This window comes from Drosophila grimshawi, unplaced genomic scaffold (genome assembly GCF_018153295.1).
Source record: "Drosophila grimshawi isolate 15287-2541.00 unplaced genomic scaffold, ASM1815329v1 contig_44, whole genome shotgun sequence".
Classification (NCBI taxonomy): Eukaryota; Metazoa; Arthropoda; class Insecta; order Diptera; family Drosophilidae; genus Drosophila; species Drosophila grimshawi.
Window position 1 is genome coordinate 14,378,426 of NW_025063240.1, and position 425,387 is coordinate 14,803,812.

The window sequence follows — 425,387 nt, forward strand, 5'->3', positions numbered from 1 at the left end:
ATATGAATATGAACTACAAATGGACACTGGTTGGAAAATGCAGATATGCTGGCACCAACGCAGAGACGGGGATGCGATTGAATGAAAATGCAAAGAGCAAAAAACGAGACAATTTTTAACACATTTTTCTGGCACTTATTTTTTCGCTTATTTTTATGGCATTGCGCATATTTGTCGCACTATGGAATCTATTTATTTATTAATATTAACTGTAGTACATTTAATCCCAAATCGCTAACTATGAAATCTTTTATTCCAAACTTGGTAGGCTCAGTGAGGGGATCGTTACAAATTGGAATACTCCATATTCAGAAAATTATACAAACATACTTTAAAGTATGCCTCTTTCTCAGTCCAGAAGTTCAGTGTCCATTGGAATTTAAAGTAATTCAGAGTTATTAAAAACTAAAGTTAAGTAAATGCTTTGATGGATATTTTTGTACAGATTTTGACATAAGCTGGCCCAGTATACCAGAAGCACTCATAATTCAGCTATTTCGCTTTCATTAGCCGATGTTGGTCAACCAAATGGACAGCGGACCGCACAATTCTGTTGTTGTTAATCTTATTGTTGATACTGAAGTGAACATTATCCTTTTGGGCGCTGATAGGTGCAATGTATTTTTTTTTATTTTTATTTTTATTTTTTGTGGGTGCATTGATAAAGTGTGCCATAGCTTGGGGTTAATGTCACGCCAATGATTTAGCACCTTGTTACAGAGAAGCACCGCTCCTACCCGACCCAACCCGCCCAGACACTGATGCGAAGCGTTGCGATTCGACCCGACAACGCTTAATTGCGCTGATCGCGTGGACAGCGTTCAAGCGTTCAAGTGTGAGTTTGCCGGACCGATCCGGGGCAGGTCCGATCGGTGCCCACCACGGGCGCGTGTCGAATTGGTTTTGTGTGGGTGCGTGCGCTGATTTGTTGTGATAAATAAGTGGCAGCCTATATAAGTAGTTACAGATGCATGCCACATAGCTGGCAGCAGTAAAAGCAGCAGCAGAAGCAACCGAAATGTGGGGAATCAACGTGTTCGCATAAATTTCCAGCTCTTGTGGATTTTCATTAAAATTTTTTAGATATTTTTTATATATACCTATGTGTATTTTGTGGAGCTACAGAGGCTTTTAATAAGAACAAACAGGCCGTTGAGTCGGCACAATCGGTTGGCGCCCCATGGTGCCATATTTTTGTTAATCCCCCAAGCCAAAGCTGAAGAACGCACATAAAATTTTATTATTTATGGATGGCAAGCAGTGCCATATCCTGTGGCATTTATGACACGACCGAAATTCCAATTGTTTCTGCAGCCGCTGCTGATGATGCTGCTGCTTCTGCTACCGCAGTATCCCTTTCCTTCTCGCTTCCAATCCCGTTCGTAGTCGTTGCCAGGTTCCATAGGTGTAAAGCATCGCACGACCGCGCTTTGATTAACCTTAAGCGCATAAATAGTGGATTCAATCAGACCTGCAAGAGATGCCAGTCCGTACCCAATCGACAAGGAACCGGTCCCTCTACACAGAGAGAAACTCTATGAATTAACCGACTGAATGTTATACCAATGATTCCCTGAAACATTCAATTCTTGATTTTAACATTTAAGAATGTACAATTTGAAAAGGTCTAGCTAAATTGAAAGTTAAGTGCAAGTGGTTTCTTTCAGTGCACGCTTCACATGTCCCCCCGGACAACTCATTAGGTTCGATTCTTCTTTTGGTGGCTTCGTAAGAAACTTTTGCGGCAGCGTCATTGTTATTGTTGAGGCTGAGTTGCGCTTTTGTTGTTGCTGTTGTTGTTTGCCCAGCAAAGAGGTAAGAAGTTTGGATGCGCTTTTGTCATGTCTTGGAAATGGAAAATGAAAATGTTGTTGCTCTATTGATTATTGCATATTGATTGCTGTGTGGCTCTTTTTTATTGAGGCGAGCAGCGACAAATAAACAACAAAATAAATGCATTTCCACTGCACAGCTAAATTATTGATATGAAAACATTCCAAGAGCCAGTTCCGCCAAGGCACCAAGGCACTAAGCCACACTTAAGGCACAGGCGCAGAGTCGCCGACTGGTCTGGCCAGGGCCAGACAGAGTGGAACCGTAGCAGCCAACAGTCAACAGCCAAGAGCCAACGAGCCAACATCCAACAGCCAACGAGCCACCAGCTGTGTGTGCCATAACGATCTTGGTTTAGATGTTGGGACGAGGTTGGGGTTCTCTCCACTCGAAATGCATTTCATACAAAGTCATCGTCGCAGTCGAATGACAGTCGCCACTTTATAAGAGGCTGATCAATGGCTGCATCTTTAGAGTTGTCTTGTCTTGTCTTTTCTTTTCTTGTCTGGGGCAATGCATTTTCGTATTGTTTTGATCTGAAATTCGTTGAATTTCGAACCGAATTTTGACAGTTGCCACTCAGTTGCATTTGAAAATTCCATGGAACACTCGGGGCTTGGACCCACAAGCACCAAAACTCACCGGTGATAAAGTTAATTGAGTTATTTGCCCTGACATCTGATTAGTTGAAGTTGGTCCCAAAGAGGGGGGCGGGGGATAGGCTGGGGGCGCAATGGGCAATTTTATGGTGCGTGGCAATGGCAAAGTGGAAAATTATTATGCTGCCCCATTAAGTTGCCTCCATTGTTGTTGTCTGTAGTGTCGACCCACGCGCTTGTTGCACTCAAATTTCATGCCGCATGCAAATTTGAGTTTGCACGTTGCGCAGGCGTTGTAGGCTGAAAAGCAGAAAAAAAAACAGAAGTAAGGGAAATAAATAATTTTTGTTCCCAGCGATCTGCATGCAGGATAAAAGATTCAATTACAAGATGGGTAAGTGAGTTCAGCTCTTGATTCGTGTGACTTTTTTTGTATATCTCCGGCGAGTGGGCCAGACATGTAAACAACAATAACAACAACAACAGCCAGCAGCCAGCAGCAGCAAAACGTTGCACAAATGCTAAATAAAAAAGAGACCCATCAAAATGATGGATGACACTTTGATAGTTGAGTCGGTAACTCGGAAAGTGCGCAATGAATGCACTTCAGCAAACCGCAAAGAAATTGCCAAACAGCAAATAAAAAACTGACAGCTGCCTTGCAAAAAAAAAAAAGAAAACCAAATCTAGAAATGTATATGTATAAGACAGATATCTTAGGAGAGCGTAAAAAATCAAAAATAAATTAAAAATCAACAAACAGTAGTCGACACGTCAATGAATTTGAAATGCATGCAAATGCGAGCGAGCCAATTGTCACAATGTGGGGAGGGGGGATAGGGAGGAAACTCTGCCATTTAAAGGCAATTCATGTGTCGCACAATCGATCCTTAGGGGTTTTTGGCAATTGGCAATTGGCAATGTATCTGTACATGATTTGGGTCGATTCGTGCGGAGCGAGGGGCTTCAGTTTCCCATTGATCGTTTTGAACTTTTTCCATTTCGCCACGGTTGCAATTCCCTATTGTTGTGCACTGAAACTGTATCCTTGGCCATTTCGATTTGCATATATAGATCGACATCAAGATCGGCGACACGTCGCACACACTCGATTGCCCTTCAATAGCAAATCAATGCATTTTAAATTTGCACATCTTTGCCGGGGTAAGTTGATACTCTGCGCACAAAATTTATATTAGTTGACTGTGCTCCTAGATCTGTCATCTGAAGTGATTGCGTTTACCATTTCGAAAGATGTTCATTTTGTTTGTTTCCATTGATCTTTTGCGTATGAATAACAATATTCAAGATCTCTGCTCTGATTTGCAAAAAAATTGTGGTATAGTCTTGATGTAAAAGTAGAGATAGAAGTCAAAAATTTGTATTTATTCTTTCTTCTCAATATGTATTGCTTTTTAAAATCATGGTTAAGATTTCGAACTCAGCTGGCACATCTATCAAACTCATTAAAAATAGTTTAAATGCTATTTTATGCAAATGATTCCACAGGATTATGTGATTATATTGCCAATACTGATTTCTACTCTTACAAACGACAAAGAATTTATTGAATTGAAATCCCTTCAGTTTGTATATGTTCCTACAAAACTGCAGCCCACCATTTATATCTACGTATAAGCAATTTGCATGCTTGTTAATTTAGTTATTTGTAGCTAGGAATGTAATCCTTTCAATTTGCTGCTCCCATTTCCCAGATTAGCCGTGTGTCTTGAGTTTTTGGCGCCTTTTCTCGCTTTTTATTATTTTCGTTTGCATGTTATTGCAATCAGGACAACATTGTTTGGCAGAAATCAAACCCCTTCTTAGATATACATTTTCATTTTCTTTTTGCCAGTCAAATGTTGATGCTATGCTTTGCTCTGATACCAATAAATAAACAACAAAAGAGTTAAATTCAATTGCAACTCTTGGGCGACCTTTGTCAGTCCCAGACAATTACATGCTTGCAAATTTTTTTTTGACTATGCGCAACCTTCGTGTTCAATTATTTTGCACCTTTTGAACTGATCGAAGGATCGGCGAATGCCGATGCGAGCGCAAAAACTCAATCAAGTTGAAAACCCAAGTCTCGACCCCGTTTCAAATCCCACAGATTGTTCTCGACCCCGACCCACTTTTCAAATGCAAAAAATAAAAATAAATGAAATCGTGACCCTTTTCGGCAAAGATCTTTTTCGTTATATGCGTTTTTTTTTTTTGTCAACTGCGCAGGTGAGAGATCGCAATTTGCGTTGATCTTTCACAGGGTTGCCCTCCGGGGCGCATTGATTTCTTGACGACATAAACAAAACTAGATTGAAGAAAAAGGGTTTAGCGTTTCGAAACGGTTCCACTGACAATCATTCGTTTGCCTAACGAATACGTTGATTTTCTTTAATTTCGGTTGGCATTTTCGGGGGTTTTCGCAATGGTTTTGATTGTGAACACACAATCATCAATTATAAACGACGCGCAAGCTTTGCATCGTGTGAACCTCTCAATTTTTGATGAGCGCAATTGCAAACGCCTCTATAAGTCTATACGATCCACATAAATCGTGTATCGGAATCTTTGAAATTCCCACAATTTGCATGCGGCTAATTCTAATTATACAAATCGCTACTGAGCTGCGGTCATTTAAATCTGCCCATGGCTAACTGGCTAAGTCCAATGGACCTGATAGGTAAAGGCCGGCTTAGGCTTAAACTTACTTACTCCTTCCTGTGTTTATTTTTGCACCAGCTGTGCAGGAGAAGCCTGGGAAACTCCGCTCTCAGCTCGCACACTCTCACAGGTGTTGGTCGCTGTCATCCTCGTTGTCGATGTCGTTGTCAACGTCATCCTCGGATCGACTGTACCTTTGGCTATAACCAACTACCTGTTTGTCAGCATTGTCTGGCTTTAACTATCTTTTATTTGGGAAATTCCCAAAACAAATGAAAATAAAGTGAAACGCACAACAAAAGTCAAATGCTCGGGGCACGGGTTTGGTTTTAGAATTTTGTGTGTTTTGGCCCTGGGCCACTGATCACTGATCACCACTGTGTAGGAGGCCATTGTTTTTGCTACTCTGCTCTCTCTACTCCTTCCCTATCTCTCTCTGTTTCTCTCTTTTTCTCTCTCTCTCTCTCTCTCTTGCTTTTGTGTGCTGTAAGTGATCCTCTCCTGTCTTTTATTTGCTTTTCTTTCTTTCAGCCCTGTGTCTTTGCTTTTGTCTCGCTCTCATTGTGCGTGTTGTTATGTCCGCTCAGCTACTTGTCTCTCTGCGTCTCTTTCTCTCTCTTTCTCACTATCTCTCTCGCTCTTCCTGGCGATGGCGACAGACTGTCTGGTGCGTCGGCGGCAGGGTTAACGTGGGTTGTAAATACCACATACATAAGTATGCATATATCGAGTATATAATGCACAGAATAGTAAATACTTGAACGAATGTTGTTCTTGGATAGCTGAGCTTGTGTATGGAGAGTTTTGAGTGTCATTCTTTGAGAGCAATCATTAATATCATGGGATTATTGAAATCGGCTTGGGGATCCACTTATTTGAGAGCACTTTAACATAATGTATTCATATTGTAATTATTCTCTTATTTGATCAATATTGATTAATCTGTAAGCAAATTATATTTGATTTACCATCTGTATTATGTTTTGAAATTTGCAACATTTGATACTATTTAATGCCCAGCTCCATTCACATTTCATATTTAGACTGAGTTAGATAGACAATAATAAAATGATCTCAATTCGAAACAAAAGTATTTTCATCTGTCGTAGTTTCTTTTTAAATGCGTTTCCTTTCTCAGTTTTATGACTTTCGTTAAACTACCACCCCAACAATTTGGTAAGCATTTCCTTTATGAAAGATTCCCCCTCTTGGCTGGCTATCAACCCAAATGACACTCCAATTTGGAGAGGCATTTCCACATTAATAAGCCAGCAACACATTGAGCATAAAAACCAACTAAATAAATGCCATATAAAGAACAAAAAAAATACATTTTGTCTTGGGGCGCAGTCAACAGAAAATTCGGTGTCTCTGTGCATTCTTCTATTGCATTACAGTTCTCTCTTGTTCTCCGTGTTCCCTTGTTCCTCTTGTTCTACTGTTTGTCACACACTGTTCTACGAAAAGCGTGTCCAACAATGGATATGGATCGTGGATCGTCTAAGGCAGCAGACACATAAACTATGCTCTGGACAATGGGCATAGAGAACTTCCTTTGAGCCATCTACCTGCCGGTCGAGTTGGGAACTGTGGGTCGCCAGCATGTCTGGCAAGATCAGTGGCAAACACAATGGATAGACAGACAGTCGCCCTGCTGTCTGTTAGATTAGTATAGAATTGCAGATCATTCTGAAATTTCATTTCGTTTCATTCATGCTATAATCTATTTTCTTTTAAATGCCCAACAACAGCACCAACACCATGCTAAATATGCTCAATGACCCTATGTCCCTATGTTCCACTAACTGTGACAACGACAGACGGCGACGCACTGTCTGCCAGGATCGTCAAACATGTCTAAAAACGCTCGGTTCTTTGGTTATTGTCTATGCCTAATCACCTTGCGCTATTGGGAACTTGCTGCATGACAATTCACTAAATTGTTTTATATTCATAGGGAGCAAGTGCTTTGACTAGCCAAGCATTCCCATTTGACAGTTATATAGCAGAGTACAACCCACTGGCACAGACAGCGCTGGGCACTTACCCCCTAGCTGAAACAATCAACCCCTCTTGAGTGAAAACAATGAAAAATTTAAATCCAAGCTTAGCATAATAAAAATTCAAGCGAGCGTAAAACGCTAATCTCTACCACAGAATGTGTCCGTATCTGGACTCTATCTATCTGTATCTGTATCCTTATATGTAACTCTAGAGGGTCCTCTGTGTTGTGTTTGCTAAAAATTTGTTTATTGGAAAATCTGTGCAGCGATGCATTTATGTAGCATATTTGTGTCTATGTCTGCCAAATGTCAGATTAGATCAACGTTGACAGCAGCGCATCAAGAGGTAAAGCAACAGACAGAGAGAGAGAGAGAGAGAGAGAGAGGGTGAGAGAGATGGAACGAATAGATCGTAGTGTAGTACAGTCACGCTTTTGTTCTACTTAGTTGGGAGCTCAATTAAAGCGGGGCAAATGCTGTCATAATGCGCATTTAGTTGTTGTTGCTGCATGCTCCATATAAATTAATGCCCATTGTAGCCACTTCAGACAAACTTCCCATTGCCATTACCAATACGCTCTCTGGCATATCAGACGTAATAATGCCAAGGCATATAAAGCGCGAACAATGCCAAACGATGCGATGACGTTGACTGAAATAAAATCAAAAAAAGGAAGAAAAAAAAATAGAAACACCCAGCAACAAAGGCGGCAACAACAGCAATAAGAGCACAACACATATTGCGCAGGATACAGATACAAGGACACTGCTGCGTCGCGACCTGGAGTGGGTAGGGCAGGGGTGGGGTACGGTATGGTAACGTAAGGTAGGGTAGGGCAAGGTAGGGTAGGGGGATTTATGTTTCAACAATTTCAATTGTTTCCTAATGTTTTTGTATTGCGTTTGTTGCCATTGTATTTGGATTGTCTAATATGGCAGGCAGGATGAGAGTTCAAAGATTATGACTACAAAGATTGGGTATCAAATTGCCGCTGTTATCGATAGGCAGCAGGCGGCAGTTATCGAACAGCAGCCGCTCCAAATACACACATAAAGTGTCTATATACTGTTGTATGTTCAGCACTAACATTAAAGTGTGAAATTTCGAGTGAATTTTAACAAGAAATCGTCGTTGAACGTTGAACGCTAATCGCTGTCCATTTCTCGGCTCGCCTTCTCGGAAGTGTCGGCTTGGGCATTGGGTTAAGAATTCGGGAGTTTCCTGTGCCTCCGCGCCACATCGCACATCCTTTGCACTCTTCAATAAACCCACTAATAAGGCCAAACAGGCCGAACAGGGTCAAAGCATTAGCATTAGGCCAAACAATGGCCGTGCAATGCATTTAGCTTTTATGCAGGACACGCGTCCTTGCCATGGAAATTCCCAAATGTGTCGAGAAGTCTGTTTCTACTTAGCGCGACTACTTCACGACCTCCTTTGGCCCATAACCGACGAGCGAAGCCGAAAAGGTCATTTTGCCTAATAGCTTTAGGTCACAAATACGCCTCGCAATCACTCCTACGCAAAGCACTGACTGCTGATCCCTCATTGCCTGAGTGCCACAGTTTATGATGCCCCTCGTCTCGAATGGGTGTTGTGTGTAAGTTTGTCATAAGAAATACAACTCCCTATCCCAAAGTAAATCGCACATGCTTAAGAAAACAACGACCGCCATTGAGTTTAACCTGATTCACAGAAAAACAGCTCAAGACCAACATTAATTTCATGCTCAATCACAATTTATAACCCAATTGCAAATTTAGTAAGGCATCTATTGAAAGAAATTATTTCCTGATCATTACCAAAAACAAATTTAAAAAAGAAACGAAAATACAAACATACTAAAACAGAAATCAAATTATAAAGACAAAGTTTCCACTTTTTTAATAATAGTTTATTTTTAACAGTGTAGTTAAAAGTTAATAATGTGTGCAGACATTTGAGACATCAGGAATTGTATTTTTCGTGATTAAGTATAGTTAATATTGTATTTAACTATGAAACTACCAAATAAAAATTTTAAGTTAAGTGAACAACGCATAAAAAAAGAATCGAAAAAATTCATGACTAGTAATCATGTGAAAGGCTAAACGCCCACAGGCATTAAAGAGAATTTGTAATTTGGAATTAGGTAACTTCCTGAACTCTTTTTTAGCACGCGTAAAGAGCCAAAACTCAAATTGAAAATATTTTTATGCGCCATTTACTGTTGAGGGCCAACAGTGCGGAGAATGGGGCATTTAGCATGCAGCACGTGCAGATGGCCAGAAGTGCAAAGAGCCACGTCCAAACAAAGGCTGAGACTAAGGCGTTGGTTGCATCATTGGCATTGAACACGTTTACAGGAGGAGAACAAAGCTGCAGTTGAAACGATGCTTTGGTGTATGGCCTTTGGAATGCTAACAATATGAGAATTTATATGACAAGTCTGTCATTTTTTTACAAACGTTATAAATCATTATGTGCGCAATGCCTCAAGAGGCATGCAACAAGAGAAGGTGTGAGGTTGAGAACGGCTCCTTCTCTTGGGCTGGCACCGAGGCTCGAACTGAGGCCAATGCAAATATGTAAATATTGCCTTAAGGCACGCGATTCCACACGATTCGTCCGCGTTTATTGCTCAACTCGTCTCGTCTCGTCTCGACTGGGCCATTTTTATAGTCTACTTTGCCAGCTTTGCGGTGGGTCTCAGCTCTCCGAGTTCACTTCAGTTGCGGGCTCACATTTGTGTGGAAGTGTTTCTGTTGAAAAAAAAAAAAAAATGTAAACAGAAAAGGAACTGAAACTTGTACGAAAAATGCAAATTTAGTTTTCGTTGCCGGTACAATTGACAATTGTTCGGCAATGCTAGGCATCAAAAGGGAACCGCCGTTCAGGACAACGAGTGGAAAAGGACAATTGCGTATTGAGAAATTGTAATTTTACTTGAAAGAATTGTGAATGTGGCCGCAACAATTGAGACAACTGTCGCATTGTCAACATGCCGCATCAGAGTCATATTGGGAGGTCCTGCATTGTCCTTTGCCAAAGACAAAAACATCGCCTAAGACGCATTTAGCGGTAAGTGTTCATCAAAACAAAAGTTATCCTGGTGCTGGTCAGCAGCCGCGTGCTCTTTCTCTCTCTCTCTCTTTCTCTGTGTTATCCTTTTGGGTTAAGTGCAGCGTATGCAAATCTAAGCCTAGCTTCGTCCACCTGGCAAATATTCAATTAGCACAACGATTGGCGCGTAAAAAAATGCCCGCCAAAGCCACTCGAGATTGCGGCTCTTCAGAGCACATTGAACCCCCGACCCCCAGGGGGAATTCTAGGCGCAGCTTAGCTAGTCGCTTTTAATTACTGCCAGCATTATCCTTTCTACTCAGCGCACATTGGCAAATGTTTCCACATGCTTTGGCATTTCCGCATCCGTTTTGGTTTCCGCTTGGCGCCATCAGCTTGGCCTCGTCATCCTCATTGTTGTTACCCAAAAAGTCAAGTGGCGTAAATTAATTACAGCACCAGCCCTGCCACCTCCTTAGTTTAACCCCCCTCCATCCCCCCCACATACATAGCTGGCTTCCATAGAGACTCTCTCTCTCTCTCTCTCTCTCTCTCTATCTCACTCTGAGTGTGTGATATATCTGCGCGCTTGGTTTTGTTTTGCTTTTTCCAGTCCTCTTATTGCTCCAAATCTGACTGTGTTTTTATAAGTGTGCACATTCATAGATGTGTGCAGAGATTTACACGCACACATATATCAAGCATTGTTCTACTTTAAAGAGCTGAATATGTTCGTGTGGAAATTAAAATGTTTACAAATTGAAAATCATAGCGAAATATTTTAATTGGATATCCCGTTAATGCGTGTGCTTACATATTTATAAGCTGTGTGGTTTGGGAAATGGAAAATTATAATGGATGGTTATTCAGATACTGCTTCACTAATTAACAAAACATTTGACTTGTGTTTTGTAAAATTAAATTAATTTTATGTTACTACTCTATCTACTACTCTATACATATCCCAAGTTCTACTTTGGCTCTCCAGATTTGGTTGCATATTTCATTTGTATTAATTAGCGAACATCATTAGGAGCAGAACTGACCCGCTTTTGCAATTGCAGCTTCCAGTTAATAGTTGAATCTGTTTGTCCATTTCACACAAACCACATAGATCACTAAATGCTGGTAGTCAGATGATCAATACGCTGATTGAAACCATGCTAATGATGCGTTTTCTTTTCATTTTTTGGCATTGATTTCGATGTTGTTTGTTTATCAAAATCCGATTTTTTTCTTCTTTATTTTTTTTCTGTGACAAAAGGCGAGCAGCATTGATGCGGGATCAGTTAATGTTGAAAACATCGGGGACCAGTCCCTGACCGTTACGTGTCACACGCTCCAATATGGAAGCAGATTCGTCGAGTTTTTTCTTCTTTTTTTTTTTTTTTTTGTTCGATTTGTAACGTTTTGAGTTTTATGATTTGGCGCGCCCCCTTTTGACAGTCGCTGCATAAATTTGAGATGCGAGCGACCCGAAAAGGTAGCCGAGTCTCCCATAAAATTAACATCTTTGACGCTAAGCTGTGATTTACTTTTGTTTTAATGTCGCCCTCTTTGTGCTCTCCACTTGATACAATGCAAATTCGAACTTGATTTCGATATGATAATGATGATGATGATGCTGCTGATGATGACGCCTACCTGTCTTGGTCTCAAAGCATTTAACTGAATCAAATTGGATTTGCATAAGGCGTAAAATTGGAAATTGGAATAGCTTAGATATGCGTCTTCAACTCTCAGATGCTCTGTAATAGAGATACGTTTAAATTGATATTAGGTTACTTTTGTTTGGGGTTATTGATACACTTATCTTAGCTTAATTTGATCTAAACCAAATACACAGTTTTTGTATCTTTGCTACAGGGTATAAAAGTGTCATAGGCCAATCAGAGTGTTTGGCAAACTCGTTTATTCCAACTGGGAACTTGTGTTGCTTTAGCTGGCACTTTTGCACGTCTAGAAAAACATGCCAAATCCTTGTTTAACCTTTGCACCCAAACGGCAGCTATTTAACTTTGGCAAACACGTAAAATGTCCAAATTTTCGGGTAGCCTCGGGCCACAGGGAGACGCAAAGACAAACTTTTCGCACACATACACATATTTATATATATATATATATAGACAGACTCTCAGACTATGCTCGGAGTCTATGCTAGAGAAGGGTTCAGGTTCTATAAACGAGTTCGACTGGAATTCGCATGGGTCTGTGGCGGTGGCGGGTAAAGGGGCTTTTGGACGTGTCGCTTATAATCTTCACGCAGTGCTCGCAGGGCTCGCCTGCCGTTGAAAGGATAATGGAACATTGATTATTATTTTGATACCACCACTCAAAGTCTGCAAATTAAGTACGCATTTATCTCAAGTAATTTGGGTTCAAATGTGCGGCAACTGCGGTCAAATTGTTGCCCATACTTGCGCAAAACTACACACAGCCAGCCTCCTTCTGCCGTTTTGGACTTCCTTGGACTGGTTGCTGCTTGAGAATGACATTAAATATATCGTATTTGTGTAAGAAAAGAAACTGGCTACAAAGGATGGTCACTTTTGTCCACTTCCGTTTCGCGTTCGCGCATGTGTAGCAAATGGGCCGTCACAGTTTCAATGATAAATGGCCATTATAAAAAGGGACAAACAAGAATGAAATAAAAGAAAAAACTTTATGTACATACAAACAGTCAGCTAAGGGCTGCTGTTGGGTGGGGGGATGAATGGACCAATAGACGGACAGACTGACGCTGAGATTTGTTATAATTTGCGATTTGTGTTAATTACTCTTCCATTATGTGTGCTGGGTAAGGCAAGACGGCTGCATAATAAAAAAGACCTGCATACATAAAAGAGAACGCATTTTTGTGAATACTTTTTTATTTGTGTGGGAATATTGTGAATTAGTATTAGTACTAAGCTTTGGCTGTTGCATGCTTATACATTCGAAAGCTTATCTTAAACTTGTGAGCCACAAAATGGCGTCGCACAATCAATCTCTGCTCCAGTTTGTTGTTATGCAGACGCGTATGTAATACAGATAGATATCTCTATAGACACTTTGAAATGCCACCTTTCTCTAAATGAGACAAATGCGAGCAACGGTTTCACCATCGCCGAACAAAAGCACGTGCCACTTGAGGGAGACCAAAGACATTGGACCGAACCGACCCAGCCCAGAGCTACAGATCCGGACAGGGCACTTGGTTGGCTGAGTTTTTAATTTGACGCAATTGTTAGGCATCGATTCGAAATGATATTTGAATTGAGTAACCCTAAGAATTTATACAATTAATGTCAAACTGCGATTCGGCTCTAAAGCGCTTTCAAATGTCACTGGGCATGTCAAAAGACAGGCCGCCATTGATGCCAAAAAAAAAAAAAAAAATTAATAATAACAAACCAAAATCCAAAACTTCACATAAATGTATTTATATATATATATATATTTTTTTTTCTGAATGCATATGTGTGTGTGTATTGTGCTTTGTTGGCTACTGCAAACGGCTACCAGTTAAGATTATTAAATATCACAGCGAGTGGTCGTTAGAGAAACCCAAAAACTGAAACAGTTTTGAGGTAAGCTTTGCCAATTTTATAATCCTTGAATACTACTCTGGGGTATAGTAAGTTTGTTCGTCAGGTTGAATTGGGATTGCTATGCCAAATTTTATATTTTATTATATTCTTAACTAAGGACGGACAGTAATTAATATTACAACATAATATTAATATGGCTTGTCATAAGAAATAACCGGTTATAGTAAAACCTTTTAGCTGAAATTAGAGAGGCAGTGTGTAAAAGTTTCGGTGTGCTAACGATACTCTTTAAATTCTTTCGACTTAAGTTCAAATTAAGTTTATAATTGGCTTTTGTTGTCTGCTGTTTGTTTGTTCTTTGGTCTGGAGGCTCTTTGCGTATCGCTACAGCCAACCAATTCATCATAATTCATTATAAATTTTTTGACATTTTCCATTCTTGGACCCATCGTTGTGGAAACTAATAAAGATGTCATTGGCATACAACAATCGACACGGTAAGAGTCAGAGTCGCGAGGCCCTCTAAGATGTATTTCACTCTCTAGCATTGAGGCATAAAAATGCTTTATAGGAAACGCAACCGAGGGCAATTCATAATTTTCATAATTTACGCTTTGTTTGGCAAACATTTTGGCGCCTGCAACATTTTCCAGCATTTGCAACGGGGTGTGTTCCTTGTTTTCCCTATGAACCGCAGAGGTTCCTTACATAACTCAATTTTACGACTCGAAGCTACCTACTTAATAAATCATACAAATCCTAAGCAGATATACGAGACAGCAATCAGAGAGAGAGAGTGAGAGAGAGATTGAAAGTATAATTTCATAATTAATTTTTAATGCTTGACTGCGTTGCACTTTTTACAGAATTTTGATTTATAGCAGCAAAAAAAAAAATGATTCATATTATTTTTTTCTGTGAAACATTCACTCGAAATGTTTCGAGTGCATTTGGCGCAAGTTGAAGCCGTTTAATGCCCGCGCAATTTATATTGTAATTGCAAAGTGAAATGTCATTATGTATTGCATTTTGTAGCCATTGAAGCAGCGTCAAGTGGTTCGGCCTGTACCGGTACCGATACCGATACCGATACTGGCAGTACCGGGATCAGCGGAACGGGTTGCAGTCGCAACAGCTGGCCGCACGCCAACTCAAGTGGTCCAACTTCAGATTCGACTCCGACTCCAAATCTGACTCCGGTTCGATTGGCCGACGGCAGCACAAAACTGTGACTCATATGCGACTGTGAGCGAATGTGTGTATGTATGTAGATATGTATGTATATGTGTGTGTGTGTGTGTATGTATGTGTGGTGTGTACCTTGTTACTCCTTGTTGCTCCTTTCTTTGGCAAACTGTCAGCTGTGGCTAATTAAATGAAAGCCGCTCAAGTGCTGGAACTCTCGCTAGTTGGTTGGCTGATTCCCCGATTCAAAGACCAACTCCACTGGGAAGCTGTTCACGCTCGCCGAGGCGCGTAATTGTCAAAGGTTACAACTGGAGCTTCATCTCGGTACGAGTATGTGTGTGCCATGTGTGTGGCAGCTTTTGATGGAGTTACCATGCAACACCTGACCATAATGTGTAATGTGTTGGGGCAGGCATATATAATGTTCTAAGGTTCTACACATTCGTATTATGAAACTGACAGAAATAATTCAAGATAGCATTGCTGTCTTCAAGAATTCAAATCCAGCATTCTTAAACTATTCACAAGCGAGCTTTCCAATAGCCAATTTCTATTTTTATTCAGCTTCTTATTCACTGAGAGACTGATTTACGTGATGTAATTTATATTATATTATTAAAAACAATTTTAAACATTATTACACGCTTTGTAGTTAATGTATACATCGTGTATATAATCTAGAAAGGCATATTGCTATTTTTTAAGTAGTACTTAACATTTTAAATATGGTTTTTAAGCTCATTCTTTGGTTAAGCGATAGGCCAATTTTGCGGTTCGTTTGGGCTTAAATCAGGGCATCTTTTGAATTGTTTGCGTAAAGTAAGCACAACAAAACAGCTGCCCCTGCCCCAGCCCATGCCTCAGCTCCCGTTTCCATGTATTCTATGTAGACAGAGTTAGCAGACTTCCTGCACTTTTCACAACCCACAACAGCTGCACAGAATCGCGAGATCCTTACCGAAAATATGCCAGTCCTTTGTACAAAATAACTGAGTACATATATGAGTACACTCGTATTTTCATAGCGTCGACGCTGCCACTCAATTATCGTTTCTATTTTTTTCGGGAAATCTGACCTCGCACAAAAAAATACGTTTTTTTCTTTTCTTCTATTTGTAATTGTTATTTTTCGCGCACACTTAAACCTAATGAATAAATAACATTAAACACGCTCTAATGGGCGCGCGATTTTTGGTCGAGTGGCGGCGTAGACGGAGGCGGGCAGGGTGGTGGGAAAAGCGCCGTAAAACATTTTCATTGTGCGACCCCGCTAAGTGGGCGCACTTGAGCCATGAGCTCTAAGCCCAAGTCCAGAGTTGTGGGTCGAAGGCGTAGCCTTTTTATCCTGTGAGAAAATATTATCAAAATGCAATCGAATGGAGCGTTTAGCATCAAGGCAGCCAAGCAATAGAAAACTACAGTAGAGCTTGGCCTGTAGTGATACCTTTTTAGTGTGCTCGATAGTTTTCCCAACAAATTGTGTAGCAGTGTAAAAATTCACGCTAACACAAAAATATGAGTACTAATGAAATCTGCAGTCCAAATTGATATCGAAATCGATACAATGAGTGGCCATGTCAACAATTGGAGCCACAATGGCAAATTGTCGTTTCCAATGGAGTCGAACTGAGCAAAAAGCTGTGCTAATTGGCAACGCAAACAGAGATCGTCATAGACGAGTACAATGCGATCCATAATCGATACAATATGGAAAATTTCAAACGCATTATTCAACATTAACAAATCGAACAGCAAACAAAAAAAATCGAACATAGATAAAACTCAAACGAATATACTCTACAAGGAATTTTTGCTGGTTATCTGCCTAATAAATATATGTTTGGATTGTGACTTTAAGACTCTGAAACATTTGATGAGATTCGGTTTTGTATTTGGTTCTCGGACAGGTTCCTGGAATTCTTGAAACTTAAGCACGACTAACAAAATCAAAATAATGCTAAGCTGAACGATATGTTGAAGCTTATTTAAGTAAAATGCCAGCTTATGACAATTAACACGTTTTACCAGAATGTGTCGCATATAAAGCAGAGAAGTAGAAGTCACTCAAAATACAATTGATAAATAGACAAAAATCAAAATATCAATGGCCAAGAGGATTGTGAGGTGAGTGCTGGGGACTGTTGCAACAATATAGCGAAAGCAAATTAGGCAAACGATGGTAATAAACATAAAACTGATAAAACATTCAACCGAATCAGCGGTAAACGTCCATCAAAAGAAAAAAGAAATTGGCCCAGAAACAGCGGGGTCAACATGGATAAGAGTCACACGAAAAAAAAAATCAAACCACCGCAAAACTAAAGCTAAGCAAAACGCCCCTTTGGCCAATGGTTAATTTCGATGCCGCGATAAATATAAAATTAGCCCTGCCACGGATGGTGGAACTGACAGAAGGATGCAAGTCTGCAAGGCAACTGTTTGCCGATTAGCCCCGGACTGAGATAGAGGAGTGGATGGATATGTGTAGATGAGAACGCAGCCATCTGATTGCTGACAGAGATAAGCGCAGCTGAGCCGAGTTCTTCTCAAGTGGGCAGCAATTAGGGGTTGCAATTGAGGCACGGAAATTGTCCTTGACAACAATCTACACACGTTCCGACTTGGCTCGGCTTGCGCCCCAAATCAGACTAGCAAAAAATAGAATGCAACAAAGTGTAAATAAATTTATTAAAAGCGGTCGAAAAAAAACACAAAAACGTAGTTTTCGCACCATTTGACAGACAGAGAAAGACATACAAAACAACTAAACGGCCAAATATGATGCAGTTAAGTAGAAGCGACTATAATATACCCTATATATTACTGTTGGGATATCTGTATTCACTTTTTACCTATATATATTTTAGGAAGTCCAAAATTTCTGATTTACTTCATTGGTAACACAATTGGTATATCATTATTCAAGTATTCCAATTAATAGATTTATATTTAACCATATGTTAAAGTTTTAATCTACTATCCATTTTGTCTCTATACTCCTTATAGAAACTTAAGCCCAAAACTCAAACAACTAATGAAAGAGATCAGAATTAGACAATGGCAAACGTATTTTGTTCAGAGATGTCGACTTTATCAATTGTTTCAATTTAATTGTGTTTTTTTTTTCTATTCAGCAATTGTTCAGCGTTGCTAAAAATATCTATCCAGATAAACAAACACAACTCTGCGACGTCGACATCCGACTATTCGGGTAAATTGGTGGAGACACACCTGTACAATTGCCAATTCGCATTGCAACTGACGCGGTTTCGCTTAGTTCGCCTAATTGGGTCGCTTTTGGAAACTGATGGAAATTAAGCAAATATATAATATATATTATGCAAAACACCAAGCTACCAATATTTCTAAGGGAATAGATAGCGTTACCTTTCAAACTTGAAGAATTTATATAAAAAAAAAAACTTGAATAAAATCAATTTTCCTTTTTGCAACTACGCATTCAAATTCAGCGAAAAATGTCTCGTCAGTTTATTCGGTGGCATTCCAAAAATAAAATGCGAATATGATGTATATGTGCAGAGTCCATTCAAATAGCTGAGCACTCTCATACTCACTCTGATATTCAGTATCCCACATGGCTGTCAGCATCCAAATGGGCGAACGTGGCAGCCTGACGTTGTTGCTCCTTTCTGTGACAGTTTCGAGTCCTTTTGCCACCAGCTTGCATTGTACTTGGATTTACTTCTTTTTTTTTTTGTTGAATGCTATTGCCAGTTTTGTAGGAAAAGTTGGCAATTGCTGCTCACTTTCCGAGAGAGGATCGCTGTTCGATTTCAGGAATGCTGAGCTACATAATCTGAGCCTGACCAACATTCGCACAATGTTTTGTCTAATAAATTCCAAAACATTGAACTTCCGTCACATCATAAATCACCCAAAGGAGAAATCACAGGCCGCCGCATGATTTGATAAGGGCTGCGGCGGGGGGCATAAAAATAGTGAAAGAGCGAGTGAGAGCGAGAGAGAGAGAGAGAGAGAGAGAGAGAGAGGGAGATAGGGAAATGGACTGGCTACCCTCATAACACAAAGAATTAACGTAATTATGTTCGCATGTGTATAAATGACGAGATTTTTGTATCAAAATTTGCAATGGTGTCGAGCGTAAACAAAAACAACAAACGAAATGAAATCAAACAATAAAGCGAAAATGAAACGAAATACAAAAACACAAAACACCTTTTCTGGACATGGACATCGATGCGCAAATAAAACATAATGAACCTTAATGATATAGCACCCATAACCCAAGTAATTTTTTTTTTCTTTTTTTTTTTGGGGTGGGGCACACTTGAATCTCGACCGATCGATGGATCGCTGATATATGAGCTTGTACTCGTATTATTGTGCTAAACAACAAAACCAATCGAGTGTTAAGCGGGCCAGCAACAGTAACAGCAACAGCAACAACAACAACAACAACAGCAAGTAAGTAACTGAGCAACTGAGTGGAAAACTCGTTCAGCCCTATGAATTAAATAGGCAAACAAAGCATCATCTACAAATGGCTAAGACAAACAGTTGATGTGACTTTGCTTCTACACTTGTTGTTACTGCTCATTTGCATGCGAGCAGTTGCAGTTGCCTCAGATGCCTCAGTTGCATTTAGCAGTTGCCACTCCACTGGCAGATCCAGTTGACGCCGCCGCCACAGCTGATTAGAGGCCAATCGAGCCCAAAAAGCGCATCTCGCGCTCTATTTGTCATCGTTTAGTGGCATCCAGTTAAATCAAACAAAACTTCAACTAACTGAAATACACCGATCTTCGATAAGTTGACAACTGAATACCCTAACCCTAATTTGTAGCGAAGCAGAACCAAAATTAAGCAACACAATTTTGTTTGGAAATATTAAATCAACATACAAAAAAATATCTTATATTTAATGATAGTAAATGTACTTATAATGCACAAGTATATATTTATAAAATCGTATATGGTTTATAAAGTAACAGCTTTAATATTTAGCTGAACGGCAAGGATATAAGGAATGATTATCGTATTTCATTAAAAAAGTAAAGTTTCTAAATAAAATATTAGGCGTATTGAGACTTTAGATAGCTCTCTGCCCACATCGTGATCAAACTTAGCTCTAAGGAGACGTATCAAACGCCACAATATAGTTATAACACTCTTCGATAGAGTATAGTCTTCGCATTCCAAGTGTAGCGCCTACGTAGGAACCTTTATTTCCAAACAGTAGTTGGCCATTGTCAGCTGGCGTTGCCTGCCTGGCCACGTTTAGTTTACTGTTAATTGATTGTTCACATTTTTTTTTATGGTCTGAGGCCTTTTATTTTTTATGTTTCCACATGCAGCATTCGCAGGAATTTGTCGAGTCCGCGCTGTGTTTGAGGCATTCTTGTAATTAACAGTCCAGGCGCAAGGATAATGTCAATTGACTTTGTCGCGACAGATCAATGTTGGCACAGAGGCTGTCTGCAGACCAGGCCAACATACATACCACTTAGTATATGCCTACATTTCCTGGTAATCACATGCCTGACTGCCAACCTGTAAAACTGTGGGACAACAATGTCAGGGAGCTCAGACAATAGGAATGATGAGATTTTTTGACAAATTAAGTTTTTGTTTAATAATGGACATTTGAAGCTTTTAACGTTTGTGGACAAATTTGCATTCTAACAGCAATTCCAGAATATATTTTTAGCAACTTTTAAAACCAAAAAAAAAATGCAAAAAGTAGAAATGAAAAGAATATCTAATTTTCATTTGAATTATAGATAAAAGAATCTATACCACATTGGCAAAATATATGTCACGATGTTGAATATTTTGTTAATTGACTTTGTTTAGATTGGGCCACACCCTTTTGTTTCACTTGTCTAGACGCACACCAGCGTTCAATAGTTGCCCCAATAAAATTGGGTCAGCAACGCTTTCATTGTGCTTGGCCAACCCTTCGTCCGGACTTTTGGCCATTTACTGATCTTTACATAGTTATTAGAACGTAACGTTTGCCACACATGTGCTGGGCACTGGGTAAGCGAAAGTAGCGCCTAGCCCAGTTCTAAATTAAGTTACAGTTTACAAGTCCCACTCCCAGCGGCTGCCACATTGTTGCAGTTGTGGCCCAGCCCAGGTCAGGCTATGGCGTGCCAGAATGCAACTAGCGAATTTCTTTTGTGTATATAATTTGTTGTGACAAAATGCAATTAATGGCAGCGATTGTAGCCGAGATCAGTTCGGTGAGATTTCCGTTAATTGCGTGTGCTGCTGGTACTGTGGATAGTTGGCCATCGGATTGTACAGTTAGTAGGTGCCACAAATTTTAGCCAAAAGAGCGACGCTAATGAATGAACCTTGTGAGTGCCTCGGGGGCATCGGGGGCATCGTCATCGCTGTTGTTATTACTTCATTAAAAGCGCATTAATAGCGATGCCGACTGCTCTTCACTTGTTCGCTCTTCGATTTGTTTAAATCAATAATGAAAACAAGCAATAGCAACAACAACAACAACAACAGCACGACAATAAGCATTTTTTTTTTTGTTGGTTGGTCAAGACACGTTGAACGTACCCGATCTCAAATAACCGAGAAGCCGATCCCATCCCCGGCAACTCGCACAATGCCGATAAATTAGAAAATAATGCGCGCCCATTGTCCGATTGCTTTGTTTCATTTAAGCGCTTTTGTTGTTCATGGAGAGCTTTAATTCCCTTTACCCCACTTTACCCCCCTAACCCCTCCCCTCCTTGACTAGTGCCCCATTCACCTCTGCGATGATGCCGCTACGGCTGGTGGGAAGCAAAAAATACATATTGTCTCATATTTTGTGATGCTCTTTCTTTAAGTGAAGCACAATGCTTGAATTACTTGAATATTGAATACTTATTATATTAATCTTAATTCATTAAGCATCTTCCACTCCTACCATAAATGTAGTTTAGACTTGAAGTAGTTGTTTGGTTTCTTAGTCTAAGCTGTTTAGATAGTAGTACGATGTGGACTTTATAGAGTATCTCGGGATGCATATATCTGATCTCATCTTTTGAGCTTGTTTCTTTTGTTTAACTAGTCCCTGTGTCTTTTGCTACACGTTTTCTGAATGAAGCTGATTACTCAAATTTTGCTTTGTTTACGATTCGTCAAGGTATTGATGAGGCGCGCAGGCTGGCAGACTGGATGGAAGGGGGGAGTGGGGAAAACTCTGTTCGCCAACTTAACGCCAAAATGTTATTAAATATTATTAGTGACCAACAATGGGCAACAATTATGTGGGCTCTCTCTATCTCTCTCACTCTGAAAGCGCCCTCTTATTTCTATCCCTCTCTGTGTATGCTGTATTGTTGGCAGAGATTTGCTCAGCTCCAATCGGTTGTTGGTCGCCCGCTTACAGTTATAATCCCTAAGCTATTGCCAGTTACAACAGTTACAACAGCTGTGGCGTTTAACCCATTGAAGAGATCAAGCCAGCAAGCCAGCAAACCAACAAACCAACCAACCAGCAAAGCATCAACCCAGTTATCAATAAAAACTATTTCTATTTCTACTTCTGTGTGTATTTCCATTGCTTTCTATCTGCTTTCTTTTCGGATTGTCGCAGCAGCTGGCGCTCAAAATCAAAACGGTCTCTGCCCATTGTCAGACGATGCGTTCCCAGTCCCTTCTCCCTTCGTCTGTTTCCGTTTGTCGTCCAGCGACTGTTTGGGCCGTTTGCTGTACGGGTTATTTGTTTGGCCAGTTTTGTAAGCAGTTTAGAGCCTGCATTTCCGTTTTGTTGCCAAAAATGTAAACAGTTTGTATTGTGTGTAATCCCCGTCAGGTTCGCGTGCCTCAATGATTCCCAACAGCGTTATGTAATCACCAGTCGAATAAACGAGGAGTTAATTATGTCATAATAGCTCGGATCTGGAGGGGAATCCACAACCAACAATTGCCAGTTGTTAAGCTCTCTGTTTGCCATCTCTTTCTCTGTATCCGAGCACTCGTGTTGTGGCAGTTGTTTTGATTGTCAGCACACGCCGTTCCATTGGAGCCGCACAGCTGTGGATCAACTCTCGGACAGTTCTCTCGCTCTCCCTGTCCCTGTCCCTCTCTCTCACTCTCTCTCTCTCTCTCATACTAACCTGCCTTTGTCCAGAAAGAAATGCGAAATTACTTTGTTCAATATTATTCTAAAGAAGGATAATAAGCAAGTCTTTAAATCGTTGTTTACGCAGATTAAAATGTGTTTGTAAAATGGTGTTCCATTATTGAGATGCACCTAGCTAAATTTCAGAGACTCATAAAATTGCTAACTATAATTTAATTAATTTATCTATTTTTGTCACAACAAATATAATATAAATTGCCAGATTGAATTTTAAATATTCATTTCTATTATGTAAATACATAGAGAAGACCTTAAGTGACATCTTAGTATTTCTTCTATTTCTATTTCAATAAAACCACTCATCTGCTTCAACATCAAAGAGCATTAAAAACGACACCAGACAATGCCAAAGTGACAAATTGTTAACAAATTAATAAAAGAAATTAAAAATGCGGCATGAAGCACCCGCAACCATCTCGTGGTTGGCAGATGAGCACCACAAATCAACGCCAGACAAAAAAAAAGATGAGAGCTACTTAGACAATGAATGGGGGCGCTTTGGCAGTGAACAGTGAGCGGGATGGTAGGTTAGAGAGGGAGGTAGGGGTGCGAGTTAGGTGTATAGTTGAGTGGCTCGCAACACGCTAATAAAAAACAAATTGACGATAAAATTATTACAAATTTATGCAAATATTTGCAGCGAGCGCCGTGCTAGCTACCAAAGCCACCCTAACCAGCAAATTAATGGGCAAACACTTGAGTCTGTGGGCCCGGGGTTCGGGTCACATGGCTATATTGACTATATGGTCCTCTGGTGGTGGTTAGCTCATGATTCGGGCAATAATTTATACGCCAATGCGCACGCGGATGCGAAATGTCCTGCTGCGCGTAAACAGGAAACAAATTACGCTCGAGAGCAGTTATGAAATTCCATAATGCCAAGCGCCTTGTCGCCTTGTCGCCGTCTCTCGTCCCCAGCCTCATACTCATCCATATCATCTCACTGGACAGGAACAATAATGCATTAGACAGCCGCATTTATCGCCGCACAGGATGAAGCGGCTGAGGATGCTTCTGCAGCGAGAAGATGCGCACTGGCCAACGGACAATGGATAGCTCACCCGGCTGCAGGCTTAGCGGCGGGCGTTCCATCTAATGCAACGCGCACGTGGAGATCCACAAGGACAGGAACTTCCATGCCTCAAATCCCCTCAACCATTGTCATGCGAGCACTGGACGCCTGCCAGCAGCTTTAACCCCTTACCCACTGAAGCGAGCCGAGCTTCTCGTTTGCTTTAAATTTATCTATTGAAATGCGTGTTTAAAATTCGAATTATTAATATTCATGGAAAACTGACAAAGCAGCTAAAATATAGCTCTTATTTTTACTACACTGAAGGTTAAAGGTTTTTTGTAATATTTTCATATTATATTTATAGAAATCATAAAAAATCTATTATATGTGTCCAAGTGTTGTTACAATCAAAGTTTTTATTTATTTTTTATCGACTTTAAATTGTTTTCACTTTCAATCAATTTACTGATTAGACATCTTCACCCATAAATAAAACTCACTGTTTAAAAATCACATATTATAATCTGCTTATACTATATACATTTGTTTTTTTTAAAGAAGTCTTTTACTGACAACTAGATTTTTAAACCTTCATAAACAGGCTTTGCTCAGGTCTTTTGATTAATTATGATTGCCTTATCCCTTTGAGGTAAAATTTGCTTACCAATGATCGTTGGCCCCTTTTTCGCAGATCCTTGGCTCGTCAATCGAGAGTAAGTGTTTGTGGCACTCATCGAGAACACCACATGGGCGTCCAGTTCACTCTTAGCTCATCAATCGATGTCAGTCGATGTCGTAGAGGGTTGTGCCAACGAACCACAACCACAACGAGCCACAGCGGTGGCCAAAACAAGTCGTTGACGTTGATGTTGTCGCCAGGTCGCTTCTTCTTCGGCTTGACAAATGAAATGCCTCGCACCTAATCAAATTTTGTTCAACTGAATGCGCCTCGCGCAGTTTCCGCTGCTTATTATGCAAATGCCAGAGACGAGGCTCCTGTTCCTGCTGCGGTTGCTGTTGCTGCCGCACGCAAATCAGTCGAGTCGTGTTGCAAATTTATCATCATTTAATTTCCATTTGGCGTCGTGCCATGTTAATGACGTTGTTGACAACACTCGAGAGCGCGTCTCGAGTCTCTGAGCTGACGAATCGCTGTTATCCTTTTGGCTATTATTCCGACTGCTGTGACTACTGCTGATGGTGCTGCAGTTGGTGGCTGCATTTGCCATTTTGCTTTGACGCGCCCTGACAAATTATGTCCCAGTTGGCATCGCGCATACGCCTCGTGGGCCGCTCAACGCTCGGCTGCTCATTTGCCTAAGTGCGCTGTGTGTCGAGGCTTTTAATTAATTGTTAGCTGCGACTTATTGACGGTCTGGTTGGTTGGTTAGCTCGGTTGCCCATAACAACAACAACAACAACAACAACAGCAACAAAAACAGCAACAACGACTGCGACAAAAAAATGTCAAACTAGCACTTAAAAGCCGCCACGCTTTGCTACTTGTCAACCACGCGCCACCCCCAACAATATGCTTCACGTCCAGACAGCAACGCAAGTTAACAGCGCATAAATCACACTAGACAACAACACTTCTGAGATCAAATATAAACCAATCGATTACTAGTAATTGGCTTAAAATGCTTATGCTAATTAATTTATATACAACTCTTCATACACTTACACTTTTTTACGTCTATAGACTGGTCATATTAATACATTTTCTACAATTGTGTTTTGCAGTATCTTGTAGTCCAGTGTGTGGGACAACCACCCCCGGTGTAAGGAAAAATGTGAAACAGTTTGACAAAAGCCACCACCCACAAATTAGGCAGTAAAACCAGACGAAGGACACTCCATCCACTCTTTTGAAGCCAACTTCTCCTCCGCATTGTCATCGCAGTCGCCATATTGTCCTGGGTCTGTCGAGAGTGAAACGGCCATATAGCATCAACAACCACGACGACAACGACGAAGGCAACAGCAAAAACTGTTGCCAACTGCTTCTTGACCCCTTTCCAGCTTGGTGTTGGACGTTGTCATTGCCGTTGTCATTGCAGTTGTCGTTGCTTTTATGACATCTAACCTTCCATGTAAAAACGATGTATTGCCTTCGACCTCGCGGCAATAATTGTGGCGAATTGTATCACCTTTGTGCTAATCCGTCTCGCTAATCCGCCGGATTAGCGTTTCACTTAAAAAAAGACACGGCAAACAAAACAATTTGGAAAAACGGTGAAAATCAGACATCAGCCAGCGACGCCCGTCGTCCATATCTGTGGTTAATCCGGGTCCCGAAATGCCATCGGGGCAGGTAAAAATATATATGTATATATCGTATGCATATAAGAATAAAGAAATAAAACACCTAACAGTCCCTCCCGCCACATTGCACACTCCTTTTGCTTTCCGGCGACGGCGACGCTAATCCGCCAATAAAGACGTAAAAAAGAAAATATTATAGCTGCGATTTGGTTTTGTCATCCTCCTTTGTTTTGCGAAATTATTTTCGTACACAAATCGCAGAAACGGGGCTATATACCCATATAGTAGGTACGAGAATGGGCTGGGATCATAATTGAAGGCAGTCATAAAAGTAGAGCTGAAAGCTGCTGGCCAAGAGACTAACTGAAATGTGTTTAACACCAGCTGAGAACTAGTTAAGATTAAACTAGCCGAGTAGCTTCGTAGAGTGCCTTACTTCCGGTTCTTTCACACGGTTATCTAATCTTAATGCATGGTGACGTCTTATTTAAAAATAAATCTTAAGAAATTGTTAATTAACTTTTAAATATTTTGGTTTTTAGATTATTTGATGGATTTCTTCAATATTTTTATTTGTTATTGTATCATGTTAGAAATGAATTTATTAAATCCACCCCTTTAATCAGTCTCCACTTAATATTCCATATGCTTCCGCTATTCTCTATCCTCTCTCTGGTTTCATTCTCTCTGAACCGCTTCGGCTTTTTTACCTGGCAACCTCTCGAAATTAAACCAGCAGCTTAGCCTAAAACTCATTCTTTACATAATTATTCAATATCACGTCAATGCAAAGTAAATATTTGTGAAATTTATGTCGACGAGAGAAGGGACAAACACGCTGTTGGAACAACAACAACAGCAACAACAATGCTTATAATAACAACAATAATCAATATTTGATATTTTAACACATTTCACACACACACACACACACACATACACTCACACACAATCAATTGAGAAAGACAAGTCGTATAAACTGAAAGACAATGCAAGTGGATTTATTAATGACCGCAATTATTCTTATTATTATTACAAGTTAAGATAGAAATAAAAAATAAAAAAAATAGATATTTGAAATTGACTGAAAACTCGTTGATTTCTTCGCCCTAGGTCTGTGGATCTGTTTGCCGTCTAAGATTTCAATGGCCCAGGCCCCCGTTGCGCCCAAACAAAGGCCCCACATAGCAGATGACCATACATCCATACTCCATACTCTTGGACGCTTCAAATCTGGCGACCTTTGTTTGCATCTCGGATACCCTAGATCATTGTTTGCCAAGGCGCAAAATAAACAGCGCATTAATCAATAGAAATTAATACAACGTCAAATAGTTGTATAATACCACAAATATTTGTTGGGTGCAAATCAAATTAAACTTAACAAAACAACAACAAAGCCAAACACTGCGGGAAAAAAATGAGCAAAATATGTGTGTGAGAAACATGCGGAGACAAGGTTAATATTGATAGATCTCGTCATTTAACGAAGGTTCGCTCCAAATATTAAAGGATCCTACAAGTTGATCAGCAATTAAAAAGATACCATTCTATATTTAATAGGAAAGCAATGTTGAAATGTTTACCAGGAAATTTTCACTGATGCTTGAGTATAATTATTCAATACACAGCTCTTAATGATTCTTGTTTCTGAGAAAAAAGAAATGTCTCCAATATATATGTCATAAGACATAAAGAAATGAAGATTAATATTGTCTTCATTAAATCAGTTTTAAGCCTTTTGCAAAGGGCCAAAGAAAAAGTCTTCAATATGTTTTAGGTTTTTTTTGTCATTTTAATTAATGTTGTTTTTTATTCGCTTTAAATATTTTGCAATTTGCGCCTTAAATATAAACGTTTTATTTTTGTTTTAATACAATTAATAATACATTTATGAATATTTTGTGTGTGGATGTGTTTTTTTTTTTTTTATTTCCAATTTTTTGGGTTGTGTTTTTTGAGTCTATAACGAATTCACGCGATATTTACAATTTGAGTTAGGTTTCGTAGTATTAGTTGTAACTAGGATATGAGGATGGTGCTGACAAAAACAACAAGGAGCACACGCTTAGAACTAAATAAAATTAATTTACAATTAGGTATGTATTTTTGTTTTTGTTGTTTAGTGACAATAAATTATAGACATATTTATTACATATTAGGTTAAATATATGTATATGTATGTATATATATATATATATATATTGGCTAGGAATGTTTCTTACGGTTTCTTTCTTGTGCAAAGATTGTACTAGACTTTTGCGAGCGTTGCTTGATGGGGAGCGAGAAATACAGAGATTGAAAACTACTAGACTGTAATTGGCTTACTTAGAGCTTTTAAAGATTTAAAACCAGTGGATCACTTTGGGAACGCGTCAACAATGCAAATTGTACTTTACTCTGGGACAGTTTAGCCCGCACTCGATGCCTAATAGAGCACCGGCACCGGCCGCCTCAACGCACTGTCCATGGAGCCGTCCATGCCATTGGGCGTTATGGTGCCGGGAGAGGAGCCCGGCGACGATGTCGAGGATGAGGTGTATAGTCCGGCGGCTGCGGCGTTCGCTGAGTGGGCAGCATACAGCGATGGCGCCGAGATGCCCGAATAGATGCCGGAGTAGAAGCTGCTCAGGGACGTTGGCGGCAACTGTGACGCCTGCTGTGCCTCAAGGTGTTTGTGCGTCTGATTGTTGGCCGCCGCGCTCTGGTGCAGCTTGGACAACGCCAGCGGATCGAAGCCGGTGAAATATGGCACCGGATACGGTTGGTCCAGATGATGCGAGGGTGCAAAGTACGGCGGCAGCTGATGGAATGGATTATAGCCACCGCCCGCCGGACCACCGCCAGCTGCACCCAGTTTCTGTTGTGCCATGCTCATGTTCATGTTCATGTTCATATTCATGTTCATATTGTTCTGCATCTGGAGTGCGCCCTGTGGACCAGCAGCGAGCGGATTCTTAGGCTTGCGACGTGGACGATATTTATAATCCGGATGCTCCTTCATGTGCAGTGCACGCAGACGCTTCGCCTCATCGATGAACGGACGCTTCTCGGACTCCGCGAGCAGCTTCCATTCGGCGCCCAAACGCTTCGATATCTCCGAATTGTGCATCTTGGGATTATCCTTGGCAATTTGACGGCGTTGCAGACGTGACCACACCATAAACGCATTCATTGGCCGCTTGATGTGTCCCTCCTGTCCCGGCGATGTGGTCAAGCTGTGCATCGACCCAGTGCCAGCGCCAGTGTTTGGTCCCGCGCCATGCGCGCTCATTCCAATGCCGCCACCCATGCCGCTGCTGCCCAGGCTGCTCTGGCTACCCAAGCTGCCGGCGGAGCCAATGGAACTGTTGGGCGAGAGGGTCTGTTGTGCGGCCACCGCGTTGTGCATGTGGTGCGCCATATGGTGGCTCATATTGTTGGGCGCCTGACTACCCACACCGCCTGGACCGACGCCGCCGCCGGGTGAGCCGCCCATTGCTGCCAGACTGGCGGCCAGTCCGCTGCTCTGTGAGTAATGCAATACACGCTTAATATCCATGTCCATGCTGGGACTTAGCTGAGCATTGCCCAAACCCTGCGACGCATAATCACCAGGGGAGGGTAGCTCCAATCCCTGGCCGGTGCCCAAATGGAAACCGTAGTTGGGATGTGACGATAATGTGGCCATTGTGCTTATGTTCGTTTATCACTTGATATTGTTTTTTGTCGAAAAATGTGCACTGTGCGTGTTTGTTGTTGTAATTGTTGTGTTCTCTTGTTTCTTGTCACTTCACTCTGTGTTCACCACAATGTCTCTTTTTTTGTTTGTTTGTTTGTTGGTTAATGTGGGTTTTGTGCGTCGTTTCTCTGTGCTTGGCAGATTTTGCTCTTGCTGTTGCTTCTGTTCGGCTCAACAGCTACACACTGACTGATTTGTCTGCGCAATAATTGAGACTGACACGACTACAGTCAAATCCAGTTTTTCAGTTGCTTGAGTCCATTGCGGCCGTACGCTCTCTCTCTCTCTCTCCCTCTCTGGGTCGCAGCAGCGGCAGCAGCAGCAGCAACAGCAACCCCATGCCACAGGTATGCCTCTGAGCCAGAGCGAGATAGCGCACAAGGTTAGCTTCTCGCTCCTCGCATACCTGCGCTGTATGCTGCTCACTCACTCGCTAGCGCTCTCTCTATCTCTCTCTCTCCTTCTCTCCCTGTCCCTCTCGTTCTCACTCTTTTACTCTCTCTGGTGCTGGGTGCATTGTTACGCTGCTTGTTGGCTTTGTTCCATTGGCTCCTTTATATCGGCCGCCTTGTTAGTTGTAGTTGTTGCCCATTGAGGGGTGTGTTCAATAGAAACACTGAATAGCAGCAGCAGCAGCAACAACAAAAACAACAATAACAACTCGCTCACTGTTCGGCTCGGTTCGTGTCTGGTCGCCTTGTTTGTAGTTTTTTTGGCTGCGCTGCTCCCATTTTTTGCGGCAGCGACCTCATTTGGAGCACCCGCACTCCTACGCACACCTCCTTCTCTTTCTCTCTTTCTCTCTCTCGCTCTCTCTTCGCTTCGGCTCTGTTTCTCTTGTTAAAATTGCATTGATTTTTCGCATACACTGGGCACACAATTTCCGTTATTGTTTTGCCTGGCGCTGCACTTCCGCGGCATTTATGGTTGTAGTTTGCCAGAGCAGAGAGAGAGAAGAGCAGAGAGAGAGATGAGCTTTGGGAGTGTGAGAGCCGAAACGCATACGCTCAGAGAGTGCTAGTGTGCTTAAGTGTGTGTGCGTGGCCCGTTGGCTTTACCTTTTCAGCCAATCATAATGGCGCCTTGGTGTGAATTTTGTATGCCCTGGCCATTGTGGGTGTCTGTGTGGCTCTCTGTTCTATATACAAGCAGCATGTGTATTGTGAGTGGACAAATTTGTATGTGAGTGTGTTTATGTACCTATCCATGTGTGTGTGTGAGTGTGTGTGAAAAGCACATTTTAGTTTATGAAAAGGACATGGAAACACGCTTTCCATTCTCTGCCGTTGTTCGTTGCTTTCTTTTTTGCGCTCGAAAGGATATTACTGCAATTATTTACTTATTTGGTAACGAAAAGTGGAAAAGCAAAAGCGACACAATGCGCCACAGAACACAATAACAAAACGAAAAACGAGAAATGTGAAAAACGCCCTGAATGGCCAACAAAATTTATATAAGTATTTATATAGAGTGTACCTAAATGCATGACCATGACTGTGTGTGCGTGTGCGTGTGTGTGTGTAGGTGTGTGTGTGTGCTCGTGAGTGAGGGAGAATGAATGAGCTCTCCTTTTGATTGCACAATGCGCAACAAAAAAGTTAGAAAATAATAAACAAAATGAAGTGTTTTTCTTGCCCGTTCAGGAATAAAATACTCTCTGATAATCATTATATTTGATTAGCTAATCTAATCTATTCTAATTACCTGCAAGACAGACTTTTTTTAAACAATGCAGAGTTCTAAAAATACCACAACTTTTAGAGTAACAAACTGGAGGAGAGCAATTTAAGCCATGTTCCAGCCCAGCCCCAAGATTGCCTGTATTTGTTTCGATTAAGCTTTATATATATAAACATAACTTTTAAGATATTTACATTAATTTTGATATCGTTCTTTGACAAACTAATATTCCCAGATTACCATTTTCACTACAGGGCATAAAAAGCTTTCAGTACTTTCAACGTTTCCTTTGTTATGTCCACAAAAAAAAGCAAAAAATAGAAAAGGAAGAAAAAAAACTGTTGATGTGTTGTGTAATGGAAAAAGTTTTGTTCAGCTAGCGTTTGCTTTCTATCCATTCTACTTTTCACTTAGCAGTGGAATACAAATGGGAAAGAGAGAGGGCGACAAGGAGAGTAGGCGAGAAGGAAAGAGAGAACCGACTTTGATAGAGGCAGAAAGGAAGACAGACTTTTGCTTTTTGCCATACGCATCTCGTATTTAGCATTCAAATGCTGCTTTCGGCGTTTGTTGAGTGTGTGAAGGGACTGTGGAAGAGAAGGGGGCAGGGCTGAGCAACCATAGAATAGTTACAGTTTTCACATATTTATTTTCGTAGTGAAAAAATCGTGACAAGGTGTCAGGTGTTATATATATATATACGTATCGTTCTTATGAGCACTCAATTTGAACTGACTGCAAGTACAATCAGCATTTCTGTAATTATGATACTCAATTTGGAATTTGGAATTTCTAAGCCGAACTCTAACCCTTTAAAAGGACTTGTCTGCCTTTCTCTGCCCGTTTTCAATTTGCTCTCTTTCATTCATTCGCTTTTCTACATGCTTAATGTTAAATCCCGAGAGTCGCGCGATTCATTGTTTGCCATCTGTTGTTGTCGTTGTTGTTGCTATTGTTGACATTGTGAATTCTTCAATTGTGAATGGGGCCTTTGGCTCTGGTTAAGGTCTTTTTTACAAACAATTCGGTTTTTCGTTCAATTCATTTTTAAATTAAATTCGAGAACAATGCAACCAATGTGATAATAACAATGATTATAATGAGATCATAAAGATAAATACAATGCGAACAAAGGGTAAAAGTCTGCGGACTTTAATGTCAATTAAACCAGGTTATATTGTGTGTACTTTGTTAGTTCGATTGAATTCTCTGTCTTAATCGTTTTGGCAACAGATTTAATTGGTTTTACTTGTTTTCAATATCACTTGCTCCAGCAAAGCGATCCAAAGCAGAGGCCAAAATTCACGTATGTATTCCTTGCACCTGGCATAAAGGACATTCGGCTAAATCGCTTCCACTCCCAACAACTATAACGACTTACATTTTCTCACGTAGTAAGCAGTCATAGGATGCTTTGTTCAGTTCGCATATTCCATTTGCCACTGTCCATTTCCCAGCACTCCCCCACACACACACACATACACATACACATCCACACACACACACACACATATGCATTTGATTACAATTTCCTAAACGTACGTGTCCATTTGATTACTTTACAGATTTTGCGCTTTTCACGTGTCATTCTAGTTAAGAGCATTTTGCATGCACACGAAATCTAAAGATTTTTCTTTCCATTTTTCCTCTTTTTCGCCCGAAAAAAATGAAAAATTATTTACGCAGTGGTGGTGGAAAGATAGATAGATAGAAACTATTTGATTTGAATAATGAACATGTTTTATGGACTATAAGTGTGTGCTTAATATATGTATATATTAACCAAAAATAGAATAACGATTAATGACCAGAGAAATCGACAATATTAAGATAGAGAATATACAATTGACCTTAAATGCAAAAGCTGAAATTCATCTAATGTAATATTAATTGAAAATCCAAATCAATTTCTATTGAAATTCGTCCAAGGTATTTCCAATTCTGTGCAATGTATTGTTGGTTAGTTAAGCTATGAAAAAAAGAACAAATTTTCTGGCTATACTCGTAACTAACTCTTCAGCTCATCCCATTAGGGCTAAATAGTTCACTGGCTAAACAAAGGATTCATAGTCCTTCATAGAGAAGCAAAGATTGGGCGGTCACATATGCCATGTCGACATCCGTTCTCGTTCACCTGATTCCTGACCTGGTCGAAACACTGCTGCTACTGCTGGGCCAATTGTGCTGTCTCAGCAATGCAGCAGCGTCCTTTTGTCGTCCTTTTGTTGTGTGCAATTCAACGGAACTCGAATTGTGTTTGTTGCCCAATGCTGCAAATTGTTTCAGCGTTCGCAAAGACAACAACTACCAGGAGCAAAAAAGAAAATGTAAAAATAAATAGAACAATAATAAATGAATGCATTTTGTTTATATTGTATGAATGTGTTTTTGTTGCAGCATTTCCGGCCAATGCGGAAATGGAAATGCTGACTGGCCAAACAATTAACCTTTTCCACATAATCTATATGCGTACACACACAATTTGCGGTATTTGTGTAAAGGATGCAACATGTGTAAGCCCACATGTAATGCCCTGAAAGTCAGTCTTAGCAGCTACTTCTCCTATTCTGATTAAGTGTGTGAAATCTGTGAGAAGTTCTCGCCATTAATGGCTGGGAAAAAAAAAACCAAAAATGGCAATGCAAATGCAATTGAAGAGCTGTCAGAGCGTAGGATATCGATGGCACTCATAAATCATGCTCGATTTGAGCTCATTAGGAGCCCAGCTGAATACGGAGACCTCCCCTCCCTACCACCCGCTCTACATACCTATATATTTCAACTAGATGTCATAACAGATTAACTAAGAAATGTTCAGGACATGCAAAAGTCTCTGGCTTTGTTCACCTGGCGTCGGCAAACCCAATCCCATAAACCAGTTCCAAACCTAAAACCACGTCAGCCACTTGGCTAAACGACGTTAATTTCTCAATCAGCGCGAGAAAGGGTTGCCAGCATCGACGGAACCGCAGCAGAAGCACTTCATAAGGCCGGAATTCATCTTATGATTGCCTTGTAATCGAAACGGGCCACTTAAGAGCCGCTGCTCGCTGAATACTTGAGCAAATTTCTTTATAATTTTTGCATATATACTTACCATACTTACTACTTACGGCTGTTAGGGGTCAACGCTTAGGGGTTGGCAATACTGCCGGCCCCTCCTCAAGTGCTTTGGTACGTCTAATTTTTGTTGTCGCTCGACCCGAAAACGTCGCCGCCCGAAGTGCCCACTCAATGCGACTTTTGAAGTGCAGTTCAGTCGCGCGATTTCCACAAAACGTCATCGCCCAAATCCGAATCCCACGGTGTGTGTTTACGACCAACAAGCACAGTTGGACCGAGTGCCCCGTAACGCAATGACGCAGAGAGAAAGAGAGAGAGTTCAGCTCACAAATCCATACAGAATTAGCTGCCCGAAAAGTGTCAAAATTCTGCGGTCGCCTCAGGGCATCATCATCATCATTATCATCACAAGCAATGTTGTTTTGGTTAGGCGTGCGGGGGCGTTACCAACAGTCAAATGAGGTCCAGGCCCAAACCACAAACAGAACACACCACGTGCTGAGCCCTGTCACTGGCAGCTGCCAAACCCCCGATTCAGACCCACAACTCTAAACCAAAAGTGTTGACAGTCTGCTAACCACTTTGATATTTTTATAATTATACCCTGTAGTTGACAACACTTAGAGTCAATATTTCCTTAATATATACCTTGATAACCTGATATAATTGACAAAGAAACTGAACACGGTTTGAACTTTAAGTAAGGATAGGAAATATTGGCTAAATTGGAAAATCGGTAAAGACTATCAATCTATTATCTACCTGGCAAAGAGTAGTTATAAGACATGGAATTGTGAACAATTCAATACAGAGTATCGCCAACGACGAGTGCATCCACTTTCTGTCCTCATGCCTCTTTTGCTGTGGCTTCTTGTAATTAATTTCACTCATTTGGCAAATGGGTTTGGTGGCATTCGAAGTCAAAGAGTTTTATTGCGCGTGTTTAATGCTATCAAAGATCAAAGCGATACTTTAGCTCTATGAAGCTCGCTTCGACGCCTTTCATTCTCCACTAACCAATCCACCCACTCTCTGCTTCCTGCTTGTCGATTTGTTTGTGTTTTCTTTTGGTTGAATTTTTAATGCAACTTTTTATTGTATTGCGTATTTTCACTCAAGTGATTTGATTTTGCGAATTGAATTTATTTCATTGAGCTCTTAAGTATGTATACATACCTCGTACCTTGTATCGCCTTTCAATCTCTCAGTCAATCAGTCAGTCAGTCAGTTAGTCAGTCAGTTCGTCATTCAGTTGTGTTGTTGGTCGTGTTTGTTTAGCGTCTCCCGCGAGACTCAAGTGGCAAAACATTATTTTGTTCAGGAAATTCAATTAAAACTTTGCGGTTTTTTGTTAGCACCCCCGCAAATAAGCGTCAAGTGGTTCCCAATCAAAGCGAGGCGTTTGCTGACAGCCAGATAAGCAGGGTGAGAGCAATCAAGGAGAGAGAATGTGTCTCGCATCAGATCTCAGATATTATTAATGTATTGATTATATCCAAAGTATACATAACCATTTTATATTTAAAGATACAATTTTCAAATACTCGTAGACTTAGTTATGAGAGAGTTTATACGGTTTGCATTGCTTAATAATAGACTGTCCCGCACACTCAACTACTCTTGACCCTTTCTATTTGTCACTGTCAATGGCCGAATCGAGTATTGACAGAACTCTCAAAACGCTCACTGATACAATGGCATCTAATCGCAGAGTGATTTCAAAACCTTTACACAAGTGCGCTTGCAAATGACAATACCACAAATTTAGCAAACATTTACTGTGTTTTCAAACTAGCACACTTAAATGCAGAATTAATCTGTATGACAAATTTATGGCAGATTGGAACCGGATTCTTTGACTTCGAATTTTAACTTGAATTCCAACCTAAAGCCACGTTTCTTACTTGTAATGCGGTATTCGCTCTAGATGCCACACCATCTGCAAAAATGTATTGCTCTTCAAAATCGGATCAGTATTGATGAAGTTACGAGAGTAAAAAGATTGGATTATTTTAGATACAATTTGATCACGTTTTTAACTTTAAATTTGATACATTTTTTGACATTTTCCGTATTATTTTTTAATAGTCACAATTGAACCGAGATACTGTTTGACTCTATCGTCGTGGCTTCAAAACAATTTTTGGGTTACTCATGTGAATCACTGTTTTTGCAGTTTTCTCTTTAGGCAAATTTCAGTTCCATCCTACACAGCCCCACATCAATAACTAAAGCTAAAATGTAAACAGAGTTAACAAAGGTCAAGCAAATCGAACTCTGAATCATTTCAAAGCAACCCTTGCAATTTCCACCCACACAAACACACCCCTACAGACTGTCAAAATAAATTGCAAGCATTTTTGTATTTTTTTTTTTTTTGGTTTACTTTATTTGCATAAATAATTTACTTTAAATAAACTCAAAGAACACTTCAAACTTTACATTTTAAGCAAAGATTAAGAAAATGTAGGCAAACTTCGGGGAGAGGAGAGGCTGTGGCAGGTCTAGTGGCAGAGGAGAGGCTGTGGCAGGTCTAGTGGCAGTTCACCTGGGACCCAGCTCCAATGCTCAGACCATAATTCTTATTTAAATGTACCATTGATTTGAATAATTTTTGCATTTTTCTTTAGCTAAAGTAAAAGTCCCAGAGGACTTTCTTTTGGATTCGGTCTTTTTGGCTGCCCAAAAGATTTGTCAAGTGTGCGTCGGAAGCAAAAGAACAAAAATCCAAACAATTGCGATAGTTAGTTCAAGTAAAAGGGGAGTTGAAAATAAATAAAAACGGGCAAAGAAAAAAGCAATCATCGGTCCACGACTGCTGCATTTAAAAGTCATTTGCAACGCCCCTCGAAAGCCGCTAAACGGATCTCATAAACCATTTTTCCGGGAACACAACGGCGGCCCTCATCGGTTTTTATTGTTTTACAATGTTTGTGTGCGAGTAATTAAACAATTTTGCCAACTTTCTCGACCAGTCCGAACTTGAGTTTTTACCCAAGTCACGATTTTACGACGGGGAAATTAACAAGCCGAGATCGAGATCTTTAAACTTTATGAGCATGCCAAAACTCGCACGGTTATTCTTGGACTAGAAAACACAACGGCGGAGGTCATGCAAGAAGAACCTTGCTAAAAAAAAAAATGTAAGAAAAGAAAAACGAAAATATCATAAATATATTTCGCGAACACAAAAGGGAAGTGGGCGTCGTTTGCACCCAACAAAAAATTCGAAGCCCATTGCCAGCTGCCCCATTAGCAACTACAATGGAGGCCCAACAATGGTCCTGGCGACGGTGCTGGCAAAACATGTGATTAAATTGTCGCTTACAACGAATTCGACACCTCGCCAACAGAACCAGAGCCAGACTATATAATTATGTTGAGCGTTGTGAAAGGCGCAGAGAGTGGCGAGAATCAAACGTCTAACAATAAGGAGGACAGGCCAAAGCCAATCCAGAGCTGGGAATTTCGGGTTGACATATTCAAATTATGGCTAAACCATTGTTGTGATCGTGAAAGGGTTGCCACCATATCATTAAAGTCGCTCGCCGCTATGTGGTGCCTATTGTGCAACCGCAGTTCAAGGGATGTAGCTGCCAATGGAAAATGGCACTGGGAACCTCACCCGGAGGAGCTAAAGCTGACCAAAGCAGTTACACTGAAATTAACTTAAATAATATTTGTTACATATAATGTTCAGTTTGATTGTTGCGAAGGATATTTTAATAAGTTACAAATAAAAAAAAATATATTATTTAAAAGATTATTGCAGAAGAGAAAACATAAAAGTTTTCTTACTTTGCTGAATATATTTTATATTTATTATAATTTATTTATTTACATATCTTTATAAGAAAGCAATTGTTCCAAATTCAATTCGTACTCAATCTTTTTTTAGCATAGCTTGAGTCACTTTTTTCTTCTAGTGTATTGTGAACTTTGAGAGTATCGTGCTCGCACAGCATGCCCTAAATTGCTCTATTCAGACGCAATTAAAGTCAAGCTGGGAAGCTGAGCAGCTAAGAATTCTAGATTCAAAAGGTAGATCGGTGCTTTTTAACACTTTCAATAGCTGCAACACTGAACAGTCGGATTATTTCTAGAGCGCTATTTGCGCACCTTTCTTTTGCACAACAATAAAGGACTGAGCGCTTCCGGTCGTTGTGAAAGGACCTTGTAAAAAGGATCCCACGCATCGTCAATCAGCGTAGATCACTGATGATGATATCGATTTAAGGTTCTCTATCTCTAATGGCCATTGTCTGCCTGCACTTGCATCCTCACAATCTCAGGAGGCACAATGAAAGGTGTTATGGGCCTCAGCAAATCTGTTGCTACAGTTGCAATTACGTAATCAAGATGATAAAGATGTGAGTATGCGAGAATGACAAGGCTCTCTTATTCCCATTCATGGTGCAATCGATAAACGGATGCAGCATATGTTGGAAGAGCCAACACTCATTGAAATGGAATCGTTGAATGGATTTATTGGCCAGACGTCCATAATAAAATGGTTATTATCATTCAAATGGCGCATTATTGGCACCCTTAATAAGACGACGCGTCGCTAGTTTGTTTGCCATGTCGTAAAGCTGAGTTTTATGATACCGAATATAAATTAGCAATATATATACACACTAGTGGTGGTTGAAACAGCTCATAGACTAAACATTTATTGCACAATGTGAACAAATTTTAACAGAACAGAACAGAACTGAAAATACTTGGGTTCAATAAAACTTGAACTTGTTCTATGTGTATTTATATATGTATGGAGTTGTTCGGAATTCACTCGTAACTGACTTACATTATATTATCCTCTGTACTGTCCGACTTTGGTGCGGTGCCAAAGAATTTCTCGTACTCCTGCTGACGACGCAGGGCACGCGCCTCTCGCTCCATTTGCCGCTTGTTGGAGAAACGCTGATGAATGCGTTTCATCTCCTGCACCTCCTTCATCTCCTCCTTCTCCTCGTCCTGTAAGTGAATTAAAAAAAAATGTATTGAAGATTTGCTCAATTACTTACTAGCCAACTTACGGTCATGTTCAGACGCAAGACCAAGGCACGTCTGCCATCCGACATGGACTGGCTATAGTGCATAAAATTCTTGAGACGCTCCGCAGGCGGCACACTACGCTCCACGACCAGGACGATGCGTGCCCATTGGCGCTGCCACTCGTTACGGATCTCGGCTATCTTCTGATAGGTGTTGCCCATCATAGCAATCAACATGTTCACCAGCAGCACACTGACAATCACCATAAACAAGAAGAACAATATCTTCGCCTCGTATTCGTGCTGCGTGGACACCATGGCCCCGTAATAGTCACCAAAGTTCGTCAACGACATTAGAAACATTGCCACAATGGATTCCATTGGCGAGGGCATCGGATTCGATTCAGCATCCTGATCCTCGGGCGTCGAGGGATTGTCAAAGGTTAGAAATATGATATAAAATGCTTGCGAGAAGCCCATGACGAACACCAAATAAATGGAAACGAAACGAATTAAATCTCCCATTACCATGCGATAGATCATCACAACGAAGGGACCAACTGTCTTGAAGCCTCTACATAGTAAATTAGTATAGATTAGACTGCTAGAACTATTTAGTTATGTACTCTACGCACCGACAAAAGAAGAGGAAATAGGGTGCTGTGGTCAACATAATCATAACAGTCACATGATCATCGATTTCAGTTAGACAAGAGACTCTCAGCCAGGGTATGGTCATCATGAGTGCACAGGAGAACAAAAACATAACACGCGATGGAGCAGTCATCTAAACAATATCAGATATGGCTTAGATGTATCTATATGTATTAAGTTAAAGCTACAATCCTTCACCAGATTTGATTGGAGGAATGTCTTACCAAATTCTCGATGAACATTTTGTAGCCCAAGAAGCGTGCCTCTCTCAAAGCAACGAGCAGATAGAGAATGGCACCCACAAAGTTAATCAGCTCGGCTATAATGCGCAATTTGGCCAGATCGGATTCGAGATTCATGAGCGGACATTGTGCATAGGTTTGCCACCAGGCAGGCAAGGTCTCCACCTCGTTGGGATCATAATACTCCGTGAAGTTAAGCCAAAAGGTTTCTGTGCGTTGAGTTTAAAGCTTAATAAGCTAAAGTTTTAAAAATATGATTTAACTTACTATATTCGGTGCTGGAAGTGCCACGTTTGCTGGGCTGACCCAAACTACCATTGGTGTACAGATCATGCTGAGCAGTGCCATTCGAAGGAGTCAAAGAGTTTCCGTCCTGTTCGTCGTCTTCGTCCTCCTTGGTCTCGGGACCCGGACGCAATATAAAGCTGAACAGCGATATAAGAAAGTAGAAAGCAAACATATAAAACTGCTTGTAGAAACGCGACTTGCAGAAAGTATCCCATTTGGTTTTCAGCAGATCAATGACAACGCCATCGAGCAGCTCCAAGTGCTCCAGTTTGTCACCAAACACCACGAAATTCAAAACGGAATCCTTGTTAATGTTGCCAGTCTCCTCGTTAATGGTGTCAATCATCAGCAGAGGATATGCGGCACAGGTGATGCTGCCCAGTTGCCAATAAATCTCACGCTCAATGCTCATCACATGGAAGAACATCTCGACACGTCCCAGCTTGGCTGCCAGCGTCAATGCCGTCAGATTTTGTACGTTGCGAATGTGTATATTGGTGCCAACCTCATAGCCCACATCAAACATTTCCATTTTCTCGTAAATAACGAGCATATGCAGCACCGTATTCCCATTAGTATCCTGAAAATTCGGATCTGCCCCGCGTGCCAGCACCAAGCGAAAGCATTCTTCCTTCACGGGTTAAGGATAACAATGATATCAATAGTGATTTTAGTATGAATGGTTTTTTTGGTTACCTGTGACAGACAGGCGGCGAAACTTAAAGGATACTCGCCCCAATAGACATAGCCATCATAGTTGGTCATCGGCGCGAGAGCCACGTACTCGTGATCCGGCGAATCCGTTCGGGATGCCTTTGTATCCTCCGCAGACATAAAAGCGCCGCAACAACTGCGAAAAGATCATTTCTAAAATTAACTATACAAAATAGTAGATACTGCAACTACTACTACAGACCGTTCCTGCACATCGGCATTGGCATCCAGCAAATATTTGACCATAGCCGGATCCTCGTTGACAATGGCAATGTGAAGGACACTCTCGCCATAGTACTCATCACTCATATAGATGTCCAAGATGAGCTTTGGATAGAACTTCAAAAGACGCTTGGCTAGATCCGCATGCAGTGAGGACGCATTGAGCAGGCAAAGATGTAGAATCGTTTCACCCACTGCGCCGCGCATCTGCAAAATATGTGATTTCATATAATTTGCATTAGGCAAGGTGATTTGTATTGAACTTACGTTCAGGTCCCAGCACACAAATCGATAGGCACTTGGATTCGATATGTATTCTGCCTCGGACACTTCGGGGCAATAGTCATGTATATTGAAGTCATCGTCGGGATTTTCGAGAGCGCGTATCTCAGGCAATTGCCTGGTTCTCGGTCTGTCCCGATTCCGCAGCAGCACCAGCTTCGATATGGGAAAATAACGGCCAGCGCCCTTGTTATATAAAAAGGGTTCCACTTTCGTTTTGATGGCATGATCGATTTCGGCAAACTGTTTGGTTTGACAGGCGCGCTTCATCATGTCCACCAGCAGGCCACCGCCCTTGAGATTGACAAACTTATAGAGGGCCTGGGTGGAGACGCCCGCCTGTTTCTTGACGCCACTGGTCACATTGCTCTCCGTATTTCCCATTCTGCCGAGTCCTGATCAGCTGATGGTAATTCACTGAAACTCTTTCCACTCGTACCGTTCTTTTTTTTTAGTTTTTATAACGTGACATTACTGAATTTTTAAAATATATTCTTGAACTTAGGTTTTCCTGTTCGATGTGCGCTTCTTGCTTATAGTCTGTTTTTATCCTTCGAGAGAGCATCGATTAAACATTCCATCGAATTGAACGTTGCCAATGCAACAGCTGAACTTGAGCTCAATTTATTGTTTACAAGCCGTTGCCAGGCATCAAACTTGTTGCATTTTCAGTTCAACAAGTGTCTCGTCCTTATCCTCATTTCTCGCAAACTTGTGGATTTCGAGATATAAACTTGAACTCCATATCCATGTGACTTGTGGCCTTGTACGTTGCTGGGCGATGTAGACATGGGCGCCAACCGTTATTTTTTTCATCGATTTCACCGTTATTTTTTTAATTGATTCGCCCATTTTGGGACATTTTGCTTTGTGTCTTCCTGCTTTAAAGCACTTATGCCAAACGCCCAATATCAAACATTATTCAGACGGGTAAATCTAATTGTTATTATATAACTAGTTTTATACTATACATTTTTTTATGTATTTTATTAATTAAGCAATAATCATCAAGACTTCTGTTTTTTTGAAACGAGATGCTTGCAAGTACTTACTGTGGTATGGTCACTCTGACAATTATACACCATTAAGCAGCCTATCCCGCGACGCAAATTTGAGGCAACATGATTCTGTTAAGTTAAATGCGTTTCCAGCTGTGCTCACTTGGCCAAATATTATGTTAGCACTAACGAGCAAGAGCTGTTAGCTATAAAAATGAATGTTATCATGCTTAGGTGGTTGATATGATACTTGATTTTCAGTCAGTTATTTTGACGGAAAATAATTGAGAATATTTATTTCAAAGCTGGAATAGCTGTTGATATTTGAAGAAATTTACTTTCTTATAGAGAGAAGCTTATTTATTTTTATTTGGACCAGATCGTTATGTTTGATTAATTTATAGATAACAACTACAATTGTTGTGGTTACAAAATGAATTCCTCATGTGCTGAACGCTGTGACTTGAAATTCAGAGATCGAGTGTTTCCATTTGAGTGCAGATTAATATAATTATATATTGTATGTAAATTATATATATATATATGTATTGGCTTATGTTAATTTGCTAATGTAGAAAGACCTGACTTATCAAAATATATATATGCATGTATATGTATGTATTTTGCATTTAACATTAATATATATTTTCTTGCATATTAATAACATTGCTCAACTAAGCGTATAGCAAATGTATATATATATGTTTGTATAACAATTGAATTGCTATTGTAATACGTAAGCTTTTCAAAACAATTTTAATATTAGATTTTGATCCCATCGCTTGAACTATATATGTAGACAATATTTAGTTCGATATAGTTTTGTAATAAAACGTAAATTTCAATTACAACATTTGGCTTGCTACAAATCCACTTGTTAAATATGCATTCAATTTCTGCTTGCTGCTTTTTATAAAATGTTGTATGAGATTCTTTCTATTTATTTTTTGTACTTTGGGTAGCTAAAAAAATAGAGTGTGTTTTAATTATAAGCGACTATTATAATCGACAAGTTAACGATAAGATGCTATTGCACTATTCCATTATTATTACTAATTATAATTTAATGCAATGTTCAAAGAAATTGCCGGGGAATGCTCCGATCCACTATCTGGCTTGCCCTGATAGATTAGTATTTAAGACTTAAGATACCATAATCATATAGATAAATTAGTATTTATATGCTCATGTCAGTTAATCACCCACAACACCCTTCGATTTACCCTTTCTTATATGCCCATTGGTCTGAGATATGTTTACATATGTATGTACATATGATGTACTACATACATTTAAAGAATTCATAGACGGTGTACATTTGTGCAGAGAATGTAAGAGACGGAGATGGGTGCATTAATTAATTCATTCCAAATACATATTCCCGGTATTTTCCAGTGTATCGATATTGCAACATAATGTAAACAAGCCTTAAATTGGATAAGAACTGCATAAATCATAAATCGGGCATAACCCTGAAGCAAATTGGAACATCTTAACTCTACTAGTATTTTAATGTCATTATGTTAGGTCTGACAGCTTATCATTTTGAAAAATAATTGCATATGTATTGTACTAATTTAAATGGTAATAATTATGACTTTTGTCCAACAATTTTGGACTCACAGTCCGTCGGATCTATATCGCCCTCAATAACCATAGTATTCTTCGATATGGTATTCGCCAACCTTTGCACGGAATCTGAGGGTCTCTGATACATTGTTGCTTTGGTTGTGGAACGCTTACGTAAATACTCCTCTTGTTGTTCCTTTCTATGCAAGTCACTTAACCTAAACGCCTCTAAGAACTCATTCAGATCCACCTTGCCATCCCCATTGAGATCCATCATACGGCATTTCTCCAACATTTCATCCTTTGAATAAACACTCGGCATGTGAGTGACCAGCAGGTCAATTGCCTTCTCGAATTCATCTAGGGTTATCTCTCCTGTTGAAAAAACCGATAGATAGATTACAATTGAAATGGCACCCCTTAAAACAATACCTGAGTGATCGGCATCGATAATATTGAATATTGTTTCCAAGCTAGCTTTATTGGCATACAACGCGTCCATAACTGACGTTCCATCTGCCTCAGCTTCCATCTACAACAATGTGATCGTAAAGTTTCCATTCATCAAAACCTTCTTAAGGAGTTACTCACAATTACGTCTGTGTCCAGGAGATCCAATGTTCTGCCATAGTTCACATTCTGGCTATCGGTGCCCGGTGCCAGTTTGTCACGTAGCAATCGCCAGGGCAGACCCAACTTGGTCACATTCTCCATGACGAAACACCACTTTGAGCTGGTTATGCAGCCGGTGTTGTCAGGATCGCATTTCTTGAACTCCGCCTCCAGCTCATCCCGATGCTCACGCATCCGCACAGCAAGTTCCTTGAGTGCTGCACACTCCACAATTCCCATGCGCTGCTTGAACGAGAGCTCCTTGGTCTGCGAGGCAGCCGAGATGTATTGGACAAAGTGCGGCACAAGCTGATTATTTAAACGCATATAGGCGCCTTTATTCGAACCCATGGCATAGTAATTCGAGGCAGAGAATATGGTGATAACCTGGAAGATTGAATAGCTATAAATATTATGCTGCCTAATGAATTTAAAATGAAAGATTGACTCACCTTATTATCATGCATAAACTCGTGTCCATTCGGCTTGCATTCGTGCGAACGTATTACGTAACTTAATCGATGACGTTTCAAGAATAATTCGGTTATATCAGGACCAAACCAAACACCAGCGCCTCGCAGCTGGTTTGGCTTACAGCCTTGCGTAGCCTGCGGATCGCTCCACATGATATCAAAGATCTGTAAATTGGACAAATCTGTGAATAAGTATGTTCAGGTTAGCAATGATTGCTGTATTCTTATATATCATACCTGTTGCCACTCTCCCTTGTCCAGAGCCTCGCCATCAGTAAGAGGTGGCCGCAGTATGGATACGTACTACAATAAAAAAAAAGCAAAAAAGAATTATCATGCATTTCTAAGAGTTCGCCAAGCGAAATGCTTTTAATGTTACCTTTCCCCTGTCAATGCTTTTAATTAGGTCTAGGTTCGTATTATCCGAGAAACCACCATGCACAATTAGCACTCGGTTATTTAAAATGGAGCCCAATGGAAGCCAGCGATAAACCTCATCAATTAGCATTAGCAAACGCTTGTGATTGCGCTGGAAAAGATAATGAACATCACATAGAATGCAGAGTAAAAAATGAAGGCATGATGATTTTACTTACTGGGTATTTTCCCTCTACCTCACGAATAAAGCCGTATCGGGCATTCATGACGCTATCCTCGTGATTGCCGCGATTCAAGAACACAGAATTTGGAAATGCCAAATACAGGGACAATAGCAGCAAAAACACCTCCAAACCCCTCTTTCCTCTGTCCACGAAGTCACCATTGAAGACATATGGATTACTGGCGGATGGTAGTCCATTCTAAATGCACAAATAGGTCATATTTGTTTTAAATTAAAGATATTACAACTTTACCTTGTAGAGCACAACAAGCAAATCGTCCAGTTTGCCATGCAGATCTCCACATATAGTCACTTGCTGGGATACAGCTGTGGATACTGGCCATAGATTTGGCATCTGTTTCAGAGATTTGGCTGCTTCGCGCAATATCAGAGCCACATATTTTGGATGTAAGCGGCTTCCCTACAAGAGACCAATATATCATAAACTTATAAACAATTATTTCTTTAAGTTTATTAAATATATATATATATTTATATATATTTAATAAACATAAATAAATGTTTGGCGACATACCCTCTTTTTACGGAATACATCAATCAGGGCGTCAATGTCACTTTTCTGAATGGGTACTTCAATTTGTAAGCGCGCAAAATCGCCAGTTTCTTCAATCAAAAGTGAATTTTTATCCACAGCAGAACCTATATAAATATATAAAAAATGTTAAATGACACGAATCTTACTTCGTTGTTGATTGGATTAACTATGCAAAACATAAATATATATAGTATACTTTATAGGGCAAGCAATATTGTCGTTCTGTCAATTAACTCTGTAGCTCTATAATACAGGGTATGCATTTATGCAAACTTACTTTGTTGTGATGTTTGACACTTGTTCCCAGCCTCAACAGCCTGCGGCATATGTTTAATAAGGTCATTAAAGAATTTGTATAGCTGCAAATAGAAATAATTGAAATTGAAAAAAAAAGAAGAAAATTAGCAGACATATAAGAGAACGTCTCCTAAACCTATACACCCAAATATATGGTAATTTGCGTATATATATTTGAATACATAGGGTCTATGTTTGGCTCATTTCATTTTAGACTTATCGACTTTTGAATCTTCACAAATGCACAACAAATTCTATTTTGGGTGCGCTTTTGTGCCTATGCTCACCGCATTAAGTAAGAATTTATGTCTTACCTCAGCCTGGTCCTGTTCACTGGCATACTCCACATTTTGAAATATTTGCCAATTACAGCGTTTCCGCATTTCCTGTCGTGCTTGATGTCGTCGATACCATTTTTGAATAAATATTGCCGCTCTGATTGCTAAAATCAATTAAATGAGATTATGAAAGTTTACAATGTACATATCTGCAAGCGATTAATTACAAAATAAGAAATGATTTTCATCTACTCTGTTATAAACAGAAAAGGTCAGGCAAACATAAATTACCTATCCTGATAGACTTATCTTTTCTGATTTACTGTAAACGGCACATAAACCCAACAGTCAATATGAAATAACCCACCATTTTAAAAAAGTTATAGAATTGACAGTTCTCAATACCCAAAAGGTCAGAAGTCCGAAACACATATCTGTTCTCAATCAAATCGAGAGGCAAAAGAGAAACTTTTAAATTGTCACTTAAAACAAAACTTCTCCAGTTCAAAGTGCTTGTTAGAAGGGATGTCCTGTGCTATCCTAATAACTTAACTTTAATAAACAGGCAAACACAAACATACATACACACAAACATATTTCTCCTGCCCTTCTCTCTGCTGCCTGCGACAGTCTTTACACACACACACACTGGCAGGTGAAGGAGAAAGGAAATGCAGATGAACTGATTGACTGATTACTTTATCGTTTAGACGGCTGATGCACATCGAGGCCATACATATATATGTATGTGTGTATATATATATATATATACACACATAAGTATAGTTTAATAGGTCGGAGAAGCTTCTGTTGCCTGTCACATAATTACAATTACATTATTACTTGCCGTTGTCATCCATTATGCAAGGGAGTAATTAACAACTCAAATAGTGAAATTAGCACAAATTTAATAGCACTTGAAATTTTAGTTTGCACTCAATTTGTGCGTTTTAAATTTCAATAAAGATTTTTGTATAGTACTTAAATATGTGCTGCTTTCAATCGAATGCAAGCCATACAATTAGTCAGCTAACGAGTCCTTTACACGAATATTGACCAATGAAATTTGCAGCTGGCACACTACATTTACACTTTAAATATAATTTCAAAGAGTTTTATGCCATATGTCTAACTCTGCGCGTTGTAAAATCAATTATTAGGGAATTAGGAAAGCTATATTCATTGTTGCACTACACGCGAAACCCAACACAAGACTGCGACTTGAACGTGCAACTTATCGAGTGGTTTTCTTGTGGTTCTCTATTTGAACCCTCCACTGTCTGTATTTGCCTATATACATATATATATGTTTATATGTATATGTATATGCATGGGCATACGTATACGTATGGAGTACAAGCCAGTCCAGTCGATTTGTCCCCCCTCGTTTCTGGTCAAAGTGGCATGGGTTGGGAGAGGGGTTATTGGCTGTCGTCGTCTCCTAAAATCGTTTGTAGCACAAATTGTAACACAATACACAGAACGAAAGCAACCACTGGACTAAAAAGCGACGACCACGTTGTTGACCGAACTTGGAAATAAGGTTGAAATGGGATGGGGCTGGCGCTGGTGGGCCCTGGTCTGAGACTGGGGCTGGGGTTTGCTGGTAACCTTTAGTATTTTTTCGTTTATTCTTTATTTTTTTGTTGAGTGGTGAAATAAGTAGTCCACTTGGTCCCTCTTGGGCGAATATTGGCTCTTTTATACCATGACCAGATCAAGTTAGTTTCAATATTTTGATTCCTCCATTCTCTACATTCTCAAATCGATAGAAACGAATTACAACCGAAATTTGTATACCCTTCTATAGGATTATTGGGGACTGTTGAATCAGACTGTTGCTGAAATCGACTCAAGATTTAGCTTATTCTCACAGATATTTTATCGTTTACCAAAGTTTATGTGCTACTAGACTATTTTGAAAGTTGTCATAAGCTGCCACAATCTTAAACTAGCACAACAAAAAGATTACAAATATTTTAATAAGTATATTAATGATAGCAACATGGAGCGCTCGCAATAATTACAGGTCATCAAGGAAATTGAAGAAGGAGGATTCGGATTTAAGTGTTTGCATGTTGCAAATATCTTTGTCAGTAGTAGCTTAAAGTAACCCCTTGGCACATACGAATTGTAATAATAATAATAATAATCATTTTAATTGGATACTTACTTTTCTCAGCTCTCGTTGCACTCATGCCTCGAAGGGGTTTGCGGAAGTGCTTGCACCAACCTTTTCTTTGAAACAATTGCAGCAGACTGGATGCACGCGCAGTTGTTTGGGGAGCCAGCGTTTGTGGCTGGCCATTGGAACCCAGTGTGGTCGTCTGCATGCTGGCACCGACACGCTCTATTTCCGACGAGCGACACGACGAGGCGTCTTCCACCGAGGAGCTCCGTCGCTTGCCGCCACCTGCACCTTGCATGCACACACAACTGCGCAACATGTTGGCAATGGCACTATCACTTGGATGTGGCTGTGCTCGGACAGGCGTTTACCTCGGACCTTGGCGTTGGGCTGCCGAATTGCCGTATTGCCGTATTGCCGTGTTGCTCTCTTGTTGTCTTGTCGTGTTGTGTAACCTGAAACACCACGGCTTTTGTACTAGGACACACTAACAGGTCGACGAGGCGCACCTATCCTATTGTCATTGGTCTCCGGCACGGTCTGTCTTAATTGCTGCTCCACACACAACTCGCTAAATAGATACGGTCTTCCAGTCATGCCACATGCATGAGACTTGTTTGCCTTGAGGTTAGTTTTAGTACCATGTACTATATACACTAGTATGCCCCACACGGTAATATGATTCGCCCATCTTTGGTCATAAAATGCTTTGTCCTTCGTCCCTCACCCAGTGCCACACGGTGGATGTGTGTGTGTGTGTCTATGTTTGTCTACCAGGTGTGTGTGGGGGCTGTTTATGTACAGTGTTGAAACTGTCTTCTGTGTCCTTTGCTTTTAGTGCAATCCACTTTCATTATCATGTTACTAATATTATTTAGTCTTGCGATTAACTGAAAAATAATAATAATAAATCTAGATTAGTCATAACAAGCATTTAAATAAGATATATGTATGTATATTATCTTAAGTTATTTGACAATTTTACTTCTTTCTCAGTGTACGAATGCTCCAATTCTAAATGTTTTTTGGTTGGCCATGCACGAGTTTAAAATTAAACACGACCACTGTACACTATACCAAATGAATTTCCCTTATAAACACATAACCACACATCAGCTTACTGTACGGATGACTGAATAATGCTTCAACGTTGACAGAGAGTCAAAAAATAAAAATAAAAATAAAGGGAAAAGAACCTTAATTTGCTAAAAATCCCTGAGGCGACCAGCACCTCTCACCTATCTATGATTATTTGTGTAGTTTATTAGGTGTCAGTGTTAATTAATATCAACTCATGACAAACCATTTTCAAATGCCCCGGGCGCGCATCCTTTGTCATCCTTTTGAGGTCAGAACATGGCTGCTGCTTGTCCTTGGTCATGCGTGCTAGTAATTTGGCCATAAGGATACTAACATAAACACGCTGACTCAAAAACATTGTTTAAAACCAAAAGGTGTGCAATTTAAATTCGGAGAAATGGAAACAATTTAAATTAATTTGAGCGTACACATTGAGAAAATAACTAGGAATATGAATAACTAGATTTCAAAGCGTTTTTCGAGTCCAAAATGACCGTTCCACAAAAATTACTTCACTTAACTCTTATATGACTATGTTTATCAGTTTTTTGGGACTAAATAATATAATCTAAAATAAGTGTATTTGATTTAAGCACATGACTTATAATTCCCATTTACACACAGTAAGCCATTATTATTATTTCTGAGAGTATATGTATAAGTGTAGACCTTATAGAGTGCACTTTATGTTGCCCCATTTAACCACTTTGTTTGCGTTTGTTGACGTAAGTGTATATACAACTAAGTAGTATATGCCAGTGTAGCATCTTAAAGTTGATTAAAGCAATGTTGTTTCAACCTTGAGAAGGTAGTAAGTATCTCGCAACAAAGTGTGTAAAATGAAGGAACCCGCAGCGTGGCTTATTGGCTTCTTGGCGCTCGCCTTGGGCCAATGGTAAAATCGAGCACCACAACACACGCATAAATCGTGTCGAAAATGGCGTCAAAATTGGCATGTGGCATGAGGTGTGCGGAACGTGGCATGCGGGAAGTGGCTACGAAACTTTTATCAAAATTCAATTTGTACAAAGTGAAAATGTCTCTAAATTAATTTTCAATTTGTAAATAAGATTATTTTTTTTTAAAAGTGTTTTGTGTGCGCGCTTAAGACTTAATACGAGGGTCGATCGACAAGTAGCCCACCTGCCCTTCAGGTGTCGCTGCTGGCAGCGAGAAGGTGTGATTACATCGTTTCACCTTAAGGCCATCATCTCCATCCTTGTCAAATTTCATACTGATTTATAATCCAAGTTTGTAATTGACTGTCTGTTGTTTCTCATCGGACTTTTATGTCTCCCAATAAAATGGAACAAGAGCGCTATCGATTTGCAATTCGCATTTTACTTTTGAATGGAAACACGTGCAAAGAAATAAAAACCAAATTGGATGCTGTTTATAGCCAAAGCTATGAATACAGTGAAATATTTTAGCTTTGCCGTTTATATGAATTTAATGGCAAACACTGCTCTCTTGAAAGCCCCTTAAGCTAAATTTATATGCTCTTTTCATGTCCTCATCGTTGATAAAATTCGGATATTATTTTATAAGTGCCAAGGTTTGCTTTATCACATAATTTCGCACATAATTCAAATGAAGTACGCTCAAATACAAATCTAAGAATATTGTTGTACGGTAATTGTTCATGTAATATCAAATTAGCCTACAATCTCTAACATTTGTTCTAATTAAATGAGAAACTTTGCTCTTAGGCAGGAAATGAAAGTTACCACACAATTTATTTCAATTACCCAATTTGTTTGGGTAATTTTCCCTCTTTTGATTCCCTGGATGACTCGAATATAGACTGCAGGAACAAAATACAGATTTGGTAATGACATCATCTGTCAGATAATTAGCTAATATTAAGTATGTATCTAAGACTAATGGAATGGCCTCTTCACCAAAATCTCTATTAATCGCTATTAGTAATGATGTAGCTTCTTTTTGAAAGTGTTAAAAACTGACCCAATTATATACATCAATGTTCTCAACAGCGACATAAATCAATAGCCTAAATTCTGGTGGCAATAAAAACACACATTTTCTATTTACGAATGCGCACAGAAATATGTCCCCTATTCGAATTGGGAAATTTTTGTTTATTTTTCCAAGCAAAATATAGCAGAAAGTCATTTGGGCAGATTGCCGGTTTCTTGCCCTATACTGTGTACCAATAGAATGTGGCAAAAAGGGCATGTTAAAATAACGACAATGCAAAATATAAATAGACTTTAAAAGCTTTGAGTCTGGACATAATACGTATACGTATAGTTAGCTTAAGTTAGGAGTAGCCTTAAGCCTATTTAATATAGGTATGTGTACTTATGTAGGTTAAGCCTCTTTTACATTTTTGGCCTAGTAAAACTTAAAACTCAAAAGGCTTTGAGGCTTTGAGGCTTTTCATTATTTGCAGACATCTTTGGCGACCTTTCATTTCTGTATCCCAAACGATTGCCGAAAATTTATTCAATTATGTAGTTTTTTATAGGCAGGAGCAGAGGGCTATCGTAATGCGCAGCTTTAAGCATATGTATGTTCATTTGTATATATATATATATATAAATACATATTTAAATATTCATACAAAAGTACAGTACAGTTCAATCAACAGCGGATATAGCGTATCTACTAGTTGAGCACTTTCATCTTGAGCATTTTTATTTGTTTTGTTTCGATTTATATTTATAAACACGTATATATGTCTAGACTAATATTTTCACAAATGATTACCAAGTGGTGTTCAATTTAATTTTCTTTAAATAATAAAGGAAAATAGTTGAGAGGGCTTCAATATCAACTAAACAGATTCCTTAAGAGTACAGCAAAGTGTATTTAAATATATTCGTATGCATAAAATAATATGTAAATTAGATGTAGTAGGTATACCTTAGAGGAAGAGCTTGCGGTTTAATGAACCGCGTGGATTCATCTCTGTAGCTGTATGATGCCACGGCAGTACAAATCAAGTTGCATATGTATTTATGCATATATGTATGTATTTATGTACGGTATAAATACAAACATGCGTTAACACGAATTTTGTTGCGCCAGCAAATGGTTGATTTGTGGTTGTGTGTGCCAATATGTACAAACATCAACGACAGACAATAACAGTCGGGAAATATAAAAGCGGCAAGCCATTAAAAAGAAGCCACACATAAAACTGATACGGCGCCCGCAATATTATTGCACAAACACATAGCACACAGTGCGCTAATGCTACGCTATGGTTCTGAAATAGCACGACTGACTGCCTGAGTGTGCTCGGGAGTGCAACAGAAATGGCAATTTTTACTTTAGCACTACTACTACATGTGGAAACGTTTGTGGCTCGCGTTCCGTTCCGTCTTGTATGGAATACCGATACGAACTAAAATGAGCTGAAAGCACGGAAATCCTTTTAGTCGATGTTTGCCAGCGACGGCGCACTCATTGCGAAAAATGAAAGAAAAACAAAAATCGTTACCAAAATCAGCTGACGACGACTTCGTTGCCGCGTTTTTTGTGGCTGCCCCTTTCGGCTGCTCGGAGGCTGCGCTGTTCGTTCCACACACTTTCACTCTTATTTCACGCAGACATCTCTTAGCGTAACATTTGATGTTTTCATTAATTTTATTTGTATATTTTCTTTTTTTCTTTTCATTCTAATTTTTTGATTCTTTTGATTTATTCAAAATCTCTGTGCAAGGACAATGTTAGGGGTTAAAAAGCCACACCCTGCTCAAGGTGACTTAGGAGACACAATGCCACCCATACTGAGTACTGATAAGCCCCTTATTTGATAATGCCGCTGGCTGGCTGGCTGGATAATGTGGAGTTAGCGTTGGGCATCTTTACAGCCCAACGCCCGCGTCTATTCCAATTAAGGCTCTGCTTGCCTCTCCCCCAAAGGACCCAATCCGATTTGCCCAGTGTTGAACTTGACGCAAAAGGCGCAATGTTGTGAAAACAATAGCTTTTCTGAAATGAAACCTTTAAACAGCTTTAAAGCAAAAGAAAATATTTCTTTAGAGTGCCGCTGATAATGTAATCAATATAAAATTCATTAATATTCTTATGTTATCAAACAGAATGCTAATTATTGTCGAATTTAATATAAGCCTTACATAAAAAAAAAAACATTTAATAACCTTATAAATCGACCTTACCCCACATTCATCATAGAGCAATTATTTTGATTTTTGAAAAACAAATATACATATACAAAGTCGTGCAAAGTAATAACTAATTAAAGACTTTTTGCATAGCCCTCAAGGTAATAAAGGTCTTCTAGTCGAGAGTCAAGTTGAAAGAACTTGAGACTTTACCTTTACCTGGATTGTTTCCCAATTAACTCAACGCAAAACAAATGTGTATTTATAGATTTGCATAGTAAGACAGAAAGCTAAAAGAATAGAGTATAACTGAGTCATCATCCGTACGAAGGCAGTGAATACGAATAATCATAATAATATACACATAACCATATACATATAACGACGCCTTTTGCAACGTCATCAATATTAAGTTCTGTTAAGGCTGGCTTTAGTTTACGTAAAATTCAGCAAACAAATACGAAATAAGGGCGAGACCAAGCGATTTGTCAAGGCCACAAAATGCCTGGCCGCTTATTATTATAGTTGACCATGCCATTTCGCCCATGCAAACTGGGCATGAACGAAAAGAAAAGGAAAAACATTACAAACAACCGGCCAAGAAGAAGCTTCCGTTTCGAGAGTTAGACTTTATAATACCCGGTTGCCGGGTCAAGAGTATCGTAAAGGGTTCATTCATATGATTATAAGTGTAACTCACATATTTGTATATAATGTACCGAACACGCAATGTAGTCAATGAAGTGAATTGTGTTTTAAAGTTATACACGTTTTTTCGCTAATATTATATATTTCATTGTTTTTATTTACAAGCAATTTATTTCATTTATTGAATGAACTTGAGAGCAAAATAAATGTACATATTATTGTATGTAACTAAAACAAAAACTAAATATAATGATAACTCGGGTCATGGGAATTAAAATTAAAAGGCCGCAAGCTATAAATTCTGCGCTGTCTGTTGTGTACACTTATACTAAAGGTAAATATTGCAAATATTTTGTAGTGCGCTTATCTATGACGATTCAACGTCAATTTCGGAAGTGTCGTTAACATAAAAATCTATTCAATTTGTTTGCCATTATATGAATACACGATAAAACTTAAAAAACTAAGTCGTATGCAATCAAAATGTTTGCATTGGATTTGCAATGATTTATGCTTATGAGACAGTTACTGACAGAATTGCGTTATAAACTTAGGAATATTAATATTATAATTATATTTACATATGTTTTATACGTAGCTACAACCAGTCGCTGCATAAACACTCTAACATAGCATGCTTATGCGTTATGCATAACATATGGCATGATTGGATCGCAGATCGCAGAGAGAAGACTGCGATAAGCAACTCGAATAACCTGCACAACTTAAAATTAGCTTTATCATTATAATTAACAACTCATTGAGTTTATTGCAACGCTGTTGTATACAATAATACATTTTCAAGCAGCTGGAGCTGGGAGCTGACACTGCAGTAAGTCCACTAAGACTTATTACTGATTTATATTGATTATTACTGCATTACTTCACGAAAACGCTTCTGTCGCTCCAAGCTCTCGACCTCAGCCCAACAGTTACGCATGTTCCGGAACAGCTATAAGATTCGAAAATAAATTAGTAAATCAATTGGAAGACACCATTATCAAGCAGCCACTAACCTCATCTATCCAGTTGTGCTCGGCTAGCAGATCATTCAAGATTTCCGTTGATGTTTTGCCGGGAAACTGTTGCTGCTGCTCAGTTACACGCTGCGAACAGTTGATGAACAAATTGAACTTCTCATGTGCAATTTTGTGGAAGAGATCCGCACGAGCGGCACAAATGCGACACAACACAATGTCCTAAAAGCAAACCAAAATTTAATACTTGGCACGCAGTTCCTTGTCAACTAACAGTACTAGCAGTAATTACCTTCTCGTAAACAATTCGTGCATCTGCAGCAATGGTCTGCATTGTGCTTGGGTTATAGGGTTCCCCAAACAAAAGGAAACGAACGGCAATGCCCGGCTGATGGCATCCAGCACAGTTCTTTTGGGTTAAATTGTTCTGCACCCACTCGGAGAAAACGTGACACTTTGGCCATGTCTCAATGGAAGAAATAATGCTGCGTGTCCATGGAGTGATGGCCAACAGTTTTCGCTTGCAGCTGTCCATAATGTTGTCTATTACGCGCACACTTCCCAAAAAATAGTCATCTGAAATTGGGCAAGTTAAATAAAATAAGTTTTGAATGATATATAATATATATACCTTTCTCGCGTGTTATCTCAGAGAAAAAGCTGGGATCAAGCGCCTGTGATATCATCGTTTGTATATAAATCTCAAAGTTGTCCCGATATGATAGAAAATCCTCCATTATCTTCTCAATAAACTGCTCGGTATCGTCGGCCAGCAACTCAGAACGCATAAACTCAACAATTGTCTCAGTGTGAGATTGCAACTGGATGCGTACAGGGGCCTTGAGGTAGAGTTTCTTCGTTTCTAGATTCCATGAAGCGTACTGTAAGGACACGAAAAAAAATTATTTATTTACAATTTTAATGGACAGGGACAGTTATTTAAAACTCGCCTTGGACATGTTGCGGTAAAAGGTTTTGCCGTTCTGTCGAAATGGCTCATACTTTTGCAATATACACTTGGAGTCCACCTGCCAAATGGTGGGCCAATCGTTAACCAAATCCGAACGTAAAACGATAAAGTCTCCGGTCTGTGGATGCAAAAAATAATGTATAATATAATTACACATTTGATTCGAATAGCAAGTCAGCTCTATGATATGATATTAATAGTTCCCGAGCTTTGATGAGTAAGGTTTCTGTCAGAGTGACCTACTTTAAAGTTCTCAGCGGTGGCTGGGGTTCCTGTCGATGCGCTGCCATAGCTAACATCCGCCCCACCTTGCAGATCCTGCTGCGGATTATAGACATCGTTGGTATGCAGTTGTTGCTGCTGCTGCTGCTGTTGCTGCTGCTGTGACGAATGCAGCTGTTGCAACTGCTGATGTTGCTGCATATGTGTTTCCGGCTGGCAATAGGTGTTCTTACGAGGTGTTCCCTTGATGCGGCGCGCGGTTGCTTTGCGCTTGCCATAGCCCTTGCCGCCGTCGTCACTCTGTTTTGATAATTTTTTTGGGGAAGGAATGTGGATTACAAACGACGAACGGACGGGAGCAAGCAAGTAACACTTACATCTTCTTCCTGCGGTGTCCAGACGGGATCCGTGTCCGAGTCGGTGAACTCCTCCGGCTCACCCACCGCTCCGCCCTCCCCAATAGTTGACGTATTCAAGAGCAACGCGTGCATGCTGCTCTCCTTGGCCTTGCGGGAGCATTGCTCCCGACGTGGCGGCAAGTTTAATGGGTCTGTGAAGAGCACAAAAGTGGTTAGCAAGCAACCGTAATGGCAATCACGCCAGCGCGTAACAACAACTACGTCAACAACATAAACCCAAAGCCGAGGAGCCATCGACGACACTGCCACCAGCTGCCCGCCTGTCGGCTGGCTCACAAATAAATAATAAAAATACAAGTTTTTATTTTTTGATGATTTTTTTTCTTTTTTAAATTAATAATATTTGTTCTCGGTATTCCATCTCAAAAATACTTATACTTCTTTTTTTTTTGTTTCTTTTTTTGTTTTTTTTTTTGTTTTTTTTTTTTTGTTTTTTTGTTTTTTGCTCTTGCGTTTCGGCATTATAACAATTGTTTAAAAGTTAAGTTTATGTATTCGGTTTTTACATATGCACAGTGTCCATGTCCCTGGTCGCAGGTTCGTTGTCTGTCGTCTCGTCTGTCGAGTCACATGGATGCGATGTGGTCGGTCATTATCGCGAGTCGCGACTAATGCTGCCATGGCCATAGCAGAGGAATAAAGTGATGAGGATTGGGCGCGGCTGGTGTCGCCACGCTAACTGCTGTGTTGATGTTGGCTGCCGTTGCCGATGACGCGTCGGCGGGTGTGTGATGGTGGTTGTTGTTGTTGTTGTAATTGTTGTTGCATGGCGCAGAAGTAGTTGCGATAGTAGAGTGCTTATTGGAATTATGCTGTTGGTCAAGTAACATACCTTGACTGCCGCTCCCGCTTCCACCAACACCTGCACCCAACTGTGCGCAATGCTGCTGCACAAAATGCTGTGCCGCGCCCAGCCCAGGCGAATCCTGTTGCTGCTGAGCGTATGGCCGAAACGATGACGTCGTCTGATCGCCAGCCGACGGATGTTGTATGACAGAGGTAGATGTTGATTCAGCGGCTGCTGCAGCGGCAGCTGCCGCTACCATTTGTGCATGCGGCCTCTTTTTCGGCAGTATTTGAGTTTGCGAGATTATTTTAATGCGACGCCCATCGTCGTCGACGAGTCCGGCCAGACTCTGCACCGACTGGTTATCCGCGACGGCTGCACCAGCCGCTGTTGCCTGCGATGTGGACGCCTCATCAGCGGCACCGCTTTTGCCCTTGCGCTTGTAAGGGGCACGTGGATAGTTCAGCTTGCGGGATGGCTTTACAACCGGCGGCGGATCATCATCTCGTTCACCTTGAAGAAACTTCAGATAGCTGTCCATAAACTGTGTTTTCTTCTCGCCGATTGAGGTGCCCACACTGACTGGCTTAGGTGCAGCAGGACTGTACGCTGCCACTGTTGAACCAGAGTTGCCAAGTGTTGCTGCGTTGACTGCCGTTATACCATTATTGCTGCAATCGTGCGTTGTGGAAGAAGGCGGTTCCGGTGAAGGCGTTTTGTTGGGATTGCGTATGCCAAAGTTTGTGTTGTTTGTCGAAGAGTTTGTGTTGCGCCCATTTAAGGTCAGCGAATTGGCATAGCCCTGTTTGGGCACACTACTTGCATCTGCCAAGAAGTCCAGTTCCTCTTCAATGTTTGGCACAATCACTTTATTGCTCGCCTCGCTGGCAGCAGTTGCAGCTGCCGTTTCCTCCTCCTGCTGCTGCACAGTCTCCACCTTTTCCTGCTGATGTTGCTGCTGCTGTTGTTGCTGCTGCTGCTGCTGTTGTTGCAGCTGCAGTTGCTGTGTATACACTTGCTGTTGTTGCTGTTGCTGCTGCTGCTGTTGCTGCTGTTGCGTGTAGACCTGTTGTTGCTGCTGCTGCTGCTGCTGTTGCTGCTGCTGTTGCTGCTGCTGCTGCATACACGCCGTGTACTGGGATGCAATGGGCTGTGGAAATGCTGGATAGTACTGGGCAAGCTGTGTAAGGTGCGATTGCGCCTGCGATGATTGCAAATGTGCCGGCTGCGGCAGATGTTGCTGTTGTTGTTGCTGCTGCTGCTGCTGCTGCTGTTGGGAGGACTGCTGGTGTTGCTGACTCTGCTGCGGATATGTGGGTATGTTAATGGTTGTCGCTGGCGACACAGATGCCGCATTGTTCTCCGTTTTGAGCGGCGTGTTCCATTTGCTATTAAAATCATAATACGTATTTTGCTGCTGCTGCTGTTGCTGCTGATTGTGCTGCTGTTGCTGCTGCAACTGATGGTGCTGCGATTCCTGTGGACTGCGAACGGTACTGTATTCGCTACTCGGAATTAGAGTCTTCTTCGGCTGTCGCTTTCGCGGCGTCTTTGCTGGCTTAGGTGGCGGCTTCACATCCTCCTGCAAATGGACCAATAATATGTTTATGTTGATTAGCCGAAAGTTAACAGTTGTTGCTTTTTGTGTGGATTATGTTTAATTTAATTTGCAGCTGGGATTTTGTTTAAAACGTATTACAAATATCACATAAAACTTCCTCAATCAACGTCACGTCACAGTTTCAAATTGACCACAAGGTTTTTAAAGCCAACAGAACAATTAGCTATAATTTAGCAGTTTAAATAAAACATACAAAGGTATGTATGTATGTATTTATATGTAGAAACAAATTGTTAATATAATCAAATAAAAAGAAAATACCGCCACCAAATTGTAAGCAATAATAAGCGGTATAGAAAACATAACAGAAGTGCTTGGTACCGCCACTTAACATAATACACAAATGTTATGCATTTATTACAGTATTCACAACCAAACAAACCAAAACCAAACAGCTTAACAAGTTTTCTTTTTTTTTTTTATCATATATGTAGACATATTTGAAATGAGTAGATTGTCATTCATACAGCAAATGGCTAAATATGGTTCGACAATGAACTAGTTCGCCATGTGAAATCGATTACAGATTTGCATAACAGCCGTTAGAAATTACTGAACGGTAAAAAAAAAAAAAAAAAAAACACCGAAACGATAAAAACAGAGCATAAGCAAAACAAAACTAAAAACCAACAAAACGTAAACGAAACGAGAAAAAAGTATACCAAAATAAATACATACAAATGAAATACAAACCTTTGGCACTGTTTGAATCTGTGACGCTAAGCTGCTCGATGTCCCCGGTGACAATATCATATTAGCCACAACGTGCTGCCGTCGACCCTGCGGCGAGGCAGCATCCTGCTGCTGTTGCAACAGATGCTCCTGCGCAGCCACTGCCTGCGCCTGGGCCTGAGCCTGTGCTTGTGCCTGATGCAACGCCACTGAGGCGGATGAGTCTACGTCAATGACGCTCGGTTGATAGAACGTTTGCTTTATCTCAAGACCTGGTGGCAGATTAAACACAAGATTCTCGCTGCTATCTGCCCCGCTGCCAGCCGCATCATTGGCGTAGTCCAGCTGCCGATGCTCTTGCTTGACGTGCAGTTGCAACACACTCTTTATCTCATCCTGCCCATCCACTGGCTTTGTCCAGCAGTGCTGTTGCTGCTGCTGATGTTGTTGTTGTTGCTGCTGCTGTTGTTGTTGTTGCAGGTGCTGCTGTTGCAGTGTGCTCTGTATCACAGATGAGTATGCAACCGTTCTGGGCGCTGCAGACGAACCAGCGCCTGCCACATTCATTACGGTGCGTCGAGATACTGGTGACCCCCCCGCTGCTGCTGCTGCCGTTGCAACCGGCGCCGTTGCTGTCTTATAGACAATCACCTGGGGCGATCCTCCCACATCGACTGTGTGTAAATTCGTGATCGGTGATCCATCCGCTGAACTCAATGCGGGACTCGCATACTGTGCCGCATACGCTGGACTCACATTTTGGTGTTCGATGTGGATCGATTGTGGATCCTTGCGTGAGAGCTTCAACTTTTGACCATCGATTGTGTAGTATGTTTCTGCCTCAGTAATGTCATGTTGCAATTGTTCTTGCTGCTGTTGCTGCTGCTGCTGCTGTTGTTGCTGCTGCTGTTGTTGTTGCTGTTGTTGTTGTTGTTGCAATTGGGTCAAGTAAATTAGTTCGTTGTACGCTTTGATTTGCGCTTTTGTTTGTTGTGTGTTTTCTTGTTTGATTTGCTACAGATTCGTTGTTGATGATTGTTGTTTGTAGCCGTGGAAGGGGTTGGCAGGTTGATTTTTGTTTTGTACATAAATTTGATGGAAACGGAAATTGTTTTGTTCGGATTTTGTTACATATAGTATATATATATATGCGTACATACATAAGACAGTTAGGGATAAGGCATAGTCTAACTCTAAGCAAAATTAGTACAGAGGCAAGTCCAACTTATCGAGGGAGCATCAAAGAGGGGCCCAGCACATATCGGTAAACTATAACTGCAGTGACTGTTTGTGTAAAATAAACTCGCGGGATTGAGGGTCTATATATTAATCAAGAACCAATTTGGGACCGTAGCTGAAACAGTCGATAATTGCTATAAAATACATATATATTTGTCTAGGATACAGAGTTCTATGTAAGTTTTAGTTCTACGCGAAACAGAGAGCCTGCCCATATTAGGAAAGATATTGAAAATGTCAGAAAATAGAAAAATAAAAGAATATATATATACATATATATATACCGAACCCAAACTGAGCCCCATTGAAGCTCCCGGCCCCTGTTGAATTGGATCGCAATAAAAATTGTGTACAACTTTTAATACTTACCACTTTGTCAGCCACTAGATTCAGTTGCTGTTGGGCTTGCTGCTGTTGCTGCTGCTGCTGTTGGGCCTGTTGCTGCTGCTGTTGCATGGCAAGGAACGTGTTGGACAGCATGTTCGGCGTGTTCCACGTCAGCGATGTTGAGGTAAGAGCGACAGTTGTGGGCGACGGCGAGGCACCGCTGGACGATGAGTTCTCACCATAGTAGTTGGAGGCAACATTATTGACAGCCGCGGCGGCCGCTGCTGCAGACGAGACGGCCGCCACTGCAGCCTGATTTTGAAAACTGCTCAGCTGCTTGTCCAGTGTGGTGGGCAGCTGCAGCTGTTGCAGCTGTCGGTGCGGTGTGTTGACCGTCGTTGAGGCATAATGCGCCGGCTTTGGCTGCACACTGGCTGCGGCCGCATGATGATATATCTGCTGGAATACTGGATTGTAGCTGCCGATCGGGGATGGCGGCACAAAACTGCCACCGCTCGCCGCAGCCGCATTGAAGCTGGCGAGACTTGCTGCCGTAATGGTGGCTAGGTGCGGATGTTGAAATTCCTCCGCTGTGCTGCCAGTGCTGCCGGCGGAACCGGGTACGATGCGATTGTATGCGTAAGACCAGGGGCTGGAGTTGGGATCCATGTGGGGTGCTTGAGCTGGAAGCAGGGTTTTTGTTTTTTACGATTAATTCATTGAATAAACAGAAAATGCGGAATCCAGGGCTGCAAGCTTGGACACGCTCAAGTCTGCTCGATGCCGTACATGAGGTGAACATATGTATGTACATTAATATATGTATACAATTTCATCTTATTGTATCTGTGCATTGGCTCACTGAACGCAACTAATTAATAAATGAATAAACATATCAATAAACATGTTGTTTTCGGGTTTGCTTTTATGCAGCCCTAAGACAAGTGCATTTTTTTCATTTTTTTCGCAGATACGTTGATATTTACACATATACATACATACATACACAAATAAATTATGCCGCGCACAACTTGGCGTGTTTTTGGCTGGATACTAAAAGGCACATTTTTATTTATTTATTTGTTTTTCAAAAGTTTTTCAACAATATTTTGTAGTGCTGTAGCACATACATACATACATATATATTGTATGTGTTTGTACATCAGTTGATATTTGCATTTGCTTTGGACACTTTTAACATGTACATACTTATGTTTGTATGTATGCTTAAAGTATATATGCATGTACATACATACATGTGTGCGTGCGCTGAGAGATAGTCACTTGCAAGCAAGTTGCGTGTTTCACTGCTTCGTCGGATTCACACTTCGATGGACCATCATTATTGATTAACTTTAAATATACACTTGTCTATATACGTTGCAATTTTAGGTTAATTTATTTTGTAAACTACTACAAATGGGCTGCATAACTTTTTTTGTGGGTGAAACAATCTCCAAAATGGCCGCTTAAGTACAAATGAACTACATTGTTCATTTGAACAATGCACACGTGAATCAGTTCGTTGATATTCGTGTGCTCACGCTAGCTTGCGAGTGTGTTAATACCATTCTCAGTAATTCGTATTATATTGTTCTGTAATTGATTATCTGTTTGGTGAGTTGAACTAACTGTTTGCCACAATTGTTAATATAAAACTCCATGTAAAAGCATGTAGAAAAATATGTGTAAGCGCAATATATATACATATAAATACGTTCACACATACATGTGTATTCTTCAGCATACTATATTTTAAGTGTTGTAAAACGTGAAAACACCATGCACAAGTGGTCAACTAGATCGCCGCAGCAATTCAACAACTAGTTCCTCATATTAGGCACTCCTATTCATCAAATTTACTGTTTTTTCTAAATCTAAATAATTTAATTAATTAATATTTAAATACAACTTATGGATGCCAATTTTTATTAAATAACGTTTAAGCTTAGTACATTTTGAACGCCCAAATAAATGTTTACATAATAGTAAATGAGTGCAGCCAGTCTTAGAATATGTTTCAAGTAATATATTCTCGGTACACACAAATATATATAAATACATAAATCAAATCAAAGCATCAAATACTTTAAATACATAACAGATAATATGGATTGTAAAATTGCAATGTATATGTCAATCGATACCGAATCCAAATAAACGAAATGATAGTATCGATAACTTGCCATCTCTATTAGTGACAGTCATTTTACTCTTCACCATTAATCTTTCATATATATATTATCTATAAAAAAAAGGAGAAAAATACTTATAACATTAATTATATTAGTATGCAAATAGGTGGTTAAAAGCAAAATAAATAAATTATTGTTTGGACACAACCAAAGGTAGGTATGTACTTTAACGTTTTGAGATATGTCGTTGCACTTTAACATTTACACATTCATACGTGTAAGTGAAAATACGCCCATTAACTGTAATCGTGTTTGTGTGTACAATTTTCTAGACTACAAAATGGATTTCGGTGATGATTTTGCAACCAAAGAGGAAGTTGATCCAGCGGCAGAGTTTTTGGCACGCGAGCAATCAGTTCTTGGAGATCTTGAAGCGGAAATAACCGGAGGGTCGGCGACAGGTGCAACTGTGGCTCCCGCAACTGACGATGGACTGCTTGGCGGTCTTGTGGGCTCTGGTGCCGAATTGGGTAGCGAATTATCTGCTGCTGTTGGAGGTGGTCTCGAATCATCAACTGGCAGCTTCGAGGTAATTGGTAGCGAATCGAACGAACCAGTCGGCATCTCAGGACCACCGCCGTCGCGCGAAGAGCCCGAGAAAATCCGCAAATGGCGTGAGGATCAAAAGCAGCGGCTTGAGGAAAAGGATGTTGAAGAGGAGCGCAAAAAGGAGGAATTGCGCCAGCAGTCCAAGAAGGAGTTAGACGACTGGTTGCGCCAGATTGAGGAATCCATCTCGAAAACAAAACTATCGTCGCGCAATGCGGAAATCCAAGCAGCATCGCTAGAGAACGGTGCTATTGAGCCTGGAACCGAGTGGGAACGCATTGCTAAGCTCTGCGATTTCAATCCTAAGGTTAATAAAGCTGGCAAAGACGTTTCACGTATGCGATCGATTTACCTGCATCTGAAGCAGAATCCCATACAATTGCAGAAAAGCGCCTAAAATATAAAGCACAGCATCAATGCACCTAATCAAACATTTTGATTGAATATTTAGATTCTTATACAAAGTATTTACAATAAATTCCAATTATATTAAATATAAATTACAGACTATTATTTTGCCTCTGAAAAATTATATGATAATATCGATTATGAATAATAAAGATACATTTATACATACAAATTCACAAATCTGATTATTTTTCCAATATCGGTAGTCTCAAAATACGAATCATCAAACCTTTATTTTAATGAATATTTGCAGTGTCATGTCCAAGGACCTGAGAGACGATAGCGAGGAAGCGACAGAGATTACGGCGAGTTTAAATGCGCTGCACATACAAAAAAGACAGGATTATTTGCAATGGGATGATTACTTTATGGCCACAGCCATACTTTCATCAAAACGTAGCAAGGACCCATCCACTCAGGTTGGCGCATGCATTGTGGATAAGCACAAGCGTATTGTAGCAATTGGCTACAATGGTTTTCCGAGGAACTGTAGCGACGATGTGTTTCCCTGGTCAAAGGACAGCGACAGTGATTCTATAGAAAATAAAAATATGTATGTTGTTCACGCTGAAGCTAACGCTATACTCAATGGCAATGGTGCCAGTCTAGATGGCACTCGCCTCTACACAACCCTATTTCCCTGCAATGAGTGCACAAAATTAATTATTCAATCGGGCATTCGGAACATTTTGTACATATCCGACAAGTATTCGGACAAGCCCACTTATCGAGCCTCTAAACGCATGCTCAACGCTGTTGGCATCATTTACCAGCAACATGTGCCGACGCAAAGGCAAATTGTTATCAACTTTGACGACTTTACTCAGCAACAACCCAAATGAAATTAATTTTAATGAGCGTGCTGAATCTATTTTGCACTCCCTTCTTCAAATATTTCAATACCTTTCAACTTATTTTAACTGTTTTGAATAAATAAATGTTTAGTAAAACTAATAAGAATTGAATACAATGCACATAATAATTCTATTGATATTTCGATAAAATTGCACTCACAAATGCCAATAAAAAATTTGTGCATGTGTATTAAGTATATTAAACATATCTATATTTCCAAATTGGTTCTTCGGTTGTGGCTGACGCAACTAAATACATACACCATTCACTGCAAATCTGTCGACTCGGCAATGTTTGAATTCTCCTCCAACTTCTTCGGCAAGGGCGAATCCGTTAGACGTGGCGAAAGGTCGCGTAGCTTAACAACATTGCCCACCGAAACTGAGTTGGCCGCTTCACTAACTGAGTATCCAATGTCCGGCGGTGTGCCTTCCGGATAGCCCAAATAGTAATCAGCAATGCGGCCTGCCTCGCGTAGTCCACTCAAATATGCGCCATGCACTGTTGCAGGATAGTTGCGTATCGTGTGCTCACCGGCAAAGAAGAGACGTGGCAGTTCTTCACCCTCCTTGCTGAAATGTGGTTCGAAGCTTGAGGGCGGTATGACCGGTGCAGCCAGAAGGTCATAGTCGCTACCAGAGGAGCCCACTGACACATAGCTGTAGGAGCCACGAGCCCATTGATCACTACGCCAGCGAGTGACAACTGTTTCCTTGGGCTGCGGCACGGATGTGTTGCCAAAAATGTTCTTCAAAACGGACATACAGCGTCCGATAATGATGTCATCCGTCACGCTCTCAACAATGTTGGCAGCCATGCCAGCGACGAGGGCCAGCAGAACAGGTGACGAGCTGATGCTCCAGAACAGAAACATTTCCCCTTGAAATTTAATATCAAGCGGGTTTAGAATGCACAGACGCACAAGACGTGCTACTCACCTCGACTGGCAGTGGTGCTACCAACATGGCCAAAGAGATTCGCATTAGGATCCCAGAATATCCGATCGAAACAGAGTACCACCTTGTTGAGATTGCCAAATCCCAAACGACGAATGGCCTGTTGTTTCCAATCCGGCAGTGGTGGATCAAATTTAACGGTGTTCGCGTGCTGGGACTCATCCTGCGCAACGGCCACCTTTAGTACTCCCAAGGTAAGCGTGCAGACAGCCAAATCGGCTTTGTACGTCATCTGTGAGTTTGAAGTCTTCAAATTTTCAGCAACAATCTCTACTCCTTTTGTGGTGTACTTAATCTCCTTGACGGCGCTGTTAAGACGTATGTCAATGTTCTCGGTGAGTGCAACAGGCACGCAGGAGTAACCATTACGCACTGTCGTATGATGGCCAATGAACTCAAAATCATCATCCTGATCCCAGTGCTTCAGCGATAAATTATTCAAACGTGTGGCATTGGCAAACTCCAGATTGGCAAAGTGCCAGTCAAGTATTAAACGATCACGTGACGACAAATATACCTGGCTGCGTAAATCAAATGTTTTATGAATTTTTGGTTTAATTCTTCATCAGTTGGATTCCTACTCACCTCGGTCCATTTTGTTCAAGCTCTTGGAGCTGGATCTCCAGTTTATGGCCCTGAGTGCGCATCTCATCCTCAACACTGATAGTATCCTCCAGCTTGATTTGAGTGGTGCGAATTGTGTATTCTTGACACGCATAGGTGTTTTCATTCTGTGCGCTTTTTGGCTGGCGTTGCTTGACCAAAGCTTGCAGCTCAGTCTTAAGACTTGCGATCTTTTGTAGAATGATCTTGAGCTGTTTGCGATGTTCAATGATTTTCATTTGAGCGGCAATTATCTCGTGCATGTGTGCAGCACGTTTCTCTTGCACGGCCTTATCCTGCATATTGATGATCCACTCCAAGGCGTCACCCAACGACACTGGATTATTTCCGGCATAGTTAAAGTCCAGGCGATGCGAAAGATAGCTAGCTGATTCAAGTAGGCGATTAAACTCACGCTCAATAACATCATCCTTCTCCTTGGGGACCGGTTTGCCATCGGGGCCGTAAAGCGGACATGTCTGCTGAATGGGTACCAGATCCATTCCGATTTGTTTGCTGAGAATGGTCATCGGATTACCATAGACGCCCGTCACAACCATGGCGCCCAAATCAGCTATATAGCTATTTTTGCGAAAGGTGGCAATGCGCCCGCCCACTCGATCTCTCGCTTCCAACACAATGACATCCATGCCAAATTGTTGCAATTGTTGTCCAACGGCCAGCCCTGAGATACCAGCACCAATCACAATAACCTTGCCAAGCTTCTTAACGGGTATGGGACTTAGCCGCTTGAATATGCCAAAGTTTATGAAACCGTGCCGCTCCAAAAATGAGTGTACACGTCTCACAAGATTGGGATCGCTGTCAAACGGCGGCGGCAACCGTTTAAGCACATTATCGAAAGTCAACTGCACCTTGGGATTATCCACCCACATGTGCAGTATGCTGTTCCTTATGTTGAGGAAAACTCGATGGCCCAGTATGCCTGATCGACTAATATCTGGAAAGCAGGCCTCCTCATTGGGTGTCATTTTGCTAAAGGGCAGACGCGACTGAAAGACTGCGCCCTCTTGTCCCGAGAGCACTGTGGGCGTACTCGTGTCGCGTATCTCTCCATTGGTTCCATTTGAAGTGTCCTTTGGCAGAGCGTTGCGTGCGCTAGTTGTTGCGGTGTGGTGAAGTCCTGTCTCCGACTTCCGTGAACGCTGTTCGGTGTGCACATGACCACGTTTATCCAGTATTCCAGTACTGCTACCTGAAGAGCCGGAGCTGCTCTTTTCAAATGATACATTCTCTACAGTGGCATTCGGTTTATTCGTGTAATCAACTTTGGGTTTATTGCGCCGGCTAGTTCGACGTTCGTCGCTGGTGGCAGGTGTGTCATTGGAGTCATCGTCAAACTTGGCCTTCGCATGGCCACCACCGCCAGACGTATTCCGTTTGGGCGAAGGCTCTCCGTCAGAGTCATCGCTGATTAGGGTGACATACTCGATGGGCTCGCCTGTCTTACCGGCACTGGTAGCACTGTTGCTGCTGCCACCGGGCTGAGTGGGCTTCATCTCGGTGCGGTTACTGAATTATTCAAAGTAAATAAACCTTATATCAACACACATTAACCGATCAGTTTAATGCAAATGCAATTTGGTAACTTACACATACGTTTTATGGCAATATACAATTAAAACTTAACTCGAATAGTTTTCAACGACCTTAGCAAGGGTTGTATTAAATATTTTGTATTCCTTTGGCGGCATTTAGTGTCAGTCTGATATTTGCGCACTAATTATTGCTTATTATTATCGTTTCAAATGATATTTTTCATAAGCATCGCAAAAACAAACTCACGACGACGGCGTCGACTTCTATTGATAGCAGAAAAGAAGAAGAACTATTTGGGTGTAATCAACAGTGTGCATAACAGCGACACGAAACTTAACATTTGCTTGGGCTGTTCATTAACAGAAAGTAAAATAGCGAAAGAATTTAACATTTGCGCCAAAAGTCAAATGACAGTGAACACCAAGTATGAATAACACCGATATTCTTTAATGGAAGGGTTTATAACATTAAATTTTATTCAAAAGTCAAACTCTTTATTCACTATATTAGATAATGTTAGATATTGTTTAATGAAATACTCTTTTCTTTAATGATGCCAGTCAAACTTAATTAATAGATTAAACAGGAGGAACAGTGCGTGATCTACCAACACGTGCAGGAAGTTCAACACAAAACAATATTTGTCTTAAAAGTTATGCTTAAATTAAAAGTGATTCTATTTTTTGATTAGATGCCAGCGAAATGTAATTGACTCAATACATAAGAAAAACGAATAGTCATTTTCAAATTAACATTGCTCCAAATTATTGATTTAACTGATTTATTGCTGCGGGTGTAATGTAAATAAATATGCATACATATTTAAAATAAGAAGATGAAATAATCAACAGGAATACTTTTATACATATGCATACATACTTATACATCATATATAGGTACATTATGCACATAGATAAAATCAGACATTTGGTAGGCATACATTTATTTTACCTACATTTATTTGCCTGCATTACATAATTATTATTTCAATCACGTCCATCACAGCAGCCGTCGTAAATAATCTTGGAAGTGCAGGCTTGCACTGACTCATCGAAAAAATAATCCCAATGGCATGTGTACTCTCCTACCTGGACGTTATTCTCACATACAATGTAGTTGTGGCAGTTGTTGTTGCTGCTGGTGACGAGCATGGAACCGCGTCCTTCGCAACGATTGTATGTGCACACCACCTCTGAGGCAATGTCACATTTTTTGGTTGTTTCATCGAAAAAATAGCCCTCCTGACACTGGTACCATGAGGGCGAGACGTCATGAACGCTTCCAAAGTCATTGCAATAAAAGTAGCCACGGCATGTGGCTTTATCCGGCTGGAATCCTTTGAGTGGCTTCGTTTTCGACAAGCATACATTCTTCTTCGAATGCGCATTGCAATCGACTTTACTCTTATCTACACAGCTGCCGCTCTCCACGTCAAAGTATTTCGTGGACGCGCAGGTCTTTAATGAATGCTTACCACTCTTGCACTCATAGTATTCGTTACAGTCATCCTCCTGGCGAAACTTTGTTTTATCGGGCACTAATTCGCATATATTGGCAACGTACACGCAAAGCGAGTCATCCTTATATTCACATGACTGCGTGGCTTCATTAAAGTGCTGCGATTCCTCGCAATGGCCAGATAGGGGCTCCCCATTCCGGCAGTAGAAGTAGTAGTTGCAGTCCGTTGGATCCGCCACCCACATGTCGTCCTTTCCTTCGCATGGGTTGGCACAATTATTGGTGTTACTGGCCGTTGCCTTCACACACTTCTTCGAGCTAGTGTCGAATACAAAGGAGTCGTCACAGGTGTGTAGAACGCCCATGTCACCTTTGCATTCAATGTACTCGTCACAAGACGCCGGCTTGCGGACAAGAGTGCCATTTTTAAATAGGCTGCACATTTCCGTGAAATCGTGCAATGCCTGCATAGGCTGGGGCTGCCATAATGCCAGAAGGATAACTCCAATACTAAATCGAAATGTCACTGCAATAAATCCGGAAACGTGTTTCTTGTAATTTCGTTCACATGCAAGCATCTTAATATATAAGCACATATGAATATTTCTTTGTTCGCTAAAACATCTACGACTGTACATTTGTCATTCATTTCGATTACCTTGCATTTTCGAGAGAGTGGGAAATTCCTTTTGTTAACCTCTTGCGAGTGTAAAATATTAGATTTTGTTGTGGTTCTTCAAGCAGATTGTTTTTGACTAAATGGAGACGGTTGCTTGAAGAGAATTTATACTTGGAGTGGAGTGTTAATGACGCTGATAACAGATTTTGCAACAAATTAAGGGTATGTGTTCTAAGCGGCTCAAATCTAATCTTTGTCGTGCTAAAAATGTGCAGATATTATGCCTATTAAAAGAACCAGCTACTTATTTTTCTAAACATTAAGTCCGTAGTGAGCCAAGTCTTGCATCGCATATATGCGTATCACATTATTATTATTAAGCAATTAACGCGAAATTTGAAAATGCATGCAAACTATAGCAGCTGATGCCTTGAATATATAAGTTAAAATAATACGTTTATAGAATAAACCAGGTGTACATTCACCTTCCATATTTATATATTTCATTGGCTCATAAATCTGCCAAAATGATAAACTGATTGTCAAAACATAACGTTATTAATTAAGTCTAACGAAAAAGTTTGTTTTATGGCTTACTCATATTTCGCACCCTGTACCAGTAGATCGTCCAAAATATGGGTATGACAAAGTTAGGCTATTGTATGTATGTTAAACTTCATCCTATTATTGACAAGTTATAAGCATATAGCTCATTCTCATATATCTTTCAAGCTCATGATGCACCTAAATTTATATGTTTCAATTTGGAATATATCTAATGCAGTGTTTGCTAATCATTGTAGTAATTGAAGAATTGTGAAAAGAAAAGCTTTAAATTGACCAACTTTGAAATCAAAAATAATAGTCTACCAATTTCGTCAGTTTTCATGAAGTATGCAATATTCTAACATGTGGACACAAAAATATGCAATACAAATTTAAACTTACATTCTCAAAGTAAGTTCTTATGATTGTTAATGTATGCTATAGTTGTTTATGTATCTACATTTGTTATGCCTAGAAAAATGGCTCGTGCGTATATGTAAGGAAAGAGTGGAAGACATTGCGATGGGGAGAGACAATCTACAATGACAAGGGGCAACAAATTGTATATGAAAAGTCGATTTAACTTTAACTGGAATTAATTCACATTATGCCATCTATTCGGAAGAGATCAACTAAAACTGTACGAAAATTCGTTGGATTGTTGGAATGCAGCGCACTTAATAATTTTTAAATAAAATTGGCAACTAATTTTCAATGAGCGATGTCGCCTGAAATGGCTGTGTTAATAAATTATATATGTGTATTTTTTGCCAAGCTCGATACGATTACTTGAATAATTACGCAGATAGCTGAATACGCTGAAGACAGTGAGCGATCAATAATTGTCATTGATTTAAAAGTAATTATGTACATTAAGAAACAGCGACAAGAGGCAATTGATAATCCAAAAGAACTTGTAGATAATAAGGATGATTAATCGCACTGTGGACTATAAATAGTTAATTATCGTTCGTTGTGTCGGTCGTATGTATCGTTGATTAAACTGCTGCTTTCATCGTTTCTATATAAAGGGCTGTCAGGGAAGCCTCAAACCGTTGTTACTTGTCACACATCTACATATAATTACTAAAAGCGAAGTGAAAAAATTAAGAATATGTTAGGTGAGACGGAGCATTATCGCACTTTAATTATGACATTTCCTATGAATTTCGGGTGTACTGGGTGAGCTTATCTGGGAAGGTAAAAACAGTTTTAATTAAACGCACCGATAGGGAATTAGGTGCCACACGCTTGACTCTCTATATAAAGCATAACATGGAATTGGTAAGTTTAGTACTGAGTTGGTATGCTTCTATAGCATACAAGTCTATCCAATAAGTCACTTACAACCCTAACGCAATGGCAGGTAGGAAATGCTGTGATGTGCTAATATGGATAGCACCAAGGATATTTTTTAATTACCCATACGCTTTTATTCCTTGCAGCTTCTCACTTCAAGGCGACCGCCTTTGCAGCCGTCTGTCTTTTGCTGGCCATCCAGGCGAATGCATACACCATGGAAGATATGTGCCAGCAGTGGTCAGAAAATGGATACATTGGCAATCCGTCCGATTGCACCGGCTGGGGATACTGTCAGTCCCAGCAGCTTGTGTCTTATGGCTACTGTGCCCAGGGACAGGTATATGATCCGCAATCTAGCACGTGTAAATTCAACACCAACACAGCGTGCACAACCAGTGCGGTTCAGACATGTAGTGTGTTAACGACACCTGGCTTTGTCGCCGATCCGACCGATTGCACCCAATATGCTTATTGCTTTGGCAATGGCAAGTACCAAATGCAATCGTGTCCGACTGGTCAACAGTATGCCGCTAACAATAACACATGCGTGTGGGGACCGTCCTGTCCTCAGAATAATATCTGTCGCTTCATGAAGAACAACATCTTCGTCGGTGATCCAGACAATTGCGGCCAATATTTGCAGTGCGTCGAGGGCTATGGAGTATGGGGACAGTGCAAAAATAATCAATATTATAATGCTGCTCTCGGAAGCTGTCAGGCTAATGATCCCTGCGAAGATACGCCCGGAAATGACTCACCCGGTAATCTCCCACCAAAGGGACCGGCCAACTGCGAAGGGATATCGACATTCTCTCCCGATTCCGCAACATGTTACGGATATTTTTATTGCGAGAGCACAACATCTTCACCCGTTTGGGGAACATGTCCTTTCGGATTGGAATTTGACTCAGAAAGTTCACAATGTGTGTCACCCATTTCCACAAGCTGTACTTATAATCGCTGTGCAAATACAAATTTGACATATGCGGCCGTATCATACACAGGGTGTAAACAGTATACATATTGTCCAACTGGTCAAACTGCCTATTGTCAACCAGGCTATGAATATTTTGATGAAGTAGCAGGGAGATGTGTGACAACCCAGCCATGGTACACCATTTGTAAAGCCACATCCACTACATAACCTTCTTACAAATAATGACAAATGGAAAGTATTCGCAATTTTTAACTATTGTTCTAAATGTATGCTCGTATACAAATATTGCAACTTAAAAATGCATATCAATAAAATCGATTATTCTATCATTCGGCTCTATTATGTATATTTTAATTGACTCCATTACATAGCTGTATATTATCAGATATATTTTCCAAATGAGTTATTTGGGGCGAACCTAACTAAACTTTTAACTGCGATCGAATTTAGTTAATATATAATGATGATAAAATGAAAACCAATTCCTCTATATTGAAAAATTCTGAGGAATTCGTGGCTTATAAATTGCTAGCGTCTTTCGTCCGGAACGAAATCAGTCAATGAGTTCGATTTGACGATAGTATCGAAAATTTCATTCAATTCAGCAATGCGTTCACTCAACTCAATACCTTGACATGTCCAATTGCCCTATCAGCATTTAGTTGGGGGCTGATGGTATACACATATGCATGTGACTCCATTGAGCCTCCGAACCACCGAACCACCAATGCGACATGTTATTGCCGTGTAATTTACATGCTGCTCGCTATCAGATGCGAATATTATCGCTCACATTGATTGAGATATCAAAGGCAGGCAGAGAAATCAACATTGAAATCGATGTATACAGCTACAACATCTTCCTTGGCCCTGTGCATTTCCAAAATTATTATTATTTTTTTTGTGTTTGTTTTTTTTTTTCTTTTTTTTTTCTTGAGAAAAATAGCGCTTTGCATATTTAAAGAGGCTCCGCCCGGTGCCAGCGCATCAGTCAAGTTGCGGAGCTGCATGTGGAGCAACAGCGATCGTAACACTTTAAGGATATCGATAATCATCGCATCAACGGCAAAAATCATGAAGCAAGGTAACTGATAGCTGATAACTGATTTCGTATTAATGCTAACGCCTGCCATTGCAGCAAGCGGACTTTTACCTCTGCTTGTGCTCACCCTGGCTGCGAGTGGTGGCCTGGCTAGCACTGGTAGCAAAATGGACGATTTTGAGCATCTAACAATGACAGAGATGTGCGAATTGCTGCCATCAGACCAGAGTTTCCTGCGCCCAAACACCTGCAACTACTGGGTCCGCTGTCCGGCCAATGGCAACAACATGGAGGAGGGCACTTGTGCCACTGGCCTCTACTATAACAAAGAGGGCGGTCGTTGCACCATGGCAGCAAATGTGGATTGCCCATATCTCAAGAGTGACACCAATACTATTGTGAATGCATGTGCCGACCAAGTGGATGGGTCCTTCCTTGCCGATCCCACAAGCAACACCTGTCAGGGCTACATTCTGTGCAAGGGTCATCGCGAGGTCAAGGCCAACTGTCCCACTGAGCTGATCTTCAATCCGAAATCCCACTCTTGCGTCTATTCCACCAACTATGATTGCCCCGGCAGCACCAAGAAGACAATCTCGCCAGTCTGCCGCTCATTGCCGAACAACACCCGGCTCGCCAACGAGGAGCATTGCAACAAGTACTATGTCTGCCAAAATGGAGAGCTCCATGAACGCGAATGCGCCGCCCAGATGGCCTACGATGTTGCCCTGGGTCGCTGTGTGGCCGTCGCCAATGTCACCTGCTATGGAAAGGCTGCATTGCCTCCGCCAGAGAACACTTTCTGTTTGGTCAACGGAACAACAGCGCGTCAGGGTTACTTTGCGGATGACGAGTCCTGCAGCCACTATTACATCTGTAACGCTCCCATCAAAGGCAAGCACGATACAAACCCTCAGCATCTTGTCTGCCCAATGGGAACATATTTCGACTACGAGAAGCTCTCCTGTCGAGACCGTCTCAATGTGCGCTGCACTCTGGATCGTTGCGCTGGCTCCACCCTGACCTATGTCAATGTGCTTGGTGACTGTCAGGCCTATGCTCGCTGCTCGGCAGGTGTTACCGTCGGTTCCGGTCAGTGCCCCACCGACTACTACTTTGATGAACGCAGCCAGGGATGCACCCCCATCAATCACAACTACATCGCTTGCGCGGCATAAACGCGAAAATTAATTTAAAAACGAAGCCCTTATTAAAAGATTCAGTACGAATACGTCTTAAAATTGTAATTAATTGTATCTAATTAAAACAGCCAAAAAAAAAAAAAAAAAAAATCTATTGGTGGAAGTCGAAAGCATTGCGATTTGTTTGTATTTAATTTAATATATGTTAATAGTTGTATCGGAATCATAATCGCCGACAATGATACGTTTGTGGCTAACATTATTTCTGAAATAGCCGCATGAGCAAAAGATTGATATGGCTCGTTATTTTTAATAAAAATTGTAATTATATCATGCCATCTACAACAACAATTAAAGAGGCATACCTATAGATAGTTCCAGAACAAAGGCCATTTGAAAAACATAGAACAACAACAAAATAACAGCAAAATAAAATCTCTTATCGGACTGTCAAATATCGATGTGGCATTCCCCCGAACTGAAGAAATACGAATACAATAAGAGTATTGTACAATACAAAACATACCTTATGCGTGCTAATTAATACTGACGAGCGCTGATAGTATGCAGGTGCTTGTACCTACTTACTAGTTGTAGTTAGTGTCTCTATTGATGTTTTTGTTTTTGTTGTTGTTGATAAATTGCAGGGTTCGTACAGTTCGTGAAATAGTAGTATCAAAGTACATATAATTTGTGTTGGGGAAGAAGTCGATCATGTAATTGGGATTGCTCATCTGAGCAACATTTCCATTAGCTGGTGAAAATTTCTATTAGCAGTGTTCAAGGAACACCGATTGCGATTTGAGCAAGTACAAGATACTTTATTTGGGAGTAGGCGGCTAAATATATACCTTAAAGTTAAACTGACGGGCTTGTTATCCGCTAATTAGGAAAAGCAACTGTTTTACTTTCTTTCTTTCGATTTGGTAGCGACCTGCGAATGATATACGAACAAGTATATTTAAAATTTAAAGATACCAATTGTATGTGCAGATATAAGACAGATATAAGACTAATGGGCAAAGACTACATATATGTGAAATTGATTGGTTGAGGCTCACACTTATTTATGTTCGTGTCATGACGCAGGCCGTATAAGATATGACTTGAGTAGTGCATCGCTGAGTCAGCTCATTGAAGTACTCGCCGTTTGGACAGGTGCCCTTGAAAATTGAGACACCATCTTGACATAAGACGTAGCCTTTACATCCATCATTCGACTCGTTCGCCAGCTCGATGTTAGTATAGCCAAGATTAACGCAACGATCGTAATCGCACTGCACCTGAGATCGGGGCTTGCAAACACCGATACCATTATCGTTGACATAGAAGAAGCCACCAACGGGGCAATCGCCATGATGGAGTAGCATTTGACCGTCGTCACCCTCGTAACACAAGTAGTAGCCGTTGCAGCTACTCTTGTCCGGGATAAAACTGCCCGCCTCTGAGCACTCATCTGATAGTGGAGGTGGCTCGGTGAATGGAAACAAAAATTAATCCGGAATAAATACTGAGGTGTACGCACTCATTTTGATGAAAATGAAAAGGAACACAAGAACGAACTCCACGCGCAAAGACAACGACTAACTGAATGGGTTGTACCTTGTTCATTAAATATAACGTGTCAAAAATGAACACATACAAAGAAAGAAAGAAAAGACGGCGTATAAATTTTGGAGTATTAAAGCAGAGCTGCGAATGTTGCTATTATATTCATATTTTTATCAAGGGACTTAATGCCAATTTGACAAGTAACAAATTAGGAATACCGATCACTTCTCTAGATAACCCTATTTGCGAATTGTTTAAAAATATCGTTGTCATCAATATGTGCAAAAACAGTAAATATAAATATATTGTTATTTATTGATTATAACGAAGTCAACAAATTTGACTTCCGATATAGACGAGTAGTGTTGCACAACTCAGTAACTGTCATTGATTAGTCCTTCTGTTGAGATTTTAATTGTGTTCCATTCACTACCATTATGTTAAATTCAGGTCTGGCATTGAAAATACATTTGAAGTAAAATGCCTTTAACCTGTAACACCAAATTTAATTTTACCGAAAAACTAAAAAAAAAATCGAGATATAAAATAAAAGCGCACACAACATAACTGAAATTTAGTTCATATTTTCAATTTTCTTTAATTTACAGTTCATTGTCATTGTAAAAAAAAAACACCACGAAAACAGAAACTCACAACTAGTCCGCCATAGTATAAGTTCATGTTTAATTTTTAAACCATAAATCATATTGTACCTCCCAAATTTTACCCAAAAGTATGCCACAGTTAAAAATGTTGTGTTTACTATGACACATTGTTCGGAAATGTATGTACTGTTCATCTGTATTTTTATACCAAGAACCCATTAAAAATGGTTAAAAAGGGTATATTTAAGTTGTGACAAACATTTCCATTAGCTGGTGAAAATTTCTATTTTGTGTTTTGCAGATTAAACTAAATTTATCAAAAGCGAATATAGGTATAGAAATAAATAAATATATATTTGTGAAATTGATTGGGTGAGGCTCACAAAACCAATTATCAACAGTTTCAATTCCTAACAAGTAAAGGCTATTTCCCGCATGTGGCCTACGGTGCTGTTGTGGTTGCGGTATCATCATCCGTCGTCGATACCTGTTCGTGTCGTGTCGTAGACTGAGCTGATATGACGCAGGCCGTATAAGATATGACTTGAGTAGTGCATAGCTGAGTCAGCTCATTGAAGTACTCGCCGTTTGGACAGGTGCCCTTGCCAATTGTGACCCCATTTTGACATAAGACGTAGCCTTTACATCCATCATTCGACTCGTTCGCCAGCTCGATGTTAGTATAGCCAAGATTAACGCAACGATCGTAATCGCACTGCACCTGAGATCGGGGCTTGCAAACACCGATACCATTATCGTTGACATAGAAGAATCGACCAACGGGGCAATCGCCATGGTCGAGTAGCATTTGACCGTCGTCACCCTCATAACAATAGTAGTAGCCGTTGCAGCTACTTTTGTCCGGGATAAAACTACCCGTCTCTAAACACTCATCCGGCTCGGCAGTTAGTGGAGGTGGCTCGGTGAATGCGCATTCAACGTTCTGTGGAGAATCGCAGTCGCCATTCGCGGCACTAAAATATAAGTTGTAGGGGCAATTGTAATTAATGGCATTATCCAGCCAGCAAAATTGATAGCCGTTGCAACTTGTGGGATCCTTGATGTAAACGCCATCAGGCAGAATGTTACATACGCTATCCGGATTCATTTTGGCATTACAGGGAAAGTCACGTATGCATGCTTCAGTGGCAGCATTATAGTTCATTCCGGTATTGCATTCGCCCTTTGTGCCCTTACCCTGCTTGCAGTAGTAGTAACCATTGCAGGAATACGGATCGGGTGCAAAGCCATTCGTATTCAATTCAGCACACGGATCGCTCGAGACACAATTGATCTCAGTCGATGGCACACAGTCTTTGCTTTCCCTGTCATAGAAGAGCCCATCGTCGCAGGTGCCACTAATGGGTTGTCCATCGGTGCACTGTATCCATCTGTTGCAGGCACGCGGATCATTCATTTTAGTGCCATCAACGACAAGTGTACAAATGAGATCCGGATCAAACGGATCAAACGTATCAGCCAAGCATGATCCTATAATTAGGCTAAGGCCGACAAGTATGTTCAATACTCTATGGCTTGAAGTACCTGCAAGGCACATACACGCAATTATAATATTAAAAATGAAAGGTGAATTTACTTAATTAGGATATTAATAGGTTCTCAAAGTTTCATTAAAAAATTCATTGGAAACAAAAATTAATCCTGAATATATACTGAGGTGTACGCACTCATTTTGATGAAAATGAAAAGGAACACAAGAACGAACTCCACGCGCAAAGACAACGACAAACTGAATGGGTTGTACCTTGTTCATTAAATATAACGTGTCAAAAATGAACTCATTGTATATATATGTACATACATACAAATGTATAGCTGAAAGACAGCATATAAATTTTGGAGCATTAAAGCAGAGCTGCGAATGTCGCTATTATATTCATATTTTTATCAAGTGACTTAATGCCAATTTGACAAGTAACAAATTAGGAATACCGATCACTTCTCTAGATAACCCTATTTGCGAATTGTTTAAAAATATCGTTGTCATCAATATGTACAAAAACAGTAATGTATTCAACGTACTGAATTTAATTGATTAATAATCATTCAACAAAATGTATTTATTATTATACATGCATCCATACATACATACATATAAATATATTGTTATTTATTGATTATAACGAAGTCAACAAATTTGACTTCCGATATAGTCCTACTGTTGAGATTTTAAGCTTAACTCATATTTTAAATTTTCTTTAATTGGGTAACTACTTCTCAAGTTTACTATGTGAATTAACAGTTCATTGTCAGCCGCGAAGTCATAAAGTAAAAAAAACAACACTATGAAAACAGAAACTCACAACTAGTCCGCCATAATTTAAGTTCATGTTTAATTTTTAAAGACAAAACAAAACAAATTGAAACTAACAAATTTCACCCGAAAGTATGCCACAGCTAACAATTTTTTATTTACCATGACACATTGTTCGGAAATGTATGTGCTGTTCATCTGTATTTTTATACCAAGAACCCATTAAAAATGGTTAAAAAGGGTATATTTAAGTTGTGCCAAACCACGTAACAAGTAGTGGGAAGCATTTCTGATCCCATAAAAGCAGACGAGGCGATCTAGCTATGTCTGTTTTGACTGTCCGTCTGTAAGAACTAACGAATGTCAGAGACTACAAGAGCTAGAAACGTATTCAAGTTTGGAATACACAATCTGTTATACCACGCACAGACCAAGTTTGATTTTGTCCGTACCTCTCCTAATTTCGCCAATATCGAAACAAATAGATTTTTGATTGCAATAAAAATTTAACTTTTAAAGGATTATCATTCCAATTGATAATTAATATGCATTGAAATATTATAAAAAAAAGTTCATCAGAGTCGCATAAGAGACACCCAATAGTTCAACAAGCATTTTCATATTGATATTAAAACCATTTTTCAATTTCAATCGATTTAAATTGTATTTAAGAGCAGGTTCACAGTATCTCGTAGTCGAGCTATCTGGACTAGGGCATTCTTACTTGTTATCGCACATTTAAGTGCTCCAAAAATAATATGTTTTCATGTTTCAATTAGTGTAGGCAAAATTTTTAAGATTGGCTGCACCCAGCGGGAGCTGGGTGTGGGGATGGGTCGTTCATATATAAATGTCGCACATGGAAAAATAGTCAAGTGTTTTTCCCAACGTGTGGAATTGATAGCAACAAACTACAGTTAATTACGGAGATCGCATGGAAATTCGCATGCATTTTGCATTGGTTGTGGGCATCTGCCTCGGAGTTGCCCATGCCGCTGAGGACCCAATTCATAAAGAAATCATCAATCTGAGCCATGTGAGTAGACTACAGTTTTTTGGGAAGATGTCCTCCCCCTCTCACCTGTGCTGATTTGATTGCAGATTTGTAAAGATCGTACGGAGGGACAACTGGTGCCCAATCCGCTGGATTGCAGTGCATACTTTGCCTGCGGTTCGGTTCCAAAGCTCTTCTACTGCAATCAGGGACTCAATTTCGATGCGGTTAAGTTGATGTGCGATGTGCCTGAGAAGGCGCAATGCATTGCAAACGAGAGTAATTCCCCAGACACAACTTCAAAGCTCAATGGATACCTGAACGCAGACATTGGGAGCAAACCACATACTGATTTCGATTGGTGGATGACCAAACCGAAGCCGGACTTTGTTGCCATCGATGTCGAAACAGGTCTGGCCGTGAATCCCATGGATAAGTACGATCCGGAGCTCATAGACTGCCGTCACTTTGGTGCGTACTTCCTGCCACATCCCAGCAATTGTCAGCTGTACTTTATTTGCGCCTACGGTCATCTTCATCGTCATCACTGCGGCCGAGGCACTCTTTGGAACTACAGGCGCTTCGAGTGTCAGCCAAGTGGCAACGCCGAGTGCTACAGCAAAAATAATTTGGAATATGTGGAGGGGGAAAAAGCGCAAAGCACCACACCCGGCCAAGTGACCGTCTGCTATATTGTGGACACCAGCAGTGCCTTGCCGACAACTAGCTTGATTCCGCCAACACCGACCAGTGCACCACATAGTAGTGCCATTAGTGTTTTAAAGTGTCCCTCGGATCAGCAGAGCTATTTATCGCATCCCGATGACTGCAGCAAGTATTACATTTGTATTGCGGGCATGCCGGTGCTGACCTCCTGCCCGAGGGGTCTCTATTGGGATCAGAAATCCGGCTATTGTGACCAGGCTAAGAACGTCAAGTGTTTTAAAAATACCTAAATAAATGCAGTCAGCAGATTTGTATTTATTATTGCTCTACATAAAAATGCACCTAACTAATTAGTTTAATTAAGTATACAAGTATCCCTTATAAAACGGTTGCCATGCTGATGCGCTGCCACATTTCGCGTCGCCTTTGAATAGTCGCAGGACTCTCAAATTCTGCATTTGCTTGCTGCCACTGAAAGCCCATTACGCTTTCTTTGAGGCGCTGCCAGAATGTCGTCGGGCTTGAATCTGTAGAAACTTCGCTTACGGCGCCCTCAGCTATCCCAACTCCGTAAAGAAGGACGTAAATTAATGCAAATAAAACACTTAAGCGGAATAAGTTGGGTTGCCACATTTTCTGTTGATGTTTGTAATAATGACGGATGACTGCGTAGCGGACCATTTTTTTTTTTAAGACTAGCTATCATTTTAAAATAAATAGATATTATCGTACACAAGTCAACTGCCTTATCAATGAACTGGCAATTGCTTTACAGCGGATGATAAGATATCATACCTCAATCTCCACACACTACACTGTGAGAAATTAACATCGCCATATCTACGATGTGGCGAATATTTAATATCATTTTTGATAATAATATGTGAATACACTTAAATAGCACACATGTTTCCCTTCAATTCATTTAAATACTGATTACTTGTAAAGTACAATCGATAGCTACAAATTTAGAAATGTTACACATTTCTAAGCAAAATGAAGATGCCCTGTGCAAAGATATTAAAAAGTAAGCCAGATGGACAGCAATGCTTATTAAACCATTAAAAGTTTGTAACGCAGCTGCCAGCAAAACAGTCGAGAGTGGAAAGTGGAAAGTGGAAAGCGGAAAGCAGACCTTCTAAGACTTGTAAGAGGCAAATTTGAGGCAAGCAATTATTGTGGTACCCAGCTTGATAAATGATGTGCTCTGTGGCCCTTATAGCACGTCCGCTCTTAGGATAGCCATTGTAATTATTTATTATTTACAAGTACAATTTCATGGTATACAAGGTATACATATAAAAATTATCATATCAATTGAATATATTAGTTAAGAAGAAAAAAAACCCAGCAAACATTAAAACCATTTTGTTTTTAATTCATAAATTCTTTAACATGTTATACATATGTTGTATGTAAATATAATTAATTTACTTGTGTAAATAAAGCTATTTTTGTATTACGCTCATTACTATGTTTAGTTATTGTATTTCTGCATGAATACATATATGTATATTTATTTGGATGTGTGTCTCTGTTTTGGATGTGTTTATGTATCTGTTTTGGAGGCTTTTTGCGAAAATCATTCAAGCTTGAGTTCTATTACTTAAGTACATATATTTATAATCATTACAAATTAGCTAAATAATTGTCAGAGTCTCAAGCCAAATCAGGATATATGAATTCAAATATTAATACATATATAGTCGGCTGAGTGCGAACTCGATGTTAATCGCTTTACGGTATATACCTAAATCAGAGCACTACAGCTGATATTGAAAATATATTTATTTATAATACATTATTAATTGCACACTAAATAATACTGTGGGAGTAATTTTGTTTATCCAGTATATTTGCATGTATGTGTATATATTTAAAATATGTATTTAAAATACGTTCTTCAATATATATATATATATATTTATTTGTGTATACAGCTTTCTCATATGTATGTAAACATCTTTCATAATAACCATTCATTTGTACATTTCAAATAATTATCAATTAAAAAAAGAAACAATTTTAATTTATTAACATTATGCGATTTAGTAATTTCTTTCCTCAAAATATGTGTAACTTTTTATAACGACTAACTGCGATTAGCCATTCCATTTTTTTCATTTGACGATAGACCAAAATATTATCTTTAATGAGAGTATACGCGTTCTGTTCTACATAGCAATTTTATATACAATCTAAAATGTTATACATTACAATAATAAATATGTGTCTTTTTATGTATATGTATGCCTCATATTAGTCCAGATTTTGGGAACAATTTAATGGCAGGAAGAGCGTTTATCATTCCTTAGGCACTACTACATATTCTATTGAAAGCAGTTTTCTAATTGAACAGAAACACGAACAAGTACATTATCTTTTATCAAAACTAGTATGTTTTCCAACTAAAATGAAGTTAGCTTTTGTACATTTTTGAATATAAATAGGCTTATTTAAAGCCATTCTATGTAAGTTTATCACATATTTGTATGCCCAAAAGTTGTTAAAATTTATGCAACTGGATATAGTATATTTTAGAATAAGCATATAAAGAATGTCGAGCAAATTATAAAGAAAGATAAATACACCCGATGATAGTAGATTGGAATATAGCCTATCTTCTCTTGCTTATTTGAATCTCTCTATTTGATTTTTACAATCGGAAACTGTTTAAAGATTCTTGTTACATTGGATGTCCTCAATTATCGAGAAGTTAGACTGTATTTCATTTTTCATTAGGTGTGAATTCTAAAAAGTTAACCTATATTTTACTGATTAGTTTTATGTTGAACCGATACCTAGCAAAGTTTTTTTTAGCCACTTCTGTAAAAATTCTACTTATTTTTCATTTTTAATCTGTCGACCTCTGTAAATGAGTTGCCTAAGGGATAACTGATAGTTTATAAACTATAACTTATATAGTAAATATGTATTTTTGCTGTTGTAATATTTTGAGCGTACATTACACACCAGATTTGACGGACCAAATCTACACAAATTTTCTATACGTATATGCATATATATATATGTATATGTATATATATATATATAGTGCCGATTGCATGTGATTTGTGTTAGCTGTGGTGAAGCACGTCCATTATTGTATTGGTAGCTTCAATCAACACATTTCAATTCTAATAAAAGGATATATTTTAAATAGTATATATCATATTAATATTGGTCTGATCGTTGAATTGTCTAGAGGAACAAATGAAATGTGATTATGTGCTTGTATGTATGTGTAAAAGTGTAAAAGTTGTTATCAAACATTAAAAAGGGAAACACAATGTACGATTTCTCTGCAAATGCAGCTACAGGCATATATAATGAGAGGGACAGGTCCTAATTAATATTTGGTTGAAATAGGTAGACTAGTTTGCATATAAGACAGATATGGCAATAGCGAATAAAGTTTGAAAAAAACGTGTTTTAAATGTATTCATGCTTTATATATAATAATTAATAGGTTCCTCATTTAATGAATAACAGTGGTAGCTCATATGTATATTCTATTTATTATGGTTATTATAGATATATATTTATATATGTAAATGTGTGTATTCAAAAGTTTATAAAATTTTATACATTCACATTTTCATATTTAGATTTTAGTTATTTTATTTTATGCTTATACTTTTTGGAAGAGTACTCTTGAATGCATTCGTATAACTGTTGAATATGTTTATATATGCACATGTAGACTTGTAGATGGATAGACAATGGGAATGGACAGCACTTAGCTGGAATGCTTTTTGTAATATTCGTATATTATTTGGACCCAAAGGTGCAGTATTAACAACTACATTGACCAACTCTATACTTTATTTGCTTTTATCCGATGGCCATTTAAAAGAAAAGTCTGTCTTTAGTCCAGTATATCTAATCTAATAACTTAATTAATTTTATTGTTGACCAATTATATATTGGCTGGTATTAAACATCGGTTTCATTGCTTAAATTTCGCTGAAGGTCCAAATGACTTTGTTGGGCCGTTTGCAAGGGCATCTGATGGGATATCTGCTTCTGCAGCTGCCTCGGATCAGTTGGACAGGTGCTAGAAGCATTGCCCGGCGAATTGTGCTGCGATCGCGGACTGGTCGGTGTGGGCGTTGCAGGTATCTGATGCCAATTAATACTGTTCTGAGATGTGATATTGCGCGTCTTCAGCAGGGGTGGGTTCTTCGTTGAAGTGGAGAATGCCATACCACGTCTTAACGGCACTCTAGAGACACGAACACAGTACGCATTTAAATGGTTGGATCGGAATGAATTGGATTCGATTGTTGGTAGTTGATTTTCGACCATTCGTTACATACATATGGTGATGGTGGGTGGACACATGGCACATGAGACATTCGAAAATGCAATGTTACACATATATGCGAAGAAAAAATAAATGTCATAAATATGTCAGCAGGGAGAGAGAGAGAGAGAGATACGAATATATAATAAATGAACATGATGCTATAACTGCTCCGATTTTTCGTGTTTACGGACTCACCTAGTTGGACTCGGCGGTGGATAGGAAATGCCACGATGACTGGGCGACAACAATAAGTTACCCGAGTGACTAGTCGTTGTGCCCGGCACAAGCAATGTATTGTTACTATAAGTATTGGTAAAGTTCACTTTAACAACGATCAGACGAAAAGTCGCCGGACTACAAAGTATTCAAGCTAAAAAAGCCAACTCAATGAATAATAAACCAATTTGCAGCTAAATACGTTTCAAGTGGGAAAAAAGCTTAAGGCGCGAGCACAAATATAGCCATAAAGCTGAGCTGAGAGATGATTGGAAAAGCTTTACACATTTTATTTTCTTTCTTAAGCTTCAGCTCAACTTTCGGCTTTTCGAGCTCTGTGCGTGCGTGTGCTCTAAAAGCACAACAAATATTAAACGAAAGAGAGAAGAGTATTTAGAACGGCTTGCGTATGGTGGCTTAAATGCACATGAACATTTGAGGTGAGAGATTTAATGGTGAATTCAAGCAGAGCATTGTGAGGGCGTTTTTAATGTTTGCTTAGATGAAAGACAGTATTTGATATTACATTATATGTATGCATAATAAAAAATATGTATATATATTTATTTAAAAAATGTTTGCTTTACAAAATTAAAATTAGCCAAACTATGTATACAGATATAAATATGCTTGTTTTATGTATATAAGATGTAAGTATAATATAACATTAACGACGTATACGGACGGTCTTAAGGACTTAAACAAAATGACTGGAAAATGCTTATCAGAAGATGAATAGTGAATACTTATGTATGTGATTGCTTGCTCATTTGCTTCTAGTAAGCAGGAAGCGTAGCATTGTCTGTGGCGACTTACGTTTGGCTGTGTTGTAAGTTCAAGTTGGGCAAACTCTGACCCAGGTGGTTTACCGGTTGCACGGATAATGTATTGGCCGATGTCGAGGCAATCGTTCCAATCTGTGGCTTGGGCACGCTCCTAAAAATTTGCTGCTTACCCTTTGACGGTTGTCCCTGGTTAACTGTAAGCGATATATGGAAGAGAAGATGAATTGTGAGGAGCTTGAGTATTACTTACAGAGAGTCTTACCCATTAGATTAGATCCCTCGTCGCTGGACAACGAGTTGGTTTTCTCAAAATCAATCGATATATTTCGCGAATCGTTCCACTCAAAGCTGCCGCTGTGACTGTTGTTTGCACTAGACACATGACTGCCGATTGAAGAGTTAATTGGTGACTTGCGGACGCCGAGGGAATCGCCAGTGCCAGCACTTGTGCCACTGCCGCCAAACCGAAAACTATCGCCTCCATTGCCTCGCTTCAGTCTCTGATAAATGGTTTTCGCGCGCCACAAGGCATCATACCAGTTCTTCGCCTCGGTGCACTGCAGCGTAAACGCTGTGGTGGCCACTTGAAACTCATTGAGATACACACAATTCAAAATATTGTTGTGCGCCAAATGCACGATCAGATGATCGGTCAGATAAGGCTGGCGTATGACCTTAAGGGCGCCCAATCCTTTCTTTGCAATGCTCTTGCACACGAGCAGTATATCGGTCAGCAGGAAACAATGCACATCGCTTTTGCCGACGTTGTCCTTGAACTTGTGGTCCCCCTCCATGAACAGATGACGCACATGGTAGGATGGACAGCCGCGCATAGGGGCGCACAGGTCAAACATTTGACTGTGCTGTTTGATCAGCTTATCCAGCATCTCGTTGTTAGTATCCTGTCATCATTTATATAAGTGTGATATGGCTGAATATTTGATTTGTTGACTTATACTTACCACCACATCGTAGGATTCGATGCGGGCCATAACACCCTTGAGACGTTCACTCTCCTGTCGCATTGTCAAATGGTTATTGACGCTACCAACAAAATTCTCGACGCTGTGGATCATGGTGTCCATAACTTCAATTTCCTTCACATCACTCATATGCTTTTTAATGGCCGCAAGTAACAGACTATATTTGGTTAGCCGCTGCATAGGACGCACAACGATATCGGCGAGGCGCAAACGATTGCACATCTTCTGCGATTCGCACCACGCCAGATATGCCGTGAACAGGGCATTATTTTGATTAAGTTCCTTGCAGTAAAACTGACACGTACTCTGCTCAGCACAGTATACCTGAATATCGTACATAAAAAAAACCCTATGTGATTCGGCTAGCAAATGATAATTGACATTGTTGTAGGGCCTTACCTTGTAGGGCGCAAAGATTGAGGCAAACGTAATAAAACCTTCCTGGAAGAATGCACATCTCAGTGGCTCATGCGTTCGAATACTGTGTGCGACCATCGGGTATAGCCATAGACTCCAAAATTTAATGTTTGCCTCGCACACGGACCGTACATTTGAGAACAGCCTGTGCTGATCGACGTCAATCAGAAGGCGTTGCTCCTGCACTGCTTCCAAACAGGCCAAAAAAAGCTACAACAAAGTAATTATTTAGGATGTATTAACCAAATAATGGGATTTCTTACATCTGTGACTGTTTGCAGAGCGTGAATATAATAGACCTCCGTGGTGACTAGTTCCCATATGGCAGTTTGTATCTTAATCTCACTATCACTCATCGAAACGCTATCGACAAAGTCCCGCCATGATTTGTCCATGTTTTGTAGATAGCTGAGTGGGTCGGAAAGCGTGGAATGTTCGGAACTCAAAACTTCTGGACGCTGGGGCACACCATTTTTCGCAAAGTCGTTGAGTAGGTCATAAAGTTGATTCTGTTGCGGATTTTTTATGCTAAATATGGAAGTCCAACGTTGCTTTATCTGCTTCCCTGTACCCAATTCACTTGTCTCCTCTGTTGACGCTGATGAAAGCAGACGATGTGGTCGCTGTCGAGAGCCCTTTGGGAAAGAGCGAAATTCATTAATTACATATTCATAAAAGAAATTCCTGAATCAACTCACAAATGATGCTGCCTTTTGTAACGTTTTTCGACTGCTGTCGCGTTCCGAAATAACAAGATGATGACCCGCTAAGTTCTCAACATCAGTATACTCGTCCAAGAGGATCGTCATGGTCGACGGACCTAACAATTTCAAAACATATTTATTTAGACATGCCAACTATGAGGATAGCCATCAATACCTGTATCTAAATAGCTGTACGTGGGATTATTGTCTGTGATTGTGATTTGTGAGAAGGTAAGATTTCGCCTTTGCAGTGCCTTCTTCAGTGCATTTCTGTAATTTGAAAAATTATGAAATGGTGCATATGCATATTTTATCTTTAAAATACTCACAGTAATGTTGTGCCTTTGGTCGCCGGTATAAACTCCTCGTCCGGCAACTGAGATGACTCCAAACAAAAGGATACCGAAAAGAATTCCGAGCTTGAAACCTAAACGAGGAATATTTTTATCGAAATTAAATTTCTGCTTTGTTAAATAATCAATGGAGTGTTCTCAAATTCAAAATAGTGGATAGAATACAGAGTTCGATTTAGCAATCGAGATAACCGTTGAAAATTGTTAAATCCCTTGAGTATGAAATATAAAAAGATGAAAACGCAACCAAACGAATGCTCCGCTTGTCCTTTGTCGGTTTATTGACTAAATCGCAGATGGAAATTGTAGTTACTAATAATAAAAACAAAACAAAACAAAAACAGAGCAAAGTGATTCCAGTTCATCCACAACGCACGATTTCAACTGACAACTTGTGTAGGTGAAATGCTAAATTGGCACTGCTGTCAACTATAACTATAAACATTTTGTAGAAATTTGCCTGTCCAGAAACTTTTATAGCTATTCAAAAGAGTGTTAAGAGTACAGATGCTCTTCTATATAAAGTTTTACCAGTCAGTCTTTAAGGAATTCTCCAATGGGAATAGTTGTTCGTTTAATTTCATTAATAATGGATAAGTATCATCAGTACACAAACTGTTGAGTGCGGCAAAAGGATTCTTCTTCTTTGGGATTTGAAAGGTGGTTGGGTGACTCACCTCGCTGCGTGTCAATAATGGTTTCTTTCGATGTATCAGCGATGACGTCATTGTCGTTGAAGTCACGCTCTTGTTTCCGCCGTAGTAAACTACATTGCCCGTGGTGGGCTTGTCGCTATTAGGAGGAATCAATGAAGTTGACGCTGAGATTGAGGATGCTGCCAAATTGCACTGCACATTTTTAGAGGAAGCTGCCAAATGGGTTGCTGCAGACGCACTCGTGCAGGGCGGATGCGAATGCGGATGCGGATGAGGAAGCTGGGTGGAGCTAACGCTACACCGAACACCTGACCCACTGGCCGAGGCCTGACAGCTGCTCGGCGAGAGCATCAGGGACGGCGATCGACGCACAAATTGTGGAGCTTGTGTATAAATCGTGGGCGGTGGACAAGTTGTGGTCGTATGGGTTGAGTGTGGATGCTGACAGACCTTGAGGGGATTGCGCATTTCCCCCTACATAGTATGGTATGTATATATATTTATATATGTATGCATAAGGAGTAGCATTGATTAAAGAAAACAGGAAGAGAAAGAGAGAGAGAGAGAGAAAGAGAGAGAAAGAGAGAGCGTGTAAATGAACATAGGGTGAATAGAAGTAACATATTTGTCAAAAAACAAACAGCCAACTAGATGATTGACTAAGGAAACAGCAAGAAAAAATGTGAAAAATCATAGAAAACCACAATCAACTATAATGAAAAGGATAAGTACAGGAAATAGTGAATAATTCAGGTTGAGTAAATACTAGCAGCTCATAAAAAAGACAAGACGGAACAGTTGAACAGAGTCCGTAAAATATGAAGGCAAATGCCATAAATCAACAAGAATGGTAATTAACAAAAAATAATTGAAAAAACAGGAAAAAACCGAAGGGGGGCGTGGAACAATTGGATTAGAACGATTGCACATTTGTAGGCAGGATGCAGTTGCTCGAACTGAATGCACCTTGTGTTATTTTTTTTATTTTTTCTTTCTACTTAGCCCAATATATCCAGAGCTTACCGCTTGTGTCTGCTGTTGGCCAGGTGTGGCCGCCGGCGCTGACAGGCCGGGGGATGCGAGGGTCTCCTCTGCACCCGTTGTAGTGGGTGCGGCAACTCCGTGCTGGCAGGGCACCAGCGTGTCGAGGCCATCCAAATGGGTGAGACTTTTTGATTTCAACTGAAATGGAATAAATGAAAAAGTGTGTGAGTGACAGGAATCCACAAAGCGTAGACCCAATATCCGTTTTTTATAATCGAATTTGGTGCGCCGTACTTCGTTTTTTTTTTCAGTTTTTTAAGCTTAAAACAATATTTATGTATGTGTATGTACATCAATCATTAGCTTAAAAATATTCAGTAAATCAGGAATCTCTACAAAGAGAAAAAATAATTAAATAAATGCCGTTTACAATAATTTAACAAGATAGAATAGATATCTTAGGCACGCCGAAGATTACATACCATTGTTTAAATTAAAAAACAAAAACCAAAAAGCGAAAAATAATCTTATGAAAGTTATAGAAGTTCAAAACCGAGGAACTAGTTTGCATTTAAACAGACAGACAGATAGTGGGTCTGAGACGACTGTCATAAAATGTGGTCAGCACAATTCCTTTGCAGTGTTGAGTTCTTGGCCAATATTCAGGCACAAACCGCAATGGTTTGTTAACTGAAATCATGTTTTCTGGTATTTGCACACTGGATTCCTGTTTAAACTGATTGGAATGCATGTGCAACAAACTCGGCCAATCAATAAAGTATTGTTTTATTGCGCTTGGCTGAATGCAGATGCAATGCTCACTTTACCGTGAATAAATACATTTGTACGTAAAAATAAAAAGAAAGAAAAACCAAATAAGTTAAAATAAACCGACTATAAATGAGATACCATAAAAAGGGGTGATGTCTACTTATAAGAAGTGTGAAACACATCCCTAAAAGAGAAACAAAGCCAATTAATAATAAACAAAAAGAAAGAAAACAAGGAAAGAAAGTGAGTAAAAGTTTTTATTTGCTTGTTACAAGTTGATTGGCGGCAAGAGTGACTCACTCACCTGCAGTTTGCTTGCGGGCGGTGAAACCACCAGACAGATTTTCATTGTTGCACGCAGAAACTCCTCGCGCTTGCTCCTCAAATCCGAGGGCACAGCAATTGGCGAACTGCTGGCGGGTAAGAAGGGGTTCAGGCTCCGCATCAAAACATTGGAGCCAAAGCTATCGGTCGGCGAGGCGGACAATTCAATTCTCTGCGGATGAGACTGATGCGGCGTCTGCGGCTGATGAGACTGAGTACTTGTGCTGGTCTGCTGATGATGCAGCAGACGCGTGGGCGAGTTCAGGCTGAAGAGCTTACGCCTGTGGCGTCCGGGCGTGGAGGAAGAGCTCGATGCTGGACTGGGAGTTGGTCCTTGCGGACAGCTAACACCGCTCTCACTGTACGTGGACTCCTGGGAGCCGGCGCGACTGTAGGCGGGCGTTGGCAGCTGTGCGGATCGGGAGCCGGTTCCCCAGCCGGTGTACTTGACGGACGTCACATTACAGTCCAGCTCCTCAGGCTGAAGGGCACCTTCGGCCAGGTCGTCGTCCTCGTACGTACTATGATAGGTACGTGCCGTAATTTCGGGTAGAAATGGATTATTTGGAGATGTCAGCGTGTATTGGTAATATGCACCAGCTTCGGCATTCTCCACGGGCAACGCAGTCTCCTCCCCATCGGCTTCGTCCGGCGTTGTCTCCTCGGGAAAGGAGCCCGTATTCAGGTCGTGTAAGCCGCCAACGCCACTGCTACTGGATAGAACATGGGCGCCCAACTGTTCCCATTCGCCCGACGATGAATTGAACGAGGACGCAGTGAAACCGTCATTCGAATGACCTTGGCAGCTGCGTGAGCTCTCGTTGCTACTCCTAAACAGAAAGTTCTGCAGGCGCGTCATTCTCACCGAGCTGCTCTCACTGGTGATGCTGCAGCTGCGACTGCCAACTGGCTGCTGATCACTACGATTACTACCTAATCCTTGTGCCTGTGCCTGTGCCTGTCCCTGTGCCTGTCCCTGTGCCTGTCCTTGTGCCTGGGCCTGTCCTTGTTGTGCTGTAGTATTGCTGCGTTTCAGTTTCTGCTCGGGCGTCTCTCTGCTGGTGGCATTGATGCTCATCTCTCCGCCCATTTCAAAGTTTGGCTGACTGCTGGCCCAGTGGATGTTAGCGTGTGAGCTGCTCCTCAGCTCGCTCACTTCGTAGTTGCTTTCGAGCGAGCTGCTCGAGTTGGTGTTCGTGGTGGCAACACTGCTCAAGTGCTGGTATGCGTATTCGGGTGGGGTGCACTCGTCGGGGCTGTCCAGTAGCAGGGCCGTATTGATGTGCCCACCAAGACCCAGGCCGGGCAGATGCACTTGGCTGGCTACCGAGAAGGGTATGCGACCGATAAGATTGTTGTTGTCCACCTTGGCCGGATGCTCGTCCTGTGTCGATTTTGCCTCCAGCGAACTGTGTGCAGTACGTCGAAATGAACGGCGCAATCTTTCCGCCAATTTGGACTGTTTGAGGGGATTTTTGTCGGCTTTGGATGGCTTCTCCTTAGCGTTGCCAAGAAGATGGACCTTCTCAGTCTTTGCTTTTCGTGACTCCTCCACTATTTTCTCGTGCATTGGTGCTGCCTTCAAAGTCCACGCTTCTTCCAACGACAGTTCCGACGGCCTTTCGCCAACGACGGCTGTGGTGGTGGCTAATTCCGCTGCTCGATGCTCCCGATTGGCGAATACAATTGGTAATGCCGCAAGGCCACCACCCATTACGTTCGCACTCCGCCGCCGCCGTCCTGCTCATGGACAAAAGTGGCCCCACACCCAGCTGCCACTTATTGGACGAAGCCAACGGAGGGTTTCATGCATGCAGCCTGTTCGTTAGTGTTCTTTTGAATAACAACGAATTATTCGATGGCGCCGCACGTAAAGAGCAACAAAAAAAATTATTGCCCTGATTTTGTAAGGGATTGCAATCGGTATGCAATGCTTACGTTCGTCGTGGGTGGATCACTTTATAAATGAATAGTCATTAGTTTAAGAAGCGTTATTTTTTCCCCAATGTAACACATTGAATTTAGTATCATTTCCTGTGCCCTATTTAGTACAACATTTAATGGTAGCCTATATGCATTGTATTGCTTAATTAGTTGATTCAAGTTTGTTAACCGTTGATTAGCTGAAGTTAGAGACACAATAATCGGCAACATGTCAATAATGATTTAACACACAACATCGCATCTGTCTGTCTGTCTGTCTGTCTGACTTTGTCAGTGTCCAACTTAAGTCCAACTTTCTGCTTTGTAACTAATTCAATAACAGCAGTTTTGTCACGAAACGTGTAACGCCTTGTCTTGTTCGGTTGGGATTTATGTTGGCTTATGACAAAAAGTTTTTGTTAACAAAGTTAATCAGTAATAACAACTTCAAACTAGGATATAACGATAACCAAAAAAAGTCTTTTCTTTTAGATGATATGTGCTAAGTGACTGCAATTACTTTTTTCAATAGCCGTTTCTAACAGCTACGAAATTTATAACTTCAAACAAGAATATGACGATAAAAAAAATCAAATTCTATTTCATTTAAGTAGATTCAAATTCAAGTACACAAATGATGTAAACAAAAATGTATTAAACAGTGGACATCTGTTTGTTATAAATGTATAATTATTAAAATAAACATATAAGGTGTCGGAAATGTCAATTCAATGCGTTCCACGTGTTGCGAAAAAAAAGAAAGAAAAAAACATCGTTAATAAATCAATAACCCATTCGCATAGATGTCCACATAAAAAATGACAGCCAACACAAAAACATATTAAAATCATAAAAGAAACACGTATATTATTGGCTCTGAGCATTAATTTAAAATATATGACGGTAAACCATATTTGTCAACTGTACGGTAGGATGTGCATGTCTTCCTGTTGCACGCTCCAACGGACCTTCCAATTTAATATTATATATTGCTACTCACCTTAGATGGATTTTTGATTTAAAATGAAGCATTTCGATATTGGATTATTTAGTCCTTTTTGCGCGTTTTCTTCCTTGTGCAGGGTCGCTGCCGCTTACCGTACATTTATTTTCTGAAAAATTGTTTATTTCCCGGTTCGCTGATATCCTCAGGCGGCAATCACATTATGTCAAATGGCCGACAGGTGTAATAAATGTATATACATATGTATATAGGGAATAATGAAGGACATTTAAATTACCTAAAAAGAAAAAAAAAGAATGTTTAAAACGTTATTAAGATGGTATTTAGTAATAATTTATTGTTTTTTGTGATCTCATTTTATAATTTTAATATTTAAAAGCACAAATAATGCTAACTCAGCGTGGACATAAAAAGTTTCTTTAAATTCTATATATTTTATCATACGCTTATATTTATTGCTGTCATAAAAGTTACTTGCTTCAAACTTTGAGCAAATGCATTGTATTGACTTCAGAATTGATTATGCCCAATGCTTATTCAATAAGTTTTCAAAGCTTTTAGAAAATGGCAATTCAATTAATCACGCTCAATTGCCAGCCAGCCAGCCAGCCAGCCAGCCAGTCCGTCTGGCTAATGGCCACAAAAACTCACGGGACCGATGTAGACATGCCTCCCTCTGATGTCATTTCTTTTCTTTAACCATTCTGCACTTTTTGCCAAACATTTGATTTATATCGCTCACTATGCCTCGCAGCACACACAAGCCCAGTTGACTTGAGTGAATGAGGTGAGCTGGAGGCCAGAGCAGCAAGCAAGTCCTAAACGAGTCTCAGAGGAGCGAAATCTAATAAAAGCCGCAAAGGCAGTATACCAAAAATGCAATATTGCAGCAAAACGAATCAGAATCGTAGATAAGAGTGTATATATATCTATATAGAAAATACAGTGTATACAGTGAAAAGTATAGGGTATATACAAATATTTTATATTTTCTACAATCCTCTGTTAGTAATCGAACTCAATCTGTATATCTATATATACGTATACATAAAAGGTATTAAGTAGTAGTAGTATTAAGTATACGATATATTTAATGTAGTATTAAGTATACGTTATTTATTTAATGTACCATCCTCAACAACTAGTTTTGTCCATCTTAATTTCTGAACTCTGAATAGTAAACTATGAACTAAATCCCTACATATCTATATATATATATATGTATATATATATGTGAATCAAATGCATTATGCAGGCTACAGCACTTACGTCACAGATTGTTTGCCAGCTAAGCAATTATTGAATTTACACTTGCCTTGATATGTATGCTAGTCGGGGCCCGTTAAATAGATGAATGGTTTTGACCTCATTGCATTTCCGAACGGAACGACCGAACTGGCCTTCTTAAGACTTCTTTTAACCACCAGTACAAGGAGGTCTATCTACAAGTTTAAATGTGTCAAAAGCATTTGACTCCCTCGATGGACTGGAAAATTCTAAGGTTGCCTCGAAATCGATTTAAATGTTTGGCTTGCGTGTTTTGCGAGTAAGCCACTGTTACAACGGTTCGCATTACCTTGAGGCCTACCTGTGTATTCAGCCAGTTCTTTATGTTCTACGTACTAGCTACACCAACCACCAAGATCCTGTCGTTATGGTTGCCTGGCTGAAAAATACCCAATGTTTAAAGTCAAACGCAAAAGGACTTTTGTTGATTTCCCCACAACTTATGCATTTATATCCAATAATTATGATTTTTTTTATCATGATTTAACCACTGGTTTGAAATTCATTCCAAAAATGATCAGAGATCATAGAGAAATTCAATTGGAATACAACTAAAACCTCAACTCATCTTTTCTACAACGGACTCTCACAAATATTCTCCACTACTGAATACACTCATTCAAACTAACTTTTATGGCTCCAGGGTATGTGCATATATTTACATGGCTCACGGAATATTTTGCCTACTACATTTTGGTTTTCAATAAATCGTGCTACGGGGAATATGATTTCTTGCTAACTAGCGGAGAAGGGAGTGGGGAAGTGTTCTAGTTTTACAATGCAGTTTCATAAAGATAAATACAAATTGATGCTCCTGACAATTGAACAGGTTATATTGCACATATATTTATATATATAAAAGATAACTGGATGCTTTAAGTATTTCGAGGAGTGTTTGTTGAGTTAGTGCCTGCAATGGAGTAACTGAGAACTTCTTAATTTGTAAAGAAATAATGTATGCTTTCAATGTAGAAACTTTTTGCTGGTTGCACAGGATATATTTTAGTCTAGCATTGGGTGTACTAGACTATATTCATTTCTTCTTTCAAAATAATGGCCACAAGGCACGCAACATGACACAAAATTGGATGCACTGCAACCAAATAGGAAATCAATTGCAGTGAGGAAAAGTCAATCAGTAGCGTTAAACTTTTAATTATTATATGCAATATTAATAGTACAAATATCAATATCAATAACACTATATTTACTTAGATGACAAATAACTAATCTAACGAAGCCACACCACAATAAGGATTTAAACCTATCATCTTGTTGCGCAGCTATCACAAAGATTGGGTCATAGTGCAGCTATGCAGTACATATACATTATATATATATATTTGTATATATTCAGGAGTTTTGTTAAGTGGTAGGTTGACATGCAAACATGCAAATGACGAGCGATTTTGCAAATGGTATTTAAAGGAACTCAGCGAACTAATGGCAAGTGTATGTCGCGATGGACATGCAGATAAGTAGAAATAAGCGGAAATATCCAGTTGAAATGCAGTTGAAACCGTTCTGCCTCACATTTCAGATATATATCTACGTTGTTCTATTTTTTAAATTGAGCATACAACGAACAACTTCCAAGTACAGCCACTTCTAGGCTCTGTACATATAATCTGAGGCTATTAGACTAAACTGGCTTATATTAGATACATAATTGGCCAACAACAGGTGTACAGAATGGCACTATTTAATTTTTGTATAAACGAGCATAATAATCGTTTGGCATCACATTCAAAATGAGACAATTTTGGCTCTTTTGCGCGCTTCCTTTCTTGCATTTGTCTTACGTCATTTGTTGTAATTGACGGTGACTTTGCCACACCGCTGGCAAGGTTAGGTCCCCTGTATGTGTCATCATTATCGCCCTCGCCTCACGTGGCGGCAACACCACCCAACTAACAAACCATATCACACCGCCTCCCGCACCCCTCCCATACACATCCATTTGATTCGATGGCCCTTCCAAGCCTTGCCAATTCCAAAATCGATCGTTGTGCTTCCTTTTCGTGAAATGCCATATTTTCTTTTTTCGCATTCGCAGCTATTTTTTTGTTGTTGTTGTTGTTATGCCTTGTCTGAATCTGCGTTATTGTCGTAAAAAAAAAAAATAAAAAAATTTACGTAAGTCCGTTGGGGGCACAACAAACCCAAGCCGTGTTGCCAACAAATGTTGCACACGCAAATTTGCCGGGCTCGAATCGTCCGTTGTCCAAAGTTGCCTTTGTTTGCCAATTTTTATGAGCTCCGAACAAATTCTTCACACGCTTCTAGCATAAATACACATAAATACATATATACTCGGACACACACACACACACACACACACACACACACACAAAATTTACCTTTGGAAAACAACACCTGTAGACTAATTAATGACAAATTTCTCATGCTACGTGTGTGCGTAAATTGGTATATAATAAAATAAGAGTGTTACGCCTTCCCCATTTCCATTTGTTTGCAAATTGTGTTAACGTTGATTTAAGGTGATTCAATTAGTTTTTTGGCTTAATTTGTGGATTTGTGGATGAGCTGCTGCTTCGAGGGCAACGTCCCAAAACCTGAATCGTAAATGTGTAAAAGGTAAATGGATGTCAACAGCTCTTAGCGCATTCGATAACCATAACTCTCCAAATTGTTCAAATACATGGAAAACATTCCAAATTCTGTGCTCCAATCTAAGCAGTTGGCCTAAAGTACTATTTCAGAATTTAATTAGAGGCCAAACCATTTGCAAAAATGTATTACTTTTTTGGCAAAGAAAATATTCGCGCCGATACCAAATCGAAGCTGAAAAAAATCGATTTTAACTTTTGCGCAGATTTAATTTAAATGCCAAAACATGAATAAAAATATTCTGTTTTTGAAAATCGGTTTAGTTTGGAGGAAGCTGTTGCTGTTAAAGCTAAGCAGCCGACAAATTGCAATAGAATTTAACATGAACTTCAACCTGAAATCACGTTTACAGGGCAATATTAATAAAAATAACACAAAAAAAAAAGCGAATACGCATCATAAATCGAAACAAATAATTGAACAGGTCGTTGGGAATACTGAAGAGGAGCACAACATAACAGCAGGACACATATAATATGATTGAGAGCAGTTTGGAGGACACTCGAGGGATATTTGAGTATAATTTCAGTGTTTAGTTAACGTGTGATAAGATTTAATTAAAGCATCCATCGCATTTTATTATATCCTGTTTGACTATGCCCACATTCATAAATAACATTACAAATATTTATGCTTTGGTTTGTTGCCGCAAAAATTCCTCCAACCGCCCAAAAATGCGGCAATATTTCTCAAATTAAATTTGATTTATGACTTTTGTCCCAACCGCCACACAATATACCCAAGGACAAAGCGAAATATTTACCAGTCGCGAGTTGCCCCAAGCTGAACCAAACTGAACCGAACCGAACCGATCCGCTCGGCACGGAACGGAACTGGACATGTCTTCGTGATACTTGTTTGTATTTACTTTCGACTCTCATCAGGTGCCCATATGATTGTTACGTGCTGACGTCATCCGTAGCAGCTGCCCCAACTGCCCCGAAAACAGCCTCCCAAGATGTCTGATGTGCCCTGGCCATTGAGGCCATACGGTAGACATGACCGCAAAGTGAAAGACGACAGAGGCAGAGGCAGATAAAGAGAAAGAGAAAGAGACATGGGAGATAAAATTGCTTGCAGGCTCCGTGTACTTTTTCACTTAGCAAAATTGGTAGTATATTTGTGTTACCCACGTCAACTGTTGAAACTTTTTATAAACTTCTTCTGGGTTTCCTTTTAATTTGTATTCAGTAAAAAGAGAACTTCTTGTCTTGCATACGAATCAATTCTCGACTAGAAATTTATCGTTTATATTAATAAATTACAACTTAAAAGTGCTAAACACTCAAGGGACAAGATATAAGTTTCGTTATAAGTGGATTGATTTACGATCTTTCTCTTCTCGAATTGAAATCATTTAAAGCCAGATTTCAACAAGATTATAACAATGTATAAAGTTACTTAGTCCTAGAATAATAAGAAAAAAATGTTTTCTTAAATGACAAATCCTTAGAAGTATGCATAATTTTTTAGACCGATTATTGCAATGACAGATAGATGATATAGTGCTCCGATTCGATCGGCTTCGACATATTGACTGCATGTAGCAATAAGACGCATATATTCCCAGTTTCATCAAGATACACAGCGTCAGAGCTGGGGTCGGAGGTGTCTCCTTGAATGCGTTACAAATTTCACGACAAAATTACAACAGCCTCTACAGGCGTATAATTAGAGCATGAAATTTCATATTTCTTTCAGTTCTGACAGCGCTTTAATGTGTTGTGCTTAAAAATTATGTATTTTGAATTTGAATGACTACGGGCCGTGTTTGTGTTGTTGCAGAATGACCTTGCAAAACTCTGGCGGGCTGAAACTGAAAGGAGCGTGCCTGCTCATAAATGGTGTTTTTCTCCTTCCCCTTCCGCTTCCCCTTCCCCTTCTCTTTTTCGTTTTTTATTTATTTATTTTTTTTTTTTTTTGCATGTGTACGCCGTGTTATTGCATCTGTTTATACGGTGGTGCCACCTTGAATTTCAATTGAATTGAAATTTCAGCGTATAAAGCATCGAACATCACTGGAGACCGATTCCAGCTGCCACGCTCCACTGTTGCAGGCAGGCAACAAGCAGCAAGCAGCAAGCAGCAGGCAGCAGGCAGAGCAACGGACTGCTCCTAAATATAATAAGCATTTAAATGCTTTGACGAGTCACGGACAGAACTGTTAGGCTGCCCCACATATATACTTATATAGTACATGTTTATCGGGTGGCTAATGAATATTACAGTACCCTGTGTCCGCTGTGCCAAAAATACGAATATATAAGAGGCGAGCAGTATATATGTATGTATATACTTGTGCATATAAGTGTGTGCAGTGTGGATTGCGTGGGTTGCACCAATAAGTATGCTGCATAAAATGAAATTAGGTTATGCATATTTGAGAGGACTCAGCCGTTCCTCCGCGTCCACTCGTGTCTCTTACCCAATGTTGGGGATAATCATGCCTTAGCTGCAGCACAACACAGACTGCATACTGCCATTAAATATTCCATTTGCTTGAGTTTCACTTTTTCAAGCAAATATATACAGATATGCATGCAAATCCGTAAAGATGATTTCCGTTGTCAATCCAACCCAAAAACAACAAAATGCAATTAGTGACAAACAAAAAATGTTATCCACTAACGACTCACTTATTTTTTTTTGGAGCATATCGTAAGCGATATTTGTTGGCCATAATAGGTATTTGCCATGCCGGCATTAACGTGTTTACACTTCGTATACTTTATATAATGGCTAATGCGCTTAAGGAAGAGAAATGATATCAGTCTGGTCGTAATAGACTTAGGGGTTGGGGTTGGGGATTGGGTTGCGGGTGCGGGTGCGGGTGTGGGTGTGGGGCATGGTCAAATAAACTAGTGTACCTACATAATTATTCGTACATAGGCGTATGTATGTACATAAGCGGGATAATGCATGGGGATTTCAATCAGGACTTTTCCATTTCCAACTCCTTGGGGCTGCTGATTCATTCTGTCAATCGCCACACTTCAGAGTTGACTTTATTCGCCCACTTGCATGTGAATTGAATTCGTGTGTTTATATTAATTGCGTTGGGCTTTACGGCTGCATATATACATCTACATCATATATATATATATATATTTATATATATATATATATGCCACATTTGCATAGTAATCATAATTTGATGGGCATCTCGTGACATTGAAGTCTTGTATATAATAATTGCGTTATTCACTGCTTTGTGTGCCGAACTTGTAATTCATTACGTTTACAGAATCACACACACACACACACACTCACACATATGCACACATACATACATACATATATGTATGTATAAGCATTGCGCTGCACTTAGTTTTGTTGTTTTGCTTGTTTTTCTTTTCGTTTTTTTGTTGTTGTATTTTTTGTATTTTTTATGGTTTTTTGTTTTTTTTTTTTTAAGTCCCCGCGCAAAAACAATTACGAGCAGAACTACACAAAAACAAAACGTAATCGTTGCGATTGCAGAGACTTCGTCGACTGTTTACTTGCCAGGGTCGCGTAGTTCCTTTAGTTGTCCGCACAGCGCGACGTTCCGCAACCAACTAATGCGGCGGAGGACAGAGTTGGTCGTTTAAAGGACGAGGGCGACCAAAATGGCATTGGTCGTGCAAAAGCTGAGAAAGCATGCTTGATAAGGATAACGGCCCAAGGACACTCAAAGAGAATTTGGATGCGTGTTGAGTTTCAATTGTAAACGCATGCAACACTCTCTCTCTCTCTCTCTTAATTAATTTGCTTAACGTCACTTTGAGATACTGAGGGATGATGAGATTCAGTGCCGGAGACGCCAAAACATTTCACCTACTTTCTACCACATAGTGTCCATCAGTACCAAGCAGTTAGAATGCTCAGGAGCTGACTGTACGACTAAAATGTAAGCAAAACTCGAGTAATTTCTATACTATTGAAGAAGCTAATTGTATTTGAAAAAAATCGTGCTTAAGATCTTAAGAGTTTAAGCATTTTCAGCGTGACTTACTTTTGAAGCACGCCTCTTGTATGAAAACACAGAAGAGTATGTCTGTTGCTCTCATTCTCTTCATTTGGCTATGCACATTTGCAACCCAGAGAGCGAGCACGTGAGTTTCTCTTTCTTTCTTTCTCTTTCTTTTGGGCTCTCTTAAATGTGCTTGCTTGTGCTGGAGGTAGAGAGCTTTTTGAATGCTTTTTGCGATAAGCCATTGGTAAACAAACATTACGTTCATTCATGGAAACAGCAACAACAAATTTTGTTCATACCCACCAAGCGCAGAGTTTTAAGCATTCATACACACATATTTGCATAAACTCTTGTATATAATACAAACAAACATATAAACATGTACATGAAACGCGCCGCAAATTCAAAAAAATATAAAAAAAATTTAATCAAAATAAAAAACTTATGCTGAAAAGCTCAAGCGGCGCCATGTGCCAGCAGCAATGAGTCATTCTGCGTGAATGTTGTTGTTATCGCAAATCATGGTTTACATTTCGTAGTGTTGGGGAGAAGTCGAATTATTGATGTGCAGTCGCACCTCATAGATGCTAGACACCCACCCACCCACACACACACACACACACACACACATGCATACATATTTAACAAGTATGACAATCAAAATTCGCAATATATAAATATATAAAATTGATACAAGACCATTTATAGCATATAATATAACGTCATATACCATATTTTTATTTATACTCACAAATAAATAAGTACGTAAATATGTATGTATTAAGTAAACAGTTTTGTATATTTTTATCCTATATAAACATATAAATGTTTTTATGCTTGTTTATGCTCTTCTTACGACTTTATGCTTTAGTCATTCAAATACTGGCTGTTGTGACACGCCTTTAAAGCTCTAAATTCCGCCTACTGCGCCAGCGCTTATTGTTGTTGTTCTTCCGTTAATTGCGAGGGCGGATTAAATACTGATTCTTTACCCACCCCGCCCCCTTACTTAATTGCAAATGAATATCCTTAATTCGTCTAATTGATAATGTATATAATTAAAGATACATTTGTAATGACCGTAATTAAACTACAGAAATGAAGTAGAATCCTAAAGTAAACCATGCAAGGCTAAACAATGTTTTATTATTATATGAGGAGCAAGGTCCATATCTGTTTGATCTACCCTCGCGTATGCCGGCTTCGACGCGACACTGTCATTGCCGCTGGCAAACAACAATATGGACGACGACTTGCAGTGATTCATCGCACAATACTCAGCGGCGATACATGCATATGTATAATATATATATATATATATATGTATACATTATATATCTGTAGATATATGTGCATATGTTTGTATAAGATTCCAAAATAAAAGTCTCCGTTCGACTTGCATGCAGCATTCGTGGAATAAGCGTGACCGGAGTTGCCACAGATTGTACGCGAAAATCACTCGGCAACAAGATGTGGAAGGGAAAAGCAAGCCATTGATCTCTTGCAGATATACCAGTGACACTTGAGCACGAGTAAATTATGCATACATGCATATGTTTAGCATTATAATTTTATATAGATTTTTATTCGATCAATGAAAACATTGACCTACTGCGATTAGTTGTGCACTATTCCTTGATATATCGGTTCGAGTGGTGGATGATTCACTCATAAGAAAGTTGAAAGCTGCTGTATGAAAATCATTTTTGTTTTGAATGCCCGCTTAATCAGGCTGAACAAATATTAGCTTTATTTTTTTTAATCATCAGTCGAAACAAATGGCAAATCAGCAAGGGTATTAAAGCTTCGCCACTCTGAGATTATCAGTTCTTTTTCATTTTATTTATAGCAATGTTACCGAAACCAGTTTCTAAATCGCAGCTTGCCCTGTGTCCAAGGTTAATCGGTTTGAAGGTCTGCAGTTGCCAAATACTTATCAACATTGAGGAATGAGAAAAACATAGAAAAACTGTTATCAGTGGACAACAGCTTAAGAGTGTACACTGAAAACAATTTAAAATGTAAATGAGTGAGTAATTGATGAACAACATGTTTGCCACTAATTAATAAATAAATGGAAAAGTAACTAGAATTACAATTGGAATGTATTCATTAATAAATGAAAGCAATTGAGTTTGAATTCATTTGCTATATAGTATAGTAGTAAAATAGTCGTTTATTTGAATTACAATTTGAATTCATTCATGATTAATGAAACATAAGCGAATTGCGATTTTTGTTTGCATTGAATTTCCAGTTCTATTATTATTATTATTATAAGGCCTAAGCAAGTCCGAAATAAAGCAGGCGATTGTCATCATCACGCAAGCTCAAGAACTCAACGCCAGCGATGATGATGACGTAATGAGCAACGTTTCCGGCGCACGAAATGACGGTTTGCTATCGAGCTAGTTGTCGCTGTGTATTTTTGTTCTTGGCTATGATTAATGCCCCCACCGGGCAGGAGTTATGGTATGGAGTTTATATATATGACCAATAAGTTGTGGCTGATAATTGTCTGGGGTCTTGAAGCGCTAACGATAACATTGATAAAATTCCCTTGGCGATAAGATTGTTTCATGTGGCGCATGCGCAGCATGAAGCCCCAATTGTTAAGCGTAACCCATTTCGAAACGCACCTGTTATCGCGCCCAGTTGCGGGCTTATCTTATCTTTGTGTGCCTAGGTAGATTGCAAAAGCTACAGAATTCGTTTCAACTTGTTTCCAAGCTTATATCAGTAAAGCAGCATTCAGTTGACTAGCGACAACCTAACGAATACGAATACAAATCCGAATAACTTGTACTTTCAGTGTGTGACTAATTTAAACAAACGCCAGAAATAAAAGAAATTAGAATGGTATCTGTGGAAACAATTGGTTCGATTTTCATCAAAGGTCTTAAGCTGGTATGTCAAACATTTGTGCAAAAAGAACGTATCTTTTTTCCTGGAAAAAATATGAAGAAAAAGAAACAGTTTTCCTTCTTCAGAGATGATTGCTCAACGCAAAAAAAAATGTTGAGCAATACGAGTAACTGCTGTTGGCCTTATCAGTGTGGTTATCAGTGTGGTTATAATAGATTAGTAATATTACTCATGTGTGCGAAAAGCACAAAAAACCAAGTGCGGGTCGCGACTGAGTGCGCAATAGCTGTGCCCAAAGCTCTGCAGGGCGGGGCTCACCAATTCTGATCATTGCAAGGCAATATAATTGGAATGATTCATTAAGTAGCATTGAACACACTCGTGAACTGTAATACTTTCTATTTTACAGATCATCAATTTGGTGATCATCTGCCTATATCGGTGGGGAGATGGCGGCGAATTCCTTGGCATTGGCGGCACATGGAACCTCAACGAGGAGAAGAGCGCCGATGCAGAAATCGTTGCATCCGGTGTGATGGTCGGCTTCCTCATCTACACTGGCTGCCACACAATTGCCTATCTCTTTGGCACCACCAAGCACAAGGGGTAAGCCACTCACTAACGATACTTTCCAGGTGTGTCTAGTCTAATTGTGATCTGTTTTTAACGTGTTTATCACAGGGAACTGTGTGACACCATCATGAATGTGGTGGGCACTATCATGTGGATCGCTGTCGGCGGTGTGGCGCTGCATTACTGGAAGGGCTACATGTCCGATGAGGGATTCCTGTATGTCAATTCGGAGCGACAGGTGGGCATTGCCATGGGCTCGCTGTGCGTCATCGAGGGTGCACTCTATCTACTGGATACTGTATTGGCTTGCATACACTATTCCAAGGGCGACACCGACTACACAAAATAATCGAGGCAGCTTGTACAAATAATATTCGATTAGTTTCAAAAATGAAGAGCGCCGCTGTGGCAACTGCCGAATAACTGACAACTTTATATAAAACATACATACATAACTATGTACATTCAGTTAACTCTAAGTGCAAATTAGTTCTTAACCCACTTATCAAGCCACTTGTGTATGAATCGTTTATCATTTTATAATTACACACAAACCAACAAACACATACACACACACACACACACACTAATTATTCAAGGGCCGTACTCTATCCATCTATTATTTACACTAACAATCCCATTATTTTTTTGTAACTGTGCTCCAGCATTACACTTTGGCAAATACAAATTGTTAAGATCAAAAATTGCGTCATTATTTGATGGAGTTTTTCTCACAGTGTCAACTACCTACAACTGATAGAGAACTAGTCCCATTTGTATATAGTTTGTCATTGTGCATTGAGTCATTTAAAATGCTGAGCAGCACTTGTATATTTTAGTCGTTTGTAGACCCTTGAACTAGCCAAATTATTATTCATAGTGCGACACTCTTGCCTTAATAAAATGAAATGATTTCAGGTACGTCCATGTAGTCTCACTGCATATACCAAGATGTATATGCTAATATGGAATATATCAGTTTGTTTTATCTATACCTAAAGGTCTTACATAAACGTAGATAAAATTAAATGTTTTTATATCTAGAGTTGTGAACGATTTGATTGATTATATAGCCTTAAATCTGGGAGTATATTTCGCATACAAACAAACAAACAGAAAATGCAATGAACTCAGGGGTTAACGGTGCTGCTCACTGTTATCGATATATATCGGCACATCGACCATGCGATCACTCGGTTGAAACAGAAGCGATCAATCATTCCGAATAAAGAATGAATAGTGGAAAAAGGTGTTTGTAAAAAAAAATTACTTAAAACTTATCTGTTACATAAGCTAACAATGAAATATCCTATTTGTAGATGTTTTTAAATGCAGAAATGTAACATGTACTTGATGTCGGCTAAACTTGAGGTATATAAATACACCATCGCTATAAAGCTCCTGTCTATCTCTCTCTCGATCCTTAAATAACTAAGCGTGTTTGAATCGAGAATAACTCACCTGTTTTATGGGCTGCCCGCGCCCATCCACGATGTCGCGTTGCTGCTTGAAACTGTTCGCTCTGACAACACGCAGCGCACAGAGGGAACAGCGCCGACTCGCGGAGCCATCCTCGAGGTTGAGGGCATCGTAGAGCATCGGCAGATCCTGAATGTACGAGTTGCGGGATCGCTGATTGAGCAGCTCGAGCGTGCGCGAATCCAGACTCTCGCGATACACATTGTGCACCCGGTCCAAATTGTGCTCATAGTCCGTGTCCAGATTGAAGGAGCTCTGGCTCTGGCTACTCTTGCGATTGATCACAGAGTTGCTGTTACGCTTGCGACGCATCACCACCGTTCTTGGAGAGCTCTCCAGCGAGGAGCTAGCGAACGAAGGTGTACGCGGCAGAGGCGACGCTGCATAGGATTGCTGCTGTGGGGTGGTTGTGGCAGTTGCTGGTAATGGCAATTGGGGAATGGCTGGCATCGGTTGCTCGGCGAGACTCATTAATGATTGCTGTCGCTCCAGTTGCTTCTCATAGCCATTGAACTTGTCATAGTCAATGAAGGACATGTTCGCATAGCTGACCATATTGTCGATGGCCTGAAGCGATTGCAACGATGCGCTCCACTTCGGGTTCATTTTGTCCTTCTTCTTGTCACCGCTGCCGCCGCTGTGGCTGTTTGTGGTGTTGGTGTTGCTACCGCTGCCAGCACTGCTACCACCAACCGCCGCACCAATGCCCAAACCCGCCCAACTGCTTTTGAAGGAGGCGATTAGTGTGTTCGAGCGACGCTTCTGAAAGTTCTGCTGCGGATTGGGCGCCAGCGATATTGTCGACGCCTTGCGCTGCGTGCTTGTCTCCGGCGACTCGTCGAGAGGCGTCGAGGTTAGCGCCTGGGTGGACTGTCGGCGCGTTGGTGTTTTCACTGAGCTGGCCGTATCGGCGCGTCTTCGCAAAATGGGTGAATACGCATCGAGAGCTGTGCCAGTGTCCGCGATTGAATTCTTGCGCGGTGATGCCGGCGACATGGGATCCCCAGATTTCTCCGCCTCCTCCGATAACTGTTCCAGCTGCGGCTCAATGAAACTGCGACGATTCGGTCGTCGCAACAATATCATCGAACGACTCCGTGTAAAGGTGAATGGCGTCTTGCCAGTCTCATCCTTGGACTCATCGGTGCGTGTCAAATTCTCCTTGCTGCCAGTCAAATGATTGAAGAGCTTGGACAGCTTGCCACGGAAACTCCTTGTACGCTCCATAATGGGCAAGTTCTCGTTGCTGGGCGCCGATGTCATCTGGGAACGACGCTCCGCCTCGTATTGCTCCTTGAATTTTTGTGTAATATTTGTCGTTGCTGGCGCTGCGATTCCTCCCGCTCCAATCGTTGACTGTGAATTATTGTTTTGCACCATTGTGTTATTGTTATTGTTGTTGTTAATGTGATTGTTGGCATTTGTATCGTTTGATTTAGCTTTTGCATTCGTGGCTGGTTTACTGATCCCATTTTGTTGCTGTTGTTGTTGCTGCTGCTGTTGTTGTTGCTGTTGTTGTTGCTGTTGCTTTTGTTGCTGCTTTTTATTTGTCTTTTGCAATTTCTTTTGTCCCTTTGCGGCACTTTTGGCCTCTTTACTGGAGTTCATTTTGTTGCCAATTAACTGGAAAATAAAGAGCGAGATAGATGATAATAACATATATAACACATTGCTGGAAAGTAAGTGTATTATTAGCCCAGTGTAACTCTCTTGGCAGCGATATCTCTTATCTAGAGTAAGCTCTATATAATTCGTCATTCCAATGTTGGAAAAAAGCGCCTGAAACGAATGTGGATAATGATATCTCATTTGGTGGTTGACTTGTCTAATCTATTTCTGGGCCAACAGCACATAAAAACACTGAAATTTAAAAATTGTATTGCTCGGTTAGCTAAACGCTGAAAATACCCCGTACGACAAGAAGAAAGATGACTCTTGAAGTTGAGCTGAATATTAAAATGGTCATTTTAATTCTTATGAATCGTTTTCTGTCTCTTCAAATCCTTTTACTTACTATCTCCAAAGAGAAGTTAGCGACGAATCAACTACTGTGCACAGCAGATAAGAACTCGATGAAGCGGAACTCTTCGCATCAACTCTCCATTGCCGTTTTAAATGCAAGCCATGCCAAGCAAGTTATGGAGATAAATTTTAGATCTTGACAGCACTTGCTGCTGCTGCTTCTGCTTCTGCTTCTGCTGCGTGCAGCTCGTGAATTTAGTGCGACATTTTTGATTTGTGAGCTTGGCCTGTAGGGAATAGTAGAACACTAGTGTAAGCAGTAATTGATAGCACCCGGATGTATCATTAAACACGAGGGCTGCCAATCGGCTAGTTTTTGCAAAACTGGCGATATCACTTTGGGCAGCAGTGGGTCGGTTGGACGGCTTTGACAAAACGGCGCAAAAAAAGTAGGGGGATTGAGTGTTGTGTGTTCATTGTGACAGCAACAACACGAACACAAAGAGCCAATTTGTTATCACAAACAATTGTGTTCACCCAGTAAAGCTCAAAAACAACAGTTAACAGTGTGATAAGATTTGAAAAAGCCATAGACAAATGCACTTGTCTGCGTACTTGGCAATATGCCATTTTATTTACCAGGTTGAGGTCCACAATTTGACAAAAAAAAAAAACAACAAAAAATGGAACTAGTAGCACTTAAACAAAGACCGCCAAACTAGATATAAGTTAGCATGTTTAATAAGTACATACAGACATAAACAGATAAATACATATGAATATATATATATACATGTTAATTACGCTCAAGCAACAAATCAAGAATTATTGGCAGTAAAAACTTTGTTTAGAGTACTTTTAATTGCACACAACAGTTTTATATGTGGTATTTCTATTTGGTTGCGGTTAAATATTTCAAATATTAAGTCATCATAAGTTTAATCTTTTTTTTTTGTTTTTCTTTTGTCGTTTTTGAGCAACACTTTGCCAAAACGTAAAAATAGCCCTTGCACCTCATTAGTGGAGTGTAGGTTTCCCAAACTGAATTTACACACGTAGGTAACGGAATACTAATTACAAACGTACTCCAGCAAACAAAGAATCGAGTATCGATTTCGGTTACTTTAATTATTCGTTACGCTACGTTCTCCAATAGAAATTCATACGCTGGCGCTAAGCGTTTGTTGACTGACACTACAAAGGTAGGAGAGTCATGGGAGGAGAAGTATTTGGCAGTACTTGATTACTCGTCGGTACTTTACGAATACATTTATCGTACAGCTGTTAATTGAATTAACATAGTTGCAAGAGTATTTGATGGTCGGCAAACAGAGCAGGCCGCATCTGTCTTATTTTCTCTTTTGCATCGTAGCTGAGCTGATGATACTGATGCATAGATCCGTATAAGTATTATTTTACAACTTGCTGTGCACTTCTCATGCACATTGTTGTACAAACATTGGGAAACCAGTTTTGCGGTTTTAATTGACGACTCATTGTTGTTGTTGCAGCAGCAACAGCAACAGCAGCAGCAGCAGCAACAGCAGCAGCAGCAGCATCGAGATATTGACACTGGCCGACTGACTGACGATCGATTCATAGTCGTATTCGTATTCGTATTCGTTTCAACTATTAAATGATGACACTTACCTGGAAGAGATGTGCAAAGGTATATAAGCTATTTAATCATGTTGATTTCCATACAAATATTTTCTAAACAAATATGTGCTGCAGAAAGCCTCAAAATTGTATTACTGTTAGTCCAATACAAACAAATTGCTTTTCTTTTAAATTTGGTGTGTTTGCTCTGCGATTTATCGATCTGCATTTAGTGATTCCAACCATTTATGTGCATTTCAAATGCAACTCTGTTCTTATTCCCAACATGTTTGAATTTGATTTTCCACATGTTTATTGCAACTAATTTGTAGCCTTATCAATGTTTATGTTCATTATTGTTGTGATTTGGCTGCTTAACCAATTCGTGTATTTACGTTTTGAATTAACATTCGCATATTAGTGCGCCACAAAAGCCACCGTTTTTGGGACTGATCAATGAGGAGCAAATGACTTTGTCCTCGCTCTTTTAACTTGGTATCTCTTTGTCAACTGGCACGACGCACATGTAAACAAAGTCGCAAATTAAATTTGAAAAATATATGCATACATAATAATGCTACGCACGTGTCTGTGTATACACACATATGGCTAAATTATGTACATAAGCATTTAATATTTTGCTAGTTTTTGAGCGGTTTGCTTGCCTGCCGCCTGCCTAGAATATTGCGTGGCCACTTGCGCAACTTGACAACCAGCTGACAACCGCTCAAAAGCGCGCACTCTCTCTCTCTCTCTCTCTACAATACAGCAACTTTTTCTCTTCCTCTCTGTACTTCACTCTCTCTCTCTCTCTCTCTCTGTAAACGTAAGCACGCTTCTCATTTTCAACTCGTTTTCGTTCAAGCTGCGTATGTATGTATATACTTATGTTTGTGTGTGTGTGTACATGCTTAAATACACAAATACTTTTCGGCACTCTGATATTAAGTTTAAATTTATTTTATTTATTAAATTATGTAGCAATATACATTAATGGCTTATATACACACACATATAGATATGCATGTATTTATTTTTTATATGTATAACCACCAGCTGGGTTCACATTTGTCACTTGTTTGCCGGTTCCCCCTTCCACTTTCACTTCCCCACTGAACTTGTCACTTACCAACCGGCTTATTGTCACAATCACAATTGTAATTTGGATTCATTTATCATATGGCACCTTTTTCACTTCACACACTTCGCTAGTAGCGAAATTAAAGGAAACGCTTCGCTTTGCTTTGCTTTGCCTGATACGAATATTCTCTGTTAACAGCGGAGCAACAACGCACAACAAATAAACACCGCGCGCGCGGGTGACTAGCGGTTAACTGATCGACAAGCGCCTCTACAGCTGGAAGCATGGCGCGCAACTGACAAGGTGACGCACTGCGCATGCCCATCCATCCAGCTCTTAGAGAGAAACGTGCAGTGATAGTGACGTGCCGTCCTCTCTCTCTCTCCTGGGTTACAATTGAGCGCGCAACTTGAAACGTGTGCTTGTGTAAATGTGCACGCAATCAGCTTTAATGTGAGTGAACAGGGTATGCCCAAGAAAGCCACTTTATGTTTGAGCTTTGTGGTTTTGATTTACGCGCGGCTTAGTATTTTATCGATAACAATAAGATCTCGATTTATATATGCATGTATGAATGTATTTACAAATTTATTGTATTTTTGTAATTTTAATATGCATTCTAATTCGAATTTTGTAAATACAAGTACATATTATATGTATTTAAGTACTCGCATATGTTCACAATTCATTTGGCGATAAGCAACAGTAATTAATCAACCCATATACGCATGTATAAATCAATATGTATGTGTGCAATCTCGATTAGATTGTATTAACAAAGCTAAAGTCTCTTTTGTTAAATGTCCGTTTATGTGCTTATTTTTAGTTAAGAATGAATCCCGTGCTCTGCGTCGGCTGCACCGTTATTGACTTTGTGACAATCAACGACAACTTTCCCGAGGAGGACACGGACAGGCGATGCCTCGACGGATTTTGGCAGCGTGGTGGAAATGCCTCTAATGTCAGCACCGTGCTGCGCCTACTCGGGTCCGATGTCGACTTCTTTGGCATGCTTAGCCACGCGGGCGCATTCCGTGTGCTGCTCGACGATCTGCATCGGAGGGGCATTGATGTGCAGCACTGTCCCCACACAGAGATGGATCCGCCATTCTCTTCGGTGATTATTGTCAAGGCAACGGGATCACGCACCATTGTGCACTGCAATAAAAACTATCCATATGTGACGTGGCAGGATTTCAGCAAGATCGATCTCAAGCGCTATGGCTGGATACACTTTGAGGCACGCAAAGCGTCCGAAACGATAAAAATGATGAGAGCCGTGCAGGAGCACAATAGGATGAATGAGGAGCGCATCATCATCTCACTAGATTTTGAGTCACTGTTTGAGGCAAATTTGCCGCTCTGCGGTCTGTGCGACTATGTCGTCTTCTCCAAGGAACTCGCCAACCAGCAGGGCTGGCAAACGGCACAGGAAACATGCACGGAACTTGCTCACAGAGTAAAACCCAACTGCCCAAGCATAATTTGCCCGTGGGGCAACACAGGAGCTGTGTGTTTGGATGCCACCACGCAGAATCTTCACAATGGACCCGCCTATGAGCCAAAGCAGATCGTGGATACACTGGGTGCTGGCGATAGCTTCATGGCCGGATTCATATACGCAACGTATGCGTTACGGCAAAGCCTGCCAGATGCTGTGGATCTCGCTAACCGGGTGGCTGGACACAAGATATCCCAATTCGGATACGATCACATTGCGCAACTTCAAAAGGACAACAAGCCAGGAAATATTTGAAATATTTAAACAAAATTGTAGCTATGTATGTATATATTTGTATATAATAATTAAATATGTGCATGATATATTATGAAATAGGAAACAAAACGCTTGAGGGCGTGAAACGATTCACTCAAGCTCCCAATGACAATTACAGCATTCCAAGAATAATAAATAATTGCCCTGAGACTAAGTTGTTTTATGCTTCTTCACTTTTGTTGTACAAGATCTTCACGAAGTGATATCATATATATATATATATATATAAATGATAACTATTGCAATGGTGTCTAAGTAAATGTGGTGAAATCTGGCCAGCCATCAACATCCGCGCTTCCTTTTTTGCCACTGGATGCTTTGCCGCTTTGCAACTAGAAATACATAAAATCACAAATTACGCTATAGACTTCGGAGGTTTAAAATAAATGCAGGTATTTTTAAAAGAATACCTGTAAGCGCAAACGTTTTAATTTACGCAATCTTTCCAGCCAATTGGATGCATACGGGTTCTCCGTCTGTACGCTTTGATAGACCAGCGAGGCCAGCTGCAAAGGAATGGAGTATGGAGTATTGTTAATGTATATCGCTATTGATCGATTAGATTCATTTATCTTCCTTACGTTTGCATGCAGCGCCATCTGGCGGGCAAGTAGTGGAGCACTGCGATCGGAAACAATGCGCGGTTCCGGATGACAGACGAACGTAGAGATCTCTGAACGTGCCTTGACATAGACACGATTCGAATTAAGTTCCAGCGGCTCAACAATCACACAGGCATAGTTAAAATGTCCCTAATAAGCAGGAAATAAATGATTAGGGCTCAATTGAGTTGTGGAACGACTTACGGATATGGTGGTTAGATTATATTCTTCGCCACTTTCGTTGTAAATGATTTTGACAAAGTCGTTGCCAATGTGCTTCTTCTTTTCGTTGCAATTGGGGTCATCCTGCAGATTGGTGGGCATCAATGTGGCCACGTGAAAGGTGACCTACAAATGCAAATAAAATTCATAAATATCCCCTAATTAGTAGTCATCGTAATCATTTACCTGCAATATGTCATCCTTCCAAATGTAGGCAAATTTGCCATCGGCGCCACTCTTGTCCAGACCGATGAATAGGTTATTCTGTTCGGCTTCCTTGAGGCTGACCAAAGTGCCGATGCTACGCAGAAATTCCACGTAACGAGTGCTGCCATAAGAGTTACGCAAAATCTCCACTTCGTTGTTGCACTGATTCCTACCGACATATAGCACACCGATCTTGTGCGTCTCAAATGGCGGCACAAGATCAAATAGTGCCAATGCGCTGGACTGCTCGGGGCCAACCTTAAGCGGTGTCGCGGTTACCTCTAGCTGCCCGGTGCCGTACAGCTGGAGAAAGAGAAAGCTGGGATTCATGCACAGCTTGGCGCTGATTGATGGCTTGGCGGCACCAAAGCTGTGAAAGCTGCTCGCCGGCTGTGGACGTCCTTTGCCGTTATTCACCTCACGCGGCACCGATATGGTCTTGGAACGACCGCGCATCATATCGCCACCACCGCCATTGTTATAGTCGGAGCCGTTGCCACCATTGCCGCTACTATTGGACTTGGCCAGACCCAAGGCAGCACCATAGCTAGTCACCTTAGCGCCTGTCGCAGCTGTTGGCTGTTTGGGTGCGGTCGCTGCCTGTACCTGTACCTGTCCCTGGCCTGGTGACAATGGTGGCTTGCCAACGGCGCCCATTTTAAGCGAGGATGCAGATGCTGAGTTCTGCACCATGCCACCCACTTGACTGCTCACATCGTCGGCGGAGTGCTGCTTGGGCGGCAGAGTGATGGGCGCCGCTTGCAGCGGACATTTCGATGCCTGTGCAACGGACTGCAGCGGCGTTAAGCCGGCTATCTCCTCGGGTATGGCCTCGCAACTGACACGCATATCCTTGGTGCTGTACTGGACGCTGCGTTTCTTTGACGCCAGCTGTGGTTCCTCGAACGATGTCTTAACGGGATCCGGTGGCTCCTGTGAGAGCGGCGCTGGCTTTGCTGCCAGAAACGTCTGACGCCAGCTGGAGCTCATCTCGGGGCTGGAGTTGACACGTCGCACCGGATTGCGGGCACGAATTTGGCCATCGCCAAAGACCAACACATCGTCATCGGCCTCACCGTCACTGACGCTGCCGCTGAGCGCCGCATCTTTGCCACGCTTCGAACGTGGTATGGGTATGTCTATGGCCGCTGTACCGCTAACAGCGCTACCCACGGACGAGTGTATCTCCTCCTGACGCTGCAGTGCACGCGCCTTGGCCACCATTCGGTTGCGTAACTCTGTAGCTGCTGGCACCGTAGCTGGTGCTGGTGCTGGTGCTGGTGTTGGTGCTGGTGTTGGTGCTGATGCCAATGATGGCGTTGGGACTGGTGCCACTTCTGGCTCAGCTGCCTCGGCTTCTACTTCTGGCAGTGTTTGCGCATCCTGCGGCTGTTGCTGCGCATGCATCGGATTGTCGGGGCCAAAGACGCCACCATAGGCAGAGGGTAGAAATAATGAGACCATGTTATTGAACGGCAGATCCTGGCCGAAGCAATCGCTTGCGATGGGATTCTGAATGCGCGTTATCCACGAAATGTTACCGCTCGGACGTCTGACGTACACCTCCGCCCACACAGTGCAGGCACGCGCACAGACCGGCTGCTGCACAACGGAACCGGACTGTGTCGAGGGACTCACGCTTGCCGTCGACAGCGACAACGAATTGCCCAGGAGCGATGTGTTGCTGCCGGTGTGGGAGCCCTCGACCAGATTACCAGCACCACCAGATGCCTCCGGGTTGGAGCCGCGTCGTGGGTATGCGTCCAGCGATACCGTTGAACTGTTCGAGATCTGTCGATGCGGATGACCGCCGGTTGCCGCCGAATTCGATGTGGACGAAGACGTTGTATGATCCGTGCTGCCGGCGCTCTCATTGCCGCTGCTGTGCTGCAAACTCATACGGTTGTAACGGCATTCCCGATCCGGCGGCTGGGCCGCATCGCTCAGACTCTTCGAGTTCAGATTGATGCTGGGCGCCTTGCCCAGCTGAGCGCAGCGCTCGCACAGCCCGTTCCGTGTGGGTCCCGATGGGCAGCCAGCCGTGGTAATCGTAACTAAATTGTGGCCCACCAGCCACGTTTGCGAGACGCCGTCTTTCAACAGATGTTCAATGGCTGGCAAGCTATATAATTTGTATAAAATATATAAATAAATAATCAAGAGAATCAAAATCCAATTCCAATTCACCGCTTGGGCAACGATGGACACGGCGAATAGGTGTGACGTGCCAAAAAATCGAAACAGGTATCCGTCAATTCGGCATGAAAGTTGCGCAACGTTTTGTCCATCCTCAGACGCATTTCATAGTCGTTGCGTGTCGCTGCACTATTCCGGCTGACAAGCTCCGTAAGGCTGGTGCTGCGCTTACGATTCGACGAATCCTCATTCACGTTCACTGAATTGATTTTGACGGTATTCGACTGCAACGCCTGCCAGCAAGCAATGTGAATATTTACGCAACAATAATAATTGTGGTGAGGCATTTACTTACCGACTTGATGTAACCGAATAGATTCTTACGCATCTCCAGTTTACACTTGAGAAACCAGCCCGCAATGACATGGTATGCCAATGATACCGTATAGTGATCGTATCGATCCAGCTTCGTGTATGGTACGGAGATGGCAAACACGTACATGTAGTGCGTGAATATGAAGTTTGTGAACAGATGGTTTGACAGATGATTTAAAACTGCAACGAAGTAGAGATGGTTAAGTGAGTAAGTAATAAACTTGCACATTACTTACGGGATAAAAACTCCAAAACTGGTATGGCCACCGTATTCGTATCGGGTATCTTGCTTATTTTGAGTAGAACATCTGGCAACGTGCGCATCATCGCCTCCGGCATCTCCAGTATGAGAATGGTCATCGCGTTGATGCAGACAGTGCTGCTGGCCGTGTTGCCAGTGAGGATGCGGTTTTTCAGTGACGAAATGATGGCCGATTGCTTTTGCGCCTGCAGGCACTCATGATAAATGACCAGAGATGCTATTGCTGGCAACACCAGGCCGTGGTACTCATGGGTGGGCCGATTGAATCGATTGATGCTGGTCGAGTTGGTTTTGAACAGCGTATTGGGTGGCTTCTCAACGTCATTGCCCTGTATGAGCGGCTTGTTCTGCAACACCTTCGGCAGCTCTTTGGTCTGGGAGTTCTGGCAATCGGACTCGTGCTCCAAACAACGCACAATTAGCGTAGTGGCCAGCTTCTCAATGTCATTGCCCTGGATGAGCGCCTTGTTCTGCAACACCTTCGGCAGCTCTTTGGTTACCAGCTGGAAGATCTGGTAATCAGACTCGTGCTCCAAACAACGCACAATTAGACTACAGGCGCGTCGTATTGAAATCATTGTCGCTTGCGTTTGCGGTACCGGAGGCGGCAAAGGCGAGTCGATGCCCAAATAGTGGCTAAACTTTATTGTCCCCGGATTGTCACCGTCCGGGTAGCCAATGTGATAAGAAGCATTGGCACGGGCCTGAAGCATCCAGTTGAATATCTACCGGGTATATGACAGATAAGGTATGTGATGTATACGCGTATCAAACTATTCCAACACTTACCTTGAGCCGTACAATGCTCTCCTTTTCAAAAACCTTTGGCTGATCGTAGTGCAGCTCGAGGTGATCCGTCAGAATTTTGAAAATCTTGATGGCATGTGTGGCAGGCAGGCGATGCAACTTAATTGCAAAGACATCGATAAGCCCATCGATGGCAGCAATAATGTCGGCAATGTCCGACGCGCTTTTAATAACAAAACTGCTGCTGTTCGCCTCCTCAAACGGTCGTTTGATGAGCGCCTCCAGTATCTCCAACAGTTCCATGCAGCGCTTTGTGTCGCAATGTGCCGCAAAGTTGGAGAGCGCACGTGCCACAGCGGTGCGCACCAGCACGTTGGGCTCTTGATGGATCTGGGCCAGCTGTGTGACAACGACATGATCGAGTATCTCCTCCTCATAACTGGAACAGTTCTGGTTCATGATCTGTGCCAGTGAGTCGATCGTCTTAATGCGCACATTCACGTTGCTCATGCGATAATAGCGATGCACAAACTGTGTCAAGCCCAGCAGCCACTCCGGTCGCGTGGCCGTAATGTGACGCGTTCGATAATCGATTAAGCCCAGCACTGATGCCTCCGGACGACGATCAGCCACACGCTCGATCAGATCGTACATGCGATCCACATTACACAGTATTTGTGCCCGCTCATCTTGCAGCATCTTCTCAATGCAGTCGATATTCTCGTGGAAATTGATTTGTAAATGATGCAATTGATCCTTATTAACACCGCAACGCTCTGCAAAAGGATTCATCAATTATCACAGTGACAACACTGATTGATCAATCAATACGCACCATATTCCTCAATGTTGTCCACAATTGCCGACATAATATCACAAATCAGATCCCAGATGATCTCGGACAGCTTGAATTTGTTGATCACCATGCGAACGCTGAGTATCACTTCATAGGTGACAATCACCTGCAGGCTATGCAATGCCTAATGCAACATCGAGTAACGCTTGTTAGTTAAAGCATAATGATAATCGACTTGAAAAACATACTTTCAGGAAGCCCATTAGCACGTTCGTCGCATAGATCATCGGCGATACCTGGAATATCATATTCGACCCAAAGATGTTCATGTTGAGGTGGAAGACGGCACCACGCAACAGTTGTGCGTCCTCGTACCTCTCCTGATCCATGAGTATGCTGCACATCATCTTCATCGAACGATAGCCCAGCTGAGTGCCCAACAGATTTTTCATGATCTATACAAATATACAAATAACAAAAAGTCTCAGAATATCACAATAGAAATGTTAAACTTAGTGTCCATGAACAACAACATTTTAATAAACTATAAATTGACTTACAAATTACAAAAAAATAAACAAAAAATTCCAAAATTGCGTTGCGATGAAAAAACAGATTGTAAAGGAGTTCATAACTGTAAAGAAGGTACGGTATTTGCCGCGGGAGGCGCCACCACCTCCTCCCCCACCAGCACGGCGTGTGCTCATTGTTGGCCTCTGTACGCTGGATATAATCAACGTGTGTGATGAGCAACTCACGCCTGGTTGCCAAACCCGTACAAAAGATGGTTACTGGCGACCTGGTGGCTTTGCCACCAATACTTGCAACGTCTTACGGCGATTGGGCAACGACTGCGAGTTCCTTGGCCAGCTGACAAGCGCACCTGCATTCGAGAGCCTCTACTCCAGTTTCCAGACCATGGGCATTGACATCTCCAACTGTCCGCGCTCGCCAAAACAGCCAGCGCATCGCACCTTCTTCGCGGTGCGTGGTCAGACTGTACGCATCACCGCCGAGTATACAACGTGGCAGCACGAGCTCAGCTATCAGCAGTTCATGGGAGCCGTCGATTATCGCCAGTACAGCTGGATACACTTTGAATCGCGCAATTTCAAGGAGACGGTGCGCATGATTCTTGCGGTTCGCGACTACAATGCACGGACTCCGGATACGGACATTGTACTGTCTGTGGATCTGTTCGATTTACGGCCACACAGCATACTGCTCGCCGCCTTTGCGGACTATGTGCTCGTACACAGGAGGGTGAAGACGGCATATGGCTACATGAATGGTCGCGAAATCGTCTGGGCGGTGCGCAACAAAATGAATGTTGTACGCAAATGCTGGCTGGCCAAGCAACCGAAGAAAAGTCCGTATATAACTATAGATGAACAAGTGCCACAAAAGGTGGACAACAGTTGCACAGCTGAAGCGGAAGCGCACGAACCAACCATAATCTATGACAACTATGATGAGGGTGCCAGTTGCCTGGCGCCCGGAGGCGTCTACTTTAAAGTGGGCGCTCACAAGCCGCAAAAGATTGTGGACACAATTGGCGAACACGAGACCTTCGTTGGTGCCTTTATCTTTGCCATCCAAGTCGTCAAATTGTCGTTGCGCGATGCAATGGAATATGGCACCCGAGCAATCTGCCTGAAGATATCCAAGAATGGTTTCGACCACTTGCGCTGCATGCCCAAGGATCTGATTAGTTGCTATTATGCTTGAAAAATAAATTCAAGAAATTTGTTAAATTTGGCTAACTGTTTAATAATGTATCTAAGCAGAGAAAGAACAATTTAATCATGACTCATCCAAACTGCATTATCTATTTTGCGCAAATATAAATTATGTTTGGCATTGAAGATAATCATTTTGTAAAGTGAAAATGTTTGGATAACATTGGCAGATATGACAACTTACGATATTGTTAGTTGCTACTCATTTCGGAAGTCGGAAAATAACCGGGAATACCTTCAACGATATTGCTGTTTTAGCTGTTTTATTATCAGCCCAATTGCCAATCGATAGGAAAACATTGATGGGAAAACATAACAACGGATCAGATAAGGGTTGAGAAGACAAAGCAATTTCATTAGCATACAGCAAATTGTAACCCAGATGTTTCCACATGTTAATCGGAAATGAACTGATAAATTTTGTAGCCCAGCCCCATAAAAGTGGCGCAGATATCAAAACTTCAACACATTCTACGGAATTGTGCAGACAATAAATAAATACAACTAGATGATGTGCAGTAAGTGGTGATCATTTTGATATTCGGTTGAAGTACAAGGGATTGACGGGATAAGTGTCGTGTCTTCATTTCAGAGCAACTGCGTTATTTGATAGTCCTATTGCTGCATCTAACCATAATTGATGCCACCACTCGAAGCGAATCTTTGACAATCAAGGCTCTGTGCAGCATTGCCATTCCCCTGACTTTTTTGCCGGATGAGCGGCAATGTGACAAATTCTACATTTGCACGGGCAGAAAAGACAACAGCTACCAGGAATCGAAATGTGGCCAGGGCTACCATTTTAGCAGCCAGAAGAAAAGTTGCATAAAGGGCCCCTGTGCCACCGACGAATCGAATGCCACAAGCTGCCAGAAGGCAAAAGACGGCACCAGCAGCGTTCGACGTTTACGGAACGATTGTACACGATACGAACGTTGTTCTAGTGATGGCGAACTCGCAATTGTTAGATGCTCCTATGGCCACTATTTTGATGCTGAGCGCAATGCCTGCTTGCCGGTGACCATAACGCCAGCGCATCAGTGCAGCTGCATTCTGCCGGAGCACACAATGCTGCCGAATGCAAAAGATTGCACTAGCTACTATCGTTGCGAAGAGGGTAAGGCAGTATTGCAGCATTGCCCCACGCATAACTATTATGATGCCAGCGTGAATAGTTGTCTGCTGGATGTGAAGGGCACATGCCGGCCAGCCATCCCAGCGCCAGAGATTGGCGAGTGGTTGTCGGATTGTGCCGGCGAAGGTAGTCGATTGCTGCCACATAGCCACAATTGCAGCCGTTACCTTGCGTGTCTAGGCAGTCGGGCCATCGAGTTGACTTGCCCCTACGGGCATTATTTCGATGTGGTATCACAATATTGTGCTCCAGATGTGGCTGGCCGGTGCCACATGGCAATCACTGCAATACCAGCTTTGGTATCTGAGGAATTGATCAGCGAGAAGCAGACAGAGGAAGTGGTCAGCGAGAAGCAAACCGAGGAAGCGATCAGCGAGAAGCAGACACAAGAGGTGATTGTCCAGGAGCAGGCACAGCAACTGCTTAACAATCATCGCTCTCCAAAGGAGACAATCCATAGGCCGATAATCTATCCAGATGGTATTATCAATAAGCTAGCATCAAAGTTTTTAAACGATTAAACGTTCACTAAATTGCATTAAACTGAGTTTGTTACCTATAATAACAGTGGGACATACCTTGAAGGATGATTGACAATATCGGGCATGGTTCACGGTACGGCACAGTGTGACAATGCATTGGTGTAACGGTTCGCTGGGGAAAATGGTATAGCCGATGACCATTTCCAAAATGGTCAAGCACTGTAGTCCGATATCATCGTCGGCCATGATACAGCTCAAGTCGCAAGCGTGTCTATAACAAGCAAGCACAATCATTTAAAATACATTTAGTTCGTTATACACAAGGCACATACTGCACAATTCCAACGAGTATGTCTTTGTCGAGGTGTGCCGCATTAAACTTAATGAGATTAACCATCATGTCCAGGTATGGGCACAGCAGATTGGCAGCCGTGATAGCTGGTATCCAGCACAGCATAAATTTTCCAATCTGTTAAATTTCAGTAATATTAGCACACATTTTTTCAATTGTTCAAATTTTCACACCTTCTCCTCGAAATTGGTAATATCCTTTCCATTCTCTGTGAGTGTCTCAAGTAGCTCCAACAGGTGTCGCAAATCCTCATGCGCCTCATGATTTTGAATGACCAGAAAAAACTTTTCACGCATCAGTGTAATGTTTTTGTACTGGGTGTATATCAGCCGCTTATAGAAGGTTAAAGCTATCTGTCGCGTTTCAGCTGGCTTGTTGTGCACAATGAGATCGTTGGTTAGATGCCACAGCTTAGTGATGTACGTCTGTATGCAAAAATGTGTGTATGTATCAATTTGCCGGGCGGGTGGAGCTTTGTACCGTTCGGCTTACCTCGTCCAAGTTAAATTTATGCAAATGCAAGTCGCCCAATTCCTTAAGCATTTTGCAACGCTGCGCGATTGGCAACTCAGGGCGCAGCTCTCTCTCAAATTCTGGACGCAAAGTACGCTCCCCCGCTGTTCCTGGGAAAATGCACATTAGTGAAGCAAGTGCACAATTGAGTTTTGTGAATTTTCATTGTTACCTGCCGATTTCGTTGACTTGAGAAACATTTTGAACTTTGATTTATCTTTGGAGCTCATCATTGACCGTTTTATATGCGCTGTAGGCCGCAGCTATATTTAAAACACTTTTATTTTAATCAAAATAAACAATAGCCGCTGCAAATTGAACCAATGTGCCCCAACAGATTACAGTAATAAACACATAAAATCATAGGGGTACTCCTATAATTGCTGTTGGTCCTGAAAGTAAATTGATATGGTAATTTTCTTCAATGTTAATATGATTTTTATAGAAAAAGAAAGAAAATGTTGAGATTTATTTAGTACGACCACATAAATTTACCTATGTATTTCCAGCCATGCCTTTCCGATTCACCTCTTTCTGTAGATTCTGTAACGATATTCGTGCACAAATTCTTAATCGATAATGTTAAATAACAGCTGTATTCCATACATCGGCAACTGTTATGGTATCGAATTATTCTGTTTACTATAATAAAATATGGACTTTTAATATAATCCGTACTAAAAGACTAGGCAGTCGGGCCATCTAGATATTAATAGTACTTCACAAAAAATATTCAAATGTTATGTGCCAAAAACATATGTTTTACTGAACGAACTATCAAATGAATATCATAAAGGAACCTGTTCCGTCTACTCGATTGCAATAATTCCGAATAATTCGATACATCACTATTTCGTAGCGTCTCCCAAAAAAATTTTACAAATTTTGTTAAGGAAAACGAAAATTTTAATTTTGTTTTGTGCATTTCCTCGCTTAAAGCGCATCTAGGACAAGTACTTTACATTGTTTCGTCTATTGCGCCAGTTTGTGCCTGTTCATTTGCAAATTACTTACACCGAAAAGCTTACGGCGTACATGCGTTCTTGATTGCGAAAAGGAAAACAACAGTTACTCGTTCACAAAAGGTAAAAAGTCATATTCATAATACATATATATGTACATCATGTGTGCATGAGCATTTTGCGTTAGTATTATATCGTAAACCATATTTGCATATGAGATTAATACGATTATATTGCGCTTAGTAGTTGCTGTTCGCACTATATATTAGCAAGTCTATGTAAATAAGTAAATGAGTGTATGTTTGAACTGAACTCTCACATACATATGTATATACCTACTCACATAGATGGGCATTAGCGAGTGTGCGTTTCATCAAATGCAATTTTATCTGGCCATTTTTGCTCGCTTTTTAAATTCGGTTCGGTTGTCCTTGCTGATTTTCCATCGCCATATTTGCAATTTACATGTATACTCTGTTTTTATTTATTTATATATTTTTGATACCCATAAATATAAATATGTCTTGTTTTGTGCCACAGGCCAACAACATGAGCTCTACTGAGGAAAATAGTCCAGCAACCACGCCACAGGAGAACGAAGCACCATCGGGCGAGCCACCCAATCCCAGGGACTTGGAGAAAATCGAAGAGGAGAAGCTCAAGTCCAAATATGCGAGTGGCGTACGAGTGCCTGGCGGTCATTCTGCCTTCCTCCAGAAGCGTCTGCAAAAGGGCGTGAGTTGAAAAGCAAAAACCTTTCATTATATATCTTTTTCACCCTCATTTAATGTATTTTTGTAGCAAAAGTTCTTTGATTCGGGTGATTATCAGATGGCTAAACAAAAAGGTGGTGGCGTCAAGCAGGTCTTTGCCAACAAGGTGACCACCGGTGAAGCCATACCAACGCCCGAAACGGTGCCAGCGCGCAAGACATCCATTATACAGCCGTGCAACAAGTTCCCAACGACGAGCTAAAGTGTCTGATCTATCAACAACCTACAAAAAAGCTCCCCTGATGCACCGCCTTCCCAAATGCTCTTTACCTAATATTATATAGCCTATTATTGCAAGTTTGGCTGATCTATAAGCACTATGCCGTTGCGCTGGCGCTAATTTTGCCGAATTATAAACATTTCATGCAAGTTTTATTTGATTTAGTTTATTCCCACGTAAACCGCTGTTTTCCTTTGCTCCTCGAAAATTACTTTGCGCCCCAAATAACTGGCTAATGCCGTCAATCTCAAGAACAATGAATGTATTATGGCACTATTGAAGCAACACGTCTTTATTCAAAAGTTCTCTTTAACAATATATATTACCCTGATCGTATGTAGTTGTAAGTTATTGAAATCATAATAAACTTAAGTTGTAAACAGCTCTATTCAACATTTTTGGAAAATTACGCAAAGTGTTCGGAATATAATTTTGAAATGAAATCCACGTGAATAAACATTCAAGAAAACTGACTATAAAACAGCGTTACAATGATCAAATGAGTTATTCATATCTTTTAAACATTTAAGCTCCCAAGGCTCAAAAATGATAAATACAAAATAATGATTGATTGGGTGTTAATAGAGCGCAAAACTATTTGCTTGGTCCAATAAGAATTTGTATGAATCTAAGTATCTTAATGGTATCATCAGATACCATATTTAGTCACCGGACCAATTTGTTTTTATTATTTAATTACAAATCTTGAGATTCATATGCTTCGGAAATATGAAATCTGCCGATTAATGTCGATTAAAAGCAGTCACTGGTAATGGTATTTATTCGTGTCTGAGTTATCGATGGTTACTGGTGAGTAACAGTTACATCCAAATTTATCTCATCTCCAATACATTCAACGAAGAAGTGCTACTTGTTTCTGTTTGCATTAACATTTCTATTCAAAAAAAGAATGCAATAAAACGTTGAATGGAAACAGGCAACAGTTCCAACCACAGCGTCTTCGACCAGATCACTAAACTAGCCGTGCTACTCCTGCAGGATGAGCTTAGTGAAGCAGAAAAAACAGCTGCGATTGCAATTGTGCCTCCGCCAGCTTCAGTTGCCAGGAAACGCTCACAAATCTACGAATCGGTGCTACGACGTCAGTTGGCAGCCGATCTTGCAAAACGACCCCGCTTCCGTACTCCTCGACTGCCCCAATGTCAGAAGCTGTTGAATGAATTGTGCGCCAATTTAGAGGCGGAACTGGGTGCCGATGTTGGACGCTGTCTTCAAAGTATTTGCACATCTAAGGATGATCAGAAGTCAGAAGAGAACCAAGGATTAAAAGGCGATGGCGTCGAAAGGCAAGAAAGAAAATTCCGAATGCTGGTGCCGAAACCACTGCGACTGGAACAGAGCAACGGCGAGCTGCAGCCACCAGTTTTTGACCTGAAGTATTTAAGGTCTGTCGAACAGATGCGTTCCTCAATGCAGCCAATCCATTTCCGCCGCCAAACAAACTATTTGCCAAACAATTTTGATGCGATGCCCAAGCCATCGAGGAACGAAAAGAATATCGAATTGAACTGCTCAATCTTGAATGACTCGATGGCACGCATGAAGGAACACAAGATGGAAAAGAAGCGTGTCAAATTCAATTTGCCGGCACAGAACAAATGCAAAACGTTTCCGCCTGATATCAAAGCTAATCGGATGCCAAAGAAGCCGTGGTCACAGCTTAAAAAGAACTTTATCTCAGATGTGAACGCGGGCAATGAACTTAAATGGCACCGGGATCACACATTGGAGTTGTATTTTATTGAGTTGCCCAATCTGATCGATCATCTCAAATATAATGCGGGTAAGCAAAGTTACGAATATATATATATATCCATAAAGTTAATACCATATAATTGTCGATCTGTAGCTGGTCTGCAATCGACAACGTTTATTCGCACGGACGATGGACGTTTCGTACTCAAGCCAAATACAACGCTCAGCAACGTGCAGTCCGAGGTTCTGGATGAGTTTGTGCAACCATTTCTTGCCTCCGGCGATGCGTATCGCAATCTATGCGACCGTACTCAATGGCATGGCACATTAAATCATTGCGAACGTCCTCTGAATCGAGTAAGCTATTTGTGCTCATCAGTTTTTACTATATTATGTACTATATAATGTCTTTTGCAGGCTCTGCGACAGGCAATTATAGTGTTCCTTGCGAACAGTCGACAATTTTTACTGTCGGTAAGTGCCAATAGCTTGTTACAGCTCCTGCACATCACAGGACCCGCCATGCAGATGCTGCAGCAGTTGAATAAATTGTTTCACGACGATTTCAGAAGTGAGTATATTTTATACTACTCAATAGCTGGCGACGCTAAAACTGCATTTAAATTGAGCAGTGAACATCGCCAAAGGAATAAATGGCGCCGGCCTGTTAAGCTTCGTTTGGTCAGCCATTAAGATGTCCGTAAATAGTGAATACTCGCAACTGCTATTGTACCTGTTGAGGTCTTTGGCCGTCACATACTATGGCCAGCTGGAGCGTTGGATATACCAAGGCGAGCTCGACGAGCCCTTCAACGAGCTGTTCATTAACGGCTGCATGCCGCACTCGATACACGAGCGCAGCAAAGAATTTTTCGACAGGGGCTATTATCTGCGCCCGGATGCGGTGCCAGCGTTTCTAGTTGGCTGTGAACAGACCATTCTGCAATGCGGCAAATACAATCGCTTGCTGCAAACATACAATGCTCAGGTTTGTATATGGATATAGAGATAATCATATTATAACCAGCTGATTGCTTACAGCATGTGGTTTTTAAATTGAAACATCTCGAACTTGTTGTCTGCATGTCAGAGGAGCAGTTGAGCGAAATGACACAAAAGTTGGAGCAACACTACAAGCAGTTAATGCAGAATATCCAAAACCCCTTCAAAATGAAAAGCATCGTAGACGAATATACAGCGAGTAGTCAGCGCTTCGGTAACCGCATGTGGGATTGCACTCAAGCGCACATTGCTGACTGGAAACAGCGCCAGAAGCACTTGCAATTAATTGCGGACGCTGCCAAGCAGCGACGATACGATGAACTCAACGAACAGCAGGAACAGCAGCAGCAGGAACGTTTGGAGCAGCGACGCAATGAACTTGTGATTGAGCTCGCCTATCAAGGGCAATGCGATCAGCTGGAGGAGCAACGTTTGCAACGCCACAAGCAGGCGCTGCAGGAACAAATTGCTGCATTGGAAAAGGTCACAATTCCGCTAGAATCGACCAAAGTGGCCATCAGTCCAGACGACAGCACAAGCAGTAATCGCAGCTATTTATCATGCGAGGAAGCAGATTCAGAACTCCTGTTGAAGTGTAAGCCCAATTCAGAGACGGTGCTGTCCAAAAATCAGTCGGAAGATGTGCTCAACTCGAATGATAATGATAACAATAATGATGACGGGGATATGGCACGCAATCGTATGCGCAATCTATGCTCTGATCAATTTCAGGAGTGCTATATACAGGTGAAACTTAATCAGGGTACAACGACCACCAGTGCATCAGGTTATAGCGATGCCAAAGCTAATCGCTTGCGTGTGCTTAGTTGTACAGATGAGCTAACTCAACGGCCGCCCGATATGAACATGAATCTCGAGGAATTGAGTGACCTGCAGCGCAATCGTCAGCGCATGCATCAGCACAACAAGTTCAGTTCGCTCAATAGTGATGACGACGATGGTCAAGGTGAACGCGAGCAGCGATTGCTGCACTCGGACACGGAACTTGAGCATCGCCATCCGATAAGAGATGACTCCAAATTAATTGAAGCCTCTGACAATGGTCTGCATTTGCCCTTGGAGCGCCACAAGCTGTACGTGGAGACTGCACAGGACACCTCAACGCCCATGTCCACCACATCGGATGTGGAAGCTGAACCGTTTGCCAACGCCATTCCCAACGAGGTTGTCGATGCGGCCAATAACAATAATATCAAGCGTAGAATCCATTCTGATATCAATCACGTGAACACAGATCCGCCAATATCATCAGTATCGACAGGTGTGACGGAGCCCGATACTGTGACTGAAGGAGAAGTCAAACCAATGTTCAGCTTGAAGCCATTGGCAAAGCCGGTGCAGCCAACAATCGCACACGATCCGTTTATGATCAAACGGTATATGCAATTGTCTGTGATGGTGCCACTGAATGCGCATTTGTCGCTCTTGCGCAACGAGGTGTTGCGCATATTTCAGGATCTGAATGTATTTGAGCATTTTTGCCAGTTGCGTAATTACTTCTTTTTGCTGGACGGCGAGTTTGGCACTCAACTTATAGCGAGTATTCTGCAACAAATCGAATCGGGCGTGGCGCCACACAATTTATGCAATAGGGGTACTCTAGATTCTATAGTTAACAATGCGATCGGCAACCGAATGGCGGAAGGCACTTGTGCAGCTCTTGTAGCTGATAATCTCGAGTTAAATAGTACACACATCCCGGAGTCCTTTGATCTGATGAGTATCGATCTCTTGTCCATATTTCAATTGACATGCAAAGTGGACTGGCCGCTTAATTTGGTAATCAGTGTGGAGACGATGGCCAAGTATGGCCAAATATTCTCGCACTTAATAAAACTTCGTCATGTCAACTATATGCTGGAGCGCGCCTATCGGCACCTGCAGCAGTTGTCCAAACTCCACGGTTGGTCAATGCAGAGGTCATCGCATTACCGTAATCTGCAAATGGTGCGACACAAACTGGCGCATTTTGTGATCACGCTGCAAAATCATTTGGAGACAACAGTCTTGCAGGCCACGTGGAAATCCTTTACCGACGAGCTGTGCGCCGTCGATTCGATTGAAGGACTCTACCAGCGGCACGTGGAATACTTAAAGAAGATCGCATTCCTCTCATTGCTCAATCGACGAAGCGCCAAGTTCCGAGAGACTATTGATAGCATTCTTGTGATTGCGCTACGTTTTTGCAAGTGCGTAGAAAATTACGATTTTATTATAATTTAAACCAATTTCTTATTTACTTATGCTAACTTCTATTTTTGTTTTTATATAGGATATTGCACTCAAAGCCCTTTGTTTTGAACGAGGAACAGAAGTTTGAACATCCGCGCTACAAGCGATTGATATTTGAAGAGGGCGAGTTTGAGAAGTTTATGCGCTATGCCATCTACTTGGGAAACAAAGTCGCTGCCTCTGGTTATCAAGAGCAAATGGTAAACCTAATACGTATTATTAATTTTAATAACTACTACACTGTATCTGAAAGCACAAACTAAATACAATTTTACGCAAACAGAAACATGAGTTGCATTGGGACAAACTAATCTAAGACTAGTTAGTTGGTAATACTATCAAATTCCTCTTATACATCACATATATTCATATAGCAAAAGCTTGGGATTTGTAATCGTAACGTCAAAAATTTAAGTCAAGTAAGTACTAATTTTTTTCTTTTACGCATTCGGTCACACCGTCAATTTGACATGAATTTCTTGTTATCGATTTGTTATTTCGATAAATAACAATTATTTGTTTACCAGCCGACTGGTGCGGCAATAAATTGAAAGCGCTTGAGGCAATTGACTACCTGCGCTGAGAACCCTTGAGTCCCGCGAATCCATCTACCCAAAAGAGGCAGAGCGCGGGCAGGTCAGCGATCAGCGAAGGGCATCGCATTTTCCACATACATATCTGTAATGCTTGACGATATCTCGGCATTGCATATAAGTACAGCAGGCATAGCGCACGCCATGGACTCAACATCGGATGCGGATGCGGTAAATACACTGAATATGTGCAGCATTGAGCAACAACAGCTAAACAGCTCCAATATCCTACAGTGCTCACTGTCCTCGCTAGACAGCGAAAGTGATTTGTCGCTGGCCTTCGAGCGTGATCTGGACGAACCGGCTGACTGTGATGAGCTGCCCGCTTTCGAAATACGCGCCTACTCGCCACATGGCCGCACACCATCACCCATTGATGACTTGAATGTGTCGGATATTGAAACGCCAAAGCAGCAACAGGCGGCACAACAGCAGCGCAGTCCTGAACGCCAAAACAATCCGGAGTTTGTGGCCTTGCACGAGATCAATGCACAAATCAGTGCACCCAGCGAGAATGGAAACGATTCAACAACTGGTGTCATCAGTCACGACAACAGCTTGGAAACCATATTTGAGGGTGTCTTTCTGCATACACCGCCGCGTGAGAAGCTCAACAAGAGCGCGGGATGCTCAAACTCGAATTCGGCCACGCGTTATACACCAAAGCGTAGTCGGGTTAATCTAATGGAACTGGTTGCCATGAATCGCCTGAACATTGACGGCAAGGAAAATCAATCGCCTTGCAACCAGCTACAAGATGAGCATACCTAGCATTTATATATTTTCTAATGGATAACCTAGACCCGAACCAAAGTCATATATGGGACACGTTCGTTTCGACTGCCACTGAATTTCTAGACTTAAGTTTTCGATATGTGTTGTTAACAAGCACTCTTTGTACACTTTGTGTATCTGAAAGGATGAAAAGAATAATGTTTATATAATTTTATGTTTCAAATTTTGAGTTTATGTAGTAAAAACATATGTCTTTCCATGTTTCAAACATTAAACGGCACGTTCGTTTTTCTTTTATGATGGGCATTCCAATACTGTGCAGGTAGGCACAATTTTCGTATGAAATAGCTTTCCTGCTACCTGAAATCTAGGAACCAGGACGAGAGGCTGGGTTTTGTAATCCAAGCAGGTGCTAAGCCTCGGAAGCTCTTAGAAATGTAGTGATTCACGCAGCTGTCCTTAACTCTGACCAAAGTGCAAGATAATATATAGCTTGCAACGTACTTACTTCCAGATTAATAGAGGCAAATTAGGTTACTTAAGTCTCTGTGTTCATCAATGGTATTAAAACAACCTTAAGCATAAATCGTAACAATCCCAAAATACTTATAGCTAGAAATTTATTTAAATTATTGTTGAGCATACAATACAAGTAAAACTGCAATAATTTTCACTTACGCATTAATATTTGGCTTAAAATTTAAATATATGTTAAAATCTTATTTGAAATAATGTATTTCCTGTGTACATATTCGATATACATATATACAATATCATTGGAAGTACTCCGACTTTTGATTTTTTTAAAACGATCACCCAAGGACTTAAATGGTAAAACTATTCAATGATGCACATTAAGATCTTTAAGAGGCGCAAATTAACAAACATATATATTTTCCATACTTTCTAATTTCTGAAACCCGCTCCCAACGTTTAAAGCCCCATTGAAGATACATATATGCATATAGACTATAGAAAAAGACTTTCTTAATTTGGAAATGTTACCGTTTTAAACTTAATTTTAGAATATTCTTGCAAACAAATAAAGTTGTGATGATGATTAAATGGGTGCTTAAAAATTAGCGCGGAGGGAATGTATTGATGAACACAAAAAGTAATACGAAAGTAGCTGGTAACTGTTAATTTGGTAAGAAAACTTATGCAAAAGATGTGTCCTAAAATGAGGTAGCTCAAAAAGGATATCTTGAGATTAACTCTGTCATAAATTCATGCTTTAAAAACTGATCAAAAATTTTTGGAGTGACGCGATGCCGAAAAGATCTTGACCCGCAGCAAACCTGGATTAACCTCCTGCCAGCTGAAAAACGAAATTATTGATTGAAATAAGAAACAAGTATGTATTTACATTTCCAGAGACTTACCGCAAACGCCGCTCACCCAGTCGCGCCTTGACGTTCTTCTTAATGGTGGAGACACCATTGGCGCTGTGCAATCCTCGACCCGTTATGATGAACACATGCTTATAGACCCGCGTGCAGTTGCGCAGCACGGTTATATGACGATCAAGAAACAGATCGAGACTGCTAATTGCTTCCATTGTGTGCAGATAGTGTAGATCAAGTAGATCCGGATTGTTCTGAGTATGCTTGTGCACCTCCATGATGCAGTTAGCGGCACGATGATTGAACACATCGATCTTCTTTTTGTGCAGCTGCGCAATCTCTGAATAGTAGAGAGCCACACTACCGTTGCCATGCTGAATTGCCTGCTTGGCTTTTAAATTGCATTCGGCTCTCAATTGGGCGTGATGGGCGGCTAGATTACGGGTCTCCTCAAAGTCCCGCAATGCCGCACATTTCGCCTCCTCATGCAACTGCGGCGACTTGGCGTTGACTGTCGGCCGTGGACTTAATGACTTTGACGGCGTCTGTTGCTCCTGTTCATTAAGCTATCACAAATCAGAGACAACTATTATTAATATGAATTGTGCAATGTAAGATTGAATTGTGGCCACCTTTCTATTTTCCCGCAGCGCCTGCTCATAGAGTTCGGGGCCAGTTAGATCGCTCTGCACATTGCTGTCCAGCACCTCCACGGTCTTCACATAGTTGTTCTCAGTGTCTGAAAAGACCTGCAGAACGGTATCGTTTGGAATTTCTGGAAATTTCTCGCATAGCTTCATTTTGGTCAGATGCGTTGCAATGTCGTTGGGCTTATGACGTGTCGCCTGATTAGCTGCCTGCTGTTCGCTGTTGTAAATGCTCCAGGCCAGCTCCATGTCGAGCAGTTCGTTCACATTGCCGGGCGATTCGCTGCACTCGGCGTATTTGGGATGCTTTAGCAGTCGGGCAAACTGTTCGTCGTCGCGCAACGTTTGCTGACGCTGCTCCTCGAGTTGATTGTGCACCGCTTCCATCCATACCATGTAAAGCTGCTTGGCCAGGCTGCGCGGAACAAACACTTTGGTTGGCAAAGATTCCGGCTCTGTTGGCAGCATTTCACCCTCCCACTGAAAGTGACTGCGAAGTTGTGCAATTAAATTGTCATCCAAATCCATTTCCAGCAGCGCATTATCCTCAGAATCTTCGTCGTCCTCATCAGCACCAGTGCAGGGCATTAACGGTGCTGGCTCGACGGGCGCCAGCGGCTGATCTAAAATCCCATTGCGTATATCGCGCACTTTTCTCGTATGCTCCGAGTACTGATCATCGGCCAATACAAAACGGTTCTCAATCTGCAACTGCAGCTCCTTGTTTGCGCTGCTGTTGGCAGCACCCTGGCCTGAGGCATTTCGTCTAGCACGCGGCTGACGTTGTGGTTTCGCCTGGGTTTTGAGCGACAGAGCGACTGGCGGTGGTTGTGTTTGCAATTGAACAATCAATTTTTGAGATTTATTGTTGCAATCACATTGAAATTCATCGCTTTCCAGCAACAACGCATCCTCCGCATAGTCAGAGCCGTCTGCGGTGAGCTCATCCTCTTTGATTAATATATCGACAGCCCAATCCACATCGCCGTTGCACTTTACAAACAAGTCCCAGAGACCTGCCAACTGTTTGTTGGGATACATTTGTCGCAGCAGCACAAAGCCAGTCGCCTCATTTGGACAGTTTAAGCAATGACGCTGCAGCACTTTGATGTCGTCATCTGTCGATGATACTGGCGCAACCGTTGAAATAGTTGGTTCATCACGCAAAAGGTCGAGTAATGAATTTTCACTTGTTGCCGCAACGCCAGCAACAACGTTTGTTTGCATTGGTAACACGCCTTGCGGTTGCTGCTGCTGTGCCCAATAACTGTTCGCATTTTTCTCATATGGCACCCAGGTTTGCGCATTGATATTCAGCTTAATGCCATTCGAATCGGCATTGGAAACTTCCGGCTGCAGCGACGGCTTTGATGGCGCTGCCAACTGTGGCAGTGGTGGAATTGAACGCAGCTGCGGTATTGGCACTGTATATTTGGTTTCTTTGAGCAACTGTTGAATAGAAATGAAATTAAAGGGGATGGATGCAATTGTCAGATTTGACTCACCTTTAGGAGCTCGACAACGCTGGTCTTCTCGTACCGATCCAGCATCCGTTCAATGTTTTCCTTTGGTACACGATGCACATTCCTTTGCGCCAATTTACCAGGTGATTTGCACCAGCTGGTCTTTGGCTCCAATAGCTCCAGTACGTAGCCATGTTGTACGGCAATTTGCACATAAGGCTGCATCTCCCACACCATTATGTTTGTGTTGTCCACGATGATGGGACTCCAACCGGTGGCTGCCTTGCAGAGCACCCGCTGCTTATTCCACTCATGGGCATCGGACAATTGCGTCGGATTGAACTCGTATCCACGGCACGTGACAAAGAAATCATCGCTGCTATGCACAAAATCACCGATCGAATAATGCTCATCCAGCACACGAATTTGCTGTAGAAGTGTTTTAGCTAGGGTTGTCTTACCGCTGCCGGGGGCTCCGCGCATAATAATCATAATTTTTTGACCATCTTGCGCCTTTTTGCAGATTTCATTGAATTCTGTTGCTACCTCATTTGTTATACTGCTGGCGCACATTTTTGGATGAGCGCTCGATGCTGATGGTGCAATATACTTGTTTGTACTGCTGTTGTTGTTGTTATTGCCCTCGTTAAGCCAGAGCGTCATATTTTTAGCTGGCTCAGCAACATTTCCCGCAGTTGACATTGTTGTTGCTATGTTCGCTGTTTCTTTCGGTTCCTAGCGTATGACTGCGTTGTCATCAAAATTAAAGGACATGCATACACGTACAGAATACATGGGCATATATTATACATATGCAATATATATGTATGTATATAAATATATATATATATATATATATATATATATATATATATATATATATTACTGCGCAGTTATCGGGTTTAGCTATGTACGCTCGCTGATAGCTTTATCAGCCAGTTGTAGATCCTCTAAATTTGCCAAAGCCAAATGGGAACCTCAATTTGAGATGTATATTATTTGTGTACACTTTCAGTTGATAACTCAAGCAGACTTCTGGTTTGGCTGAGTTAATTATTGTTTATATTGCGAATTTTGAGTAGATTGTAGGGTAATCACTTATTTTTTCCAAAACAATGCACATTACCAAACCACGACATGTCCGATTGTGCTCAAAACATATCGATATAAATAATGTTTATGCATTTTACAGCACTGCCCAAAGGTAAGCTGATCGCGGATAATGCGATACAATTTTAAGTGCTGCATAAATGTCATTACCTTTGACAACGATTTGCTAATTACATTTAATGTCATTACATTTGATAACCAAGGGTTAATTATTGTTTATTTAATAGCTTAAATGATTTCACAAATATTTATCGATGTTCACTGTCAGTTGCCGAACATAAGAGGGCTTGCCTGCATGACCAACAATCATATCAAACTATCATGCAACGACCTATCGATAATTATTGCTGCACACTTTGTTAACAACAGCTGCATCAGGCATTGTCCATCTTTATACAAATTCGTGTAATTCGACTTAGACGTTTTTAAGAAGATAAAACCTATTCAAAATGAGCGATTGGGTAAAAATTGCAGAAGACCAAGAGGTGCCGAAATTGAAAATAGACTTAAATGCGGATGAACCGGCACCGACAAAACCAACAAATAAGGACAACGAACCGGACGTAGCCGACCCAGCTGAAACCAGTCTACTCATTAAAATATTGGGCAAAGGCTTGGTTAACACGAATCAGTCGCTGGACATTCAACAAAAAAATCCGAATTCACCGTTGCATTCAGTGAAAACGTTCGAGGCATTACATCTAAAGCCGGAACTACTAAAGGGTATTTATGCGATGGGCTTCAACACGCCATCGAAAATTCAAGAGACCGCATTGCCAACTCTCCTCGCCGATCCACCGCAAAATATGATAGCACAAAGCCAATCGGGAACTGGCAAAACTGCTGCCTTTGTGTTAGCAATGCTTAGTCGCGTAAACGTCGCACAGAATCATCCTCAAGTTCTGTGCCTCTCGCCCACTTACGAGCTTGCGATCCAAACTGGCGAAGTGGCAGCTCGGATGGGTCAATTTTGTCCAGACATAAAGCTCAGATTCGCAGTCCGTGGTGAAGAAGGTAATATGTGTGCATACATCAAATAAGTCCATCAATCTATTACGATTTGCGATTTTCTATTGATGTATTTTATATTTCACTAATACCGCATTTGCATATTGTTTGCAGTTGATCGCAACTCGAAAATTACGGAGCACATTTTGATTGGAACTCCGGGTAAAATGATGGACTGGGGTATCAAGATGCGTTTGTTTGACATCAAAAAAGTTCGAGTTTTTGTGTTAGATGAAGCGGACGTTATGATTGCAACGCAAGGGCATCACGATCAGTGCATTAGGATTCATAAAATGCTTAGTCCGCAATGCCAGATGTTGTTCTTTTCGGCGACATATGACAAGGAAGTTATGGACTTTGCTCGCTTGATTGTCTCCGAGCCGACAATAATACGATTGATGCGTGAGCAAGAATCTCTTGATAACATCAAACAATATTATGTGAACTGCAAAAACGAAGATGGCAAGTACAATGCCATCCAGAATATTTATGGTTGCATCAGCATTGGTCAGGCAATTATATTTTGTCACACGCGCAAAACGGCTGCATGGCTGGCAGCTAAAATGACTGCCGATGGCCATTCGGTGGCTGTTCTTTCTGGCGATTTGACCGTTGAACAGAGACTTGCAGTTTTGGATCGATTTAGATCCGGCCAGGAAAAAGTGCTCATCACTACGAATGTCCTGTCGCGTGGCATTGACATCGAACAAGTCACAATTGTGGTTAATTTTGATCTGCCCGTTGATCTTCGTGGCAATGCCGACTGTGAGACCTATTTGCATCGCATTGGACGCACTGGTCGATTTGGAAAATCGGGCATTGCTATAAATCTTATCGACGGTGAGAAAAGTATGACTGTCTGTCGCACTATTAAGGAACATTTTCAGAAGGATATTATTTATTTGAATACCGACAATGCGGATGATATTGAAAAGATTGGCAACTGAGTCATTATAATCATTCCATTGTTTAACGTTAAGCAAGCAACATTTGTGAAAATTCTATTGAAATAAAAACATTTTCTGAATATTACACGCATACAATTTCAAGTTGAAAATACAAAAATTTATTATTTTTATTTTATTTATAATGGCTTTGTACTTGATTACAGATCCATTTACTTATCCTGCACAAATAATAAACCTAAAAGCGCTTGATATTATACCCATCACACCTGCCAACACTTTAAAAATAACTGGGACACATTTCGCTAAGCCAGTTGCTACAAATAAAATGGCTTTGAGAACAAACAAGGAGACTTTGAACAGGGCTGGGACAACTATACAAATAAGTTTTGCTCCATAGTATAAAATGTAAAACAAGCTTTTAAAAATTACTTGTAGTATCGTGAAAATAACGATTCCCAAATTTTTCACAAATCTCCATATTAATACACTATATTTGAAAATTATTAAAATTGCGTAAGCTACTAGAACTAGAACTACCGCAGCCCCAACCACACAAATCAAGCTTAAGAACATGAAAGATTTACAAAGTTCCCAAATAATACTAAGATAACTTGAATTACTCCTATTGTTTCGGGAATGGTATTCATAATTCTCTTGGTTTTGGTAACTGCCATGATCTCTAGTGTTATTTCGATACTGGTATTCATCGTTGTTTTGAAAATTGTGTTTATTATTCTCCTGGTTTTGATTTGGTTTCCTTTTATAGTTTTGGTGACTGCCATGATCTCTATTCTTATTCCGATACTGGTATCCATTGTTGTTGTTGTTTTGATAATTGTGTTTATAATTCCCCTGGTTTCGATTTGGTTTGCTTTTATAATTTTGGTGACTGCCATCGTTATTGTTGTTTTGATACTCGTGTTTATTATTCTCCTGGTTCTGATTTGGTTTGCTTTTATAGTTTTGGTGACTGCCGCTGTTGTGCTGGCTTGACGATGGTTCATTTTCAGATTTGTGTTGATTTTTATTTGTGTGATAACATCTATCGAATTCCTGACGCGTTGTCGGATCAGATAATTTAGTATACGCACCAATAATTGCTTTACAACGCTCTTCGTCCTCGACACTTTGGTTGGGATTCTTATCTGGATGATATCGTAACATCAGCCTGCGATATGCATTTTTTATGTCTTTAATAGACGCATTATGCGGAATGCCCAAAATATAGTAGTAGTCTTTAAAATGATTAGTCATTATATACGATTTTATTTATTAAATACAACAGCACAGCCGGCATTTGAGATGCCGCGTAAATTGTGGGAAGTACACACTTCATTCATACATTAGTGATGAAAGCAATGGGTATCGATATCGGTTGCATCTAGCCATAACGACCTGAATATCGAAATATTTCAAAATATCGTCTTAGAATACTAAGTACACACTTCATTCATAGATTAGTGATGAAATCAATGCACCAATGGGTATCGATATCGGTTGCATCTAGCCATAACGACCTGAATATCGAAATATTTCAAAATATCGTCTTAGAATACTAAGCGTTTACTGTATCACCACATCTCGCACCCATGCACGCATGCACGCATGTTAATATACGGTTGGGTTTTTAATTTACCCGTGAATTTGTAACAGCGAAGTCAACTTAAATAATGAGCTGATTGCACTGCACGACACGCGAGATCTGCAAAATTTTTGACGCGTTGCCTTCTTTGGCAGAAAAGTGGCCACAGGCTCAGAAAAAAACCTGATGCATGTCGACTTTGGTTATCTGTCTTGTGGGATGGTGTCACTGCCTTAGTAAATGGACGCATCAACGGATCATCTGAAGATATATTTATCATATATAGACCAATAATTGAAGAAAATAAAGCGATTCCAACTCCAGGACATTTCAAACTGTTGCAAATTGAATTTCTAAAGCGACTATTGTATTACGTTATCCACCACAAATTTTAGTTCAAATAATTAAATTTAATTGATTTCAAGTTAATGCGGATGTCTACAAACGTCCGTAAGTGCTTTGCAATAATGAATAAATAGTAATTTAAGTGGATGTGTTTCACTTCATGGCTGCCGCAACCTGCCACTGCTGTTGATACTTTGCCACTGCTTCACGGTGCTTCAGCATGTCTTTTTCCCTGCAATACAATAAATAATTGATAATATTTGGCATTTTGGGTGTGCTGTACAGTTAGCATACATGTTTTCCAGTGTATCGCTCGATCCCTTCAGTTCCTTCGAGATATACTCGATGCGTTTGCCAACATTCTGGCGTGAATCTTCCAGCTCTTGTTTCACCAGCACGGGACCGAACAACTTATACACTTTGTTGTCTGGTCCAAGCAAATTTAGTTCATCCAGTACGCACTTATTCTCATTCAGCTGACTCTCCAGGAGTGCGCGCTGCTTAACCACCTTGACACAAGCTGTATTAGCAGAAATTCATTTTTATTTTAATTGCACTTATTCATTATTTTAATTCACTTACATTTCTGTAGATTTTGGTATGACTCAACCTCGGATTGCATTTTTTTATACAACGCTGCGCTGTTTTTATCCATTTTATTTAATTTCTATGAAGAACCTCTTAGAATTGTTGATATTTCAAAACAGTTGTCGGCTTTCGTCTGAAATAATTTGTTAAGCAAAATTAGTCAAGAGGTGGGCGTGTGTGTGTGTAAATGTGAGGTTGCTAGTTGTGGCAATTAGTTAATTGTATTTGCACTTATACTCTCAACACAATTACACAGTGTGCTTTGTGTTCTTCTTACTTTTACCAGATTTTTTAAAGTTGAAAGAAAAAGGATTTTCGCTAAATGTTTGCTTTTAAATAAGCAGAGCTGCAAATCACAAAACAGTGCACGCTTTCATGTTAAAATTTAGCGTTGCCACCTGTAGAAATGCTTGTCAGAACAGCTGACAATAAATGGAAAGAAAATGTAAATTGAATCACCGAAAATGCATATTGAAAGCTTTTTTCATGAGAAATAATATGCTGAGCATTAAATAATATATATATTATCAAATAAAAAACTATACCTAAAATGAAGTTTCACACATTACAATGTTGTAAAACGTTGACAGGGTGTGTTTAGCTTGTGGAAAACACAAACGGTACGACATGCTCATATCGCTGAATAAATTATATATTTCTAAGTAATTTACTTATTTCAATACTAACAGTCCAATAATTTAGTGAATAACAAAAGTTTTATTTAATTAAGAAATTCATGTAGAAGCACTCATTTACTATAAAAATGCAATGAACAGTCATCATGCAGTCGCATCGTGACACGACGCCCATAATAACATCAGAAACGCTGCAACAAAGCATACGGTTTCGCGCCGAAAAGGAAAACGGTGAAAACACGCAAGAAAATACGAAAAGAAAAAACAAGCAGAAGTGAATGCACAAAAACAAACGTAAAAATGTGTTAGGAAGCAAATGCATCGTTGGTTTGTATGCTGAAATTGCAGCAAGGCTACGGACAGTTCGTCGAAGTGTGTGTGTGTGTATGTGTGTGCGAAGCAAGCGGCGCGGCTGAGGCAGATTCCCTCCACCCCCTTGACTGTCATCCCACGAGATAAAACACAATGGCACCAACCAAGAAACGTGAAAGGGACAATAATGCCGACGTTGCGACTGGCGTTGTTTCTAACAACATAAATGGTTTGAACAGTGGCAATGGACATGCTGCAGATGCTGCTACAAGTGAAGCGTTGGCAGCGCCAGCGCCAGCATCGGCCATGTCAACAACAATAGCCCATGACAGCCAAACAAAACTGAATGGACATCAGCAAGAGCAGGAACTCTTCTTGCAGGCATTTGAAAGTAAGCTTTTGACGCCAGCACAACTGGTATTCCGCATATGAACAAATCAAATCTAAACTAATCAATAAACTTATCCAGAGCCCACACAAATCTATCGCTATCTACGCAATCGCCACGAGACAAACGTAAGCATATCCATTGGTTTCATTAATTACTTTTGTACGTTATGCATATGTATTGTATTTGTAAATTGCAGCCCATATTCTTAAATCGCACGCTCAGCTATATGAAGGAGCGCATGTCACGCAACAATAAGAAAAGAGCCAATTTCAAGATCGATTCCATACTGGAAAAAATCACACAAAAGTCTGAGGCTGTATCCCAAAACTTCCTGCATGTCATCTACGATTCTCTGATTGAGAAACACAAGCCGCAAGACAACGAAGACTTGCTACGACAGGGCCAGGATCAACTGCTCGGCGAGGCGGGCGAAAGGGTGTGTGTGGAGACAACGCTTTACAAGATAACGCGCAGCAAGCGCAAGGACAGCACTCTCGATTTTCAGGAGCTGCTCAGCAAGAGCTCACAAATTGTTTACAATCCCAAGGAGGGCATCGAGGAGCACGCCACCATTAGCATACCATTGCAGACAATGCGACCCATGGGTGATCAGCACACTCTTTACAAGCTGCTGTTTCGCATCAAGATGCAGCCGCAAGTGTGCAACGATGAAAATGCAGGTAAACAACAATGAGTGTGAGCGTATAAGTTGTGGGTAGAGGTAGAGATTAGATAACCTTGCGCAGAGAGAATTACAATGTGTGATTTAGTATTCGATTCTCTGCTCGCATTCCCGACCAGTTGGTCCTGATATAGATGTAGTTATTATTTGCCACAATGCGATAGATGTATAATAACACAGGGTTGACTGGCAAACATAAATATTTTATGTAGACCGTAGACGGGCCTTCCTTGGTGTTACTTTTGTGATCGAATTGTAATTTTTATTTCACTTGAACAGCAACACCGCCGAACAAACGATCGCGTAGCAACGAGAAAGTTTACGGCTCCGAATTGATACTGTATGAGAAGTCGAGCGGTTTCATCACTGAGGGCGAATATGAGGCAATGTTGCAGCCGTTGAATTCGTCCAGCATTAAATCGTTCTCACCAAAGAAATGCACCTGGGAGACAATGCCCGACAGCTACATTCCACTATCGCTGACCTACGATGTGTACCAGCAGAGTCCGATGCTCAAATTCCATTTGACATTGTCCAATGAGCAGTTGCCCGACACTATAGCAGCGCCTGAGATGCAGCGTTATGTGCATCATTTGGATGCCGAGACGGAACTTAGTCACCTTAACATCAGCAATATCAACAATAACAACAACAACAATAATAATAACAATAACAATTGTAGCGGCCTCAAGAATGGCAATGGCAGCACCATCTGCAAGGCCATACCACCGGAACACTTACAAATCGTATACAATTTTATGTACAGCAATAACACACGCCAACAGACAGAGTACACACAGGAACTGAACTGTCCGTGGTGTGGATTAGACTGCCTGCGCCTGTATGCACTGCTCAAGCATCTGAAATTGTGCCATGCGCGCTTTAACTTCACGTACCAGCCGGCGGGCAGCGGTGCTCGCATCGATGTGACCATCAATGATGCGTACGATGGTTCATATGCCGGTTCACCCTATGATCTGGCCGGCCCGTCTGGCTCGTCCTTTGCCCGCACCTGTGGCCCGGTGAGGCGCACCTCGGTCACCAGCCTGATGGTTTGTCGACCCAGGCGCCAGAAGACTTGCCTCGACGAATTTCTTGAATTGGATGAGGATGACATTAGCAATCAGCGCTCATATATAACAGGACACAATAGGTGAGCATTGATATTGAGAGATTATCTGTGATTAGACCTGATGAGGAGCCTCTCTTCTCTGTATTTCTCTCGATTATCTTTCTATATGAATTATTTATTTTGCTTTTCTACACATTCGAATGGCATCTTTATGTATGCATTATATAGATTATACCACCATACGGAGACCTGCCTGCCGGTGCATCCAAAGGAGCTGGACATTGATTCGGAGGGGGAGAGCGATCCGCTTTGGCTGCGCCAAAAGACAATACAGATGATTGATGAGTTCTCCGACGTCAATGAGGGCGAGAAGGAGCTGATGAAGTTATGGAATCTGCATGTGATGCGTCATGGCTTCGTGGGTGACTGCCAGCTACCGTTGGCCTGCGAAATGTTTCTGGATGCCAAGGGTCACGAGATTGTCCGCAAGAATCTCTATCGCAATTTTATACTGCACATGTGCTCACTGTTCGATTATGGCCTGATCGCGGCTGAGACCGTCTACAAGACGGTGCAGAAGCTCCAGGGGCTGCTCAGTAAATATGCTGCTGGCCAGGAGCTAATGCAGCGTCAGCGCGAGGCGCAGCTCAAATACTGGCTGGACGTGGGCATGCACAAGAAGCAGGACGATCTTAAGCACAAATCGCCGCAGAAGCCAACGGCCAGCTCCAGCGGCGATATAGCAACTACCTCATCGGGCAGCGTTTCCAGCGCCATGCAACCGCCCAAGCGCATGCCAGCCAATCTGAAACGGGCAAATGCTGCCGCCGCTGCTGCTGCTGCTGCTGCAGCTGCAGCGCTTGATGCCCAGGATAATGGCGCTGTCAATGGAAGCAACAGTAGCAAGAATGTGGCCAAGAAAAGTGCCGACCAGCCGATAGCCAACAATTTGGCCAACACACGGGAGCGCCGATCCGAGCAGGCGCTGAAGCGCAACGCCAACGTCGGGCGCCTCAGTGCGCCCGAAAGCAGAACTGCCAACTCAACTTCCAAACGCAAGATCGGCGCTAAAGGTAAGTAGGGGCCAGCAATGGCATGTTCGAATTGTAATCAACTGACTGACATTCATTAATCATCGGAATCCGAATCACGACATTCTGCTTCACCATAATCACTCGCCCAATCTATGCTTGAATGAAGTCTAAATGAACAAAAATAAATGTTATATATATTGTATATTTATTTGTACAGATCTTGAGTTTCCGAGCAAGCGCAAATTGTTTAAACTTTCGAGTTATGGAATTGTGATTAAAACTGCCATCCAAGTTTGGTTTTTTAGATCTTATTTCTACTTAGATTCAGTACCTTTGACAAGCTTGTGATTTAAAAATGATAACCCACGAGTATTATAAATTATTATTATTTTTTTATAAATCGTAAAGCAAGTAAATTGAGTTTGATAAAAGCTACAAATAATTTGGATTTTTCAAGACTTCGCTGCAAAGCTTTTGAACCGAGTTCATTCACATGCATCTTATACATACTACATATCTATCTATCGCACATTCACATTATCAAGGATCACTGCGCCATCGCCATCGCCATCGTCATGTCAATGAAAAGGCAAAAACAATCAATTAAAAACAATACCACCGACAAAAATGTATTCAAAATTTTGTATCAAAATTGTGATTATGATGGCAAATTTGCCCAATGTTTTTTTTTCTTTCTCTCTTTCCCTTTGTTTTCTATCTTTCGTTTGATTTCGGATTTACATACATACAAACGACCATTATTGTACAATGTGGTTGCCTTGGCCAAACAGCAGAAATGTCTGATGTGGAGCAGTTGGAAGCAATGGCCTCTGTGGATGTGCCTCAAGTTTTTGCTGCTGACAATAATGGCAATGACAATGAGAATGGGATTAGCAATGGTGTTGAAGATGATGCAACAGTTAATCATGTTGATGATGTTGGTGATGATGTTGATGAAGTTACAGGGAGTTTGACTGCCCACGTTTATCATAATTAAGTTAGCAATTGTAATTCGCATTTACATTCGTTCATCTCTCATTCAACTCTTTTACACTCTCTTTCACGCACACAAACACACAAATACACACATACATATACACAGATACGGCTGTGATCAGCAAGAGGCATCGATATAGCGAGGACGGCACCAGCGCTAACGGATCATCGACGCGCAACAACAAAAGCAATAATATTAATCATACACTGCCAGTAAACAGCAATAGCAACAACAAGCGACGTCACTCCGCAATGGAGCGCAGTAGATCAAACAGCACCGTAGGCGGCAGCAGCGCTGCAACTTTGCACGGACTGCGCACACGTCTGTCGGTGCCTGGGACCAAGTATGAGAGACGCTGACGCAAGCGGCGCTGCTGCTGTTGCTGCTGCTACTAAAAACAAACAAAACTATGACCAGCCACAGGAGGAGAAGGATTAGTTGACTATAAGCGAGGGCGTTTCGTTTAGATTTTGTGGTTTAGTTTTGATAAGTTTATGTTGAAAATGGTTTTTATTACATCCTGTTCAGCAAATGATTATCAGTTTATTATAACAATTTTGCTAATCTTAAGTATTACTATTAGATTGTGTTGTGTAAATTGTACCAAATTGTAAAGTCTTCAAAATCACACGAACTCCATTTCAATAAATCATCTTTCAATTTCTTAACTTATATATTAAATGCAACTATTTATGCATATTTTAAAGCAAGTTACTTAACAATTGCTGCAGACAAATAAATCAATTAAATTCGTATTTAAGCAATCGTAATACTTTCTGCAGGATTCCATTTTAAAAAAACAAACATGTACATTTCAAAAAATACATCCGAATAAACATGAAATAAATTTTTATTAGCTCAGATTACATGCGTATACAAATATTTTAGCATAAGTGAATGTAATATGAAAGTAAAATGAATCTTGGCAAGCAAATGAAACCCAAAAATAAAAAAATCAACCACACAATAGGTACTAAATAAAAATCCAATCAATTTAAAGACAGCTGAATAAAATGTCGCATATATATTTTTACAGTGCACATTCCTTGCTTTATTTAATTTTTCAGGTAAATATAAGTACAATAATCATAAATATTCTTTTCGATAGGTAAACTAATAATTCTTTGAAGTGCCATAATTCATCTCGACCAGATCGGCAGCATTCATCGACATAGACATATTGTTCTGATTTTCCTCATTAAACTCCAGTAGGCTGCGTTGCAGACGACATCTCAAAATATTGGCATTGCTTTCGGATAATGTTCGCAATTCACTTAGGATAAATGTGACCAAAGCCTCGTCTCTATCGACAGCACCCATGCCCTGTTGTCGATGTGCAGCAGATGCGGGTGTTGTTGTTGTGACATTAGAGACTGCTGCTGAAGAGTTGGGCAGTTGTACATCCGAAGAGATTATTGTGTCATCTTCTTCGACAGTATCAATAGATTCATCTTGTGAAGATTTTCTCGGGGGTGTTGCAGACCGTTGTGTGGAAGAAATAACTGGTTGGTCATATCGACTATCGAGAAAGGAAAGTGATTTCCTATAAAGCCATGCGCGATTGGTTTTTGAGACTACGTTATATGATCCTCTCAAAGTATTCCATTTTTTTAACAGATCCTCCTCGTCAAATTGATTACCAAAGCTATCGGCTACTTTTGACCAAGCCTCTTTTCTTGTTTTCTTTTTCCAAGGGCCAACCTCGTTGAGCTTCCAGATGGATTCTTGATTTTTTACCAAATCGATGAATTTAACAATTTGTTCGTGCTCCCAAACTTTAACTTTCTTTGGTTTCTCAGGCTTCATTATTGTCGCTCTTTTTTTGCTAGACTCTTTTGCCTTATCCGTTTTGCGAACCATCTAAAAAATGGCATTGAAAATATATTACTCATATTCATTTAAATACTTGTCTTGATTCTTACTCTGAATAGATGGCTTAAAAAATACAAAATTCAATTTACTCGAACCGAACTAATTTTTGCTTTCGCGAAAGGACGCTTAGGAAAGCAAATTTAGTGAAGCTATCGATATTTTGCAGTGAGGAGCACTTTTGTAAAACTATCGATTTAAATTCAATCAACTTCGTTGTGTCTGTTAACGCCACCGTCAATGATAATTAACATGGCATTCATTTTACCAAAATCCTTTACAGCAAAATCCTTTACACATTTTAAAGTTTTTTTTTATTACAAACTACTTATATATGAGATGCAACTAATTGTAGTGCAGTTAACAAGTTAATTCATTTCATATTCATAGATATTGTTTTGCATTTCCTCACTGAAGTCCAGCAGGGCTCGTTGCAGACGCCATCTCAAAGTATGCGCATCGCTTTCGGGTAGCGACCGCAATTCACTTAGAATAAATGTGCCCAATGCGTTGTCCCTAGCATTCGAACAATTATTGAATCTGGACACGAAGGATCTGCTAGGTTGAACAGATGTAGGTGTTGTTGGTATACCATGGGTTAAAAAGATTTTATTTGTAGCACGAGGAGATATTGTTGTTGACGAATGTGGCAATGTTGCAGCGGCAGAAATTGTTACTGGAGAATATGGCAATGTTGCAGCGGCAGAGATTATTGCTGAAGAATGTGACAATTTTACATCGGCAGAGATGGTTGAGGCCAGTTCTACTACACTCCTATCACTCTCATCATTATCACGCGTATCAATCTCATCACTATCATCATCCGATTCTGATGTCGAAGAGTCAGATCCTCGCTCCCTTGAACCATCGATGAAGACGAGTGAGTTATAATATTTGAAATACATTTTTTTTTTTCTATGATTAATATATTGTTTCCTCAAGGCGATCCACTTTGCGTGGACTTCAGCCGCATTGAATTTCATATCAAAGTCCTTGGCCACTTTTAACCAGAAGAGTTTTTTTCCTAATCTATTGTTATATTCGGCGTGGTTTGTGTTCCATACGAATTTGTCCTCTTTCACCAAACTGATTAGTTTATCAATATCTCTCTTCAGCCATACATTTTTTTTTTTTTGCTGCTTCTGCTTTTTGGATTTCATTTCAACCGCCCTTTGGTTAGAGGCATCATTGTCAACAATTTCGTCCTCCATCTAAAATATTCAATTGAAAATGTGTCACTCATATTATACACCAGTTCTATCAAGAATCTTACCGCAATAGTTTGTAACTGTACCACTCAAATTTATTCAAAGACAAACAATTTTGGTTGCTTTGGTAGGCAACCTATCGACATTTTATTAAGCGTGTAGTAATTATGTAAAGTGAGGAGTGACTCTGTAAAATTATAGCTTTTAACTCAATCAGCTGGATGTCTCTGTTAACTTTTCCTACACCATTATCTTAAATCATTGGTCCACATTTTGTTGAAGAATCAAATTTAAGCAATTGCAAATCACGCAAAGCCCAGATTTCCATGTTTGTGTCAAGTCTACGGATTGAGTGAATAAATTTGAAAGTTTCCCAAAAAATTGACGAAATGCTTGAATTCGATGATTTTGATCGATAGTTACATACATTTTGATTTACGTGTGTTATCGGTTCGCTCGGGCAGTAACAGCTCCTTTGAGCATTAACATGAGTATTTAAGTACAAGTTTAACAGTTTGACAAGAAGACGCGGTGGTTCCTGTTACTGGGTGTTAAGGTATTAACATTCAAGAGAAATAACATTTATTGTTTGTTGTTGTTTTGCCGTCGGGGTAGCATGCACGTCGGGGTCCGCGCGTGAAATAATAAGAAATAAGTAAATAGTTTTAGAAACAGAACAATAAAACTTGACAACAGCATAAGCCATTTTCGATTTGTACGCAGTATAAATTCAATAAGTACACACCTGATTTGCAGACGTGTGTTTTTTGTGGGCGCGCAAAATCGTTAATTAGTTTGATTAAAAAGTGCGACAAAATAGATGCACAATATACGTATTCGTGTATGTATTGGTATTGTATGCGCCTACATTGGCTGCTTGTCAAAACGTCCCTCGACTGCCCCATAATAATAATAATAATAAGCGAAACGAAATGGCCAGCAAATAAAAACAAAAATAGCAATATTCAATCAAAAGAAGAGCGCGCGCGTGTTGTGTATATTGTGTACTTTTGCTGCTTGCTTGTGTATTTTGGCTAAGACAGGAAGAGATCATTTGCCAAAAAGAGAAGAGCAAGCAGCGTGTGTGTATGCATACGAGTAAATGTAAATAAAAAAGAAGAAAAGTGCAAAGCGAAAGTTCCATTGTGTAAAATCTTGAGTGCGTCCAATGAAGCATTTGTTTAACTTTTTTTTGTTGCTTGTGTTTGTGCCTCACTCAAGCCAAGCCGCGTGCGTGTTAGACAAATAAAGGCAATTGCAACGCAAAGCGAGACCCACGGACTACAACAATCACAATAACTGCAGTGAAAACAGCAACAGCGACGAGCAGCGAAAGAGCTGCAAGCGGAAAAGAAAAAGCAGAGCAAAGCAATTCTTTCTGTTTCAAGTGAACTGCAATAAAATTCAATTGTGTGGCCAGATGTGTTTAATAAATGATTGCGATTGTTGCGCCAATTGTATATTATTATGGCCTTGTTGAATAAACTGTTCTTTCCGTCGGTACCAGCAACACCCACGCAATCAACGCCAACAACCCAAGCAACAGCAGCAGCAACAACAACACCCGCAACGCCGCTAAATTATGGCCAACAAACAGTAGCGGAGGCGGCATCACGTACACACGCCTCTGCCGCTGCCTCTGCTGCCGCATCTGCCGGCAATAATAGTTCGTCGTCCGGCAAATCAACTCAAACATCCAGAAATTATCTAAGGTAAGTGTTTGCCTGATTATTGCACACTATTAAACATCGACACGTATCGTGCTGATAGTGACAACTAACTGCACTATTCGTCACGCACCCATCTCTTATTTGAGCTGTTAAATCCCAAACAGCTGGTATTAAGGGTGGCGAAAACAGGCAAAGGCGCGCACAACAACCCCCGTTGCTCAGAATAGGCAGCTGCACATGCACTCACCGAATACAAAGTACCCAAACACAAGTAGTGTAAAGAAAGCATATTGACTGGGTGGTGGTGGTGTGGTTCGCCTCGTCTTTATCACTGTCAATTCGCGGCGCTCTTTTGTATCTTCCTCTTTGTGGCTTGTACGCAAATTGGCGAACGTAAATGGGGACAATAACCCAACAAACATTTTTGGCAAGTGCACGCGCTTCGATTCTCGTCACGTACGCCAAATTGCATCCCTTGTTCTCTTTTACTCTCTCTGTCTCCCTCTCTCTCTCTCTCTGTGATATTCTGATAACTGGAGAAGTCAAAGTGCAAGTCATAGGTGCGCCCCCAGTCAACAGCACTATTACTTGCCCACTGCTTCCCAATACACTCCCCCCTCCCCCATACTATTTTCGCCGTTAACGCTCTTTTTGATGTTCGGCTAGTTTCACTTCGTTTTGTAGGCGAGCGAGCTCTCTTGCTCTCGTTCTCGCGCTCTTGTCGATCGGCGAGTGTGTTTGTATGCATGGGTGTGTAGCGTCGGCATTGGGGGCAGCGAAACAGCGGACGTCAGGCGTAAATGTAAATAAAAGCGAATCACATGACTTGCTAATCGGCGTTCACAGTCGCTGCCTGCCTGCTCTCGTGATTATTATGTCATACACACACATTGTTGTTGTTGTCTTTGGCACTGCTGGGTGCCGTATGTATGTGTATCTGAGTGTGTGTGTGTGTGTATGCATCAATACCCTTACTTTGCGGAGGATATTTTGAGTTCATCACGTTTGTGTTGTATATAGTTTATGTTAGGGTATCTGTGATTCGCATTGATACAGTGCCTCGGTTTGCATTGCATTGCTTTGTTGTTTTGCTGTTAATTCATTTAATTATTATTTATTACTGTTTATTTGCTTATGCTGTATGCTGAACTCTGCGCGCTTTTACAATGTTGATTCTTGACGCTTGCACTTCGCCGTCAGCAACTGCTCTGCTCTGATTGCGGTCGGTCTGTCATTCTCTCTATGCTCTGCTTTGTTTGTTTGCTTGTGTGTGTGTGTGTATCTATGGGTTGCTCGATCAAAAACAGCAAGAGCAACAACAACCACAACAAATATAATAACAGCTATTTCAATTGTTCATTTACAATTTGCATTTCCCCATTCAGTTCAGAACGTGCGCATATCGTTTGCGCAGCGCTTACTTTTTGTTAAATCGATTATACCGATCACAACGTATGTACACACAAATTTGTAGATATATTTATATATATTTGTGTATGTATGCACTAGATATTGTATGCATGATGAGCATGTGGCGAGTGTACGGAAGGGGGCCCCCCATACACCCCAAACCGAACGTTTCAATGCCCGATAAGGCACTAAAAGGCATTTTGGCACTTTCAAGTGTATATTGGCCAATTCGTTGCTTCACAACTTGCTAATTAATTACGGGGTTTTTGCACTTTGCTAAATGTAAACTTCAACTCAGTTGCAGCGAGCTGTTTGTCGGCTTTCTAGGGTGTGCAGGGGGGTGGAAGGTAGGGGGAGTACAGCACATTGTGCTAGGTCAGGTTTTTGGCCGCTGTAAGCCAAATAAACACAGACTGCTAACAGTTAATGTTCATTTATTAAATTATTTATATTTGGCGACACGCTTAGGTAAATTTCCATTAACTTGCCACTTGGCTGTGTGGGGTATATGAGTGTGTGTGTATAATAATACGTTCTACGTTATCGTTCATGGCTTGCGACTAAATGCTCAAGAAAATACTCTGCATTAATTTGGTTTTTTTTTTGTATCACATTTTGCGTATATTTAAAAAAATTAATAATAAAATAAAGCTCTACTGAAAGTGTGCGAAAGGCATAATAAAAGTAATCATAATCATGATGATAACTATATGTACATGTCTATATGTCTACTTAACTGGCCAATATTTACGTTCGTCAGCCAGTCAGTTAGTCAGTTAGTCAGTCATACGGCTGCTCCTCCCCCCTCACACATTCACACACTGAATCATGGCTAAATCGTGTCCATATTTAGACTTTTGCTAGTCAGTTGCTGGTCACATGAGCATTCAGCAGAAAAGTATGCGAAATAACAGAATAGCAAAATATATATATATAGTGTATGCATATACATATATATATATATATAAAATAAATGTTTGGCAAAACCAAATAAAGAGTCACCTCATGGATCATCGAATGCTACACTAACCCATATACACACACACAATGATATCTATATGGCGTGTGTGTGTGCAGAGTTATTAGCACATAGTTAATAATTCCTGATAAATGGATATGTCTATATCTTTTATTTTTGTACTTTTTTTTTTTTTTTTTGTGAGACTTACAGTGTGTACATTGTGAGTGGCCAACTTTCACACGAATAATAAAATCAGACAGAGCTCGTGGCAATATATCTCTATATAGCACACTATATAATCAATGTCTATGTCCACAATTAGCACTCGATTGTGGAAACTTTATGCCAACAATCGTTTTCATCTTTATTGACAATGTTGCACGGGGCAGGGAGGAGGCGATGGTTGGGCTTATCGTGTGAAATACTCGATTTATGTATTTTATTTGATTGCTAATTAAATTCCATCTTCTTCGCACATAAATAAATCAATCGACAAAAATGTTATAAATAATTCGGTTCTCGTCGACCCTTTTGTGCTGTGCGGCCAGCCGTGTGCCAAAAATTGATTGTAAATTGATAAGTGTGCGCAAATTGTTTAAACAAATACACATGCACACACCCACACCGCACACATCAATCATTAGCGCTTTATAGAAGATATGCACGTAATCCCCCCCGACTTATGTGGTATTTAATTGTTATGATTTACATTGGCCCATTACGAGATCATCATAATGTGCCACGGTGGGCGCCCATTTGTCTGTCTGTCACCAGTACCCATCATTGGTGAAGCTTTCTTTCGAACACTGTGCACAGTGTGTACATTGTGTGCATATTTGTTTTGATTATTTTTTGTTTGCTGGTTGGTTCACTGCTTCTTGTGGTGCACCTTGTATGGAAAGATTTGCGTCGCAGCAGCAGCCGCCTTGTGCCTCGTGCCTTAGTGCAAACAATCACCCTGTGCCCATTATCAGTGGGTATATGCAATCTTAATGGGAGTGTTTGTTTGTTTCCATCTACATGTGTGTGTGTGTGTGCGTGTGTGCGTGTGTGCGTGTGTGTCTCTGTCTCGCCATCAGTAAATAACAACTAATAAATATGCTGTTGACTTTTGGCTGACTAGAAATATACCTCAGATATGCCACGAGAGTAGCATTGCAATAAATAAATTATTACTCAAATTAATTTCATTTATTTGCATGCTTATTCATATTTATTTATAATATTTACATTTTTTATTATTTATTATTATTAATATTAGCATACCCCACTAGTTGTTGCTGCATTTAGCTGAGTATAGATAGTCACATTTAAATGCCAACGTTGTCGACTTTGCCACTGTGGCTTCATGTGTGAAGTCTCGTGGTCTGCCAAGTCATATGAGTGTGTTGTCGTCGCAGTTGTTGTTTGTGTTCTTGTTGTTGTCTGTTGCTGTATTGCTAATGTAGTTGTTATTGTTGTCCGAACTGATAGCTAAACGCGCTGCGTTGTCTACTCAACTGTCGCTGTTGTTGTCTTCGTCGTCGTTGTTGTCGTTTGGTATTTATCAGTTAGCAAAATTGCTTTTGCTTTTGCTTTTCAACGGCCAACGTCAAATTAGACATAATACCCAAAAGTAGAAAGTGCTGCTGTCAGCTGTAAATAATGCAAAGCCCTCGCAACGTCAAGTAGGACTTTTGTGCAGACCCATACACACACACACACACACACGCACGCACACACACTCACAAGCTTATATCTTTGTCATATAAATCACTCAGAGGCAATCAATAGAATCTGTTTGCATTACCTTTTTCAGCTGCTGATTTCTGTACTTGAAGTCGATGATTAATCAATTTTATTTTGTATAAATTTATAGCAAAACTTGCTCAATCAGAGTTACATATTTAATCGTGATAGCAAAATGTAGCCTTACTCGGATTTATTACCAAGAATGTAAGCAGTACCAGATTTATTGTTTGTACTCGCTGTTGTAAACTGATATGTTTATAATTATTTCTTATACAACAATGGATATTTGTGGAAAGCAAGTTATTGCCAAAATTTATAGAAAAATAGAGTGTAATTTGAAGCGATAATAAAAGACTGTTTATTATGGAGTGTAGTTCCGATACTAAAGCTATTAACATAGGGAAACAGTTATCGCAATTTTGTACATATGAATATGTAAACATTTCTATGCTCAACACTATAAAGTGTTGTAATTTAGTTAACCCGCTCTTTTGAAACTGGCTTAAAGTGCTATTAGTCGAGATATTTGCATCGATACATAATTAATTGATTTCCGCAGTTTTTAATAGTATTTTAAATGTTGCCGGCCTTGAGATATTTGCAATTAGTGAAGATCAATCGACTTTCGCCGCTCTTGAGCACCTATCGAGCGTTGCCAGACTTTAGACATGCTCAATAGACTTTCGCCACTTTCAAACACTACTTAACAAGTACATTAATCATTATTCACAAGTTTTCTTTAGTTTAGTCACCTTTTTGTTTCGCTTTTTTCTTTTTTCTTCTGTCTTATGTATTTTTCTTTGTTTTTTTTTTTTTTTGTGAACCGCTCCCATCTTGACTCATGCTGTACAACAAAAGCTCACGTCACATGACCAAAGGTAAAAAGAGACGCAATTTACCTAACCCCCGGCCCCCAATCTGGAGTTAGTTTGCTTTTTGACTGGTTTCTTGTTTTGGCGCTTCTGGTTTCTGTGTCTCGCTTTTGTTTGTTGTGCGTATGTATTTATGTATATTTATATACGTTGAGTGGTCCGATTTAAGTTCTATTCATTGATCGATTGCTGGGGGCACGTGTTGTATTTATTGTATGTGTGTGTGTGTGTGTGTGTGCTCGTTCCATTCATTGTTTGTCTTGCTTTTGGTTGCTCTGTTTCAAGTGTCACTTGGCAATCAATTCTCGTCGTCGTCGTTGTTTGCTGCCAGATACATTTCTCATGTTATTGGTGGCTATTACCCGTACCTGGCCGCACTCTGCACATTCGGACATGCCAATGTTGGCAATTAGCGACAGCAACAATTATATACGCCCTTATGCCAATTTGCATTGAACTTGACACTCGATTATTTGCGCACTTCACTCTCCGAGCAGTATTATTGTGGGTTCCGGTTGGTGGTGTGGAGGGTGAAGGTCAACGTTAACTGTATACTGTATACTGTGTACTGAGTGAGTATACATTGTATATACAGGCATTATATGATTTTAATGTGCTTGCTGCATCTCTTGATAACGATAGTCAATTTGTTGTATCTCGAACACAATAAAATATATACCAAACAAAGTGACGTCGGCGACGATGACGCTGGCTGCGCTGTCGACTTTTGCGCCTTTGCCGGCACAGCTTGTTGTCATTTTCATTGTCGCTCGTTGCTGTTGTGGTTGCTGTTGTTGACGCGTTGGCAGCGACAGCGGCATCGTCGTCGCCATCGTTGGTTGATTTGGTCATGTGACTTGTTGTATGGAGCAACTGGTTGCTGTTGCTGTTGTTGTTAATTTTGCTTTGTTGTAGTCACTTTGGAAATCTGTTTTATTTTTTTGCACACACACACAGAGGGAAAGACACAGACGACCACTCTGTGTAATATGATTAACAGATGTTGCCGCTTGATTTGATTATGACTACCAATTGCTAGTTATATAAAGCGATATATATCTATATATGTACATATATGCATGAATGACTGATTAATTGGTCATTTTGTGGTAAATGCCAAGGGCTAATACAATACATACTTAAGTCGAGTGTTTGCTGATAACCAGCAACATATCAATCAAACTGACTGCCCCGTTGCCTTGGCCCAAAGACAGCAACAAACACCCATAAAACAACGCAATCTTCTCAAGTGGCCATTGCTTCATTTGTACATATGTTTTTTGTTGTTGTTTGTTTTTTGTTGTTGTTGTTTTTTTTTTATGTATGCCTAGATGGGTTAATGTATTTCTTTGCATGTATTTGCTTAGTATTGTTGCCTTCATTTTCTTTTTTTTTCTCTACTTCTTTTTGTTGTGTGTATTTTATTGTTGCGCTCGCTTTTTGTTTTGCTTGCGTAGCTGAAAAAAAGCATGTGATCCAAGCGTATGCCAAGAAGCAGCTGAAAACAAGATGAAGCACCAACAGCAACAACAACAACAATAAGCAAAAAAATTATAAAAAAATAAAGCAACAGCAACAACGAGAGCCGCACATGTCGCCAGCGAGAGCGAGAAGGCAACAGAGTGCGAAAAATAAAGATCTGCATGCATGCACCGAAGCAAGACATACCCTTGCACAAAAATGCTATCAAAACTTCAGTTCACAGGGAACACACACAGTGAACGGTTAACAGTTAACAACCCCCAGTATTCAGAGAATTATCATTCAATGACTGCCAGACTTGTGACAGAGTTCAATTACCCTTGGCAAGGTTATATTTAGCCATCCGTGAGAGTGCATTGAGCCCCCCCTCCACTTGCTGGACAGAATTTTGGTTTTGCCAATCGTTTAGTAATCATAACTGATATGCTCAGTTTTCCAATAGCAATGCACAACGTGACTTTTCCTTTTTTTTTATTTTTTTGTTCTTGTTTTTTTTTTTTTTTTGACTTTCATTTAAACTTGTCAATTTCACAATATCCACTAGAAGCCATAATAGCCATTGTAGATGCTGTTTTATAATCAGATGACAGGTAGTGTCTAATTATCTGAATTTTATAGTTATAATTGTAGTAATAAAATTTAATGTACTCGCCCAAAGTTACACGAATTTAATGTAGTCATTAATATTAGAGAGGTTTTCTATAGTACACCAATTAACGTGCTGTGAATTTTCAAGCTTATCGTCTTTACAAGATCAATAGTACAATTTTTTTTTATAGCTATTTGTCAATTTACCGCGAATTTTCCCCGAATAAAATCATTTTTAAGGTGATAATGAATATATGGAAGTGGAAGCATTATCGGTTATCGACGAAACTGTATATGTCATTTATGTCTATGCGCTGATAAATAATATGTATAATCAATGGAATCGTAATGGCTATCAAATATAATCTATCCTTTTCAGTTGCATTAGAGCTTAAAATAAAGTAAATAAATATAGTAATTGAACGTTAACGTTTGCCAATCAAACGGGGTCTTTTGATAAGTACAACATTTGGCAATCATACGTTAATTATTTGTGCTGATTGATCTCCGTTTTTGGGTGATCGTTGGACAGTTGAGTTTTTGGGCTTGGGTCAGTGGTGGTCAGTGGGTGTCAATCGCTCACAGTCTGTCGGTTTATATATCAGCTTGTCGGTTCGTCAGTCAATCAGTCGATCCGTTGTGGCCAAAGTCCAAACGCAATTTACTTGTGAACTTTGGCCATTGGGCCATTGTCTATCCTGGAACTGCCATTACTAATCCATCATGAAAGTGCCTGCTGCCACAATAACAAAACACTGCAGGAAAAATCACATTAAAAAAATATTAACACATCACTCTTCTGACACTCTGACAAGACACAATATGTGGGCACACTGGGCACCGGCACCGGCACACATGTGATGCTCTTTGCTTCGTCTTTGTGTCCGCAGCTGGACGGGGGGGCAATCATGTGAGCGCGACCAGGCCTCAATTGATGCGACGCCCCCGTGTGCCCCCAATTGCGCTGCCCCAAGCGGCGGCAGGCAAGTCGTGTAGTCGGCCAGTCGCGCACTCGTCGCCTATCTGCATACCTATATAAATGTGTATGTATATATATATATATATATATATTAGATATGTGTATATATATCGATCATGCGAGCACTTGCTCGCACTGGCACTCATATTCGACTCGTTTGTTTATCGTCGTGTTATTTGGTCGACACCGGGACGATCCGAGGCGATCCGATTGTGATTCCGTTTGCCGTTTGTCGTTTGTCGTTTGCGTTATGATTCGCAACTGCCTTGAACTTCATTTGGCGTCTAGCATCGCTGCCATAAAGATATTATACACGGATTGTTTTCCATTACGTCGCGCCTCATCCAAATGCAATTAGCACAGTTCCAGTTGCCAGTTGCCAGTTAAAAGCAATCTACGTTTCACAGCTTACAATTTACATGCATACGGCGCCGTTTAAGTATAGGTAAGCCACCACCGTCCACCCATCCAGCCAGAGAAAGAGGAAAATACAGAGAGAAATATCGAGAGCCCCTGCAAGGGTCTTCATTTTGAAACGCTCGGACACCATAGCTTTTTAAGTCTTTAAGTACAAAGGGGCCGCGCGACCTGTGTTTAATTCTGGTGTGGGAAGAGGGGGTCGTTGGGGCTACACTCGTGATCCAGTCGGGCCCACTAACTAATCACACTCATACACACACACACACACACCGACAGACAGACAGACACACCCACACGAACTCTAAATTCCCCCGTCTTATCGCGGTGGCATAAAATAAAATGAAGCAATAAACTAAGTTACCACTTGGCCACCCCACGCAACCGCACACTTCTACAGCACCGCTTCATAAACCATGCAAACATACACAAACAGCAAAAAAAATCAACAAAAAAAAATATATAAAAAATTTGTTAATTATAGCGCTAATTTGGTCAGTTGACGTATTTCTCAATTTAGCGCTACTTATTGTTAGACGCGCCATTTATAAATCCACTAAAAATAAATTAGCTCAAATCTGCGACGCTACAAAAAATACTCAAGTGGATGTGACGAAACAGGGCAGCAACAACAATCCCTCAACTAATCATCTATCCATCCATCCATCCGGATACTCCAGCATTTACAACCAACTGGTTTAATCGAGCGAGTGTTGCATTTAATTGTGAAAGTGATTCAAGTCAATTCAGTTAATCGATAATGCTTTTCCTAGCAGTTAGCAGTTAGCAGCTGGCAGCTAAACGACACGATTTTATCTCGGCTCTCATTTTGGCAACATCGTAAAAACTTTTGTTGTCAACCAAAAACTAGAAATGGAAAAAAAAAATATATAATAAAACGAATGACAAGCTGGTTAAGGCAATCGATAGAGCATGGTCGTTCGCCATGAGTAATCGTCACGTGCCAAATGATTCTATTTATAGAGCGGGCACAGTTTCCCCAAATGACCCGCTCGACAATGAGAAGCGCAAAGATGTGCGCATTATACCGAGACAGAGACAAAGACGTAAACAGACTCGGAGACAGAGACAAAATTGGTTGCGAGGACGGCGACGACGACGGAGACTGAGGTGGAGGTGGAGACGTACACTGAGATTCCGATTGAGTGGTTTGGCCACAGGGTGCTGGAGTGCTTGTTGTGCTGGAGATGAGCAATTGTTGACTGAGTCAGCAGCAGCTATGAAATTACGTGATTGTATTATTCGGGATTTGGTCACTTTTCAAACCCACCTGACTCATCTACATTTTCAATTACAACGATTTAGAAAACTGACACCTAGATTTGTGAAAACTCTCATTTATGGTTTTAATTTATTTTATTTGTAATATATAAAATCAAAGTCAGAAACGCCAATATTGGGAAAATATGCAATAGCTGATAGAAAATTCAAATGAATGCTAAAGAAATATCAGTTGGAAGAACAATAAGTGTTCAGTTTGTGCAACTGCTACTGCTTTAGTAATTGTATATTTGTATTGGGCTCCTGCTCCTCCACCTTGCTGTTACCAAAGGTGTTGCCTAATCTGCAATTACTATTTCGTTGGCTAATTTTACATTTTGTTTTTATGGAATGGAAAGCTTTGTCGGGAATAGGATTAGTTTATATTTCTCATTGTTTTTTGCTGATTATTAATTCTGGAATACGTCCGAATTAGGCTTGAGTGTCTCAAAGTTGTGATTTATAGCAAATTGCGCTTAATTGTGGTACTAGAACTAAGTAAACTTAGAGTGAGCATATTGCGCTGACTGATAAGGTCTCTTGGGCTACTTATATATGAATGTAATCAGTATTGGTTTTTAGAATAACTTCAACAAGATGCAATCACAATGTGGTTAAATTAATTTCACATTTTCGATTCGTCGGTGTTGAGTGAATTTACCAATATCATTTTGCGTCATCTTAAAGACGTCAGCACTCGCTGTTTTTTGCTGTAACTGATTCCCCCTTCTCTCTCTCTCGCTCTCTCGCTCTTTTTTATTTAAAGCCAGTTCCCATTCGATGCGAGCCAGGTGCGCGTCCTGCTGTACAGAGAGAATGACAGTCATGGACGACGTCTGCTCTTCGATTCCCATGCACTGCAAAAGGTGACGTTTAAGGATGCCGGCTGCAAGAGCAGCCGATCCTCGAACAACAACAACAGCAGTGGAGGCGGAGGCAAGTTCCTTAAGAATGACAAATATACATCGCTGCAGAATGGCAAAATTCAGGCGAAAGCACATTCCAACAATAACATCAGCAATCTGATCGAAGTATGTCCCGAATATGGATACAAGGTGAGCAGCAGATGCCGCAGACCACAAATCAAATTCCCATTTTGATAATCTCCATTCGATTTAACAGCACAATCGTCCGACTGGCGCGGATATTATGCCCATTGGTGAGATGGTCTTTGGCTCCTTGGCGATGTCGTTTTGTGGCACGGCGCTGAAGGTGCACTGGCTGCCGCAACCGGCTCGCATTCTTTGCTCCCAGGTGTATTTAACGCCTACGGGCAGTGGTACGGTTGGTGGTGCAACTGGCAGCGTTGGCGGCGGTGGTCATTCGCCCTATTCCACGCTCTCCATCAGCAGCCTTACGCCGCGCAGTTCCATTTGCAGTGAGCACGGCTCCATGGATGGCCTCTCCATGAACTCGTTCTCGATCCCGTTCAGCGTCAGTGTCAGCCGGCCGTTGAGTTTGACGCCACCATTGGATGTGCCGGGGCCGGTGCCGTCGCCGGACCAGCGATCGCTGTCGATTGCAGACAGTGGGCCACGCTTCTCCTCAACATACAGCAATGCGACCGATTCAGGTTATTCGGCCAGCGCCAGTGGCAGTGGCACCGGTGACGCCTATTCCAGCGGGGATCAGTGGTCGTGTCAGTATTCCACGCGCAGCAGCCTCGGCAGCCTCGATCAATCGGATGCGATGCGCAAGCTCAGCCTGGACGATTGTGCCTTCTATGCCAGTTCGCCACATCTGGATGAGTTCGCCAGCGATGGCTGTCTGCAGCGCCGAATCTCGCGCAATCTGCGCACTTCCTTCGAGTGCGAGCATTCCAAGAACGATTACATTGGCTACCTCAGCGACAACTATGCCACCATGGCCAATGCTCAGGCGAATCCGGGCAATGCGAATCCCGGCACTGGCGGCGTTGCCACCGGCGGCAGTGAGGGCAGCGGTATGGCGCCACCGCAATACAGGCGCGCCAGCTACTGTGCCAATGAGTCGCGCAGCAATCCAGAGATGGGACGCCGACCGGCGAATCTGCGACGCCGGTCGAAACTCGGCCTGGCCGTGTGCATCACCATGAGCGAATCCTTCGAGGAGGAAATGGAGCTCTTCTGCAGCGAGCACATTGCGCTGCTCGAGTCCATGCTGAGTCGACTGAGGGCCAGCACGGAGCACGCCTACATCAATCCCAAGAACTTGCTGCAGGTGAGATTTTGATCGATTAATTAAGCCTGGCTCCCTTTGCTAAATATGCCACTTTTTGTGTTGGCAGATCATGTTCCAGGCCTGGCGGGATACGCAGCAATGGTTCAGCGATCTGTTTACGGCGCCGCGCATCAAGACGCCCGTTTGGCTGAGCATCACGACCAGTGGCAGCAAGTACTCCAAGACCGTCGCCGAGCGCTTCATCAAGGAACTCTGCGATCTGCTCTCCTTTGCCGATACCAAGGATTCCAATTTGTAAGAATAACCTGAGGCAGTAGCTAACTGATTACTAATCTCATTATTCTAATCGGTTGCAGCTTCATCAGCACCATGCTGACGGGCATACTCACCTACCACCTCGGCTGGGTGGCCACTGTTTCCGCATTCAACAGCTCCAGCTCACGACGCTCGACGGCATCCCCTTCAACGGCGGCGATTGAGCGACGTGCCAAGTTGCTGCAGGTCTCGCAGAAGCATCCGTATAATGCGCTCTGGGCACAACTGGGGGATTTGTATGGAGCAATTGGAATGCCACCGAAACTGGCACGCACCGTCATCTATGGATCGGAGAAGATGTGGGTAGAGAAACTCTTAAATGTGCTCACGTATTTCATACGCTGCAGCGAGGTGCGACGCGCCGCCAAGCGAGAGGACTTTAACAAGCAGCTCATCACGGATCTGGTCATCAGCCAGAGCAATCAGGAGCGGCACAAGAGTCCGCCCATGATGCGGTCACGTGCGGCTGCAGCTGGTGCAGGATTGAGTCGCACCGCTACCTGTAAACAGAATCTGAATGCAATTGTCGATGATGCTGATCTGCTGCAGCAACAGCAGCAGGACGATTTGCTTAGCGGCGGTGATGAACTGGATTTGGAGCAGCTGCAACAGCAGCAACAAGAGGAGAATGCTCAGTTCATTGGCACGCTGAAGAAGAATGAGATTCCAAATGTGCTGGCATTTCGTGACTCGCACTTTGTGCAGCAGGAGCTGCGTATTGGCAACTATCTGATGGACACGGGCATCGACAAGAAGACGCTACTCGCTCGCCAAGCCCAGCAATATTTTCGCACTGGCAAAGATGGACGCATACGTCTGACGGTGACGTCGCCGGAGAACGTTGAGATGTGCATGGAGGAGGATTCGAATGCGGGATCTGCGGGCACCGGCGGCAGCATCGATGATGGCGCTATCGAAGCGCTCGATTTCGATGATAACAAATCATCCGAGACGACGCCAGCTTTGGAAACGGAACAGAAGCAAGCGGCGGTGCCAAGCAAAAAGAATTTCTTCTGGAACATTGTGCCCGCTGGCGTTAAGGAGGGGCTCAGTCTCAGCGATCTTGCCAAACTGCAGAAGGGCGTCAAGATGATCAATCGTAAGCTGGAGCGACGCTGTAGCAGTTACTCCGTCGAAAGCGATACGCCATCCATCAGCAATGAAGAAGTGGAATCTCTCGACCAGGAGCGACGCGTCTCGCACTTGTCGCTCTCGTATCTAATCACACAGAATAGTATGGGCAAGAGCGATCGCATGACGTGGGGCATTGAGCCCATCAAGGAGAATGTCAGTCTCGAGGAGCAAATCCATTTTGATCTCTGCCAGAAACTAATCGAACGGGAGCACGGCATCTGCCGTCAGACAGCCGGGGATAATGGCAACGGTGTCGTCTTTGTTCTCGGCGACAATGAGCCACTGATCAATCTCAAGAAGAGCAGCGAGGATCTCACAGATGACACAAGCAAGCCAGCAATGCTGTGCGCCCTGCATCAACGCACCCATGACGCTTCCCTTGCCAACAAGAAGCACTCGGGCATGAAGTTCAACTTTGAGCAGTATCCACAGATAGCGACCAATTATATGAAGAGCAAGAATTTGGTCATGTCCAACTATGATCTGCTGATGGATAAGGCCTCCAAACTGGAGGCCAACGAGACGCTCAAGCCCAGCGACAGCAGCGTAACGCTCTACCAGCTGCAGCAGCAACATCAAGCTGAGCTCGCAAGCAGCAGCAGTTCCCTAATCTCGGCAACGGCTGTGGGCAGTGATCGTTGCATCGTTTGCAACAGTGGTGGCACGCTCAGTGGCAGTGGCGCCACATACCAGACACCCTCCAATGCCACTGAGCTGGAGTTTGAAACGGATGAGGTGCATTGCTACATCGAGAGCAGCAACAGCTCCAGCGCCTTGCAGCCCGTGAACTCGGCTGCCTCGATTGATACGCTCAAATCGATGCCGGAACCGGCATCGACGCCCAACTACACTCGACGACAGCAGGCGAAACGTGTGCCTTCGCAGCGTAGCTCCGTCTCCTCGGTGGCAGCCAAATGTGCGGCCGTCAATGAGTCTCAGCAGATGCTGAAGCTGCCAGTGCCGGGCATCAAGGAGCTGCCCCAAGAGGACGAGCCACCCGGTGATAAGCTGCGCGCCGGCTTTATTCCATCGCTATTGCTGAGCGTTAGCGATCACTATGTCTCCGATATGGTTCTACAGGTGAGTCTACTATCTACTGATTAATAATAATAATAATCTTATAATCCATTTGTATTTGTGTGCGTTTTTAAGGGCACCTGTGCACCGCCGAATAAGTGGGAAATGAATCTGCGCGAGGATTTGGCGCTGGCCGCACGTTCCGCCTCGCTCATCTCACAGCCGGCCGAGAATATTGCCATTGTCGCTGACATGGATAAGTGGGATGTGCGACTAATCTCATCGCAGGCGCAACAGTTCCCCTATGCGGGTGGCCAGAGCACCCCAGTGGGCATGTCCCAGCTGGTTTCCAGCATGCTTGAAACTGTTCAGGCCATGCACGTTGGCGGAATCCCAGCCTATGAGGTAAACTCCGCTAAAAAGACTGAGAGACTGCATGTTGTACGGATTGTAACAATTTCTATTTGCAATTGCAATTGCAGTGCCTGTCCTTTTTGGAATCCAAACTGCAGGAGATCTATTTACAATCGGAGACGCTGGCCGCATTTCTGCTCGAAACGGATCCTTGTCCGCTAAGCGATATAACAACGCCGCTGCAGCTGTCCGAGAATGATGTGCCGCTGCTGCTGTCCATTGCCTACATACACACGCCGAAGATCAGTCGCAAATGCGGCCTCAGCTTTAGATGACAGACGCTCACCTGGAGTTGGTAGCGTCTGGGCGGGACCAATCATTGCCAAACCATCATTGTTCGTATCAAAATTCATAATGCATCATCCATAGCGAAACAAGCAAATACTCCAGCGAATTTTCATTTCACTGATTTTGTGATATATTTTTATGAATAATAGGGTGTAGTAAATGCAGATTACGTTAGTTAGGGCATTCGGCAGCTTAACATAACCAAACAAAACAAAACAAAACAAACAATCAACAACAACAAAAAATCAAGAGAAACACTCATACAACAAATAACATACATGCATAAATAACATACATTTATAATTATTTATCATACAGCGATATAATTTAGGCAACCCACTCATCGATCGCAGTCACATGAAAGAAGTATTGTAAATTATTTGATTTAGGTTTAGTTAGCACGATTGTGCACACGATTTAGTAGCACTCTCCAAGTTGCTATCGATGGAACGATCGAACGATCGATCGTTCGCCTGACGACATTGTATCATGTGCTCGAGCTACGTGTAGTGTTTGAATTAGATTTAATAATTTATGACAACAATAATCTATTAATCGATTTAATTATATTGTTTACCCATACAATACGCATAAATAAGATTATATAGAATTAAGTAGGGGAGCGCCGGATAGCATTCGAGAATTAACTACAACACATATGTATACATATATGTATATTTAAGCAATGAATAAATTTGTATGACTATTTTTGAAACAAGAGATAATCAACTATAAAAAAGCCAAGACATTTTTCAATACTAAGTGGGTATGGGATAAGACTGAATGATACACAGGTCCTTGCCATCCTAATGTGCTATGTCCTTTCAAATAGCGGAAATAAAAGAACTTCTTGAAAACGAATTATCTAGGTTTATCCCGCAGCCTAAAAGTATGCTTTTAACAGTTTGATTTATTTCTGAAAATACGATTAATTTATTGCATACTTTCTGGCTGTCACGAAAAAGGAAAACATGAATTTGTTTTATTGAATTTTGGATTTTATTTGACAATATGCTTACAATTATACACATTTTGATATATACTTTGACATAACTAGTATGCATATATATTTCGATTCCAATTGAATCGTTTACAACTAATGCACATAAATTATGGGGCAGCAATTGTATTTTTTTCAATTTTTGTTTGCTATTTAAACGAATAATTAATTATCACATTGTTATTTATATGTATATATATGTATATATATACCTATTTTAAAGATATCTTTTGATGGACTATAATATTTGAATACTCGGCCAATTGAGAGTGGCCTAATTGGAGATGGCATTGAGAATCAACTCAAATTGGATGTATTCTCATTTGCCCTTCTGCGCCTCCAGATAGGTGGCGGTAAAGGTTAACAGGCGATGCCGCTGCTTCAGGTTGCGGGCGCGCACATGAGCCGAGTTGAGTTCTTCTGTGTAGCTTCCGGGGAACCAGCCGGCGGCACCATCACGTATGCGCTCGCCCTGATACCAACCTGTTGGTTAGATTTGGAAAAGGGAAATGCTTTAAATGTGTCGAGTGGAATCAAAGTGAGAGACACTCACCATCTGGCAACTTGCGTGAGACGTTGACCACGTCGCCGAGCTCCAGCTGTAGCACATCTGGCTCATCAGATTCGTAGCTGTGCTTGGCAATCACCTGCGGACAGTCCCATGACTCGTACAGCTTCTCGCCAGGCGTTTCCGCCTCCGGTGGACGCATGGCCTCTAGCCAGCGTTGCTGATCGGACACTGTGGGGCAGGAGAGCACCTAGCAAACAGAATTGATTGGTTTCGTTAATGTTTGTAATTGGGATTAAAGTTGATTGTTGGACTTACAAGTTCAATTGTTTTGCGCTCGTAGTTTTCCAGCAGCGTCATCAGCATGAGATTTTTACTAGTAGAATCCTTAATATCTTTGGTCGGTAGCTGGGGCAGTGTGTCGCCCGCAGCCAGGGTCAGCATGCTCCTCGGACAGTAGTCGAACACAGTGAAATTGGAGTCGCCTTTGCGCTTGCAGAGCACCAGTAGATCGGAGAAGAGGAAGACATAGATGCTGGACTTGGTGAAGCGTTTGCCAAAAGTCAGCTTGGCATCGTCACCGCGCCACATGAGATGCGTCAGTTCGCCGCGCTTAACCAGAAAACGCGGCTTGACGCCCTGCTTGGGCACGCCTACGGGTTCGATGGCCAGGGCACGTATGTGGCTGGGGAACTCCAGCTGCCTGGAGATGCGCTCCAGTTCGTAGGCCTGCTCACAGCGATTCGCTGCCTCATTGCACTGAGCGACGATCTTCTGGACGAGGGACAGCGTCAGTTTCCAGCTCTCATACTCGTCGGCATTGTGTGGCGATTCCTTGCTAAATACCGCATCGATGAGCAGCGGCAGACGCGTAATCCGCTGCATGGGCATCATGAGAAACGAGTGCAGGCTGAGGCCACAGCAGCTGGCGCTCGCTTCGAGCTTCTCCAGCTGCTGCTGGAACGCCCCACTCTTTGCCTCCTTGAGGCGACGCAGCGTGCGATCCATGCGTCCCTGGTGTTCACAGAACGTGATGTAAACGTTGAAGTGCTTCTCGGCCATTTCATAGATGCAGCGACTCAGTCCCAGCAGCATTATGTTATTCTGCCAGCAACATTCGAGTTGCGTTAGCAGACGCTCCGAGCACTCGTGCACGGGCGCAATGTACGAGAAGAGCGCCTTCCGGTCGCGGACGCTCAGCACCGAGGGGTCACAGAACGAATCGTTGTTCATGAAATGACTGCGCAACAGATTCAGAGATTTCAGATAACTCGCCTCCGATGTCATAATCTCAAACTTGGCCTCCTGCAAGCCACGCTCGCGTGGTGTCAATGTTGCTAAAAAGTACATAAAACGTCGATTATTTATTTATTTATAAATCGAAATTCTACCAAGGCACTCACGTAGTATGCAGGAATGGATGACCTCGGGTATTTGGCTCCAGAGCGTGCGCGATGGCCCATTCTTGGGCTCCACCAGCTGCAGGGCGGTGGGACGCGAACGAGTCGGCGGCCTCTGCGTGTGCTGCCCAATCTCCTCGTAGCCATCCGTTGAGCCCTCATGCGCTTCCAGGTCGCGTGTAATCGACTGCAGAGTTTGACAAATATGTGAGAAGTGTTTAAGAGAGAGAGAGAGAGAATTTGAGCTGGGCCAGACTCACCTCCAGTTTGGCGGCGCTGTAGACCTGATAGAGAGGCTCGTTGGAGAACAGACTGTGCGGCTGCAGCTCATCGCCGAGACCCGCCTCGTTGCCCGTGGAGACGCCGGAGCTGCCGCTCGAGCTGGCCACCGAGTTGCCGCTGGTCTGATAGAGGCCCGATTCTGTGTACCACGAGTTGCTACTACAACCATTGGCGCCTGGCGTGGCCGTGGCGAACTCATCGTTCATCGTTGTTCCTGGCGCTGACTGCGAATGCTTGAAGACGCCACATTCCGCATACCAGGAGGTGTGCAGCCGTTGACGGTGTTCGCCGCCCGAAGCCGGCGGTGGTGGTGGTGGCGGTGGATCAATTGGACGCACGCCAATTGTAGCACGGCGACGCAATACTTTCGCCTCCTTTTTGGCCTTACGTGCCATCGTGGAAAACTTCTGCGATTCGGCGCTGGGAGTCTGCACGGGTATGTCACCGGAGGAGGCTTTCTCCGAGAAGCCCGAGTCCAGTTCGCCAGAGCCAAGATGTTCCGACTCCAGCTGCTGTTGCTGGTGGTGCTGGTGCTGCAGTTCCAGCTCCTGCTGCGTCGGTGGATCCTCAATGTAGAAGGTGCTGCGTGTCGCCGTCAGCGCCGACAGCTGTTTGGTATCGAAGCTTGTGCCCACAAGGCTCTTGCGGAGACGCGACCGCAAACTTTTGCCATTCTTCTGCTTGGGTCGCTGCAGCGTCGAAGCTGTGGCCAGCTGGTGATCTTGTTGCTCCACTTGACTCTGGCTGGTCACGAGATTACGCTCGGAGCTGCTCAGCGAGCCTGCATTCCCAAAGAGCTCCTGCTGCTTCCTGCACTCAACATAGAATTGTGTGTTGCCATTGGGCGACGATGCTGTATTCTCGTAGAGTTTTTGCTGGCTGCTCTTCGGTGACTTTTTATTGGAGATGAAATCCCTAAATTTACGCACTATGGCATACACTTGATTCTGTGGTGCCGGCGGATCCGGCAGGCGATGATTACGCATATCGACACCGCTGTCATTGTGCTGCAAAACGGTGGACAATAAGTAGCTGTGGATGCAACGAAAGGCAACGAGTCGGTTACTTACGTGATGCAAGCGCTGCTCCGGCTCATCCGTGTGCTCATCGCTGTCCGTCTCGAAGGAGTCGTAGTCATCCGAGTTGTTGCCCAGGTGCTCGCCCAGTACATGTGCCGACGCCGAGTGCTGCTTGCTGCGTCGGTGCGATGCTCGTCCCTGTCCATCTGGATTGCGCCTGAGTTGCTGATGCTGATGCTGGCCAGGCAGCAGCTGTGACGAGTGCCGCTTGTTGCACAGCGTCTCGTAATAATGATCCGAGTCATCTGTGAAGCACAAGAATGATGTGTAATAGATTAGTTAACACTAATAATAACAATATGGAAGGCATAATATAATATATAGTGTAAATAGTGTAGTGTCATTAAGCAGCTGCAACCAAAACGAACCTACAAAGGTGCTGACCACCATTGACTCTCGACTGGGCTTGCCCTTATGCGGCTCCACATAGGAGACACGCAGCGTGCTCAGATGCGCCTGCAGGCGACGCCTCTGCTTGTGACTGCCGTTGCTGCTGGCGCTGCAGCGCTGACTGATGGCCGCCGCCGCCGCCGCCGCCTCATTCTGATAGATGGGCTCCGGCAGCGATTGGGCCGGCGGCTGATCCTCCGGTATGGGAGGTGCGGCATTTAGATAAACGCTGCTCGTTGGACAAGTGATGCTCACTTCGCCCACGGCACGTGGCCGCCGCTTGCGTGGCAGTGTGACCAGCGGCTCCACGACGTGGGCGTGGCCACTGTTACTGCTTGCTGTGGTAATGCTGCTCGTGCAGCTGAGACGCTGATTGTTGTGGTTCTGGTTGTTGCTGTTGTTGGTTGCCATCGCAGCATATTCTCATATTCAACACTCAACTTGGACGCTCTCCAATGCGACTGCATTCAACGAATTCTTGTTATTAATTTCGTTTAATTGTTGTTGTTTTTGTTGCTGAACTTTTGAACTCGCTTTGCATTGCAGCTGCGACTGTGTTTCTTAATTGAAAGTAATCAAGAAAAAAAAACAACCAAAAAGTTGTTGCATTTTTATTAATGTTGTTTGTTATCCAAGTGAAGCTTGTGGTCTGTCCTAAGCGAGGGTTGCTCTATTAGTTGTTTTAATTATTCAATTATGTCTTTGCTTAAGCGATTTAGTTTCTCAAAAGAGCTCAAGTTTTGCGTTAAGCAAAGTATTTATTGTCTTTATTTAGTTTCGCTTTCGCTTCTTGTTCTAAGATATTAAAATATTACGAAATGCGCGTGACACAACAACAATAATAATAACAATAATGTGCTAATAACCAAAAATGATGCTAGATAGACAAAAAAAACAAATATTTTCTTTAATATGCAAAACTCTTTGTGCTGACTAACTTTTTGCTTAGTGCTTAATCAACACAATGTCACACAAATGGTAAAAACGTTTATATTTTCACAATAGATTCCTCGTTGATGGCAATTCGTAGTTATCATGACCCAGTAAATGGAAAGCTGTTGTGTGAATCCAAATTTTTTCTTTTCGAATCAGCCTCAACCATTTCGATTCAGTTCACTGTGCGGAAATTGTTCCTCCACGGTTGTTTTGGTTAAAATCTTAATTTCCATTCGATTGGCTTTAAACAAATTTTCAAAGCTCTACAAATTGGATAAATCAAATTTCACTGGTTTTGCAATGCATAACGCATTATATTATTATGTAATTCAATAACTGGCTTGTGCACTTAACACAATTCAATGATTGGCCCTCGCTGTGATCGGCTAATTAAGCAAACTCTTCCAAGTGTCTCAATATTTTGTTGGCGCACAGATAAATAAATGGTATGGGACAACGAGTCGAATGCGCGATTTTGGCCAGCATTGCGCACAGAGGCATGCAAAACATCGCCAAATTATAATGAAATCACGCTTGAATGCATATACAACAAATAACTAACGAAAAAAAGCAGACACGACTGACGCCAACTAAAAACAGCAGGTACAATTGAGTGTGTGTGTGTGATTAACAGCACAAAAGCGACCGAAAAGCGTCAGGCTAGATAAAACCAGAGCACAAATGCACACACACACGTATATATATATATATATATATACATATATAAAAACATATACGTGCATACGTACACAAATATTACACATACGCAGCGAAGCGAACCAGTTCGGCTGAGATAATAAAACAGAGATTCGTATATGGGCGAACATTAGACAGTCCCTGTGTGGATGCTAAATATCTGCTCATAGGTCTTTATATATAAATCATGTACATATATATATATATATATATATATATATATATATCATGAAATTAGATATTTTGTGGCTTGTTGTTGACTGACCAAAGCGACACTTGTTGCGCGTGGGTCGCTGTAGATGGCTTTTGTGTCTTGTGGCCACAAACTGGTTGCCGGTTTCAGAATGTGCACCCAGCCAATTTCATAAGTAATCAGCCAGATTCTGCGAAATGAAGTATTTAAAGATTTTACGTATCTTGTTGCTTATATGCACAGTGGCAAGAAAGTCAGTTTAAAGAGGGAATTTTAAGTCGGAAATGAAAATCGACGACTTTCTGAAGAGAAAAGCTGAGCAAATCTAAATTTAAGGTAGTAAAATGTTAGCTCTTTTTTTTTGGCAATAAAAATTACTTCTAAAATAAAAGGAAAGCTAAGGAAATATAGGTTTTAGGTATTAAATGTTTAGTTAAATATTTACTCCTTTTTTGGCAATAAAAATCACCTCTAGAATAAAAGGAAAGCTGAGCGACTCTAAGTAAATTTATAATAAAATGTTTAATGTTTTCTTTTTGGCAATAAAAATCACCGCTAGAACATTATAATTAATTTAAGCTTCTCGCAATTAAGTTGAGTTTTATGTGCCGCGCTCATAGCTTATATATTTTTTTTTGCCAATTTTGTTGTCTTGTTTCTTGCAGTGTTTCGCTTGATGCGGAAATGTTGTCGGAATCTTTGGCGCTTTTGTTAGGCCTTACGGATAAATATTTTACTTGTGTGTGTGGGCCACGCATCGTATTTGCACTCAAACAAAGAGCTGTCCGATCTGGATACATAGGAGAAAGATAGATGCCTGCCACATGCTATATACTATACAACTGTTGTGCACTGTGAATGCGATGCTCTTGTTTATAAATACGAGAAGCCTTGGCAAAGTGCACAGCGGAGGGGTTCAGTTGTTGCTCTATCTGCACACACACACACACAAACACGCTTTATCATGTTTTCGTTCGTCGTTTTATAAACATTTTTTTAAAATTATTTTCAATTTCAATTCCGATTCCAATTCGAATGCAGCCATTGATTGATCGATTGACGCATTGAGGTTAAACTTATTAAGTGGCAAACGATGTCATTGTCTGCTGGGTTGCTCAGTGTCAGCGCCAGATGGAAAACCACTTGACTTGATCAGTTAAGCTCAACAGATCTTCCTGCACATGCACATCTATATACATATTCACGTACACAGATACTGATGTAAGTTGAAATGTCAACAGCAAGTCATAAATTTCCATTGAGGCTCTTCCGCAAATGCATGCCACAACAATTGGGTGCTTCAAACTGTGTAGTTTTCATGACACTTTCGCTTTTTCATTGCCCCCTTAAATCATCGCGTGCTGGGAAAATGAGTTAAATACAAAAAAAAAAGCGAACGTGCCCTGGGTATAAGTTAAGCTGAGAATTTACTGTCGCATTGCCGGGCTTTAACTAAATGCGCCCAAACTTTAATTACAGCGCTGTTATTGTTGTTGCTGCTGCTGTTGCTGCTGTAAGTGTTTAACAGTTGAGCCTGCTGCATTTTTGACTTCCAATTGGTAGGCTGCGACGTTGCGTCGCTGCCAGCGTTCAGTGAACTTTTGAGCGGCCATTTTGCACAGCACCATTTTTTTTATGGGATGTTATTTTTGCTGTTTGCCCCTCTTTTGGATGCACATAATTATTGCACATGATTACGTTTTGATTTTGCAATTTGCCATTTGAAATTGAGGCGCCTATTTGTGTACTTAATGTATTTTCATTTTGCACAGTCACTGCAACGTTTTTAGTTTTTAAATTTGTTAAGTTCCTTAAGCTGCTCGTCGTTGCCGTCGTCGTTTTATTTTTTTGTGGTTGTATGTGGTTTTAACTTCTTCAAGGTTGTGCGCTTTTGAACGCTATGTAGTGTTTCTAGACTGGTTTTCGCTCAGCAATTTCGTCATCACTCGAAGCAGCAGCAACAACACCAGCAACAACAACAACAGTAACGGTGAAACATAAAGCTTTAAGTTGACTCTCGCGGGTGTATAGGGCATATGGGCTGGAAGGGGAAGGGGGCGGGGGTGTGGGTGGTGCGGCTTTTGGTTTCATTTTTAGTTCGTGACGTCTGGCTGCCTTTGCATAAAAGCACAACAACACAAAAACAACATTAGTGTGTAATAATTGAAACTAGCTGCGCTGCTCGCGGTGCAGTCGACGCCGACGCCGTCTGGGGTCTCTGCTAATTTTGCATGCATTGCATGCACTTTTTTTTTTATCATCTGATGTGCTTTTCTTTTTCACTGAGATGCGCGCGCACGTACAGCAATGTACAAAAAGAGCAACAAACATTAATTGGAAAAGAAACGGTGTAAAGTATTGTATATTTTTTTCACAATTAACAAACACAAATTCCGTTCGATGGGCAACTTTTCGACAGGCTGGCAGCGTCCGAGAGACGAACCGAACGTTGGAACAGACGCGCTCAGACTGAGTGAGAGACTGAACCGAGCACAAAGTGTCTGGGACAGCAATAGTTGTTGCTGCTGCTGTTGCTGGCAGCCATGGAATGAAAATTGCAAAGCAACAACAACAACAACGCTTGGCGTCCAGTTTATGGGCATTGTTTACGCGCGCGCTCTCAACTTGTTATTGCCTTATGTGGAACCTGTCGCGCGCGTTGCAGCCGCTGATACAGGCGCCAATTGCAATTCCAATTCCACTTACAAGTTTTCGTTGCTGTTACTCACTTGAATTGTGTTTGTCTGTTTGTGTGTGCTTGCGTATGTGTGCATTTCATTGTTGGGAATTGCTGTCTTTCTTTACTCTCATTTGCATTGGGCATAATTAACTGTAAGTAGTGTGGCCATCTCCTTTTTGGTTTCCATTTCAGTTTGTCATTGTTGGGTTTTGACATTTTTAGTTTCACAGCGCATGCCCTGAGCACCACTTTTAAATACCTTGACTTTAGCCTCATGGCAATCAACGAAACTTAAGTATGGCTGATAATTAAAGCAATTAAAGTGTCGAGTTTGTTTGCGCGAGCAAAAGTGATGCGGATCACATGTGGATCGAAAGCCTAGCTTGGACACAAACCACCAACAAAATTCAGACTGCAAGCTCGGTCTAAAAGTTCAACGTTATTTTTAAGTATCTGAAAGCTTTCAAATTGGTTGCAGCGCCGTAAAGCTCAATTTTTACATAGGAAATCAAATTGCAACAAAGAGCGTGGTAAATAAAGCATTTGAACATTGTTCAGTATTTTAATACCGGAAACAAAGAATATCGGCAAGAAGAATAATTTTAGAATGAGACTGATGAGGCAAACTAAATCTAAAAGAATAATTAATGAAGATGGATTACTAAAAATTGTTTTGCTTTTGAAAATCGTTTAAGATTTGGTTTGGATCGACCCCAAGTGGATTTTACAGAATTTTAACATATATTCTATCCCGAAAAAACACATCTCTAACCATGATCAAAAATATATTGCTATTGAAAATGGGCTGAGATTTGACGTTTGAAGTTATGTCACTGCAAATTTTGGACCCTAATTTGTGGTATGATTAAAGGTATGTTTTAACATTGAATCTGCTTTTCATTATTTTTGGTTTTACTTACCTTCAATGCAGCTTTTCGCCTTGTTTTCTTGCAGTCTTTTATCTCTGATGCGTTTCGACCAATCCGGACTGCGAGCACGGTGCTGCTTAGAACGTTCCCGTACACTGAAAAAAGAAACAATATATAAAATGAATGTTTAATTAGTCAGTGCTTAGCGTAATTATGATAACTACTTCATAATCATCGATCAAGTGACGATACTGGTCTTCAGAGCTCGACACCCAACTAAGAACTATTTATTTTTTTTGTTAAATGGGTTCGGTCTCATTTCAAGTTCTTATATCGTAAGTATTGTAATATGATTGTGATTGTGATTGTCAATGGGGTTGCCCAAGTTGGCGTCCAATCTTATCGGCTGATAACAGATGGAATTGTAGGTCAAAGCGCTAATTAATGTGGGCGATGCAGGAGGAGTGGTAGATGTGTGTGTGTGTGTGTATTTGTGGGTGTGTATCTCGCCTAATAAAGCGCATTATTTGTTGTAGTGTTGCAATGCCATAAAAATAAGTAGTCATGTGTCGTGTGAAGAAGTTCATTTTTAATAATTAGTAGGGACAGCTCTCAATAGAAACCTCTCTCTTGAGAATTGAGCATGACGTGACAATTTTTAGCTGTTAATTGTAGAGAAATGCTACTGTGGACTTTTAGCTTATTGCGTTTCCCAGCAATCGATTGATTGACAAATTTGTTTGTGTGTTAAGTGCTAAAGCGAAGCTAATTGGCTGCCAGATACAGATACACATATCAAATGTTAACCGAAATCTATGTCTTCCAGAAATAAGCATAGTTTATTTATAGTATATGCTATGCCATGTATTGCATCAAGTTCTAATATATATATTGCAAAACATTCTTTGTTGCCGTTGTATACCTATATATAAGTTGTGAAAATCCATTTGAGACAGGTCTTTAGAAAGTTCTTAATGCTAAATAAATACAATATTAACAAACTTATCTCTTACATATTCATTGAGAAGAGAATGAGCTAATCGCTTATCTAGAAATATCGCTTATCTAGTGAAAGGTATTTACATTTGTTTGGAGGTTGTGAAGCAATTAAATACTAAATGACACGCTAGACTTTGCCTATTTATATGAGCCATTTATATATAGACACCTAATCTTTGTCGCTGATTCGCACTTAATCACTAGACTATATACAAAAGCAATTGCAATTCGAATCACTTTGATTTCTACTTCGCACAACAAAAAGCAACAGAAATGGCTGACAATCTACGGGTTAATCTCGGGTCAGGGTCTGCATTAACTATAGTCGTGAAATTGCAGTTCCTCCACTAGTAAGATTGACCTGATTTAAACTAGGGTTTTCTAGTTGTTAGTACTATGTACACTTTTCCAGCCAGTTTTTTGTATATGGCCAACCGATAAACCCACCCTTAGCCACTGCTTGTAATTGCATTGACCCACTTTCTTCTGATTATATGTGATTTAAGCCTTTCATACATAAATACTTGCATCAAAATGTGTTAAGAATCCGAACTTTACATTAGGATTGAGCTATTTTGATTTCGATTGTGTTATTAAATGGAAAATGATCCAGTCTATGACGGTCTTGGGAATATATATATATTTATAAATATTTTGACTGTATTGTATTTCTTGCTATGCTACAGTCTATTTCAATCAATATTATTGCAATCTTTGGACCCTCTGGCGCAGTCCCCCATCCTCCTCATTCGGCTCCCAGCCATGTGCTGCACTACCAATTGGCGTCAACAAATTCGCAAGCGCAGAAGGAGTTCCAGTTACGATAAGATAAGACACAAAGCCAAACAAACTTATCAGTAAATTACGCAGAATTTTTATCGGCTCCCACAAAAGGGGGTGATCACATAGCCAACCAGCCCCAAACACATCCAAGCCGGGAGGGAGAAACTCTCGCTTTTTCTATATTTTGGGATCTCCATACTTACACAATAAACTGCGTCTCGCTGGTGGCAGCTGCCGCGACTGTGGGCGCCTCGCCATCGGATATATCCACCCAGGCATCGCTGTTATCACTGGAGCCGGCTATCGAGGAGCGTTTATTGTGCGCTTTTCCCCCGCTGCTGCTGCCCGCGCTACCTGCACCACTGCTGGCCAGCGAGGAGCGACAGCCACCGTTGATGCTGCCATAGATTACGCCGGCAGCTAGCGAGGATTCATAGAGACTATTGGTGCGATGATCCGAGGAGATGGTTAAAGTAGAGCCGCTGCTCGAGAGTTGTACTCCCGTTGACCTTGCCACTGTTTCTGTTTCTGTTCTAGTTGTTATTGTTGCTGTTGCTGATGCAGTTGTTCTTGTCGTTGTTCTTGAGTTTCTGCTCTTGCGATAGTTGGAGATACTCTCGTAGCAATTGGAGCTCAACGAGATGCTATCCGTGTTGGGCTGAATGCACTTGGTCGACATGGATTCGTAGCAGCCAGTGATGGTATCATAGATATTCTCATCATCCTCATCCGTGGAGTTCTGCACAGTTCTCGTTTTGGAAATGCGACTGGGTTGCTTGGGTTTCGCGGGCGCTGGGCGCAATATTTGTGGAGATTTTGGCAGCACCCGCTTTGGTTTGGGCAACTCCGGCAGCTCGTCGCGTGTATTACGACCTAAAGTGCCCACTGTTGTTGTTGGCGTTGTTGTTGATGTTGGTGTTGTGGGCGTGGCAAAGGCTTCATAGTCATCGTTGTTGCTGTTGCTGCTGTTGGAGCCGGCAATGGACTCATAGCCCTCCAGCCAATTGACACTAGTTGTGGATGCAGTTGGAGCAGTTGTTGTTGTTTTTGCTTCCTCCACTGTTTGGTAGATGTCCTCTGTGGGTATTTGTGACAGCTCCTCCTCTTGGCTTGTTAATGGCTGCGACTCAGTCTTGTTCTCCATTGTGGGCGTTATGGGCTCATAGATGGGCTCCTCCTCCTCCTCCTCCTCATCTGGCTGCTGCTTGCGGTCATTCTGCAGTTGCTTTAGCTCCATAATCATCAGCTCGCTCTCGATGGCATTCACTAGGCCCAAGTTGACAGCTTGATAGAGCAGCGGCTGATTGTTGGATATCTGCTTGGCCTGATAGATGAAGGAGCTATTGGGCAGAATTCGCTGCTCAAAGTCATCATTGGCCGCCAGCAGCAGCTCTCCGTCCGGTGTTCTCGCTGGCCCGCCAAGCACCTTCAACTTCAGATCGAGCTCCTCCAAGGCGTCTAAGATTTTGGCATCCGCTTCAATGCAGGGCGACAGATCCGGTTCCAGCTTTTGCTCCGGTTGCAACGTTGCCATCGTTGCTGTTGCTGCTGCTGTTGCTGTTTTCTTGTTGCTTTTGCTAAAGGGCAGCAATCGCAGCTTCTCATAGATAGCTGAATATTTGTGCTTGCGCTTCTTCTGTCGCTCCGCTGCTACAGCCTCGACATCCCGCTCATCCCTCTCATCCCCCGCGTCCCGCTCATCGCAGCTGTGGTCTTTCGCCGGCTGAGTTAGCTGTGATTCAGCTTGTGGCTTTGGGTTGCTAGCATTACTATTCACATCTACGGGCGTTTTGGCCTCCTCGCGCACCACATCCAACTTCAGTTGCTCCTCGGCCAGGACTTGTTGGATTCGGGCGCGCTTATTGCGCATTTGCTTGCTGAGACTGAGCGTGCTGGGTCGGAGTTGCACCTGCTGCTGTGGCTTCAGTGTAGGCACCACTGCTGGCTTATCCCACTTTTCGAACTTCTTAATATTCCGCTGCACCATCGAGCTGAGTCGGGATGACTCCGAGGACGATGGTGATGGGGTGGATTTCTCTGAGCGTTCTGCCCGCTTCTCCTGCTGCTGGTCGGCGGCTGTTGGCTTCTCGACGATCTTGTAGACATGCGAGCCACGCGACAGCCAAACGCCATTCTTGCGCTTCACCTGATCCAGCAGACGTGTATCCTTCTGGATGATCTCGTTGAACTGCTGCGTCAGCTGACGCACCAAACTTCCACTGCTCGAAGCAGCAGCTGAGGCTGCGCTGATGCCGGCGCTGGCATCGTGTGCCTGTTGTGCCACGCCCACATTGAGAGTGTGAGTGTGTTGGTGTGTGGGTGTGTGGGTGGACATGCGACGTGGCGTATGATGCTGATTGTATGATTTGCCTGCATGTGTTTTGAAGCTGTATTTGCGTCGTGTGACGCGTGACGTCACCGTCGTCGCTGTAGTCGCTTTTAACTCTGGTAGCGATTCGCTGCTGCCGCCAGTTGCTTCGTGACTAACCCGAATCGCTGGCATCGACTCAGCTGCTGCTGCTGCTGCGACTGCTGCTGGTGTTGCCTGCTCACTGATAAGATTCGACTGCTCAGTCGCTTGCTCTGCTGATAGCGAATTGTGCTGCTCTCTTTTGGGCATGACGTCCTCGCGTTTTGGCCACTGCAAACGTTCGCCAGCTGCGCCGCCCGCTTTAACAGCGGGAAACGTCGCCGTCGCCGTCGCAGTGGCTGTTGTCTGCGTCGCAGTTGCGTCGCTGTCTCGTCGCAGTTGATTTTGCATTTTAGCCTGTTCGGCGTTTTTATATTTGTAGAAATTATCCTTGTCGCGTTGCAGTTGCTGCAGCTGCGTCTCCTGCAGATTGTGTAAGCTGGCCGCGCGTTTTGCACGCGTTTCGTGCGCGTTTGTCAGGCTGGGCCAATCGCGGGCGTTATTAAACGCGTTCACCAAACAGCTAACCGATTTATTCCACTTGCGCAGTGTGCCCAGCCCCGAATGTGACGTCGACTGTTGTTGTTGTTGTCGCTGATAAGCTGCTGCCTCCTCGCTGGCGCTGCTGATGCGTTTGCTCCACAGCAGACGTAATGTTTGAACGCCGCGAAAATCGCGAAATGCGCGCGTTTCACAATTGCAGCCGTTATTGTTGTTGTTATCGTTATCGTTGGCGTTAGTGTTATCGTTAACGTTTTGTTTGCTATCGTTATTATCGTTCGACTTATCGTTCACACTTGCACTTTTCACCAGCCAACCGAGTATTGTCTTTTCTTTACGCGGCGACGACTTTGGTGTTGCTATTGTTGTTGTTGTTGTTGCTGTTGCTGTTCCATTTGCATTCCCATTGAGATCGCAGCGACTTGTTGTTGTTGTTGTTGCTGCTGCAGCTGCTGCTGCTGTTGCAGCCGCATCCAAATTCAAACCAGATGAGCTCGCCATGACGTCCGCTGACAACTGCATTACTATGATTATGCGTAAAGCGGCTTCTTTCGCCGTCAGCGGTGGCCAGTGGCCAATTCACATGGAAGCTGTCGCCGTGAGGCCTAAAAAAAACAGAAAAAAAAGACAACAACAAGAGAAAGAACTCATTAGTTAAAGCAAGACAAGAAACACAAGGAGAAAGCGCCTGAAAATCGCTGAATAAGAAGCCAACAACTAAAAAGAAATATCTTTCAATTGAGTCTTGATATATATGCCGCAGCAAGCAGGTGGAGGGCAGGGGGCGCCACTTGGTTGCATGAGCAGTTTGGTTTCAATCAATATGAGATTACGACAAGTGTCCTATATGTATATCAATATTGATAAATGATAATACAAATGGCCATGGCATAAATTAAATAATAAGAAATTATATTTGAATAGCGTCCAAAATGATAAGATATGCAACCGCAAATGGAACGGATTGAAATGTGCATTTTTTAGTTATATTTGTTTGCCCCAAATAAAATATTTATTTACGAGCAGTTTCTAGAACCAGCTTGTTGTTGGTCGACTTCTTCTTCTTCTTCTACTTCTTCAGACTACTCTCTCAGTTGGAGCTAAGCTAAGCACTGTCAAAGCAGAGCTCTGTTTAGGCCACATTTATTATTGCCTTAGCCTCGCTTGTGCCCACATAACGTTGCGTATGCGTGATATGCTTTTTGACTGCTCGATCTTATCGATAACTACATATATGTGCATGTATAAAAATATATAATAAAAAGCTTGCCTAACTGCCGCACACGTTGTTAGACACCCCTCTCCCCATCGTTCCCCACCTCTGTACGCCTCTGCGCTCACGTTTTTGTCACACACAAATGCCAATTATAATGAGCGATTACATAAAAAGCAAAAATTTCTTTGCAACGCCGTCGAATAGTTTTTAAGCCGCTTTTGTTAGCTGCTACTGCTGCCGTAGCCGGGTCTTCTGCCTTGCTTTGTGCCCCCCTCTAACCGTTCCCTCACTTTCCCATTCCCCACTTTGTTTTTTTTTAGCTGCCTGCCACCACTTGCGACGAACACGTTGGGAATAACAATACAGTTTTGCGCTATTGCAAATGGTATTTAAACAAAATATTAAATACGAGCCATGCTCACACACACACACACACACGCACATACACGCACACACACTCGCACACTTGCAATGTAAATAAGAAGCTAAAATTGTTGATTACGCAAACTTATTTTGGCCATATTTTCATTTGACTTAATTTGGTGCCTTTAGAAATTTAGGCAGTAATCCATTGAATTGTTTATCTTTGGCTGTTTTGACATCAAATTTCGCGTATATTGAGTGTGAGCATAATCAGTATATAAGTAAAATTCCATTGACTAAAAACGTGTCTAGAAGTGTGATTCCCATGGCTTACCAGCAACCAGCTACCCGCTACGTATAGATTTATCTATATCTGCTGGCTATTCTTATCGCTGTGTGGGAATTGCATAAAAGATTTGATCAAAATCTTTGCTTTGATTATAAAAATAAATCTCATGCTTATAGATGCGAAATAAAATTAGCATGCAGAATGAACTGAAATTCAATTAGTTTATGCGACGCATTCAAATTGATTTTTATGTGTTAGTCGATGCCGTTTTTGGATTGAGACACTCCAATGTCACAGTCGAACAAAACTAAAGGCCAGCTGACAGTCAGGTTAACAACTTATTGGCCCGGCCAATACACACACAATTCACCAACACCAATACAGCAATGAAATGCTTTGCATATTAAAATGACAAGCGTTAATCCAAAAAGGGAAAATGTAAACAATGCACAGCAGTCGGATCTATATGAATAAAAGTGTGTGCTTGTGAAGATGAAAACAAAAGTCTGGCAAATTTGTAAAGAGAATCTCTCTTTGCATATTATATTATATATATGTATATATCTATATATATATATATGCAGTGATGCACCTGCAGCTGTGACACTTTTCATATGCACGTATGCATACCCTATTTAAAATAGTTTACAGAAAGTGGCATAGCTAATCTATATATATCTTTAAGTTTCAAGTTGTGTAAGTCTGACAGAAGCATCTACGATCCCACAAAGTATATATCAGAGGTTAGACGAGCTACTCTCTTCAAATTTTGAATATAAGTTGTCGTCAACCAAAGCAGATCCTGTTTATATAGATACAGTTGAAAATATATTAACTACATCCATAAGAGTCACAAGCCACTTAGATGTAGAAAGAACATTACAGCTTTTAATCGAGCGTAGAACTGACTACAGGGTATGCTATAGTCCAGCATTCATTTCCCAGATACTTTTTTGTTTTTATTAAGTTATGCATTTGCATTTGTAACTCGAATGGAAATGCCTTTCAAAACGATGCACAGCCTATTCAGACGGATGTTGCATTATAAAAACTGGTCATAATTTTAGTGAGATTTTCACAGTTAGCCGCATTGACAAATTCAAGTGGCAGCTGGGCGGCAGCAGAGCGGTGAAAGCGCTGCAGCTGAAAAGCGCTCAAGTCAAATGCCAGCTCGATAAACAAATACCAATTCCAATAACCAATTCGAGGCGTTAATGTGTGTCCAATGACTGATATCATTGTTAGCCATTCCAAGAAGAATTGGCGATTAGACACGCATCGACTAAGACAATATTAAATGCCTCGATAAAAAGCGACTGCTGAATGTGACTGAATGCGGAAGACACAACACCAAATGCAAATATTCTGCAGATATACAATATATATATGTATATATATATATTAAAATATATTTAAATTTCTATAAATGAAATCTAAGAAGAAATGTATTGCTATTTATGCATAGCATAGCAAAAAGAGGCATTTTAATAACCACAACAAAACCCCATTAGAAATGTGAAAGTTTACTTTTCTTTTTTTGTCTCTAGCATCTAGCATCTGTGACTATTTGGGCAGCCAACTAATGAACTGTCTTGCGGCAACGATTTAGTGGAGATGCCGTCAAGATCTTAAGAAGCTTTTTTAATGAGCCACCAAAGTGTTTGATAATGAATTCAGTGTGTTATTTGTTAGACAACAGCTCAGAGCGATGAATTACAGCTGGGAAAGTAAAAACGTAGTCAAACTTTTGCATGTATCTAGCGAATAACAAATAAAATCTCGCAATATTCATTCATTGAATGGCTTAAGTCAAAAATAAACAACTTTGCAACGCCAGTTACAATTGCACTGAAAGTTACTCACTTACTTAATATGAATTTATAACATTTTAATGGCATTAATAACAGTAATAATAGTCACATATATGTCACACTGCTCACAACCGACAAGGACCTTCGACTGAAAATTATTTGTTGTCCACAATTTTCTTTGCATTTGATATTTTTTGTTGTTGTGGCGGTTGCCGGGACAACCAATCCATTCAAATCAACCACTCGAAACGGCTTTCAACCAACTGAAAGGCACCTCAGGCCTCTCAGGTCGGTCGCAAGCCAACCCTTAAATGAGGCGGAAATTCACCCTTAAGTAGTCAATGCCACACGTTGGGGCTGGTCAACGTGTCGTATGCTTTACACACAGCATGTTTAACGAGCGTAAACAAACAAATAACAAACACTAAAGGGGGTTTCTTGGGTCGATAGTTTTCATACTGTCCACTTGAAGGCTTCTGCTGTCCGCTGGCTACTATTTTTTTTTTATTTGCATGCCATATGCCAGTTAGTCCGGCTGTCCGTCCAGCTCACTTGCTGTCCATTTGTCTGTGGCTCCCTTTGTGCGAATTTGTGTGAAGAGTGTCGCGCTTTGTGTCTGTTTATTCATTCGTACTTCTTTTTAGCTTAAGGCAAACTCAATTTGCTAAATTAACGAGTGTAGAATGTCGATGTGTACACAAACTATAAATACTATAAATATATATAAATACTATATAAGTTTCAAAAGTAGCATAACTTGTTAGCTTTCGACAGCATTTAATGGAAGTTATATACATTTTTGATCTCAATATTGATTGTCAAATCTGCTGATTACGCCCGTATCTATCTAGTAAATTAATCATTTATATATATATATTTATATGGGCTGATAAAACTGCTGTGCATTAGTCATTTAGTGCTCGTGGCCATAATAATTGCATTGTTTCACTGCTTTTAAAGCACTTCGACTTAGTCAGTTCCCGCATTTTGAACAATTTAAGCTTTTGCTTGCTGCGGCTCTTTTCCCCCAAGACTACTATCAGAGGCCTTTACACGCCCCACGCTCTTTTGGCCAAATTTGAATCAGCTATATGCCGATTTCTCAAATCTTTATGACTAGCATATGCTATGTCGTGCTCCCTACAAGCAGCATCTAATGGATTTATTCCCTTTTCGCCTCTTTCCAAACGACTTTCTAGCTTAGTTCCTGGACCACAGAACTGATAACCTGGTATATGTAGTTCAATTGGGAGGGAGTTGATTATTTTATTGATGAGACCTCTACCTCGATAGAGCTGTGATTTGCTACTAGTTGATTTATAAAAGCGCACTACCATTTTAATTGATGTTTATTCTTCAAAGACTTGCAAGAGAGTAACGATCTGCTGAGAGAAGTGTATCTGATATGAGATTAATAAAACAAAAAACGAACATAGAAGTGAGGAATATCGATTTTAAAAATGGAGAAGACAAACAAATTAGACATAGCAGATTATTACCCAATTCAATTAGGGAATTGTGGGAAAACAAATGTAATGATCAGTTTGATTGAAAGCCCAACGATTGAAAACACTCGTGAACCCAATAAAAGGGATGGGATATTTTACATTTTCCGAAAATGAAAGTGTTCTAGCACCAAGTAAAGCCAAAAAGAACTCTATAATGATTTTTGATGACGTTGCTTGTGAAAAACAAAATAATATTCGTGCATACTTCTGTATGGGACGACATAATAACATTGATGCGTTTTATTTATGTCAAACGTATACACGCATCCCTAAACATCTTATTCGTGATAATGCAAACCTAATAATAATGTTCAAGCAGGATGAACTAAATATGAAACATGTGTATCAAGATCATGTAGGCGTAGATATGAAATTTGATGAATTTAAGAATATATGTCAATTTTGTTGGAAGGAAAAATATGGTTTTGTACTTATAAGTAAAGATGATCCTCTAGAAAATGGACGCTATAGACGGGGATTCGCTGACTTTATTAGAATTTGAAATATAATATGAACAAATCTTATTATTAGTTCACTTAGCAATAATCGATCGAAATGACAACAACTCTTACATTAACGGGCAACAGCTCAATTTTAATGGCAAACTATCATCCACCCATTGAATTGAAGGGAAATTATGAGTGTGCACTCATTGATTTCACATGCTATAACTCAATTCCAACTGTTGATCACGATAATAATTTATTTCATATTGGAGAACATGTTTTTGAGATACCTGTTGGATCATATGAGCTTAGTGATATAAGAAATATTATTATTGAGAAAATGGAGGAAAAAGAACCAAATAAACCAAAAACACCCTCTCATCGAAAGTAACAATAATACGCTTCAAGTGATGATTTCAACTAAGGAACACCCCAAATTTTTTTAAAAAAAAAAAAACTATTAGTTAATTAATTCGGAAAAAAAAAAAAAAACAAAAAAAAAAACATACACAACAAACACCACCCCCTTTTAAAATTTAAAAGTAAATACAAATCAAATAGAATGTAATATTGTAAACGGATCATATGTTAATGCAGAATCAAGCCATGTATTGCATGAGTTTGCTTTAAATGTCCCCCCCCGGCCTTTAAATGAGTGAGAAGCCACACAACCTTATTTATTTCGCAGTGAACCCAGGGAGATAACCACCTTAAAAAAAACGATTTGTTGATCAGGCGGGAATTTAGTTTATTTTCCTAAAGAGAGGGTTACACTTCCCTCCACTTTTAAGAGAGCGAAAAAGTTTTTTTAAAAAAAAAATTTAGTTTATTTTATTTTAAAAAAAATTTAGATTTAAAAGGGAGGGGAAAAAAGGGGTTTTGGGGCAAAACTTACAAACAGAAAACAAATTGTTTTTAAGGGACTTGGTTTTAGAAATAGAGAGTAAAAGACAAAATTTTTAACCGTTCGAGAGAAACCCCTTTCCGAAGAGAGAATAATCAAAAAAAAAAATTAAAAACATTCCCCCCTTAAAAAAAAATTAAAAAAAAGAAAAGAAGAAAAAAAAAATAACAAAAAACAAGAAATAATTATTACTGCCGGGGAGGAATATTTTTATTAATGAGGGGGGGTTTTTTTTTTTTAATAATAAACCTCCTGCTGGGGGTGGTGGTGTAAAAAAAAAATTGCATGAGTTACCTTTTTGATGAGATTCGATACGAGTTGAATGGAATTGAAATTGATCGAACTAGATTTGTTGGCACTTCAACAACCTTAAAAACTATATTTTTGAAGAGTGTCGCGCTTTGTGTCTGTTTATTCATTCGTACTTCTTTTTAGCTTAAGGCAAACTCAATTTGCTAAATTAACGCGTGTAGAATGTCGATGTGTACACAAACTATAAATACTATAAATATATATAAATACAATATAAGTTTGAAAAGTAGCATAACATGTTAGCTTTCGACAGCATTTAATGGAAGTTATATACATTTTTGATCTCAATATTGATTGTCAAATCTGCTGATTACGCCCGTATCTATCTAGTAAATTAATCATTTATATATATATATTTATATGGGCTGATAAAACTGCTGTGCATTAGTCATTTAGTGCTCGTGGCCATAATAATTGCATTGTTTCACTGCTTTTAAAGCACTTCGACTTAGTCAGTTCCCGCATTTTGAACAATTTAAGCTTTTGCTTAAATACTTAAGCACTAATAATACACAGGCCTTATCTGCCACGAGTCTGTGACAAAACTTCAAAAGCTGTTTCAAATCAATTTGCTTGCTGACTGCAACTCTCAAAACTGAGTGTGTGTGTGCGTTGTATATAGTTAATGCACTTGTATGCATATTAACTGCATTCCAAGCATTGTGGCAACTCTGTCACACACACACACACAGCAAAAGAACCGCAACAAGAGGCAATTGGTTGGAGGAGGTGGAGGTAGTCTAAGAGACCGCATAAGGCACAGAGGCGTGTAATTAGCGTGCAGCATTGGCAAACTAAACTTAATGTTGCTTGTTGCTTAGCTGTTGTTGTTCGTGTTGTTGTTTTTGTTGTTGTTGTTGTCGTTGTTAACAACACAACAACGGTAGCATATGTCTTATAACCGTAAGATGAGCCGACTGAGCTGTAGGCACAACATGCCACCAAGTATTGGCCATAGGCCAGACGCAGAGGTCAGTTCTGAGGCCAGGCAGCAACAGCAAAACACACAGCAACAATATAAAAAAAAAACACAAGAATAATAAAAAAACGTCGCAGCTAAGCAGTTTACAGTTTACAGTTAAAGAACAGCTAAGAGCGCAAAACCAAAAGCTAAAGCCTCATTCCATTTAATTACCATTAAGTCAAGTCAGAAACAGCAGATGTTGCCATATATAATCCACAACTGGGCAGCAGTGGCATACGAGGCAAGCACTCCTGAAATTGGAAGGCTTGGCAGCCTGTTCTTGGGTGAAATTTGTTCAGATGCCTGTTGTTGTTTGTATTGTGTGTAACTATTTTTATATGTGGTTTGGCTAGATTCTTGGCTTTATTTGCTTGTGGGCGTTTCACTTTTTCCGAGCCACTTTCGTTTCACTTTACACACACACACACACACTCACTCACAAACGCACTACGAATAAGCACAGCCATAGAATGTGTGTGCCAAATGTTGATTACTTTGTTTATTGCACATATTTGTTCAATAATTTCAATAGCTTGGCAAAACCAACAATAAATGGCAACATAAACACAAATCAACAGCTTAAAGCGCGCGCGCAGCTCAAAAGAGCGACAGAGAAAGAGACAACGAACGAACAAGTCGAAGCAACCGACACGGCGAACGACTGCAAGGCAACTGAATAGTTGAGCTGCTGTCGCTGTGTCGATTGGCTTGTCGAACGAACGTCGACGGCGACGTCGACGCCAGCATCGACAGCGCAGTGTTTGTGTTTGTATCTTTGGCTTTTGGGTCTCGCGCTGTTTCGCATTCTTGTGTGCAGTGTGGCTGCAATTTGTTCTGATTCTTTTCATTCCGCTGCGCTTGCGCTGTGCTGCTGCGCTGCGCTGCATTTCTCCAGAAGTATGCGACGCCGACGCCGCAGCGACCCACAAAGACTGCTGTTGCTTCGATGATGCTCTGGCGGATGCAAGATGCAATATGTAGCTCAGTTGCAGTTGATTAAACAGCGCCTGTTCTTTGTGGGCAGCGTTCATTGGCATTTGGCAACTGCGGCAGGGCGGCATTTTAATGAACTAAACAAATTTTAATTAAGTCGCTGGGACCTCTAATTGATTTAGTGCTTACTATTTCCTCACTTCATCCTCAGCATTCTGTGTTCGACTCTGGAATGTGGCATGTCTCTGCACAGCCAGCTTAAATCGCATTAGAGACGCGCACGGAAACAAGTTTTAGCTTCACTTTTTTTTTTTTGGTTGTTGTGACGAAAGCCTAACACCAAAAAATACACACACACACACACACACACACGCACACACACAAGCGCATACTCACGAGACAAAAACAAAACCAAAAAAAAAGAAAAACAAATAAAATTCAATACCAGTTCAAGTCGCAAGTTCTGGCCAAGTTCAACAGACAGAGGCAGGCAGCAAGCAGCACAAAAAACAAAACCAAAACAAAGGCGCGCAAAGCAAAAGCAATTTGTACATTTGCTTTTTGTTTTGTTTGTTTTGTTTACATCTTACGAGCGGCGCTGTGTGCGAGCGAGACGCAGCTAGGGCAAGCCCCACTGTTCAGGGTGACCATGCCAAGCGGCTGAGCGCTGTTAAACTCATCATGGCGGCAAAAATATTGAAATGCATTTAACAGTCGCTTATCAGCTAAAAGAAACTGTGTCAACAATAACGCAAAGCACTTTGGGAAGGATGCGATAAAAACACGAGACAAAGCCAAAGAGTTGTGCAAAATTTCACAAGCCCAAAAATTACGACGACCTGTAAACCTGGTTTTCGTTTTCATTCAATTCAATGCGCCTATAAAAAAAAAACTAGCAAAAAGCGGCAACCACAACAACAACAACAAATCCAACATGGGCCTGTCAGCAACAAACAACTCAGACAAGGACAGGGGGGAGGTGAGGGTTGGCTGGTGATGGGGCTGCGACTGCGTAAATTTATGAGCCAACAGCATGTGGCAAGCTTGAAAAAAAACACCAAAAAAACAAGCAACGACAACTACATTGCATGTGCCCCGGACACTTGTTGCCCACTCTTGTGGCCACGCCCCTTTACTAATTTGCATTTAGTGGCTGCCGCACTCCACATTTGTGGGCCAACAGTGCCACGCCCAGCCAAACAATGCACATTATTCATTTCGCAGCAGCAGCAGCAGCAGTAGTAGCAATTGCCCTACATGAATCTTGAATCTCAGATGTGGTACTTGTAATTTGAATTGTTGTTGCCACTTTGTTGACTGACGCAACCATTTGGAGACACACACTCTGCCTAGACATCTCTACACAGGTGCCTGCCTCACACAATTGGGTATATATTTCATTACGTATCATTACTACTACTATAATTACTACTATACTCTTCCTAGTCTAATTAATCTGTTCGTTTTTTTGTATCATGGTTCGCTCTCCTCACAAAGTCTGCATAGAAATTTAATTCATGTTGCGAAAAATGTACTTGTCAAGTTCCTTAACTTTGTCAAATCAAAATTAAAACAAAAAACCATATTAATATCATATCATTTTAAACAATCAGCAGCATTTTCACGCTTCTTCGCGTAATAGATTAATGAAATTTTATATTGCGTTTTTTTGGCCTAGTTCATTTATTTTACAACTAACTCATTTGGCAGCTGTTGTACATATATGTTTAAATTGTATAGATGAGAAATTCATGCGAATTTCCTGCTGAGCAAGCAGCAACTTTCCAAATGTCGCATGCAATTGAAGTTTGTAATTAGAAATGGTGAATTTTCACTTTGCAGCTCAGATCTCAGTTCTTAGTTTGTTAGATCGACCTTGGCCAATTTAAACGTGATTTGTGTGCGATTCGCAGCAGAGACTGTGCCACGTACTTCACGCGGTCTTTGGTAGTTGGTCGTTGATCGTTGGTCGATGATTCGTGATGAATCAGTTAACTGGCTAAGGCATTTCACACACAAAAGGTAAGTCGAGAAGAAAGTCAGCCAGCAACTGCGCAATCAGCTAACTGCCGTGTGGGCATTTCATTTTAATAGATGGGAAAAAACATGTGTTTCTAAATAGACGTCATAAGTAGACATGAATATGGGATTTGGGGATTTGAAAATACTTGTTTAAGAGTCATTCTCTGTTTAGAGATTTGAGCTGTATCTGATTTAAGTAAAGTTAGCATCTGCTTAGTTAAATTAATCAGATAACTTATTGTAGTTGTAACTCCATTTCAATAGTTTACAGGGCATACAAAATGAGCTCATTCGTTAAAAAAAAAAAAATACAAAATTCAATGAACTTTCTGGGCCATCAGTTATTGCATGATGGGCCGCCCACAGACTGTCTGACACCGTTTTTTGGCCGTTTGCTTTACCTGCCAAATTGTACAACATTGAACTATATAGAATACACATATTCAATGCGAAATCATTGTCGCACGACTGTGCAAAAAAAAGAAGCAAGCCAAATGCCAAACGCATAACAATGAGCAAAATAACTGAATTGGAATTTCACGAAAAATAATTCACCCAAATTGCCAAGAAATTGAGTTTCACGAAAAGGAATAAAAACAACCACCTGATATTAATGATGATGTTGATCATGATGACGTTAACTGCATGATTAGCATATTCCATGAAACTGAAATAAAAGCCGTGATGAAAGTTAAAGCTGATCAGCGCTGACAATCGATCAGCGATTAGTTATAGTCGCGTACTTGCAATGCGTACATAATTCGCTGCAAAATTTCAGAAACTAGTTAAATGTCGAGCGATTGTCTTAAAAGCAACAACATGTTTTGCCGCTTTTGTCTATACATAAAAAGACAAAACGACAAAAAAAAAAATAATAAAAAAATGAATAAAACTGCTGATGTGAGATGTTTAAAACATTCACAGCACTCTGGCTGGCAAAGTTCATTGGCTGTCGCGACAAATGCATTCAGCAATGCAATAAAAAGCAAACAGCAAATTTGCCGGACAACAACAAAATTCGAGAGTGAACCGAAATGCAGCCGCGTGAGGAAGTGGACTGTTGCCAGGCACTGTAATTGACCGGTTTCCATTTGGTTTTGGTCTTGTCTACTCTGTGTGTGTGTGTGTGTGTGTGTGTGTGGACCACTTGACTGCGCTTTCTTTAGCTTTGGCTTGATGAGTCAGAGGCACAGGAATGCCCCTAAAGACACAGGTTAAAACCACAACTAAGTGGCAAAAAAAAAAACAGGCCAGCTCAACACTCCGGCAAGCCACAAGCAGAAATACAATATTTTATATTTATTTTTTTGTTGTGGAAGTTTTAACTTCTGTTATGTCTTTAATTTGATGTATAGAATACGCTTACGTGCTATTTTTGTTGTTTCAGACTTTAGTTGACGTAAGAGAAAATATGGTTAATTCCGAAAAACTAAACTTTAACTTTTGCTATCATTATTTCAAAGTTTCAAGATCAAATTTGCCTTTGTCACAGTGTATCGTTAGCATAAAGCTAATTTAATTGTACACAAATTGAGCGTTGAGTCAAACAACAAAACTGTCAGCACGCCCACCAGCAAATTATGTGCATCTATGAAATACAGATCTAAGAAAAGAAAAATATATATGCTTATATATATATATATATCTACAATTACACATTGAGCCAAGAGACTCGCCCACGTTAGAGCCAAATTATATGGCGGCAATGGAAATAATAATCATACTTACATAGCTCATAAGTAGTTATGCAAATCTTGAGCTAAATAGGATGATGAAGAAGCTAAAGCTGAAGCTGATGTTGAAGCTGTGAATTCATTGCGTTCCCATTCCCATTCCAATTGACTTGGAAAGTCACATGCAAAATGGAAAGTACTTCATTTGAAATCTGTTTACATATGCATGTGTGTTGACTATATAATTGTGTGCATAACTATATCATTATGGTTAATTTATTGAGTGACAAAACAGAGACTATGTTGAAAAACGGAAACATGGCAAATTGCTTTATTACAGAATTACATTGACATTACTGGACTCCAGTTAAAGTAGTTCACTTACGTCTATGGATTATGTATACACCACACACACGCGAATATTTGCTTAGCTTGATTTAAATGAGACAGGAGGAAATTGTTGTGTGTGCACATTGTGCACCAATCAACAAACAACATGCAACAAAAACAAACAACATTTTTCAAGCAAAAATTTTGCATATTTATTTCCCTAACTGAATACATATCAATATCTATATCTAATCACAAAACTTGTATGACAAGAAAAGCTTTGATAAAATAGATAGCATAATTGTTGATAACTGATTGAAAAATATCATACATTTAACCATTTTTTTTTATTAAGAGTTTTTCAGTCATGTTTGAACAGCTAACAAAAGTTTTTTAAGTTTAACTGACAATAAAGTTGATATTTTTTTGGCTACGAAATAATGATGTTGCACAGTGTAATAAGATATGGAACTGTAACTATAACTGCCAGAAGCGGACATCGCATCTCAGCCACTTAAGTCAACAAAAACATTGGGCAAGCTGCAGATAAGCAGAGCTTTCAGGGGATGAGGGGGACAAGCTTTCCGCTTGCCGCGCACTGATCTCCACTGATCTATCCAGTGTAGACTCTTTGTCGGCGGCCAAAACTTTCAACGGATTGCGCGGGTCCAACCTTTATTTGTCTTTAGCAGCTTTCTAAAGTCAGGAAATCGCATCTCAGAAGAAGGGCGTAAAAAAGCAAATAAACAAGTAAATAAATCAATTTGTGGTCGCTGCTTCTATATATAAACACATGTATGTATACATATATGTATTTCTGGAGTTAGAGATTACTCAAATTTCAGTGCGTAATAAGTGTTGCGATTTATATAGAGCAAATCAGCAAAAACAAATACAATTGACATGAGTCACAGTTGCAGCACATATCATGCAAAACGATACCAAACAAATTCATATTAAACAAGGAGCACGAAATTTCCGAGAAAACTCGAGGCCTGATAAGGGGCAGCCACTGCGCGCCTTTTAATCAGTATATTGCAATAATAATAAAAAATATTTACTCGATTTTATTTGAGCATTGTAAAGAGTACTTCCTTTGTTATTGTTGGACTCTATATGCAACATATCAACTCTTACAAATACACTTACATTTTTAAGTATTTTGTAGCTTTGGTTTTGTTTAAATTCAATTTAAAAAGGAGCACTTCACTCTGTTTAATTATATTCTTTGCTTGAATTCAGCTCTATTATGTGAAAATAATCAAACTATGAGACTTCTTTTCATACACAAATAAGGCGAAATAATAATTTATTTATTATTCAAGCATCGTTTTAATATGCGAATTTTTATTTGAAGTCACTTTCCCAATGCCGGCAAGCGAACTGTTGCTGGAATTGGCGGACGGGCCGCAGCACTTGCCACATATTGTGGCGCACACTTTTACTTTTGTTTTGTGGCAAACACACACCAGCACTTTGTTTTAATTGCTAGCGCTCCACAATCGATCAATCACAACGGGCCTGCCACCATTTAGTTGCACAATGCCAATTGGTTTCGATAATAAAACAGAAACAGAAACCGAAAATCTACGACGACGTCGAACTCCGAATCGGAATCCGAAACTGTATTTACAACGCGACCCGTTTCGCTGCTAATGGCTTTCTTACGATCGCGTTCGCGGGCACAACAAGACTGAAAAGTGAATAAGACCTAAAGCTGAAACAGTGAGCGCTGTCTACGCTATCGATACGAAGCCGCTTGGAGCTGAAGCTTTGCCGCCGAGGAGGTCAGAGAGCGCACGAAGGCACAGCGAATGTGGATGATGATGCATTAAGAAATAGACTGCACTGATTGAAAAGCTTGGACAGCAGCCAATTAGTCTGTGCCGTCGTCGAGCTTTCAGGCAAAGTGGTCTTCTACGCAGTGCGTGCGTACAGTATAAGAGCATCGACAGCCGCTGCCTGATAAGTCTACACAAAAGCTCAACAATAAGGCAAAGTTCTGAGAAACGCTGCTCAGGGCTGTTTACCCGTTTAACAGTAAACCATATGTTGCCCCCATTTTCGGCAAAGACGCAAAAACAAAAAACTTGTGTCAACACGAGCACAACAATTAAGAGTTCAAAACAAGTTATGGCCAACTATTTATATTGAGCTTCTCTGGCTGTGCGGCTTTATTGTTTTTATCGCCCAAGGGGGTTCGATCAGCATAAAACAAGAAACGATGCGGACATTAGAAAGTAAAGTAAAACGCTTGAAGATGTTCAATGAAATTGATTGTGTGCGAGTGTGTGTGTGTGTGTGTGAGTGTACATAGGCCAATGATGCTGCCCACCTGTGTGAAAATTGGCGAAAAGTGAGCGTTTTACTTGCCCAATTTGTGTTGTCTAAAGTTGTCGGAAAGGAGGATAGAAAGAGGCGGCGGCGGCAGAGGATCTACTTGATGTGAAAGTGCTGTGCCCACAGAATACTAATGTAGAATTGCAATGAAAATGTTGAAAATGCACTGCGTCATTTCCTGTTAAAAAATAAAAAAAATAATCTGAAAATCAAGGCGCGCAAGGCAAACGTGTGTCCAAAAAGTAAGGCTAATTGACCAGTTGGAAGCTGTAAAACTTGTTTGAATTGGCTATAAATATCACCAGAAGTTGCAGATTAAATTTTGACACAGGAAGCGATCGGATTCCATTCTGCAAGTAGTGCAGCATATCAAGTAATTAGTTGCTTGAGCTCATTAGATAATCTCGTCAGGGTTAGTTTTTATCTGCCAGTTGTTGTCATCGCAGTTGTGTTTTATCACACTGTAAACCCAATTCAAAGACGTTGATGCAAGCTTAATTGTATGTATACTTTATTCATAGACCGCTTTTTACATACTCGTATCTTTTAAACTCTCGCCACTTTTGTTAGTTAGTAAATCTTTGTGTAAACATGCTACTTACTTTTTAACAATCAGCAAATTTTGTCGCTGGTGCAAAATTTTAGTTTGGGGTTTTGTTTTTAATGTATTTTGTTGTTTTGATTAGAGTTATTAAAAGATTAAAGAGTAAAAGTTAAGTTTTGACACACACATACTCATCATACTCTCTCATTTGTTTGTGAATCGTATTAGTATAAAGATTTTCTTTCATTTTTTTTATTTTTTTTTGTAAAATAGTTTTTAATTTTCTTGGAAACGTTGTTTGCAAAACGTTTTCCGTTTATCACTCTACGTTCAATATCATATATTGGTGCGAGAAAAGGGTGCAATATGTCATGTCATATATCATTTGGTAAATATATTATAAATTAAAGCACAAGTGCTGCAAAGTGGTGCACGGGATTCATTTTGGGTTATGACCCAACAAAAAAGTATATATATTATATCAATCGCATTGTGTTTAATTCTAAGTACATTCAAAAATTGTGACAGTACAAATACTTAAAGCCTTCCCATTACATTTGTTTCTGATAAACTTTATAATAACCGATGCAAAATAGTCGCAACATCCCTGATAATCGTTGATCCACCCCTTGATTTAGTAGATAGACAACTTAAGCACAGTACTCTTTAAATATATATATATATTCTTGTTTATGTTCGCATATTATATATTTATATATATATATATACATATATATATACATATATATATATATATATGTTCTTTTCTTTTATTCAAACAAATTTGTGTAACTTAAGCAAAGGCGAACAAAAACACAAAATGATGTCCTTCTGCTTTTTCTTGCTATTACTTTGCAACGATTTGAATTCATAAGTTGTTGAGATAGTTAATTAATATATAATACAATAAAATAAATATTAATCATAAGAGTAAAATAAAATTACATTCATTTTGAAAATGTTGTTGCTCTTCTTTAAACATATGTATGTGTGTGTGTGTGTTTTATCCTTTTATCATTTACTAAAGTTTGAATTCTTCTTTTTTTTGTGAGTGGATTTTTGCATTTGTTATATTTGCTGTATTTTACTCCTAAACACTAAACATCCTGTGTGTTCTTCTTGTTGTTGTTGTTTTTGCTCATTTCCATCAATTTCACTAAACTAATATTTAAAATTTCATTACTTTCACACAATGCACTTAACAATTTCGTCAGAAAAAAATCGTATCAAAGAGTCTGCATACTTTTCTATTACAAAATATATATTCATCATTAATATTCTTCTTCTCATTCTTCTTCTTGTTGTTGTTTTCACTTTATAATCAACTCGAGCTGGTCCACCATTTAGCCACCAACTGTCCAGTTGGATCCTTAAGTCGAAATCGCATCATTCAGCAGCGCATTCAGCTCCCGAATATGCTGGGCCTTTGAGCCGGTGGCGGTTGAGGCACCACAAGCGCGTCCAACATAGCTGTGGATAGAATAATACACACACAAATATATATATATATATAAATAATTATTTTAATAACAAATATAAAAAGTGAGTACACATAACAATTCGGCTATTTGATTTGGTTAAAAAACGTGCACTAGATTAGATTGTTGTCTATATAAAGCTGTCATAGCTCTCAGTTGAATTTTTAGCACTTTTATGAATTCATGTTCAATGAAATGAAAGGGTTATAGCCAGCGCGAAAGTATTAGATATGATACAAATGAACCACGAATAATGCTGCGCAATTTAACAACCAGGGGTAAAAATCCCTTATGAAACCCCCCTATATAATATATATAGTATACAGGACCATAAAAATTGAAGACGACACCAAACCCAAACATTGATACGAAAACACACATTGCTTTAAGTTCTGCATATTAAAGTACCCTAAATTTGGTCTAAAAATATTTACAAATTATATACACTAGTTATATTTCCGGTCTGGGAACTCCTTTGCAAAGATAAAGTCATCTTTAAATAGATAGATAGATATGTGTATTTGTGTATGTTTGCTTGCTTTTGGTTATACGACAAATAGTGAACAAACATACATAATGATCAGTTAGTTTGGCAGCTGGCAACCAGCAAATCGCTGGACTTGTAATATATAAATAATAATAAAAAAAACACATTCAAAAATCGCGCGTGCTACAAACAAAAACAAAAATAAATTAGGACACAAAATTTGGTGCAATAAGATTAGAAAGTTAGTTAAGATATTAAGAAAGTGGTATTAATCGGAATAGAGTGTGTGCTGAAGGGTAGTTTAGTTTTTGGGGGTTTGTGACATGATACGAGTATCGAGCGGTTTCAATGTGGGACCCATAAAAACACAACAACAAAAAATGAGACATGCCAAATTTGCGCTTGAATGAAAAAAACGAAATATAAAACCAAACAAGAAACGCACATGGAAAATGTGTAAAGAAAAACCAAAAATATGCTCTGGGAGAGTAAAATTGAACAAATTTACAGAATTAATTTTGGAGTTGTTCAATTAAACGAAAGACAGAGATAGATAGATAGAGAGAGAGAGAGTAGAGAATTATATTAATTGCAGGTAGATAGTTTGTTGGTTTGTTGTTGATATGCAGATATCGTAGATAGATTTAGATAGTTATATAGTTAGGTAGAGAGAGAGAGTTAAGTAGTTGTTCTATTGACGGCGCATCGAGTATGCAGAGTAGTAGTAGAGTAGTAGATTACTAGATATCTTTTTTTATTGCATTTTGGCCCTCTCACCTAATTTTACGTCCGGTTTTTGTCTTGCGCACGCCCGGCGCTGCCGCAATGCCCTCGGGCCTATTGAAATCTTGACGTACGTTCTTTAAATCGAAATGCTTGGCGGCATTAAACTCGCCAGTGGCCGTAGCAGTTGTGACGCTATCACTTTTATCGGAGGTGAACATGCGACTTAGCCAGGGTTTCGATTTTTGTTCGGAGTTAGAATCGGAATCGGTATCGGATTCGTTATTAGTATTATCAGTGGAGAAGGTGGATTGTTCATCGCTTTGGCTGTAACAATAACACATACACAGAAAGAGAGAGAAAGAGAGAAGAGAGAGAGAGAGAGAGAGGACAAGTTTTTGGTTTGATTTTGCTTATCTTTTTTTGATAATACGTTTTCTTTTTGTTTTTTTTAATTGCTTGCCAATTGGTACTTGATCAAAACATATAGATATACACAAAACGGATAGGATAAGGAATTCAAAAGGAAAACTTTCTTGATCTTAAACAACATCATTAGTTAAGTAAACAACAGAACTGAACGATAATTGTTTGAGAAAAAATAAACAACATTTGTTCATTAAAAAGCCATGCAAATTAAAATATATGATACGATATGTGGAGTATGTATTTGTGTCTGTTTTGTGTATGTGTGTGCGTGTGTTTTCGGTGTGTGTGTGTTTTCGGAACACATAAAGCCAGTTTGCACTGATGAACTAGGGGAGTATATCACTTGTAATACAACATATTTGAAAGTCTTTTAATGAACTCAAACATGCGACAATTGCGACAGTCAGTTTAGCTGTTTGAGAGTGTGTCTTTGTGTGTATGTGTGTATATGTGTTTGTGTGTGTGTGTGTAGCATGTTCTTATTTGGAAGAGAGATCTAAAACTAAGGCTGCTAAGAGATAGAAAAAGAGAATAGATTCGCAGCAGATAGCAGATATCTTTGGGCACGCTACAGTTCTTAAAATAAAATTAGTAAAAGCTGGAAAGAGGATTAGCTAAAAGCGATGATTGTGCAGAGCACGATGAGATGGTAATAAGTTAAAAACAAATGTGATGTTAGGGCAAAAACTAGAAACTGATTATAGAGAACCAAATCAATTACGAACTAAAGTAAAGAGACAGTGCCACCGAGTGTGCACTGTGAGAAAAGTGAAAGAGAAACAGAGAGACTAATAAAGAGTAGTGCATCAGGTGCAGTAAAAGAGTATAAGTAAATAAAAAACAGAGAAAACCAACAAAACAAAACTGCAGAAAGCAGCTTGGATAACCCGAGAGAAATATATATTTAGAGAGAGAGAGAGATACAGTAAGAGAGAGTACAGAGAGTGCGACTTGTTTGTGACTTGTGGAAGGGTCTCTTGTGTTTCTCTGTATAGCTTTGGGGGGCCATCACTTAAATCTAGGCACGTACCTGATGTCACGGCTATGGTTCAGCGCAGTGAGGAAACGCGGCTGGACATATGACCAGCAGCCCTGATTCTTGTGCTCCTCCTGTGCCCACACGAGCTCGGCGTTCTTGTACAGATTCGCTTGCTCCTTGACCAGATCGAAGGGGAAGGGCGATACCTACAAATGCCACAACTTAATTTAGTACAAATTTGATTGGCAAAATTTCTTAATGAATAGACGCACCTGCTCCACGCGCACAATGGCAATATCGCTCTGCAGTTGCTTGTCGGCACGCGCCTTGGTCAGATCGTAGTAGACGCGACCCGTGCAGAAGACAACCTTTTTGACGTTGCTGGCATTATCGGCAGCTGGTCCACGATCGGGTATGATGCGCTGGAACTCGCTGCCCTCGCTCATTTCACTGAAGGGGCTCTTGGCCTCGGGGTGACGCAGCAGCGATTTGGGCGTGCACAGGATCAGGGGCTTGCGGAAGGGCATGGCCACCTGGCGACGCAAGATGTGGTACAGATTTGCTGGTGTCGTGCAGTTGGCCACAATCCAGTTAATGTCGTGCAGCTGTCTGATGGCAAACTCATCCGACTCGGGTGGGAAGTAGTCGGGATCATCGGAGCTCATCTGCAGGAAACGCTCGACGCGGCACGACGAGTGTTCGGGGCCCATGCCCTCCATGCCATGAGGCAGCAGCATAACCAGACCGGATTGGCGCACCCATTTCGACTGACCGCTGGAGATGAACTGATCGATGATGGACTGCGCCGTGTTGCTGAAATCACCAAATTGCGCCTCCCACAACACCAGAGCATTCGGATTGGTCATGGAGTAACCATGCTCAAAGCCCAGCACAGCGTATTCGGACAACGAGCTGTTTGATACGGAGTAGGGCGCCTGATCCGGATACATGTGCTGCAGCGAATTGTAGGTGGCCTTGTCCACCAGCTGATGGTGCAGCACATGATGACGATGCGAGAAAGTGCCGCGCTCCACATCCTGGCCAGAGAGGCGCACATGAATGCCCTCCTTCAACAGTGAGCCAAAAGCCATGGCCTCGCCCAAAGCCCAATCGGCCACCTTCTCATCAACCATCGCCTTGCGAGCGGCCAAAACGCGCATCAGACCCCTGTAGAGGAAAAGGATAATTCTCTGCTTGTGATGTGATGTGATCCGCTTGCTACTCACTTGTGAATGACAAATTCAGCGGCATTGGGTGGTGGAGACGAGAAACGATTGCCAATGTGTATCAGAGTCTCCTCCTTGACACCGGTGGGCGCCACCTTCAAGGGGTCCTTACCCTCAAAGAAGCCAGACCAGGGCGAGTCCAACCAATCCTTGTACTTGACATGCGTCTCGGTCTTGGCCAGAGCGAAGGCCTCCTCGCAAATGTTCTCGTATTTGGCGGCCACAGATTTGACCTCCTCGCCGGTAACGGTGCCCTCGGCAATCAGTTTATCTGCATAGAGATCCAAGCAGTTCTTGTGCTTGCGAATCTTCTGGTACATAAGCGGTTGCGTGAACATCGGCTCATCGATCTCGTTGTGGCCGTTGCGACGGTAGCCAACCAAATCAATAACACAATCCTTGTGGAAGGTGGCACGCCACTCGGCAGCCACTTTGCACACATGCATCACAGCCTCCGGATCATCGGCATTGACGTGGAAAATGGGTGCGTTAACGACACGTGCCACATCCGTGCAGTAGGGCGATGAGCGCGAGAATCGTGGATCGGTGGTGAAGCCAATTTGATTGTTGGCCACCACATGAATAGTACCGTGAGTCGTATAGTCGGGCAGATCCGACAAGTGCATTGTCTCGTAGACAACACCCTGGCCGCAGAAAGCGGCATCGCCGTGAATCAGAATGGACATCACCTTCTTGCCCTCCTGATCGCCGCGATAGAATTGCTCGGCACGTGTCTTGCCCTGGACAACAGGATCAACGGCCTCCAAGTGAGAGGGATTGGCGACAACGGCCAGACGTATGTTCTTGTTGGTCACGCGATTCAAACGCTCAATATATGTGCCCAAATGGTACTTGACATCACCAGAGCCCTAAAATACAACATGGTAGAAAGTAATAAAGCTTCCAGGAAGAGTAGAGCGGTTTTTTTTTTGGTTGTGGTACTCACATCATCTGCGGCCTCCAGGCCAGCAAACTGGGTAAAGATTTGATTCAATGGCTTGCGGCACACATTGGCCAGCGTGTTGAGGCGACCACGATGTGGCATGCCCATGATGACAGACTCCACGCCCAGGTCGGTGGACACATCAATGATTTCCTTCAGGGCGGGTATCATAATCTCACAACCCTCCAGACCGAAACGCTTCTCCGACGAGTATTTCTTGGCCAAGAACGCCTCAAAGCCAGTGGCACGTGTCAAACGTGCCAAAATTAAACGCTTCTCCTCGGGCGAAAAGTTTAGAACGCCGGGTGTCTCGAAACGTTTGCGAATCCAATTGCACTGCTCCAACGAGTTAATGAACATGAACTCAACGCCTATTTTATTGCAGTATACATTCTCCAGACGATTCAGAATTTCCCTGTGTAAGCAAAAGATTGCAAATGAGTCAATGGATCAAAGTGAAAGTTTGCTGTTAACTCACTTGAGTGGCAGGGAAGCCTCATCGCCACCAATGAAAGTGGTGCTGGGCAACTTAAAACGACGCTCCATATCTTGCTCGCCTGTTATTTATGTGTGGATTGTTTTGTTTTTGTTGTTGTTTGTTGTAAATAAATAAAACTATTAGTAAATCATAGGGGTAAATTGATTTCTATAAATGATGCTTGATTAGTTTTTGTAGGCGTTTGAAATTCGGAGTGTAATGATTGTTGTCTGTATATTGTGCTCTATAGTATATGGTGTATATGTAAATACAGATGCGTGCAGATCTGTCTAATATACATATATACAATTGCGATTCAATACATATGTATGTATGTGATATAACACCAAAACATGCATTACATTTTACTGTCCAATTGGTTTTCATTACAAAGTGTAATTATATTTTTCCCAATGGCATTTTAATGCCTTTAATTATAGTCTCTATATGACTTAAAAAACAATTAGAAATTGTTTGATTTTTATACTATACGCATATAACAATTGACGACATGCAATCTAATCACAATTAACTTTAAATCAAATGAGAAATGGAAAACAAATCATAAAAACAATAGTTTTACATTACAATAATAAACAATAGGTGATCAAATATATAACACTGTACTGAGCAATATAACTTATTTATATTTATATTTATATATATATATATGTGGATATTTACTTGGTTCTATTAATCGGGCAAATATTTTGATATTTGAGTGGTTAATTTTTTTGTATTTTTGGTTGGATTGTGTGCATGAAAGGTACAAAACGGGATTACTAAGTACAACACAACGTCATTTTTGTAGTATAGTGTGGCATATATATATATATTTATTTATATATATAGTACAGGACTGAACAAAACACAAGTTGTGAAATCAAACGACAATGATTTGGTTGTTGTTGGTTTTGTTTTGTGTTTCGTGTTGTGTGTTGTGTAGTGTGGTGGGGTGTGGTAAGGAGAGTGTATTGAGCACCATCCCCCCGGCCGCCACCCACATATTGTGTGTACTGCAGGCTCTAAGGCTTACTTACCAAAACTGAAATTAGCGTAAATGGTTTTCGTCGAGGAGTTGCCAGGCAAATCTGGTGTATTAATTTCGAGTGGATCGAGGTGAGCAATATTATGTCCTCGAATCTAACGTGTTCAAATATATATATTTTTTTGTTGTGGTTGATGGTGTTGGTTGTGGTTTTTGTGTTGGTTACATAGTAATTTTAACAATGTTGTGTTTTTTTTGTATATTTTTTTGATTTTGGTTGTTGTTTAATTTGCACAATACACACACATAATACAAGAAAGAGAGAATTTGGAATTTGAATTTGTAACGTTGTTTTATACGAATAAACGAATTGCGTTTCGATTGCAGTTTTTTTTTGGGGTTAGGAAGCAATTAATATAGAAATAAATGAAAATAAAAAAGAAAGATTAATAAAATTGAATAGCTTAAACGAAATAATGTATTTAATAATAAATAGAAAAATCAAAACCAAAGAAAAAGGCAGCACAAAGAAAGCAGCATTAGCAGCAACATAGACTTTTATAACAAATGAGTTTGTTCTTAACAATATGGATATGTTTCAGGGCGTATAGACTGAATTATTGACGTTAAAAGCGAGTGGAACAAAACGCTAGGGTGCACTAGAACACAACAGATAGAAATAGGATAGGATGGATAACTTCGAGTAAGCCAAACACCGACAGTTACTTACACGTATGCTTATGTCCTTAAACTAAACAGAACTCGCTAACTTAAGGTTTAAAGATATATATGTAGATATAAATCAAGTCAAAATACTATTTGCCTGCCTATGCCTGTCATCAACTCCGAATTTCATGTAATATATAAGTATATTATCGAATGGGTTAAATAGGCTTCAAAGCGCTAAAAAAAACAAATTACAAAAAAGATATGCTTGCGTGTGTGGCGGGTGTGTGTGTAGATAATGGTATTGGATGGGGTGCAACTTAGAGCGGGGGTGTCTATGGTATTAGATGTGAAGAGAGTGGTAGAGAGAGTTTTTAGAGTTTTGCAAAAAAGAATTTACCAAACAAAAACCCAGAATGCTGCCTGAGCACATCTTCATTAGCGCGACGTGCAAGACCATCGTTGCAAATGTTTTTTTCGTGAGTTAAAATTCCAAGCGGATCCAGATCAGATGCCAAATGACCACGTGACTATATATAGTACATGTATATTCATATATACATATGTATTTCAATATATATATATAAATAGATTTAATTATACACATAGATGTTGAGAGTATATTTTTGAAAAATTAACATGTCAGTATGTTGTTCTATTTCAAAAACGTTTTAGATTTTTAAGCATCAACTAACTAACCATCAAGATTAACAGATAGGTTGAAAGAAAATCAAAATGGTGCACAGAAATAATGCAATATGAATCAAATTTGCTACTACTTAAATAAACATGAGTTCAACTAACCATATTCAAAGAGATAACTGTTCGAACTGTGCTTAATTACTAACCAAAAACTGTAATGGTAAAATCCTAAAATCAACTACACTTTAAAATATCATAATGATAATGAAAATAGATGAAACTACTTATGACTTACTAACCAAATGTGTAAGTTTCCAAACAAACTATTTACACATACAGAGAACATAAAAACTACAATGTATTGCATGATTTGGAGGGGAGATTTGGGAAGGGTTCAATAGGTAAACTGAACATAAAACCAAAAACTAACTAAGATACTTGTATGTGGGAGTTGATCTTTGTACTTATGAAACACGAAAAGGGATGGGGCATCTCTAATCAATTTATAAACATATACAGTAAATAGAAACCTAAATGGAAAAAAAAAAATAAGAACAACAACAGAAAGTAGAACGAACAAAACGAACGAAAAGCGCCAACATATACAACGCTTTGCTTTGGCTGCAATCTCAACTGTTCAACTCTATGGGCGACCGCATTGGACCCAGCAAAGGCATACCTGATAGCTTCGAATGATGGCCTGCACGGCCAGATGGTCGTCAATGGTCTTGGAGTCGGGCGCAGCGCTGGCAGCTCCACCTAAATTGAAGGCCGTCAGTGGCAACGTGTTCGCCTGCACGGGCGCCAAATTGGGCGGGCTCATGTACGAGTTGCTCCGAAAGTAGGCATCCCAGGACTATACAAATATACACGATCAAATAAATAATTAGCAAGTGTTTCGGTTGAAACCAGGTCATAAACCTGGTCGAAAATAATAAATAAACTTGTTCTTTCTACGTATTTTTAAATAAGCTACATTTATTGGGCTTCAGCGAGTTTTATGTATATTTGAGGCTATCGTTTACAGTGTCCGCTAACGAGAATTTCCACAAACTTGACCTGAGTCACATATATGTGTTGAATTTACAGTACCCCTAGAAAGTTTGACTGTATTTGTATTTTATAAAAATAATTATAAGTTTTTTGTACACGTTTGCTATGGTTTGTGTATGACTGATACAAGGTAATATTGGAAAGGCAGTAGTTCATTCAATTGTGCCGCACAATTAATACTTTCAAAATAAAACAGGTTTTTTCCGGTCCGTACATAAAGCTAATAAAGAAACATGTTAAATTGCCGCTCCAAGGCAATTGAACCGCTGTTAAAAAAAACAAAAGCTGATCACTTACTGTGTGGACAGAGGCGGGATCACGCAGCCAGGCGTTGTACATCTCCTCCACGTAGGATGCAGTGCTGCCATTGGCAAAGGGTTCGGCGGCAGCTGAGTTATAGGTGCGCACAGCGGCAGCAGCGCTGGCCTTAATCAGCTGTTGAATAATACAGATTCATTTTACATATATATATATATTTATTTAGTAGAAATGCTTACCTTTTTACTGCTATTGCTGTTGAGCAGCCATGTGGCAAAGTTTTTGTGCGCCATGGGCGATAGCGCCAGACTAAAGGCCGTGTGTGCTCTATGCATTTTGTTTTACTTTACAAAATAGAACTGAAAGTGAGGGGAGAATAATGAAAAGTAGAAAATTATTAAACAGTGTATTGATAAGGCAATTGCAGCTATAGCGTCAATGGGGCTCGACTCGAATCGTTGATTGTTGACAAATATGCAGCAGCGCAGTGTAATAATTGCTGCTTTTGTTGCTGTGTTTGGACAACTGTTTTGATAGTGATAGTAGGAGTAGGAGAGTACTGTGCGCAGTCAAAGCACCAAACAAAAGTAGACAGCAGCAGCAACGCATTCGCTTTTGTAATATATAGATAAGATAATGCAGTCACGTTATACAAGTGACAAATGCCAGAGTTACTTTTTTTATTTCGGTGTTTTGCGTCATGGCCCAGACGCAAATTGATTGCAACTTGTTGCCAACTAACGATGATTACGAAATAAACGGGTTAGCCGCCGTGTGATTAACATAAATGCGTGTGATTAACATAAGCCAATGTATCTGTGGCGACTACGTAAAGTCTGGAGACTAGACTGCTGACCAGACTCCCACAAAAGGTAGCTGAAGTTCGTATCTGTTCCTTTCTCGCTCACACACGTGACCGACCGACAACGATCGCTGATGACGTCAAATTGACGTCCGCTCGCTGTGTGTTCGCCTTTCTGATAAGTTGCCAAAAATTCATTTGCACAATGGTGAAATGTGGTAGATACATTCATACATACAATTTGTACATATGATGTACGTATATAAATTTTTGGCTTATTTTTTATTACTTGTTTGTATTTGTTTTTTATTTTGTGTGCTGCGCAATTGTCAGCCTGACTTTAATTTCCTTAGCATATTTACTTGCACAGCAATCAGATCTCATTGCTTTATCTGTTTCCCAAGGAATATGCCTGATTAAAAAGCAGATATTTGACAAAGTCTGATAAAAAGATATAAACCAGCCCCCGAGAGCAATAAATTAAAAATGCGTTGAAAATTTCCAGCAGACGCATTATTAATTAAATTTTAGTCACCGATAAGTCAGCGTTGTCAGCAGATCTATATATATATAATCGAATGACAGAACGCATATGCAAAATAAAGCTCCCTAGCAATATAATTAATACGTTAACCGTTAACAGGTCACATGCGCTTATCAGCAGACGCGTGGTTTGTTGGGGCGCTGGTTCCGGACTCTGCCTCCGTCTCAAGGCCTGGGCAGTCCGACAGACACATGAAATGATTTCAATGATCAGGCAGGCACTTCAATTTGTCAGCGAGTACTTCGCATAATCATATGTGGGTTAAGTATATATGTAAACCGGTTTGAAGCGGCCACTAAACAGTCGTTACGGGGTATTTGAGAGTGTAGCAACAAACAAGAGCCGCAAACGATTACAACACCAATAATAAGTAGATAATTCAATTCAAATGGTTCGTCAGCGATGAGTAGTTGCATCCCTTTCTAGTTTTCTTTTGTCTGTATGTTTGTGCCGTTATTTATCTGTTTGCTCATTTTTCTCACAAACTGTTTTTCATTTATTTAGTTTTTTCTCTTTTCTTTGCAAATATTTTTCTGCCGACAAACAACGTCGACGTCGGCGCTTTGGTTACGAAAACAGATTACATAACTGCAAACACACTAAAAAACTCGCGTAAGAGAGCAAAATTTGGTCACACTTTAATAATGATAGAGTAACAAAATAAATAATACGTATTGATAATTAAGATGATTTAAAACAAGCAACTAAATGCCACAATTAGTTTGCTTGCTGACTACTTTCAGATCATTTCTTTCGAAATTGTACTCAAATTGTATACTGAATACTGAATACTGAATACACCAAGACTATGTATGCATTACTTAAAAGTTACTTTAACAAAACGCACCGAATATATGTACTCGACACGTCGTATCCCACAGATACGTTGATGCCAAACGACTAGGTTTGTTCGTGTTGAGTGCTACGCGTCGACTGAAAATTGCGGCGCAGAGCAGCCGAAAGATTACCCGACCCCGAACTCTATGTATGTGTTTGTGAGTGTGTGTGTGTGTGCATGTGTTCGTGTGTGCAGCGGCGATGAGAGTAAAATATAACCAAATACAACAAACAGCAAAAAGAAACACAAAAATTTGTTCAAATCGAGTTGGGTTTTTTTTGTGGTTGTTGTTATTGTTTCATGTACGTTGTACGGAGCCCTAGACAAACAAAAAGTTCGATAAAAAAGCACATGACAAGGCAAAATATATCTCAAATAGATATAGATAAATATATAAGTGCATATATATGTACGTATATGTATATGGAAAAGGGGCCAAGCGCATACTGATAACAATCACTTATCGTGCCCCCTCCTCCTTTTCACTTATCTAAACGACGCGCTACATATATATGTATATAGATTTGTGTGTGTATGTTTAGGTTATATTTGTAGCTGGAAATTTTTGTTTACAATCTTTCCAAAGTCCACAAAATGCTCAAGTCGAAGAAATTTCGAAAGTGTTCGTCATACGTCTTTTCATTGTGCCGCCCTCACAAAATGAGCATTAAAATGTAGAAAGTGAAAATAGAACACATTTCGATTATGGCAGGCAAATGATTCAGCGCTAGTTGAGTCTTTTACACGCATACATACAGACATATATGTAAACACGCATTGTTGGACTGGCTAATCAATACGAATTTCAAGTTCAAGCACGCGCATTATATCAGCTGCTTGCCCAGTTTTAAATTGAGTGCAACACTCTTATTGGAAATATGCAAAAATTCATTTTAGCCATGACACAAACCAGCGCTTGGACCAACTGCAGCTGCAACCGCATGTGGAGACTTGACGAGCCCCCTAAAATACCACAGAAAACTATGCAGTGGAGACTAAAGAAGAAGCAATCGCACATGTAAAAACAACTTCAGTTTTAGTAGACAACGTGCACACACACACACACACACACACCCATACACACACACCCGCACAAGGAGGTCCGCGTGCGTTCATTGAGTAAAACCAGCTAGAGTTGAGCAGCTGCTGAATCTGTGACTTCTTCGATGTCACTGATCACGCAAATAGGAGTGCGACCTGTTGCTTAAATCACAGTGACAACGCTAGCGATAAGTCGCAGTTTAGTTGGGCATTACACAGCAACCACTTGCGAAACGTTTTGAATACAGCAAAAATGCTGACAATGCGGTCGCTCTTTATCTGGAGAGGCAGCAACAACAATGAGCACTTTTGCTCTGTGATTCACGGGCACGAAAAGCACACGCGGCACTGAGTAGACGCAACGTTGCGTCATCATTGCAATATTAACAGACTCATTTTACGAGAACATGTGACGTAGAGGGGCCGGCAGCAGCAGCCGGACATCATTAAATTGAGAAATTTCACTTTTATATATTTTTTTGGCAAGCGCAGGCGCATTAAAAAGACGCCCACTTGCATTATATAAGCACTCTCGCATCGAAGGCCAATGAAAATTGATATTAAAGCTACAACATTGCACTGCCGATTGCAAATTAAAGCTGTTTATTTGTGTTCAAGCGCTTGCAGCTCAAAAAGATATTGAAGTTGTAGTTTCCCCGTTATTTCATGAATCTGACCTCAATTGGAAAGTGGCCTAATTTGAATCTGAATAGCATACTTATTGTAGCACATGCAATGTAGAAAGCAGGAATACTACTTAAACATTGTATTAAATATTTAATAACACTTATTATTTGCACTTTATTAATAAACAAAAATTATTACTTTTCTTGTACGCTCCAGTTCCAAACAACTCGCGTTCCAACTCGCGGTGCAATGTGACCGTAACAGCTTAAGTGAATTTTACTATAAGCGAAATATCGATTTAATACTAACACTAGTAACGGTCACATTATATGCGCAGCGCAGTGGCGCCATCTGTTAGCTGTAGACGATAATGAGTTTAATTACAAGAACGAACACTAGATGTCGCCAGCTCGAGCGCGTAGATTTTCAGTAATCAAATTGAGTAAAATGGTTTTGCTTTTTGGAAAAAAATAACTGTTGCTGAGTTTTATTATGTGTCCAATTAATATCTGCTATATTCATCCAAACAATAGCCCGTTATCTGATCGGATATGCAGTCAAAGACATCAAATGCCAAATCACAGCTTTCGCCCTTCTGTGGCAACTCCTTACGATTAACGTTATATTTCTTGGTCATGGCCCGCAGACAGAGATTAACCGAACGCAATGTGGCCATAAAGAAACCATGCTCGTGCACGCCCTCCGAGTAAAAGTGCACCAGGCCATCCAACGTGGGCCAACCGTTCTTGTCAATGGCGTTATTTCTGGCATAGACGCAGTGCAGCAGACACTGAAAATTATCAGAGAACAAAAAAAGTAACAAAACAAGAAAAGAATATATGTATATATACGTAAGCAAAAAGCATTCAATTTGCTGATGCATAAAAAGCAGCTAATATGTATTAAATGCACTTTTTAGCCATAAAATGCAGCTTGTTCGGTGTGTGTGAAAAAATAATAACAAATACAAATCTGCGACTGCGCTTTTCTTTCAATTGTCTCGCAATACTAAATAATAAATAACCCTGACTTTTTGAATGGGCGTGGAGAGGGGCTGGGGGGGGGGGGGTGACGGTTGTGGAGGTGTTTATTTTGTATAATTGCACACGCCAAATCATTGGCAACGTTTGGTGGCACCGTCTGCCATTGAATTTAATTGCGGGACAAAAGATCTTTTATTGTCGAGTTTGGAAAAGTTGAAGATCGCGTCGAGATATATTCAGATTCAGTTACTTACGCCCGCAATGCGTTTATCCTCCAGCGGCACAAGAGTTGGATGATAGATGCCCGCCCTGGCCACATCTAGACGCTTGATGCTGCGCACCAAACGCGCCATGCGACGCTTTGGCTCCGGCTCATCGAAAACTATATACTCGTAGTGAGTGGCATTTGGTGGCGCCTCGCTTGGTGGCTGCTGCTGCTGCATAAATTTATCATGCAATGGTGGCCATGAGAAGGACTCGATGAACTCCACACTTTCATCCTTTGGATTCATAGTTGTCGGCACTTGCGACACCTGCTCCTTGAGTATCTCATAGGCCTCTGCAGTGAGACAAATTGTGCTTGAATTGACGTCCAACATTCAGCTCTAAGCACCTACCAGTTACTAGTTTATTTTTGACCTCTTCCTGGCAATCGCCAATCACTGACTCCACACGTCTCGCTGTGCGCGGCGGGTTCAAGCAACGCGACTTCTTCGTCTCATAGCGTATTATATACTTGAGGGCATTTATTGATGTGATAACACATAAAATATGCACAAGTTGTGTAATTTTCATCCTTCCAGTTTTTCTTTTTGAATGATGCACACCAATCGAACTGCTTAGTTTGGCCACTCTCTGTGGAATGGCAAGCCAAATTTTGCAATTGAAAACGAAAGCATTTTCACTTTTAATTCAAATGGCCGATGCAGGATTGCCGTCGATGAGTTGGCCTTCCTCTGTGGCTCCGATTGTGTCTGTGTGGCAGTGAAAACGCATATGAATTTCCAGTTTTGCTCTATGGGTATGTGGTTCAATGGCAACAGCAGCAGCAGCAGCAACAACAAACAGCAACAGCAACAAACAACAACAATTACAACAACTGGTTGCACATTTCCCATGCGTGCAGTTGCCTCCAAACTTGTCCTTACTGTTATTAACCCACAACCTAGTTGTACAGTGGCGTCGTTGTTTCAATTCCATTGTTGCAGCTCATATTTCATTCGATTGTTATTTTAAATGCTCAGCAAACCTAAACAAATTGTAATTTAATGAGCATTACTAACTGCTCCATTTGACTGCACAACTGGTCAATAAAAAATTCCAAAACTCTTCCGCAAACAAATTAGCATATAAAATATTACCTAAGCCCGAGTGAGCTGTTATCAAGATTTATCTATGTGCGGTTGCTGTCATAAAGCACATAGCACATAGCAGCTGGGTCACTAAATCATGAGCAGCCAAGCGATCGAGCCAAGTTTGTGCCTTAAGTCTTTCGTTCTGTTCTGTTCGGTTCTGTTCAAAAGGTTCAAAATCAAAATGTTTGACATATTTCTGTTAAGCCGAGAACAATGGCCAATAACAGTCGGTTGGCTCGGCACTCGCTAATTATGCTCATTAAAATGGTTTTGGAAAACTGTTTTGGCCACATCCTAGGCGGAAATTGTGGCGGGCTGTATCCAATGTTAAAATCAGCAACAAAGCAACTTCTTCCTTCTTGATCGCGTAATTGCCTTTAATTGCATAATGCAGCGCGGCCAAGACGAAAATTGCAGCTAAGACACTGACCTAGACTCGGGGGCGCAACAAATTCATAATAGCTAATCCCAAATGACGGGGGCAACTAACGGTTGTTGTTCTGCTGCTGGTCGGCCTGATAGGCGTACCATATTGAAAATTGCCTGAAACTTGAGTTGAGTTCAATGCACAAGAATTGTTGTGGCATAGATCACGTGCTGGAAAATGCAGCTGGTAAAATTGTCAACAACGCTAGAATGGCTGCAACAGGAAGCCAAGTTAACAACAACACGACAAGAACAACAGCAACTTCAACTAATTGACAGACAGCTGCTGCGGCTGCTGTTGCTGCAGTTGCAGCTAAAGAACTATCCACGACTTCTTCTTCTTCTTATTCTTTTACTTTTCTGTCCTGTGTTTGCAATTTACTGAACAAGGAGCTGCTCCTAACATTGTTAGCAACATGCAACAGGCAGCTCTGGCCAACAACAACAGTCACTTGCGTGTCCATCATTAGAACAAATTCTCTCAGCTGCCATATCCCCGCCTTCAGCCGGCGTCCCGCTCTTTGTCCAGTCGTAAGATTTCTTGTAACGCAATTTGCACACAAATGTTGTTGTTGTTTCATCTTCGTGGCTGCCACCACTTTGGTGGGTGGTCAGGTGAGACAAGTGGCAGCAGCTGCTGCTACTGCTGCTGCTACTACTGTTTGCCGAGCCGAGCCAAGCTGAGCTGAATCGCTGGCCACCGTTCGCTGACTCGCCTGAGAATCGTATTTAAATACGAAGGTCTAACGCTCTGGCGCATTCAGTCGCCAACGCCGCGTTGTTCTTGCCGCCAGCTTTAAACGCTCTTCTCCCACTCGACTCGACGCTTCAGTAGTGCAACAGCATCAGCTAGTTGTGTCCATTACACTGGTCGTTGCCTGTGACTAACCCTGCGCCTGTGCAGGATGCGCGTTTAATTGGCAAACAACAAAATCGCATTGCATTTAAATTGAGTATTTATGGAAATGAGGCATCTGCTTTGCTTTCTATGCGCTGTTTTTGGCTATATAGCTGATCCTGTGCTTGCGGAAATCGAATATAATACCATCAATGCGGATGGATCGTTTAGATTTCGGTATAATCAATAGCAGTAATTGATAAAGGAGACAAAAAATAACTCATTTCATAAAGTGTATAAAAGAACATTAAAAGTTATCAAAAAATGTATTTACTGTGAAGCACACAAAAGGGACACTTTATTAAAACTCTAACTGAACCAGTCTATAATGAATGTGCCACAGCGTATAATAAGGATATAAACTTAAAGCTGCATATAAAATAATAAATATGAAAGGATAACAGCTAAGAGCAGTCACCAAAGTGCATAACTCTTTGAAGTATTATATTGGTTAAAAGAAATATTGTAAATTTAATCAGAAGTAGTTTGCTATTTGAGATTGAGGATTAAGCTTTGTATTTGGTTTTTTTTTCCAAATATTTTGTCTTATTTCGTATTTCAACAGAGATACAATTCATAAAGAACTTAGAAGAAGTTGATGATTAACCGAATCTGACAATTTTAATCCAATATTTAAGCGAATAAATCAAACTATGCTTATGCTGTGCCTCAAATATTAGTCATCAGCAGTGCATATTTTAATCAACTGTTTTGTGTATGTTTACAAAAAAATAGTCAAACAAATCATTTAATCAAGTTTGTGTTTTTCATCTTAGCTGAACAAAAAGCATCACGCTCTGGCTCCCTTGCCACTTTTAACACCTTTTTTAACGCCGACGTTTTGCAATGGCAACAATGCGTTGCCCCCCTCCCCCATCAATAAATGCTGAGTAACTGTATCTCTCTCTCTCTCTCTCTCTCTCTGTGTGTCTCTCCCTCACGCATGGGCAACACGCAATTATTCTTCGGATAGACATGCAAATGATGACATTGGTGGCTACTATCATAGCGCCTCCGGCACTCCAGACAACATCGTGCGAGGTCGTTATGGTTCGCGTAGTCCAGCCAGCGGCCAAATCGAAGAGACCGTCTATACAGCCGGACCACGTGGGTGAGTAAAGAGAGTAGCGAACAAGAGACGATGATGACGCCAAAGTTGTTGTTGATGTTGAGGTTTGCTGGTTGAGAAGGAAGAGGCAGGCAGGTAGCAGCTAAAGTGCGGTAGCAAATGGAGTTATCTGTTCGGTCCGCCTTCCGGCGAGCTCATATATCAGCAATACGACAGGCCTCTGGGCGCCACTGAAGCGTTGCGGGGCGGGGTAAATCACAGTCAAAGTTGTAGACGCAACAGTTCTAACACATACGGATTGAAGGCGGCAATTGTGGAGAGGGGAGTGACTATTTTTTCTTTTTGTTGCCTAAACGTTTGTTATGGATTTGTTTTTTCTTCTTCCATTAGGTTCAATTTGTACTGTTGCTGTTGTGGTTGTGATTGTGATTGTTGTTTTTGCAATCTCCGGTAGTTGGGAAAACACAAAAAAGCTGTTAACAAATTGTAAGTGAAACATGGCACTCGGAAAATTCATTAAGATGCACAGCGCTAGATAAAAGTAGCTTAATTTTGAATGGAATTGACTAGGCAACCGATGTGGCAATACACTCTGAGAAAAAGATGGTTCTAAGATCGTGACAAAATTGTGGGATTACTTTGTCCAAACTAAGTCCACTTTTGGTCTTCGCTTCACATCTGAAATAATTATTCATCTAAGATAGATGCATTTCAATTCATCAAGTTTAAAGATCAAATTCTCAATAATTTCTTTTAGTGTTGTAGAATTGTACCGCTTATGGGAGCAGGCGAGCGATTTTGGTAGGCAGCAATTTCCGCTAATTACAGTTACCCAATCCGGGAGTTGAAATTCCCACAGCAATTAGCTAATCAAGAGTCAGTAGCTAATTTATCTGAAATTTTCACAGCTTTCGAGCGAATGGACCGAAAATACATCGCAAAATGAGCTTAGCTCAGTATCCGGTGCTTCCACGTGGCAGTCCGGATGATCCGCTGGCTGATCCCTATGACGATCCGTCCTATAGCTTTAACTATCGCACGCCAGATCAATCGCGCAGCGAGGAGAATGACGCCAACAATAGGATAAGAGGTGGGTTATTGACCTGAAGTTTCTTCCGACTTACTGTCTGTTTTTCTTGCAGGCCTCTATTCCTACCTGGACGATGTGGGTGAGCGGCACAGTGTGCGCTATGCCGCTGGGGCTGGCACGGGCTTTGAGATTTCGAATGCGGTGCCCGATAATCCCGTTAGTGTAGGTTACTCCAGTCCGCTGTACAAGGCGCCTCCCAAGACGCGCGGCAAGATGTCCGTGCAGCGTGGTCCCGGTGGCACCTACAAGCTCATTGCAGCCGGTCCCGATCATCGACGTGCCGAGAGTCGCGCCTCGGATGGATTGGTGCGAGGCACTTACTCCTTTCTGGACGACAAGGGCGTTCAGCGCACCGTGGAGTATATAGCGGGTGCTGGCATTGGCTATCGAGTGGTGCAGAATCGCATTGGACCCGGCACTCACATAAATCCCTCTGTTGCGGATTTTCGACTGAGCGATACAGATTTCCGATTGGCAAATGATTTTGGACGTGGTGCGGGTGGTAGCTTAGGTGGTGGCAGTGGTAGTGGTGTCAGCAGTGGATCCACTACAGGACCAAGTGGAACGAGTGGGACAAGTGGGGGAGCTGGCAGGGGTAGTGGTGGCGTAGAAGCAGCAGGAGGTAGAGGTGGAGCTGGAGGCGGAGGCGGAGGAAGGGGACGTGCTGGTGGTAGTGGTGGTGCCACGGATTACTTGAAGACAGCTGACGGGGGGAAGGACGATGACAATGTCGAAGATGGGGATGATAATGGATTAATCAGCAGCTCATACGGCTCAGCAACACCTTCAAGAGGTAAAGAAGATAGACGCGGCTACCCGGCAGGCAGTTCCCAGCGTGGTAGCACCCGATACGATGGGGGAGATGGTGGAGGCGCTGCAGGCGGCGGAGCCAGAGGTGGTGGTGGTGGTAATGGCAATGGTTACAGGGAAGGCAGTTCCTCCGGCAGTAGAAATCGAGCAGGCACACAAGCTGGCTCAAATGCGAGCGGAACACGAAATAGACACAATTTTATTGGAAGGGGTGGTGGTGGTGGTGGAGGTGGTGGAGGAGGTGGTGGTGGTGGTTTCCGGCGTGGTGGAGCCGGCTCTGCTGAGTCTGCTGACAACCTTGACAGAACAAGTTCCGCCAGCGGTCCAGGTGACAATTACAATCTCAACGATGATGATGTGGGAAGCTCGCTGCCGCCCCTGGTAACCGCTAACCATCGCATACTGGAAATCGATCGTGATCGGGAGTGGGTGCAGCGACATCGCGACTCCACGATCATCAAGAATGTGGGCAAATGGTATGTGGGTCTGCCACCGGGTCAAAGTGTACGCGCCCATGTCCAGAATATCGATTTGGTGCCGCTGGGCGGTCGCGTCTCATTGTCGCCATCGGAGGCGTTGCGTCAGGATGAAATTGCCGAGCTGGCCGCCTCCCGGGAGCACTAGAGCCAAAGCACTAGAACCGAGCAATTCCTAGTTGTAGTTATCGTAGCGATGTAAGTGATGTAACTGAAACGATGTCAACTGCGGTTATAGCATGTTTTAAGTATAACTGTAATACTATTTATGCTAAATATACAAACAAAGTATTTCCAATAGTGGTTGACATTAATACCAACCACAGATCTGTGGTTTTCACACAGTTACTGCTTATATAATCGAGATCGTTGCTGTCTGCACTTTCAGTCTGTAAGATGAAGTGCCTGCAAATGGAGCTTCTGCTCTGCTTGAGCTGCTGCTTATTGTGGCTAGTGCAAGGTGCTCAGGTTTACATGGAGTTCAATGGTGTGAAGTACTCGTACAACACGGATCGAACTGTCCAACAAACCAACGATTTATCACCCAACTATGAGCTGCAGTCACATGATTGGCTCGGTTCCAGCACTTCCCGGAATCGCGATTCCTTCATCGATCAGTGGGGTTGGACTCATCCAGAACCACGACCAGTAACCGAAGCACCACCGCCACCACCACCGCAGCAACCACTGATTATTGATTTTAGCACGCAACACATGTCGCACACTCAGCACTCGGATGACTCTGGCATTGTGCTGGGCAAGTATTCGTACTACGATGCCGCTGGCTACCATGAGTTGAGCTATAAGGCTGGTGATGGCATTGGCTTCGTGGTCATGGGCGGCAATTTGGTCAGGCCAACAACGGAACAATCCGAACAATCGGAACAAAGTATACAATATTAGTATAAACAGTTGCCAACTTGCATAGATATTGATCATTTTTCTTAGACAATAAAAACAGCTGCAGCTAACAGCATTTTAACGACTGGTTTTTGTGTGTGTTAATAGAGCAGAAGTGGCTTCCTAAACTAGTTACGTGCTGTGTATGCCCAACTAGGGAGCAGCAAAATACCTTTTGGCTTCAATGCTTTTGCATAAGAGTGATTTAAAAATCATTCTGAAAGGATTATGCGATTTGGAACCGCTTCAAGTGCATATTTTGGGATAGAACTTCAACATGAATTCCAACATAAAATCACTTTCTACGTTTAAATACAGTATTAGTCTTGATGCCAAACCATCACCAAAAAGCCATTGCTTTTGAAAATCGGTTGAGATTTGGTGAAGTTATGACAATGGAAAATTTGAAATCGAACCCAAGTGGAGCATTGATATAGAATTAATTAAAAAAATATATCTTTCTAAAATTGTTTGAGATTTGACGATTATGGGATAACATTTTTACATGGTTTTAGACGAACTTTTAAAGAAGTTTTAATCTAAGTCCTAAGATTACATGATTAAAGCTTTACAAAATCGGTTAAGTTTTGATAAAGCTGAGGAATTTGACTATTTTTTTTTGATGATTGCTACATAAATCTAATTTGTGCAAATGAATAATCGTGGCGCGTGCTTTGTCCCCATAACTTGAACGATTTATGCATTTTATAATGCCTAATTGATTTGCGGAACATTAAATAGTTGCTGTTGTTGTTGTAGTTGCTGTGCTGTGTTGACAAATTACCGAATTGGTTATGCTGCTAAGCAGGTGCATCACAGCCGAATTTAGTTGGGCTTATTGTTGCTGTTATTGTTTCTCTGTTGGGGGGGTGCGAGTCAGTTTTCAATTTGAAATGTGCGATGCGTGCCCGCACTTGCCAAATAATTTGGATTGGACGGTAAGCCTTGGCGGCAGTCGCGTGGCCTAAATAAGAAAACAGTACAAACTGCAAAAGCCACTACACTAGAAATAAAAGCCCATATAAAAATAGAGGCCAATAAATAATATGTTTATGGTTTTTAGTAATAATATTCAAATGATTGTCGCAACCTTTTGCAATTTCATGGCTAACAAAAAAAGAAAAACAATAAAAATAAAAGTTTCACTATGGTAATTAAATTTGTTGGTCATAAAGTTCGTTCAAGAAGTTTTCATTTTAAACGACAGCTTTCTTTAATACTGGATTTATTTATTTAAGTACACAAATAAAAAGTTGACACGAATTTGTCTCATGTCAAGAGCCATTTCTCAGGGTTCAAGTTCTCAGCTATCAGATATTTGTATAGGCCACAACACAGTGTTGGCTTGGGAACTTGACTAGGCCAGTCAGCTGCATAATTGGGTTGCCATAATTGCATAAGTAATGCCTTGAATTAACTTTTATATTACAGCGCAAACCCACAAAACTATGCCAGCCAACTAACTAGCGACAGAGAGGGAGGAAGGCAGTGAGATCCAGTTCTCTGCCATAAACAACGGTATCAGCTCGAATCTGATGGTTCTGATGTTCCTGATGCACCCAATGAAGGTCAAAAATAACTCTCCAGGCCCCAGTCTCAGTTCCGTATGCTGGTGTCTGTTTTTATAAATAGGCATCAAGGTTTCGAATTCTGCTGAACTCTTTGGCACCTGCCTGGCCTACCACTATTAACTTCATTTTTTTTTGTTGCTGTATCGATTTGACGACTTTCAATTAATGCCATTCAAAGTGTGCCCGAGTCTGTTTTGGTTTTTTCGCTAGTCATTTTGTATGCGCCCCTGCAATCGGCCAACCATTAACTGACTTGAAACCATAAATCTTGTGGCACTATTTTTTATTTCCACGTGGTCGCTGATGTTGCCACCCCAAAGCTAAACAATAACATTAATATCAAACTAGTTCGATTGCAGTAGCGAAAGACATTCTAAGAATAGACATCAGGGGCTGCCTGTGGTGCAGTTAAGGTAGATTTTCTTATATAGGTGACTGCCCCAGCAGGCAGTTTTAGAAACTGCAAAGCCTCTTGGAAACTAAGCTGCTAGAGCTGTTGCAAACTTGATAGGTTCTGAAATTATGCACAAACTCTGACATTTGCTCACTGTAAGCACAATAATGAGATTAAGGGCGTAAGCTGATATAGAATCCGCTGTGAGGACACAAAACTTTCTAACATGTTCTACATTCAAAATAGGCTAAGTTTATACATAATTTTGGTTGGCCAACAAGCACTGAAAAGTTCAATTACTGAACCATAATCGAGTTCGGGTCTTAAGTCTTTTATTTTTTTTTTGTAAATCGATTTTTTGGCTTATGTCATGTTTCAATTAACATTCGTTTTCGCACCGTCAAGCCAATTTGCTTCGCTTAGCTTCTATGTACATAGAGCTCTTGGTTCTACCCACACGCGTTCGTGTCTTAAGTCTTTCGTTCTGTTCTGCTCACTTCAGTTGTAATTGCGTGTATTTCAACAAATGCCATTGACTGACTCAATCAAAGCTATTAATTAATCAATGTCCGAACGCCTAAGACAGTAGCGCTGTCAACAACGTTCCCAGCTAATAAACCGAATAACAACAATTGAAATTAAAAAAAACTGTGAAAGAAAACGTGATCTAGTTCTGCTCATCTAATAAACACAAGATTTTAATCAGTCAACTGATCCCTGAATGTCAATTTTGGGTGGGTAAGGCCAACGCACAGAAAGACAGAGAGACAGAGAGAGAGGAAGAGTGTCAACGTAGATGCCCGCCAAGTGATAACAGCCAGAGACCAAGGCGCATACGTACGTGCCCCCCAAGCAAACTACATATGTTTCTCTTAAGCAAAACCAACTTGAGCTCTCTCGCTCTTTCACGCTCTCACTAGCATGCTCTCTCCCTCTCTCTTTCTTGCGTTTACTGCTGCCCTGGGTCAGGTTGAACATTTCTTTGCGGTCGTTGTCGTTGTTGCTTTGCATTATTAATGGAAATGTTATAAAACCGCCGCACTGGGCTCGGGCACGAATCAGTTCATCTTCAGTCATTGCCTGGTTAGGTTCTAGAGGTTCGTCAAGTGTATAACTACTCAGCTCGGTGCGTGCGTGTTTTGTGCTCCTTGGCTGCCAGCAGCTCAATAAGGAAGAGAATAACATTTTTACAAAAACAAGAGACAATTAAATTTTTGTTAAGGCTTATCAGGATTGTCTGTGTTTGTTGTTGTGCCTGTGATTATACGCCTGATAAGTGAATTTTGTTTCGTTCGCAGTTCAAGGATATTTCCCAAGGCAAGCCGCGTTGTAAGCGAAAATTATCCTACAATTTCGCAGAAAACCACACGCAAAAATGCGTTTCCTTGTTGTAAGTATGAAAATAAAAAAATACCTACTTATTTTATGTACAAAAAATGAGCAAAACTAGTTTAGCTGTGTGTGACCGCAATTAATCATTTATTAGCAGCTGGCGTTGACTACTTTTTGCTGCTTCTGCACACCGTTGAAGTCATTAACTGGCGCAAGTTCGTGCCTTAAGTCTTTCGTATTTAATTTGCTTTTACGTTCGGTGTGAAGCTCAACTTTCACTGAGCGAATTGGTTCTTTGCGCCTGATTCTTTTGCCCAATTTGTGGCTCACAAATTAGCCCGAATTTCATGTTGGCCCATATGCAAATTGGGCTCTGAGCTGAAGCAAAAATCAATTTGCTTATTTACCAAAAATCGAAATCAAAACTGTATAATTAAGCTATTAAGTCACCTTGTAATCAAAGGATTAGAGGTTTGATATATGATAATTATCTTTGAAAAATACGTGATGCTATGTTGTGCTTTTGTAATGAAAAGTGAAAATTAATCAACACGTCTTGATGGCACACACTTCTTTCAGGCTTTGTGTGCCATGCATTGCATTATTCATGATCTTTTTAGTTTCAATAAGAAACACGCCCTTAAAAGTACAAGTGCGTCAGCGTCCGCTCGCAGACATGACAAATTAAATGTCAAACAAAAAGAATATTTAATAATCGAGTGAAAAGCCCAAAATACATTTTTTTAATTATATCTCCATTGTGGTATAATGAAGCATATGAAAATCAATATGCCGCAAGCGTTGGATGGGCATGTGTAGGCTACTCAATTGCTGGCCATAAAATGAAGTTCTCCAGAATTAATGAGGCAAAACTCTTAAAACTATAAAAGTAGCTTAAAAGAGGAATGCTTTGTAAAGCGAAGGCTTAAGTGGAAGAAAATTCCTATCTCTGCTTTAGTGTCATAAAATATGATATTTCACAACATTAATCAATGGACACTAGACAGTAAGCGCTCAATAAAATTAATTAGTCTTATCTTAATATACATATTGATTACCACATCTCCAGCTGCGTTACTGCAGCTCTTAATTAGCCGGAAACCTAAGAACTCTACGAAATCATTAGCATATTGTGTGATTCTCTCTTTTTACAGAAACGTTATACGGATAGCATTAACCCAGTTTACATATGGTTGAAACACACCCAGAATAAACAGCTCTGCCAAATAATACGTATGATAAATAAACCAGAACAAAAGAAAGCTGAAGCAAATACATCTTGGGGACAGACAGCAATTCTGAAATGCAAGCCAACTTGCAAATACAATATACAAAATCTTCTCAGCTGGTCCGCAGCTCGTTTTGGTTTTTTTTCTTCTTTTTTTTTTGCTTTTTGGTATCAGAACTGAACGTTTAGGCGGAGTTGCTGAGAACGTTTGTCGCTGGGTCAATGAACCGGGACAGCAGCGGTGTGGAGCTCTAGAGCTGAGTGACTGTGGGCGACTGTGGGGCTGTTTTTAGCGGGTGACAAGCTAACGGTCCAACTGAGTGCCACATTGGTTACGTCAATATTGATTTGGCAAAAGCATCGAGCAAATATTTGGCAAGCATGAGTTTCGATTGGTTTTTTGGTTCTGGTTCTTCATCAAAATACGGCTGAAGTGAAATGCTGATAATAATTTTGCTAAGTAGGATTGGCTCTCACTTTTCAGCTGATGCTTAGCAAAAATTTATAGAACTTTCTGTGCTTGACCGCATTTTTATACCTTAACACATGTTACGTAGCTAGTTAGCTTAATATATTATTATTATTATATTATTCATTTCATCTACATATTTATTTTATTATTTTATTTTGCAGGTGTCAACGCTTTTGTTGGCCTCATTGGCAGCCGGCCAAAATGCAGATGCTATCGAGTAAGTAGCTAGCTATACACTCTATAAGAAAGTTCTATTAACCACTTGCCTTGCCCCGCCTGCCTTGACTTGTGACTGTGTCATCTCTTATGCTCGCCAAAGTAGAAATTGAAGCACCCGCCTTCTAGTATAGTGACTAAACATATTAAAAAAATTAAAACATAAACTGTGACTAAGCCTCTCATCAGCATACCAGCCAATACTTTTTATTAATTAATCCCAAATGCATTAGTTTACTAATAATACCAATACCAAGAGACCAAAAACAAACCCAAAAAAACTTTTGTTTGCAGAATACAAAAGCAAAGGCTGGTCAAATTTCCCGAGGAGTTTGATCCGAATGTGGCGCCGCCAACGTCCGACAAAGCGGACGAGGCCAAGCGCATTCTCGAGCAGATAGCCAAGGTGAACGAGGCCTTTGGCTATGTGAAGAAGAGGCCCAATCAGCCAAAGCTGCCGCCCATACTCGACTCCAGTCAGTATCTGTTCCCCAAGCCCGCCCAACAGCCCTTCCATGCCCAGCAGCATCACTTCTCGGGCAGCATGGGCCAAACCTTACTGGAGCCTTCCATACGCGCCGTCAAGCTAACAAGGAATGCAATGCCCCCAAAGCAGCAGTTATATTTCCGACCCAATCGTGTGCAGCTGCCGAAGCCCAGCTCTGAGCAGGAGGCTAAACAGCTGCCCGCCCACTTTGTCATACCGGTTCATCTGTACAAGCTAAACAAGGAGCAGTATTTGCGGGAGCAGGCACCTCAAGAGTATCGCATCAAGGGCTACAAGATCATTGGCGATGTGGACAGCTTCTATGGCAAGGCCAAGGCAATGAACGAGAAACAGAACAAGAAGCAGACCAAGAGTACGCCCAAATATCATTTATTCTTTCTGCCCAGAGAGTTAGCGCTAAATGAAGATGGCACGCTCAAGCGTGGCACAGCAAGCACCACCACTGCAACCACCAAAATGCCTACAGGCACCAAAGAATCTCGTGTAGATTCGCGTGAAAAGCAAACAACTAAGCCACAAACACAATCACAATCCCAATCTCAAACTCAATCACAGCCACAACGTATTCCCGGCGTGGTCGCTCCTACTACGCATAGCAATCGCAAGCGGATTAACGCTGCCAACACCATCAAACCCAAGGAAGCGGAACAAATGCTGCCGAAGGTCACCTCAGCGCCTATTCATAGCACCTCAGATCTGCTATCTACATTGCCACCGGCAGGTGGCCTGCTAAATAATCGAAATCGTTTGAGCGTGTTCCGCGTGCCCAACGTCAATCTGGCCCAGATGCAGAATCAAACGTCAACAGCAATCAAGAACGCCTTTCAGAATATATTCAAAATGCCCTTCAGCACACCCACTGCCCTGACGGGAACAACGGCCGCGCAGCAGCCGGTGATGTTACAGAGTACACCACTACAACCACCTGAACATAGCGATTCGCTTCAGGACGATTACAAGTGGGATGATGAGAAGGAGGGTGGCGGCGATGGCAGCGATCTCGATACCCTCGAGCAAATTGAGAACACAGCCGCCGAACAGGATAGCAGCGTTGCTGCCGAGAAGCATCTGTTTGCGCACAAGCACCATCAGTTGATGAACACCATCGGCACAGTGGCCACCGCCCATCATGGCACACAGAAACAGGCTCTGCGCGAGGGCGGCATCATCATACAGCGCTTGAAGGTGCGCAAGGGCGGTATTGCGATTGCTGGCCCAGGAGGCGTGGCAACGGCCGGCAGTGGGGGTACAGCGATTGTGGGACCCGGCGGCTATGCACTGACACATCCACGCAGCCTGACCATAGCCGGTCCCGGTGCCAAAGTGATTTCGATACCCTCCGACGTAGACTTAAAGGATGCACTGCTGCGCACAGATGTGGGAGCAAAGAGTTTTCCACGCGAGGGTAAAGTGGTGGCCATCGGACCCACTGTCTATTATGCACCGCCCACTGGCAAGTTGTCAGTGGATTACGACGACGACGAGATGAATGAGGAGTTTGAGTCACTATCTTAACTGCCCAGCTAGGAAATTGTTGTAGCCCTCTAAAAGCAAAATCACACACAACAAAATAAAATAGATAATTGATTTGTAGGGTTGCGCAACAGTTGAGAATTGTGGCTATGTTCGATTTTAAACCTAATGACTGTTAGTATTTTTGTATAGCGCCTAAGTATTGGTAATAAATGTTTGTATTTGTAATTTTTGCATTGCTTTCATCTGTATTCATCTGTATAAAAATGGAATACGTAAATTAATAATGTAAACTAACACACTCACACACGTAAACAGTACGCACTAATATGTAATATTGCTTGAAAACTAACCGCAAATGTAAGCTGTATATATTTATATAGACACTAATTGCTATCCTTAACTCTCTTACTTTCCCTATGTCATCTCCTTTTCTGTCCACACTCAACTACCCTAACTACCTATCCCAACCAAGCGCGAGCACGTACTGGCAAACCGCAAGCTTTGAGGCTTGGCCGCCGCGCAGTCAACTGCAGCCTATTGTGAACTATGTGGCGCCACCTTCCGCACAGCAACAGCAAGCTGAGAAGTTAGTCGCTGCAGCACCTGCGAACAACTTGACGCCTTATGGCGCTTACTTTGCCGCACAGTCACAGCCAGAGAAACTAACAGCACCCCCTGCAGCGGAGCGGGTTAAACAAACTGTACAGCCTAAATTTGGAGTCCTGACGCCTTATGGCGCATTGCAGGCCACTACACAGGGCAAACTTTTGCTGCTCAATTCGCCATACTACGCTGCCTACAGTCTGCCGCTTGCGTATGTAGCGCCATCTGTAGGAATAGCTGCTACTACTCCCAGCACAACAACCACCAGCACAGCAATGCCAGCAACCGCTGAAAAAGTTGAAGATGACGCTGAATCGGAAGAAGATACCATAGAAACATTACAAAAGCTGCAAGCGAAGCCACAAACCTCTGGCGATCTAAAAAGTGATCAGCGCCTACGAGCAGCAGTTAGCCGCATTAATTCGAATTATGTGATAGAGGAGATTGTTTCCGTGCCCGGCAAGCATGTAATATCCAGCACTAGTCAATCCACAAATAGCCGGAAACAGTTGAAGAATTCAGCAAAGTTGCGTACACCGGTTAAAGTAGAGGCCACGGGACGAACCAGCACGAGCTCGAAAAACTTTCCACAGATACCCTTTGGCAACTACTTTCTGCCGTACAGGCCCGCCCAGGCGAAGGCCATTCAGGGACGCAAACAAGCGGCATTGATACTCGAGCCTCACTCCAAGGCATTGGTTGGTAATGGTGGCACTGCCATATCCACGCCCTTCTCCAGGGCGCTGCTCAAGAAAGGCGTGCCGACAAATGTGTATTTTAATCCGGAATCGGTGGCCATTGCAGGCGTTGGCGGTAAAGCGCATGCAGCGGCTGATTTGGAGCTCGATTTGTTTAACTGAGACATCCCCAGCTCCAACAGTATACGTAATTTAGTAATGTGTTCCTGTCCCATCTCTAGCTGTAAATAAAGTTGTAGTAAACTATCTGAATTTCTTAGTAGTCTAGTTGCTTTCTAATCCACATGTAAAAATTTGCTGTCCCCATTTGCTCTTCCATGCTTCTCTGTCTATATCCACCACATAAAAAGTGTACAGGCAACTATAACCCAACTCTATAAACCCTAGACACAGATCAGTTCCGCAGATCATCGAGGAACAGCTGCCCTATTATGGCGGCCTTAATGGCCAGCTATTGTGGCTGCGTCCGCAGCTGGATGGTAGCGTACGCAGCAGTATTTTGCACACCAGCCACCATCAACAGCCACAAGTGCGCGGTATTCCACGGGATTCAGATGATACTATAACCATATCGGCAGCCGGCATCTCCGCTGTGGCTGATGACAGTGGAACTGGCAGTCTTTCCATCTCCGCCAGCGGCAGCAATTTCAATCGGATTCAGGAGGCTGCCGCCCGTCTCGTTGCCATACAGGAGCTGGCGAAGCGCAAGGGCGCCTTTAGCGCCGAGGACAACAAGATCTATGCAAATAGCCTGCTGGAACTCGGCCAGGCAGCCACAGCTTTGGCACTGCTCCAACAAACCGGACAGATTAAGGACTTTAGTGTGCTGTTGCAGCCAGAACTGTTCGGTACGATCGATAAGCAGCCGTCGAACCTGGGCCTAGTAGCCAATAGTCCAGCGGATCAGAAAATTGATGAGCAAAAACTGGAAGAGGTGACCGAGCAGCAACTATCCCCAGAAGACATATTGCCACCCACACACGAGGATCCCTACGAAGATGTTAATGATAGCGTTGCCGTTGTGGCGCCCAAAAAGGATTCATCGGTGGCCGAAGCCAAACCAGTGGGTAAGTGTGAGAGTCTAAATGGTAATCTTAGCCGCTATTAATCTCCTGCTGCATTAGGTCTGTCAATTGCTGGAGAGGGCGGCGTTGCCTCGTCGAAACCGAATGCGATTGCGCTCTCTGGACGCAATGGATTGGCGGTGGCTTCACCTAAGGCAACGGCCATCGCTGGCGTGTCGCCAGAAGAAGCTGCTGCGTTTAGCATAACACTGCCATCACGCAATCAGCTCGTCATCAAGACACCCAACACCGCTGGCGTGGATGATTACGACTATAGCGATGCACCATTGACACTGGCCGGTTTTCCGCATACCCGCGACGTGCCATCGCGTACAGGAGCTGGCTCGGATCTGGTCGAGAAGTGGCGCATAGCCATTGCCGAAGATTATGCAGCCAAATCTAGGCAGGCACAGACCCAGATCAAGGCCCAACCCAATCCCATCACCATACGAGCAGCGCCCAAGCGACGTCTGCACTATCAGTAGGATAAAGATGGAAGGAAGGAAGAAACAGCAATCGCTGAGCTAAAATTAGCATCAAATTTACTATCTACATCAAATTGCCAATAAAATGTTGCGTATCAAATTTATTTAATGTGTACCATGGTCATTGAACTTGTTGGTGGTTGGTGGTGCTGCTTGCTAGAGGTGTTCATTTCCGATGCACTTGCTAAATTTGGTGTAGCCTGCCAGCAGGCGCAGCAGGCCTCAGCAAATGGGGGGCTGCACATCTAATAGCTGCGGCTTGCAATTATATTTTTTAACGAAATAAATTGTACAGATAAAATAACAAGAAATAAAAACTATTAATAGATTGAAGCTATGCCGACTATTTCATACACTCAAGCAAAGGATGTTAACTACATAAATTTATTTTTAAAATTGCTTATAGGAGCTATGAAATGTAGTAGACTGATGAGCACAATAACTGATAAGTTCGGTAACAGAATCTTAAAGGAAAAGAAAAGTATTTGTGTTTATTTTTCTTTCGAACGATATTGTAATAAAATTTATAGTAGTTCGATGTAAACTTAAATACTTTATCGGTTTGAAGATGTATCCCTTATTCGTACAAATCTTAAAATACTATCTGCACGAGTACAAAAAAAAAGGGAGAACAAGTAAAGGTAGAAGGAGTAGACAGAAGATATAAGTACGCAAGCATGTGCAAATCTTGATTAATCTTTTCCGCCAGCAGGCGGTGCAAGCAACATAAAAATAAATCTAGCCAATGGAGCGAGAGGGTAACGGAGGTGTGCAGAGTGTGTCGGAATTGACGGCCAGCAATGGACAATGTATTCAATTTGCACCTGAACCAGTTTCCCAGTTTCTAGCCATGGCCAAAGCCAGGGCTTCCATGTTGATCGTGAGTGGCTGTCAATGCGGTCGCTGTGCAGCGCTTGACTTCTATTACAATGCAGGTTTAACAAACTCAGAACTGTGCAAAAGAACTTGACCAAGACGAAGACCAATACCAAGACCACGAACGAAGAGACTTCTGCCAGCGCGTACACCAACATCTACGTTGACCATCTGCCGCAGTCAAGCAACCTGGTAGCTGTTGCCTGCTTGCCTGGAAACCAGAACCCTCTGCAAGTGCAAAACGAGTGTGAATGTGAGTGTAGTATGTGTAGTATGAGTGCTTGTTATTGTCGTTGTCGCTTTTGCTTAACCAACTTTGGTCATTTGCCGCCTGCTTTGCGTGTGCTCCTTTTGGCCCCTCTTTCCCCCCTCTTCCTGTCGGGAAGCTGCAACATTTTCAGCGTTGTTCTTCGGCTTGTTTTCCAGCTTGGTCTTCTGGTCTACTGGTTCTGGTTCTCTTTGTTCTTGCGCTAGGTCAGTTAGGCAGTCACATTATAAAAGGCCCATGGCAGACAGCATTGGCCACCAGTTTCCTTGAAGTGGTCGCCGTGTTAAGACTGAAGAGAAGACTACTGCAGCTGGAGCGTAGAACCATCAACCATCAAACTAACTATAACATTTGTGCCAAGCTTATGCATATCTTGTGATCATTTTTCATAAATAAGTAATATTTTTGTGCTGGATTAAAGTGCGGCTTAGCCAGATTTTTTGGAAAGTTAAAGAAGCAAGCAACAATAGAACCGAGATTCAACGTCAGCTGTCATAAGGTAAGCTATCTAAATTTATTGTGGTTTTATGTCTAGTTCGTGCCTTAAGCTAAGCAATTCGCGGTGGGCATTTAGAAAGCCATGTTCATGAATTCAGCACAGTAGACGGACGAAAGCGAAAATAAGATCGCAGTTAGTTGTTAAACTGTTTTATGATGGCATTTATGTTTGTCATAAATTTGAAGAAACAAGCAGCTTGTCCAGGCAATAAAGCAATGCAGTTTATTAGCACTGATGGAGAATGGTAGCGCTAGTTAACAAAGTAAATAGTACACATTCGATATGTTAATGTTTTAAGCTCATGTTTAATGTTTTTAAGAGAAGAAACTGCTACTAAATGGTTACAGATTGGCTTGGCATACAAAAATAATTATGTGCTTATGTTGTATTATTGTTATTATAATTTTGTCGTGACATTGAAGGAGACGTCTATGACTGCATATATCTTCATGATATGTGTGTTAAATACCCATATTTTGAAAAGGTTGAATTCCTTTAGCTTTGAAGCTATCTTTTTGAAACGAAGCATATTTTCGTCTCCTTTCTTCTGTCTCTAAGGACTTTGAAACTGAACGAATCGGACCTCTATATCATATAGTAATAGAGATTTCTGATACAATAAGAATACAAAACAAAAAAATATTTCGATCTCTGGTCTTTGAGTCTTAAAAAACTTAACTTCCGATTTATGTGTGCTAAAAATGTCTTTGGAAAATAAATCAACTTAAGCAACTTATAATTTTTCAACCTGAGAGGACCCAATTAGGTTCCTAGGTACCACTTTTTTTTTAAGATCAAATATAAAGCAAGTGACAATTACATTTTCGTAATCTGATAGAGACTGTAGATTGGAAAATCCGACATTATTTCTTAACAATACACCGCCGATCACAGAAATTATATTTATCCATTTTAAGAAGATAAAAGTTTTACTTCGACTTAATCATAAAAATGGTTTCCTGGCAATGTCCATGGAAATCACAGAAATTAGCTTCAGTTCTTTTTTATTACTACACCCAAGCTAAGAGAATGGTTTTCAGAAAACACGCCTTCAACATTCCCAGGTGCCGCCCTTATCCTGTCCAAGTTCTAAACGCTACAGTTTCTCAATTGCTTTGCTTAAATGGCTTGAGGGGGAAAACTTTAAATAGAATGTTGCCAAGCATAATAAGCCTAGGGGGAATCTGATGCCCTCAGATATAATCAGAAAACCAGTTATTAGCCTCACCAAAGTACACCAAACTGCAATCAAAAGCGTTGGCCAAGAACTTGGCTTGCCAATTGTTGTCTGCATTGCTGCAAGTCTTTGTACTTAATATGTACACCAGAAGTGGCTGCTTCAGTGGTTTTCCGAGAGCCAATCAAACAGCCAAACCGGTTAATAGTGCGCATCCTGTGGCTCACACACACACAGACAAGCAATTATATTGTTAAATTTAGAATGGACTTTGGTTGGCCAACTATAAATAGCGCATACCAGTTTGCAGCAGTTAATGCTTGACATGGCCAAGGAGCATAGACAAGTCAGCTAAAATGTCTTTGCTTTTTACTTACCTTCTCTTCCTGACTCCCCTTCACCCTTCTCCGCATCATTAGCACAATGTTCATCTTTGCGCTGTTCTGCCTGCTGGCAGTGGGCAGCGACGCGAATCCACTGCAGCCCGTTGTGGATCCAGCCCAGCATATTGTCATCGTGACGCCGCAGGCTCAGGTTCATCTGGAGCCAGCGGTGCGTTACGTGCATGGCTTGTCGCCGATGGCCCGCGTCGCTGGACCGCATCATGAGGAGACCATTGTGTTTGTGCCAGCAGGAGCTGCTGCCTCTGTGGTACCGACCGTTGCCGATTCATCTGCCCGTCTTCGTTTCGCCGCGCAGGAGACCAAACAGTCGGAAGGCTTTCCCCAGAACATCAACGAAATTCAACAGCAGGCACAGCAGGCTGTTCAGGTTGTAACCGGACAGTTTACTGAGGCTGCTGCTGCAGCTGCTGCTGCCGGTGCCAGCCTCTTTCCCGGCTTTCACAGCATACCCGAAAACACCGGGGACGAGCTGGTAGAAAAGTTCAAGACCGACATTTTTGAGACACCAGCCAATACAAAGCCACGTTTGACTGCTGGCGAGGCGCGTCATTTCTTCAGTCTGCCCCATGTGTATCGTACTCCCGTTGTCGATGTGGTCCACACTCCCGTCTATTCCTGGCCAATCTCAGCCATACGTGCACGCAGCATTCAAACTGAGGAGGCACCAATTCAACAATCTTTCAAGAAGATTGCCCCTGAACTTTCCGAGCCACAGCCTCTGCTTAAGGAGCAGAAGCTGCCAGCATTGGATCAGCCATTGGAACAGCCGCTGAAGCAACTGGCACAGACCATCATTCCTGCAGCCGTTGAGGCCAGTGAATTGAAGGCTGAGATAGCTGGACGTCAGCTGGAGGAGATCAATGCCAGAAAACCGGATGAGTTTCTTAATGATATTGACCAGCGAGGAATCCCAAATCCCATCAAGGAACCCACCAAGGAACCCATCAAGGAATCCATCAAGGAACCCATCAAGGAACCAATTGCGGAAGCCAGAAAGGAGCCCATTGCAGAAGCCAGAAAAGAGTCCATTGCGGAAGCCAGAAAGGAGTTCAGTATTGAGGCCGTCCAGCATCCAATATCCGGAAAACCGGCAGAGTCTCTTAATGATATTGCCCAGCGTGTAATCCCAAGAGAACAACTCAAGGAACTCATCAAGGAACCCATTAAGGAACCCATCAAGGAACCCATCAAGGAACCCATCAAGGAACCCATTGCTGAAGCCCGAAAAGAGCCCAGTGTGGAGGCCAGAAAGGAGGAAAGTCTGGAGGAACCTGTCAAGGAGCTGCCATCCGCTCTACTTAAGGAGGCTATCAAGGAGCCTACCCCAGAGCCCATTAAGGAGAAACTCGAGGATTTTATCCAAGATTACGGTAAGTAGCTCAATTTACTGGCATTTATTATCTATTATTTGTTATTTTTTTCTTTTCAACTAGCCCCACTAGCGAAGGAGTTGCAACTGAATAAGGAGTTGCCACTGGTCAAGACCATACCCAATCCCACTGAAGCAGCCATTCCCGAGGCACAGCCACAGCCGCTAGAAGCTCAACCCGCTAATGAGCCAGGCCTTAAGCCAGCGGCAGAGGCCTAAGCCTCACGCACACGCACACCACAGCGGACTTCACCACATCACTCACAAACACATATATTCTATGGGTAACTTTGGTATTCTACAACTCGATCTGTTCCGTGAATTGGCTCCGGCCAAGCCACGTGGGTTAATACATTTAGTTTACTAACATTAGTCACAGAGACATTGCGTGCAAAGATTTTCCACATTTCCGATATTAATTAACAGCAGCATAAAAGGCGACAAGAAAACACAAAAAAAATAAATAAATAAAAATGAAGAACAAATACACACAAAATAAAATAAAACACAACAAAAACAAACATCAACATTCATATACGTTCATTCATAGCGAACATCGTCGAGAACACGTTCATAATCATCATCATCATTCATTATATTCATAACCATAACAATTGAAAAAGTAAAACAGAACAATAAAAAAATGAATGTAAAATGTAAAAAAAAGTTTCGACTTTTAATGCAGCGATTATTTGTGGAATGGGCCCCCATTAACAAAAGACTTGGGCAACGAACTTGCATATGAACTTGAAGTGTAGCATGCTACCGATGTACTATATTTCCCAGGCAAGGGTAAAACAAAAAAGATTTGCACTCTCAATTCTGTAAAATGATGCAGAAGAATTTCCAATGGAAAGACATAAATGAGACAATAAAAGCATAGCGGAGCCAAACAATCTTTATGTGCAGCCAGCCATATATGAAATTATCCGGGAAGAACAAAGATATTCAAAAGGCAAGAATAAAATTAAAGGTTACTTTAAATATTGTTGTACAAAATAATAATCTCTTGACATTCATATAAACTTTAACTTATTTGCTTTAGTACTCATCCGAAAAACCAGTATTGATTTCCAGAACTCGCTTCGAAACGGCTTGGCCACAAAAATATATAGTATACCGTTTGGGATTATGCAATGTGAGAGCCCGGTAATTCCAAGCAGCATAAAAATATTTCGCATATTACACAGAGCTAAACATAAATCGTGCTCCACACGAGGCGACGCATACTAAGCACCCACTAAAGACGTGCCCAGCCATATAGCAAGCCAAATGCGGGCGCCTCTCACGTTACCAGTGCAATTGTCGCTGAGCGTGTCTTTTATTTGCAATCGATCACTAAGGTAAATCCCAAAAAAAATATTATAAATAAGTAAATATAACAATGCATTTAAAACACTAAACGTCGCCCACAATTATCCAATTAGTTTGCTGGTTGGGAACCGTAATTGGTTTCGGATTTTTAGCTTTCTTTGTGCTCACATCCAAAGTTTGTGGTGGTTGTGTGGTTGCTTCCACTTTTCGTACGGGTAGACTGGTATCCGTGTAGCGATAGACGGAGAAATAGGTTTGTATGCGTTGTATGATATTCTCCAGAAAGGGCGGAAACTTATGCTCAACACCATTGCCATAAAGCTTTATATTCAGCTTGCTGTGCTCATCGCCAGGTTGCAACTTTAATGCTTGCAGCACGCTGCGCAACAGTAGAAGATTTTGCAGATTGCTTTCACTCTGATTGGGTGCCTGCTGAAAGATCAATGTGCCATTTGGCTTCAGCTCCAGATAGCCAATTTCCTCCGCATCCAAGGGCAAAGCAGCGGCCTCCAGGGCCGGCGAAAACAGCAACAACAAAGGCAGCACTCGCATCAGCAGCATTAACGCCGAGTTCAGCTGCATATTTAAGTGAATTTTTAAGATGGTTTGTGATTTTCCCCTTTTAAATTGACTGCTGGCAGCTCCGATCCGGCAGTCGTTTGGTATTGCACTGGTTTTGACTTTACTTTGTCTCTCGCACTTATTTCAACTGCTGCGTTTTTTCTTTGCGCACCGCATGTATTTGTAATTGAGTGTTGTTTGCTTTGGAGCCAATTGGCTTTGTTGTGTGTTTAGCTGTGGACGACAACTGTGTCCAACTTTTCAGCTCACCCAACTTGCTCAGCGCTCTCATTGCGCTTTGGTCTTTGCTTAGTGTTTGAGTTACTTATTTGCATTGAAGTCCGAGTTATTTGTTCAATTTCTGTTATACATTCGGCGCATCAAAAAGTTACATTAATTGTTGCCATTTGCTTATACGTAATAATGTGATGTGGTTGGGACTAGTGAAAGTGGGACGAAAATTTTTGTTCTGAATAATTACTTAACCTTAGCTTCAGCCAGACAACGCAGCTCATCATTCATAATAAAGAACTCAATAAAACGACATTTTTATACATCAAATTATTTAAATATCGCAAACAAAGTTGCAAAAACCGGCTCTAAAAAATTAGGTCTGCGTTTTTATTTAGACTTTTGCATCATCTACAGCAAAAACAACACAAACATATTTACAGCATTTTTTAACAAATGAAAAAAATATATATAATGATTCAACTAATTTCGGCATAAGATGATAAAAGTTTTGTTTATTTGCGTTTCTTGTCTATTTGACGTAAATTCCGGACATCCCGGGCTTCTTAATACTTATCATTAAGTTAATATAACTAAATACCATAAATAAAGTTAAGCAATCATTGATTGTTATGTTGTTGTCAAGAAAAAAAATCATGTTAACCTGTTGGTGAATCATTAAATATTTGGAACCTTCTTTTTTTTGCTATTCTATCCAACTATTGAAATTGAGCGATAAGAACGCAAATGCCAGATATTCGCCGTTTGCGTCTGTCAAAGTGACAAAACACAAAAGCTAAAAATACGAATAAATTATTAATGGTCAACAATGTTCATCTATTTGCTGATGATGTGGCAATTTAAATTTACTTTAACGGTCAACTGAACATTTTTGTAACAGTCTTGATTCTAAAAAAAGCGTGAAGCTTGTCTATTATTTAAATAGTAATATTATTTTGTAATTGAGAAACTGCGCAGTTGACCGGACAGCTGAATGCTCAGCCCTTTCGCGATTTCCAAATCCCGAAAACAAATAAAATAAATTATATACAATTAATTCGATAGCGCTCCACAAAAGACTTAGACAACAAACTAGCGGAATTACACATAAGTAATTCTCATTGCTAGTGCAAGTGGCCACTCAAACTGACATTTGAGATATTATTACCCAGCCATACACCGTCTAATTATGCATATATCAGGCTTCAAGTGCCTGCCGCATGTCTAAAATAGAAAACTTCCGCTGAGCGGCTTCTCTACAGGAAACCCAAACCCAAAGCTGAAAGCTTTACGTGTTGCATTAATTAGAAGTAAAAATTGATGGAAGTGTTCAAAAAATGATTAATAAAAAATAAATCATTGTGCATTGGCAGCAATCAACAGTTGTGAACAGTTATTGCAGTCTAGAATGCTCGACAACATGCTACCCAATCTAAAAATATTTTGCAGAATCCCTACAATGAAGACAGAACAGGTTTATCTTCATGTTACCAACTGAACAAGTTTAAATTCTTTGATCTAATATATACGGGCACATTATTAAAGCTCATTTTTATGACAGATAACTTTGTCGTCTTCTAAAAAGCCTCCGCGCACTTTGCTATAGCAATTTTATTAGCCAATTACATAAGTTCATTATGGAAGTAAGATTTGCAGGGAAATCTGATGGAATGTATTTATAAATCTTTAGATTTAAAAATAATACGCAATAAAGGGGAATATTACTTACGCAAAGCAGCACCAAAAAGACTTACTCACAATATTCGCTATGAATACGGACACAGAAGGTAGTAAATTTATGGTAGTACTTACTACCCCCCCTTTAATATATCTGACAGGGTATCATAAAGATCTGTGAGATGACTGACAGGCGAGGCGCTCACCAATTGCCACTTAAAGTGCGACAGACACTTGCGGGTGCTTGTAAGCAATCGAAATATTCTACAAAATAGAAAAAAAAAAGGGAAAAAAACTAAATATTATTTAATAAATAATTGAGTATTCGAATGCTCACATACAGACAATTAATGATGCGAGCATCTTCTACGCGTGAGAAGTGTGAATTTGAGCAGAGACGTTCATGATGAACTTCAAATTGTTGTTAAGCTCATGTTGTTGTTGATATTGTTGTTGTTGTTATTGTTCGAATCGAATGCCGCTGCTGTTGATGCTGTTGCTTCTGAGTAAGAAACCGGACAGCAGCGCTCCGCGCATCTTCATTCAACGCTCAGTTGCTAATTTTATGCAAAATAAAAAACAGCAAAATCCGTTGCAAAGTTAGTATAAAAGCGTTGCTTTAAGTTATTTACTTATTAGTAGATCGCCAGCAGCAGAACAGTGTTCATTAAACGATATACCATATTAAATATATAGCCAGTGAACAACAAGTTTCAACATGAAGTGTTTAATTTTAGCCGCATTTTTGCTGGTTAGTAGCCAAAAAAAAAAAAACAACTTTTTGTGCTTTGTGCTTAGCATTTGATATACATATGAATGGGAAACAGTTTATGTCGATTGGATATAACGATATAACACCCCATTGATATAAGCAATCAGATATCCGGGTTGTAAAATATCAAATGTGACTGTCAAAGTGCAAATACCAACCATTTGTATAAGTTTAGATTTTATTAATGTGCAAATTTGTTACACGTAGAGCCTCGAGAAATATACAATGACATCATCAATCTATCATCATTATGATCATCATCAGCAAGATTATTGTCTATCAAAGCTGTGAAGCGTGGCACAGTTTATAGCCAAAAAAATATATAAATTAATAACTAACCCACAAACTTCGGTTTTTTTTTTCCAACAGGTCAGCTCCGCCAGCGCCGAGAATATATTTAAGATCAACATCACGCCAGAGGAGGCACAACAGTATTTGAACAGCGCGCAACTGCGTGGCGTCAATGAGATCGAGTATGCACCAAAGACGGGCGAGAATCCGTTGCCCGAGGCTCGCAATGAGAAGGGCGAGTTTGTGTATATGGGACGTGTGATAGATCATCCCGAGGAATACGTGGAGGAGCACTACGATGCACATCAGTATCATGGCCAGGATGGTCTAGGACAGTACGTGTATGGCTACAAGGATTGGAATCAGGGCAAGAACGAAAAGCGCGATGAGGCCGGCACCGTCACCGGCTCCTACAAGTATGTGCAACCCCATGGACGCGACTTCATTGCCAAGTATTATGCAGACAGGAGTGGCTTCCATGTGGAGGACAATCGTCCCGCTCATCTGAAACAGCCAGCCACCAAGACGCCCGCTGTGCTGAAGGCCGAGGAGGAGCACTTCAAGCTGTGGGGTGAGCTCGCTGCCGCTGCTGGTCACAGTCCCGATCCCTATGCAGCCGAGTACCAGACACAGGAGGGAAGCTATCAGCCAAGCGAGGCCGAGACCAGGGAATACGTGCACGAAGAGAAACCTTATGTGCCCGGACCAGGGGAGACTGGTGACCCCAAGGGCTTCTTCTATGCGTTCGACTACAATGTGCCGCTGTTGCGCAACAAGGCGGAGCGTGCGGAGCTTGAGCAGCTGCGCGCCGTCAACAACAAGGACGAATAGAGAGAGTCCTTGTGCCAGTTGATGTATTAGATGTTAGCCTACATACATACGTAGAAATAGAGTAACTCTAAATATTTATTCGATGATATTAAATAAATCTGCAGATATTACATTTCTCAAATACGATCTTTTTATTATTACACACACTCATTTTATATATATAAAATGTGGTTTGGTTTTCTTTTGTTGTCCACTTGTATAATTTCATTTGTGGTTAATCTTAACATTTTAGTTGATGTTTTTGTTGTTGCTTTTGTTGTTAAACGTTTTTATTACTTTTACATTTACATTTAATCGCAATTTCGTTTTTTTAATTTATATTATTTATTTGTATTTTAAACATATACTTTAGCTGCTTTTCAAGTAAAATTATTGCTTTCGCCTTGCTCTTTAGTCGCAATGCTTTAACTTAAATTAAGTTTATTAATTTATAATCATACTGTGATGGGAGTGTTTTTTCAACTTAACTTAACTTTTCGTTTTTCTTGTTGTTGTTGTTGTTGTTGATCTCGTGCGCCTTTTTAAACTAATTTACACGAGCATTTGTTTTGTTTGCATTTACAACCAGTTAAAACTAACATTATTGTTAATTAATATATTGATTAACGCTTTAGGTGTTGTTAATTTTATTTAAACTCACAAGTAAACATAATAAGTTAAATTCAATTTAATACGAACTTAGCCAATTAATTTTTGATTTACGATTTAACATTAGTTTTCGATTTTGTTTTTTTTATATATATCTCTTTCGCTTTTAATGCCATTTTGTATGGCACTAGAGGGTGGCGAAGGGCATCTTAATCAAAAGAAATATTTCAATTGAATGTGTGAATTTTGCGTTGCATGCTTTTAGGCGTTGCGTAAAATGTTTAAAACCCATTTTTAATACCCTTGCAAAGAAGAATAAAACTATTACAATTTAGTATGGAAGTTTCAAAAATATGAAGAAAAAAAACTTGATACAGATGCTGCTTATTATATATGCAGGCGGTTAATAAAACGGTATTAGCTAAAATGAATGCTTAAATATTATGAGCAATCAATTGACAAAATAGCGAAAAACAATCTTTAGGATATATCAGTTCTGCAAGGATATTTAATCTTCGGCATGCCAAAGATAAATTTGTAAGAGTTGTTTCTAATTATTTGAACAAAGAAAATTCGATTTTATTTAGTATACGTTTTTGTGTGTTTACTAAAATGCTTTTAAATGTTGAAAATAGTTTTCGATGCTAAAAACAAAAATTTGATTTTCAAATGAATCACAATTGAATTTCGTTTAAATGAAAAGCGAACATCATAAATGCATACATATGTATGTATTATTTACATACATATGCATGTTATCTATATATGGCAGCTTTGTTCAGTCCAATATTGAGTTTTGCACTTGTTGCAGTTGCAGTTGCATTTTATGTATGTTGTATTTGTTGTTGTTGTCTGAATGTTTTATTCGAATCTGTGACATTTATTCGTAAATGGTTGCGTTTTGAAGTTGATATCGCTCTCGAGTATTGGGTTCGACGTATAAATGATAGGACAAAAACATTAAATAAACAATACGATAACAAATTCATATATATTAAAACTCTGGTCTCCTTTAGGTTGGAACACTCTGAGAAAGTCTATGGAAAATAATTAGATAGCACGATTGTGACTTCTCAAAGTTGAGTGCATAGATTAGTTTGATATAATATAATGATGCTAAGTAGATTTTCAGGTCATTGTAATTGCATTACTCAAGTAATTTGGAACTGTTCTTTAACTACTAAAGTAATTAGTATGGTAATTGTAATGGAACTTACAGGATTAAAAGGCAAAAAGAGCTTGCAACAAAATAAAAATGGAATAACCTGGTTTCAAAAATCATAAAATTAATAACCAAAATAGCGTCTCTTAGATATACCATTTAGTATAGTTATACCAATGTACAAAAGGTACTTTATAGAGCCTGCGTCGTTCACTCGATTTGCCGACGTTCAACTTCAAAATCGTGGAGATCATTTGAGCGTGGTACAGGAAAAGTTCGTAATACTTTTTCATCATGACATCAATGTGTACATATGTAAGTAAGTATGCTGATGAGCTAAGTGAAGTGATTGATAGAGATTGCTAAAGTTGCATAGTGTAATTAGTAGATGAATAGTGAGTGCAGTGTCCAGTGCTGAGTTCTATGTATACTGCTCTATGCAGATGATAATTTGGCGCATGAGTTTCATTAGATTGCCATTGGTTAGATGGATGACCTTATTAAAGATTTGCTTTTGTTCTCTTTTCTTTTTATGTCTCTCTCTCTTGGCTTGTATATAAGGCAAACTGTATGCGAAACATACAAATATTGAACTATTTATATAAATACTTTTCTTCTTTTTTGTTTTGTTATCTTCTTTTTGTTTTTTTTTTTTTTTTTGTTGTTCTGTTACGTTACGTATGCCGGGGAAGAATTCTGGAGAAACTATTGACGACAATGACCCAGACAATTGGGTATTGTGCGCTCTATATACTTTATATGTATTTTTTGTATGTATATATGTATATTTGTTTGTTTGTATGTATGTATGTATGTTAAGTATGAAAGGAGCATGGCACAACTTTGTCAGATATTTTTAACTTTTGCATTCGCATTGAGAGTCTGTCGATTTGCTTTCAAAAATTGACTGATACAACTGTGTATATTGTATATATGTAATTGTATATATATATAAACGTACTTTTTGTATTGTATTGTATATATATATATATATATATATATGTAAATCTTGTATATATGCTAAACGTCCACGACTCTAAATACGCCTAGGTGCTAGTGAAGTGCTAGTTTTGGGTAGTTTTCTCTGCTAGTCGTTTCGCTTTTCGTTAATCGACACTATTTACGTTCCTCTTACTTACTTACCAAAGTTGTGGTTTATATATTTTGTATCCTTTTTGTATACTTAACTACTTGGCGGCAGCAGCCGCTGCTGATGTTGCACTGGGCGCCACTTTCAGCTTGATGAACATGTTGTTATCGTTGTTGCTGCTATTCAGATCGAGCTTCTGCACCTCGCACTCGAGATTATTGATGCAGTTCTTTTCGTACTGGGTGGTACCATTGTCCCCCGTTTTGTCACTGGCTGTTTGCTCGCTGGGCGCCACCTTCTTCTCCTTGCTCTTCTTCAGTGCATTTAGCAGCGTCTTCTCTTTGCTCTTGCTCTCCTTGTGATTGCTATCCTTATCCTTGTGCTTGTTGTTTTTGAAACGCGGGAAAATGCAACCGTTGGGCAAGAAGCCGCCAAGCTTTTCCTTCTTAACTGGCGCTGCTGGGGTGGGCGTTACTGTGGGTGCGGGAGGCGTGGCTATGGGCTGAGCTGCAGCGGCAGAAACAGCAGCAGCAGCAGCTGCTGGCGTTGGCGCTGTTTGTGTATTTGTGGGCGTACTGCTGCCATTGCTAGCAGTGGACACAGCAGATTTGCTTTCCGCCTCCTGTGTGTGCTGCTCCGGCGCCGATTGATTTTCCAAGGCGGGCGGCGAGCCATTGATGCCACTGATAACGCCACCCGCATCCGTTTGATCGGTATTGCATTCGCTGTTCAAATTCGCTGTTTCATTGCTACCCAACTGTTGTTGTTCCTGCTGTTGCTGCTGCTGGTGCTGCTGTTGCTGCTCTTCCAACTGCTCACTGGCCACCTTGTTGTCCAGCTGCTGTGCAAAGACGGCCAGTGTAATGCCATTGCCGTGTTCCGCCGGCATCAGATCCGCATTGTAAGCTGGTGGCAAGCCGATCTCAGCCGCATTCGATTGTGTTGTTGAGCCGCCCGCACGCGTCGCATCCGGTGATTTGGGAAACATCTGTTGTGTGGTGATATTCTGATAGTGCTGCTGTTGACGCTGCTGCAGCATTTGCTCCTCGCGCTCGCGATCCCGCTGCGCCTGCACAGCATTCCACACGTCTTTCAGCTCACCCGAAATGTCACGATCCTTGAGTATGACGGCGTTTCTATTATGGATCGAAAGTCGTTTAAATGATTTAAGGTGTCTGTGTAGAGTTTTATACGCACCTGACTAGTTTCACGCCGGGATTCATAGCCTCGACAAAGTCGCACATTAGCTCAACCATTGCGCGCCGTTCCTCTGGATCCTTGCTGTGGCGTCCAGAATCTTTGAGCACCTCAGGATTGGCCATAACGGCGAATACAATGGGTGGACTGCGCGGACTGCCAGGCGGCACCTATCAACAAGAAACCCAACTTAACTAAATTGTCATGGCTTCACAGGCATTGGTAACTTACGCGCATGCCTCCATACAAGGGTATGGGATCACTGGGCTCCTGGGGTATAACAATGCGTGTCCAGCTTAGCACATTGATGAACAGCTCCTCGCCGGTCTCTGTTGTGGTTCGTATGCACATGTGTGGCTGCGGCGGGTTCTTAAAGTGTCGATATGCCCGCGAGTGTCGATAGCTGTGTGGTGGTGGCGATGATTGCATCATTGTCATACCCATACCTAGATCGCCCTGCTGTTCCATTTGTTGTTGCTGTTGCATCTGCTGCTGTTGCTGCTGCTGCATATGTTGCTCCATATTATTGCTATAATTGTTGCTTGATGTCAGTGTCTCAATGGTTTCATCCAATTCACCCCCATAGTTGGTTGATTCAGCATCATTGGCAGTGCTGTTGTTGTTGTTGCTTGTTGTGTTTTCATTTTGATGATGTTCTTGTTGCTGTTGTTGCGGGTGCTGCTCCTGTGCGGAACTTTCAGCTTCAAGCTCCGACGCCGACATATTCGTTTTATGTTTATTATTATTGTTGTTGTTGTTTAGCTTTTAGCAGTCTTTTGTTTTTGCCTTCCTCTGCTGCTGTTGCTTTTACTCGCTCGGGGTTTTTCACCCGGCCGTTTCTTGTGCTCTCCGTCTTTGTTCCTCCTATCCACACACACATACACACACACACACGCACACACACAGCAAAGCTTGTTCTCTCGCACTCGTTCTAGCTGCCTGCCTGCCTTGCCTGCCTCTGTCTTCTTACATTGAGGCGCCTTGGTCCTGTTCAATTTAACTTTTGACCTTTTTTTTGACGTTATTAATGTGTGTGCATATTACTCGTCGCCCTCTTTGGCATTTACACACACATACATATGGACTTATATTCACAAATTGTCCTCAAATACAAGTCTTATCGTACACGCACACACACACACTCATACACACAGGCACACACACTCAAACACCCTTCAATGTGCACCCCGCACAGGCACACGTACAAGTGGGAGGAGTTGTTCGTTGGCGTTGTCTGCAAGAGAGAGAGGGCGGGAAAGAGAGAGAGAGATGGAGGGAGGGAGGGAGTATTGCGGGATAGAGCAGAACGAAAGAAAACATGAAAATGTAAAACTTCAAAGTGAATGCAACTGTCTGTTGCACTTTCATTGTTGCACTTACACATTTCAAGCGTTTTCATTAATAATAATGGTTTTCCAGTTTCATTGCACACACAGTACATAAAGAACACAATATACATACACACATACACATACACATACGCATACACAAACAAAAACTGCGTTTCTGCTTCACATAATTTTTCCCAAACGACTGCTGCTGCTGCTGCCTGCTGACTGCACTTACAAAACAATGCACCGACAGACGGCCGCGCGCTGCGCTGATTTTTATATTTAGCTTTTTAGCAGCTTTTCATTGCGCCGCACACAGAAAACAGCCGAATTTTCCGACGACTTCCCAACATAAACAAAAAACTAATGTAAGTCTGTTCAGAGTGACCAGGCAGCTGAACTCTGTGTGTTCAGTGCTGCCAGATCGGTCGATTGCTGTCAATCAGTGTTTACACATGAATGCGCAGTGAAAAAGTGCGTACATATGTTCTGCATATTCTGCATTATCCACCGGCGTGAATTTTTTGCAACCAAGAAGCGGAATCGAATATATACTGAAATAAACAAATTTTGCAAATTATTTAAAGGCTTACATCGATTTGAAAGATTATTTGAAGCGCGCGAGTGTAAATAGTTTACGCAACACTCCCAATTTGTTATTTGGCGGGGCAAATCGAAGTTGGTTCTCATAGCCAAAGCGTCGTTGTGTGTATAACAAGATGGCGTCCTCACAAGTCTCAAACAAATCGGGCTCCGGCTGGCCACGGCGCGGCAGTCAAGGCCAAGCGGATGCCAGCATTAGCAATAATGGCACGCAAAAATATGCGCCCAATCAAGCACTCACGATCAACCGGACAATCAATCTGTAAGTGTGTGCATTATTCAATTAAATTACAAATTAAAACATCCAATTTCTCATCCCCCACCTCCCAACCCACTGCAGCTACCCGCTGACCAACTACACATTCGGCACCAAGGAGCCACTCTTCGAGAAGGACCCATCGGTGCCGTCACGTTTCCAGCGTATGCGCGAGGAATTCGATCGCATTGGTATGCGTCGCTCTGTGGAGGGTGTGCTCCTCGTTCACGAGCATGGACTACCACATGTGCTGCTCCTGCAGCTGGGCACCACGTTCTTCAAGCTGCCCGGCGGTGAGCTAAACGCTGGTGAAGATGAAGTAGAAGGTCTCAAGCGGCTGCTCTCTGAGGTGAGCGTCTATTAGCATCGAGAATGATAAACAAATTGTAAGAAAATGTGTGTTGCTTGTAGACGCTGGGTCGTCAGGATGGCGTTAAACAGGATTGGATTGTTGAGGACACCATCGGCAATTGGTGGCGCCCGAATTTCGAGCCACCGCAATATCCATACATTCCACCGCACATAACCAAACCGAAGGAGCACAAGCGATTGTTCCTGGTGCAGTTACATGAAAAGGGTAAATATCTAATTCGCTTGCCGAATCTTTGGTTTAGAGCGTAGGTATTTGATGACGGCAAAAAACATAAAAACCAAAAAAAAAACAGTATATTTAAAAACACTCTTTTTTTACACATACAACCTTGTAAAGTTATTGCCAAACCGTTACGCTAACAAACCTCATGTCATATCTTTTCAATGCTGTTTAGATACGGACGGGAACGCCAGTTACGATGTACCCTGAGCTGTTCCAATAGCGCCGTGTTGTGTTGTGTAATCTCTCACATCTGCATCTGGCATCTGCCCAACCAAGCATAGAGCTCTTCCCCAACGCTCTAATCTCAAGAGTGCAAACAAACAGAAATGAAAACAGAATCAGAAACAGATCGCATAATGGCCCGAGGCGCATAAATTTAACTCTTCTTAGTTCGTCGATTCTAGTTCAAATTTTTTTGTACAAAGGAAAACTTACTTCAAATTGTATTTGTTGCTCTCAGAGTTGTTGGCATATTTTTGCGCATATTCCGAAATTCGTTTGATTGTTCTTGTATTAATTTTGTAAATATGTCGACATTTCTGTGAACCAGAGAGCGAAATCATCCAACACACGATACTCATTTTGTTTGTTATGTGTTTGAGCCAACATTTGAACCGGGCAGGCAGTCAGCAGTTGAAGTGAAGCATTGTAAACAATTTAGCTCTGGTTGTCGTCTGCGGAAATGTTCGCAAATCTCGCGTGTTGTGCTGATTTGCGTGCATGGCAAACGCAACTTGACTAGGCAGGCAGTCAGTCGTTCCTTAAATAACTATTAAGCACTTCTTTATGTACAACAACAAATTATAATTCTGTGTGTTAGTAGTGCCTTGACATCATCCATTGTGCAACATTCGCGCGCACTTTTACACCATGTATAAATGAATGTTTCTCTTAATGGTAATCGAAATTTTGTTCACAATTAGTAGACTTCGTTTGATGCGCAAAGTGTGCCTAGAGTATACATATATATAAATATATATATGTTGAAGTGTCCCATCTGAGCTGGATGTGGAGCATTTTGCGCATGAAGAACGAAACCTAATAATTTAGTTTAACGAAGTATCAACAACTGTGAATGTAAACAATCTAATACAACTTTTATATATCATACGTATTTATGGCAGCGAATCTTTCTTATGTAAATTGTTTTGTATAACCGATTGTAATTATCTAGTTATTGCAATAATAATATGTGATATTTCCCATATATTGATATCGAATGCTCTGTGCTACATACATAAATTCTGTCTCTATCGTTTTCTGTAATCTAGCCCTTTTTGCTGTGCCCAAAAATTATAAGCTTGTTGCGGCGCCACTTTTCGAGCTGTACGACAATTCACAAGGCTATGGACCTATTATATCATCGCTGCCGCAGGCATTGTGCAGGTGAGTCCATTATCAATTTGCATTTTTCAAAACGATCCTTTGCTCATTCGTCCTCCATCTTTGCAGATTCAACTTTATCTATATGTAATAAGGCAGAAGAAAAAACAAAAGGAGCAGATTCAACGTCGCTGTTTGTTCCCCACACCATCCTTAGATAGGCTGCATCACCAACGATAGCTGTACTTTATAGTTTATGCCGCCTGACGCTGATATCCATTTCATTTGTGTATGTTTGTGTGTGTATTGCAGATTAAATGGAAGAGCCTAAGCGGCTTATGCTTGGCACATATACATATATATATCTATATATACATAAATAGAATCAAAGTTGACTTTATTTTGGACTATTATTGCAATGCTTAACTAATTATTACAGGATACATTAAGTTTGGTTTGAGAATCTCCTATTAAGTTAGGTATGCGGGCCAATTATAGCATATATTCGCTATAGATCTGCTCATAATATTCGCGTTTGCTGCAATGGAAGATACGCACATTTATTTTTTGTGATTACCATGTTAATTCGCATACTACATATTTAAATAACTTTTGCATTTCGCTTGACGGCTGTTAACTAAATTGAACTACAGACTGTTAATATTGTTGCTGTTGCTGTTGCTGACTAACATTCGATTGCGCTGTAAAGTGCGTGGGTGTAACAAATGAACTGATTAACAAAAACAAAACAGAAAAATCATTACGAAGCAGCGTACAACATAAATGAACTAAGGCGAACAGGAACCGTTTGTGTCTGTCTCTAGGGTAATTGTTAATTTTTATATAAGTATTATCTTAACTGCTATTTGCTCATTAATTGTTATGCATATTTTATGATTTTTATGACGTACAAAAATTGTAAACACATTGGTAGCAAATATTGCTAGCATATTGTTGCTGATATCTGAGTGGTATTTTAAGGGATTTACCACAACTTATTGTGATAGAACTTTAGATCGTTATAACCCTGATCGGTCAAGCCACCGGTGGACGATACTGTGGACATGGCATCTGTGTTGTCGTGACCGGGTGTAGTGGCTTCATTGCCCAACGGACGATTGATTTTGACCACACCGAAATCTTCGCGCTCCTGCTGATTGAACTCCATCTTGCTGGTGGGCATAACAGCCATGCCGACGCCAAAGGAGCGATTCTTCATGCCCGTGTGCTGCTTGCTCAGTTGGAAGGCTGGCGGCTTCCGATTGTCACCAATAATGCTCTCGGCCACCTCCGGCGAACGCACTGTGGGCGGCGTTGGGGTGTGCGATCTGCGCGGCGGCGATGCTGGAGTGACAACTTCCTCGGGTTCGGGCTCTTGTTCCTGCTCTGGCTCTGGCACCAATTCATATGCTTCGATTTCGATCGCCTGCAAATGCTGCAATTGTTCGGCAATTTCAGCAATATCGTTGCCGCTGTTGGAAAAAGTTAACAGAGTCTGTTAAATAACATACGTATCTAATGGATTTGATTTCTTGTTGTTGGTTTTATTGCACGACACAAATGAGATTAAATTAGACACAAAAATTATGCAGTAATGTTAAGAGTTAAATAAAAAAAGAGTTATATAAAATGTAATCACAATTATCAGGTATTTTGTGTGTAACGGTTCCGATCGTGTTCGATCCATGCCGCGAGTGTGTGTTGGTGTGTGAGTGTCTTTAGTGATGTGGTTGTGTGGGTGTGCGGCGAGTGCAGCCTCCTCTTTACTTCTTCTTCTTCTACTTCTTGTTGTACATTCTAGTAAATTCTCATTAATATTAGCTATGATTATGCAAAATTATAAATAATTCACTATAAAGTAAGCAAAGCTTTGTACAATTGTTTAATTGATATCTTGATTGTTTTTCTTTTTGTCAAATGTAATGCAGCCGTTTTGTGCGTTTGCGTAATTATTTGATTCTGAAAGACAACAAAAGAAAAAAAGGAAATGAAACCAAAATGATAAGCAATAAACGAAAAATGAAAAGATGTACTTCGTTTGGGGTGTTAGTAGAAACGAGGGTGGAAATGGGGATTGGCCATATAGGCAGCATTACCTGCTAGATTCTGCGTTGCCTCCACCGCCTCCCTTGTTGGAATTGCCACTGCCAGCATGAATTATCTGCACGAGGGTTGGATAAAGATGAGAATGAAAATATTATGTTCTATACATATTTCCAGCTTAAAGATCTGGGTCATATTTACATATGCATGTATGTATCTGTACTACAATATCATCCGGGGCACTCAATATCTGCTCTTTTGTAACCCTATTAAATGCACAATACAAAAATACGATTTCCTATAAGCAAAATTTTGTTCCAACTGCTTTAAATGTTAACAAAATTGCGTTGAACTAGTTGTAAATTACGCAGCAGGACCTCAATGAATCGTTTCATTAATAGCCAGTTTGACGCTTAAATAAGTTACAAACATTAAAACACAGGAAACGAAATGGGTTCCTTTAGTTTTAGTGCATACCCCTGGCATTTGCTAACGCCTCGAATCTAGCACACAAGTGTCAAGCGAAGTTTTATTTTCCACATGGTCCGCCCTCAAAACAGCCCCTTGGCACGCAGCCAAAGAAAAGCCCCAAATAGCGGGGTGGGCTTTGGCTTTTTTAGGGGTTGACCCACTGCGGGCAGGCAGCCCGCAGCGAAAGTTGCGACCCCAAAGCAAAAAATATGCTGAACAAAAAAACAGTTTTTATGCTCAAATTTCGATTCAAAGCACGATAGCTGAGTCGAGATTATCCTTTATCTTTTGTAGTGGCAAGATCTTGTTGTTGCAATAACTGTTTTCGTTGTCAGAATACTATAATTTCATTGTAAAACGTTTCGAATTTTTGCATGAGGATCGCTTCAAGGGATTGTGGCTTATTGTATGGGCAAACCGCCATCGCCATGTCCCTGCTCGGGAGTGCGCACCAAATAAATCGTCGTCTGGCAATTGGGGCAAGTGGTGCACATTTCAGCAGCTGGTGGCACCATCTGCGAAGACTACGGGAAGGATAACAATTATATACCAAGCGAATGGAGGTTTTTGTTGTTGTTGGCATAATTACGTAGCCGCCCTGTTGTTGATATTTGCGCGGCGACATCTGTGCCGGTGGTGGTGGTTGTTGATGTTGCGGCTGTTGCTGTTGCATTTGTTGTTGCGGCTGTTGCTGTTGCAGTTGTTGTTGCTGTTGTTGTTGCTGTTGCTGCTGTTGTTGTTGTTGCTGGTGCTGTTGTTGCAACTGTGCCTGTCCCTGAGCCTGACCTTGAGCTTGAGCCTGAACTTGTGCATTCTGCTGAGCATAGCTGGTCTGCTGCTGTTGCGGCTGATGTTGCAAATGAGCGCGTCGACTTTGGTAGGGCTCATGGCGTGTGGGCTGTCCAGCAGCCGGCTGCTGCGCGTACTGCTGCTGCGGTGTCAGTTGTTGTTGAGTGGGCTCAACAGTTGCTGGCACCAACGGCTGTTGTTGCTGTTGTTGTGCAACTGCTGGCGGCGGTTGTTGCTGCTGAACCGCCGCCATGTTTACCTGTGGCAGCTGCTGCTGTTGCTGTTGCGGCTGTGCTGGCGCCTCCTGGCCAGAGGTGGAGCGCATTGGCGCAACAGCAGCGCCCGTTGGCGTTGCTGGTACTGGATTGCTCGGCACAGCCAGGTTGCCATCAAGACCCGAGTTTCGGAGTCGTGAGGGACGCATAAAGGTGTTCATGGCCAGAAAGGATTCATCCACATCCTGCAGGCCAGAGCGCCGCTGAAAGGGATCCTGGCGATGATTAACGCGACTGAGTGCATCCAATGGACTCTTGAGCGGCTGTCGAAAAGGATGTTTATTGGGCTTCAACTGCAACAACTGTGTGGCATATCTAGGCTTATCGGCTTACATTATCTGCATGCTGCCTGGCTTGGCTGGGCGTTAGGCTGACCTCGCTTTTGCGGGCAATGTTGCCGGTGCCGCCTGCTCCATGGCGTGACTGTAAATCAAAACAACTCTAAGCCAAACACACACAGCACACAACATACAACAGCAACTGCTGCAGCTGCTGCTGCTGCACCAACTTACAATGACGCTCGTCTTGGAGCCAGCTTGGCGTGTTGCTGGCGCATTACCACGTCTCGGATCCATAATTTGTTCAATTAATTAAAACTGCACAATTCGAAAAGCGGAGCACGTTAAACTTTGGCACACAATCACGACGAAATTAAATATGATTATACGATTTGGATTTTCACTTGTTATGTCAAAGTTCAAAAACAACAAAGGTACACAAATAAAATATAATTTGTGTGTTTTGTCCAGAAATACTAAAAAAATAAACTCGTTGTGAAACGTGGCGAAAACAAATGTTTACTAAACTATTTCTACAACTCCGATGGATGGGGAAATAAATGGACATGAGTCGTAAATTTAAGCACACTGAGATCAAACTACAAATTATTTCAAAATTGGCATTATATACCCCATATGCTTGTCAAATCCGCTGGCTTTCAATTAGGACTCAAACTGTAAAGGGGCAGTGGTTGGTGCTTGAACTTAAACTTGAACTTGAACTTTAAATGCTATGGGTGAGTACCTCGGCCATGCTGCATGTGGGACGCTTGGCACCATAGCGTCCATTTGGTGAGATCTGTGTTATTTGATGCAGCTGCTGTTGTTGCAACTGCTGCTGTGAACCGCTGCCACGTCGATTGTTGCGTTTGTTAGCCTCATCGCCCAAATATGTAGCACCAAAGAGTTGTGTGTTAGGACTTGATTGATGTAGTTTTGTTTTTTTTTTTTTGGTTGTTGTTGATTATCGTTAGTAGGCGCAACATGTGGATTGAAAAGAGTTAACATCATACAATCATACCAAACTTATATTATTGAAATTATAATTATTGACTTTGACACGTGTGCTTAACTTTGCAATGTTTTCAATTAATAAGCCAAGCTAAAACAATTGTTGGTCAATGCAATGTAATTATTTTTAGATATATTTGTAGATGTATTTATATTTATTATTATGACTTATTACACCATATGCTAAGTTAGTTATTGGTTTGCAAAGTTAAGCACAACGTATCAGGTAGGATAGATGCATAGATGAATACATATATAGAGAAGCAACATAAAACTTAAGGTTAAAGCAAGCAACAAGCCACCGTATAATAAATTGCGAACAGTTTTCTTCAATTTCATTTATCGATAAGTGTTCTTCCGCAGGTGATCAATTTTATCGCAAACACGCCCCCAAAAACAAAACACAAATTCAACAGGAAAACGAAACAAAAACAAAAATGGGGGTTTTTGCTCGGATGTTTGCGTGCGATATGCAAATGCGCTGGCCAAGAAATGGGCAAGTAAGCCAAGTGAAATGTTTCCTGCAAGCCGCAACGCCTTAATTAACCTACTGCCACGCCCATGCCATACCCCCCTAAAAGGGGCAGTGGCACTCAACGCTGCAACTCACCTGTTTGTTATGTGCAAGCCATTCTTGGTGCGCTGTGGCGACTCGGCATGTCCATTTCGGGAGCCATTCTGTGAAGCGGCATCCTCGAAGAAGCCCTCGTAGAGCACAAAATTATTCGCCTGGGGAATGGTGCGCTTCAAACCATAATGTTTGCCCAGAAAGGCCAATAGCTTCTCCGATGGACGATCCACGGAGCACTTAATTGGCAGCCATTGCTCCTCACTTAACATGGTTTCATACAGATGCTTACCCAATCCGGCACGCTGACGTGATTCGTGCACATAAAAGTCCAAAATCGAAGGCGATTGCTCCATTTTGCGTGTCTGGCCCTTCTCGTCGAACAAGTAGAGATCTTTGGTGCCCACCTTGAGCAAGCCAGTGACGGCGCCGCTGCAACGAAACGAAATGATGCAAGGGGGACAGTGCGAAGAGAAGGAGGAGATTGGCTTACTTGTGACCCGCTTCAGTATCGGCCAGCAGATAGATGGTCTGGTTCTCCGACATGCGTAGGCGCTGAGCCGTTGTCACCGGTTTGCTCAGGCCCTGCGATACGGCCGACAAATGGCCGAGGCGATCGATTATCTCGGACATCTTTGAGGTGGCATCTCTGCGTGTGTGGGAGTGTGGAAAGCGTAACGGTTTTTTAATTGACTTACTATTCGAATTGGGTTTAGGGGTGATTAAATTTAGCGCCCGCGTACAGTTTCAATACTCACAAACACTGACGCCGATCACCTCGAAAGGTGTGCGGCAATAAATTGGATGCCACTTTGATAATTGGCTGCGGAAACAGCGGTTTAATGTCGAAACGGAAATCCACCATTATTGATGCTGCTGCTCGAACTGTGAACTGCGAACGGCACAAACTGAAATTGCAATTGCAAATGAGAATTCCAATTAAATAGAGCATTGCATGGCACAGATGAAGAAGGCGCGTTCGTTGCTCAATTTGATTATCAACCTCTTGTTTGGGTGCGACGCTTCTATATATGTGTGTGTGTGTGGGAATCAAAGCACATGCAATTTATTTAATAGTTGTTGTTGCAGCTCAATGATTCAGCTTTCAGTCATGGGCCACGTGTAGGTGTGCTGACAGGTAAGAGGATTGCACAAGTAGTCAGTCAACTTGTGCGCCCACCATTTCTGTTGGGCCAATGATCAATCATCATTTAAAACCGATAGACGATAACCGATTATCGTGTGTGATATACACTTTGTTATCGTGTCATTAAACTTACGTTATGAAATGTTTGTACGCACATTAAGTGAACGGGGGAAGTGGGACAGATTGCGGTTACACAAAACAACTCCTGTCGCCGCCTGCCATAGTTATTGCTAATTTGCGAGTGCAACGAACTGAACGAACGCCGGCGCAGCTATGAAGAACGATAAGCGAATGCTTTTGTAATTACATTTGTAGGGAGAGAGAGGCGTGGCGGGGCAATCACTTCGAGAACATGCAAAAGTTTTACCCATTACAGTTTTGTCAGCGGAAAAGTTGAACAACGGGGTTGCCTCAATTGCAGTCACCGTCGACGTCAGCGTCAAAATGCGATAGCAACAGCAAAGTAACAGCGACCGCATAAATGACGTGCTTACAGCGTCAGCAGAGTAAGCCCCCAGCAAAGGGGACTGGCTGCCTGCCTTGCTATTGTTCTCTGCTGTTGTTTATTTGCCCAACAGCAAACTGTTGACGTTGCCATACGCTCTCTCTTTCCATGAAGTGCTTTATAACTGTTTATAAGCCAAGGCGCATGATCTAAAATGAAAAAAAAAACGAACAAAAACCCCGCAATGCATAAGGAGCGGGGATCGGGGCGCGTGAACTCACTGCACTTCTTGTTGTGCTCTGCTTTTTTGTAACTCTTCCGTCTTAAATACACATATGTATGTATGTATGCACTTGTATAAATGTGTCAAGTGAGAATTGTGCGTCTGTGTGAGCGTGAGAGCAAAGCAGTTGATATCGCATGTAAACAGCAAAGCAGCAGGCGGTAACGTGTGCAAACGGAAGGGCGGCTTGTTTTTACATTTGTGCGCGATCAAAGCTTTTATAATTAAACAGTTAATCAACAAGAAATGCGCTTGGAAACAAGACGCTCGACAACTTTCAGTTTTCTGCTGTTATCACAAACAAATCAATTAGAGGCAGACAGACAGATCACAAATATAGTTATTTTTGCCATATAATTCGTGATGAAATCGAATAGAAATATTACACGGCCTTTAGCCTGGGAATAAATATTTAGTCTATCGCCTGATTAAATGTTGCCTAGCGAAAAAAACAAGCCCTCTTTAGTTGTTGCTCTCCCCAAGTCTGACAGTCCCTTCCCTACCCATCCCATAGCTTAATTGTTTTGGGTGTGTATTAAATAACACAAACATTATATATACAATTTTGTTCAACGACAACCATAACAACAAATTCTCAGTTACAATTAAACACATACTGAGGCATTTTATATTATCGAGCCTTACTCACACACACACATACACACAAAAGACCAATATAAATTAACTGTTTTCTTATATGTACTACATACGTGCAGTTATAAATAAAGGGTGCCAGGCTTTGTTCTCACACACGACAGAATTTTAGCTGGCCAAAAACGGACTTGAGTCATATTTATACAGTAACAAGGTCAATCGATAAATGTAAAGCAAGTTGTCAAGGTAGGGAAAAACTTAACGCCCAACAACCGGGTGTTGTTGAATTTCTGACAGGTGTTTTGTTGTCCAAGGTAACAGGGAGACGACGATCCCAATATGGGCAATTAAAAATAACGTTTCTTTTAACGACTAGGTAGTCATTAGCTTTTTCGAGCTTTAAATGTGCACGCAACCGTATAAGATTCGGTTTCTTTTATCGTTATCGATGGCAACAATAAATTGCATACAAAGTGCGTTATCGATGGCAATGAAATACTTTTGCGGGCCCGACTCGGGCATGTTGTTGTTTACAATGGAACGCCTCGCAACCGAGCCGTGCAATGATCAAAACAACTTGTTATTCCTCAACACAACAACAGCTATAACAGCAACAACAACAACCACAAAAGCAGCAGTAATAAAAACCACAGCGAGTGCAATTCTGTTTTCTTTTCTCTTTTTTTTTTTGTTATTGTTCACATTGCACGCGCCACATGTTAGTTTTATCTACTTGAAGAGAAGAAAAAAGAGAAGAGCAAGAGGGAGAGGGAGAGAAAAGAGCAGCGGTTCGTTACGTTTTACGTAAGACAAATCGTAAAACTGAATTGCATCAGCATAAAACACAAGCTTTCGTGCACATTATTGATGTACAATTTACATACATATGCATTTATATGATTATTTTCTATATCAATGAATATTTAAGAATATTATATTATATTTTCATTTAGTCATCGAATGCGATCTGTTTAGTTATTCGACAAACATTATCAACTGATAAGAAAAAACCGTTCCGGTTTCGGACTAAGACACAAAAAAACCTTTCTCAAGGTTTTCCCCAAGTTTTTGAGTCGCCAGACAAGAAAAAAAACACGAATTTCACGAGCGATCGAATATACGCTAAATCAGTTTGTCATGTTTTTTTTAATGGCCTGCTTATGATAAGAGGAGACGACCAGACGACATGCATGGATTAAGAAAACCGGTCCGAGGCGGTTCTAGTGAACACTTGACTGGCAAGTGACACTTATTTATTTAGTTAAAGCTTTTGATAATCAGACAAACACAAAACAAACACAGATGATTTGCGCGCGCCAGCAGCATGGGTTCAAAGGTTGAGAGTTCGAAATTAGGACAGCCATTGTAGGAGATCTGAGTGTCGGTGCGCAGTATCAACATCGATGGTAGCTGTTTATCGACAAACACTGTAAATGTAACACAAGCACTTGTCTCACTTGTAATTGGCAGTTATCGTATGATCGCCACACATACACACGCACACACAAATACAGTGGACAACGTCGCGACAATGCGTCTGTCAGCTGCTCGAGCGAGAGAGAGAGAGATCGAGAGAGCTATGGCGAGTAAACTAAAGCGACGACTGCACTTGTATTTGTTTTCTGTCCGAGTTTTCTTATAAGGGCGGGTAGCGACTAGTGGGAAATCAGTTGTAAAAGGCCAGTCAATGCGTTCAGATCGTTGCTTCTGGATCGTTCAGCAGTCTATATAAATACATTTATTAAGTACTAAGAAAAAATCCAAAGAACAAGCAATGTCAATCTGACAGACGTAAACGTCTCCATATCCAAAACAAAAATAATAAACAGCTGAGCAGCACGAAACGCGCGTGTGCAAAATAAAAAAAAGACATATACATACAAAAAAAAACCGATTACGACGGAAAATTTCAGCGGAGCGAACAAAGCACAAACTTGGAACGTAAGAGCCGTACAGCGTTTACGTCATTACGTAGATTAACAAGAACAACAATAAAAACAACAACGTGTTTACCACCATTCGCAAGATGAGCAGCTCCGTGCTAAGCATGGCACGTCCCAGTGCCACAACTAACGGTTGTGCAGCAGCAGCTGCAGCTGGCAGCACAGCAACGGCAACTGCAACGCTGCTCGCCAAACAACTAAATGCTGCGCTGGCCACAGCAGCGACGACGATGACGTCAACGCCACCAAAGCAACAGTTGCAGGCAGCAAGGATCATCGAGCTATCGGACGTTGTCTGCTTCGATGTGGACTCAACGGTCATCTGTGAGGAGGGCATCGATGAGCTGGCAGAATACTGTGGCAAGGGCAGCGAGGTTGCCCGTGTGACCAAAGAGGCAATGGGCGGCAGCATGTCATTTCAGGATGCGCTCAAGATACGCCTGAATATAATACGGCCATCGCAGCAGCAGGTAGCCGATTTCATCAAACAGCATCCCAGCACCCTAAGTCGCAATGTGAAGCGTTTCATAGCACAACTCAAAGCGGATGGCAAACAGGTGTATCTCATATCGGGTGGATTCGATTGCCTGATTGCGCCCGTTGCCAACGAACTGGGCATTCCACTGTCGAATATGTACGCGAACAAAATGCTGTTCGATTTCAAGGGCGCCTACGACAGTTTCGATATCACTCAGCCCACATCGCGTTCCGGCGGCAAGGCGGAGGCTATCGGCATGATTAGGAAACGTTTGCCGGCCGATGCGCTTGTCACCATGATTGGGGATGGTGCCACCGATTTGGAGGCTGTGCCGCCGGCCAATAATTTTATTGGCTATGGCGGCAATGTGGTGCGCACAGAAGTATACAGACGCGCCCAGTATTACATAACAGACTTTGAACAGCTGATGTGAGCTGACCAACAACAACAAAGAGGAGAAATAGGAGCAGAAGTAGCAGGAGCAGAAAAAGGAGGAGGCGAATTTAGTATTGCATATCGGAGTGTTATAGTTTATAGGCAACTTAAATAAGTATAAAACTACAACAAAATATAAATACAAATACATATATAATTATATAGCATGTGCGTTAGTTAATAGCCATTTCGTTAACAATAAAAGCGATAGTAAAATTAAAGCAAAAGAGAAAATACGTCGTTGGTTGAATACCCTTATAAGCATACAGTATACATTTTCTATATATATAAATAAATATGTAAAAATTATGCTCCAGTTAGCGTACCATTCCAGAGGCAAATTTAGCAGTTGTCCAGGTGAAGCAAGAGAAGCTGGACTAATTAACAGCGCTGTTAATGAGCAGCGAAATGGTGAAGTGCTATTCCCGCACCATCAGTGTAAAATACAGGCCAATGTAATTGAAGCGAAATTGGCAAGTGTAATTAACAGCGCTGTTAACGAGCAGCATTCTGCTATAATGATACTTTTTTAGCTAGTTTGCAGGGCATGTCAAGGGGCGAGAGTTCGTCGCGCTCATACAAAATGAAAACTGGCACGAAGGTTAAAGCCATTGGGCACACTTTCTAAATGCAATTAAAGCACAAATGTGCCAGCCACGCCTCGCTAAGCGTTTAACAATTGTTGCCAACAGCATTTAGTTAAACAAACTGGCAAGGTCGTCATAGCAGTCGCCGTCGCAAACTGCGTGGGTGCTATCGATAGTCAAATAGCGATAAACGAGAACCGGCATCTTCGTTGCCGTTGATTCTGTTTATTGTTGCTTGAGGGTCAACGTCATATGGCGATTGCTCCAGTCTAGGCCATATAAGGAGCGACGCGGCTGCTGTTTTTAACTTTAAAGCAGAGGCGTGAATTAAGGCCAAAAATGAATGCATGTCTAGACCGGCAGAGAACACAGCACAGCAATTAGCGGAAGCCACAAAGCGATGAGATCACCAACAACATCAACAAATGCGTAGCAAACATAATTATGTTACAGCGTGGCTCAAATACAAAAGTATCTGTGAGTGTGTGTATGTTTGTATTTAAGATTTAAGACAGTGACCGTTATGGCGCACTGCTTTAAGCTACAAAAGTGTCATGCAAATGACTCACGCACACACTTTTGCCAATGTATGTGTATGTGTGTGTGTATGGCCGCTATAATAATGACTTCAACCTGCAAATGACGTAAAAATTGTTTTAAGCTCACTGAGCCGCATCCGAAACGGCAGCAACCGCACGCACACAGATACACAAACACACACATATATACATATACATATTGCTAGTGTAGAAACTGGCAGCAGAAAAAACAGAAAGTTTGATAGAAAAAAACGAGCTAAAATGGTACAATAAACTTACCACAAACAATAATAAAATTGCAAATACGCTTGCTTTAAATATATATATAGTTGTAATATCGCCTTATGGTTTTGCCGCTCCAATCAGATTCCGATGCTGTTGCGTTGGCGTAACTGCTGCACAGAGATTTTCTTGTTAGCGTTTGCTTCGGGGGTTGGATGCAGTTGGATGCGAGCAGCACGGGTCGTGGGGGGATGTTTGCTCTTAGCGTCTTTGGTGCTTTATCGATTGTAAATTTATGTATGTGGCCAAATTAGAAAATATTTTTTACTTTTTTTTTTCAAATATAAAATTTTAGTATGCTTCGTAAAATAAATGACTATTATTTATGTTTTTAGTCTTGCATTTGACAGAACTGCTGAGTTGCTCAGCGTGTTGCTGCTTACTAATATGTATATTAATTTATGTTTTCTATTATAATTAATAATTTGATCTATTTTTTTCTATGTACTTTACTTATGCCACCTTTGGCAAGGAACAACTATGTATTTATGTATGTATGCCCCGCTTGAAAACACACGGAAAACCGACACGCACGAACTAGCGTCCGTCAGAACGTTGTTGTATGCACGACAGTCAACTAAGATATAAGCTTTTGAATGGAGCTTTAACTTGCCACAAGCTTTTTAACTAGCAACAAGCTAAAGTCGAGATGTCGCTTACAGCAGCTGATTGTTGCGTCGATTGACCGATAGGTGGTCAAACCGATTGTGGCGGCTAGCAGATACGCCTTCGCCGCATGCTGGGCAGACCGGTTGAAAAACTCTGAGGTGTATGGGAACTCAATAGGACAATTGTATGCAATTTGCTACATTATAAACAGTAAGTGGAAAAATATGGAATCGTATTATACCCCAATAAGACTCAAATAACATATATTTAGCGGTTTTCTACATGAATTATCGATAATGTTAACTAACAGCTGTAAAAGTGCCTTTGGTAGTGAACCAAGTGAACTAATTGCTCGTTCATCTGGTTAAGTGAGTCATTCGACCGAACTTCTTCGGAACGATTCGATACAAAAGTCTACAAAGAAAGGACGCAAAGGACGCACAAGCGACGCATACACAAACGAAATGCCACGGAATGTGGGAGATGCCGGCAACGGCGGCACTGGCTCCAGTGCCACCAGCGACGGCTGCATATATCCCGACGATATCATACTCGAAAAGGGCGTAACATTCAATGTTCGTTACACGGGCTGCGTTGAGGTCAAAACCTCCATGAAATCGCTGGACTTTGAGACGCGAACGCTTCTCGCACGGTAAGTGGGAAAAAAATATGACATGCTAAAAACAGTTATTGAAACAATTCCTTGTGCAGTGAATGCATTAATCGGGTATGCGAAGCGGCTGGCTTGAAATCGGCAAGCAAACGGCGTCTGGACAAAAAGCTGCACAACTTTATATCGGATCGGCCGAGCATGCAGCATGCGGGTACCAACATCATTATCAATGTGTCGAGTCGAGCGCTGACGCTGAGCAATGTGGAGACGGGCGAGGTGATCGCCAGCCACAATATGCCAAGGATATCCTTTGCATCCGGTGGCGACAACGACACCCTTGATTTTCTCGCCTACATTGCCAAGCGGGAGGGCGATGAGTGGCGTGCCTGTTATGTGCTGGAGTGTGGCGGCGGGCAGAGCGAGGATCTGATTGTGACCATTGGCAAGGCGTTTGTGTTGCGCTTCAACGCCTTGAGCCGGCAGAATGATCATTTAGCAAGTGCTGCAGCTGCGGAGAATATGAACCAGAGCTGCAAGGAGAATGTGAAAGAGTATTACAATGATTTACCCAACAAGCTGCCGCCGGAGTTGCCATTCGAGGAGCAACACGAGCAGCAACAGCAGCCAGGACAACTTCCACTTCATCCGCACGCGCCGCGCGTCGCTCAATTGAATTTGCGGAAGCCCCGCGATCGCTTGAGCAGCAATCTCATTGATCTTAACTCCCCGCCACCCGATCAAACCACCAACAAACTGGCCCTTGGCAACTTTGATCCGCTGCAGCAGCAGGCAGCAGCCACTGTTGCTGCCACAACTGCAACGGCAAGTGCAACTGCAGCCGCCCCCAACTCTCACTCCATACGCGATGTATTCGATGGGCCGCAATGTCCTTTGACTGCCGAAGTTTGGTTCCATGCCGCCATCTCGCGGCCCATCTCGGAGCGTCTGCTGCAGCAGGACGGAGATTTTTTGGTGCGCGAATCGCAGGGCAAGCGGGGCCAGTATGTGCTGACCGGACTGGAGGGGAAGGCACCGAAGCATCTGCTGCTCATCGATCCAGAGGGCGTGGTGCGAACCAAAGATCGCATTTTCGACAGCATCAGCCATCTGATAAACTATCATTGGGTGCATGCACTGCCAATCATATCCGAGGATTCCGAGCTGGTCTTGCGGAATCCGGTGCGCAGGCCAGCCAACAACAATCTCGATTCTCAGACAGCCGACAACAACAATGCATAATCACAATCCTTCATATACACCACATATTCTATATATACATATTCGTGTACACACTTAGGATTTACATACATATATATGTGCACTTGTAGAGAATATCTTTTATATATCGTCTATCATTGTATAAACAACAAAACAAAACCCATTTATTTATGGATCGAATGTATACATATTTATATATATGTGCAGCATGTCTACAGTATTTTTCATTAAAATGAAAATAAACCAAAGCAATGGCCTTTCACTATAACAATAAACACAGGATTACAAATTGTACATTTCACACACAGGATTTTATTGTTGTGTTATCCATGCAATCATTTTTTCATTTTGTTTCTTTGTTTTTCATTTGTATCAAAAAAACAGAGCTTCCGATTAAAACCTAATTGCGACGTCCAAAATTGTTGGTATTGGGCTGGGTGAGCTGCAGGCCACGAATATTGTGGAAGTCCAACAGTTTCAACATCTCCTTGGTATCGGCATCGACCTCGATGATGTCCTGCTCCAGGGCAGAGACGGCGGGCACGTAATTATCACGACGCTCGCGCTCCTCCTCCTGCAGCTTGATGGAGATACCACGCACCTGGGAGTGACGCAGACGGCCCATCAGATGGGTAACATAACTGCACACAAAGACAAATTCATATAAGTATTAAAGGCTTTCTTTCATCTTCTCAGGGAAGAGAAACTCACCCGGCAATCTTGTTGCGGAGGGGCTTGGTGGGAATGATAGCAACCTCCTCGCAGATACGCTTGTTGGTGTGGAAGTCCAACGTCAGGCGCGTGTAGTACTTCTCAATGATGACCTTAGCGGCCTTCTTCACTGTCTTGGTTCTGACGCGACCCTAAAATTTGAGAGTTCAACAGAAAAAATACACAGTTTAGTAAACAATCCATTTTTCGAGGCAATTGGATTACTGCCATGAATGAAATTTCACTGCGCGCTATCGCTGCACAATTGTATCTACACTTTACTTCACATATTTGTGCATTTATTGCAGTGATTGCGTTTTTAAATTAGGTTTTTAAATTCATTTTTGACATTTGGACACCCACCATTGCGAACGTTGTTACCGGAAAAGAACAGAAAACAGCAGCTGTCAAATTGACATCTTCGTGGTGAATGCTTGGTACAGGGTTGTATGCACTGGCGATGCTCAAAATGGAAGAAGCAGAATGGTGCGCTCATAGTGAATGGCAAGTGTAGAGAAGAAGCAGCAGCATCACCAAAGTAACGGAAAACAGTGCAAAAATAATTTTAATTTTTTTTTTTTAAGTGGGTCAGTGCAAAATGGAAAAAGCTAACAATAATGGTGAAGAAAGCGCTGCTACAGCATCCCCCTCTAATTCGGAGGAACAACAACAACAGCAGCAAGCGGGCAACGGTTCTGATTTTCAAATCACTTTAAATGATTTTCTTGATTTTTTAAAACTTTCCTGTCACGTCAACGAAATGATTGCAAAAGTCGATGGCAAACCCCAAAATCGGGAGCCCGTTCCTCCAGCCGAGAGTGCGGCTGGCATACACTCGAAGCGCACTAGCAAAAAGGAGGAATTCGACTTTAATACACTGGCCGAAAATCAATTGGTAAATGAACTGCTCGCCTTGAAGCGACCCCAACGCCACTTGGGCAACTCTAGCAACAGCACCAACAGCAGCATCAGCACCAGTCGTGACGAGAGCAGCCGCACCAGTCAACTGCTGACGGAGCACAAGGCACAAGCCATGCGCACAACTGGACACATCCACTCCGGACGTGGCCTGCATCCCAAACTGAGCGAGCAGCTGGACTATGTCATCAACGAGGGCGTTTTGGACTCTGTGCTCTCCTTCATATGTCCGTTGCCGTTGCCCGTGGCACTCGCTCCCAACAATGGACGCGCTAAGTCCACCAAACAGCAGCACCAGCTGTTATCCCAGCCACAATTGCCGCTCAAGTCGGAGTTTCCAGCAGCGGCGGCGGCATCCAAGTCCACAACGGAGTTGGGCTATTTGCCGACGCCGAGATCGAGCTCACCCAGCGTCAGCTCACCCAGAGATAGCCCGGGCACTGGTCTGGTTGAGTCCAGTAGCTCCAATAGCATGGTGCGCGCCTCCGTCAAGGAACCCATCGGGAAGACATCATCAAACTCAATGTCACGTCGCAAATCTTTGCTGCTGGTCAAGGATAGCAAGCATTCGCGTCAGGAGCGAAAGGAGTGAGTCAATGGCATCGCCATAATTCCAATAATAAACTGATTTATTATCCATTCTCAGGGCTGAGGTCGTGATCCATGTTTGTGACGAGGTTAAGAATACATCGCGGGATTTTACCTGCCCGCAAAGCCTGCTGGTGAGCAAGATGGGCTACTTTGCCGATGTGACGGCCGGTCAGCGTCTGGAGGAGATGGACATATCGGTGCACTGTGACATACAGATCTTTGACTGGCTGATGAAGTGGATCAAGCACAGTGCCCAGAGCCAGGAGCTGCAGGCGCCGGGTCAGAGCAATGTAGCAGCAGGCCCCCAACTGGATGGCAATAATGTGGTGCCCATTCTGGTGTCGGCCAGCTTTCTGCAGATGGAGCCACTGCTGCTGGAATGCCTCACCTTCTGTCACGCCCATCTCAGCGAGGTAGTGCGCACCTCAACGAATCTCTCGTGTCTCAATGATGCACTCGTCAGTCGCTTGGCGGCGATGTTTACCAATCTGGAGCTGGAAATGGTGCGCGACAAGAAGGAGCGAGTCACACCACGATTGTGGACAAAGCTAATACAGAGTCTCTGCGAACCGGATCCGGAGGTGCTCCGCGGACACTTCTACAGCATATCGGGGCTATTTCGCTGCGTGCGCTGCTGTCGCTGTGTGACAAACACAATGAAGTCCTTTGTCAACTGCATTCCCAGCAATATACGGCTGAGTCGCTGGGGCCAGCTGATCAGCAGCCATGTGCGGGATACCAACTGGGATCTCAATGTGTACGTGATGCAGCTGTTCAAGGAGCTCAAGTCGTGGCGCAAGGTCTACTGGAAACTCTGGGGCCATTGCCACTATCTCTACTGCTGCACGTGCGAGGCGCATTTCCCAGTTTACCAGATGACCTGGTGTCGCTATCATCCCGAGCCGCCCAACTTTCTGGGTCCCGAGACCGAGGGACGCATTGCCGGACCAGCGGGACGCTACGCCTGCTGCAATCAGCAGGCATTTCGCTACGAAACGTTGCCGGGCCCAAATGTAAAGGATTTTTATTAACTTAATTTATTAATTGCTATAAATTTATGTACTCTGTTTAGGGCTGTCAGTTTCGGGAGCATAGCGTGCTGGTGGACACGGATCGAGAGCGGGCCATTCTGACCATTGCCCAGTTGGTGGCCGAGAACTATGCGCTGTGCGAACAGCCGCCGTTGCACATTCAGGAGCTGGCCGCCGCTGGCGAGATCAGTCCCAATTGGTTGGGTATTTCGCTGACGCCGCAACGCTGCCGCCAGGGTCTGCTGCCGCAGCTGTGCATGGACAGTGGGTTATTCCTGTTTGCTCCTTGGCGAGCAGATTATTTCAGTTGAAATATTTATTATATATTTAATTCAAATATTTCACTTTCAGTGACCAATCATCGGGTTAGTCGACGTTGTCGCTATGAGATGGAGACGAGCACCGAGTCGGAGACGACATCGACCAGTTCGGAGGATGCGCATTGCCAGCGTCCGCGCATCCGCAACACGCTGCTCGATGATGAGTACTCAACGAGTAGCGATGGCTGCGAATCGGATCATCGCCCGCCGCCGCGAAAGACGCGCGGCAAGAAGAAGCGCAAACGGTAAGTTAAGAAACAGATCCTTTCGTTTGTGGAATAGCTCTCACTAATCTCTGGAGCTGTAGGCCGGCTGCTGTTTCTGGTCGCTTCTGGTCGGGCGAGTTGTCGGCGCGCAGCAATCAGGATCATCAGCGTGACTTCGAGGAGAAGATCATGAAGCAGGTGGTCAGCTATGTGACCAAGAAGACGGGCACGGATCAGAGCCTTGTGCACAATGCCCAACCGCTGGGCGGCACCTATGTCCGTCTGGAGTCCGAGTGGAAGGAGATGCTCAAGCAGCGTCACAGCAATCACAATATGCAAAATAGCAGCGCCAGCAACATGGGCGGCACTGGTGGCGTTGGAGCCGGCGGCACTCTCAGCAGCAACAGCAGCAACCAAAATCTGTATGGCAGTGGTGGCGCCACCGTTGGAGGCATGACATGCGGCCCGGGTGCCTCGCTGATGTCCAAGCAAAAGCACAAGTAGAAAAATAGTGAAAATAGAACACAATGTAGGACAATATTTACCAATAGATCAATGTAGACAAATGTTTTAACAAGTAGATAACACAATGCAACATGCAACATGCAACAATGCAACTCAATCGAATTGATTTGAAAAATTTGACAAACTATTGTGAATTTGATGAATACTTTTAAATTGTTAAAGTGCTATATTGAAATACAACTAAAACGAAATTGATGAACTTTTTTTTAGAAGAGTTCGCAAAAATGTTGCAAAAAAAAACAACTTTTGAACGTATTTCTGCATTTCTTAATAGTTGTTTATTATTTAACTTAACGCAATTTACAAAGATTTTTATCATAGATTGTTTTTTTTTTAACTTTTAAAATTAATTTTCCTTTCTTTGCTTTAGTTTTTTTCTTTCTTTTTTTCACTGTTGTTTTTGCCATAAATTAATCCAGACACAGAAATCAAATATTGTATGATTATTATAAGCGTTGCAAGTATTTGTAACTTAAATTTGCATATATATTTTTTTGTTGTTGTTGCTTAACAATAAATGCGGATGCGCAAATTGGAACCCAGGGTTCTAGACATACTCGTATAATTACAACATAATCAAATGTATTTTGGGGGTGGGGTTGGTGTGGGTGCCTTAGGCTCAACCTGTAGCAGGAAACGCAACACAATTATTAATTTATATATATATATTTATGTAGTGCACTCCAAAGTAGAAAATAATTATAAATCGCATGCATTTTACGCATTTTTAATTTGTTGCCACAGCACGTGAAATATTGCAACATAATTTTCCTCCAATTTGGAGGCATACAACTTAAATTACACATTGAATGGATTTTGAAAATTGTAAACACAACAAAAGTAAAGATTAAATAAATAAAGTTGATCTGTCTGTGTGTGTGTGCGGGTTTGTGTGTGAGTGCGAGTGCGTGGTGTTTGCTAATTGTTGTTGGGATGGTATTTCGTATATGGATGCTTGTTGTTGTTGTTGTGATTGTTGCTGTGTTTCAGGCGGCACCTGCTCATCTACTTCTTCCTCATCTGCTTCAAACAGTACTAAAATTTTGAGTTGTTCTTGATTGATTATGCTAATGACGCTGCTGCTGCTGCTCCTCCTCCTTCTCTCTTCGCTTCTCTGCTGTTCTCTTCGCTCTCTCTTTGTCTCTCCTTATTGTTGTGGTTGGTATTTTGCTGGTGTTGGTGTTGTTGTTGTTGCGGTTGCTGCTGTTACTCTCAGTTGGCCGCAAAGCTAACTGAATAGGCACTCGGTCGCCTTCTCCAGATTCCAATTCTCTTTGGAGAGCACGGCACGCGCATCGTGCTCATCGACGCCCATATCCTTGAGGCGCTGTATCTTTGAATCACAATCGGGAAACGTGTGCGGTCCGCCCGCATACGCGTTTGTCCAGTGTCTGGCAGTGAGCACGAACAGTTCGTGTTTATCCTTGAACTGATAGGCGACCACCGCATCCTGCGGATCATCTGGCTCGGCAGCGGCGAGCAGCGCCTGCAGCGACAACAACACCGTGCGCAACGTCATCGCAGCTGCCCAATTGTCCTTCAGTATGTCCAGGCAAATGGCCCCAGTCACCGACGAAATGTTCGGATGCCAAATGCGTGTTATAAAACGAACCTAAATCAGACAAAACAACATAAATTAATCATTTGTGATCTAAACTGATTACAGCGATCGCTCGTAAATCGAGAAATAAACAAATTCGTTATGTAATTCATATTTATTGAAAATGATAATAAATACAACAAATGTTAGCCTGTATCGATTAGCGAGCGATTACTGTACTGCACAGTGGCACCAATTGACCAATGGGCTATGTTGGGGTGAGGAGGATGGGGAGGGTGGAGAAGGCACTTACTTTTGGTGGATTGAATGGGTATGTTTCGGGCACTTTGATTTCCAGCACAAATTTGCCGCCCTCGTAGGGCGTGTCTGGCGGTCCCGCAATCTCTCCACGCAACTCTGTCCAGCTGTCGTTGACCAGCTCAATTTTGATCGAACACTGAACGATCTACAGGTTCATATTTTGACAGGGCGAGTGGTGGAGCAAGCGAGATAGAGCATGTAATGGAAAACACAATTAGTTCCAGTTGTTGACAAGTGGCGCCAAAAATGGAATCAGAACGCAACGATTTCGTCCTTGAATTTGGCATTGCTTCCAATTGGAGAATGTGATGTGGATCTTGAGCATATTTTTGGACTTACCTCCTCGCTGCGCATTACTTCTTTGAATTCGCGCTTGATACGTTGAACTGCCATGTTCGCCATGATTATGTGGATTTGTTGCTGTTTTTGTTGTTGCAGTTTTTGTCTAATTCTCTAGTTGCTGCTACTGCTGATTTTGCGGCGGCAGTTGTTGTTGTTGTTGTGGCTGTTGCTATTGTTGTTGTTGTTAGTGGCTATCGGGGGGTAAGCATACAGAACGCGTTGCTCGTGGGCGTTGTGTGCTTTTATTTCGAATTATTGTAAGTTAAGCGGCGTCACACACACAAAAACAATACAATATACTTTACTATTTCAATTATATTAAACTGACACTTTTCTTAACACAATTTGCATGGAACCAGGGCTGCTACACTATCGATAAATAATGACAGTCAGCTGCTGGTTGGTGTGACCGTTTGCCGATATCCTCAATATACACAATCATTATTTATCAATCGATAGCTGTTTGGTGTGCGTTAAGTGGTGGAGTTTTCTGCTCAATGGTGGAGTTTTCTGCTATGAAAATGTTAACCGCTTATTGTTGTCTTCGTTCTAGTGCTGCAAAATAGCCACAATTATTTTCAAAAGAGAGCGCAATTTTGCCTATTTTACTTCTATATTTTTCTCAATTAAACCAATTAACACACTTGATGCAAACCAGTTTTGTGCGCGCACACAAAAAAACCTCCACCCATATCTGGTCTGAAGGTATTTTTCCACAGCATGCTCAAGGCTGTTTCGGTTTGATCCCTCGAGCATAGTGAAAAATTGACTTGATTTGACCTCAGGTAGATAGTTCTATTACGCCTTTGCAAACGTTTCAAAACTCGTTTCGAGTCTAATAATAAAAAACAAGACGTCTAGCTTACACTGAGGCAGGCTGCTTGGCAACAGCACAAAAAACAAATAAGGAAAATAAAAACACACATAATGATACTTAATTATTCTGCTCATTAATAAACAATCGTCTGACTTTTTTTCGCTCACGTTTTACATTTGACGAAAAAAAAACGTGAGTGGGGATCAGAAAGCAACCGATTTGAATGCTAACAATTTTGAAAGCGCCTCGACTTTTAGAGTTACACAGCGAACAGTTTCTTGCTGCTTTAATAGGTACCCAGCAAACAATTTCTTGCTGCTTTAGCATGCCCCAATTAAGTATATTTTGGTCTAGCTGTAGACTCAGAATTTTATCAGAGCTGATAACAGCCAGTAAACATTAACATTATAACTTGTCATAACCGATTTCTGTTTGTTTTGTGCTCCCCTTTATGGTTGCTGGGCACGTGTTTCGTTTGTTTTCTTTGCACAGTCGTTCGTTGTTGCCGCCAAGCTCCAACATACCAAAAGACGCTTGCCGGCGTCACGTTCACTCTCTCGCTCTCGCTCTCCCTTCTCTCTCTCTCTGTGTGTGTGTGTTTGCCTTCGATGCGCTCTCTTCTGTCGTGGTTTAAAACTTCATGACTCCATCGACAATGAAATCATTCAGCTCTTGCATTTTCATTGAAGCGGCTGCATTTGTGAAGTGCTGAAGCAGAATAAAAACAGCAACAACAACAACAACAGCAAAATCAAAGTGAAACGTGAGTAAGAAAAGAACCGTTCAACGCTCAATTTTGTTATTGTACTTAAAGTAAAAGTTATTTGCGACCGATTTGACTCTGCACATGTTTCAAGTAAGTTGATATTTTGATATGTCTGTGATTGTGTCTTTATTATTATTTTTTTCTTAGTGTGCGTTGTCAGCATGCTAAGAGCTGACACGTGGTTGCTCCACCTGCTCCCCTTCCCACTCTTTTGTTTTAATGCAGCGACGCCATTTGCATTTGCGTCAACAATACAAACAAACAAATCCCGAATACGTCATTCTCTGATAGCCATTTCTTTGCAAAAACAAAAACAGATAAAAAAAATCACTGAATGACATTTGAGCGCTGGCTTTAGTTCATTTAAATTTAGACATGAAAACAATTTGACAATTTTCAACGTACGTATTTCGCTTGTCTCGCACCAGCATCCAGTACAGTTGTACAATAACAGCAAGAACAAGAACAACGCCGATATGACGAGCCTCTTCAAAGAGGCACCGGCACCGGCTGACGTTTGGGAGCTTTACCTGAGGACAGGCTAAATAAATTAGTCATGCGTATTCAAAATGCATTTCACGAATCCCTCGTAATTGCAGCAAAACAGCTGTCATACTAAGAAACTCACAGAGAGAGAGAGAGAGAAAGAGAAAGAAAGAGAGCGAGTGAGAGAGAGGGAGGAGAATCAGAATCAGCGCAAGAGAGCAACGTCAAAAGCTTCTGACGCTAGCATCGTCGTGTCATCGTCGTCATTTGTGTGTGTGGGTGTATGTATGTGTATGTGTATGTGCTGAAACGCATACCTTGAAATGAAGGCGCTCAGTTTCAATTGTTCAGTCGTTGATTCCGTTGTTCTCTCCCTTGCTGCTGTCAAATCTACTGTTATAGTCACTCTAATAAATATAAATACCTATAAATCACAATATATTATATATAGTATACAGCTGTGCGAATTTTCCCTTACAAACGTGTGCGTGCTCTTCGCTCAAGCAGCTTTGCTCGCCGCGAACACCGAAACGTTTCTCAGTCGTGTATTACCGTTAGCAGCTGACAAGCCACGATAGAACGCGTCGTGTTTAACAACAGTGTTGAGAGTTGCGAGAAGCTTGCAGAATGCTGAATACAAAATGCTTAGAGTCCGAACAAAGTGGTGCGTAATATAATTGCCGTCAAATGAGTGTATGTCTGTTTGTGAGTGGCTGTGCATTGCTGCAAGGTTAAATAGTAAAAAAACCCCCAAAACCCCATGCAAACAGCTGTTTACGGCGTGAGCAAAGCTTTTTAGCACGCGCCTGTTTACATGCCAACATATTTTTTGCTTGTATAGCTGCAGCAGCGCAATTGCACTCACACAGTCATATGTAGAGAGAGATAGAGAGAGAGAGAGAAGGAGTACACGGCCTTATCAGGTAAGGTGAGCTTTTCAAGAGAGAAAACAATGTTGCCAGACTGCATGAAGTGTGAAGGATCTCTGCCAAATGAGTACATTTAGGCGAGTCACCGAAATAATAATTTATGTAATAATTTTCTGTGAGTTGATTAGTTCTTGAAGAAATATTTAGTTACCCTATATACAAAAAGGATATTACTAAATCTTTTTAGCATATTCAGAGTAGTATTCGCCCTGATCTGGCCACAACACGAAAGTTCGCTCACTCACACAGGTTGCGACAGCAATACGTCAAATAATCGCATGGTTTCTTGGGGTGGCTTTGCTATGGCTCTTTCTCACTCTCACTCTCACTCTCTCACAAAACACAGCCAAACTTTTCTCGCTGCCCACGACAGATGTATGAATGAATGAATATTTGGCGCGTGAGTGTGAGAGAGCGCCGCAGTCGCTGCTGCTGCTTACATGTACACCTCTCTTACAGACGCTCTCACACTCTCTTTTCTGTATACCCCACACACACACAAACACACATATATACATGTGTATGTGTATTCTTACTCAGAGGGAATGCGGCGACGTCGCTGCCGCTGCTTTTGCAAAAAATTTTTATAATAAAAACTTGTACTCGTAGATTGTGTGATGCCAGTACGTTCTGCTAATCCGATACGCGCTAGAAGTTTGATCCGAGACAATTTGGAGAAACAGGCTGGTTGTCTAAATCTAATACACTCCAGAATGCCAAACATTAAAGTGTTTTCGGGCACCTCGCATCCGGATTTGGCGCAACGTATTGTCGATCGCCTTGGCATCGACCTGGGCAAAGTGGTCACCAAGAAGTTTAGCAATTTGGAAACATGGTAAGCCAAAAATCAAACAACTAACTAACTAAATCAACAACAACAACAACAATGTGCCACATTATTATGTGATGAGTGCTACACAAAAAATAAATATATATGAAATTTATTAATTGTGTCCGTGTCCGTGTCACTGTTCTCCGTGGCTCCTTGACATTCGCTGAAGGTTGCTCTTATTGTGCTTTGTGCGTGTGCCATGCGTTTTCTCTCCTCTCGTAATTATTAAAGAGTTCTTTGTGTGTGTGTGTTTTTTGGTAATTTTTCGGGCATTGTTTCAATAAGTACTTAATTTCGTTTGTTTTTTGCCCTTTTTGTATTTTTTTTTACTTTGTATATTTATTGATTTAACAAGTGGACTGTACACCGTAGTCATTGGTTGCTTGCTTGCTGGTCGCGTTCGCCGTGGACGTCTTTGTGCCTTTGTGTGTGTGTCTCTGTTTGTGCGGCACACAAGCATACACTCTCACACATTCACACACACACACATACAGAGCCAATCTCACTCACGAGCGCGCTCTGGCAACACCGCCAATGTCGCGTGCAGTTCGCCAGGCGACACTGAAATTAAATAAAACTAAAGCACAACAATTTACAGATTGATTTCAGTTTTTAATTAAATTAGCATCTGGGGTATTTTTTCTTTCTGCTTCCACACAGCTTCAGTTGTCAACTCACAAACACAAGCAAGCGCAGAGCAAGTCAGCTGCTGTTGTAACAACAACAACAAATAATAATAATAATAATGTGTCTGACGCCTTATCAGCGCACGCAGTCTTACAATAAAAAAGTACCCCCTTAATATATGCAAGTTGTCGTTGGCATAATATTAATAAAATTAAACGTTGAATATTATACAAAATAAAATTAGCGAACAATTAGAGTGACAGGTAGAAAAAGAGAGTGCAGGCTTAGGAAATGAGGCAATGGCAAGAAAATTAGAGGTTATAAAATAAATAATGCGCGCTAAGCTTTTCGACATGATACGCGCTACACGCCAAATGAGCGTGTGAGTATTCGTATCATGTGTGTGTGTGTGTGTATATGTGTGTGTATGTATAAGAGCATGTGTTGCCAGTGCGTATGAGCATGTATTATGTTATGTTCCCGCTTACGCACACAGATGCAGTGCCACGCAACGCATATAAAGGTAAACTCCAAAGCGGACAGCAGAAAGAAGCAAGCAAAAATCAAACCACAACACGACACTGTCACGTTTTTTCACCAAAGAGAGCGCACACAAAGAAAGAGATACAGAGAGAGAGAGAGAGCGAGAGCCACTCAAAAGTCAGGCGACGCGACGTCAACGACGCCCCCACATGTTCGTTACGCTCACGCGTTGTATTCTCTCTCTCTCTTTCGTACACACGGCAGCTGAGGGCGACCCCCACGTGTGTGCTGCGAACGCAGACACAACAACACAGTGGTTGTGCTAATTGTTGTTGTTGTTGCTATTTGCGCTGCGCACTTGTCTGCTTGTTGTGGCTCTTTCTGGTTTGTTCTCGCGAGAGCTGCCGAGCAACAGCAACAGTGTAACTAATATGTTGACAGTTAGTTTACTCTTGTTGTTGTTGTTGATGCTATTTTTCTTGCACTTTGACTTGATTGAAGCGTTTTTTATGAGTGTGCAGATGGGCAATGATACAACAATAATAACAATAACAAATTGCTGGCTCGGCTATCAAGCAATGTGTTTAATAGGCACAAGCTATAATCGAGATTCGGCTTGAAGGGCGCTCTGCTGACGTCATTAAAATTCATATTTATTTGTGTATAGTCTGAATGGTATTTGATCAGAGATGTATCGAGGGAAGTTTCATTTTAATAGAGAAATTACACTTTAAGAAACGATTAACAGCGAGCAGTAGTTAAGAATAATGTTATTAAGTTAATTGCTTTTGCTTTTATGTATCCATTAAATATTTCAAGCATAAGAAGACATTAAGAGTTAGCCACAAATGACCTTGTCGAAGGCAACCCAAATCCAACCACCAATGCAATTATTCAATAATCAACAGCCAAATGGCCTCCAAAACTCTAAAGGTCACCACACGCAACTAACCCACATCAAAATTAATACATATACTATTTACTCGATTACAAACACCAAATTGAAATGTTTGATCGATAAGAAATTTGCGTGTTGTCGTCCAGCAAATGGGGTCGGGGAACGGCGATGAAGGGGGAGGGGGGGGGGCAGTGCTCTCTGAAAATGTGGAGCAATGGCTACAAACGAGCTGATAATTAGAGGCGAGAGCGTTTCAGATGCCAAGATATGAATTTAAAGCCAGCTAGCATCTAGTATATCCATCTACTATATATATTTGACTGATTGTGGCAAGCGTAAAGGCAAGTTGGCGACAGCGCCAGATTACATTATCACACACTCATTTAGACACATATAGACACACACACAAACACACACAGACATACACACAGACACATATGCACGTGTGTTCAACATGTCAGTTGTCTGGCAGCAACAAACTGAAAAGAAAAAAAAGCAAAAAGAAAAAACTGTCGAAACAGCTAGTTAAAAATACATGCAATAAAAAAAAGGAAAAGCAAAAGATAGAAGATAGAAGATGAGACCAGCTGCTTGCAGCTTCGAGACAAACTGAAAAACCACCACAGCGACATTGCGGCAGCTGCAACAGGGGCAATTGCCAGCGGAGCGGGATGGCAGGAGAAGGTGGGCAATGCTTGGACCTGGGCCAATAGAGGAACCCAAGAGTTCCTCACACACAGAACCCAAAGCCAAACACTGTTGGCATTCTGGCAATGCCAAACAGCGAAAGTGTTTTTTTCCGTGCTTTCTTTTTCCTTTGTGAAACAACAAGAAATGCATTCATTTCATGCAACGCCAACTGCAACGGCCGTTAAGTACGAAAAGAAAGGTGAGGGGGCCAAGTGGGCCCGGTGCAAATGCAATGCACTTGCATATCTCTAAAATCTAAACATAACAATGCGGCGTATGCGTTATATTTCAAACTGCACAACAAGCGAACTGATAGCCAAGCTGTACATAAATTGTGTCATGTTCGATTAGCTCAAATGCCGGCGTTAATGTCCATTTGTCACACCACAGTCATTAATTATTATATATACATATATAGAATATATATTTATATATATAAATTTGTGAAGGAAGCAGTCGCAGCAGAAAAAAGCGGAATTTGTCAGTATTTCTTTTTGTTTTTAATATTTGTTTTTTATTTTGTGTTTCCAATCGATTGACGGACGTTACGTTCGATTTTCTGGGCGTTGTTTTGCTGCTCGTAATTCAATTAACCTTCAATGCAAGCAACAATGGCCAATAAGTGTGTGTGTCTGTTTATATGTGTGGGCAATCATAAGAAACTAACAAAAATCACAACGTAAACAAGACAATAAACGAGAAAGTAAGTCGATAAAGTCGCCTGATGACTACCCAAAGAGTATCTATGTCAGCCGTATAACGAGTGTGATATTTGATCAGAGAATGAAACTCGGTTTTCAATTAACAAAATCCCCTTAAATTCTCAAATCATTTACAATTAACAAAATCCCCTTAAATTCTCAAATCATTTACAAGATTTTTAGTATGTTTTTAAGTTTTTTCTGAATTTTTACGCAACGAGCCGAAAGTTTATTTTAGGGTAATCTCGGAAAGAGCATTTAAAATGCCACATGCAAGAAGAGAACCAACCGCAAAAACCAGACAGGAGAAAACTTTAACGATGTGGGTGTGAAATGTGGCAAGGCACAAACACAAACGTACACATAAATACACACACACACACCTACACATGTGTATATAAAGGTCATTTCCCACATGGAGAAGAACGCATGCTTTTCACACACTCACACACAGGCAGCGTCCGTAAAATATTAAAGGATAGCTTGAGAAACTGTTTACTTTTTCTGGGGCAATATTTGCTCATATCAAATAGGGGGCTGAATAAACATTGGCACTTGTGGGTTTTTTCCACACACGCACACACACATAATATCTTGTAGAGAAGGACGACACTAGAAATGCTGAATGAAAAACATGGGAGGGAATTTTCTATTTTTTTATTTTCTATAATACGCAGCTAAATGTTTGAAATCCAATATGAAATAAACATTTCAAACCTATTTCAGTGTGGAGATCGGCGAATCGGTGCGCGGCGAAGATGTTTACATTGTGCAGTCCGGTTCTGGCGAGATCAATGATAATTTAATGGAGCTGCTGATCATGATCAATGCATGCAAGATCGCTTCAGCCTCTCGTGTTACAGCTGTGATTCCTTGCTTTCCATATGCCCGCCAAGACAAAAAAGATAAGGTAGGTCTGCCTCACAAAGATATAGATACACTCTGCCCATCGCCACCAAATCTCTTATTTTATATATAACTTTCCACACACTTGATATGAGAATATGCAAAACAAGTTTGGAGACAGTAAAGCATATAACTGTCCAATGTTAATAATCCACTTATCTATCGAAATATATCCATATATATATACATATTTAGTACTACTTATAACCAAACTACAAAAATATCTACATATATTTAATAATATATATTTTTTGATTTGTGCATTTTGCAATTCAAGTTGATTTTATTTGTTTTTTTTTTCCGACAAAAAAAATTGATTGCAAGGAAGCTAAGCTGTGAAGAAAATCGCAAAAATGTGGAAAATTTGTCTAGATCTATATAAATAATTTAAAACAATATTGTATATTTATACTTATACTATATATAATTATGTATTTTTTCTTCAATTAATTATGTTTATGCCGCCGTTTTCTACAACTCTTGGTGTTTACGAATCGACTTGCTCTTCCACGATCTCTTTCTCTCTCTCTCTCTCTCTCCCTCTATTTGTCTCTACCTGTCTCCCTCTCTCTCTATATATAAATATATATCTTTTTACCAACATACGATGTACGACCTACCTAACTATCTGTACTCTCCAGTTGGCGAGCAATGAGGAGAAAGAGGATAGCAAGAAACTTGCTAAGAAAAACTACGATTGGAAATTTAGGGTATTTACTTTATCATAGTGAAACTTTTAACAACAACAACAACTCAAACTTAAACTCACATTTCATACAATGAGAATATTTAATTTTCAATTTGTTTTGTTTTCAACAAGGAAATAAAAAATTGTACTAAGGCCAAAAATCTCATCCAACTCATTCAAGAATATCAAATTCCAAAAACAACAACTTGCAATCTGTTCCTCACCTGTGGGTTCTGGGCTCTTTTAAAATATCAAATAATAACTATGTATGTTGGTACAAAATCCATTCCATAACGCTTACTTATATATTCGATACTCAAAATTACCAAATTCTCAATGGTTTTTGAAAATTAGCTTTTGTCTTTTATGTTAAGTACACGTGCTGCATGTTCAACTAACTGAAACCAACAGAAAAACTATATATAAAGTATATATATATAAGTAAGATAAAACCCAGAAGAAAACAAAAAAAAAAAGTATGCAAATGCAATGAAAAGCGCAATAAGTACAGAATTTGACTACTTTGTAAGCAATGTAATATATATATAATAAAAATTTTTAAGCAGATTGGTAATAACGTAAACAAAAATTTCCACATTTTATTTTCTTTTTCATTAAATTCGGCGGCAGCGCTTCATTGCAAACAAAATTAAATATGATTTAATACTTATATTAACACAAAATGTATGTATATACTAAAATTTCTTGTCTGCTCGTTTGTCACATGTCTCCCTTGTTCTTTGCTCATACATATTATATGATATATTATATAATGTTTTTTGTTTTTGCACTCTTTGCACTTTTAATTTCCCAAAATGAGCACCCAAATAAAACAGAAAAAAAAAAACAAAAAACAAATCGGGTTCAACTCATCTTACAGCTGATAAGCTGACATCAGTTTGCGTTAGCAACCAAATAGAGTTTATATACTGATTGTGTTGTTTTTTTCCACAAATGTTATTTATTTATTTTCCAATAATGATAACCCATTAGGAACGTGACGTCAAGGGGATCCAATAACCCCCCGTCTATCTATATGTAACTGTATCTGATTAACTGCGCGCTTGAACCCGACTCTTACAAAATGTGCACAAATATTTTGCATTTTGCTGTAAAACATAATCTATAAAAAAGTGCAATGGCTATGAACTCAAAATGCATTTTCTTGACGTCGAATTAAATCGACTGCGACTGATTTGTCGTCTGATTGCAATGTAAATATTATTGTTATTAAGCGCAAGTCTAGCTGGGGGCAGGGATTCAAATTCGATTTTGTTTAGATTTGGATTTTAGATTAGTAGCTTACACTTAGCCATACATTATTTAATTATCCCCAATGAATTGTTGTTCAGTTTTCCCAATTCCTAAGTCCTTCATCATTGATAATATTCCTCATGATACTAACTGAAATTGATTTCTTTTAAGGATTTGGCACCAGTTATCGCACAACTTTTACAATAATTCCTTCAACTCCTCTCTTTATTCCACCAGCATTGTGTTTTGTTCTGATAAATGATTATTCTTCGGTTTTATTTTTATTTTTATTGTTTTTATTTCGATAAACTTGAAGAGAACATTTCACTCAAAACTTTTCATTTGTTCTTTTTCTTTTCTTTTTATACTTTTAAAAAACAATGTATAACCAAATACAAAACCAAAAAAAAAATACCATACAAATCTCTCTTAAAATGTGCTTAGGAGTTTTCAGCCAGACAATATACTGTGAGTAGTTTTCTGCGTCTCTGCGTTGGGTCTCAGCATTAATTTAACTAGCTTTCAGCAAAACAACAAAAAAAAAAAACTATCTTATACAATAATCCGAATAAGCTTCTTTCTTAACTGAACCGTTATCGTTTTTGTTTCTATTTATTTAAGTAAAGTTCCACTAATATTTTTTGCATGACAGCTGTTGGTTTTTTTTTGTTCTCAACTCTATTGGAAATTTAATTTAGAAATCTGGTTTCAAATTCGAAGAAAATAAAATCCGTTCATGTTATTTTGCACAATTTTAAGTATTTATTACTTAAATATATTAACCCAACTTTACTCTCTTTTGGATGTTTTTTTTTTAAATAACTGATGAGCACTTTCACTCATTTGGATCCTCACACACTTTCTCTTCCCACTCTCTCTCTCTCCCTCTCTCTTTCTGCTGCTCAGCAGTTTTCTCATCGTTGCATTTTGGGTGCACAACATTTTGTTGTCGTGTGTTTTTCTTATTATTATTATTATTTTGTCGAAAGTCAACGTTTTGTGTATGATATATGAATTGGAATTGTTACAAATTGATGTGTATATGTCTTATTAATTTGTTGTATCCATGGTTTACACTCATAATATGCCTAGCTCTGTAAGAAATAACGTTTGTATATATATATATATATATATATATATATATATATATACATAAGTCTAAGAATCCAATTATTCACTAACTACCCTAATGTTACATGATATATTCTCTATATTTTCTACGCTGGCCCATGCACAGAGCCGTGCGCCCATCTCGGCGAAACTGGTCGCTAATATGCTATCAGTGGCCGGTGCGGATCACATTATCACCATGGATCTACATGCCTCACAGATTCAGGTAAGCCATCCACGGAAATACACACATATCCATTTATTAATCAGCAACTGTTCAAAAACACGATTAACGATAAAGGGGCTTGTGGGCGTTAAACAAAAATTTTGTCCGATTTTATAATCACAATTTTCAGAAACGCCCAAAATGATAAAAACTATTTAAATTAGTTAGGACAAAGAACGAAAGTTTGTGCAAATATTAGAGTACTTCGTGTCGAGTGTTCCCTTCGAGTGGCGGCTTATCATTTAGGAGCGATGTTTCCATGGAATAAATACGCATCACTAGCTTGGACACAAGATCAAATAGACACTTAATGTGTCAATCCTTTTTCTGGATGACATCTTCGAGATGCAGCACCTTCTGTATGTCATCGGCCATCTTCTTTTCGTTGGCTTTTACAACTGCAACGGCAGCTGCCGCCTCTGGCTCAATGTCGGTCTGAGTCTGTGATTCTGTCATCTCCGTTTCTGTTTGGGTCTGTCTCTCCATTTGGCTCTGTTGCGGCGTTGGCTTCTCCTCCGCCCCCTCCAACTTCACCACCTCCTCCGCCTTATTGCACACAAGTTGTCTTTTGAGCGGAGTGCTCTGCGAACGTGAGCCCAATTGAAGGCTATCACGCTGAATGCACATCAAATGATGCAGCAGCGATTTGATCGCATCCAAATTGCCCGTGGCCAGTTGCACTAACGCCGGACGCCTCAGTATCAAACCGGTGCGACGCAACACCTTCAGATTGAAGGTCTCCCAGTTGTGGATCTTGAGCTCGGAATTGCCGTGAGATGTATAGTTTCGCATGTCGACCAACTTGCCATTGAGATTGTTCTTGAAGAGCAATGCCATATTGACCACATCGGAGAGTTTGCGCAATGTGCGATGATTCAGCTGAATATCTTTTGCGATCAGCCAGCCATCCAGATCCTGTTGCTCCACTTCACTCAAGCTGCGCGAGATTTGCATCTCTCTCACTCGCTCTATGTATAAAGTTAAAATAATTTCGTACAAGTTTTTGAGGCAATAGCCCAAGTAAAGGTAATAAAATTTTTTTGGTTTTAAGATCTGTCTGGTTTTGTTGTGTGTAGGCAGTTCTAGTAGACAGCGCTCTTGCAGGTTGCTATATTCAATTATGTTTTATGTGTTTACTTGTAGGGTTTCTTCGATATACCAGTTGATAATCTCTATGCTGAGCCGGCGGTACTCAAATGGATCAAAGAGAACATTCCAGAATGGAAAAATTCGATCATTGTATCACCCGATGCCGGCGGCGCCAAGCGGTAAACTAAATTTCGAATAAATATAAAATAGATTTGTATTTAATATATGATTTCTTGTTTAGTGTAACCTCGATAGCGGATCGCTTGAATGTGGAATTCGCGCTGATACACAAGGAGCGCAAGAAGGCCAATGAGGTGGCATCGATGGTGCTGGTTGGTGATGTCAAGGATAAGATTGCCATATTGGTCGATGATATGGCGGATACGTGCGGCACAATTGTTCATGCCGCCGATCGTTTGGTCGAGGCCGGCGCCACCAAGGTGTGTGGTCCCAGCAACCAACAAACACAAGCAACAACATGAACAACAACAACAACATCGTGTTAATTTTACTGATTTCCAGGTGTATGCAATCCTGACGCACGGCATTTTCTCGGGTCCGGCGATTTCGCGCATCAACAATGCCTGTTTCGAGGCGGTCGTTGTGACCAATACCATACCACAGGATGGTCATATGCGCGATTGCCCCAAGATACAGGTAAGCACGATTGCAAATCAACTCTCTCACTCTGATACTTACAACAACATTCCAATTTTCTCTCAGTGCATTGATGTGTCGATGATGTTCGCCGAGGCCGTTAGACGGACACATAATGGCGAGAGTGTCTCGTATCTCTTCTCAAATGTTCCATATTAAGCGTTAGATGCAAATCCCAACAGCAACTACACAAACAAACAACAACAACAACATCAACAACAACAATAACAAACACCACCAGCAAACAACATTACAACAACAAGAACAAGCAGGAAACAATTACCAGTTGCAAATTCAACAAAACAACAATTTAAAGCACCTTTTGCCATCATTCATCGTTATATATTTTTTATTACCTATTAACTATGAGATAAACATATAACAAACAAAAAACAAAATCACTAATCGTCATTATGTAATTATATAAAGTAGTATAAAGTACATAACAACAACAACAATTGCACACTTAATTGCCTTCTTTTTGTATACAACCAAACAAAGAAACACGTTTTTCTTATTTGTTAATCTTTTTTCCTTGAATAATTGAATATCGCATTTTGTAAAAGATTATCAGCTCTTAGAGAGACAGTTAGTTGTATAGAAAATATGTAGTTAAAAATACACATAACACACACACACACACACACACACACGCACTCATGTACACTCACTCACTCACACACACACACACACACACACACAAGAAACGAAATATTGTAATTTTACACCGTGCAACAACTTTTTGATGTTTCTTGAACATAAGTCTTGATGAGAAAAAAAAAAACAAAAAAAATTACAAACCGAAAGCAAAATTCTTGCAAGTTCAAAACAAACTAAAATTTTAGTAAAATTAAGTAAATAAGAAAAGACAGAAACACAATTGAAAAAAGCAAATTAGCAACTAGGCGTTTAAAACAAACAAACGACAAAAAAAAAAAAAAAAATTAAAAAAAAGTCAAATAAAAAAACATTCAAGAAAACTAGGCAAAAGTACAATTTTTTTTATGTCTTCTCACAAATTCAAAACAAGAGAATTTTTGGAGTTGCTCTTTATTGGAATGAATACGGTTGTATACGATATATATTACAGCATATATATATATATATATATATATACATATAACTCACATTAGTTTATTAACCTCTAAGCTCCGGCTGGGGTTATAATTCGTTGGCTTAGTTCCTCCGTTTATTCATTTCAATTGACATTAACTTCAAAACAATGGTTTATTGATAATAATTACATGGAGGCTCGACTAAAATTCAACATCCTCCTCCTCCTCCTCGTCGTTGTTCAGGCCGACCTCATTAAAGTCAGACTCGAGCACGGCGATATTCTCGCGAGATTCGCTGAACTCGCCCTCCTCCATGCCCTCGCCCACATACCAGTGGACGAAGGCGCGCTTCTTGAACATCAGATCGAACTTGTACGACAGATTGGAGAAGGCCACCGCTATCGCTGTCGTATTGGAGAGCATGCAGCAGGCGCGCGAAGTGGGCGCCAAATCACCGTCCTGGACAAAGGCGGGCCGTTCATAGTTGATGCCGATCTTGAAGCCCGTCGGACACCAGTCAACGAATTGAATGTGTCGCTTCGATTTGATTGCCGAGACGGCAGCATTCACATCCTTGGGCACCACATCTCCCCGATAGAGCATGCAGCAGGCCATGTATTTGCCGGCACGCGGATCACACTTTACCATCATGTTGGATGACTCGAAGCAGGCATTCGTCAGCGATGTAATTGCGTGCTGCTCGTGGGCAGCACGATCCGCTGACATGAGCGGAGCGTACGCGACGAGGGGGAAATGGATGCGGGGAAAGGGCACCAGATTCGTTTGGAACTCATTTAGGTCAACATTCATGGAGCCGCTGAAGCGCAACGAGGCCGTCGTCGAGCTAACAATCTGGGCAATCAACCGATTCAGATTCAAATATGCTGGCCGATCAACGCCAAGCTTATTGTTGCATATATCATAGATGGCCTCGTTGTCCACCATGAAGACGCAGTCCGCATGCTCGATGGTCGAGTGGGTGGTCAATAAGGCATTATATGGCTCAACCACGGCCGTGGACACCTTGGGCGATGGATAGACGGCAAAGTCCAAGCGGCACTTCTTATTGAAATCGCTGGCCAGGCGCTCCATGAGCAGCGACGTAAAGCCGGAACCGGTGCCGCCGCCCATCGAGTGAAAAATGAGGAAACCTTGCAGACCGTCGCACTGCTCGACAATCTTCTGGAGTCGCGATGTCACCTTATCGATTACCTCCTTGCCAATCGAGTAGCGGCCGCGTGCAAAATTATTCGCTGCATCCTCCTTGCCGGAGATGAGCTGCTCGGGATGGTAAAGATCTCGGGTGGCGCCGGTGCGCACACTATCGATCACCGTTGGCTCCAGATCCACAAAAATGGAGCGGGGCACCTGCTTCCCGTTGCCCGTTTCCATGAAAAATGTGTGCGCATCGTTGGCCGTGGTGCCTTGGCCAACGCTGGAGCTGCTGCCGCTATCGACCAGCTGCTCCTCCGACTTGCGACTGCCATCGAGATTGATGCCATGTTCCAGCAGATACAGTTCCCAGCAGGCGTTGCCAATCTGTATGCCGCACTGGCCAATTTGTATGGAGATTACTTCGCGCTTTAATCGAAACAAATTTGGGACATTTTTATGTTTGTTAAACGGTTTATTTTAACACAAGCAGCTCACCATTTTTTATGATTTTAATAGATACAAAAAAAACAATTTAAAAGACGGCAGCAAATTGCAAATGGATCTTTTCTTTTCTTCGCTCAGTCACGATGCAGCACAAAATGGCAGCTCGCTGCAGAAACTGGATAAGTGCCGTTACAGTGCCGGGCACAAAGCAAACTGTCAAAACTGTTGAGCAGCTGCAGAGTTGAATTTGTGTTCTGATCTGCAGCAGGTGTGAAACCAGACTAAGTCGTCCGAAATTAAAGTTACAGTAGCGAGTGGTGCGAAACTTGGCTAATAAACTATTGGCAGCAAAACGGGATTTTTTAATGAGCATTTGATCAAATCTAACTTAAAATATACAATATTAAAAATAAATTCCTTGTTCTCCTGAGTGGCAACTAAAGTCGAAATAAGCAAAACAGTGTTTGCTGCACCTTCTAATTCTTGCTAATACCTGGCGGCAGCATCACATCAAAGACAATTGGTGGATTGTTGGGCATATAGTTGATGTTGCACGTGGAGGCGTTCACATAGATGATACGACCATCACTGGTAATGCCATAGCCCTCGTGGACATGCCCAAAGACATGATATTTGGGCTTCACCCGCTGCTGCACGCTGCTCAGCAGCTCCACGCAGCCCGCTCGGACGCCCGAGCAGCACAGATCTCCATGTCCAACGGGCGGCGTGTGGGTGACGAGTATATCAACGCCAGCGGGTATCTGATTCCATTTGTCCAGGCAGGCCACACCACGCGGTACATTGAAGGCCCATCTGCAGAATTCTGGTTGCCAGGGCGTGCCGTAAATGCGAATGCCCCACAACTCGAGCAGCTCATCCTCCAGATAGATGCAGTTGGTCAGCGCTTCGCGTATATTCGGCGTATTCACCGCGCTCTCCATGCACTCCTTGTCGTTGCCTAGCGTGGGCAGATCGTCCAAGACGCTCATGCCCGTGTGCTTGGAGCTAATTGTTGCAGAATGAAACAAAGATGATATCAGTTAGGATCAGTGGATATATTTCCTGGCCTGTCTCCTACCGTTCCTTGTTCTGTCCCTTGTTCTGAAAGGGGTGCGTGAAGGTGCGATCAAAGCTGAGCTCGTGATTGCCAGCAATCACAATCTTGTGCCGGTGCGGCAGTGCCCCAATCCAGTTGTTGAACTCGACGACTTCCTGCAGTTGGCCGCATTTAGTAAAGTCGCCGGCATGAATGAATATATCACCATCGGGTATATCGAACTTGATGTAGGGCGTCAGCGAGTGCGTGTCTGACATGCAGACGACACGCGCCTTGTTCGGAGCCACCGTCGTCGTTGGTGGCTTCATCACCACTTTGATGACCCGTTGGTTTTTGCTGATCTGCTGCCACGCTGCTGTGGGGTCGCGGGTCAGCGGATGTACGGCGACAGGTGGTGTTGTTGTCATTGTCGATTTTAATTCAACATGATAGTCGCTATCTGTATCGTTGACTACCCCGTATTTGTTTTCAATTTAGTACACTGAGATTTGTCGATAAAAGATAACAAAATTCGCACAAGCCAAGAAAAGTGACTAACAGCTGCCCGCTAGGGTTGTCAATGCAGCTCAAGCAACTCGACAAATTAGTGCTCGGCGTTGCGCTTAAGATAAAACCTAATATAACTATTTGTGCAATTTGCAAGCATTTTAGTGACTAACTAACATATGTATGTATAATCTAGAGGAGTTAAATTCGCATTTGTTGTTGCTGCATTAACTTTGTGACGTCATGGCTAACAGCCTGCTCACCGGGTGGCAGCGCCGCTTGCTAAACAAAAATCAGCTGTGAGTACTGACACTCGGTGTCTCTGCTTCTTGCCACTTCTATCGTATTGTAAATTTTTCGTTTGCCCATATTTTGTCTAATTTATTTACAATTCGCCAATAATTGCACTTAATTGTGTGTGTGTTTTCATCGAGTGCTTAAGTGCAAGTGCACCAGTGGCCACAGCTCTCGTATGCAACGCGTGCAAAAGTGAATGTTGTAAAGCTTAAAAAAAAGAAGAAAAACAAAGATGGCTGCAAAGCGCAGCCAGTTGTTGGTCTAATAACTAAATAAATATAACTGGGTTTGTTGGCCCAGCTGAGAGCAGAGCAGAAATGGAACAATCGTTGGAATCGTTGCAGCCGCAGTCTTTGGACGCATTGCTGGACGCCAGTGGCACCAGCAGCAGCATGATAGCAGGCGTTGCAGGTAAGTTCTATTTTGGTGCGAACTAATTGCCTCTGCCTCTGGGTGCAGTCGCAGTCGCTGTCAGCGTTGCTGTCGACGTCACTGCTAATTGTTTACGCCCACCTTTTTATCTCTTTTATGCAAGTGTGAGTGCATGTCTGTGTGTATGTGTGTGTGCATATACCACCTGGCTTCCTTTTGCATTCCTTCTCTCCCCTTTCCCCACCTCAGTTAGCACTTTGCGTCGGCGCTTTTGCGTCTGTCAATTTTGTTTCCTCATTTCTTAAGTGATGATTCACTTTGATTGCGTCTTCTCCTTTGGAGGAAGGCAAAATGAGCATTTTATGGCGCATTCGGCTGTGTGTAATTGACTCGCATTTTCTGACCATTGTTCTTTGACTCTTGCCATAATTTATTGCACTGCTCAACTTTGTGCGACGCAATTTTTTTATTGTGCCTCGACAGCATTTGGGGCTGTTATTTACCGTTTCAATTTACAGTTGGAGGAGTTGAGCGCATGCTTGGCAGAGGCAGAGACAAATATCCCCCCCTTCTGTCTCTTTCCCCTCGCTCTTAAGCCTATCCTACGAACACAGACACACGCTCAAGAGAGTAAAATGGCTGATCACCAAAAGAAATACACACACACACACCACTAGCTGTTTGGGGCTGCGCTGACCTAGACCCAGTCATGACTTTTGTTGTGGGTGTGCAGCTCTCCCACTCTCTCTCTCTTGGTGTCTCTCTCTTACACTCTTTCACTCATTTCGGTATTTCTCTTTCGCCCATTCATTCACAAAAAGCCAAAGCAAATAAAATAAAATGACAGACAGCGCGCGCAAAAACATAAACCTTGATAATGACATTCACAACAAAAGCAAAAAGAACGTCAGTCTGTCTGTCGGTTTGGTCACAACCTCTGGCACTTATCCAACGGACATTCTCAGCTGTTTGCCCACTGATGGTGCAAAATTAGAAAAGAAAGAAAAAATAAAAACAGTTTCGCTGCTCGTCAAAAGTCAAATGTCGTATGAGTGAGTGAGCTCTCTTCAATCTCCTCACCTCAACTTACCTGAGCACCGCACCAATTGCATAAGTTGTGCGCGTTTCTCACTCAGTCTTTGTCTTCGTCTTTGTCTCCGTTTCAGTCGCAGTCCTGAAGCTCCAAAGCTCATTTGTTTGCCAACGCGCCAAGTGTCAAGTTGCTGCAGTGCGTTTTACTGCTCTTCGTGTGTTCGTCTTCTGCTTCCTCGGGCACCCTGCATCTGTATAGTGTGTGTGTGTGTGTGTGCGTGCGGTTGTGTGCGCGGGTGTGTGTGAAGGCTCGTTCCGGTCGCGTGTTGTTCGTCATCGCGTGTAATTTCTTTGCTTTTGTTTTTGTTTCTTTTTTTTTGCCAATTTCTGGAGCGTTTGCTGATTTATGTGTGGCGTGGGCGTGATGTAATTTGCAATAAAAACAGTTAACTAACACTTAGGCACACATATAGAAAGAGAGAGAGAGAGAGAGAGACAGGGGAAGAGTTAGAGGCAAATACAAAATGTGTTAATTCCTCGAGCCTTTTTTTAAATATATTTTTTACAAATATTTCCTCAAGTTGTGTGATTTTTTGTTTTGTATGGCTTCCAGCACAGTTAATAATCAATTTAGTTGTTTATTGTTACAAAAATTGTAGTGTTTGCATGATTAGCAAAGCTTTGCGAAAGAAGGCAACACTGTAAAACGACAACAAATTGAAAACAAAAATAAACAATAAAAAAACGGCAAATATTTGCCTAGAAATTTGCGCACACAAAGAAAAACAAATACATACATTTAAAGTTGATTTATGTAATGTGGGCAAATGCATAAACAAAAAAAAAGGGCGCAACTGAGAACGGGTTATACAATGTAAGCGTCAGCCTTCGTTTTCTCGTGTGTGTTGGTTTGTTTGAGATTACGATTACGCATACGCAGCGTGGTACGAAATAGTATGGAAAACGTAGCAAATCCAAATGCCAACCCCCCATTGACTAATTGTAATGGGGTTTGTCACAAGCTGCGTGTCGGTGGATCTAATTTATGTTAATGTCTCGAATATTAGTGACAGAGTGCGACAAACTCAGCAGCAGCAGCAGCAACAGCAACAAATAATGCTAATCATTGTGCTTTACAGCTGCGCTGTCGACGGCACCTGCTCAGCTGATTGAGTTGTTGTTACTTTTTTTTTGTTTTTTTTTTTTGCTGTGCGGCTTTTTTCCAATTCGCCGCTGGCAACAGCTGTTTCATACTCACGCTCTCATCGACTGACTGTTTTAGCTCTCTCTCTCTCTCGCTCTCATTCAGTTGCTGTTAATCATAATTTTAAATTTACAATTATCGTTTGTTTTGGTTTTGCGCTTTCAATTTGCGAGAGCGCGCGATTTGTTCTTTGGTTTTTTTTTGTTTGTTTTTTTTTTTCTTAATTTTGTTTTTGATTCTTGCTTTGCGTTTGCTCTTTTGTTGCTGTTGTTGCTACTTATTACTCGAATTTATTGTTGTTGTTCGCGTCGCTGCCGTCGCTGCTTGGAACTTTTTGGGAAGAGCGCCGTGCGCGTTTTCGCCGCAGTCGAAATTTGTCGTCGCCCGAGTTCGCCTCGCATTTAGCATTTTACGTTTTCAACGTTTGCGCCGCGCGTATTGAGATTTATATACATATAATGTATATTTGGTGTTTTTGTTTCTAACCGACAGAAATTGTGTTTAGTGAGTGATGTGAACGTGAAGATATATGTACACACCTATAAATATCCCCACTCATACATACATATATATAAATAAATAAATACACATTGAATTGACTCGAAATTGTAATTTGACAACAGAAATTGTTTGTTTTCGTTGTTGTTGTTGTTGTCATCAGCGTCGTGTGTCGATTTCAAATTCAAAACGCTGAGCTCATTTTTTGAGACGCCTTTAAACTGGCTAATTAGCATAAAAAAGCATTATAAACACATACATCAAAGCGATTCTAAAGCTGTGAAAATTACCAATAATCGTTATTTTTGGTATTTATATACGTATATCTAACAACAGAAATTTATGAACAACTGTTGGGCTTGTTATTGCTACTTATCGATACGAAACTAATCTCGGCCTGCTAAAGTCTTTTATGTACAAGTGTTTTATTTAATTTATTTTTATTTGTTTTTTTTTTGCGTATAACAAATCCAAAATTTTGTCGTACCGTTTAAGTTTTCGATTAACGTCACTGGCGAATTGGTGACACATTTATGAGCTGACCGTTCTTATCAGCTAACAGGCAGCGTTAAACAGCAATAACAACACACCACAAATAGTAATCCTGAATTGAAGGCAACCAACAGAGAACAGAAATCAGAAAACAACACACAGACCGCTGCAAAATTAATTACAACTCATAAATATAAACTTGCGTTTAGATAATAGAAAGGGCACAATACGGTTCACGTGCCACTAATTACCACCGAGTGCTTAAGTTTATTTAATCGTTCCAAACGCAACCAAGGCAGCCAGCTATTTGTATTGTGCATATTTTTGTGTTGTGCTCTCTTTGTGTGAGTTTCATCGTAAGTTTGCGAATCTGCCTGGGCATCATTTTCCTAGCTGTGAATATTTTACAAATTTATGCGCCAGTTTCATGTTATGGAACTTTCAATGGACACCAAAAAAACTAAAAGGTAACAAACATAAATATATGCATATGTATAGCTACAGTTCTCACTTCTCCCTCAAATCCATCTTTAATATGTTGCAAACTTGTCAAACTAACTGGCAAAGAATGCTATTTGATCTGTGTGGGCTTCGAAATTGTTCTGAAAATTTCTCGGAAAAAGCGTATTTACCAAATTCTTTTTCCCCTTAACACAAAGAAAATCAATAAAATTTCAAATCAATTCCACGAAATCTGTTTTTTTTTTTTTTTGGTTTTGTTTTTCAGTTCGTTTATTTGCATTTGTTGTTCAATAAAAAGCGGCTTGAACTTTGTGTTTGCCTGCAAGCAACAACAACAACAATAACTACTCCTAAACAAATCATAAATTTCTACAAACAATGCTCTACAATTTATGCCGATAAGAATTTCCACAAAATTTCTCGTTGATTGTATTCTTTACAAAATTCACATTTTCAAAAATTGCGCATTGGGAAACCGAAAAAAAGATACACAAACATTTTTTTTTTTGCCACTGCTGCAGTTTTTAAACTTTTGGCCCACTGAAATTGGATGAGAGAATCAGAGACGTATTGAGAGTGTTGGGTGCAAGGGGAAGGGGCACAGAGATCTAGAGGAAAGAGTCGTGTTGGTCGCATGTCTCTGCCAAGTTGTTGTTGTTGCTGTTGATGATGTTGTTTGTTAAATGACACATCCATGGCGCATTTATAAGCAGAATTTCAGTCGTTTTCCATTCGTTTCTTTCACTTGGAGAAGGAGATTTTTGTTTTCTTTTGGGAACCGAGCGTGTTAATACGTTATTAATAATATACACAAACAAATGGGTGAATCTGTCTTTGCTGTCGGTTTGGATTTTATATTTTTAACGCTATTTTCCATATTCTCTGCGTTTTTGTATGCCCAGCATTTTGGGTGCATGGGGAAGTTTGTTAATGATAATGATTTGTCGAGCTTCTATTCAAGATCTATTTAAAGGTTATTTTGTATATAAATCTTTACTATCAAGTTTTCTATTCATATTTTGAACATATTTCGAACTCATATTGATTTATTATTCTCCCAGAGCTGTGATTTTATTATCAATGTCAGCATTTAAGGGTAGGCATAACTGGGTATTACCTAGTCGTGCTCGCTCAACTGAAACGTTTCAGGTTTATTTTTCTCACATAGCTCATGTGTTCTACATGTTTAGATAAATGTCGAACAAAAATAAAGCCACCTTTTATTGCATTTAGAATTAGGGAAAAATCGAATTTTCATTTATTTTTTTGAATATTTTGCGCAAGTTTCATGACAGCTTCGCCTGTCTGTATATATATATACAGAAAAAGAAAACATTTCTCTTACGTAACTGACGCTTTTAAAGTTTATCAATTATTCAGTGACAAGCGGTACCTTTGCCCTGAACTTCGACAGTGACCTTTGAGTGCCGTATTAGTCCTTGATGTCCTGTGGAACAGCTGACGGTCGTGTGTCATTGGATATTGGTGCCTGTCTTGCCACACTCCTCCTCACTGTGGCATATCCATTTAACCCACACCATAATTTATGCCATGTATTATTTATATTATTATAGCTTTCTATAATTCAAACGTTTGTTGAGCTGTTAGATTTTGACGTTGTTGTCATTATTCATGGTGTTGTTGCTTTATAATGACATCCAAAGGACAACAGCAATATTGGGAGTGCACTTGAGGCCAAAGCTATTGATTGATTTAGGCTGTAAGGCGTCACTCTTACTTCTTATACTTATATAACTTATACTTGGCCAAGTAATACGTAATATTTGTATTACAAAAGGAATACGTGTTGTCAAATGAGTGATTTGAAAAAATATCCTAAAGTTGGTTAAACTAAAAAGTATGCCGTGGAAACAAATGTATAAATAAATGAATTTTAGTTCGATAAACTAATCTAAACTCTTCATCAATTACTAAATTGTGTTTCTACAGTATTAATCGACTGATCAAACTCTGCAATCTGCAATTATCCAATTATATTTCATGTAACTCAATTCCCCGAATGTCTGAATGAATACTTTGTCACAGACATGAACTTCTGCTGAATCTCAATTTTAGATATAATTAAGTAGGGTACACATACTCATAGGAATTTTGAACTGCTTTTGATATATATATATATATATATATATATTGAAATTGGCTTTTGCGGTTGAACTGTTATCATAAAGCATGTTTGAGTTTGTGTTCCAAGGCGCCAAGATAAAGAGACAATGTGTTTACTTTGAAGTAATGCATTGAGGAAGAGCTAGCTTCAGTTTGCTTGTGTTTGTCATTGGTTACTGTGTATGGATTGACAGATTGACAGATCGACAGATTGATGGTGGGGTGCCGTCATCAATCGAAGTAACAATCTGCACAAAGCAAAACAAAACAAAACAACTGTTTTCCGATATGTATTTTTGCCAGACATGCGATATGACGATAATGAATTCATGTTCTATGCATCGTTAACATTTCCTAATTAAGATACAGCGAATGTGGCAAATGAACAAATGGACTTTTAACGATAACAAACGCCATATGACACAACGTCCATAGGGTATTGCATTTCCTCACTAACGTTTTATACACATTTATGTTTAGGTTCGTCACGCTACACCTCGAATTCCAAAAAGGCATTGCTTTTCGAAATCGGTTCAGTTTTGAAGTGGATTTGATTTTGGGAATAGAACTCTAACATGCATTTGAGTTTCGTTGTGTGTGGGTTAAATAGAAACACACCCACAAAAATAAATACATTATGCTGATGATGATGATGAGATAATAATATTTTCTATTTGCAGATTCATTTTGCCAAACGTGTGTTAACTAAAAAAAGCTTGGGTAAAAAATAACTCTTTCGAGTTAACAATTTTTACAAACACGCACACACTCACACACATACATGAGCTATGTTGTCGCTAAGGGGAAGTTGTAGGGGGGGAAAGTGTAGTTATCTGTAATGCTTTAAGCAAATATATATATGAATCATTTCGTAGATACATAGATGATAAGATATGAGATCCATTTACAATTTATTGTATTTGTACTTCGTTCCACACAGGCACAAATCAAAATCCAAATGAGCAACACGTGAGCGAGGCCGCCACAGTTGTTGTTGGTGCTGCGGCTATTGGCTCACCAGCAACGACCAGTCCCAGTACAACACCAGGAGCTGCAGCAGCAACATCAGTAGCAGTAGCAGCAGCAGCAGCAGCAGTAGCAGCTACACCAGTGGCAGCAATAGCAGCAACAACTACAACAACCACCACACCGACGAGGAGTCCACAGCGCAGCGTTTATCACGAAGATGGTTATCAGGCCAGCGGCGATAGCGTTGATAACGAGTCACAGCTGGAGTCAAACGGTTCGCCTGCACAGCGTCATTCCATTAACTCGGGGGATTACACCTCAACGCCCAAGTTAGGCCGCATTGGACTCAATGGATCGGCGGCCGCAGCAGGAGCCGCATCAGTTTCAGCCACAGCGTCAGCCAATGCTAGTGGCACCACATCGCCCATAAATTATCAAATACTTAGTGACGACTACCCTTACAGCATAGAGTATGAGTCACAATACCAACATCAGCAGCAGCAACAACAACAACAACAGCAGCAGCAGCAACAGCAACCATCGCTGACTAATCAGGAATTATCCGTTACTGTCCAAGCAACGGCTACCATCAGCTATAGCGTAAATCGTCAGAGTTACGCCTCACCACCAGCATCGGCAGCATTGCCACCGTTGATCATACCACAACGTCAGTCGCTGTTGCCTTGGGGCGCACATTCGCGCAGTTCCATTATCAACGTTTTGCCCAGCTATACACAGGCCGAGATGCATGCCCTGGCGGCCAGTGTGGTCAGCGTTGAGCTGACTGCACCACGACCGGGTGAAATTGTTATGCGAAATTTGTTTAGTGATTTCACGGCGCAGGCGGAGAAGAAAATCGAGCTGGTCATGCTGGAGAGCGCCGACAAGAATCTATCAAAGCTGTTGCAACGTGGCGAGGATCAGCAGTTTGATCAGCTGCTCTCCGCTTTAGGCTCTGTGGCTGAGCATTGTTTGCCCTCGCTGTTGCACACGCTGCTCGCCTGGCATCGTCGTCAGCTGTCCGACATGGAGATCAAGAATGATCTCAAGAAACCGGCGACAGGCAGCAGTGTTCAGTTGGTGAACAAGACCAGTGTGGATCTCGACTTTCAGTTGCAACGGCGCGAGGCGGCTTTGGAGTTTATATTCTGTTTGGCGCTAATTGAGATACTCAAGCAGCTGCCATTTCATCCGGGCCATGAGGATCTGGTGCGCAGCATTGAGAATTTGGCCTTCAAGCACTTCAAGTATAAGGATGGTCTGCAGAATAATCCCAATGCGCACAATATACACATGATTGCGGATCTCTATGCGGAGGTGATCGGTGTTCTCGCCCAGAGTCGGTTTGCATCGGTGCGCAAGCGTTTCATGTTCGAGCTGAAGGAACTGCGCGGCAAGGAGGCCTCGCCGACAACGACACAGAGCATCATTAGCCTGTTGATGGGCATGACGTTCTTTCGCGTCAAAATGGTGCCCATTGAGGAGTTCGAGGCCTCCTTCCAGTTTATGCACGAGTGTGGTCAGTACTTTTTGGAAGTGAAAGATAAGGATATCAAGCATGCTCTGGCTGGTCTATTTGTGGAGATTCTAGTGCCGGTTGCGGCGGTAAGTAAATGAATTTATTTACTCAAATTAATTACTAAATTATCCCATACACTTGCAGGCCGTCAAAAACGAGGTGAATGTGCCGTGTGTGAAGAACTTTGTGGAGCTGTTGTATGTGCAAACGCTAGACGCTTCAACCAAGTCAAAGCATCGCCTGGCGCTCTTTCCACTGGTCACCTGCCTGCTCTGCGTATCACAGAAGGCGTTTTTTCTAACCAATTGGCATTACTTTTTGGCCATGTGCTTGAGCAATCTCAAGAATCGCGATGCGAAAATGAGTCGTGTAGCGTTGGAGTCGCTCTATCGCCTGCTCTGGGTCTACATGATACGCATCAAGTGTGAGTCCAACTCGGCTACGCATTCGCGACTCCAGAGCATTGTCAACTCCCTGTTTCCCAAGTAAGAAATCGTATTACGTAGTTCAAAGAATTCCATCTCTAAAATAGTTTGTTTTGTTTTGCAGGGGCTCCAAGGGCGTCGTTCCGCGCGACACGCCGCTAAACATCTTTGTAAAGATCATTCAGTTTATTGCCCAGGAACGTTTGGATTTTGCCATGCGCGAGATTGTCTACGATTTGCTGTGTGTGGGTCGGTCCATTAAGGTCATACTCAATCCTGAACGGATGAGCATCGGTTTGCGTGCATTTTTGGTCGTTGCCGACTCACTGCAGCAAAAGGATGGCGAGCCGACAATGCCGCGCTCCGTGACCATTCTGCCGTCGGGCAATACGTTGCGGGTGAAGAAGACCTACATTAACAAGATGCTCACGGATGATACGGCACGTAGCATTGGCATGTCCACATATTTTCCGCACGTACGTCGCGTCTTTGTGGATATCTTGCGTGCTCTGGACGTGCACTGTGGTCGCCCGTTGATGATGACAAATACCCAGAATCAGAATAAGGAGCCCGACGAGATGCTCTCCGGTGAGCGAAAGCCGCGCATTGATCTCTTTCGGACGTGTGTGGCAGCTGTGCCCAGATTGATACCGGATACGATGACCGCTCAGGAGCTGGTTGATTTGCTGTCTCGGTTGACCGTGCACATGGACGAGGAGCTGCGCATACTGACGCATCAATCGCTGCAGACGCTGGTCATAGACTTTCCGGATTGGCGTCAGGATGTCGTGCACGGTTACACACAGTTTCTGGTGCGCGATGTCACCGACACCTATCCGCAATTGTTGGAGAACTGCACGCGCATCTTGTTTGTCTTCCTAAACATTTGGCGCTGTGCGATTTATGTCAATGGCGCTGCAGCCACCGGCAACAACACGGGCGTACCCAGTGCCACTGGCGCTGGTCTTAATGCTCAGGCTCAGGCCAAAGTTGGCGGCACAGTGCCAACAATTGGTGCAGCTGTTGCACAGGCAACTGTGCCAGTGGCGACCGTTGCGACACCACCCGTTGCCGGCAAAGATGGGACGACAAGCAGCCAATTGTCGAAGCAGCAGCATCTGAATACCGCCAGCAGCGCTGCATCCAGCATAACCACGTCGAGCGGCATGTCCAGCATTACACAGCACACAGTGCTCAATATGGTGGCCAACGATGTGAATAAAAAGAATGAGATTCCGTTGGCAACCACGCTGCACTTTGTCGAGGGCTTTGCATTGGTGCTGCTCTGCAACTATCGCCCCTATTTGCGCAAACTGGCGGCCATGATACTCAAGGAGGTGAAGAATCTAATGCGTGCTCTGGGCATACCGGAAACTGAGCCACCGCTCATCGATGTTATGGATCGCTGCTGTCCGCAGATTGTGGAGAAGTGTCTGCCCCTGTTGCCCCAAGCGGAAAAGACGGCCATACTAAATGCCAATTGCATTGATCTGCAGTGGATAGCAGAGCGCAGCAGCGGCGTTTGGCTTGCCAGTCTCACAGATGGTAAGCAACTGCTACACAAAACTGTTTCAGCTGCGGTGTATTAATACATTTTTGTTTTTCTTATTCATTTAGACAACTCCAAGTCGTCCACTTTGACACTGAATCTATCGCAGTCCAGTTCAGCAGCAGCTGCGGCTGCAGCAGCGGCATCAGCTGCCAGTTGTGCACAGCCGCCATTTGATCCCTGGGCTAGCTGCCTGTTTGGCCTGTTGGAGCGCCAGCGCGTGTTACAACAATGCCCCTCGGCGGTGGCGCAGGCTTGGCCCATTTGCTATGCGCGCCTCAATGCGCTCTACAGTGTCATAGATCCCACGTAAGTGTCGGGTGTTATTCGAATATTTGTTTAAGCAGTTGTTGAATGCATTTTTCGTTTCACTTGCAGCCCCGTCAGCGATAATCGCGCCTCATTGCTGCGCGGCTCGGCGCCGACTAAGAAAGTGCCCACCGAAAGCCAAAAATATTCGTATATGCGTTTGTGGCGCAATCAGGTGGCATGCGCTATGCGCTTAGTGCCCCAAATACCCAGTGTGGCTGTGCGCTGTGCATCGCCCGATTTGAGCTTGAGGTAAGTTTTGCGACGCAAAATTCACATTGATGCCACATTTCTCAGCCAACACATTTCGACAATCTCGACAATTGTATGTTTCCCGTATCGAAAACCATTTCATTTTGTCTATTTGGTTAACATATTGCATTCGATTGAATTTATAGTGCACGTATCTCTGCCCCCAAATCCAAGTTTATACTAGTGTTGTTTGCAAATCCATTTTAATGTTATTGTCATTTCGTGTTAGTTTTGCGCCTATCGAATTGTCTGTTTGTCATCTTAAATCGAAGCAGTCTGCATATGCACACGTCCATCGCGACACACACATACACACCTACACACACATATACACCCACACACACATATAGACCCACACACATAATAATAAAGTAAATAAACTCCTTGAAATATCTTATGAATTTCAATGAAATTCTATTTGTAACCGAACAAAAGTAAAACACTTGAAATGTATCAAAGTCAATCAAATGGTGATAGTTTATATTTCATGTTTTGTATATTGCTATGTATTTATGTATGTTTTATAGATTTATAATGCTTTTTGTTATTTATTGTTTCATTTGCATCTTATCATAGAACCATTCATAATTTGTTGTATAATTGAGAAAATAATTGTGGTGCATCTAAAGCAAACAATCAAGTGACTGTAAAACATTCACACACAATCAATTGTGTTGGCTGATTGTGTTTGCATTATCGACAGATATGAAAATTGTTGTTTTGTTTGATATGCAAATTTCAAATTAAAGCGACAGCGTTCGGATTTGCTTTTCGATATTTGATGTTTTAGGCCTGTAAATATGCAAATAAGATAGACGCATTGATGAAGACAGGGTAAAGGGTTGAAGTAATGAATCTAATAAATATTATTGAATAATTTGCTGCGCTTACTTAAGCATTGAAATTGAAAATATTTTTATGCGTTCGCCTTTATATTTTAAGTGCACTCGCAGTTTTGTCATTATTCTTACCATCAATCAGTTTCAATTAGCTTAAGTTCGCGAAAATGTACAAAATTCCTGTATTTGTTCAATGAAATGCATAAATTGACTTTCTTACATCCAGCATTGAGTTTACCATTGTCACCGTCCACAAACATAATCATTCCAAATGTTATCAGATCGCGTTACGCATCGGTATTTTTTGTGCCTCTCTCGCATCAATGTCAACTGTCAACGGTAGACGGGAAAATTTCAATTTAAACCACAAAACACCCACCACACGGAACCAAACACGCCCCTCCCCACCCACACACATACTTGCATATAAATCAGTTAAACATTCGGTTAACCTGTGAAAAGTGGTCGAAAGTTGGAATGAAGTCATAAACGTCATATTCGTAGTTAACATTTCGTCAAGTTCAACTGATTTAATCGTTCGCTCTATACACACCATATGTATTACCTCTATATATATATACATATGGATTGTAATTTATAGTTTACAAGATCAATCGGACTCACGTTCGCTATCCGATTCCTTGGACAATATACCGTCAAATGTATTTGGGCCCGAGGGAATTGTGACTCGTTTTACGCTACCGCTCTCCTACGGACGCAAAGAGGCGCGCCAGAAACGTCTTGGGTAAAGCAAACCAAAAACCAAAAACCAAAACCAAAAATCCAACCAATTAAGTGCCGCATACAGTGAGGCGTATAATTAATCCATATAATTGTGCTCCGACTAGTTTTAATGGGGTTCTTTATTCTTTATATGCGTGTGTGTATCTATGTGTAATTTTTGGCATGGAATTTATTGCTTTAGTGCTTGTAGTTTATGTAGACATTTCCAACTATTTTTAGCCCTTTATCTTTTATCTTCAATGATAAATAATTGAAAGCCACACTTTATTGTATTTTATTGCTTTGTAAATTTAATTATTGGAATTTTTGTAATTTGCAAATGAAATTGATTTTGAATGCTTTATGTAGGTTGTAAATTGCAAGAACATCTGCATTTGCTGCTTTTAGTGCCTGAAAATTTTATTAATATCTGTCACCATATTTTTTGTTCTATATTAAATTCCTAAATTAAAAATCTTTGGCATTTATTTGTTGGCATTTTATTTGTCTGTTTATTCTGCGTTTGTCTGTCTCGCGGCTTACTGTCATTTTTGGTGTGTCTTAAAAACACCGAAAAGTCATTATAAGTGAAGTTTATTTATTTTGGTCCCTGCGCGTTGAAGCTTGACCATCTCGACAGCCGCTTGTCAAGCCTGCTTGCCAAAAAAAGAGAAAAAAAATGCATATATATATAAATATACAACAATTTTAACTAACCGCAATATTTGTTGTGGTACTCCTGAAAAATTTATTTGACTAGCGTCAAAAGTTGTGTTTTTATTTGAAATGTTCTGTGCGGTTTTAATATTTATAATGTTAATTTAAATGAAATTGTTTGGCATGCAGATGGGCACAGGCTTTTGTATACATATAAATAGAATTGTGAGTGTTACAGCGGAGTGAGCTTGAGCTCTGCCAGTTTCTGTTAACCACAATTTCAAGGCCAGTATTCAGGAGTGACAGGACTTTTACTCACAGCGAAACCACACTAAAATGTGCGACCGTAAATTTTATTTTATAGCTCATCGCCAGACTCCCTGAACGCGGATCGCAGTGACAAGTCAGCGATGGGCAGCGCCTCACCACAGGCCCTCTACAAATTGGTGGTGCCTCTGCTTCGCTGTGAGGCCATTGATGTACGGGATGCGGCTGTCAATGCGTTGGGCATGATAAATCATGATGCGCTCAAGTAAGCGTAAAGTTTTTTTTTTTTTTAGAATTTTTAATAATCGTCTTTAAACCTGTAACACTTTCGTTTCGCCTCCTTTGCGACAGAGATCTTATGGAGGAGCTTGTGGTCTATATACGCGAGGCCGTTGATCGCAAACAGGAGAATATGCGGCGACGACGACGTCGTGATGCACTGCGTCTGCAGGTAGTGCGTGTGCTGGAGAAAATTGCAGAGAATGGCACCTTTGGTGTTAGGTAAGTGTTCGCCTAAGTCTCAGCTCTAACTGCAGTTGCTTACGGTAGATATTCCTGTTACAGCACCTGTGTGTTGGAGCGCGATACGATGTCGCTGCATCCCACATTTGTGGAATACATAGAAGGCGCCATGGCATATCTAATGGCCGAAACGGACAAGGATAATCTGAGCATACGCGAGGTTAAGGCACACTTCTGCAATTTCATACGCAAAATGATTAAAAACTTTTCACGTAAGTTGCTTGTTTTGCATATATTTTTATTATATTCATATTTATTTATTTTCACAGTGGAGTCTGGTGCGACTTTGTTATCGCGCGATTTGAAGCGTAATTTATTCAATTTATTTGCCACTTGGTGTGGCAGCTTCTCCAAGCCGCTAAGCATTAGCTCACAGATTGGCCAAACTCTCGAAGAGGAAAAACTGCAATTTAGCGCATTGCAGGCAAGTGACAGCCGGTGCTCCCACGCATCCTTAATGTATTCTAAAGTCCTTGTTTTCTTGTTTCCATCATGCAGGCCATGTCCGCTTTGCTCTGCTGCGGCCACATCTTTTATACGCCGCATCTTCAAGACGATGGCATTATATATAAATGGCTGGATTTGTTGCTCACCTCCAAAGATGAAAAGGTAACTTATTGGTGACTACTCGTTTCATATATTCATATTTTATACATACTCGATTTTGTGTGCAGATTTATCAGTTGGCTCGTGATACGGTTGTGCTGCTCCTGGAATCGAATCCGGATATGGGACAACTGCTCGAATGGGTCATCGATCGTTGCTATACCTCAACTCCACGTGAGGCAGATGCTTGTTTCTTGGCGTTGGCCTCAATCTTCAGTGCAAAGTAAGTGAACCAATCGCTGAATTAATATGTAGCGCATTAAATTCTTTCCCAAACTGCAACCCCCGGTTACTTCCACCGCTTGTGCTTCTGTGAGAGTGCCCCATTTACAAATAAGCTCATTACCCATATGTCCTGTGTCTGCATGCACTTTGTGTGGTTGCGTGTAAGGGCTTAATATCGTTAAAGTGGCGCCTCACATGTCCGGTGGATGTGGAACAGCTTTAAGCTTTCAACCTTCAACGTACTTGACGTATTTGTATTTTATTGCATTGCAACCAGGTGACGAAACAACCGACAGTGCATAATTTTTCAATATATATATATATATTTTTTTTTTGATAAATTCGAATTATTTTTTTGTCTTTTTTGAATTTGCATTATATTATCTTCTTGCCAAAAGCTTCTGAAATAACTTAAATAATCCGCCTATGCAGCGTTTAAAAATATTTAGTGTTTCATCTTTTAAATTTTAATTACTATCATAAATCCTTGAGTGGATTGAGTGCTTGTTGAGAGTTTATGACTGCCGTAAGCATATTTAATATTCAAAGAAAATGAAAACTGAATTTTAAATATTCTACATTTTTGAGTTGCTTTGGGCAATTTCTGTAAATCATATTGCATGCGTGTATTCGGCTTGCGTGTGTAATTCTTTTCTTTGGGACACAAGTTATTTGCAGCACACAGCTGAAAACTGTTATATTTTGGTACCTTTGTAGAGGCTATGACAATTTCTTTGTGAAGTTTGTAACGCATTGAGGAAGACTTAGCCGACCCCATAACTTATTCTTGATCAGCATCAGTAGCTGAGTCTAGACTTCCGTCTGTCTGTGTGTCTGTCTGTGACTATGCAAACTAATCTCTCAGTTTTTAAGCTATGTTGATAAAACTTAAAAATTAATTTTTAACAAGTTATCCTAACTCAACTTATCAGTTATGATGCATGTCATTCTACTGCTAAAATTTGCACAAAAAATTGATCGAAAGATGAGTTCTTTTGTAAAAACATTTTTGTTTTATCTTGATATTCTGCGCTGAATATTTTCACAAATAAACATCGCTAGATTTGTAAAATTTCTGGTAAAGTTCAGATGTCAGCAATTTGAGTTCGGTCTACAAGGGTATGTTATCCTTGGCGTGCCATTTGTTTCTTGTTTTTTGAATGATTCACATTTTGTGGCAAGTGTTCTGTGTGGTTTTTGCGTGCTGTTGTCTTATATAAATAAATTAAATTTTGTGCATCGTTGCACTTTGAAACTGCTGCCATAGTTTACTTTGATTTACTACAGCTTCTCCACAAGGTTTTCATAGTCAAAATTCTTTCGTTTATTTTCTTTTTTAAATCTGTGTAACGCTTTGCGGTTTTCTTTTTATCAAACTGTAGTACATGTCGTTCGAAGACCATCCTTTCGAAATCTATACACACAAAAGCACACAGATGCATCTATAAGCTCAAAACCGAACTTTGATTGATTGCTTAATTACTGGCGCATGTGGCCAATGTGCCATTACACTGGCAGGAAGAGGGGAAGAAGGGGTGGGACAATGTTCTCCTTTGTCGCAATACCAATCCCGTCCAACTTAAAGTCTAGTCGGTTGGTTTGCATAACAGCAAAGTCATTTCAAATTAGCTGAATGACAATTTGACAAGTCCTTATTTTGTATGTCCTTTCAACGAGCATTTTTTTGTAAAGACTAAACTCCATAACAAAAATATAAAGAACCACATCTCACCACACTCGCAAACATGCCGTCAAATTATATGAAAATATCCACTTGGCTTACATTCGTAAAAACTTGTGAAATTGTTAAATCTGGTAGAAGCTAGCTGACCAAAAAAACCTTTTTTATCAAAAGAATGCTGACTGAAAATGCGCTTTTGACCGTAGTGTTGGTTTCAGCTTGGACTACTATAACATATTAAACAATTTAAAAGCATCAAAATGGTTTTTAATGGTACACAATATGGAAACTAAACTCGTTAAATGTCTTACAAGAGGAAATTGAAAAAGCGTTGCATAATCCTCTGTGTTGGCATTTTGAATGCAAATTGAGAATCGATTGCCATGAAATTCGCGAAGGGGATTTATTCGGGCATGACGCGTAATGGTAGGTTGCCTCTTTGATGGCACAGCCGATGACAGCGGCAGCGATTGAACCTTAATTGGCAAACAGTGGCCTGTTAATTTGACAGCCATTTCAAGTTGGCTCGCTCCCTTTTAAAGCAAGCTGCTTTAAATTGCTTTATTTAAGTAGCTCATTCTCGAAGCACTTTTAAACCATATCTTATGCGAATGCTGAGTTAAATCCTTATGTGCTTAAAATTCATTTACATTTTGTGTATTTATTTTGTTTTTCCCCAGAGAGTATCCATGCGACCATTACACATCCGTCATAACTGTAACGCTACTGATGACTGGCTGTCCGCGTGTGGAGGTGCATGCCACAGCACTGCAGCTGCTGCAAATACTGGACAAGCGTTTCTTTGGCAGCGTCGTGGGCACACTCCACAGCGACAACGAGAAAGGTATGAGCTCTTATCCCCATAATTAACGACTCATTTGTTGCAACTAACAAACTTGAATAAACTCAAAATGAGCTTAAATGTAAAAGCTTTTCCGTAACTAGAAAGAGTACGGCTGTAAAAGAGGTCTTAAATATGCCTTTATTTATCTGTGTTTCATTTTGCATAGAAACTTTGAATAAAAGTTGTAAGAATTCAATAATTTCAAAGTTGCGCTCAACAAACTTCATTTTGCCTTTTTTAATCCATCGAATGCAGCTTCAAAGTTCATCATTAGTAGGTCAAATTGTTGGAAAGTTTCTTAAAACTACTTAAATTCTTGATAATACTTTTAATAGTTTCTTCGTGCGAATTTTTTTTATCAACTCTTGCCTCCACAAGCTTTTTGGCCATGTGTGTTGGAATTTTGGCAGAAATGTTGACCAACACTCGCAGTGGTAAAAGGTTAAGTAAATCAAATCGATTATTTTAGACTTACTTGTGTTCATATATTCATATTGTTTTTTTTTTGTTTTGTTTGTTTTTGCATGAGTTCGCACAGATTTAAGGTATTTATCATTGTTGTCGCATTAGCCACGGCAATTAGCAGTAATTTCTAATTTGTAAACATGACCGTTCGCCCACATTTATGGGCATAATCTACAAGTTGATTATGGGGCTGTGCCGGAAATTGAAATGTATATATATACATACATATAAATATTTTTGGTGTGTTGGTAGCCAACAAGTGGGATTTTGCAGTTGGGGCACCTGACTGACCTTTTTTTTTATGTGCGCTAAGCAGCTTAACTTTTGTTATTGTTATGGCAAATTGGCCTTGTCCGAACTGTGTAGTTAGCTCGGTACTTTGACTACCTTAAAATAATGCTGCTTAATGACGCTCGGTTTGATAAACTTGTTCCACGAAAAACCCTTAAATGTGATTGCTGGTGTCCTGTTGTGGGCCAGATATTGCCTCAATTCAATTACGTAATTGAAACATCTGCTGCTGATTAGATAATTCCATTAAATTCATATTTGCCTGTGTGGTTTGTGGGGTCGGGAAAATTACGATTACAAAAGACCAACAATTAAAATAACTAATTTTGTTGTCGTTGCTGTGAATAGAATGAATATTTATTACGTATTTGGTTAACACTTATTATTTGAATGTTTTCAATTTGTCAGGTTTTTTTCATTAAAATTTTCGCTTGTGTATAACATTAATTAATTATTAATTAATAGTAATTTAATTAAATTGCAGCAACAAAGCTTAAACATTACAAATTCAATTTACACACATATGTTTAAAATTAAAAGCTGACAACTGAATTATGAAGTGCTCTGCAGAGTTGTGTAATATTCGTTTTGGGATAAATAAACATATACCCTATTTTTTGGTGTATCAATTTAAATTTAAGATATTTATCTGCTTTCTTATATATGTATTTTTTTTTTAATCGCTGTTTCACATATCCTATAATGATATTTTCCTCTTCCTTATTTTTTTTTAACCTTACCAACATCACAAACAGTTTTCTTTTTAACTTTTTTTTTTAAATAGTTTTTTTTTTCTGTTTACAATTACAAAACATATCTCTCACGATTCTAAATCATATCAAAGCTCTTTATTTAAGTGGATGCAGCTCGTGCATCTCGTTCCAGCAATGCTGCGTCATCATGCGTCTTCTAGTTGAGGTTCCCGTGTTCCGACAGTACTCCGAAACTGTCAAAGAAACAAACCAGAAAAAAAAATGGGAAAAACATTTTAAAAAGGTTCTAGGATAATTTATCGCGCTTTGAGCAAAAAACTCATTAAGACGCGTAACTAATTGTAACCGTTCTTAGAATAAAGGTTAAGTGGTTGAAAATTGATTAAATTCACCTTTTCTATTAAACAGCGAAAATATGTACATTTAATTTACCTGGCTAATATTAAATTACTTAAAGCCATTTTCAATATATATTCAACGACGCTTTGAAACTCGATTTACTGATTAAATTTGAATTTAGTTTCGATTGTAGACCGTTTATTTTTTGGTCTTACCAATGGATGTAAGACCAATGGGTGTAAGACCAAAAAATAAACGGTCCACAATCGAAACTAAATTCAAATTTAAACAGTAAATCGAGTTTCAAAGCATCAATCGTTAGCTTGTTATTTACCGTGTGCGATGGCTGTGATTTCAATTCAGATTTGCCACCATTTTCATCATTTCATGTTCTGGTTCAGGTAACTTTAACAAAAGATTGAGCTTTATATGAATAGAGCAGATGCCATACCATAAATTTTAGTCAATGTTGAGCTTTAAGAGACATTCAACGTTCAAGTTGTGGTCAACACCTACAACCGCAATTTTACACAAAATATAGCATACATTTGGGCGCCACCTTAATTTAGACACTTACCTTGAAAAAGACATATAAACTAGTGGGTGTGGTTGTAAACTGTTAGCTATAGTGGTCAACCTTCAATTAGCCGTATTTTTCAACATGTCCATAAGCAATTTTGAATTTTCTTGGAGACATTAATTTTTTAATAAGGAAATTATTCTTATTACTTATTTTTATTGAAATTTAGAGTACAGGCTACCAGTTTTAGGCTAATTTGAAAATATTTGATTGACTGTCAACCAGCGTAATATTTTAACGGATGTTAGCTGCCAGAGTTTTATTTGAGCATATTGTATTTCTGGCCAATCTGAGGCAATCAATCATGCACACGCCAGTCATACTGCACACACACATAACCAACACCTACACTTACACACAGACATTGACTAAAACTTGATAAACAATTTTTAAACATTGGCCTGGGTGTGTTATTGTCTCACAGATACTCTTAAACAAACACATACACTAAATATATTTATATAATTTTATTTATTGTATGCAAATGAATTTCTTATGCAAAGAATTTTGCGCTCGTTCTGCTAAAGTCAAAAACAAAAGCTGTACTCAAATGAAAATTGTCACCAGCAAACAACTTTGTTTCATGAAATAGTAAAAAGGGTTTTCCGAAAGCTTTTTGTTTACTGACTTTAGTTAATTTATTTGAAAGTCAATTATAAAGTATCTTCGATTTCAAAGTCTTAAAGTGATGGAAAGTTTAAATTCGCGCTTCGCTTCTTAGTTTTTACCCAATTTTTTTTTAGCAACCCTTCTATTTTTATGCTGGGTTTGTGTAAAAGATTAATGGCGACGATTTCTTTTGATTGTGCTTGAAGCGCTATCTGATTGTCCGGTTCTGTGTGAATTGTTAAGTAAATTATATGGTCAAAACAACAAAGACGACTTTTCAATTGTAGGCCATTAAATAAAAAGCCAACTGTCATTGAGTGTATTAACTTCAAGCTAAGTGAAATGTGAGACATAAGACCCACGCCCACGTGCGTTCCTGTCTTAATTTATAGGCAGAGCTATATAAATGTATATATTTATTGTATAAGTCATATATATGCACGTTTCTTGTCAGCTTTAATGGATAAGCGGATATCAAGCCTTGAGGGTATTGCACTGATTGACTTGGTAAGCAACATATTGCCAGCAGGTCGCGTTTTAGCTGAGTGCTCCCGAGGCGTTGGCAATACTCAATGGGGCGAATAGACAACAACGGTAATAAGCAGGCCCTACGGATGAGGAACATACATTGCATTCAGCACACGTTTCACATGCCGTATCAGCAACAGAAAATGTATCGAATAATGTGTGTGTGCGTGAAACTATAGCGAATATTGCTTTAGCCAATCGAAGCCATGATTAATGATTGAACTTTGCAAACGCAGCAAACACTCATTAAATTGCCACCCAACCACTTTTGAAGCAATTAAAACGCCACGGCAAATGCGAGGAATGTGCGAAACGCTGTCTGAATTGAAAATTCAATCAATGGTAAAACTTCTTTAATATGCTAGTTTAAACACACTTGTTATTCAGAACATGTGGCTAATGAGTTAAAAGTTCAAAGCTCAAAACCAAGTTAAAGTAGTCGTGAGAAAGTGTTAGTAGAGAAAGTAGTAGTATGGAAAGTAAAAAAATTTATTGGATTAATTAAGAGGAGTGTTCAACAACTGCTTTGTCTTGGCATTTAATAGAATTTAACGGTTCAACAGAAGTGAGCATCATCAGACAAGAGACGCCTTGTGTTAAACCTATTACCTTGACCTTGCTTGGAACTGTAATAAATAATCCAACTAAGCTGATTTCATTTTCTACCAACTGGGTAAATTAAATACTGTTTTGAAGTTATAGAACTTTTACCTCTATTGTCTGTTGTGCACAACTCAATCAAAATTTGCACAATAATTGCAATTGTCCTGCAGTGCATGATGTCAACATTTCACTAGGGATGTTGACAAGCCACCGACTTCATGAACTACTACTGCAACAAGAACTTGAAGAGTAGTAAGCATTATTGCAGTTGCTGGAACTATTTGCTTCATATTTACACTGGGCAACATGAATGAACAAATATAATAAAGTGCCAAGAGTGAAGAGGAGCACAAATTTGATAATATTTGCCTTGGCTACAACAGTGGCAGCGTTAATTTCATTTCCTGTAGCCTTTCATTCAAGCAAACGGCAGCAACTCCTCTGTTGCCGTGTCACACCTCAAGCGCTTTGTCAATATTTGTATGCATCACACAAAACCTTCTCGACTGTTCTGATTCTGTTAACCTTCGTCGGATTAGTGACATGCATATTTGTTGTTTTTTTTTTTAACTTAACTTTAGTTATACTTCAAAATTTAGTTTTCATATGCTTTAAGATGCTGTAAGGCATATGATATCCTTGAAATCTTAAGCTTACTATTTTCACAGCTCTATTCTTTATCAAATTACATTGTACATTTTTAATCGAATACTCTCGTTGCCTCAAGTTTCAGCTTTAACACATAATGTGTTCTTTTATTATTATTTTGCTTAAGATAAAAGGTTCAAGAGTGAGTATATTATGTAAACGACACCCTATGACACTCAATCACATTGCGATTTGCATTTTATGTTGGAGCTGTTTCACCTGTCCAAGTTTCTGCTGTTCTAATCCGTCGTAAAATTTTAATTTAATTTTATTTAATCTGACGAAAGGGTAGGGACATTCCTTAAGTGTTTGCGTGTTTTCTTACCTGTCACTTGAGTGTTGCCTTCTCGTTGAGCCGATGAGACGCGTCGGAAAATGCTGAGCACAGCTTTGCTATAAAACCAAGGGAAAACAAAATTACAATATTGATTTATGGTAGACACATTTGTGGGTATTCGAGCTCTTATATTTATTCACTTGTAAATGTCTTAAGTACTCAGCGATTTATGATTTATGGAAGGGCACATGTGTGCTTTCAAGTATTTACATAAATTTACTTGTAAATGTTTTCAATACTCACCGAAAATTTTGTCCGCTGACGCAATAAAGCACAAAATTGATGCCGAAATTTGTTATGAAGAACGCATTGAAAATATATTGCAAAACAATTGTCGTAGTTTGTGTTTTCGATGTTTGTGTCTGTTAAATATGGTAGGGAGAAATAATTTAAATAAATATTTCGTTTGAATGTGCCTTCTATTTATAACTGGTATATGTGTGGCATAACATATTATGCAATAATTTATCCTTTGATGTACATTTCGCACAAGTTTCTAATTACGCTTGAGAGATTCCACTTATGTAATTTCTGTTTAGAGAGAGAGCAAGCCCTGAAAGTACCTTGTGAAACTTGTTGAGCCTTTTCGACATTTCCTGTCTATTGGACAAACATAAAACCCTTCCGCCCAATTGCCTTTCTGTCGAACTCAATTCTTTCCAACCAATTGCCATTTATTCGTGTCACGTTGATTGCTTTACCTCTGACTGGCAAATAAATGAAATGGATATTTCAACATGTTTTTTATGTTGCACGTGTAAAAACCTGCCCATTCGTTAATACTGCAGAAGAGCTTATTTTGTTGTTACAATCTCAGAGCTTAGTCATGCGAGTTTCAGATTGACTTATGACCAAACATCACTAAAATTTGTATTACCGAAAAACGCTTTCAAATTATCGAGCAAAAACCTTATTTTGTTTACTCCACATGTATGTCATGAAAATGTGTGTTAAAAGTATGCCAACCCCTTAAAATGAGATTTGGGTAAATTTATTGGTGGGGGAGTGCAGTATTTGTGTATTTTTTTACAATCCAAAAGGTACGCACACTAATTAATGCTTTACAAATTATATGATAAATGTTAAAAACATGTTAAAGCAACGAGCTATCGCTGGAACCTTTTATTATATAGTCAGGATGTGCTGCCTTTGAAGCTGAATGCTGTTTGATTTCTGAGATTGTTATGTGGCTAAGCATGCGATGCTGTTGTCGTCCCATGTCAACTAAACTCTAATCAAGTTATTTCTTTTATCTTTGGCCTATAGTCAATTCTCTTATCTCTGCCCTATAATTATGGACACATTACCATACACTCGTATTCATGGGTCTGTATTATGGTTGTACTGTGTTTCAGTTTGTGGCTTTAGCTAAAATATTCTCTCAAACTTATCTGCTATGTGAGTTGTAGTTGTCCTGCAGCAGCTGCTGTTACTGCTCATTGGCAAAACAAAAGTTTGTTTCTTCTGAAGTGGCCAGCTGCTATGTTCCATTTGTCATCTTTAATTAAGATTGACAACAATGTAGCAGGCTGAACGTGTTAAGCAATCATTCTGAGAGCTCAAATAAATTTAGTATAATTTTAACAAAATTTAAGCACAGCCCACGCAGCGTTTGCTCTTGAGTGTGCTTTCGTTTGGCAAGTTTATAATGCATATAGCTGGTTGGCAAGTTTATAATGCATATAGCTGGTTGGGTCTTCTGTTTTCCCTAGTGCTTTGATTGAACATTATTTAAGAAAGGAAACATGTTTTAATCTCCAGTTTAAGACTGCACTTAATTTTGGAAGCGCACAAAAGCTGTTTGTGTTTGTGTTGTGTCAAATTTAAAGCGTCGATCAGATATATCTCTTTAATGAACTCACCTCCAAATAGGTTTCGATTCGTAACAAGCAGCTGGGTAAATTTAGGCAGACAAAAACTGTTGAGATTATGAGCAGCATTTTGGTAACCTTTAGTTGCGATGAGTTCTGAACGTTGCGATGTGCTGCAATATAAATGTGTTGATGTGTGTGAGCAAATCGGATAATGGCATTGCTCAAAGCATTTGAAATTATTCAAATTAACCAGAGCGAAAAAGTTAGTTAAGTATTCGCATTTTGAAAACTCTTAAGTAGTTTTCATATAACACGCTGCTTTGCACGTTCTCATATGTTGCACACTGTTGCTAATTGTAGCCAAAGTTGGCAGAAAATAGTTTAGGTAAAGTTATCAACAAAGTTATTGCTGTGTGTGAGTGTGTGCCTGACATTAAGTTTTAGTTTTAGCAGTCGGCAGCTTACAAAGTTTACAAAGTCGAGTCAATTGGCCACACCTTTCTGTCACAAGTGTCTCACCTGGCTTCGGTGCAATCTCGCAATTGTGTTGCGACCTGGATTCCTTTCGTGGTTGTTGCTGCAGTTGCTCCGTTTGCCGGGAGACACTGTGCTGTCCGCTTGGGTGTGAGCCCGTTGACTTTTGACGTCTCAGGGATGCTGATATGCGATATGTGCCAGATGCAGCTAAGCCACTTGACGACGTATTGGTTAACGGAGGTTTCCTGCTTGATTAAAACAAGCAAATAACATTAGATGCCAAATATTGAATTATGTAGATGATGCCACACTCTATTTTATTAACAATCGCACTTTATTTACTCACATCTTATGCATTGTTAATGTGCGTCGAACAGTGGCAAATTTCCAAACGGTGTAGGCCGTGCAGGTGTTCAGAACGGTAATGGTTGTAAAGGGCACCGCATATACAACAATCGAGTCCCAATAGTTGAACAAGGCCAGTTGTTCCTGCAAGAAAAAAAGACAGACACGCCTGTCTATATATATCTGGTTCATCCTTTATCGAATTAGGTTCGAATCTGATCTGACAACATGCCATATGCGTAATTCATTTTGGGGGCAACTGCAGTTAACTCGAATTTCTGTTGCTTTTCAAAGCTGACAGCTTCATAACTAAATTACTAAAAGTAATTGATTTTTTTTGCGTTTAATTTCTTGGTGTTGCGCGAAACCCTTGAAAATGTCCAACAAATTTCACGGAAGAATAAGATAAGAGCTGTTCATCAATTTCTATTTAAAAGTTAGGGCTTTTAGCTATTTTAGAGTGTTGTTTATCACGGCAGAACGCTACTATTAATAACCTTAAGGCTCTTGTTAATGTACTTTTTTTCCTCTTAACGAAATTTTTCGAAATTCTGCACTTTATTTGAACGGCTAATGTTGTTTCTTGCAATTTCCGGTCTTTGTTCGCAGGCTTTGGAATTTTTCGCTTGAAATTTGTGTTTGTTTTAAAGCACCACAAAAAAGTAATGCATTTCGATAAAAGCTTAAAAGCGAATTACAAATCAAAAAAGTAATAATTAGCGTTGCATGTCCTCCGCAAACAAATACCAAATACATAACGCATAATTTATGAATTATTTCACAGGCTAGATGCTGATTAAATTGTAAAATAATTCAAATAATGTCTATGCTAAAATGTGCTAATGGTAAACAATTTGATATTAATTATTATTTTGAGCTAACGTTTTCCAACAATGCAAATCAATTAAACCATTTAATTTAACGCAGTGCTGGAATTAAGTACTTAAAACTGTATCATAGTATGGGTAAAGGTTCAAGTGGCTAGTTGAAAGTAATTCACTTTAATGAGCGCATTTTCAATTGGTTTACAGTCCTAGATTCGACATTAAAATGTTGAACTAAAAAGCAAATATAATTAAATATTTCATTGTAATGTAATTTTCATGTATTAATATTCTGTATACTTTTGGTCACTTTACGTTTGCCGGGTTTATCAGAGTGTAAGTGCTTATCAATTTGTATTTAACGCTAGCTTTTTCATATTGTGGTTGTTGTTAAGCACAGGTTCATAGCAACTTAATATTGGAGAAATTCTCATGAGACCACATCTATAAACTCTTGCTGCTTGAGGTGGATTTAGTCAGCCGAACTGAGCCTAGTGGAAGCCGCTAATTAAGACCCAGTTCTGAATTACATGCTCGACAAAGGGAATTGAGTAGCTTATACCCAAGTCTGTTAAGATGTCCACAATGCAACTCGTATCGCATTTATTGTAGCTTCTCTGTACGCAGTTCAATTCAGTTCTCTCTGTCTCAATTTCGCTTGAATGCATCCACATCCAGATGACATTCTATTAAATTATTAGACCGGCTGCTGCTGTAGCTGTGCCTGCCGACATTCACTTTGTAATCAGACTCTGACATGCTATTTAATTTGTGTAATCTGATAATCAGCTGTAACCTTATGTGGTATTTTCGTAAGGTTAGCTGATTGATTTAAAGACTGGGCTAAGCATTATATGCTGACCATATGTATATACATTATAAATCTAATATAGTGAGAGTTTTTGATGTGTTTATTATGAAGATTTAAACTCTATAGAATGTAGTTTCAATTAATAATAATACCTAGCTTAAGAACTACTTTGGTCTACAAACATTTAAAGAAAAATATGAAGAAGAAAAATTGTGTAGTAGTTGTCAAGCTTTCATAAAGATGTGAACTAATTTTAACAAACATTCTTGAATGCACAAATAAATATATAGCTTTACGTCGGTTCTTGTTCACTGCTTTTGCTTAGCAAATTAGCATCCAAATATACACTTAATTCCATTTATTTATATGTATGACTGTCGACAAATTGTGTGAATAATTTGTAAATTGGCGTTGACAGCTAATTTAAACAGGCTTTGTCAAAGCAACCTAAAGTCACGAAAGAAATAAAAAAAAACAATGCGTACTTTTTGCATAATTGGCCGCCCAACCACAAATGTTGCTGCTTTTCAATATTGTTTATTGCTATTATTATTATGTCAATAGACGTTCGCCAATCGATCTACAAGTCCAACGAGGCAGACGAGCGACCAACCCAAAATAATGTGCAACAATGTGGCAAAGCTAGACGCCTCGAAAGCAGATTCCCTTCCCATGTAGCAAATACTGTAAATATGGGCGCATCACTCATACGTCACGTTCGCCCGACCGCATGCCATTGTTTTTTGAATTTTATTTTTTATTTTACTGATTAAATGTGAATGTTTCAGTTGTATATAATGTACTTGAATAATGTACAAGTTGACACTCTATCATATTTATGGGCGTCTCTTTGTGGTCAACTTCAAGCTCCATTTGTTGTCACGGTTAATTTGGCTAATATACGAAACCGTTATTCGCTTGTCGTGTCACTTTGCGAGACCCCCAATTTGTGCCTTGTTTGAAATTAGCATTGAATTTCAAGAAAAGGTGTCAACTTAAAACGCACTGCAAACAGAAATTCGAGATTTATCAAACGCCTAAGGAAATTGGCCGCGAAGGTCAGAACCTTTTCGTTTTGGTTCGCATGGCTATCAATAGGACGCTCCCAAAATCAATTTTCGGAGTAAGGGAAGAAAGAGGAGTTCTTAACTATGCCTGGTTTTTTATTATAATATACATTTTAGGTTTACTTGCGGTCTTTGTACAGCGCTTATGGGAGTGTGACGTCCTGGATGAGGAGTTTGGTCTTAGAAGGCATATTGTTGATATAATGAGTTTGTTGGATAAGGAAAGACAAAATTAACTAATAAAATTCAGTAATTCAAATTAACCGCACTTGAATGAGCTTTAAAATGTCGCTTATAGTTTGTATTTTCCGGTTAATTAATTTCTGTAATTAGCAAGTATCTAATCAGTAATGATGAAATATACAAAATATATTATCTCTGCATTTAGCTTATCTGACTTTCTGCAGAGTATTTCATATTCGTTGACACATTGATTTGGAATTATCTTGTCTTTTGGCATTATATTACGAGGCGTCTTGTGCCACATTTCTACTTCTAATTTGTTGGTTCACCAAATAAATTGTCAATTTACTCCTAACTCACTCAGCAGTTGGCTTAACGAACTGTGCGCCTAATTGATTGGCAACATTTACAACATATGTATTTGTATTGACTTTGCTTATTGCGACTAACACGAATTTTGCGCATTTAGCTTAAGGCTGAGCACTTGCACACAATTGATTTTATTTGTTGATTGGCTTAGAGGGCAAAGTCCTTTATCAACGCGTCAAATAAGATCAACAGTCGGTTAACTTTTTCTTTTTAGTTCTTATCCAAGCCAACAAGTTTTACAGCTGTCTTTGGCAAAATGTTTTTTTGTTACTTAAGTTTTCGCTTGGGACTGAAAATGCTTTTAGATATGCGAAACGATTGTGGGTTTTTATAATGAGCAGAAATGTTTTGGGTTGTGGATACGTTTGATGAGCGCCTTACTTACTGATGCGAGCTTTTAAATTGGGTTATATATATGCTGTATCGATCATTATGTTTACACAAGAGGTACGAAAATCAGGCATCTTGGGTTCAATAAATGAAATAAATTTAAATTTATATTTTATCAGCATTAACGGCTGAGTCCATCGTGTAGATAAATGATTTTTTATGTAGGTGGTATATGTGTTCCATAAAATTGGAAAATAGATAAAAGTTAATTGATATTGACGGGTAGAAAATGTAAAATATTTGTGCATTTCAAAGTTCAATTAAGGTCAAGTCGTCCACAATTGAATTTGTGTATTTTTTTCTTGTTCGAAGTCGTATAAAATTTCCATAGATTGATGGTTACAATAAACGAACTGAACAATTCGAAAAATGTGTGTCTGACTGAATACACAAAAGGATGTCGTATCATAGTCCATGCTCTCCTTTGTTCTGCTGCTAACTTGCAACGTTTTTGTCTGTGTACCGTTATTCACTGCCGGTTGGTATTGGCAACCCATTAAAAAAAACAAACCAAAGGACACCAGTATTGGAATTACACCTATAAAACAGTGACAGCAGGCTGACATTTTTCATGTATGATGCGGACGATGAGTGATACGGACAAGGACGTGGAGATGCTATTGATTACGCATACGACCTGTGGTCGCTTCAAATAGCCGTACTTACCTTATATGTGGTGTTCAAGTCACAAATGGTATCATTCAATTTGGGACTGTAGACGGGTTTGGCGATTAGTATATACGGCACACAATGCACACATCCGGCCAACGTCAGACCAAGTAGCACAATTTTGGCACGTCGAACAGTGCACATGATTTGCCGTTTCAGTGGATACATGACTGCTATGAAACGTTCCACGGTGAATGCGACCACAAACCACACCGAACAGAAGCTGGCCAGGTAGCTGATGAATGTGAAGAACTGACAGAAGTAGTTCTCATTGTAAATGTTCACATTGAGAAAGTTTAGCCACTGCATGAACAGGCCGCACAGAAAACAAGTATCGCTAATGGCTAATGCGGCCAGGTAGAAGCTCGATGATAGCTTTCGCAGTTTGGTCATGAAGAAGACAAAGACGGACAGAATGTTGCCGATGCTGCCAGTGAAACAAATTATTGGCACATAGTATCTATGCACACAATCGCCGACGATAATTGCAATCCGAAACATCTCCTCATCCTCAGCGGACATGTCTTCCAAATCTCCGCTGGTACTCCGGTTCGCAATGCTCGTATAGTTGAGTACTGCTGTTGTGGCTGTCGCTGATATGTCCTGGCTTGTGTTTGACATTATTGTCGTTGCGGTTACTTCGTGGGGATTAGACGTAATTACGTTCATCCTGCGGTCGTCTCACACATTCAATGTCACTTCTCGCTGTCGGACATTCTTTCGCGAAGTACTTGTTTTTGTTTTCTGCTTAAGAGCTTTTCAGCTTCAGTGCTGTGCGAACAACTAAAACACAATAACAAATGAAGAGAATACGGAACCTCAGTCAGTAATTGCATTTCGCAGTTACACTCAGTAATTAATAAGTTGTTAAATGTTACTTCATTTAAAGAAAGAAAGAACTGAAAATTTGTAGAATATAAAGTAAAAATGACGAAAAGTTCGTCAAAGGAACTTTACTAGTTTTTATATTGAAGAGTTCTCAAAGTATTTTTTGTCGACTCGTTGTGTGAAACACTTTTTTTTTTAAGATTTATATTTTTAAATTGTCTTCAAACTAAAAATAAAAAATTAGTTTTTTGTTCAACTTCAATGAAACAAATAATTTGTTATTGGCAGACAATTCGAAAGTAAATTCACTGATTAAAAGTTGTACAACAATTTTTGCGATTTTTTATTGATTGTTTTTCTATAAAACACAACTTTTCACGCGCTCTGAAATTGGATAAGCGTACAGCAAAAGTTTTGATTTTTGATCGAAGTTTGTGCAACTTTTATTTGTCATCAGTGCAAAACTTGTATAATTGATCAAATAATTGCATTGTTGGCATTCAACGTTGAAGTTTACCGTCGGCAGATAAAATTTCGTGATTTGGGGCTGGGAACTTCTAAAGGACCTGTAGCCTGTGGGACAACACGCGCGTAACTAAGCAGAAACAATGCTGATGGTGGGTTTTTAAACAATTCCGAGTGTTTCGCCGCCATTGGAAGGCGCCAACATATGTCGAAAAGCTTTTCAGCCGAATTGTTGGCGTCGGCGCATTGTCAAATTTCACCATTTGATTCATTGAATCAACAGGTGGCAAGGTCATGGCTAAAGCTAAAGCAACAAGTGTGTTTCCTTGAACTAACGAAGGGCTCCTCTAGACAATGTGCCAGCACAACGAGAAGGCAACGAGAGGTGGGCCGCCTATTTTTGTCAATGCTGTTCTTGCTTTGCTGACATTGTTGATAATAAACAAAAACACGCAGTGCGCCTTCCAGTGCCGGCTAAAAGCTTTTCGACTGACTGCTGGAAATCTTAAGTTTGCATTCAGGCATCAGTTGCCTTCAGTTGATGTCGAGCACTGAGCCGTGCCATAGACAGAAAATGAGCGCGAATAAGTCGTTCGGTTTGTTTGATTTTTCGTACTTGTTACGCTACGTACTTTTTACTCTTGCTTAACTTTTGAATTACTTTCTTGCATTGCAGAAGATGATAAAGTCGGCACTCTGGATGTCCTGCTGAGCAGCGCCTATTGTCGTTCACAACGCTTCCTCTCAAAGCAACTGGCACAATTGCGTCCTGAATTAACCATGTCATTATTTTCGGGTGAGTAAAGCTCGAGTTATGCCAGACTTATTTAATTTATTTCAAAAATAATAAAATAAGAATTGGGAACACTTCTTTGCACTCTAATGTACTTTACCTATGACAAAGGTTAAGGTTATGATTAAATAGAACTATTTTTAATCTGTTTGTGTTTGTCCTTACAGAGATTACGCACCGTTTCCAGAGCGCTCGCGATGATGTGCGCGCCTTGTTGCTGCAGTGTCTGCTGCCTTGGTTGCAGAACATGGAATTGGTGGCAACCAGTGTGCCGCCTGCTACGCCACTATCCTATATTATGGTAATATGTAAATGCCCTTTAAGTTAAAGTGAATATCTAAGCTGGAGGAGCTGAACTTTAAATTTATACAATTCGGCGGTTTGCTTACTTAAACATTGTTTGCTCACAGTACTTTCCGGATTCGGGCACACGTGGACGCCGCGAGGGTACTGGCTCAACTGAGGCAACAGAAATGATTCTGAATAATCTATTTTACATAACGGCAAAGGTAAGCATACTTTGCATTAACTTTGAATAGCTTGAATAACAACATTCTATTGTCTCGACGCCGTTCAACAGTTCTCGGATGCGCATCCGCGCGATATTGAGGAGCTGTGGGGCACATTGTGTCAGTTCTGGCCTAACAATCTAAAGGTCATACTACGCTATTTGGTCATCATGAGCGGCATGGCACCCACCGAGCTCTTGCCCTATGTAAGTGCCATATTTCCACTCTCCTCATATGAGTGAGCTATTTGACATATTTAAATTGTGTACGTGCAGGCGAAACGCGTGGCCCTTTATCTGGCGCGCAGTTGTCCGGATCGTTTGCTGGATGAGCTAATGGCCGAACTGCAGACGGTGGAGACGCTTAACTGTCTCATCGAGCGCACTGAAACGCCTCCCTTTTATAGGTTAACCAGCATGCGGAAGGCTTCCAGCCACAGCGCTGATGGTGAGTAACACAGCTGGAATCAAACCTGATTAGGGCATCAGTTTAAAGTGTCTATTCTCTATTCATTGCCAGGTCAAGCAGTGGGTGGCATTAATGATTCGCGCACCCAGGATCTGACCGTAGAGAAGGGTACCATACACACAAAGCGACACAGCGGCGAGGATCCCATTAAGATTGGGTAAGTATCCTGCTTTTGTTTGACCCTAAGAAATGTTTGTCATCGATAAGTTTCCTTTTATGTTCAGCACCTGTAAATCAGACAGTGGCATTCGGGCTTACACTCAGGCAGCTGCTGCTGCAGCCGCTGCTGCTGTCACGCCCATCACGGGCGGCAGTCGACCGCCGCGTGGCGCTGATAAAATACGTGCTGCATCGGGTCCCTCGATACTGCCGCGACCCGAGGATATATTAATCAACGATCCGGAGCTGCGACAGGAGGAGAATGTGGAATTGCGTAATACAGCGGAGGCGCCACCAAATGCACACCCACATCCGTTGCCCATGCCCGAATATGGTGGCTACTTTGCACCGCTAACAGAGTTCCTGCCAGATGTCAGTTTACCCATCAGCGGATTCCATCGGTAAGTTGAAAAAAGAAATTGAATAATTGCTTCATGATATATTTATTATAAGATTATCATATGCTGATATTCTTCAATTGGTTTTCACTAATAATACCGAACACCCTGGTGTATTATTGAGCGTATCCAATTGACGTGGAAGGCCACATTAGTGAAACCAGCTGGATGACCGGCAGTGCAGCCGCCAGGCGAAAAGAATGTGGTCACACCAACCAAAGTGGGATTCTGTTCTGTAACCAGTGGACCGCCATTGTCGCCGGGACAGGTGGATTGGGCACCAGGTGTCCGTGTACACAATGTGCCTTCGGATAGTGGGCCATAGTATCTAGCGCACAAGTCATTGCCCATGATCTCCATGCTGACGCACTGCAGAGTTTGTGCATATTGTTTATTGGCTTGTTCGCCCCATCCGCATGCAACTGCCCACTGGTTGTCATAGCGATTGTAGCTGGAACTTGGCAAATTGACCATGTCGACCCAGTACGTGAATGCCAAATGCGGTGTCCGTATCAAACCGATATCATAGCCTCTATCAAGTGGCCATTGTGGTTGAACATAGTAATCGCCTCTTGTCACCCTGTGAGTGAATAGGCCTCTCCTCGTATTGGAACCGTAGTGAATATCCACAAAGTCCGTGGTCAAGCATTGGGCAGCGGTTACAACAAAATTATTTGAAATGATGGCACCTCCGCATAATCCGGTTTGAGTGGTTCCGTACGTTCCTAGCACCAGGCCGACCATATAGGGAGCTCTACCCTCAGAGCCACCGATTATGATATTTTCAGGCTCGGGTGATTCCGTCGTCTCGTTGCCACTTACTAGTGCAACAGACAGATAAATAAACACTACCAATAGTTTCATGCTTGGATTACAAGTTGAATGTGCACTGCTCTGGATGGGTGCTTATATAGTAGTTCTCCACAAGTAATTATGGATTTCGTAACTAATTGTATGGGTTATGGTGACAGCTAACAATAATAAGATGCAAAAATGTAAGATTATTAATGGTATAAGCACTTAATGTAAGCCATTAGCTATCTAACATGCTCTATATGAATAATATGCATTCTGTAATGCTAAAACTCATTTCGAACAGCATCTGAATCGGAGCTCTTCATCTTAAGATGTCTCCATATACATAAGTATTTAGATTAAGGGACCATCACTGATATCAGATATTGATCCTTTTTGTGATGATATTCACAAACCTCATATCTGTTACGTTTGTAAATTGGCTCTACTACTTAGACTTGCTTATCGGGTTTATTATTAAATTATATAATGAATATACAGTTCTCATTTGAGATATGTCGAGCAAATTCTTTGTTAGTTACTTCTTAGAGGCATTTAACGTATTTTGGCCTATTATGTTATGGTGGATTCTGTGATTCAAGGCTAATCTACTACTCAGAACTTGCTTTAGGAAAACACATGGATAGATTTTATAGTATGCTTCTTTAATAGTTCTTTTTTTTCCTTTTTTTTTTTTTGTTTTGTGTTACGAAGTTAGTAGTATGCAATTCCAGAGTTTTGACGTATCCATTCCAAGTGGACAGTCACACGGGTGAAACCAGCTGGACGGCCGACCATACAGCCTGCAGCAGAACCGAACGATGTAACGCCCACCAAGATAGGATTATCGTGGGTAACCAATGGGCCACCAGAGTCGCCACCGCATGTTGATTTTCCATCCGGGGCTCTCACACACAGAATGCCTTCGGGTAGATTGCCGTATGATCGGGAGCATTCGTTATTGCTCATGATCTGCAGATCCACGCACTGAAGCCAATCAGCAAGTTGGCCATTAGCCTGTCCACCCCACCCGCAGGCAACAGTCCACCAGTTCTCAAAGCGCTCGTTCCGTTGGTTGAATCTGGGCAAATTCACCTTGTTGACCCTCGATGTGAAATCGACGTGGGGAGTGCGTATTAGGCCGATGTCATTGCCATTAGTATTGGGCCAGAGATGGTGGCGAACGAAGTTGTTATTCCTCACTCGGTGACTGTATTGACCATTTCCTCTCCAGTTAGAGCCATAATGAATGTCCACATAGTCCGTGGTCAAGCAATGAGCAGCCGTTAGAACCCAATTGTTACCAATAATGGTGCCACCTCCAATTCCAACTGTATTGCTGCCGTCAGTTCTCAATAGCAAGCTAACAATATAGGGAGCTTTTCCCTCGTATGCTGGATAGCCATTGGTTATAATGTTGTCGGGCTCATGCTGATCCACAGTCGTGGTCTGATTTCCACTGGCGGAGGCAAATGCCAGAAACAGAAGTAATAAGAGCGATTTCATCGTGGTAAGTCGCAACTGAATTGTCTCAAATGTGACCTTATATAGGGAGGACCATTAACTTAGTTTAACTTTCTTATCAAATTACTTTACAAAATTGTGACTCAAATTGCGATATTAGTAATATCTAAGTTACTTAATGGTTTAAGACATTAGTCATGCAAATTCGACTAATTTAAATTTCTTGCGTTCATCTCGCACTTATCTCGTCATTAATATTTATACTCCGCCGCCCTCAGGAATTTCGGCCTTAGAAGTCTGAAATGTGCATATCTTTCACAATTTGTTAGATAGTCACTAATCTTTGAAAGTATATTACTTTATTATTGTTTATTTAATTATTTTTTGGCCACGCCCACTCCCCCAAAATCCTAATTTTAAAGGCAAACTTGGGCGGTAGACTACTAAAAATTTTCTTCAATGATCGGTATTTGTTGGCTGCATCTGCCCTGGTCTGAGGCACCTGTCATCAAATGGTCGGTTTCGCCCGACTTCAACGTTCTAACTCGTTTTCATTGATTTGCAGCAATAATCGGGGCTCAGGCAGTTAGAGATTATATTTTATTCTCTATTAAGTAAAAAATTCAATTGCAACTAAAAATTTTTATTGTTTGTTAAGCAGATATAAATGTTTTGTTAGGAATATAGATTATATAAAGGATAATGCGTTGAAGTAGTACAAAATCAGCGGTTAGTATGCAATTCCAGATTGTTTTCGTATCCAATCCAGATGGCTTGTGATACGTGTGAATCCAGCTGGATGTCCAGCAGAGCACCTTCCGGCAGCAGTGAATTGACTGATTCCAATCAGAATAGTGTTGCTTTGCGTGACCAGCGGTCCTCCGGAATCACCGTAACAAATTGACTTGCCGCCAGAAGTACTGGTGCAGAGCACACTGCTATGAACCACACGTGAGCCGTAAGTTCTAGCACATTGGGCATTGGATATAACAGGCGCATCGACGCACTGCAGATTTTCGGGTGTCCTTGTTGAAGTTGTTTGTCCCCAGCCGCAAGCCGTCGTCCGTTCGTTGACGTAAAGTTTATTGCGATCACTCAAACTGGGCAGCCTAACTCTGCTGATACGGTTCGAGAACTCAACGTGTGGGGTACGAATCAAGGCGATGTCATCGCTGGGATGGTTTATAATATTGCTGCCGCTAACAGTGTGACTAATTGAACCTTGAGCACGTTGGTTTGAACCGTAGTAGATGGTCACGGAGGTGAACCCCTTCGAACAGTGGGAAGCGGTTACGACCCAAGTATTTCCAATCATTGATCCACCGCACCACGAACCGCTCCTGCTATTTCGAAAAGAAAGGAATACAATATACGGTGCTTTTCCCTCAGGGGCTGTATATCCATTAGTTATGATATTCAGAGGCTCTTCCTGATCCGGGGATTCAGTGGTTATTGCCTCAGGCTCACTTGCAGAGACAAGAGCCAAAGGCAAAAGAACAAATAACACTTTCATGCTTAGATTGCAAGTGAGCATTTAACACCTTTGAGTGTGACCTTATATAGTGAACTTGTCCAATTAATCATGCCGTTTGCAAATAGTTATATCGCTAATGGTGATGGCAATTAGATATACGAAGTGGTCTTTAGCTACTTTGGTTGAGGCAGTATTGCTTCTATATACAATTCAGGTATCATGTATTGCAAACACTACATAAGTTTTGTGAGACTGCTTCTTTATTAGTTGTTATCTTTGGAAAATGCTTAGATTAGTAGCAACTTCAGGATCTTTTTTCCCCATGTGGGTAGCTAACAATTTGAATCTCAAAATTTGCATGTTGTTAACAGTCGTTCTTTATAATCTTTGAAGTCGTAGTTATCTGAAAACATTTCTGAAGTCGAATTGCAAGTATTTGATGGATATATATTTTTCAGGCGCTATTGGCCTCTTATATTTGATTTGAATCTAAGTACAAATCCAGCTTCATAGCACACATAATTATATGTCTTGTTTTGTTAGGTATGCTGTTTATTTAAATCATATCGCATTGAAAAAGCAAAAGATCAGGGATTAGTATGATATTCCAGTTTGTATACGTATCCAATCCAGATGGCTTGTGATGCGTGTGAATCCAGCTGGATATCCAGCAGTGCAACCGCTGGCCGTCCAAGACTGACTGACGCCAATCAGAATTGTATTGCGTTGCGTGACAAGCGGTATGCCAGAATCACCGGAACAAATTGACCCACGGCGCCATGTACGGGTGCAGAGCACTCCGCCGTGAACTGTGTGTGTGTCATAAATTCTAGCACATTGGGAATTGGGTATAACCAACGCATCGACGCACTGCAGATCTTCGGAGGTGCTTGTTAATGTATTCTGTCCCCAGCCGCAAGCCGTTGTCCATCGGTAGACGTAAAGATTATCCCGATCACTGAAACTGGGCAGCCTAACTCTGCTGATACGGTCCGAGAACTCAACGTATGGGGTGCGAATTAAGGCGATATCATCGCTTGGATTTCGTATAACGTTTCCGCCGCTAACTGTGTGACTAATTGAACCCTGAGCTCGTTTGCTTGAACCGTAGTAGATCGTCACGGTGAAGGGATTCTTCGAACAGTCAGAAGCAGTTAAGACCCAAGAATTTCCAATCATTGATCCAGTGCACCAAGAACCGCTCTTTCCATCTTGAAAAGAAAGGAATACAACATACGGTGTATTTTCCTCAGGCACTGTGTGGACAATGATATTCTGAGGTTCTTCCTGATTCGGGTATGCACGGGCAAGGCGGCAAAATAAAAGAACAAATAACACTTTCATGCTTAGATTGCAAGTGAGCACATAACACCTTTGGTTGTGAACTTATATGGTGGATTTTTCAAACTAATCATGCCGTTCGTAAAAAGTTACATCACTAATGGTTATGACAATTAGAGATACGAAATGGTTGCGTCTAAATACAATTCGAATATGGTGTTGCAAACACACACGGGTGAAACCAACTGAACCGAAAGATGTAACACCGACCAAGATGAGATTAGCGTGGGTAACCAATGGGTTACCATTGGTAACGGCTCAGGCCGTTAGAGATTATTTTGAATTCTCTAATAAGTAACAAATTAAATTGCAACTAAAAATTGTTATTATTTGTTAAGCAGATATAAATGTTTTGTTAGGAATATAGATTATATAAAAGATCAGCGGTTAGTATGCAATTCCAGTTTGTAGACGTATCCAATCCAGATGGCTTGTGATGCGTGTGAATCCAGCTGGCTCTCCGGCAGTGCAACCTTTGGCTGAAACAAAATGAGTGACTCCAATCAGAATTGGATTGCTTTGCGTGACCAGCGGTCCTCCAGAATCACCAAAACAAATTGACCTGCCGCCTAAGGTACTGGTGCAGAGCACTCTTCTATGAACCGTGCGTGAGCCAAAAATTCTGGCACATTGCGCATTGGATATAACAGGTGCATCGACGCACTGCAGATTTTCGGGTGTCTTTGTTGAAGTTGTCTGACCCCAGCCGCAAGCCGTCGTCCATTGGTTGACGTAAAGATTACCGCGATCACTAAAGCTGGGCAGCCGAACGCGGTTAATACGGGCGGAGAATGCAACGTGTGGGGTACGAATCAGGGCGATGTCATCGCTGGGATGGTTTATAATGTTGCTGCCGCTAACAGTGTGACTAATTGAACCTTGAGCGCGTTGGTTTGAACCGTAGTAGATGGTCACGGAGCTGAACCCCTTCGAACAGTGAGAAGCGGTTACGACCCAAGTATGTCCAATCATTGATCCACCGCACCACGAACCGCTCCTGCTATTTCGAAAAGAAAGGAATACAATATACGGTGCTTTTCCCTCAGGGGCTATATATCCATTAGTTATGATATTCAGAGGCTCTTCCTGATCCAGGGATGCAGTGGTTATTGCCTCAGGCTCACTTGCAGAGACAAGAGCCAAAGGCAAAAGAACAAATAACACTTTCATGCTTAGATTGCAAGTGAGCATTTAACACCTTTGAGTGTGACCTTATATAGTGAACTTGTCCAATTAATCATGCCTTTCGTAAATAGTTATATCGCTAATGGTGATGGCAATTAGCTGGATGTCCGGCCAAACGCGAAATACCTACGGGTAGACTGCCATAATATTTGGAGCACTCATTATTGCTCATGATATCCGCACTTTAGTCAATCTGTTTATTTGAACGATAAGCTAATTTAGAGTAGGCATGTGAACTACCTGGGCAAATATTAAGGGAACTACAAATAATGGTTTAATGCAGTAGGGAAAATCGAAAGTGTTTATTTTCGGCACTAGTCCGTTTCTAATAGAAATCCGTTATCTTTTACAGCTGCAACGTGGCGGTGATGTTGCTCACAGATATTGTGGTGGATGGTATTCCTGGCATTGATTGGACTCTGCATTTACCGCTTATGCTGCACATTTTGTTCTTGGGCCTGGATCACACACGCATCATTGTGCGGGAGCATTGCAAGCAGCTGTGCGTCAATTTATTGATTGTGCTGGCCGAGCACAATGATCATCTGACTGTGGCACGCATTCTGCTCAACAGTGAGACGAGCAAACTGGATTTGGGACTGACCGTGCCTGCTCTGCCGGTGATTGACAATAACTTTACGGAGCTGCATCAGCAGTTCGACAGTTATCTGTTGCATGTCAGTCCACAGGCGGCTGCCTATGCGCTGCAGCACAATCTCTCCAACTCGACTATCATTGCGGCCCACTCGACCAACCAGCAGATGCTGCAACAGAATCTGCAGCAACTGCAGCCAGTTCAGGGACCGGTGAATGCCACACCAGCCGGATTGGCCGCCACGCCGGCAGCACTGCAGATCAATCCGAATAACACGGAAAACTCGGAGGTGCCGTTAATTCATGCGGATGAGCATGCTCCACCGCAGCCGGGTCCCAGCATGCCCATTGCGCATGTAATCAAGAGTTTGCTCAAGTTTCTCGCCCACGACACCTGTCAGCCGCTGTGGAACTATGAGGACATTACGGCCAAGGTGTGGGCCGTGAAGTCGGCGGAGCAACTGAGCTGCTTCCTCATGCATATGGTCAAGGTGTTTGCCGATAGCTATCCACAGGCGCGCATTGCCGAGCGCTGGGCGCAAACGGCTCTTCAACTGGGCCTCTCTTGCTCCTCGCGCCACTATGCCGGACGCTGCCTGCAAATCTTCCGTGCCCTCAATGTGCCCATTAACCCTCGCATGTTGTCGGATATTTTGTCCCGGCTGGTGGAGACTGTTGCCGAACAGGGCGAGGACATGCAGGGCTATGTGACCGAGTTGCTGCTCACTCTGGAAGCGGCCGTTGATAGCTTGGACTCGGATTTCCGGCCGCTCGACGTGATGAAGGATATTTTCAAGAGCACGCCCAATTTAAACAACAAAGATGGCGGTCCCAATTCCATTCTGCCCGGCAAGAAGTCACCTTCCGGAATGACACCGCAGTCCTCCAACTACTCGATACCCAGTCATGGACGCAGCACCAGCTACTCGGTTTCATATTGCGGCCGCAAGGCTAACAACTCGCCCTGCGACAAACAAGTGGAGCTCCGAAATCGTGCCTCCGGCATCGAACTAGAGCGCAGTGTGGTCAGTAAATTTGGTGTCGGTGCTGTTGGCGTCGGCGCTGGCTCTGCATTGTCGCGCTCCCGTAGCGCTCAGAGCCTGAAGATGCTGGGCGACACGGCCACACAGGATGACAAGATGACCATTTTGGCACAACTGTTTTGGCTGTCCGTATCGCTGCTCGAATCGGACTATGAACATGAATTTATGCTGGCGCTGCGCCTGCTCACTCGAGTGCTTCATCGACTGCCGCTGGATCGTCCCGATGCGCGCGACAAAGTGGAGAAGCTGCAGCAGCAGCTTAAGTGGACAGCTTACCCGGGCGTGCATGCGCTGCTCCTCAAGGTGGGTTATTACTACGATTGCATAACAAGCAATTTTAGTTTAAATTCAAAGCTAATCAATTGTGTTGGTTCACCTTTCAGGGATGCACCCACAGTGCCACCTATGAGCCAACCATCACGCTGCTGGCCCAGTTCGCCCCACTGCTCACTCTGCCCGTGTGTGATCCCACACAGAGCTGCGCCTTCCCCATGAACGTGATCGCCCTGCTGCCGTATATGCTGTTGCATTATGAAGATGCCAATGAGATTTGCATACGCAGCGCGGAGAATATTGCACATGTGTCCACGGAGTTGGGAGCCAAACTGGAGAATCTGGGCACTGTGATGACTCTGTACAGTCGCAAAACGTTCTGCAAAGAGTCGTTCCAATGGACCAAGTGTGTCGTCAAGTATTTGCACGACACCTACGCGCACATGGGACTCCACATGTTGGCCTTCCTCATCGAGGTGCTCGAGAAGGGGCCGCAACAGGTGCAGGTGCCGGTGCTGAATGTCATTCACTGCATGCTTCACTATGTGGATCTATCGGCGCCACAGGCGCAGACCATCAATGCGGATCTCTTGCGCGCCATTGGCAAATATTTAGATGTAAGTTTGGAACTCTCTTAAATGATAGGCGACTAATTCACATATTCCCTTGTAGACTGTTAACTGGAAGGACTCACTTAAGATACTCAAATTGATTGTCACACGCAGCTCATCGCTGCAGGTGGTGCCACCCAGCGATGGCAGCAGCGCCGGCTTATCGTTCTCCTTCTATGGCGCATATCCGGACTCGGATATGTTCTGTAAAAAGGAACTAGCCGGCCGCACCATGGAGTTCACATTCGATGTCTCGCAGACGCCTCTAATTGGACGTCGTATATTGCTCAAATCAGAGGATCCAGCATCAGGCGGTGCTGCATCTGCCACAGGCAGCTCTTCGCTAAACTCAACGCTGACGAATGCCACCACCGTGACGGTTGCACCGGCTCAGCAGGTCAGCGCCCAGCTGCAGCAGCATCGTGCCCACAGCAATGTGGCTGCCATTGCCGCCTCCGCCGTCGCTGCCCAGCAGCATCAACAACAGCAGCAACAACAACAGCAGCAGCAGCAGCAGCACTCTGTTGGCCTTGGCAGCATTGTTGGCACGCCCAATTCGCCTAGGCGTAGTGCCAGCTTATCGCCGGCGGATACTGTTCCGCTCAGTGGCTGGAAGCGTCCGTGGATGTCGCAGTGTCGTGTACGCGAGTGTCTGGTGAATCTATTGACCACCTGTGGCCAGCGTGTTGGTCTGCCCAAATCGCCATCGGTAAGTTGCTGGTCATGGTCATTGTGCTCTGCGGTCCGGGGTCGGCAGTTTGTCAGCTTGTACATTAGCAAGGTGCATGCTTTGAGCTCCCCTAGCGCTAGCTTTTTCAGCTCCTGCTTTTCTCTAATATGGCCATCATCTATACGAATTTATTTATTTCTACTTCTTTTTCTTTCATGAAAAAAAAACCAAAAATGAAAACAAAAACAAAAAACCAAAATGAAATTAATACAAAATCAAATCGAATCCAATGTCAAACTAAAACTAACACGCCATTATATATCATCATTAACAACCCGAACCAAACCTAATTATAGGACGATTTCATAAACTCTATTTGCTCAAAGGTAAAGGAACATGTTTCTAACAGCCACGTGTAGCTTTGCTTTTGTTTACGTAATTTGTTTTGGCTCGTTTCATTTCATTGCATTTCACTTCATTTCGTTTCATTTCATTTCGTATTACCGCTTATATGCACCGCTCATTTCGTCTCATTTCACACATTCCGCACCAGTGCACAGGTGGGCTGCCAGTTTGCAGTGTTGGTATTCGAATCCCGTGCATTTCATTTATTACCACGTTCCGCCGCTTTTGCATGTTGAAAACGGAAACGGGTCCTGTGAGGAGAGTCGCCTGTTCTCTTCCATTTCGTTTCGTTTGCTTATTGGTTTCTTGTTATTTGCATGTGTGTCTTTTGTTTTAAACTGTATATTTCGATTTCTTATTTTAACACAATCAGTTTTTGAGCACATCACTAACGGGATCGATTGCGACCAGACAAAGCGTAAGCTTTTCAGTCTTATTCTCAATTATTTGTTCTTAGATCTACTTCAGTGTTTAACTTGCATGCAACAGTATTTGTTCAGTTACTAATATTCTATTTGCTTGTCAACCTGTAGGTGATCTTTAGCCAATCATCGGATCTCATGGAGCGGCAATCATCTGCGGCCTCTTCCACCGAGGAGACATCAGGTCCGCAGGGTGATCTTAGCAGCGGTTCTCGTCGTGACGATGGCCAACCCGACTTTACCGTCTTCAAGGACTTTGACTTCCTGGAGTACGAGGACAGCATCGCTGGCGAGTCCACGGACAACTTCAATTGGGGCGTTCGTCGCCATCAGCTCTTCGAGGGCGACGAGGACTGCTTGAACTGCGGCAGCGCCATTGGCGGCTCCATAAAGGGCGGCCATTCGTCGGCACTGGAGGATAGCTTCAGCGATAAGACGCCAATTTTGAGCAAGCGCAAGCGACAAACCGCTGACGATTCGTCCGATGAGGAGGCCGAATCGGAGTCACCACTAGACGATGATCATCGTCAGTCATTTTTGAAATCTATCTTCAGTGGCGCACCGCCATCTTCGCTGAGTTTGCGTGAACGCCGTCGCCGTAACTCAGTTTCCCGTAGCGATACCAGCGGATCCAGTGCCGGCGATTTGGGTGATTTAACGCCGTGTAATGCCTCGCCCCATATGCAGGGCATCATTCGCTTTGGCGCCGCCGTACGCGATGAGGCGGAAGAGAACTGGCGACGTCAGCTGCAGTCGATGCTGGTCAATCAGCCGTCGGCGCACACCTCCGAGCTGCTGCTGCAGCTGTACAGGCTGATCAAAGAGTTGACCTTCAAGACAATCAGCATATCCAAGGAGGCTAAGAAATTCTTTACGGGCATCGGTTCCCAGCTGGGCAATCGCATCTCACTCTTTACGGATTTATTAAGTTCGCGTGCCGATCCGCCGCGTGTTTGGTGCAGTGAGATGCAAGCCACCACGCCAAAGCTGTTCGAAACTCTCAGGTTCAATGTGCTGGAGGTGCAGGAGCATCTGGAGACGTTCTTCGATCGCAAAGATCAGGTATTGGAGGTTAGTAAATTTGATTATTTTCCATCATTTTGATCGGTTTTAATGTGAGATTTTAAATTACAGTGTCTGGATGCAGTTAAAACATCGTGCAAATTGTCACTATTCAATGAGTCAGATGTGGCTGCTTCGAGCTTGGAGCTGCCCAGCAGTTCCAGCATTGCTTGCATGCCCTTTGATCCGGCCTCAACGGAGGTTGTTCTGGACTTGGGACGCTCGCTGTATAAGCTTATGTTTCAGCTGCTTCTGCTGATTGAATCAAATCATAAGATATCCTCGAATGTGGTTAATCATTTTCGCATCAATGAAGACGTAAGTGTTGATCGACAGGTCAATACATTTGCTTAGATTTCATTTCACGGTTCTCTTGCAGATGCATGACATATCCGATCTCTATGCCCTGGTGCGAGATGCTCTGGTGCGTTGCACTAGCGAGGCCGAGTTGGATTGCCTGGAATCGTCGACGTCAACGGAGGGGGAGCATACGCCGACACCATCGCCCGGGTTACCCATGACGCAGGAGGAGTTTGAGGCGTCGCTGCATGAGCATATTGATCTGCAGCGCTGGTCTAGCGCCATTTCCCATGTGCGTCAGTATCGACGCGTGTCTACACTGAGTGCTGGCGATCAGAGTCTGACTATCTTTAGCTATGGCAATCTAGACAGTCGTCTCAAGTTTGATGAGATGTCGATCATATTGAATGCTTATGCACATAGCATTATGAAAGATCGCACGGGTTAGTATCACAATTGCACTAAATATTTGTAAATATTTCTAACCTCTATTTACCTCGCAGAAGCCTTCATTGTATCCAAATCGGACTCGGAGCTGTTTGAGGTTTATGCAATACTCTCGGAGAACTTGTATCACGTCTCAAGCGCGTTGACTAACATGGAGATCAATATGAAAAGCTACTCAATGGGCGCCGGTTCAAGCAATTTGCATCGCAGCGAGCAGGACATTGTGACAAATCTTTAAATATAGAGGAACTTTACATATGGCTAAGATTAGTGCAGAAATAAGCTCATTTTGATATGTAATCAAATTTAGATTTTAATATTTAAGCAGCATTGTAGGGCACTATCATTCAGTTGAGAGTTGATCAAGCATTATTGAGTATGAACAAATGTGTTTTTAAGTACGGTATAATTACATAATATACATATATATTTATCTCTTATCGCGACTAGTTTTTATAAGCTTCATATCATGTCGGAAAGACGAAGATAAAAAATTATGAGACAGTTTTACGTTTGGCTCTATAAAACATTGAACACAACAACATGCAATATTTTTCTATAATAATAAAAAAATATTTAATTACAAAATGGGACTTGTATTATTCCGACCCACAATCAGCCTGGACATCCTTATAGTAAATAGAGCAAATATTCAACTTATCATTAAGTCATGTTTGTCATACAAACGCATTGTAAAACATAGTATTCAGTAACTTATCTCATTAGGTGAACAGATTCTTAAGCGCATTTCGTTGCTGTTTATTATATTCAGCCAGCAGCTGCTTGGCGCTGTTCAATTCATTCAGAATTTGCTTGTTCTCCGGCAGCAGATTGTGCGCATGCTTTAAGTCATTAATGGCCTCTTCGTAGTTACGCAATTCACGCTGAGCTTGTCCACGTCTGTAAAACGCCTTGCTGCAGCTTGGATCCAAGCGAATCGCCTCCGAGCACTCATATTTGGCATACTGATAATTACCCAGCTTCAACTCAACTGCAGCCATATTAATGTTGTTCACCACAGAGAAAGCGTCCAATTTTCTCAGATCCGAGTTTGAGCAATGGTTTCGTTTGGGCTGCTGACCCTCAAAGCTTGTGCGCAACATTGTGTAGTAGCGGTTCGCCTTGCGGTATTTGGCACGCGCCTCATGGTAATGACCCAGCTTATAGAAGTGATTGCCTGACTGTCGCAGGCCGGTTAGTAGGTTGACAGCTGTTTCGCACTGGTCAACAGAAAAGATATTCAAATTAAATACATATCATGATGACATTGCATATTATTTTTTAACTCACCGTTGGCTTTGTGAACTTGCCCGTCCAATCCTGTGGATAGGGCGGTAGTTTATCCATTGTCTCATCGTTGCATTCGATGGCCCAATCTTCATCAGGCGCCAGCTCGCCACAGTCGGTTATCGTGATCTCCGCCGTCGGATGGGCTTCATCATTGCAGTTCTGTTCCATTTGAGCAATGATGCCCAGGCCGCGCAGAACTCGACCCACAACCACATTGATGCCGTTGAGGTTCTCACAGCCAACGGCAGTGATGAAGAATTGTGAGTTGTTTGTATTTGGTTTGCCATAGTTAGCCATGCTAACTACGCCCTCCTCATTGTGCTGTGTGGGTAGGGCAACATATATATGTATTTGCTACTGTTTGCATTTGCTGTTCAATCATCAATTCAGCTCACCGTCAGCTCAAAGTTCTCATCTTCAAAGAGTGGGCCGTAGATGCTCTCCCCGCTGGTGCCATCATTGTTCACCAGATCTCCTCCTTGGACAGCAAACACCCGCTTGATCGTATGGAAGTGTGTGCCCTTGTAGTGTAGCTTCTTTCCCAGCTTCCCGATGCCAAGTTCGCCCGTGCATAGGGCTCGGAAATTTTCCGCTGTCTTTGGCACAACATCCTTGCGCAGTTCAATTATCATGCGTCCCGCTGCGAGCAGACAGATACACATATACATGTATTTGTGTAGATGTGTGTAAATGAGATAACGTTTAACTAGGTCAAGCATAGATTGCGCGCTGCAAACGCTTACCGCTTTCTTTGTCGATGCTAATATCAAAGTAGACTATCGGATTGGTTTTGTCCACTGGTTGCAGCAATTGCTGCTTGTTTCCACTCATTTTGGTCATTAGGGCGTAGCCTCAATCTGCCCGGCTTTAACTCTAACTAATATTTCAACGTTTTCAAAACAGGTAAACAAATAAAATGCGATTTACATTTCAACTGAGCTGCCCATCTGTTGCGTTTTCACTGCTCAAACAGCTGATGGGGCTGCCAACTGCTCGCTAATATTGACATATCTAATTTTGGCAGACTATTATTTTTAAATTAACGCCAATTATATATTAATTAAATCTAAGAACAACAAATAATATTTATAGACAGTTCAAACCATTATCACTTTTGACGAAGTTGTAGCTCTCAAAAGTCACAAGCCAGCATTTTTGAGGGAATAATTTAAACATGAATTTCGAGCAAGAATCCTGTTTTCAAATTTGAATGTGGTATTAATGAAAAGGTTAAGCAATAATGAAGAAGCCCTTGTTTTTTTAAGATCGGATCAGCTTTGACAAATTTATGGGAATATTTGATTAATTCCTTCGCACACTTTTGAGCGTATATTTATTTTGTAAATTTCGAGATACAACTTAAATCTTAGTATTAATATAGACATCGAATCATGCTAAAAAGGCCATGGCTTATAAAAATTGGTTCAGATTTAACATAGTAATGTTATGGAAAGTTTTGACAAAATAATAATATGATATAATATACAAAGAATTATTATTTGTCATTTTTCCTTACAAAGAATTGCAAATGTTTCATTTGTTGAGTAACAAATTGCTAATTGCTGTTCCAAAAATGACTTCCTAAATGTAATAAATCAATTCTCGGTTAAAGTATGTAGTCCTTCCCCAAGCCGATAAATTTTTAATGTTGTCATGTAACGCCTAATTATTTGCCTTCTTAAACAAGACTTGCACAATGTTCAAACAATAAAGCAATTTGCTGGGCAGCAACCATATAATTTACATCTAATTGAGCAAGACCATTCTGCTGAAAAAATGTATAAAAGGATTACTTGGTCAGGCCACTTAATAACAGTCTCAAAGTTACCTTTCACAATGAAAAACCAATTGGATCAGGAGCTAGAAACAATTGACAGTCTGACCAAGCCGGGCTTAACTTGGGTGGAGTACAGCGCTTATGCATTGGGTGTTAACATAGCTCCCAGGAAGCGTAGTTCTTGGCCCTGCAGCTTGTGAGTGTTCGGTGATGTAAATATGTAAAAATAAAAATATGAGTTGTAATTTTAGCTTGCGGATTTTTGCATTGCTCGTAAATCTTTTCATAATACACAGTCTAATCAAATTTATAATTGCCAATTATAAGGTGTCCTTCGAAGCTTACGTTGAGGTTTGTACAACTAAATATTGCAGGATTATTTATAGTATTTTAAATTCCTTTAGGCTGTGTTACTAAGCTTTCAGCTATCAATTGGAATGGTAAAGATGATGCATTTTCAATTATTCTTGGAGTCTTGCGTCGAGCTGGTGGAAACCACAGAAACCGGTGATGTGCTGAGGAACCTGGGTCTCTTTGATTTGAGTGAGAGTTGTGATTTTTATGGATTTATACTGATATAAACATATTATATTGTTCTTGTGGTTTTCAGATTTGGCGAACAAAAGTGCGTTGCGTAAAACTTTGGGCTCGATGTTGACCAAAAGTTGGGTGGCGATCAATAGCCAGGTTATGTTCTTTTTCAAGATAGTTTGCATGCCAGTGTTGTACTATTGTCTGCGACCGTATTTTCAATATATGTACGATTGCTATATAGTCAAGGATACATGCGAAATGACCTTAAGTATGCATCGTCTTACAAATTGGTTAGGTTTTCTACATCTTTTACTTTCTGTAGCGTATCCAGCCATAGTGGCGTATGTGCAGCTGGGTACACATGAAATCCCCTCTTACTGGGTGCGTTTCTATCTGCTTCAATCCGGGCCAGTTTGGTGTTTTTTTGGTAGGTATGAAGTTAAATGTTTATTTTTATGTATGTATCGCTTCAGCAACCCCATTGCTAGCTGTGTTTGGTTTTAATAGCCTCTTTGTGGTGCTTACAAATCACGAGGCGTGCCTTCTAGAGATCTTGCGATATCTGGTTCGGCACTCCACTGACGATGCGGTGGTTCCCAAGCGATCCAGGCCGCAATATTTACGTTGTTGCGCCAAACTATTCACACGTATATCGAGGTAATACTCTCACTATATCTCGAATGCTTAAAGATTTTCTAAGGTCACTTTTGCAGACATCATGATCAAATCGAGCTCGTTTTTAAATATATTATTCTGGTACAATGTATAATTAGCAGCATTTTAATATGCATGTTGCTTTATAAGATCAGCACTGTATTGGTGAGCAAAAATGATCTCTCCAACTTCTAGTAGATGAAGCATATACTAATAAGTGAAATATTTAGGAAGTTGGCATTGTTTGGATGGGCATGATTATGGTTTATTTACTCACCATTACTTTGGAAATCAGCCTGTATAATGTCAATGCGCAAAAGGTCGAGACTCAGGTAAGCCTGCAAATATTCCTATTTACTAAACTAATAAATGATTTTCACAGAGCGAACTGTTGTTTTCGGATTGGTACAATTGTGACTGGTATGACGAATGTGAGGATTTTAAATGCATTATTAAACTAATGCTGATGTTTTCGAGGCGTGAGTTTGTCTTAAGCGTTGGCGGCTTCGCCAATTTATCACATGGATTATTAGTTCAGGTAAATTCATAATCCCAAAGAGTTTTGACTTCTTTTCTGTATCGTGAATTTTTAATTTCTCCACAGGTTTTTCGAATGAGTGGAAATTTTTTTTTACTATTGCGCAATATGAATAACAAATAGTGTAATTTATACAAGTTATAACGCTGGAAAACTTTATTGTAAGTTGAAATTCATTAAGCGACTAAAACACGAAAAAGTAGTTTAATTGGCACATTAAACGTAGATGACAAATATGTTAATATAATAAAATAGATTGCAATATGGAACATAACCATATGGGGAGATATATAAATGGAATTTGAATTGGAGTTGTATACGGCACAGTTTTCAATATAAATGTAGTATAATACAGTCGTCCACGGCTGGCTTGAGTTTAAAGCACAATTGGCAGCTAAGAATTTTTCTTTTTTAATATTGGCATCATATTATTACGATAATTATATTCATATGCATATTCCTATATGTATGAACAATGCTTTCTGGTTCTCGTTTTTATCGTTTTTTTTACTAAGCAAAATATTTCAGCTAAAAGAGTAAAATTATATAATTTCGTTCAACGGCTATGGCTAATTCCGATTTGTTCGTCTTCGCCTCGTACTTAGATGTTAATTGAAGTAGTTGGTAGTTGGTAGTGCACTTAGTTAGGGTCCCTATAGATCTAAGGCTCTAAGCGATTGCGCCTAAAGCAACCCGCTGGTAGTGCTTCAGATATCAAACGTATATTCTGCACCTCCTTGGATATTTCACTCAACTCTAAATCGTATTTGTCGATTAATTTCTTTTGAATGTTTCGCTGTTCTCGGTACTTCTCAATTCGTTCGGTAAGATTTACACGGCTGATATCAGTCTCGACGACACTGAGGCGATTTTCTAATAAACACAATGAAATAGAAAAAAAGGGCGTTTATAAACAAAATATTTGATTAGTTGAATAGAGATATACTCACCTAATTTATCCAAATCAGCTGTGTTGATATCCTTCAGGTTCTCTAGCTCGTCCTTAATCGCAGACAGTTCGCTACTGGCCTTTTCAATTTGCTTCTGTGCCTCCTGCGTATTGGCCTTGGCCTGACCAACCTTGCGCTTAGCATCATCCACAAGATTATCATCTTTGGTTGAATTGTCCTCCAAATTTGCAATGTTCATTTCAGTCAGCGTGACGCGATGATTCAGCTGATCAGCCTCATCATGCAGCTTGCGGGCAGCGACCTTCGTCTCATTTGCCTTGCGGCGTATAAGCTCGGCATCCTGGAATCACGTTCAGATTGATCATTGGGTTTTCGACGTTGTCCTTTATCTGATGTAGTCTGGACTTACCTTTGAGGCCTGTTCTGCATACTTGACCTGGGCTTCCTGTGCATTATTCTTGGCTTCATTCGCATTCTTATTGGCACCCTCCAATGCATAACGAGCCTTCTCTATTAGATTACCTGCATTCTCAATCTCCAACTGAATGTCGGGCACCGTTTGCAAAGCCAAGTCTGAATTCTCCGAGGATCTTTGCACTTCAGACTGGAATCCGGCTAAGGTTTGGTAGGTATTGCTGGCCTCCGTTAGTGTATTGTCGCCCTGCTTCACCGCCTTGGTAGCCTTATCAAGGGCAGCCTTGGCGCGTTCCAACAATTCAATGTCATCCTTCTTTTGTGCATCGGCGCTTAAGGAAGAAATATTCAATTAGACAATCTCTGTATTTTATTATAAATATTACTTACCGTTCTAGCAGCACCTGGGCAAGATCATGTTCCTTTTCGAAGTCGGCAAAGATCTCGCCATTACCAGTACCCAACCTATCGATCTGTTGGAGTAGCTCATCGGCGCGCTCATTGGCAGCGACGGCCTCCTTCTTCAGCTTGTTGATATCAATGTCCGGCTGGGTCTGACTCTTCACTTGGTTGAGCAGTGTGAGTGCTGCATCGTAGACCTCGTTGGCCTTACGCAGCGCCTCCTTGGAGGTTTGGGCGACGGTGATGAGTGAGTTCTTCACGTGGTCCAGCTCGAGGCGGACTTCGGTGCGCAGCTCGACGCCCACCTTTTGCTGCAAATCGATGGCATTCTTGGCCAGCAGATGGGCCTTCTCAACCGCATCCATTGCATCTTTGGCATTCTTTAGATCGAATTGCGCCTCGGACTCAAGGCGATCGGCAAGAGCGCGTGCCTCTCTCGAAATGTCTGATATCTGATCGGATTGCTCGCCAAACTCAACGGATTTGCTCTTCGCCTTGGCTAAGGCTTGGGCACCTTCGTCGTTGAGCAATTCCAATGCCTGTTGCAGCTCCTTCTTGGCGTCGTCGATGATATTGTGCAGTTGTGTGTAATTGCTGCGTGCCTTGGCTATTTCAGTGTTGGCATCTTGCTGCAGTGCATCGGCACTTGTCAGATGGCCACGCATACTGTTTAGTCGCTTGTGCAGATCATTGATGACCTCCACATAGGTCTGACCGCTCTCACCAGAACCGGAGCGTGCCTCCTGCGCCAACATGGCCACCTTCTCCTGCACCGCTTTCAACTTTCCTTCGAATTCCTCATCGTTGGTCACCGGTGTGCGTGCGATCTCGTCCAGTGTAGCGCTCAAATTCGCCAACTTGGCGCGATGCAGATCGGCTGCGTCCTGCACCAGATTATAGCAATCCGGACAGTCCACGCAACCCCGATGACGATCGTATTTGTTCTCCTTGCAGCGATCGCAGCGATTTCCCTCCACATTGTCATTGCACGGACACTGACCACTCTGGTCACACTGGAAGCCCTTGGAGCCGCTCTCATCGCACTCGCACGGCTTGCATCCATCCGATGAGAAACCAAAGAAGTAGTCTGCGCACTGATCACAGCGCACGCCAACAACTCCGGGCTTGCAGTGACACTGACCCGTATACTTGTCGCAAGTGGAGTTGTAGCTGCCGACGGGATCGCACAGACAATTCTCACATCCATTGCCGGATCGTATATTAAAGTATCCGGGCTGGCATTCACCACAATCGCGACCAATTACATTCGGCTTGCAGTGGCACTGTCCTGTCACCTGATCGCAGCGCAAAATGCTCTGTTCATCCTGCTCGGTGCCGGCGGCATAGCAACTACACCGATCGCACTTGCCATGCGGCAGCGCCAACGGATCTCCAAAGTGTCCGGGCAGGCACTGATCGCAGTGCCCGCCAGCTGTGTTGTGTATGCACTTCAAGCACTCGCCCGTGGTGCGATTGCAGTTACCGACCGCATTGGTATCGACATTGCCATTGCAGTCGCAGCTCTTGCAGGTCGCCACAGGACCCAGCAGTCCAGTGGGATCACCATAGAAGCCATCGCTACACTGTTCGCAGCGTGAGCCAAAGTAGCCCACAGGGCATTCCGTACAGATGACCGTATCGCTATTGATTTGCATGCAGGCACCATCGTTGGGACAGGGACAACGTGTACAGTCGTAGGGTGTGCCGCCCAATGCGTTGCCATAGTAGCCCCTGGCGCACTGGTCACAGTTATCACCATACGTATTGTGCTGACAGATGCAGCTGCCCGTCTCCGAGTCACAGATGTCCGCATGGCCATGACAGTCGCAGGGTATGCACGGCATAAAGGGTCCACCGCGTGCCGGACTGTGGCGATAGCGTGGCGCGCATGATTCGCAGAACTGACCCAGATAGCCCTCGGGGCAGGTGCACTGCTCAATCCAGGTTGCCGGCTGGCCGGCAGCGCCTCGATGAGCCGACTGGAGCTCCACATCATCGAGATTGGCCTCACCCTGCACTGAGTACGTAGCCCGAATCTTAATGGCCGTCAGATTAGAGAGTATAGAGAGGAAACCTCGCGCCGACTGGCTGGGCTGCCATTGATAGTCGTGATGTTCATGCAGTCGGAACGTATACTCCCTGACGCCCTGATCGGGAATGCCATTGCTTTGGGCAAAGATGGGCAGCGAGATTTTGCTGCCGGCGCCCTCGAGGATAACATCGCTGGCACTGCTGCTGGGTCCCACCTGACCCACAAGCTGCAGCTTGAATTTCAGATCGCGATTGTAGGAGGCACGCTGATCGCCGAGGAAGCGATCCGGCGCCTTGAAGTAAACATACTCATTGCCCTGGGCGGTGGTGCCAATGCTGCGACTATACTGATTGTATTTAATGTCCACATCGCGACGATTCAAATCAATGGCCGTCCAGCGTTCCTTATGCTTGTTAAAGCTGGATGTGACCGAGACAACGGAGTACCCAGGCGCTGAATGGCACTCGGAGGTGTGCCCATAACAGAAGCAGGGTGTGCAGCCAAAACGATTGCTCTTATCCAGATTAAAGAAGCCCGGCTTGCATCTGTATGGGAATGGGAATGAATAAACTGGACAAACGCTTAGCTAAATATACTCACTCATTGCAGCGCCTGCCCTCGACATTCTCCTTGCAGTAGCAGATGCCGCTCTCCGCATCACAGGCCGGCGTATTATCATCCGAGCCGCGTGCATCGCAGCCACAGGGCTGACAGCCATGCGCTCCGAACTGGAAGTAGTTGTTGGCACATCGATCACACTTGTCGCCAGTTACGCCCGGTTTGCACTGGCACTTGCCCTGGCTGTTGCACTGCAACGAACGGGAACCGACGGCGTCGCAGTTGCAGTTCTCGCAGTGTGCGCTTTCCCGCATATAGAAGTTCTCCTTGCAACGCTCACAGTTGGCACCATCGCGATTGTCGCGACAGTCCAGACAGTGACCGCCGTGGCCGGTCTGATTGAAAAGATTCGCATCGAAGAAGCACTTGTCCGCAAAGCCGTTGCAATTGCAGGCTGCAAATAGAAAAGTTGCAAGTTGAGCAGGGCATTCTTATATTGTATACCTAGCAGCTGGCTTTACAATTGATGAGGTACCAGTGTGCAGCGGCGCTGGCAACTATGCGATTTGTTTGTAGGGCATGGTCGTAGGACCAGCCATAGGCTCGAATGTTGGCCACAAGGCAGACAAGTTGCAAGTACAGCCTCAACATGACTGACTAACAATTCAGCTCAACAGCAACACTTAACGTTGGCAGATGTGGCAGCTAACGGCAAAGCGGTATATCCTTATATAGCACTTCGTGCACAGTGGGACAAACTGAGTCTGAGTCTAATGGAAATGCCATCTAACTAAAAACGTCAATAATTGTTTAACAATTAATATATATAATTATATTATTGTTACTTATATTGCCCCACTGAAACCAGTTTTAATCACATGGTGCGTGCCTACCTTTGCACTCGTTCACATCCATTGAGGTGGCCCTTTTCCACTTGACGTCATTGTACAGCGGCAAGCAGCGATCGCAGTCGGGTCCATCCGTATTGTGGCGACACTCGCAGACCAGAGTACGCTCCCCGTGCATCCCGGTGCTGGCCACACACTTGCTGGCATGCCCATTGCACTTGCAGCGCGCACCGACTGCAATATCACTGATCGCATAGAAGTATGACTTCAAGACGCGAGGATCACCGAACAGCTCGTCACCGAAGGTGTTCAGTCGATCCAGTGTGATGCGAATGTCAGTGGCTGTCACCCAATCCTGCAGCTCCAGGCTGTTCTCAAAGTTAATACCACCGGGACGACCTTCCAGCGTGGAGAAGGCGATCTCACCGTCGCGCAGTGGCGAGATGTCGCTGTACTCGCTAGTGCACAGAGCAAGTGCCTCGCCCTCACCCTTTCCAATTGCCCGTGAATCGGGTAGTGAGTAGGTATCCCGACAGGTGGCGCTGTAGAACTGATAGGGTATCCAGGGACCGTTTTCCGTAGTGCGCTTGTAAATCGTAAATGACTCGGGCCGCGGCGAGCGGAACAGGATACGCACATAAGTAATATCGTATGATTTACCTGTAATCGTAGACATTACTCAGTATTTATTATATTATAGGTCACTTTCGATAAAACTTACGCAAGTGCAGCGTTAAATTCACATGATTCGGATGTTGTATGCCCTCGTTCATTGTCTCCGATTGCCACCAGGTTGGGCTTTGTGGATCGTGCAAATCCGTTAGAAATGATGGATTGTGATCTTCAAATCTGAATGCAATTTAAACAGAAATTGTATAGGCGTGCTGTAATCGATTTCAGTTAATAATTTACCTGCAGAATGCGCAGTCCTTCAGAAAGTTTAGGGTATTCATGGTCTGCATACAGAATTGATTTTCCATATGCTCCCCGCAGGTATTCGTTGACTTGATTTGCAATTGGTAGGCAGCATTGATGAACTCCGGCGTACATTTCTAAATGGGTATGGAAAAAGTGTTATACCCACGAGAATTGTAAGATTGCTATGTATGTCTAAGACTATTAAAGATCTGTTTCTGTATTTGAATGCCGCTCCATAATAACGAGAAGATTTAATATGAGTATAATCGCGTCTAAGAGACAGTTCTCTTATTTTCAAGAGCGTTTTTATATGATCAGCTTATGCACATTTCAATTGTGTCTTTATTGTTCAATTAGTTTGTATGTCTCCATTTAAATTAACGCCCAGCAGATCTATTGACCTACGGAAAGAGGCGTGTGCCCAGCTTATTTAAATTAATTTCAATTAAGTTGCATGCCTCTCGACTATTTGGCTATGATTTATATGTGAGAAAGTTCCACTTGCTGCCCATTTATGCGTCTACTGAGTTCTTACCTGGGGTCGGCCATAGGGATCATAGCATTCCAGAGCAGGCAGAAACGTTGTGCGTCGCATCTCATGTCCGCCGGCGGCGTTGAAGGGCTGACGTTGGGCACCAAGCGCTGCCGTCGCGCAGCTGCAGAGCAGAGCTCCCGCAAGGAAGAGACGCGCCGCGGAGGAGCTCTCAATGAGACTCCACCTGTTGCGCTTCATCGTGGACTTTGGATTTGAACTGGTCTTGTGTGTGTGTTTGTGTGTGCTTTACAGACTAATGATGATTACACTAGGATATATTTTGAACACTTATTCGAGTTGTTTCAATATTTCAGGTGGGTGGTTTTTGTTTTGTATTTGGGTATTATTTTCACTGTCACAGTTTAAATCATAATTGCACTTGAGTTAAATGGCATCAGTGGTTCCACGTGTTTGTGGCAGGATCAGGAGCGGCTTCACTCGCTGCAATATTCATAAGATACATTATAATACCAATAAATAACTATAATATTTGGTAGCACTTTCGAGAAATTTCATAAAAAACACATCTGTTGCACATATTGCTTTGGGGCACACAAAAATTATTCAAATCGTTGTTGTTGTGTGGTTTCAATTAGTTCGTCTGCCGGTTCAAAAACTGCTCATAAAAACAAACTTTGCTGTCCGGTCAGTCAATAACTTGCCCGATCTGTCTGTGAGTTCATTGTAGCTGCTCCACCAACTACACTGGCGACTCTTTCAGCACTTTGTGTATACAAAACAAAAACCAAACACAAAAAAATAACAAAAAACTGCAAAAGAAAATTTTAAATAACAACAAAAAGAACCAGCAAAGAAATAAATAAACAAAAACAGAAAAACACACACATGGAGAACAAAAATACAAGCTGGAAATGAACTCAGGCATTGCCCACAAAATTTGTGTTTCCGACTATATATGTACATCTATATGTATGTATATGCAGTACCCCCCTCCACACTGGCAGTACCACCCTACAACGGTTTTGTAGTTGCTCTAGCCTCTGTCAGAAACTTGAAATTATTTCAAACGATGATTTCATCTACTTACTCCGCCGAACATCACATTCACACATGTATCTAGATACATATCGCATTTATGTGGATATACAAAAAGCATTGCAATTATTTAACTTGGGCAAAAAATGTGCAGGCTGTTTATGACTGTGCTTAAGGAATTTTCAGTTTGGATGCATTTATTTTATTCTTAGCCAAGGTTAGATTCATTTAAGACAGCGCATCTCTAAGATACTTGAGCTGATGCGTAAGTATCTTTTAGTGTACCACTAATTAGCAAATATGCACAGCAAATTGAGTCTGTTTACTAAGTGAAGATTTAAGATGATATCATTGAATATGTATAGCAAAACTATTTTAAGTCAGGAGACTGTGAAGTGAAGCAAATTCGTCTTAATAATGATAACTTTTTTTTGATAACACACAGGGAACTTAAAAGAAAAAAACTCGAATGGGATTACCAAAAATAATCAGTGTACATGAGTCAGATACTAGATAAGCCAATGTGTGACCTATATACTGATATATATTTAAAACTATAAGTTTGCAATGGAAAACTCGAGTGAGACTGACGAAAGATGATAATAACAATCTACGAAAGTATATATGTAGATGGTCTTAAGAGCGCTCCAGGAATTCCAATTAGATCCCAAACTTTTTATTGTATTACTAATTGTTATCTGCTGCTTGGGTAAACACAATTTTGAGGCACTCCTCCCAGACTCGTAAACAACTGTCGATTATTTGCACAACATTTTTAATTTGTTTTTATCAATTTTTAATTTTAGGAATTGTGCACCGCTCTACAGCAACGCTATTCAACTCTTGTAGATTTACGTCTGTTGTGGCTTATCAGTATCCTCTCGCATTTGTTTCATAAAACACCAAACTGAAATTAAGCATAAGAAAATCTTCAAGACTGTCGCTGGGGCAACATTTGATACACTTGCCACACCGATGTGTTAGTGCGCACTCTGTGTGTGGAACCCCTTTAAGAATGAGTTCAGCTGAGGCCAACATTCACATACAAAAGACACACGCACACACACATATACACAAGCATTGTCGTATAGAGATATTCTTTATTCATTTATATATATATATTATATATATATATATATATATAGCACGAATGAACATCCGCTCCATTCAGATTTCAACTGTCCAGTTGCTGCTGCCTCTGCTTCTGTTGCTGCTTCTGTTTCTCGGAGCGCCTGTTGCGATACGCGCCTATGAACACGAGTTCCTTTTGCGATAAGAATTTGGGGCTACGAACTAGCGCGCATACTTATTGCGATATGGTTACCATATGCATACACAAACACATACATATACCCCAAGCATGAACTGAATGGAATTGAGATTCCGATTATCACTGGGACTGAGACTCGGGCTGAGGCACAACTATTACAACTAACATACACTCTGTGGGCTGTCGCACTTTGAAGTTGTTTTGAAACGGCGTTTTTGTTTGCACCTTTTGGTATTTATCTTTATTGAAGCGTTTGTTTTTATCAACTGCTTCACTGCACACATGCTCACGCACTCAAACACTCAAAGACTCAAACACTCGCACACACAAGACCAGGTAGAGGAAACCCAAAACGAATCCACTCAAAAGAAACTGCACACTCGGGTCTACGCGCTCAGATACTTTAACGAAACTTGGTTTTTTTTTTGTTTTTTGTTTTGTTGCACAGGGCACAATAACAACAACCTCAACAACTGCGTTATTTTCGTCTTATTTTTGTTGTAGATACTTTTAATTTTTTTGGTCTGCTGCTAGCACATGCTGAATTTGTTAGTGGATTTTCCAAAAATGATTGTTGTTCGTTTATAAATAGTTTGCATGTTGCATAGGAAATTATATGCAACTGCAACTGCAACGGCAGCTGTTGCATTCACATGTGTTTGATTGCATTTGTCATCGCATTTGCTTTCATTTCGTGTTTATTTCATATGTACTTTGCACACACCGTCTCCCTTTTCTGCTGAGTCGGTAGTTGTATGAAATTTTGTAGTTGCTCTGTTTCATTATTAAGTACATTTTATCGTCCATTCTTTTTTTTTGTTAGTTGTTGTAATTGTATCACTACACTGAAGGCAAGAACCTTTTGAATAAACAGTTCGTCATACGCCGTCTGCCATAGAGCCACACAGACATTTACACAGAATATGAGCAAACACAGATACAAGAGACCAACATACGACAAGATACTTTTTTATCTTGAGGTTTTCTGGCTGCGCCTGCCAGGGCAAACAAAAAAGCCACCAAAACACACACAGAAACACACACACAGCCCGATACGACCGAAAAGTGTAGAAAAGAAATGAAACGGAAGAGCTCCAGAAGAAAAGTTAAGACTCCTCCACAAAAAAAAAACACACACACACAACGGAACAGTTTAGCGGCAACGTTGTTGCACCTACTCCGCACAGAACACCACAGGCAACCGCTAACGAGGACGTCCAATGCTCAACTGACTCTTGAAGAATGCGGCACAACTCGCTCAACGATCTCTCGTTGAGTGAAACTCTATGCTCTCCCCTGCTCTGCTCTGCTCTGCTCTCGTATCTGTATCTATGTGTCTCTTTCCGTGGGTGTGTGAGTAGCTGGCTGTGCGAACGTTGTTTTTGCTTATGCATTTGGGCACTCGCCGAGCTTTATGGAATACTTGGGCTGAGCTTAGTCGGGCAACTATGTATTGTAGTTGAAATTGGAGAGGGGCACGCTCTTCACAGATTTATGAATTGATGTTTAATTGTGTTTGTCTTCTTCTTCTTCCCGTGTCAGTACTTATGTTTCAAGCAGAATTTTACGTATGAATAATAAACAATTTTGTTGGCATTAGCAAATATTTGAGTATTCGCCCTCATATTCAAATATGAGAGATTGTGTTTGTCAGATATGTGCATGCTGCTATTTGATATCTTCATATGCCGCAGACTCAGTTCCCGACACACTATCATTGGAAGCTGTGCTCGCCGCTCTACTTTTGGACTTGTGTACATAGTGGCTTACAGAGCGAACAGGTTATCGCTGTCCAACTGATAAGAGTTTTTTGAACGAAAAGACACAAGCACTTTCTGTTTCATTCACCTAATAATTTTTTAAAATGAAATTCTTACAATTAAATATGTATATTAATACTAATGTTGCTATTATAATAGTAAAAATATAAAATATTTGAAAAAAAATGCCTGACTTTTGTCAGTAATCAATTCGATAATAATCAATTATATTTCTTAAAACGAACGGTGATTTCTTGTACTATAAAGTTTAGGATGGAAAAAATTAAGTTTAAGAACGTTCTTCGGCATTAGCCAATTTTTTGAAATTACGTTGTTTCTTCTTCACCTCACGCTTCGAGTTACGCGCTTAGGTTTGTGTCTGAAATAGAGCTTTTGTCATGCCAATCGAAAAGCTGAATGCTACATACATCGTGGCAACCAAAAACATAAATTTGAGCGCTTTTACTTACCCACTTATTCTTCTGTCAAAATCATTTATTCATTTTTAATAATATATAAGAAATTTGTAGTAATAAAGTAATGCATTTTATCCTTTGAATTTGGGGAAAGCAAACTATTTTATTCAATTTTAGATAGACGGATAGAGCTTTGCTAACAAGTTATTTATAACAAGTTCAAGCTAAATAGCGATTAGACTGAAGACATTTCTTTAGTGAAGAAGACAATCTGGCGATTAGTTTATATTGAGGGGTTCCAAAACTATTAATGCTATTAATCACTGTCCTCAATGTTGATCTTTATGATATTGACAGTGGGACTGGGTGAATCGCTCCGCTCTGGAAGTCCATTAACTGGGCCAACTGCTGACGCCTCCGGCTCCACGATGCATTCATCGCTGCCGGTGGTGCTGATGGTAATTATCGGTATATTATCCGACCAAATGGAACTTTGGGAGTCCTCTCGCGTGACGCGACGCCGTTGGGAAGCACTGCGTTTGGGGAAGTTTATGGGGCCGGGCATATCCAGTTCTTCCAGATCATCCATGGTGGCCAAAGTGGGCGTGGAAGCGTGGCCAGCAACAGGTGGCATTGGTGGCTTTATAGCCGGACGCGTCGATGAGGCGGATGTGCTGCTGCCAATGTGCAGCGGCGTTGGCGATTCCGGCTCCGGTGTGGGAGGCATTTCTAGAGCTGTGGCGCTTGAATTGCTCGACAGCACAGAGGGCGGCGGTGGCGGTGTATAGGCCAAATATGTGGGCGTGGTTGGTCCCGGCGATTCGTCCGAGCCCAGCTCCACGTCTTCTTTCTTCAGATTGACTGCCTCACGTACCAGAGCCAGCAGGGAGCCAATTTTCTTTCGTCCCTGGCGCGAGAGTGCCGCCAACTTTTCGGCATTCATCTGGCGCTGAGTCAGTGTCTGGCTGGGAGTGGGCGAGGGCAGTGGATGCGATTCGCTTCCACCACTGGGCACCTCGCTATTGAGGTGATCGGCAGACGGAGTCTGTGGTATGTCACTAGACTTATTCCTCTCGAGACTCTTGTCATCGAACCTAAATACATCGGGTTCTGGCTTGGCAGCCACAATGCTTGGCTTCGATCGATGCCTGCGGAATTTGAACTTGCCCAGGCCAATACTGTCCAAGGTGCTGCCCTCCCTTGCCAGTGGCGGTAACTGTTTGAATGTCCTTTCCTGTTCATCATCATGCTCTGCTGGCTTCTTTTCATCAACGATGTGAAAGTTCGTCTCGGGAGTTTGTGGCTCCGCAGCAGTTATGGTTGGCGGCTGTGCGTCCGGTTCCGGCGATGTCGGTTTGGACTGCTCCCTGCTGTCCTTTTCCCGCTTACGGCGCAGCAAACTGGCGCGTCGTTCGTTAACAATGCGAGAGTTTGTGTCTGGATCATGTTCGCTGGTTTGGTCATTGTGTGGTTGCTGTTTGTGCTTGTCCTTCTTATCCCTAAAGCTTTCCCTGTTCTTTTTCTCGTGTTTCTCAACTTTAAAGCGACTTTTTGGATGCGGCTCCTTAATGGGAAAGTGGTCACCAATTGTGCCACCACCAGTGCCCAGACTGCTGCCTCCAGCACCCATTGCTGCATTGGCTGCCACAATCGATCCGGAACGCGCCCGCTCCTGCTTGGCAATTTGCACAATGTCTACAAGTGAGGGCTTCCTAGTGCGCCGTATTTGCTGCAGGCGTGATAAACCAAAGCGCCTCTCCTTGGGCTCCTCGTCGTGCGGCAGCGAGTCCTGGTGCTCAGTGTCCGTGTCATCATCATCGCGACGCACAATCGAGTCCTCATCCGAGGTGGCCGAGCCCTTGCGCAGCGCCTTCTTCATGATGCGTGAGATGAGCTCTAGCAGAGTGCACAATGCTTGTAAAATATGTTGCGGCACATTTTCACATGGGGTAGATTCTTACCTTTTCTGGCCTGATTCTTGTACTCCTCAGTGTCAAAATCTGGCTGCTGAGTTGGCGTAACGGGTGAGGATGCCTCAAGCACCTTGCGCCAGCGATTTGTCAGCGTTGTGGCCGTTGGTTCCGCCTGCTTAACCTCGGGAACTTTGAAAATCTTTTTGCGCTCCTCCTCCCGTTCCTTCTGCAGCTGGGTGCGGAGATCCTGATTGGCCTCGCGTAGCGCCCCCGTCAGCGAAATAAGATAGTAGATGATGAGTATGAGTAGAAGCAGCAGTGGTATCACGGTGCTGGAGGATGTCAGATAATCCAGAGGTTCATGTAGTTGCCTAAGATGAGAAATGGGTGGGGATATATCAAAGGTTGAGTAAGTGCAATTTGTATGCGATGCTCACTTTGGTAGGGCGTTCCTTGTGGTGTGCGTTATAAATTCGGCAATCCGATTGTATTCAGAGAATGGTCCACAGTGCCACGAAGGTCTTAGCCAGACAATCGCATAACCCACGGGCAGCACACAAAGGAACAGCATGGTCAGCAGCAATGATAGATAAAAATTGTTTGACTTCGAGGCTCTGAAAGTTCAAATTGTTTGAATACATTATTAAATTAAGGTTAGGGATACTCACTTGAAGACGACCTCGTGGGGCACATTGCATGTGAGGACTATCCACGATCTGAAGTACATCATAATCATCAATTTGACCAGGTTGATGAGCACCAGGCCTGGCGAAAAGAAAATTCCCATCCACACTTGGCCCTGGTTATTAATCAACGTCAGGATGTTCTCGGCTATCTTAAAGTCGCCATACTGCATGTCAGACGCCACAAAAACAAAGCGTCCCATTAGTCACCAAGTCGAGAGTTGTCAGCTGCAACGGGGGTCTGTTGGGGTGGTTGGGTTCTGTATTTCTCACCTGTGGAAACGTTTTCTCCATGTCCCAACACCAGTTTTGGTTGACATAACGCACAAATAGCGCTCGCAGAAAGTCGATGCACAGCGGCGCCACAATAGACATCAGCTGCACGGCGATGGTTGGGTGGCCGGGATAAGAGAGGAGAGAGGATGGTGTAAAGCATTTTGTAATGAAGTGGTGTTTTGTTCGCCTGGTCACTGCTTAAAACTCGCCACACGTAGCACACCCTTTGCAGTATGTTGTCCTGTGACTGTTTTGTCTTGTCCTGTTTCGGCTGCTGACCATGTAGTTAGATCCATGTTTATGGCTGATTTGCTGGCCGCATTACTGCTGCTACAAACTACTATCTATTCGTAAAACCCATTCATTTCTAAACCGAAATTCATGCACGAACACGTTCCCCAACTCATAACCATGCCAGCACGCCAAAACTCAATTTGGCCAAAGCTGAAAATTTTGTTATGCATAAGGCATAAATGCGCTTAAGTAAAGGTTCGTAACTTGCTTAATTTATGTGCTCGAATCATTTAATAGAGATTACGTACGCCATGTCGAGTTGACAACAACAACCGCCTCTACATAATCAAATCGTGTGTCCTTTTTTTTTTGTATTTTGGCTGCCGCGTCCTAAGCTGCTTAAACATTTGCAGCAGCCAAAAAGTAGGCCCTAAAGTGCCGATAAGTTGACCCTGAAAAGTTGCTCGTGATACTCATGAATTTGCTGGCGATTAGCCTTGAAGTTCACAACCAAATCCTTGGCCAATCGACACGCGTTAAACAGAACAAACAAAGAAAAAAATAAATAAATAAACTTGGGCAATCGATACCAAAAGTTCAAAAATGTTTCTTATGCAAATGGCCATTGATAAACATTTTTGGCCAGACAGCAAGTGCCAGCTGTGTGCTTGGCCAAGACACTCCAGAGAGCGATTATTATGATAAAATACATTTGATACTCTGCTGACAATCGGAAAAGGGTCCATTGTGTTGGCAATTTGTCAAACCTGCTGGCTATAATTCCGCTAGAGTTTCACTTATGGCTCTACAATCTTAAAATTGAAGAGAGTAAATTTTATTTTCTATTCTTGATGTCTGAATATATATTCTTAGAAATCTAATTTTCAAGCGCTTTGAATTATTATTAAACCACAAACAGAGTATCTCACAGTCGGAGACATTAGTTGTTTCTACTTGACTATATTCTTTATTCTGTCTTTGTTGTTACTTTCTATCGGAATTTGTTGCTTCTTGCTGTGGCTTCCGAGTCTAGACCTAGCAAAATTTTGATTCTTGTGCATGAAAAGCGGAAAACAAATTTTTTCCTTAAGTATTTTCCGCACAATTTGTCTAAACGGGATTTCACGCTTGGTCGTTGCTTTCCATAGTTGTTGTTGTTGCTTTTAAGTTCGATCATATTTTAAGTTTAAATGGTTTTTTGATATGTGCAGAGCGGCAGCTGTTTATCTTGCAGGAAACCAAATATTTAACTTGGCGCAACGGGAAACTGATAGCTACTCAAGATGATGATAAATTTATGTTTAAACTGCTATGTCGATAAATGGGAGAGGGGATGCTGATAGATGCTAAAATGCTTACCCCATCAAAGACGATAACCTTTGACAACTCTTGGCCAAGGGATGTTTCCCAGCACATAGTCGTTAGATTCATTTGGATTTGCTTCAGTGTCAGCTGCACCTCCTTGAGGCGCATCATTTTACGCTCCAGCGGTGTTTTCATCGCTGTCGTTGGCTGTTTGCCGTCACCACTCAGTGTGGACTCGAGCCCGTCTGGTGTGGTGCTGCCAAAGATGTCTTCGCCCTCCTTCGGACACACGGTCATCTGACATAAGCCCAAATTGTCGAGGTCGTAGTAAACAGTGCTACCAATTTCCGCGATATCATTGAATCCTATAAAATAGGGCGTGACGGTGGCCCCATTCTGATCTGTGTATTCATATTCTTCGGTGGTGGTGGAGATGCTGGTGCTGCTGTCGGGGCTGCTTGATTCGCTGCTGTATGTGTCCGTTGTTATTGTGGGGTCTTCTGTGGTTGTTGCTCTGGTTGAAGTTGTGGATGTGGTTGGCTCTTCTGTGATAATAGTGGTTGGCTCCTCTGTGGTGGTTGTGCTTATGATTGTTTTATTGCGTACGCCACGCTCAGCCAGCAGTCGAGTCCATTCCTCTTTGGTTAGAATTCTATTGGGTGGGTTATATATGGGTCTGTTTGGTGACTTGTTGACTGGTGCTGCCGCCTCTGTGGTGAGTCTTGTATCGTTGCGATGTCGCCGACTATATTTGCTAGTGTTGAAAATTGGTTGCTGCTGCAAAGCCGCTGCTCTTTTTCTGCGCGCTTTTGGTGGCTGCTCATCCAGTTGCGCCAACACTTGAGCAAGTGGATCATCCGATTCCTGTGTGGTTGCCTGCTTGTCATCATCATCATCAGATAGTTCTGCGCCCTCAAAGTAATCCACATAGTTGAAATAGCTGTCGTTGCCTGGCGCCGCTGTTGTGGTCGTGGTTGAGGAATCCAATTGTGGCTCATCGCTGCCATAATCATAAGCAGACTCCTCATCGGTGGTAAAGGGAGTTTCTGTGGTTGTTGTTGTTTTTGTGGTAGTTTCTATTGTTGTGGATAAGGTTGTTGGTGGCGTTGTAGTGGTTGTGCTTGTCGTTGTTGTCGCTTCAGTGGTTGTAGTCCAAGGTGTTGTAGTTGTAGTCGTTGTCGCTGCTGTCGTTGTCGCTGCTGTCGTTGTCGATGCTGTCGTTGTTGTTGGCGGTAAAGTAGACCAGGTGGTTGTTGTTGCTTCGGTGGTGCTAGGCGTTGTTGTTATTGGCTCGGTTATTGGCAGCACTGTTGTCGTTGTCAAGTTGAGTAACATCAGTGTGGTTGCTATATTCTTGGGGCTCATGGATATACGTCGCGGTTTTGAGCATTTCACGGTAATATTATAGCACTTCACTATGAACTCTGTGGGACTAGAGATATCGCTGCGTAGGGGCAAACTCGTTGTTAGTTCATCGAGGAGCCCATCTGAGGTGCTGTCGCTATTGTAGAGTGTCGTTGTGGTTGTCATCGCACGCAACGTCTCAATGGAGCTCATCAGATTGTGCATCTCCAGTGTATTAGTTTCGTTCTCCAGCTTCAGCATCTGCAGCGGTTTCTCCTTGCTGTTAATCTTGTAGATGAAGGAGAACATGAGCGAATACAGATTCAACATATTCAGAATCATGATGCTGGGCGGAGTGGAAGTAATGAAATTAATTTGTGGCCTCTACAAATTCGTTCACCTGCTGCTCACCGTGCTAACTGCAGTCGCAACTGTTGCCTGGGATGCCAGTTCTCGAATAAGCCCAAAGCCTCAAAAATCATGGGCAGAAAGAACGAGAGCAGCGTCATGGTCACGTTTACCGCATTGCGACTAAGCCAATTGTCGTGCTTGGCCAAATCCTCGGAGCTTTTGAAAGTAGACAACAATAATCAAGTGGATTGGCTGTAGGCGGGGAAATGACTTACTGATTCACCAGCAGCACTACTGTGGCGCCTGACAATCCAAGTAAGCCCATGACCAAAATGTTCACCAATATCCGTTGCAGGATAACGCGCCAGCTTTAAAGCATAAGCATCCAATTATGAAGTGCATTTGGCGCTGATTTTCGTTTCACTTACTTGCGATTATCCTTTTTCTTTTCGGCTTCCTCGAGCAGAGCCTCCTTAAACCCAACCACAACGGATGCAATGCGATTATGTGCCGTCTCCGCATGCCCTGTATGGGTGTAAGGCTGCTGTAATAAGAGGACTCATGTGGCTGCTAGCTTACTTACCAATCATAAAGTCCCAGCCAGTGAATAGCTTCCAAGAGAAGACGCACTCATCATCCTTTGACGAAAGTTTCGAATTGCGCGAATTCTCAGCCATTCTTTTACAAGTAGAAAAAAAGGGAGAGAGAAGAAGTTGTTGTTTGTTGTTGTTATTTTGCTGGCAGCACAGCTTACAACATATAATTGGCGCGTAAATCCAGGCGAAAGACTAATGCCACATAAATATGAGTACAATTCACGCATGCCGCGCACGTGCCTCAAACGTGTGGCAGGCAGGCAGGCTGGTAGGCTGGCATTCAGAACAAGTGGCAAGGTCAGTGTTGGCATCCACTCTGTTGACATTGCTACTTTGTTCAATTACGAAATCAACATAATGCCGACAAAGCCATTAAACGAAACAAGCGCAGAACACTCCCTGCCACCCTCCTCCCACCAGCACCTGACCCGACCCCCTGTCCCTACACCATGCCCACACTCCTTGGCTGCATGTCTCGTGTCTGGCTGCGTGCGTGCGTAAATCATAATGACCAAGTTTTTCTCTGATAGGCGAAAAAGTTTTGCCTACTTTTTTCAACTTTTTCTTGCCGTTGGCAATGAACACGCCTAGCTTCAAAGATTTGTATTATTTAATCAGCACAACGTTCGGTTTAATTAATTAACGACCATTCTTGGCATTTAGTTTGCTCTTGTGGCTTCGATGGCCAGAGATTTAACGAAGTGTCTTCCTGTTCACCCCATGCTGGAGCCCGCTACTCACTTTCTTAACGTGGCCACAAAGCTGTAGATGTAGACCAGGACGGCGGTCAGAAAATAAGCTAAAGGCAGCTTATAGCCGGATGTGCTGATGCCGGAAGTGCTTGAATAGTAACTACGCGTCGAACGGAAGGAAGACAACAAAATAAAGATACACAATTAACCAAAGAGCTACGAAAATATCTTCATTTGCCTGCAATACACAAGTCGGCACAATACAAGTAAATTATGCTTTTCCTTGACTCACCCGTAGAACATCGGCGAATATTTCAAGTAGCCCTCGAATTCCCAGAATGTAAAAAGATTACCGGCCACTTTGTATTCCGGGTCGGACATGCGTTTGCGCGGATCCGTTTCATCGTGCTTGGTGGCAAAGTACTGAAAGGAAAATATGCAATAAATATAATCAGCTATACTATCAGATTTACTCTCTTATTAACTTCACAGTTATTTGTAAAGCATGCTGCAGCGAATTAAATTCTGTTTGATTTTCAGCTTAAGAAAACGCTGTGAAATCGAAGGGAAACTATTGTACAGAACATGGGTACCTCCGGTCCAATGACAAAGGCAACGAGTGGTATGGCAATCATAATGTTCACCCACATGAGCCAGCGCAGGAATGTAAAGTAGGATGCGACGCCGGAGCCAAAATGCGATTCGATTTCCTTGATGCGCAGCTCCCAGGGTATGAGCACGGTGAGAAAACTAGCAGTTTCTCGTTTCCAATGCCGCCAACGCTACGTAGAAGAAGAGAGAGAGAGTACAGGGAGCATGAGTTTTGCATGAATACTACGGCTGTGAATTTGGTTTGTGTCTCCACCCGGTTCGAGTTGAGTTCGTATTTTAATTGGTTTTTATGGAGCTTATAAAAAATAAAGCTGGTTGCAAAATGCCGACCAGTTCTGTGAATTATGGAACACTTGATTTATTTGTGGTTCATAAATTGTGTAAGCATAAATATATGCCGGACACTTGGCAGAGCAGCCTCGCCGAGTGAATTGGGGCTTGCACTTCCGCATGAAGCAAACTGTTTGCTTGAGCCAAGCAGTAATTGCAGTGTGTCTGTACATGTATGTGTGGTGTGTATGTATGTGTTTATGTTGTGTTGTGGTGTTAAAAGTTTTCACTTACCGCTGCCATTAAAATTTTAAACCTCGCCCACAAATCTCTCGTGCTGCGTGACATGGCGAATCGCTCCTGCAGCGCTCCCTCGTGGCGTGCCACATACGTTTTCGCCTGTCAACATCATTAAAAATGCCAAGCAGAAAATAAACAGGGCAAGAAAAGATTGACACATGAAATCGAAATATTTGCTGTGAATTTAATGGCCCACCAGCTAAGACTAAGGCTAAGGCGTGAAATGAATCACGCCCAGCAGTGGCCCAGTGGCTTTGAAGCGGTCTCGGTAGCTACCAACCTGCCGCACCAGCTTGAGTTTCTTGCGTATGGGCCATGGCTGTAATTTGACCGACTGTATGACCTCTTTGTGTAGGCGTATATTCTCAAAGATTTGCTCCTGTGTGGACTCCTGATTGGTGCCCTCCTCTGTAGCAACAAGAGCAGAATAAACATTACACATACGCCAAGTTGACCACGTGCCGACAAATGGGCTCACGTAGCTAAAGAAATTACTACATCTTCTCCACACACACAAACACATTGATTAGCCACTGGAGGCTAGTAAATTAAGCAACATCATTGAAACAGTTATTGGCGTGTGCTTGCCTGAGCTTGTTGTATAAACACTGGAGCGTCGCCGCTCCACACTATCCAGCATGTGATCCATGGGACTGGATGCTCGTCGCGAATTGCGGCTGCCACGTTTGCCTCGATAGCCACGCACACTGGCACGTCTTTGCATTATCGCCGATACGGAAATTGAGTAGTCCTCCTCATCATCAACATCAACGGCGTCATTTTGCTGCTGCTGGTATGGGAATTCCTGATGTGGCTCCTGCTGCTGCTGCTGCTGGTTTTGGTTGTTGTAGGCGCCACTTTCGGCGTCGCTGTTTTGGTTTTGTGTGTGCAAATCTGTATAGTTGGAAACGGAAATGGTAATGTGTTTGAATTGTGTGAAATTATTGCAATTTTGTGAAATTGTTAGCGGCGGGTCCTTTGCGCATACCGTTTAGTTCATACGATTTGTTATCGTCCTGTGAAGCAGTTCTTTGTAATGGAAATAAATGGCGGGGATAAACATTTGTTTTATTCAACAGAAGTGACATTTTAGCCAAGTTCGTTGAATTAATTCCGATAATTTCACTTACCGTCTGCCTTTTTGTCCTCTATAATACTCTCTGCGCTCGTCGGCGCTGTTCTGCATTTGCCAGCCGCCTTTATCCAAATCGCATGGTGGTGCCCACGTCACGGATAATTGATGGGGAGAGGTAACGCCCGAGTTGTTCTAAGGATTGTTCAACTTGAATTAAATTTTCTTTTCTTGCTTATCGGTTGCGCTCGTTTGAAGACCGACAAACTTTTTACGAATATCTATAAATTTGAATTGCTTAAATCACACACATATGCATTAATTTTCTTTAAATTATATAATACTTTTTGCCCATCACTATGAATTTATAATAATTATTTTTATTGCATTAAAATTTTGCAAGTCTTAAATCTTTAAGAAATATTTCTTTGATTCTGTGGCACCAAATTTGATTTAAAAAATATTTATTTGTTGTGCCGTCGTAACGCTTTGGAGCAGCCTTATGCGCAGACTGAACGGATTAGCGAGGTGCCCAGACTAGTCAAGCCGCAAACACACAGGACATCAAAAGGACAACGCGAATCACAAACACACAAGCACACACATACAACTACAGGTTGAAGAGCGAACGAGCAGGCAAAGTTAAATTTGTTCTAATAATGAATGAATATGAATGAAGCGCAGAGAACCAAACCGAACCCCACCCATGGACAGCAGACTTATCAAAGCTAAAACGTGCCCAAAACGCATATACAGACATACCAGCACACTCACACAGAGAGAGACACACACACATACACATACACAAATACCTAAGAACGTTAAGGAATTCACAGAGACACGCGCCACGGCATTGAGGTAGGGATGGGGCCAGGGAGAGGTATGTGGCATAGGGGCTGGGGCAGCTGACCACTCGTTGACTTCCTCGCCCAGTTGAAACGAAGACGAATGAGTGTTAAAATCGCCAGCGGCATGTGATAACAACGCCGGGCGTAACCAGTTGGCAAAACCAAGGAGTCAGACAGCCAGCCAGGACATCGAATGTTCATTTAGATGGTCGACAACGCGGCGTGTTTAGCTCTGTCTAAATGTGTATGTGTATGTATGTGTGACAGGATTGAGTCACGTTGTATTCTTGGCATGGCTAGCCGACTGGCCTGGCATGTAAATGAAAATCAAACATGCAAGGGTTGATAAAGAAAATCGCAAATTACAATAGCAACAAACATATACTCACACACACACACACATACACACACACACAGACTTTTGGACGCGCCCACTATTGAAATATGCTTACATATATCTTTTAGCGCTTTTAGCCGTGTCCTGTGTTTCGCTTTTGCTTTCAGCTTTCAGCCTTTGGCTTTCGCTTTTAACCAGATTTCCATATACTTTTACTTTTGGACTGTCCTTTTAATTAAATGAAGTTCTGCCTGCCTGCCAGCCACGGCTTTTTAATTAACGTCAAAATTTATCTGTGCGTGTTTTCCCACTACCTCAGACATCAGACCCCAATCCTCCAATTCCCATCCCTAACTGAAATCATGTCGCACGTGTAGCATAATTTGCTGGGTTTTTATGGGTTCATTAGCCGCAGGTGACAGCTGCAACGGCATTTCGACGAACCTTAACAGATGTTTTCTTGTAGCACAGAACTGCTGACCCAAATGCCACACCCACAACATTCACACACATGTCTGTTAGCTTAAGTGGTTTTCCATGTTCGATTGCAGTTTTTGAGGTGGTCATCATAAATCTTGAAAACCAACTTGGGCTCCGCCCGAGGCAATGCAATATGTTTGGTATATGGCTTTGACCCAAAATTGATAAAATGGCTACAATGGTATTTGGGTTAGTTGGCGCCTAAGACATATTAATTTTGCAAATAACAGCTCCAAAACTATTTCATCCGATTAATTTCAGCTGCATACCGTTTCAAGGGTGTTCTTCTTTTGCTTACAACATTTGTGGCTGACAATTTAATGGAGCTGCAACTGCTAGAGCTGGGGGTGCGGGTCGAACCCCTCTTGCTTTAGGTGCACGCCTTTAAGCGTACCATTTTGACAATGCTTTCGTATCCCCTGCCGCACATAGTGACATCCCACATAGTAATTGCTACTCTTGGGTGGCAGCTTTGTCGGTTTGGAACCATCTTAAGTCCCGTACTTCAAGGGACCAACTTTATTGCAGAATTATCCCAAGTACTGTGTGCCATCGGGATACTTATAGAGGCCATAGTCCTGCATTCCCAGCTTGTTGAACTCGCCATAAAATGTAGTTGTACGAATTTTCAGAGTGTATTTTCATAGTTGAAGTTGGTGCAATATGCTCGAAATATATTTATTAGATAAACACCAAGTAAACGATATGTCAACATAAATATTTTTACAATTTATCTGAATGGGCCACTAAAACATTCAAATTTCCACTGCTAAAGACTATATACTCCCCTAGATTGAAAAATAAATGTCTTGGAGTTAAATGTGAGATACTTAACACACATTTGAGAAAGTGTTTTAGTCTGGTCCATAAGTTTAATTTTATATTTGAATTTAGAATAACTGCACTTCGAACTGTTTCACTTTCTACTTCACATCACTTCCCACATAACCGATTTTCTAAATATTTATAGTTCGAATATGGAACGAGTGATGTCCATAAAGCTCGTCGGGCGTTTCAAATTCGATTGCACCGCACTTAAGTTGCCGATGTTTTTCTTATAGATCATCACACGTGCAGAATCGTAAAGATCCTTGACCTTTGTATGCAGTGATGCCTCCGAGCAACTATTCGATATGGTATGCGTGGCGCCAGAGTCTCCATCTACGGCCTGTGAGCTGCTCGTCCATTGGCGGGCTTTATCAAAAGGTGGCGTGGCATCATTGCAATGGCTGCGACTCAATAACATTTCAAGTTGCTCTTCCTTTTCTTGGTGCGCTCGCAGGCACAGCTCGGTGGCCGTTGTTGTCTGAAAAGGGGTTCGTTTGAACTGAGGCTGCTTCTGCTGATTAGCTGGTGTCTCATTTTTGCACAATTTGGGATAGTAGCGTTCGCGATAAATCTTCTGGTTGGGTGCATAAATAGTAATTTCCCCCAATTGGCTATTCTCAGTCTCCAGATTGTTTTTTATGATCTCTCTGCAAAAGCTGGGCATCGGCTCTTCAACAAAATGCTTGCGCTCGGCTCGACAGTGACGCTTTATCCACTTTTTTTGCTTTGGGCAGCTGACGTAGACTGTCTTGGAGAAAGGCGCCGGCCTTTCAAACAACCAACCAGTCTCGGCATTAAAGAGTCCCTCCTCAGCATCAAAGCAGTTCGCGGGCACAGGACGTGTTGTTAAATTGCTGGTCAAATATGATGTTGGGCCCACTGGCTGCAGCCCATAGAATCGCTCAGGTTGATAGCGACGATCATTTGGCATTAAATAGTCCCAGTTGTCACAAATAAGATGGTCGTCCTTTAAGGTGCCCTGCACATGCAGTCCATCATTGAACCACATATCCTCAATGCTGACAAGTTTCCCTCGGTTGAACACGCCCTTGATTGTAAAGCGATATGGTGGTGACAGCTTTATCTGCCCAAAGCCATGGAACTTGCCCGCAAAGAACCTGCCGCGATACTCGCTGCCATCCGGATAGCGATAACTTCCAAATCCATCCATCATATGCACCGCTTCATTCCAGGATCCCTCAAAGTTGCTTCCCGTAAGGAAGTGCATCGACGGAGTTTTCACTAGGTCTACCGACATTTTATTGTGTTTCTGAATTATTTTCTTATTTATTTCTATTTGTGTGTCTAATTATTTTAAACAATAAAACAAATTTTATGACAAGCACTTGACCCACTTATGAGCCAACCAACTGGTTCAAGGCCTGCTGAGATTACACATTAGCTTTATGACTTAATGAGTGCCTGCCTAGGTGTGGTCTACACCACCGTCTGTTTGTTCTGTGGGAGTGTTTGGTCGCTAGGCATTTAAGTTTATATGCCATACATAAGTGGGATTTAAAAGGGCTGCCATTAAGCGGATAAATATTTGCTTTTACTCTCAATTATAAGTTGAATCGACAAAAAATTTTCCATTGGTACAAAAGAATTTGTAATTTTGTAAAAGTTTGTGCTTTTCATATGTAAAACTAATTTAGTTATTTGGTGTATATATTCTTCGACTGACACATACTATTGCCATTCCATATTTGATGGTTCTTGTTCTTAAGGAAATAAGCGATTTGATCTGCAAGATAAAAGCTAAGAGCTGCTTCTGCCATGCAACGCTTGACCAGGTGTTGGTGGTTATTACGGCTATTGGTTTTTATGTCTGTCGTGGTTGTGGCTTTGGATAATGTTGTTGTTGCTGCTGCTGCTGTGTCCTGCCTTAGCACGTGTCCTGTCCAAATCGTAATCACTCCCCAGCGTACGGTAAATCAAGCTCACTTACCTCACTGTTGGCGCCCGTGACATTTGAGCTGCTGCTACCAGGCCCGCCACTGCCAATGCCACCGCCAATACCACCGCCTCCACCAGCGCCAGCACCACTCACGCAACGAAAATCGACGGAACCACCTGATGAACGTCGGGGCTTACTGATATCCAGGCGGAGTATGCCCGGTTTGGCACGACGCGGCTCAGCGGACGGTGTACTCCGCATGGAGTCGACAGTGTCCATGGGTGTTGCGGCCATAGATGGCTCTACAAATTCACTCGGCTCGTTTTGCATGGTCAGGCGAATTCACTGAGTGCCGCGCACACGTCCGCTGTGCAACGCCAACGCGAACGAACTATATCCATGTCCTGTCCAAGGAAGCAACAATTACGCGCCCAGTCGACAGTAGCAGCAGCGAAAATAAAATGTGAATTAAACGCGTCGACGTTGGCGTTGAAGCCACGCAATAAATGTGAATGTGAATGCGAATGTAAATGTGAATGTGAATGACGTTGGCGCGGCGACAGACAGAACACAGGACACGCGCCACTTTCAACTGTTTCTTGTTGCTGTCACATAGCTCACATGCTGACATTGTTAACTCTGCACACTGTGTGTATGCTTGTGTGAGTGTGTGTGTCTATGTGTCTGTGTGCGTGTGTGTATGGACTTCCGGTTTTCAGGAACGTCGCGCTGCCTACACATTGACATGGCGTTTTAGTTTTATATAATTATGGCCGTTGCCTGTGCCCCAAAAAGTGTCAACAAAAATTATACGAAACAAAAAGTGAAAGTATCGCATGTCGCGTTTTTCATTTTTCATTTTCATACGCTCCATTAGTGCGCTTCTTTTGCTTTTAGTTGGAAACCCCCTGCGCCTAACGCGTTCCTAGTAATTATGACCGCACACACAAGTTGCCTTGAGTTTGTTTTCTAATTTTCAATATGCGATACATACGCTCAACCGCCCACACGCCCACACGCCCTTGCCATCCAGCCGCCCACGCGAATGAGTGCGCTTGTTAGCTGCCAGCCAAGCCCACTTGCTGGGTTATGTCCCATGTCCTGTTGCTCCTCCCCTGCTGATATGCAACGCTTGTCTCTATTACATGCGCTGCACGTTAAATTAATTGAACAGCAAAGTGTGCAACGACAACAACAGCGGCAACAACAATAGCATTAAATTGCATATATGCTTTTAATTTTTATTATTCACTTTATTCTACTGGAGAACTTACATAATAACATAAACTAGAACTAATCTAATATTAAATATTAAATAGCAAATTGCTAAATGCTAAATGCTCTTGGAATGTTCCACTTCTACATGAGAAAAGTTTAATACAATGTGAATGTGTGCATGTTTGTATGTTTGTGTGTATGTATGCATGTGTGTATGTGTGTATGTACGTGAGTATGTGTTTGTGTTTGTGCGCTCATGTTTTCTATTTATGCTTATTACAAATTTCAGTTTCAGTCTCAAAAATTGTTGCATAAATTAACTAAAACCATTACGTACATAATTTTTGTTTATCTCTTCCATAAATTTCGATATTTGTTCAAATTTTGTACTTAATTGAATAATTGAATAGTTGTCCTAAAATCGTTAGGGAAATCGTTTGTTAATATAGACTTTGGGCACATTTTTTTTAGAGACTTTGATAAGTTAAATCTTAAATCAGTATTCATGGAGATAATAATTATATTTTGAATGGGCCCATTGCTTGCTTTGAAATATTGTATATAACTTAAGCCTAACCTATTTTACTTAAGATTCCAAAATATCAAATATTGAGTGCAATGCAAGTCACCTTAAATTGTACTCAATCTTCAATCTGTTTGAACTTTGTATCTACCTTGCTTACAAGTTGCCTGCTTTCGACCTTAAATCCACCCAAACTGCTGTAATCACTTATACGCCACGTATGCCACCATCAGTTTGGGTGCACAGTAAATGTATAGAGTTTCCCCGAAAATGCTCTCAACCACAACGGCGGCCACATAAAAGTAAAATCGATTTATGCATAAAATTTCTTGATGCTGAAAAATGTATGAATAGCAAACATTTGAGTTGCTGCTCCTCGTAAAAGCCAATGTATGGATGAGAGATGTGTGTGAGTATTGTGTTGTCCTTGTTGTTAACTTGGCTTATTTACTTAACCATACATTTCCCAGCAAAGCAAGTACGCAAGGCATCTACAGCGTTGGAGTTTTTCTCCAATACGCATTTGCCAGTTTGCTTCTTTTTGCGCTTTTTGCATGTTTGTTTGCTTAGCTTCATAACCAGTTTTTCTCAAATATGAAAAGTTGGCCAAGTTAAGCAGCAATTGCCAGCCTTTTATTATGTGTCGTTTTGTTTCGTTTTTGTTCCGTTTGTTCGTGATACATGAGCGTATAATTAATGTCCTCAGTCTGCCACAAAGGTGCGCGTCTTGCTTGTTCGTGTTCTTAACTCCAACTAAAAACTATCCGATGGTGACAACTATCGATATTTACTAAAATTACAACTTAGTTTGACTAAACACCCGCTAATTGACTTATGTCTACGCTTATTCATTACTTTCTTTTTGCTCTTATCTTAATTTCTTCATTTTTTATATTTTTTTTTTGTGATTGTGGGTGTTCATGGCATTTCAATGAGCATGTCGTTCGTTTTGGGTTAATTTGGTGATTTAGTCTATTGATTTTCATATTTGCCATCATAAGTATATAAGTAACTAGCTACTTGGCTACAAAAATCGCCATCCCTTAGAGCTATGCTACAAAAAACGCACTTAGCTGCTAATAAACGCACACATTACGGGTGGCAGGGGAGTTGAAGTTGGTTTTTATGTGGGGTAAGTTAAAATGTTGTCACTTTGCCCAAACGCATGCCAAGCAATTTACGACGTTTTTTGGCGCTTAACTTAGTCCAAATGGTGCTGCTGCCCTCGACGAGCAAAAATTCATCGCATAAATCATCCGTTTCCTTTACCATGCCGCCATAGAAATGATCCTCCTGATACTTCTCAGACCGCGAGTCACCGGAAACGAAGCCGCTTTCTGGTCGAGACAAGGAGGCGGTATGCCATGGCAGCTGTTGAAACCAGCGAGCCACTTTGGCCGTCGACGAGAGCTGTGAAAATGAGTCGAGAATAAACAAAAAGTCAGTGTGTAAATTTATGCAAATGAGTTATGTGCGCAAATTGCTGTCCACCAAGGGCCAGGGAATGCAACAGATAGAGGGGCGCCGACTGGAGTAGAAAAAGAAAAGTGAAAAATGGCGACACTTGCTTTTTTTCCATCAGCCCATTTCTGCACTTTCTGCCTGCTATCATTTTTCATTTATCTCGCGAAATTTATGCACTGCCTGTTCGGCCGTTCATTATCCGACACGGCGTATGCGTAATACAAATGCGCTTAAGAGTATGCAGCATTTTTTATTTCGTGTTGTTTAAATTGCGCTGTGAATTTTTTATTGCTCCTGCTTCTGAAAAACTCATTATGAAAATGGTTCAACGCTGCTTGAAGTGACAATTATTAATGATTACAATGATAATATATAGTTGTATTTAGAGATACTTGAATTATTTATATATGCTTTTTTATTGCTGTTGCTTGTTGTTTTGCATTTAATGTTGTTTGTAGCCTATATTTTAGTTAATAAATACATTTCTATGATTTACATTTAACACTTGCTGCAAATAATTTATGTAGTGTTTATATTTGACATTCGTTAACATAATAACTATAATTATTTGTTCAGTATTTGGTTTATTCTGATTATTTGAGCAAACAATTCTGGAAGTTTTGCATAAGGATAACAACAATTTACAAAATAGTTTTAAACTAATCTTGTTTTTGGAGCTTAACAACTAATTACTTTGACACTTTTAAGGGAGAGAAAATACTTGTTTTCATTGTTATTTTACTTTTATATATTATGATATGCTGCAGGAGAAGTACTTTTTATTTAGGTTATGCTCGAAAAATACTTTGCAGGACTAGAAATTCGAACAACTTAAAATGCAAACTATAAACTAGTTTTGCTCTAACATTTAATACTGTTCCACATACTCAAACTCATTCACACACGCACGCACACCCTCTCTCTCTCTCTCTCGAGACTAAGCTTAGTTGACTAATATAACTTAAGAGCTGGTCCACTCTCAATTGCTGTGGTTGTTGTTTTTGTTCTGGTTGGTTTCCTCTTCTCACTTGGTTGTGTGCCTGGCCCAGGCGGTGCGTTGTACCTGGCTCATCATTTGGCTACGGTTGGGCACCTTTTCGCTGGTACTGCGCGTAATAAAACTGGGCGTGGCCGATAGCTTGCGCTGATGTCCTGCCTCGTCGGTGACACGCAGCAGCACCGTATTGAATCGAGTTTCCCTTGAATTATTATTGCTATTGTTGTTGTTGTTGCCATTACTCTGGCTACTGCTGCCAGGACTGAGATTGTTATTGCTGCTGCGCTGACGCGGCGACGATGGCGAGTCAAGCGTTGAGGAGCTACGACTGTTGTCCCTTGTACTACTGGAACCGCCACAGGCCAAGCCAGCCAGATTGCCATTCGACACAGCCACCTTCAGCTGCTCCTCCAGATTGTTCAGATTCTGCTCAATGCTGAGCCGCAAATCCTCATTCAGCATGGTACTGCCTGTAAATGAGTTGCGATTCAGGCTGCCCAGCGATGTCGGCGTCAAAGCGCCCGCATTGAGTCCGCCCGGCGATGCCAAAAAATTGAATGGTGCCGCTGCATTGTTGTTGGTTAGCGTTGAAGGTGTCGCTGGTGTGCAGGACAACGGATTCACAAAGAAGTAGGAGTTGTGGGGCGATGCTGTCGACGACTGTTGCTGCTGCTGCTGGGCGGCATTTGCATTGAGATTGAGCGCTTGAAGGCGATTCAGCAGCTCCTGGTTGACATGAAACAGATCCTTGGAGAGCGTATCCTGCTGCTGATTACTGATATTTTGCAGTTGGCTCACTGAGGGAAATGTAGTGCTGCCACTTGCACCTACTGACGTTATTGGCGGTGTTGGTGGCGTTAATTGCGGCTGCTGCTGCTGCTGCTGAGGCGTTGGTGTTGATGGCGTCTGTTGCATGCTCTGCAGGTTCTGTAGATTTTGGCTCTGCTGATTGAGGCCGCTCAACTGGTGGCTGAGCGAGGTCAATTGCTGATTAATGTTGCCCAGATTGTTGATTTGCTGATTGATGGCGGCCAAGTTGTTGTTGTTGCTGGTCGCTTGTAGCAGCAACTGCAGCTGCGACTGTTGCTGCTGTTAGAAAGGGGTAGCTCACGTCATTAACACTGCATCTTAATTCACAAAAATGAACAACAATAACAACGAACAACGAACAACAAACAGCAATCAAGCAAACAGCCGGTAAAAACATGCAAATGAAAACGCAATTTCAAAAAATTTCAGCGAGCAGCAAACGAAAAATAAACATGCATAGGGCGCCAGGCTTCTAAAGTTCTTATTTATTTCCTATTGGATGTTGTTTTAATAATAAAAGCAACAAAATTATGAAGGTATAAATCAAAGCGCAGTCTGTTTACGCGGACTGGGGGCAAATAACATAAAGTCTCAAGTTAACTTGCCACATTCGTAGATCACTACACTTATTAATTTATATATTTTGTATATTTTGATAATCGAACTCACCTGTGGTGCCATGCCAATGTTCGCTGATGTCAGACCCGCGCTCTGCTGCTCGTTGTAGGCGCCAAGCGAGGCCAAGTGCTCGAGCAACTCGCGATTCTGTTGCAGCAACTGCTGTGTGCGCGCCTAAAAAGAGAGACAAGGGAGAGAGAGATGGGAGGGGAGATGATTGGGTGTTGAGTTGAGTCTAGTGTTGGTTACATGCTTGGTAATTACCTGTGCCTCGAGGCGAGCATTTGTCTCCGATATGAGCTGCTCCCTGACGAGCATTAATTGAGCAAGCGCCTGACGCGTCTGTTGTGCCTGCGCCTCCATCTGATCCTTCAGCTGTGTTATCTCAGTGCGCGGCGAAGACGGCGAACTGGGCGATTTGTCGTCCACATCGCACTGCGGGGTGGAGTAGGACAATAAATATGTATAAGTGGAATGATATAATTAAATCAACCTTAATAGCCAGTAGCTCAACATTAAATTGTTATAAAAATAAAATATTTCATATAGTTTCCAATTCAAAGCCGATGTGATGTAATTCGGTGCTTAATTTGACATAATTTATTTATAAATAATTAAAATTCTTTTGATTTCCGTTGCTCATGAACTAAAACACAATTAGTTTTGTTATTATTATTATTTTGTACAAATTTTTACATAGAGACGCCGATTTCATAAACAGAAAAATCGTATAAAATAAATTGGTTTTTAATGTTACTCTCTTGTTTACCCCTTTGACTTGGTTATACAAACAAAAATATGTTTGTCTAGCTCTAAATTTATGGAAATGATCTAAGCGAAATACTCTAATGGATTCTATTTTTTGCGCATTTATCGCATTTTAATAGTCAATGGGCCATTATTTCATTTAATTTGCTGATAAGTACTTAATAAGTACACATGCGGCTAATTTGCTGGATTCGTAGTTGGATATGGAAATGGGAATTTGAATTGGATTAGAATTGAATTTTGATATTTCACTTACCAGCAGGCTGGTCGATTTACGTAGACTCGACTGCGTTGGCAGCAACTCCAAGTGGTTCGGTCGCTGCGGCTGCGTGTGGTTTAAATCGGGCGTTATGGCCAAGTGCTCTATAAATAAACACAAATGGTTACAGATTTAGTGGCCAGCTGACAGAAGGCACTGCATGTTCGCAAATGGAGCGTATAAATTGACCTAGCAATCTTTATTGTAACCTCAACCCCAACCTCAAAGATACACGCAACCATTTGTCAAGGTCAGTGGACACCAAGCAGACACATTTGTTAGCTGGTACACCTGCTGCTTCTTGGCCAGGTTAGCGCTTAATTTCCACTTAATTACAGCAGCTTGATTTCAATATTTGTTTTGATTATGCTGCGTAAACAATAAATAATGATATCATTATCGGACACTTCCACGCTCCCATCAATCACTGTTCGTGTTCTGTTCAGGGGTCGTGCGAAGTTCAATGTTGTGTTTATTTTGCAGTTTTGCGGGGGTTTTATCTTAATATTTCAAACAAAATATTTCAACTATTTGAACACAATTATATTGTTAGCTTTGCATAGAAGCGCGAGTGTAAATGGAAAAGTTGCAGACGATTAATTTGTGAAAAATTGTAAATGTGTATTTAGAGATCGTATAAAATTTTGAGGTAAGTTGATGTTGCTTCACACCTGGGCACATGTTAATAACTGCGTATTGTTTCATTTGAACTAATCTTATAATTTTTGCACAGCATGTAAATTAATTTGGCGCATTTAATGGTTCATATAAAACTAATTTATACTACTCTCACATAATGCATCACTGAACTTAGACTATTTCGAACAAGGATTAGTACTTTGTGTATTCATATTTATATAACAGAAAAACCATATGCTTGAAGCTCTTTTGGTCTGTCGATTCATGGATTTTATTATCGAAACGACCTATTTCGACGAATAAGTTAAACAAATCTGCACATCTAATTGAATTATAAAGAATTCTGTCGCCAGCTGCAAATGAGCTACAATTCATATCTTGAATATGAGAGTGCTTATGTGTGGAAATGGATTGAGGTATTCTTGTTAACTCTTTTCTTAATTAATAGCTTACGTTTTTGCTTTCGACTTTTCATTAATTTGTTTAATTTGTATCATATTGTTAAATCGTTCTTTTGTCAGTTATTGGGACAGGCAATTTGTCTAGACTTCTGTAAGACATTCAACCTGCCTAACTTTAATTATCTTTTCTCAATCTCTCAACAAAGACACAAAAAGGCAGCATCTGTTGTGAATGAGGCAGCAGCCAAGAATCGTATGTATTTTTTCATTTCAGTCAGCAGACGTGTCCAAAGATATGAATATTAAAAATTACAAGACCATTAAAAAAAAAAACAACATTCATGTGTATATCTAGTCGGCTATATAAACAAAAGTAAATAAATTATTTTTGGCACACGACTCGACCAAAAGACATGCCAAAAGGCTAAATGCCGCCCATTCCACGCCACGCCACGCCCACGCACACATGCACACACAAAAATACAGAAGCCACGTGAATTATGCATGCTGCATGTAACCTGGCAACGAAGTTTCAATATGTATTACAGTCCTAGTGATACCACCCAAACCAGCAATCCATCCCGCAGCTACTCGAGATACTTTACTGAATATATATATTCTACGAATATTCTGTCAAAAGATGTCGTTTTATTGTTTTAGATAAAATTTTGTTAGAAAATATTAAAGAATTTAAATATTTCTTGCTTCCTCTTTCTTTTTTTTTGGCAAATGTGTACAAGTTAGTGACGTCAAGTGTCAAAAAAAAATAAAATATGAAAAGCCGCTTCGAGCTGATTGAAATTTCAAGCAGTTCGTGGAAATTGCTTAACGCCCAGCGAAGTGCCTTCTTCATTTTACACAATATATCAATATATCAGAAATTTTTATATTTCTTTCAGGTTTTTTGTTTCGCTAATGAAAACGTGAGATTTTTATATTTCCTCATTGGCATTTGCATTTTATTATTTATAAATTCTTGTTGAGCTCTCTGATGCGCCACATTTAAGTGTCAACATACTTTCCTATCCCTTTTCAAATTAATTTTTTTTTTTGGAAGCTGCTTCCAGTCGCTTGTGAAATGCAATTTAAATGCAAATTTTTGCCACATTGAACTGAATTCAAAATTAAACACCATGAGCAATTTGCATTGAAATGCTAAGCTGAATGCAAAACTAATGCAATCAACTGTCCAGAGTATCCAGGCTGCAACCACCACTCACAAGTGGCCGGCCAGCCAGTCTCGCAGATGATGATGGCACCCCAGGAAGTAGCAGGCGGTGTCGACAGGAAAAGCTTTTCATTTATTTATTGGCTCACAGTATGTACAACGTACAACGACCCAACGCCTGAGCTGGTAGCGTAGTTCAACAATCGGTTTATATCTCGAGTAATTGCATGTACCATTCACACAGACACACTTGAACTCACACACCCACACAGACTCATATTGGCATGTACCTTTCTTTGGCGTATCGCTGGTGATGACGCCTCCATCCTCGCTGAGCTGCTGCTCACTGATTTGCTCCACATCCAGCAGCTCCGATGATGACACATCGGAGCGTTCGTCATTGGGCTCCAGGGAATTCTTATGAAGATTAAATTTGTGGCACACTTCAAAGGCTTGTCCGACGGTGCGCACAATGCGCATGGCCTGAGACTGCAATATATAAAAGAAATGAAGAGCAAGTTGTAGTAGGGGATAAGTCGATGTGAGTCTCGAGTTACAACAATTAATACAAAGTGTCACACAGCAAGCAATTAAGGCAGCCAAGCAATTCAATTGTACTGCCTGCTGTCAAACAAAGCAAATAACGCATACGCCCCGTGGCGCGTGGCGTACCCACCTCGGGATCGCTGGCAGCGTAGCCGCAGGAAATTGCATTCCTTATATGATTATTGGATAAATTATCACAATCCAGCCCCTGTCCCAACGCTGTGGTGCGTTCCAATGGGGAACTGCGACGCCGTTGCCGCTGCTCGCTGAGCATCGCTGGCGACATGGCAACCACCACTGTCGACAGACCCGCCTCGACGGGCTCGCGAAAAGATAGCTTCTTGCGCGGCTTATCTGTCTTGGGTCGTTCCAGCATAATGCCGCTCGCTGCTTGAGCAGCTTGTCCGCCACCACTGCCCCCGCTACTCAGGCTGGAGCTGCTCTGCTGCTCGTAATGCGAATCACTTAAGCTCTTGCGTCGCTGCAACGTGTGCCTCTGCTCGGAGCGCTGATAGAGCTGCTGAGCACGACGCAGAGCCTCCGGCGAGGCCGCATAATGTTCGCTTGGCAACCGTTTAAATTTCAGACGCGCCTTCAGCACATCCCCGGCTGGGTGTGGCTTGTGTGTCTTGGCAACCGGCTGCTCCTTCTTAATAAGATACACAGTGTTCTCTTCATCATTGAACAGAATGTGCCGCGGCTTATTGTCAATGTAGGTGTCGTCCAGGAAGCGCTGTGGCTGCGCCGAGCTGTTCGCATTACTCCGCGGCGCCAGTTCGCTGTCCGCGCAGCCAATTAGCTCCCGAATGTCCAGACTCTTGTTGCGCGACAGTTGCTTCTGCTTGCGTGGTGTCTTCTTGGCCATCGAGAGCGGCGATTGAGGTGGTTTCTCCTTCTGCAGCTTGTCTTTGTCGCCGACGAGCATATCGCGTATGAGGTCGCCGCCACTGCGAAAGATATTCCGATGATAGTGCACATCGGCCATTGTAGTTGCAGTTGACGCCGTTTCTGGTTTGCTGGACGGAGCAGCAGCCTTGCTGCGACTGCGTGTCCAGGGCAGAAAGTCAAATGCCTTGGTGATGGGACTGCGTGAACTGGGTGATTCCAAGAGCTGCTGGTGCCGCTGCTTGTCCCGTTTAAGAAGTGGCATGCCATTGGAGGCCATGGTTGCAGTCTTCTCATGCTTCATGGCCGGGTGCTTCGTACAATGATCCGTCAACGTGTTGATAAATACAAGGCCAACAAAAACTTGGCTAACTGCTTCACAACACTTTTGCTCGACTTTTGCTCGACTATTGCTCACACTTTTTGCACGTCTTTGCGCTAAGTTCAATGCTGTTCAATATTTGTTTTCAATAATAATCCTTGCCAATTAAAAGGCTATTAATTTCATAATTGTTTAGCTTGCTGTGGGCAATAACGGCTCCTTGGCCCAGGTTATTCACACACATCGCCAAACGCGCCATTTTTCGCACCTACAGTTGAAGTGTTTTTCTTTTTTCACCTTTCTTTTTGTTATTTCTCTTACGTAGTCTTTTATGTGTACAAAACACAATATAGCATATATCGTATACAATATATAGTATATATATTGAGTTATTTTCGTCGATTGCCTGCGGGCCACTCAATTGTTTTTGCCTGTGTTATGGTTGATATGAATACAAATAGTTATTTATATTAAATTATTTTTTTTTAGTAAGTTTCTGCCAGCTGCGTTACGCTTGCATTGAATTTAATTCATTTTCTACCCTCTGCTGACAACACCCAATGAAAAAACTGTCAATCTTGTTGGGATTTTGTTTTGGTTAATCATTCAGTCAGGCATCAGAAATCTGAAGTGAATGATTTGCATTTTTCGGAACATTCTAGTTTATGGTTGGGTTAGTGTTCGGCTAATGTGCTTTTGGGATGCGCATGAATCAGCTGATTGCATTTTGACTGGCACAGAGACAACAGCTTGAAGGTCTTAATTTAAAAATAAATTTCATTAGTCATCGAACTATATATTTATTGAACATATTCCCAGTAAAGTTGAAACAATATAATGAATCGATGGAAATTTCAAAATCAATTTTAGCGGAATGAATATTTGTAAGGAATCTCCCAACGAAATACAATAACTATTTAGATTATATTTAGCTGTGCACATCAATCATGGCATATGACATATATTGGCAAATTCCTGTTGCTAAGTGTAGTTTGTGGTTAATCTATCCAATCATTTTGCATGTCCATCAATGTTAATTATGTTGCTGTTTTCACAATTTTAGCACTTTGCAGGACTACAACTGGCGCATTAGCCGGCAACAGCTACAACAAAAACAATAATAACAACAATAAATCTGACATTAACGAGACATCAGTTTGAAATATTTTGACAAGCGCAGACACAATTGGTTTGCCAACACACAAACAAATATTACAAAACATTGAGTACTTAAAAATCTGATTTGTTTTTGCGTTTCATGGCACACACAAACGTATATGGATTTCATGTTAATTATTTAATAAACCACACTCATTTCAGTTTATGTGTGCACTAGCACAACATTGCTTTTGGCCCTTAACACGCAAAAAATAAACATTGCGCATACGCTGCGTGTGCACGCAAATTTGTCTAACGAAGTGGCAAAGGTGTCGATTGATTGTCTGTCTATGTGTCTATTTAACAGTCTGTCTATTTGCTTGACTGCACACACAACGCAATCCGTGCGCAATGCGCTGACGCAACTGCTAATAAATCAAATCAAAAACTACAAAAAATTAAAACACAAAAGAACCAACCTCAGGTGAATTGGCATTTGTACTAAAGTTTTCTTCATTTACAACTGCGCCACTTACAATTCAAACTAAAATAAATAAAAGTTTGATTTGGTTTTGTTCAAAAAATACTTCAAAATTTATGGCGCAAAAAACGTTAAAAATCTTTCCGTTAGTCGGCTTTATGTATTTATTTGATTTTTAATATTCATTTTACTTTTCGGCAAAGTCAACAATCTGCCAGCTTATTTGATTTCCGTCTTCTGCCATTAACTATCTGTTTGCTCGTCTGTCTGTTTATTTATCTGTCATAAGGGAAAATTTTACAGAAAATCCTTGTTGCTCGCCCCTTGTCCCGCCGACGCATATGCAAACGATGGGTGCGTGGCTCGTGTTTTTTAATGCCACAACTTTTTGTTAATAACTTTAGCCTGCAAACGCATGATTTTTATCGCCTCTTGTGCTCAGCAGTTGGCACATGTTTACGGCGTACATAAGCTGTGGCAGTGGCGGCCGCAATAACCACAAGCCCCTGCTGCACTGATTGCCGCACAAACACACATAGCTGATGCTGCTGCAGGTTGAATGTTGTTGCTCGTGTGGTTGCACATTTTGCACGTGGTTTGCTATGGTTTCAACATGAATTTATCGGTTACGGCTGTTGCTAATTAACTTTTCATTAGTCACGGTAAGCAGCCAACTTAAATTTTAATTCACTCTTCACCCCAAAAACAAACACGCACAAAATACACACGTTTATTTATTTATTTACTTATACTATTTCAAGTAAAAATCAACGCCTCACCCGCCCTAATTCCCCTTTATCTGCACAATTCATTCTCGTTTCGATTTTCGAAATACTTTAGAGCAGGCAATTAAAATAATGGATCTATTTTGGTTTAAATGCAAAACGAAAAGAAAGAAAATTAAGAAGGCAAAAATCAACAAAATAATTGAATTTTCCAACGAACGCGGCAGCCATTTTGGTCCAAAAGCTACAACTAACACATACATGGGCAAATCTTACTGTATATATGTGTTCGTATAGGTGTAATAATATTACAACAACGATTCTTCTTCTAGGTGTATTACATTTTCTGTATGAATTATTGGCACGGCTTTTATAATATTTCAATGTTGTCAAAGTGCTTATAAGCCTTTTCGATTTCTTCCCTTAGAGACCCTTTTGAATCTCAAAGACTTTCTGTTATTGTCTACAAATTGAAAATTTGATTTGGTTTCCTAAGAAACTAACAATTATAAATAAACGCGAGAAGAAAATCATAAAAATTTCATTCCATCACGTGTGCTTCTCATTGGCCGTCATATTATTTATTTATTTATGGCACACACACTTTCGACTACCTGTGGGGAATTGAGCTCATTAAGTGTTATTGCGTGGGCATTTGTAGATAATGGGAATGCAAATTGGAAATGGAAATGGTTATGAAAACTAAGTGAATTGCGGCATATTTATCCCACTAAGAATTCATATGCATAAACAATGTGGAAACTGCGTCAGATCGTAGCCTTTGCATATGCTAGTGAAGCAAGGAGTTAACATGAGTGTGGTCAGAATTGTATACAAGTTCTTTTAGTTGGCACTTTATTAACTTGATTTTCAAGGCCATTATAGCTTATTGAAATACTAGATTGTAAATTTGTTAATGGCACGTTTTGAGAATTTTTCTTTTGCAATTAATTTTCCAGCGCTTTGACAATTTTCATTTGAATTTCAGTTTTCCCACTAGATACAATTTTCTGTTGTTGTTTCGTCTTCTGAGCTGATTGGCCCGGCTGCTTGAAGCTACTTGATGGCGTCAACGAGAGCCCATGACAAACACTTTTGCAGCTTTTGTATTTTTGTTGGCGTATGTTTCACATATTATTTTATATTGTTGCCTGCTGATCTATGGACTTGCAAAATATTTTTCTTAACGCTTTTGACATGCCATTGCCTGAATTTATTTAATTAATTCTTGTGACATATTCACATATTTATAAATAAACATATTCTTTTTAAATTTGCTATTCCGCAGCTGGCAGTATATTCTATCTGTATTTATTTTTATTTTGTTTTATTTTTACCAAATGCTTTTTATTTTATTTGACACTTCACTGCACTTCTCACACACACACACATATTATGCATATTGCATGAAATAAATATTTTCGACTATAGTTCTACAGTTTCAAAGTTTTCATATTATATATATTTATATATATATAAATATATATGTATATATATTTGTTTGCTTCTGTATACAACGCACGTCTGCAGCGGCGCACCGTCGAGTGGTTACTGGACACAGAATCAGCGAACTGAGCGGCAGAGATCTGAGATCTGAGATCTGTAGCCGGCTAGAGAAGCTTTTTCTTATTGTTGGTTAGCAGAAGCTTTTGCCATACTCAGCTGATCGGCTGTTAACGCGTCCGTTTGTTTTCGGTGAACGGAGTCAGCGACACGCTGCGTTTGTTTTGGTCTTTTGGCGGCGGCCTGCTGTTTGCACGAGCTAACGCGGCGTATGCGCGATCTCGGCGCTTGAGTCTTATGGTGGCTGGCGCTGGCGATCGTGTTACGTCACTGCTTTGTGTTTCGCGGAAGTAAACAAAGGCAACTTTTCACTTTTTGTTTTAGTTGTATTTAGCTGTGTGTTTTACTAGGCCATTTATTATTTTTCGTGCTGATTTGCTAGCGTTTCAATGTTGCTGGCAACTTACGGCTGCTTAGCGATAAATCAAACGCTTTCATCACTTTGTCTGCTGTTTATTTCGATGATCCTGATCCATAATACAAAGTGCAATTGCGTTGCAGTTTGTGCTATTCTCATATTGTTTATTATGATTGCCTCACCCCATCGCTGCCGTTAGACCGTCGACCCGCCCGCCCACCTGACGCACGCAGCAAATGCAAAATGTAGTACAACACGTGCCCCATTATCGCGACGTGTGGAATTGTGTGCCCTGCCCCGGGTCTGGCCTTAATTTAAGGTGTCACTTGTCAGGCATTTCGACAGACTGCTCTGCCTGACATTTCTTTGCCTGATGTGATTTGCTAATTGAAAAACTGTGTCGAAAATGGAAAATGTCAGCAGCCGGCATAGACTTGACATTGCCCAAAGCCAAAGTTGAAGGCCAAACGAAGCGAAGCACATGCCGCACTTGCCACAGATAGCATAAAATCTTCAACTGGTTGTTAAATGGACTGCAACTGACCGCAAAACACAACCAAAAATCAAAGCAAATGCATTTCGGCGGCAACCACAAAGTAAAAGCCATTTATTTATTTGTCAAATCGCGGTCAGAACTTGTGGGAGAGGGGTCAGTGGAGGGGGTCTGACTGCCGCAATTCTATTTGCCACGATTTTATTAGCCAATGTGAGTTGGCCAAAATACGGAAATGTAGACAGCTGCGTTTTCCATTTGCTTAGATCATTTTGAATTTAATGCTAAGTAATGTGGCTGAGAAATGTGTCTGCCGTGTGTGGACATTGATTTATGATAATGGCTGAATACTGTCATTACCAATTGCAGATTAAGTTGATCAACTAGCTGCTTATAGCTGCTGTTGAATAGCGTTTGTCTGCACTAAGTGATAACTCATCCAAATATAAATCATTAACAGCAAAGTTTTGTCGCTTGTTAACAGCGTTTGAGACCAGTTCTTTCTTGTAAATACCAGTTAAACTGTGAAAATCCTTTAGATTTATGTTGATTTTCGCTTAAGTCGCAGCTCATAAAAGTCTTGTTGTGTTAATCAAATAATCTCAGGTCCTCAATCTGCATTAAGTCACATACTATAATGCTGACATCTAAATACTGCTTCGCGTGTGCATATCGCACTTATGTATGTATGTATGTATGTATGTATGTATTTGTTTATTTGTCGCTTGTTTGCGTTTCAGGTTTTCCAAGACGCGCTGTCGGTTCGCTGGAAGCCAGCCAAATTTGTGCATATGAGAACACATTTTGCGAAAACAGGACAGCCAAAATGTCATGTACAAATGTGTTTAATTTTAGACCAGACACAGCCGAGGCACAGTATGAGCGGGTGTGGTGTGGCCAGTAAGTCATATAGTGGTGCAGACAACGTTATTATGAATATATATATATATAAATACATATAATACATATAATATATATATATATTTACAAATGACACATTTTTGGCAATTGAAAACAAAATTTGATGCCGCACTTGTGTTTTAGATGCATAGTAATTAGTTTCCATTATATAGTCAGGTTATTTGTTTATCAATTAATAAATTTACCTTTTTGTGACTTTTGAATACGGAACACTTGAACGTATCCGTGCTGGCATCACGTGCTATGTAGCTGAATATTTTGAGATCGCTGCTGTCGTGGGACACATAAAATATTCTATAGATGGGATGATTGAGCAACTCGATTTCCTCGGGGTCATTGGTCCAATTCTTTTTCTACACACACACACACACAGAGAGGGATAAAATGTCAGATTAATAGTTAGTTGGTTGATTCAGGCAAATGATGGATGAGTTTCTGGATGTGATTTAAACTTACTTTTCGGCGACGTTTCTTGAGCACAACACGAACGCCGTTCACCGATATTTGTATTGTAACCTTACGCTTCTTCAGGTTCTGCACTTTGCACTCGTACTGCGGTTTATGTATGGAAAAGAAGAAGCAAATGGAGAGATAAGGATATAAATGTCACGTATACAATTGAAGGAGCAGAAGTCAAAGATGGTTTATGCTGATTCTCGAATTTTCAATTAACATTTGACTGCCTTTGAGGCGCGCGGCTAATGGCAAGACATGACAATAACAAACGCCATATTAAGCGCGTCCCAAATTGAAGCCGTGCAAGCCTAATACACAAATTCAGGCACACATACACACGCGCACGCACATACACAGACATGTCGAACGCAAACAGCTCGGCATATTTAAGCCAACTCACGCATAAGCCAACTATGGCAGGCGGTCGTGTGTGAGTATGTGTGTGGGGGCGTTGCAGACAAACAAGCCTGCTGCGTGGGCTATGGTTCGGTGCCTTTTCATGCCGTTAGCTTTGGAGCGGCAGCGACTTGTAACTGTAATCAAAGCAGATGACATTGACAGCGGCGCCATGCGAAGAAAAAAGTGTTTCCTGCTTTTAGGCTGACAGCGAATGGAAAGGAATTTAAAGAGCACTCGACGAAAGTTCCTTTAATTGGCAGCCATCATGGCAACGAAAGCGAATGTTTTGTGATGTGGGCCATTGAAATCTGAAATCTGTTTGCTCTTGTCTTCTGTCTCAATTTGTTGGGGTAAACATAGTGTGGCCCACTCTGCGTATGCGTGATATTTGTATTAGATTACTCACCCGTATGCGACGCATGGCCTGCACAATTTCGGCTCTGGTATTTGGACGGGGCACCTCCTCCCAGCCCACAAACTGCAATGAGAGTTAGTCAGAGTTATTATTATCCAATTTACAAACAAAGAAAGCCCAAAAACAAATTAAAACTAATCCCACAGGCGTAAAACAATAAAACAATCCAGCAGCTTGCAAAATTTCAGGCATCTGCACCCTTGGGTATTATATTTGAGTCAAGAGGCAACCGCTGTCACCACCGACGCAACCAAATCTTGCAGCTCGTGTGCATTTGATTTGGCCAACTTGGGGTGCTGTTGACAAACAGCCTCGACACAGTAAGCGTTGCAAATTAAATATTTTTAGCTAAATTGAAAACAAAGATGTGAAAGTGCCACCAAAATGTTGAGGACTGATTCGGGGCCCTTTGGGACTAAGTAGGACAGACCAAAAAGAAAGTGGTTAACGAATTGACGTCATTAATTTAAATTTAATTTTGCGTTATTTTTAATGGCCGTCTGTCTCTCTGTCTGGCACTTGAAGATTTTCCACTTGCATCTGCCATAGAGCGTGTGGGCCAAAATTTTATGGCCGCCTGTACAAATTTATGGTTAAAATGCATGCTCAATGCGACAACCGCAAAACAACAAAACAACAACAAAGAAAAAATGAAAAAGCGAAATTATATTGCAAAATAAATTGCAATTTTCACGCGCAAATTATACGTATGGCCAAGGATAACAAGTGCGTAGATATGGACCTAGATTTCAGCATTTTATTACAGTGAGAACAACAATTTAAATGAAAACGACATGGCCATAATAGAAGAAAGAGATAGAGAGAGACAGATAGGTTAGGAGGGAGGGGGTGGGAGGGGTAGTAGAACGCACTTCAATTGACAGCAATAAAAATGTGCATAAAATTCTAGCCACGCCCCTAAGAACAGCAATAAAAAGAAATATTTATGTGGCAGCTTAGCGTAGTTGAGTCCTTGTTCTGATACGCCCTCTGCATATCCTTGGCAGGATCTTCAGCAACATAAACTGTTTTGTGGCCCTTGTAAACATATCAAAGTCAAAGCCAACACATTTAAATGCGCATTTCCCCGAATAGAAGATTAATATTCTCTGCTTATAATAATAGATCGTAAATAGGACAACGTGTGCCACATTTAAATGATCAACACATTAACACCGATCCGCCCCCGGGATACCTCCTTTTACCTGTTATAGTATAATACGCGATTCCAGATGTCATGCTAAATATAGCCGAGAAAATGTTGAAAATTCACAGAAAATAGATTTTGGCATATTGGCAGAATTAATAATAAACTGCCATAAATGAAATGCTTTCAAGCCACACAACACCCGCACAAATACACTCGCTGATATATTCCATGTTAACCCAATAGTGTACAGATAATGCAGGGAAAATTATGAATTTACAGATAAGTTCATTAACTTGGAAAAAACCAACCAATTGTTATTTATAGCTTAATTTCAAATAAAGCAAAATGATTTCATATGATATGACTAATCGCTTAAAATTCGTTACTCCGTCGATTACAAACAAATTTTAAATAAGAAGACTTGTAACTGCTCTAACAATATATCACACACTAATAAATGAAGTTCAAATAAAACTGCATTTAAGCCACACGATCAAGATTAATGGCTTACGTTTTGACCCTCTGCACAACTCGTAAGCGATTATATCAAAAGTTTTTCAAATATATTAATTTGCATTTAGTTAGCATTAAAACATCAAGTTGTTCGCCCCTTGCTCTCACCGCAAACCATCCAACATTTAACTAAAGCTTTCTCACCACTTCACATCAACCGAAATGAAATGAAACTGCTGGACAAAAAAAAAAAAAATGATGGGTGTTGGTTAGGATGAAGATGGAGCAGAAAAAGAGAGTATCCCACAAATATTTAGATTGCATTAAATTCATGCAAACACAAAGGATAACGGATACAGCGCTTATCCTCTCCAGCTATACAAATCCTCGCGCAAATAAAAAGCAACTCTGCTTTTGCTTCTGCTTCTGCTCCACAGTCAACTTCACCTCCTTCCGCTTCAGCTGCTTACGGTGCTTTACATTTCTAGTGCTAGTCTTTTTTATGCTTTACCATCTATGGCAATTCGTATCCTTTTTTTCACTTAGAAAACGTTTCACTACAGCGAATACTATGCAAATAGCTGTAGGACTTTGTGAGACGCTTCGTTTAAATTCATTTGCTTTGATTAAAGCCCAAGCAGAAATGGCCAACTTTGGCATTAGGATAACTTTTTTATGGGCCCACAGACACAGCTAGAAAAGCCTAACGAGAAAATATGAAATATCCCACTCAAAATTTTCATGGCTGAGTTCATAATTTAAGTAATAACAAATGTAGAAATTGTTGGGACTCAGTCGCTCAGCAAATAGACTCGAAGACAATTTTGTGGGCGCATTGTTTTTATTGATTTTACGGCTGAGAGAACAGTTATATATATATACATATTTACATATACACTGTGGATCCACCTTTGTTTATTTTATAATACAACTCACGTTTTTAATGTTTCGACCCTTTTCGTTTTTCTATCAATTGGCTTAACACAATTTTATGGAAGGCAATCGATTTTCAGTGGAAATTCTATTTCTAGATCATTTGTTTATTTGCGTTCATTTAGCGTTTTGATGGAAATCATTTTTGAAGAAATATACAAAAACGGGCAGCAAACGAAAAGGCAGAAGCCACACTACCAAACAGCTGCTGGCTGCCAGTCTGGTTGGTTGTGACGTAAGTTAAAGTATGAAAATTTGATAAGATCCATGCAGCATTAATGTTAATGCCCATCAAATTGTACATTTGTCCAATTAAGCAGGGCCTCAAGCTAAAGCTAAAGCTATATCTAAATGAAATTAAATGCAAACCCGAAGCCAAAACGTCAGCTGGCTTAAGTTTGGCCGGGAATGGGGAGTCAGGAGGTGGAAGGGGTTCGGGGGCAGCAGGCAAGCAACATACAAATGTGTAGGCGCGCCTCACGATAACCCGCCGGGCAACGGCAAACAGATTAGAACAGCTTAGTTTGGTCAAGCAGCAAAACAAAAAAAAAAAAAAGACAAAATAAAAATGAATTGAAAAAAAAGATTGTAAAAAAATGCTATGTTATGTGAAATGAAAATCGCTGCATAAAAGGATTTACATTCGGTTTGGGTTTCGGTTTCGCTTTCCGTTTCTGCTGCTGATTCAGTTCGTCTCGGTCACGGCTACTGGCGCTGCAGGCCAATGGAATGGACAATGGGCGGCAGCAGCTTTCAGCTTTATGTAAGCATTTTGCATTGTTCTTTTCACTGGCTTTTCCTTCATTTTTTTTTATTTTTTTGTTGCTTTTAGCTGCTTCCCAGCAAAGTAAAACATTTGTTTTGCCCAGATTTTGTACATCGTTGAACACATAATTTTTTATGTAAGCATATATATATACCTATGTCTATATATGAATATATATTTTTTACATTTTGTTTCACCCTTCTTTGCATGACTGGCGCCACTTTTGCCGCAGGACAACAAATTGTTTTTAATGCGTGTACTTGAACTTTGTGAACATATAAGACATTGTCTTAACATTATTTCCATAATAAGATAAGGACGGAGGATTTTAAACGAAAGATAAATTAAACAAAATATTTAGATTCGAAGCTATTTTTTAAATAAAGCTAACCGATGAACATTTGTTCACATATAAGCATAAGCTCGTAGACAAAGTGCAATAAGAACAACAACAACAATTTGCTTCCCAGAAACTTATTTTCACAGTCGTAGTTGCAATTTCAGAAGAATGCTTCATAGTATCATAGTTCAGATAGCCAAAGGCTGTCTGGCAAGTGCTGCCAATGCCAATGCAGATGCTTAACGCGCCAGCTGCAAAATGTTGCTGCATACTTTTCGGCGGCGCCTGAAAAATGCGCAACAAGAACAAGAAGAGCGCCGCAATGAGCAATGCGCGCCGGCAGCTGCTCTCTTTGCAGCAACACATGTGTACAAAACATTGAAATTAATTGGCAAAAAAGCTAATAAGTACAGACAACAAGCGAAATAGTAAACGAAAATAGATAATTATTTATAAGAGCACTTGGCAGTTGTTGTGAATAATTATATTTGACTTTCCCATCAAAGTATGTGAAGCAGGTACCACAATTTTTCATATTTGTTTTTCTTACATTTTTTTTGGTTTATTTTTTATTAGATCTGCCGGTATTAAATGCTTTTAATGCCAAGTTATAAATATGTAATGGCTAACAACAACTTTTTAAGCACATTTCAGCGGTAGGGAAAAGTCGAGCATTATGAACTTCGACCCTGTGGATTCTTCGCTTTAATGTCTTAAGTCATAAAAAGAAATGCACAACGGAAAAACATTTACCAAATGAAAAACAACAGCGAAAAAGCTAAAAGTGACACGAGTTGCCTTCCTAGCCGATTGCCCGCAGCAGCCCAGAAATTTCCGCTAATAATGTTAATTCCATTGTCACTAGCAACAGGGCCACAATATCCCCGCCACTTTCTTCCCCAACCTCTCCCCTTAGCACCCCCACCATCAAAGATAATCAACGTTCCCTATCAGCGTACTCCAGCGCTCATTGTGTTCTCTCCTGTTTTTTGCTGTTTTGCTTTCATCTTGAGTTTAGTTTTGTGCTGCTCTTCCTTCCTTCCTGTTCGTTGTTTTCGCCTTGTTGCGCAACAACGCAAGTTAGCTTCCTGCAGCAGAGACAGCCACCTGCCAACTACACTGGCCCACCAACCCTCAAATCCCCCCCTTTTAACTCACCCACGCCTTTATTATTACTTTTGTGCTTCCAACTTAATGATAGCGCATAAAAGTTTTCACCGTCATTTGCGGCTGACTTTTTATGCTGCGCATAACTTTAGGCGTTTCGCACAGCGTTTAATTTAAAACAATTATTTAAGCAGTTCGTTTACTGACTGGACTGACTCTAAGTGGCCACAGCAGCCGCAGGTCGCAAACGTATCTCGCCAATTCTTCAAGTCGTACAGATAATTTCAGTACTCTGACTAGAATAACAGACACAAAATTAACAGTTTGCCAGCTCATTTAGTGGGACCTTAAAATAAAATGCAGTTAAAATTTTTACCAATTTGTTTGTGTTTGTAGTTCTCGTTGAGACTAAAATTGCAGTTGAAAATGTTTACGCTTACGCCCAAAGGCAATTATTTCCCCAGCCCCGATGTTGGAAAAAAAAAGGAAACACAATAATTTGATGGTAGTTTGCTGCAGTTGAATGGCAGCCAGCGGGATGCAAAAAGCATTCGACCCAAACTAACTGCTAGCAAAATGCTGTTAAGTAAAGCAATAAAACAACTTGGTTAGAATCAACACAGCTTGAGTTTTCTATCTTCCGCTTAAGTGCCATAAAATGGCTTGCCTGTAGGCCAAGTTTACAAGCATGAACTCCACTTACGTGCATGCCAAACTAAACAATTGTATTTCAGGTGCAAAAACAGTTAAAGTTGCCCAAACTTTGATTTCAATAGCAGCAGTAGTTTTGTCTTGGGTGCCATTAAATGCAAGTCTGCACTAAAGCATTTGGCTCGTTAAATATGGAGAAAGAACCCCAAAAGGGAGTTGTTTTTTTGTTTTTTTTTGGTTTTAATCCTAAAGCTTTCTACTTTTTTTTCCACATTTGCATAGAGAGGTTGCAACAGGTTTACTGCAATTTGCCGCTTTGATTGACTTTTGAGTCAGAGACACTATTTGCATACAACAACTCAAAGCCCAGCTCCAAGTTAAGCACGTAATAAGCTGTTTCCGGCTGAGGAAAGTGAGACTCCAACTCAACTGACACACTTTAAAGACACATACATAACAATTACGACTTCACACTCAGAGACATAATAATGATAAGCTATGAAACCGGCGGAAAGAATAGCTGCGCCCAAAGATAAGTAATCATAAAAGATACACAAACACACACACACACACGTTGAAATGTGTTTGTTGCACTCCGTGTTTGTTCTTTGTTGTAACTTTCGCTGGCTGTCTCTAGACTTCATTAGCTTCAAAAGATTTCCCAGCCACTACGCGCCAGCACAATTGTAAGTGTCAAGTTTTATTAGATCTACGACAAGGTTCAATGCTCGCCATGAAACATAAGGCACTTTACGCCCATATCAATTTATAAATCAAATTGAAAAGTTATAGAAATGTTAAAGAAAAGTAAAAGTTAATAACGGCTGCTGGACAGCAGTGACCCACATTTCATCCAATACATATTTTCTCAATCTTGTATTCATTTATTCAAAAAATACGCATTATTGGATTGTGTGCATTATGCAAATGCAACAACAACAAAAACAACACAACATTTTATATATTTGTTGCTGTCGGCTACAAATGCCACATCGGATTACACACACACACACACACATATGTATATATACGATGTGGCAAGCTGGGGAATGCGACCGCGGCAGAGCGGGGTTAAAAGTATTACTCATACTGTTTATGCGGGCGTTGGATAGTTTGATTATATCAATTCGCTCCTCGTTGATGATGCAGCTGCTGACCAAGAAAAGTTGCTCAATGAAAGCAAGAACAAGCGATAAAGCAATTAAAGGAGCTGCATAAGTGGGCTAAAATCGATAAATAAGGTGGCTTCAACATTGGGAAAGAGCTTCAGCTAAGAGTCTTGGAACTTGCACAAGGACCACCCGCAGGAGCAATACAAAAAGCGACAAAGCGCATAAAAGTTGAGTAGCTAACAAAAAAAAAATAATAAAATAACAGTAACAGTAACAACAACAAAAGAGCCAACAGTAAACAAGCAGAAAATCAATTGAAGTACTTAAGCAAACAATGGGCCAGAAGTAGCCCTACAGTCCTAAAGGCAAACTGTTCTACAAAATGAGAACAACGACTAAGCACCCAACTGCCCCCACTGGGCCCAGACAAAGGAAAAAAGAACGAAGCCCACGCAAGCTGTTGGCCCAAAACAAGTGGTGTCTAATTTAGCACTGGGCGATTATTTAGATATCAACAGCAACAACAATGCAACACCAATTACAACAACAATAAGCTGGCAATTTTTTAAAAGCTCAGAGTGTGAGAGAGATGGCACATTAAAGTAGAGAGCAAATGTTAATTAAAATAAATAAATTGCGTGGCAAACGGGGCGTATGAGCAAACCGGCAGGCTAAACGACCGGAAGCATTTAATTAGCGTCTTTAATAATTCAATCAGCATTGTGTGTGTGTGCGTGTGTGCCATCTCCCCCTTCCACCTTTCCCATTCGCTCTATAATGTGCGTTTGCGTGTGTGTGTGTAATGTGAGCTGCCAAGTCTTGTATATTTTACCAAATATTTAGCATCGATTTCACACTCAAACGTTAATCAATTTTTAATGGCATCGATTAAAAATGATTCAAATTGAATTTTTTGTATTGGACGTGGCACAAGTTGTAAGCCAAAGTAATGAGGCGTCTAATGTGCTGTGGCTGCCCATTGAAATGAGGCTTGCGGTTTCGAATGCAGGGTTTGGGTTCATTTTCAGGGGGTTGATTTTTAACTGGGGGTTGCGTTTTGCCTGTTTTGTGGTTTTGTTTGCGCAGCTAGCCGTGTTGCCAGGCTGCCAGGCAACCAGACTGTCAGGCTGGGTGCTATTGCGTTTGTAGAGTTTAATGAACTCTAGTTAACTATTATTGAGGGCAGTTTCAAGGCTCCAACTTACCCCCAAAAATGGTTATTATTGACTGGCAGTCGTTATAATAATTGCTTACCTGCAATGACAAGAAATGTGACATAAATCAGTTAATTGAAATTCGAATTTGAAGCTTTGACTTGTGTTTCAGTTAATGAGATGACAAAAATGTCTCCCAGGTCCCTATCAATGTCCCCCTCCTTCCGAAAGTGTTGCCAACTTAGTTATGTACTTATGTCGATATTTTCCAAAACATTTTGCATGCTTTGCTTTCTCACGTCTCGATTGCTAGCTCACTGACTTCGCATTAAAGCGTTAAAATTGCAAATACCTGCGTGACGTAAATGGAAAAATGCATTGCAATAAATTTTGCAGGCAGACAAAGAGACAGCAGCAGCAGCAGTAGAAAAAAATATTAAGCAAAACAACAACAATAACAACAAGTGCAAATAGCCGCCGTCTTAGTTGGCAGAGTGTTTGCTGGAACTTGTCGCTGTTTAGAGAGAGAGAAAAAACCACAACAAGCCAAAAGTAAAAACGAGGCTTGGCCAGATTCACAGTCAAAGCCAGAGCCGGAGTCAAAGCCAAAGCAATGACCATTGATGCCTGAGAACACACAGACGCACTCGATCGGCAAACAGACAAGCAGCCAAATAGACAGACAGACAGACTTAAAGACAGACAGCCCAAAGTCATCAAAGCCAGCGCCAAATGTTGGCAATTGCTAAACTCAAATATGGCCATGTACGAGTTGTTTTTCTCATTGGCTGCGTTCACTGCAACTCTAGCAACTCTAGCAACTCTTGCCGCTGGCTGCGTGCTGCGTCTTGATGCCAATTTCCTTCAGTTTGCGTAGCAGCGTCTGACTTTTGATAGTGGACATGGCAAGCTGCGATTTGATGCTGCTTCTGCCAGTTGCTACCTGATATGCGGCCGGTCTGAAAGATGTTTCTTCTTTTTTTTGCAATTGCACATTTCCTTTTTGTGTCGTTTAAAGGCGTCAGTGAAATTTTGCCACATTTAACACATTAAACGTAACGAGGATGACTCTGCGAACTATTTGTTGTTTGATATTCTGACTCATAGCCTAAATTACGATATCCGGCGAGGTGGCCGTGTGAGTGTGCTTATCGCCACAAATTAAGTAATTTCATGCAATTTGAGCTATGATCAAGAGGAGGAATGCAACAACTAAGCTCTAATTATATTCAATTTCAACTACCACTGATCGCAAGCCGAAAGAACAACTGCAAAACTCATTTGGGCCAGCACGAAAGGAAATTGTTTTTGATTAGACATCGAGCAAGCTGCTGATGATTATCATTTTTGTTTCTGTTGTTGTTCTTGCTGTTTCTTTTATTGCTATTGCACTGCTGCTCTCTGGTTAACTGGAACAAAAGACTGCAAAACTGCGTTGTGGCTGTGGCAACTGATGGCACAGTTAATATAATTATAAACGGCAGCTGGCACACATTTCAGCCAAAAGAATGCAACATCAGCAGCAGGCACAACAATGCAGCACAGACGAGTCACTGCAGGAGCAGGAAACTAGGATACGGCACACCGGACACGTGCAGCTAAGGCAATCGGCTTGTTAACGCACACAACGCAACAACAACCACGCACAAGCACAGCGATGTGTGTATGCAAGTATACATGAGTATGCAGATTACCCATATGAATATGTTAAGTGCGAGATTGCAGGCGTACGATGCGTATGAGCGATATGCAATCAGATTAGCATGCCACGTAACAGAGTGCGTGTGCCGCCGTATGGCACTGCTGCTGATACATTCTAATTGGCTGGCATGTTGCATGTGTTGCATATTTGCACTCGGACCGCAAATTATTGTGATTGACTTGAAAGCCCAGAGGCATAGAAAGTTGAAAAGCCAAAATCTTTGACAAATGGCTGACAGTTGGCCTTGTACGTCAAGAGGAATAGAGAAATGGAGAAATTCAGCGGGTATTTCGTCAAATTACTGACAGCACCAAAGATTGTTCAAGTCTCAAGTCTGGTTGCAGGCTCCGTCCAAATGGCCTGTTCAGATTGTGCTCTGCCTCAAAACAATACACAATACGCCACCATAAACAGCAGCAGCAGGCGTGAAAAGCATTGGTCATATATCTTTGTCACACAGCGAAACAAAAAGAAGAGATTTGCTGTCGTTGAGCTTACCAAAAACTTTCGCTAAATCGACAAAAAAAAAGGACATCAGAATTTAGTGTTGACTGCCAAACATTTATGATGAAATTTGTACACTTCATTGGCAGTGAGTGTATTTCATAACGCGTCAAATTATGCATGGGCTTTAATTAAATAGAAAAACCTACTTTTCCAATGAAAATCGATACGGACACACCCAGCACACTCAACAGCGAACACAACACACAAGTGCGGGCGGAAATGTTGGACAACATTTGTTTGGCCCATAAAAAGCAAATGTTTAGGAAAAGAACTTGTGGCCACGCTTAATGGCACGCAAAGCAACGCAATGGCATTGAAATTCGAATAACAAATAGGTGTGGCAAGAGAAAAGTTCTACGAAAAGAATATTTCGACACAGACAGAAGCATATGTCACAGTTAAAACGGGGAGTATGAGTGATGTAAATATTTGTGTGTGGCTTATGCGACTTTCCCAAGTGAAAATCATAAGCTGCAAGGCACAAATAAGAGAAGAAAAAAATAAAACGAAAAACCCAAACGAGGCCACGCACATTATATAGCAATTTGCGAGGTTGCAGCTGCCACAATAGCAAAAACTGCACTCGACTTTCGCATATAAATTGAAGCAGTTTGCTGATTGGCGGCCAGCTTTTTTGTTCGCCTCACGCACAATTTCTATGTCAGTAGAGTGTAGTTGGTAAGTGCGCGTGTGTGTGTGTGTGTGTGTATGTGTGTATACCCAATAAGGACATTACAACTATTGTTGTGTTCAATGTTCATTTAATTGCTATTTCAGATACCCTGTATTCATGTCATTGTTATTGATTCAGCATTCAATGCGACTGATTGATCATATACACATGTGAACAGGGCATCTCCTAGTCGAGCACTTTCAATGTGAGCTTGACTCTCGATTATTCTGGTTGTACTTGTGGCAAAGTCAATGTCAAGGTGTCGTCAAGGCGGCATTCGGCTGACGAATTCACGTATTTGTAAGGAATGCATTTACGCCATGCATTGTGAACATTGCTTATTTGTTGTTGTTGATTGTTTATTGCTGCTACCGCTCATTAATTATTTATTGTACATACCACCACCCATTGTGAGTCACAACTTAAAATGCTCATTACTTACAGTATTTGTGCAAATTGGCTAGAAAACTGCGTCAAGCTGTAAATCATTTACCAAAATTGGCCCTCAAATATAAGTGCTCGGTAGCAGTTTCAGTTTCAAAGTGCTCAAAGTTTTGCCTCTAATTCAATTATTCCGTAACATAAAGTAAATTGCTTAAGAGCAACAGAAATAGCAGTTTCATTAGATGTTGGCAGTTTTTTAATTACATTTTGTCAATCTTAGTTGGGCCACAGTCCAGCAAGCCCCTCATTCATCTCTTTTGGATACCCGAACAGTTCAACTGCCCGCTGCAGTCATTTTCAAATGTTCGTCTATTCTTTTAATTGACAAAATTGATTAAAATGTTGCTTTACATTTGCGACAACAGACATTTATCTTAATTGACGTCTGACTGGAAGAGCCTTCAAAGAGCTTTGGTTCTTAATTAAATAATGGCTAAATTTTTAGACAACTGACAATTGAAAAACAAAACTAAGAGCATCGCAATTTCACAAATAAACAATTTTAATGCAATTAACAAGTAATGATATGAAAAACATAAAAGTATATGGACATCCCAAAGGAATATATTTTTATTAAAAAAAACTTTTTGACTGTGTTACAATGTGTTTTGATTTGGAGAAATGTAGCGACAGGCGTGTCAAAGTTCCTATTCATATATTTTATATCCATTTTACTGTTCATCCTGAGCGTGTCACAGTCTCATAACTCGCAACATATCCAGCTGTCAGAGCAGTTGATCTCTCATCACATTTCTTTGGCTGACATGCGCCATGTGATATTAAGCCCACCCGGAAATCATGATTGTGTGTTCCACAACACATTTTCATGTCACTTCAAACATTGCTTATACTCATCGCTTGCCGTCCGCCTTTTACCATAGCTATTTTTATTTATACAAAAATATATACACAAGTTGAAGAAAATGCTGAGAGAATTATGATTTACAATGGATTTGGCAAAAGTTAAATAAAGTAAAAACCATGTGTTTGCTTCTGCTCGAAAATCCTTCAGTTTCGCGCGTCTGTTTATTATTTATTTACGTCTTGTGCCATTGAGCGACTGTTGACACGACAGGCACGCCCCCTCCATATGTCACCTTCATGTTTTCTGGTCCACACACACACACACACACACACACACATACACACATTCACACACACATTTTGTCATTTAAATAATATTTAATGTGCGTTTTTTGTTGCGTCAAAGATAATTCGGTTTTGCTGTTTGGCGCTGTTTGAGAGATTTCATTTGTAAAGCATCAAATGTGATTTATGTAGCGGGACAAGTAAAAATCATCCAACATGGCGTATGAGAAATATTTTGCCAACAAAGCCACCACTGCTAAACCTTGGCCTGGCTCTTCAGCTTCTACTTTGGCAGCTGTTTCAAGCACTTGGCTTACAACTGTTCTTAGCCACCTGAAGTACTTTAAGATTTGGCCTTTGAACTACGCCCTGTCTCATTTCGACCTCATTTCGAGTGCTTCCTGTGCAATTTCCACACACTGACTGCATTGCACTTGACACGTTTTGGCAGGGAGACTAGAGACCGAAAACGTGTGAGGATTTTCCAATGCGACAAAACCAAAAGAATTCTGTTGAGCATGCTGTTTGTGTATTTGGCATATTTATTGACTGCAGGGAAATTATTGGCACATTTTCCAAGTATTCGAGAAAGTTGCTGGCCAGCGGGGCTTATTGACTTTACAAATGGAATTTGCTCAACCGCACTCAACTCATTTAACTAATCAAAAGCAATTTTAATCAAAAGAAATGCTACGAAAGCCAGGCGCAGATAACAGAGACCAAAGGGCCAAAAGCAATTAAAGCCACGTGCAAAACTTTTGCTGACGGTTAGCTGAAAAGTTTTTAAGGTACCAGGGCCAAGGCAAAAGGTTTACCCATATAGCAGCTAGTTTTTTTTTATTTAGCTTGGCTTGGCAAACGATCGGAGCTGCGTATTTGCCTTTGCTTAGGCAGAACAAACAGCAGCCAGCGACAAGTGGCTGTGCAGCAGCACCTCGAGGAGTGGAAAGAAGTCGAGGGATGCTCGCTTAAGCAAACTTAATTAATAAATGGCAGGCAAGCTGTTATTGTTGTTGTTATCCTGATTCCAAGCATGAGTGTCCTGTAGGATATGTGTGTGTGTGCGTGTATGTGTTGGTGTGTGCAATGAATCGAAACTCATTAAAAAGTTTTGCTGTGGTTTCACTTGACTTCGATGGCAGCAACAACAGCTGTCTAGCGCAAATGGCGCAACCACTAATACACACATAAGCACAAGCACACATACGCACATACACACACACACACACACGCACGCACACACACACGCACACACACACACAGACACACATACACATACTAGCTTCAATATTTCAAGATACTGGCACATATTGTGCTGACAAATAAATTTGAATAATTAAAAGACGCACAAAGGAAGCAGTTGTCCTTTTTGTATGTGTATGTGTGTGTGTGTGTGTGTGTGTGTGTGTGTGTGTGTGAGTTTTCCGCCAAGCTGTTGGCAATCATTATGCTCGTTGCCAAGTGCTATTTAAATGTGCTTCATTATTTTCATTTAGGCACTGGCCAAGCACCAACCAAGAGCCCTAAAACAAAAGCCAGACAAATAAAGCAAAAGATAAGCAGATAGCAAAAAGTAAGAAAAAGATAGAGAGAGAGAGAGAGAGAGTGTGAGGAGATACGGGTGTGGGGGGTTGTATTGCCAAGATTGTATCCAAGCAGGGGACAGCTTGACAAACTAATGGTAAACAATGAAGTGGCCTACAGATAGGAACTAGAAAGGACTCCTCGTTTCAGCTACTGGCAACTAGATATGGCAAATGCAGACTCAGTTAAGCTCGACATAAGAACCTGGCCTAAAGGCGCTTGCTTAGCTCATTAAAAAACCAAAGAGAGAATTGAAAGTGCTGTCTTTCTTGTTTTGTTGGTTGTTATTGTGTTGGCTCCACAAGTGCCAAAGTCAGAATTTTAATTTAGCCCACTAAAAACACAGGCCCTGAAGCCAAAACATGGCTAAGATAGAGTTGAGTTCGTTTGTGGCCCTCAGACCAACCTCTGAGTGTATGTGTTTGTTTGAGTGGGTGTTTGCATAATCATTTTCAAGAGCCTCACCGAGGTAGCAACCACCCAGCCTCCGTACTTCCGTACAAATGCCCCAACCCATTCCCTGCAGCCAGCAACATGATTAGCCAATTATGTTGGGCGACTGTGAAAACAGTTGGCACACAGCTTAGCGAGCAAAAGTTTCAACTTAAAGCGACAGCTGACAAAATTTGTTTAATTAAAATTTTAAAATATATATATATATTTATACATATATATATATATATATATAGTATATGCGAAAGGCGAATAAATTAAAGTGACGAGCAGCAGAGATAGAGCAGAGCACAGCACAAAATTTAAGCCCAGGACACACACATACACAGCCTAGACAAGGACACGCATGCCCAACTACTTCACGCTTTGTAAATTTTTACATTTATACGATTTTCCTGATGAGGAGACTCTTCCATTATTTATGGCCGACCATTTTCTATGGCTGAGCAAAAACTGCAAAATTGGAACAAAAGTGTGTCGAGAAAATGCCGGAATATTGAAAATTTAACCCAAAGAAAATATGCAAACAAATTGGCAGCTAATTGGAAAGCTTTCAGCAGCAGCAGCGCGTGGAACAAGAGCTCAAAGTGTGAATATACAAAAACATTGCGTATACGCCGCTTGGTCGACCACCGCCGCCTTTTGATATTTCACAATTAGGCAGCAATCGACGGCATTATTAATTTGCCTTTGGCTTTCAATTAAGCAATTAAGCGGTTAAAGACCATGGCCACGCCTACACACACACACACACACACTCACAGGAAGCCACCCAGCCCGCACATTTGTGGGCGCTACTATATAGAAGTTAAGTTGAACCGCAGCAAACAATAAGAGAGAGCGTAAAATGCTGAAAAGTAAAAGAAAATTAGGCCATTTATGAGCTGGCTTTTCAGGGCAGGCATGGGGCTTTTGGGTGCTGCACGACGCAGCGTATGCGCAATTTTTTACATTTAACGATTGGCAGCAAGTGGCAAATAACAAAATGCCAAACGTTTTATGCTAATTTTCACACAGCCAGAGAGCAGCAGACAGCGTCAAGTGGAAAACTTTCACAGTCTTGACTTGCGAGAAATGTTTGTTTAGAATTCAGCCGGGCGTTATTTATGGCCCAATAACTTTTAACTTCACATGCGGCCCTCGACATGCAAATTAGTTAGCCCATTTGCTCACTGGCCACATAAAAATTCAAAAAATTCAATTGAAAACGTATAGGAAAAACAAACACCTCTAATTCCTTATCCTGGAGTAATGTCAATTAAATTAGAGCCACAGCAGCAACAACAATAACACTTACAACATCTAGTGTTTAATTTATGCCAAAATAAGTGACAGTAAAATCTCTTATTAAGTTCCACGCCCACTCTTATAAGACAAAGCAACACACAAATTGGGCGCCGTATTTTTTTTGCATTTTCCTCTAAAACCGGCCAAAATATAAGCAAAAAAATGTGCTAAAAATTAAATTAAAAATGTTTAAGAACAACAAACAACGAAGTGGCTTGCGCTTGTCATCAAAGCAGCCAAGTTATTTATGTAGTATATATATTTAAGTATATTGGCTAATGACATCACAAGTTTTGGCTGATGTTTTTTGCCAGACAAATCTAATTAATTTTCTGCAAATGGAGGAGAAAATTAATGTGCCAGAGGCGCAACTCAGCCTGCACGTAGTCTTCTCTACAATAAACTCAGATAATAGATATAGAAAATGACCATCAATCACAAAAGACTTCCAGACAGATCAGAGGTGAAAGCAGTGTGTCCTTCAACTCGAATACCCTATAAGGTTAATACCTTGCTGCATGATGTTATTACTGTCAATCAAATTTCTGTCATGTCTGCCAGAAAAGCATTTTGAGAAGAAGAAAACTGCTGTTGTTTAAAATGCTCAAAAGCAGCAAAAAGACCATAGGTTAATCACAAAATATATGTTTACTTTCACAAATAGCGATAGGCAAGATAAATAGTTGTACGCATCAAGTAAATAACTAATTAAATTGTAAAATTGCTATAGTTGGTCGGGCTGCACTCGGAGGCAACTTTAATGGCCTCGCGGCAGTGTCAAAGGTCACGTTGCAGTTGCAGTTGCAATTGCAGTGAATGCCTGCCACACAATTGCACTTGACAGTGGCAGGCAAAGCAAACGAGAAGAACTACTATAACTACAACTAACTGACTTCAGTAGCTGACAGTCAAAGCAAATGCAACAAAGCGTGCGCTCCGATAAGAAACATAAAAAAAAAAAACATAAAACGGCAACTACCAAGAGCATTTGTGGCAGCAACAACTGCGATAGCTGCAAGCTGCGGGAAACTGTGAAAGATTGCATAGCTAAATGACTTCAATTGCTTTGAATGCCTGTCGCTGATTAAACTGGAAGCTTAGTGCTCGGCGCTTTGATGACGACTCACAGATAATTTTCAATCTTCTTTTCAATTCATTTTTTTTTTTTCTATTTTGTTTATCCAAAGTTTGAAACGTGAGCGGCAGTTAACGAGCCATTTTTGCTGCTACCCCTTAAGATTTGTGCATTGGAAAAAAATTGGCATAAAAAGATTGCAGACAATCGATTCTTGCCATTATAAGCAACAACGAAAAATTGCTGGTTTTATTTGCAGCCACAATGGTTTTTCCTACTGTTGCCCAAACAAAGGGCAGCCACAGTCAGACTATAAAATGGAACAATCTATCAGCGTATGGGAATAAAAAGTCTTGATTGTATTTTAATATTATACTATGACTGACTCAGAAGAAAGTTTATGGTTGTCATTTAGCTTGCATACGATTTTTTGAAAATATCAATCTGTAATGTCTTTGTCCATGAACTGCTGCTAACTATAAAAACTTAACCAACAAGTGAACTTGGTTCATTCGAGGTGGGTGCTATAAATGATTAAGGAATTTATGACTTTGTGATGATACAAAAGATTCTTTTAGATTATGACAATAATAATAACATTTTCAGTTCTTCCTAAATTTCCAATTATTTTCTACTTATGGCTGGCTCTCTGAGGGTGTGTAAGTTTCGGATAGCACAAAATACATTTTTTGTTTTTTGTTTTCTATTTGACCAGAGCCGAGCCCAATATTGCAAAAAGCAGCTGTCAGCACACATTGGCAACACGACAGACAGACAGCCTGAGAAAAGGGTAACTCTGGCTGTCGGTCTGTTGGTCTGTTGGTCTGTTTGTCTCTCGAATCAGGCATTTGGGAGTGTGCCACATTCGAGCAAGCATGCAGCAGCTGCCGTTGCAACTTCCGCAATGCTGCGCTTCGGTAGACACAAAACAGCAGCAGTAGCAGAAACTACATCAACAACAATTACAACAACAACAAGCTGTGTACAATTTGCGTGCGTTACCCATTTGCCAAACTGGAAGAGCTGCGTCCAAGTGGGTGAGAGTTGCCACCGTTGCGGTTTCATGCGCCTGTGCAACTGACTGGCTGACTCATTGCCCGTCCACATGTTTGCTACAGCTGCGCCAGGTGAAAAGCGGTTGCCTCCAATTGCGAAATGCCAGCCAATTTATGTGGCAACGTTGACTGCAAATTGTGTAATAATCAGATAATAAATGAGCATAGTAGAGCATGTGCCTCATTTATGCCCCATTGAGCAATTGCCAATCAAGTGAGTCATTAATGGTAGAACGCATATACTTAGAAAAGCTCGCAATGGATGCACGTTAAACAAACCCCGGGACTTACTACGCATGTGTCAACAACGACCTACTAATGCACACTTAAGCCATGACAACCAACATTAATATCGCACTTGACACACATTAAATGACAGACATTAGCTCATCCACACATAAGGAATCGCCCACATTGTGGGTGGCTACTTGAAGAGATGAAATAAAGCTGAACAGTGGGGCCTTTTATAATCTTACCACATCTCTAACTATCTTAAAAGAAAATTGATTTCAGTCTTTACGCATAAAGTTTTAAAGTTATAGTTAACAAGCTATAAGCCTGCCAAATGTAAATATTTTACCAAGCTTACAACTCAAAAATTAAAGAAATGTTTTCTGCTAAATCCGGATGAGCAGCCAGTTGGGAATGTCGGCAATAACGAGAAGCACCTGTACACAGTAAATGTGGGATTGTAACGATGCCATAAAGATATTTAACTGATAATTTGCAATGAATATGAAAATGATGCCCTTGGCTAAGCCAAAATCCATTAAATATAATCCGGCATAATGTGCACAGTATTCGAAAGCAGAAATATTTTATTGGCTACTAATATTATTACTTTTATTGCACTCGCTTATATTGAACAACAGAGACAGAGAAAGAGAGATGAGTCCGTTGTGTAGCATTAAAGATACATATAAACATATTTTTGTTTGCCTTGCCACAGCGTGTCTCACACCGCAATTAATACACGTGTGTTTATTTGACCATGTAAACCAGACAAAATCAAAACAGATCGAAAATGGCGTACTACAAATGACTAAAAATATTGATGGAAACTATATTTATGGAAATCTATCACAAAATTAACGACCAAATTGAACTTTAGCTGAAAGGTTAAGCAAACGCGTACACCTACTACGTATGTGCGTACTAAAATTTAAAGCATCTTAAAGTCGGTGGATGACTGGCAACTTCAAGGGGCGTATAAAACTCAAAAGCAATTCTGACAATGACATATACAAAGCACAGAGTCTGCTCGCTCCAAAGGACACTTGAGTTTTTATTTGCATTTTATGACTCATTTTTCACGCCTCCTCGTGCCGCCCAGTGTCTGCCTGTGTCAGTTGTGGCTGATAAAAGCCACGACCAGGGGACCCAATTGCACGCCGCATAATCCTTTTTGGGTTGTCCTTTTCGATGCTCCCTGCAAAAGTTGAACCAATAATTTATATAGCAAAATGGAGCTATAGAACCACGGAGAACTAGCAGAAGCAGAACCATGAGACCAAAAATGCCAGATAATTGAAATTGATATATGAAGAGGCGGTTTTCTTGGACCAATCTTTGTCCTTTTTCCTTTGAAACAAACGAGCTGCTGCATGTGCCACTTAGATAAACAAAACAAAGCAGCCGCAGTAGCAGCAGAGCGGAAACATTGCGTATACGCCACCGAAAGTGCCATAGAATATGAAAACTCATAATTTTGCGTACACAGGCCAAATGGAAAACGGGTAAACACAACAAATGTGAAAAATTACACTCACATACAGCACGTGGCCCGCTGCGACGGCTTTTTATATGTTTTTCAATATTTTTCTTTATGCGCCATATTTTTTTTATACGTATATATTCTTGAAATATTAGTATTTGGCTGTTGCTGCCAATGGAAAAAGATGTTTTTCACCTTCACCTTATTTCATATTATTATGTAAATAATAATTAATTTTGCAACACACCATAAAAGAAGCTAAAAATAAATAAAATGAAATAAAAACAATATTTTATGCCAACAATTTTCATAAATAAAAACAATCATTTTGTGATATAAGAAAACTGGATAACTCAGCAGGTGGGAAATCACTCAGTTGAATTTATGCTTATTTCTGTATTCAAAATACCATCAACATAAAATTCACAAATTTTATAGCAATAGGGCGCAATTGAATCCAGTTCATAATAAATTCAGGCAAGTCTTGAGGCATTCAGTTAAGGTGACAGAAAATAATGCCTGTGGCAACAAATTCTTTAAGAATATGACTTAAGCAGCAAATTTTTCATGTTCACTCAAAATATTTTCTTCAAACGTAGCAATTTATAATGATAATTTAAGTCCACTGACAAGAGCCAAATAAATAAACTGCACATTTATAAGCCCACGCACGAATAAAGCCGCACATAAATAAATCAAATAGCCAGGCAAAGTTTTCTAGTGGGGAAAGAAGTTAAAGAATCACTCGAAGAAACATCTATGATAAAACCAAACTTAAATAATTGATGAGCAATGTGTGGAAATGCGCGTCAAAAGAAACGGAAACTGTGTGGGAAACATAAATCGAATCGAACTTGAGGGTCTTTTGAATAAATATTTGATACAGCCAACACGAAGAAATCGCAGCAAAACAAAAGTTAAGTATACGTCATGGTGCCAAACAGGCAAAACACCAAAAAAAAAGAAAAAAACAGAAAGAAAAATATAAGTGCGAGCAAAAAAATAACAACAAGAAAACAGGACGCCAGGCCAAGTGCGTGAGCGCACATAATTTATACACCTTTTGAAAGATTTATGCGCCATGGCCCACAAGGAGGCATCTATCTAACCAATTTTCGTATAGCGCGAAATCAAAGCGTGAAATTCAATTAATCTAAGCAGACTAGCCAGAGAGAGAGAAAGAGAGAGAGAGTGAAAGAGAGAGAGAGTGAGAGAGAGAGAGAGATAGGGTATGGTGTTCGTTACGGATCAGTTTTAGCTGTGATTTCGAAATGCGATTTGGCCAGGCTGTGGCATACATATATATTTATAAGTGGCGTCCTGTCCAATACTTCTCATAAATAATGCCGCCAATGACAGAAACACACACACACACACCACACACAACATATATGAGTCACACTCGTTATTTGAGCCAGCGACGCAGATGAATCAGTTAGGCTGACACAGCAAAAAAAAAAAACAAAAAACAAAAAAAAAAAAGATCAGAACAAAAACAAACTGCAGGCAGTCTTTAAAGCTGTTATCTGCCCGGTTTGTGTATCGTGTATTTGGGTTAGCCAGCCAAGCATATCGTATACATTATGTGCAATGCTAACGGTAACCACTCAGATCCCACCGAAAAAAGGCACAAAACTGAACCAAACACGAGCGAACTGAGAAAGCATAACAAAAGTGCAAAACTTTGTATATTTCTTGTTTTCATTTATGGAATATGCAAATAACCGCGTGCAACAACAACAAGCAACACGTGCACAAAACTCACAAAGAGTATGTGTGCATGCATAGTATGTGCCACTGCCACACCTCTCGCCTCCCATGTTTCTTCTTCAAGTGCCACTGTCAAAGCAATTGTTGTTGTTGTTGTGGCGTGGGCTTTAACGCTCCTTCACGGCAATTTGGCTTGGCAACTGAGTGCATTTAATTGCAACGATGCAACTGCAACTGCAACTGCAAGTACATCAGCTCCAAGTGCAATGCCTTCTACGTATGCACAGCCAAAGAAATTATGCAAAATGCTGAGGCAGAGGCAGTCACTTTGGCTGCCTCAATGATGCGACTATTGTCAAGCGCTTTGCATACAAAGTGTTGCTTTAACACAAATGGTATAAATACAAATAGAAAATCCAACAACGTTAAAGCTCAATGTACCAAGTAGCAGTAACAGCCACAAATCATGGACTTCTGTTGGGCTATGGGAAACTTGGGAATCAGCCAAATTATATTATCAGGGTCATTGACTTTTATATGCTGCGAGTTTTCCAGAGCTCTTTAAAATGCTGGTCAACCCTTGCTCGCTCAAAACAAATTAAATCAAAGAGCTTCATCTAAGCAAAACAACCGTAACAATAGAAATAACAACAACTGTATAAAGAATATGTGCTCGGCACGCAAACAATTTCCACACATTGCACAAATATAATAATAAACAGTGGCAACAGCAAACAGCAAAAGACTAAAAAACAAAAACTAAACAAATGCTTCCAATGGGTTACTGAATAATTGAATGCGAATAAGCGTACAGGCACGCACACACAGAAAATGGAAAATTTGTTTACCATTTTCCCCCCACACACAACAAACAACAGCAAGCAACAACAACAGCTTGTCTGGCAATGCGACAGTTGACTAACTCGTTGAATGTTCAAAAATAAAAATAAAAATCTCTGTATTTATGAATGTATCTGCAAGCTTTGCTTCCGTCAGCATCAGCTCAACCAACAACAATAGTAATAACAATTCAATAGCAAAAATATGTAATTGCTTTTATAAATTGTTAATAATTGTTTGTTTAGGCCACATACATGCGTCTACCGGTTGTAACATTCAATGGAAAATTGCAATAGCAAAAAACATATCTCTAAATAAATAAATAAACGAATTGGCTAATAAATGAATTTATCTGTTATAAAATATTAAAACGCATTTATTGGTGAAAACGGAGAAATACATTCGAGTTTGAGCGGCAAGAACAAATAAATTTAGGAGAATACGAGAATAGACACACCTCTTCTCCAAATTCCTATACCCCAAGAACTTTAAAGACAAGCCGACTACAACTCACAAAATTACTTGGGAATTAGTATGCAGCTTGAGCGTTTCTGATATCCAAATACATTGTACGAGAATAACTTCTCGAAAAAGGCATTACTCATATGCACTGTGAAATTAGCTGTTTACTTTGACTCTAATTAAATAATAAACCATCAACTAGACACATAGTATTTGAATTCCAAATATAATTGGTTAATTTTATTATAAATTTCGCTTAGCTATTCAAACTTCTCTATCACTCAGAATAACCAACGAATTGCTTTTATAATTAACCAATGACTTTGACTATGAACACAGTTTCAGCTTTACTTAATTGACAATGAGGTAAATCAAAAATTAAATGTTAATATTTTTTCGGGAAGTCCCCATGAAATATGATTTGTACAAGCGGGACTTACCTTTGCTTGAAACGTGATTCCATGGAAGAATGCCTGCTCGGCATGGAGTGGTACACGCAAATCCTGATCATCCTGCACCAGATCGTACGGTGTCGAAGGCATTCTCAGATAGTTCAATAGCACCGATTCGGACCACTTATAGTATCATGAAATTGTTTTCATTTTCCTTGTGCTACGCCTGTGCAGCTGATGGCGCAGTTGCCATAAAAAGCCACTTGGACGACGCTTCCCTTGGCTCTGATGGTGCGGCGGCTGCTGTTGGCTAATACTTTGGCTCATGCAAATTGTGTGGAGCGTCGAGCGCGCTGTGATTGATTTGTTATGTTTTTTTTTGCTGTTGATTTTTTTTTGTTGTTTTTTTTTTCTCCGGTATTTTGTATTTTGCCCCCTATTTCTGCTTCTTTCACTCTCCTCTGCTCGGCATTGTGCAGCCTCCAGTGAGCGTTTGCTTAATCTCAATTTATGAGCTTGCGGTCGCCTCTGTAGCTGGCAAATTGAATTGCGTCAGTTGGTTGCTTGGTTGCTGTGCGATTTTCTCTAAGAGTCGCGCGAGAAACGATTCCTTAGCTTTTTGCGTTTTATTACGAAATCTGCCCATTCACTGCCAATTGGCGCTGCGATGTAGCTGGAAAAAAAAATGAAAAAAAAAAGAACAGCACACAAGAAATTGAAAAAAAATCAACATAAAAGTGGAAATATCAGAAAGCCAATAATATAGCTAATATCATGTAATCAAATGCGTCAAAGCATTATAACTTTTTTGTCTGCGATTTGACTATTAAAGTGAATCACTCAACAACTTTCGAACTTTAATATTGAGTCAGCAAATCAAGTGTCGAGTTCATTGGAATCATGCTAATTTGCCGCTGCTTGACTCACAATCGCTGTGGTCGATGGTTGATTTAGGAGCCTCTTCATTTTTTTTTTTTTCTCTTTTTTTTTGTTGCTGTCTATCTTCTATTCGCGATGACAATCCACACACAGTGCTGAGGCACACCTACGCGCACGTGCCGACAATGCGATATGTTTGCAACAACAATAACAACAACAACAATACAAGACAATATTTATATTAAATAATAATAATAATTTGTAAAGCACGTTAGTCTTGTGCACAATACATATGCTTATTGCTCTTTATGGTGCTGCAGGAAATGTTGACGAATTTAATTGAAACCAGCAATCAATTGCTCTGGCTTATAGACTATACCCAGGAAATAAGTAGGTGATGGGCATGCAAGATTTACGAAAGAGCATAACAAAGCATTTTGAAACTTGTTTTAAAGGTGAGCAATCGCCTCTACAATATATTAGTAAATTAATAAAAAGTCAAGTCAATGTGTTTAAGTTAAATGTGCATTCAATTTAGTCTACTTAAGCTCCCAATACAGGGCAGATTTCAGCCATCAACCTATCTCTATTTGAGCATTCTTGCTTATTGATGAGCCTGCTTGGCAGCAAAATCAATGCGGGTCACATAAAAACCCCCTTCTGTCCACTACGAATTGCTTTGTCAAATTTCATCGGATCTCTGTGGCTTTTAATGAACTCAGCACAAACTGAAACTGTCAACAGCTGTGATTTTTTTGTGTTTTTGTTTTCATTTTCTATCTGATTTTGCCAGCAGCCCTTGGCTATCTAACTGCGGTACTGGCACTGGCTCTAACCCAGCCACTGCCTCCGTCTCGATGCTGCTGCTGCTGTTGTGTTGTCTCAGAGATAGGCAAAGGGTCACGGACGTTTACGCTTGTAAATGACGACAACAACAAGAAACATCAGCAGCAGCAGTGGCAACAAGAGAGCCCCCACAGTGGTTCTCCTTTACACCGAGTCTCTGTCTTCGTTTGTGTCTCCAGTTGCCGTCTCCAAGTGAATCTACATTAACTAAAAGCAAAAAACACAAACAAAAAAAAATAAAAATTCGACGACAGCTTTTAAAAGGCTCAAAAACAAAAGTTATGCCAGCAATTCTCGAATATCTCTTTGTCATTATGTTTGCTTCTTTGTCTTTTGTCGCTCCGTCTGCGACTCTGACTTGTTTTTCTCTCTCGTCCGATGTCGTTGTTTGTGTGGCACACATTAACTTATCAATTTGGGATTGAGTTCGAATTGCAGGCAGCTGACACCCAGCCAAATGGAGGTCAGTGGGCTGAGCAGTTGACACTTTTTGGGGCGCAACATAAATCAGCTAAGCTTATGTTCGGGGTCAGTTCGTTATCAGGGGCGGATTAATGGCATTCACATTCAAAGACTTCCACATTCCCCAAATGTCAGAACAAAAAAACCAAACCTAACACCAAACTTGAACTTTAAGTCTCCGCGTCTACATCAAGTACCCAGTACCGATTGCCAGTTGCTGCAGCAGTTAAAGCCTTTGCCTAGTGTTCCCACAAGCGATGAGCAAAGTTCAATGGCTGCCTTCGCCCACATTCATATGTCATATGTACATATAAGTGGTGCTCCTCTAAAGGTAGCTGCTAGCTGCACCGCCATTTTGTGTCCATAACAAGCAAGGTTCAAGTACCTCCAAGACAGGCCAAGACAGGCCACAAGACACAGCTGAGCTGGGCCCAAAGCACTCGGCACATGCGTTCTGAGCCATACCATAAAAAAAAAAAAAACATATTGCTAGAAAAGTGCCTCACATTGCACCCGCTGTTGTCCGCGCTGATGACGGGTAGGCGAAGGGGAAGGGGCAGTGCAGGGAGTCGGAGGTGTGGCAGTCGCCAGTCGTTGCTTCCCTTTTGGACAACTTGCTCAGAACTTTCTGTAGCCACTTCTCTGCTACGCACTTCTTAGTCTACACTTAACAAAACAAAGCTTTATATAAATATAATTCAATAATAAAAAAAATACTATATTTAAAAGCAAAATTGAGAGAGCGAAAATAGCTGAGTGCAAGTCAATAATTTATTTTGTATATACACTTTTGTGAAAAGAAAACTAATCAATCAATATCAAAGAATTAAACTTTTGTTTATGTTACTAACATAAATTCAATTTCTCTGAGTGTAAGCGCCTGCTTTGCTGCTCACTTCTGTTTCGGTTCTTGAATGCACGCCTATCTTCTGGTTTGCCTCGCAGCCCAACTATCGGTCTCGTATTGCGCTTTGTCTTCTTGTTCTCGTCGTTTCGTTTAGTTTCTTTTCGTTTCGTTCCATTGTAATTCATTTCGTTTCGTTTCTGTTCTTCGCCCGCACTATCAACAAAGCTGCAGCGCATGCGCACAGCACTGCCAACAAAAGCAGCAGCAGCAGCAACAACAACAGCAGCAGCAGCAACAACAACAGCAACAACAGCAAGAGCAGCACACAATGAAAAAAAAAGAAAGAAAACTAGTATCGCATGCAAGTGGAATGACTTGGCAAAGTTGACGACGTGCTTCCAAGAAGCGATCAGCGCTGGGCTCAGACTCGACTCTTGGATCCAGCTGAAACCGGTTTTTGGCTGGTTGGAGTGCTGCTGAGCTGAGCTGAGGAGCCGAAGTCAAAGTCTTGGTAACTTACACGCTCACTTCCTTTCCGGTTCTTGCTGCATCGCACACGCCCCCCGCACACCACCGCGCCCAGGCAGTCACTCTCCACACCCAGTTGCAGTCAGCTGCAATTTGTGTTTTGCAGTCTTTTTGCAGTTTTGTTTTTTGTTTTAATTTTTTGCATTTTGATATTTGATTTCTTGCAATTACGTAGTCAGCAATCAAGCGAATCGACGGTCCCCAGCATTTGTCAGCTGCGAAACTGCGAGTGTTGCACTTGCCACAAGCTGTATGACGTCGTTGTTGCTGTTGTTGTTGGTGGCATTGCAGTTTCGTATTATGCAAGTCGCAAAAAAAAAAGGAGACAACGAAAAAATTAACATAAAAAACGAAACTGGTCGCCAGTTTGGAGTTCGGAATCTGCATTCGTATAATTTTTATTTTTTTCGCCGTTTTCAAAAATTGCGCACATTTTTTCGGCAATGCGGAAAACTTGAAAGCGAAATTGCTTAGCATCGATTGTTGTTGTTATTGTTGTTGTTTCTTTTAGTTTTTAACTGCCAAATAAACACATAAACAACAACTATGCGCTAAGATGGCAACAATCTGCAGATCTAACCAACCAACCAGTCAGCCAGCCAGCTGTGCCAGCTGCGTTGTCTCCCTCAGTCGCCTATCTCTAGCAGCGCAGGGGCTATCTTTGCTCCTCTTGCGGCATCAATCTTGTTTTCGATTTCAATGCAATAGCTAACTGGCAAAGATATGTGTGTTTGCCTGGCCAAAAGGCAACATGTTGCAGAGTCAGTTGTAGATAAAGACTACCATTTTTGGCTGGATTCCTTTGTGGCGATTCTGTGATCGGTTGCAGACGAGCCATTTGGCGCATTGTCTCGCCAATGTCGTTGCTTTTGCCTTTATATATATATGTATATATGTATGTATTTATGAGTAGACACGCCAGACGGGCCACAACAACAGCAGCAACAACAACAACAGCAACAGCAACGAGTCAGTGGCAGGCAGGTCGATGCAAAAGTTTTTGCCTGCCAGGCAGCCAGCCAGAATGTATCTATAAGATACATGTTATGCGTGTATGTGTTACGCGCCTATAAATAGCGCCAAACTGAACAGCATTCTAAAGCAACCGCCAACGCCCCCCTCCAAAGCGACGCTAACCAAACTGAGAGAGAAAGAGAGGTAGATAGAGGTAGAGCGAGAGAGAGAGAGAGAGAGATATAGGCAAACAACAACTAAGATGTCTATACGCGTACACCTATATGAAATACTTTGGGGCTAATACAACACACAAACATAAATCTCTTGTGAAACAAAAAAGCGATTGCCAAATAAAAGTTTTAGCCGCCAGCTTTTGACTTTTTGCCGGCGCGCATTTCCCATCAGAGAAAAATGCTGAAATATTTTCCACAATAGATGTGAGTTTGTAATTGAGACAGAGGGGGAAAAAAAATAGACCAAAACCATGTAGAAGATACAAAACTAACCAGTAAATGACTAGAATCAACCTTGAAAGTTCAATTCAAAGTATTAAGCATAAATCGTGAACGCTTAACATTTTCCAGCTGCACCAGCCGCAGAGTCAAAGTTATTCATAAATGAAAGAAACTCCATAAAATGCGAAGCACAAAGCAGAAACTAAAACAAAATTAATGATTTTTCAGTGCCAGTTGTCAGCTCGATTGCTCAGTTATCAGCAATTTTGTCATTGCACTGAAATTTAGCGTTGATTATATTAGCTCCCTTTAGACTCAGACTCGAACTCACACACAGACCCAGACCATGGGCGCTGCATTTAAGAGTCTGCGTGCGTCTGTATCTGTCGCTGCTGCTGCTGCTGCTGCTGTATCTTGCAGATGCATTGGTGAATGAGACCAAAGGCAGCCAGCAACTGCGTTTTACATAGCATGGCACAATTCAAAATTGTTGTTGCTCTCATTGTTGTTGTTGTTGTTGCTGTTTGCTGTCATTTTCTATAAAGAATAATAAACACAACGCTGACCAGCAACGGCTGCTGTCGTTTTTGGCACACAAATTGCCGCAAGTTTGCTTATACACAAAGCGACTCGTCTCATTGTATCTGTATCTATATGCAGTATGCACGCCACACACATGTATCTAGATCGCGTCGCGTAATCACTTTTTTTTTTCTTCATATTTTTCTTATTTTTCTTTTTGCAGCTCCATGGCAATTTTTGCTGCCTATGTTGGAAATTATGCGGAACTTTCAATTTCTATGCGCCATTTGCGTGGGTTGCTTGACTTGTTCTTGCACTGATGCATATTTTCCATATACATTTTAGGTTGCATCTTCTCATAGTATATAGTTTCACAGTTACCAAATACACACACACACACACACACACACACACACACACATACGCATGCATATACGCACAGCAGCAACTCTCGGATTACAATTCAGCTGTTGCTGCCTCTCCTTATTGCCTTTGCGGTTATTTTTATTTTTATTTTCTTTTCTTGTTTTTTGTTGGTTATTTTCAAAAATTAACTGCCACTTCTGGGAAGCCGACGCGACGCGTTCTTATGTTCTTATTTTATTTTTGTTTCACACTCTTAGCTGAATGTTAATAAATACATTGAGCGTTGCTGCCAACGTTCCTCAGCGTTGAGCGTTGAGCGTTGACCAAATGGCGCCGACTTGTTGCTATGTTTGTGACTAACGCTCTCTTCTTTTGCCTCCTTTGCTTGAGAGGTTTTTTTGTTTGTTTGGTTTGCCAAGCGACGGCAACTTTTATGAATATTTAATACATTTCGCGAGTATTTTAAGACATGTATACAAATAATGGACATAACAGTTAAGCCGCTGCGTCTGAAACGGAACTGCGATACTTTTGGCTTCTACATTTGGCTAAGAACTAAACTTCCGACGTGAAAAATGTATTAGAAATTCGACCAAAATATTAGAACAGCACTGAGGGACCAAAATATCAATCACAATATGGCACACATGAGCAATATACTTATATACAAAAAAGATACTCAAGTATTTAGATACTTTTGCCGTCGTCTTACATTTATATATTTGTAGAATTGCTTGCAGGAAACGTTCTGCGTGACAGAATCCGATTTGAACGGTGTATTATGTGGGAACCGGTATGCAAAAATTGCCAATTTTGATTTCGAGTAATTTTATTTGTCAATGAAACGCGCAACGACGCGCTCAGAATTCGCGTTGCCTGTTAAACCGTTAAACGTGGAGCGTTGCGTATACGCCTGGCCTGCACACAATGAACGCCGAACAACAACTGAAACAACTCGTCTCCACTCGCCGTCGTGTTGCCCAACGAACAACAACAACACATTTTACAGGGTGCCACAAAACCAGTTTACGCCAAGCATGAACACTCTCTTCGCCAACCTAAGAGAGCAACATATTCAGGGAGAGAGAGAGAGAAAGAGAGAGCGAGCTGTTTGGTCGCTCGGCTCGCGCTCTGTGCTAGGCGAAAAGCGAAAGCCGCTGACCAATCAGCGTGTGGCAAATACACGTGCTTGCAACTTGGACCAAAACGTTAGTGGCTGTTCTCTGTTTTGGTTTTGTAGCCAAAGCACTTGGCGCGAGCGTCGTTTTAACCAGCCTTTGCTCTCAGCCATGCTCAAGACTTGTTTAAGCCTATCAAGCATTGTCTCTGAACAATTGAGTGTTTAAGTGTTAGGTTTGCTCAAATAATTTACTTATTATCCAAGTTTATCGCTAACTCAGTCGCGTGTTGAGGTTTTATTACCTAAACTAAATAATGATACCTGAAATTTGGGTAATAAATTAGGCAAATAATTATGATAGACCCGTTTAGTGCGTTATTTAATTTAATTTTTTAAAATGTAGTTTATTTAAATGTCAATCAGAACTGTTCCAGATTTAAGTACATTGATAATAGACTTAAGCATGGAACTTATTAATTTATACTAATATCATGTGAATAAATGGAGAATAAAAAGCCGAGTCATACTTAAAGTATTTTAGAGTAAAGTATTGTGGAGATCAATATCTTTAGACCGAATGAATAAAGCATGTTTGCTCACATCTTAATAACGCTGATTTTCGCCTTAGTTGACCCAAATCAACGCTGACTGAAGGTTACCTAAAATTCCACAAATACCAAAATATGTAACGGCTGTTTGGCTGCCACAATCTCAACACTTACTCAGTCTGACTTTCATATCTACATAGATAAGTACAGACAACTCACTCACAAAGCTAAAAGTATTCACGAATATTCACGCATAACTCAGCTTTGTCCCACTGCCCCAAATCGTGGTGGGGTGAGGGGAGGAGGTGACAGGTGCAAATGGTATTCATGAGAAATATGCTAAGCTTTGCGGGCGTCATCAGTCGAGTGCCAACAAGAGTCGGCCGCAGAAAGGGATGACAGAAAGGATGCGCCGTGCAAACAGAGGCAGCAAGAGGCAAAACAACGAGACAACAACGTGCCACACACTGATAGATATGCATGGCGACAAATGATAGGGAACCCTTCGTTGGCTATATTAGTGGCAGGGCTAGTGGATATGGGAGTATGAGAGTACACAAATGAACAGTTGCGGTCAAGGTTGCACCAAATTTGCTGAAATTCCAATCGAACAATTTGCTCAATTATTTGGTGCATTTTAATTGCTATTGCAGTAAAGAGGTGGCAGAAACAAAAACAACAATAACAGTCGAACACAATGAACAACGCGTTTCACTTGAAAGCCAAATTAAAAACCAAATTGAAAAACTTCAAATGGCTGTCGCGTCGTTTGGCAAACGCGCTAAAATCCTGTTACCAACTTTTCCAGCCTGGTCACTTTTTTAATTAAAAAATGCCGAGCATGGAGCGTGAAAAACTCAACTCGATTTGGCAAACAGTTTAACAGCTTAAATGGAAAGTTTTTTTTTAGCTTGAAACACACAACACAACACAGCACACACACACACATTGAAAATTAAGGCAAATCAGTTGGTAAATATACGGAGCGTATGATTATTTGTGCTCTAGCTTTAAAATCTTAGCCGGAATGTGCGCCTCAAAATTCGTTCAATCATGGCCCCTAACGAGTGCGTGCCCCAAAGAAAACTTCCGTGCTTTGTCATTTTTACTTAACACATTGTCAAAAAGTGGGAGAGAAGCAGCAGAGAAAGTCCTTGAGGATCCTTACTTAACAGCGCCAACAGCCTTTCGACGTTGTAGGTTGCCAAGTGGCTGGCAAAGTCTTCTTTTTTTTCATTTCTTTGCTGCTTACCTCCAGCAAACTTTGTCGATTGTCCTGTGAATGGTGTATGTGGGTGTGCGTGCGTGTGTGTGTGTGTGTGTGGGCGTGCTTGGTTTCCTGTGTTTGGCTGCCTCATAGCTTTAGAGGCTTTAAAGCCTCAGTCAAATCAATTAATAACTTGGCTCGTGCTTATTGTAGCCAAGCCAGCGCCTAAAAGCATGCAACGGAAGTTATTATTTAATGTATATAATATATGAGTCTCATTTGACATTAACATTGACTGCCGCACATGTGTTCGCATTAAAGCGCAGATGAGCTCAACTCTTGGCATATTTGATAAGCCCACACACATACACACACACACACACTGATAAAAACCAATAAATTTATTGCCAACGTCCGCTGCTGCTGCTGCTGCTGCTGCTGTCCCTGATTCTTCTCCGCCGGCGGCTTTGTCCTCATCCATGCTTCGTTAAATTTGCGTTAATTTATGTAGGCGTGGCCCTCGGGCTATAAGCAAATGACACACAAAATGACTTTGATAAACGCCTTTGTCTAGCAGAAACGTGGAGAGTTGCCTTAAAAGTGCGCGTCTAAATTAAAATGTACGTTCCAAGGCTCCAAGGCTGTTCAAGTCATCAGGTCTTCAGATATACAGGCAGCCACTGGTAAAATCAATCAACAAAGCAAATAAATACAATTAATGTTACATTACGCATACGCTACACTGCTCGGTCGTCGAGGCAATGGCAACAGAAGCCAGCCAGTCATCGCCCCGCCGTTCCAGTCTCCGTGTCGTCCTTGTTGCCGTGCCTTGGCATAAATTATGCTCACAACAATTCTTTGCAATATTATACATGTCAACGCGGTGCGCAGCATTCAGCGGGTGCGAGCTGAAATCAACAGCAGCAAGATCTTTTGTAAATGCAAATACAACAAGTAAAGGTAAACTCTTTTCAGCACAGACTTGAACATACCCTCAGTAAGGTAACAAACCAACCCATCAGAAACAGATAGTATCTTCAACATTACTGCTAAGCTGACATACCCCACACTAGCAATCGTTTGCGAGGTATTTTAACATATTCAAATGAATTGCTCGACTTGCATTTCCCATGGCAGCTGCGATGTGAATAAAATAAAATCAAATATGCACTGATGTGTAAATTAATACGCGACTCTATTCAAATTGCATTAAAGTATTAAATGGTATGAATATGAGTATGAGTAGGCGCGTACTTATTTAAATATATTTTGCTTGTGTAATTGAAGAGAAATAGCAAGTGTAAAAGTAGAAAATTTCAAGAGACGCTTTTAGACACTTTTTGAAAGTTGTTGAAAAGTTTTATAGAGCTTATCATTACTGCAGCCAATGCCAGTCCTGAATGAAGAATAAAACAAATGATTATTATTTTATGTGAACAATTGAATAGGTTAACAGATTTAAATGTTCATAAAGTTGTTAAATGGGACTTAGGATATTTTTTATATTAAAGCCAACATTAGTAAGCCAATTGGGTGCAGCTTAAGCTGTTTCGCCTAAATGAAAAAAATGTCCAATAAATCATTAACAAATATTTAGATTTATTAACTAAATTGTGTCCATAATGAAGCTATAAAAGCTTGCACGATAAATCAGTTATATAAAACAATAGACAAGTGCTAAAATAACACTTTCATGAACAATTACTTTTAAATTACAATTTGAATTGGAGCAATAAACATAAGAGTACAACAGTAATTAACACCAAGAATATAAATAACAAACAAAATATTAAATGACCTTAAATAGCTCAATTAAAGCTGTTATGCCAAAAGTACATTAGCAAACGTGAGGCACTTTGCCGGCCGCTAATTAGCCTCGATGCTAGAGATAAGCCACGGTTCAGCAGAGCTAAAAGCAATCACCAAAAAGATGACCTCACAATGTTGCTGCATGTGGTTCTAACTCAGCTGAGGCACTGCAACGTAGCTACCAGGAGCAGTATTGCGGCACGGTATTACTGATAAGGCACAGCAGACAGCAACCGTTGAAATGGAAATGGAAAATAGTGATTAACTGAAACGACCATTTATAAAAACAATTTAAGTTAAAAAATAAATATTATTATTTATTTACTAAATTTAATAGATTGGTATAATAAAATATAACAAATATAAAATATTTAAGTGCAAGCAAGATTTTAGTCAGGACGATTATTGCCCTATTTACAATCCATACAAGTGTTCATTTATCTCACATAATCTAAATTAAATAAATTGATTGTAATTAACAATTAAGCAAATTTTTATATTTATTCATTACATTTAATATCTTTATTATATATTCATTACATTTAATATCTTTAACTGTATTTGCTCGTCCACATATTCACATCAGCTAAGAAATTGCTTTAAAAATTAAACAAAAACAGGCAATACAGTTAAAGTGGAATGGTCAATTAGATCGATTACATTCCTCCAAATAATCTAAGAAAACAATTTTAAAGCTTATTTGATATCATATTATCCAGTTAAACAAAATAATTACACAAATCTACGAAAGTTTAATGCATATCAGATTTAATCATCTGCAATAAATGCATGAACATTGAGGTTTGCTACCCAGCGTTTGTCGACACTCACCATAATCTGAAGTTTATACTGACCGGTCGGAAGGGGAAAATATTTGAAATAATCATTCTTAAGCACCAAGTTTCGTACAATTATATCATGCTGAAAATTACAAATTTTTAATGACATTTTACAACTTTGCAACGTTTAACTTACCTCAAAGGGGCACGTGTGATTCACATTCGAAAAGGCGGCTATCATATCTATGAATACTTTTTGAAACGATAATTTCTTATCGGATTTTGCCATAAACTTACAAAAATCAAATGTAGTGTTGAACATAAATGAACGATATCCACTATATTTGCGCCAAAGACTGAGATTTACCTATAAAATATAGAGGTGCTCTTCAGAGAGTGTCTACAAGTATATTTTTTGCATACCTTAACATTGAGAATTGGCAGTTTATTCATTGTTGCAAATACATTCAAGCCCACAATGTCGCGGCCCAGAACTTTCAGTTTGCACTCGTTAAAGGTACCAAACGAAGGATCAAACATTTCACATTCTAAATTGTTATAGCGAGTTCTAGGAATCGAGAGTCCTCCAGTGGCCAAAAATAATATAATTAATATAAACCACATCTTCTATCTGGTGGATGAGTTCATAACCGACTGAATATTTTGAACATACGGCAGACTAATTTATATTTTAAAGTGACAAGATAGCAGTAAATATATAATATTATAGCTGATTGGAATAGATCATTTTTATCGATTGAACAGAAACACAGTTGAGTAAGTTTTTAGGCTTTATTGCAATTTTAATGATTTAATAGAATAAATATAAATTTGCCGGAAATGACTTTATGAAATTATCTGATTCCGAAAAAGATATAATAATATATATATATTTAATATAATCAGCCCGAAAGTTGACACACATTGGCCATTTTTGGCCCATTGTGATGCCGTATGGGATCTGGTGTAGATTTCTTCTACACTCGTGTATTAAAAACCTCAAAAAATCGGAGATTTGACCAGCCAGTTGCGTAATGTGGTAAATGTGCTCCAACAACTGCTTTCCAATTTGTACTAGCCAGACGGAAAAGATAATAGTCTAAAGAATACTACATACGATGGATCCAACATTTTACACTCTATGTTTGTAAAGCGGGTCACAGTGGCAGTTATTGCTACTTTCACAAGCAGGAGAAGCAAAAATGTAACCAACTTCGACACCAGACAGCTTGTAACGCACAACAGCAATTAACTTAAACGACTATTAATAAAAAACAATTTTCATTAAAAATATGTATTCCGATTTCATTGAGTGTTATTATGAAATTTACATTTAATTTCAATTTCGATAAAAACTCAATCAGCCTAATGACTTTCTGAATTCACAAGGCATATAAGTGTAAAACGTGTGCCAGTGTCCGAGATTCCACTCGTGAACAGTAGTAAGAGCGTGAATATCACCAACATCGTCTGAAAATTGTCAATATAATTTATACTATGCACCCAAATGACGGAAGAATATTTATAGTACAAATAATAGTTGCCTAATGGATTGATAGATAAATACATAGAATCATTAGATACTAATTTATAAAACGGTTGACTGCCTCAAACAAATCATTATTTAAATACTTTAACTGAAATAATTGCATTGATAATATCTGGCAATAGTTGAATTTTATACTGATCAGACTGCTAAGGAATTAGAGTCCAGAAACAATGCCTAAATGCTTTATACGCTGCTTTGCTAATTCGAAAGTAAATTTCCACAATACGTTGCTACAACGAGATGTAAATCGAAATAAATCGATATTTATGAAACAGAAGCAGTTATCGGAAAAATACAGCAAGCTTAATCTGCGCCGGGTATACGAAAATCTACAATCCAAATTATAAGTCTCTAGCTCTTATAGTCTCTCAGACGAACACCATTGATCCTAATCCAGAATATATACTAAATGGGGTCGGAATGCTTTCTTCTGCTTGTTACATACATTTCCACAGAACCATTATACTCTTTTTACCCATTTTTAATGGGTTCAGGATATAATAATTCATTGAACTATTCTATAGCTGAGGTCAGAGACATCGGGGATGCGTATTTAAGTAATTGACCTGAACTCAACTTGTACCTAGAAACCGTAGCTCTTCGTGTGATTCAGTTGCAGTCCGTTCAAGTTTTTTGTACCATTTCTCAGTTTGTGTGGCAAGCAGTTGTGCCACAAGTTGCCCAAGCTCTGAAACAAAACAAAAGTTTTAGCTTAGGTTTATGCATTTGAAATCATGAACAAAGTTTTCGTTTTGAAAGGCAGTTGGGCATGGGTGTGGCATTTGCCGTTGATTAAGGATTCATTTATTTGCATTTCAAATTTTGTATTATACACAAAAATTGTCAGCCAACAAAATAACATAAATTATGCAGCATATTTTTCAACACAGTCGACCAGAATTTGTAGGGGTTTTTGAGCAAGCAGGAAAATAATTTTTGAGTAATTAGTCGCGTGAATTTTGACATGACATAATTTACCGCCCAGCCTGTCATTTGCATAAATTTTAAAATAAACGAGAACAGGAAAAAGGACCTGCGGCAACAGAAATAAATTGGCATTGAGCTAATTATAAATGAGATTGAGCGACAAAAACTTTGCCGACAGCCAAGCAAAAATAATGACTGAGATATAAAAACAAGCTTAGGCACAACACCTTTGGCAAATCGCTTCAGAGCGCCTCTGTATTAGTGAAAATATCTGAAACTCAATCAAAAACTTTGTCTAAGCTCTAGCAAAATTGCTGCCAACTGCTGTGTAACAGCAAAGAAGTTTGTGCGTGTCGTGTGTGTTGGATAACCAGGCAACTTAGTTGCCATTATTAACAAGTTTTCGTTATGCAAATGACGTTGAATATCAACACGAAAACATCCCCACAAAATGAATAAATACCCCACAGTTCAAAACTTTAAATTTGGCAGAAAGAGCTGTCATATCCTTACATTAAATAAAAAGAGATTCAATCCGAATTTATACACCATTTTAATATAAATTTTAACCAGAAAAAGGGGTTTCTAAATTAAGCTGACGAAGTTATGGAAGTCGAATATTTGGAACTGTCCTAAATTTCGACCATGAAGCTTGTTTCCATTTTTAAATGTAGTAGTTATCTAGAGCTCAAATCATTATCAAATCGGTCTGCTAAAAATTGATTAAGGTTTGGCAAATTGATGTCTTTGGAAAGTTTCGAGCTGTACTTACAAGCACTTTTAGAGGGTATCATTTTAACATTATTTTCGAGATTCCTGTATTTGTGTATTATTATTTCTACCCTAATCTTAAAGTTCATATGGAAAATGTTTCACCTATGTATAGGATAGTCATTGCTTTCAGCTATAGGAGCAATTTAAAAAATATATATTTACGCAAACGTTCAAAATGATTTTCATTTCCTTAGTGTGGAGTTGGTTTTACTCTTACCATGGCTATATATCTTGCCTGACTGTTCTTATTTTCAGTGAAAATGCAAAACTAAATGAAATAAATGAATGTTTAAGTGACTACAAACAGTTAAAGTTACCTCATAGGGGCACGACTAATTCAAATTCGATCATATCTAAGCATCGATTTGAATCGATCATTTTTTGTCGGATTTAGCCATAAACATACAATAATCGAAGATCGTGTTGGACATAAACGGACGATATTCCTTATATTTGCGCCAGAGACTAAGGTTTACCTTTACAAAATACAACTTGATAATTTAATCTGGAATTTTTATTACGAGTACATACCTTAACATTGTTGACGGGTCTTTTATTTAATTCCGCAAATATATTCATGGCCAGGATACCACCTCTCAATTCTTTAAGATCACATTCCTTGTAGGTAGCATACGAAGTATCAAGCATTTCGCACTCTATTTTTGTAAAGCGTGTATCCGAGAGTCCTCTCGTGGACAGTAATAAGAGCGCGAATATAACCAACATCGTCTGACAATTGAAGAAATAATGTATACTATGCGCCCAAATGACGGAAGAGTATTTATAGTAATAATAATAATAGTTGCCTAATGGATTGATAGATAAATACATAGAAGTATTAGATACATCATTAGATACTAATTTATAAAACGGTTGACTGCCTAAAAAAATGAATATTGAAATATTTTAACTGAAATAATTGCATTGATAATATCTGTCAAAAGTTGAATTTTATACTGATCAGACTGCTAAGGGATTAGAGTCCAGAATTTTTCTTTGAATACAAATTTTCCTCACAATGCCTAACGAAAATTTCCACAATGCGTTGCTACAACGAGATACATAATCAAATTTGATTGTTTGATTGTTGAGAAATGCAGGCAAGGATTAATTGAAGTACAGTAAATCATTTTGAGATATGTACCTTTCGTGAAAATGAATTAAAAGGCACGTAATTTCTTTCCATTGCCAAGCTTAAAATCAAATTTAATTTGTTTTATTTATCATTACATAGTTAATTACAATAATACCTTAGCCTTCAAAGAAAGTTGGTTAATGTTAAAGTTATTGGTGCATTTCCAAGCCGTTTCCTTAAATTGTGTGCTTTTATGGAGATTCGAGGAGTGAAGGTCATTTAACTTTCAATCAAATTTGTTATTGAAATATTGTAAAGAATTAAAGGGAAATAGCTGTTTTTTCTTTAGTCCAAGATCCACTGTAAATATACATTTATATGTGTTACCCATAAATTGTCTATGCCCGACAAAATTTGAATTTTATAATCACCGGTCGGCAGCGGTACAAATTGGAAATTTTTTGTAGTAGCTATCAAATCTTTCACAATTATATCATGCTGAAATATATTATGCCATATAAGTATACATATATAAATATAATTATGCTAATCTTTACTCACCTCAAAAGGACACGAGTGATTTAAGTTCGAATATCTGGCTAAAATATCATTGATGATCCTTGTAAAAGACAACTTATTATTGCCCATGGCCATAAACTTGCAATAATCATAAGTGTGGTTGAACATAAAAGGACGATATCCATTAAATTTCCGATGCAGACTGAGATTTACCTATAATTCCAATTATACATATAAAAACAAATAAATATATTTTACGAATAACTTTAAATACCTTACTACTATTGAAGCTTCCTTTTAAGAGTTTCGCATGCACATTTAAGGCCACAAGGTTACGAGCTATTAATTTTAAATAGCAATGCTTAAAAGCTACATAGGCCGGCTCCAACACTTCGCACTCTATATTCGAATAACGTGTCTGCAATCCTGATAGGCATCCGTTGACCAGAAGGAAGAGCGTAAAAAGAACCCACATTGTCAGTCAACTACCGATTGTGTAACTAACCATTAACTAAGCAGAGACACTGTTAAATTTAAAAAATGTGTGGCCGATGTTTAAACCTAGTTATTATTATGCAACCAATTAATCTACTCAGTGAGTCGCGAAAGGTCCATATTAATAGGTGAGCTGAAAGCTAACGGACAATGGTTGCAATAACTAGTAAAAATGCTGTAGTCGAGTGAGCTCGACTACGATACACCCTGAATCCAGGGAAGGTATCATTTTAACTGCCTTTATTTGTGCATTTTTGTTTTCTCATCTTAAAGTGCCTATCCAAAATGTAATACCTTTGTATAGGACACTCATCGTTTTCAGTGATAGGGGCAATTTAATCAATATATATTTACGCAAACGTTCAACATGATTTTCCTTTCCTTAGTGTGGAGTTGGTTTTACTCTTACCATGGCTATATATCTTGCCTGACTGCTCCTATTTTCAGTGAAAATGCAAAACTAAATGAAATAAATGAATGTTTAAGTGACTACAAACAGTTAAAGTTACCTCATAGGGGCACGACTAATTCAAATTCGATCATATCTAAGCATCGATTTGAATCGATCATTTTTTGTCGGATTTAGCCATAAACATACAATAATCGAAGATCGTGTTGGACATAAACGGACGATATTCCTTATATTTGCGCCAGAGACTAAGGTTTACCTTTACAAAATACAACTTGATAATTTAATCTGGAATTTTTATTACGAGTACATACCTTAACATTGTTGACGGGTCTTTTATTTAATTCCGCAAATATATTCATGGCCAGGATACCACCTCTCAATTCTTTAAGATCACATTCCTTGTAGGTAGCATACGAAGTATCAAGCATTTCGCACTCTATTTTTGTAAAGCGTGTATCCGAGAGTCCTCTCGTGGACAGTAATAAGAGCGCGAATATAACCAACATCGTCTGAAAATTGTTAAAATAATTTATACTTTGCGCCCAAATGACGGAAGAATATTTATAGTACAAATAATAGTTGCCTAATGGATTGATAGATAAATACATAGAAGTATTAGATACATCATTAGATACTAATTTATAAAACGGTTGACTGCCTCAAAAAATTTTTTATTGAAATATTTTAACTGAAATAATTGCATTGATAATATCTGTCAAAAGTTGGATTTTATACTGACCAGACTGCTAAAGGATCAGAGTCCAGAATTTTTCTTTGAATACAAATTTTCCTCACAATGCCTAACGAAAATTTCCACAATGCGTTGCTACAACGAGATACATAATCAAATTTGATTGTTTGATTGTTGAGAAATGCAGGCAAGGATTAATTGAAGTACAGTAAATCATTTTGAGATATGTACCTTTCGTGAAAATGAATTAAAAGGCACGTAATTTCTTTCCATTGCCAAGCTTAAAATCAAATTTAATTTGTTTTATTTATCATTACATAGTTAATTACAATAATACCTTAGCCTTCAAAGAAAGTTGGTTAATGTTAAAGTTATTGGTGCATTTCCAAGCCGTTTCCTTAAATTGTGTGCTTTTATGGAGATTCGAGGAGTGAAGGTCATTTAACTTTCAATCAAATTTGTTATTGAAATATTGTAAAGAATTAAAGGGAAATAGCTGTTTTTTCTTTAGTCCAAGATCCACTGTAAATATACATTTATATGTGTTACCCATAAATTGTCTATGCCCGACAAAATTTGAATTTTATAATCACCGGTCGGCAGCGGTAAAAATTGGAAATTTTTTGTTGTAGCTATCAAATCTTTCACAATTATATCATGCTGAAATATATTATGCCATATAAGTATACATATATAAATATAATTATGCTAATCTTTACTCACCTCAAAAGGACACGAGTGATTTAAGTTCGAATATCTGGCTAAAATATCATTGATGATCCTTGTAAAAGACAACTTATTATTGCCCATGGCCATAAACTTGCAATAATCATAAGTGTGGTTGAACATAAAAGGACGATATCCATTAAATTTCCGATGCAGACTGAGATTTACCTATAATTCCAATTATACATATAAAAACAAATAAATATATTTTACGAATAACTTTAAATACCTTACTACTATTGAAGCTTCCTTTTAAGAGTTTCGCATGCACATTTAAGGCCACAAGGTTACGAGCTATTAATTTTAAATAGCAATGCTTAAAAGCTACATAGGCCGGCTCCAACACTTCGCACTCTATATTCGAATAACGTGTCTGCAATCCTGATAGGCATCCGTTGACCAGAAGGAAGAGCGTAAAAAGAACCCACATTGTCAGTCAACTACCGATTGTGTAACTAACCATTAACTAAGCAGAGACACTGTTAAATTTAAAAAATGTGTGGCCGATGTTTAAACCTAGTTATTATTATGCAACCAATTAATCTACTCAGTGAGTCGCGAAAGGTCCATATTAATAGGTGAGCTGAAAGCTAACGGACAATGGTTGCAATAACTAGTAAAAATGCTGTAGTCGAGTGAGCTCGACTACGATACACCCTGAATCCAGGGAAGGTATCATTTTAACTGCCTTTATTTGTGCATTTTTGTTTTCTCATCTTAAAGTGCCTATCCAAAATGTAATACCTTTGTATAGGACACTCATCGTTTTCAGTGATAGGAGCAATTTAAAAAATATATATTTACGCAAACGTTCAAAATGATTTTCATTTCCTTAGTGTGGAGTTGGTTTTACTCTTACCATGGCTATATATCTTGCCTGACTGTTCTTATTTTCAGTGAAAATGCAAAACTAAATGAAATAAATGAATGTTTAAGTGACTACAAACAGTTAAAGTTACCTCATAGGGGCACGACTAATTCAAATTCGATCATATCTAAGCATCGATTTGAATCGATCATTTTTTGTCGGATTTAGCCATAAACATACAATAATCGAAGATCGTGTTGGACATAAACGGACGATATTCCTTATATTTGCGCCAGAGACTAAGGTTTACCTTTACAAAATACAACTTGATAATTTAATCTGGAATTTTTATTACGAGTACATACCTTAACATTGTTGACGGGTCTTTTATTTAATTCCGCAAATATATTCATGGCCAGGATACCACCTCTCAATTCTTTAAGATCACATTCCTTGTAGGTAGCATACGAAGTATCAAGCATTTCGCACTCTATTTTTGTAAAGCGTGTATCCGAGAGTCCTCTCGTGGACAGTAATAAGAGCGCGAATATAACCAACATCGTCTGAAAATTGTTAAAATAATTTATACTTTGCGCCCAAATGACGGAAGAATATTTATAGTACAAATAATAGTTGCCTAATGGATTGATAGATAAATACATAGAAGTATTAGATACATCATTAGATACTAATTTATAAAACGGTTGACTGCCTAAAAAATTTTTTATTGAAATATTTTAACTGAAATAATTGCATTGATAATATCTGTCAAAAGTTGGATTTTATACTGACCAGACTGCTAAAGGATCAGAGTCCAGAATTTTTCTTTGAATACAAATTTTCCTCACAATGCCTAACGAAAATTTCCACAATGCGTTGCTACAACGAGATACATAATCAAATTTGATTGTTTGATTGTTGAGAAATGCAGGCAAGGATTAATTGAAGTACAGTAAATCATTTTGAGATATGTACCTTTCGTGAAAATGAATTAAAAGGCACGTAATTTCTTTCCATTGCCAAGCTTAAAATCAAATTTAATTTGTTTTATTTATCATTACATAGTTAATTACAATAATACCTTAGCCTTCAAAGAAAGTTGGTTAATGTTAAAGTTATTGGTGCATTTCCAAGCCGTTTCCTTAAATTGTGTGCTTTTATGGAGATTCGAGGAGTGAAGGTCATTTAACTTTCAATCAAATTTGTTATTGAAATATTGTAAAGAATTAAAGGAGAATAGCTGTTTTTTCTTTAGTCCAAGATCCACTGTAAATATACTTTTACATTTGTTACCCATTCATTGTCTATGGCCGCCAAAATTTGAATTTTATAATCACCGGTCGGCAGCGGTACAAATTGGAAATTTTTTGTAGTAGCTATCAAATCTTTCACAATTATATCATGCTGAAATATATTATGCCATATAAGTATACATATATAAATATAATTATGCTAATCTTTACTCACCTCAAAAGGACACGAGTGATTTAAGTTCGAATATCTGGCTAAAATATCAGTGATGATCCATGTAAAGGTCAATTTGTTTTTGCCCTTGGCCACAAGCTTGCAATAATCATAAGTGTGGTTGAACATAAAAGGACGATATCCATTAAATTTCCGATGCAGACTGAGATTTACCTATAATTCCAATTATACATATAAAAACAAATAAATATATTTTACGAATAACTTTAAATACCTTACTACTATTGAAGCTTCCTTTTAAGAGTTTCGCATGCACATTTAAGGCCACAAGGTTACGAGCTATTAATTTTAAATAGCAATGCTTAAAAGCTACATAGGCCGGCTCCAACACTTCGCACTCTATATTCGAATAACGTGTCTGCAATCCTGATAGGCATCCGTTGACCAGAAGGAAGAGCGTAAAAAGAACCCACATTGTCAGTCAACTACCGATTGTGTAACTAACCATTAACTAAGCAGAGACACTGTTAAATTTAAAAAATGTGTGGCCGATATTAAAACCTAATTATTATTATGCAACCAAGTAATCTACTCAGTGAGTCGCGAAAGGTCCATATTAATAGGTGAGCTGAGAGCTAACGGACAATGGTTGCAATAACTAGTAAAAATGCTGTAGTCGAGTGAGCTCGACTACGATACACCCTGAATCCAGGGAAGGTATCATTTTAACTGCCTTTATTTGTGCATTTTTGTTTTCTCATCTTAAAGTGCCTATCCAAAATGTAATACCTTTGTATAGGACACTCATCGTTTTCAGTGATAGGGGCAATTTAATCAATATATATTTACGCAAAAGTACAAAATGTTTGTCCTTTCCTTGGCATGGAATTGGTTTTACTCTTACCATGGCTATATATCTTGCCTGACTGCTCTTATTTTCAGTGAAAATGCAAAACTAAATGAAATAAATGAATGTTTAAGTGACTACAAACAGTTAAAGTTACCTCATAGGGGCACGACTAATTCAAATTCGATCATATCTAAGCATCGATTTGAATCGATCATTTTTTGTCGGATTTAGCCATAAACATACAATAATCGAAGATCGTGTTGGACATAAACGGACGATATTCCTTATATTTGCGCCAGAGACTAAGGTTTACCTTTACAAAATACAACTTGATAATTTAATCTGGAATTTTTATTACGAGTACATACCTTAACATTGTTGACGGGTCTTTTATTTAATTCCGCAAATATATTCATGGCCAGGATACCACCTCTCAATTCTTTAAGATCACATTCCTTGTAGGTAGCATACGAAGTATCAAGCATTTCGCACTCTATTTTTGTAAAGCGTGTATCCGAGAGTCCTCTCGTGGACAGTAATAAGAGCGCGAATATAACCAACATCGTCTGAAAATTGACACAAGTGGGATGAGTACTTATACCTACAAATAATAACAAATTAATTGACAGAGTAATTATTTGAAAACTATAAAAATCAGATAACTATTTTAATAACTTTATAACCGGCGGGTTGCTCAATTTTTTGTGGACTTCTGAACTTTTTACTATAAACATCACATCTTAATGCTTAACTTGAACATATCCTCAATAAGGTAACAAACCAACCCATCAGAAACAGACAGTATATCCAACGTTACTGCTAAGCTGACATACCCCACACTAGCAATCGCTTGCGAGGTATTTTAATGGCAGCTGAGATGTGAATAAAATAAAATCAAATATGCACTGATGTGTAAATTAATGCGCGACTCTATTCAAATTGCATTAAAGTATTAAATGGTATAAATATGAGTATGAGTAGGCGCGTACTTATTTAAATATATTTTGCTTGTGTAATTGAAGAGAAATAGCAAGTGTAAAAGTAGAAAATTTCAAGAGACGCTTTTAGTCACTTTTTGAAAGTTGTTGAAAAGTTGTATAGAGCTTATCATTACTGCAGCCAATGCCAGTCCTGAATGAAGAATAAAACAAATGATTATTATTTTATGTGAACAATTGAATAGGTTAACAGATTTAAATGTTCATAAAGTTGTTAAATGGGACTTAGGATATTTTTTATATTAAAGCCAACATTAGTAAGCCAATTGGTTGCAGCTTAAGCT

The 425,387-nt window shown here is 40.9% G+C and overlaps 64 protein-coding genes across 116 annotated transcripts; 26 read left to right on the forward strand and 38 right to left on the reverse strand.

The window, feature by feature from the left end:
- Positions 1–28,462: 28,462 nt before the first annotated feature.
- Positions 28,463–30,173, reverse strand: LOC6557192 (SOX domain-containing protein dichaete). Its single transcript, XM_001984218.2, has one exon. It carries the CDS (start codon positions 29,942–29,944, stop codon positions 28,703–28,705), a length of 1,242 nt encoding a protein of 413 aa, XP_001984254.1. The 5' UTR covers positions 29,945–30,173; the 3' UTR covers positions 28,463–28,702.
- Positions 30,174–39,502: 9,329 nt separating this feature from the next.
- Positions 39,503–42,521, reverse strand: LOC6557259 (transient receptor potential cation channel subfamily V member 5). The gene is made up of 8 exons (XM_001984217.2): positions 42,123–42,521; positions 41,836–42,062; positions 41,616–41,769; positions 40,899–41,550; positions 40,614–40,840; positions 40,371–40,522; positions 39,778–40,309; positions 39,503–39,715 (listed from the first exon to the last, which is right to left on the reverse strand). The coding sequence occupies exons 1-8, from the start codon at positions 42,519–42,521 to the stop codon at positions 39,542–39,544; spliced, it is 2,517 nt and encodes an 838-aa protein (XP_001984253.1). The 3' UTR covers positions 39,503–39,541.
- A 2,106-nt stretch (positions 42,522–44,627) lies between these two features.
- LOC6556630 (serine/threonine-protein phosphatase rdgC) lies at positions 44,628–54,062 on the reverse strand. Of its 4 annotated transcripts, XM_032742774.2 has the most exons (14): positions 53,616–54,062; positions 50,159–50,539; positions 49,695–50,104; positions 47,558–47,685; positions 47,224–47,305; positions 46,926–47,050; positions 46,644–46,811; positions 46,386–46,589; positions 46,169–46,318; positions 46,027–46,092; positions 45,769–45,954; positions 45,296–45,703; positions 45,137–45,236; positions 44,628–45,079 (listed from the first exon to the last, which is right to left on the reverse strand). In XM_032742774.2, exons 3-14 carry the CDS (start codon positions 49,966–49,968, stop codon positions 44,727–44,729), a joined length of 2,244 nt encoding a protein of 747 aa, XP_032598665.1. In that variant the 5' UTR covers positions 49,969–50,104; positions 50,159–50,539; positions 53,616–54,062; the 3' UTR covers positions 44,628–44,726. The 4 variants fall into 4 exon arrangements, with proteins under 4 accessions (XP_032598665.1, XP_032598664.1, XP_001984252.1 ...); XM_032742773.2 differs by having other exon boundaries at positions 49,695–50,539; XM_001984216.3 differs by lacking the exons at positions 49,695–50,104; positions 50,159–50,539; positions 53,616–54,062 and adding an exon at positions 48,369–48,417.
- Positions 54,063–55,706: 1,644 nt separating this feature from the next.
- On the reverse strand, positions 55,707–64,177 carry LOC6557243 (putative mediator of RNA polymerase II transcription subunit 12). 7 transcript variants are annotated; one of them, XM_001984214.3, is made up of 11 exons: positions 63,962–64,175; positions 62,748–63,388; positions 61,161–62,057; positions 58,892–60,428; positions 58,018–58,190; positions 57,662–57,940; positions 57,399–57,536; positions 57,080–57,329; positions 56,741–57,024; positions 56,488–56,670; positions 55,707–56,423 (listed from the first exon to the last, which is right to left on the reverse strand). In XM_001984214.3, the coding sequence occupies exons 2-11, from the start codon at positions 63,372–63,374 to the stop codon at positions 56,343–56,345; spliced, it is 4,449 nt and encodes a 1,482-aa protein (XP_001984250.1). In that variant the 5' UTR covers positions 63,375–63,388; positions 63,962–64,175; the 3' UTR covers positions 55,707–56,342. The 7 variants fall into 7 exon arrangements, with proteins under 7 accessions (XP_001984250.1, XP_032598734.1, XP_032598735.1 ...); XM_032742843.2 differs by having other exon boundaries at positions 61,161–62,153; XM_032742844.2 differs by having other exon boundaries at positions 61,161–62,153; positions 63,958–64,175.
- Positions 64,178–64,258: 81 nt separating this feature from the next.
- Positions 64,259–65,949, forward strand: LOC6557314 (clathrin light chain). Of its 3 annotated transcripts, none has more exons than XM_032742853.2 (2): positions 64,259–64,322; positions 65,173–65,949. In XM_032742853.2, exon 2 carries the CDS (start codon positions 65,181–65,183, stop codon positions 65,844–65,846), a length of 666 nt encoding a protein of 221 aa, XP_032598744.1. In that variant the 5' UTR covers positions 64,259–64,322; positions 65,173–65,180; the 3' UTR covers positions 65,847–65,949. The 3 variants fall into 3 exon arrangements, with proteins under 3 accessions (XP_032598744.1, XP_001984249.1, XP_032598745.1); XM_001984213.3 differs by lacking the exon at positions 64,259–64,322 and adding an exon at positions 65,001–65,057; XM_032742854.2 differs by lacking the exon at positions 64,259–64,322 and adding an exon at positions 65,001–65,053.
- On the forward strand, positions 64,260–66,835 carry LOC6557221 (probable deoxycytidylate deaminase). The gene is made up of 2 exons (XM_001984212.3): positions 64,260–64,322; positions 66,111–66,835. The coding sequence occupies exon 2, from the start codon at positions 66,115–66,117 to the stop codon at positions 66,697–66,699; it is 585 nt and encodes a 194-aa protein (XP_001984248.1). The 5' UTR covers positions 64,260–64,322; positions 66,111–66,114; the 3' UTR covers positions 66,700–66,835.
- Positions 66,836–66,901: 66 nt separating this feature from the next.
- LOC6557229 (possible lysine-specific histone demethylase 1) lies at positions 66,902–70,103 on the reverse strand. 3 transcript variants are annotated; one of them, XM_001984211.3, is made up of 4 exons: positions 69,886–70,103; positions 68,254–69,804; positions 67,651–68,189; positions 66,902–67,591 (listed from the first exon to the last, which is right to left on the reverse strand). In XM_001984211.3, the coding sequence occupies exons 2-4, from the start codon at positions 69,789–69,791 to the stop codon at positions 66,978–66,980; spliced, it is 2,691 nt and encodes an 896-aa protein (XP_001984247.1). In that variant the 5' UTR covers positions 69,792–69,804; positions 69,886–70,103; the 3' UTR covers positions 66,902–66,977. The 3 variants fall into 3 exon arrangements, with proteins under 3 accessions (XP_001984247.1, XP_032598742.1, XP_032598741.1); XM_032742851.2 differs by having other exon boundaries at positions 69,892–70,099; XM_032742850.2 differs by having other exon boundaries at positions 68,254–69,828; positions 69,886–70,057.
- Positions 70,104–70,603: 500 nt separating this feature from the next.
- On the reverse strand, positions 70,604–72,047 carry LOC6557071 (peritrophin-48). The gene is made up of 2 exons (XM_001984210.2): positions 71,948–72,047; positions 70,604–71,815 (listed from the first exon to the last, which is right to left on the reverse strand). Exons 1-2 carry the CDS (start codon positions 71,952–71,954, stop codon positions 70,818–70,820), a joined length of 1,005 nt encoding a protein of 334 aa, XP_001984246.2. The 5' UTR covers positions 71,955–72,047; the 3' UTR covers positions 70,604–70,817.
- A 1,766-nt stretch (positions 72,048–73,813) lies between these two features.
- On the forward strand, positions 73,814–74,962 carry LOC6557149 (peritrophin-44). Its single transcript, XM_001984209.2, has 2 exons — positions 73,814–73,820; positions 73,900–74,962. The coding sequence occupies exons 1-2, from the start codon at positions 73,814–73,816 to the stop codon at positions 74,898–74,900; spliced, it is 1,008 nt and encodes a 335-aa protein (XP_001984245.2). The 3' UTR covers positions 74,901–74,962.
- Positions 74,963–75,847: 885 nt separating this feature from the next.
- LOC6556536 (peritrophin-44) lies at positions 75,848–76,958 on the forward strand. Its single transcript, XM_001984208.2, has one exon. The coding sequence runs from the start codon at positions 75,903–75,905 to the stop codon at positions 76,911–76,913; it is 1,011 nt and encodes a 336-aa protein (XP_001984244.1). The 5' UTR covers positions 75,848–75,902; the 3' UTR covers positions 76,914–76,958.
- A 911-nt stretch (positions 76,959–77,869) lies between these two features.
- Positions 77,870–78,445, reverse strand: LOC6557226. The gene has a single exon (XM_032742994.1). It carries the CDS (start codon positions 78,245–78,247, stop codon positions 77,945–77,947), a length of 303 nt encoding a protein of 100 aa, XP_032598885.1. The 5' UTR covers positions 78,248–78,445; the 3' UTR covers positions 77,870–77,944.
- Positions 78,446–79,475: 1,030 nt separating this feature from the next.
- Positions 79,476–80,450, reverse strand: LOC6557108 (peritrophin-48). The gene has a single exon (XM_001984206.1). The coding sequence runs from the start codon at positions 80,448–80,450 to the stop codon at positions 79,476–79,478; it is 975 nt and encodes a 324-aa protein (XP_001984242.1).
- A 1,791-nt stretch (positions 80,451–82,241) lies between these two features.
- On the forward strand, positions 82,242–83,276 carry LOC6556568 (probable chitinase 10). The gene is made up of 2 exons (XM_001984205.2): positions 82,242–82,344; positions 82,410–83,276. Exons 1-2 carry the CDS (start codon positions 82,243–82,245, stop codon positions 83,256–83,258), a joined length of 951 nt encoding a protein of 316 aa, XP_001984241.1. The 5' UTR covers position 82,242; the 3' UTR covers positions 83,259–83,276.
- A 3,294-nt stretch (positions 83,277–86,570) lies between these two features.
- Positions 86,571–95,324, reverse strand: LOC6556571. The gene is made up of 12 exons (XM_043215435.1): positions 93,451–95,324; positions 92,415–92,573; positions 90,712–90,809; positions 90,558–90,652; positions 90,377–90,498; positions 89,942–90,313; positions 89,661–89,888; positions 89,241–89,585; positions 88,541–89,180; positions 88,310–88,472; positions 87,473–87,577; positions 86,571–87,193 (listed from the first exon to the last, which is right to left on the reverse strand). Exons 1-12 carry the CDS (start codon positions 95,182–95,184, stop codon positions 86,905–86,907), a joined length of 4,350 nt encoding a protein of 1,449 aa, XP_043071370.1. The 5' UTR covers positions 95,185–95,324; the 3' UTR covers positions 86,571–86,904.
- An 841-nt stretch (positions 95,325–96,165) lies between these two features.
- On the reverse strand, positions 96,166–114,059 carry LOC6556576 (putative uncharacterized protein DDB_G0282129). Its single transcript, XM_032736700.2, has 3 exons — positions 113,838–114,059; positions 109,130–110,770; positions 96,166–96,634 (listed from the first exon to the last, which is right to left on the reverse strand). The coding sequence occupies exons 2-3, from the start codon at positions 110,753–110,755 to the stop codon at positions 96,626–96,628; spliced, it is 1,635 nt and encodes a 544-aa protein (XP_032592591.1). The 5' UTR covers positions 110,756–110,770; positions 113,838–114,059; the 3' UTR covers positions 96,166–96,625.
- Positions 106,964–108,372, forward strand: LOC6556525 (protein snakeskin). The gene is made up of 3 exons (XM_001984202.2): positions 106,964–107,137; positions 107,505–107,701; positions 107,777–108,372. Exons 1-3 carry the CDS (start codon positions 107,087–107,089, stop codon positions 108,015–108,017), a joined length of 489 nt encoding a protein of 162 aa, XP_001984238.1. The 5' UTR covers positions 106,964–107,086; the 3' UTR covers positions 108,018–108,372.
- LOC6557183 (ketohexokinase) lies at positions 112,734–115,720 on the forward strand. 4 transcript variants are annotated; one of them, XM_043215437.1, is made up of 2 exons: positions 112,734–112,778; positions 114,616–115,720. In XM_043215437.1, the coding sequence occupies exons 1-2, from the start codon at positions 112,746–112,748 to the stop codon at positions 115,543–115,545; spliced, it is 963 nt and encodes a 320-aa protein (XP_043071372.1). In that variant the 5' UTR covers positions 112,734–112,745; the 3' UTR covers positions 115,546–115,720. The 4 variants fall into 4 exon arrangements, with proteins under 4 accessions (XP_043071372.1, XP_043071373.1, XP_043071374.1 ...); XM_043215438.1 differs by lacking the exon at positions 112,734–112,778 and adding an exon at positions 114,278–114,357; XM_043215439.1 differs by lacking the exon at positions 112,734–112,778 and adding an exon at positions 114,356–114,365.
- Positions 115,720–125,526, reverse strand: LOC6557293 (tuberin). 2 transcript variants are annotated; one of them, XM_043215434.1, is made up of 16 exons: positions 125,307–125,526; positions 125,114–125,238; positions 124,795–125,046; positions 124,602–124,738; positions 124,366–124,540; positions 121,162–121,368; positions 120,953–121,097; positions 120,160–120,893; positions 119,345–120,095; positions 119,089–119,288; positions 118,785–119,026; positions 116,577–118,719; positions 116,373–116,516; positions 116,148–116,318; positions 115,977–116,072; positions 115,720–115,898 (listed from the first exon to the last, which is right to left on the reverse strand). In XM_043215434.1, the coding sequence occupies exons 1-16, from the start codon at positions 125,365–125,367 to the stop codon at positions 115,818–115,820; spliced, it is 5,664 nt and encodes a 1,887-aa protein (XP_043071369.1). In that variant the 5' UTR covers positions 125,368–125,526; the 3' UTR covers positions 115,720–115,817. The 2 variants fall into 2 exon arrangements, with proteins under 2 accessions (XP_043071369.1, XP_043071368.1); XM_043215433.1 differs by having other exon boundaries at positions 125,114–125,244.
- Positions 122,830–124,310, forward strand: LOC122322592 (peritrophin-48). The gene is made up of 2 exons (XM_043215436.1): positions 122,830–123,170; positions 123,245–124,310. Exons 1-2 carry the CDS (start codon positions 123,161–123,163, stop codon positions 124,306–124,308), a joined length of 1,074 nt encoding a protein of 357 aa, XP_043071371.1. The 5' UTR covers positions 122,830–123,160; the 3' UTR covers positions 124,309–124,310.
- Positions 125,527–125,842: 316 nt separating the features above from the next.
- On the forward strand, positions 125,843–127,562 carry LOC6557330 (alpha-endosulfine). Its single transcript, XM_001984196.2, has 3 exons — positions 125,843–126,219; positions 126,637–126,831; positions 126,898–127,562. The coding sequence occupies exons 2-3, from the start codon at positions 126,646–126,648 to the stop codon at positions 127,069–127,071; spliced, it is 360 nt and encodes a 119-aa protein (XP_001984232.1). The 5' UTR covers positions 125,843–126,219; positions 126,637–126,645; the 3' UTR covers positions 127,072–127,562.
- A 414-nt stretch (positions 127,563–127,976) lies between these two features.
- On the forward strand, positions 127,977–132,346 carry LOC6556649. Its single transcript, XM_001984195.3, has 6 exons — positions 127,977–128,893; positions 128,960–129,162; positions 129,223–129,376; positions 129,438–129,793; positions 129,847–132,017; positions 132,101–132,346. Exons 1-6 carry the CDS (start codon positions 128,017–128,019, stop codon positions 132,321–132,323), a joined length of 3,984 nt encoding a protein of 1,327 aa, XP_001984231.1. The 5' UTR covers positions 127,977–128,016; the 3' UTR covers positions 132,324–132,346.
- Positions 132,347–132,416: 70 nt separating this feature from the next.
- On the forward strand, positions 132,417–133,663 carry LOC6556643. The gene is made up of 2 exons (XM_001984194.3): positions 132,417–132,824; positions 132,888–133,663. Exons 1-2 carry the CDS (start codon positions 132,744–132,746, stop codon positions 133,422–133,424), a joined length of 618 nt encoding a protein of 205 aa, XP_001984230.2. The 5' UTR covers positions 132,417–132,743; the 3' UTR covers positions 133,425–133,663.
- Positions 133,664–133,991: 328 nt separating this feature from the next.
- On the reverse strand, positions 133,992–137,624 carry LOC6556626. Its single transcript, XM_001984193.3, has 4 exons — positions 136,884–137,624; positions 135,364–136,827; positions 134,771–135,297; positions 133,992–134,706 (listed from the first exon to the last, which is right to left on the reverse strand). Exons 1-4 carry the CDS (start codon positions 137,541–137,543, stop codon positions 134,634–134,636), a joined length of 2,724 nt encoding a protein of 907 aa, XP_001984229.2. The 5' UTR covers positions 137,544–137,624; the 3' UTR covers positions 133,992–134,633.
- Positions 137,625–138,295: 671 nt separating this feature from the next.
- Positions 138,296–139,991, forward strand: LOC6556637 (DEAD-box helicase Dbp80). Its single transcript, XM_001984192.2, has 2 exons — positions 138,296–138,965; positions 139,074–139,991. Exons 1-2 carry the CDS (start codon positions 138,401–138,403, stop codon positions 139,904–139,906), a joined length of 1,398 nt encoding a protein of 465 aa, XP_001984228.1. The 5' UTR covers positions 138,296–138,400; the 3' UTR covers positions 139,907–139,991.
- A 1,803-nt stretch (positions 139,992–141,794) lies between these two features.
- Positions 141,795–142,779, reverse strand: LOC6557098 (probable prefoldin subunit 6). 2 transcript variants are annotated; one of them, XM_001984191.2, is made up of 4 exons: positions 142,660–142,757; positions 142,377–142,515; positions 142,089–142,314; positions 141,795–142,026 (listed from the first exon to the last, which is right to left on the reverse strand). In XM_001984191.2, the coding sequence occupies exons 2-4, from the start codon at positions 142,447–142,449 to the stop codon at positions 141,948–141,950; spliced, it is 378 nt and encodes a 125-aa protein (XP_001984227.1). In that variant the 5' UTR covers positions 142,450–142,515; positions 142,660–142,757; the 3' UTR covers positions 141,795–141,947. The 2 variants fall into 2 exon arrangements, with proteins under 2 accessions (XP_001984227.1, XP_043071409.1); XM_043215474.1 differs by having other exon boundaries at positions 141,839–142,026; positions 142,666–142,779.
- Positions 142,780–143,197: 418 nt separating this feature from the next.
- LOC6556625 (polycomb protein Su(z)12) lies at positions 143,198–148,133 on the forward strand. 3 transcript variants are annotated; one of them, XM_032737875.2, is made up of 7 exons: positions 143,198–143,720; positions 143,799–143,845; positions 143,917–144,400; positions 144,682–145,555; positions 145,703–146,547; positions 147,300–147,505; positions 147,611–147,671. In XM_032737875.2, the coding sequence occupies exons 1-6, from the start codon at positions 143,483–143,485 to the stop codon at positions 147,503–147,505; spliced, it is 2,694 nt and encodes an 897-aa protein (XP_032593766.1). In that variant the 5' UTR covers positions 143,198–143,482; the 3' UTR covers positions 147,611–147,671. The 3 variants fall into 3 exon arrangements, with proteins under 3 accessions (XP_032593766.1, XP_032593774.1, XP_001984226.1); XM_032737883.2 differs by having other exon boundaries at positions 147,303–147,505; XM_001984190.3 differs by lacking the exon at positions 147,300–147,505 and having other exon boundaries at positions 143,200–143,720; positions 147,611–148,133.
- A 405-nt stretch (positions 148,134–148,538) lies between these two features.
- Positions 148,539–149,519, reverse strand: LOC6556614. The gene is made up of 2 exons (XM_001984189.2): positions 149,428–149,519; positions 148,539–149,365 (listed from the first exon to the last, which is right to left on the reverse strand). Exon 2 carries the CDS (start codon positions 149,363–149,365, stop codon positions 148,619–148,621), a length of 747 nt encoding a protein of 248 aa, XP_001984225.2. The 5' UTR covers positions 149,428–149,519; the 3' UTR covers positions 148,539–148,618.
- Positions 149,520–149,665: 146 nt separating this feature from the next.
- LOC116806505 lies at positions 149,666–150,896 on the reverse strand. The gene is made up of 2 exons (XM_032743239.2): positions 150,648–150,896; positions 149,666–150,585 (listed from the first exon to the last, which is right to left on the reverse strand). The coding sequence occupies exon 2, from the start codon at positions 150,583–150,585 to the stop codon at positions 149,743–149,745; it is 843 nt and encodes a 280-aa protein (XP_032599130.1). The 5' UTR covers positions 150,648–150,896; the 3' UTR covers positions 149,666–149,742.
- A 271-nt stretch (positions 150,897–151,167) lies between these two features.
- LOC6557094 lies at positions 151,168–168,033 on the forward strand. Of its 2 annotated transcripts, none has more exons than XM_032743228.2 (7): positions 151,168–152,294; positions 162,740–163,028; positions 163,096–164,172; positions 164,240–164,427; positions 164,490–166,662; positions 166,735–167,004; positions 167,082–168,033. In XM_032743228.2, exons 1-7 carry the CDS (start codon positions 152,050–152,052, stop codon positions 167,286–167,288), a joined length of 4,449 nt encoding a protein of 1,482 aa, XP_032599119.1. In that variant the 5' UTR covers positions 151,168–152,049; the 3' UTR covers positions 167,289–168,033. The 2 variants fall into 2 exon arrangements, with proteins under 2 accessions (XP_032599119.1, XP_001984224.1); XM_001984188.3 differs by lacking the exon at positions 151,168–152,294 and adding an exon at positions 160,628–160,720.
- Positions 168,034–168,339: 306 nt separating this feature from the next.
- LOC6557067 (rho guanine nucleotide exchange factor 5) lies at positions 168,340–190,307 on the reverse strand. Of its 3 annotated transcripts, XM_032743440.2 has the most exons (9): positions 190,012–190,307; positions 179,320–182,632; positions 177,386–177,489; positions 171,562–171,815; positions 170,470–171,498; positions 170,213–170,396; positions 169,128–170,146; positions 168,855–169,059; positions 168,340–168,784 (listed from the first exon to the last, which is right to left on the reverse strand). In XM_032743440.2, exons 2-9 carry the CDS (start codon positions 182,547–182,549, stop codon positions 168,621–168,623), a joined length of 6,189 nt encoding a protein of 2,062 aa, XP_032599331.2. In that variant the 5' UTR covers positions 182,550–182,632; positions 190,012–190,307; the 3' UTR covers positions 168,340–168,620. The 3 variants fall into 3 exon arrangements, with proteins under 3 accessions (XP_032599331.2, XP_032599332.1, XP_001984223.1); XM_032743441.2 differs by lacking the exons at positions 177,386–177,489; positions 179,320–182,632; positions 190,012–190,307 and adding exons at positions 171,939–172,512; positions 176,172–176,252; XM_001984187.3 differs by lacking the exons at positions 177,386–177,489; positions 179,320–182,632; positions 190,012–190,307 and adding exons at positions 171,939–172,421; positions 176,172–176,251.
- Positions 190,308–197,627: 7,320 nt separating this feature from the next.
- LOC6556532 (2-oxoglutarate dehydrogenase, mitochondrial) lies at positions 197,628–212,125 on the reverse strand. 6 transcript variants are annotated; one of them, XM_032743017.2, is made up of 12 exons: positions 210,226–210,308; positions 208,272–208,391; positions 208,072–208,209; positions 207,401–207,577; positions 205,466–205,568; positions 204,426–204,504; positions 203,951–204,362; positions 203,005–203,873; positions 202,051–202,945; positions 201,830–201,984; positions 200,425–200,697; positions 197,628–199,152 (listed from the first exon to the last, which is right to left on the reverse strand). In XM_032743017.2, the coding sequence occupies exons 2-12, from the start codon at positions 208,365–208,367 to the stop codon at positions 199,053–199,055; spliced, it is 3,297 nt and encodes a 1,098-aa protein (XP_032598908.1). In that variant the 5' UTR covers positions 208,368–208,391; positions 210,226–210,308; the 3' UTR covers positions 197,628–199,052. The 6 variants fall into 6 exon arrangements, with proteins under 6 accessions (XP_032598908.1, XP_032598907.1, XP_032598911.1 ...); XM_032743016.2 differs by lacking the exon at positions 205,466–205,568 and adding an exon at positions 206,480–206,609 and having other exon boundaries at positions 210,226–210,276; XM_032743020.2 differs by lacking the exons at positions 200,425–200,697; positions 210,226–210,308 and adding an exon at positions 212,083–212,125.
- Positions 212,126–212,386: 261 nt separating this feature from the next.
- LOC6556530 lies at positions 212,387–213,662 on the reverse strand. Its single transcript, XM_001984184.1, has 3 exons — positions 213,485–213,662; positions 213,122–213,426; positions 212,387–212,674 (listed from the first exon to the last, which is right to left on the reverse strand). The coding sequence occupies exons 1-3, from the start codon at positions 213,660–213,662 to the stop codon at positions 212,387–212,389; spliced, it is 771 nt and encodes a 256-aa protein (XP_001984220.1).
- A 1,789-nt stretch (positions 213,663–215,451) lies between these two features.
- Positions 215,452–219,289, forward strand: LOC6556529 (fibroin heavy chain). The gene is made up of 4 exons (XM_001984183.3): positions 215,452–215,723; positions 216,520–216,657; positions 217,524–217,705; positions 217,758–219,289. The coding sequence occupies exons 1-4, from the start codon at positions 215,608–215,610 to the stop codon at positions 219,137–219,139; spliced, it is 1,818 nt and encodes a 605-aa protein (XP_001984219.3). The 5' UTR covers positions 215,452–215,607; the 3' UTR covers positions 219,140–219,289.
- Positions 219,290–219,402: 113 nt separating this feature from the next.
- On the forward strand, positions 219,403–219,967 carry LOC6556581. Its single transcript, XM_001984182.2, has one exon. It carries the CDS (start codon positions 219,403–219,405, stop codon positions 219,892–219,894), a length of 492 nt encoding a protein of 163 aa, XP_001984218.2. The 3' UTR covers positions 219,895–219,967.
- A 3,245-nt stretch (positions 219,968–223,212) lies between these two features.
- Positions 223,213–230,028, forward strand: LOC6556554. 2 transcript variants are annotated; one of them, XM_032740744.1, is made up of 4 exons: positions 223,213–223,246; positions 225,050–225,105; positions 228,777–229,456; positions 229,514–230,028. In XM_032740744.1, exons 1-4 carry the CDS (start codon positions 223,232–223,234, stop codon positions 229,936–229,938), a joined length of 1,176 nt encoding a protein of 391 aa, XP_032596635.1. In that variant the 5' UTR covers positions 223,213–223,231; the 3' UTR covers positions 229,939–230,028. The 2 variants fall into 2 exon arrangements, with proteins under 2 accessions (XP_032596635.1, XP_001984217.1); XM_001984181.2 differs by lacking the exons at positions 228,777–229,456; positions 229,514–230,028 and adding an exon at positions 225,399–227,248.
- A 3,148-nt stretch (positions 230,029–233,176) lies between these two features.
- On the forward strand, positions 233,177–234,845 carry LOC6557336 (fibrous sheath CABYR-binding protein). Its single transcript, XM_032743198.1, has 2 exons — positions 233,177–234,532; positions 234,596–234,845. Exons 1-2 carry the CDS (start codon positions 233,182–233,184, stop codon positions 234,748–234,750), a joined length of 1,506 nt encoding a protein of 501 aa, XP_032599089.1. The 5' UTR covers positions 233,177–233,181; the 3' UTR covers positions 234,751–234,845.
- Positions 234,846–235,683: 838 nt separating this feature from the next.
- LOC6557324 lies at positions 235,684–236,534 on the reverse strand. Its single transcript, XM_001984177.3, has one exon. The coding sequence runs from the start codon at positions 236,425–236,427 to the stop codon at positions 235,930–235,932; it is 498 nt and encodes a 165-aa protein (XP_001984213.1). The 5' UTR covers positions 236,428–236,534; the 3' UTR covers positions 235,684–235,929.
- Positions 236,535–238,946: 2,412 nt separating this feature from the next.
- Positions 238,947–240,329, forward strand: LOC6557257. The gene is made up of 2 exons (XM_001984176.2): positions 238,947–239,065; positions 239,456–240,329. The coding sequence occupies exons 1-2, from the start codon at positions 239,033–239,035 to the stop codon at positions 240,206–240,208; spliced, it is 786 nt and encodes a 261-aa protein (XP_001984212.1). The 5' UTR covers positions 238,947–239,032; the 3' UTR covers positions 240,209–240,329.
- A 2,608-nt stretch (positions 240,330–242,937) lies between these two features.
- Positions 242,938–245,961, reverse strand: LOC6557297 (probable serine/threonine-protein kinase yakA). Its single transcript, XM_032742785.1, has 4 exons — positions 245,626–245,961; positions 244,477–245,479; positions 244,246–244,415; positions 242,938–244,184 (listed from the first exon to the last, which is right to left on the reverse strand). The coding sequence occupies exons 2-4, from the start codon at positions 244,966–244,968 to the stop codon at positions 243,146–243,148; spliced, it is 1,701 nt and encodes a 566-aa protein (XP_032598676.1). The 5' UTR covers positions 244,969–245,479; positions 245,626–245,961; the 3' UTR covers positions 242,938–243,145.
- Positions 245,962–246,061: 100 nt separating this feature from the next.
- LOC6557329 (cleavage and polyadenylation specificity factor subunit 5) lies at positions 246,062–248,738 on the forward strand. 2 transcript variants are annotated; one of them, XM_032741322.1, is made up of 5 exons: positions 246,066–246,441; positions 246,520–246,784; positions 246,847–247,012; positions 248,302–248,416; positions 248,483–248,738. In XM_032741322.1, the coding sequence occupies exons 1-5, from the start codon at positions 246,296–246,298 to the stop codon at positions 248,502–248,504; spliced, it is 714 nt and encodes a 237-aa protein (XP_032597213.1). In that variant the 5' UTR covers positions 246,066–246,295; the 3' UTR covers positions 248,505–248,738. The 2 variants fall into 2 exon arrangements, with proteins under 2 accessions (XP_001984210.1, XP_032597213.1); XM_001984174.3 differs by lacking the exons at positions 248,302–248,416; positions 248,483–248,738 and adding an exon at positions 247,203–248,279 and having other exon boundaries at positions 246,062–246,441.
- Positions 248,726–261,103, reverse strand: LOC6557341 (alpha-tubulin N-acetyltransferase 1). Of its 7 annotated transcripts, none has more exons than XM_032741282.2 (8): positions 260,970–261,103; positions 260,519–260,737; positions 254,547–254,696; positions 254,282–254,437; positions 253,831–254,220; positions 252,955–253,129; positions 250,450–250,514; positions 248,726–249,825 (listed from the first exon to the last, which is right to left on the reverse strand). In XM_032741282.2, exons 3-8 carry the CDS (start codon positions 254,651–254,653, stop codon positions 249,339–249,341), a joined length of 1,380 nt encoding a protein of 459 aa, XP_032597173.1. In that variant the 5' UTR covers positions 254,654–254,696; positions 260,519–260,737; positions 260,970–261,103; the 3' UTR covers positions 248,726–249,338. The 7 variants fall into 7 exon arrangements, with proteins under 7 accessions (XP_032597173.1, XP_032597179.1, XP_032597181.1 ...); XM_032741298.1 differs by lacking the exon at positions 248,726–249,825 and adding an exon at positions 249,870–250,312 and having other exon boundaries at positions 260,970–261,102; XM_032741288.2 differs by lacking the exon at positions 260,970–261,103 and having other exon boundaries at positions 260,519–260,794.
- Positions 251,081–252,685, reverse strand: LOC116805961 (mediator of RNA polymerase II transcription subunit 15). Its single transcript, XM_032741312.2, has 4 exons — positions 252,444–252,685; positions 252,265–252,354; positions 251,457–252,194; positions 251,081–251,391 (listed from the first exon to the last, which is right to left on the reverse strand). The coding sequence occupies exons 1-4, from the start codon at positions 252,504–252,506 to the stop codon at positions 251,269–251,271; spliced, it is 1,014 nt and encodes a 337-aa protein (XP_032597203.1). The 5' UTR covers positions 252,507–252,685; the 3' UTR covers positions 251,081–251,268.
- On the forward strand, positions 257,913–259,334 carry LOC6557196 (phosphoserine phosphatase). The gene has a single exon (XM_001984172.3). The coding sequence runs from the start codon at positions 258,284–258,286 to the stop codon at positions 259,109–259,111; it is 828 nt and encodes a 275-aa protein (XP_001984208.1). The 5' UTR covers positions 257,913–258,283; the 3' UTR covers positions 259,112–259,334.
- A 380-nt stretch (positions 261,104–261,483) lies between the features above and the next one.
- On the forward strand, positions 261,484–263,042 carry LOC6557194 (SHC-transforming protein 1). The gene is made up of 2 exons (XM_001984171.3): positions 261,484–261,782; positions 261,842–263,042. Exons 1-2 carry the CDS (start codon positions 261,595–261,597, stop codon positions 262,980–262,982), a joined length of 1,329 nt encoding a protein of 442 aa, XP_001984207.1. The 5' UTR covers positions 261,484–261,594; the 3' UTR covers positions 262,983–263,042.
- Positions 263,043–263,243: 201 nt separating this feature from the next.
- On the reverse strand, positions 263,244–264,123 carry LOC6557207 (40S ribosomal protein S17). Its single transcript, XM_032741329.1, has 3 exons — positions 264,036–264,123; positions 263,673–263,824; positions 263,244–263,602 (listed from the first exon to the last, which is right to left on the reverse strand). The coding sequence occupies exons 1-3, from the start codon at positions 264,036–264,038 to the stop codon at positions 263,362–263,364; spliced, it is 396 nt and encodes a 131-aa protein (XP_032597220.1). The 5' UTR covers positions 264,039–264,123; the 3' UTR covers positions 263,244–263,361.
- A 148-nt stretch (positions 264,124–264,271) lies between these two features.
- On the forward strand, positions 264,272–267,462 carry LOC6557057 (uncharacterized protein KIAA1841 homolog). The gene is made up of 5 exons (XM_001984169.3): positions 264,272–265,178; positions 265,237–266,194; positions 266,254–266,476; positions 266,564–266,777; positions 266,840–267,462. The coding sequence occupies exons 1-5, from the start codon at positions 264,433–264,435 to the stop codon at positions 267,240–267,242; spliced, it is 2,544 nt and encodes an 847-aa protein (XP_001984205.2). The 5' UTR covers positions 264,272–264,432; the 3' UTR covers positions 267,243–267,462.
- A 60-nt stretch (positions 267,463–267,522) lies between these two features.
- LOC6557059 (ubiquitin-conjugating enzyme E2-22 kDa) lies at positions 267,523–269,845 on the reverse strand. Its single transcript, XM_001984168.2, has 3 exons — positions 269,464–269,845; positions 269,117–269,269; positions 267,523–268,875 (listed from the first exon to the last, which is right to left on the reverse strand). Exons 1-3 carry the CDS (start codon positions 269,524–269,526, stop codon positions 268,492–268,494), a joined length of 600 nt encoding a protein of 199 aa, XP_001984204.1. The 5' UTR covers positions 269,527–269,845; the 3' UTR covers positions 267,523–268,491.
- Positions 269,846–270,978: 1,133 nt separating this feature from the next.
- LOC6557047 (ribose-phosphate pyrophosphokinase 2) lies at positions 270,979–283,545 on the forward strand. Of its 7 annotated transcripts, none has more exons than XM_032743031.2 (9): positions 271,033–271,139; positions 273,074–273,299; positions 277,422–277,605; positions 278,243–278,311; positions 280,769–280,879; positions 282,023–282,147; positions 282,210–282,408; positions 282,491–282,625; positions 282,692–283,545. In XM_032743031.2, exons 2-9 carry the CDS (start codon positions 273,082–273,084, stop codon positions 282,782–282,784), a joined length of 1,134 nt encoding a protein of 377 aa, XP_032598922.1. In that variant the 5' UTR covers positions 271,033–271,139; positions 273,074–273,081; the 3' UTR covers positions 282,785–283,545. The 7 variants fall into 7 exon arrangements, with proteins under 7 accessions (XP_032598927.1, XP_032598922.1, XP_001984202.1 ...); XM_001984166.3 differs by lacking the exon at positions 271,033–271,139 and adding an exon at positions 271,876–272,199 and having other exon boundaries at positions 280,781–280,879; XM_032743032.2 differs by lacking the exons at positions 271,033–271,139; positions 278,243–278,311 and adding exons at positions 272,136–272,199; positions 279,988–280,011 and having other exon boundaries at positions 280,781–280,879.
- Positions 283,546–283,657: 112 nt separating this feature from the next.
- On the reverse strand, positions 283,658–285,549 carry LOC6557573 (tubulin alpha-4 chain). The gene is made up of 2 exons (XM_001984165.3): positions 285,331–285,549; positions 283,658–285,261 (listed from the first exon to the last, which is right to left on the reverse strand). Exons 1-2 carry the CDS (start codon positions 285,331–285,333, stop codon positions 283,882–283,884), a joined length of 1,383 nt encoding a protein of 460 aa, XP_001984201.1. The 5' UTR covers positions 285,334–285,549; the 3' UTR covers positions 283,658–283,881.
- A 56-nt stretch (positions 285,550–285,605) lies between these two features.
- Positions 285,606–286,892, reverse strand: LOC6557467 (UPF0046 protein C25E10.12). Its single transcript, XM_001984164.2, has 2 exons — positions 286,358–286,892; positions 285,606–286,284 (listed from the first exon to the last, which is right to left on the reverse strand). The coding sequence occupies exons 1-2, from the start codon at positions 286,741–286,743 to the stop codon at positions 285,756–285,758; spliced, it is 915 nt and encodes a 304-aa protein (XP_001984200.1). The 5' UTR covers positions 286,744–286,892; the 3' UTR covers positions 285,606–285,755.
- Positions 286,893–287,206: 314 nt separating this feature from the next.
- LOC6557536 (protein furry) lies at positions 287,207–333,046 on the forward strand. 6 transcript variants are annotated; one of them, XM_032743025.2, is made up of 30 exons: positions 287,207–287,530; positions 294,244–295,877; positions 295,936–296,276; positions 296,341–297,761; positions 297,834–298,074; positions 298,144–298,326; positions 299,767–299,910; positions 300,910–301,077; positions 301,164–301,313; positions 301,377–301,546; positions 301,604–301,758; positions 301,833–301,943; positions 302,009–302,163; positions 304,527–304,690; positions 318,722–318,841; positions 319,006–319,139; positions 319,249–319,347; positions 319,419–319,553; positions 319,623–319,794; positions 319,867–319,972; positions 320,040–320,375; positions 326,984–328,571; positions 328,652–329,158; positions 329,214–329,861; positions 330,179–330,208; positions 330,601–330,645; positions 330,761–331,720; positions 331,784–332,029; positions 332,091–332,454; positions 332,515–333,046. In XM_032743025.2, the coding sequence occupies exons 1-30, from the start codon at positions 287,437–287,439 to the stop codon at positions 332,694–332,696; spliced, it is 10,803 nt and encodes a 3,600-aa protein (XP_032598916.1). In that variant the 5' UTR covers positions 287,207–287,436; the 3' UTR covers positions 332,697–333,046. The 6 variants fall into 6 exon arrangements, with proteins under 6 accessions (XP_032598916.1, XP_043071413.1, XP_032598918.1 ...); XM_043215478.1 differs by having other exon boundaries at positions 332,518–333,046; XM_032743027.2 differs by lacking the exon at positions 299,767–299,910.
- Positions 306,247–317,724, reverse strand: LOC6557552 (neuropeptides capa receptor). 3 transcript variants are annotated; one of them, XM_001984163.3, is made up of 8 exons: positions 317,710–317,724; positions 316,750–317,535; positions 312,441–312,583; positions 312,137–312,339; positions 311,666–311,787; positions 310,047–310,165; positions 309,792–309,859; positions 306,247–306,392 (listed from the first exon to the last, which is right to left on the reverse strand). In XM_001984163.3, the coding sequence occupies exons 2-8, from the start codon at positions 317,419–317,421 to the stop codon at positions 306,295–306,297; spliced, it is 1,425 nt and encodes a 474-aa protein (XP_001984199.1). In that variant the 5' UTR covers positions 317,422–317,535; positions 317,710–317,724; the 3' UTR covers positions 306,247–306,294. The 3 variants fall into 3 exon arrangements, with proteins under 3 accessions (XP_001984199.1, XP_043071415.1, XP_043071416.1); XM_043215480.1 differs by lacking the exons at positions 310,047–310,165; positions 317,710–317,724 and having other exon boundaries at positions 306,296–306,392; positions 316,750–317,527; XM_043215481.1 differs by lacking the exons at positions 309,792–309,859; positions 310,047–310,165; positions 311,666–311,787; ... (1 more) ...; positions 312,441–312,583; positions 317,710–317,724 and having other exon boundaries at positions 306,296–306,392; positions 316,750–317,527.
- Positions 320,399–321,250, reverse strand: LOC6557572 (serine protease 3). The gene has a single exon (XM_001984162.2). The coding sequence runs from the start codon at positions 321,234–321,236 to the stop codon at positions 320,463–320,465; it is 774 nt and encodes a 257-aa protein (XP_001984198.1). The 5' UTR covers positions 321,237–321,250; the 3' UTR covers positions 320,399–320,462.
- Positions 321,867–322,683, reverse strand: LOC6557504 (serine protease 1). The gene has a single exon (XM_001984161.3). The coding sequence runs from the start codon at positions 322,671–322,673 to the stop codon at positions 321,882–321,884; it is 792 nt and encodes a 263-aa protein (XP_001984197.1). The 5' UTR covers positions 322,674–322,683; the 3' UTR covers positions 321,867–321,881.
- Positions 323,259–324,157, reverse strand: LOC6571466 (serine protease 1). Its single transcript, XM_001997629.3, has one exon. The coding sequence runs from the start codon at positions 324,142–324,144 to the stop codon at positions 323,362–323,364; it is 783 nt and encodes a 260-aa protein (XP_001997665.2). The 5' UTR covers positions 324,145–324,157; the 3' UTR covers positions 323,259–323,361.
- Positions 324,637–325,462, reverse strand: LOC116806487 (serine protease 1-like). Its single transcript, XM_032743029.2, has one exon. It carries the CDS (start codon positions 325,447–325,449, stop codon positions 324,700–324,702), a length of 750 nt encoding a protein of 249 aa, XP_032598920.2. The 5' UTR covers positions 325,450–325,462; the 3' UTR covers positions 324,637–324,699.
- Positions 325,754–326,628, reverse strand: LOC6571464 (serine protease 3). Its single transcript, XM_001997627.2, has one exon. The coding sequence runs from the start codon at positions 326,614–326,616 to the stop codon at positions 325,834–325,836; it is 783 nt and encodes a 260-aa protein (XP_001997663.1). The 5' UTR covers positions 326,617–326,628; the 3' UTR covers positions 325,754–325,833.
- A 20-nt stretch (positions 333,047–333,066) lies between the features above and the next one.
- Positions 333,067–334,706, reverse strand: LOC6557493 (peptidyl-prolyl cis-trans isomerase D). The gene is made up of 4 exons (XM_001984158.3): positions 334,492–334,706; positions 334,144–334,388; positions 333,749–334,069; positions 333,067–333,678 (listed from the first exon to the last, which is right to left on the reverse strand). Exons 1-4 carry the CDS (start codon positions 334,586–334,588, stop codon positions 333,181–333,183), a joined length of 1,161 nt encoding a protein of 386 aa, XP_001984194.2. The 5' UTR covers positions 334,589–334,706; the 3' UTR covers positions 333,067–333,180.
- Positions 334,707–335,581: 875 nt separating this feature from the next.
- Positions 335,582–337,432, forward strand: LOC6557544 (odorant receptor 67b). The gene is made up of 10 exons (XM_032743482.1): positions 335,582–335,721; positions 335,777–335,876; positions 335,930–336,068; positions 336,136–336,327; positions 336,382–336,486; positions 336,548–336,716; positions 336,773–336,878; positions 336,944–337,045; positions 337,096–337,251; positions 337,318–337,432. The coding sequence occupies exons 1-10, from the start codon at positions 335,585–335,587 to the stop codon at positions 337,372–337,374; spliced, it is 1,263 nt and encodes a 420-aa protein (XP_032599373.1). The 5' UTR covers positions 335,582–335,584; the 3' UTR covers positions 337,375–337,432.
- LOC6557539 (laminin subunit gamma-1) lies at positions 337,384–347,346 on the reverse strand. Its single transcript, XM_001984156.3, has 10 exons — positions 347,314–347,346; positions 343,870–344,310; positions 343,329–343,468; positions 343,138–343,265; positions 342,462–343,076; positions 341,611–342,022; positions 338,967–341,555; positions 338,572–338,908; positions 338,202–338,502; positions 337,384–338,124 (listed from the first exon to the last, which is right to left on the reverse strand). The coding sequence occupies exons 2-10, from the start codon at positions 344,065–344,067 to the stop codon at positions 337,913–337,915; spliced, it is 4,932 nt and encodes a 1,643-aa protein (XP_001984192.1). The 5' UTR covers positions 344,068–344,310; positions 347,314–347,346; the 3' UTR covers positions 337,384–337,912.
- Positions 347,347–348,496: 1,150 nt separating this feature from the next.
- LOC6557567 lies at positions 348,497–362,702 on the reverse strand. Its single transcript, XM_032743100.2, has 19 exons — positions 362,401–362,702; positions 358,018–358,154; positions 357,876–357,916; positions 357,476–357,781; positions 357,168–357,295; positions 356,882–356,986; positions 356,299–356,487; positions 355,998–356,128; positions 355,755–355,865; positions 355,001–355,095; positions 354,846–354,942; positions 354,693–354,785; positions 354,478–354,633; positions 352,777–354,412; positions 351,181–351,285; positions 350,893–351,074; positions 350,662–350,838; positions 350,273–350,595; positions 348,497–350,207 (listed from the first exon to the last, which is right to left on the reverse strand). The coding sequence occupies exons 1-19, from the start codon at positions 362,677–362,679 to the stop codon at positions 348,628–348,630; spliced, it is 5,871 nt and encodes a 1,956-aa protein (XP_032598991.2). The 5' UTR covers positions 362,680–362,702; the 3' UTR covers positions 348,497–348,627.
- On the reverse strand, positions 360,272–361,748 carry LOC6557542. The gene has a single exon (XM_001984154.2). The coding sequence runs from the start codon at positions 361,708–361,710 to the stop codon at positions 360,589–360,591; it is 1,122 nt and encodes a 373-aa protein (XP_001984190.1). The 5' UTR covers positions 361,711–361,748; the 3' UTR covers positions 360,272–360,588.
- Positions 362,703–363,869: 1,167 nt separating the features above from the next.
- LOC6557589 (capon-like protein) lies at positions 363,870–409,308 on the reverse strand. Of its 4 annotated transcripts, none has more exons than XM_032737293.2 (10): positions 409,104–409,308; positions 402,578–403,202; positions 379,868–379,939; positions 379,063–379,158; positions 378,792–378,959; positions 371,505–371,703; positions 369,004–369,110; positions 368,244–368,414; positions 368,031–368,153; positions 363,870–365,500 (listed from the first exon to the last, which is right to left on the reverse strand). In XM_032737293.2, exons 2-10 carry the CDS (start codon positions 402,677–402,679, stop codon positions 365,228–365,230), a joined length of 1,311 nt encoding a protein of 436 aa, XP_032593184.1. In that variant the 5' UTR covers positions 402,680–403,202; positions 409,104–409,308; the 3' UTR covers positions 363,870–365,227. The 4 variants fall into 4 exon arrangements, with proteins under 4 accessions (XP_032593184.1, XP_032593181.1, XP_032593174.1 ...); XM_032737283.2 differs by lacking the exon at positions 363,870–365,500 and adding an exon at positions 365,954–367,640 and having other exon boundaries at positions 409,104–409,303; XM_032737290.2 differs by lacking the exons at positions 378,792–378,959; positions 379,063–379,158; positions 379,868–379,939; positions 402,578–403,202; positions 409,104–409,308 and adding an exon at positions 371,891–373,413.
- A 10,451-nt stretch (positions 409,309–419,759) lies between these two features.
- Positions 419,760–424,590, reverse strand: LOC122322583. Its single transcript, XM_043215374.1, has 4 exons — positions 424,474–424,590; positions 422,196–422,393; positions 419,917–420,114; positions 419,760–419,861 (listed from the first exon to the last, which is right to left on the reverse strand). The coding sequence occupies exons 1-4, from the start codon at positions 424,588–424,590 to the stop codon at positions 419,760–419,762; spliced, it is 615 nt and encodes a 204-aa protein (XP_043071309.1).
- Between the last annotated feature and the right edge of the window lie 797 nt (positions 424,591–425,387).

What these genes read in the sequence shown, in the direction of transcription:
- LOC6557192 (XM_001984218.2), bottom strand. Translation starts at nt 29,944, where the DNA reads ATGGCCACATTATCGTCACATCCCAACTACGGTTTCCATTTGGGCACC.
- LOC6557259 (XM_001984217.2), bottom strand. Translation starts at nt 42,521, where the DNA reads ATGGGAAATACGGAGAGCAATGTGACCAGTGGCGTCAAGAAACAGGCG. An exon ending in TTGTGTGCTGGGACCTGAAC is followed by an intron (nt 42,063 to 42,122) that starts GTAAGTTCAATA and finishes CATATTTTGCAG; the next exon opens with ATGCGCGGCGCAGTGGGTGA. An exon ending in AATGCCGATGTGCAGGAACG is followed by an intron (nt 41,770 to 41,835) that starts GTCTGTAGTAGT and finishes ATCTTTTCGCAG; the next exon opens with TTGTTGCGGCGCTTTTATGT.
- LOC6556630 (XM_032742774.2), bottom strand. Translation starts at nt 49,968, where the DNA reads ATGTTGCGCAGTTGTGTGTGCATGCAAGGTGCAGGTGGCGGCAAGCGA. An exon ending in ATGTATTCCGTAAAAAGAGG is followed by an intron (nt 46,812 to 46,925) that starts GTATGTCGCCAA and finishes GGTCTCTTGTAG; the next exon opens with GGAAGCCGCTTACATCCAAA. An exon ending in AGGTAGAGGGAAAATACCCA is followed by an intron (nt 46,319 to 46,385) that starts GTAAGTAAAATC and finishes TATCTTTTCCAG; the next exon opens with CGCAATCACAAGCGTTTGCT.
- LOC6557243 (XM_032742843.2), bottom strand. Translation starts at nt 63,374, where the DNA reads ATGGATCCCAACTCCAGCCCCTGGTCTTACGCATACAATCGCATCGTA. An exon ending in ATCTAGTGGCTGACAAAGTG is followed by an intron (nt 62,154 to 62,747) that starts GTAAGTATTAAA and finishes ACGAATCTGTAG; the next exon opens with CAAATCAAACAAGAAAACAC. An exon ending in CACGAATTGTTTACGAGAAG is followed by an intron (nt 56,671 to 56,740) that starts GTAATTACTGCT and finishes GTTTGCTTTTAG; the next exon opens with GACATTGTGTTGTGTCGCAT.
- LOC6557314 (XM_032742853.2), top strand. Translation starts at nt 65,181, where the DNA reads ATGGATTTCGGTGATGATTTTGCAACCAAAGAGGAAGTTGATCCAGCG.
- LOC6557221 (XM_001984212.3), top strand. Translation starts at nt 66,115, where the DNA reads ATGTCCAAGGACCTGAGAGACGATAGCGAGGAAGCGACAGAGATTACG.
- LOC6557229 (XM_001984211.3), bottom strand. Translation starts at nt 69,791, where the DNA reads ATGAAGCCCACTCAGCCCGGTGGCAGCAGCAACAGTGCTACCAGTGCC. An exon ending in CTTGAACAAAATGGACCGAG is followed by an intron (nt 68,190 to 68,253) that starts GTGAGTAGGAAT and finishes TGATTTACGCAG; the next exon opens with CCAGGTATATTTGTCGTCAC. An exon ending in TAGCACCACTGCCAGTCGAG is followed by an intron (nt 67,592 to 67,650) that starts GTGAGTAGCACG and finishes TTAAATTTCAAG; the next exon opens with GGGAAATGTTTCTGTTCTGG.
- LOC6556536 (XM_001984208.2), top strand. Translation starts at nt 75,903, where the DNA reads ATGGACGATTTTGAGCATCTAACAATGACAGAGATGTGCGAATTGCTG.
- LOC6557226 (XM_032742994.1), bottom strand. Translation starts at nt 78,247, where the DNA reads ATGCTACTCCATCATGGCGATTGCCCCGTTGGTGGCTTCTTCTATGTC.
- LOC6557108 (XM_001984206.1), bottom strand. Translation starts at nt 80,450, where the DNA reads ATGAATGATCCGCGTGCCTGCAACAGATGGATACAGTGCACCGATGGA.
- LOC6556568 (XM_001984205.2), top strand. Translation starts at nt 82,243, where the DNA reads ATGGAAATTCGCATGCATTTTGCATTGGTTGTGGGCATCTGCCTCGGA. An exon ending in AAATCATCAATCTGAGCCAT is followed by an intron (nt 82,345 to 82,409) that starts GTGAGTAGACTA and finishes ATTTGATTGCAG; the next exon opens with ATTTGTAAAGATCGTACGGA.
- LOC6556571 (XM_043215435.1), bottom strand. Translation starts at nt 95,184, where the DNA reads ATGGGTGGTGGCCTTGCGGCATTACCAATTGTATTCGCCAATCGGGAG. An exon ending in ACCAAAGGCACAACATTACT is followed by an intron (nt 90,653 to 90,711) that starts GTGAGTATTTTA and finishes TTCAAATTACAG; the next exon opens with AAATGCACTGAAGAAGGCAC. An exon ending in TCGAATCCTACGATGTGGTG is followed by an intron (nt 89,181 to 89,240) that starts GTAAGTATAAGT and finishes AAATGATGACAG; the next exon opens with GATACTAACAACGAGATGCT.
- LOC6556525 (XM_001984202.2), top strand. Translation starts at nt 107,087, where the DNA reads ATGGTATCTGTGGAAACAATTGGTTCGATTTTCATCAAAGGTCTTAAG. An exon ending in TCATCAAAGGTCTTAAGCTG is followed by an intron (nt 107,138 to 107,504) that starts GTATGTCAAACA and finishes TCTATTTTACAG; the next exon opens with ATCATCAATTTGGTGATCAT. An exon ending in GGCACCACCAAGCACAAGGG is followed by an intron (nt 107,702 to 107,776) that starts GTAAGCCACTCA and finishes TGTTTATCACAG; the next exon opens with GGAACTGTGTGACACCATCA.
- LOC6556576 (XM_032736700.2), bottom strand. Translation starts at nt 110,755, where the DNA reads ATGAACTCCAGTAAAGAGGCCAAAAGTGCCGCAAAGGGACAAAAGAAA.
- LOC6557183 (XM_043215437.1), top strand. Translation starts at nt 112,746, where the DNA reads ATGATGACACTTACCTGGAAGAGATGTGCAAAG. An exon ending in CCTGGAAGAGATGTGCAAAG is followed by an intron (nt 112,779 to 114,615) that starts GTATATAAGCTA and finishes GCTTATTTTTAG; the next exon opens with TTAAGAATGAATCCCGTGCT.
- LOC6557293 (XM_043215433.1), bottom strand. Translation starts at nt 125,367, where the DNA reads ATGATGAGCTCCAAAGATAAATCAAAGTTCAAAATGTTTCTCAAGTCA. An exon ending in GGACAACATTGAGGAATATG is followed by an intron (nt 120,894 to 120,952) that starts GTGCGTATTGAT and finishes ATCCTTTTGCAG; the next exon opens with AGCGTTGCGGTGTTAATAAG. An exon ending in ATAATCTAACCACCATATCC is followed by an intron (nt 116,319 to 116,372) that starts GTAAGTCGTTCC and finishes CCTGCTTATTAG; the next exon opens with GGACATTTTAACTATGCCTG.
- LOC6557330 (XM_001984196.2), top strand. Translation starts at nt 126,646, where the DNA reads ATGAGCTCTACTGAGGAAAATAGTCCAGCAACCACGCCACAGGAGAAC. An exon ending in AGAAGCGTCTGCAAAAGGGC is followed by an intron (nt 126,832 to 126,897) that starts GTGAGTTGAAAA and finishes GTATTTTTGTAG; the next exon opens with CAAAAGTTCTTTGATTCGGG.
- LOC6556649 (XM_001984195.3), top strand. Translation starts at nt 128,017, where the DNA reads ATGGAAACAGGCAACAGTTCCAACCACAGCGTCTTCGACCAGATCACT. An exon ending in GCGAACGTCCTCTGAATCGA is followed by an intron (nt 129,163 to 129,222) that starts GTAAGCTATTTG and finishes TGTCTTTTGCAG; the next exon opens with GCTCTGCGACAGGCAATTAT. An exon ending in GTTTCACGACGATTTCAGAA is followed by an intron (nt 129,377 to 129,437) that starts GTGAGTATATTT and finishes TAAATTGAGCAG; the next exon opens with TGAACATCGCCAAAGGAATA.
- LOC6556643 (XM_001984194.3), top strand. Translation starts at nt 132,744, where the DNA reads ATGCTTGACGATATCTCGGCATTGCATATAAGTACAGCAGGCATAGCG. An exon ending in CAACATCGGATGCGGATGCG is followed by an intron (nt 132,825 to 132,887) that starts GTAAATACACTG and finishes AATATCCTACAG; the next exon opens with TGCTCACTGTCCTCGCTAGA.
- LOC6556626 (XM_001984193.3), bottom strand. Translation starts at nt 137,543, where the DNA reads ATGTCAACTGCGGGAAATGTTGCTGAGCCAGCTAAAAATATGACGCTC. An exon ending in CGCTGCGGGAAAATAGAAAG is followed by an intron (nt 135,298 to 135,363) that starts GTGGCCACAATT and finishes GATTTGTGATAG; the next exon opens with CTTAATGAACAGGAGCAACA. An exon ending in CTGGGTGAGCGGCGTTTGCG is followed by an intron (nt 134,707 to 134,770) that starts GTAAGTCTCTGG and finishes TTCGTTTTTCAG; the next exon opens with CTGGCAGGAGGTTAATCCAG.
- LOC6556637 (XM_001984192.2), top strand. Translation starts at nt 138,401, where the DNA reads ATGAGCGATTGGGTAAAAATTGCAGAAGACCAAGAGGTGCCGAAATTG. An exon ending in CGCAGTCCGTGGTGAAGAAG is followed by an intron (nt 138,966 to 139,073) that starts GTAATATGTGTG and finishes TATTGTTTGCAG; the next exon opens with TTGATCGCAACTCGAAAATT.
- LOC6557098 (XM_001984191.2), bottom strand. Translation starts at nt 142,449, where the DNA reads ATGGATAAAAACAGCGCAGCGTTGTATAAAAAAATGCAATCCGAGGTT. An exon ending in ATACCAAAATCTACAGAAAT is followed by an intron (nt 142,315 to 142,376) that starts GTAAGTGAATTA and finishes CTGCTAATACAG; the next exon opens with CTTGTGTCAAGGTGGTTAAG. An exon ending in AGCGATACACTGGAAAACAT is followed by an intron (nt 142,027 to 142,088) that starts GTATGCTAACTG and finishes ATTGTATTGCAG; the next exon opens with GGAAAAAGACATGCTGAAGC.
- LOC6556625 (XM_001984190.3), top strand. Translation starts at nt 143,483, where the DNA reads ATGGCACCAACCAAGAAACGTGAAAGGGACAATAATGCCGACGTTGCG. An exon ending in GCAATCGCCACGAGACAAAC is followed by an intron (nt 143,846 to 143,916) that starts GTAAGCATATCC and finishes TGTAAATTGCAG; the next exon opens with CCCATATTCTTAAATCGCAC. An exon ending in ACGCAAGATCGGCGCTAAAG is followed by an intron (nt 146,548 to 147,610) that starts GTAAGTAGGGGC and finishes ACATATACACAG; the next exon opens with ATACGGCTGTGATCAGCAAG.
- LOC6556614 (XM_001984189.2), bottom strand. Translation starts at nt 149,365, where the DNA reads ATGGTTCGCAAAACGGATAAGGCAAAAGAGTCTAGCAAAAAAAGAGCG.
- LOC116806505 (XM_032743239.2), bottom strand. Translation starts at nt 150,585, where the DNA reads ATGGAGGACGAAATTGTTGACAATGATGCCTCTAACCAAAGGGCGGTT.
- LOC6557094 (XM_032743228.2), top strand. Translation starts at nt 152,050, where the DNA reads ATGGCCTTGTTGAATAAACTGTTCTTTCCGTCGGTACCAGCAACACCC. An exon ending in ATCCCAAGAACTTGCTGCAG is followed by an intron (nt 164,173 to 164,239) that starts GTGAGATTTTGA and finishes TTGTGTTGGCAG; the next exon opens with ATCATGTTCCAGGCCTGGCG. An exon ending in GATACCAAGGATTCCAATTT is followed by an intron (nt 164,428 to 164,489) that starts GTAAGAATAACC and finishes AATCGGTTGCAG; the next exon opens with CTTCATCAGCACCATGCTGA.
- LOC6557067 (XM_032743440.2), bottom strand. Translation starts at nt 182,549, where the DNA reads ATGCAGTTGTCAGCGGACGTCATGGCGAGCTCATCTGGTTTGAATTTG. An exon ending in ACAGCGCCGCCAAACTGGAG is followed by an intron (nt 170,397 to 170,469) that starts GTGAGTCTGGCC and finishes CAAACTCTGCAG; the next exon opens with TCGATTACACGCGACCTGGA. An exon ending in AGCGCAAAACAATTGAACTT is followed by an intron (nt 169,060 to 169,127) that starts GTAAGTCCAACA and finishes TCTGTTTGCTAG; the next exon opens with GTGCTCTCCTGCCCCACAGT.
- LOC6556532 (XM_032743016.2), bottom strand. Translation starts at nt 208,367, where the DNA reads ATGCATAGAGCACACACGGCCTTTAGTCTGGCGCTATCGCCCATGGCG. An exon ending in CCATCATTCGAAGCTATCAG is followed by an intron (nt 206,610 to 207,400) that starts GTATGCCTTTGC and finishes TACTATATATAG; the next exon opens with TCACGTGGTCATTTGGCATC. An exon ending in GCATTCTGGGTTTTTGTTTG is followed by an intron (nt 204,505 to 206,479) that starts GTAAATTCTTTT and finishes CATAAATAACAG; the next exon opens with GCGAGCAAGATATGGAGCGT.
- LOC6556530 (XM_001984184.1), bottom strand. Translation starts at nt 213,662, where the DNA reads ATGAAAATTACACAACTTGTGCATATTTTATGTGTTATCACATCAATA. An exon ending in CAAAAATAAACTAGTAACTG is followed by an intron (nt 213,427 to 213,484) that starts GTAGGTGCTTAG and finishes GTCTCACTGCAG; the next exon opens with AGGCCTATGAGATACTCAAG. An exon ending in AGGATAAACGCATTGCGGGC is followed by an intron (nt 212,675 to 213,121) that starts GTAAGTAACTGA and finishes GATAATTTTCAG; the next exon opens with TGTCTGCTGCACTGCGTCTA.
- LOC6556529 (XM_001984183.3), top strand. Translation starts at nt 215,608, where the DNA reads ATGGAAATGAGGCATCTGCTTTGCTTTCTATGCGCTGTTTTTGGCTAT. An exon ending in GATGGATCGTTTAGATTTCG is followed by an intron (nt 215,724 to 216,519) that starts GTATAATCAATA and finishes TTCTTCGGATAG; the next exon opens with ACATGCAAATGATGACATTG. An exon ending in CGCCAACAATAGGATAAGAG is followed by an intron (nt 217,706 to 217,757) that starts GTGGGTTATTGA and finishes TTTTTCTTGCAG; the next exon opens with GCCTCTATTCCTACCTGGAC.
- LOC6556581 (XM_001984182.2), top strand. Translation starts at nt 219,403, where the DNA reads ATGGAGCTTCTGCTCTGCTTGAGCTGCTGCTTATTGTGGCTAGTGCAA.
- LOC6556554 (XM_001984181.2), top strand. An exon ending in CAAAATGCAGATGCTATCGA is followed by an intron (nt 225,106 to 225,398) that starts GTAAGTAGCTAG and finishes TTTTGTTTGCAG; the next exon opens with AATACAAAAGCAAAGGCTGG.
- LOC6557336 (XM_032743198.1), top strand. Translation starts at nt 233,182, where the DNA reads ATGTTCATCTTTGCGCTGTTCTGCCTGCTGGCAGTGGGCAGCGACGCG. An exon ending in GGATTTTATCCAAGATTACG is followed by an intron (nt 234,533 to 234,595) that starts GTAAGTAGCTCA and finishes CTTTTCAACTAG; the next exon opens with CCCCACTAGCGAAGGAGTTG.
- LOC6557324 (XM_001984177.3), bottom strand. Translation starts at nt 236,427, where the DNA reads ATGCAGCTGAACTCGGCGTTAATGCTGCTGATGCGAGTGCTGCCTTTG.
- LOC6557257 (XM_001984176.2), top strand. Translation starts at nt 239,033, where the DNA reads ATGAAGTGTTTAATTTTAGCCGCATTTTTGCTG. An exon ending in TTTTAGCCGCATTTTTGCTG is followed by an intron (nt 239,066 to 239,455) that starts GTTAGTAGCCAA and finishes TTTTTCCAACAG; the next exon opens with GTCAGCTCCGCCAGCGCCGA.
- LOC6557297 (XM_032742785.1), bottom strand. Translation starts at nt 244,968, where the DNA reads ATGTCGGCGTCGGAGCTTGAAGCTGAAAGTTCCGCACAGGAGCAGCAC. An exon ending in CCTTGTATGGAGGCATGCGC is followed by an intron (nt 244,416 to 244,476) that starts GTAAGTTACCAA and finishes TCTTGTTGATAG; the next exon opens with GTGCCGCCTGGCAGTCCGCG. An exon ending in CCCGGCGTGAAACTAGTCAG is followed by an intron (nt 244,185 to 244,245) that starts GTGCGTATAAAA and finishes GATCCATAATAG; the next exon opens with AAACGCCGTCATACTCAAGG.
- LOC6557329 (XM_032741322.1), top strand. Translation starts at nt 246,296, where the DNA reads ATGGCGTCCTCACAAGTCTCAAACAAATCGGGCTCCGGCTGGCCACGG. An exon ending in TCAAGCGGCTGCTCTCTGAG is followed by an intron (nt 246,785 to 246,846) that starts GTGAGCGTCTAT and finishes TGTTGCTTGTAG; the next exon opens with ACGCTGGGTCGTCAGGATGG. An exon ending in CTGCCGCAGGCATTGTGCAG is followed by an intron (nt 248,417 to 248,482) that starts GTGAGTCCATTA and finishes CCATCTTTGCAG; the next exon opens with ATTCAACTTTATCTATATGT.
- LOC116805961 (XM_032741312.2), bottom strand. Translation starts at nt 252,506, where the DNA reads ATGGATCCGAGACGTGGTAATGCGCCAGCAACACGCCAAGCTGGCTCC. An exon ending in GCTCCAAGACGAGCGTCATT is followed by an intron (nt 252,355 to 252,443) that starts GTAAGTTGGTGC and finishes TTTGATTTACAG; the next exon opens with TCACGCCATGGAGCAGGCGG. An exon ending in CCAGGCAGCATGCAGATAAT is followed by an intron (nt 252,195 to 252,264) that starts GTAAGCCGATAA and finishes CCTTTTCGACAG; the next exon opens with CCGCTCAAGAGTCCATTGGA.
- LOC6557341 (XM_032741282.2), bottom strand. Translation starts at nt 254,653, where the DNA reads ATGGTGGATTTCCGTTTCGACATTAAACCGCTGTTTCCGCAGCCAATT. An exon ending in GGCTTGCACATAACAAACAG is followed by an intron (nt 253,130 to 253,830) that starts GTGAGTTGCAGC and finishes ACATCAATCAAG; the next exon opens with TCCTAACACACAACTCTTTG. An exon ending in CCACATGCAGCATGGCCGAG is followed by an intron (nt 250,515 to 252,954) that starts GTACTCACCCAT and finishes ACCCTCGTGCAG; the next exon opens with ATAATTCATGCTGGCAGTGG.
- LOC6557196 (XM_001984172.3), top strand. Translation starts at nt 258,284, where the DNA reads ATGAGCAGCTCCGTGCTAAGCATGGCACGTCCCAGTGCCACAACTAAC.
- LOC6557194 (XM_001984171.3), top strand. Translation starts at nt 261,595, where the DNA reads ATGCCACGGAATGTGGGAGATGCCGGCAACGGCGGCACTGGCTCCAGT. An exon ending in ACGCGAACGCTTCTCGCACG is followed by an intron (nt 261,783 to 261,841) that starts GTAAGTGGGAAA and finishes TTCCTTGTGCAG; the next exon opens with TGAATGCATTAATCGGGTAT.
- LOC6557207 (XM_032741329.1), bottom strand. An exon ending in CTCCGCAACAAGATTGCCGG is followed by an intron (nt 263,603 to 263,672) that starts GTGAGTTTCTCT and finishes CTTTGTGTGCAG; the next exon opens with TTATGTTACCCATCTGATGG.
- LOC6557057 (XM_001984169.3), top strand. Translation starts at nt 264,433, where the DNA reads ATGATTGCAAAAGTCGATGGCAAACCCCAAAATCGGGAGCCCGTTCCT. An exon ending in TCGCGTCAGGAGCGAAAGGA is followed by an intron (nt 265,179 to 265,236) that starts GTGAGTCAATGG and finishes ATCCATTCTCAG; the next exon opens with GGCTGAGGTCGTGATCCATG. An exon ending in GCCGCAGCTGTGCATGGACA is followed by an intron (nt 266,477 to 266,563) that starts GTGGGTTATTCC and finishes TTTCACTTTCAG; the next exon opens with TGACCAATCATCGGGTTAGT.
- LOC6557059 (XM_001984168.2), bottom strand. Translation starts at nt 269,526, where the DNA reads ATGGCGAACATGGCAGTTCAACGTATCAAGCGCGAATTCAAAGAAGTA. An exon ending in AAGTAATGCGCAGCGAGGAG is followed by an intron (nt 269,270 to 269,463) that starts GTAAGTCCAAAA and finishes ATGAACCTGTAG; the next exon opens with ATCGTTCAGTGTTCGATCAA. An exon ending in ACCCATTCAATCCACCAAAA is followed by an intron (nt 268,876 to 269,116) that starts GTAAGTGCCTTC and finishes TGTCTGATTTAG; the next exon opens with GTTCGTTTTATAACACGCAT.
- LOC6557047 (XM_032743030.2), top strand. Translation starts at nt 272,163, where the DNA reads ATGCTGAATACAAAATGCTTAGAGTCCGAACAAAGTG. An exon ending in TACATGCCTCACAGATTCAG is followed by an intron (nt 280,880 to 282,022) that starts GTAAGCCATCCA and finishes GTTTACTTGTAG; the next exon opens with GGTTTCTTCGATATACCAGT. An exon ending in GATGCCGGCGGCGCCAAGCG is followed by an intron (nt 282,148 to 282,209) that starts GTAAACTAAATT and finishes TTTCTTGTTTAG; the next exon opens with TGTAACCTCGATAGCGGATC.
- LOC6557467 (XM_001984164.2), bottom strand. Translation starts at nt 286,743, where the DNA reads ATGACAACAACACCACCTGTCGCCGTACATCCGCTGACCCGCGACCCC. An exon ending in AAGGGACAGAACAAGGAACG is followed by an intron (nt 286,285 to 286,357) that starts GTAGGAGACAGG and finishes TGCAACAATTAG; the next exon opens with CTCCAAGCACACGGGCATGA.
- LOC6557536 (XM_032743025.2), top strand. Translation starts at nt 287,437, where the DNA reads ATGGAACAATCGTTGGAATCGTTGCAGCCGCAGTCTTTGGACGCATTG. An exon ending in AACCATGTCATTATTTTCGG is followed by an intron (nt 318,842 to 319,005) that starts GTGAGTAAAGCT and finishes TTGTCCTTACAG; the next exon opens with AGATTACGCACCGTTTCCAG. An exon ending in CATTATGAAAGATCGCACGG is followed by an intron (nt 332,455 to 332,514) that starts GTTAGTATCACA and finishes TTTACCTCGCAG; the next exon opens with AAGCCTTCATTGTATCCAAA.
- LOC6557552 (XM_001984163.3), bottom strand. Translation starts at nt 317,421, where the DNA reads ATGAACGTAATTACGTCTAATCCCCACGAAGTAACCGCAACGACAATA. An exon ending in CGAGATTGCACCGAAGCCAG is followed by an intron (nt 311,788 to 312,136) that starts GTGAGACACTTG and finishes TTTATATTGCAG; the next exon opens with CACATCGCAACGTTCAGAAC. An exon ending in GAATCGAAACCTATTTGGAG is followed by an intron (nt 310,166 to 311,665) that starts GTGAGTTCATTA and finishes CATATTTAACAG; the next exon opens with ACACAAACATCGAAAACACA.
- LOC6557572 (XM_001984162.2), bottom strand. Translation starts at nt 321,236, where the DNA reads ATGAAACTATTGGTAGTGTTTATTTATCTGTCTGTTGCACTAGTAAGT.
- LOC6557504 (XM_001984161.3), bottom strand. Translation starts at nt 322,673, where the DNA reads ATGAAATCGCTCTTATTACTTCTGTTTCTGGCATTTGCCTCCGCCAGT.
- LOC6571466 (XM_001997629.3), bottom strand. Translation starts at nt 324,144, where the DNA reads ATGAAAGTGTTATTTGTTCTTTTGCCTTTGGCTCTTGTCTCTGCAAGT.
- LOC116806487 (XM_032743029.2), bottom strand. Translation starts at nt 325,449, where the DNA reads ATGAAAGTGTTATTTGTTCTTTTATTTTGCCGCCTTGCCCGTGCATAC.
- LOC6571464 (XM_001997627.2), bottom strand. Translation starts at nt 326,616, where the DNA reads ATGAAAGTGTTATTTGTTCTTTTGCCTTTGGCTCTTGTCTCTGCAAGT.
- LOC6557493 (XM_001984158.3), bottom strand. Translation starts at nt 334,588, where the DNA reads ATGACCAAAATGAGTGGAAACAAGCAGCAATTGCTGCAACCAGTGGAC. An exon ending in ATGAGAACTTTGAGCTGACG is followed by an intron (nt 334,070 to 334,143) that starts GTGAGCTGAATT and finishes CTACCCACACAG; the next exon opens with CACAATGAGGAGGGCGTAGT. An exon ending in GCAAGTTCACAAAGCCAACG is followed by an intron (nt 333,679 to 333,748) that starts GTGAGTTAAAAA and finishes TCTGTTGACCAG; the next exon opens with TGCGAAACAGCTGTCAACCT.
- LOC6557544 (XM_032743482.1), top strand. Translation starts at nt 335,585, where the DNA reads ATGAAAAACCAATTGGATCAGGAGCTAGAAACAATTGACAGTCTGACC. An exon ending in GCCAGTTTGGTGTTTTTTTG is followed by an intron (nt 336,487 to 336,547) that starts GTAGGTATGAAG and finishes CCCCATTGCTAG; the next exon opens with CTGTGTTTGGTTTTAATAGC. An exon ending in ATAAGATCAGCACTGTATTG is followed by an intron (nt 336,879 to 336,943) that starts GTGAGCAAAAAT and finishes TGAAATATTTAG; the next exon opens with GAAGTTGGCATTGTTTGGAT.
- LOC6557539 (XM_001984156.3), bottom strand. Translation starts at nt 344,067, where the DNA reads ATGAAGCGCAACAGGTGGAGTCTCATTGAGAGCTCCTCCGCGGCGCGT. An exon ending in ATCCCTATGGCCGACCCCAG is followed by an intron (nt 343,469 to 343,869) that starts GTAAGAACTCAG and finishes ATACCCATTTAG; the next exon opens with AAATGTACGCCGGAGTTCAT. An exon ending in ATGCAGAACAGGCCTCAAAG is followed by an intron (nt 338,503 to 338,571) that starts GTAAGTCCAGAC and finishes ACGTGATTCCAG; the next exon opens with GATGCCGAGCTTATACGCCG.
- LOC6557542 (XM_001984154.2), bottom strand. Translation starts at nt 361,710, where the DNA reads ATGTCGGTAGACCTAGTGAAAACTCCGTCGATGCACTTCCTTACGGGA.
- LOC6557567 (XM_032743100.2), bottom strand. Translation starts at nt 362,679, where the DNA reads ATGCAAAACGAGCCGAGTGAATTTGTAGAGCCATCTATGGCCGCAACA. An exon ending in TTTGTGGCCACGTTAAGAAA is followed by an intron (nt 355,096 to 355,754) that starts GTGAGTAGCGGG and finishes TACTTGTAAAAG; the next exon opens with AATGGCTGAGAATTCGCGCA. An exon ending in GTAGTGCTGCTGGTGAATCA is followed by an intron (nt 354,634 to 354,692) that starts GTAAGTCATTTC and finishes TACTTTCAAAAG; the next exon opens with CTCCGAGGATTTGGCCAAGC.
- LOC6557589 (XM_032737278.2), bottom strand. Translation starts at nt 372,949, where the DNA reads ATGAAGCATGAGAAGACTGCAACCATGGCCTCCAATGGCATGCCACTT. An exon ending in CAGCGATACGCCAAAGAAAG is followed by an intron (nt 369,111 to 371,504) that starts GTACATGCCAAT and finishes GTTTATTTATAG; the next exon opens with AGCACTTGGCCATAACGCCC. An exon ending in ATGCTCGCCTCGAGGCACAG is followed by an intron (nt 368,154 to 368,243) that starts GTAATTACCAAG and finishes CTCTCTTTTTAG; the next exon opens with GCGCGCACACAGCAGTTGCT.
- LOC122322583 (XM_043215374.1), bottom strand. Translation starts at nt 424,590, where the DNA reads ATGCTTGATACTTCGTATGCTACCTACAAGGAATGTGATCTTAAAGAA. An exon ending in GACCCGTCAACAATGTTAAG is followed by an intron (nt 422,394 to 424,473) that starts GTATGTACTCGT and finishes AACAATTTTCAG; the next exon opens with ACGATGTTGGTTATATTCGC. An exon ending in GACCCGTCAACAATGTTAAG is followed by an intron (nt 419,862 to 419,916) that starts GTATGTACTCGT and finishes TATTTTGTAAAG; the next exon opens with GTAAACCTTAGTCTCTGGCG.